Source organism: Budorcas taxicolor, chromosome X (genome assembly GCF_023091745.1).
Source record: "Budorcas taxicolor isolate Tak-1 chromosome X, Takin1.1, whole genome shotgun sequence".
Classification (NCBI taxonomy): Eukaryota; Metazoa; Chordata; class Mammalia; order Artiodactyla; family Bovidae; genus Budorcas; species Budorcas taxicolor.
In genome coordinates, this window is record NC_068935.1 from 18624788 (window position 1) to 19201503 (window position 576716).

General features: G+C 42.1%; 3 protein-coding genes and 3 non-coding genes across 10 annotated transcripts; 1 reads left to right on the top strand and 5 right to left on the bottom strand.

Moving 5' to 3' along the window:
• Nucleotides 1–19738: 19738 nt before the first annotated feature.
• On the bottom strand, nt 19739–468341 carry CHRDL1 (chordin like 1). Of its 5 annotated transcripts, none has more exons than XM_052662911.1 (12): nt 468304–468341; nt 157852–158011; nt 114753–114863; nt 112103–112196; nt 68907–69052; nt 67992–68088; nt 44173–44240; nt 36976–37144; nt 33335–33544; nt 27543–27710; nt 25465–25554; nt 19739–21393 (listed from the first exon to the last, which is right to left on the bottom strand). In XM_052662911.1, exons 2-12 carry the CDS (start codon nt 157957–157959, stop codon nt 21263–21265), a joined length of 1392 nt encoding a protein of 463 aa, XP_052518871.1. In that variant the 5' UTR covers nt 157960–158011; nt 468304–468341; the 3' UTR covers nt 19739–21262. The 5 variants fall into 5 exon arrangements, with proteins under 5 accessions (XP_052518871.1, XP_052518872.1, XP_052518875.1 ...); XM_052662912.1 differs by lacking the exon at nt 157852–158011 and adding an exon at nt 464579–464738; XM_052662915.1 differs by lacking the exon at nt 468304–468341 and adding an exon at nt 161572–161653 and having other exon boundaries at nt 33350–33544; nt 67992–68085; nt 68907–69049.
• TRNAR-CCG (transfer RNA arginine (anticodon CCG)) lies at nt 69291–69362 on the top strand. Its single transcript has one exon. It is a non-coding gene; the product is annotated as a tRNA-Arg (tRNA).
• Nucleotides 327082–327153, bottom strand: TRNAW-CCA (transfer RNA tryptophan (anticodon CCA)). The gene has a single exon. It is a non-coding gene; the product is annotated as a tRNA-Trp (tRNA).
• LOC128069768 (mitochondrial import receptor subunit TOM20 homolog) lies at nt 358411–359184 on the bottom strand. Its single transcript, XM_052662916.1, has one exon. It carries the CDS (start codon nt 359182–359184, stop codon nt 358744–358746), a length of 441 nt encoding a protein of 146 aa, XP_052518876.1. The 3' UTR covers nt 358411–358743.
• Nucleotides 468342–473824: 5483 nt separating the features above from the next.
• On the bottom strand, nt 473825–473897 carry TRNAW-CCA (transfer RNA tryptophan (anticodon CCA)). Its single transcript has one exon. It is a non-coding gene; the product is annotated as a tRNA-Trp (tRNA).
• Nucleotides 473898–520217: 46320 nt separating this feature from the next.
• On the bottom strand, nt 520218–520760 carry LOC128070160 (protein FAM209-like). Its single transcript, XM_052663463.1, has one exon. The coding sequence runs from the start codon at nt 520758–520760 to the stop codon at nt 520218–520220; it is 543 nt and encodes a 180-aa protein (XP_052519423.1).
• Between the last annotated feature and the right edge of the window lie 55956 nt (nt 520761–576716).

Below are 576716 nucleotides of genomic sequence, written 5' to 3' on the forward strand. Positions count from 1 at the left end.
ACAAACCCCAAATGTTAATGGTATAAAATAACAAAAGTTTCTCTTCTCACTCATGCTACTTATCTGTTGCAAGTCATTAGGGCCTTTGTTGCAAGTCCTCAGGGTCTGTTCCACTTCATCTGTTATTCTGGGACAAAGGCTGATGAAGACTCCACCACCTGGAGCATTGCCTGTCACCATGGAAGAGGGAAGATAGCCTGGTGCCTCTTACTCTGGCAATGAAATGTTCAGCCTGGAAATGGCAGGCATCACTTCTGCTTACAATTCATTGGCTATCCCTGGACACAAGGAGGGCTAGGAAGTGTTATCTTACCATGTACTCATGACAATAGGGTAGGATACAACTGTATTATTTGGTAAAAAGCACCAATGTCTATCACACCTTCATACTCTTACTTTAAGTCACAGTGGGATAATTTGTTTTTAGAATGTGCACATGTTGTTCTTTTGACCTCCTCCCTCAATACTTCTGGGAAGATTCAACTTGATTTGTAGTTTCAGTTGAAGCAATATGCCTCTGGGGAGTCATTTTTCTGTCTTATCTGCTTCTGTTTCTCCCTTCCCAGTCCAGGTCAAGTGCCCTTTGGTTGTGCTCTCCAACACTCCTTGTTTCCTTCCAGCATAAATTTTATCATATTCTCTGAAAGTGATTGCTTATGTAATGTTTCTCTTTTACCCACAAGACTGTATTCCCTGGTGTCAAGGACTGTATCCCCAGTGCCTAGAGTGCTTTCTGGCACATTGTAGGTTCACAATAAAGGTGGAATGAATTAATGTTTAGAGCTTTATCTCCTTGATCCTAAGCCTTTGCCTTTTTGTCACATCAAGCTGCGTGGGTCATAGGAGGAGATGAAGCTGAAATCTGCTTTCCACCCTGAGCTGAGAGAATCTGGAACAGGCCTAGAAAGTAAGAGTATGTCATTTGAAACTTGAGCTTCATTAATGAGCTAATCCTGGGACACATACTTTCTTGGGTGTGTTAATTGGGGTTAATGAGGAAAAAATGGCAATTCAGACAATTTTATGTTCACTAAGTGAAGAGTACCATGGAATTTAGACTTCTACAACAGGCTCTGTTAAGGAGTTTCTAGTAGCCAAATGATACATGATTTGGGGGGGCATAGTTGAAGCTGATGTGCTGAACTCTTGTTGTTTGGGTTTTAATGTTTTTTTTTTTTTTTTTTTGCAAATTAAACATTAGACATCCTGACTGTGCTTGCTCTTAGCTAGGGATACGGGTGTGTAGCTCAGGTCATTTGTTTGAAAATATTTACTAGAATTTGATTGGTCTTTTTAGTAACAAAGAGCTCATCTCCAAGGGCAGCACTTAGATAAAGTAAAATCTTTGAAGAAGTGCTCAAGCTCATTTGTAATTACAGAAAAACAAGTTTAACTAAGCAGCTCTCAGACTGGCAAAAATTTAAAAGGTGATAATGTGCCAATGAAGATATGGGGATATAAGAACCTTTACATCCTACATAATGTAGATTGATTTGGCTATTCTGGAGAACAATTTGGTACTACTCTACTTGCTCCATGAATTATTTATTGAGCACCATCCCTGAGTCAAGCACTGTTCCAGGTTCTTGGGATATTAGCAGTGAACAAAACTGACAAAATCTATTAAAATTTTATATCATTTATTATAAGAAGATAATAAAATAATACATACATTTAATTTATTAGATAGTTGCAAGTGCTAAGTAGAGAAGTTAAAGTAGGAAAGAAGGATACGAAATGCTACATGGGGTTGAAATCGAAGAAATAGTGGCCAATAAATGCCTCATTGGTTTGGGCGATTCTATAGCTAACTTAGTCATATTATATATACATGTATAGTATTACCCAGAAATTCTGCTTCTGAATATATATATATCTAGGAATATCCCCACACAAAGCCATAGCGGGATATATATGAAGATGTTTGTGGAAGTGTTATTTGTGATGGTGTAAGTTTAGCAGAATCCTAATGGAAGCCCTTGACTGAGAGAGTGGCTAGGTAGAATATGGTGGAGGCATGCCATGGAGTATTATGTAATAGTTTAAGTAACAGGATGAATACACATGGCAACATGCATGCATGCATGCTAAGTCACTTTGGATGTGTCCAACTCTTTGTGACCCTATGGATGGGGACCCTCCAGGCTCCTCTGTCCATGGGATTCTCTAGGCAAGAATACTGGAGTGGGTTGCTGGGCATGCCCTCCTACAAGGCCACAAAGATTGATCTAAAACATGATACTGAATGAAAAAAAGTAAGAAACAGGATGAGATATGTAACATAGAACCACTTATGTATATTAAGATCCATGCACACAATACACAGTTTGAAAGAACACATTCAAACAAAAAAGTTACATATTAAATGTTAGAATGGCTATGGGGATGAGGAGAAAAAGGAAATGGAAATGAGAATGGATTATAGGGTTTAAAAATAAGATAAAATGAACACAACAACACATTGATTTGGTGTTTAGAAAACCTAGGTTTCTGCAACCTGAGAGTCAAGAGTCTAATTCACTTGCCTCATCTGAGCTTTCATTTCCTCAGCTATATGGGAATACTACTACCAGTCTAAGTTAACTTTCAGGGTTGTTGCAAGATCAGTTTGTTAATGGACAGGAAGGGACTTAAAGAAGTTTAAAGCGAACAAACACACTTACCTAGCACATACAATAATCATTGTTGCACAGAACGAGCATTTGCTGTTTGCTTTCCTACCAGGCATTTCTACTTTGTTCCTTCCTACCAATTCTGATTCCTATTTGGGGATACATGTAGTTTTGAGGCAGCTGACTCTATTCTCAGGTGGAATACATGGGTGTTATAAGCAGTGTCTCATTCCATCCCCTGGTCACAGTGATTGATTTGGGATGGGCATTTGACCCAAGCTATTGAAATCCAATAGTATCTGAAGACTTTGAGAATACTGGGTGTCTTCCTTGTTTGACATGAATGGGGTAGTATGTGGCTCTGGAAGTAGCAGCTTGGGCACAAAACTTCTTAAAATACTGCAAAGCACAAAGAAAAATGGGTGGTTCCTGAGGTTGGATTGATACATATCTCTACACCAGATGGAAATGTTCTCCAGAAAGTGCCCTGAAATGGATTGTTCAAGGTTTTCAACAGTTCCACACTGCAAATGATGTCAGCTGCTCCTACTTTGAATGAGGAAAAAAGATATCCACTTTCCTACATTTGTTTGCTGATCTGTTGTTGACGAGAGAAAGAATCCTGGAAATAAAATTGTTGCAGGTGCCTGATGATTCCAATCCTTTCACCACATGTGATGAAATGGAGACCTTGGTTTGTAAAGGATGTCCCTCTAGGGGATCGTGGACTTCAGAATTGAGCTCCACAAGGGAGCACGAGGAGCCTCAGTCCAGGGTGTCCGCTGCTCAGCACAGCTCTTTAGATTCTCAAGGCTGAGTCTGCAGAGCAAATGCTGTTGAAATGATACAGCAGCCAAAATGCTAACAAAGAGTGTTACATTCATCATCCAAACTGCTTCTTCCCTTCAGTGGCCTTGCCTTCTAGATAGAGGACTTTAACACCCCTTGGAGAAGGCAATGGCACCCCACTCCAGTACTCTTGCCTGGAAAATTCCATGGACGGAGGAGCCTTGTAGGCTGCAGTCCATGGGGTTGCTGAGAGTTGGACACGACTCAGTGACTTCACTTTCACTTTTCACTTTCATGCATTGGAGAAGGAAATGGCAACCCACTCCAGCGTTCTTGCCTGGAGAATCCCAGGGACGGCAGAGCCTGGTGGGCTGCCGTCTATGGGGTCGCACAGAGTCGGACATGACTGAAGCGACTTAGCAGCAGCAGCAGCAAACATTCTTTGTACAGTTGGTTTCTCAGATTTGGGGTAGCCAGGCAGGAAAAGGGAAGAATAAGCCTCCAGAATTGTAGCTCTTGCTTGTCACACATATCATCAGACTTGTCCAGGAGGCCTATCGTGCTTACTGGGCATGATGGAGAATATGGAAGTTTGAGACCCGGGTCATACCCTTATTCAACAGAGTGCTTAGTTAGCAAGACAGGAAATACAGAATCACTCACTAATCATGTTCCTTCTAAAAACACAGATTTTTTTTTTTTTTTTGCCTAATTTACTCCTAACTTATCCTCAGCTCAAATATCACTTCCTCAGAGATGCTTTCTTTGGTCAAATCCCTATAGTACAAACTCTCATGAAAGTGAAAAGTGAAAGTCACTCAGTTGTGTTCAACTCTTTGCGACCCCATGTACTATACAGTACATAGAATTCTCCAGGCCAGAATACTGGAGTGGGTAGCCTTTCCCTTCTCCAGGAGATCTTCCCAACCCAGGGATTGAACCCAGGCCTCCCACATTGCAGGTGGATTCTTTACCAGCTGAGCCACAAAAGAAGCCCACTAACTCTCAGAGCTGGGTATAAATCTCCTTTGTCACACCAATTACACTTACATTTTATAATTACTTGTTTTTACATTTGCTTTTTTTAGATTAAATTCAATCTCTCTCACTAGACTCTAAGTTCCGTAAGGGCAGAGATGGTCTAAGTCTTGGTTGCTTAACAAGCACATATGAAACTTTGATGATATGTCAGGCAATTCTCTTGATAGTTTACAAATATTAATTTACTTAATTCTCATATTAACTCCATGAAGCATTATTATTGTTATACATACAGAGGAAACTGAGATCCAGAGAGGCAGCAAAGCTTGTCAAAGCTCAGAAAACTAAGAAATGCACAGAGCCAGGATTCAAACCTAGGGAGGCAGGTTCTGGAGTCAGTGTTGTTAACCATTATTCTATAGCTATTTTGCTCATTTCCAGTACTTAGTGCAATGCCTGACTCATATAGCTCGATGAACATTTGTTGGATGAATCAATGGATCTTGTCCTTTGTAGTCCTAAGTCAGGCACCCCCCAAAATTGGCCTAATAATCACATGTTGATCTACAACTCATATATATTAAACTTACATTTCACTTATGACAAGATGATATAGTCCTCTTTGTGACTTTTGACATTCTTTTAAGTTAAAAAATTTTTTTCTTCTTTAAATTTTATTAATTTAAAGGCCTGATTCTCAGGCCTTCAAGATCAGATTGAATTATATCACCAGCTTTCTTGGATCTTCAGTTTGCAGATGCAGACTGTGGGAATTCTCAGTCTCCATAATTTTTTGCTGCAATCTTTAAAATTAATTTGAGTCTCCATAATTTCATGATCCAAGTTCTCATGAGCCAATTCCATAATTTTATGAGCCAATAATTCCATATGCCTCATAATTTCATGAGCCAATTCCAGGGGATCAGGTATCCAATTCCAGGACTCAGGTATCCAACCTGGGTCTCCTGCATTGCAGGCAGATTCTTTACCATCTGAGACACCAGGGAAGCTCAGTTCTTCCAAATAAATATATATTATTTTATATAATAATGGCCTATCTATCATCTCTATATCCTATTGGTTCTACTTCTCTAGAGAAGCCTGACTAATACATCAACTATATGCTGTCTATATGAAACCCATTTTAAGTATAAAGACACACATAGGTTAAAGAGTTAAAGGATGGGAAATGTTATGCCATGAAAACACTAAATAAAAGAAAGCTGGAATAGCTATATTAATATCAGATAAAGTAGACTTCAGAGCAAGAAATATTACCAGAGATACTGAAAGATGTTCCATAATTATAAAGGAGTCAATTCTCCCTAAATATACTAAATTTTAAAATATGTATGCATCTAACAACAGAGCTTCAAATATCTGAGCAAAAATTGATAGAAGTAATGAGAAAAAGATGAACCAACAATTATTGTTGGAGACTTCAATGCTCTTCTGTCAGCAACAGATAGAACAAGTATATAGACAACCATTAAGGACACAGAAGACCAGAATAATGTTGTCAACAACTTGACCTAATCTCCACTTATAAAACACTTTAACCAACAACAGGGGAATAAACATTCTTTTCAAATGCAGAAAGAACATAGACCTAAAGAGAGCATATTCTGGGCTACAACACACACCTTAAGACTTTTAAAAGAATAGAAATAATGCAATGATCCTAACAAGACCAATCTAAAATTCAATACAAAGATATCTGGAAAATCTCCAAATATTTGGCTCAGATGGTAAAGCGGCTGACTGCAATGCGGAAGACCCGGGTTCCATCCCTGGGTTGGGAAGATCCCCTGGAGAAGGAAATGGCAACCCACTCCAGTACTCTTGCCTGGAAAATTCCGTGGACTGAGGAGCCTGGTAGGCTACAGTCCATGGGGTCACAAAGAGTCGGACACGACTGAGCAACTTCACTTCACTTCTATATAACCCATGGGTCAAAGAGATAGTTTTTAGGAAAAAATTTTAAAATATTCTGAATTGAATGAAAGAAAATAAAACACATCATGGCACAGTTGTGGGATGCAATTAGAACAACACTTAGAAGGAAATTTATAGCAATTAATGCTTATATTAGAAATAGACCAGATTTAAAATCAATAATCTAAATTTCTTCTTTGTGAAACTAGAGAAAGAAGAGCAAATTAAACCAAAACAAGCAGAAGGAAACAATGAAAACAAGAGCTTAAATCAGTGAAATTAAAACTAGAAAAGCAAGAAAAAAATCAGTGAAGCCCAAAGTTGGTTCTTTTAAAAGATGAATAAAATTGACAAAACTCTGTACAGGCCGACCAATACCAAAGAAGATATAAATTACCAATATCAGTAATGAGAGAGTGGATATCACTACAGAACCCACAGACATGAAACAGAGATAAAGGAATACCACAAAGAACTCTGCCCATAATTCTGTGATATAGAGATAATGGATCCTGAAGGGTTCTATTTGCATTAAATAATTCAGAATACAGTTAAGAGTCACGAAGAGTCAGACACGACTTGGCGACTGAACAACAACAACAACATACAGTAAAGAGTGGATAGATGAGCGTGGCCATAGATAATTTATTGGAAAGAATTAACACTACAGAGGTGGCATCTCTAAGTCCTTCTGCTATTGATAGATATATCACTCAAGAACTGACATTTTCCTAACTAGCAGGGCATGCGTGCTTGCTAGGTCACTTCAGTCATGTCCGACTCTGTGGTCCTATGGATTGTAGCCACCAGGCTCCTCTGTCCATGGGATTCTCCAGGCAAGAACACTGGAGTGGGTTGCCGTGCCCTTGTCCAGAGTATCTTCCCTCCTAACTAGCAGATTGCATGAAACTAATGTCCTAGTACAATGAATGTTAGAAATGGGCTCTTCTTTGTAGAGTGAAAGGTATTCAATATACGTGGATTAGCTATAGCAAATTGAAGACACTCCCTATCTTTGCACAAACAAAATATAAGAATCCACTAGGGCTTTTACCCTATCAAAACCTCTATAAGCTGACATGAATGACTTGATCTCAAATGGGTCCTGTGCTCAGCCATTAATCAAGGAGGATTTTTAACTGCATGATGTCAGCTAGAGGATATGTGCTGTGTCTTTCAAAAGGATGTTATTGGAGCACTTGAAAGGACAGAGATCTGGGGCTTCATCAAGTTTATGGAACAGGTTTCATGATGTGTTGGGCATAGTGTGCTAATAAATAATGTCTTTATGAGGTGGAGATTTATCTAAGCCCTTGTTTTATTATAATCCTGTATGGAGAGCAAAGAGGAGTAATTAGACTTCCCTGCATCAAACTTCTTTGCTGGCCATTATTATTTACCATATAATAGTTGTGCATTACCAGGTGATGTAGGTCACTCTGCATCAGCTAGGTAGTATGCTAACCATTTTGTGTTCATGAACTCATTTATTTCTCAAAGCAATGTTAGGAGACAGAAGCAAATGATATGATAAAACAGTAAGATGAGATTCAGAAAGATGAAATTATTTACCTAAGCAAGTCTAGAGACCAGGCTCTCTGATTTTAGTGCTAGTGTTTTAAGCTCTTCATTCCCTTTCACCACCTGATTTTTTTTATCATCATCTTTTAAGAATATACAGAATCAGGTAAATGATATCAGTAGAAGTCAGCCTTCTATAGAGCTGAGGACAGTTTAAATTCATAGGTTCTGGGTATTAGAGATACAAGGAGCTCAGATATGAGAAGGTTAATATGGCAACTATATTGACCTCAATTTTCCTGATGACACTTGTGATTGAGTTTTTTCCAAGATAACACCTTTACTGAAACATAATTCACATACTATAAAATTCACCCTTTTAAAGTATACAATTAAATAGTTTCTAGTGTATCCTGAGTTGTGTGGTTCCTGTCTATTAGCTGTTAGGGGAATTTAATATTTTGGTGTTTGTGACAATAGTCAAACTTTGACTGATAGCCTATTGCTTGGCCATCTTTGCTCCCAAAAGTCAAACCTTGGATGTTCCACCAGGCTCCTCAAGCATTGGTCTTTGTGGAAATCATCCAAATGAGCATTTAGGGTGACTCCCTGAAATATGAGCATTTGAAATTCTTTTTCTTTTCTAAGTTATTAACTAGACCTACCCAGACCTCCAACGGAAAATACATCTGTGAGATAGATGGGAGAAACACCACCCTACCCTACTGGCACTTGGGATGAAACTTTCAAAGTGGTTAAACTTACTGTTTCAATCATTTCTTCTGGTTCAGACACTGGTTCTTAATCTGAGGCCACAACTGTTAACTGAACCAGGGAGTTATCATGAAGGACCTGCAAGTCTACCTGTGGATGAGGCATTGTTTTTATTTTGGATAAATATGTCTTACACATATATTTACTACTTCTTTATAAACCATGCAGGTTTGCTGTTGTGATTAATCAAGATGTGCATGTGTGTATGCTCAGCGGCTTCAGTTGTGCCCCACTCTGTGTGATGCTATGGACTGTAGCCCGCGAGGCTCCTCTGTCCATGGCATTCTCCAGGCAAGAATACTGGAGTGAGTTGCCATGCCCTTCTCCAGGGCATATTCCCGACCCAGGGATTGAAACTGCGTCTCCCACATTGCAGGTGAGCTCTTTACCACTGAGCCACCGGGGAGGCCCTAATCAAGCACAAAAACCTTCTAAACACATAGCTGAATTCCTAGTAACTTTTCATTATAGAGTTTCTCAATCAGCAGATATGAAAGCACAACTACCATCATAGGATAATCAGAGACTTTTGAGTCACAAAAGAAGTCATGTGAACTCAAAAGAGTTGAGGAATGGCCAAGTTAAATAATGACCCTACTTCATTGGGTACAAAATTTTCATTTAGTAGGGCATCAACTTATCTGCAGTCATTAATACAGTAGTGTGAATTCATTGGATTGCTTCAGAGTAGGCAACTGAACAATTCTACCCTGGAAGCAGGGAGGGGATCAAAAATGGCCCCAAGCAATTCTAGTGTGCTAAAAAGGTCAGCTTTTCAGGAGCCATATGTGCTTGAGGAAATTTATTCTTTTTGTATTTATGACAGTAACTTTGATGGATTATTGTTTGGCTGGTATAACTCCAAATGTTCTCCAGCTTCTTTCAGTTTTGGAAGACACACAGATGGAAACAAGAGAATGCTGAGCACCAAGGGTGGATGCTAAAAGGGAGGAGGGAGCCGTGACCAAGACCAAATCTGCCCACTTAGTTTGTTGGAAGGGCAAGGAGGAGAGTGGTGTCTACCCTGAAACTTTTGCAGGCTACCTGAGGCTTCTTTTGAGCTTCTTTCCATTTTCTTTCAGAATCTCCTTCCCCTATACTTGCTTGCAAATCTTTCCCACCCCATCCAACCCAGAGTCCCACTTTCTATCCAAAGCTATTTAATCAGCTCGAATTGTCTTGTGTTTTTCTGGAGGGGTTCCCTCTTCAGCATTGCCAGAATGTCTCAATATTCTTGGAGTGTGTCCTCAGTTTTCCAAAACTTCGGGGCGTCCCATAGCCACAGCTCTGACTTCAAATACACACTGACCTTTTCCTTTCAACCAAACATCCTCCTCCTTCCCCAATTGCATCAGAGCTTCCTCAAGCCTGTTGTCCTGCTCCAGGCATCCCTCTGCCTGTGGCTTGGGGTTAATATCTGTCCTTTCCAATCCCACCCCATGTGATTGTGTCTTTGTTTCAGATCCAGGAGAGTAATCATACTCAGGCTGGGTCTCCACTAGCCAAAGCAAAAGAGACATTTGGGGGAAACAATTGGTCAGTCCCTGCAGAAGGGTTTTTTGGGTTGCCTGACAACCGATTGCCTCAATTCTCCTTTCACATCAATAACCTCGGAGCCATAAATGGTACTTTCATTGGCATTAGCAAAGCAAGTGTACAATAATGTTAGTTGCTTGAGAGGAGACCATATCCCAAGAGGTACTCCAGATAACTTATTTTCTTAGAATTGCAGAGTAAAAGGCTCCTGAAAACTGGGTTGAAAACTTTGTGTCTGCCTTACTCCAACCTCTGTCTGACTGCCACCTAATGGCATGGGAAGGTGGGGTGGGGTTGGGAGTGGGAGTGGTCCATGGGGTGCAGTCAATAAGTGGGTGTGTTTTCTGGAGAACTGGAAAATAAAAATAGAATTGACTAAAAAGTACACTTGTTATCACTGTGCACCAGCAATCCTAAATAATGTCAGGGATAAAATACTTCTCACTTTGTTATGTCACTTCCCCCACTCCAGAACCTAAGCAGTCCCCTCCTCCCCTGTGGAGAGGTGTTCTTAATGCTGACTTTTCAGATAATACTTCAGATTTACATCTATTCCTTTCAAAATTTCCCTGTCTTGTGTTCTATCCCTCTAGGGCTCTGCTATCTATTTTCCTTGGTGGAATTTCTTTATAGGGGAGGACTTGCAGTGGCTACCCCACTCTCCCTACTGTAAGGAGCACCTACATTGTAACAGGAGTCACCACAAGAATCAATGCTTAAGTCCAATGCTTGTTGAAATTCTTTGAAAGCAGTGAAACCTTGTCTGCAAATGAAAATGATATTAAGCTGGTCCTTTAATGTCATTTCTTCTTTGCTCCTCCATGATGAGGACAAACCACCATGACCTGCACTCTCGTAGTGCACCTTGGACTGATTCTTTCATCCCACCCATCACACTTGGAATCACGTGTTCAGTGCCTGCATTCTCTGGTAGACCACAACCTCAGTGTGTGCAAATGCCAGGTTTCTTTTGTTCACTGTTGAGAGCTCAGAAACAAGCATACTACCTGGTCTTCTGCAGAGTCTTAGACATGAGGTGACTATCTTGATCGCTGGACTGAAAATGGCCAAAGGCCCTTCTGCAGTGTTTCATCAGGCAGACACTTGGACAGGAAAGGTAATGCTTACTTGGTGCTGTCTACTTCCTCCAGCCCCCCAAATATCAGCCCCCACACCTAATACACAACCCCTTGTTCCTATGGCCTCTGTTGCTAAAAAGTTTTCAGCCACCCCAACCCTCTGCCTGTCATTTTGTAATGGGAGAAATTCATTTTGAGGGTAATAAAGGGTAATAAAATCTTCAAAACTGAAAAGGCATCTGAGGATTAAGCAGTTCTCCTTCACTTCACTGAACCTGCTTCCTTCCGAAGGCCTAGGCAGCTGTTCTGAAGGAACTTCCGCCCTGAAGGAACTCCTGCCCTGAAGGAACTTAGGTTCTGCTTTTTGAGTGAGGTCATTAATGGTGGAACCCAAAGTTTCTTTGAGGAGCAAGGTAGGTCTGGGATGGTATAGTGGAATGTGAAGAGGGGATAACAGCACAGGGACCCAGAAAGAGAGGAGGCTGGCAAGCACAACCTTCGCCTTCTTTGAGATTTTGCCTGGAGCCTGCTCTTCACCCCTTTCTCATCTGCCCCACCCCAAAGAGTGAAAGGAAACTCCCCGCTTGCTCCTCTCTCATACCCCCTGCCCTTGCCCCTAGGACCGAGCTTAAGCAGGTACTAATTAGCACTCTATATAATTTGGCTCCATTCAAGGTACAAGACGCTTGTGTTGACTGGCCTGGAGATATGAGCATCAAACAGAATGATGTTTCTAAAAGAAAATGCATGCTGGAGTCTAATTTTGGGGCCAATATTTCATTCTTAGATTGGGGACTGCTTATAATTGGAGCTGACTTGGAACTCCTCTTGTCTACGTTAACTTGAAGCAAGACCTTGGGTCTGTTGTACTGTCCATTTTGTGAAGGCTTCATATACACCATGTGGGAGTCTATTCACAGAGAGAGAGTTTTGCTCAGCTCAGTCGCTCAGTCGTGTCCGACTCTTTGCGACCCCATGAATCGCAGCACGCCAGTCCTCCCTGTCCATCACCAACTCTCGGAGTTCACTCAGACTCACGTCAATTGAATTGGTGATGCCATCCAGCCATCTCATCCTCTGTTGTCCCCTTCTCCTCCTTCCCCTAATCCCTCCCAGCATCAGAGTCTTTTCCAGTGAGTCAACTCTTCGCATGAGGTGGCCAAAGTATTGGAGTTTCAGCTTTAGCATCAGTCCTTCCAATGAACACCCAGGACTGATCTCCTTCAGGATGGACTGGGTGGATCTCCTTGCAGTCCAAGGGACTCTCAAGAGTCTTCTCCAACACCACAGTTCAAAAGCATCATTTCTTTGGTTCTCAGCTTTCTTTATAGTCCAACTCTCACATCCATACGTGTCTACTGGGAAAATCATAGCTTTGACTAGACGGACATTTGTTGGCAAAGTAATGTCTCTGCTTTTTAATATGCTGTCTATATTGGTCATAACTTTTCTTCCAAGGAGCAAGCGTCTTTTAATTTCATGACTCCAGTCACATCTGCAGTGATTTTTGAGCCCCCCAAAATAAAGTCTGACACTGTTTCCACTGTTCCCCCATCTACTTGCCATGAAGTGATGGGACCAGATGCCATGATCTTAGTTTTCTGAATGTTGAGTTTCAGGCCAACTTTTTCACTCTCTTCTTTCACTTTCATCAAGAGGCTTTTTAGTTCTTTGCTTTCTGCCATAAGTGTGGTGTCATCTGCATATCTGAGGTTATTGATATTTTTCCCGGCAATCTTGATTCCAGTTTGTGCTTCATCCAGTCCAGCATTTCTCATGCTGTACTCTGCATATAAGTTAAATAAGCAGGGTGACAATACACAGCCTTGACGTACTCCTTTCGAGATTTGGAACCAGTCTGTTGTTCCATGTCCAGTTCTAACCTGTATACAGATTTCTCAAGAGGCAGGTCAGCTGGTCTGGTATTCCCATCTCTTTCAGAATTTTCCACAGTTTGTTGTGATTCACACTGTCAAAGGCTTTGGCATAGTCAGTAAAGCAGAAGTAGATATTTTTCTGAAACTTTCTTGCTTTTTCTATGATCCAGCAGATGTTGGCAATTTGATCTCTGGTTCCTCCACCTTTTCTAAAAACAGCTTGAACATCTGGAAGTTCACAGTTCACGTACTGTTGAAGCCTGGCTTGGAGAATTTTGAGCATTACTTTGCTAGCGTGTGAGATAAGTGGAATTGTGCGGTAGTTTGAGCATTCTTTGGCATTGCCTTTCTTTGGGATTGGAATGAAAACTGACCTTTTCCAGTTCTGTGGCCATTGCCAAGTTTTCCAAATTTGCTGGCATATTGAGTGCAGCACTTTCACAGCATCATCTTTTAGAATTTGAAATAGGTCAACTGGAATTCCATCATCTCCACTAGCTTTGTTCATAGTGATGCTTCCTAAGGCCCACTTGATTTTTGCATTCCAGGATGTCTGGCTCTATGTTGGTGATCACACCATCGTGTTTATCTGGGTCATGAAGATCTTTTTTTGTATAGTTCTTCTGTGTATTCTTGCCACCTCTTCTTAATATATCTTCTGCTTCTGTTAGGTCCATACCATTTCTGTCCTTTATTGTGCCCATCTTTGCATGAAATGGTCCCTTGGTGTCTCTAATTTTTTTGAAGAGATCTGTAGACTTTCCCATTCTATTGTTTTCCTCTATTTCTTTGCACTGATCACTGAGGAAGTCTTTCTTATCTCTCCTTGCTATTCTTTGGAACTTTGCATTCAAATGAGTATATTTTTCCCTTTCTCCTTTGCCTTTTGCTTCTCTTCTATTCACAGCTATTTGTAAGCCCTCCTCAGAGAACCATTTTGCCTTTTTGCATTTCTTTTCCTTGGGGATGGTCTTGAGCCCTGTCTGCTGTCCAATGTCACGAACCTCCACCCACAGTTCTTCAGGCACTCTATCAGATCTAGTCCCTTAAATCTATTTCTCACTTCCACTGTGTAATCATAAGGGATTTGATTTAGGTCATACCTGAATGGTCTAGCGGTTTTCCCTACTTTCTTCAATTTAAGTCTGAGTTTGTCAATATGGAGTTCATGGTTGTGCCACAGTCAACTCCTGGTCTTGTTTTCACTGACTGTATACAACTTCTCCATCTTTGGCTGCAGAAAATATAATCAATTTGATTTCGGCATTGATTATCTGGTGATGTCCATGTGTAGAGTCTTTTCTTATGTTGTTGGAAGAGGGTGTTTGCTCTGACCAGGGCATTCTCTTGGCAAAACTCTATTAGCCTTTGCCCCGCTTCCTTCTGTACTCTAAGGCCAAAGTTGCCTGTTACTGTAGGTGTTTCTTGACTTCCTACATTTGCATTCCAGTCCCCTATAATGAAAAGGACATCTTTTTTGGGTGTTAGTTCTAGAAGGTGTTGTAGGTCTTCATAGAACCACTCAACTTCAGCTTCTTTGAATTAGTGGTTGGGGAATAGACTTGGATTACTGTGATATTCAGTGGTTTGCTTGTAGATGAACAGAGATCATTCTGTCATTTTTGAGATTATACCCAAGTAGTGCATGTTGGACTCTTTTGTTGACTATGAGGGCTACTCCATTTCTTCTAAGGGATTCTTGCCCAGAGTAGTAGATATAATGGTCATCTGAGTTAAATTCACCCATTCCAGTCCATTTTAGTTAGCTGATTCCTAAAATGTCGATGTTCACTCTTGCCATCTCCTGTTTGACCACTTCCAATTTTCCTTGATTCATGGACCTAACATTCCAGGTTCCTATGTAATGTTGCTCTTTACAGCATTGGACTTTACTTCCATCATTTTCCTTAGGTACAGAGAAAATGTTCTGAAGGCTGGCCTTGCCCCTGGATATTTAATCTCCAGACTGCTTTCTTTCCCGACTGGAGAAAGTATCTCATCACATTGACTATTCACTTGGCAAATATTTATTGAATGTCTTGAAGTGCTGAGCACTGGGTCCCTACCCTCTTGGAGTTCTCCAGACTCATCAGGGAGACTGCGGCTGGGCAAATGCTTCACATTTTAACACATGAAGGCATGTAAAAGGTGAAGGTACTCACTGTCCTTATCTCTAAAATAAGGTCAGTGATAGGAACTATCGTCTAAGGCTGTGCTGAGGATTAACTGGGAAAACATGCATGTCAATTGATGACTACCATGGCTGGCAAGTGTTTTGGTTGTTATTTCTTAGGGCAACAATTATCTGTGCCTGAAAGAGGTGGCCAAGATAGAAGATGAGCAATAGTAGTTTTAAAAAATGTGTAGGTGTTTGTGAAGTAGAAGCATCAGAGGATGAATGTTCCAGGCAAATGGAGCTGTGTGCAAAGACACAGAAGTAGTAAGGACCCAGTAAGTATCTGGAAAATGGTTTTGGCATGTTGGAGGATAGAGTACATAGGGAGAAATGGAAAATGGTGGTAAACTACTGGGGGTCAGGCAAGGCTCCAGGGAGGAGGTGACATTTGGACTGGGTCTTGAAGGATGAGTAGGAGTTTGCCAGGCAAAGAAGAAGAAAGATTATACTAGTGGTGGGAACACATACACAAAGGCACAAAGTTGTAAATGTATATGAACTATTTGGGAGACTGCATGTTATGGCCAGGGCTCTGCATTCAAGGACTTCTCTCCTCTGCTTAGAGGATTCAGAGATATCAGACCTTGTTTGGCAGATTGGTGGGATAGGCCCCCTGAAGTCAGTTTGCATGAGGGATTCATTGGGGAATAAAAGCAGTGCATGCGCACCAAAGGAAAGAGGGATGAGGGGAACAGACTCACATCTGTCTTACAGGCTTACACAGGCAGATCTCAGAGACACTGCAGGTTCAGTTCCAGACTACCACAATAAAGCAAATATGCAAATAAAGCAGAGCACACAAATTGTTTTGGTTCCAGAGTACACATAAAAGTTATGTTTACACTCTAGTGTATTCTCCTAAGTGTGCAACAGCATTATGTCTAAAAAAACAATGTGCATACCTTAATTTTTAAAAAGGCCTTATTGGTAAAAATGTCTAACGACCATCTGAGCCTTTGGTGAGTTGTAACCATTTTACAATGGGCTTCCCTGGTGGCACACTGGTAAAGAATCCACCTGCCTGTGCAGGTGATACAGGAGATGTGGGTTCCATCCCTGGGTCAGGAAGATACCCTAGAGAAAGAAATGGCAACCCACTCCAGTATTCTTGCCTGTGAAATCCCATGGACAGAAAAGCCTGACAGGCTACAGTGCACAGGGTCGCAAAAGATTTGGACATGACTGAGCGCACACACACACAATCTTTTTACAATGGTAACATCAAAGATCACTGACCACAGATCACCATCACAAATGTAAGAACAATGAAACGGCTTGAAATATTGTGACAATTACCAAAATGTGACTCAAAGGCAAGGCATGAACAAATGCTGTTGGAAAAATGGCACTGAGAGACATGCTGGAGGCAGGGTGGCCACAAACCTTTAATTTATAAAGTATGCCATAGCCTTGGAGCCTGATAGAATGAGGGTGCCTGTATTCAGCAGAACCTCTCCATATTGGCAACTGAGCCCTGAGGAAAGCTCAAAGTAGAAACTAAAGGGCTTGTTAAAGGCTTGTTTGCTTAAAAACTCCAGGAGACTCAAGCACAAGCAGACTGTGCTTTGGTCCACACAATACATACGCACCAACTCCGTGTAAGCTGTTTTAGCATAAGGTGACAAGGTATAACAGTGCAGGGGGAGGGAGGAGGGCCTTCTCCCCACTTGTGCACAGGATACCGTGGCACTGTAGAACACTGAGGGCTCCTCCAGGCCAGCAGAAGGCACACCCATCTGTAATGTTACAGCTGGTGGCCATGGTGAATGGTAGGACAGATGTGCTTATGGAGGCAGTAGACAGCCATCTTTTTTCCAGCAGTGCCCCTCACAGAGGAGTGCCAAAGCAAGAAAAAACTAAAAGGGTGGGTAATGTGGTGGCAGGCAGGACTTGTCCTTGAACCCATATGAGAGGATGTTAGGAGATTCCTGAGACTCCCTTAGAGGAGGAGAGTAAAAACTATAGGAAGGAAAAGACCCTGAAAGAGGAAGATAAGGGCAAAAAGCAATAAACATGGGCTATATTTAGGGGATCAAATGGGTAGGACTTGGTGAAATTTGGATGTGGGTGATCAGGGAAATGACAGTGTGCCAGGTGAAGCCAAGGTGTCTGGTTTATGTGGTTCCCCCAATGGAGGCATTTATTGGGATTTATAGCCCATCATTCCAGAAGAAAGTATGTCAGGTATAAAGTGGGACCAAGCTAAGAGAGATGATGGGAACTAGGAGTAGCTAATTCACAGTAAGGGGTTGGAAACCAAAGGCCAAAAATTTGTCTGGGTTGTGGGCAAGGGCTCTGTGTGGGGTAACCTAAACAGCAAGTTAACCTGACTTTCCCATCACTTTCCATTTTTTCTTCTCTATAGGATCCCTCCCTTCAATATTCAGACATGGCCAAACATCTCCCATGTTTAAGACAAAAATTTTCCCTTGACCTCATATCCTTCTTCTGCTACTTCTTTTACCTTCTGGTGGCTCAGTGAGTAAAAAAAAAAAAAAAATCTGCCTGCAATGCAGAAAACACAGGTTCAATCCCTGTGTCAGGAAGATCCTCTGGAGGAGGGCATGGCAACCCACTCCAGTATTCTTGCCTGGAAAATCCAATGGATTGAGGAGCCTGGCCGGCTACTGCCCATAGAGTTGGAAAGAGTCAGACACAAATGAGCGACTAAACACAGCATACCAAGGGTTGCCTCAAGCTGCTGCCTCCAATTGCTTATCTCCCTACTCACTTCTGGCCTCTACTCCTATCACTTCCCCAGTAGTTCACCACCACTGACCTCTGTGTTGCTAACACCAGTGTGTCCTTTACTGTTGCTGTTGTTCAGTCACTAAGTCATGCCCAACTCTTTTCGACCCCATAGACTGTAGCACACCAGGCTCCTCTGTCCTTCACTATCTCCTGGAGCTTACTCAAATTCATGTCCATTGATGCTATCTAACCATGTCACACATAGCCTTTTTAAGGGGCTTCCCCAATAGATCAGAGGGTAAAGAATCCGCCTGCAATGCAGGAGACACAGGAGATGAGGGTTCAATCCCTGGGTTGGGAAGATCCTCTGGAGAAGGAAATGGCAACCTACTCGAGTGTTCTTGCCTGGAAAGTTTCAAGGACAGAGGAGCCTGGTAGGCTACAGCCCAAAGAGATGCAAAGAGTCAGACAGGACTGAGCAACTAAACACAGTCTCCTTTTCAGACCTTACATAATTTGACATTGCAGATCTCTTGTATTTTGACTTCTGTGATAGCACTAATTTAGCTGGTATTAAGAGTTTGAGGGAATTTAGTCTGGATTGAAATATGTGACAATACTTTTACTTTGTTCCCTATGCAAATTTGCCACTGAGCAGCAGACCAAAATTAAGGCCCTCTTGAAACCCATGTCAATGGCCTTCTGTCCCCAGGCTCTTAAATGTCTTGGCCTAAATAGAAGCCATAAATCAATGGCCATTTTCAGTGCCATGCCATTTTTGAACTTTCATGGCCATGAGTAAATGCTCACTATGCCCCAGACACTAGTTTAATCACCTAACATGAACTGATGGAATTAAATTTCACTGCAAGATTGCAGGCAAAGGTCGATGATACCACTATCATCCCCATTTTATAGCTGGGGTGACTGACACAGCTGCTAAGTGTGGAACTGGGATTAAAAACCCAGGTCATCTGACTGCAAAGTTCTCACTCCTAACCATGAGGCTGTAGTGTGAGAGGGGTGTCAGGCTGAGTGTTCAAAAGCCAGGCCCTTCCATCACCAGTTACCCAGCCCAAGGTCCATGCTGCCCAGAGTCAGTCACATGACATTCCTGCACAGGATTTTTCCAAATGAACTTTTTATTAATTTAAAAATCCAGAAATACAGTGACTACATAAATAAGTACCCTATTTAGGTACATGTCCTGTGAGAAGAGTGAAAGGGTAATACTGTTATGTTATTCTTAGTTGTTTACATGAGTTAACTAGAAAATGGCTACAGCTGCTAAGTGGTACTTATGGGCTTTGCTTGTTCCAAGTGTTTATGGTACAAATAAATACACAAGAAGAACCACATCCATTCCTCTCTACTAAGTACAGGCGGCTCGGCCTCTTCTCTCTCTCTGCAACACCGAACATTGGAGGGTTTCTACGTTGGCCTCGCCCAGCACCCCAGCTCCTGCTTCACACTGCGCCTGGCCAAGGTATGTCCCGGCCCCTGCGGGCAACAGTCTATCTAGGGAAGCTCCCTGGGTGTTCCCTTCAGGTTGAGCTTTCAGAGAACACCTGGGTTGGAAGGTTTTGGGGCTGAGTCATCAGAAGGGGAATCACCACTGACTCAGGATCCAATGACTTGTTTCCACGCTATGGAAATACTGCCACCTCTGGGTGGGAGACAGCAGCTGTTTAATGTTTAACCCCCCCACCCCACCACTAATACTCTGGATGTCCTCCTTCCTTCCCCTCCCCTCCTCAAGAACAATGTGTCTGAGAGGCTGCTGGTCTCCTGAAGGCCTGGCCACCAGGCCTCAGTCTCTGTGATGAGAACAGACTCCTTTATGCCAGGTTGCCATAAAGACTGGACCTTTTACATTTTTCCCTATTGGTGTCAAATAACAAAAAAATGTTCATCTTACTTATGGTCACAGAGTAGGAAAAATGGGATTTCTTGGTCCTTAATATTTAAGTATTCACTAGAGTTCATCCAGGCCCCCCTGAGGAGATAAATCTAGAAAGCAGGTTTGAGATTCCTGCTGTGGAGAATTTATAGTTTTCCCTCAGAATGGATCACTTGGGCTCTGGTATTAGGCTGCAAAGAGACATTTTTGGAGCAGCCCTCACTGGGATCCATGATTCAGGTTCATGCTTGGTGCATGAGAGGAGAACAGTAGGAAGGCTTAGGATAAGGATTGTTATCAGAATCCCCATTTCCCCCAGTGAGCAATAATTCTCCTAACTGAAGCTTGGGAGGACGGAGTCCCTTTGCCAAGTAAAAACCAACTCCTGTAATTGGAGAAAAGGAACTGCCCTTTTAAGAAGCTTCTAGAATTTCATCATTTAACTAAAATTTTTAGACTAGAGAACTATGACTTCAGGACAGTAAGTGAGGATTGAGCTGTTAATTGGTGAGTTTTGTTGACTTGAAAACACATGGCTGACCTTGCTGACTTCTAGCAACTCTTTCCTTAAATAATTATTTTCTTTTATGTAGACTCAGTTTCTAAAAGTTTTACTCAATTCTAACTTCTTTATGGAGGTTTAGGGAGAAAAGAGAAGTGGTGTCGTAAGGTAAAAGTTCTTTTCCACCTCAGAGTGAAGGCAGCCATGAAATGGTGTTTTTATTCTTTCCCAGAATTGGTACCATCAACAACCACATCATAGACCCAAGTGCAGAGCCTTCTACTCACAACTCCTTATTTATCCTCCTGGGTGCCAACTGCCTCCAAGTTACCTGGGAGTCAGGCAAGGGAAAGAAGGGGAGAGTCTACACTAGCCTTGCCTCAGAATGAAGGCTGTAGTTCAGTATGTATGTGTGCGCATGCACATGTGTATGTGTACCTGTGTGTGTGTGAATATAGCAAGTTATTTAAACACAAGACATTCTAAATTTTAAAGAGAAGAATCTCATACTAATATTTTCTCTGTACTAAAGAACTCCTACTAAGCAATTCCCTTCTCTTTCTTTCACTGGAATAACTTTCTAGAGGTTTTGTTTACTCTTTAACCTGTAAAGAAATGTGATTCTCCCAGACACTAGAGCAGTGTTGTGGCGTCCTAGCCCTCTTCCTCCCACAGAGAATTCAAAATTCTGCTAGTCTCTTTGGAGGAGGTGTTTAAGGGCTGACATACCACTCCAATAAAGGAGCAAGTTATGCTGTGCATGGCGTGAATAATTGACTGCATTTGAGTTTGGGGTTTTAGGACACTGTTGACTTAAGCAAAGTAAGCCTGCAGTCCAGCTGCAGCTTGAGTTTTCTTGCTTTACTCTATCCAATACTGTCTGTCTTGTCTAACAGTGGCCCTTTTCAGACCTTTCCAGGTACAACACTTTGACCAAATCTTCAAGCTCCGTTCGGCACACACGACTTGAACACATCTGGCTGATCTGGGCTTCTCCTTCAGTGAAGATCTTCCACTGGCCTAAAAGGCAAACACAAAGTGGCCCAGAGATGTGAGAGGCAGGCAGAGCCAATGAGGAGCAGAACTGACACACCCAAGGCTTCCCTGAATGCTCACAGATCCGCCAGGGGAGCTCAAAGACAGGCATCATGAACTTTCAGCAAAACAGACCTTTCCTGAAACACTTTCCTGGGGACAGATATGGAACATGGGTCACAGGGTCTTCGTTTCAACACACAGCATTTGTCAGAATCCCAAGAGTAAAACCTAAGTGTTATTCTTGGGATTTTTACAGTCTGCTTAGTTAGCACTTAGGACTTGCTTCACCATCAGGTCGTTAGCTCTTAGGTGACAGTAGGTCAAATAAGGCACTTTGGGGACCTGTACCTGGTGCATTCCTGGCTTACTCTCTGAGGCCTGAATATTAGTTTGGGTTACTTGATTATTTATTGCTCGTTTCTTTATTCCTGCCACCCTTTGTCAAAAACTCTCCCCTCTCAGTTCCAGTGAAGTGGATGAACCTAGAGCCTGTTATATCAAAGTGATGTAAGTCAGAAAGAGAAAAACAAATATCGTATATTAACGTATATATATATAATCTAGAAAGATGGTACTGATGAACCTATTTGCAAGGAAGGAATGGAGATGCAGACGGAACAGACTTGTGGACACAGTAACAGGAGAGAGTGGGACAAATGGAGAAAGTAGCATCGACATATATACACTATGATGTATAAAATACATAGCTGGTGAGAAGTCGCTGTATAACGCAGGGAGCCCATCCTGGTGCTCTGTGATGACCTAGGGGGGTGGGAGAGGGGGAAGGGAGGGAGGCTCAAGAGGGAGGAGACTTATGTATAATTATGGCTGATTTGCATTGTTGTATGGCAGAAACCATCACAACATTGTAAAGCAATTTTCCTCCAAGTAAAAAATATATTAAATTAAAATAAAAGCATTCTAGATATATTTAAATGTATACTAAATGCTAAGAATGAGAACATAAAAACTTGAAGGCCCTTCACAAAGAACTGGTAAAATAGTGCTTGCTTTGTCTATTGATATATTTTAGACTGAGTCAATCTTTTTTTAATTGACTTGTCATTAAACTTGATTAGTATATTAAAAAACAACAACAACAACTCTCCCCTCTGCTTTGTCTTATGCCCACATGCTGAGAGTTCCAGTATCACATCCACCAGGGGACCCCTCTCTGCTCTGAGTGAACACAACTGCATCCCTTCCGTTTCCTGTCATCTTTATTCCGGTCCCCTTCCAGTCCCTGTTTTCTCCCCCCTCCCCCAGAACTGTCCACATTTCCAATGTGTCCCTACCAACTTCTCTATTCTCCCTCCAGTCATGCTAACTGAGCAAGCAGTTTTGAGTGTGTACCCTGTGCTGAGCACTGGAAACCACCGGATGTCTCTGAACCATCCCTTTTCTAACTTTCCTGGTCCCTCCGTGGCATGAGTTTCCTTCCCCTGCTATCATCCTGCTCTGGCAAATAGGCTTCCTAACAAAATGCCCACCTGCATACCCTCTTCAGTCTTCCTTTCATCCCCATAAGGTTGCCACTTGGAGAACCTCTTGTCCAAGATCAGCAAGCTCGTCTTAATCCAGAACTGACATTGAACCTCTTTTCTTTCTCTCACCAGAGGAGATCATGTCCCCCCTTCCTTACAGCCTCCCATCTTGCTGCTCCTCTCTCACTTGGATTCTTCACTTCTCTCTAGTCTCTTAGATTTGATGGGAAAGGGGAGATGGGTCATCTAAGAAAGCAGCTTCCATTGAAGCCCTGCAGTGCACCAGGATGTGACAGGCACATTATACACAGGGTCAGGCTTGCACTTCTCTGTCCCCAGGTGACTCTGCAGGATCATCTCATCACTCACCGCCTTCAGCTGCACACAGAGGAACACATCGTCTACCTCCATTATGCACCCCCAATGCTAACTGTGATGGGAAGAGTTTGCTTAAATCATCTTCCAAGTGCCCCAGTGCCTAGCACAATGCCTGGCTCACAGTATGAACAAAAATATGTTCTCTGAAATTAATCGGCAATTTCAAAAGTCACATTATTGATTGTGGGATCCTAGATTCTGCCTCCTTTATTCCCTACTCATAGGAACTTCCAACTCCGTTTGAATTCTCCTACTGTCCAGTTAGTTGTCTACTCAACTCCTGCAGAATAAACACTTGACCTTACCAATCTTATGTCCAGCTGCCTACTGGATAACTCTGCTCAGATGGACTTCAAACATGTTCCAAATAAAACTCATTTTTTTCTCCAATTCTCATTCTCCAGTTTCCTACTGGTGAATAGTATTACTCTTCACTCAATCTATAAAGTCGCTAATTTGCAGTCATTCTAAACTCATTTCTCTCTTTGCTCCTGATCTTGATGGTGTAACTTCCGCCCCTCACAGGGACACCTTCTCCTCTGTCTAACTGACTTAATACAGTCTAACAGCTTCCTACAGATGATCACCAGCTCTCTCACTAGAAACCCACTTTCCACCCCATATAGCAAGTACCACTTTCTAAAATCCAGATATGAATGCATCATTCACATGCTTAAAACCCCCCACTGGAGTTCTCTTGTCTGGAGATCAAGTACAACTTCTTAGTGTGGCATATATCAATTTGCCAACAAAGATCCATCTAGTCAAAGCTATGGTTTTTCCAGTAGTCATGTATGGATGTGAGAGTTGGACCATAAAGAAGGCTGAGCACCAAAGAATTAACGCGTTTGAACTGTGGTGCTGGAAAAGACTCTTGACAGTCCCTTGGACTCTAAGGAGATAAAACCAGTCAATCCTAAAGGAAATCAATCCTGAATATTTATTGAAAGGACTGATGCTGAAGCTGACGCTCCAATCCTGTGGCCACCTGCTGTGAAGAGCTGACTCATTGGAAAAGACCCTGATGCTGGGAAAGACTGAGGGCAGGAGAAGGGGGCAACAGAGGATGAGATGGTTGGGTGGCATCACTGACTCAATGGCCATGAATCTAAGCAAGGAAAGACAGGGAAGCCTGGCGTCCTGCAGTCAATGGGTTCATGAAGAGTCAGATGTGACTGAGCGATGGAACAACTGGCTTCTTTAGAATATGGCTTCTCAAAGTCATACATGCTTAATAAATGCATCTGAGAGGCAAGAAACATCTTTCCAAGGCACCATCTTCATACACTTGATACATTGTGCATAAGTTTGGAGCAACTACCCATGCTCCTTGCTGCTATCTCAACTTCTCACTGGCTTCTTCCAGGCCCTCTACTTTCTGCCTCCAACTTGTCTCACCTTTCTGTGCAACCTATGTGGCCTTTGTGATTCTTTGTCACCCACACCCACATTTCTTTTTTGCTCCTGTCTGAGTCTTCTCTTACGATGTACCCTCTCCTTGGACTGATTTCCTGACCTGTTGCCCAATCACACCCTTCTCTTTCAAAACCCACCTCCTCCCCGACTAAGCCCACGTGGCTCTCATCTCATTGTTTTTCACAGATTTCCCTGAACACTTAGGTATTTAACTCTTCAGAAATATATTAATTCATAATGAACACACTTTCATGTTCTGTCTCACCCATTAGAATTCCCAGTGGATAGAAATTCTGTGACTTTTATTCCTTTAGAAGTCCTCTCACCCCTCCCCCCACCTCGCTCCCTCCCTCGGTGCCTAGCAGGATCTAGTCCCAGGCTCCACCTAGCCTAGAAAACCTAGGGAGAGTTGCTAGTAGGCTTGAGTGCTTTTAAAGAAACATGACCACCCAGGGCAGTTCCAAGGAGTCAATCAGAACTTTGAGACAATCCAAGAATCGATATGCAGTCATCTTCTCTCTGTCTCTCTCAGCCCCACCAGTGAGGTCATAGCTTTCCAGATGTGAGATCTCCACATCTGGGTAGACCAGACCTCGGAATCTCTTAAGACTCTGGGTTTCATCACCCAGAGGAGAGAGAGAGAATAGTCTCTCTAAAATTGATGAGGAGCATTGCTCCTGTTCAGTGAGAACACAGCCGGTACTTCAGTTGGGGAGACAAGATGTGGAAAACTAGATGTGTTTTCCAAGGAGGAGAGAAGACAGTTGTCACTTACTCAGCGTTGTCCTGGTCACCAGCTTGAAGTGATGGAGTTCCTCAAACATCCTTTTAGAGATCTTCTCAATATGGAAGTGCTGGAGGATGCCTGGGGCCAAGCGAAAAATCAGGCAGGTGGTCAGGTGCTGTCTGGAACCAGCAACGCTGTTTTCTGCTTGAGCTAAGCATATCATCTTATTACTGGGGCTTAGGAGTCTCGAGCTGGGCTGTGTAATGTGCTTAACCAGGAACTTGGTTGACTCGAGGGTTATAATTGACTGCTTTTATTTTCTTGGCTCACTGGTTCTCCAGAGGATGGAGATAAGGGAGACAGAGCTGCTGACCGTGGGACCCATTCCTGGGGAAAGCCACAGGGAATCAAGCATGGCTGCTGGTTGGAGTTTCTGTAGCCAAAGGCAGTATTAGACATTCTGCCCTTGCCCCCCGTCTGAGTTGGCTATGTCCCTGCCAAGCCACTGGGCTGCTCCCCTGGCTCAGCAGTGAGAACTTGAAGTGGGCTTGGCACATGGGTCATTTGTGTAAATGGAGAAGCCATCCCACTTCCTAAACTCCCCAGAAAGCATATTTTCCTTTGGGAAACAATCATAGCTCCTTTTGCTTTCCCTTATAAAAATGGGCAGAGTGAAAATAACCGGGCTCCCAGTCTCAACCTTGCCCAAATAGCTTTCATCAGAATAACATGTGAACAATAGAAAACTGCCTTGCAGTTTAGGAGCAATGTTACCAGCCCACTTAAATAAACCTCCAGAGGTCTACAGGGAGCAGTGGACATGGAACCTGGGTTTTCCTCTGTCCAGCATGCACAGATCTTTGGTGACCTAGTGTTGTGTACAACAGGCTCTTTAGAGGTGATAGTAACCAGTTGAAAAGCATCCACACCCCTCTGTGGGGCAATGCCAGCAGGGAAGCCAACAGAACAGTGCTTAGTCCTGGTGACTAAGGAGCTAAGGAGTTAAGAGATGGCAAACCAACATGCCTAGGTCAAAAGCAAAAATAAACAGTGCTGAGCCTTATATGTGTGTTCTAGCATATTTTTAAAGGGGTACAGAGAAGTTCCTGTTCTTTTGAGAAAGAAAGGAGACAAAAAAAGGCCCACAAATACTAGTGCAGTTGTTCCTCAAAAGATGGGTCCAAGTACTGCCTGTAGCAGCAGCATCCGACTATTTGTTAGAAACACAAGTGTTTAGATACTCCCCTTGGCTGACTGCACTCAAATATCTTGGATGGGGCAAGGTAGCTGTGTCTCACCCTAGCACCTTGCGTGATGCCAAAACTTACTTGAGTTTGAGAACCCTTGAGTCTTAGGTGGGATCCAGTTGCAAAAGGATGTGCACTGTTTCCAAATTGAAATGTCACCTCTACACTTGGATTCCTTGAAAACTTGACCAGACTAGATCAGCTTAGTCTTTTAGCTATGGGATGATTTGAATAGATGTAGGTTCACAATGAACAGAATGTAGCTTGCTTGGGTAGTTAATGGGAGTAATCAGGAAAGGAATGGGACCTCATGCCTGGGATTGTCCCTCCAGTGAGACTATAATTTTCTTGAGGCAAGAGGTCTCAGTATGATTCGAGACTCTGCTTGGCACTGAATGAATGCATTTTCATGTTTGTTGAGCTTCATCTTGGAAACAACAGTAGATTACATTTGGGAAGTTTACAATCCCGGCTGTACACCAGAATCACCTGTGGAGCTTTCTGAACAAACCCTTAAGCCCAAGCCCCACTCCTGGACAATTAGTCAGACTCTCTGTGGGTAGGATCAGGCATTTGGTATATAAAAACCTTCCCAGATGAGTCTGATGTGCAGCCAGGGTTAAGAACCACTCCTCCAGCCTTGGTTGTGTGAGAAAGACAACAGACCCTATGGTCAATACTTACTTTTTAGCCCAGGTCACAGTTAAAGAGAACAATAGCAACTGCGTGAGTCATGTGTTCATTTCTAAGCAAATGGGAAATCTTCTGACTGAAACAGGGGAACAGGTTGAAGAAAAACGATGACTCTTCCCCTCCTTCCCTGTGTCCCCCTTACAAAAAAAAATAATAATAACAAGAGATTAATGTCGTCTGGCTCACCTTTTCGAATGGTCCAAACATGGACCTCTACCTGAGGCGGTCTCTCTGTTTCCAGTGCTATTTTTCTGGTGGTCTCCCCATCCTCCATGAACACAGACTCATATACGGGCATTGTTTCTTCTCCACAAAAGTAGCCTTTGCTGTCAAAGCTTTGGCCTGGAAGTTCTTCTGGAATCAGGAAGTGAGTAGAGATTTGTCATGGTTTTCCAAAAGTCAAAGCAAACCTCTGCATTTATGTAGTCTCAGCATTCACAGCGCTGCACAAGCATCAAAAGTGGACAATCTACAAGGACATTCCTACAGAGATAGAAATTCCACCAACATTTCACTGCCGCTGTAACAGTCACCAGATCACAAAAGAGCACATGACCTTTAAGTCCACGTGATGACAGAACACTGGCCCCAAACCCACAATGGATCCACCATCACTTGAAAAGTGGAGCTTCACGAAGAGGAAGAATGTGACCAGACACAAAGGTGCTGGGCACTTAAGGGAACAGAGGATTTTCCATGCTGGGTCAGGATTATGGTTGGCCTAGCTCAGTGTTGCCAACAGAGACCCAAGGAATGGGCTGATGGAAGGCCTCAGTTAACTTCCCTAACGTCATTTAGGTATACTTAGAAAACATTTATGACACTCACTCGTGCATATACTTGCCCAAAGGATCTATCCAAATTGGGCTGACATTTCTGAACACTCTTTGATTTGTTTTCAAGGGGAATGCTAATACCAGATCAACACCAGTGCCAAAACCTAGATGTCAGATTAGTCATATGTACACTGTGCCAAACGAATGGTTGGAAGACACAAAAAAGTTGGTCAAATCCCTCAACTATGGATCATTTAAAGTATACACTAAATTGTTGGATTTCAACTTCCAGGCATACGGATACCAGCCCCCTTACTCCTCCTGTTCTATGCTCCTCTTTCCTCAGCCCCCTACCAAAAGAAGTTGCCCTTGCTTGGTTATCAGTGAGTTAAGTTCTTACTGGCCTCATAATGAACACCCTCTTCAGCTGTGTATTTAAAGCGTAATGCTCAAATCAGGAACAACAAAGAAAAGCCGAGGACACCCTGACAGATTTTGAATATGTGCAGAAGCCATCTGTAAGAATATCTGATGAAAGCATTGGGTGTTGAGTGCTTTGGACCCGTGACTTTAATTAGGGGGATTCACTCTTACCCAGTCACACGCATCTGGACTAGAGTTTGTATTCAAATTGCTATTGCATGTCTCCTGCTGACCTGATTACCTCTCCCATTCCCACCACCATTTAGGCACTAGAAGGACAAAATCCTAGTCTTCTCTGGGTGATTTCAGGTTGTATTACACAATTTGCAGATTATCCTAGAGTCAAACTTACTTTCCCCTTTTGTCTTTCTTTTCAGTAATTTAATTACTTGGTGGGCTGGTCTTTCTTGGTGAAATGCTAGGTAATTAAGGGATGTGTGCTAGCACTTTCCAAATGAGTGGAGGGGGGAAGAGGTCACGGAGTATACAGGAACCTCTGTGTATTAATTATCAGCTTTAGAATGAGAGTCTGGTTCATGTGTTAAATCCTGCTCACCAGCTATAGCTATAACTGCCATAAGAAATCCATGAAGGGACTGCAAGTACCTATAATATGCTAAAAATTTCTCCCAGTGTCCTAAAAAGTCAGCCTGTCCCACAACCCCTCTCCTCCAAGAGCTTAATTTATTCACTACAAGGGATCGACAAACAACAAAATCCATTAGTGACTCATCCAGGCTGGCACGTGAAAATATTAAGAGTAAATAAACAGAGTGTGTCTTTTGAGCTACCTCCTCGGCAACCTCTTCATTCCACACCCTTCACTTCCAGGTTCTTCCTGATCACTGCGTGTTCACCTACTTTCATTTCCTTCCAGGGAAGCATGACATGCCTGAAGTCATTTCTGGCTATTACCACTTTCCAAGAGAATGTTCATGTCCTGAGCTCTCCAGAACTAGGAAACTGAGAAATCATTCCTTACGGAAGTGGGGATGACTGACACAGGAGACGTATCAGTATTATCCCAGCCCGAGAAACAAGCTTGAAGTCTTAACCTTTTCCTGCTGTAACCCAAAAGGAATGTGTCATTACGGGAAATCTGGGTATTGGGGTAGTATGGTGCGGTTGAGAGTGAGTTGGGGAAACTTCAGGCAGTAGAAGTCCAACACAACTCCGAAGATGGCCACTGATATATAAAGCAAGGCCAGCCTTCACCAGAACAAAGACAAGAGAGAGGTGAAACTCACATCCTAAATTTTGGCCTTGCTTTGTTACTGGAGGGCCCTGCAATCGTTTGTTCTAAGAAAATTTTTGACTGAATCATTTGCAAATTTTCTCTCCTTTCTGTTCTCAGCATGAATAACTGAATTTACTCTTCTTTCTTCTGTCAATCTCTTCCCTGCTCACTCCTTTATTCCTTTTCTTCTGTGTTCTGTGTCATTGTCTAAGAGGCTGAGGATGTCATGACTTCACTTTTTCACCCCTTCACATCATTCAGGACTCTCCTCAACATCATTCTTCATAGAAGCTGACCCTTACCAGTCTTTTGAAAATGCTCCACCCTGCCTGTCCCATTCACCTGATCTCTGTGTTTTTTTTTTTTTTTTTTCTTCCTAGTACTCAGCACCACAGAAAATTACCTTATTGTTCTGTGTTCATTGTCTTTCTTCTCCTGCCAGGATGTAAGGAGCATTGCTGGCAAGTAGCCTGCATCTGTCTGCTTTATCTCCCTATTCTCAGTGCCTGGAACCATGTCTTGCACACAGTAGGCACAGAATATGTGTTTCCAGATTGCATGCTGCATGAACAAGTGCATGCCCCTTGAGGCTCTGAAGTCACCTCCGTGGCTAGTGACTCTTGGAGGGAAACATGACTATCAGAGGAAACTTACAATTCACAGACACCTGTGTGTGGCCTACTGAGGGCAGGTGACTGAATGGGACAAGACACTCTCTCCTCCATGTTGCCCAGTAAGTCTGCCATCTCTACATGTCTGAGCAGTGCGGGAAAGTGGGAAAAACCACTCTTCCAGAGAAGCAGGTTTAGTCAATGAGACTCTTTAAGATATTGCCAATTGGGATTCTGAGAGCAGTTTTAAAAAATAAAAGCCTTTATTTTTTTTCCTAGTTATAAAAGTCATACACATTTACTGCTGAAAATTTAGAAAATGCAGATAAACAAAAAGAAGAAAATAAGAACTGCCCATCATCCAGTCACCCTAAGATGGCCACTGTTACATTCTGCCATATGTCCTTCCAGTTTTTGTTTTTTTTTGGTCTAAGCATATTATCAATGCTATTCATAAACACAAGTAGTGGGATCATAACTACATATTCTTTTGTAGCTTGTTCTTTGTACTTAATAGATGTATTGCAAGCATATTTCTGTGCCATTAAATCTTGTTCTATGGTGATTTTTAATGGCTGTATAATATACCACAGTGCAGATGTACCACAATTTATTTAACCATTTCCATACTGGTGGACTTTCAGGTTGTCTCTAACATTTCACTATGGTAAACAGCACTGCAGTAAAAATCCTTGTTTGTATATATCTGTATGTCTCTGATCACTTTCTTTGGGTTTCTAGTAGCACTGCTTAGCCAAAGAGTGTAAAGTGGGACACATGTACACCCATGGCTGATTCATGTTGATGTATGGCAAAAACCACCACAATACTGTAATTAGCCTCCAATTAAAATAAATAATTTTTTTAGGAAAAGATAAGCATAAAGATTTGAATAAATGCCACTAGTCTGAAAGGCAGCACTTGTTCTGTGTCCTTCCCTCTTATTTGAATCACCTGCACCCATCCAATCCTAACCATACAAAGAAATGGGATTTGGTTTGAAGGTGTGAGATTCAAATTAGAATATTATATAGCAGGAGGGTTTAACTTACCTGCGTAGTCTAGGTAAATATTAATTTGTGTCTGAAATTATCTTGTTCTATTACTTTTACGATTCTAGGTGTTAGACCCTTGACAGGAGAGAACACTGTATTGGTGGACCTACTTCTAAGTGACACTAAAAGGCTTGGGGGTTCCAGTGAGATTGTAAACTTGGAAGTTATAAGGTCATCGTGGCTGGGTGGCCGCCATGTTCATATCCACAGAATGTGCTCTCTCCCTGTCCCTACTAAGTATCTCTCATCATCAACCTTAATGCTCCAATCCTCCACTTCATATCAGATAGCTCCTGGCCTTCCTACCCACATGTTGCCCCTTGTTTACTTTGGAAGATGAAGGTTGTTACATTAAGAAAGATTCTGTTTGTGCTATAAATCAGTGCTTCTCAAACTTTAATGTGCATTGGAATCACCTGGGCAACCTTGTTAAAATGCAGTTGGTCTGGGGTGGGACTTGAGAATCTGCCTTTCTAACTAGCTCCCAGGCACTGCTGGTCCAGAAACCATACTTTGATTAGCAAGACCATAAACCAACCTGAGCCTCCAGCAGTGGTTCCCAAAGTTGTCTGCAAATTACAGACCAGAAGGCCTGGGGGTCTTCTAAAATTCCAAACCCCAGGCTACACCTCAAATGACTTAAATCATAATAGCTGGGGATGAGACATAGGTATTTTTAGAAGCTCTCTGGGGGATTCCAATGTGCAGAGAAGTTTGGGAACCATTGGCCTACATGAAGATACTCAAAATACATATATACATTGACTAAGTTTGTGTTTACCTGCTACTCATGAGGAATTGTCTAAATTGAATAAATGATTTAACTCTTTGCCTACATTTTAAAACATTTGTTCTTTTTTTTTGAATCTATGTTTACAATAATGCTTTGCAGGTAAACATAAGAAATGATAAATTCATGTGCCTGGAAGTGACTAATTCATTCAGTCTTAGAAGGTTAGAGCTGGAAAAGCCATAAGATATCTGTTCTAACTCTCTCATTTTATAGAGAAAAAAACTGAGGCTCAGAGAGGTGAAGTGACTCATTATAGGTCACATAGGAAAGCAGTGGCAGAGCCAGGGCCAGAATGCATGATTACCAATCCAGTACTCTGTAAACCCCAATACTATGGACTGTGTTTTTCTCTAGCTCATGTGTCAAAACCACCATTTAACTAATCGATTGCCTTTACTAAAACAAACAAACAAACAAACACTTCACATCTTCTACTGGCCTGGAAAAAACAATGGGCTGGAAGCGACCTGGGTTCCAAGCCTTGGTTTTATTATCTATTTCTGTGACTCTGGGCAAGTCACTTCACTTTATACACCTTAATTTTCTTTTCTTTAATAGGGAAATGATAATATCATAGAATTTTAGTATTGGAAGGAAGCTTGGATATCAACTGATCTGGCACATTTCCAAAGTCACACAGCAGCTTAGGACCGGAACCCACTCTCCTTCCACTGTACCTCACCCATTTCTAGTCCTGTCTGCAAGAGAAAATGGAGGTAATTGTGCTTTGACAAATTAAATGGTGATATTAACGAAGGAGGCTATTGTCCTTCCTAATAATCACAACAACCTAACTTCTCTAGGATTTAGAAAAGCAAGGTTTAAGTTCAGTCCTTATGGCTACATGGGTTCAGAGGTGTGGTAGACACAAGCAAATCCCTAGCCAATTTCTGGTAAGTCAGTGTCTTCCAAGCAACCACCTTATCAGCCCTTCAAAAGGGGAGCGGATGTAGCTCCTTATTAGCTATTGGTAGAACTATTACGGTTACAATTACATGGCAGGTTTCTGATGCTCAAAGAACATTGAGGATGACTATGTGAGGAATCTTGGTCAACCAAAGGCAGGGCTTCCAACCAACGCACCTTTTGCCTTTTTACCTGGACACACCTTGCAGCACTTTCCGTCTATTTTTTGAGGATACTTGCAGGGGTATCGATTGGGGCAGTGGATTTTCTTGCACTCTTGCTTGGTGACATTACAAGTGCACAGCACACACTCCACAATGCCAAATGCCCGGAGGTTTGGGTGCCAGGACTCGCCATGGGAATAGGTCTTTCCATTGGAAACACACACTGGAAGAGAACGCAGGACTGGAAATTAAAGGCTAGGGAGCTGAAATGGGCCCCTGTACTCAGAGTCCAAGCCCTGAACCCCTTAAGACATCAAGCATCCTTCATTCTTGTCGTGGCCATAGAGATAGGTTCACAGAGCAGCTTCTGTAACCAAAAAGAGCATGGGCCTTGTTCCACTGTCAGCAATTATTCCAGATCTTCAACAGGCCTCTGGATGCCCACAAGGGCCTGACACACAGAAGGCCATCAATAAATATCTTCTAAATGGAGGAATGAATGGATGTATGAAAGCAGAGTTCTGTGTGTCCTGGGTGTCTGATAAGGAACCTTGGCTAGAATGATGCATTCAGACCTGCAGTTCCATAGAGGATTGGGATGGCCCAGGTGGATGTGCTTCTAGGCATGAAAATCTCCCAGGAAGGTCTGTTGCCTAGGGAGGCTAGAAGCAAACACTACTGCTCTTCTCAAAGTGCTGAGTTTTTCCAGATCCTGAAGCAAATCCCTTCAGGTCAAATGCTATGAGAATCTGATCTAGTAACACAGGTGGGTATGGAGATTAATAGTGCTAGCTTACTCTCTGACATGGGAAAGAAAGTGCTGAGACAAGATTGAGAGGAAAAGGACCCACCCCTCCTGGGTAAATGGTGGAAGGTAGCCTTTTTTGCCTCTAATCTTCTGGTAATATCCCATCTCTTCATAGTGGCTGTAGAGATTTGGCTACAGTGAATCACTGCCTGCCCTCCAGCTACCCTTTGGTGGTCTTACATTTATTGAGTGGAAGAGAAGTCACCAGCTTCCAGGGATTTTTTTTGGTGGGGGGGGGGGGTGGAGCTTGCAAGAACAAGCATTTGGGCTGCAGGCCGTGGGGCCTATGAAGGGAAAGGGTCAGAGGAATAACCTTCAGTGCAAACCAACCAAAACATATCTGACTCGTAAGGTAAGGCACAGAGCTAGGCTCTGGTGTAAGACCTGCCCATGCTGCAAACAGGGAGGTCTGAGAATGAGTTCTCTCCTTTTGGAAAGTGCCGAGACATTCTGGAGATTTCCAGCCATGACAGGGACTGGGTGTGTTTCTCATTATTCCCATCATCTCATCATACCCGGGGAGACCAGTAGGCACTGAAATCAACAACATCTCTAGGGTGGGTCCTATCACTTAAGGAGGGGCAAGGGTGGGAGAAGGAGCCCCACTTGGGGCGTTTCTAGGAACTGAATGATTTGGCTGCAAGACAATGGCCTCAGAAGGATGACTCACTGGGCTATTTCTTTCTCTTCAAGTCCACTGGGTCACATTAGGAAATATGGACGGTGTTGGCTGCCTTTTCTTACCCTCTGTAAGAGCTGCTCTAGTACTAGGCACTCTAACAGGTCAATCTATGTAAAGATTTCAAAGACCCTAAACCAGAGAGGAACCAAATTACAGAAAGATAAAGTGAGGATGGAATCACAGGACAAGATGGACCAGATGTGTTGTTCTCTCTCTTGTCCATCCCTCTTCTCTCTCCTCGCCAGACAGTGGCATTTCCTTCTGGACAATGTGATCACGTGGGTGCAGATTCTGCTTCAGGAAAACTTAGGCTGGACTCAAGAATGATGGGGTCTTATTGTTTCTCCTCTTGGGGTCTAGCAAGGGACAGAGGAGATGTATCTCAGAGGAGTATGCTGTCAGCAGGAGGGATAGAAGCACGGCAGCCAGGACCCACAGTGATGGAGAGCCAGGTTACCTCTCCCCTAAACATCTGGACTAGGGGAATCATCCAGACTAGGTGAGAGCCTACACTCTGAAGGGTGATACAGTGAGATCGATTCTCTAGGGTAAAATGCAGCCTTCTCCTCACCAACAAATTCTCAAGATGATTTTGAGTCATCCAACTGGGGTGTTGGGAGTTGGAGGTGAGCACAAGTGACTCTCCAGTGAAGTATAACAAAAAAAGGTCAGGAGAGAACGGCTGAGTCCAAATTAATGGGGGTAACGAATAAATGTAAACCAGCTGGGGCTTTTGTAGGACACGGAGAAATGAAGGGATGAGCCTCTGCCCTGAAAATGAAGAGGTCTGTGGAAATTATGGGATTTAGGATTTTTCAAAGTCCATTTCCCCTCCTGTTTTTTAAGACTTTGAAATTCTTTCAGAGCAAATGGAATCTATTCAAGGCAATTTAAGATTGAAAATCAAACTGCATCTTTACCTAAACTCCTCCTTTAGTAAATTCATATCAGAATGCCTTGGAATTTCAAAATAATAAATTTCAAATCAAACCCAGATCAATAGTAAATATTTCCAATTCTGCTAATACATCACCATTTTTTATTAAGAGTTTTATTTTGAATGTTCTTCTTTTAAGCCTCTTAGTTTCAAAAGCAATTAATTTTTTTTAAATCTGTAATCTGAAATTTACATCTAACTAGTAACAGATGTGATCAACTAGCTTTGGCCTGACTAGCTTTGTTGAGATTTATAGTAGGAGTTCTTTTAACGGATTGTTTTTCACCCATGTTATTCAATCATTCAGTTTAATAATTTATTACTTTTAACCCATTCAGAGAACTGCCTTTGATTTGTTTTTCTTTTAAAGGAAACAAAACATGTTTGTGGTTTCATAATAAGGAACCAGCTGAGCTTGTGCTCTGATAAGCTGGTTGACAGGATGCCTAGAAAAGTAAGAAGCAGTCAATTATTTGATTGAATTTCTCCCCCCACCCCACTACTTGTGGGGTAGGGAGGTGTGGTGCAGGGTCTCGGTGGAGAACTATGTGCAGGAGGGAATGGGACCGTGGATTCGTGTGGGTACCTGCTGTAGTCAGCTGGTCTTCCGAGTGGGCTACACGGTGGTACTAACCTAATCAGTCTGCCTGTGGCTCAGCCAGGAGGTTTCTGGATTTCTCACTGGATTATTCATTTCTAAGCATAATCTCCTCCTATGAATTAGAATCCCTGTGTATGGAGCCTGGAATAAGTACCTTCAATGAGAGTCCCAGGAGAAGCTGGGGCAACGATGGGTAAGAATTGCTATTTCTAAGGTTCGGATGAGAAATTTAGAAGTGTTCAGAGCTGAGTACCTTTGAAGATCGGGTGTCCGGCTGGAAAACAAACCACCTTTCATCTTGTTAAAGCCCCAGTGAACCTTCCCAAATGACTTTCAACCTCCAGGGGCAAGGGATAAAATGCTTGATGGTGTATTAGATTCACTGCTTTCTCACCTTTTGTCCTTAAGTAAGGGCATATATGCCTGAAATATAAACGATGGCCTTTGGACTGACAGTCCCCTGGAGCTGCTTGTCCACGCTGGCATGGTAGACTGGATGGTAAGTGATCCATGTGGGAATGTCTGATATGCACGGGATAAAGGGTCCTTTCCCAGCTCCAGCCCTCCAGAGGCTGGGGCTGCTGAGGCCCCAACTGGGTCTGGTACCAAAGAAGCCTGTCCCTTACCTTGTCCATGCTTGTGTTTGTTATTGATGACGATCTGCACGATGGTCCCTGAGGCTTGCTGCGAATCTATGAGTGCTCCCCGGTGACTTCTGGCCCCGGGAAAGCGGGGCAGACCTCCAGCCTGTCGGCTCGGTGGAGGATCATAGTGTGAGCGGTGATAAGAATGCCTCTGTGAAATGACAAAAGGACAAACTCAGCCCCGTCCGATTCTGCCCATGAGGAGACTAAGACGGATCTAGCTACCTTAGAGGCTGTGTGATGAGTTTTGGTGATGAGCTCTAATCTTAACTCCATGTCCACCCAAATCCAATAGAGGCATTGGGGTGTGTAGGACCAATAGCACAGGTAGCATGCTGAGATGTCTCTCTCCTGGTAGGAGACCAGACTAGATTCACAGACTAGCCTCGAGGGAGAAATAATCCCCCAGGGTAAAGTATCTTTCCTGTTCCCAAGAATCTCACCTTTGGGTTTAGGAAGTTAGATTGTTGCCTGCAATACAAGGCAGAGTGTGATAGAGGCCAAAGGAGAAGGATAAAATGCTGTGCAAATTAAGACCAAGACAGAGAGCTTATAGTCGGGGAGAGTTTGCAACCTGGGCCATGAAGGGTAAGTAGACTTTTTACAGGCAGACTTGGTGAGGAATATTTCAGGCAGAGATTTCCAAGTTGAGAAGGTGTAGCAGAGAACATAGAATCCATAAAAGGGAACAGCTGGAGGATAACATTCCAAAAGTGGGTTAGAGCCAGATCATGGAGGACTTGAAATGATAGGCTAAGGGGCGAGAACTTTATTTGGTAGGCAATAGAAGTGAGAGTGTAGAAGTCTTTCAGGGATTTCTTTTTTTTTTAAGTATGGGGGAAAAAAAAAAAGCTGTGTTTCAAAACACTGAGTCCTGATAATGTGTAGGGTGAACTGGATAGGAAGAAGAGGCAGGAGACAAGTCTCATCTGGATAAGAGGTACTGACATGCACGCAGATGTAGGCAATGAGGTTAAGTCACACAGCAGGGCACAGATACCCCAGACATTTTATGGACAGAAGCACTGATTGTGTAGGATGATACTAGAATGTCAGCTCCAGAGGCAAAGACTGCTGTATCCACTGCTGTATCTCCAGTGCCTTAAAATAGTCTCCATCCTCTAGAAGGCACTCATCGAAGCCTTGTTGAATGGATCAAGGAAAGCCACAGTCCCTCATGAAAGCTTAGAGTCTTGTAAGTACAGATGACTCCATCACTGCTCTTTCAGCAAGTGTTCAAGACACATGATAAGTCCATATTCTGCTATGCAACCCTCATCCAGGAGATGAAGTAGAATAGGGGTAGAAGAGAATGGAATGGACAGAGGCTACAACCTTAAGGCTTAAAACCAAATAATAGTGTGTTTTAGGGCTAATTGTCAGGGGTAAGAGAAGGGGGATCCCCTGAAAGAACCAGGCAATTGAAAAGGAAGATCCTTATATTCAATGACAGAAATAGCAGGGAACATTGAGATGGTAGTTATGGGGTCCCCTGACCCCACCATCCCATAAAACATTTATTATAGTTATGCTCTATAGATACATATGTAGAAAATTTAGCTTTGGGAATTATTATTACTCTCCTGGTTAGGGGGTGGGAAGGCCTTGGTGGGAGAAGGAGAGAGTGAATAGGAGCTGGAGTAAGAGAAAGAAAACATTAATTCTATATCTAAGAAAAGCCCACGCTGGTACATTGCTATAAAAACTCACACAATAAGAATTTACATCAATTTATTATCATGCACACAGACAGTATTCTCAGTGCAAATATTTTTCATTCCCACAATGGCTCATATGTCTTTTTCTGCCACAATCAACTCACATTCCACAAAGGCCATTACAGACTGTTCTGTCCTTTCTAGAGTTTGGTAAAGTTTTGCCAAAGGAATACAGTTGCCAAAGAGAGGACAGTTTGGCTGGTGGGTGTCCTACAGATGCCGAAAGGAGGAGGTTCGATGGAGCTAGAATTTGGGAGAGAAGATTGCTGACCCAGGATAAGCTGCAAGTACAAGGAGTTCTCTGATTCATGCGGGCAAACACAAAATGAAAAGCTCGGTACCAGGGACTCAGAGCCTGGACATATGATAAGGGTAGAAAAATGATTCATGACACACACACACAAAAACCTCAGGGGTTTTGATCAGAGGCCAGCCCAGCCCTCTCCAAACCTCATCTCACTTAAGACTTGTTTTACAGACAGAGAAACTGAGGCCAAGAAGAAGAGGGACTTAATTTGGGGTGACAGTGAAGGCCGAGTTTTGGGAGATGGCAGAAGAGTGAGAGAGCAGGGCAGGAGAGAGGAAGGCTAACAGGAGGGGGACATGAGAGAGATCATATCTGGTTAAGCTCAGGAGTCCACAAATATTTGCTTAAAAGCTGCTGCAAAGAAAAATTCTCTCCTATATAGAAGTCTGCTACAGCATTCACAACCACACACACCTCTGGTCTCCACCTTGGCTGCACAGAGAATCACCTGGGGAGCCGTAAAAATACTGATCCCACCCCCAGGGATTGCGATTGAATTGGTCTGGGGTAAGGCCTGGGCAACGAGATTTTTAGATACTCCTCAGGGAACCATAATGTGAAGCCCAGGTTGAGAATCACTGACATTAAGGATCTTCTGTTTTGGCCCCAGGGTAGGGGTGGTGATGTGTGATTTTGATTTAGGAGTAATGGCTCTTTAAGAGTGTTTCCTTGAACAAAGGAAAGAGGCTTACCAGAGGCCTGTCTGACCTCAGAACTTACCAGGAAGGAGAAAGAGGCATTAACACCTTGGAGTTATAAGTGAAATTCGAGCTTATCTTTAAAACCAGCCTTGAATAATAGGCTGCTTGAGGAAGCAGGTCAAAACCAGTTAGGTAGAAACGATCACATAGCAAGGCTTTGTTTTCTTCTGCTCAATATTTTGGTATTATTTGATTTACTGACTTGCAGGACTGACAAATATCTCAGGCTTCTGAGCTGGCTGTTACACAGTTCTTTCCGGGTGTTGGAAAAATCCCCTGCCATGGTAGAAGCTACCCGGGAATTTCTTCTTGGCTTGTTCCAGTGTCTAAGATATATGGGCTTTTTTTGGCAGAGATAGGAAAACATGAAAGTGTAGAAATGGCCTGGGAAATGCCTTCCTGTTTCTGTGTCTGTGCTATAGTTTTGCAAGCGCACTCACTGTGTGTGCTAAAGAATCTGCCTGCAGGTTCAATCCCTGGGTCGGGAAGATCCCCTGGAGGAGGACACAGCAACCCACTCCAGTATTTTTGCCTAGAGAATCCCATGGACAGAGGAGCCTAGCAGGCTCCAGTCCATGGGGTTGCAGAGAATTGGGCACAACTGAAGCAACTTCGCATGAAAATGCAGGAAATGGCAACCCACTCTTGGGGTATTCTTGCCTGGGAAATTCTATGGAGAGAGGAGCCTGGCAGGCTACAGTCCATGGAACCACAAAGAATCAGACACGACTGAGGGTGCATGCCCATGCACCATTGGGGAAACTGTTTTTACAAAGGAGTCATCACTGAATTGCAGGTTCTCCTACTTGTGCATTTTGTAAAACTTGGTAAACTGAGGGTTTTCAGCCCACTTGGCAAAATAAACCAATCAGCTCTGTTTCTGTTGACCCAAGGTTATGATGGTTCCCTGGGAATAGGAACAGTCTACTAAAGAGCACCGTCTACTGAATCAGAAATGTGTTGTTGGGACCTCCCTGACAGTCCAGTGGTTAGGACTCCAAGCTTCCAATGCAAGGGGCACGGGTTCCATGCCTTGTCAGAGAACTAAGATCCCACAAGCCACACAGTGCAATGCCAAAAAAAAAAAAAAAAAAAAAAAAAAAAACAACAACAAAACCCAAAATCCACAAAGAAGGAAATGTGTTGTTATGGTTGCCCTTCTTTCCCTCCCATGGGCCTGCAAAAGGTATTCAGAAGGGATTCTCTTACCTCCTAATAAGTTTGAAGAATTTCTCTCTGATTTGGGAGAAACTCCTATGAATCAACATTAAGGAATGGTCCGCCCTCCATCTTTACAACATGCACACATACATTTCACTCCACCTTCCATGCCCATTCATTCAAGATATATTTATTGGGTGCCTACTATGTGCCAGGTACATACTTTTCTGTTACCACAGATGCTATTTATTATTTAAATCATATCCCACAGTATCTATCCCTTGTAGAACAAAGGAAAATATTTATTTATAATAAAGTGGAACCATCTGGACATTCTGGCCTACCAGGCCCAAATATTTGTTTCTAAAGATAGGTCTTGACCTCCTTTGAAAATTTATAACTCTTTCAAGGTCCTGCCTTCTATATCTGACCTTTTTGGCTATGGGAAGTATCGGATTAAGTCCAGTCCGGTGACTAGCAGTTTAAGAAGAACAATGAAACGACGCTGAAATACAACGATGGAGGTGGGGCTAGCCTGTGATGAAGTCAAGAAGAAATGAAAATTAATGGCATTACCAGCAAAACCACCGAGTGGGCCACAGTGCTTAGTGTTGGGAGCTAAGGCACCCAGGTTAAGGTGACTGAGACCTAAATTTGGCTTAGAATGGCATCTGGTTGGCAGTGACTAACTTAGCCACTCTCAATTTCATACCATGATAAAAAAAAAATTGGGGCTGAGAAAAAAGTGAAGTTTGCAACACAGAACAGGGAGACTGATATCCTCTCCTATCAGGATCTGGAAGGAATCTCACTTAGTATAAAGCTGGTATTATCGCTGGATGGAGAAAATTCTTCCTTGGGGTCTATAGGAAACTGCAAGCTGAAAAGCCCACTCTCTTGCAGGAGTGCTGTTTTTTCGAAACATCCAGAGTATTCTCCACTCCACCCACAAATCCTTCTCCACTCATTCGGAAACAGGAGTGTCTTGAAAAGAATATGATTAGGCAATAAAATAAATGCAAATCCTTTAATCTCACTGCTGAGGGCGTTGGCAAGCTGGGGACATGAAGTCAGAAGTGGCACATGTGGTGGCCTTAGCCACACTGAGATGTTGTGTTGGTACTCATTATTTTATTAGGTCCTGGATCAACACCTTCTCTGTACCCTCACGATTCTTGGGCCTGACCTGTAATTCCTTACCTTATATACAATGTCTGTTGAGAACTAATTCCTAAAGTTTTCAAAATCATTTAAATTTATTACAAAACTAATTCATGCTCATTGAAATATATCAAATAATACAGAAGATACAACACAAAGGTGGCGCTAGTGTTTAAGAACCCACTTGCCAATGAAGGAGACCTAAGAGGCACTGGTTCGATCCCTGCATTGGGAAGAGCCCCTGGAGGAGGGCATGGCAACCCACTCCAGTATCCTTGCCTCAAGAATCCCAAGGACAGAGAAGCCTGGTGGGCTATAGTCCATGGAATCTCAAAGAGTTGGACACAACTGAAATGACTGAGCATAGAGCACGCATGCACCTTTCCTCCTGCCCACTTGCACCCCTTTGAGAATATCACTCTTAACACCTTGGTATATGATCTTCTAGATTTTTTAGTATGCATTTACATATATGCACTGACAATTTTTACAGAAGTAAATGACAGTATACATTGTATCCTGAATGTTGTTTGTTTTCAGACTATATCTTGGCACTCCCTCCACTTTACTGCATTTTGATGTTCAGTACCACATTCTTTTTAACAAATGTATGATGTTCCATGCTGCTGCTGCTGCTAAGTCGCTTCAGTCATGTCCGACTCTGTGCGACCCCATAGATGGCAGCCCACCAGGCTCCCCCGTCCCTGGGATTCTCCAGGCAAGAACACTGGAGTGGGTTGCCATTTCCTTCTCCAATGCATGAAAGTGAAAAGTGAAAGTGAAGTCGCTCAGTCGTGTCCGACTCTTCGCGACCCAATGGACTGCAGCCCACCAGGCTCCTCCGTCCATGGGATTCTCCAGGCAAGAACACTGAAGTGGGGCACCATCGCCTTCTCCGTGATGTCCCATAGGCTGGGTTTATTTAACCAAGCCCCTAGAGATAGCCTGTAGGTTGTCTCCTTTTGTCTTGCTTTTATGAAAATAATTCTACATTGACTGCTCTGTCTACTTCTATTGTGGGCTTCCCAGGTGGCGCTAGCAGTAAAGAATCCGCCTGCCAATGCAGAAGACACAAGAGATGTGGGTTTGATCCCTGAGTCAGGAAGATCCCCTGGAGGAGGAAATCGCAAGCCACTCCAGTATTCTTGCCTGGGAAATCCCATGAACAGAGGAGCCTGGTGGGCTACAGTCCATGGGGCCGCAAAGAGTCAGACACGATTGAAGTGACTGAGCACACATACCTCTATTGTACAAGGGTATGATGAATGCCCATTTATGTGCAATGAATGCCTTGGTTCATTTTGTACTTTTTGTACATTTTTTATTAAATTAAAGATTCTTTAAATTCTATAATGCTTTACCATTTTCAAAAGTTGCACACTCATGATTTTTTCATACAATCCCATATGGACTCTCTATATATAAAGTCCCAAAATATGATAGATCATTCGAACTGGACCATCTCCTTTTCTGATTTTCAGAGAACTGGAGTGTCACTGTACTTAAACATATATTTATTGGAGGGTTTCTTTCTTGTTAATTATTTCAAAATAAAAAGGAATAAGAGATGCTACGACTATACATAGAGATGACCACTCCTAAGAGTTATTCTGAGATTAGCACCAAGAGGGGAAATGAGAAGATGCTGCAGGTAGAGAAAGGGAATCTGGCTGCTACCCTTCCTCTCTTCCAGCTGTATGACTGAGAGCCTACAACTTAGGGAAGGGTTTATGTGAACATGTCCAAGGTACCTATGCCCAAAGGATGGGCTGACCTAGCTTGCAATCCCACAGAAGGTCCTCACTGTTGAGCTAGGGGTAGTGATTTGCCTTCCTTACAGAAGACAAATATTTTGGCAAGTCATCCCAAAAGGATGACTTCTAATTTAGATGAAGAGTGTCTAAAGGCTGGGCTATGATTTTTTTGTATTCATGTCCTGGCCTCGGTTACCAATTACACAACACACTTAAATGGTTCCAGGTTGGTGATGATGGCATTCAAATTTCCGAGGACAGGGATGAAAAATGGTGTTAGAGATAGGTCCTTTTTTCGCTGGGACAGTAGCCATGGAGGGAGGGCAGTCTGGCCTGATGCTGTGAAGTCTTGAATTATTTGAGCTATTCACACTTACTGCTTCTCTGTTGGCAGGCTGCCTGAAGATATCACCGTCAGAATGTTCCCATGACAATTCTCCATCCCCTGTTTATTAAAAAAGAAATAAAGAATCATATATACATAGAAGGGAAAGATATCATCCTTGTGACCCAGTAACCCTTTGGGTTCTATGATCCCAAAGTTCTTTAGACATTGTAGCCATTATGGCTGTTCTTTGAACAGCAATGCTGAAAGACTTCTGCCAGGGTGTGCCTCATTTTTCAAGACAACTTCAAAGAAATTTGCCACTTTCTAAAATAGACCATCCAGCAATATTACACAGAATTTGGAAAATGAAAGGGAAAATCATCATTTTCCACTGTAATATAGCCATCATTGTCACTTCTGCTTATTTTATTCCAAAGACAGTTAAGTATTTTACAGGTCATATTCAACTTGTGTTTAAACTATCCTTAAAGAATGAGAGTTTTGTGAATTTGGTCTGTCATGATTTGTTAAATTCACCATTATGTCTCTAAGAAGGTATAACTTGATCTGAAAGTTAACGTAAAACTTGCTGTGGTCAGAGTGTTTATACAACCCATATCTTCTATTTTTGCCTGAGACACCTTTCTCTGAGTCTCCACGACCCAAGTTTTGAACAGTGAACCCTTATCATTTTAGTTCCTTCTAGACTAATTGCTTTTAGGATAAAGATTCTACTTTCAGCCTTGAGAAAGACAAATGCACAACAGATATGGATATTCCTCAGCTAATTAAATATAAAAAAATAAGAGAATAATCTCCAAAAATATTGCCTTGTGTTATCTATGTCCAAATAAGCAGATGGGAAGAGCTTAGAGATATTTGCATCACTCTAAATGAGTACTATTTGTGTGTGTGTGTGTGTGTGTGTGTGTGAGAGAGAGAGAGAGAGAGAGAGAGAGAGAGAGTACCTGGTTGAAAATAAACCCAATATCTATTCAATCATATATCTCATGGGATAACAAGGAATACAAAAATATATAAACATTAAGAATTTTCTATTCTAATTAATCTCCCAAACTTTCAAAACCTAACTCTAATGAGTAACATGTTACTGGTTCAAGTATTTTACTGGTTTAGGGCTGGAAAAAGACCTCAAAATTCATTTGATACCAATATTATCATTGAGCAGTAACATAAAACAAAGCATGGCTTTAACCCTCCATGATTCAAAGATCATCTCTTGGAAAAAAATTATGAATGTTGAAGACCTAACTGTGATTTCTAGGTTTATCTTCCTAAAACACTACTTTGACTATATAATGGTATTGTTTTCTGATCAAAAAAATATCCTCAGTAGGTTCCCATGTAAGACTCTCTATAATCAGCCCCCACCTCATCTTTACTGAGCATCTACCTCCTATCCAATTATCTTAGCTACTCTACAATGAAATCTCTTTGACCTCCTTACTCTTCAGTGAACCTGTGGCTCCCATTCTTGCTTCCATGGTTCTGCTCATATTATTCTTCTGAAATTACCTTCCCATCTCCCACACCTCAGAACTCCTGTATGACTATGAAAAACATTCAGTTTTTCCTCTTCTACAAAGCCTTCTTCCAATACTCTTACATATTTCTTACTGCCTACAGGACTTAGGTCCTTATAATCAAAACTGAGGTTTTTCTAGTAGTTATGTACAGATGTGAGAGTTGGACAATAAAGAAGGCTGAGTGCCAAAGAATTGGTATTTTCGAATTGTGATGCTGGAGAAGCCTCTTGAGAGTCCCTCGGACTGCAAGGAGATCCAAATCAGTCAATCCTAAAGGAGATCAGTCCTGAATATTCATTGGAAGGACTGATGCTGAAGCTGAAGCTCCAGTACTTTGGCCACCTGATGTGAAGTGCCGACTAATTGGAAAAGACCTTGATCCTGGCAAAGATTGAAGGCAAAAGGAGTAGAGGCACAGGATGAGATGGTTAGATAGCATTACCAACTTGAACTTGAACTTGAGCAAACTCCAGGAGATGGTGGAGGACAGGGGGTTGCAAAGAGTCAAACATGACTTAGCGACTGCACAATAAAGGACTTAGCATCCTGTAGCCTTAGAGATGTATAGGACTTCATCTATTTTGAAATTTTGTCCAATAGTTCCATTTAACAAGTGGAGAAACCAAGGCTCAGAGAGGGCAAGGAGCCATTCACTCACATAATCAGTTGACGAGAGCTAACACCCCGAATTCCAGATTTCCCTGCTCCCAAATAAGTGTATTCATACTATAAGGACCTGTCCTGTTTATTTTTCATGGATGTATCACCATGATCTATAACAGTACCTGATACATAACAGTCACTCAATAAATACTCATCAAATGATGGAATTAGGAGATCTTCTCTGACCACCTATTTAAAATTTCAAATACCCTCTGATACTTCTTACCACCATCTTTGATTTTCCATTCTAAGACCCAAGAGTATCTTGTGGTATATGTATTTTATTTCTTGTCTGCTTTCTCCCACTAAAATTCTCCTATGAGAACAAGGGTTTTTGTCTATCATGTTCCCTGATGTAACCAACCCCAGCACCTAGACCAGGGCTGGGCATGTAGTTATACTTACTCAATTTCTTGAATGAATGAATACTAAAACACTTTACAATATTTTCTGCTGTTAAATGTTTCCTGAGCCTACCTCGTTTCCCTAAAGAGAATGCAAATCCTTAGAGACCATGTCTTAGACCTCCCTCTGTGTTGCCTACATCACTGGTTCTCAAAGTGTGGTCTCCAGATCAGCAACATCAGTATAAATTGGGAACTTGTTAGAAATGCAAAATTTTGGATCCCACCCCATACCTAGTAAGTCAGAAGCTCTGGGGTGGGGGTCAGTGATCTGGTACACATCAGATGCTCAGTTTATGCACTGAATTGAACTTCAAACATACAGAATTAAGTGCTTAGCCAATAGCATACTTATCTCTTCCTGGTTATTCCATGTCTGAGTGAAGATGGCAGACAAAGACCACATGCAGACTCTTTGGAAACCATAACTAACCTTGTAAAAGTGAAGATGCTTTCACCTTTGTTTATATCAAAAAATAATGCCTAAGTCACAATGGCCATCATTAAAAAGTCTACAAATATTAAATGTTGGAGAGGATGTGGAGAAAAGGGAACCCTCTTATACAGTTGATGGGAATGTAAATTGGTGCAGCCACTATAAAAACCAGTATGGAGGTTCCTCAAAAAACTAAAAATATAGTCGCCATATGATCCAGCAATCTTACTCTTGGGCATTTACCTAGATAAAGCTATAATTTGAGAATATACATGAAACCCTATGTTCATAGCAGCACTATTTACAATAGTCAAGACATGGAAACAACCTAAATGTCCATCAACAGATGAATGGATAAAGAAGATGAGGTACACATATACAATGGAATATTACTCAGTCATAAAATAAGAATGAAATCATGCCATTTGTGGCAACATGGATAGACCTAGAGATTATCAGTAAGCAAAATAAGTCAGAAAGAGGAAGACAGATACCATACGATATCACTGTTATGTGGAATATAAAATGCAACACAAATAAACATATTTATGAAACAGAAATAGATTCACAGACAGGGAACAGACTTGTGGTTGCCAAGGCAGAGGGGGCTAGGGGACAGAAAGATTGGGATTTTGAGATTAGCAGATACAAACAGTATATATAGGGTGGATAAACAAAAAAAGTTTTACTGTATATCATGGGGTACTATATCCAATATCTTAAGATAAACCATGAAAAAAACGTGAAAAGGAATATGTGCTGTGCTGTGCTTAGTTGCTCAGTTATGTCCGACTCTGTGACCCTATGGACTGTAGCCTGCCAGATTCCTCTGTCCATGGGATTCTCCTGGCAAGAATACTGGAATGGGTTCCTCTTCCAGTGGATCTTCCAAACTCAGGGATTGAACCAGGTCTCCTGCATTGCAGGTGGATTCTTTACCATCTGAGCCATGACTATAACTGAATCACTTTGCTGTATAGCAAAAATTAGCACAACATTGTAAATCAACTGTAAATCACCTTCAATAACATTTTTAAAAAAGAAAAAAGTAACTCCCCAAAGTCAGTTAACATATATCGAATGCTTCTTGGGTAGAGAACTTGATACTAAGTCAGAAGGAGAAGGGAAATCAGGGGTGGACCCTTCCCTTAAGACATTTACAACCTGTTTGGAGGTGACAGGTAACCAATGTGGAAATAAGATGAACCTAAACACACAAACAGAGTAACAACTGGAAAGGGAAATGGAATATATATGCTTCAGTTCAGTTCAGTTCAGTTCAGTTCAGTTGCTCAGTCGTGTCCGACTCTTTGCGACCCCATGAATCACAGCACAGCAGGCCTCCCTGTCCATCACCAACTCCTGGAGTTCACTCAGACTCGCGTCCATCGAGTCAGTGATGCCATCCAGCCATCTCATCCTTGGTCGTCCCCTTCTTCTCCTGCCCCCAATCCCTCCCAGCATCAAAGTCTTTTCCAATGAGTCAACTCTTCGCATGAGGTGGCCAAAGTACTGGAGTTTCAGCTTTAGCATCATTCCTTCCAAAGAAATCCCAGGGCTGATCTCCTTCAGAATGGACTGGTTGGATCTCCTTGCAGTCCAAGGGACTCTCAAGAGTCTTCTCCAACACCACACTTCAAAAGCATCAATTCTTTGTCGCTCAGCCTTCTTCACAGTCCAACTCTCACATCCATACATGACCACAGGAAAAACCATAGCCTTGACTAGACGGACCTTAGTCGGCAAAGCAATGTCTCTGCTTTTGAATATGCTATCTAGGTTGGTCATAACTTTTCTTCCAAGGAGTAAGCGTCTTTTAATTTCATGGCTGCAGTCACCATCTGCAGTGATTTTGGAGCCCCCCAAAATAAAGTCTGACACTGTTTCCACTGTTTCCCCATCTATTTCCCATGAAGTGATGGGACCAGATGCCATGATCTTAGTTTTCTGAATGTTGAGCTTTAAGCCAACTTTTTCACTCTCCACTTTCACTTTCATCAAGAGGCTTTTTAGTTCCTCTTCACTTTCTGCTCAACTGTGTGGAGTGGACAGTCAGATGTAATCATGGAAACCATTCCCAAAGAATTGTTAAGTCATGTTTTTAGAAGTAGATATTGCAGGGTATAAGGGATTCCCTGGTGGCTTAGAAGTAAAGAATCCACCTGCAACGCAGGGTTCAATCCCTGGGACAGGAAGATCCCCTGGAGAAGAAAAGGGCAACCCACTCCGGTATTCTTAGCTGGGAATCCCATGGATAGAGGAGCCTGGCAGGCTACAGTCCATGGGGTCACAAAAGAGTTGGACATGGCTGAGCAACTAAACACAACAACTGCAGGTTATAAACAGACAGTCACATGGGCAGAAGGGATCGCCAACTGGAGGAAATGGCATTTGCAAAGGATTGGAGTTTTGGAAATGGAAAGTCACATAGTGGACACAGCAAGCAAGGTGTGGCTTGAGTGGAAGCTTCAGAAGTGAAACAAGAGAAATGGGGCTGGTGGAGAGAGAAAAAAGGAGGGAGAGAGGGGGATGGGTTTTTGAGATAACAGGGTTGTAAATAATTCTCGTGAAACTTCAAAAAGAGACTAAAGCATTCACATTTGATCGTGTTACCAATTTTTATGTAGAGGTGCTGATGGTAAAAGTAATATTTGTGGAAGCTTATCCTGGCAAGGGGGTGTTGACCGGTTGGGGAGCAAGTAGAATCTGGGAAGCCAACTAGGAGGCTGTTCTAGTAACATGTAATAGGCCATGAGAATTGAGAAAACAGCAAAGAAGGGGTGAATCATACTACTGCAGATAACATGTAAATGATAAGACCCTGAGGGAAGATTTGATAATAGAAGAGGAAGGCAAAGGAGAAAGTATAAAATGATTCTTGGGTTGCAAGTCAGGAGAGCTGGGGTATGACACTGCTCTTGACAGTGACTGAGTGGGGATGCACTTGGATTTACTTGTTACATTTTGGCTGGCAGTGCTGGGTCAAAGTCATGTCCTGAGCCAAATGAAAATATGGGACCAGAGAGAAGATTTGAAACCAGGAAAGATTTGCCAGCAAAATGGCAAAACAAAATGTAAATGCTACAGTAGGTGGTTTCAAGCCGAACTGAAGCAGCCAAAAGAGAACAAATTACCAAAGAACAATGAGAGAGTAGCTCTCCTCATCATATGCCCTTTTTAAATGTAGATTTATAGACAGCTGCGTCTTTTTTCCTGTCTTGCATACAGGGTCGCGGACTTTTGGACTCAGAGGGAGAGGGAGAGGGTGGGATGATATGGGAGAATGGCATTCTATCATGTATACTATCATGTAAGAATTGAATCGCTAGTCTATGTCTGACGCAGGATACAGCATGCTTGGGGCTGGTGCATGGGGATGACCCACAGAGATGTTATGGGGAGGGAGGTGGGAGGGGGGTTCATGTTTGGGAACACATGTAAGAATTAAAGATTTTAAAATTAAAAAAAAAGAATAAAATAAAATAAAATACAGTGAAAAAAAAAATAAAAAAAAATAAATGTAGATTTAATGATTGGTATTGACATGAAATGTTTATTCAGTATGACCTTCTAAGAAGTTCAAGTTATTACACTTAGACCCTAGAGTCTTAAAAAGGCTTTTAAAGAGTGTCTTTAAATACTTAATAGTCCAGACAGAATCTTAAAGCAATATAGAAGCATACAGTCCCTGTTAAATAAGCAGAGAGGCAAGATGGCAAAGCAATGAGACAAGTCAACTATCATGCAGACTATTAAATACACTGTAATCCAAGTTCAGATGAATGTGGCATAACCACCTAAGCATTTGCAGACAGTTATATGTACCTAAATTTGAACGATTTCTCTTCATTTAAAACTACTGGAGCCATTACTTGTGGGGTGTGTGTGTGTGTGTGTGTGTTCATGTCTGTATTCTCAACTAGGAACTACAAACTACTGGTATTTTTGTTGCCTTTGGGCTTTCAATCTTCAAAATGGCATTTTCTATGCTAGAATGCTCTACTGTTGCTGCTGTTTAGTCGATCAGTCATGTCCGACTCTTTTGCAACCCCATGGACTGAAGCCCACCAGGCTACTCTATCCATGGGATTCTCCAGGTCAACAACACTGGAGTGGGTTGCCATTCCTTTCTCCAAGCAATCTTCCTAACCCAGGAATCAACCCTCGTCTCCTACTTGGCAGGCAGATTCTTTATCACTGAGCTACTTGGGAAGCCCAGAATATTCTATAAGTAGCCCCTAAAGGTTTCAACATTTTAATTATTCTATATATAAAACAAAGCTAAATAGTTAAATTTGAATTATCTTCTTAGATGTTCACATCAGTGGTGTTTTAGACTGGGGTGGGGTCTATCTAGAGAGCTGAAAATAGGTTTGTCCATTTACAATCTTAAATATTTCACCTTAGATGTATCTAAGAGACAAGGACATAAAAGAAAAAAGTAGGCACCAAAGCCCCCCAAAACCTACTCCTTTGCCTTTTTCCTTAATTCACTGGACAAATTATCTTGAGTAAGAGGAAGCTTCTTTTTTCAGCCAAGGCTTAAAAAAAAAATAACCAGTGATTCTAATGGAGACAGATGGATCCTAGTTAATTCCGAGAAGCACCAAGATGTAATTTTAACCAATTTTTAAAACCAAAATGAAAAACAACTCTAGTGTACTGTATGTCAAACAATATTCATTTAACCTTAAAAGCCACATGTGTTGTTTATTCAAACCTCAATTATACTCTGAGTGGTACCCTATGGAGATGGAATGGCTTGGCTTTCTGGTAATGAGAGAAATGGAGAACAAGCATTTGAAAAATGGTCAAGAGCTAGGCTAAAATTCAGACTGTTTATAACTCTCATTGCTCCTATTAATCTCTGATTGGTCAGAGCAGGTCACAGAAGTAAACCTTGTATTCTCAAAAGGACTAAGTGTACAATGAGATTATGAGATACCCATGAAGATAAACCTCAGACAGCAAAACTACGCCAGCATGTGGCCACTTCTGAACCACACTCATCACAAATAGGGTGCCCATAGATTCTCATTTATCTGGGACAGCTCAGTTTTATGTCTGTTTTGCTGGCAGGCATAATTGTTAAGATTGCTTCTTTCACTTTCAAAAGTGTCTTGGTTGGGATGATAAATTCCATGGTTACTCTAATCATAAGGCAAATAGAAATTGTAAATGAATTTCCAAGACAAGGGGAAATGATCTCCATGACAAGGAAAACTGATCTCTGTATTTTCCGAGGAACACGTTGAAATCAGCAGAATCAAGGCAATAACTAAGGGTTTTTGAGGAAAAGTGGGAGTAAGTAGAGGGAAAAAACTGATCGTGAAATCTCCAGGTAACTATGTACCAGGTTCCTTGGTGGGCCACTTTATAACCAGTGCTCAACACCCAAGCTGGAGATGAAAAACAGAATGGAAGCAGAAGACTTGGTTGGGGAGCGGGGTGGGGAGCTACTGCCAAATATCTAATTCTATAAATTCGTTGGTGAGGGAGCAAGTGTGCTCTAGTATCTCATAAGGTGGACAGTCATTTTTTAAAAACTTATTTTGTATTGGGGTATAGCCCATTAACAAACAATGGTGTGACAGTTTCAGATGAACAGTGAAGGGACTCAGCCATACATATACATGTATTTATTCTCCCCCAAACCCCACTCCCATCCAGGCTGAGACATAACATTGAGCAGAGTTCCCTGTACTATACAGTAGGTCCTTGTTGGTTATCCATTTTAAATATAGCAGTGTGCACATGCCCATCCTAAACTCCCTAACCATACCTTCCCCCTACCCTTCCCCGCTGGGAAGCATAAGCCCATTCTCTACGTCTGTGAGTCTGTTTCTATTTTGTAAATGTTCATTTGCATCATTTCTTTTTAGATTCCACATATGAGGGATGTCATATATCTTTCTTTGACTTACTTCACTCAGTATGACAATCTCTAAATCCATCGATGTTGCATCAAATGGCATTATTTCATTCTTTGTAATGGCTGAGTAATATTCCACTGTACATGTACCACGTCTTCTTTATCCATTACTCCTGGACAGCCCCTTTTTTTTTTTTTTAAGAAAATACCTTGCTGTCAAATAAAGCACTTAATTGTTTGAGCTGTCAATTTTAAGCTCTTAGCACTTTAAACAAAATACCTGCTCGAGAAATACTAAGACACAGACAAGGAGGGAACTCCTGCCACCAGTGGCAAGCCAAATCAGAAGGGGAGTACAAAAGTATTACCCAGAAAAATCAGAAATGTCTGTTTTTTTTTTAAATGTACTGTGAGAATGTGCATGTGTTTGCAGGAAGGCATCATAAAAGAGGGAATAATGAAACTTAGTTAGACATGGCCCATGACCCACATTCTGCTCTTTCAATGGAGATGTGATTAAACAGATCAACGTTTATGGTTAGAAATGGGGTCTTTACATCCCAGGGTAGTCCCAATGACTCTTCTGGAAGTGTTAGTATATGTGGCCCTTGGGAACAGAGAAATCATGAAGTCTGCTACTCTCAGTAGCCTCAGACTTAAGAGTCCCTGAAGTTGCTTCACACCCTCAACCTGAGAGGCAGCATAGTAATAATGGCAAAGAAAACAGCCTGGAGTCAGACCGCCTGGTCCAAATCCTGACTCTGCCCCTTCTCACCTGTGTGACTTTGAGCACATGAATGAACCCATCTGTGCTTCAGTTTCCTTCTTTATAAAATGGAGACAATAATACCTACCCATATGGTGGTAAGGATGAAATGAATTAGTATATGCAAAGAGCTTAGGACAGTGCCTAGCACACTGTGTTATATGTGTTAGCTATTATCCACCCTCCCTCTTCTTCCTATCCTTTCCCTCCATTTCTTCTTTCTTCTTCTCAAGAGTAGCCCACATGTGGGGAAAACCCAACTTAAGGAACCTTCACAAGTGTGCTTCCCAACGGCTCAGAGGGTAAAGAATCCAGCTGCGATGCAGGAGACACAGGAGACGTGGGTTTGATCCTTGGGTCAGGAAGATTCCCTGGAGGAAAGCATGGCTACCCCCTCTAGTATTATTGCCTGGAGAATCCCATGGACACAGGAGCCTGGTGGGCTACAGTCTATGGGGTTGCAAAGAGTCAGACACGACTGAGTGACTAAGCACACATGCACAAGTGTGCAATACATTTAACAAAAGAAACCACCTGTATTTTTAAAAAAATGAAGCCTAACAGAGAAAATTTATGTCCACACATAGAAAGGGAATAATTTCATTTTCAAAGCCAGGGTCCTGGAGACACCAAAAAATAAAAATGGCTGCAGACAGATTCCTTCAGCTCATTCCTTCTAAACTAATGATTAGATTCTCTCATCATTATGCTAGTACCTTCTCCCTTTTCATTTTTATTTAGAAAAGGAGTCTGCATTTTAATTAAACCTCTTTTTCTCTCTTTGCTTAAAGTAATGCATGAGTGGACAGATAACTGCTCCTATGGGAGGCAGTGCAAATTACATAGTCATAAAGTTGAGTGGTAAAAATTCGAGTACCCAAATAGAGTCCTGTGCTACCACCTTCAAAAATGGAAAATAACAAGCAGGATGGAAAAAGGAAACTTAGTGATCTACCATTGTTTACTGCCTGGTCAACGTGGAAACGAAAAACAATCAGTTTAGGGTCCTTCTTCTTTCCATGAATACCACTTTGGCTTCCTGGCCCCATCCAAAGAGGACTGGACTACCTGGTGGGAGCAGAAGACGTGGGTCTGATTTTAATAGCCAAAAACAAGGAAAAAGTGGATGGAGTCATTCCAACAATTAGCTTAAACCAACTGGATAATTATATCAAATGTTCACTTTGCCTGGGCCATGGAGACCTGGACTTTAGAAATTCTTACAGTATAGGCAGTGTTCGAATATGATTCCTCTGCCTAGCATCACTCTTCTTTCTGATGTTTCTTTTTCCTCTGTTTATAGTGTCAGTTAACAAATCAGATTAACTTCCACAAACATTGAAGTCTAGGTGTTCATGAAGTCTATTCTAATGAGAGTAATGGGCATACCCAGTAATGTGTTTCTGAGCAGTCATGGTATATCCCTTGAAGTAGTCAGAAGGACAAGGCTGAAAGAAGAGTGGCTTTAACCACCCATGAAGAAATAATTGCTCTGAAATGCTTCACTGGGAATTTCTTATTTTTATTGTAGAACCAGACTCATAATACACATGAAAAACCCTCCAGCCCAGCAACGGGATGGGGCATTATTGACCTTGACAGGATACCCCAGATGGCCAATTAGGAATCATCACTATTAATTTGTTAAACTCAGTATGAAAGTCAGTGCTGTCCCATCCACTGTCTGAGGGCTTTCTGTCCAAAGGAAACATTCTAGACATAAAAGACATGCCAAGAAGGAACATGACGACTTCAGAGGACTGGGAGCCCTGGGATTGTCAGCAAGGATGTGAAGATGAATTCTGACCACAGGGGATGGAAAGAGAACAAAAACCACCTGAAAGTTTCCATGGAAGAAGAGAGCTTCCAGTTGGTGTTTAGAAGAGAAGCAGTAGACAAGGATAGAAAATCTCTAAGATAGTCCCATGTTCATGAACATGAATGATTCACTTTTGAAAAGGAATTGCTAGTGGTGGTCAAACTCTTCTACAGCTATGAAAAGATCGAGTGTTTCAATACATTTTGAAGTTCAGGCAAGAACATACAATCTCAAAAATTATTGAGTTATTTTTAATTTTTTTAAAGGAATGTTTTGCATTAGCAGTGTTTCCTTCCTACCATTATGACCAGGACATGGGAGTGTTTCTGCAGAAAATGTGGGCAAAAAGAAAATGAGATCCTGACTGATATGTAAGGATCTATATTTAGAGTTGTTATTTTCTCTCGTTTCCCTTGATTTTGAAAACTTTGAAAATTTGGTAGATTTTTATGATGTTAAAAAAATGAAATAGCTCACATACCACTTCCCTCAAGATCTCTGGGTTCAGCAAAGATGGCGTCTGAGGTGTAATTTTGCTGCTTTTTGGAAATGGAAATCAAGAGTCTTAGGTAAAATGGCAGATGTCTTGAACACTGACAAATTGCTTTTAAATAATTGGTTCCAGTTTCAGTTACCATGAAGGAGTTAGCAAAAATATCTCAGTTTCACAAAAAGACATTAAATTTTCACCTGGGCTAACTGGAGATGTGTTGGATAAATGAGCTTGGGTTGAGTAAGTTGTAAGGTCAGTCATTTCTCCGGCCTCCCTAGGCAGGACAACACTTTTGAGTGCTTGCCAAAAGCTTTACATAACTGTGGCTCTCTTTCCTCTTAGCAAATCCATCATAAGTTATATGCTTAGTATTATGCTAGGGGCAAAAGAGGAAGAAGATGGTCCTTTCCTCATAGAACTTCCCAGTTGAGGAGCCAAGACTCATAAAACAGTGAATATAATAATGTGAAAATGTCAAAGTGTTAGTCACTCAGTCGTGTCCAACTCTTTGTGACTCCACAGACTATAGCCCACCAGGCTCCTCTGTCCATGGAATTCTCCAGGCACGAATACTGGACTGGGTTTCCATTTCCTTCTCCAGGGGACCTTCCTGACCCAGGGATCAAACCTGGGTCTCCTGCTGCTGCTCCTAAAACCTGACCAAGCCCTGGAAGTGGTCAAACAAGGAGACCAATGAGGACTAGAATGATCAGGTAAGGCTATTTAAATGAGATGCATGCAGCACTATTTACTATAGCCAGAACACAGAAGAAACCTAGATGTCTATCAATAGACGAATGAATAAAGAAGATGTGGTACAGATATATAATGGAATATTACTCAGCCATAAAAAGAAATGAATTTCAGTCAGTTCTAGTGAGATGGATGAACCTAGACCCTGTTATACAGAGTGAAATAAGTTAGAAAGAGAAAAATAAATATCATATATTAATGCATTTATACAGAATCTAGAAAAATAGTATTGATGCAGGGAAGGAATGGAGACACAGATGTACAGAACAGACTTGTGGACACAAGTCCCCCACACAAGAGGGGGAGGGAGAGAGCGGGATGAATGGATAAAGTAGAATCAACATATATACACTATCATATCATGTGTAAAATGCATAGCTGGTGAGAAGTTGCTGTATAACACAGGAGGCCCATCCTGGTGCTCTGTGATGACCTAGAGGGGTGTGGGAGGAGGGGAGGGAAGCTCAAGAGAGAAGGGACATATGTATAATTATGGCCCATTCATGTTGTTGTATGGCAGAAACTAACACAACATTGTAAAAATTAAAATAATAATAATAATAAAAGAGCCGCAACTTTAGCTAGAGTCTTGAAAGATGGGCAGGATCCTAATTGATAAAAGAGGGGTAGGAAATTCTTCCAAGCTTGTGGGGAGTAAGAGTTAAGAGAGGCACATAACAGGAGGTAGGGTCACGATGGCAGCAGAGGAAGATCCTGAACTCACCTCCCATGGGCATACCAAAACTTCAACTACTTACAGAGCAACTACCTCTGAGAGTGACCCGAAGACTAGCAGAAGATATTTTCCACAACTGAAGATATAAACAAGGAACCACGATGAGACAGGTAAAGGGGTGGAGACTGCCATCTAGTCAGGACCCACACTCCTGGCAAGGTGAGAGGGATATAAATATGAATGTCCTCCCCGAGGAGTGAGGGGTCCAAACTCCACATTGGACCCCTCAGCCCAGGAGTTGTGCACCAGGAAGAAGAGCAAAACAGCTGGTTTTGAAAACCAGTGGAGTTTACATTCAGGAGAGCTGGAGGGCTGAAGGTGTGTTCAAAAACTCATCCACTCTGAGAGTAGCAGAGAGGCAGGAGGCAACTGGGACTCCACTGGGAACACAGATGCTGGTGGCAGCCATTTTTGTAAACTCACTCTACTGTGCTGACACTGGCACTGGTAGGCACCATTCTGGAATCCTCCCTCTAGCCTATTACCACTGGGGACTGCCCAATCTACCAGTGTACCCATAGCAGTTGTGAGCCACCAGGTCCCACAACCAGCCATGCCTGGGGCCTGCCGTACCCACCAGTGTACCCACAGCATTAAACTCAAAATGTGTTAAATACTTAAATATAAGACCTGATGCCATAAAACTTGTAGAAGAAAACATAGGCAGCATGTTGTTTGACATTAGTCTTAGCAATATTTTTTGGATCAGTCTCATTAGGCAAGGGTCTTCCTGGTGGGGTATGAGTGAAATAGGCAAAGGGAATGAAGGGGTACAAGCTTTCAGTTACAGAATAAGTCACAGAGATATAATGTACCACATAGGGAATATAGTCAATAATATTGTAATAACTTTGCATGGTGATAGATGGTTACTGTTTTGGTGATCAATGCATAATGTATATGAATGTTGAACACTTAGAAACAAATATAATATTGCATATAAAAAAGAGAGGCATATAACAGGGCTGAAGGTGGGGAGGACATGGCATATTATAAAAAGAGAAGTGCCAGTCTAGAGTAGAAAGTGTGTGTGTTGGTGTTGGAGAAATAAGGATGGGTAGGAGAAGGCACTGGCGACCCACTCCAGTACTCTTGCCTGGAAAGTCCCAAGGACAGATGAGCCTGGTGGGCTGCAGTCCATGGGGTCGCTAAGAGTTGGACACGACTGAGCGACTTCACTTTCACTTTTCACTTTCATGCATTGGAGAAGGAAATAGCAACCCACTCCAGTGTTCTTGCCTGGAGAATCCCAGGGACGGGGGAGCCTGGTGGGCTGCCGTCTATGGGGTCGCACAGAGTTGGACACGACTGAAGCGACTTAGCAGCAGTAGCAGCAGCAGTGAGTTAAGGAAGAGTCCAACTGTTTGATAGAGGACCTTTAAAGATAAGCTGCAGAACTCAGAGTAGATAATATGGTAAGAAATGGTAAACATGGAACAACATGATCAAGTAGTTCCTTAAGAAGTGAAGTCTGAACTTGAGTATATGCAGTAGGTACAATGCAAGAAGGACAGTATAGATACTTCTATAAAATAGGGTAAATAGGGTGGCTGGTTTTATGGTGGGATCAGAAGACACGGATTCTAGGAGGACAGGACTGCCGCCAGTTATACCCAGAACTTTTGAGTCAATTCTCCCAAACCCTGGGGGTACAGAGAGCGAAGAGGAATATGGTGTGAGTTGAGGCCAGAGAGATGGTCTTGAGTCTTCCTTCACCTCCCTGAATAGATCAGCCTCTGTCAATTATTGGTTTTTATAACACCTTTCCTTCATAGCATGTGGCATGATTATGATTTCATATTTACTTGTCTCAATATCTGATATATGTCTATCTTCCTCATTAAATTCTACGAGGGCTGGTTCCATGCCTGTTTTGTTCACCATGGTATCTCCAGTACCCACACAGTGCCAGGTACTTAGTGGTTGCAAAACAAATGTTTGTTGAATGAAAGAAGGTAGATATTTATACTTGGGCTACTCTAAGCCTAGAAAGGGCCTTCCCAAGTGGTGCTAGTGGTAAAGAGCCTGCCTGCCAGTGCAGGAGACATGAGACGTGGGTTTGATCCCTGGGCCTGGAAGATCCCCTTGGAGAAGGGCACAGCAATCCACTCTGGTATTCTTGCCTAGAGAATCCCATGAACAGAGAAGCCTGGTGGGCTACAGTCCATAGGGTCACATAGAGTCAGACATGACTGAAGGGACTTAGCATGCATGCATGCAAGTGCTATGTATGTACACCATCTACCAAATGTAGGCTTGGCTCTCAAAATGCTGATAGCTTACCCCAAATATGTCTCCCTTGCTTAACATCCAAGAACATAGCCTTCCCCTTTGCTTTGGCAAGATAGGCAGAAGACAGGAAGCAGAAATGATAAATGGTGGAAAGAAGCTGGGACTGGGTTTGGGTTTAAGGCCTGCCTGCCCAGAATGTGGCCATAGTACAATCTCTGAAGAGGTTTGTTTTTTTTTTTTTTTTCTGCTGATAAAGTTTTCCATACAGTTCCAGTGGCTGTGTGCACTATGCTTCCAGTCTAGATGAGGTTTGCTGAAGTGCCAGCAATGACACACCCTGCCAACACTCTCCTGACTGTCCTAGCCTCAAAGACAAGTCTAAACAACTGAGACTGGGGTTGAGATTCAATTCATGGCTAAGATTGCTGTCTGACCCAGGAAGAAAGGCACACATTAGTGTTTGGTGACAGTGTAGAGACTATTTCAATGGGGTCTTTTATATTAAGGTTTGCAAGTTCAGCGCTCAAAAGGTTATTTCTTCTGCAGTATTTTGCCTGCAATTAGGGCAGCCAGCATAGAAGAGAAATGTGTCTGGGTTCCCTGCTGAATGAGTAATATGCTTACACAAGGTATACCTTTGTAAAAACATCATTTCAACAGAAAAAAAATAACTAGGTGCTTCAAAAATTAGAACTTCAAAGGAGATTCAATCACATTATATACAACTGAAAGATGTAAAGACATTAAAGACAGAGAAAAAAACATCAATTTTATGAAAGTGTAAGATTTAGTCTTGAGAGGGCAAGATGAAAGAGAATGGTTTATTGAGGCTGGAGAAGAGATGGCAAAGAGAGAACTTCATGAATTGTGTGTGAAGGGGCAGTACACGATCAGTAACAACTAGCTTTTATCTGTTGCTTCTGAGGACATAACAAAAAGAAAAGAAATTTTAATCATGACAAGAAAACCATTGAGAAGATAGTTAACCCCAGGATCTGTTGCCATGAGAAGGACTAGAAATAAACTTCTGTATATGTAAATTAAGAAAATAAAAGGCAAGACTATCGGAGATAGCTAAGGTGCAATTCTACTTAATCCCAGGGTAATAAATATAGTCATAATGCACTCACACTTCACTTATTAAGCAATAACTCTTTGCTGGACTTTCTCTTAGCCTTCTGTCATCTCAGTTAATTTTTACAACCTTTCTGTTGGTTGTAGATATTATAATAACATTTACACAGCTGAGAGATTCGAGGTCCTGAATGGTTGTGTCTTGCCCAAGATAAAATTACTAGTTGACTGTAGCTCTGCCAGGTCAAAACTATGTCCTCTGGCTTCAGAGCCTATCTGTATTGCACTCTATTGCCTCTTGGATGCAATAATACATCTTTTTGCACTTTCCTTTATCAATTGTTCTTCAGTTTAGAATTCACATTAGTTTCCCCAAACAAAATCACCTTAACCTAACAACTGGATTATAGCAATTAGCTGGTTATATTAGTAACCACGTGTACACCTCTGCTAAAAATGGACTCTCTTGGGTGTGCAGAAAAGGGAACCCTTGTGTACTATGGATGGAAATGCAAATTGTACAGCCAACATGGAAAATAGTAGGGAGGTTCCTTAAAAAATCTAAAAGTAGAGCTGCCAGATGATCCAGAAATTCCATTCCCAGGCATATATCCAGAAAAGAGAAAAACTCTAATTGGAAAAGATGCATACACCCCAATGTACACAGCAGCACTATTTATAATAGCCAAGACATGGAAGCAACCCAAGTGCCCATTGACAGATGATTGGTTTAAGAATATGTGATATATATATACATATATATAATAGAATATTACTCAACCATAAGAAAGAATAAAATATTGCCATTTGCAGCAATGTGGATGGACCTAGAGATTATCATACTAAGTGAAGTAAGTCCAACAAAAACAAATATTATGTGGTATTACTTATACATGGAACCTAAAAATACAAATGAATCTATATACAAAACAGAAACAGACACAAAAACAGAAAACAAACTTACAGTTACCAAAGGGGAAAAAGGTAGGGAAGGAATAAATTAAGACTATGGGATTAACAGATACAAACTAGTATACATAGAGTAGATAAGAAACAAGAGTTTACTACATAGCATAGGAAACTATATTCAGCATCTTTAATAACAACCTATGATGGAAAATAATCTGAAAATTACATACACACACATATATATATAATTAACTGGATCATTTTATTGTACATCTGAAACTAACACAATACTGTAAATAAACTATACTTCAATTTTTAAAAAATGGATTCTCTTCTCTTTGGAGTGGACTCAAGCTGGGACGAAGATGGGAAAGGAGGTAAGGAACAAAAGAGTCTTTCCTGGCTTAAAGTTCATAGCTGTACTGAGGGACAGCACACACACTGTGAGAAACAGGTATGGAAAGATCCAGCGCCTTATTGAAGCATACATTAAATTAGGATGCAACTAAATTCATGCTGACCTGTAAAGGCTGGTGCAAAGAGCATAGTAAAAAAAGATGAGCCTGTATGGATACTAAGAACAAGGTCATTTCTTTCTAAAAGAAATATTAGTTATAGTGTGCTAAAGTAAGGTAGGGAATAAAACACAATATGAGGGATCAGCTAATTTCCTATTGACCATGAATGAATGTAAAGCCAGTACCATCACCACAGTCAGTCAGTAATTCAGAGGAAGAAAAAACAAAAGCAATATCTTATTTTTGTTGTTGTTGTTTAGTTGCTAAGTCATGTCTGATTCTTTGCGACCCCATGGACTGTAGCCCACCAGGCTCCTCTGTCTAGGGGATTTCTCAGGGAAGAATAGTGGAGTGGGTTGCCATTTCCTTTTCCAGGGAATCTTCCCAACCCAGGGATTGAACCTGCATCTCCTTCATCAACAGACAAGATTCTTTATCACTGAGTCACCAGGGAAGACCAACATCTTATTTTAGTAGCATCTAATTCCAACCATGATTAACTTTCTAGAAATATTTCTATGCCAGTGTGTGTTCATTCAAACAACACCTACTCTGTGCTTAGCACAGTGGGGTAAGAAAGATGAGCCCAAAATAGTTACTGCCTTGAAGAACACATATTGGTAGGAATGATAAGACATGGGCACATATAATAAAAGACAAAAGGTTCAGTTCAGTTCAGTTCAGTCGCTAAGTCGTGTCCGACTCTTTGCGACCCCACGAATCGCAGCACACCAGGCCTCCCTGTCCATCACCATCTCCCGGAGTTCACTCAGACTCACGTCCATCGAGTCCGTGATGCCATCCAGCCATCTCATCCTCTGTCGTCCCCTTCTCCTCCTGCCCCCAATCCCTCCCAGCATCAGAGTCTGTTCCAATGAGTCAACTCTTTGGTTATAAACGCCACTGGGGAAGCACAGGTGAGGTCCTGAAAAGTCCTAGAGTAGAGGGAGTTTAGTCCTAATTTATAGGATTATAAAAAAAAAATCATGGAGGAGGTAGTGTTTGAGCCAGCCTCTGAAGGAGAAGCAGGATTTAGGGGTGGAGAAACTGGAATGAAGGTGGGAAGGCAAAGAAGAGAGAAAGACCCTCCCACTAGTATTTATCCAAATCAAAACCACAGTGAAGTATCACCTCACATGTATCAAAATGGCCATCATCAAAAAGGTCTAATAAATGTTGGAGAGCATGGCAAGAAAAGGGAATGCCCCTACAGTGTTGGTGGGAATGTAAACTGGTACAGCCACTGGAGAGAACAGTACGAAGCTTCCTTAAAAAACCAGAAATAGAGTTATATGATCTAGCAATCCCATTCCTGGGCATATATCCAGAAAAGAGAAAAACTCTATTTGCAAAAGATATATGCACCCCAATGTTCATAGCAGTACTGTTTATAAGAGCCAAGACATGGAAGCAATCCAAATATCCATCAATCGAGGAATGGATAAAGAAGATGTGGGACATATATACAATGGAATATTAGTCATAAAAAAGAATGAAATAATGCTGTTGCCAGCAACATGGATGGATCTAGAGATTATCATCTATGAGTGAAGTAAGTTAGACAGAGAAAGACAAAAATGATGTCACTTATATGCATAATCTAAAAAAAATGATACAAATGAACTGTTTACAAAACAGAAACAAACTCAGAGAACAAACTTATGGTTACTGGGGTGGGGGGGGGGAGGATGGGAGAATGAATAGATTAGAAGTTTTCAACTGATAGGTACACACTGCTATATTTAAAATGGATAACCAAAAGGACTACTGCATAGCACAGGGAACTCTGCTCAACACTCCATAATGACCTAAATGGGAAAAGAATTTGAAAAAGAATAGATACATGTATAACTTAATGTCTTTGCTGTATACCTGAAACTAACACAACACTTAATCAACTCTACCCCAATATAAAATAAAAAATTAAACAAAACAAAATAAACAAAAAAGACAAATGTGACCTGAGGACTACCTATGTTAGCATCTGAGGAGGCTGCATTTGAGCTAGGGCTTCAGGAGAAGGCAGGATTTTCACAGGTGAAATCCGCGGGAAAGGATTTTCTAGAGATAGGCAATATTCTCTCCTTTCAAGTCTTACTGTACATGTTGTATAGACATAACTAAGGAAGCCATTTTGTCACCTTTTCTTCCCAGCCTTATTGTGAAATGGCTGCTTGCTCATTCACCCCAAACTGGCTTACCATATGGCTGGGTTTAGATGCTCTGACCAATCAGAGACTGACATTGGTTACTCTTCTATTGGTTTTACTAAGGTTTCAAACTTTTAAGATGCTCAATTTAAGTGCGCCAAATTCAGATGTAAAACCACCATTTCAGGCCACCCTCAGTCATCTACATTGTTGTAGGGATGGTTTCTCAAAGCGAAAGTCTATGGACCACCTGCATCAGAATGGATGATGAGGCCAGTTTAAAAGCACATCCCAGGGCCCCTCCCCAAGGCCACCAAAACAGAATCTCTGTGGTTGTGGTCCAGGGAGGTGAAATTCAACAATTTCTCCAGTACTTCTAAGCACACTGAAGTTCAAAAGATATTGAGGGGCTGAGGAGAGAGCAAAGGCACAAAAGTGAGAGAACACAAGAACAATGTGGGAAGAACCTGAGGTGCAAGAATGCAAGCACGTGGACCTACCTATAAAGGTAACTCAGAAGACCTTCACTGTCAGAGTCAGGGGTGGACACATTCTGCAGGCACCAAGGAGCCATTCCTTTCAGTGGCAGAGTGGGGTGGTTAGGAGGCTAGAGTCCAGAGCCAGACTTCCACGGTTCAGATCTTAGCTCTTTGACTCGCTACATAACCTTAAACAAGGATCTTAACCTCTTTCTGCCTCAGTTTCATCATCTGTAAATTGAGGTTAATAATCATAACCTCCCTCCGCCTGGGGTTGTCATGAGATTAAATGAGTTCTTGTCTGTAAAATGCATAGAACTGTGACTGGCATTGAGTAAGTATAATGCGTGTCAGCATAAAGATTTCTGAGTAGGGGTGTAACATAGTTAAGGCTCTCTCTTTGGAAGATTAAGCTGGCAGTAATGTATGGGAAGGCTTACTGATAGCTCAGCTGGTAAAGAATCTTCTTGCAATGCAGGAGACCCCGGTTCAATTCCTGGGTTGGGCAGATACACTGGAGAAGGGATAGGCTACCCACCCCAGTATTCTTGGGCTACCCTGGTGGCTCAGCTGGTAAAGAATCCACCTGCAATGCAGGAGACCTGGGTTCAATCCCTGGTTTGGACAGATCCCATGGAGAAGGGAAAGGTTACCCACTCCAATATTCTGGGCTGGAGAATTCCATGGACTGTATAGTCCATGGGGTTGCAAAGAGTCAGACATGACTGAGTGACTTTTCACTTTCAACGTATGGGAGTCAACCACCCATTTGCTACTAGCAAATCCTATCATATTTTCCCTCTATTTCAGTGGCTCTCAACCTTGGCTGCACATTGGAATCACCTCCTTCACCCCGCTTTCCCCTTACCAAGGTAATTCCAACATGTACCCACAGCCAAGAACCAGTGTTCTAAATATACAGTCATCTTTGGTATCCTCAGGACATTCGTTCCAAAGGACCCTTGCAGATACCAAAATGCAAGGATGCTCAAGTCCCTTATATAAAGTGGCATTGTATTTGCATATATATATATATATATATCTAGATTACTTATAATACCTAAGTATTAGAAGTCGGGAATACAATGTAAATGCCATGTGAATGGTTGGCAGCCCACAGCAAATTCAAGTTTTGCTTTTTGGAACTTTCTGGATTTATTTTTTCTCCAATATGTTCAGACCATGGTTAGTTAAATCTGAGGACTCAGCACTTGCTGTATTTCAAATTTGTTCATTATTCATTATTGAGTCCTCACTTTATGGAAGACAGTGTCCTAGGTCCTTTTCCTGCATTATCTCATTTAAACTTAACAACAGTTTGGAGGTTGGTGCTAACATAATCCTCAGTGTAAAGACTGCTAGAAAGGTGAGTACATACATGGCTCATGATCACCCAGCTTGAAAGTAGCAGGACTAGGATTAGAATCAAGGCAGCCTGGCTCCAGAAGACCCCAGTCTGAACCACTACTCTATGCTGTGTCCCCTGCCCTGAATCTTGGCCTCTCATACCAGAGAGACTGCTACATCCATCCTCTTGGTCTCTCTACTTGTCTTCTTTCTTCCCTCCATCTAGTCTGGACACAATAACCAGTGAGATCTTGTAAGACATCAACTGTATCACATCACATCTCCTGCACAACCTTCTAGTGGCTTTCCAATGCACTTCAAAATGGAAATCCAAACTTGTTACCATGGCCTTGAAGGTCCTGCATCATCTAACTCCTGTTCACCTCTCCGGTCTCACCAAATGTCAGTTATGACCACAATCACTATATTCCTGCCACACTGGTCCCAAGCTCCTTGAATGCTCTAAGCTCTTCTTGCCTGGTCCTTTGAACTTTCTTTTCTTTCTGCTTGGTATACTCTTCCCCTAGGACCTTTGCATGGATGACTCCTTTTCATCTTTCAAGGCTGAGCTTAAATGTCATCTCAGAGAAGCCTTTCCAACAACTCAACTAAATGCCTTCACCTCTTATTTTCTATCTCAAACCCTTGTTTATTTACTTTACAGTAATACATTGTTTATATTTAGATATTTGTTTGCTTGTTTGTTTATTGTCTTCTCTGGTAAAATGTGGGTTCCACAAGGGCAAAGAACATACCCTGGCTGCTATGTATGCCACATATGGTTATATAAGTTGTGTCCTGAATAAGGGTGCCTCCACTAAGGAGGTATATTCACAAGGATTTTCTGGCAAATGGCAAGTCAAGTATCTTAAGTAAGGTGATCCTTTCTGTAATTCACATGAAGATGCCATACAGTCTAACAGCGCCCTGTATGACTACTATGTTTACCATTATGTATCCAGCTTCTAGCACAGTGCCGAGCATATAGTAGATGTTCAATGAGCATGTTAACTGGATGGAAGGGAAGAAGACAAAATCAGGAGGGAAAGTGGGAAAAGGGGGAATATAAAGGACTGCTGATAGATTTGGTAATCTGAGAAGGGGTAATAAAGGAGAAATCAAAGGTAATGCTGTTTGATCTTGGAAACCTAAAGAATAAAAAGAGTACCATCATTAAAGAAATGAAACTCAAAGAAGAAAAAACTGGCTTTGAGAAGATGACAATTCCAGTTTGAATATAATTTGAGAAGATGATGCCTTCCATTTTGCTGTTATTGAGTTTGTCAGCATTTACTGTGGGATTTTAAAAATACCCCTACCTTTGCCCAGCATAATCTTCAAAATGGTCACATCAGTGCTTTGGGAGGCCAAGTCTTCCTGTTAAGGCTGTGTATGGAAAAGCCCTATGTTTTACAATACAATAATGGAGGGGCCAAGCTAGATGAATCTCACCCCTCTCCCCTTGCTGTGCCGCAGTGCAGTTTCTTTCAGGCAGTGACCCTTAAAAGTAATGCTTTTATTTTTTTCCTTTTGTGATTGAAAGCACTCTTAAAATTTAAGGCTAGCATAGAAAATTCCCTTTTGCTAGAACACTGGATAGGTATTTCCCTCTTCTAAATCCTGCTACTCAGGATGGTAGTACCTGGGGTCTTGGAATACAGGATACCTACCTCTGCACACCCGGCAGCAGGAATCTGGAACAGAGACTGGGAAAGCACAGGTTAACTTGGGGCAAGTCTTGAGACCACAGTACACATTGCCCTCCTGCTGGGGAGAAACAGAATTAAGGTCAGAAGGAGCTGAAGTACATGTAAAGGCTTTAGCTCAGTACCTGGAATGAGTAGGGGTTCAAACATAATATATCCTTTCCCCCTGCTCTTCCGCAGTCAGTCCTAGGCACTTCTTAAATTTTATGATGCGTTTATTTTTTTTTCCATTTATTATTTCTCCATGCCAGAGACTAAGAGAAGAGATGGTGATCCTCATCAGGCACCCTGGTCTAAGATAGAATAAAGTATCAGGTTCTATCTATTGCATTCTCTGGACTGCACAATTAGATGGTGGTGTAATCAGTATACCTTATTCATGAAGTATACAATTCTTTTGACAAGTAATGTCACAGGAATCATTATGATCAAGCATTTTTCGATATATTTTTCTTTGCAGGGCAAAGAACTATCTCGTTAACAGAATATTTCAGAGATGGGAACCAAGAGACATCACATTTTCTTGTGAACTGGACTGATACTGCTAGATGGTGCCAGTGGCTTTTCCACCCATAGCACTTCCAAGGCATCAAATAACTGGGTTCTTCAGATGAAGGCTCTGGTGGTATAATGATTGTGAACAGAAGTACAGATCAAGATCATCAGCTCATCTTTGTCCTAAAGTTTTAAGACAAGGATATGGCTGGGTCCAACCTTTTCAACAGAGATTATCAGGGTTGATGAAAATAAGGAAGGCTTAGGATTTAGATGTGCTTCATCCTCTTTCAATCAAGTACCCTACAGTGTAGGCTCAAACTAAAGGTATGTGTATGGAAGAGCTCTTATGTGGGTAGAGGACATTGAAAATCAGAGTCTTACCGAGCAGCTGCACTGGGTGCACTGGTTGGGTTGCCGGTTCTGAAAGAGCCCTTCAGCCATAAACAGCTCACCGTGTTGGTAAGTGGTCCCGTTGTATTCACACGACTTGCTGGTCATTTTATTGTTCGCTGGGGGTAAGGAGTCTTCTGGGACGGGGTGGAAAACAACCACACCAAGTACTGGCATCATTGCAAAGAATTTCACAAATCCCCAAACAAACAGCAGGTGGGGCTGAACCACACAGAAGGAGTTAAAAATAGTCCCTGATTCAGGGGCTGATGACTTCGATAATATTAAAGCAGCCAGACAGGAATAACAACTAACATGACCAACCATCCAACCCTTCACTTGTTTGGCATTTATTGAGCACCTACTATGTGGGCATCCCTGGTGGCTCAGAGGTTAAAGCGTCTGCCTCCGATGCGGGAGACCCAGGTTCAATCCCTGGGTCGGGAAGATCCCCTGGAGAAGGAAATGGTAACCCATTCCAGTATTCTTGCCTGGAGAATCCCTTGGACGGAGAAGCCTGGTAGGCTACAGTCCATGGGGTCGCAAAGAGTCGGACATGACTAAGCAACTTCACTATGTGCCAGACACTGTGATAGGACTAGGCAGAAATTCGCGAAGAAAGACAAGGCTCCTGCCATGATGGAGCTACCAGTCTTAGATAAAGAAGGTATTAACTTGTCTCGAGGGAGGGAGTCTTTTCAGATGAGGAACCACCTATTATAACTACCCTGGTAACTTTACCGTCTCCCATGTTTTATTACACTTGGCATGTGCTTATTCCAGCCTCTGGAGTCTGCTTGTTTTCAGTGCCTCCACCAAGATGGCCCCCTTCCTCCTCCTCTTTTCCATCTACTGAAGTCCTGTCTGATTTTGAAGGACCAGCAAAAGTTCCCTTTTCTTGAACAAGTGCCCAGATTAAACTAATCATCAGTGTACAGATTAACAATAGATACAAGCAGAGCTTGAAAAGTACTTGCTGCGGGATAGTGGGGAAGAGAAATAAGGAGAGTTGTGTGTTTCCTGACAAGGAAGCTTAGAGAGTTAGACCATCCTGGGACTCTCCTACACTGTTGGTGGGAATGTAAATTGGCACACTCACTATGGAGAACAGTATGGAGGTTCCTTAAAAACTAAAAACAGAGTTGTCATATGATCCAGCAACCCCACTCCTGGGCATATATCCAGAGAAAACTATAATTCAAAAAGAACATTGTACTCCAATATTCATAGCAGCACTATTTACAATAGCCAAGACATGCAGGTAACATAAATGTCCATCAATATAAATAAGATAAATAAGATGTGGTACTGAGTAAGCCAAAATTTCATTTGGGTTAAAGTAAAAATAAAAGACACATTTTTCATTTTTACTAAGAACTTCATTGAACAAAGTATTCACTAACTTAAAGAACTTTTTGGCCAACACAATATGCAATGGAATATTACTAATCCATAATAAAAGAATGAAATATTGCCATTTGCAGCAACATGAGTAGGCCTAGAGATTATACTAAGTGAAGTAAGTCAGGAAGAGAAAAACACATACTGTATGCTATCACTTATATATGAAATCTAAAAAAATAATATAAATGAATTTATATACAAAACAGAAACAGACTCATAGACATATAAAATGAACTTACAGTTACCAAAGAGAAAAGGGAGAGGCGAAAGGGATAAATTAGGAGTATGGGGTTAATAGATACCAACTAATATACATAAAGTAAATAAGCAACAAGGATTTACTATATAATACAAGGAACTGTGTTCAATGTCTTATAATAACCTATAGTGGAAAATAACCTGAAAAAATATATGTATAACTGAATCAATTTTCTGTATACCTGAAAAAAACACAATACAGTAAATTATAATTCAATAAAAATGTTTTTTTTAAGAGACCATCCTTTCTTTCCCATGACTCAAAACTATAATGAAAATGAGTCAATTTTATGGGGGGGGGCGGTAAATGATGCCTTAATATAACTTAAAAAAAATAAAATTGTTCTCAGAATGTGGTTAAAAATTACAAGGACTAGTAATAATATCCATCATCATCATAAAATAAGAGTTACCATTTATCGAGCCCCAAATAATATGCTAGGCTTTACATCACTGGTTATTAATAAGAACATTCTGATGTAGACATTAAAGTATGCCCATTTTGCTGATGAGGAAACTAAGGCTTAAGAAATGAATTGACTCCCAAGGTCATACAACTTGTTAATGGTAGCACCAGGACCTGACTGATTCAAGAGTCTTACCTCCTAGGGTGCCAATCACTTCAAACATGTCGCAAGGAAAGGATCATTTAATTTAAAACTCAAACCACAGAACATGAAGGCTGTGTTATCCCTGTAGAATGTATGGCCTCAAATACCCAGAAAACATCACACTTTCTTTGGCTTCAGTGATTAGAGTAACTAACTCAATTCTATACTTTGCTATATAAGTTGATCTAACTTCAATTTCTGAGTAAATCTCTCCTTTGTTGTTAAGTACTTATTAAAGACCCCTTACAGGATACAAAGAAAGTTCCTTCATTTTGTTTCAAAAGAAAAAGTTTTAAATCTGAGCGAGAGTCTAACTCATACCTTTTGGCCTGGGCTGACTCTCTATTCCTGCCCGAAGTACACACACAACCAGACAGCTGCAGCTGGCATACATGAGTGAAACCCAATGGAGAGAGTACAGGAGCAGGCCATTTGCCCCCTGGGCCCTAATAATACCAAGTCTCTGTATTTTGTGGTGAAGGAAAACTAGGGTGACCTATAAAACAATATTCACCATGACTTACAGAAGCTGGTGAGTATTTGGAATACTGAAAGAAATAAAAAATTTTGGGATTTTTTTCTTTTTTTTTGCCTCAAGAGAATGTGGGCTGAGTTCTGAACTGTGTCTTCTACTGAGGAATCAATGAGGAGGCAACTGTGTAGGGTGAGGTTTTCCAGCGAGCCTTGACTTTGAGAGACTTTCTTGTAACAGTCTTCAGAGAAATCCCGCATGGAGTCTATTAATCTACTCAACAGGAGATGGGGAGAAAGCAAAAACGAGGAAGACAAAGTAGAATCAAACAAAAGAAACCAGTTGTGGTGATGCTTAATGCTAGTTTTACACAAAAAATTTATCTTAACAACTTCTCATTTTTTATGATTTCATTCTTCTAATATCCCTAACAGAATGGGGGAGTGAGAATTATGAGAATGAGGCTACTGATACCTCAAAAGATTTGGTCCATGTCACACTGCTATTAACAGAAGAGTCAACAAGGAAATACAGTTTTCGTGCCTTGAATTTGCACTCTTTTCACACCGTGTATGTTAAAACTGGGGAGCAGAAAGGAAACGAAATCAGTCCCTGGAAGAGATATCTGCACTTTCAGGTTTATTGCAGCATTATTCATAATAGCCAAGATAGGGAGACAGCCTAAGGGTGTCCATCCTATACCCCATATCCTTGGATGAACGGATAAAGAAATTATAGTGCATATACATGTGTCTGTGTGCAAGTCACTTCAGTCATGTCCAACTCTTTGCAACCCCATAGACTGTAGTCTGCCAGGCTCTTCTGTCCATGGGATTCTCCAGGCAAGAATACTGGAGTGCATTGCCATTTCCTATATACATATATTTATTTCCTATATATATATATATCCTGTATATATACATGCATATATATATATTTCTTATATATATATATTTCTTATATATATATACACACACACATTTCCTATACATATATATAGATACAGATATACATACACACACAACGGAATATTATTCAGCCTTAAAAAGGAGATCCTGCCATTTGCAACAACATGGTTTAACCTGGAGGACATCCTACTAAGTAAGCCAGTTACAGAAAGAAAAAAATGACATAATCTCACTTATATGTGAAATCTTAGAAATAAATAGAAGCAGAGATTAGAATGGTGGTTACCAGGGGCAGGGAGGTGTGAGAAATGGGGAGATACTGGTCACAGGGTACAAAATTACAGGTATGTAGGATGAGTAAGTCCAGACATCTAAAGTACAGCATGTTGGCTATAATTAATAATACTGTATTGTATACTGAAAATTTGCTAAGAAAGTAGATTTCAGATGCTCTCATCAAAAAATAAATGAGATGATGTTCATTAGCTTAACTGTGGTAACCATTTCAACATGTCTATCAGATCAGCATGCTGTAACCTTAAGATACATTTGATTTTTACTAAAGGAATTTTTTAAAATCTAGAGGGTGGCAAGATCATTGAGTCATAATCCAATCTTGGGCACCACTTCCCATAACCTTGCACAAGTCACTTTACCTCTTTGGGCCTCAGCTTTTCTATCTAAGAATATGGAACTCAAATCTCTCCTGGCATCTCTGAAGGCCAACATAGCATGCAAGGAACTGCAAAGGCAAGAACAACCACCTTGAACTCTACATTCTACCTTTTTAGATTTTCCAAGGTGGTTGGGCTTCTACCCAGCTATCCTTAGAATGCATCCTGTGTTCCTGGCCAAAAACTGGCAGAAAATCAGTCTGAACCAAGACTGGCTTCAGGGCCCCTCAGGGGAATGCTCCAACAGAAGTGACCAGGCTCCATGGCTTCTAGCCTCCCATTCCCAGTTAAATTGCACACAGCACTCTGGGGAGGAGTGGAAGAAGGTTACTGCCAGTATGCAGACAAGCATTCAGCCATCTGATTACAGTTGTGTTGCAAAAAGAGGGATGATCTATGTAAGTAGAACTCTGACTTCTGTGGTGCTCTGAAAACATCCCCTTATATTCAGTGTTTCTAACCACCTTTTCTTTCACGGATTCCTAAAATGCCATCATTAGAAGTCCATTCTTTTGGATTAAGCGACTGTCTATTGCCATGTGTGCGTGCTAAGTCACTTCAGTCACATCCAACTCTTTGCAACCCCAAGGACTGTAGCCAGCGAGGCTCCTCTTTCCATGGGATTTTCCAGTCAAGAACACTGGATTGGGTTGCCACGCCCTCATCCAGAGGATCTTCCTGACCCAGGAATCGAACTCACATCTCTTATGTCTCCTGCATTGGCAGACAGGTTCTTTACGACTAGCGCCACCTGGGAAGCCCTGTCTATTGCCAGTCAGGTATTATAATCCCAAAACTTCTCTGAGAGGATACACATTGTCAATAATATCTTAGTGTGAATAACCTGATGACATGTTTTTTTTCCCCCTTCAGAGTGACTGGTAATTTTTACCAAGAAGTCTGTGGTCCTTTCCCATGTCCTCTGGTATACCATTCTCTCCCCTCTTGGCACTGCCCCTCTCCTATCCTCTGAAACCCAAAGTCTTCATGCTGGTGGCTCTCTTCTCCACTCTCCCCACCCTCAAATTTCTACTTCCTTAGCAGGCCAGTGCTTGGCTAGTCAGAAAGGCCTCTTGTAAGTCAGGAGATAAATCAGCTCTCAGTGTTTATGAAATAAATGCAAACCTCTCCAGAGCTCCCAGCCATGATCGCTAATCTCCTCGACTCTGAGCCCTCCCCTTTTTTGCCATTGCTATTGTTACTCTGGTTCCTATTTTATTTTTGATGGCTGATTCTGAAGACAGTGTTTCTAGTCTGGTTCTGTCTCATTCTAGTGGAGTAGTTCCAGCACATCCACAGGCCATTTTGGAGGTGGTGGTGGAGCGGGGAATATGGAGATGAAGGTAAAGGGCTTGAAATGTTATGGTCCCTTTAATTCCCTTGAGACACAGGCACACATACACACACACACATACACAATGGAATTATATTCAGCCATAAAAAAGAATGAAATCTTGCCATTTGCAACAACATAAATGGACCTTGAGGACATTATGCTAAATGAAATAAGCCAGACAGAGAAAGACAAATACTATATGATCTCATTTATACATGGAATCTAAAAAATAAACCCCAAGCCTGTAGATACAGAGAACAGATTGGTGGTTGCCAAAGGCAGGGGGTTAGGGGGATGGGTGAAATGGGTAAAGGAGGTTCACAAAATTGATGGGCATGGGATGTACATCATGGTGAGTGTAGTTAATAAGAGTGTATTACTTTGTCAACAAAGGTCCGTCTAGTCAAGGCTATGGTTTTTCCAGTGGTCATATATGGATATGAGAGTTGGACTATAAAGAAAGTTGAGCACCGAAGAGTTGATGCTTTTGAACTGTGGTGTTGGAGAAGACTCTTGAGAGTCCCTTGGACTGCAAGGAGATTCAACCAGTCCATCCTAAAGGAGATCAGTCCTGGGTGTTCACTGGAAGGACTGATGTTGAAGCTGAAACTCCAATACTTTGGCCACCTGATGCGAAGAACTGACTCATTTGAAAAGATCCTGATGCTGGGAAAGATTGAGGGCAGGAGGAGAAGGAGACGACAGAGGATGAGATGGTTGGATGGCATCACTGACTCAATGGACATGGGCTTGGGTGGACTCCGTGAGTTGGTGATGGACAGGGAGGCCTGGCATGCTGTGGTTCATGGGGTAGCAAAGAGTCAGACACGACTGAGTGACTGAACTGAACTGAACTGTATATTTTAAGGTTGCTAAGAGAATAAATCTTAAAAGTCCTCAAAATAAGAAAAAAAAATTATATATATAAAATTTTAAATATATAGATGTTAACTAAACTTACTGAGTTGATCATTTTTGAAATATAAACAGATATTGAATCATTATGTTGCACACCTGAAATAAATATGTCACACATCAATGGAAAAAAACTACACTAAATTATGAGATTTGCAAAAACTCAGAAGTTTGATTAATAAACTCTCTTGCTAAAGCTGTGGAGAATTTATACAAATACTATGGAGGCTATTTAGCAATATCATTCAGTTTTAAAATATACGTATTTTTCACCGAGCAATCCTACTTTTAAGAATTCACACTACAGATATACTCACACATGTGTGAAAAATCTAAGTTATTCATTGCGCCATTGTTTGTGATGGCAAAAGGTTGGAAACAACTTCTGTGTTCATTAGTAGACATCTGGTTAAATACATGATGGCTGATTAATACAATGAATAGTATGCAGCTGTATAAAAGGATGAATAAGCTTTCTATGTGCTAATACAAAAAATAGATTATTAAATGAAAAAAACTGCAAAGTGAAAAATGATTCAGATAATACACTGTGTTTTATGTAAAAAGAATATATTTTTGAAAGAGTTTATATTCACATTTACTTATATTTTCATAAAGAAAATCTGGAAGGATACATAGGAAAATACTAAAAGTTATAAGGGGGGGCTACGTTTTGAGAGGAAGGGTAAGAACTGGATGGATTGTGGGACAGGAGTGAATTAGACATCTTACTGAATACTTTTACACATACTCTATGAACATAAGGACCTCCCTGGTAGCTCAGCTGGTAAAGAATCCGCCTGCAATGCAGGAGATCCTGGTTCGATTTCTGGGTTGGGAAGGTCCCCTGGAGAAGGGATAGGCAACCCACTTCAGTAGTTGGCTTGGGCTTCCCTGGTGTCTCAGATGGTAAAGAAACTGCCTGCAATGGGGGAGACTTGGGTTTGATCCCTGGGTTGGGAAGATTCCCTGGAGGAGGGCATGGCAGCCCACTCCAGTATTCCTGGTTGGAAAATCCCCATGGACAGAGGAGCCTGGTAGGCTATAGTCCATGAGGTCACAAAGAGTCAGACACAACTGAGCGACTAAGCACAGCACAGCTATGAACATAAATAAGTATGATCATATATACACATATATACCTAAGCATTTACATTCTTAAGTGATACAAATGTATTTTGCATTGAAAAACTAAATTTGAAGAGTTTATACTTAAAAAAATTCTAATTCAAGGCCAGGGGCTAGACTTGATGACCATTTTGGGTCCCTTCCAATATAGAGAACAAATGGATGGATATCAGGAGGGTAAGTAAGAAGGGAAGTGGGATGAACTGGGAGATTGGGATTGACATATATATGTCATGATGTACAAAACAGGTAACTGACGAGAACCTGCTGTGTAGCACAGGGAACTCTACTCAATACCCTGTGGTGACCTAAATGGGAAGGAAATTCAAAAAAGAGGGGATATACGCATACACAGACTTCTCCCATGGCTCAGCGTTAAAGAATTCGCCTGAAATGCAGGAGACACAGGAGATGCAGGTTTGATTCCTGGGTCAAGAAGATCCCCTGGAGGAGGGCATAGCATTCCACTTCAGTATTCTTGCTGGAGGATCCGATGGACAGAGGAGCCTGGCAGGCCACAGTTCTTCAGGTCGGAAAGAGTCAGACACAACTGAAGCAACTTAGTCCTCACGCACTAGTGCATATGCACACCATGTGGCTTATTCACTTTGCTGTACAGTACAAATTAGCTGTAAAGCAACTATACTCCAGTAAAATTTTTTTTAAAAATAAATAAACCAAGAGAACATATGGAAAAATTAAAAAAGAAGCAACCACAGAAAATCAATCCTGGTCATAGAAACCCAACTCAATTCCTACTACTGGGACAGACCTTAGCTAGGACTCCATGTTCCCAGTGTGACTACAATGAGATGGCTTTAGCCCCTTTGGGGAGAGTGGGGGGCTATTACATTGCTTTCTGAAACAGATAGTTTTAAATAAGGGTGCTGATGGGAAATCTCCGGTGCTCCTCCACGGAGCACCACTGTAGTGGAGGGAAGAACAGCCGGGCCCTCATCCTGATTAGGCTAGGTCAGAGCCTACAGCAGGGATGTGACTCATCTTGCACAATTAATACATCCCAAATAGTGGGTGTCTATAGCTCCCTTCTAAAAAGGAACTTGCTTACCCTCTGAGGCCATGGGCATGCAGGTGAGTTTTTCCTTGGGAGGCTCACTGAAATCAAAGTTATTGCTTCAAACAGGTCCATCAGCTAAAGCCTACCATTTAGATTTCTTCCTCTCAGCGCTCCAAACATTATCACTTCTTTTGCCCTGGGCTGCTCAAAGTGTTGACTTATCAAGACCTGTTGTCCTTAGGCAGAGGACTATGATTTTAAGATCTTCCCCAAAATCTCCTCCGCCATGAAAACTTAACTGTTCTGTGTCCTATCACATTGAGGCCTTGCTGGGGGTAGGAGAAGGTTAGCACTTTTTGACTAATTCATACCACAGTGCCAATGGAAGACAACACTGGAAAATAGGAAATAGGTTATTTTATTTTATTTTTTGGCCCTGTGGCCTACGAGATGTTAGTTGCCCCACCAGGGATCGAACCCATACCCCCTGCAGTGGAAGCAGAGAGTCTTAACTGGACTGCCAGGGAAATCCTGAAAATAGGTTCTTTTTCTAGATAATTAAATTGTACCTTGGGCCCTTGCTGCTTTATTTATAATGAGGCTATAGAGAACAGGGCAAGTAATGTGAAACATTCCAGAATTTAAGGCTCAATGTGGGGGCAATCACTGAAAACACAGCCTCTGAGAGCTGTCCAGTGTCCAAACTGCTCAAATTCCACCTCCACTACTAGTTACCACTTAATAGCTGAGCAAATCATTTAACATTCTTGAGCCTCAGTTCACCCATCTATAAAATGGGGCTGATAATACCCATCTCATAGGTTGTTGTAAAGATGAAATGAGGGAAGACACATAATGTGCTCAGCATAGTACCAGGTACATACAGGTGCTCATTGAATGCTGTTATTGTTATATTACTATTATCTGTAATGATACGGTTTCTGGAAGGCAGAAAGCAGGTTGGTAATGGAAACAATCTGGGGCTGCCTAGTCCTTACAGTGCCTGTTATAGACTGAATGTTTGTGTCCTTTTCACCAAATCCCTATGTTGGAAACCTAATCCCCAATGTGAGGTGAAGTCTGTGAGAGTTGGGGCCTTCATGAATGGGATTGTGCCCTTATAAGAGACAATGGGAAGATGATCTCTGCTCTCAGCTATGAGAATACAGGATGAAGATGACTATCTCTGAACCACGAAGTGATCTCTCAACAGATTTGCTGGCACCTTGACTTTCCAGCCCCTTGAACTGTAAGAAATAAACGTTTGCTGTTTAAGCCATTAGTGTCTGATATTTTTATTACAGCAGCCCAAACTAAGATGACTGTCTTTCACTGCCCTGTAGGACTTCTCAAATATTGCCAGATTCTGAGTGGTGACTAGAACCACTTCTGTCATCATGTTCACCAAGAATCCTTCTATGCCTCAGCTTCCAACCAACCCGTCTGCCCTACCTGCCCCTCCCCCCCCCATTTCAGTGGGAAGCCCACCAGGAGAGACTTCTTTAGCTGAGTACCTGAGTTCTGGCCAGAGCCATCTATCAAACTCATAGTCTCTGTGTTGGATTTTCTGAGGGTTTCAGAGAGGTGGGTCTATGGGTCAAGAAGTGTCACCAGTGTGTCTGTGATTTAGTGGTCCTGAAGGGAAAAGAAACCGATTCTCCCCCTGCATTCGGGCCATCATTTCTGGTCTCCCCTCCTGCTGCACACTAAACAAAAGCCACTGTTAACTGGTTTGATTTTCATCTTTGCTCTGGTTCAGTAACTGAGCTGTTCTTTGGAAAGTAGTTCATATTTTTCAGTTCAGAATGCCTCTCCCCTTTCAACCTTCATCCATTTTGCTTCTATCCACTTTCCATGGCCCAGCTCTGGTCTCATCTCTTCAGGGAAGCCTTGTCCAAGTATTACTAATACTTTTGCATTCAAAGGTCTCTTTGGAGGAAAGAAAAAGGACTAGTAGAGCAGACTGCTCCTGCTACAGTAGAGCTTCCAAAGGTGGCAAGTTCACTGTGTCCCTAACCTCTCTTCTTCTTCTTTTCTGCTTTGCCAGAATGCTCAATATGGCCCAACTTCAAGCACTAGTTAGGGTAGGGCCCTGACCTTCCCAAAGGCTTAATAAGTTCATGGTAATGAATACTGAAGATTGGAACAACCAATAAAGAGCCAAGTGGTAATGGTGGGGAGAACAAAGACCACAGCAAGACACCACTTTGCACCCTCCAGGATGGTTATAATAAAAAAGAGAATAATAAATTGTTGGTGATGGTGTGGAGAAAAATGGAAATTTTGTACTACTGGTGGGAATGTAAAAATGTCAAGTGGTACAGCTGCTGTGCCAAAAAGCTTGGCAATTCCTCCAAAGTTAAACCTAGAGTTACCATATGAACCAGTAATCCCACTTCTAGGTATAAACTGAAGAGAACTGAAAGGAGGGATTCAAACAGATCCCTGTACATGAATGTTTAGAGCAGCATTATTCACAATAGTCAAAGGGTGGAAATTGCCCAGTGTTCATTAATGGACGAATTGATAAACAAAATGTGGTGTATCATACAATGACATATATTTCAGTTAGAATGGATGAACCTTGAAAACATTATGCTTAGTAAAAGAAGCCAGACACAAAAGGTCACATACTGTATGATTTCATATTTATGAAGTATCCACAATAGGCAAATCCACAGAGACAGAAAGAAGCTCAGTGCATGCCAGGAGCTGAGGGGAGGGGAAAATGGACTGCTGACTGCTAGCGGGTATGGGACTTCCTTTTGGGGATGATGAAAATATTCTGGAATTAGAGAGTGGCAGTGGTTGCAATATCTTGCAAATACACTAAACCCAACTTAACTGTACTCTTTAAAAGGATAAATAGTATGTGAATTATATCTCAGATAAATCTTTTTCCCAAAACCCTAAAAGATGAAACTTCCTACAATGCAGACACAAAGGCTGAGTATCAACACCGGGCAAGCCTGGACAAAATGAAGGTGCTGTATATCCTGGTGACAGGGAGGCAGGTCAAGAATAGCAAAAGTAAATGAAAAAGCCAAGGGAGAAGCTCAAAGGGGTCATGGGGGTGGATCCCCAGTTATCATCTTGTCCATGGGTTATCTGCCTTGGGAGATGCGGTAAGTCTTCCAGACAGCTGAGCTAAAGCAGGGGGCCAATGCGAGGAGGGCTTTCCCATTTGGAATCTTTAAGGAGACTCTTCAGCACAACTAGTGGCCTCCCTACTCCGACCCCCAGGGCAATCCTCATGGGGTCCCGGGCCAGGAAATTCCTGCAGCAGATTCAGCAGATCACTCTGCAGCTATATAGACAGACACAACACTCTGTCCCAACCAAGAAGGTGTTGAGTGAGAGGAAACAGTCATCTGCCCATCCCCCTTTTCATCCGGAACCCATCTGTGGGCTGTTTTTCATCCCATTTCCATTCATGTTTCAGCTCCTGTCAGTCAGTAGCTGACCCTGCCTGAAAATGCTGTCTTGTCAGACAGATGCAGAGAAGGAGGGCTGGAGGAAAGGTTTTGTGCAAGAGGTGAGTCTGCCTCTGGGAGGCAAGCAGGGTGCTGGCAGGCCGGGCACTCCATCTGGGAAAGAAGAGCACAGGTATTCTTGGCTGGGTTGGGCCACTGACTGGCTGTGTGATGGGACCACTGTCACTTTGCATCTCTAGGCCTCAGTTCCTAAAGAACTTTCTGCATTCGTGAATATGTATGTGTTGGTTGGGGTTAGTCGTTTCACTTGCTTCTACTTCACAGGAACAGAGGAGAAGCAAACACATTCTACTTTTTGAAAAGGCTTAGGGAGAAAAGGGCTTCCCTTGTAGCTCAGTTGGTAAAGAATCTGCCTGCAGTGCAGGAGACCGGCCTTCGATTCCTGGGTTGGGAAGATCCCCTGGAGAAGGAAATGGCAACCCACTCCAGTATCCTTGCCTGGAAAATCTCATGGACAGAGGACTGCAGTCCATGGGGTCGCAAAGAGTCGGGCATGACTGAGCGACTAACACTTACTAGGGAGAAAAGAAGCTACATGCAACATGGACAGTTAATTCTGATTATCTCCAGGTTACCGAGGGCAGTCCATCTGAAGGCAAAAAAAGATGAATAACTGAGTCTGCTCCAGCAGTCTGGTGTCCAGAGCTTAAACACCCCGTGAGAGTTCTGCCAACCCAGGAGAGACCCCTCAGCTTGTGATTTGCTGCCTCTCAGGTAGGAGTTCTAGCTTCACTGTGTCGGTCACCTGCCTGTGGGCAAGCACTCGGAGCTAAAGCTGGATATGGAGCAGCATCACGGCATGGCCTAGCCAGGGTGATAAAGCACATCTTGGAGATGCCTCCCCTTGGCTAAAGAACACTCTGCCTCAGACCAGCCAGTCCTGACCCCCACTGTGTTTCTTGCCAGCTCTTCCCTGACTCATGCTAGACCCAGCTACCACCACTGACGGTCCTCTGCCTCTTCAAATCCTACCCAGCCCTCACCATCTGTCAAACAGACTCTGATTTCTGGCAGCAACTCTACTGGTCTGCCTGTCTGTACCCTACAGTCTAGCACTTGCTAACAGTGGACTGCTTGCTGAGTGATGACCAAATGCAAAGGAGGCAGGGCTTCTGTCTTGACCTGTCTATCTCTAGCCCTGGAACAAAGGGACAAACATCCAAATAGTGACATGTCTTCGAATGTTGAGGGTCTATTACTAATTTTGTTAAGTGGTAAGGGTATAGCTCCAGGGGTGAGGTGGTTTTTAAGTCTTAAGAGACTTGGAGGTAAATAAATAGGACTATAGAGAATGATTCTGAAGTGAGTTTTGAGCATCTGAGTGTACATGCTGTCTTCAGGAAGAATGGTCTGTAGGTACCATTAGATACTCCAAGCATTCCACGACCCAAAAGAGCTGACCCCCCCCCCCCCCATTTTAATACAAAGCAAGGAGCCTGTGGGTTTCACCTCAGGGCTAGGCACACTCATTTTCAGCTTTCTGTTTGCTGAGGGCTGTTACTGGTGAAATTGTCCCATAATCAAATCTGTTTGCTGGGGGCTGTTACTGGAACTTCTACGCTCTTTCCTGTCAAAGTGTCTTCTTCCACTTTACTGAACAGCTTTATCGTCAGCTCCATTATTCAGCCCATGGACCATTCCAATCTCATTACCCTTCTCGGGTTTCCCATGTACATCTCCAAGAGGAAACTGGAAATGGCCTTCTCTCTTCAGAGATGGAAATGAGACCTAGAGCCTTCAAGGGGACACCATTATTTAGTGCCAAAGCCAGGATTCAAACTTAGGTTTCCGAATTTTACACAGAGCCACAAAACCTGAGAGCAAGAGAAGCCTGCTAAGATAGTCAAACAACTGAGGAAGAAGATAAAACACAAATCCCTTTGTTTTCAGGGACTAACTGTCGAATGTTCATCTGAACTTGGGTGTGTAGCCCAACACAAAGAACCCCTTATGCAGTGGATCTGATAGGTTCCTCTTTTTCTTTTGCTAATGATATGATGTTTTTTTTTAAATTTTTAAATTATCCAGTGCTGTAATAAGTGGACTTGCAGTTGAGATGAAAATGTTAAATCAACTCTTCTGCATGACACCTAATTGTTAATGACAGGTTTTGTGGTAACGTGTGTCACTCACTGTCTTCCTCTTCTCCCTAAATAAATTAACAATGAGTTTTACTGTTACTTGGTTAGTTCTAAACCTTTGGGAGCCAGGCTTTTTTTTTTTGAAGGTCAATGACCCTTTGAAATGGACAAATTAGTCAGTACCCTCAAGCAGCATTTACAGAAACAATGTGAGGCATCTGGTCGAGACAGCGGGGAGTGCGGTCAAGCATTCCTTTGTATTGCCGACACCAGCATTTCCCAAGTCTGCTGTGCAGAGCACTACTAGTCCACAAGATGCTCTGTGAAAACAAAATTCTGTGCTTCAGATACAGTTGGGAAAAGATCCATAGTCTGCTCACAATATCCTTCTCGGTGTGTTAAAGATGATCTCAGAAATCCCAGAGTAAAGAAACCCATTTAACTAGAACCCAGCATTTTCTCCAACTGACTTTCCTGAGCCACCAGACCTCTTTTTTCTCATCTGTTGTTTTTGAGTCGCTAAGTCCTGTCCGACTCTTTCCGACACCATGGGCTGTAGCCTGCCAGACTCCTCTGTCCATGGGATTCTCCAGGCAAGAATACTGGAGCAGGTTGCCATGCCCTCCTCCAGGGGATCTTCCTGACCCAAGGATTAAATCCACGTCTCCTGCATCTCCTGCTTTGCAGGTAGATTCTTTACCACCGAGCCACCTGGCAAGGCCCTCTCTTCTGTTTAACAGCTATGAATATCCCAGGAACACCCTTTGGGAAGTCCTGCCCTACACCACATAGAGTAGTTAGATATTTTGAGGCTGTGGATGTTTGCCATCTCATGGATACTCTAAAGTACTGAATTGAGACCCGGCTGCCACTTCTGGTCATTCAGCCTTCAGCTGAGACCTAGCTGAATGTTTCTCCAACCCAGCTACATAGCATCTTCTGAATCTTTTCTTTCTTTCTTTCATGTGCAACCTCTGCAAGGCAAGAGAAAACACCCCCTGTGAAATACTCTAGAGCACTATTAACGAAACATACAGTCTGGCCCTTGCAACTACAGCCCAGTGACATTAGGCACTGGACAAAGAAGTCCAGCCGTGGAGTTTGGATTGTTCCTGTACACGGTGAGAAGCCAGTAAAGTGATCTGAGCAATGCAGTTATTTGATGGAGATTTACATTTCTGGAAGACTGTGCTGGGATGAGTGGAGAGGCCGTGGGCTTGGAGGGAGGACTTATCAGGAGGCTAGTGAAAGAGCCTATTGCTATCACATACAGACTAAAGGAAGAAAAGAGGCATTCAGTACTTGAGGATTAATTGAGAAAACTTATCCCCAAACAGGCCTTTTGTTGTGTTTGGAAAAGTGTTAGCAGCAGGCTTCAGAAACTGGTCCCTGGAGGCCATTGGCAGAGGCTACAGGGGAGGCGGTGGCAGATGAAGCCTCGGGGCTGCTGGAACAGTCCAGCGCTGTTGGGAAGACGCAGTCCACCTCCTCCTGGAGACCCAAGGAGGCAGCACATCTGTCTGCCATGTCACCAAACTACTAGAGGAAAGTAGAAAGTATCCTGTTTCTCCTCCTAGGAAATCCTTTAAGAACTGAAGCCAAAGTTCCTGCCAGGCAAAGAGGAACAAGGTGAGCGTACACAATATAGAGAACAAAAGGACATGTTAGATTTAAAAGGACTCCATCGCTGATTGCCATGGCGTGGTGACTGTCCCTCAGAAAATGGAAGCATGAATACTAAAGACATGTCACCGATGCATGCAAATTTCCAGTTTGAAAGTGGGATTCTTCTTCTGGCAGTCAGGCATTCATACGATGGCCCCCCTCCTCATTATAAAGTTATTAGAGGGGAAGGTGATTGAAGAGGTCAAAGATTAAGTAAGTACACAAGGTTTGTTACCATCTTTGGATTTGCCAAGGCTAGAAAAAGCAGTATGAGGCTCAATCACCGCTTTGGACCAGCAATTCTCAAAACAGGACCTCAGTTCTCAAGTGGACCACGCTCTCCGGTGGGAGCAGTTTTCAGGCTCCCCTCATCGGCCCATCCTAGATTGGGAATCACTGAGCAGAGTGAGAAATGTCACTGATGGGAGTGAGGCACAGGCAGACAATCTAGAGGCAGAAAAGAATTGAAAGCCACAGTTAACAGTAACTGCATTAGTAGCATCAATAACACTAGCGCCTGATCATTACTGACTCATATTTATGTTATATATTCATGTTCATTAGCTCTTTTCTCCTCCCATAGCCACCTTTCGAGGTAGACATTGTTATTATCTTCCTTTACAGCTGAGGAAACTAAGGTTAGGAAGTGATCAAACCAGAACTGGAGACAAGGTCTCAGGCCCAAGACGTGGAGCTCCAGGGCACTGCTCCCAAGATCTAGGTTGCCTTATCTGAATCTACAGCTGGGATAAAATAGCCCCCAACACTAAATCTTTTTTTGTCACTCTAATTGCTTTTCCTAAGTTCTTCTCACTGTTGCCTCTGAAAAGGAAACCACTCTGTCCATCACACATACAGCCACAGAGAAGATCTAAAAAAAGAAGGTAGTGGATCAAAAGGAAGTACCTGAATACCTCAACTCATGTTACCCTCAAATGGTTGGGGAGAATGAGAGAAAGGGTGGGGGATGAAGCTATAACACTGGGTTGTACCTTCTTGAGAATGGGAAAGGGAAGGGATGTTTTAAACACTTCAGATTACCTTATTAGTTACTCAGCCAAAGAAATCATCTTGGAACAGAACAATTCCCTCTGTAGAACTACAAATGGTGTTGGATGGTCAGCTTCTCTTCTCACAGATCACCAGCACTCTACTCAGATGTTGTATGGGAACCAGCAGCATTAGTGTCACCTGAGAACTAGTTAGAATGCAGAATTTCAGACCACCTCCCCCATCCAGATCTCCTGAATCAGCACCTGCAAATTCCCAGGGCTTCGTGTGTACATTCAAGTTTGAGAAGCACCACCGCTTTAGGGCTTCTGGTTGTAGAGCTCATTTCTTCAGAACCTTCCATAGCCCTAGAACTGAGTTGGCTTCTCAAAGGTTAATGGGTCTTGAAAAGGCCTTTTACTCCAGTTCTGGCTGTATGTGAACAGTGTTGGTTCCACATTGCCTCAATCTATGTCCCATGGGGGTACAAATGCAAATGATCTTATAACTGTGTTCCCTACCAACCATAATCTTTGTCTCCAACACCCACGTCTACAAGAAATGTTGAAATACATATAACTCAAGACGAGGATTCTGGGAAGTGAAGGTATGTATGCAAATACTTTGGGACAATGGCAGTGGTTCTCAACTGGGGTTGATGTTCCCCCCAAGGGACGTTTGGCAATGTTGGGAGACAATTTTCGTTGTCATGAGTTGGGGAGGGTGGTCTTGCATGGAGCAGGCCCTTCCCTCCCCACAGCATTGCCCTTGTTATGTTTAGCCACTGAGATGTTGGGACTGTCAGAGCAATTAGCTTATCCTAATTATTCCATCTTTACTCCCTCCCCTGAAATCATTCACTGTAAGTTTCAAGGTAGCCCATGCTGCTGCTGCTGCTAAGTCGTTTCAGTCGTGTCCGACTCTGTGCAACCCCATAGACGGTAGCCCACCAGACTCCCTGTCCCTGGGATTCTCCAGGCAAGAACACTGGAGTGGGTTGCCATTTCCTTCTCCAATGCATGAAAGGTAGCCCATAATAATGCATTAATATACCCTAATACCACTTCCTACCATTCATTCTCCCTCTTCCATCTTGACAACTGCTCTCCAATAGCCTGAAGGGCAGGAAATGCCCAGAGTCAATATGCAGAGAACTTCTGCTTGGATTCAAATTCCCATTGTGTGTGTGTATTAGTTGCTTAGTCATGTCTGACTCTTTGAGACCCCTTTAGACCCCATAGCCCACTAGGTTCCTCTGTCTATGGAATTCTCCAGGCAAGAATACAGGAGTGGGTTTCCATTTCCTTCTCCAGGTGATTCTTCCTGACCCAGGGATTGAACCCAGGTCTCCTGAATTGGAGAGCGATTCCTTACCATCTGAGCTATAAAAGGAAATTCCTATATTCCCTATATTTAGGGAATCCTATAATTCCCATTAAGTAAAGTAAAATCAAACCCAGAGGAATGAGAAGCCCAATTGTTCTCAAGCCTGTTGCCCAAGGACAATCAATCCTTGGATCCAATGGCCTGAAGAAATTGGCTGGGAGGTCTGACTTCATGTTCATGGCTGGTCGCCACAACATTTAAAGGAATGATGACTATCCCAGTCCTTTAGTTCCTAAGCTATCTCTTCATGTGTCAATGTCAATGACCAGCGAGACTGAGGTGAAACCAGGCAGGGCTGGGAAAATAGACCTTAGGCCAGATCACCTAAGAGCTAGGCAAGGAAGGACATGAAGATGAAACCGGGCAAGCAGTTCCTAGAGTGTATGGTAGACATTAGGGCTGGTTATCAATATTCCACCTCTATTCCTGCTGGGCGCACAGCAGCACTGTACTTCCCAGTCCCCCAGAAGTCAAAGTGTGGCCACATGACTTGCTCCAGGCAATGGCACATGAACAGAAGTAATTGTGTCACTTCTGGGCAGAAGTACATAAGAGGCAGGACACAACTTGCTCTGTTCCTGTCCCATGCCACTGGCACTAATCTCCATATGGCAAAGCCCTGTCAGTCAGGGTCCCCGGATGAGAATGATATGTGCTGAGCTGAGACAGACATGCAGTGTGAGTAGGAATAAACCTTTGTTGGTTCAAGCCACTGAGATTTGTAGGTTGTGACTGTATCATAATTTAGTCTATTCTGATTGTTATAGGGTATCCAACATCTGACCAAGAACAGATTTTCATATTCAAATTGGGAAAGATGAAAAATACTCTTGATTTTTTTTTTATCTCTTCCTCCAAGGAATTGAGGATAAAACAGTGGTCCCTTCCTTGCAGTCCCCTGAACAGCTGAAACCAGGTCTCCCTGACTAATTGGACTTAGTCCATTGTGTCTAGAGCAGGGGTCATGGGTCAAATTTGATCTGCAATTTGTCTTGTAAATAAAGTTTTAGTGGACCATGCCCATTCATTTACATAGTCTGTGCCTGCTTTCATACTACAGAAGAGTTGTTGCAACAGAGACTGTAGGTCTGCAAAGCTAAAATATTTACTATCTGCTTCTTTGCAGAAAAAAAAAAAATCCTGACCCCTGGTCTGCTGCTGCTGCTAAGTCTCTTCAGCCGTGTTCAACTCTGTGCGACCCCATAGACAGTAGTCTACCAGGCTCTTCTGTCCCTGGGATTCTCCAGGCAAGAATACTGGAGTGGGTTGCCACTTCCTTCTCCAATGCATGCATGCATGCTAAGTCGCTTCAGTCGTGTCCAACTCTGTGCGACCCTATGGACAGCAGCCCACCAGGCTCCTCTGTCCATGGGATTCTCTAGGCAAGAATACTGGAGTAGGTTGCCACTTCCTTCTCCAGACCCCTGGTCTATAAGACGTCAAATGGAAACGGATCCATGGAGGGTCTGGAACAGAAATCCAACATGCACTGCCACTGGGAGTAAAGAATATATACTCTTGGTAGCTATGTAGCTGAGAGCACACACAGATCAAGAGTCGGTACTGGCAGGATTTTACTGAGTGCTTCAGGCCTTTGTGGAGACAGAGAAGCAAAGGGAGCCCTGATACAAATGACTTCCAATAAGCACATCTTTACAGCTCTGTTGTTTAGCAGCCCCTCTCCCTCAGCATCGAGATGGGGACAGGATCAGAACAAAGGATATACACAGTATATGTCAGGATTAGTGAACCTGACAGTCCTCAGGATGACTCAGTGGAAAGCTGCTTAAGTGCTGGCTCAAAATGATTCACTGCCTGGAGATTCCATGGCAAGTGAGATTCTTAGGCTAAACTGGGCGGTACGGTTTGTCCACTTCCCTGAACCCAGCAGCACAGGGTGAGCAGCCTGGCCCTAAGTGAAGGAGCAGACTCTTGGAGGGGCTGATGAGGGTCTCAGCCTGGTGGATGCAGCCTCCACTGTGGCCACTGGCTGCCCTCTGGGGGTGGGGGTGTATATGGTGTGGCTGGAATGCTAGGAATTCTGGGCTGGCTTAGCAAGCACTCCAACTGGCTTGGTGTTCTTTCTACATGCTCCAAAGACTTTCTGCAGTGTCCTTGGCATCCAATGACTATACTTGGGCTTAAGATTTTAGGGCTGGGCGGGTCCCTTGGATGCCTTCTATCTCAGCACTGGATCACTCCTTCTTTAGGTGGTACCAGCAAACATGCTGACCATTTCACTGCAGATGGGACGCGGGCCATTTGCTCCCTTCCTTGGCCTAGCTCTTGGAAATGTTGCCTGGAGGAGCCAGCTTCTTGGCTGAAGCTCAGCACTGGGTGGCTATGAACAGGTTTTGCCTTAGATCAGCTAGTGCTGAGTTATTGTTGGTGGCTCTGGGTTGGGGGCAAAGGCCTGGGCTGGGAAACAGGGAGAGAAGAAGCGAGTTGAATGGATACTGTGCTTGGACCTATGAGTTGAATAGTCTTCCTTGTCAGCAGTTGATTTGGAAGTTAGTTTGGATGGGGTGCCTTCTCTCCATTCTAATGTGACCAGTGAGCTACAGAGCCCAAGTCCTACTTTTGGAACCTTTCGTTTTTAGGTGATTGTGTTTGGCCAGAAGAAAAGTAGAGAACCGGGGGAGTCATGCCTGAAGTTCCTGGTTACCATGAAGTCTAGAGAATTCGGAATGCAGATGGGGCCTGGATCACAAGAGCTACAGCATTTCATCAGCCTGCCAGGCAGCTTCAAGAAGGTTCTCTAGTCTATACTTGAACACCTGCACAGGCCAGGGCCACATATACAGAGCATAGGCCCCTTCTCCCTCGGCTGAGACATCATGAGCACTGGCTAACTCAAATACACTAACTGAGACCAACATATTTTCTTGGCAAATATAACATAAAAGACAATACATAACAGGAAAGACTTAGAGGATTAATTCATTCCACAAATATTTGTCCAGAGCCTACACTGTGCCTTGGCACATGAGGCGATTAAGATACTCCAGTCGTTGTTATTGTTCAGTCGCCCAGGCATGTCCGACTCTTTGCAACCCTGTGGACTGCAGCACACCAGACCTACCTGTCCATCACCATCTCCCAAAGTTTGGCCAAGGTCATGTCCATTGCACTGGTGACACCATCCAGCCATCTCATCCTCTGATGCCACCTTCTTCTGCCCTCAATATTCCCCAACATCAGGGACTTTTCCAATGAGTCAGCTGTTCACATCAGATGACCAAAATACTGGAGCTTCAGCTTCAGCATCAGTCCTTCCAATGAATATTCAGGGTTGATTTCCCTCAATACTGACTAGTTTGATCTTCTTGCTGTCCAAGGGACTCTCAGGAGCCTTCTCCAGTACAGTTCAAAAGGCATCAATTCTTTGGCGTCCTGTCTTCTTTATGGTCCAACTCTCACAACGATATGTGACCACTGGGAAGACCATAACCTTGACTATATAGACCTTTGTCAGCAGAGAAATGTCTCTGCTTTTCAACACACTGTCTAGGTTTGCCATAGCTTTCCTGCCAATAAATAAATGTCTTCTGATTTCATATTCTTGCCTGGAGAATCCCATGGACGGAAGAGCCTGGTAGGCTACAGTCCACGGGGTCGCAAAGAGTCGGACACGACTGAGCGACTTCACCTTTACCTTCACCTTCTGATTTCATGGTTGCAGTCACCATCCGCAGTGATTTTAGAGCCCAAGAAGAGGAAATCTGTCACTACTTCCACCTTTTCCCCTTCTATTTGCCATGAAGTAATGGGGCTGGGTGCCATGATCTTAGTTTTATTAATATTTAGTTTTAAGCCTGCTCTTTCACTTTCCTCCTTCACCCTCATCAAGAGGCATTTTAGTTCTTCTTCACTTTCTGCCATCTACATATCTGAGGTTGTTGATGTTTCTCCTGCCTATCTTAATTTCAGCTTGTAACTCATCCAGCCCAGCATTTCTCCTGATGTACTCAGCATATAGATTAAATAAACAAGGTGACAGCAGACAGCCCTGTCACACTCCTTTCTCAATCTTGAACCAATCAGTTGTTCCATACAGAGTTCTAACTGTTGCTTCTTGACCCACATACAGGTTTCTCAGGAGACAGGCAAGATGGTCTGGTATTCCTATTGCTTTAAGAGCTTTCCACAGTTTATTATGATCCACACAGTCAAAGGCTTTGGTGTAGTAGATGAAACAGAGGTAGATGTTTTTCTGGAATTCCCTAGCTTTCTCTACAATCTAGTGAATGTTGGGAATTTGAGCTCTGGTGCCTCTGCCTTTTCTAAACCCAACTTGGACATCTGGAAGCTCTTGGTTCATATAATGCTGAAGCCTAGCATCCAAGATTTTAAGCATGACCTTACTAGCATGGGAGATGAGTACAACTGTCCAATGGTTAACACATTCTTTAGTACTACTCTTCTTGGGAACTGGGATGAGGATTGACCTTTTCCAGATACTCCAGATTATTTTCAAATATCAGCAGATTCATCTCAGTTATAAGCAGTGAAGAAAGTGGAAAAGAAGAGAACATTTGTTCTTTTGAAATTTCTCTGCAAGGGAGATGGGGCCGAAACACAGTCCATGCAGCAGGGTTCCAGGCACCCCTAATCATAAGGAGAGCTGTGGTTTCAGGTAAGTTTTACAGTCTTTCTTAGTGTTCCAATTTGTCAAATGTGAGGGGAGGGGCCTGGAAATAAAAATTCTTCAAGATATGATTTTCTATGGTCACAGAATATGATTCCTGCCCTCAAGAGATTTAGGAAGGTACAAACTTAAATTCAGCGCAGCAGAAAAGTAACCCGTAAATGGTCCAGCGTCATGCCAGCTACTACAGAAGCCACTGGTTACACGTGTCTACTGATATTTTAACTCACTGACATTAAATAAAATGTAAAAGGCCAATTCCTCAGTCATAGCAGTCACATTTCAAGTGTCCAACAACCAAATGTGCCACTGGCTGCCTTATTGGACAGTGCAAATGTAGAGTATCTCCATCACTGCAACAAGTTCTGTTTAACAGCACTGATACAGACAAAATGCCCCAAGGATGTCGCAGAGAACACAAAACTTATCCTCCATGCTTCCTAGGCCTAGGCTCCTCACAGCTGTCCAGCTGTGACCAATACTGACCTTCCCAGACAGCAGGCAACTCTGCTTTGGCCTGCTCAGGGAGCTCAGCCACTCCACACATACTCACTGACTGCTCCTTTGATCTTTCCCCAGGGCTTTTGTGAAAGTCAGAGCTTCCTGGTCCTTTCATGAAAAATTCTCTTTTAAACAGACCTATGAATAATCTAGATAATTCTGCAATGCATGCATCTTTTAGAGCTCCCTGAGCTCTTTGCCCAAGAGGTATGGTATGCAAAGTCTAACAGAGACCAGGGTGATTGATCAGTGAAAGTCAGTATTGTATGTATGAGTCGGGAGAAGCAAGCACGGCCAGCACAGAGGAGAAAGTCCTTACATGCTCCCTCCACAGCACTATTAATAACATGAAAAAATAATTATCCAATTTAATCCCAAAGAGTGATTTCAAATCAAAACACAGCAAATAAAGGAAAGCAAAACAAAAGAACAGTGAGACAGGCATATGGGCTCTCCAGGGTTGCTCCAGCTCGTGGGATGGGTATGGGTGTGACTGAGTGAGTGTGGTGGAGTGTGCGCGTGGGGGTCACGGGGGTGTGAGTGGGAGTGTAAGGAGGCTTGGAGGCAGGGTGGGTTGAGGGCTAGGCGAACGTGCTCTGACTCAGAGGATTCTCCCCTTGCTTCTCAGCGGGGAGAGGAGAATTTCACTTGTGTCAAACAACCTCATGCCCAATTCCTCTGAAAGGGGGCAGGGAGGACAGTGTCATAACACAGAGAGTGTTAATGGTTGCTATTTTAACAATCTAAACTCACTACCCCCAGGGCGCCAGGAGAAACTAAACAGTCTTAACTGCAAAGGGTGCAATTTAGAAAAAAAACCAAATAAATAGCTGAAGGCACACTCACACTGAACTTGTGCCCAACTCAGTGTCAATCAACAAGTTTCCACTGAACGCTGGACAAGCCACCCCTCCTTTTCCCAAAAGAACACAGAAAACAATGGAAGTTCAGTTTCGGGGCAGCTGGATGATTTTATGGATTTTGTGCTTCCCAGTTTTTTTTCCTCCACTTTTCTCCTTTCTTCTCCAGCGAAGTTTTTCTTTCCTCATCCAGCCCCCGCTCCCAAGATCATTTCTTTCGAATGCATCTCCCTGGCTCTGGCCCTCAGTGCTATGCTGCTTCTATTTCATGTTCCCACACAGGAGGCCAGACCTGCTGACCCGGGCCTCCAGAAAGGCCTGCCCCATCTCTACAACAAGAGCATCCCACCTGCCATGTGCCCCCAAGTGGAGACCGAAAAAGCAAACCCAAATGGACACCAAATTATGGCTCCACTTGCCAAAATTCACATTTTGATAAGCCACATGCTGAAAAATTCTATTGTTCTAGGCTTAGGATGTGGTCTAGGCACATACTTGAAACTTGCCAAAGATGGTCACTAAGTCTTAGTATAAAATCCTCATCTCCATCCTGGCCAGGGGGTACCCACTTCCCCAGACTGGACCCTGGCCCTGGATTCTGAAATAATGACGAAAGCATTAGTTGCTCAGGCATGTCTGACTCTTTGAGACCCCATGGACCATAGCCCACCAGGCTCCTCTGTCCATTAAGTTCTCCAAGCAAGAATACTGGAGTGGGTAGTCATTCTCTTCTCCAGGGGATCCTCCTGATCCAGGGTCCGAACATGGGTCTCCTGCATTGCAGGTGGATTCTTTACCATCTCAGCCACCAGGGAAGCCCACAATAATGATGAGAGCTTGCATTTACAGAGCGCTTACTAGGGGTTGGGTCCTGTGGTAAGCACCTTACCTGTACTAATTCATTTCATTCTCACAGCAGTCTTTGAGGCAGGAACTATTAATATTGCCTCACCTACCTGCGCACAGACAGATACAATCTCACCTACTCAGACAGGCACCTAAAACACGCTCACACTGGCATTGCAATCTATTCGCTTTACAACATTTTGCTGGTTTCTGCCATATATCAACATGAATCAGCCACAGGTATCCATATGTCTCCTCCTTGTTGAACCTCCCTCCCCTCTCCCCGACATCCCACCCCTCTACGTTGTCACAGAGCACTGTCTCAACACAGGTTGAGCTCCCTGCATCATACAGCAAATTCCCACTGGCTATTTATTTTAATACGGTAATGTATATGTTCCCATGCCACTCTCTCGATTAGTTCCATCCTCTTCCTCCCACACTGTGTCCAAGTGCGTGTCCACTGAACGAAGCCTCCATGCTGTCTCTTTAGCATTGAGTTCTTCAAAGTCTCCCCGCCAAAGACTCTCCACTGACATCTAGAATGCCATTGGTTGTTAAGCGTTCACCTTATCTGTTGATAAAGAGAGAAGCCCCCTGGAAGGGCTAACTCAGTCTCCTTCCCATCACGTGACAGCGACAATGGGAGAGCTGAGTGGCTGGGAAAGAGGGGAGGCTGTGGGATCTGAGAGAGAGGAAAGGGGGTGCACAAAGATGTCTAGGGGTGAACACAAGCGTCACCACCCCATGTTTGCAGTGGGCTAGATGTACAGAGTAATGTCAAACTCTTGGGCATATGAGATCCTTTGAGATTAGGCCTTCATCAACCTGACCTTTTCAACCTCTTCTCTCCTGCATGGTCCACACTCACTCCAGTCACACCAGCCTCTCATGGCCCTGGGCATACCCTCCCCTTTCCCCTTCTCCAACTGGCAAAGTCCTATTCATCTCTGAGAACCCACCCTGATGTCAGATGTGGGCTCTTCTCTGAGGCACCTAGTTTCCGTAGAGTCTCTCTCTCTCTCTCCCATCTCTGCCTGCTGGGCCTCTGTCCACACCTCTACCAGGGTACTCATCACATTATGATGTCATGATCTCATTATGCCTGTCCTGCTAGACTGTGAGCTCTCTGAGGCAGAGACTCTGAAACCTCAGGACCATACATGGGACGTGGCTGCAAGCTTGTACTCAGTGAACACTTGTGAAGTGAATGAATGAGTACATGAATGAATGAATGAGTGGATGTGCACCATCAACTCTGGTTGGGAGACTACCTTTCCTGGGTTCCTCTCGGTGAGTCTGTGCAATGTTTCTCTAAAGGGTCACCACTGGAATCTGGAGTAGAACACATCTTCACTGCATTTTGTTTCTTTGTTTTTGTTTAGGCGCTAAGTCATGTCCAACTCTTTTGTGTCCCCATGGATTATAGCCTGCCAGGCTCCCCTGTCCATGGGATTTCCCAGGCAGGAATACTGGAGTGGGTTGCCATTTTCTTCTCCAGGGGATTTTCCTGACCCAGAGATCAAACCTACGTCTCCTGCATTAGCAGGCAGAGTCTTTACCACTGAGCCACCTGGGAAGCCACCAAGGAAGCATTGTGTTCCTACCCAATGTGAAACATTGAGCATTCCTGGTTCCCACCCACTAAGTGCCAAGGACATGCCCCAATCAGTGCGATGACCAAAACATTTTCCCAACATTTCCAAAGCTCTAGGAGAAATGGTGGGGAGGAGGTGGTGGTGATCTTTTCCGGTTGGGAAACAGCACTATAGCCATCATTTCTTCCCCTGATCCCAGTGGTCTAAGAGGCCCCCTGCAGGAGGGTCAGGCTTTTTCCCTGCACGAGGTACTGGATGACAGGTTCCAATCAGAATGTTAGTAAGAAAGTCAGGTGTGAAGCAGTCCTGGCCTGTTAACAGGAATCATGGCAGGCTAACTAGCACACAACAATACAAAGAATCCCACTCAACATTTTTATGACTGGGGGCAGTGGGAGGGGTAAGGCCTTGCCTCCAAAAATCTCTGTGAAGCTTTCAAGGCAGCCCAGAGATTATGACCTTGTCTCTGAGTGCATTCACAGCATCACCCCCATGTTTCTGCCAAGAGATCACTCTGCTTTGAAAACATCAGCATCACTAGGCATCACCCTCACTCAGGGCACCTCTGAAAATCTAATCAGAAAGAAAATAGAAAAGAAAGGCACAGGTGATGCCATTTATTTTATCCTTCTGCCTGACATGCACTGAACTTGTCACCTGTTTCCTTTAGACCCCTCCCCCCCACCACACAACTTTTCCTTGAGGCTGGAGACATATGGTCTGTGTCTGAGCACCCGGCGGCTGTCACTGGGTTCTATGGGAACAAGTACTGAGTTTCAGGCTTTGCCTTCATTTTCTCTTAGTGATACAATCTGGGGACTGGGGATTTATGTTCTTTCTCTCCCTTGCTATACACTGCCATATATATATATATATATCTTTAGACTTTTCAAAGCAATTCCTTTAGACTTTTCAAAGCAATTTCCCACATCAACTTGGTCTTCACAGTTAATGCCAACCTTCAGAGAAGGTAGATATCATCACACTTGTTTTACAAGTTGAGAAAACAGGCACAAAGATGCTAGCTGGCTCTGTGAAAGTCCCATGGGGAACTGGGAAAACAGCAGGGTTAGATCCCATGTCTTTTCTGGCTCTGTGCCTTCCTCGCCACCACCCTGTCTTGCTAGTACAACACACCCTCACCTGGGGGGAGGGAATGCATACCCACAGGACTGGAGCTCTCTCTCCATCTCAAATGTGGTCCTGATTCTGGATGCCAAATGGGGCCTCTGGTCAGTAATACAGACCTGAAGCCAGATGGCTTCATTCAGATGCCAATACACTCTGCAGCCTGGAAGTCAAAGCTCCACAAATGCCCCCAAATGCCTTCTTACTAGTTCCAAGGGCATAACTGGAGAACAGAGAGCATACCCTTCTCCAGGCTTTGGTATTGCTCTGAAAGTGAAAGTCGCTTAGTCGTGCCTGACTCTTTGTGGCTCCATGGACTATACAGTCCATGGGATTCTCCAGGTCAGAGTACTGGAGTGGGTAGCCTTTCCCTTCTCTATAGGATCTTCCCAACCCAGAGATTGAACCCACATCTCCCTCATTGCAAGCGGATTCTTTACCAGCTGAGCCACAAGGGAAGCCCTTGGTATTGTTCTGCCTTGTGTAAAAACAAACAAACAAAACCCAGACCAGATGAAACCAAACACCCAGAAGGCTAAAATAATATTATGTATGCATACATGCTAAGTTGCTTCAGTCGTGTACTCTTGTGCAACCCCATGAACTATAGCCCATAAGGCTCCTCTGTCCATGGGATTTTCCAGGCAAGAATACTGGAGTGGCTTACCATTTCCTTCTCTACAGGATATTCCTGACCTAAGGATTGAACCCACATCTCTTACATCTCCTGCACTGGCAGGCGGATTCTTTACCACTAGTGCCACCTCAGAAGCCCCAAATAATGTCAACAAGTAAACAAAAATAATCCAACTTTTTGTGACCCCGTGGTCTGCAGCCTGTCACGCTCCTCTGTCCATGGTGGCTCAGCAGCAAAGCAATTTGCCTGCAATGCAGGAGACGTGAGTTCAGTCCCTGGGTTGGGAAGATCCCCCGAAGGAGAGCATGGCAACCCACTCCAGTATTCCTGCCAGGAAAATCCCAGGGATAGAGGAGCCTGGTGGGCTACAGTCAGCAGCATCTCAGAAGAGTAGGACATGACTGAAGCAACTGAGCACCCCATCAAACAAAAATAGTAGTCTCAAAACAGCTATATGCATATACACAATCTTATGCTTGATTGTAACACTTAAAGGTCTTCTGGTCACCTTTTGCCTCCAATCATAACTACCCAAAACAAATGAAAATGTAGTGTCATTTAAATATATGCTATGCTGGGAAATACAACTGACACACCTAAAACATAAATGTACAGTTGAACTGATGATTAGCAAGCAAACATCCCTGTAACTACCACACAGATCAAGAAAGACAGCAATGCCAACACCCCAGAAGGCTCCATCCTTCTCCACTGGACGTAACCACCATCCTGACTTTTGGGACAATTGTTGCCTCGGTTTTCATTATAGTTGTATTACATTTATGCACCTCCCTCTACAATATAGTTTAGTTTTGTCTATTTCGACCCTCATGTTAATTGAATTGTATTATGTGTATTTGTGCACGTAGGTGCATCTTCCTCTTACTCAGCAGTAGGCTTGAGGTATAATATATTGACTTTCAAAAAACTTCTGCTCCCCCTCAACCTAGTCCTCTGTGACAACCTTGAAGGGTGAGAGGGAGGTTCAGGAGGGAGGGGATACGTGTATACCTACGGCTGATTCATATTGATGTATGGCAAAAAGCAACTCAAAATTGTAAAGCAATTATCCTTCAATTAAAAATAAATATTAAAAAGACTTCTGCTCCCCTTATTTGTGCCTGGAAGTACTTCCTTGTACCTAACTTTTTCAGCTGAAGCTCACTTTTGCCCACTGTTCCCCTTTGGAGATGGAAGGAGAAAGCTGATCTGCATGCTCTAAAATCCATTTATCTTTGTGAAGTTTGTTGAAGTTCCTTTGATCTTCCTTTCACCAGGCTCAGTAATTTCACTTTCCTTTCAACATTGCCTCATAGGTTTCATACTCTAGTTAATCCCTTAGTAATCTTTCTAATAAAACCATACCAAATAGCTCCAGACATGATTGCCCTCAAATAGCAATCTGAGAGGAGGCCAGGTAAAGGGAAACAGGGAAACAGTTCTATCCCTAAGGACTTCTCCAAAAGATAACAAAACCTGCTGGAAATCAGCTCCTAATACATGATGCTCTCTGAAATTCCCTGGGAAACATTAATAAGGAATATGTCTGTCTTTCAAAACCCAGCATTTCACACAGTTATCACTGGGACTTATTGCTTGTCATGTCTGTCACTGTCAAAGATGATGTGGTCTCCTTCATCCTATGAAAAATATGCTCAGAAAACCAACATTTGCTAGATTCTTCACCAGTCTCTTCTCACATTTCTTTTCCATTGTCATTTCCATTTAAAAAAGAGACATGGTACAACATACATGAACCTGGAAGACATTCTGCTAAGTGAAATGAGCCAGGCACAAAAGAAATATACTGCATGATACACAGAAATACACACATACATATGATACACAGAAATATACTGCATGACTCCACTTCTATGAGGTGCCTAGAGGAGTCAATTCACAGATACAGAGAGTGGAATGGTGGTGGCCAGGAGCTGGGGGAGGAAAAATGGGGAGTGGTTTATAGGAATAGAATTTCAGTTTGGGAAGATGAAAAAAATTCCCGATATGGATGGTGGTGAGGGTTACACAATATAAGGGCATTTATTGGCACAGAACTATACAATTGAAAGTGATTAAAATTGGAAATTTTGTTACAATATATGTATACTTTATTCCATAAAAATTTTCACAAATAAAAAGATTTTTAAAGAGAGGGAAGGAAGAGGGAGCAAGGGAAATAGAGAAACAAAGTGAGGAAGAAAGCAAGCCACATTTCCCTGCTCCTTCTGCTCCCTAACCTTAATCCCCCATTTTTCACCTATTAAAATAATGAAGGAATACAGCTTATAAAAGGTAGGGTGGTGAGTGTGGACTCTGATTTGACCTTAGATCCCTGAGGGCATGATCTCATAAATGTGAAGACATCAAAGCTGCATGAATTTGCTAAAGGAGAGAAAAACTAAACTTGCAGGGACACTTATCTTATCTCTCTGTTTTAAAAATAATCTCTACTCCCAAGTTTGATGTCTTTCCCTTTCTACTCAATTAAAAAAAAAATATCCAAACAAGCTTCTTCGTCCCCCTCCTGCAGACAATTTGGATTTATCCATTTCTTTTAAAGATACAGTATATATACTTCATAACCTCTCTCCAATTCAGGGAGTGCAGCCCTAAAAAAATATAACCCTGTTTTAGCAGCCACACACCTATTGCTGGATCACTTCCCACTCTCTGGGTCTTAGCGTGTATGTGGTGAAGACAAGAGACAACACATCAAGATATTTCTAAAATAGACTACATTTATGGCCAAAAAAATGGAGTCCTGTGAGGAGGTGAATTTGGGAACAGATTTCAATAACTGACACCCTCAGTCCGCCAGTTTCTAAAATCACTTTGAGGGAATAGCTGACAGTGTAAAAATCTAGATACAAAAATCAAGAGGAAAATCACTCTAATAAAGACCGCTATTTATCTTAGTGACTGCAAATAATCTGGTAAAATTTTGGATTACAGTCATTTTGCATCCAAAACCCTGAAGTGAAACCCTTTGGCTCTAGGCGACAGATAGCAAGGATATTTGGTTACTTCTGTAACATATTGGTTTTAAGTTAACACCACCAAAGTGAAAAGCTTGAGAGCTGGCAACTCATTCTAGAAATCACTGTGCCTTCTGCCACGAATAAAGAACTTATCTCTGACAATACAGAGAGGCTTGTTCTCCACAGGACTATACAAAAGGTAAAGCCTGATGGGAAGAACTGACTCATTTGAAAAGACCCTGATGCTGTGAAAGATTGAAGGCGGGAGGAGAAGGGGACGACAGAGGATGAGATGGTTGGATAGCATCACTGACTCAATGGACGTGAATTTGAGTAGACTCCGGGAGTTGGCGATGGACAGGGAGGCCTGGCGTGCTGCAGTCCATGGTGTCGCAAAGAGTCCGACATGACTGAGTGACTGAACTGAACTGAAAGCCTGATTTCCTTGGCTTATTCCTTCATATCTCCCCCACCCCATCCAACCCCCCGCCACATCTGCCCAGCTCCTGCCCCTGTGGTTAGTGGCCTCAGGATCTCCTCACCACCACCACTCACTACCATCAGATTCTGTTTTCTAAATCTTGTGTGCTGATCAAATGAAAAATGATTAGTAAGACTCACAGACTTAGGGAATGAACTTACAGTTGCCGAAGGGAAAAGATAGTACGGGAGTTTGGGATGGACATGTACACTGCTATATTTAAAATGGATAACCAACAAGGACCTATTGTATAGCACAGGGATCTCTGCTCAATGTTATGTGGCAGCCTGGATAGGAGGGGAGTTTGGGGGAGAATGGATACATGTATATGTGTGGCTGAGTCCTTTCACTGTTCACCTGAAACTATTACAATATTGTTAATCAGCTATACCCCAATATAAAAATAAAAAGTTTTAAAAAGTGATTAATAAGAGTTATCACCTCCAAAGAGAGATGAATTTATCAGGAATCAAAGTCTGAAATAAAAAGATGAAGCTTTAAGAATAACAGCATTTCAGGTACCAGGTAACTTAGCAGGGAAGAAGGGTGGAAGAGGAGGAGTCTGACACAATGCTAGCTGGACAGGTCATAGGAAATGCAGGTGAGCATCTCCTGTTCTGCTTACTCAGAAAGCAGGCCCTAATCTCTGGATCAGCCCTGCAACCAGGAAGAAATCTCCCTAAAGGACATTTTACTAATCCTTTCCTCAAAATACCCTAGATGTGACTCTTATTTCAAACTAAGTTGAAAACAGACTAAGCTGAAAACACTGATTTTATTTCAAACTATGTTGATTGCTTTTCCCTTTGAGAGTTTCATTTGTTTATCAGCAGAAATTCCTGGGCTAATTCCGAGAAATGCCATTCATTTCTCGCCAACAAGTCATGGACAGTGGGTGGGGTAAAGGGGTGAGCTCCCCACGGAGGGTCCTTCTTTCTGGACCTGTCAGCCAGGGGCTCTGAATGTGGACGATGGCAAGAGAGAAAAGCGTTGGGTGGGAACTCTGGGAGAGTATGGAGGCCAGCCAGAGGGAACAGTGAGTACATGTCACTGCAGGGTTGATCTGAGAGGAGTGTCACACAGGCAAAGTATGTTTCCAGTGTGCTTGTGCTCCGCATTACCAGAGAAACAATGTTGTCAAATTGCCCACGGCCCTCTGCAGATGTGCAGGGGCCTCTTCTCCAAGATCTTGCCCAGGATTCCTCTCTGAAGGCTGTGCTCCTGACCTCCTTTATCAAGCTTTCCCCTGGGCCCTATTACCCTGTCATCCACCATTCAAGTACTTGTTTAAAATGCAGTACTTCTTTAAAATGCAGAATACCCTCAACAGTCCAAACGAATCAGAAATTTTAGTGTAGGGCAGTCTGCATTTTATCAAATCCCTTTAAGCATGCTAAAGTTTGGGTAACATGAATTTGAGGTCCTGTTCTAAAACAGCTTGCTACTTGAATGAACTTCTCCAAACTAAGATACTATATTTACCAATAAGTGTTAGTTGCTCAGTCGTGTCCAATTCCTTTGTGACCCCATGGACCATAACCTACCACACTCCTCTGTCCATGGAATTCTCAATAGCTTGTTGCTACAAATAGCTTCTAGAAATGGAATGGCACAATCCAAAGACTTCCTAAAACATATACTAAAGAACACTAATCTTTCAAAATGCTCTACAAAAAAAAAGGTCTGAGGAATTCTGTGGAGGTCCACTGGTTAGGACTCCACAGTTTTACTGTGGTGGCATGAGTTCAATCGCTGGTTGGGGAACTAAGATCCCACAAGCCATGTGGCACACACAGCCAAAAATAAGTTCCATGGCTGAATAAGTTTGGAAAATACTGCATCCCATACTCTCACTTATAGATTCATAATGCATATTAATATTTTAAAGGCTCTGAGAAGTCCTGTATTAAAAGAAACCTATCTTTAAAAAAAAGAAACCTATTTATCTTTCTCTAATCCAGAAACTCTCGAGTTTATTTGACCATATAAATGTTTTCTCTAGTTAACCCTATCATTATCCCATAAAATTATGTTCCTTGCAGCAAACTTTGGGAAACAGTGTCTTAACCCAGAAGAGTGATTGTAATGGTGGAGGTTTTTAAAAATATAACAAGCACACAGAAGATTTTATTTCAGACAAATGGGGCTTTTCAGTATTCCTGAATAATGCGCCACCTTCTTCACCTCTGCATGGGGCCAATTTTGATTAACATCCATAGAAAGAAAGAGAAGAGCTGTGCTCTACCACGACAGAAAGCCATACCTGTCCTAAATGTCTTGTTCTTATATGGCATATTTTGTGAAGTCGCTCAGTTGTGTCCAACTCTTTGCGACCCTATGGACTGTAGCCTACCAGGCTCCTCTGTCCATGGGATTTTCCAGGCAAGAGTACTGGAGTGGGTTGCCATTTCCTTCTCCAGGGGCATAAGGGCTCCTCAAATACAAATAGGAAATCATATTCTTTTTAAAAAAGCAACTAAATCCCCAGGGTTTACCAGATACAAAGATCACTTGACCTGGCAGAAGGCAAGCTAAGTGCCCATTTCCTGGAGAAGTTTTAGCCCTTTATACTCTGCAGTGTTCAAGGAACAAGTGTATGAGGAAAATAATGGAAATAAAGCATGGAAGACAGTGAAAGAGGTCTAAGAGGTAACAGGGCAGTCAGTATCGATATGGAGGGCCTACTGATCAATAGCGAATATCTCTGTGGCCACATCTCAACAATCAGTATAAGAATGCTAACAATGATAATAACAATAACAACAGTAAAGTATAACCTCTGCTATCCCAGAGACCAACATTCCAGAATCCTCAAGCTTTTGGATAGCTCTGGACTCAGAAAGAGTTTTGTTAAAAATATACCAATCTTTTGAGAATTCTCTGGCAGTCCAGTGGTTAGGACTTGGTGCTTTCACTGCCAAGGGCCTGGGTTCACTCCCTGGTCAGGGAATGAAGATCCCTCAAAGCCGTAAAAAACAAATCTTTTGTATGAAAAGAAATGACCCTTGATTGATCATCTTGTATACTGTGACTTTTGTAGTTCCCTTACTGAAGGAAAATAATATGCTAATTAGCTGTTACTCTGTAAAAGGAGTTGATCTTTTTCAATCAAACCCAGGAGGCAAGTGAATACAGAATTCAGAAAAGAGCAAAAAGACCAAGAAGAGCACAATGGTGATCAAACATGGATGATGGCAACAGTAGCAATCAGCAGCAGACATGAGGTGGCAGCAGACATGAATCATAAAAAAATGAGATGGTTTTAAATTTTGGAAGCGATTCCTCAATAAGTTAAACACAGAATTACCCTGTGACTTAGAAATTCCACTTCTAGGTATATACTCAAAATAACAGAAAACATATGCCACACAAAAACTTACACCTGAATGTTCATAGCACTATTAACAATAGCCAGAAGGTAAAAACAACTCAAATGTCCATCAACTGATGAATGTATAAGCAAAATGTGGTATATCCATACAATGAAATATTACTCAATCACTAAAAGGAATAAATGCTACAACATGGATAAATCTTAAAACATTATGCTAAGTGAAAGAAGCCAGATGCAAAAGGTCACATATTTGATGGTTTCATTTATATGAAATGTCCAGAATAATAAAATCCATGGAAACAGAAAGCAAATCAGTGGTTGCCAGGGGCTAAGGCAGGAGGGTAATGGGGAATGACTATTTAATGGGCACAGAGTTCCCTTTTTTGAGGTGGTAAAAAATTTCAGGAATTAGGTTAGTGGTGATGTTGCACAACATTGTGAATGTTCTTAATGTCACGAATTATACACTGCAAAGTCATAAATTTTATGTTACGTGTACTTTACCACAACAAAAAAAATAGATACATCTCCCTCTTGAACTTTTGCCCTTAAAAAAAAATAAACAATTGGAGGGAGCTAAAAAGACTTGTCTACTTGATTTCTGAAACACTGGAAGTCACAGACATGGAAACAGACATAGTCCTACAATTAGACTCCTCTTTTTATACAAATGTACAAGAATACAAAGTGCAGACAGGGCAGCGATTACAGACCAAAAGAAAAGATTCAGAGTGGCTGAGTGATTTGCAACCCTCACTCTAAACTGTCCAAGGCCAAATGCTACATAGCTACCTCCTATCTTACATAGTTTGTTTCTGCTAGAGTATAGACTTGTGTATTTCAAACATGTTCATATGTAAGTGGTAGATAAGAAAATGATATTGATATAAAATAGCAATTGCAAAAAAAAAAGAAATTGCATTGGTTCAGACATGATTTTTCCTAGCAAATTCATATTTTGCACCATCAAGAGACGGTAACTAGATGCCAAGTATACACTAACACAACTGAAATTCTGCAAACCACGAAAGGACACAGTACTCTATCCTATTGCTATTCACCACACATTCTTCCTCTTGGCTTGGTTTGGCCATATGCTTGGTCTTCCAAATGCTTATCACATGATTCTGATCTTGGGCATTTTTCTCTTGTCTCTATAACTCAATGGCTTCAACCCTTTCTTATACCTCCTTCCTTCAAGCTAAAGTCACCATTTTAAAGGATGAAGTCTCTACTTACTGTAATATTTTTTATTAGAAATCTAAGATGCCTTTTAAATCACACTAGTATTTTATTAGTATAGTTGTTTTATTAGCACTCTAGTTATAAAGTTGCACAAGTTCAGAACTGTCTGCTCCAATTTTGTTTTTTCCTTAAGCCCTGTTATTTTTCAGTGTACAGTTTTGCAGAATGGGAGGATTTTCAGAAAAGCACATATTGCATTATAGCAGAAATGCCTATATTCGCTAACTAGCTCTCCTGTTGAGAGAGAAATGGCATAGGACTTCCAGTATCTCCTTATGGGAGCACAGGGCATTTGTGGAAAGGGTGTTTCCTTAACCTAACTGGAATGTGAAAGACTGGGGTGAGGAGTGCCTCTCTTGGCAAAACCACACTGTCACTCTCTCTACTAAAACCATATCATAGAACTAAACCTCTTCACATCTAGCCTAAAGCAAACACTAGATTAAGTCTCTGGTAACAGATCAAGTCAGATATTTCGGCAAATTTATAACAGCTCTTTAATGACCCGGGAATGTTGGACTACTTCTAATGGAACCAAAATTTATCCATTCTGAATAACAAATTCTTAATGGAATGGCTAATTAAGAAAACTGTTACATAATTTCATGATTTAGGATCCTAATCACTACAAAAGTCATTTCTTGGTGATAAAATTATACATGAAGAACAGAAGGAAACAAGTCATATTCTTTCTCTCCCCCTTTCCCCTTTACCATTCAACTCCCTTCAAAAGAGAAGATATGAAATTCCATTTCCAACAAATCTCTCGTTAGGGATAATAGATTGACTCCTGCTTAGAGATTGGGATGAATTTAATGACCTTTCTGACTCCAATACAGTCTTGACTTTCTTATTAAGAATGCTCTACCCTTCCTGTACTACCAGCCACTTTGGCCCCAGTAGAGCCCTGTAGTATGTGATCAAGACTTAACCTCTACCATGGAGACCAAGGGAAGTGCTGGAGAAAAAGTTTTCACTTGCTTTTCATGAGAATTGATTTAGATTTCTCTTTGGTAATTCTGGAAAAGCAGTCTGCATACACTGATTTCCATGGTTCAGCAGGAGCTACATGAGATAAGCTCAAATGCAGGTGAGAACCTTGGAAATTTCAAGGCGTAAGAAGTTTAGAAAGCAAGAGCCATGGGATACACAGAAACAGACAGGGGCGTAAAGTCTCCTCTGTCTCCTCCAGTGGAAGATGGGCTCTAGGCATGGCAGATAGGACCTTCCCACCAAGTCCATCACTACCCAGTAAACACTCCCTGAAGTTGATATGGCTGTAAGATTGCATATAAAACCTTGGATATATGGCTCCCTTATTTGATTTCCCTTTTTGATACAGAACTTGCTCATTACCTTGGCTTTAACTATTCTATTTTTTAGTGAAGATGTTTTCATCACAGTGCTTTCCATTGGGTTAAGACACAAAACTAGAGCACCTTCCTTTGACCAAACATTCCTGTGGCCCTGAAGGCATGAGTTTCCTCATGCCTAATAATAATTGGGGTGGAAGGAATACAGAGAAGTCATCACATCCACTGCCCTGTCTCAAAGCAAAACTATGCCAACTCTATCTCAGATGGATGGATATCTCTTTATTTCCAGAAACATGCAGTAAAGAGACTAAAATTCTCCTTAGTCATTTATTCTAGGATTTAACAATCACTGCGTCCTAAAGTTCTGTCTTTTATCAAACTCCATTCTTCTCTGCTATAGTTTAAACTTGTTTATTCTTGTTTTATCTTCAACAGAAAGAAAGAATTGCTGATTTGCATTCCAAGTCAATATGGCAGAGTGAGCACATGAGAAAATGCTGTGCTATTTTCCAAACAAAGAAGAATAAGAGATGAAATATAAAAGTAAAAATAAATAAATAAAACTTTAAAACTGCAAAATCATCCTCAGAAACAAAAGGAAACTCTATTAAATAAAACACAGGCAAAAGGAAAGTACAGCAATAAATGAGGGCCAACACGATATGCTCCACTGGCCATTTGGACCAGATATAGATAGCTATATCCAGGCAGCTGGGCAAGAACTATGGCCTACAAATGGCTTCCTGTGTAAGTCTGAGGACTTAGAGTCACACTCTTCACAGGTAAACAGGGCCTGACATAGTTTACCCACCCAAGTTCATTCTCTTGCATGGACTGACTGCCCAAGAAAGGCAGCTGCAGCTGAGGTCCCAATCCAAGGAGTAGCTCTGCACAAGAAAACAGAGGTAGAAGCAGACTATCCAGACATGATGGAGTCCAAGGTGGGACAACAACATATGACTTGGTTTAATCATGAGAAACGATGGGCTGGAAGAAGCACAAGCTGGAATCAAGATTGCCGGCAGAAATATCAATAACCTCAGATATGCAGATGACACCACCCTTATGGCAGAAAGTGAAGAGGAACTAAAAATCCTCTTGATGAAAGTGAGAGAGGAGAGTGAAAAAGTTGGCTTAAAGCTCAACATTCACAAAACGAAGATCATGGCATCTGGTCCCATCACTTCATGGCAAATAGATGGGGAAACAGTGGAAACAGTGTCAGACTTTATTTCTTTGGGCTCCAAAATCACTGAAGATGGTGACTGCAGCCATGAAATTAAAAGACGCTTACAACTTGGAAGAAAATTTATGATCAACCTAGATAGTGTATTCAAAAGCAGAGACATTACTTTGCCGATTAAGGTCCGTCTAGTCAAGGCTATGGTTTTTCCTGTGGTCATGTATGGATGTGAGAGTTGGACTGTGAAGAAGGCTGAGTGCCGAAGAATTGATGCTTTTGAAGTGTGGTGTTGGAAAAGACTCTTGAGAGTCCCTTGGACTGCAAGGAAATCCAACCAGTCCATTCTGAAGGAGATCAGCCCTGGGATTTCTTTGGAAGGAATGATGCTAAAGCTGAAACTCCAATACTTTGGCCACCTCATGCGAAGAGTTGACTCATTGGAAAAGACTCTGATGCTGGGAGGGATTGGGGGCAGGCAGAGAAGGGGACGACAGAGGATGAGATGGCTGGATGGCATCACTGACTCGATGGATGTGAGTCTGGGTGAACTCCAGGAGTTTGTGATGGACAGGGAGGCCTGGCGTGCAGCAGTTCATGGGGTTGCAAAGAGTCGGACATGACTGAGCGACTGAACTGAACTGAACTGAAGCTACAAGGCCTGAAAAGGAAGGACTTATGCAAGAGAAAACCCATGGATGATGAGCTTTTAGACAAAATTTTAGAAAACAAGGGGAACTTTGGAACTGAGGAAAGCTATCAAGAAATCTAACAAAAGTGAGAATTCACACCTGAAAATATGCATAAACAATCAGAAATAGACTTTAAATATTTAAATACCTTAAAGCAATAAATAAGAGAACAAGACCTCAAGAAACAATAACAGGGGTTTACAGAACGGCAATATGTAGATTTTTTTACATATAATTAAAAAATGGGTGGAAATACAGTTTTTAAAAATAAAACAAGACCCAACAGACAGCCTAAATAGTAGGCATGAAAAAGCTGGAGAAACAATTCATGAATTGGAAGGCCAAGTTGAAGTTATGTATCATTACAGGGAGTATAACAATATATCATTAGGGGGAAAAATAAAGGAGACATTAAGAGACACAGAGCTTAAATTAAATGAAATGCAATGACATACACCAAAGACAAGGCTAAGAATGAGAAAAAATAGAAGAAAATATTGTTTTCACAAAAATAATGACTTGAAATTGAAGAAAAATGTGAGTCCATTGGCTGGAAAAAATCATGTGCTAAGCAGGCTAAATAAAAATAAATCATACATCAAAATACCTCCTTGTTTGCATCAAAGGAAAAAGAGAAAATCTTAAAAGCTAGAAGAAGACAGATTATGTATAGAAGAATTATAATCAAAGCAGACTTCTTATCCACAAACAAAGAAGTCATGAAACTATTTATTAATATCTTCAAAGGGCTGAGGGAAAATAAACATGAATCTATAATTTTATACCCAGCCAAATTATCACTCAAGAATGAGGGCAAAATAAAGACATTTTTGCATATAAGGATTAGGGAATTTTAGGACCACTACCTACAGAAAGAACTGTTAAAGGTTACAGTTAGAAAGAAAAATGAACTCACAAGGATGTGACCTGTAAGAACAAGAAGCCAAAGAAAATGAACAGCTGTTTCTATCTTTTAAGTCTTAAAGATGATGATGTTTATTTCTCTCCATTTTCTCATTTCTGGGACTTATGATCTTAATTCTTTTAATACTTTCTTTTTCTCTTAAAAGAACTGCTAGCTTATACTTTCCCTTTTTCTTAGGACTTGCTTCCATTTATGCAGCTGGGGTAGAGGACAGCCATCTTCCATTCTGTGAACTTCCACTCTATGCTCTGTGTCTGGGCCCTGCCCCAATTTCCTTCCTAGGGAAGAATAATTTCTCCACAGCCATTTAGATCAATTCCTATGACATTAGACCACTTTTAGACACTTCTGAGGTAAGGTTTTATAAGGCTATTTGACAGGCAACCTGGCAGATGAAAAAAAAAAGAATCCTCCCATGCTATACCCTTGTAATCCAGTTTAAACAGAAGAAGCAAATGTTGTTGTTGTTGTTGTTGTTGTTCAGTTGTAAGTCATGCCCAACTCTTTACAACCCCATGGACTGTAGCCCACCAGGTTCCTTTGTCCATGGGATTTCTCAGGCAAGAATACTGGTGTGGGTTGCCATTTCCTTCTTCGGGGGATCTTCCTGACTCAGGAATTGAACTCAGGTCTCTAGCATTGCAGGCAGATTCTTTACCACAGAGCTAACAGGGAAGCCCAAGAAGCAAATAAACACATGCAAAAATAGTAAACCTCTCTTAGGGATTTATTTCAAGAATAACTTTAAGATTGATCACATGCCAAGTCAGTCTCTCATATATTAAAGCATATACTACTGCAACCAATACTAAGAATAATAAACCTGTGACACGGCATGATCTGACATCTAGAAAGAATCCCAGATGTTCATCAGAGTGTATTTATCAAGGTGCATGCATGCTAAGTTGCTTCAGTCATGTCCAGTTCTTTGAGACCCCATGGACTGTAGCCTGCTAGGTTCCTCTGTCCATGGGATTCTCCAGGCAAGAATACTGGAGTGGGTTTCCATGCCCTCCTCCAGGGGATCTTCCCGACCCAGGGATTGAAACCCATACCTCTTGTGATTCCTGCACTGCAGGTGGATTCTTTACCGCTGAGCCACTGTGGAAGCCCATTTATCAAGGTAAGAAAGCATAAGTTATAAAAGTGGTGACAAAAAGGGTTTGGGTCTCCATTGGACGAAAAGGGTCTCCATTCAACAAAATTTCTGTTCCTGTAACATTTCAGTTAACTGAGTTGTCACTGAACCTCATTCCTGGTCTCAGTCATACCATTTCTGCCCTGACACTTTTCGTTTCTCTCTTCTAAGTTCTGGAAGTTCCTCACTACTTGAAAAAAAACACCATGTATGATGGAGACTAATGGTTCTTCATGTTTTTACGGTTATGTACACTCCTTTAGGAATACCAATAAAGCTATGTATCTTCTCTAAAGGAATTTACACATATACACTGTTACACCAAAAACTGCCAACAATTTAAAAAGGTTTACTAACCCCTCAAAGTCCACCCATGGACCCCAACTCTGTCCTTGAGGGAAACAGTCAACTTATAGGACTACAAAGCTTCTACTGCCCAGGTACTAAAACAATCACTTAGCTTTCCTTAGGATTGCTGGCGGGCCCACAGGCATTTTCTGAATCATTCCATGCTTGCACTACTCTGGTGTGGGAGCCTGGTGTCAGTCAGATATGAACAAAGTATCACTGAGAGAGCCCCTGCCTCAGACAAACACCCTAGCTGCCAACCAGGAAGGTAGATGTCCTAATAGCCTTGTGAAAAAGTATCTGCCTGCTGTCTCCTTAGTGCTGCTCTGAATAATATACACATAATAACTGTACAATCTGGAGGAGGTGACCATTCAGCCAGAAAGCAGCTTTATACTGACATAAACCTCATTGGTTCAGCTCCTTTGATTTATGAACAGCCCCTCCTCAATTAGAAGCTATGCTCAAATGCAATTGCATAGGACACGTGCCTCCATGCTACAACTCTCCTGGTGTCTGCTGCCCATGGCAGGAAGAGGCTGTTTATCACAGAAAAATCTCTGGGCCAAAATTCCCTTCCCTCAATTGATAGGCACCTTCAAATGATTAAAAGCCCAATGAAAACCTGTTCAGTTCAGTTCAGTTCAGTTGCTCAGTCATATCCGACTCTTTGCGACCCCATGAATCACAGCACGCCAGGCCTCCCTGTCCATTACCATCTCCCGGAATTCACTCAGACTCACGTCCATCTAGTCCGTGATGCCATCCAGCCATCTCATCCTTGGTCGAATAACTTATTAGAGCCTACAATGTGCCCCAATTGGGCTATAAACAGTATTTAGGGGCTGGTGCAGGCTGCCTGAAAATGTCCTATTGTTATTCCTGTCTGGAAGTTTCTGCTTCTGGGGAATTAGGGAGAAGGGGTGGGTTGGGTGGAAGAAAGAGGAAGGAAAACCACAGCTGGGAAAGAAAGAGGCAAACTGGTTTACCTGGGCAGCGAGGGCAGCAAAGATGAGGAACGTGCACAGGAGACAGGCAATGAAGGCTTGGACATCTGACTCTGCTGCAAAGCACATTCCCATTCTGAAAGAGAGAGGCAACAATGACAACAAAATAAATGTCTTTCAGAGGTCAGTGGGATCATGCCAATTTGGGAAACAGTCCTTTAGGGACTCACTCAGACAGTAAATAATGCATTGCTGAGAAACTGAATGAAATCAGCATTTTATTTCTTTTTCTGATAAGTTTATTGGAGTATTTTTCTAAGGGTCACTACTACCCAAGTTTACAAAGCCTCCTGCAATTACTGGGAAGCTTCTTCTGACTTGGCTCTGTGATGTTTCTACCATTCCCTAGCTCTGCACGTCTCTTCCCAGAGCCTAGTCAGATTTCATAATCACCTGCCCAATGCCATGGAAGGAAGGGATAATGAGTGATGGGTCCCTTGAGCTGTTACCCACCCCTAGGCAAGGAGAGAGCACTAGCACATGGATTCTGGAGTCCATATAACTCTGCCTTGATCCAGTAAGCTGAGTGCTTCTTCTCACTTCTTTTGCAAGTTAAAATTTTTCTGAGAGGAAGCTAGAGTTTGGAATTGAGCTGATTAGCTAGTATGACTAGGGGAGGGGGGGACTGGGTCCTTGTCTGATTTACACTGACAAGATCCCTAGCTCTGACAGCTTTCAGCCATTGCTAGAACAAAGGAAGACCTTGGAAACCAATTTTGCATTAACCTTTTCCATTCATAACTCATTTGAAGCAAGGGTTATATCCATCAGGCTCTGGTGAGGGAAGAGGGTGATGAAGATGATGGAGGGAGAAGATGACTAGCACTTGAGCCATTGGCATTGGGATTATATTAACATTTTCACTGCCCTGCAGAGAGTAAAGCCTCAGTCCCCAAGGTTTAGCTGTCCATTTTCAATGCATTGGGTCAAGAATCTGACGTAATCATACCATACCAGGCATTTACTCAGTCTCTAGATACTCTGTTTAATAACTGCTTTATCCATTTAAAGATGCAGGCTTCTTTTATCCAAATTTGAATAACCTTACCACAACTCTTTTTCTTTTCTTGCATACTTCCTAGAATACATTTTTGGAGCACTACATTTGGAAACACTATGGAGCCTCCTTATATGTCACACTCCTCAGAGCCAGGTGGTATCATCTTGAAGTAAGATCACCAGAGCACATCAGAAACTACTCCACCTGGCTGAGGTCAAACTGATTCCTTCTTAATGCTTTACATTGGTTTCTGTTCTAGAGCTAATACATTAATAAAAATAATAACCATAATGATGGTAATGTTACAGCAGTTAGCATGTCTCAAATATTGACTATGACCAAGCATTGTTTTAATGCACTGACTGAGACAGATTAGTAAATTTAACCCTTATCATAATCCTATGAAATAGGTAATACCACTATACCATTTTAAAGAAGAAGCTAAAGGAATCTCAGAGAGGTTAAATAACTTGCTTAACATAACACAGCTCAGAAGTGGCAGAGCCAGGGTTGGAAACTTGGTCTGTCTTAATTATAGAGCCCTGCAGTTTCTTAAGACTACCTGATGTTGCCTAAAGGTTAGGTTTCTATATGCTCAAAATTCTGAAAGCCCAATTTTCTGTTCAAATGGCAAAAGAATCAGGCTTGCAGGTGAGGACTCCTGGGCACTAGTGAGGGGTTTCAGTTGTTCCATGAGGTCTCAAGTGAGAGGCAGGTCTTGAAAATTCTTTCTAATATGTTCAGAATTCTCAATTCTCAAGGCCGAGTATAAAGTCTCTTTTCCCAGTTGGCCTAGTACATTGGTTCTCCACCAGGAACCACTTTGCTCTCCAAGTAACCTTGGGCATGTCCTGAGATATTTTTGGTTGCCACAACTGGGGTGGATCCTACTGGCTTCTAGTGGATAGAGGCCAGGGGTGCTGTTAAATATCTCACAATACACAGGACAGCTCCCCACAACAAGAAATTATCTGTCCCTAAATATCAAGAGTATAGAGGCTGAGAAACCCTGGCTTAGCATATGACAGAAGAGGCTTGTTCAGAAAGATGGACTGTAGCTGTGGTCCTGGGTCATGGCCATGGGACTACCTGCTTTGTCTACTGCAAAGCTATCCAAATGCCTCTTTGAGTGACTGGACAGGAGCCAAGGCAAAGCCAAGAGGACTCTAATCCTCACCAGGTACAGGCCAAGATTTCAGCACCTCAATCCTATTAGTAATTATAGTCATTCACTGAAACCACATAAAATATACTCTTCCAGTGAACCAGTTTATAATCTATCCTAATCTCCTAGATAATGGCCAGTCTTGAAAATGATATTAAAAAACAATGTTGTCTTATGATCCAGGCATTATATTGAGCTTTTTCCTGCACTCTACTTTTTCCATGTCTTACATCATTCGGCTAAGAGACCGCTTAAGTATCTACAGCAAATACTCAGTGAGATCCCATGAATATCAAGCCAAAAAGCAATAGAAGAAAAAGACAAGAGATGTGTATTTTTCCTTGCAATCTGCCTCCTTACTTCTTTTAGGTTTTTAATCACTAATGCTCCCAGGACATCTAGGCACTTGAGAGCATGTCTGCCTGCTGAAGAGCAAAGCAGAAATCACATGCCATTGGGGACTGTACCTCAGAGCAGATACAGTTGACGCAGTAAACCAACCCATAAGGTTCCAGGTAAGGATGCCATCTCTCACCCACTCTGTACTTCTTATCTTGAAATACACAATATGTCTCTGAATCTGTGAGGAAGGAGATAGAGAATATGCTGGTTAGAAAACATAGCCCAATCACAAAATCGAGAGCAATCACAGGTTCCATCCATTTTAGTGTACATCAAGGAAAGAGGCATAGACGATATTTACAGAACCCCTACAACGGGCTCAGTGTTTTATATGCTTTCCTTATTTGATTTTACAATGACCCAGTAAGGTTGGCATTGATGATCAAACTGAAATGAAAAGACAGATAAGCAAGAAACAGGGAAAAGATATTTCCAACATATAAAGTATTAATATAAATATAGTATTAATATATGGAATATTTTCTTTCTTTCTTAAATATAAATTTATTTATTTTAATTGGAGGCTAATTACTTTACAATATTGTATTGGTTTTGCCATACATTGACATGAATCTGCCACACGTGTATACGTGTTCCCTATCCTGAAACCCCCTCCCACCTCCCTCCCCATACCATCCTCTGGGTCATCCCAGTGCACCAGCCCCAAGCATCCTGTATCATGCATCGAACCTGGACTGGCGATTTGTTTCATATATGGTAATATACAGGTTTCAATGCCATTCTCCCAAATAATCCCACCCTCTCCCTCTCCCACAGAGTCCAAAAGACTGTTCTATAAGTCTGTGTCTCTTTTGCTGTCTCACATACAGGGTTATCGTTACCATCTTTCTAAATTCCATATATATGCGTTAGTATACTGTATTGGTGTTTTTCTTTCTGGCTTACTTCACCCTGTATAATAGGCTCCAGTTTCATCCACCTCATCAGAACTGATTCAAATGTGTTCTTTTTAATGGCTGAGTAATATTCCATTGTGTATGTGTACCACTGCTTTCTTATCCATTCATCTGCTGATGGACATCTAGGTCGCTTCCATGTCCTGACTATTGTAAACAGTGCTGCTATAAACATTGGGGTACACGTGTCTCTTTCATTTCTGGTTTCCTCAGTGTGTATGCCCAGTAGTGGGATTGCTGGGTCAAGTGAAGAGGAGCTAAAAAGCCTCTTGATGAAAGTGAAAGAGGAGAGTGAAAAAGTTGGCTTAAAGCTCAACATTCACAAAACGAAGATCATGGCATCCGGTCCCATCACTTCATGGGAAATAGATGGGGAAAAAGTGGAAACAGTGTCAGACTTTATTTCTTTGGGCTCCAAAATCACTGCAGATGGTGACTGCAGCCATGAAATTAAAAGACGCTTACTCCTTGGAAGAAAAGTTATGACCAACCTAGATAGCATATTCAAAAGCAGAGACATTACTTTGCTGACTAAGGTCCGTCTAGTCAAGGCTATGGTTTTTCCAGTGGTCATGTATGGATGTGAGAGTTGGACTGTGAAGAAGGCTGAGCACCGAAGAATTGATGCTTTTGAAGTGTGGTGTTGGAGAAGACTCTTGAGAGTCCCTTGGACTGCAAGGAAATCCAACCAGTCCATTCTGAAGGAGATCAGCCCTGGGATTTCTTTGGAAGGAATGATGCTAAAGCTGAAACTCCAGTACTTTGGCCACCTCATGCGAAGAGTTGACTCATTGGAAAAGACTGATGCTGGGAGGGATTGGGGGCAGGTGGAGAAGGGGACTACAGAGGATGAGATGGCTGGATGGCATCACTGACTCGATGGACGTGAGTCTGAGTGAACTCCGGGAGATGGTGATGGACAGGGAGGCCTGGCGTGCTGTGATTCATGGGGTTGCAAAGAGTCAGACACGACTGAGCGACTGAACTGAACTGAACTGAACTGAACTGAAGGCATTTCTATTTCCAGTGTTTTAAGGAATCTCCACACTGTTCTCCATAGTGGCTGAACTAGTTTGCATTCCCACCAACAGTGTAAGAGGGTTCCCTTTTCTCCACACCCTCTCCAGCATTTATTGCTTGTAGACTTTTGGATAGCCGCCATTCTGACTGGCATGAAATGGTACCTCATTGTGGTTTTGATTTGCATTTCTCTGATAATGAGTGATGTTGAGCATCTTTTCATGTGTTTGTTAGCCATCTGTATGTCTTCTTTGGAGAAATGTCTGCTTAGTTCTTCAGCCCATTTTTTGATCTGGTCGTTTATTTTTCTGGAATTGAGTTGCAGGAGTTGCTTGTATATTTCTGAGATTAGTTCTTTGTCAGTTGCTTCATTTGCTATTATTTTCTCCCATTCTGAAGGCTGTCTTTTCACCTTGCTTATGGTTTCCTTAGTGGTGTAGAAGCTTTTAATTTTAATTAGGTCCCATTTGTTTATTTTTGCTTTTATTTCCAATATTCTGAGAGGTGGGTCATAGAGGATCCTGCTATGATTTATGTCAGAGAGGGTTTTGCCTATGTTCTCCTCTAGGAGTTGTATAGTTTCTGGTCTTACATTTAGATCTTTAATCCATTTTGAGTTATTTTTGTATATGGTTTTAGAAAGTGTTCTGCTGCTGCTGCTGCTAAGTCGCTTCAGTCGTGTCCAACTCTGTGCGACCCCAGAGACGGCAGCCCACCAGGATCCCCCGTCCCTGGGATTCTCCAGGCAAGAATACTGGAGTGGGTTGCCATTTCCTTCTCCAATGCATGAAAGTGAAAAGTGAAAGGGAAGTCGCTCAGTCATGTCTGACTCTTAGCGACCCCATGGACTGCAGCCCACCAGGCTCCTCTGTCCATGGGATTTTCCAGGCAAGAGTACTGGAGTGGGACGCCATTGCCTTCTCCAGAAAGTATTCTACCTGTTCTACTTTCATTCTTTTACAAGTGGTTGACCAGTTTTCCCAGCACCACTTGTTAAAGAGATTGTCTTTTCTCCATTGTATATTCTTGCCTCCTTTGTCAAAGATAAGGTGTCCATAGGTGCATGAATTTATCTCTGAGCTTTCTATTTCTTTCCATTGATCTATATTTCTGTCTTTGTGCCAGTACCATACTGTCTTGATGACTGTGACTTTGTAGTAGAGCCTGAAGTCAGGCATGTTGATTCCTCCAGTTCCATTCTTCTTTCTTAAGATTGCTTTGGCTATTCCAGGTTTTTTGTATTTCTATACAAATTGTGAAATTATTTGTTCTAGCTCCGTGAAAAATACCATTGGTAGTTTGAAAGCGATTGCATTGAATCTATAGATTGCTTTGGGTAGTATACTCATTTTCACTATATTGATTCTTCCAATCCATGAACGCGGTATATTTCTCCATCTATTAGTGTCCTCTTTGATTTCTTTCACCAGTGTTTTATAGTTTTCTATATGTAGGTCTTTTGTTTCTTTAGGTAGATATATTCCTAAGTATTTTATTCTTTTCGTTGCAATGGTGAATGGAATTGTTTCCTTGATTTCTCTTTCTATTTTCTCATTATTAGTGTATAGGAATGCAAGGGATTTCTGTGTGTTGATTTTATATCCTGCAACTTTACTATATTCATTGATTAGCTCTAGTAATTTTCTGGTGGAGTCTTTAGGGTTTTCAATGTAGAGGATCATGTCATCTGCAAACAGTGAGAGTTTTACTTCTTCTTTTCCAATTTGGATTCCTTTTATTTGTTTTTGTGCTCTGATTGCTGTGGCCAAAACTTCCAAAACTATGTTGAACAGTAGTGGTGAGAGTGGGCACCCTTGACTAGTTCCTGACTTTAGGGGAAATGCTTTCAATTTTTCACCATTGAGGATAATGTTTGTTGTGGGTCTGTCATATGTAGCTTTTATTATGTTGAGGTATGTTCCTTCTATTCCTGATTTCTGGAGGGTTTTTATCATAAAAGGAGGTTGAATTTTGTCAAAGGCTTTCTCTGCGTTTATTGAGATAATCATATGGCTTTTATTTTTCAATTTGTTAATGTGGTGTATTACATTGATTGATTTGCAGGTATTGAAGGATCCTTGCATCCCTGGGATAAAGTCCACTTGGTCATGGTGTATGATCTTTTTAATGTGCTGTTGGATTCCGATTGCTAGAATTTTGTTAAGGATTTTTGCATCTATGTTCATCAGTGATATTGGTCTGTAGTTTTCTTTTTTGTGGCATCTTTGTCAGGTTTTGGTAATAGGATGATGGTGGCTTCATAGAATGAATCTGGAAGTTTACCTTCCTCTGCAATTTTCTGGAAGAGTTTGAGTAGGATAGGTGTTAGCTCTTCTCTCAATTTTTGGTAGAATTCAGCTGTGAAGCTGTCTGGACCTTGGCTTTTGTTTGCTGGAAGATTTCTGATTACAGTTTCAATTTCCTTGCTTGTGATGGGTCTGTTAAGATTTTCTATTTCTTCCTGGTTCAGTTTTGGAAAGTTGTACTTTTCTAAGAATTTGTCCATTTCTTCCACGTTGTCCATGTTATTGGCATATAATTGCTGATAGTAGTCTCTTATGGTCCTTTGTATTTCTGTGTTGTCTGTTGTGATCTCTCCATTTTAATTTCTAATTTTATTGATTTGATTTTTCTCCCTTTGTTTCTTGATGAGTCTGGCTAATGGTTTGTCAATTTTATTTATCCTTTCAAAGAACCAGCTTTTGGCTTTGTTGATTTTTGCTATGGTCTCTTTTGTTTCTTTTGCATTTATTTCTGCCCCAATTTTTAAGATTTCTTTCCTTCTACTAACCCTGGGGTTCTTCATTTCTTCCTTTTCTAGTTGCTTTAGGTGTAGAGTTAGGTTATTTATTTCACTTTTTTTCTTGTTTGTTGAGGTATTCCTGTATTGCTATGAACCTTCCCCTTAGCACTGCTTTTACAGTGTCCCACAGGTTTTGGGTTGTTGTGTTTTCATTTTCATTCATTTCTATGCATATTTTGATTTCTTTTTTGATTTCTTCTGTGATTTGTTGGTTATTCAGCAGTGTGTTGTTCAGCCTCCATATGTAACTTTTAATAGTTTTTCTCCTGTAATTGAGATCTAATCTTACTGCATTGTGGTCAGAAAAGATGCTTGGAATGATTTCAGTTTTTTTGAATTTACCACAGCTAGATTTATGGTCCAGGATGTGATCTCTCCTGGAGAAGGTTCCGTGTGTGCTTGAGAAAAAGGTGAAATTCATTGTTTTGGGTTGAAATTCCTATAGATATCAATTAGGTCTAATGGGTCTATCGTATCATTTAAAGTTTGTGTTTCCTTGTTAATTTTCTGTTTGGTTGATCTACCCACAGGTGTGAGTTGGGTATTAAAGTCTCCCACTATTATTGTGTTATTGTTAGTTTCCCCTTTCATACTTGTTAGCACTTGTCTTACATATTGCAGTGCTCCTATGTTGGGTGCATATATATTTACAAATGTTATATCTTCTTCTTGGATTGATCCTTTGATCATTATGGAGTGTGCTTCTTTGTCTCTTTTCATAGCCTTTGTTTTAAAGTCCATTTCATCTTATATGAGTATTGCTACTCTTGTTTTCTTTTGGTCTCTATTTGCATGGAATATCTTTTTCCAGCCCTTCAATTTCATTCTGTATGTGTTTCTTGTTTTGAGGTGGGTCTCTTGTAGACAACATATATATAGGGGTCTTGTTTTTGTACGAATTCAGCCAGTCTTTGTCTTTTGGTTGGGGCATTCAACCCATTTACATTTAAGGTAATTATTGATAAGTATGATCCAATTGCCATTTACTTTATTGTTTTGGGTTCGAGTTTATACACACTTTCTGTGTTTCCTGTCTAGAGAAGATCCTTTAGCATTTGTTGGAGAGCTGGTTTGGTGGTGCTGAATTCTCTCAGCTTTTGCTTGTCTGTAAAGCTTTTGATTTCTCCTTCATATTTGAATGAGATCCTTGCTGGGTACAGTAATCTGGGCTGTAGGTTATTTGCTTTCATCACTTTAAGTATGTTCTGCCATTCCCTCCTGGCCTGAAGAGTTTCTATTGAAAGATCAGCTGTTATCCTTATGGGAATCCCCTTGTGTGTTATTTGTTGTTTCTCCCTTGTTGCTTTTAATATTTGTTCTTTGTGTTTGATCTTTGTTAATTTGATTAATATGTGTCTTGGGGTTTTTTGCCTTGGGTTTATCCTGTTTGGGACTCTTTGGGTTTCTTGGACTTGGGTGATTATTTCATTCCCCCTTTTAGGGAAGTTTTCAACTATTATCTCCTCAAGTATTTTCTCATGGTCTTTTTGTCTTCTTCTTCTGGGACTCCTATGATTCGAATGTTGGGGTATTTAACATTGTTCCAGAGGTCTCTGAGATTGTCCTCATTTCTTTTAATTCACTTTCCCTTTTTCCTCTGTTTCATTTATTTCTACCATTCTATCTTCTACCTCACTTATCCTATCTTCTGCCTCTGTTATTCTACTGTTGGTTCCCTCCAGAGTGTTTTTGATCTCATTTATTACATTATTCATTATATATTGACTGTTTTTTATTTCTTCTAGGCCCTTGTTAAAACTTTCTTGCATCTTCTAAATCCTTGTCTCCAGGCTGTTTATCTGTGATTCCATTTTGTTTTCAAGATTTTGGATCATTTTCACTTATCACTATTTGGAATTCTTTATTAGGTAGATTCCCTATCTCTTCCTCTTTTGTTTGGTTTGGTGGGCATTTATCCTGTTCCTTTACCTGCTGAGTATTTCTCTGCCTGTTCATCTTGTTTATATTGCTGTGTTTGGGGTGGCCTTTCCATATTCTGGCAGTTTGTGGTCCCTCTTTATTGTGGAGTTTCCTCGCTGTGGGTGCGGTTTGATGGGTGGCTTGTCAAGGTTTCCTGGTTAGGGAAGCTTGTGTTGGTGTTCTGGTGGGTGGAGCTGGATTTCTTCTCTCTGGAGTGCAATGAAGTATCCAGTAGCGAATTATAAGATGTCAATGGGTTTGGAGTGACTCTGGGCAGCCTGTATATTGAAGCTTGGGGCTATGTTCCAGTGCTTCTGGAGAATTTGTGTGGTATGTCTTGCTCTGGAACTTGTTGCCCTTGGGTGGTGCTTGGTTTCAGTGTAGGTATGGAGGCATTTGATGAGCTCCTATCAAGTAACGTTCCCTGGAGTCAGGAGTTCTCTGGTGTTCTCAGGATTTGGACTTAAGCCTCCTGCCTCTGGTTTTCAGTCTTATTCTTACAGTATCCTCAAGACTTCTTCATCTCCTTTTGAAGACAATGGGCTGCTTTTCTGGGTGCCTGATGTCTTCTGCTGGCATTCAGAAGTTGTTGTGGAATTTACTCAGCGTTCAAATGTTCTTTTGATGGATTTGTGGGGGAGAAAGTGGTCTCCCCATCCTATTCCTCTGCCATCTTAGGACCGCCTCCCTGGAGTATGTTTTTTTTTTTTTTTTTTTTTTTTGCAGTTATACTTTTTAATTTATCTTAACTTTTAAAATGTAAGGTTAATTCTTTTTATTTTTTTTTAATTTTTAATCATTCAAATCAGTAAATAAAGTACCAATCAATCCAACAGAAAAATCATCTAAGGCCATGAGTAGCAATTTAGAGAAGAAATGAGATGAGGCAATAAATCAGAAAAACTGTTCAACTTCATTAGTAATCAGAGATTCAAACTAAAACTAGACTGAGATAAATGCCTCAAGTTGCTTACTGCCTCAAAGAACCTCTGTGATTCTTTCCAGCTTCTCACAAGATAAATTCCAATTTACTTTTCATATCTTTATTTCCAACTTCTTCAGGATGATGAACTGGGAATCAGAAAACCTGGGTCTGAATCCTAATTAGCTTTAGTTGTGTAGCATTGAGCAAATCATTTGACTCAGTCAATCTCTATTTTCAATGTCTATGAAATATGGATTATATATTTCTAAGCAAATGTGGGAAAATTAGATAAAGCTCTTTGTCAGTTATATGTGCTTAGGTGCTCAGTTGTGTCCAACTCTTTGTGACCCCATGGACTGTAGGCTGCCAGGCTTCTCTGTCCATGGAATTCTCCAGGCAAGAATACTGGAGTAGGTTGCCATTTCCTTCTCCAGAGAAGGAAATTAAAAAGTCAATTATAAAGTGCTACAAAATGTAGAGTAATATTTTATAATAATTGATTATTTTTTTAATCAGTGTGGAAAACTGGAAAACACACAAAAACATAGGAAAAAAACCATAAAAATATATGGGAAAAAAAGAAACATTCCATACACACAATTCAAGCCCAAGAAGAAACCACTTTTAATATGCTGGTAATCCCATGGACAGGCTTCCCTGGTGGTTCAGCATTAAAGAATCCGACTACCAATATATGAGACATGGATTCTATCTCTGGGTCAGGAAGATGCCCTGGAGAAGGAAATTGCAACCTATGCCAGTATTCTGCCTGGTAAATCCCATGGACAGAGGAGCCTGGCAGGCTACCGTCTATGGGTTGCAAAACAGTCAGACATGACTGAGTGACTAAACAACAACAAAATTAATAAACAGCCTGTCACTGAAGGGAAATTCGAAAGTATTTTGTACTAAAAGAAAACGCAACATAGTATATCAAAATTAGTGGGATTCAACTAATGAAGTACTTAAAGAGAAATTTATAAGTATGAACAGTCGAAATTGGTGGCTCAGATGGTAAAGCGTCTGCCTACAGTGTGGAAGACCTGGGTTCAATCCCTGGGTCAGGAAGATCCCCTGGAGAAGGAAATGGCAACCCAGTCCAGTACTCTTGCCTGGAAAATCCCATGGACAGAGAAGCATAGTAGGCTACAGTCCATGGGGTTGCAAAGAGTCAGACACAACTGAGCGACTTCACTTCACACTTTAGTTCTTCATAGTATAAAAGGGGAACAGTCTCACATCAATGCCTTACAAAACTAGCAAAAGTGGGATAAAATAAACCAAAAGAAAATAGAAGGAATGAACAAGAAAAAGCAGAAGTCAGTGAAATTGAAGACAAAAATCAATAGAAAAAAATCAATGAAACCAAAACCTGGCTTTCTATGACAATCAAATTGATAAACTTCTAGCAAGATTAACAAAGAGAGAAGATGCAAATTACTAATATAGGGACAAAAGAGAGGTCTTCATTATAGATTCTACAGATATTAAAATAATAAAAGGGAGACATTTTGAATAACTTTATACCAGTTAGCTTAATATCTTAGATGAGATGGATGAATTATTTGAAAGACACAATTACCAAAGCTTACTCAAAGAAAGATGAATAATCTGAAGAGTTCTACATCTTCTAAAGAAAGGCAAAAAAAAGCAGCATGACCAAAACGATTTTGAAAGAGAAAGATGTTGGAAGATACACACTATGTGATTTCAAGGCAATATAAAAATATAGTTTTAAAGTCAGTGTGGTGTTTGAAAAAGGTTAGACAAATATGCCAATGGAATAGAATGAAGAGTCAACAAATGGAGAAGGGACCCACATTTATGGGTCTATTGATTTTCAACAAAGATGCAAAGGCCATTCGATGGAGAAAAAATAGCCTTTCAACAAATGCTGCTGGACTATTTGGACAATCATATGCAAAACATAAAATAATAAGAACTTTATATCTCATTAATTTTGTGGTTGAAAGTGAAATCGCTCAGTCATGTCCGACTCTTTGTGATCCCATGGACTGTAGTCTACCAGGCTTCTCTGTCCATGGGATTTTCCTGGCAAGAGTACTGGAGTGGGTTGCCATTTCCTTCTCCAGGGGATCTTCCTGACTCAGGGATTGAACCCAGGTCTCCTGCATTGCAGGAGATGCTTTACCCTCTGAGCCACCAGGGAAGCCCTTATATCTCATGCCATCTACAAAAATTAACTCAAGATGTATCATAGACACATTTTAATGTAAACCCCAATACTTTGAAACTTCTAAAAGAAAATACAGGAGACTATAGTTGTGATCTTAGGTTAGGTGAAGAGTTCTTAGATATGACACCAAAAGTACAATTCATAAAATAAATTTTGTAAAATAAGAATTCATCAAAATTAAGAACTTCTGCTTTTGAAAAACGTTAAGAGAATAAAAAGGAAAGCCACTAACTAGAAGAAATTATTTGCAAATCACATTACTGATACAGGACTTTTATCCAGGACACACAGTTTCCCAGGTGGAGCAGTGGTAAAGAATCCACCTGCCAATGCAGGAGATGTAAGAGACGTGGGTTTGATCTCTGGGTTGGGAAGATCTCCTGGAGGAGGAAATGGCAACCCACTCCAGTATTCTTGCCTGGGAAATCCCATGGACAGAGGAGCCTAGTGGGCTACAGTCCCTGGAGTCGCAAAGAGTCAGACATGAGTGGGTGACTGAGCACAAGCACATTCAGAAAATATAAAGAAATCTCAAAACTTAAGAATAAGGAAACCAACAACCCAATTAAAAAATGGGATTAAAATCTGAATAGACACTTCACCAAGGAAGGTTCACAAATGTCACACACACATCATTAGTTATCAGGGAAATGAAAACTTGAAACCATGAGGACATATCATGAAAATTGAAACCATGAGGACTGACTTATTAGAATGGATAAATGCAAAAAATCTGAATATACTAAGTGCTGGTGAGGAAGTGAAGCAACTGTAGCTCTCCTTATACAATATGGTTGTAAAACAACTTGGCAGTTTCTTCTAAAGTTAAATACACCCTTAACTATACCACTCAGCAATCCCACACCTAGGTATTTTTCCAACTAAAACAAAACATATATTCAAAACAAAATCTGTACTATATGTTTAAAATGGATTTATTCAGTCTGAAAAACCTGAGAGCAACATAAACGTCCTTCAACTGATGAATTTTAAAACATGCAAATGAAAGAATATTACTCAGCAATATAAAGAAATGAAAGGCTGATACAGAAAAACATGGATGACCGTCAAAGGCATTATGCTAGACGAAAAAAGCCAGATTCAAAGTCTACATACTGTATGTGTGTTGGTCACTCAGTTGTGTCCGACTCTTTGCAACCCTGTGAACTGTAGCCCACCAGGCTTCTCTGTCCATGAAGATTCTCCAGGCAAGAATACCGGAGTGGACTGTCATGCCTTCTTCCAGGGGATCTTCCCAACCCAGGGACTGAACCCAGGTCTCCTGAATTGCATGCAGATTCTTTGCCATCTAAGCCACCAGGGAAGCCCTACATACTGCATGATTGTAATTAATTATTTTTAATCTGGACAAGGTACAGAAAAAAAGATCAGGAGTTGCCAAGGACTAGGGTGGGAGAAGGATTTTACTATAAAGGGATACAGAGTAAATTTTGACAGTGATGGAGCTTTTATCTTGATTATGGTGGTACCATTAGTCAAAATTCACAAAACTGTACTCTCTGGGTTGGGAAGATCCCCTGGAGGAGGATGAAAAAAGGGTGAATTATTAAATTTTATTTATGTTTTAACTTTTACAATTGAGATAAAATTTACATATAACCTTGTACTAGTTTTAGGTGTATTTAAAAGGGTGATTTTGCTGTATGTGAATTATACTATAATAAGACAATTAAAAAGAAACATATAGAGCAAAGAAAAATCATACAAAATTCTACCACCAGGAGACAACCACTTTTTAAAAAATTGTATTGACTTCTTTATTCATTTTATTTTTTGGCTGTGCTGGGTCTTCGTTGCTGTGCACGGGCTTTTTCCAGTTGCAGTGAGCACTGGCTACTCTCTTCTTTAGAGCATGCACTCTAGGGTGTGCTGGCTCAGTAGTTAAGACATGTGGACCTAATTGCCCCATGGCATGTGGGATCTTCATGACCCAGATAATCATGATGATGTGATCACTCATCTAGAGCCAGACATCTTGGAATGTGAAGTCAAGTGGGCCTTAGAAAGCATCACTACAAACAAAGCTAGTGGAGGTGACGGAATTTCAGTTGAGCTGTTTCAAATCCTGAAAGATAATGCTGTGAAAGTGCTGCACTCAATATGCCAGCAAATTTGGAAAACTCAGCAGTGGCCACAGGACTGGAAAAGCTCAGTTTTCATTTCAATTCCAAAGAAAGGAAATAGCAAAGAATGCTCAAACTACTGCACAATTGTACTCATCTCACATGCTAGTAAAGTAACGCTCAAAATTCTCCAAGCCAGGCTTCAGCAATATGTGAACCGTGAACTCCCTGATGTTCAAACTGGTTTTAGAAAAGGCAGAGGAACCAGAGATCAAATTGCCAACATCTGCTGGATCATGGAAAAAGCAAGAGAGTTCCAGAAAAACATCTATTTCTGCTTCATTGACGATGCCAAAGCCTTTGACTGTGTGGATCCCAATAAACTGTGGAAAATTCTGAAAGAGATGGGAATACCACACCACCTAACATGCCTCTTGAGAAATCTGTATGCAGGAAGCAACAGTTAGAACTGGACATGGAACAACAGACTGGTTCCAAATAGGAAAAGGAGTATGTTAAGGCTGTATATTGTCACCCTGCTTATTTAACTTTTATGCAGAGTACATCATGAGAAACGCTGGACTGGAAGAAACACAAGCTGGAATCAAGATTGCCGGGAGAAATATCAATAACCTCAGATATGCAGATGACACCACCCTTATGGCAGAAAGTGCAGAGGAACTCAAAAGCCTCTTGATGAAAGTGAGAGAGGAGAGTGAAAAAGTTGGCTTAAAGCTCAACATTCAGAAAACAAAGATCATGGCATCTGGTCCCATCACTTCATGGCAAATAGATGGGAAAACAGTAGAAACAGTGTCAGACTTTATTTTTTAGGGGCTCCAAAATCACTGCAGATGGTGACTGCAGCCATGAAATTAAAAGACACTTACTCCTTGGAAGAAATGTTATGACCAACCTAGACAGTATGTTCCAAAGCAGAGACATTACTTTGCCGACTAAGGTCCATCTAGTCAAGGCTATGGTTTTTCCTGTGGTCATGTATGGATGTGAGAGTTGGACTGTGAAGAAGGCTGAGCACCGAAAAATTGATGCTTTTGAAGTGTGGTGTTGGAGAAGACTCTTGAGAGTCCCTTGGACTGCAAGGAGATCCAACCAGTCCATTCTGAAGGAGATCAACCCTGGGATTTCTTTGGAAGGAATGATGCTAAAGCTGAAACTCCAGTACTTTGGCCACCTCATGCGAAGAGTTGACTCATTAGAAAAGACTGATGCTGGAGGGACTGGGGGCAGGAGGAGAACGGGACGACCGAGGATGAGATGGCTGGATGGCATCACTGACTCGATGGACGTGAGTCTGAGTGAACTCCGGGAGATGGTGATGGACAGGGAGGCCTGGCGTGCTGTGATTCATGGGGTCGCAAAGAGTCAGACATGACTGAGCGACTGAACTGACTGACTGACTGAACTGATGTGGGATCTTCCTGGACCAAGGGTCAAACCCATGTCTCCTGCACTGCAAGGCAGATTCTTAACCACTGGACCACCAGGAAAGCCCATAAAACAACCACTTTTGATGTTCTGGTAATAGTCCTCTAATTTTTATTTTCCTGTTTTTAAATTAATAGACTTTATTTCTTAGAGCAGTTTTAGGTTTATCAAAAAAATAAGTAGAAAGTACATCAGTTCAGTTCAGTCGCTCAGTCGTGTCCGACTCTTTGCGACCCCATGAATCGCAGCCTGCCAGGCCTCCCTGTCCATCACCAACTCCCGGAGTTCACTCAGATTCACGTCTATCGAGTCAGTGATGCCATCCAGCCATCTCATCCTCTGTCGTCCCCTTCTCCTCCTGCCCCCAATCCCTCCCAGCATCAAAGTACATAAAGTGCTCATATTTCTCCTCTTCACATCACCCCCTCTTTTTCCTGGCATTAACATCTTGCATTAGTGTCATACATTTGTTAAAATTAATGAACAGATACTTGATATATTAACTACATAGTTTACATGAGAGCATATTCTGTATAGTTCTATGTGTTATGGCAAATGTATAAATGACATATATCTGCCATTACAGTATCATACAGAACAGTTTCACTGCCCTAAACATGCCCATACTCTGCCTATTCATCTTTCCCTGCCTCCATTCCCACAACTTCTAAAAACCACTGACTTTCTACTGTCTCTATAGTTTTGTCTTTTCCAAGATGTCATATAGTTGGAATCACAGGGTATGCAGACTTTTTAGACCGTCTTCTTTCACCTAACAATATACATTTAAGATTCCTCTAAGCTTTTTCAAGGCTTGACAGTTCATTTATCGTTGAATAATATCCCACTGTATGGATGTACAGCTTGTTTATCAACTCACCTATTAAAGGACATATTGCTTCTGTGCTTAGTCACTCAATCATGTCTGATGCTTTGTGACCCCGTGGATTATAGCCTGCCAGGCTCCTCTGTCCATGGCCAGGCAAGAATACTGGAGTGGGTTGCCATGCCCTTCTCCAGGGGACCTTCTCAACCCAGGGATTGAACCCAGGTCTCCTGCATTGCAGGCAGATTCTTTATCATTTGAGCCACCAGAGAAGGACAACTTGGTTGCTTCCAACTTTTGAAAATGAAATGAATTGATAATTCATTTGCATGATACCTGGAAGTATGATTGCTGGGTTTTAGAGTAAGACTATATCTAGCTCTTTAAGAAACTGCCAAACTGTCTTCCAAAGTGACTATACTATCTTGCATTCCCATCAGCAATGAATGAAAGTTCCTACTGCTCCACATTCTTATCGGTATTCTCTTGTTGGCTGTATTTTGGGTATTAGCCATTCTAACAGGTGTGTAGTGGTATCTCATCTGTTGTTTTAATTCCAATCCCCTAATGATATTTAATATTGAGCATCTTTTCATATACTTATTTGCCACCCATGTATCTTCTTTGGTGCACTATCTGTTTAGTTCTTTTGCCCATTTATTAATTGGATTGTTTATTTTCTTACTGTTGAGCTTTAACAGTTATTTGTATATTTCAATACAAGTCTTCTATCAGACATGCATTTTGCAAATATTTTCCTTCAGTCTGTGGCTTGTCTTTTCACTCTCTTAACAGTATCTTTTGCATAGCAAAATTTATTACTTGTAATGAAATCCAATTCATCAACTTTTTTTCTTGCATGGAGCATACTTTTGGTGTATCTGAAAACTCATTACAAAACCCAAGATCACCTAGAGTTTTCTCCTTTGTTATTTTCTGGAAGTTTTATAGTTTTGCATTTTACATTTAGATCTGTAATCCATTTTTTAAGTGTTTTTAATGGTCATTTTTTTACATGGAGATGTCTAGTTGTTTCAGCACCATTTCTTGAAAAGATTGTCCTTTTTCCAATGAATTGTCCTTGCTCCTTTTGTCAAAGATCAGTTGACTATATTTGTGTGGGTCTATTTCTGGGCATTCTATTATGCTGCACTGATCCATTTGTCTATTCTTTCAACAACATCACATTATGTTAAGTACTATAGCTTTATAGCAAGTCTTAAAGTTGGGTAGCATCAGTTCTCTAACTTTGTTGAGGTTCTTCAATATTGTGTTGGCAATTCTGATTCAGACCTTTCCATATAAACTTTAGAGTTAACTTTGTTAATTTCCACAAGGTAAGTTCAGTTCAGTTCAACTCAGTCACTCCGTCCTGTCGCATTCTTTGAGACCCCATGGAAGGCAGCATGCTAGGCCTCCCTGTCCATCACCAACTCCCAGAGTTTACTCAAACCCATGTCGATTGAGTCGGTGATGCCATCCAACCATCTCATCCTCTCCCATCCTCTTCTCCTCCTGCCCTCACTCTTTCCCAGCATCAGGGGCTTTTCTAATGAGTCAGTTCTTTGCATCAGGTGGCCAAAGTATTGGAGTTTCAGCTTCAGCATCAGTCCTTCCAATAAATGTTCAGGACTGATTCCTTTAGGATGGATTGGTTGGATTTCCTTGCAATCCAAGGGACTCTCAAGAGTCTTCTCCAACACCATAGTTTAAGAGCATTAATTCTTTGGTGTTCAGCTTTCTTTATAGTCCAACTCTCACATCCCTACATGACTACTAGAAAAACCATAGCTTTGACTAGATGGACCTTTGTTGGCAAAATAATGTTTCTGCTTTTTAATATGCTGTCTAGGTTCATCATAACTTTTCTCCCAAGGAGCAAGTGTCTTTTAATTTCATGGCTGCAGTCACCATCTGCAGTGATTTTGGAGCCCCCCAAAATAAAGTCTGTCATTGTTTCCACTGTTTCCCTACCAATTTTCCATGAAGCAATGGGACCAGATACCATGATCTTCGCTTTCTGAATGTTGAGTTTTAAGCCAACTTTTTCACTCTCCTCTTTCACTTTCATCAAGAGGCTCTTTAGTTCACTTTCTGCCATAAGGGTGGTGTCATCTGCATATCTGAGGTTATTGATATTCTCCTGGCAATCTTGATTCCAGCTTGTGCTTCATCCAGCCCAGCATTTTTCATGATGTACTACTCTGCATATAAGTTAAATAAGCAGGGTGACAATATACAGCCTTGATGTACTCCTTTCCTGATTTGGAACCAGTCTGTTGTTCCATGTCCAGTTCTCACTGTTGCTTCTTGACCCAGTTCTCACTGTTGCTTCTTGACCCACATACAGATTTCTCAGGAGGCAGGTTAGGTGGTCTGGTATTCCCATCTCTTTCAGAATTTTCCAGTTTGTTGTGATACACACAGTCAAGGCTTTGGCATAGTCAATAAAGCAGAAATAGATGCTTTTCTGGAACTCTCTTGGTTTTTCAATGATCCAACAGATGTTGAAAATTTGATCTCTGGTTCCTCTGCCTTTTCTAAATCCAGCTTGAACATCTGGAAGTTCACAGTTCACATACTGCTGAAGCCTGGCTTGGAGAATTTTGAACATTACTTTGCTAGCGGGTGAGATGAGTGCAACTGTGCAGTAGTTTGAGCATTCTTTGGCATTGCCTTTCTTTGAGTTTGGAATGAAAACTGACCTTTTCCAGTCCTGTGGCCACTGCTGAGTTTTCCAAATTTGCTGGCATATTGAGTGCAGCACTTTCACAGTATTATCTTTTAGGATTTGAAATAGCTCAACTGGAATTCCATCACCTCCACTAGCCTTGTTTGTAATGATGCTTCCTAAGGCCCACTTGATTTCACATTCCTGGATGTCCACAAGGTAAACTGCTGGGATTTTGAATGTTATTGAATCTATAGATCAAGTCATGAACTACTAATATCTTAACAATATTGAGTCCTTCTGTCCATGAACATGGAGTTTCTTTCCAGTTATTTGATATCTTTCCTGAGAGTTTTATAGTTTTCTTCATATAGATTTTATACACATTTTGCTAAATTTATATCAAAGTATTTCACTTTCTGGTGCTAACATAAATGGTATTGTGTTTTTAATTATATATTCCAATTGTTCATTAATGGTATATAGGAAAGCAATTGACTTTCATATATTAAGTTCATATTCTTAAACCTTACTCTAATGGCTCATTAATTTTAGGAGGGCTTTTTTTTTTTTTTTGGTTGTTTTTTTTGAATTTTAAAATAATCATGTCATCTGCTAGCAAAGGTAGTTTTATTTCTTCCTTCCAAATATGTATGCACTTTATTTCCATTTCCCATCTTACTGCATTAGTTAGGACTTCCAATACAACACTGAGTAGGAATGGTGAGAAACACCACCTTTGCCTTCTATTCTCCGTTAAGTACTGTATTAGTGGTAGATTTTTTTTTTTTTTATAGATGTTCTTTATGAAGTTGAAGAAGTCTTCCCTCTATTCTCATTCACTGTATGGTGTTCACTTTTGTCAAGTGATTTTTCTGCATGTATTGATATAATTGCGTAGTTTTTCTTTTTCAGCCTATTGATGTGATGGATTATGTTAATTGATTTTTGGATGATGAAACAGCCTGGAAAAAAATCCCACTTGACTAGATTTTTCCTACATTGCTAGATTCAATTTGCTAATATTTTGTTGAGGATTTTTGCATGGGAGATATTAATCTGTAGTTCCTTTCTTACAATGTCTTTGTCTGGTTTTGGTATTAGGGTAATATTGGTCTTAGAGAATGAATTAGGGAGTGCTCTCTCTCTCTGCTTACATCTTCTGAAACTGATTGTAGAGTACTGGTATTATGTCCTTAAACGTTTGGGAGAATTCACCAGTTAATTACCTGGGCATGGTGCTTTCTGTTTTGAAAGAGTATTAACTTCTTTAACAGACATAAGCCTATTCAGATTGTCTATTTTGTTTTATGTGAGTTTTGATTGGTTCTATCTTCCCAGATATTGGTAAGGTATTGCCCAGGTTATCATATTATTGGCATGGAATTGTGCATATTTTATGACTGTTCTGGTGGTAGTGATGGCCTTTTTTTTCATTTCTGAAATTAGTAATTTGTGCCTTCTTTTTTAGTTAATCTGACTAGAGGTTTATCTATTTTATTGATCTTTTCAAAGAACCAGACTTCGGTTTCATTGGTTTTACTCTTTTGTTTTCCTGGTGTAACTTTCATTGATTTCTGCTTTAATGTTTTAAGATTTTTTTTTTCTTCTGCTTACTTTGGGTTTGATTTGCTCTTCTTTTTCTAGTTTCCTAAGGCGGAAGCTGAGACTATTCATATCAGGTCTTTTTTTCTAATATATTAATTCTATGCTATAAATTTTCCTCTAAGCACTGCTTAGAATTTGTATAAATTATATTTTTATTTTCATATAATCCAAAATATGTTTAAACTTCACTTGAGACTTCTTTGGCCTATGTGCTATTTGGAAGTATATTGTTTAATCTCTAAATATTTTGATATTTTTACAGGTATCTTTCTGCTATTGATTTTTTAGTCTAATTCTACTATGTTCTGAGAGCACACTGATATAATTTATATTCTTATAAGTTTTGTTAGGATCTGTTTTATGACCCATGAGTGTGGTCCATCTTGGTGAATGTTCCATTGAGCTGGAGAAGAATGTGTATTCTTCTGTTGTTGGATGAAATACTCTGCAGATGACAATTAGATTCCATTGACTGATGGTGTGGTTCAGTTCAACTATACCATTATTAACTTTCTGCCTGCTGGATCTGTTGATTACTAATAGAGGGGTTTTAAACTCTCTAATTAAAATAGTGGACTTGTCTGTATCTTCTTGCAGTACTATCCATTTTTGCACCATGTATTCTGATGCTCTGTTAGGTATACACGTAATTTTCCTTGCTCTGAAGTCTGCTTTGTCTAAAACTAATATAGTTACTTCCACTTTCATCTGATTAGTGTGTTAGCATGTTATATCTTTTTCCATCCTTTTACTTTTCAAAACTTGTTTATTTTTAATTGGAGGATATTTTTTAGCATCCTTTTACTTTTAATCTATATATATCTTTACATTTAAAGTGTGTAGATAACATATAGTTGGGTCTAATTTTTCTTATAATCCACTTGGATACTCTGTCTTTTAATTAGTGTATATAGACCATTCACATTTAAAGTGATTATTGATACAGCTGGGTTAATACTGACAATATCCATAATTATTTTCTATTCATTTTCCTTGATTTTTTTCCTTATGTGTGTGTATTCCACTCTTCCTCTGCTTTCTATGGATTTGAGCATTTCCTATTATTTTCTCTCTTTCTCAGTATATCAATCATACTCATCTTTTTAATTAGTAGTAGTCATAGAGTTTACAATACACATTTACACAAATCTAAATCAACTTTCAAATGACACTATACTGCTTCACAGGCACTGCAAGTACTTTGTAGTAGAGTACATCCTTTATAAAATCACTGTCATTCATTTCACTTTTCCATAAACTATAATTATTCAGTATACTGTTGCTATTATTATTTTGAACAAACTTTATTCTGTTAGGTTAAGAATAAGAAAAATAAAAGATTTCACTTTACCTTCATTTATTCCTTCTTTAACACTCTTCCCTTCTTTATATAGATCTGAGTTTCTGACATTATTTTCATTTTTCTTAAAGAATTTATTTTAACATTTCTTGTGAGGCAGGTCAATTGGTGAAAAATTCCTTCAACTTCTGTTTGTCTGAGAAAATATTTCTCATTCACTTTTGAAGCATAGTTTTGCTGGATACAGAAATGTAGGTTGATGGATTTTTTTCTTTCAAAAATTTAAGTGCTTCATTCTACTCTCTTACTGCTTGCATGGTTTCTGAAGAAAAAGTGAAAGTGAAGTCGCTCAGTCGTGTCCGACTCTTCGCAACCCCATGGACTATATCCTACCAGGCTCCTCTGTCCATGGAATTTTCCAGGCAAGAGTACTGGCCTCGTTCCTCTATATGTAACATGTTTTTCCTCTTTCAAGATCTTCTCTTTGCCTTTGGTTTCCTGCAGTTTAAATATGATATGTCTAGGTATAAGTTTTCTCACATGTATCCTGCTTTGTGTTCTCTGGGCTTCTTGGATTTGTGCTTTGGTGTTTGCCATTGCTTTTGGAAAATTCTCAGCCATTATTATTTAACTCATTATTTCGTTTTCCTTTCTCTCATCTCCTTCTGTCATTCCTATTATATACATGTGACACTTTTTGTAATTTTCCCACAGTTCTTGAATATTCTATTGAATTTAATCACATTTTCAGTTTGGGACATTTCTCTTGGCATATTATATTTATTTATTTATTTATTTATTTATGGCTGTGCTAGGTCTTCGTTGCTGCCTGGGCTTTTTTCTAGTTGTGACAAGCAGGGAGCTACTCTTTGTTGCAATACGTGGTCTTCTCATTGCTGCGGCTTCTCTCGCTGCAGAGCATGGGCCCTAGGGCATGTGGGCTTCAGTAGCTGTGGCATATGGGCTCAGTAGCTGCAGTTTCCAGGCTCTGAACAGAGGCCCAATAGTTGTGACACATGGGCTTAGTTGCTTGCTCTGCAGCATTTTCCCAGATGCTGGGGAAAAAATCTGTGGGATTTTCTCAGATCAAGGATCAAACCTGTGTCTCCAGGATTGGCAGGCAGATTCTTTACCACTGAGCCACCAGGGAAGCCCTTTGCCATATCTTTAGATGACTTATTCTTTCTTCAGTCATGTCCAGTGTGCTGATGAGTTCATCAAAAGCATTCTTCATTTTTGTTACAGTGTTTTCGATTTCTCACATTTCCTTTTGATTCTTATTTTTCATCTCTCTCTACATTGCCCATATATGCTTACATTTTGCCTCCTTTTTTCATTAGAGTTCTCAACACATTAATCTTATTTATTTTAAATTCCAAGTCTGATAATTTCAAAATATCTGCCATATCTGAGCCTGGTTCTGATGCCTGATTTGTCTCTTCAGATTGATTTTTTTTTTTTTTTTTTTTGCCTTTTAGCATGCCCAGTAATTTTTTGTTGAAACTCAGACATGATGTACTGAGTAAAAGTAACTGAGGTAAATGGAGCATTAGTGTGAGGTCTTATGTTAATCTATCTAGGAGTTAGGCTAGTTTTACTGTTTTTTGTAGCCATGGTGTCAGAGGCTAAAATCTGCCTAGTGTCTTTGTTTATCCTCTCCATTGTTATTGGGTTTCCCTAGATTCTTCTTCTTAAACAGTGTCTAAGGCTTGCAGGTCTTTCAATCTCCTGTTATTATACAGGATCCCAATTGATGTGTAGCAAATTGTAGGGGAAGGAGAAATGTTCTATAATCATATAATTAGCTCTCAGTTTTTAGTGATCCATGTCCCTGAGTTGTGACCTTCAAAAGCACTAATTAACTTTGCTCCTGCCCACCAGTGTAGGTGAGACAGGAAAGCTAGTGGAGTTGGGCATATGTTCCTTCTTCCAGGGTGGTTCCATTCCACTGTAGCCCACCAGGCTCCTCTGTCCATGGAATTCTCCAGGAAAGAATACTGGAGTCGGTTGCCATTTCCTTCTCCAGGGGATCTTCCTGACCCAGGGATCGAACTCACGTCTCTGGCACTGCAGGCAGACTCTTTACTGACTGAGCCACCAGTGAAGACATCCCAGGGTGGTTAGATCCTGATAAAACTCAAATTAGTTAGTCTAAGATAAAATCATTTCGCTTGGTTTTTCCAGTAGTCATGTATGGATGTGAGAGTTGGACTATAAAGAAAGCTGAGTGCCGAAGAATTGATGCTTTTGAACTGTGGTGTTGGAGAAGACTCTTGAGAGTCCCTTGGACTGCAAGGAGATCCAATCAATCCATGCTAAAGGAGATCAGTCCTGGGTGTTCATTGGAAGGACTGATGTTGAAGCTGAAACTCCAATCCTTTGGTCACCTTATACAAAGAGCTGACTCATTGGAAAAGCCCCTGATGCTGGGAAAGAGTGAGGGCAGGAGAAGGGGACGACAGAGGATGAGATGGTTGGATGGCATCACTGACTCAATGGACATGAGCTTGAGTAAATTCTGGGAGGTGGTGGTGGACAGGGAGGCCTGGCGTGCTGTGATTCATGGGGTTGCAAAGAGTCAGACACGACTGAGCGACTGAACTGAACTGAACTGATGCCAGGCCTTAGTTAATGAGAATAAAGAACTCTAGGCTTATTTTAAATGGTTACTTTTCCCCCTCCTCCACCTATAACAATTATAAATTTTTCACCAAACCTGAGAACCTGGTGGGGATCCTAGAGGTAAAAACTCACAAAAATGAGTTTTTTCTCTCAAGCTAGAACATGCTTCTTCTCCAGCAATTAGTCGACTACCTGATTACTCGTTAAGTGCTCCAACCAGGATCCAGCAGTGTTGATTGTATTCGCCTGTCTTTCCAGTTTTCAAAGTAAAAACCACAAGGCAGTTTGCCCTGTGACCTCAATTTTCTGTGATTTTAAGAGGACTTGCCGATTTTCATTTCCTTAAGCTTTTGTTCTTGCAACAAGAGGAGTGACAACTTCTAAACTCTTTATATGTCAAGAAACTAGAAGCTCTTTCTAGTCTCTCTTCTGTGCATAAAGGTGTATAAAGTTTTCTATTTATATAATTAAGAACATATACAATATACATTTTATAAACTGCTTTGAAAGTTAACACATTGTGTACATTTTTGTGCCATTAAATATTCCCCCTATACCACATGACTAGTGACATGATTTTTCATTAACACAGTTGAAACATAATTTCTTATCCAATCCCCTATTTGAGGGTTCAAATTGTATCCTTTTCTTTGTTTTAAAAAAATTCCATGATAAATATCCCTGTATGTAGGGGCTTCCCTGGCTGTCCAGTAGTTAAGACTGTGCTTCTACTGCAGGAGGCAGTAGAAGATCCATGGTTGAGAAATTAAGATTCCATTTGCCTCTAGGTATGGCCAAAAAATAAACAAAAAATAAATATCCTTGCATATACACTAATGTATGTAATACTGGTTATTTTCTAAATATAAATTCTTAGAGGTAGATTTATTGAGTCAAAGGTAATGAACGCTTTTAAATTCCCAATCTATATTGTCAAGCTGCCTTCCAGAAAAACTGCACTAATTTACTTCCCAATTGCAGTGTGTGAAAATGTCCAACACTGGATATTTTAATTGCTTAAAACTTCATAAATTTGGTGAGGGAAAATGGAAACAATACTTTTTTTCTTTATCAGTAACTTTTAATTTCTCCTTTTATGATATTACCATTATTATTGTTAATATTATTATATTAAGCTACATTCTGAACTAAATGTAAGTGCTCAAGACCATTTATTGATTAAAAGAACTCAGAAAAATCAAAATTACTTTGTAGGCAAAAGTTGTATACTTTTCACCCAAGTCTCAGGAATACAATTTTATTGGTAAATACACAAATTCGACCTCTGCTCCACAGTGTTATAGAATGAAGTAGGAAATCTTTTTAACAATCCCTGCATGTTTAATCGAGGAGAGACAAATCATGAATTTCCCAACATAAACATAAATGAGGCACCTTCTGCAAAGTTCCACTTACTGGTGAGAGGAGAATGACTATTTCTCTAAACTAAATTTGATAAATTCATAATCTTTAAAACACCTAAGTTATTTGCATTTCATATAAACAATTTACCTAGACATTTCAGAAAAATCTGAGTATACACTTAGAAGCAAATCCATGAAGGTGGTATTATTAGGCTGGCATAAATTGCCTTACTTGTATGGTTCTTCAATTGTTAATACTTGGAATGAGGTAAGCTGGAAATTACTTTGTTGATTTAAATTCACATTACAAAGTAAGATGGAACCTGTGTATTACATATTTGATTCTGGGTTATTTTGCCAGAAATAATCAGCTCACTCAGAGGCTGACATGAGATCTACCTACTTAAAATCTGAAATTGGATGAACTTTCATTATTAGCAATGTGATCTGCATGGTTGGGTGATTTATTTCTTTCTGGATGATAAAGAGATAGGATAATAAAGATAAGGACCCACCCCTGAAAGACTAAGCAAGCACCAAAATAAGGCAAGCTATCAAAATGTGGGATTCATGTGCATTTACATATTTTTAACTCATTTCCAAATTGCTAAGATTCTAACTTACAGGCAAGTCAATTTCCAAAAGAACGGTGTACACCAGTGCCACAAGGAGGGTATTCTTTATCTACAGCTGTTAAGCAAGTTGCTATCACCTCTCTAAAATATCTTTAAGATAGATTTCTTCACAGAAACTCTTAAATGGATCCTTTCAATATATCTGAGCTCACCACTATTCATGACAACCACAGATGATCCAAATAACTTGTTTCAGCCAACAGATTCTGTTTGCCCCAAATTCAGCCTCTAGACAGAGCCTTGTTAGACAATGTGTGAAACTGATTGATTTGAATTTGGCTGCTCCAAATGTGGCTCAAGGCTAAGGAGGTAGAAGATAAAGGTAAAAAGAGGCCAAGAAACCAGGTCCTGAAGAACACTGATCCAGATGAGCATGATGATAACAGCATTAAGAAAAATAACAACAAAATTTGTTGAACATGTCTTATAAGCTAAAGGTTTTACACCCATGAATTCAATAAATTCTTACCACAACCCTACAAGCTAGATCCCATTATTAGCCCCATTTTAGAAAGGAGGAATCTGAGGCACAGGGAGGTTTGGTAACTTGCCTAAGTTGACATGAGTAGTCAAGGTATGGAGCTGGGATTCAAATCTAAGAAGGCTGGCCTCAGAACCAAGAACTGAAACCACTGTAGCATTTTGCCTGTCCTGCTAAATGAGTGTAAAGTGCATGTCACCCACTTTTAGAACTTAAAAAATAAAGGGCTTCCACACATTCTTGCCTAACTTTTTCTCAAACCACCCTTCCCACCCTACCTGGAAACACAGCTTTGCTCACCTTTTAAAGAATCAGGTGTTGTCTGTAGTGAAGTCAAGTCATACTCAAATGACTATAGGAAATGAAACAACTGGAAGACTTCATTTGCATTTTTTGGTATTTATCTCAAGGACAAATTATAGAGTATGAAATAGTGCCTGTGCTTCCAAGAGCTATGAAATAGAGTTGGGAAGAGAAGAGTAACCCAGCTAAAAGTTCTTTTTCATTCTCTTTATACCCATCAGCATTTTTCTCACAATACATGGCATCTACCTCACATTACAATACTAGGTCAAGGTCTAAGTTGCTTCAGTCGTGTCCGACTCTGTGCAACCCCGTGGACTATATCCCGCCAGGCTCCACTGTCCATGGGATTCTCCAGGCAAGAATACTGGAGTGGGTTGCCATGCTTTCCTCCAGGGGATCTTCCTGACCCAGGGATTGAACCTACCTCTCTTATGTCTCCTGCATTGGCAGGTGGGTTCTTTACCACTAGCGCCATACTAGTGTCTTGCAAACTATGCATCTTGAGGATGAAAACATCTTACTCAAAAACTAACTATGCATCAAAACCTGACCATAAATGTAAACATAGTGGTCTTCATCAAGTACTCTGGTCCTATTACCTCAGCAACATGGGATTTGGCGCATTATGCTCCAAAGAGAAATCCACATATTCCTGGAAGGAGCAAATTCAGGAACTGAAGGCAGAGAAAAGGAGCTAAACAGTAATATCACTTGTGCTATAAAACAACACTTCTGCAATTACTGACACTGATTTCAACTACATAGCAAAAGTAAACACCATAATCTTTTTTTTAAAACTATAATCTTTAAGACGGGTTTTACCATGGTTGTCCAAGACTGGGGGGCTTAGCTGAATTACAGCTGATTTTTCCTTGAGTAGATGGAACAATGCTCAATTTTCAGAAACTATGACAAAGTTCATTTCAGCACATTCTTGTAAGTCTGAACTTTAAAAAACTTTCATGAGTGACACAGCAACATTGACCACACCTCAAGTTCCAGTATATCATCTTGGGCAAGAAGCTCAAGTGAGTTGATTTTATTGCAACAGTGAAACCTCACCAACTTGAAGGAGATGCAGGCAAGCAAAGTAAACTTATCACTTGCCAGTACCTGAGTGATACCATCTGGAGACTTCAAGTGCTCAGTCTCTCAGTCATGTCCAACTCTTTGTGACTCCATGGACTGTAGCCTGCCGAGTTCCTTTGTCCATGGGATTTCCCAGGCAAGAATACTGGAGTGGGTTGCCATATTCCATCTCCAAGTGATCTTACCAACCCAGGGATTGAATCCTTGTCTCCTGTGGCTCCTGCACTGGCAGATTCTTTACCACTGAGCCACCTGGGAAATCCAGAGACTTCATGACTTCCCATTGACTCGTGATTTCTGTTGAATAGAACTTGGTCCCAAGGGAATTTCAATGAACATTTGAGATGGACCTCAACCTGTATCATCATAGCTATTTTTCAAATGGGTTCATGTGGCCCTAATTAAAAATGGTAATCCCTGCTACTTTAAGGGCCCCTGTTAACAGAGACAATGACAAAAAGTAAACAACAAAGATGTGCTTCTATGCCATCAATGTTTTCCCCAACCATTACTGTCTAGCACCCAGCACCAGGTCAAAAGTTCAATAACTTCATCACCAGTCTAAAGGCAAGAAAACATTCCCATGAACAGTTTTCGATAAGAGCTATTACTGTAGACACATCATCATGTTAAGTACTACAATAATATTTATTTTATTATAACACATACAGTCAGCGGAAAGGGAGAGATGAATCTTTGCTATTCATTATATGAGAGGACAAATCAAGTAAACAAATTCCTTTTTGAATATTTTTTTAAAGGTTACTATAATAGTCAAGGAAAAAATTAAAAGCATAAGTACTTCTCTTCTGACATCTATCTAACTTGAAGCAGGACGAAGGGCATGATGTAGCAGTCACTACAGAAAAAAAAATGTCCTATTTCTCTGGAAATTGGATTTCTAGAACTGAAGTCTCACTCAGAATTCCTTAGGGCTTTAAGACTTCATTTTCAGGCTATTGAAGCCAGTGAAAGTGGAAAGCCAAGAAAAACCCAAGTCCTTCACTTTTGAGTATATAGCTTATTTCTCTTTATCTGGTAGTTAATTATCTTATTCCTACTTGTTGGATCATTTGTCCAAAATTAATGCAACTTAATATATATTGAGTGGCCTATGCACAGCCTGGGCTTGCCGCTACCTGCCTTTTCTACTAGCAGGTGGGCAAACTCAATGAGAAGAAAAGGTCCATATTTCGAAGAGGTTTGAGAGTTGAGCAAGGCAACATCATTGGCTAAGTTGAGAAATGAAGATTTTCCATGAAATTTCAATTCATTGTGCCCTTCTATCTCCCATTAACATGGATAACTGAGACTTGATGGTATTCTCAAGGCCATGGGAGATACTTTCACAGAAAGGCTGCTCAACTGGTGAAACCTGATCTGAATAATTTTTCTGGCTAAAATCATCTCTTACTTGTCATCTGGCATAGGACTTTGGGCAAAAAATCAAAGCTCTTGTCTGAAAAAAACAAATTGTTCTATCAGCACCTCAGCTGCACAAATCTCTGCTAAAGGAGGTTTACTTACTATTTGGTCAAGAATTTAAGTTGTGTTCTTGAACTTTTCACAACAGAATCAACTTTGTGTGCCCTACAACTGGTATCTCACATATCCAGTTTTCACTTCAGACAACATAGGCTAAATCCCCACTACAGGTGCACTTTAGAGAATCCATGATGAATCAGTGCTTCATTTAAAAAAAATTTTTAATAGGAGGATAATTGCTTTACAATGCTGTATTGATTTCTGCCATTCACCAATGTGAATCAGCCATAAATATACATACATCCCCTCCTCTTGAGCCTCCCTCACAACCCTCTAAGTTGTCACAGAGCGCTGGTTGAGCTCCCCATGTTATACAGCAACTTCCAACTAGCTAGCTTATTTTATATATGGTAATGTATATATTCAACAGTATTTTATCAATGCATTCCACCCTCTCCTTCCCCTGCTGTGTCCACAAGTATGTTCTGTAAGTCTGCGTCTCTATTCCTGCCCTGCAAATAGGTTAATCAGTACTATATAGTAGATTTTATACATATGCATTAATATGTGATATTTCTTTTTCTCTTTCTGATTTACTTCACTCTTTGTAACAGGCTCTAGGTTCATCCACCTCACTAGAACTGACTCAAGCTTGCTCCTTTTTATGTCTGAGTAATAGTCCATTGTACATATGTACCACAACTTCTTTATCCATTCATCTGTCAATGTACATCTAGGTTGATTCCATGTCCTGGCAATTGCAATTGTAAATAGTGCTGCAATGAACATTGGGGTACATGTGTCTTTTTGAATTATGGCTCATGCAGCTCAATATCAGAAAAACAAACAACCCAATCAAAAAGTGGGCAGAAGACCTAAACACATACTTCTCCAAAGAAGACACCCAGATAGCCAATAAACACATGGAAAAATGCTTAACACTGTTCATTATTAGAGAAATGCAAATCAAAACTACAGTGATGTATCATCTCACTCCAATCAGAATGGCCATCATAAAAAAATATCTATAAACAATAAATACTGCAGAGGATGTAGAGGAAAGGGAGCCCTCCTGTACTATTAGTGGTAATGTAAACTGGCACAGCCACTGTGGACCACAGTATAGAGATTCTTCTCAAAATATTAGGAATAAACTAGCATATGACCCAGTAATCCCACTACTGGGCACATACCCTGCCTGAGTGCTTCATTTTTATAAAATATTATATATGTGTTGTTGTTGTCATTTAGCTGCTAGGTCATGTCCAACTCTTTTGTGACCCCCATAGACTGTAGCCTGAAGGCTCCTCTATCCGTGGGATTTCCCAGGCAAGAATACTGGAGTGGGTTGCCATTTCTTTTTCCAGGGGATCTTCCCCAACCAGGGATCGAACCTGGGTCTCTGGCATTGCAGGCAGATTCTTTACCATCTGAGCCACCATGGAAGCCCACACATATGTGCGTGTGTGTCTGTGTGTGTCTGGCTGCACAGAAAAAACACTCTAAGTCTATATACCAATTAACCAACATTAACATGCAGATGTCACCACCCTTATGGCAGAAAGTGAAGAGGAACTAAAGAGCCTCTTGATGAAAGTGAAAGAGGAGAGTGAAAAAGATGGTTTAAAGCTCAACATTCAGAAAACAAAGATCATGGCATCTGATCCCATCACTTCATGGGAAATAGATGGGGAAACAGTAGAAACAGTGTCAGACTTTATTTTTGGGGGCTCCAAAATCACTGCAAATGATGATTGCAGCCATGAAATTAAAAGAATTTTACTCCTTAGAAGGAAAATTATGACCAACCTAGATAGCATATTCAAAAGCAAAGACATTACTTTGTCAACAAAGGTCTGTCTAGTCATTTCAGTTCAGAGGCTCAGTCGTTTCTGACTCTTTGCGACCCCATGAATCACAGCACGCCAGGCCTCCCTGTCCACCACCACCTCCTGGAGTTCACTCAGACTCATGTCCATTGAGTCTGTGATGCCATCCAGCCATCTCATCCTTGGTCGTCCCCTTCTCCTCCTGCCCCCAATCCCTCCCAGCATCAGAGTCTTTTCCAATGAGTCAACTCTTCGCATGAGGTGGCCAAAGTACTGGAGCTTCAGCTTTAGCATCATTCCTTTCAAAGAAACCCCAGGGTTGATCTCCTTCAGAATGGACTGGTTGGATCTCCTTGCAGTCCAAGGGACTCTCAAGAGTCTTCTAGACCACATTTCAAAAGCATCAATTTTTCGGTGCTCAGCCTTCTTCACAGTCCAACTCTCACATCCATACATGACCACAGGAAAAACCATAGCCTTGACTAGACGGACCTTAGTCGGCAAAGTAATGTCTCTGCTTTTGAATATACTATCTAGGTTGGTCATAACTTTTCTCCCAAGGAGTAAGCGTCTTTTAATTTTCATGGCTGCAGTCACCATCTGCAGTGATTTTGGAGCCCAAAAAATAAAGTCTGACACTGTTTCCACTGTTTCTCCACCTATTTCCCATGAAATGATGGGACCGGATGCCATGATCTTCATTTTCTGAATGTTGAGCTTTAAGCCAACTTTTTCACTCTCCTCTTTCACTTTCATTAAGAGGCTTTTTAGCTCCTCTTCACTTTCTGCCATAAGGGTGGTGTCATCTGCATATCTGAGGTTATTGATATTTCTCCCGGCAATCTTGATTCCAGCTTGTGTTTCTTCCAGTCCAGCATTCCTCATGATGTACTCTGCATAAAAGTTAAATAAGCAGGGTGACAATATACAGCCTTGATGTACTCCTTTTCCTATTGGGAACCAGTCTGTTGTTCCATGTTCAGTTCTAACTATTGCTTCCTGATCTGCATACAGATTTCTCAAGAGGCAGGTTAGGTGGTCTGCTATTCCCATCTCTTTCAGAATTTTCCACAGTTGATTGTGATCCACACAGTCAAAGGCTTTGGCATAGTCAATGAAGCAGAAATAGATGTTTTTCTGGAACTCTCTTGCTTTTTCCATGATCCAGCGGATGTTGGCAATTTGATCTCTGGTTCCTCTGCCTTTTCTAAAACCAGCATGAACATCAGGGAGTTCATGGTTCACGTATTGCTGAAGCCTGGCTTGGAGAATTTTGAGCATTACTTTACTAGCATGTGAGATGAGTGCAATTGTACGGTAGTTTGAGCATTCTTTTGCATTGCCTTTCTTTGGGATTGGAATGAAAACTGACCTTTTCCAGTCCTGTGGCCACTGCTGAGTTTTCCAAATTTGCTGGCATATTGAGTGCAGCACTTTCACAGCATCATCTTTCAGGATTTGAAACAGCTCAACTGGAATTCCATCATCTCCACTAGCTTTGTTCGTAGTGATGCTTTCTAAGGCCCACTTGACTTCACATTCCAAGATGTCTGGCTCTAGATTAGTGATCACATCGTCATGATTATCTGGGTCATGAAGATATTTTTTGTACACTTCTTCCGTGTATTCTTGTCACCTCTTCTTCATATCTTCTGCTTCTGTTAGGTCCATACCATTTCTGTACTTTATCGAGCCCATCTTTGCATGAAATGTTCCATTGCTATCTCTAATTTTCTTGATGAGATCTCTAGTCTTTCCCATTCTGTTGTTTTCCTTTATTTCTTTGCATTGATCGCTGAGGAAGGCTTCCTTATCTCTTCTTGCTATTCTTTGGAACTCTGCATTCAGATGCTTATATCTTTCCTTTTCTCCTTTGCTTTTCATCTCTCTTATTTTCATAGCTATTTGTGAGGCCTCCCCAGACAGCCATTTCGCTTTTTTACATTTCTTTTCCATGGGGATGGTCTTGATCCCTGTCTCCTGTACAATGTCACGAACCTCAGTCCATGTTTCATCAGGCACTCTATCTATCAGATCTAGGCCCTTAAATCTATTTCTCACTTCCACTGTATAATCATAAGGAGTTTGATTTAGGTTATACCTGAATGGTCTAGTGGTTTTCCCTACTTTCTTCAATTTAAGTCTGAATTTGGCAATAGGGAGTTCATGATCTGAGCCACAGTCAGTTCCTGGTCTTGTTTTTGTTGACTCTATAGAGCTTCTCTATCTTTGGCTGCAAAGAATATAATCAATCTGATTTTGGTGTTGACCATCTGGTGATGTCCACGTGTAGAGTATTTTCTTGTGTTGTTGGAAGAGGGTGTTTGCTATGACCAGTCCATTATCTTGGCAAAACTCTATTAGTCTTTGCCCTGCTTCATTCTGCATTCCAAGGCCAAATTTGCCTGTTACTCCAGGTGTTTCTTGACTTCCTACTTTTGCATTCCAGTCCCCTATAATGAAAAGGACATCTTTTTTTGGGTGTTAGTTCTAAAAGGTCTTATAGGTCTTCATAAAACCGTTCAACTTCAGCTTCTTCAGCATTACTGGTTGGGGCATAGACTTGGATAACTGTGATATTGAATGGTTTGCCTTGGAGACGAAGAGATCATTCTGTCGTTTCTGAGACTGCATCCAAGTACTGCATTTCAGACTCTTTTGTTGACCATGATGGCTACTCCATTTCTTCCGAGGGATTCCTGCCCACAGTAGTAGATATAATGGTCATCTGAGTTAAATTCACCCATTCCAGTCCATTTCAGTTCACTGATTCCTAGAATGTCGACGTTCACCCTTGCCATCTCTTGTTTGACCACTTCCAATTTGCCTTGATTCATGGACCTGACATTCCAGTTTCCTGTGCAATATTGCTCTTTACAGCATCGGATCTTGCTTCTATCACCAGTCACATCCACAACTGGGTATTGTTTTTGCTTTGGCTCCATCCCTTCTTTCTTTCTGGAGTTATTTCTCCACTGATCTCCAGTAGCATATTGGGCACCTAATGATCTGGGGAGTTCCTCTTTTGGTATCCTATCATTTTGCCTTTTCATACTGTTCATGGGGTTCTCAAGGCAAGAATATTGAAGCGGCTTGCCATTCCCTTCTCCAGTGGACCACATTCTGTCAGACCTCTCCACCATGCCCCGCCAGTCTTGGGTTGCCCTGCAGGCATGGCTTGGTTTCATTGAGTTAGACAAGGCTGTGGTCCTAGTGTGATTAGATTGACTAGTTTTCTGTGAGTATGGTTTCAGTGTGTCTGCCCTCTGATGCCCTCTTGCAACACCTACCATCTTACTTGGGTTTCTCTTACTTTGGGTGTGGGGTATCTCTTCACGGCTGCTCCAGCAAAGCACAGCCACTGCTCCTTACCTTGGACGAGCGGTATCTCCTTACTGCCGCCGTTCGCTATGGTTTTCCAGTAGTCATGTTTCGATGCGAGAGTTGGACTGTGAAGAAGGCTGAGCGCCGAAGAATTGATGCTTTTGAACTGTGGTGTTGGAGAAGACTCTTGAGAGTCCCTTGGACTGCAAGGAGATCCAACCAGTCTATTCTAAAAGAGATCAGTCCTGGGTGTTCTTTGGAAGGAATGATGCTAAAGCTGAAACTCCAGTACTTTGGCAACCTCATGCGAAGAGTTGACTCATTGGAAAAGACTCTGATGCTGGGAGGGATTGAGGGCAGGAGGAGAAGGGGACGACAGAGGATGAGATGGCTGTATGGCATCACCGACTTGATGGACGTGAGTTTGAGTGAACTCCAGGAGTTGGTGATAGACAGGGAGGCCTGGTGTGCTGCAATTCATGGGGTCACAAAGAGTCAGACACGACTGAGTGACTGAACTGAACATAAATGTTGAGATTATTAATGACTTTTCTTTCTCTAATACTTTTATTTTCTTCTGAATGTTGAAAAATGACATCTATTTTTAAATAGAAAAAAATCACACTGATGTAAACTTTGCTTAGGGCATCTGATAATTGACAATGCAGTCTACTAGACATATTAAACAACCATATGTATAACATTTCCGTGTTCTAGCCTTCGATTAGCTTATATCATTCAAAGTTAAACTATCTGGACTACATTAACTTAGCATGTATAAAAAAAACTTATATTGAGATATAATTTAATGTTTGCCCTATTCCTTTACAGAGGGTTAATAGAGAAATGCCGAACATGGTTCTTCAAAGAAACGCAAAAAAACCAAAATGGCTATCTGGGGAGGCCTTACAAATAGCTGTGAAAAGAAGAGAGGTGAAAAGCAAAGGAGAAAAGGAAAGATATAAGCATCTGAATGCAGAGTTCCAAAGAATGGCAAGAAGAGATAAGAAAGCCTTCCTCAGCGATCAATGCAAAGAAATAAAGGAAAACAACAGAATGGGAAAGACTAGGGATCTCATCAAGAAAATTAGAGATAGCAACGGAACATTTCATGCAAAGATGGGCTCAATAAAGGACAGAAATGATATGGACCTAACAGAAGCAGAAGATATGAAGAAGAGGTGGCAAGAATACACGGAATAAGTGTACAAAAAATATCTTCATGACCCAGATAATCATGATGATGTGATCACTAATCTAGAGTCAGACATTTTGGAATGTGAAGTCAAGTGGGCCTTAGAAAGCATCACTACGAACAAAGCTAGTGGAGATGATGGAATTCCAGTTGAGCTGTTTCAAATCCTGAAAGATGATGCTGTGAAAGTGCTGCACTCAATATGCCAGCAAATTTGGAAAACTCAGCAGTGGCCACAGGACTGGAAAAGCTCAGTTTTCATTCCAGCCCCAAAGAAAGGCAATGCAAAAGAATGCTCAAACTACTGCACAATTGCACTCATCTCACATGCTAGTAAAGTAATGCTCAAAATTCTCCAAGCCAGGCTTCAGCAATACGTGAACCGTGAACTCCCTGATGTTCATGCTGGTTTTAGAAAAGGCAGAGGAACCAGAGATCAAATTGCCAACATCCGCTGGATCATGGAAAAAGCAAGAGAGTTCCAGAAAAACATCTATTTCTGCTTCATTGACAATGCCAAATCCTTTGACTGTGTGGATCACAATCAACTGTGGAAAATTCTGAAAGAGATGGGAATACCACACCACCTAACATGCCTCTTGAGAAATCTGTATGCAGGTCAGGAAGCAACAGTTAGAACTGGACATGGAACAACAGACTGGTTCCAAATAGGAAAAGGAGTACGTCAAGGCTGTATATTGTCATCCTGCTTATTTAACTTCTATGCAGAGTACATCATGAGAAACGCTGGACTGGAAGAAACACAAGCTGGAATCAAGATTGCCGGGAGAAATATCAATAACCTCAGATATGCAGATGACACCACCCTTATGGCAGAAAGTGAAGAGGAACTCAAAAGCCTCTTGATGAAAGTGAAAGAGGAGAGTGAAAAAGTTGGCTTAAAGCTCAACATTCAGAAAACTAAGATCATGGCATCCGGTCCCATCACTTCATGGGAAATAGGTGGGGAAACAGTGGAAACAGTGTCAGACTTTATTTTTGGTGGGCTCCAAAATCACTGCAGATGGTGACTGCAGCCATGAAATTAAAAGACGCTTACTCCTTGGGAGAAAAGTTATGACCAACCTAGATAGTATATTCAAAAGCAGAGACATTACTTTGCCAACTAAGGTCTGTCTAGTCAAGGCTATGGTTTTTCCTGTGGTCATGTATGGATGTGAGAGTTGGACTGTGAAGGCTGAGCGCTGAAGAATTGATGCTTTTGAACTGTGGCGTTGGAGAAGACTCTTGAGAGTCCCTTGGACTGCAAGGAGATCCAACCAGTCCATTCTGAAGGAGATCAACCCTGGGGTTTCTTTGAAAGGAATGATGCTAAAGCTGAAGCTCCAGTACTTTGGCCACCTCATGCGAAGAGTTGTCTCATTGGAAAAGACTCTGATGCTGGGAGGGATTGCGGGCAGGTGGAGAAGGGGACGACTGAGGATGAGATGGCTGGAAGGCATCACTGACTCGATGGTCGTGAGTCTGAGTGAACTCCAGGAGGTGGTGATGGACAGGGAGGCCTGGCGTGCTACAACTCATGGGGTCGCAAAGATTCGGACATGACTGAGCGACTGAACTGAACTGAACTGAACTGAATAGAGAAATGCCAAATATGATTCTTCTTTCTTCTATGAAACCAAGATTACAGTTGGTGTCTTTGTACCACCCAAAATGTACTTTATGCAAACATCCCATCATTAATACCATTTGACTAAGTGGGAGGCAGATGAAACTGTACTTTTCTCTTGCCAGCCAATGGAAAGCTCTTTTTATCTTTTCAGGAAGCATACACCAACTTAGAAACATGAATACTGTAATGTACCAACCTTTGTGCATGCTCAGTCACTCAATTGTATCTGACTCTCTGAGACCCCATCAACTATAGCCCACCAGGTCCCTCTGTCCATGGAATTTTCCAGGCAAGAACACTGGAGTGTGTTGCCATTCCCTTCTCTAGGGGATCTTCCTGACCCAGGGATGGAACCTACATCTCTTGCATCTCCTGCATTGACAGGTGGATTCTTTACCACTGAGCCACCTGGGAAGCCCCATGATACCAAATCAGGCGTTAAAAATATGTACCCTTTCTATTTTGGTCAGGTGGCCTCTATGTTTTGTTTCAGCTTTTAAAAAGTTATCTTGCAACTATTCTTTCCTATATGCTGTGATGTGCTGAGCTTAGTCACTCAGTGGTGTCCGACTCTTTGTGACCCTATGGACTGTTGCCTGCCAGGTGCTTTTGTCCATGGGGATTCTCCAGGCAAGAATACTGGGGTAGGTTCCCATGCCTTCCTCCAGGGGATCTTCCCAACCCAGGGATTGAACCCAGGTCTCTCACACTGCAGGTGGATTCTTTACCATCTTAGTCAACAGGGAAGGCCAAGAATACTGGAGTGGGAAGTGTATCACTTCCCCAGGGGATCTTCCCAACGCAGTGATTGAACCCAGGTCTCTCACACTGCAGGTGGATTCTTTACCATCTGAGTCAACAGGGAAGCCCAAGAATACTGGAGTGGGTAGCCTATCACTTCCCCCGGGGATCTTCCTGACCCAGGAATCGAACCAGGGTCTCCTGCATTGCAGGTGCATTCCTTACCAGCTGATCTACCAGGGAATCCCATTCTTTCATATAGAACCTATATCTAATCTTTTTAGAAGTAGCAGGCTATAAATCTTAAATGAGTAAAATACCTTTTGCAAAGACCTTTGTGACAATCATAAAAGTCCCGGTGTGCTCCAATTACCTAAAGACAGAGCCTTGGTTTCCCTGATGGCTCAGACAGTAACGAATGTGCCTGCAATTCAGGAGACAGGTTCAATCCCTGGGTCAGGAAGATCCCCTGGAGGAGGAAATGGCAACCCACTCCAGTATTCTTGCCTGGAGAATCCCTTGGACAGAAGAGCCTGGCAGACTCTTCTGGGGTCGCAAAGAGTTGGACATGACTGAGCGACTAACACTTTCACTTTCATTTTTCTGGTTTCCCTTGCCCTCCCCCCTGCACAACCCCTTTTTCTCCCATCCTTTAGTTTGCTGTTTAGAAGGGAAGAATTCCTCTCAGAGAGTAGAGATCTTTAGTTCAGAGAGAGCGTGAATAACTCAACCAACATCACACAGTGAGCAATAGAACTGACCAGAAGCCAGGTCTCCTGACTTAGAGCACAGTTCACTCTCCATTAGACTATGAAGGCATTCCAATCCTCCTGATAAGTCAGGGAAATCTAAGAATCATAGACATAAAGGCACATATTTTTAACCTTCCTCACAAATTTCCTCTGGCTTAGCTTATTTAGGTTCTAGAATAACTTTAGTCCTAGACTCTATCTTTTAACTCCCAAAGAGTATACTGCCTGTCTTTGGAATTCTGAGTACAAAGTTCTTTATTCATTTACTCAGATCATCTCACATGTTGAGTGGCTGCCATGTGCAAAGCTGTGCATGCCATGCTAAGTCACTTCAGTTGTGTCCAACTCTTTGGGACCTCATGGACTGTAGCCCGTCAGGATCCTCTGTCCATGGGATTCGCCAGGGAAGAACACAGGAGTAGGTTGCTATTTCCTTCTCTACATGTGCAAAGCACTGGGCTTCTATTCAAGAGAAGGCACTGGCTTCCTCAAAGAACTGCTAGACACAAACTGGTGTTGTGAACAGAACAGCGGATCTGGAGACCTGGGTTTTCATTCTGGTGCTGCCCTGGATTTGCTGTCCAGCTTTGTACAAAGTCACTTGACCCCACTCAGTTTCAAGTTTCACATCTGAAAATTAAGGTGATAATATCATTTGGCCTGTAGGAGAGTTACTCTAATTGCTCTGTGTGCATATGTTAGTCACTTAGTCGTGTCTGACTCTGCAACTCCATGGACTGTAGCCTGCCAGGTTCCCCTGTCCATGGAATTCTCCAAGCAAGAATACTGGAGTGGGTTGACATTCCCTTCTCCAGGGAATCTTCCTGACCTGAGTATCAAACCTGAGTCTCCTGCACTAGAGGCAGATCCTTTACTGTCTGAGCCACCAGGGAAGCTACCACTCATTAAAAACTGTGTGCCACACTGTCACAAAGCCCTCTGTGTGCACGATATCATCGAGTCTTTAGATGACCATGTTTACGATCAATACACTATTACTTCCCCTACTGTACTGATAAGAGCACTAAAGCTGGAGAGATTAAGCTACATTCCCAAAGTAAGTAAGAAAGTCGTGGATCTGCGTTTGGATCAAAGTGGACTCCAGAGTTTCCACAGCCAACACCACTGGTCCCTCCCAACATAAAAAATAATTAAGAATATACCTTGAAAGGCATTAAGCTAATTTTAAAGCATTCTCATTTACTCTACTTCTACCTATCTGAACTTCTAAGATGTGACTAGGTCTATTCTTCTGCTCATTCCTTTGCCTTGTCAAATAATCACCTCGAATGTCCAAGTGATAACCTGGAGGTGGAGGACTCAAGCCCTTCTGGTTGACTTTCACAGTAAAGAGGCTGTGGGTAGGCTCTGTAAGACCATGCTTCCTGTGTCTCAAAATTTCACTATCTTCTTCCTTGTCTTCAATCTTTTGGGGACTCATCCTTCCTGGGAAGTTCAGAGGCCCATTTTCAGCCAAATACAAATGTTAGAAGCTTTTCTCCAAAGGAGAAAAACGAGCGAGAATCTAGTCCCTTGGAAGATCCAGCTAACCCACCTTATAAAGCGGGCACAGAAGCCATGAAATGAACCAACCATTTCTCTCCCAAGGACTTTTGCCAGCCTTGGCACAGGCTGGTTCATTTGAAATATATAATTAAATATTCTTAACAACTCAATTCTTCCACCTCACTTTGATCAATAGTTCATTACCTAAGTCAGATGTGCCAAAAGAGGCAAACTCTTCAGCTCATTTTGTCCTATATTTGCATGAATATTATACACTGAATGTTACGCTTCTTTGAATTTCAAAAGAACTTCCTGGCCTCTTTTGACTACAACTTTAACAATTGAGCATAATGGAGTTACAGAAAGATATTTTCCCAGCTGAAGATCTCCAACCTCGCTGCTTTTGGACAGTAACAAACTTTCATATAAGCCATAAATGGCTCATTCATCCACTGTGATGGCACTGTCCATAGTTCCTGGGTTCCTGAGCTGGTTTTCCCTCCTGTGAGAGCAAGGTAACTCTGGCTAATTAGCTACTAGCAAGTGGCAGCACCCACTTCCACTTTTCCTTGTGCAAATAGCTTTCTGCTATGAAAGCATTTCCTCCAGACCTCCTCAGATTCTACACCAGTTGAGTGAGTGTCTTTGACCATAATAGCATCGCCCTTCGTTCCATCCTGATGCCTAAAATGGGAGAGCAAACAGGCTACAGAGCATCTGCCTTGACCAACATGCTTATACTCAAACCAGCCCATGAATGAGAAAAAACCTTGGCTTCCTTGGGTAAAACAGTACCAGGCAGCAAGCAGCGGACATGAAACTCTATGATCCTTACACATTTCTTGAAGTTTTTTTGTTATTTTTTCCCCTCATTTTGCTTCTTCCAGTCCCATACCTACTCTTCTCTAGAACTCAACAGCACAATATGGGAATCCTGATTTCCTTTTACTTCAAAGGACTTTTTCCTGTTGTCAAAGTAATATTTGCCAATTGTGAAATCTTTGGAATAAATAGAAGTATAAAAATGAACAAAAATAACAGTCATGAAACTACTACCCAGAGATAAAAAATTAGTTCCCTCTTGCACACCATGTGTGTGCCTGCATGCTCGGTTGTGTCTGACTCTTTGCGACCCCATCGACTGCAGTCTGCCAGGCTGGCTCCTCTGTCCATGGGATTTTCCAGGCAAGAATACTGGAATGGGGTTTCCATGCCCTTCTCCAGGGGATATTCCCGACCCAGGGATCGAACCTTTTTCTCCTTCATTGGCAGGTGGGTTCTTTACCATTGAGCCACCTGGGAAGCCCCACTGCACACCAAGCATGAATATAAATTTCACATAGAAGAGAGAACTATGGGTAAAACCCCAAATTATGGAAGCAGTAGATAAAAGTATAAGCACATGGAGTAGGAAAGATCTTCCTAGGAATAAGAAGAAATCCACAAGCCATAAAGGAAATAAATGACAGATCTGACTACACAAAATTTTAAAACTTCTATATGGGAAAATATGGCTTATACAAAGTTTGAATGAAATGGCAGGCTGGGAAAACAATATGTGAAATACAAAAGGTTAATAACAACATTTGAAATAACAAAATGTTAATAAATAAGCTTTTGCAAATCAATAAGACAAGCAACCCAACTGAAAAAGAGCCAATTCACTGGAGAAATACAATTGAATTAGAAGTAATTGAAAGTATACTCCATTAACAGGAAAATCTCACAGCACAACTGAAACATGATTTCCTCTAGTAAACTGGCCCATGAATACAGTGATTAATAATACTTTTAGTGAAGGAATTAGAAATGGACATGCATACATATACGGTGGAAATATAAACTGATACTTTTTCTGGAAGGACAATTTGACAGTTTTTGCCAAGATTAAAACTGAACCTACACTTTGACTTGACAATTATTCACAAATACTTGCTTAAGTGCTTTCAGGGATTCATTAATGGCTTACTTATAGTAATAACAAAAACTGGAAACAATCTAACTATCTACAAATAGGGACTATCTAAACAAACCATAGCACACTCATATAGCTGGGTACTATGTAGGCATTAGAATGAATATGGTACTGTTACACCAAAATGTTCTGACATGGAAGGATGTCCTGGACACACTGCTGAATAAAGCAAGTTATAAGGAAGCAAGTTATATATATATAATATCCAGTTTTCATTAAAAAAAATCCCTATAGATATGTATGTTTTGATAACACAGAGAGATAACAGCATGGAAGAAACAGAAAACTATTATTAATAGAATAATAGAAAACTATTATTAATAGTAACAGTCATCCCTGAGGTATGGGAATGGGAGTTGAGAAAAACAGGTTCTTTATGAAGTTCAGATACTTTCACATCATCTTGTATAGTGAGTAGTATTCATTTCATAATTTAGGAAATTTCAAAATAAGCTAATATATGCATTTTCCAGGGCTATCACTTTCAATAAGGAGTGTTTGGTAGCATGAGAGTACATTACAAGGATCACTTATGCAACCATTTCCTACTGCTTCTAATGTCTTGTAGAGCTACAATATACATCTCGGTGCATGCAGTGTGTCTATGTGTGTGTGTGAGTGTGTATGTGTGCCAAGGCAACATACCTAAGGCATAGACTTGTAGAGTTTCCTTTTAGTAGAGATAACTTTGCACATATCTTTGAGACAGTTAGCTTGGGTCAGGCCCCAAAGAATGATGCTGAGGGCTCATTTAGGGAATGACGATGACCTAAGCCTCATTATCTGACTATAAGCTGGAAACACTAGCCCAGAACTGGTCCCTTAGGCCATCTGTTACCTAATCATTTTGACACCAGTTGAATATCCAAAGGGCTTGGGACAGACTCACAGGCAGTAGGAAATGTTAGAGAGTGATAGTCTGGGGTCTGTCAATCATTTTTCAATCACATTATTTTTGGTTTGTCAATTAAGCTCTAATTGTCTATTTCTATGGACAATACTACTCAATTCTTCATTAATATGGAAGGCTTCCCAGAGAAGATGGTCTCCTAAGAGTTGCAAGCTTCCCCATGCTGCCACAAGGCCATAAGGGAAGTTTCTCCCTAAGAAACAAAGGAGTTTCAAGTCCAGCTGCTTGTGAGCTTAGCTGAGAATGGACTGGACTTTTCTCTCACATCCACTGAAACCAAGGCAAACTTCTGGAAGCCGAGGGTTCTGAGGTGGATTACGTATTCAAGCAGGAGAAGAAGGTCGGTTGAAGACTACAAGAGAAGAGGCTGATTTAAGCTCTCTTGCTCCTACTGTGTCCTGCTCAAACTTCCGTTTTTGTGTCTCGATCATATGAGAGATCACCATGGATCACTCATGTTTAAAAGCCTAATCAAAAGCCCCATTTCTCTCAGGAAGGAGACTCATTTTACTATGAAAACCACAGTGAAGCAGAAAGACAGGTAACAGATTCAGCACTGTTCTCCCTAACAGAGAGCCTCATGTCCAATATATTTAACTTAAGCTGATAAAGGAGATACGTGTTGAAGTGATGGGCTTCAGATGCTGTTTCAGCTCCTACCAGGCATATTTACACAGTTCCTTCTCATGAATAAGTTCAGTGGAGCAGAGAATGCCCCGTCTTGGACCAGTTCCACTTTGTGCTTCTTTTGATGCAGCCAAAAAGGGGAACTAGAGAGAGGGCTTTTCCTTCAAATGCAGAGCCAGGGTCCACCTTGGAGGTGGCTGCAAATGGCCCAAAGAAGGCGAGGCTCACAGTGGGCGAAGGCAGGCAGACAGCTCCTAACAAGAGCAGAGATGTCAATGGTTATTCATAAATCTCCCAAATGTGGCTGCAAGGAGGGTTAATTACCCCCCTTTGCCTGCCACTCAGCTTTCTCCAATGTGTCAGCCCATGACACGGATCGCTGACTTTCTAGAAATACTCCCTGGATTTGCAGGAATGTTCCGTTCAACAAATGGCATCCAATTTGCTCACGGTCCCTGGAATCTCAATTTCCTCAAAGGATTTTTCATCTCAATCCAGTTCGTGTGAAGGTTTTTTCCTTCTTCGTTTTTTGGCAGAAGGGAAAAGACAGAGCCTGCTTTACTTTTTTTTTTTCTTTTTCTTTTCTGTGCTATTCTTTATCATAAAGTGAAAACCTTTCCAGAGGAGTCTGAAATATGGGAAAAAATCCAGCTCATCTGTCAGATATTTCTAGAATTACATAAAATGGAATGAGATTTGTACAGTTTAGAACAGGAAATGGAAAATAACTAATGTGTCATGTGTTCTATGAGATGAAAACTATATGATAATCAGAAAAACAGCCCCAAATTCATCGGCCTGATTCAAAGCTCTCCTTCTTTTATCAACGCACACATAAAGCAGTAACATTCACTTTCTTAGATCTGTGGCAGGGCCACATTTGGGCTAACTCACAATCTCTTCAGATTATAAGCATATTCTCAAAGAAATGACAAGAAAGTATCTTGTTTTTTTAAAACTCAAGACACTTATGTTTTACTTGCTCTGTTCTGCTTCCTTCTAGGAAAAGAAAGAACAGCAACAAGGAGAAGATGTATCTCATGCCTCCCATGCCTCCCATCTTCCACTTTTTTCTCATTCCGGCCAGTGCAAAAGGCAGCTTGAAACTTTCAGGGCCCAGTGTACTCAAGCTGGTGGGAAGCAAGCAGACAAAAAGACTTAGAACAGATCTACTGGAACTGATGGAGACCTCTTATCTCAGGCTTCTAACCTACTGGGGGGTGGGAAGGGCTGGGGGAATTTACATAAGTGTAATAAGCACTGTTATCCTGCAAAGAAAGAGAACTTGCCTCTCCTGCCTCGCAAAGACTGTGGGGGAAAATTTAAGTGGACAAACATACATTCCTATCCAACACTAAGGCTAAATCCTTACAGGCAAGTCATAGGAAAGAAAAAATATATTTTGAAATCCTCATTTCTAAGGGAATTAAAGTTGATTTCTCAAGAGAGTTTCTTTGGGAGAAAAGGGAAACTGGGGTTTTAAAACCGGCCATTTTGGCAAACAAGATAAAAATAATAGGCAGTGACCCAAACAATTTCTGAAATGAAAGTCAACTGATCTTAGCTTCAAGAATACCATTATTTTTAATCCTTCAAGGATGGGGCAAGCGTTGTTCAGTGTTTCACCTGCGTCTCTTATGAGATCTATAAGGATTTTCAGTGTGGCTACTTATGTTGGAAAAGAGAAGTGACTAGCAAATGGATGTGATGTAAGCACCTGAATGGTTCAGACATATTCCTCTCACATGAAGTCCCCTGTGAAATGGAAATTTTAAATGGACCATTTAAGGAATATTGGGCAAACTTAAGTAGGGAATATGTTCACATTGCATCACCATGCAGAAGACCACCCCCAAAGCACCTACCATTCTTAAAAATAGGAGAACTGTATTTCCAGTCTCAGGAGTGGAAAGCTTTCTGAGGCTTAGAACACAGAAGGTTTGCTATAGATTATATCCAGCCACAGGTCATTTCCATCGACTTTAGAGCTGGCAAAACTCTTCCAATGGGGGATTTGAAAATATTTAAATAATTCAAGAAACACCATATTTCAGTCTGGGATTAACATTGGATGGGAAGTGAGTTCAACAATCTTTTCAGCAGGTCCAACCTAAATATTGAGTATAGAGAGCTGGATGGAATACAAGATGATCATTCTGGAGAACTGAATTGTCTTTGGGCCATGATGTGAATGCCACCACTCTTACTTTAAATATTATGAAGTTGGCCAGATAATTTAAAATCCATGGTTTCAAATTAACAGTATGTCACAAAAGCAGAACTGGTCACAGAGAATAATTTATGCTATCAGCCAGGATTGGCAGCACTGGTTTGCCTCTCTACCTCCTTTCTGTTCCTTAAACGACAACTAAATTTTCCTGGGACATGTTCATAGCTTTCAAAAGACCTGGGTTCTAATGACGAGATCCCTTCTGGGAGCTTCTGGCCCTCCTTCAATCACTCAGAATGTCCAGCTCTGTCCTCTGAGTTACCAGGTTCCCTCAAAGCAAATCATTTCCATGAACAGCTTTAACACAGCAACTCACCCCAGTGAGGTTCTTCCCGAGCCTTCTTTAATAACCTTATCCTCCAAGCCTTCAAAGGAGAAAGATTTTTTTTAAACCACTGAAATCCAATTTATCATAATCACATATGGCTCTCAGGGGGGATTTTTGAAGCCGTGGTTTTTGGGTCTCCCCATGCAAGAACCAACTGGATTGTTTTTCTTGTACAATGGTTGGGTGATTTGGTGAACAGTAGCATTGCCTCATAACTCAAGCTGGCAAGAAAACGGCTCTTAGGTTTTGGTTTTTGTTTTGTTTTTTGTTTTTTTTTTGCTTTTCTTGGGTCTCAACTAATGGTATGAGCAAAGAGAAAAGTTGGTGACTAGAGAGCAATTAATCTCTTTTGGCGTTCCTGTCATCTGTGTGGCCTCCCTGGCTGGGATGAAGAACATCAGAAAATGAATCTCTTTATAAATAATCACTTTTGATTTACAAGATCCTGAAGTCCTGCCTTTATGTTCTGTATGGAGCTATAAACCTAGAAGAGTTCCCTCCCCAGGTCTCTGTTCAATTTCTCTTTATCCCTTTAACTTTTTCTTTTTGGGGGAGGAGAACAGTTCAAGACATTTGTTGGGGCTGCGGCAATAAACACGAGTGAGCATTGCTCAGCAAACATGCCGACTCTTACACTTGCAAAGAGCCAAACTGTCCTTAATTTTTCAAATTATACTTTGACCCAGTTAACTGGAGTTATTTCGGCATTAACTCTCTGTCTGCTTCACACAGGCTGTTGTGCCATTGAACTTGCACTGGCTCTTTTACAGGTTACTTAGAAATGTAGCCATTGACATATGTGGGGGAAAGCCAGGCCCCAACAAGAAAACAACAAAGAAAATAAAAATTCTGAGACCAATGCTGCCGAGCTGGGGAGGCTGAGTGGGCTTTACAGGAGTCTAAGAAACACGTAAGACCCTAAAGAAATGTACCCATTAAGGTGCCTTCGTGAAACAAGCATTCCCCAAGTTCATCTGCAACGAGCGAGGGGACCAAGGGCTCCTTGCCTGGCTGTGACTGCAAGGGATCTGGGCGGCCAAGTGTCAAGGCTCTGTCCGTTCTCAGAAGAGGTCTCCTGGGTAGAATAGAATCAGAGACATTCCCAAAGGAGGGCTAAAGGATGGGCAGCTCAGCCAGCTCTTCATGCCCCACAGTGTTCCTTTAATCCTTCCTAGAGGCTTCAATACCCTTGTAATCTTACATTCACTATTGTCTGTGGGACAGCCCCCAGGGTAACAATTCTCTTTTGGACAAACAGTAAGAAGACACTGGAGTCGCAGGCCAGAGTCCATCAGCTAAAATCCTCTCCCCAGTCTACCACCCAACAAGAAAAACTCCATTCACTGGCAGTGGGCTGGCCCTGAAAAATGGCAGCTTCAGGCCAGGGTGTCTCTGGTCTGAGTTGAGATGCCTCCATCTCTGCTCTGAGGGGCAAACAATGCCTGGAGTTTGGTTTGCAAAACACCGTGCTATCTATCATTTCCTTTTGATTCCCCACAACAACTCCACCTTCAAAATGGGCATCCTGGAGCCCAGAGAACTCAACTGCCCATTCTCATAAAGTTAGTGGCAGGGCCGGCAGGAACTAGAAGGCAGGCTTTCCAGGCCCTGAGTTCTGGCAATACCGCGTTGCACCCCGAGCTTAGCGGCTCCAACTCTGACCCCAGTGGTCCGGGCCAGAAAATGAGGCAGATGTCCACAAGGAGGACAGAGGAGCCTCCAGCCCCTTCTGCTCTGTTTCGTTAACTTGAGTATGTCAGAAGCACCTACTGGTCCAGGGCACTTGGGCTAGCAAGCAAAAAAGACTCAGGCGATCACTAAGGGGACCGCAGAACCTGTTAGATGGCTACCCAAGGGGCCTCCCCGCAGCTCCAGAGCCTGGAACTACGCAGGACAAGCGGGAGTAGAAGTTCGAATCCGGAGGAATACGACCCCCCTCAACCCACCCACCCACCTACCTTGGTGCAGCGCCCTGGGCCTCACCTCCAGCCCGAACGCGAGCAGCTGGAGCAGGGAGTCGGCCGGGGTGGCAGGTTCGGGGAAGTTTGGGGTGCCCTGGGGGAAGACGGCCCACCTGTGCAAAGGCTGGAAAGGAAGAGAGGGAAAGCAGGCGCCTGGCACCGCTCACTGACCTGGCCACCGGCCTCCTCCGTGGTCCACGCGTGCAGCCGCTCCGAGCTCCCCGGGGCGCTCCTCCGAGGTCTGGGATTCGCAGGTTGTGGCGAGAGCTAGAGTGCGTGCGAGGGGGGAGGGGGGACTCGAAAGTGGGTGGGAGGAAAAACATCACCGCCCTCACACCACGAGGGAGCAGCGGTTCTCTCGGATCCGGGCGGCAGAGCCAAGGCGCGGGTGCGGCGGCCCGGGGCCACCTGCCCGCCCGCCGCCCGCTCCCCACTTGGCCCGCGAGGCCGGCGGCTCGGCGCGGGCGGGAAGTCCGCGACCACGCAGCCGCTGCAAGCCCGCACCCCCTCGCCTCCCCGACACCGCCGCTTTCTCCCCTATCCCCCGACCCGAAAGTTAAGAAATCGGGAGAAAGTGTGAGGCTCAGCCGGCGACTTTCCCATCACGCAGCGCCCCCACCCCCCCGCTCCTCTGGCTAAGCCAGCGTTGGGGTCTTAAAGGGACCGCACATCTTCTCTGGCCCCTCCTCCCGCTCCGCGCTGGAGGCGCCTAGGAGCTCCCCGCTGCTTGCTCACAGCCTGATGACACTGGCTACCCTCCGACTTCCCTGCTGGAAGCCCTCAGCCCCTCTCTTCTGGCACCACGGCCAGACCACGGGACGCGGGATGAACTGGCCTCGAAACTGATGCCCTATAGCAGGCTGCTGATCATTTCGGGGTGTATCCCAAATCCACATCGCGGCTCATAAAATGGCAAAACGTTGGTGCCCTTCAAGGCAGGATGGCGATGAGTGTGTGTCTGTGGAGGGACAGGCGATGACTTAGAAATCTGCTTTCGTCCACCAAGAGAGTTCCCAAGACCCAGGGAAAGGGTCTCCAGTAGCTGTTAGGTGTCTTGAAGAAAACTTGGGAGTGGCTCACCAAGAACCCATCCGTGAAATCGCAATATCACTGCGATCACCTTTGGTGAACCTGAGATGGACTAGTCCAAATTTGAGTTTATTCCATGAGCAAGAGTTACAAATTATCAGAATTCTCTAAGGGCCCGAAAGTGGTGTCTTGACAGACAGTACCCATTTATATTTTGAGCTCAATGGGGTCGCACAGAGTCTGACACGACTGAAGCGACTTAGCAGCAACAGCAGCAAATTTAAAGGAGAGCTGCAGGATTTTTTCAAGGTCGAACTGCCTTACATTGATACTCTTAACATCAACATGCCACTTTATGGCTTACAGAGTACTTTTCTATGCATCATCGATACTTTTTAAACTCTCACAACAAACGGAATGGTCTGTCCGTGGCCTCGAGTGTTGGAGTTGGCCAGGAACTTCTGGACCATTCATCTCAACCTCTTCCTGTCACCGAAGAAACTGATGGAGGAGGGAGCGGGAGACATGATGTATGGAAGGCCGCTCTAGATAGATTTGACCTTCCAGTTAAGATTTCCTCACTTTCAACCCACTGCTCTCTGGCTGTTATCGCCAGTCTATAGATGAGGAAACTGATGCTCAAAGCAATTGTGCTTGCCAAAACCATATCATATATCACGAAGAGAGAACAAAGGAGAATGAAAACAAAAATAATTGTCCCTGGAAGTTAACTCTTTTTTTTTCTTTCTTCACAAGTGTTAATATCATCCAACTAGCCCTGAATTGCTGGGGATGTTTATTTCAGTGCTAACAAAGAAAACTTGGCCCTTTCTGAAATGTTGCCTTCAGGGCCCAAAATGTCTGGTTCCATCCTGCCACCTAGGTAGCCATACATTACCACATGCATTCAATTTGTGCTGTACTATATTAGTTTGAACTTGCTGATTTGTTGCCTCGTAACCATTCTCATGCCATTTAAGGCACTGATGTTTTGTCTCACTGCACTGAGTTCCTCAAGGCCAAGGACTGGTTGTTTAATTTGCTTTGTATCTGCATTCCCCAACCCCCATCATCACTCCCAATGTGCTTAGAGTGTATTCAGGAAAATGGGTGTCAGGGAACAGACAGGGACAAGCATAGATCCCAGTATTAAAAATCAGTATACTCACTGAGATTTAAAAATTCATTTGGCTACAACCACTGGCTCCCCTTGCTTGATGTAGTATTCTGATTACTCCATAACAAACCATCCCCAAACCTAGTGGCTTAAAAGCTTCCAATGATTTATTATGATCAAATGGTTCTTTTCAACTGGGCAGTTTTTGCTCAGGATATCTTGTACACTTGGCAACTGTATAAGGGGGTGCTGGAATGCTCTGAAACGTTCTTCACTAGTGTAAATGCTGGTGGTCCTTATATTCATTCCAGTCTTGATTTCTGAATTGGGAACTCCAACGTGGGTCTTAACCTAGACTTCATACCAGATCTTTTTCAAGATAAACTGATGATTATCTCTATCCTTTATTTTTCTCTACTTATTAAACGGGGAATCTAGCATAGACCATCTCATAGTCATTCTTAAGAAGTTCTACTTTGAGATAATCATAGATTTATATGCAATTGTAAGAAATAATTCGCAGGGATCTCAAATTCCTTTCACTCCCAATGATAACATCATGTATATCTATAGTTGTTGTTTAGTCACTGTCATGTCCTACTCTTTTGTGACCCCATGGACTGTATGTAGCTCACCAGGTTCCTCTGTCAATGAGATTTCCCAGGCAAGAATACTGGAGTGGGTTGCCATTTCCTCCTCCAGGGGATCTTCCCAACCCAGGAATCGAATCCATGTCTCCTGCATTGGCAGGTGGATTCTTTACCACAGGGCCACCTGGCAAAACATATCTATAGTACAATATTACAAATGGGAAATTGACATCAATACCATCTATCCACCTTATTCCAATTTCAATAGTTCTATATGCACCCATCTGCCTGTGTGTCTAGCTCTATGATATGTTATCACGTGTAGGCTGATGTGATCACCACCATAGTCAAGATACTAAACAGTGCCAACCCCACCAGGGTCTCCACTGTTACTCATCTTGTCTCCCTCTCTTCCTGACAACCACTAAACTGTTCTCCATCTCTGTAATTTTGTCATTAAGAATATTACATGGAATCATACGTAGGTTACCTTTGGAAGTTGGCTTTTTCCACTCAACATAATTCTCCAGAGATCTATTAAAGTTGTCCCAATATCAAGCGTTTGCTCTTTTTACTGCTGAGTGGTATTCCATGGTATGGAGGTATCACAGCTTGTTTGACCATTCATATATTGCAGGATATCTGGATTGATTCCAAATTTTGGCAATTACAAATAAAGGGGCTATGACCATTTGTCTACAGATTTTGCATAACCTAAATTTTCATTTCCCCTGAATAAATGCCCAATAGTGCAGTTCCTGGATTGTATGGCAAATGCATGTTTAGATTTGTAAGGACTGCCATATGCTTTTATAGAGTGCCTACACTATTCATATTCCCACCAGAAGTGAATGGGAGATCCAGTTTCTCTACATCCTTGTCGGCATTTGTTGTTGTCATTATTTTTCATTTTAGCCATTCTGATGGGAGTACAGTGATATATCATTGTGGTTTTAAATTGCATTTCCCTAATGCCTAATGATAGCTACTATCTTTTCATGTGCATATTTAACTTCTGTATATCCTTTTCAGTGAAATGTTTCTTCATATATCTTGGCATCTTCTAACTGAATAGTTTCTTACAGTCAAATTTTAAGAGTTTTTTATTTAGGTACTGATCCTTTGTTGCATACATGGTTTGCAAATATTTTCCCCCAGATGGCATCCTCTTCCCCTAAGCATTTATACAACAAACACTTTTAATTTTGATGAGGTCCATTTAGTCAGTTTTTCCTCTTATGGATTGTGTTTTGACAATAAGGCTAAGAATGCTTTGTTTCAGTTCAGTTCAGTTCAGTTGCTCAGCCCTGTCCGACTCTTTGTGACCCCATGGACTGCAGCACACTAGGCCTCCCTGTCCATCACCAGCTCCCGGAGTTTACTCAAACTCATGTCCACTGAGTTGGTGATGTCATCCAACCATCTCACCCTATGTCGTCCCCTTCTCTTCGAGCCTTCAATCTTTCCCAGCATCAGGGTCTTTTCCAATGAGTCAGCTCTTTGCATCAAGTGGCCAAAATATTGGGAGTTTCAGCTTCAGCATCAGTCCCTCCAATGCATATTCTGGACTGATTTCCTTTAGGAAGGGACTTCCCTGGTGGCTCAGACGGTAGGAAGATCCTCTGGAGAAGGAAATGGCAACTCACTCCAGTACTCTTGCCTGGAAAATCCCATGGACAGAGGAGCATGGTGGGCTACAGTCCACGGGGTCGCAAAGAGTTGGACACGACTGAGCGACTTCAATTTCACTTTCACTTTCACTTTCCTTTAGGATGGACTGGTTGGATCTACTTGCAGTCCACGGGACTCTCAAGAGTCTTCTTCAACACCATAGTTCAAAAGCATCAATTCTTCGGCGCTCAGCTTTCTTTATAGTCCAACTCTCACATCCATACATGACTACTGGAAAAACCATAGCCTTGACTAGGCAGACCTATGTTGGCAAAGTAATGTCTCTGCTTTTTAATATGCTATCTAGGTTCGTCATGACTTTTCTTCCAAGGAGCAAGTGTCTTTTAATTACATATCTGTAGTCACCATCTGCAGTGATTTTGGAGCCAAAAAAATGAAGTCTGTCACTGTTTCCACTGTTTCCCCATCTATTTCCCATGAAGTGATGGGAGCAGATGCCGTGATCTTAATTTTATGTATGTTGAGTTTTAAGCCAACTTTTTCACTCTCCTCTTTCACTTTCATCAAGAGGCTCTTTAGTTCTTCTTTGCTTTCTGCCATAAGGATGGTGTCATCTGCATATCTGAGGTTATTGATATTTCTCTAGCAATCTTGATTCCAGCTTGTGCTTCATCCAGCCCAGCATTTCTCATGATGTACTCTGCATATAAGTTATGCTTTGTTTATCCCTAGATCAATTTCCCCCCTATATTTTATAGTATTATAGTTTTGTTTTACATTTAAATCTGTGATTCAGTGAGTTAATTTTTATATAAGGTATGAGATATAGATTAAGGTTCACTTTTTGCCTGTGGATGTCCAGTTGCTCCAGCATCATTTTTAAAATAACTATCTTTCCTCCATTGAACTTCTTTACACCTTGGTCAAACATCAGTTGGGTATTGTATGGGTCAGTTTCTAGTTTGTCTCTTTCCTTATATCAATTTCGATGTCTATCCCTCTATCAACAGCATTCAGTTTTTATTGTTTTAGACATAGAGTAGGATTAATGTCAAGTAGAGTGGTTCCCCTACTTTATTCTTCCTTTTCAAGATTGTTTTAATTATTCTGGGTCCCATACCTTTCTGTATAAATTTTAGAATAAGCTCATCTATGTCTACAAAAAACCTTTCTCAGGTTTGGCTAGGAATTGCATTAAACCTGTAGATCAGTTTAGGAAGAACTGACAGCTTTCATGTGTCTTGTCTTCCAATCCATGAATACAATACGTTTCTCCATTTCTGTAGGTCTTTCTCGATTTCATAGATCAATGCTTTTTATATTTCAGCATATAGATCTTGTACACATTTTGTTAGATTCATACCTACATATTTTATTTTCTTTGGAGCAATTGCAAATGTTATTGTGCCTTTAATTTTGATTTCCAGTGTTCACTGCTAGTATATATAAATGCAATTGATTGTTGTGTGCTAATATTGTATAAAGTGTACTGTAGAACACATAATCATTTTATTTTTTCCCAGCTTTATTGCAATTTAATTGACCTAGAACATTGTGTAAGTCTAAGATGTACAACATGATGATCAGACATATGTATATATTGTGAAATTATCGCCACAATAATGTTCGTTAACATGTTCATCACCTCACGTTGCCTCACATAATTACATTTTTTGGGTCTATGGTGAGAACATTTTTAAGATCTACACTCTTAGCAACTTTTAAGTATATAACAGGGTTATATTATATATTTAATTATATGCTAGCTGTAGTCACCATGCTGTGCCTTAGAGTCTCAGAACTTACTATTTTATAACTAGAAGCTTGTACCCTGTGACCAATATCTCCCCATTTCCCTCATCCTGCAGCTCTTGGCAGTCACCATTTTACTGTTTCAAAGTCTGGCTTTAAAAAAATTTATTTGGCTGCACTATGTCTCAGTTGTGGCACTGGAGACCTTCATTGCCTCATGTACGATCTTTGTTGTAGCATGTGGGATCTAGTTCCCTGCCCATTGAGTTGATGATGCTATCTAACCATCTCATCCTCTGCTGCCCACTTCTCCTTTTGCCTTCAATCTTTCCTAGCATCTGGGTCTCTTGCAATAAGTTGGCTCTTCGCATCAGGTGGCCAAAGGACTGGAGCTTCAGCATCAGTCCTTCCAATGAATATTCAGAGTTGATTTCCTTTAGGATTGACTGGTCTGATCGTCTTGCAGTCCAAGGGACTCTCAAGAGTCTTCTCGAGCACAATTCAAAAGCATCAGTTATTCAACACTCAGCCTTCCTTATGTTCCAACTCTCACATCCATACATGACTACTGGGAAAACCATAGCTTGCTTTGGTCATTGAAATCTCAGGAGAAGTGATGTGTGGAAATAAACAGTTAGTGCATGACTTGTCCCATTCCCTTCCCACTAGCACAGGAATCATGAATGCATATTTGGAAATGAAGCCTGAGTTTCAGAGTGACTAAGATGAGCAAAAAAGATGTCCTTTTCATTATAGGGGACTGGAATGCAAAAGTAGGGAGTCAAGAAACACCTGGAGTAACAGGCAAATTTGGCCTTGGAATGTGGAATGAAGCAGGGCAAAGACTAATAGAGTTTTGCCAAGAAAATGCACTGGTCATAGAAAACACCCTCTTCCAACAACACAAGAGAAGACTCTACACATGGACATCACCAGATGGTCAACACCTAAATCAGATTGATGATATTCTTTGCAGCCAAAGATGGAGAAGCTCTATAGAGTCAACAAAAACAAGACCAGGAGCTGACTGTGGCTCAAATCATGAACTCCTTATTACCAAATTCAGACCTAAATTGAAGAAAATAGGGAAAACTGCTAGACCATCCAGGTATGATCTAAATCAAACCCCTTGTGATCAAACAGTGGAAGTGAGAAATAGATTTAAGGGCCTAGATCTGATAAATAGAGTGCCTGATGAACTATGGATGGAGGTTCCTGACATTGTACAGGAGACAGGGATCAAGACCATCCCCATGGAAAAGAAATGCAAAAAAGCAAAATGGCTGTCTGGGGAGGCCTTACAAATAGCTGTGAAGAGAAGAGAGGTGAAAAGCAAAGGAGAAATGGAAACATATAAGCATCTGAATGCAGAGTACCAGAGAATAGCAAGAAGAGATAAGAAAGCCTTCTTCAGCGATCAATGCAAAGAAATAGAGGAAAAGAGCCGAATAGGAAAGACAAGAGATCTCTTCAAGAAAATTAGAGACACCAAGGGAACATTTCATGCAAAGATGGGCTCGATAAAGGACAGAAATGCTATGGACCTAACAGAAGCAGAAGATATTAAGAAGAGTTGGCAAGAATACACAGAAGAACCATACAAAAAATCTTCATGACCTGGATAATCACGAAGGTGTGATCATTCATCTACAGTCAGACATCCTGGAATGTGAAGTCAAGTGGGACTTAGGAAGCATGACTACAAACAAAGCTAGTGAAGATGATGGAATTCCAGTTGAGCTATTTCAAATCCTGAAAGATGATGCTGTGAAAGTGCTAAACTCAATATGCCAGCAAATTTGGAAAACTCAGCAGTGGCCACAGGATATGAAAAGGTCCATTTTCATTCCAATCCCAAAGAAAGGCAATGCCAAAGAATGCTCAAACTACCACACAATTGCACTCATCTCACATGCTAGAAAAGTAATGCTCAAAATTCTCCAAGCCAGGCTTCAGCAATACATGAACCGTGAACTCCCTGATGTTCAAGCTGGTTTTAGAAAAGGCAGAGGAACCAGAGATCAAATTGCCAACATCCGCTGGATCATCAAAAAAGCAAGAGAGGTCCAGAAAAACATCTATTTCTGCTTTATTGACTATGCCAAAGCCTTTGACTGTGTGGATCACAATAAACTGTGGAAAATTCTGAAAGAGATGGGAATACCAGACCACCTGACTTGCTTCTTGAGAAATCTGTATGCAGGTCAGGAAGCAACAGTTAGAACTGGACATGGAACAACAGACTGGTTCCAAATAGGAAAAGCAGTACATCAAGGCTGTATATTGTCACCCTGCTTATTTAACTTCTATGCAGAGTACATCATGAGAAACGCTGGACTGGAAGAAACACAAGCTGGAATCAAGATTGCCGGGAGAAATATCAATAACCTCAGATATGCAGATGACACCACCCTTTTTTGATGAAAGTGAAAGTGGAGAGTGAAAAGGTTGACTTAAAGCTCAACATTCAGAAAATGAAGATCATGGCATCCGGTCCCATCACTTCATGGGAAATAGATGGGGAAACAGTAGAAACAGTGTCAGACTTTATTTTGGGGGGCTCCAAAATCACTGCAGATAATGACTGCAGCCATGAAATTAAAATACGCTTACTCCTTGGAAGAAAATTTATGAGCAACCTAGATAGTATATTCAAAAGCAGAGACATTACTTTGCCCACTAAGCTCTGCCTAGTCAAGGCTATGGTTTTTCCAGTGGTCATGTATGGATGTGAAAGTTGGACTGTGAAGAAGGCTGAGTGCCGAAGTATTGATGCTTTTGAGCTGTGGTGTTGGAGAAGACTCTTGAGAGTCCCTTGGACTGCAAGGAGATCCAACCAGTCCATTCTGAAGGAGATCAGCCTTGGGATTTCTTTGGAAGGAATGATGCTGAAGCTGAAACTCCAGTACTTTGGCCACCTCATGCAAAGAGTTGACTCATTGGAAAAGACTCTGATGCTGGGAGGGATTGGGGGCAGGAGGGGAAGGGGACGGCAGAGGATGAGATGGCTGGATGGCATCATAGACTCGATGGACGTGAGTCCGTGTGAACTCTGGGAGTTGGTGATGTACAGGGAGGCCTGGCGTGCTGCGATTCATGGGGTCGCAAAGAGTCGGACACAACTGAGCAAGTGAACTGAACTGAACTGAACTGAACTGAAGATGAGCAAAGATCCCAGCAGAATTATTTTGGAAATCAAAAGTGTGTGATACATGGAACTTTGTGCAGCACAGCTTCTGAGATTTGGAGGGTGCTTCTGTTTGCAGTGTAATCTGCCCAATTCTGACTGATACCACCAGTAAAAACAATTTTGTTTCCTAGAAGTAAACAGAGCAGCTTATAGATCCTGGAAACAGAGTTAATAGAAGTCATTATTTTTGGTTCCGTGTGTTCTTTTTAGCTAAGCTGTCATTTTCCATTTATGCCTTTCAGGTACTGTATCAAACAAAAATTACCCAAGGAATTTTTTGATTTGTGCTTTGAGTTATACCTGAATAGTATTTTATAGAAATGATTTTCCTTTTAACTGACTTTAAGAGAATTGTGGGAGAAGTTTACATCATTCTCTTCCCAAAGAAGCACATCTCCAGATTTATCATAAAGCCAGTGAAAAAGCACGATTTTGTTTCTAGGGAATTTCAGGAACATATGTATTTTAAACTCATCACACCATGCAGAATTGTAGTAAATATATAAAAGATGAAAGGGAGTGTATTTCTTGATTCAAAATTATAGCATGCCCACAATCACCATGAGTGAGTCAAATGGGTAGAACATAAAATACATTCCCTTCTGGTTGAGGATTCTTCACGTAGTTTAATTACATTTTCAAGCAGTCTCACAAAGGTATGTAAACTTTGTTCACTAGGGACGTCATAAAAACAAACTGAAGATCTAGTGTGTCCAAGTGTTACACTGTGTATAGAAAAATGCAATCTGGTGGAATAAAAATTGCCTCTCTAGTAGCTTTGTTGGTATAAAGCATTTAATCACTTTAAATTGTCTTTGCTTAAATAGCTCACGATAGGATCTCAAGGTACCCACAGTTCTTTAGAACTGCCATGAACTGCTCACAGTATTTGTGTTTATTACAAAGCTAGGGAGAAGAAAGTCAAGTCGGTCAGTTGTGTCCAACTCTTTGGGACCCCATGGACTGTAGCCTACGAGGTTCCTCTATCCATGGAATTTTCCAGGGAAGAATAGAGTGATCCACTATTATTCTTCAGTAGAACCCACAGAAGTGACTGTTTCATTGTCTTTGGTGCTCTGCGTGTTAAGTCACTTCAGTCATGTCCAACTCTTTGTGACCCTATGGACTGTAGCCCACCAGGATCCTCTGTCCACAGAATTCTCCAGGCAAAAATACTGGAGTGGGTTGCCATCCCCTTCTCCAGGAGATCTTTGCATGGTTTTAGAATCAAGCATTTCTGAGTTTAAGTCCCAACAAGTCGTATAACATTTCTGAGTCTGTTTCCTTTTATGTAAAAAGAAGATGATAATATTGCTTCTATGGAGGTATGAGGAGGGCCTGGCACAATGCCTTACATAATGCCTATTAGTTCTTTCCATCCCTACTTTTCCTCCCTGCCCCCATTCCTTAGGCCGAATGTGAGAGCTATTCCACACTAAGTAAAGTCCTTTATTAGCTACTTAAGATTTAGTTCCCTGTCTGTAGAAGAGAGTGGGGATAAAAGCAGGAAGAATACACCAGTAATTAGTCCAATTTCCCACCTTCTGCTTATAGGCAGGGAGTGAGTTGGGGAATAGAATGCCAACATGCCTTCAAGTGGAATAGTCAAGAGACATGCCAAAATGGAAGTCGCTCTGTCCTCACACACAGGTGCATCAGCACTGGGTATTGTCCTGGTGCCGGGAGAACATCATAAATTATTCGATGCAGGTTGGGGCCTAACATCCTTTTCTCCAGCTTCATGGCACATGGACTAGAAAACAAGACACAAGCCAGAGTAGAATCATGAGAAGCCACCTGGATATCCTCACATCCGAATTCCCTGTTCTTCCAGTTCTCAAGGAAAGAAAGTTTGTTTCTCTTTAGGAAATGATGCTGACAACTCAGCATCAGTTATAACCCAGGGAATAAGAGCAGGAAACAGAGGATCTAGAGAGCAAAGATGGCAAAATGCTGACCCAAGGGCTGACGAGAGCCTGCACACATGTTTTGCTTGGACTGAACAGGGATTTTTTTCTTTTTTTCAAAATTTGAATTGGTTCCAAACAATCTTTAGGGTTTATTATTAGGATATTTCACATAAAACCTTGATCTCAACTTCCTCTTCAAAAATTAGTATTGCTGGCAACCATGGGTTGATATCTCTGCCTAGTTACATGCTCTGAAACAGGGGAGTGGCTGCTACTTTCACATAGCATATGTGCTCATCAACTGCTACAGTCTCTAACTATCTCTATTGTGTCCCTTTTGTTACCTTCAGGCCTGCTTTATCCATTCAGATTACTTTTCTAGTCTCTAGAGCCGTTTGGGTTTTTTAAACTTTATCTACTTATTTTTGGCTGCTTTGGGTCTTTATTGTTGCATGGGTTTTCTTTAGTTGCAGTGAGTGGGGGCTACTCTTCTTTGCAGTCTGCAGGCTTCTCATTGCAGTGGCTTCTGTCTTGTGGAGCACTGCTGGCGACAGAATGAAACACCAACACTGCAGAGTGGTTTGAATCTTTTTACTTTAACTCCTTGCTTCTTACAGCTGCTTTATTTTATATCCCTTGCACAACAATCTACAGGGCAAGTTGCCAAGCACTATGATTTAGCGACTATACAGTGCACAGGCGCGGGGCGAGATAACCTTTACCTTAACTTATTTACTGCAGCTAAGACTTTGTTTTGAGAACTTCCTTATCAACTTAGAATCCGTTTTGTCCCTGGGTCTGTTCCTTTTGAGGAATCAGAGAAACATTCTTGTGTGCAAGAAATGTTCTTTTTCCACGGGAACAAACAGAGGATTCCTGGCTGAACATCTCGTTTGCAAGAATGTTCAGCCGTGGTTGAGAGTCTCGTTTGCAAGCACTCCTCAACCTTCCTTATACCTTGTTCCCTACAGAGCACAGGCTCTAGGGCACGTGGGCTTCAGTATTTGTGGCACATGGGCTTAGTCGCTCTACAGCATGTGGCCTCTTCCCAGACCAGGGATCAAACCTGTGTCTCCTGCATTGGCAGGCGGATTCTTTGTTAGGACCAAACAGGTGCCATGACAGACTTCAGGGGGCCAAGGTAGGCCTAAGTCTCCTTTACAGAGGGGCTGAGTTATTGCCAAGGAGGAGCTGAGATCATCCTCTGCAGGCGCCAGGACTCGACCAATCAGTATACTCCCTGTAGCCTGGTTCAAGTTTATCAGGACAGGGACGAAAACCTCCCCCAAGAAAGCCCGCCGCATGCAAAAATCTAGCCAATTAGCAGATGCTAAGGAACCCTTGCAACCAATCCGCCCCTGTCAACTCCCTGTCTTTGTTTTAACCCTATAAATACTCCTGTAATTCAGGGCTCGGGGCCCTTGTTCCAATCCATTGCATTGGATGAAACTTGGGTCCTGGCTCGAGCTAGAAATATATTCCCTTTTTGTGTTTGCATTGCTGTGGATGCCTTGTTCTCTCAGTTCTGGGGATTGGGACCTCGGGCATAACATTCTTAACCAATGGGCCATGAGGAAAGACCAACAGTCATTCGAACTTGAACCATGGTGTACAGTGATAACTGTTTAACAAGTGACTCTCTAGGGAGAAAAACTGACAATTTCCTATTTCTGTTATATGAATATCCCCAATATGGTTGATTTCAAACTACCAATGTGTTGTCATTTAACACAGAGTGGTTAAACACAATTGCCCCTCCCAAGCTGATGGGAGCTGGCATCAGAACACCACTGGCTTGAACCCACTCAAAGAAACTTCAGCAAAATTAGTGGGATGACCAGGGTGTGAGCTAGGAATTCTTATTCACAGGCTAAGAGTCAGAAATCAACCAGAAAAAGTCAGATTCAACACCTGACATGGAACCCATCATTAAGTCAACACTACTTCTTTGTTCCCTACCTCTTTGTAAAAATCCCACAGGTAAATTATCCAGTTTGGGAGCATGGGTGATATGCAAGGGAGGTGTAGACTGTGAAGGGTTGGCACTAGCTTGATGAGGTCAGATGACAAAATACAGGCCCCCCCTGACAGTGCCACTGAGTCGTCCTTTTCAGCCGAATATTACACTGCTTTTCTCCTTATGAGAAGGAGACTAAGGGAGGGGACCAGGGAGGGCAGTGAGCTACCCATTTAGAAGCCAAGTTGGCAGTGAAATGGAAATAGGCTGTGAACTACATCCAGAAACCTCTTCTCACACCAGAACTGGAGGGCTGCTGACCTCAAATGCAGAGGGCAAAGACCACAAGTAGGGACATCTTCTCACACCCCATGCTGGAAAATGACTGAGTGTGCATAGAACAGTACTCTAGAAGGTGAAAACTCTACACACCTTCGAGACAACTTAATCCAAATCTGATTAACCTACACGTGGAGAAACTGAGGCCTGGGGGAGGAGGCAAAGAGTGGGTAGGTGGCTCAGCTGGGTCTGGAAGCCTGGTTTTCTGACAACCAGGCTCAGACCTTTTTTTTTCTACCAAACACTGTCTCTCAAGGAGGTAAAAAGTGAAAGATTCAGTCCACAAATGGGTGGTGTTGCCAAACCAGCAACATGAATAATATTTTTTGACTGAATCAACTGTCTGTTTAAGCATCATGTAGACACAGTCAAACACTCATCTCCGGTTTTCCCTGTGTTTGGATGGTTTTAAAACTTAGCAGAGAAGCTGCACGTCCAAGGAGTTTTGCCAAGAAAATCTGAAAATCTAAACAGCCACTCTCACATTGGCCTTATAACTGAGTGTCCAAGTCTTTTTCTTTTTTTTTTTTTCTTTCCTTTTTCATATTAGAGAAAATATGTTCTTGCTACAAGAGAAGAAGCATCAGAACCTGGATGGATCCTTGAACTGAGACCAGGATTGTGGGCTCCAGTCGTGATTTTGTTTTGGATGGGTCATATCCTGACCTTCCTGTGGACCTCAGTTTCCCCATCTGTTTCTTCAAGCTCTTTGATTGTAAAATCATATTCTGGGTGCCCAGTCACTCAGCCTGTTGGCCTCTTCCAACCAGTGTTTCTTGGCCACAGTGCATTCTAGAAGCCAAGTGCCAGAGATATGGCTGAGCCTCTGAAATTCTGCTTTTTGGTCTTATTCTCCACAGCAGCTAATTTATACAGATAGGCCCCAAATGTCTGTACTCATGACAGACCTCTCACTGCCTTTGAACTTTCCTGGTAACCTCTCAGTCATAAAAGCTGCCTGTAATTGAAAATAAAAATTTCCAAGAATCATATCTTTAAAAATAAAAAAGCCTAAACCCAAATGAACCTTTTACTAGATTATGGGCTCCAGTGCTTATTCCTCAGGGAGTCTTGTGAAATCAGAGACAAAAACTTGAGAACAATCAGACCAAGAGAAATGTCAAGCGAAGGTTTGGGTTTATTTAATTTTAGTGTTTTCAAATCCACCCTGAGTTGGGAGGGAGGGTGGAAAAAAACACAGAGAAACCCCCCCTCCCAGCTGCAAAGCCCATGTGCTCAGCCATGCTTTTCTGTCATTTAGATTTCGGCTTTCCCCAATATTAATGGAACTTAAGCCAAACAAGAGTTCCTTTTATTCTTTCTACCCCTCTGCTCTGTGCTTGCTAAGTCCTGTGCAAACTTGCCACAGATCCTAAGCACATGGCTGTGAAATTATCAAGGCTGGACGAATGCCAGTACATTATTGGGGTCCTGAAATTAACTAAAACCTAGAAAGCCTGATTAATTGTGGCACAGCACAGCGAGGAGCATTTGGGGCGGGGGAAGGGAGCAGCAGGCCAGAGCACACACAGGGCCTCCGTCCTGCCCATTGATTTACATGACACATAAAGAAGAGCTCCTTCTGTGCACAGGGTTGTGTTGCTCTTACTACTTATTCATCCCTAACCAAAATGTCACTGAGTCCAGCAGGGAAAATGGTAGTCAGTGTGTCTTAGCTACCTATGGAATCAGCCAATCCCATAATGGTAGTGCTTGGGATTAATTTAATTTAATTTTGGCTTCAGGCCCCCCTTTGGAGAGTCATCTTGGAGAGCCAGCGCTACTGTGGTTTCTTGGGACACCTTACCACATAAGAGGAGGAATAGAGTGACTCTAGGGTAAATTGTTGGGGTCAAAAAAGATATTGGGGATTTCTCTGGTGGTCCAGTGGCCCAGACTCCCCACTCACAACGTGGGGAGGGGCTGGTTCGATCCCTGGTCAGGGAACTAGATCCTTTATGCCACAACTAAGAGTTTCCATGGTGCAACTAGAGACCCCGCATGCCACAGCTAGGGATCCCTCATGTCACGACTAAGACCCAGTACAGCCAAATAAATATTAAAAATAAGAAGATATTGGTGTCCCCCACAGACCAGTACCTTCTCAGTTCCTATTCAAAACCATGCCAGACCAATCCACTGCAAAAAACACTCCTCATCTCCTGGGGTGGGGTCAGGGATGAGTTAAAAGTTAGGCATTAGCAGATACAAACTACTATATATCAAATAGATAAACAACAATGTCCTACTGTATAGCATAGTGAACTATATTCACTATCTTGTAATAAAGTACAAGGGGAAAGAATCTGATTATATATACATATGTAATAAATGTATATGTAACTGAATCACTTTGCTATACACCAGAAACTAACACAGTATTGTAAATCAACTATATTACATAGAAAATAAAACTAAAAAGACTCCTTGTCTAAGTGAGAATGTAAATTGATACAGCCACTACAGAGAACAGTATGGAGATTACTTAAAAAACTAAGAATAAACTACCATATGACTCAGCAATCCCACTACTGGGCATATACCCTCAGAAAACCATAATTCAAAAAGCACATGTACTCCAATGTTCACTGCAGCACTATTTACAATAGCCAGAAGATGAAAGCAACCTAGATGTCCATCAATAGATCAAAGAAGTTATGGTGCATATACACAATGGAATATTACTCAGCCGTAAAAAGAAATGAATTTGAGTCAGTTGTAGTGAGGTGGATGTACCTAGAGCCTGTTATACAGAGTGAATTCAGCAAGAGAAAAACAAATATATATTAACACACACATGTATATATGGAATCTGGAAAAATGGTACTGATGAACCTATCTGCAGGGAAAGAATGGAGATGCAGATGTAGACACAGTGGAGAAAGGAGAGGGTGGGACGAATTGAGAAAGTATTATTGCCATACATACATCACCACGTCAAATAGATAGCTAGTGGGAAGCTGCTATATATTAATAGCACAGGGAGCCCATCCTGGTGCTCTGTGACAACCTAGTGTGGGGGTGGGATAGGGGAGTGGGAGGGAGGTTCAAGAAGGAGGGGATATATATATATAGTTATGACTGACTCGTGTGGTAGTATGGCAGAAACCAACACAACACTGTAAAGCAGTTATCTTCCAGTTAAAAAAAGAGACTCCTTGTTTAAAAGCATTAAGTACAATGTCTAAAGACTCCCGAAGTGTTTCCCAGTCAACACCCTTGAAGGCAGAGACAGTGGCAGCAAGGAGACTTCTCAAGCTTGGGAACAAGGCATGGCTATAAAACCCTCAGTTGTCAGCAGGTAGGGGGTTTCCACTTCTGCTCAGCTGTCTTAGAGCCCCGGCATGGGCATAGTTGTCTAATATGGAAGCTTCCAGAGTGCCAGACCCACTCTCACTGGTTTTCTTTGTCAGCTCCACATCCAGGCTGACTAAGCAGTATGCTCTATGTAGTTGTACCATTGTTATAGCACTTCCTAGACGCTGGGTAAAGTGCAGCTATCTCAGGCTTCCCCAAGTGTCCCCTGCAGACTCCACTGCTTCTGTCCCTCCTCTGGGACCCTTGAGCATTCTCTTTGATCCATAGGTAAAGGATAAATGGCTGGCACAGCAGAAGGCCTTTAGTATCCTGTACCCATGGTCCTCCAACATCTTTTCTGGTTGGCTGTTGCCCAAGCTGGACCAGAAGGTAAGTAATTTGGAAATCACTTGGTCCCATCACTTCATGGCAAATAGATGGGGAAACAATGGAAACAGTGACAGACTTTATTTTCTTGGGCTCCAAAATCACTGTGGATGGTGACTGCAACCATGAAATTAAAAGATGCTTGCTCCTTGGAAGAAAAGCCATGACAAATCTAGACAGTGTATTAAAAAGCAGAGACATTACTTTGCTGACAAAGGTCCATATAGTCAAAGCTATGGTTTTTCCAGTAGTCATATATGGATGTGAGAGTTGGACCATGAAGAAGGCTGAACGAGAAGAATTAATGCTTTTGAACTGTCGTGTTGGAGAAGACTCTTGAGAGTCCCTTGGACTGCAAGGAGATCAAACCAATCAATCCTAAAGGAAATCAGTCCTGAACATTCATTAGAAGGACTGATGCTGAAGCTGAAGCTCCAATCCCTTTGCCACCCTGATGCAAAGAATTAACTCACTGGGAAAGACCCTGATGCCAGGAAAGATTGAAGGCAGGAGGAGAAGGGGACGACAGAGGACAAGATGGTTGGATGGCATCACTGACTCAACGCACATAAATTTGAACAAACTCCGGTGCCAGGGTCCAGCCCTGGTGGATCCAGGGAGTTCAAAGCAGTGACAGCGTTGGTGAGGAAAACTTATTTATTTAATTAGAAATATAAAGAGATTAAGAAGAAATAGTATAGTAGGAAATTTTAGTGGCGAAAAGAGGCTGAATAACTTGGTTTACGTGGAAAGCCAATAAAGTTCCAGACAAAGAGCTTGCACCATCTACGTTAGGCCTCCGGCGTCTGTTTGAATATCGGAGAGTGCCCCGCCTTGTGCTCTCTCTCTCTTACGGATCTTAGAAGCTCGGACAAGTAAGTAGACATGGCGAGCCTCCATGCCCCAGATGGGAATTCAGCCTGAAATTAGAGTAAAGAGAAGACACAGGGGAAACCAGTCCAGTGACTTGCCCGGCCTCTATTGTCTAGAAAGGCCTTTTATACCTTTTTAATTGTACATAGAGATCAATGGGTAATACAAAATTATGTAGCGTTAGCAGCCCAGGCTTTTATCAAAACCAGGCTTTCCTCTCTGCATACCTAGTTGTATACACAAGTCTTAGGTGATTTACATCATCTTCCAGCCAAAAGGGCCAATTAACATTTTACAGCCTTTTTCCTGATAAGGGTTTGTCAACCAGAAGACTTATTTGTGTTGTTCTTCTCAAAGTCTGGTGCCACTCTCAGAAAGCACTAAATAAAGTTACATTCTTACGTAGCAAAGATATAGCAATTTATAACAAGTAAAAGGAGTACAGTGATTTATAACAAAAGAAAAGTAATTAACTCAAAAGTCTAGTGTTGCTAACATCAAAACTATTATATATCCTTTTCCATATCCTGATTACATTGATTAACATCCTCCAAGGTGCCTAAAAGATACAGCATATGGAGGCCTGGCAGCAATCATTGAGTCAACAGTGAAATCCTGTCACCAATATGATTTTTAGCTCTTTAGAAAAGGCTCTGTATCTTTAAGATGTTTTAAGCTTTGTGCCTCTCGAGGTTGGGGGGCCACAAGCAATTCACAAGCTGTAAGAGGTCTGGGGGAACCTGTTAGGCAAGCTAGAGAGTTATCAGAGGGGGTTTAACTGAAACATCCCTTTCAAATGCAGAAGACTAAAGCCCTGAGTTGACTTTTTCCAGAGTGTATCAGAAGAGTGGAAAAGCAGAGTAGAAAGGCCGGCAGATTTTTGGTTTTGGGGGTACATGCTCAGGAAATACCAGGGGGACACCCTGAGACCTAACTCGCCTTGCCCATCAGATCTCTGCCACATGACCTTGTCACGGGTGGGATTCCTCACGCTGGCTCCCAGCACTCCGGGAGATGGTAAATGACAGGGAAGCCTGGTGTGCTGCAGTCCATGGGGTAAGAGTCAGACACGACTTTAGCGAATGAACAAAAACAACTAAGCATATCGCAAAGTGATACCTTCATTGCTGGTGGTGAAGAGGAGAAACACACTGAGAAAAGCCCCTCAGGATCTTCATGAGAAAAACACCAAGAATCTGTTTCATTCCTCAGGGCAGCCCTGAAGCCATGAGCACTGGCATTGCTGCCAGCTACCTGGGTAGAGAGCATGGCATCTAGTACAAGTGAGTATGCAGGAAGTGTGCATGGTAGCAGGGAATTCCAGCTGCTGAGGAAGCTGCTCTTGCCACTCTCCTCAGCCATGATTTTCCCGAAGTGTAGGACAGCTTTGGGGGGACTGAAATATATCCCAGATAGGAATCACCTGGGCTTTTGATTGAGACCAGCATGGGGAAAGGATGGGTAGAAGGACATAAAGGACCAAAGTGACCTAGTCATGATGCTGTCAAATTATGTATGTGCCTTGGGGTAAAATGTCTTACAGACCCACATCAGAAGAACAGAACTAGTCCTGGTGCTGTCATCAGCTGTCTGCTTCAGACATGTCCCTTCATCTCTCTGGGTCTTGGCTTCTTCATCTATATCATCAAAGGACTGAGTTAAGTGATCTCTGGGGTTCCTTCTGGCTTTGAAATTCTATGGATTAACCATCATAATTAATAATTAGGACACTCAGTCATGTCCAGCTCTTTGTGACCCCATGGACTGTAGCTTGCCAAGCTCCTTTATCCATGGACTCCTCCAGGCAAGAATACTGGCGTGGGTTGCCATTCCCTTCTCCAGGGGATCTTCCAAATCCAGGGATAGAACTCAGGTGTCCCACATTGCAGGCAGATTCTTTACCATCTGAGCCACCAGGGAAGCCTGATCAGAAGCCTACCTTCCATTTATCAGGTACTCACTGTGTGTTGGGTGTGATGCTAAGCATTGGTTGGCCAAATCTTATGGAAAGACCCGAATGAACATTTTGGCCAACCCAATACTTTTCCATGTGTTCTTTTGAATGTATTCAAAATGCATTTTGAATGACTTACATGGATTCGTGGGCTTCCCAGGTGGTGCTAGTGGTAAAGAACTCGCCTGCAAGTGCAGGAGACATGAGACGTGGGTTCAATCCCTAGGCTGGGAAGATCTCCTAGAGGAGGGCACAGCAACCCACACCAGTATTCTTGCCTGGAGAATCCCTATGGACAGAGGAGCCTGGCAGGGTACAGTCCATGCAGTCACAAAGACTCGGACATAACTGAAGCGACTTAGCCTCTGCTGCACATGGATTCATGTGTGTGTATTCTAAACGGCCTCAAAACAACCCTATGAGGTAAGTATTACTGTTGTCATCCGATTTTTCACAAATCTGGAAGGTCACATAGGTATAGCAGGGAGTATAACCAGGACTCAAACTCACGGCTGCTGAATCTAAGACCCATGCTCTAACCTCCTCACTTTCCCTCAACTGTGGCTCCATGTGTCCAAGACTGCAGGGTATGTGTCTACACACGTCTTGGTTTGCACCACTGCCTCTATTTTTCTTTTCCCTACACTCCCTGATAGTGAATTCTCTGGTTCTCCTATCCCAAGATTCCTCACTCACCACCTCCCCATCTTCCTGGTGTTTCACAGGCAAATAAATAGAATAGGCAGGAAGCCAAAAATCATACATTGGCTCCTAAAAAATAAATAGACCCACCTTCTTTCTTTTTTAAAAAATATAAATGTATTTATTTCAATTGGAAGTTAATTACTTTACAATATTGTATTGGTTTTGCCATCCATCAAGATGAATTCGCCCATGGGTATACACGTGTTTCCCATCCTGAACCCCCCTCCCACCTCCCTCCCCGTACCATCCCTCTGGGTCATCCCAGCGCACCAGCCCCAAGCATCCTGTATCATGCATCAAAACTGTACTGGCGATTCATTTCATATATGATATTATACATGTTTCAATGCCATTCTCCCAAATCATCCCACCCTCTCCCTCTCCCACAGAGTCCAAAAGACTGTTGTATACATCTATGTCTCTTTTATGTCTTGCATACAGGGTTATCATTACCATCTTTCTAAATTCCATATATATGCACTAATATACTGTATTGGTGTTTTTCTTTCTGGCTTACTTCACTCACTATAATCAGCTCCAGTTTCATCCACCTCATTAGAACTGATTCAAATGTATTCTTTTTAATGGCTGAGTAATACTCCATTGTGTATATGTACCACTGCTTTCTTATCCATTGGTCTGATGAAGGACATCTAGGTTGTTTCCATGTCCTGGCTTTTATAAACATTGCTGCGATGAACACTGGGGTACACGTGTCTTTTTCAATTCTGGTTTCCTCGGTGTGTATGCCCAGCAGTGGAATTTCTGGTTCATAAGGCAATTCTATTTCCAGTTTTTTTTATGGAATCTCCATACTGTTCTCCATAATGGCTATACTAGTTTGCATTCTCACCAACAGTGTAAGAGGGTTCCTTTTTCTCCACACCCTTCCAGAATTTATTGCTTGTAGACTATTGGATAGCAGCCATTCTGACTGGTGTGAAATGGTACCTCATTGTGGTTTTGATTTGCATTTCTCTGATAATGAGTGATGTTGAGCATCTTTTCATGTGTTTGTTAGCCATCCGTATGTCTTGTTTGGAGAAATGTCTGTTTAGTTCTTTGGCCCATTTTTAGATTGGGTCGTTTATTTTTCTGGAATTGAGCTGCACAAGATGCTTGCATATGTTTGAGATTAGTTTTTGTCAGTTGCTTCATTTGTGATTATTTTCTCCCATTCTGAAAGCTGTCTTTCACCTTGCTTATAGTTTCCTTTATTTTGCAGAAGGTTTAAATTTTAATTAGGTCCCATTTGTTTATTTTTACTTTTATTTCCAATATTCTGGGAGATGGGTCATAGAGGATCCTGCTGTGATTTATGTCGGAGACTGTTTTGCCTATGATCTCCTCTAGGAGTTTTATAGTTTCTGGTCTTACATTTAGATCTTTAATCCATTTTGAGTTTATTTTTGTGTATGGTGTTAGAAAGTGTTCTAGTTTCATTCTTTTACAAGTGGTTGACCAGTTTTCCCAGCACCAGTTGTTAAAGAGATTGTCTTTTCTCCATTGTATATTCTTGCCTCCTTTGAAAAAGATAGGTGCCCATAGGTGCATGGATTTATCTCTGGGCTTTCTGCTTTGTTCTACTAGTCTATATTTCTGTCTTTGTGCCAGTACCATACTGACTTGATGACTGCGGCTTTGCTGTAGACCTAAAGTCAGGCAGATTAATTCCTCCAGTTCCATACTTCTTTCTCAAGATCGCTTGGCTATTCAAGATTTTTTTTGTATTTCCATACAAATTGTGAAATTATTTGTTCTAACTCTGTGAAAAATACCGTTGGTAGTTTGATAGGTATTGCGTTGAATCTGTAGATTGCTTTGGGTAATATACTCATCTTCACTATATTGATTCTTCCAATCCATGAACACGGTATATTTCTCCACCTATTAGTGTCCTCTTTGATTTCTTTCACCAGTATTTTATAGCTTTCTATATATATAGTCTTTAGTTTCCTTAGGTAGATATATTCCTAAGTATTTTATTATTTTCATTGCAATTGTGAATGGAATTGTTTCCTTAATTTCTCTTTCTATTTTCTCATTATTAGTGTATAGGAATCCAAGGGATTTCTGTGTGTTGATTTTATATCCTGCCACTTTACTATATTCATTGATTAGCTCTAGTAATTTTCTGGTTGAGTCTTTAGGGTTTTCTATGTAGAGGAGCATGTCATCTGCTAACAGTGAGAGTTTTACTTCTTCTTTTCCAATTTGGATTCCTTTTATTTCTTTTCTGCTCTGATTGCTGTGGCCAAAACTTCTAAAACTATGTTGAATAGTAGTGGTAAAAGTGGGCACTCTTGTCTTGTTCCTGACTTTAGGGGAAATGCTTTCAATATTTCACGATGGAGGATAATGTTTGTTGTGGGTTTGTCATATATAGCTTTTATTATGTTGAGGAATGTTCCTTCTATTCCTGCTTTCTGGAGAGTTTTTTTTTTTTATCATAAATGAATGTTGAATTTTGTCAAAGTCTTTCTCTGCATCTACTAAACTAATCATATGGCTTTTATTTTTCAATTTGTTAATGTGGTGTATTACATTGCTTGATTTGCAGGTATTGAAGAATCCTTGCATCCCTGGGATAAAGCCCACTTGGTCATGATGCATGATCTTCTTAATGTGTTGCTGGATTCTGATTGCTAGAATTTTGTTAAGGATTTTTGCATCTATGTTCATCAGTGATATTGGCCTGTAGTTTTCTTTTTTTGTGGCATCTTTGTCAGGTTTTGGTATTAGGGTGATGGTGGCCTCATAGAATGAGTTTGGAAGTTTACCTTCCTCTGCAATTTTCTGGAAGAGTTTGAGTAGGATAGGTGTTAGCTCTTCTCTCAATTTTTGGTAGAATTCAGCTGTGAAGCTGTCTGGACCTGGGCTTTTGTTTGCTGGAAGATTTCTGATAACAGTTTTAATTTCTGTGCTTGTGATGTGTCTGTTAAGATTTTCTATTTTTCCCTGGTTCAGTTTTGGAAAGTTGTACTTTTCTAAGAATTTGTCCATTTCTTCCAAGTTGTCCAATTTATTGGCATATAATTGCTGATAGTAGTCTGTTATGATCCTTTGTATTTCTGTGTTGTCTGTGATCTCTCCATTTTCATTTCTGATTTTATTGATTTGATTTTTCTCCATTTGTTTCTTGATGAGTCTGGCTAATGGTTTGTCAATTTTATTTATCCTCTCAAAGAACCACGTTTTGGCTTTGTTGGTTTTTGCTATGGTCTCTTTTGTTTCTTTTGCATTTAATTCTGCCCTACTTTTTAAGATTTCTTTCCTTCTACTAACCCTGGGGTTCTTCATTTATTCCTTTTCTAGTTGCTTTAGGTGTAGAGTTAGGTCATTTATTTGACTTTTTTCTTGTTTCTTGAGGTATGCCTGTATTCCCCTTGCGACTGCTTTTATAGTGTCCCACAGGGTTTGGGTTGCTGTGTTTTCATTTTCATTGGATTCTATGCATATTTTGATTTCTTTTTTTATTTCTTCTGTGATTTGTTGGTTATTCAGCAGCATGTTGTTCAGCTTCCATATATTGGAATTTTAAATAGTTTTTCTCCTGTAATTGAGATCTAATCTTACTGCACTATGTTCAGAAAAGATGCTTGCAATGATTTCAATTTTTTTGAATTTACCAAGGCTAGATTTATGGCCTAGGATGTGATCTATCCTGGAGAAGGTTCGGTGTGCACTTGAGAAAAAGGTGAAATTCATTGTTTAGGGGTGAAATTCCTATAGATATCATTTAGGTCTAACAGGTATATTTTATTATTTAAAATTTGTGTTTTCTTGTTAATTTTCTGTTTAGTTGATCGATCCATAGGTGTGAATGGGGTATTAAAGTCTCCCACTATTATTGTGTTACTGTTAATTTCCCCTTTCATACTTGTTAGTATTTGTCTTATGTTTTGCGGTGCTCCTATGTTGGGTGCATATATATTTATAATTGTTATATCTTCTTCTAGAATTGATCCTTTGATCATGATGTAGTGTCCTTTTTTCTCTCTTTTCACAGCCTTCGTTTTAAAGTCTGTTTTATTTGATATAAGTATTGCTACTCCTGCTTTCTTTTGGTCTCTATTTACATGGAATATCTTTTTCCAGCCCTTCACTTTCAGTCTGTATGTGTCCCCTGTTTTGAGGTGGGTCTCTTGTAGACAACGTATATGGGGTCTTGTTTTTGTATCCATTCAGGCAGTCTTTGTCTTTTGGTTGGGGCATTCAACCCATTTACATTTAAGGTAATTATTGATAAGTATGATCCCATTGCCATTTACTTTATTGTTTTGGGTTCGAGTTTATACACCCTTTCTGTGTTTCCTGTCTAGAGAAGATCCTTTAGCATTTGTTGGAGAGCTGGTTTGGTGGTGCTGAGTTCTCTCAGCTTTTGCTTGTCTGTAAAGCTTTTCATTTCTCCTTCATATTTGAATACCTTGCTGGGTACAGTAATCTGGGCTGTAGGTTATTTTCTTTCATCTCTTAAAGTATGTCCTGCCATTCCCTCCTGGCCTGAAGAGTTTCTATTGAAAGATCAGCTGTTATCCTTATGGGAATCCCCTTGTGTGTTATTTCTTGTTTTTCCCTTGCTGCTTTTAATATTTGTTCTTTGTGTTTGATCTTTGTTAAGTTGATTAATATGTCTTGGGGTATTTCACCTTGGGTTTATCCTGTTTGGGACTCTCTGGGTTTCTTGGACTTGGTTGAAAATTTCCTTCACCATTTTAGGGAAGTTTTCAACTATTATCTCCTCAAGTATTTTCTCATGGTCTTTCTTTTTGTCTTCTTCTTCTGGGACTCCTATGATTCAAATGTTGGGGTGTTTAACATGGCCCTGGAAGTCTCTGAGATTGTCCTCATTTCTTTTAATTCGTTTTTCTTTTTTCCTCTCTGATTCATTTATTTCTACCATTCTATCTTCTACTTCACTAATCCTATCTTCTACCTCCATTATTCTAAGATTTGTTCCCTCCAGATTGTTTTTGATTTCATTTATTGCATTATTCATTATATACTCACTCTTTTTTATTTCTTCTAGGTCCGTGTTAAATCTTTCTAGCATCTTCTCAATCCTTGTCTCCAGGCTATTTATCTGTGATTCCATTTTGATTTCAAGATTTTGGATCATTTTCACGATCATTATTCAGAGTTCTTTATCAGTTAGATTCCCTATCTCTTCCTCTTTTGTTTGGTTTGGTCGCCATTTATCCTGTTCCTTTACCTGCTTGGTATTCCTCTGTCTCTTCATCTTGTTTATATTGCTGTGTTTGGGGTGGCCTTTCTGTATTCTGTCATTTTGTGGAGTTCTCTTTATTGTGGGTGGGGTTGTATGGGAGGCTTGTCAAGGTTTCCTGGTTAAGGAAGCTTGTGTCGGTGTTCTGGTTGGTGGAGCTGGATTTCTTCTCTCTGGAGTGTAATGAAGTGTCCAGTAATGAGTTATGAGATGTCAATGGGTTTGGAGTGACTTTGGGCAGCCTGCATATTGAAGCTCAGGGCTGTGTTCCTGTGTTGCTGGAGAATTTGTGTGGTATGTCTTGCTCTGGTACTTGTTGGCCCTTGGGTGGTGCTTGGTTTCAGTATAGGTATGGAGGAGTTTGATGAGCTCCTGTCGATTAATGTTCCCTGGAGTCAGGAGTTCTCTGGTGTTCTCAGGATTTGGACTTAAGCCTCCTGCTTCTGGTTTTCAGTCTTATTTTTACAGTAGCCTCAAGACTTCTCCATCTATATAGCACTGTTGATAAAACACCTCCTTTCGAGGACAATGAGCTGCTTTTCTGGGTGCCTGACGTCCTCTGCTGGCATTCAAAAGTTGTGTTGTGAAGTTTACTCAGCGTTTAAATGTTCTTTTGATGAATTTGTTGGGGAGAAAATGGTCTCCCTGTCCTATTCCTCCACCATCTTAGAACCACCTCCCACCTTCTCTCTTTAGAGGTTCGATTAGAAGAAGAGTGATGTCTGATTATATTCATGACCCAGAACCCATTCTCAAGCAGAGACAGCCAAACCAGTAATATTTAGAAAAACAACCAAAAAATGACTGCATTTAGCTGTGCAGTGGAACTCTGCTGCTTGTTCATGGTTAAATATTAATATCTCAGCTGTTTCTAGCCATCTGACTGACAGGCTACAGATCTGGATAAATGATCTTCCACAAACTCAATTTTGCTGTCTGCTTCTTGGAAGAAAGAAAAAGAGTTATCTTCATATTAAGAGTTAGTGAAACCAGGGGCTTTTAGCTGTATCTAGTGCATTCAAAGTCCAAAGAAGCCTATATGAAATTTAAGTTCTAGATGGTTGGAGCTAAAAGGAACATATAGGTTTCACCTCTTTTCCTTGTATTGTAGATGAGGAACTGGAGACCCAGAGAAGGAAGGAGACCCATCCAAAGTCACACAGTTGAGCTACTGGCATAGTCAGACCTTGACCTGGATTGCAGCCATCACCCTTATTTTAAATTAAATTATTTGTATTTCTAAATTTTTATTAGAGTATAGTAACTTTACCACCCTTGTTTTATATGAGTGAGGGTGAGGCCCAGAGATTTGTCAAAAGTCACAAGGCCAGAGATGGCAAAAAGCCTGGGTTGATATGTATGCTTTGCCTCCATAGCTCATATTCATAGCCAAAGGAATTGACTAGATAGCTTATACATGCAGGGGTTTCTTACCTCAGGTCACAAGCTCAGTTGTGTGAAAGTGAAAGTGAAGTCAGTCGTGTCTGACTCTTTGAGACCCCATGGACTGTAGCCTGCCAGGCCTCTCCATCCATGGGATTTTCCAGGCAAGGATACTGGAGTGGGTAGCCATTTCCTTCTCCAGGGGATCTTCCCGACCCAGGGGTCAAACCCAGATCTCCCACATTGCAGGCAGACTCTTTACCATCTGAGCCACCAGGGAATCCCAGTTGTGTAGGAAAATTAATTTTCTTAAATCTCCCATGCATTCGTGTGTGCTAAGTCACTTCAGTCACGTCCAACTCTGTGACCCCATGGACTGTAGCCTGCCAGCCTCCTCCACCCATGGGATTTTCCAGGCAAGAATACTGGAGTGGGTTTCCATGCCCTCGTTCAAGGCATCTTCCCCAACTAGGGATTGAATCCATGTCTACTTACATCTCTTAAATTTTCCACAATGAAACCTAATTTCTATATCGAATGTTCCTTCAGGCCAGTAGTAGACTCTCAATCTTAGTCACTTCTAGTTCTCTCAGTCATTTCCAGCCCTCTTCTTTCTCCTGAGTTGTATGTAAGTTCAGAGGCATTTCAGAGTTTGCCCAGAATGGGGCTGGGGAGATGTGTGGGCTGGGGGGTAGGGGTGGAGATGCTAGCTTCTACTCACAAGTGCAGCATCCTCTCTGGTCCTTGGCTGTGGATTCAAGGCAACTGTTGCACTGGCCTTTCTTCTCCAGGTCCAGCTCTCTCTCAGCTACTTTCATATCCCTCGGGCCCATGGGACACAGGATGTCCTCCTTTGTCTCTTCAGAGCTGCAAGAAATTCAGAGAGGCTGCCTCAGACCCATCTGGAGACATTTCTTCCAACTCCACACAATGTGGACTATGGCAAACTGCTACTCTTATGCCCTTCCCAGGCCCACAGGACCAGTTTCCTCTTGGGTTCCCTAAACTAGTGGGGAAGTTCATGGTTCCTTCTGCCCCCAGGATCCCTCTCAGTGAAGTGTCAGACACAAGATCCTCATGCAGGGCTTGCTATGCTGACTCACTACCAGTCTCTTCACTGCCTCTCTGACTTCCCCATTTGCAAGATCTTTACATTGATGTGAGAAGGCAGAAGAGTCTTGTCCCCATATCTTCTGTTTAATGTCCAAAGTCTCAGCCCAAGGGAGAAGGAAATTCAAGGCATTTTACTCTCACTCACAGACTTAGAGTGTTGGTGTTGGGGTGGGGGAAAGGATGGGGGAGAGGATAGTTAGGGAGTTTGGGAAGGTCATGTACACTCTGCTATATTTAAAATGGATAACCAACAAGGACCTACAGTATAGCACAGAGAACCCTGCTCAATGTCATGTGGCAGCCTGGATGGGAGGGGTGTTGGGGGGCAGAATGGGTTCGTGCGGCTGAATCACTTCACTGTTCACCTGAAACTGCCACAGCATTGTTGTGATTAATAAGCTATACCCCAATACAAAATAAAAAATAAAAAAAAAACCTGTTTCTCTCAAATGGTTATGTCTTCTGTAAGCTTGTTGCTATTTAATATTTTTAATGTGTCCTTAAGTTCACAGAAATGGATTCATCAATATCCTTGCTTTAAGTGACACCTTATCATCATTCCACACGTGGCCCTCTTTGATTTAACTAGCTATTTAGTTTTAATAATGGTAATAGACACTCCAAACACCCCCACTCAAAACAAAAACTAGAAATTTAGAACCTTAATAATAACCTACATCTAGCCATGTGACCGTGAACCGTGAACTTCCAGATGTTCAAGCTGGTTTTAGAAAAGGCAGAGGAACCAGAGATCAAATTGCCAACATCAGCTGGATCATCAAAAAAGCAAGAGAGGTCCAGAAAAACATCTATTTCTGCTCTATTGACTAAGCCAAAGCCTTTGACTGTGTGGATCACAATAAACTGTGCAGAATTCTGAAAGAGATGGGAATACCAGACCACCTGATCTGCCTCTTGAGAAACCTATATGCAGGTCAGGAAGCAACAGTTAGAACTGGACATGGAACAACAGACTGGTTTCAAATAGGAAAAGGAGTATGTCAAGGCTATATATCGTCACCCTGCTTATTTAACTTATATAAACAGTACATCATGAGAAACGCTGGGCTGGAAGAAGCACAAGCTGGAGTCAAGATTGCTGGGAGAAATATCAATAACCTCAGATATGCAGATGACACCACCCTTATGGCAGAAAGTGAAGAGGAGCTAAAAAGCCTCTTGATGAAAGTGAAAGTGGAGAGTGAAAAAGTTGGCTTAAAGCTCAACATTCAGAAAATGAAGATCATGGCATCCGGTCCCATCACTTCATGGGAAATAGACGGGGAAACAGTGGAAACAGTGTCAGACTTAATTTTTGGGGCTCCAAAATCACTGCAGATGGTGACTGCAGCCATGAAATTAAAAGACGCTTACTCCTTGGAAGGAAACTTATGACCAACCTAGATGGCATATTGAGAAGCAGAGACATTACTTTGCCGACTAAGGTCCGTCTAGTCAAGGCTATGGTTTTTCCTGTGGTCATGTATGGATGTGAGAGTTGGACTGTGAAGAAAGCTGAGCACCGAAGAATTGATTCTTTTGAACCGTGGTGTTAAAGAAGACCCTTGAGAGTCCCTTGGACTGCAAAGAGATCCAACCAGTCCATTCTGAAGGAGATCAGCCCTGGGATTTCTTTGGAAGGAATGATGCTAAAGCTAAAACTCCAGTACTTTGGCCACCTCATGTGAAGAGTTGACTCATTGGAAAAGACTCTGATGCCAGGAGGGGTTGGAGGCAGGAGGAGAAAGGAACGACAGAGGATGAGATGGCTGGATGGCATCACTGACTCAATGGACATGAGTCTGAGTGAACTCCGGGAGTTGGTGATGGACAGGGAGGCCTGGCGTGCTGTAATTCATGGTGTCACAAAGAGTCAGACACAACTGAGCGACTGAACTGAACTGAGCCGTGTGACCTTCCCCTCATTGTATCCCTGCTTCCCGTTGCCAACCTCACCTGATGTGACCATGATCTTGAATCCCATGCTCATTATGCTTTTGCTTCTGTGTTGATTAAACTTTAATACATTTACATGTATGATAGAAAGTAATTTACTTCTAAAGCCACGATTGTTTTTAATTTTATGAAAAAGGCATCGTGTCTTATGAAAATCTTCTTGGACTTCGTGTTTTTTTTTTTTCACCTGATATATTGCTAACTTCCTCAACATTGTTGTGCAAAGATCACTTATTTTGATGGCTGTACAATGTTCCACCAGTGAAGAATATGACAGCTTACTCCTCCAGGCTCCGCAGTGACTGCCATTTGGTTTGTTTCTATGTGAACTTTAAAAGCCAGGAGTTCACTCTTTCCCTTCATCCACTATTTATGCTGTGGTGTCCCTACTTGGAAGCAATGGATACTGATGCTAAGCGAATCAGCCTGAATGAGAAAGGTAATGGAAGAACAGGAAACACCTAGATGGAAAAGGCAACTTTGGTTAATACTTGCAGATGCAAACTCAAAGTTTTTTTTACCTAATCAAACCCTAAGCATGGCATTCACTGGTCAAAAGGAAGAATCGGTGGTGTGTGGGGAGAGGAGGGGCAGGGATGGTTCTTTGAAGCTGAGCCTGGGTACTGAGAACTTATTTTGTAAGAATAGAATATATAGTAAAAATACTGTATATCACTTGGCCGATTTTCTCCCCCTCTTTCTTCTCCTGACAATTTTGCTCAGAAGTCAGGATGGGGGGGTAGGGAAAATTTAAGAAAGAATGTGGTTCCTGGCTCTCCATTACCATGAGTATCCTTTAGTCATGTTTTAGAGTATCTCCCCATTTACTAAAGAACACTGACTCTGCTAAAGTTATACTATCATTAGTGCCAATGCAACCCAATCTTGATTTCTTAACATATTTCCCTTTCTCTGTCACAATTAAGTACCCATTGATACTGACAAGTGCCACTGAGAGGCAAAATACTGAAAATGAAGAATTTTACTGAAGATTCTGGGTGTGAAATATGTTTATAAAAGGAAGGAAGGTGATTTATATGGTTTACAAAATTAAAGATGGGGTTTGCTGTGAGGATCTTCTGTCCATTTAGTCTATGGCTTGAAGGGAAGTGAAGTCGCTCAGTTGTGTCTGACTCTTTGCAACCCCATGGACAGTAGCCTACCAGGCTCTGCCATCCATGGGATCTTCCAGGCAAGAATACTGGAGTGGGCTGCCATGATTTAAGGAAAAGATCAGGCGACTTGTTGGTAGGGAGGGGTGTATGATACTCACTGTGTATCTTCAGCCAATGCATAGCCAGCTGTTGATTTCTACTCCTTTAATTTAACTTCCAATGTCAATACAAAGGTTATTCTTCAGATTGACACCATGAGCTTAAGCTCCAAGAGGCATTTATTGGCAAATAGGTGCGTCAGAGGAGAAAAAAGGTTGAAAATTATTGAGGGATACTATTTTTCATTCATCTCTCACCAACATAGGAGTTATCAAAAAAGTAGAGGGAGAAGTATTGGGTGAGCCAAAAAGGTTTGTTCAGGTTTTTCGCTAACATCTTACAGAAAAACCCAAACAAACTTTTAGGCCAACTCATAGAAATATGCTACTGATAATGATAAATATATATATATATATATATATATACACACACACAGTTCCGGGTGAGAGACATGTGTGTGTGTGTTCAGTAGTTGTGTCCGACTCTTTGTGACTCCATGGATGCCAGGCTTCCCTGTCCTTCACCATCTCCAGGAGCTTACTCAAACTCATGTCCATTGAGTAGGTGATGCTATCTAACCATCTCATCCTCTGTCGTCCCCATATCCTCCTGCCTTTAATCTTTCCCAACATCAGGGTCTTTTCCAACAAATCAGCTCTTCACATCAGGTGGCCAAAGTATTGTAGCTTCAGCTTCAGCATCGGTCCTTCCAATGAATATTCAGGATTGAATTCCTTTAGGATTGACTGGTTTGATCTCCTTGAAGTCCAAGGGACTCAAGAGTCTTCACCAATGCCACAGTTCAAAAGCATCAATTCTTCAGAGCTCAGCTTTCTTTATGGTCCAACTGTCACATCCATACATGACTACTGGAAAAGCCATAGATTTGACTATATGAACCTTTGTCAGCAGAGTGATAATACATACAGATTAATTTCAAAGTTACTACACCTTTTAAAAGTACAGTGTTTTAAACACTTTGTATTATTGTAAGTATATCTTAATGCACTTTTTATTTTGGAATAATTTTATATTTACATAAGAGTTGCAAAGACAACACAGTGAGTTCTCATATAGCTTTCACTCAGTTTCCACTAATGCCAGTATCTTACACAGCTATAGCACATTCTCCAAAATGAAGAGATTAATGTTATTGGTATATTACTATTAAATAAACTTCAGCATTTATTCGTATTTCATCAGTTTTTCAACTAATAGCCTTTTTCAGTTCCAGGCATCCATCCAGGATACATCACAACTAACCAATACAGTATTGTAAAGTAAAAAAATAATATTAAAATGTCCTTTCAGGATCAAACAAATTAAAAAATCTGTAATACCCACCACAAAGATATATGTGTATCTAACACTCAATAAATATTTATTGATAAGTTAAAAAATAAATAAATCAATAGAAAGAACCAACCAATTAGAGAAACAGTTGAGAGAAGGCCCTTCATTCCTAAAGCAAATTACTCATTGGATTTTGCAGTTGTGTGTGTTTCTCAGGGAATGACAGTAAGGAAGAGTGGGTGGTGGGAGGTTGGGAATAATTAACTAACTGATTAATTAAGGGAGGCTTTTTTTCATATTTTTTAGGAGCCACAAATGTTATCAAGAGTGCAGAAGAATACAAAGAGCCCCAAAATGAATCCAAATTGCATCTGACTCTCAGAGCACCCATCCTCATTTCTGCCTACCCTGACTCTACTGCCATAACAGTTAACAATATTTTGTTAACACCAAAAACAGTTCTTTGGGGGAATTCCCTGGTGGTCCACTGGCTAGGACCCCACACTCTCTCTTTGAAGGGCCTGGGTTCAGGGAACTAAAATTCCACAAGTGGTGCAGGAAAAAAAAATTCTTTTGTTGGACTATCTCCATCTTATCTTAGCAGGTAAATAACTACCAGGAAATCTCCATCTCAGTGGCCAAGTGAGAGAGAGAAAAAAAAATCACCATGAACTCAAGAGTAGGAAACAAAAATATAAGAATCTTCCTATCTGTAACGCCCAGATTAGTTGTTGGGTTGCTCAGTCCTGTCCGACTCTTTGTGATCCTGAGGACTGCAGCATGCCGGATTTCCCTGTCCTCCACTGTCTCCCAGAGTTTGCTCAAGTTCATGTCCATTGAGTCAGTGATGCTATCCTGACACCCCAATTAGACCCCAATGCAAAGTTTCTTCTTTCCTCCTTCCCTCTCTCACCTACCTTCCTTTCTTTCCCTCCTTTCCCCCTTCCCTTCCTTCTGTTCTTTTTCTCTTTTTCCTTTTCCTCCATCTCTCATTTTTTCCCTTGCTCTCCCTTTCTATTTTTGTGTGTTTAGAGGAGACTTTTTAAACGAGTCCAATAATCTTATACAGTTTTGTCAGAAGGACTTTTTCCCTGAGGATCAACGTGCAGGCCAAGCTCAGGAAAATGTGTAATCATGGTGTAAGGAGGCACAGTGATTTAGAGGAAATTTTGGACCATGAGTTAGTAAATTTGGGTTTCAGTCTAAACACTGTTACTTGACAGCTATGTGACTTTCTTGAATTCATTCCCTGGCTCTCTGCTTCCATTCATCATCTATAAAATGGGAGAGTTTTACTTAACTTTATTCATCTCAAGGAACTGCTTTGAGAAGCAAATGAGATAATGCATGTGAGATAATGTATGGACTCTTCCTTTGGGGGCAAAGGGACGAAAAAGCTATTCTAGGTAAGCGGCACTTATTAATAAAAATAAGAAGGTGATTGTGTGCCAATCAGACTGAGCTGATTCTCCATCAAGCTTTGTTCTCAAAGCTGAATGTTGGCATTCTTGGTTTCATTCAAAAATGTCTCAAGCTTTCTGTGTTGCTTGTGCTAAGATGACAAATTGATTGTGACCTGTTAAGATTTTAGATGTTTCCATTTCCAAAACAAGGCATCAGATGTATAAAATGAAAAGAAGAGAATAGCAAATTTGGGCTTTGTCTTCCCATCACCCAAAGAATTCGCTGAGAAGTGAAAAATTAAATCAAATACAGGCTTTGACTCTGTGTAACCAAGCAAATAGCTCTAAGTGACTTTTTCATTGTATTGACTAGATCTTCTGGTTGTTTGGAGGTCATAAGAGCCTATTTGTGTACCAATTCTGTATTAACATAGTCAAGGAGATTGCAGCGCTAAGAATTCCCTTGGAAAATGGACTCCCCCCCCCATCTTCCATTCACAACATATATTTGATGTGAGAAAGATTTCAGTTGATTTGAAAATACTCTAATTACAGTAAATTGTTTGGTCTTTATTCTGTACTTCTTATCTCCTTTCCTGAAATGTTAATGCTTTGACCCATTTTTCAGCTGCTTCAGAAGCATAAATAAAAATGCTGATTATCCTCACTGATTTCCTATCCCCCAATGCTCCTGAAAGGTACATTTTGTGTCTGTGTTACAGCTCATAAGTGCAAAAGAAAAAAAAATTGTTGCTGCTGGACTCTAGATATGTGATAATAAGCAGATCATCTTGGCTCAAATTTGAACTCCTTCATACATTAAATAATATTTATGCATTATCTAATATTTATTAAGCAGTAGGGTTCAAAATAAATGCATATGTGCTAGAATGATGGTTATGGAATAATTATAATTATGATAGTAATATACACCATCATGGAGCTAAATATGCTTGATTTCATTCACTCTCACAACACCCCCTCTTTTTCTATTTGACTACGTTGCTCAGCCTATGGGATCTTAGTTTCCCGACCAGGGACCTAACCCACACCCCATGAGTGGAAGCACAGAGTCTTAACTGCTGGGAGGCTAGGGAATTCCCAACACTTCCCTTTTTATCCCCATTCTACAGATGAGGAAATTAAGTCTCAAATGGGTTAAGTAATAACTCAGTTAAGGTCAAATAATGAGAAAGCTAAGATTTGAACTGAGATCACAGTGGCTAAACTTCTTACTTTGTTTATGGCTAAAGTTCTTACTTTGTTTACTACTTCCTATAGAAAGTCAAAGAACTTGGCCTCTGATACCTAGGTCCAGTTAGGTCAGATGTTCATTCAACCTGGACATCTAAATTAGGACTCATATGGACCTAATTAAACCTAAAAGTTTTTGCACAGCAAACGAAACCATAAACAAGATGAAAAGACAACCCTCAGAATAAGAGAAAATAACTGCAAATGAAGCAACTGACAAAGCATTTATCTCCAAAATATGCAAACAGCTCATGCAGCTCAACATCAGAAAAACAAACAACCCAACTAAAAGTGGGCAAAAGACCTAAACAGACACTTGTCCAAAGAAGACATCCAGATGGCTAATAAACAGATGAAAAGATGCTCAACACAACTTACTGTTAGAGAAAGGCAAATCAAAACTACAATGCAGTATCACCTCACACAGGTCTGAATGGCCATCATCAAACAATCTACAGATAATAAGTGCTGGAGAGGATGTGGAGAAAAGGGAACCTTCTTGCACTGTTAGTGGGAGTGTAAATTGATATAGCCACTATAGAGAACAGAATGGAGATTTCTTTATAAACTAGGAATAAAACTGCCATATAACCCAGCAATCCCACTACTGCACATATACCCTTAGGAAACCATAACTGAAAAAGACACACGTACGAATGTTCATTGCAGCACTATTTACAGTAGCTAGGACATGGAAGTAACCTAGATGTCTATCGACAGATGAATGGATAAAGAAGTTGTGGTACATATATATACAATGGAATATTACTCAGCAATAAAAAGAAATGAATTTGAGTCAATTGTGAGGTGGATAAACCTAGAGCCTGTTATACCGAGTGAAGTAAGTCAGAAAGAGAAAAATATTGTATATTAATGCACACACACACATATGATATATATGGAATCTAGAAAAATGGTACTAATGAACCTATTTGCAGGGCAGCAGTGGTGCAATATACTGTATTAGAATACCTTCTAGAGATGGTAAAACATACTATATTAGATCAAGCAGAGAGGGAGATAGGAAATGTATACAATGAGGGTGGGGGTGGGGTTTACAATCTTAGGATAACCATATTGAGAAGATGACATTTGAACAGGTCAGGAAAGTGAGCCATGTGGATATCTAGAAGAAGAGTGTTCCAAGTAGAAGGAGTAGCAAATTCAAAGGCTCTAAGGTGAGACAGTGCCTGGTATGGTCAAGGAACAGCAAGGAGACTGGTGTGGCTGGAGAAGACAAGAGTGGTAGCAAGATGAGGTCATAGAGGGAACAGGGCCAGATCACAGAGGGCTTTGGAAATCATACTCAGAAGGTTGATTTTAACTATGAGGGAGATGTTGAACTGTTAGAGGATTTTGAGCAGAGGAGTGTCATCTGATTTGTGTTCTCACTGAGTCATTATGGCTCCTATGTTGAGAATATACTTATGGTGGGCAGGGCTGAAGCAAGAACATCAGTTAGAAGCCTACTGTAATAATCCATGAGAGAGATGATGGTGACTTGGGCCAGGATGGCAGAATATGGTAAGAAGTGCTCAGATTTCCAATCAGTTTTGAAGGTAGAGCTGAAAAAATTTTCTGATAGATCAGATGTTAAGGTTATCCCCAAGGTTTTGGATCTTACCAGAAGGAATAAAGAGTTGCCACTTACTGAGATGTGAATTTACTGAGATGTGTAAGAGTAGGTTTGGGGGAGGAAGATCATGAACTGCATTTAGACGTATGAAGTTTAAGATACTTAACTGACATCTAAGTGTAGATGTCAAATAGGTAGTTGGAGTCAGTGCTGTATTGATGATATATAAAATTAACACCCTGAATGAGATCCTCTAAGGGACAAGTGTAGATGGAGAGAAGAGTTACCACAACTGAGCCCTGGGCACTCCAACATTTAGAGGACAGGAAGATGAGGAGAAATCAACAAAGGACACTGAGAAGTGGCCACTGAAGTAAGGGGATATAGAAGTGAGTATAGCATCCTGCAAGCTAAGTGAGGAAAGGGTTTCAAGGAAGAATGAGTGACCATTTATGAAAAAGTGTACTGAGGGGTCAAGCAAGATGAGAACTGAGAAATAATCCTTGGATTTAATAATATAGATGAGTGACATTATCATTGGGTGACCTTGATCAGAGCAGTTTTAGAGAAGTAGAGGGAGTCAATGCATTATTAAAATAGAAGGAAGGAAATGGGGGTCTGAGAGTAGAGACAACCCTTTCCAAGGAGTTTTTCTATAAGGGGGAAAAATAGAGCCATAGCTGGAGGGAGGAGTGGAGTCATAAAATATTCAGGGCACTATTAAGGAGGAAAAGTGAGTTGCAGAATAACAGTAATTGCTAGCATTAACTGAGGGGTAAATGTATGTTAGACATTGTCCCAAGTACTTTCTTACTATCAGGAGTGCTGAAGTCAAAGGGTGATTTGCACTATTAAATAGGTTGAGTGTGATAAGAGCAGAATGAGAGATGGGGAATGTAGTGGGATATAAGCACTGCAGTAGGGCCTATCACCCTAGCAAGTATTATTACCATCATTGCATCCCTGCCTATGAGGTAGGCAGTATCATTACTCTTACTTTACAGATGATAAAATGGAGGCAAAGAATATTTGAGGAAATTCTCTAATGATGCATAAGTGGTAAGTGCTAAAATGGGGATTTGATTTCTGGCAGGTTGACACTAAAACCAATGCTTTTAACTTTCCTATGATACCACTTACACCATTTACTCAAGTAAACCCCCAATTTTTATATTAGTATATATTCATATATATTTTACTTCACAGAGGGAAGGGAGGGATATGTATCAAAATGTAATGGTGGTTATCTTGGACTATGGAACTGAGATAAGATAGACCAAGAGGGACATCATTCATTCTGTCTTATGATTTGAAATGTTAATAAAGATAATAATGAATATAGCCATGTATTATATCTGTAATTTAAAATAGTTTTTGGAGAAACAAATAGGTTCTACTTCTGGTAATGACCAACTAAATGCCTATTGGACCAACCCTCCTGAAGATAAAAATACAAACTCTGGACAAAATTTGTAAAACAACTCCATCAAGCAACTAAAATGCAACAGAAAGTGAACAGATTCTGGTGAGTCAATATTTGGTCAAAGAAAATAACAAAAGGATGTTTCCTTTTTTACAATTTCTGGCTGAGGGCAGGCCCTCGTCCTTGCCATATTTGAGCCAACTAATACTCTGATACAAAACTAGAAGGTTTTCAGAATTGAGGAACCACAAGGTAGAGTTCAGGGCAACCACAGCTGCTAGAAAGTGCAGGACAACTCTCAGAAAGGAGAGTTGAAAAGAGAAGGTGCAAATTCTGTGTATAAATTCTTCTGTTGACTTTTGAACTTTAGAGGTACAGCGTGGACTCCAAGAAGTTCAGCTCAGGATAAAGAACAGATCTGAGATTAAGCTGCCACTCAGGAGTCAGAGTTTGTTGTTGAAGTCCAGCCAATAACATTGCCTGTTAGAACAAAAACATCAACATTCTTCAAGGAAATATAACATTAAACAGAGTTCCCACAATCTAACATTCATGAAACCCAAGTTACAATCTGAAGCTATGTGATAGATGCAGTATCAGGAAAATATGACCCATTCTCCTGAGAAAAAACCTTCAGTGAAGACCAAATCTGAAATGACTCATGTCAAATTAGTAAGCAGGGATTTTTTTTTAATTTAAATTTATTTATTTTAATTGGAGGCTAATTACTTTACAATATTGTATTGGTTTTGCCATTCATCAACATGAATCTGCCACGGGTGTACACGTGTTCCCCATCCTGAATCCCCCTCCCACCTCCCTCCCTGTACCATCCCTCTGTGTCATCCCACTGCACCAGCCTCAAGCATCCTGTATCCTGCATCGAACCTAGACTGGCAATTCGTTTCTAATATGATATTATACATGTTTCAATGCCATTCTCCCAAATCATCCCACCCTCTCCCTCTCCCACAGAGTCCAAAAGACTGTTCTAAGCAGCTATTGTAACTATGCTCAATGAAGGAAAACATGCCGAAAATGAATGCCAAGATTGGGAATTTCAACAGAGAAATATACACTATAAATTCTTTAAACTGAAAAATACAATATCAAAAACATTTTATAAAATAGTAAAGGAACTCAAAGGTAGAGTGTAGGTGATAAAGGAAAGAATCAGTGAACTTGAAGATTGACCCATAGAAATTATCCAGTCTGAAGAAAAAAAAAAAGGTAAATAAAATCCCATAAACTAATACCTAACCTCAAGGGTCAGTGAGGCAATATCAAAAGATCTAACTTTTGTGTAACTTGAGTTTCAGAAGGAAAGGAGAGGCAGACTGAAGCAGGGGAAAAGCTTCTTTGAAGAAATAAGGGCTGAAAATATCTCAAATTTAGTGAAGGATATACATTTACAAATTCAGGAACTTCAGTAAACCCAAGAACAATATATACAAAGAAAGCCATTCCTAGGAAAATCATAGTCAAACTGATTGATCAAAGATAAAGAGAAAAATCTTGAAAACAGGCAAAGAAAATGATGCATGATATAGGGGACTAGTGATTCAATCATCTAGAAATGATCTATGTGTTGGAATTAGCAGGAAAAAAATGGAGTGAAGAAGACAGTTGAATAATATCTTTAAAGTGTTAAAAGGTAAAAAAATTCTTAACTTAGAGTTATATATCCAGAGAAATTATCCATCAAGAATAAAAGTAGAATGAAAATAGTTTTACACAGAAGGAAACGAAGATTTTGTGTCCAGAAAATTTGTACTACAAAAAATGATAAAAGGAGTTCTTCAGGTTGAGGGAAATGATACCATATAAAAACTGGAATCTTCAGGAAGGAATGAAGAATTTCAGAAATGGTAAATATCTAGTAAATGTGAAAACTATTTCCCTATTAGTTTCTTAAAAACATATAGCTGTTTAAAGCAAAGACTATGTTGTGCTGGATGCAAAATGTATGAGGTGAAAAGAATGTCTATATGTGTAAAGTTACTTTGCTGTACAGCAGGGATTGGCACAGCATTGAAAATAAACTATATTTCAATTTAAAAAATATTTTAAATGTATGGAGGTGTAATGTATCTGACAACTAGAGCACACAGATGGGAACTGAGGTAAATTGACTTAAATAGCTACAATGGTTCTATATTTTATGTGAAAAGACAAAAGATTAACTATAAGTAGACAATGAAAAGGAAAACTGGATATCCAAACAGAAAAAAAAGTAGACCTCCACCCCTATCTCAAGTCATATTCAAAAGTGTATATGAGTAGGTACATATACTTCATGTAAATCTTAATCTGTAAATCTTTTAGAAGAAAACACAGACGTGTACCTCTATGACCTGGGGGTAGGCAACAGTTTTTTAGATAGGACACAGAGAGCAATAATCATACAATTTAAAAATCGATAAATTAAACTTCATCAAAATTAAAAACTTTTTTTTAACCAAAAGACACTATTAAGAAAATACATATAAGCTGCATGTGTGTGTGCATGTTAAGTCGCTTCAGTCGTGTCCGACTGTTTGCAACTCTGTGGACTGTAGCCTATCAAGCTCCTCTGTCCATGGGATTCTCCAGGTGAGAGTACTGGAGTGGGTTACCATTTCCTTCTCCAGGGGATCTTCCCAACTCAGGGAATGAACCCATGTCTTCTGCGGCTGCTGCACTGCAAATGGCTTCTTTACCACCGAGCCGCCAAGGAAGCCCATAAACCACATACTAGGAGAAAATATTTACAATGTATCTGATAAAGGACTGATATCTGGGATATATAAAGATGAATAATCTAATAAAATGGGCAAAATATTTGAGCAGAATATTCATAAAATAAGATATGTGAATGGCCAATAAACACATGAATATGTAGTCCACATCATTAGTCATTAGGAAATCGTTTACTAAAATCACAATGAAAAAATAAATAAAACCACAATACCACTACACATCCACAAGAATGGCTAAAATTAAATAGATTGACAACACCAAAAGTTGTCAAGAATTTGGAGCCACTGGAATTTGCATACATTTTTGGTGGGAGTGTAAAGTGGTAGAACCACTTTGGAAAAGTATTTTGCAGTTACTTATAAAACTAAATGTACAGCAACCATAATACTGAAACATTGTACTCCTCAGTATTTTCACAAGAGAAATGAAATCATTAGTCCACACAAAACCTGTATATGAATGGTCATAGCATCTTTATTCATAATACCTCCAAATTGGGAATAACTCATGGGTCCAGTGGTAGGTGAAAAACTGTGGTATGGTCATACAATGGAATATTACTCAGAATAAAAAGGAATGAATTACTGATACACACAACAGCATGGATGAAACTTTAAAATATGCAGAATGAAGAATCCTAACACAAAAGAGTATCAACTTCATGACTCTTTACATAAAGTTCTAGAATAGGCAAAGTTAATCTATGATAAAAATACAAACAAAATGCAGGCAGGGATAAGAGGAGGAACTGAATGCTGAGGGGCATGAGGAACTTTCTGAAGTTTTGGTAACGTTCTATATCTTGAAAGAGGTCCAGGTTACATGTGTATTAATTTTTCATTTCTCACTGGTGGTTTAATGAAGATATATGCATCTCATTTTTATGTAACTTTAATTAAAAAAAAATGTACCCTAAACCAATGCTGAGCTCTAGTTCATGATAGGTATGCTGAAGTATTTAGGAAGAAGTGTATCATCATCTGTAACTTATCTTGACATGCATCAAAATAATAAGGGTGATAAATGGATAGAGGGATCAAGAGATGAAGTGTGTGATAATACAATATAAACTGTAGAATATAGGTGCTTGGTATATAGGTGTTCACTGTGAAATTCTTTCAACTTCTTTGCTTTTAAATATTAATAAAATATTAGAGACAAAATAATGGTGGTTATGATTTATCCAGGTGTCCCTTATCTCCCCACATCTCTTCCTCTGTCTGATTTCTTAATGCTCACCCATATTTAGGATCTGAATTGCCCTCCCTTATTTTGTTCCTGGCTTATGACTTGTACCCTCACACTTCTTACTCCCCAGTGTTTCCCATAACTCACATCTGCCTCACTAACTCCATTTCAGAATATCCGTGGATAAGGGATGTGATCAACTTAGCCACTGGACCCTTCCAAGGGCCCTACCCCATCGGATGGAACCTCCCAGCTCAGGCTCCAATAGTGCTCCCTGGCTCCCACTGAAAAGGATTAGCTTGCAAAGATACAAGTTCACAGTGCAGAGGAAATTGCAATGGACACACAAAAGCATCCATCTTGGCCTGTACAGTTGAAGATGGCCTTGTGTGGGGCTTTTGTTCTACCTTATATCTAGATCAAGCATTTGACCTCAGTTTATTTCAGAGACTGTACAGAAATCAGGGTCCAGGTAGTGTCCACAGGGCCCTCCCAGACAAACCATGATATATTTGTTTAGGAACCAAGATGAAGTTCAGAGATCTTACAACTCCAACAGGCTTGATCACTGGTTCTCATCTTTATGTTCCTGAGTGATGGTTGTGAGTCAAGCTTAAAAGGAAATAAGTCTCCAAAACCTCCAGAACTGGATGCCAGAACATCTAGTCCAGTGGTTCTCACCCTTCAGTTCAGTTCAGTTCAGTCCAGTCGCTCAGTCATGTCTCTTTGTGAGCCCATGGACTGTAGCACGCCAGGGCTCCCTGTCCATCACCAGCTCCCAGAGCTTACTCAAACTCATGTCCATTGAGTCAGTGATGCCATCCAACCATCTCATCCTCTGCCGTCCCTTTCTCCTTCCACCTTCAATCTTTCCCACCATCAGGGTCTTTTCCAATGAGTCAGTTCTTCGCATCAGGTGGCCAAAATATTGGAGTTTCAGCATCAGCATCAGTCCTTCTAATGAATTTTCAGGACTGATTTCCTTTAGGATGGATTGGTTGGATCTCCATGCAGTCCAAGGAACTCTCAAGAGTCTTCTCCAACACCACAGTTCAAAAGCATCCATTCTTTGGCACTCAGCTTTCTTAGAGTCCAGCTCTCACATCCATACATGACTACTGGAGAAACCATAGCTTTGACTAGATGGACTTTTGCTGGCAAAGTAATGTCTCTGCATTTTAATATGCTGTCTAGGTTCGTCATATCTTTTCTTCCAAAGAGCAAGAGTCCTTTAATTTCATGGCTGCAGTCAGTCACCATCTGCAGTGATTTTGGAGCCCCTCAAAATAAAGTCTGTCACTGTGTCCACTGTTTCCCCATCTATTTGCCATGAAGTGCTGGGACCAGATGCCATGATCTTAATTTTCAGAATGTTGACTTTTTTTTTTCTTTATAGGGTGTTACCTTACAATTTCAACAGAACTTTATTAAAATATTTTTTATTTTATCAAGATACTTGTTCCATTTATTTTTTAATGCATAAAAGTTTTACAAAATTATTTTGTATTCATAAATACGAAAAATGAATTTTATGTATTCACCAATGCATAAAATACATAAAATTTTATGTATTCATAAATGCATAAAATTTAAAGAATATGGACACTGGAAAGGAACAGGTCTGAGTTTGAATACTGTTGCTATCACTTACTAGGGTGAATCACCCAAGTTCACAACTTCAGTTTCTTTATCTGAATGTTGAGTTTTAAGCCAACTTTTTCACTGTCCTCTTTTACTTTCATCAAGAGGCTCTTTGGTTCTTCTTCACTTTCTGCTGTAAGGGTGGTGTCATCTGCATATCTGAGGTTGTTGATATTTCTCCCGGCAATCTTGATTCCAGCTTGTGCTTCATCCAGTCTAGCGTTCCTCATGATGTACTCTGCATATAAGTTAAATAAGTAGGGTGACAATATACAGCCTTGATGTACTCCTTTCATGATTTTGAACCAATCTGTTATTCCATATCCAGTTCTAACTGTTCCTTCCTGACCTGCATAAAGATTTCTCAGGAGGCAGGTAAGGTGGTCTGGTATTCCCATCTCTTTCAGAATTTTCCAGTTTGTTATGATCCACACAGTCAAAGGCTTTGGCATAGTCAATAAAACAGAAGTAGATGATTTTCTGGAACTCTTATTGCTTTTTCAATGATCCAACGGATGTTGGCAATTTGATCCCTGGTTCCTCTGCCTTTTCTAAATCCAGCTTGAACATCTGGAAGTTCACTGTTCACGTACTGTTGATGCCTGGCTCAGATAATTTTGAGCATTACTTTGATAGCATGTGAGATGAGTGCAATTGTGCAGTACTTTGAGCATTCTTTGGTGTTGCCTTTCTTTGGGATTGGAATGAAAACTGATCTTTTCCAGTCCTGTGGCCACTGCTGAGTTTTCCAAATTTGCTGGCATATTGAGTGCAGCACTTTCACAGCATCATCTTTTAAGATTTGAAATAGCTCAACTGGAATTCCATCACCTCCACTAGCTTTGTTTGTAGTGATGCTTCCTAAGGCCCATTTCACTTTGCATTCCAGGATGTCTTGCTCTAGGTGAGTGATCACACCATCTTGATTATCTGGGTCATGAAGACATTTTTTTGTACAGTTCTTCTGTATATTCTTGCCACCTCTTCTTAATATCTTCTGCTTCTGTTAGGCTACACATTAAAATTACCTGGGCACTGATGTTTCTAAGGCTCCCTAAATGATTCTAGTGTGCAGGGCAAACAAGTTGGATTATCCCATTGGGATTAACTGGTAAAGCCATACTCATTGTGAAGATATTGAGAAATACTTTCAATGAAGTTGGTAAGTGCCCTGAGACTTGAGTGCCCTGGACACCTCATCTCTTCCATTCCAGAGCCCCCAGACATTCCCACAATCAGTTATTAAATGGTTAATGCCTGTCCAGCAAGAGTCCTTCAGAACCCTGCTTCAGCATTTAGCCAGATTTTATTCTAAATAGTCAGTGCCCAGTCCTGTACCCATTATGAAATACTTCAAATGCCACTTCTGCAGCCAGTGCTGAGAACCACTGATCTGGTCAGTTCAGACAAGCATCTGAATCTTTTATCTGTACCACACTAAATAACTAGTCTGACTACATTGCTACCTCTGTCCATTGCATATAACCAGGCTTATGATCTTAAGCAAGTCATTTCCTCACGCTGAATCCCATCTGAAAAATAACAGGGTTTAACTAGATAATCTTTAGTCACGCTTCAAACTCTGAATTGAGTGGCACTGTGGCTCTACGAATCACAACTTCAGCAAAGCTAAAAGCATCTCCAGAGAAGTGAAAGCCAAACTGATCCAACGTCTTGTACACTGACCCAAACCAGCCAAAGAAAACTCAGAGGGCATGGTAACTGTATATTGTTCTTCTTAGGAGACATGAATCTTTCTTAAAGCTGCACACCTCCCCCAACCCACCAAGTTATGGTTTGGAACTTGAAGCCTGGAGATGAATTCTTCCCAACTTGGGACAAAGATGCACATATTATTAGAGCTGATTATGAAGTTATCCAATGTGCTTTTAAAGTATGGTCCTGACACTTCCACTTGCAGCTTCTTGCAGTAGTGCCCTGTACAGAGGGTGACATACTACAAGAAGACATAATCTGTTTTACTTGTTTCTTGTTTATTTGTCATCCATTTCATTGAGTAACCCCTTTGTTTGTGGATTATAGGGAAGAGAAGAAGTCAATTGGTTTTTATTGGTCCCTCCAGAAATTTAAACAGCTTCAAACTTTCCTCCCCCAGTCTATGCCTCTTTTGGCCAAGCATACCTTTCATTTTACAATCTCATCACAACCCTCAGTGCTATGGCTTTTCAAGCACAGCTCACGTTATCTGGATCTTTTCACGGTTCACTTGATCTTTCCCAAGGCAGTGTTGCCAAGTGGTAACTGGAACAATGTTTACAATAATCTGAAGTGAGATGGTGAGTTGGCAATTATGTACTTCATACAATTCTTGTGAATGGCCTGAACTATCCAGATCACTTGTCTATACTGAAAAATAAATAGTGTAGTTGCCAAATCATTTCACTTCATGTAGTGGACATATAACTTATCATCTTGCTAATATCTCTGAAAAGTATATATATAATACTGATCTATTATCCTGAGTAGGACCGATATCTCTCAAAGTGGTAAGCTTTGAGACTGTTACCCTGGGAAAGTTCATTGCAAAACTCAGAGCCCACACCTCCATCTCCATTCCAATTGCTCTAGCCCAATGCACCAAACACTCCCCTGGTATTGATTATTCCCCATATCCCCTAAGCCAGACACCAACAACCAAAGATGAGACTTAGCAGTCCAAGGAAACAGATGATCTTTTTACCCAATCAGACCAGAGAAGACTGCATTGAAATGGAAGGAAGGGACTAGACACACTTATCAACCGAAAGTCTGATTGGCCTGGGCTGCTCCGTAGCCAACATTTGTGAGGAGCTGCCCAGATTGGTCTGTGACCCACTTCCCTTTGCATCATCTTGAGACTCCACCATCTTCCTGAGATGAAAGTCCTCCCACAGTATGCATTTGGAATTTTCATAGTGTGCCCTTTACAAAGACCACCTGTAGCAGAGTCACTTGAAATACTATGTAAAATGCAGATCTATGAGCCCTATCACAACCAATAGATACAAACTAAAATTGTAGAACCATTGCTATTTATTTTGATAAAATGACTTCATTTTCCTGAACGCTTATTTGCTCAATTAGCAAATGGAGCAGTTGTTTCCTACTTTACAGAGCTGCTTAGAGAGCATTTTCATTTACACAGTCTGTCACCATCTTCATTTTCAGCTCAAAGTATCTAAACTTAGAGGCATCTTTCACTCTAAATTGTTTCCCCACATCAAATTCTCCACATATATTAGTGGTGCCATCATAACCTCCAGGATCCCAGAATCAAACCTCAAAGTCCACAGCAACAAATTAGGAAGAATCCATTGTTTGTTTCTGGGTTTTTGTTGTTGTTGTTGCTGGTTTTTGTGGTTGGTTTTTCTTCCCCCCAGAGGAGGGAGAGAGTGGTAGATCAAGGCTTGCTTTGTTATCAGGCATAGACATTATCACAGCACAAACTCCAATCCCTTATCAGGCATGCACTCTTAGATGGAAATGTGAAAGATCTGCAGAAATTCTGTTGTGAGAATCAAAACACCTTATAAGATACCAGTTGGGGCAGGGCAAGTCCCAAACAACTCCTACATACCTGCTAAGTCTGACTCTGTGTAACCCCATGGACTATAGCCCACCAGGCTCTTCTGTCATTGGACTTTCCAGGTAAGAATACAGGAGTGGGTTGCCATGCCCTCCTCCAGGGGATCTTCCCAATTCAGGGATCAAACCCATGTTTCATGTCTGCTGCACTGGCAGGTGGATTCTTTACCACTATTGCCGCCTGGGAAGCCCCAAACAACGGCCACTCGGGCTCAATTTCACCTATATCCATGAAATTTCTTTTCCTATCTGGAGTCCCAGAGACCATTGGATATCCAACTGAAGTTTCTTTGCTAATATCAAAATAAGAAGGCTCCCACCTTCATTATCTGGCAAGTACCCTTCACTATTACTAATCAACAGCTTACATGTATGGAGCAATTCTATGTGCCAGAGACTGTCCTGACGACTTTATAAGGTTTTATAACCAATAGTGCAGCATCGGGATTCAGACACAGTGTGGTTGCAGTGTCCATGCTCGTAACCATCACACTGTCTGCTAACCACTGGCAGTCTTCAGCACCTAGACTGTGCGTGAAGCTGAAAGCCGTCTGCCCCAAACTATCATCAAAACCTTATTCTGTCATCAGTGGCCAAATGATGAGGACATGCTACTAGGGATTTGGTAAAGCCCTTAAAAAGGCTACTGCAGCTACATACATATATAGTAAAAGAATAAAGAAATTCATGGAAAGGCATTCACCAGATTTAGGATAGAAGTAACCTCTGGAGGAAGAGAAGGGGGTGTGATTGGAAAAAGGTGCACTGGGAGCTCCAACTACATTGATAATATTTAATTTCTTAAGCTGGTTGGTGGTTAAACAAGAAAGTACACACACCTTTTTACATCTTAAATATTTCACAATATATATTTTAAAGGGACTCCTAGGGGGACTTTCCTGGCTGTCCAGTGGTTAATTCCCTGCATCATGGGGATAACATGATGCAGGGGATTAACCATTATAACAAAGCAACCTTTGATCTACTATTCTATCCCTCCTCTGGGGGGAAGAAAAACCAACCACAAAAAAACAGCAGCAGCAACAACAACAACAAAACCCAGATACAATGGATTCTTCCTAATTTGTTGCGTGGACTTTGAGGTTTGATTCTGGGATCCTGGAGGTTATGATGGCACCACTAATATATGCAGAGAATTCGATGTGCTTCCACTGTAAGGAGCATGGGTTTGATTCCTGGTCAGGGAACTAAGATCCCACCTGCTGAATGGCATGGCCAATAAATAAATACATAATTGTTGAATTAAAAAAAAAATAGTATTCCTAGGGATTGTGCTAGCAATTATAAAGAGGAGAGAGATCAGGCAGCAGCATTGTGCTTACTGTACTAAGGTCTGAAGAATCGAGAAGTGGGGATGTATCATTCTTGCTCACAAGGGAGAACCTTTCAATTTATAGTATTTATTTCCTCTTGGCTATTCTAAATCCCTTTCAAGGTCTGGCAGCGAGCAGTACCCTAATAGTATGTACACACATATCTCCAAATTCTGGAACTTCATATTTCTAAACAGTATGGACCTAACAGAAGCAGAAGATATTAAGAAGAGGTGGCAAGAATACACAGAAGAGCTATATAAAAGAGATCTTCATGACCCAGATAACCATGATGGTGTGCTTACTCATCTTGACCCAGCCATCCTGGAGTGTGAAGTCAAGCAGGCCTTAGAAAGCATCACTACAAACAAAGTTAGTGATGGTGAAGGAACTCAAGGTGAGTTATTTCAAATCCTAAAAGATGATGCTGTTAAAGTGCTGCACTCAATATGCCAGCAAATTTGGAAAACTCAGCAGTGGTCACAGGACTGGAAAAGGTCAGTTTTCATTCCAATCCCAAAGAAGGGCAATGCCAAAGAATGCTCAAACTACCACACAATTGCACTCATCTCACATGCTAACAAAGTCATGCTCAAAATTCTCCAAGCCAGGCTTCAACAGTACATGAACTGAGAACTTTCAGACATTCAAGGTGGATTTAGAAAAGGTAGGCGAACCAGAGATCAAATTGCCAACATCCGTTGGATCATAGAAAAAGCAAGAGAATTCCAGAAATATATCTACTTTTACTTCCTTGACTATGCTAAAGCCTTGGTGTAGATCATGACAAACTGTGGAAAATTCTGAAAGAGATGGCAATACCAGACCACCTTATCTGCTTCCTGAGAAATCTTTATGCAGGTCAAGAAGAAACAGTAAGAACTGGACATGGAACAACTGACTGGTTCCAAATCGGAAAAGGAGTACATCAAGGCTGTATATTGTCACCCTGCTTATTTAACATATATGCAGAGTACATCATGAGAAATACTTGGCTGGATGAAGCACAAGCTGGAATCAAGATTGTTGGGAGAAATATCAGTAACTTCAATATGTCAATACACAGATGACATCACCCTTATGGTAGAAAGTGAAGAGAAACTGAAGAGCCTCTTGATGAAGGTGAAAGAGGAGAGTGAAAAAGCTGGCTTAAAACTCAACATTTGAAAAACTAAGATCATGGCCTCCGGTCCCATCACTTCATGGCATATAGATAGGGAAACAATGGAAACATGAAAGAGTTTATTTCTTTGGGCTCCAGAATCACTGAGGACAGTGACTGCAGCCAAGAAATTAAAAGATGCTTGCTCCTTGAAAGAAAAGCTATGACGAAACCAGACAGCATATTAAAAAGAAGAGACATGACTTTGCCAACAAAGGTCTATATATTCAAAGCTATGGCTTTTCTAGGAGTCATGTATGGATATGAGAATTGGACCATAAAGAAATCTGAGTGGCAAAGAATTGATGCTTTTGAACTGTGGTGTTGGAGAAGACTCTTGAGAGTCCCTTGGACTGCAAGGAGACCAGTCAATCCTAAAGGAAATCTACCCTGAATAATCCCTGGAAGGACAGATGCTGAAATTGAAGCTCCAATCCTATTGTCACCTGATGAGAAAAGCTGACTCATTGGAAAAGACCCTGATGCTGGGAAATATTGAAGGCTGGAGGAAAAGGGGACAGCAAAGGATAAGATCGTTGGATGGCATCACTGACTCAATGGATATGAATTTGAGCAAGCTCTGGAAGACAGTGAAGGGCAGGGAAGCCTGGCACGGTGCAGTCCATGGAGCTGCAAATAGTCAGACACGACTGAGTGAGTGAACAGCATATTTCTAAACCTATGAGGAATTGGGGCCTGTATATATTTGGGAGATGGGGGAACAAGGTAGGGAACCAAACAGAGGGTAAGGAGGAAAGAAAGACTGAAAGGCTTGAATAAGCTCCAAAGATGAAGAGGAATGAAAAGAATGAATGGAAATAAGAGCAGAAAATAAGGAGAATGATAAAGCTTAGAAACATACACAAAAATAAATGGACAGAGAGACAAGGGAGAGAAAAACAAGAAATGATATAAGGAAAAGGAAAGAAGGGAGGCTGAAAAGAAGTGAAGAAGATGCAAATAAGAGCAAAAAGATAATATGTAAAAAAAAAAAAAAACTAATTGAGGGCCTACTGTGTTCCAGACACTGTGCTGGGTTCTTAATAAGCATTTTCTCATGTGACCAACCTCTTTGCCCACCAATAAACCCAAGAGATAGGCATTAATAGGCCCAAATTCTACAGACGAGAAAAATGAGCTTCAGAGAAATTGAGAGACTTGTCCTAGGTCACACAGCTTGATAAAATGCAGTTTTGACCCCAGATCTGAGTAACCTTAAAGGTTGGGAGCTTAACCAGTTGCTTACTACCTCCCAACAGAAGCCATGAGAAGGAAGAAGAAAAGATGTTGGAGAAAGGAGCTGAAATCCTCATACGTACAGGGGACCATCAGGGAACAGATGCTCCGGAGGCTGGCTGGGCCTGTGGGCCCTGAAGAGTGTTTGCCTTGTTAAAGGCAGCCGGACTCAGCTCCAGCTGATGGCCACCTTGTAGTAAAGTGGGTCAGGTTTACCACATTCTCTGTTTTTCAAGTAAAGTTCAAAATCCAGACTTTTTTTGAAAAAAGAAAATCTCATGATTGTTTAACGTTAAATCTCATGATTGTTTAACATTAGCAAAAAAAATAAAAAATACTAGGAAGAAAAAAACCACCCTGTGGGCCAAATAAAGCCCAATTATGGGCTGAATTTGGCTCACCAGTCACCAGTTTGCAACCTCTGGATGAAGAATGGCAGATAAAAAGAAAGGAAGAAGAGAGAAATAAAGAATCAGAGAACAAGAAAGAGAGGAAAGGAGACATTAAACAATAAAAGACGTCGGACTTCCTTGGCAGTGGTTAGGATTCAGGCACTTTCCCTGTTGAAGGCCGGAGTTCAATCCCTGGTGGCAGGAACTAAGAACTTGAAACCTGGCCATTTCCCACCCCCCCCACCCCCCCCCCCCAAAAAAGTCAGAAAAGAGTGAAGGATCAAATAAAGGGCAATACAAGAGGGAAGGGGGAGGGGTTGTGAGAAGTCCAAGAGGTAGATGGGAAGGAGAAAGCTAGTGGAGAAAGAAGCAAAGAGCTCAGAAGAGAGAACTAAGAGGAAGAACAGGGATGAGAAGAGAAGAAAGGCCCATCGAAGAGGGTAGCCCTCACCCAGCAATTCTGGGAGGACCTAGTTGGGGCAGGGAGAGGTGGGGGTGGGAGGCAGGAGACAACCCTGTCTTGGGATTGCTCTCTCCCATTGAAAAGTGGAGCTGGACACAAGATGGCAGCAGCTGCAGCATCAGCTACAGGTCAGGGTGAGGCTTCTCAGGGCTGTCTCTGGGGCTGGACAGCAGGCTGAGTGGCACCCTCTTCTGGTTGGCACTGCCCAGCCCATCAGAGAGCTTCTGAGGCTGAGGCCGGCTTAGAGCTGCAAGGAATGGGCCAGCCTCAGTCTGCACACACCCTTTCCTGGCATAAGCGGGGAGCTTGTGCAATAGAGCAGTAGCCATGGCAACCCTGTATGCTGCTACCCTGTTTGGATTCACAGAAGGGAGCTGAATTTTGCATCAGGACAGCCACATTCAGAAAAGATGGGTCCAGTCTGTCTCAGTTCCTGGGACCCCTCCCTCTGGACATCCCAGGCAAAACATGGAGAGAGGAATATTGGACAGAAGAAATTCTACAGTCTCTAAGCTTTCCCTTTTCCTGCGCCTCACATTACTAACACTTACTAGACCTCAAAGGTAATTCCTGCATCAAACTCCAACATTTATCTTAATGCCCTCGGTTCAATTCAGTTCAGTCGCTCAGTCGTGTCCGACTCTTTGCGACCCCATGAATCCCAGTATGCCAAGCCTCCCTGTCCATCACCAACTCCTGGAATTCACCAGGAGTTCACCCAAACTCACGTCCATCGAGTCAGTGATGCCATCCAGCCATCTCATCCTCTGTCGTCCCCTTCTCCTCCTGCCCCCAAACCCTCCCAGTATCAGAATTTTTTCCAGTGAGTCAACTCTTTGCAGGAGGTGGCCAAAGTACTGGAGTTTCAGCTTTAGCATCATTCCTTCCAAAGAACACCCAGGACTGATCTCCTTTAGAATGGACTGATTTGATCTTCTTGCAGTCCAAGGGACTCTCACACCTCCCCAAATGATAGGTTTTAGTATCATCTGGGGCCTCTCAGCAAGCCAAACTCACAATGGCAATTTCTAGATACTTAGACTCTTCATACATGTATATGTGCTCAGTCTCTCAGTCTTGTCTGACTCTTTGTGACCCCCGTGGGCTGTAGGTAAGAATTCTGGAGTGGGTTGCCATTTCCTACTCCAGGGGATCTTCCCAACCCAGGAATCAAACCCACGTCTCCTGTGTCTCCTGCGTCTCCTGCATTGGCAGGCAGATTCTTAACTGCCAGGGTCCAGCCCCAGTGGATCCAGGGTGATTCGAAGGTAGGGGGATGGAGTCCGTGTCTTTGGAAATAACTTATTTAATTACAGATAGAGAGGGATTAGAAGATTAGCAGAGAAAAAGAGGCTGAATAACTTGGTTCACATGGGATACCAATCACCACCTACGTAGGCTGCAGGCGTCTTCCCGTTCTCCCAAAGGAGAGGAGGCACTGAGGCACCCCCCGGTCTGATCTTAGAAGCCCAGGCAAAATTAATAGGCTTGGTGGGTACCCATGCACCAGATGGGAATTCGGCCAGAAAATAGTCGGAGAGAAAAAGGGGCTGAATAACTTGGTTTATGTGGGATACCAATAAAATTCCAAGACAAGGAATTTGCACCATCTACGTTGGGCCACCGGTGCCACTTGAATATTGGAAGGTGCCCCTCCTTGGGCTCCTTCTCGCGTGGGCTTGAAAACCGGGGCAAATAAGTAGACTTGGAGGGCACCCACGCTCCAGATGGGAATTCAGCCAGAGAAACGGGGAGCAGAAAAGAATGACATGAGGGAATCAGTCTTTCTGGAAACTGATCTGATTTCTTTATTTTTGGGTTTGCTTATATACCTTTTGTTACATATAGGGATGAATACAGAGTCACACGGGGGTCAGCAGTCCTGACCTTAATCAAAATCAGGTGCTTCACATAAATGTATAAAAAAAGGTCTTAGGGATATTACATCATCTTCTGGCCATGAGTGAGACCTGCTGACATTTTATGATCCTTTCTTTCTTATAACCAAAAAACTTATTTCTTCCAAAGGTGTTTTTTCTTAAACAAGGCACCACCCTCCAAATAAAGTTACATTCCTATAGGGTGAGGGTGTAGTGAGTTACAATCAAGAAAGGAATTTATTTAATCCAAGGTTAACATGATTACTCTTAAAGGTTAATACTTATTTCTCCTATATGCTTAAAGGTTAATACTTATTTCTCCTATATGTTAGTTATATTCATTATAAGGGTAGGGAACATGGAGATTTAGCAGCAAACATCAGCCCAACAAATGAAAATCTTTTCACCAATGCTCCCCTTAAGATCTATTTAGTCTTAAGATAGTGATAAAGTTACATTTTTACATAGCAAGGACACAGTGATTTATAACAAAGTACAGCAATCTATTACAAAAGAGAAAATCCATTAACTCAAAAAGTCTAGTATTGCTAACATCAAAAACTACTATATTTCCTTTTCTATATTCCAAATACATTGATTAATATATTCCCAGGTGCCTAAGGATATGGAGGCCTGGTGGCAATCATTGATTCAACAAGAAGAAAAAGCCCTATGCTAATTAAGACTCTCAAAATACTCCAAAGCTCTCTGTGCTGTTTATGGTTAAGAGGTAGTAAACAATCATGTGGCAGGAGTATGGATAATCCTGTCACACAAGCTAGTCTGTCAGCAGAGAGGTTTGACCTGAGACATTCTTGTCCCACCCAGGGGAGGGAATCAGCAGCAATTATTGACACAACAAATGAAAAACCCTTCACCAATATAATTCCTAACCAACCCAGTATACTAATAATTTCCAACTCCCCCAAAGAATTTGCCTTTAGTAAGTCTAAAACATCTCATGCCTCTCAGATTGGGAGGCTGTAAACAATCACATGTGGCCGGACGAACCTATACAGGTGGGCTAGATAACCTTCAGAGGAGTCCGTAAGCTGAAACACTCCTGTCACGCCCAAGAATTTTTATTGCCTTGGAGCTGCAAGTTTACTCCTTCTCCGAGAGAAACGGTTATGGGGGAGAGCCCCCCGTAAAGTCAGAGGTGTAGGTGAGAGCATAAAACAGACTCTGGTTTGGGGTTAGATGCTTGGGAACAGGGGTTTCCTGAGGCTTGATCACGCCTTTGTGTATGCCAAGCCTCCTTCCTCATGACCTTTGCCATGGGCGGAGTTCCTCACGCTGGCCCCCAGTACTTAACCACAAGTGCCATCTGGAGAAGCCCCCTCTTCATGCATAACATATTCTAAATACCAAACCTGTTGCTCAAATTGGGCTATATTTTCAATGTTTACATAGCACATGATTACACTTTAAACTAAAAAAATACATACGCATCCATTGGTATCTATCTGCTCACTAAGAGTTAACGATTAATGTATCTTCTGACTGATGCAGAAGTTTGGAAAAGCTATAACACAGTTCTAATTTAAATGTTCCATGGCAGATGGCAATGTTCTACAATAGTATTTTGCTAATCACATCTTAATTGCCAGATTTGTTTTTAAAATTAGTTCACAGTGCAGTACAGGTAGTGGACCAGGAGATGAGACAAAAGTTTAAAGATATATGCTGCAGTTCATGGGGTCACAAAGAGTCAGACGTGCCTTAACAACTGAACAACAAATATGATGAATATCTTCTTTTGTCACATGACTGAACACTGTATATTGAGAAATTCACTCAGGGATAACTTCAAAAATCTAAAGTTGAAGACGTTTGTCAATTCATTGCCCAGGTTAAATGCCCTCCTTCCTTGTCCACCATCTCCATCCTTTTGAGTGGATTATTTTTTAACACATTATTGACCAGGGGATTTTTGCAGAAACTAATGCCTGTAGCGTTAATACATCTCAGGTCAATAATGTGTTAATAGTGGACTCAGAAGTAAAAGACTTCAAACATCTTGATTGGGATCATTTTAGACACTAGCATGGAGTTATGAGTTTTGGAGATTTAACGCCCTTCAAATGACATCACAATATGACTCACTGTTCCTGCCTCCTGTCCAAATCTGAATTGAGGTGGCAGCATGATAGGCGGGCTGATCCTTTTAATGATCTTCTTTTTCATTATGAAATAGTAGTTTTTAAAATGAACTCCTAGATAGAGAGATGGAGAAGGCAATGGCAACCCACTCCAGTACTCTTGCCTGGAAAATCCCATGGGTGGAGGAGACTGGTCAGCTGCAGTCCATGGGGTTGCGAAGAGTCGGACACGACTGAAGTTACTTAGCAGCAGCAGCAGCAGATACAGAGAACATAGGTGGTGCCAGAAGCAAGAAGTGAGGGGTGGTCAAAATGGGTAAAAATGATTAAAAAGAACAAACTTCCAATAAATAAGTCCTGAGGATATAATGTACAGCATGGTGGCTGTATTGCATACTGTATTGCATACTTGAAAGTTGCCAAGAGAGTAGATTTTAAAAGTTCTCATCACAAGAAAACAATTTTTGTGACTATGTATGACAATGGATGTTAACTAGACATTGTGGTGATCATTTTGCAATATATGTAAATATCAATAATTGTATTGCACATCTGAAACTAATATAATGTTATACGTCAATTATACCTCAATTTAAAAATAAATACAGACTGGAAAAAAATTACAAAATATTTCAAACATGCTGTTACAAATGACCAACCAAATAAAGCTGGGGAAAATGACCAAATGGCACAAATTTAAAATATTAAAAACAACAAAAAATGCTATAAGAGGGGACAGAGTCTCCCCCATCTATAGGAAAAGTGCCAAAGATTTACATATTTTAAAAATACCACACAAGTTAAGATATAGAGAATAATATAAAAATAAAACATTAAAGTACCCATAATCGAGAATTTATGGATTAACATTCTTGCAAGGGTTCTTTCAAATGCTTTTTTAAAACAAATAAAATGCTGCTTTTATTTTATTTTTTTAATATAAATTTATTTATTTTAATTGGAGGCTAATTACTTTACAATATTGTATTGCATTTGCCATACATCAACATGAATCCACCATGGGTGTACATGAGTTCCCCATCCTGAACCCCCCTTCCACCCCCCCTCCCCATACCATCCCTCTGGGTCATCCCAGTGCACCAGCCCCAAGCATCCTGTATCTTGCATTGAACCTGGACTGACGATTTGTTTCATATATGATATTATACATGTTTCAATGCCATTCTCCCAAATCATCCCACCCTCGACCTCTCCCACACAGTCCAAAAGACTGTTCTATGCATCTGTGTCTCTTTTGCTGTCTCGCATACAAGGTTATCATTACCATCTTTCTAAATGCCATATATATGCATTAGTATACTGTATTGGTGTTTTTCTTTCTGGCTTACTTCACTCTATATAATAGGCTGAGTTTCATCCACCTCATTAGAACTGATTCAAATGTATTCTTTTTAATGGCTGAGAAATACTCCATTGTGTATATGTACCACTGCTTTCTTATCCATTCATCTGCTGATGGACATCTAGGTTGCTTCCATGTCCTGGCTATTATAAACAGTGCTGCAATGAATATTTGGGTACACATGTCTCTTTTAATTCTGGTTTCCTTGGTGTGTATGCCCAGCAGTGGGATTGCTGGGTCAAAAGACAGTTCTATTTCCAGTTTTTTTAAGGATCTCCACACTGTTCTCCATAGTGGCTGTACTAGTTTGCATTCCCACCAACAGTATAAGAGGGTTACCTTTTATCCAATCCCTCTTCAGCATTCTCCCCTGTAGACTTTTGCATCACAGCCATTCTGAGTGGTGTGAAATGGTACCTCATAGTGGTTTTGATTTACATTTCTCTGATAATGAGTGATGTTGAGCATCTTTTCATGTGTTTGTTAGCCATCTGTATATCTTCTTTGGAGAAATGTCTATTTAGTTCTTTGGCCCGTTTTTTGATTGAGTCGTTTATTTTTCTGGAATTGAGCTGCAGGAGTTGTTTGTATATTTTTGAGATTAGTTGTTTGTCAGTTGCTTCATTTGCGATTATTTTCTCCCATTCTGAAGGCTATCTTTTCACCTTGGTTATAGTTTCCTCTGTTGTGGAGAAGGTTTTAATTTTAATTAGGTCCCATTTGTTTATTTTTGCTTTTATTTCCAGTATTCTGGGAGGTGGATCATAGAGGATCCTGCTGTGATTTATGTCAGAGAGAGTTTTGTCTATGTTCTCCCCTAGGAGTTTTATAGTTTCCGGTCCTACGTTTAGATCTTTAATCCATTTTGAGTTTATTTTTGTGTATGGTGTTAGAAAGTGTCCTAGTTTCATTCTTTTACAAGTGGTTGACCAGTTTTCCCAGCACCACTTGTTAAAGAGATTGTCTTTAATCCATTGTATATTCTTGCCTCCTTTGTCAAAGATAAGGTGTCCATAGGTGCATGGATTTATCTCTGGGCTTTCTATTTTGTTCTATTGATCTATATTTCTGTCTTTGTGCCAGTACCATACTGTCTTGATGACTGCGGCTTTGTAGTAGTGCCTTAAGTCAGGCAGGTTGATTCCTCCAGTTCCATTCTTCTTTCTCAAGAATGCTTTGGGTATTCCAGGTTTTTTGTATTTCCATACAACTTGTGAAATTATTTGTTCTAGCTCTGTGAAAAATACCGTTGTAGCTTGATAGGGAGTGCATTGAATCTATAGATTGCTTTCGATAGTATACTTATATTAACTATATTGATTCTTCTGATCCATGAACACGGCATATTTCTCCATCTATTAGTGTCCTCTTTGATTTCTTTCACCAGTGTTTTATAGTTCTCTATATATAAGTCTTTAGTTTCCTTCAGTTCAGTTCCGTTCAGTCACTCAGTGGTGTCTGACTCTTTGTGACCCCTTGAATTGCAGCAGGCCAGGCCTCCCTGTCCATCACCATTTCCCGGAATTCACTCAGACTCACGTCCATCGAGTCCATGATGCCATCCAGCCATCAAATCCTCTGTCGTCCCCTTCTTCTCCTGCCCCCAATCCCTCCCAGCATCAGAGTCTTTTCCAATGAGTCAACTCTTCGCATGAGGTGGCCAAAGTACTGGAGCTTCAGCTTTAGCATCATTCCTTCCAAAGAAATCCCAGGGCTGATCTCTTTCAGAATGGACAGGTTGGATCTCCTTGCAGTCCAAGGGACTCTCAAGAGTCTTCTCCAACACCACAGTTCAAAAGCATCACTTCTTCGGCACTCAGCCTTCTTCACAGTCCAACTCTCACATCCATACATGACCACAGGAAAAACCATAGCCTTGACTAGATGGACCTTAGTTGGCAAAGTAATGTCTCTGCTTTTGAATATGCTATCTAGGTTGGTCATAAATTTTCTCCCAAGGAGTAAGCGTCTTTTAATTTCATGGCTGCAATCACCATCTGCAGTGATTTTGGAGCCCCCCAAAATAAAGTCTGACACTGTTTCCACTGTTTCCCCATCTATTTCCCATGAAGTGATGGGACCAGATGCCATGATCTTCGTTTTCTGAATGTTGAGCTTTAAGCCAAATTTTTCACTCTCCTCTTTCCCTTTCATCAAGAGGCTTTTGAGTTCCTCTTCACTTTCTGCCCTAAGGGTGGTGTCATCTGCATATCTGAGGTTATTGATATTTCTCCTGGCAATCTTGATTCCAGCTTGTGTTTCCCCCAATCCAGCGTTTCTCATGATGTACTCTGCATAGAAGTTAAATAAGCAGGGTGACAATATACAGCCTTGACGTCCTCCCTTTCCTATTTGGAACCAGTCTGCTGTTCCATGTCTAGTTCTAACTGTTGCTTCGTGACCTGCATACAGATTTCTCAAGAGGCAGGTTAGGTGGTCTGATATTCCCATCTCTTTCAGAATTTTACACTGTTGATTGTGATCCACATAGTCAAAGGCTTTGGCATAGTCAATAAAGCAGAAATAGATGTTTTTCTGGAACTCTCTTGCTTTTTCCATTATCCACCGGATGTTGGCAATCTGATCTCTGGTTCCTCTGCCTTTTCTAAAACCAGCTTGAACATCAGGGAGTTCACGGTTCACCTATTGCTGAGGCCTGGCTTGGAGAATCTTGAACATTACTTTACTAGCATGTGAGATGAGTGCAATTGTGCAGTAGTTTGAGCATTCTTTGGCATTGCCTTTCTTTGGAACTGGAATGAAAACTGACCTTTTCCAGTCCTGTGGCCACTGCTCAGTTTTCCAAATTTGCTGGCATATTGAGCGTAGAACTTTCACAGCATCATCTTTCAGGATTTGAAACAGCTCAACTGGAATTCCATCACCTCCACTAGCTTTGTTCGTAGTGATGCTTTCTAAGGCCCACTTGACTTCACATTCCAAGATGTCTGGCTCTAGATGAGTGATCACACCATGGTGATTATCTGGGTTGTGAAGATCTTTTTTGTACAGTTCTTCCGTGGATTCTTGCCACCTCTTCTTAATATCTTCTGCTTCTGTTAGGTCCATACCATTTCTGTCCTTTATCGAGCCCATCTTTGCATGAAATATTCCCTTGGTGTCTCTAATTTTCTTGAAGAGATCTCTAGTCTTTCCCATTCTGTTCTTTTCCTCTATTTCTTTGCATTGATCGCTGAGGAAGGCTTTCTTATCTCTTCTTGCTATTCTCTGGAACTCTGCATTCAGATGCTTATATCTTTCCTTTTCTCCTTTGCTTTTTGCTTCTCTTTTTTCACAGCTATTTGTAAGGCCTCCCCAGACAGCCGTTTTGCTTTCTTGCATTTCTTTTCCATGGGGATGGTCTTGATCCCTGTCTCCTGTACAGTGTCACAAACCTCATGCCATAGTTCATCAGGCACTCTATCTATCAGATCTAGTCCCTTAAATCTGTTTCTCACTTCCACTGTATAATCGTAAGGGATTTGATTTAGATGATACCTGAATGGTCTAGCGGTTTCCCCTACTTTCTTCAATTTGAGTCTGAATTTGGCAATAAGGAGTTCATGATCTGGGCCACAGTCAGCTCCTGGTCTTGTTTTTGTTGACTGTATAGAGCTTCTCCATCTTTGGCTGCAAAGAATATAATCAATCTGATTTTGGTGTTGACCATCTGGTGATGTCCAGGTGTAGAGTCTTCTCTTGTGTTATTGGAAGAGGGTGTTTGCTATGACCAGTGCATTTTTCTTGGCAAAACTCTATTAGTCTTTGCCCTGCTTCATTCCGCATTCCAAGGCCAAGTTTGCCTATTACTCCAGGTGTTTCTTGACTTCCTACTTTTGCATTCCAGTCCCCTATAATGAAAAGGACATCTTTTTTGGGTGTTAGTTCTAAAAGGTCTTGTAGGTATTCATAAAACCGTTCAACTTCAGTTTCCTTAGGTAGATACTTTCCTAATTATTTTATTCTTTTCGTTGCAATGATTAGTGGAATTGTTTCCTTAATTTTCTTTCTACTTTCTCATTATTAGTGTATAAGAAGGCAAGGGATTTCTGTGTGTTGATTTTATATCCTGCCAGTTTACTATATTCATTGATTATCCCTAGTAATTTTCTGGTGGAATCTTAGGGTTTTCTATGTAGAGGATCATGTCATCTGCAGTGAGAGTTTTACTTCTTTTCCAATTTGGATTCCTTTTATTTCTTTTTGTGCTCTGATTGCTGTGACCAAAACTTCCAAAACTATGCTGAATAGTAGTGGTGAAATTGGGCACCCTTGTCTTGTTCCTGACATTAGGGGAAATGCTTTCAATTATTCACCATTGAGGATAATGTTTTCTGTGGGTTTGTCATATATAGCTTTTATTATGTCGAGGTATGTTTCTCCTATTCCTGCTTTCTGGAGAGTTTTTACCATAAATGGATGTTGAATTTTGTCAAAGGCTTTCTCTGCATCTTTTGAGATAATCATATGGCTTTTATATTTCAATTTGTTAATGTGGTGTATTCCATTGTTTGATTTGTGGATATGAAGAATCCTTGCATCCCTGGGATAAAGCCCATTTGGTCATGACGTATGATCTTTTTAATGTGTTGTTGGATTCTGAGTGCTAGAATTTTATTAAGGATTTTTGCATCTGTATTCATCAATGATATTGGCTTGTAGTTTTCTTTTTTGTGGCATCTTTTTCAGGTTTTGGTATTAGCGTGATGGTGGCCTCATCAAATGAGTTTGGAAGTTTACTTTCCTCTGCAATTTTCTGGAAGAGTTTGAGTAGGATAGGTGTTAGCTCTTCTCTCAATTTTTGGTAGAAGTCAGCTGTGAAGCTGTCTGGACCTGGGCTTTTGTTTGCTGGAATATTTCTGATTACAATTTCAATTTCTATGCTTGTGTTAGGTCTGTTAAGATTTTCTATTTCTTCCTGGTTCAGTATTGAAAAGTTGTACTTTTCTAAGAATGTCCATTTCTTCCAAGTTGTCCATTTTATTGGCATATAGTTGCTGATAGTAGTGTCTTATGATCCTTTGTATTTCTGAGTTGTCTGTTGTGATCTCTCCATTTTCATTTCTAGTTTTATTGATTTGATTTTTCTCCTTTTGTTTGTTGATGAGTCTGGCTAATGGTTTGTAATTTTTTTTTTTTTTTATCATCTCAAAAAACCAGCTTTTGGCTTTGTTGATTTTTGCTATGATCTCTTTTGTTTCTTTTGCATTTAATTCAGCCCTACTTTTTAAGACTTCTTTCCTTCTACTAACTCTTGTTTCTTCATTTCTTCCTTTTCCAGTTGCTTTAGGTGTAGTTAGGTTATTTGTTTGACTTTTTTCTTGTTTCTTGAGGTATGCCTGTATTGCCACGACCCTTCCCCTTAGCACTGCTTTTACAGTGTCCCACAGGTTTTGGGTTGTTGTTTTTTCATTTTCATTAGTTTCTATGCATATTTTGATTTCTTCTTTGATTTGTTGGTTATTCAGTAGCGTGTTGTTCAGCCTCCATATATTGGCATTTTTAATAGTTTTTCTCCTGTAATTGAGATCTAATCTTACTGTATTGTGGTTAGAAAAGATGCTTGGAATGATTTCAATTGTTTGAATTTACCACGGCTAGATTTATGGCCCAGGATGTGATCTATCCTGGAGAAGGTTACATGTGTGCTTGAGAAAAAGGTGATATTCATGGTTTTGGGGTGAAATGTCCTATAGATATCAATCAAGTCTAACTGGTCTATTGTATCATTTAAAGTTTGTGTTTCCCTGTTAATTTTCTGTTTAGCTGATCTATCCATAGGTGTGAGTGGGGTATTAAAGTCTCCCACTATTATTGTGTTATTGTTAATTTCCCCTTTCATACTTGTTAGCATTCGCCTTACATGTTGTGGTGTTCCTATGTTGGGTCCATATATATTTATAATTGTTATATCTTCTTCTTGGATTGATCCTTTGATCTTTATGTAGTGTCCTTCTTTCTCTTTTCACAGCCTTTGTTTTAAAATCTATTTTATCTGATATGAGTATTGCTACTCCTGCTTTCTTTTGGTCTCTATTTGCGTGGAATATCTTTTTCCATGGGTCTCTTGTAGACAACATATATAGGGATGTTGTTTTTGTATCCTTTCAGCCAGTCTTTGTCTTTTGGCTGGGGCATTCAACACATTTACATTTAAGGTAATTATTGATAAGTATGATCCCATTGCCATTTACTTTATTGTTTTGGGTTCGAGTTTATACACCCTTTCTGTGTTTCCTGTCTAGAGAAGATCGTTTAGCATTTGTTGGAGAGCTGGTTTGGTGGTGCCGAATTCTTTCAGCTTTTGCTTGTCTGTAAAGCTTTTGATTTTTCCTTCATATTTGAATGAAATCCTTGCTGGGTACAGTAATCTTGGCTGTAGGTTATTTGTTTTCATCACTTTAAGTATGTCCTGCCATTCCCTCCTGGCATGAAGAGTTTCTATTGAAAGATCAGCTGTTATCCTTATGGGAATCCCCTTGTGTATTATTTGTTGTTTTTCCCTTGCTACTTTTTAATATTTGTTCTTTGTCTTTGATCTTTGTTAATTTGATTAATATGTGTTTTGGGGTGTTTCACCTTGGGTGTATCCTGTTTGGGACTCTCTGGGTTTCTTGGACTTGGGTGATTATTTCCTTCCCCATTTTAGGGAAGTTTTCAACTATTATCTCCTCAAGTATTTTCTCATGGTCTTTCTTTTTGTCTTCTTCTTTTGGGACACTTATAATTCAAATTTTGGGGCATTTAACATTTTCCTAGACGTCTCTGAGATTGTCTTCATTTCTTTTAATTCGTTTTTCTTTTTTCCTCTCTGATTCATTTATTTCTACCATTCTATCTTCTACCCCTCTAATCCTATCTTCTGCGTCCATTATTCTACGATTTGTTCCATCTAGAGTGTTTTTGACCTCATTTATTGCAGTATTCATTATATATTGACACTTTTTTATTTCTTCTAGGTCCTTGTTAAACCTTTCTTGCATCTTCTCAATCCTTGTCTCCAGGCTGTTTATCTGTGATTCCATTTTGATTTCAAGATTTTGGATCATTTTCATGATCATTATTTGGAATTCTTTTTCAGGTAGATTCCCTATCTCTTCCTCTTTTGTTTGGTTTGGTGGCCATTTATCTTGTTCCTTTACCTGCTGGGTATTCCTCTCTCTCTTCTTCTTGTTTCTATTGCTGTGTTTGGGATGGCCTGTCTGTATTCTGGCAGTTTGTGGAGTTCCCCTTATCGTGGAGTTTCCTCACAGTGGGTGGGGTTGTACGGGTGGCTTTTCAAGGTTTCCTGGTTATGGAAGCTTGTGTCAGTGTTCTGGTGGGTGGAGCTGGATTTCTTCTCTCTGGAGTGCAATGTTTCTCCAGTAATGAGTTATGAGATATCAGTGGGTTTGGAGTGACTTTGGGCAGCCTGCATATTGAAGCTCAGGGCTGTGTTCCTATGTTGCTGGAGAATTTGCATGGTATGTCTTGCTCTGGTACTTGTTGGCCCTTGGGTGATGCTTGGTTTCAGTGTAGGTATGGAGGTGTTTGATGAGCTCCTGTCAATTAATGTTCCCTGGAGTCAGGAGTTCTCTAGTGTTTTCAGGATTTGGACTTAAGCCTCCCGCTTCTGATTTTCAGTCTTATTTTTACAGTAGCCTCAAGACTTCTCCGTCTATAGAGCACTGCTGATAAAACATCTAGGTTAAAGATGAAAAGTTTCTCCACAGTGAGTGACACCCAGAGAGGTTCACAGAGTTCCATGGAGAAGAGAAAAGGGAGGAGGGTATTAGAGGTGACCCGAATGAGATGAGGTGGAATCAAAAGAGGAGAGAGCAAACTAGCCAGTAATCACTTCCTTATGTGCACTCCACAGTCTGGACCACTCAGAGATGTTCACAGAGTTATACAGAGAAGAGGAAGGAGACAGGGGTGGCTAGGAGGATAAAGGGGGGAATCGAAAGGAGAGAGACAGATCCAGCCAGTAATCAGTTCCCTAAGTGTTCTCCACCATCTGGAACACACAAAGAGGTTCACAGAGTTGGGTAGTGAAGAGAAGGGGGAGGGAGGAGATAGGAGCGACCTGGTGGAGAAAAAGGAGAGTCCAAAGGGGGAGAGAGCAGTCAAGCCAGTGATCTCGCTCCCAAGTAAAAATGGGTATGGATGATTGGGTTCTTAATGGTACAAAATTGATAACAAATACCAAAAAGCAAAGATTAAAAATCTAGAGTAGAGGTTGGATTTTCAAAAATACAATATTAAAGAAAAGAATAAGTAAAAAAAGAACAAAGTCACAAAAATTATTTAAACATATACATATGAAGTTTGCTTTTAAAAATAGGGTCTTTTTCTTTGCAAAGTAATAGTAGGTTATAAAAATGAAAATGAAAGGAGTAATAGAGGACTTACAAATTTTAAAAAAAATTAAAAAAAAAAGAATGATAGTAAAAATATAACTAGGACTTTCTCTGGTGTTGTTGTGGGCAGTGTAGGATCAGTTCATTTTCTGATAGTGCCTTGGTCCGGCTTATCTTTCTCAAGAGCTATAAGCCACAGAACTGGAAAAGGTCAGTTTTCATTCCAATTCCAAAGAAAGGCAATGCCAAAGAATGCTCAAACTACCGCACAATTGCACTCATCTCACATGCTAGTAAAGTAATGCTCAAAATTCTCCAAGCCAGGCTTCAGGAATACGTGAACTGTGAAGTCCCTGATGTTCAAGCTGGTTTTAGAAAAGGCAGAGGAACCAGAGATCAAATTGCCAACATCCGGTGGATAATGGAAAAAGCAAGAGAGTTCCAGAAAAACATCTATTTCTGCTTTATTGACTATGCCAAAGAACTGGAGTTTCAGCTTTAGCATCATTCCTTCCAAAGAAATCCCAGGGCTGATCTCCTTCAGAATGGACTGGTTGGATCTCCTTGCAGTCCAAGGGACTCTCAAGAGTCTTCTCCAACACCACAGTTCAAAAGCAACAGTTCTTCGGCACTTAGCCTTCTTCACAGTCCAACACTCACATCCATACATGACCACAGGAAAAACCATAGCCTTGACTAGATGGACCTTAGTTGGCAAAGTAATGTCTCTGCTTTTGAATATACTATCTAGGTTGGTCATAACTTTTCTTCCAAGGAGTAAGCGTCTTTTAATTTCATGGCTGCAGTCACCATCTGCAGTGATTTTCGAGCCCCCAAAATAAAGTCTGACACTGCTTCCACTTTTTCCCCATCTATTTCCCATGAAGTGATGGGACCAGATGCCATGATCTTCGTTTTCTGAATGTTGAGCTTTAAGCCAAATTTTTCACTCTCCTCTTTCCCTTTCATCAAGAGGCTTTTGAGTTCCTCTTCACTTTCTGCCATAAGGGTGGTGTCATCTGCATATCTGAGGTTATTGATATTTCTCCCAGCAATCTTGATTCCAGCTTGTGTTTCCTCCAGTCCAGCGTTTCTCATGATGTACTCTGCATAGAAGTTAAATAAGCAGGGTGACAATATACAGCCTTGACATCCTCCCTTTCCTATTTGGAACCAGTCTGTTGTTCCATGTCCAGTTCTAGCTGTTGCTTCGTGACCTGCATACAGATTTCTCAAGAGGCAGGTCAGGTAGTCTGGTATTCCCATCTCTTTTAGAATTTTCCACAGTTTATTGTGATCCACACAGTCAAAGGCTTTAGCATAGTCAATAAAGCAGAAATAGATGTTTTTCTGGAGAGGGACACTGGAAACAAATAACACTGGCATGTGTTCTCAGTGTCTCAGCCACACTGGGCCTGGCCCAGCTCAAGGTGTGTGTGCCCTCCATGTCCACACTACTCAGGCTCTAGGTTGGTCCGCCGGGAACCATCTGAGGCTGGCCCTGGGCTGCATGCACCTCCCAGGTCTAAGCCACTCATGTTCAGGCACTTGAGTAGTCCTCAGAGGTGCAGATTCGGTTGGGCCTGCATTTTGTGCCCTTCCCAGGTCTGAGCAGCTCAGGTGGCCAGGTGTTTGGCGAGCATGGTCGCTGTGACTTATTGCCTCCCCCATCCCTGCCGCTTGGTTTTCTGGGTATACAACCAGCGCACCTTCTCAGGCGTTTGTTGACCGTCCAGAACCCCAAGAAGTCTTAGTTAGCAAAGAAGCCTGCTTGCAGTTTGGTAGATAATGCCTCTCTGGGGCTGCGATTGCCCCCTTCCGGCTTTGGCTGCCTGTCACCGGAGTGGGATGGTCTGCAGCTGGCTAGCTCTGTTCAGTCTTTTGTTCTGTGAGCAGGCCTGATGGTGTCTTAGGTTAGGGCTTTTCATGTAGCTCTAGTCAGTCCTTTGTTCTGTAAGTGGGCCTGGTGGCGTCTTAGGTTAGGGCTTTTTGCGTGGTAGCTATCCCACAGTCTGGTTTGCTAGCTCAAGTTAGTTCCCTCAGATTGCTCTTGGGGCATTCAGGCCTGGTTCTTACTCTAAGCAATGCAGCCCACACCTCCCTGCCCAGCTCCTGCTTACTAGTGGTGGATGCAGGCATCAGCACTGCTACTCTGCTGGGGGAGTTACCATTGGGCACGTAATCTGTGGGTTTTAATTATTTATTAATTTTTCCTCCCAGTTTCGTTGCCCTCTGTGGTTCCAAGGCTAGCCACAGACTCGGCAGTGAGAGTGTTTCCTGGTGTTTGGAAACTTCTCTCTTTTTAAGACTCCCTTCCCGGGCCAGAGCTCCATACCTACCTCTTTTGTCTCTCTTTTTGTCTTTTATATTTTTTCCTATCTCCTTTCGAAGACAATGGGCTGCTCTTCTGGGTGCCTGATGTCCTCTGATGGCATTCAGAAGTTGTTTTGTGGAATTTACTCAGCGTTTTAATGTTCTTTTGATGAATTTGTGGGGGAGAAAGTGATCTCCCCATCCTATTCCTCTGCCATCTTAGGATCGCCGCCAAAATGCCACTTTTAAAGAAACAATCCTTGGTACTTCCCTGGCAGCCCAGTGGTTAAGACTTCACTTTTCAGTGCTGGAGGTGAGTGTGGGTTTGATTCCTGGTCGGGGAGCTAAGATCCCACATGCCTCACAGGCAAAAAATCAAAACACAAGACAGAGGCAATATTGTGACAAATTCAAAAAAGACTTTTAAAACATGGTCCTCATAAAAACAAAATCTTTAAAGAAAGGAACCCAGTTCATTGAATTTCTTATTCCAGTATCTGAAGACTGCTAATTGGATAGTCCATGGAATTCTCCAGGCCAGAATACTGGAATGGGTAGTCTTTCTCTTCTCCAGGGGATCTCCCCAGTCCAGGGATTGAAGCCAGGTCTCCAGCATTGTAGGCTGATTCTTTACTAGCTGAGCCACCAGGGAAGCCCAATACAGAATTTTACCTTACAATAATAACAATGGGGAGCATTTGGGGAGCTCCTGCTAGGTGCTAGCCATAGTGATTTTATATGGATTTCTCTCAACAACTTTATTAAGCAGGTATCAAAATCATCCCCAATTGATAGACAGAAAAAGACACCAAGACTTAGAGAAGTAGGTTGACCAACCACACGAAGTTAAGAGTTCTAGTCAATTCTACAAATATTTGTTGAGTATAGGTGGTGCAGTGGTAAAGAACCCATCTGCCAGTGGTAAAGAACCCACCCGCCACCTGCAGGAGATGTGGGCTTGATCCCTGGGTCAGGAAGATCCCCTGGAGAAGGAAATGGAAATCCACACCAGCACTCTTGCCTGGGAAATCCCATGGACAGGGAGGTCTGGTGGGCTACAGTCCATGGCATTGCAAAGAGTCAGACATGACTGAGCAACTGAGCACATCTACTATATACCAAGCCAGACATGGCCCCTTGCCTTATCCATATAACTTATAATCTAGTGCGAGTCAGGTCATAACAATAACAGAGATTATAGAAAGGACTGTGAAAGAAATATATATAGCTAATGTCTTAAAGAAGTCAGGAAAACAGAGAACACAGTCAATATTTGAACCCAGCCAGCCTAATTCTAGAATCTACATGCTCTTGTACTATACAGATTCATATTTTTCTTTTCAATCCTGAGTTCACTTTATGTTTTATTTTTATATTATTTTTTTAATTTTTTTTTTTTTTTGCCACACCCCACAACATGTGGGATCTAGTTTCCTGACCAGGGATTCAACCCACATCCCCTACATTGGAAGGCAGAGTCTTAACCACTGGACTGCTAGGGAAGTCCCCAATTTCATATTTTTGAGTTTGTTTTAGGATTGAAACCTAATAAATCTAGGTCTGTGGCACATGATATCTTTTCTTCTGATCACTATCCTGTATGGCCTCCCCTTTGCCTTCATTTATTCTTCTTTTCTGCATTCATTGCTTCATGCTTATTTATTTTGCTTCTTGCCTTGGATTTTCCTGGTAGAACTCTCTTGGCAGTAGGCAGTCTTGTCACAGAGAGGTTCTATAAAGCAGACATGTTCAGACTATCTTTAATAAAATAAAGTGGCCTCCCCCACCACAATGAACAATGTTGAGCATATAATTAAACCTCAAATGTCCCCAAATCCGAATTCATCCATCCTGTGTCATAAAGGCATAAGGCTGCTTTTATCATGCTGTAAAATAATAGTTGAATGATTTTCTTGAAAACTCTAAAGGCTGGGAGGGGAAATCAAGTGGTTTGGGCCCTTTGGGGATATAATTAGATCTTCCAGGACTATTTGACTAGGTTATGCTGCCCACGGCCATGGGAGGAAAGAAAAGGTTGATATTTTCACCCACATTGAACTCAAGCATGTGACGCACATGTCTGTGAGATTCCCCATTATATGCCAGTCTGGGGCTGCACTTTTATTACAATCAGGTTGTGCCTTTCTCTGACAATTTAATTTTATGTCATCGAAATGGTAGGTCTTAATGAAAACATCAAACATTTTTTTACATTTAGAAATAATGACACAGGAAATGAGTTGGGTGCCCCTATGTGGCAAAACAAATAAATTAGAACAAAATCCAGCTATGAAATTCTCTTTCCTGGTCTCAGTTCTGCACCTGCTCAGTGCCTGGTTTCCTGGGGTTTAATGAGAAAGAAAGGCCGAAGTCCTGACTTCTCTTTTTGGAATGACCAAGCTTATTTGGTTTTGTTAACAGTTTTTTAAAAATTGAGATATAATTCACATATCATAACATGGACCCCTTTTAAAGTATACAATTTAGTGGTTTTGAGTATATTCATGGAGTTGTGATAACATCACCACTATCTAATTTCACCACTATCTAATTTCAGACCACTTTCACCACCCAGGAAGCAAGCCCCATACCCAGCAGCAGTCACACTCCACTCTCACCTACCACCCACCCCTGGTGGCATACTTTCTGTTTCTGTAGATTGGCCCCTTATGGATGTTTCATATAATGAAACCAGATCTCTTTTGCATCTTTCCCTTTCTCTCTCTCTGACTCCCTGCAAAGTCAGGCTCCTGGATTGCTATGAGGGTCTCTAGGGTGGGGCTGAATCTGTCTGAAACAGGTTTGCTTTTCTTGTTTTCTCTGCCCAGTTAGCCCATCTGCCTTTTCTTATTCTCTCCTCCCTTCATTTAAACCTGCTTTACTTTTTATTTTTTGGCCCACGGTTTACAGGACCTTAGTGCCCCCAATGAAGGGATTGAATCTGAGACCTCACCACTGAAAGCGTAGACTCCTAACCGTTGGACCATGAGGGAATACCCCAAACCTACTCTCATTTAATCCATTCTCCAATATTGATTGGACACCAACTACAACTGTAATATATAAAACTGAGTACTTAAGAGGAGTCAAGAAAACTGGCCTAATAGCTTTAATTGCATTAACTCTTTTGATTCAACAACCAAATGAAATCAGTATTATTATTATCACTCTCACTAGTCCCATTTTATGGATGCTTAAACTGGGGTGTGGAAAGAATCAGGGACCTAGAGGCAGTGAGTCAGTGCCAGAGCCGGGTTGTGCACAGCGGGAGGGGGCACGAGGTGGGGTGATCAAAAAAAGACCTGGCTCCTGACCTCACAGAGTTGGGAGAGGAAATACATCTCACACACACACACACACACACACACACACACACACACACGTGCAAGCACACAGGCACATTATTGAAGCAATAGTATAATATGGCAGTTTTCAAGTGTTAGTGTGCCTTGGAATCACCTGGAGGCTTGTGGGAACAGAAGTGGCCAGGCCCACTCTCCGGAGTTCCTGCTTCAGGTTTGATGCCGCTGGGCCAGGGCCCTCCCGGGAAGACCACTCTCTGGGAGCAGAGCTGTCAGAGTTAGCATCAGGAAATGCAGGCGCTCTCAGTACAAGCAGGCACATTTAGAAAAAGCAGGAACTCTGACTGGATGTTTGTGTGGCATCATGAGTTACCTGAACATGCTGGCAAAGGGAAGAAAGACCTCAGCTCAGGCAGATTAGATTCCTCCCCTCTTACAAGTCTCCTGTGTGTCCTGGCCTCCTGCTCCTCGCATGTCAAGTTTAAGCTGCACCCGAGTCCCTCACAATATGGCTCCCACTGGCCTCCCCAACTTCACAGATCTGAGCACTTGTCAGTCCCTTTACAGTCTAACAATCCCAAGTGGCTCTGGGTTAGCAGCCTTCAATGGCGGTTCATGACCTGCTGTTGCTTCCTCCGGCTGAAATATTGTCGCTCATATCTCCCTCTCACTCAGGGCCTCCTGGCTCTACCAGGCCCTGGCATTAACTAACCAATGACCTTGAGAAAGTTGTTACCTTCTCCGTGCCTCAGTGTCCTCATCTTTGAATGGGGATGATAATCCAGTTCAGTTCAGTCGCTCAGTCGTGTCTGACTCTTGCGACCCCATGAATCGCAGCACGCCAGGCCTCCCTGTCCATCACCATCTCCCGGAGTTCACTCAGACTCATGTCCATCGAGTCCATGAAGCCATCCAGCCATCTCATCCTTGGTCGTCCCCTTCTCCTCCTGCCCCAAATCCCTCCCAGCATCAGAATCTTTTCCAATGAGTCAACTCTTCGCATGAGGTGGCCAAAGTACTGGAGTTTCAGCTTTAGCATCATTCCTTCTGAAGAAATCCCAGGGCTGATCTCCTTCAGAATGGACTGGTTGGATCTCCTTGCAGTCCAAGGGACTCTCAAGAGTCTTCTCCAACACCACAGTTCAAAAGCATCACTTCTTTGGCACTCAGCTTTCTTCACAGTCCAACTCTCACATCCATAATGACCACAGGAAAAACCATAGCCTTGACTAGACGGACCTTAGTCGGCAAAGTAATGTCTCTGCTTTTGAATATACTATCTAGGTTGGTCATAACTTTTCTCCCAAGGGGTAAGCGTCTTTTAATTTCATGGCTGCAATCACCATCTGCAGTGATTTTGGAGCCCCCAAAATAAAGTCTGACACTGTTTCCACTGTTTCCCCATCTATTTCCCATGAAGTGATGGGACCAGGTGCCATGATCTTCATTTTCTGAATGTTGAGCTTTAAGCCAAATTTTTCACTCTCCTCTTTCCCTTTCATCAAGAGGCTTTTGAGTTCCTCTTCACTTTCTGCCATAAGGGTGGTGTCATCTGCATATCTGAGGTTATTGATATTTCTCCTGGCAATCTTGATTCCAGCTTGTGTTTCCTCCAGTCCAGCGTTTCTCATGGTGTACTCTGCATAGAAGTTAAATAAGCAGGGTGACAATATACAGCCTTGACGTCCTCCCTTTCCTATTTGGAACCAGTCTGCTGTTCCATGTCTAGTTCTAACTGTTGCTTCCTGACCTGCATACAGATTTCTCAAGAGGCGGGTTAGGTGGTCTGGTTTTCCATCTCTTTCAGAATTTTCCACAGTTTATTGTGATCCACATAGTCAAAGGCTTTAGCATAGTCAATAAAGCAGAAATAGATGTTTTTCTGGAACTCTCTTGCTTTTTCCATTATCCACCGGATGTTGGCAATTTGATCTCTGGTTCCTCTGCCTTTTCTAAAACCAGCTTGAACATCAGAGATTTCACGTTTCACGTATTCCTGAAGCCTGGCTTGGAGAACTTTGAGCATTACTTTACTAGCATGTGAGATGAATGCAATTGTGCGGTAGTTTGAGCATTCTTTGGCATTGCCTTTCTTTGGGATTGGAATGAAAACTGAGCTTTTCCAGTCCTGTGGCCACTGCTCAGTTTTCCAAATTTGCTGGCATATTGAGCGTAGAACTTTCACAGCATAGTCTTTCAGGATTTGAAACAGCTGAACTGGAATTCCATCACCTCCACTAGCTTTGTTCATAGTGATGCTTTCTAAGGCCCACTTGACTTCACATTCCAAGATGTCTGGCTCTAGATTAGTGATCACATCATCATGAATATCTGGGTCGTGAAGATCTTTTTTGTACAGTTCTTCCATGGATTCTTGCCACCTCTTCTTAATATCTTCTGCTTCTGTTAGGTCCATACCATTTCTGTCCTTTATCGAGCCCATCTTTGCATGAAATGTTCCCTTGGTGTCTCTAATTTTCTTGAAGAGATCTCTAGTCTTTCCCATTCTGTTCTTTTCCTCTATTTCTTTGCATTGATTGCTGAAGAAGGCTTTCTTATCTCTTCTTGCTATTCTCTGGAACTCTGCATTCAGATGCTTATATCTTTCCTTTTCTCCTTTGATTTTTGCTTCTCTTCTTTTCACAGCTATTTGTAAGGCCTCCCCAGACAGCCATTTTGCTTTCTTGCATTTCTTTTCCATGGGGATGGTCTTGATCCCTGCCTCCTGTACAATGTCATGAACCTCATTCCATAGTTCATCAGGCACTCTATCAGATCTAAACCCTTAAATCTATTTCTCACTTCCACTGTATAATCATAAGGGATTTTATTTAGGTCATACTTGAATGGTCTAGTGGTTTTCCCTATTTTCTTCAATTTGAGTCTGAATTTGGTAATAAGGAGTTCATGATCTGAGCCACAGTCAGCTCCTGGTCTTGTTTTTGTTGACTGTATAGAGCTTCTCCATCTTTGGCTGCAAAGAATATAATCAATCTGATTTTGGTGTTGACCATCTGGTGATGTCCAGGTGTAGAGTCTTCTCTTGTGTTATTGGAAGAGGGTGTTTGCTATGACCAATGCATTCTCTTGGCAAAACTCTATTAGCCTTTGCCCTGCTTCATTCTGTACTCCAAGGCCAAATTTGCCTGTTACTCCAGGTGTTTCTTGAATTCCTACTTTTGCATTCCAGACCCCTATAATGAAAAGGACATCTTTTTTGGGTGTTAGTTCTAAAAGGTCTTGTAGGTCTTCATAATACCGTTCAACTTCAGTTTCTTCAGCGTTACTGGTTGGGGCATATACTTGCATAACTGTGATATTGAATGGTTTGCCTTGGAGATGAACAGATATCATTCTGGCCTTTTTTAGATTGCATCCAAGTACTGCATTTTGGACTCTTTTGTTGACCGTGATGGCTACTCCATTTCTTCTGAGGGATTCCTGCCCGCAGTAGTAGATATAATGGTCCTCTGAGTTAAATTCACCCATTCCAGTCCATTTTAGTTCGCTGATTCCTAGAATGTCGACGTTCACTCTTGCCATGTCCTGTTCGACCACTTCCAATTTGCCTTGATTCATGGACCTGACATTCCAGGTTCCTATGCAATATTGCTCTTTACAGCATCGGATCTTGCTTCTGTCACCAGTCACATCCACAGCTGGGTATTGTTTTGCTTTGGCTCCATCCCTTCATTCTTTCTGGAGTTATTTCTCCACTGATCTCCAGTAGCATATTGGGCACCTACTGACCTGGGGAGTTCCTCTTTTGGTATCCTATCATTTTGCCTTTTCATACTGTTCATGGGGTTCTCAAGGCAAGAATACTGAAGTGGTTTGCCATTCCCTTCTCCAGTGGACCACATTCTGTCAGACCTCTCCACCATGACCCGCCCGTCTTCGGTTGCCCCACAGGCATGGCTTGGTTTCATTGAGTTAGACAAGGCTGTGATCCTAGTGTGATTAGATTGACTAGTTTTCTGTGAGTATGGTTTCAGTGTGTCTGCCCTCTGATGCCCTCTTGCAACACCTACTATCTTACTTGAGTTTCTCTTACCTTGGGTGTGGGGTATTTCTTCACGGCTGCTCCAGTAAAGCAGAGCAGCTGCTCTTTACCTTGGACGGAGGGTATCTCCTTACCACCGCCATTTATTGTAAAGATGAAATAAGGTAATGTTTATAAAACATTCAGTACAGAGCCTCAGTCAGTTCACCTCAGTTGCTCAGTTGTGTCCCACTCTTTGCAACCCCATGGATTGCAGCAGGACAGGCCTTCCTGTCCATCACAAACTCCCAGAGTTTACTCACATTCATGTCCATTGACTTGGTGATGCCATCCAACCTTCTCATCATCTGTCGTCACCTTCTCCTCCCACCTTCAATCTTTCCCAGCATCAGGGTCTTTCCCAGTGAATCATCTCTTTGCATCAGGTGGCCAAAGTATTGGAGTTTTAGCGTCAATATCAGGCCTTCCAATGAGTATTCAGGAGGGATTTCCTTTAGGATGGACTGATTGGATCTTCTTGCAGTCCACTGGACTCTCAAGAGTCTTCCCCAAAGGCATCAATTCTTCAGTGCTCAGCTTTCTTTAGAATCCAACTCTCACATCCATACATGACTACTGGAAAAACCATAGCCTTGACTAGACGGGCCTTTTTTGGCAAAGTAATGTCTCTGCTTTTTAATATGCTGTCTTGGTTGGTCATAAGTTTCCTTCCAAGGAGTAAGCATCTTTTAATTTCATGGCTGAAGTCACCATTTGCGGAGATTTTGGAGACCCCAAAATAGTCTGTCACTGTTTCCACTGTTTCCCCATCTATTTGCCATGAAGTGATGGGACTGGATGCCATGATCTTAGTTTTCTGAACGTTGAACTAAATGAAAGCAAAAACAACACCCAATTGTGGATGTGACTGGTGATGGAAGCAAAGTCCATGCTGTAAAGAGCAATGTTGCATAGGAACCTGGAATGTTAGGTCCATGAATCAAGGCAAATTGGAAGTGATCAAACAGGAGATGACAAGAGTGAACATCAACATTTTAGGAATCAGCGAACTAAAATGGAGAGGAATGGGTGGATTTAACTCAGATGACCATTATGTCGACTACTGTGGGCAAGAATCCCTTAGAAGCAATGGAGTAGCCACCATAGTCAACAAAAGAGTCCAAAATGCAGTATTTGGATGCAATCTCAAAAACGACAGAATGATGTTTGTTTCCAAGGCAAACCATCCAATATCACAGTAATCCAAGTCTATGCCCTGACCAGCAATGCTGAAGAAGCTGAAGTTGTATGGTTCTATGAAGACCTAAAGACCTTCTAGAACTAACACTTCAAAAACATGTGCTTTTCATTACAAGGGTCTGGAATGCAAAAGTAGGAAGTCAAGAAACACCTTGAGTAACAGGCAAATTTGGCCTTAGAGTACAGAATGAAGCAGGGCAAAGGCTAATAGAGTTTTGCCAAGAGAACGCACTGGTCATAACAAACACCCTCTTCCAACTACACAAGAGATGATTCTTCAGATGGTCATCACCAGATGGTCAATACCAAAATCAGATTGATTATATGCTTTGCAGCCAAAGGTGGAGAAGCTCTATACAGTCAGCAAAAACAAGACTGGGAGCTGACTATGGATCAGATAATGAACTCCTTATTGCCAAATTCAGACTTAAATTGAAGAAAATAGGGAAAACCAATAGACCACTCAGGTATGACCTAAATCAAATCCCTTATGATTATACAGTGGAAGTGAGAAATAGATTTAAGGGACTAGATCTGATAGAGTGCCTGATGAACTATGGATGGAGGTTCATGACATTGTACAGGAGACAGGGATCAAGACGATCCCCAAGAAAAAGAAATGCAAAAAGGCAAAATGGTTGTCTGAGGAGGCCTTACAAATAGCTGTGAATAGAAGAGACGTGAAAGGCAAAGGGAAAAAAGAAAGATATACCCATTTGAATGCAGAGTTCCAAAGAATAGCAAGGAGAGATAAGAAAGCCTTCCTCAGCGATAAATGCACAGAAATAGAGGAAAACAATAGAATGGGAAAGACTAGAGATCTCTTCAAGAAAATTAGAGATATCAAGGGAACATTTCCTACAAAGATGGGCTCAATAAAGGACAGAAATGGTAGGGACCTAACAGAAGCAGAAGATATTAAGAAGAGGTGGCAAAAATACACAGAAGAACTATTCAAAAAAGATCTTCACTACTCAGATAATCACGATGGTGTGATCATTCACCTAGAGCCAGGCATCCTGGAATGTGAAGTCAAGTGGGCCTTAGGAAGCATCACTACGAACAAAGCTAGTGGAGGTGATGGAATTCCAGTTGAGCTGTTTCAAATCCTAAAAGATGATGCTGTGAAAGTACTGCACTCGATACGCCAGCAAATTTGGAAAACTCAACAGTGGCCACAGGACTGGAAAAGGTCAGTTTTCATTCCAATCCCAAAGAAAGGCAATGCCAATGAGTGCTCAAATTACCGCACAATTGCACTCATCTCACATGCTAGTAGAGTAATGCTCAAAACTCTCCAAGCCAGACTTCAACAATATGTGAACCATGAACTTCCAGATGTTCAAGCTGGATTTATAAAAGACAGAGGAACCAGAGATCAAATTGCCAGCATCTGTTGCATCATCAAAAAAGCAAGAGAGTTCCAGAAAAACATCTATTTCTGCTTTATTGACTATGCTAAAGCCTTTGACCATGTGGATCACAATAAACTGTGGAAAATTCTGAAAGAGATGGAAAACCAGACCACTTGACCTGCCTCTTGAGAAATCTGTATGCAGGTCAGGAAGCAACAGTTAGAACTTGACATGGAACAAGAAACGTGTTCCAAATAGTAAAAGGAATACATCAAGGCTGTATATTGTCACCCTGCTTATTTAACTTATATGCAGTGTACATCATGAGAAATGCTGGGCTGGATGAAGCACAAGCTGGCATCAATATTACCAGGAGAATTATCAATAACTTCAGATTCGCAGATGACACCACCCTTATGAGCCTCTTGAGCCTGTTGATGAAAGTGAGAGGAGAGTGATAATATTGGCTTAAAGCTCAACATTCAGAAAACTAAGATCATTGCATCCAGTTCCATCACTTCATGGCAAATAAATGGGGAAACAGTGGAAACAGTACAGAGCCTATGCATATTCAAAAACACTATGTGTTTTCACTACTCTATTATTATTATCCATTTCACTTAACCCATCTTGGGCATTAGCTGTGTCAGAAAGTCCCCCTTGTCACTCTCAGCCCATGCCTACTGACATTATTTGTGATTCTCTCTCTTTCCTATACCTCCTCTGTACTTAATTCATGCTTTGATTCAAATTCCTGCTCCATCACTTGTTGGCTGTGTGATCCTGAGCAAGTCACTTAACCTCTCTGAACCTAGGTTTCCTCATCTGTAAAATGAGAATGATAATAGCCTCAAAGTATCCATCACCTAGATTATTGCATATATGGAAGAAGGCAATGCACGAAGCAGCTCTTAGCATAGTGCTCACTACTTAGTAGAGGTTGCATAAATGTTTGCCAAAGTTATTTTGAGTTGCACCATGGCATTGTGAGAAATGAAGAGATTGTGCCTTCTCAAGGTAAGATTGTGATGCTCTTATCTCCAGAGGTAGTTGGGAAGAGCACATGGTTTTATGTATCAGTTCCTGGTTGTGATATCATTATTGCATTCCTAAACTTCACGTCTACCTACCCTGCACCTCATTCCATATTCTCTTATTGTGCCCACTAGCTCCCACCTGCTTCCTCAGCACACACCATGCTGTCGCAAGCTTCCTGCTCATTCTGTTTCCTCTGTCCCAAATCCCCTTCCCCACATTCTTCCCTGGCTATTAACCACCCTTTCTTTGCAACTCAGTTTTCAGTGTCACCTGTTCCAGAAGGACTTCCCTGAGCCTCCAGATTGATGTGGGTACCACATCTCTGCTTACTCCATCACAGTGCTTACGATATTATCATAGAAATTTTATTTCAGGGATCAATGTCCCCAATGAGACAGTGACTTTCTTCCTTTTCTCCCCCACTGCACCATGCAGCTTGTAGGATCATAGTTCCCCAACCAGGGATCGAACCCAGGCCCCTCGGTAGTGAAGGCACTTGTGACATAGTATGTGCTCAATGAGTATTTGTACTAAAACAGAGGAGACCCAGCTGTACCAGATTACTGTTCAAATGTCAACAAGTTGCCAAAAGCAAGTTACCTTTCCAGAAACTGCAGCATGGAAAACATGTGGGCATTCTTCTAGTGGCAGGAAAGATGGTTCATTTGACCTGTGACTCATGAAAAACTGGCATTAAACAAAGCTGGACTTTTCTGTCATTCAAAGCCTGGAGAACGCTGCCATCTAGTGGTAGACTCCATAGCTGCTGGAGCTTTGTAGTTCTCAATGGGGATGCGAAGGCTGCACCTACACAAAGCAGGATGGATGGCCCCTTTCTCTGAATAAGGCAGATATGTAACATGCATTTTCACCTGAGATGGCTTGTTAACTGAGAAAAATAAAGGTGTGAGTATCTCAGTAGTCACCAAGTCCTATAAAGGTGGCTGGCTGCTGATAGGGTAGGGATTTAGGAGTCCGGATGGAACCTCTTTGGTCCCATTGCCGTATTCTGTGTCTCATAATGTACGTTATTTTTTCAAATGGAAAGTATGGTTGGCACAGAGCTACTCTCGGGCCTTATACAATCTGATTGGATACAAGAAGCAATTAAGGAATAAGACACCATTCAACTTGACTCATATCAGTTGACTGGATATGTGAGTGTCAGGCAAACATGTTCTGCTGGTTTAGTTGCTAAGTTGTGTCCAACTCTTTTGTGACGCCATGGACTGCAGCCCATCAGGCTCATCTGTCCATGGGATTTCCCAGGCAAGAATACTGACGTGGGTTGCCGTTTCCTTCTCCAGGGGATCTTCCCGACCCAGCGATGGAACCTGCGTCTCTTGCATCTCCTGCATTGGCAGGTGGATTCTTTATCATTGAGCCAAGAGGGAAGCCTTCAAGCAAACATGCCCAGATGTATACAAGAGTATTTGCCATCCTCCTGAGGCTCTCTGTACTTTTTCTAGGAACCCTCAAAGATTTTGGAATATATTGCCTTTAGAATCATTCTGAGTCCGTTCTAACACTGATAAGAAGCATGACAGATAATCTACCACATACCCAGCAAGTGAATGCACACTTCATTTGAAGTCAAACAGATTTGGGTTCTGATTGCAGCTCCATCACTTGCCAGCTGTGTGACTTTGGCCAATTACTTTACCTCTCTGTGACTCCGTTTCTTCATTTGCAAAATAAAAGTGCAAATAAGCCTTGCCTCATTTGGTTTCTGTGAGGATTAAGTGAGATATACATACAAAGAATTTGAAACAGCTTTGGGCACTTTAGTAAGTGCTTGCCTTTTTAACAAATAATTTGCTATCCTGAAAACAATGAATCAAGGAAACAAGGAAAGTCACGGACAATGTAATATATCTAATATATACACAATTTGATGTATTTATGTGTGTGTGTCAGAGAGAGAGAGAGAGAGAGGGAAACACATAGAGACAGACAGACAGAAAGGCCTAACTGCAGTGTTAAGGAGAAATGAAAGGAAAATGTTTGTAATTAATCCATCTGTAAAGGTTCGCGCCGCACCACATTAGAAGATCGAAGGAAACAGGCAGAAACTTGCACCTTTGTGTAGAAACCCCATAGGTGCAAATTATGCTACAAATACAGACCTTTACAGGGCATTGCATTAGTGACTCCCTTACCATGAGTGGCATCACTGTCAGCAACTTGATCTTCAAAAATGGTAAACAACTCTTGGGAGAGTCCTGAACTAAACAAAATTCAATTTTCTTTCCATTTACACAGTAGTTGTATTCCTGGAAATTACAAGCAAATACTCAAACCATGCAAAAAATCTTTAATATGTAAAGCAGAGTTATGTTCTAGGCACAGATCATTATAAATAGATTTTTTTCATCTATGTGAATAACTGGGTAGGGGAGGTGGCATTCAATAGTTAGGCAGAATCCAGGGCATTCTTCACTATGTAGGACTGTCCAGCAATGTTGGGGACATCCAGCCTCTGTCCACGAAATTCTAGTATGTGGAACCAATCTCTACACAGTCACATGCACGCAGAACATGGAATTCAAGCATCCCTTGACACAAAATTTCAAGGTAGAAACTGAGTCACAGCCCTGCTATTCATTACAGGGTGAGACTAGAAGACAGGAATCTGGGCTTGGAGACTCAGTGTTGGATGGGAAATGGAAAAGGGTCTCATACGCTGTAGAGTCAATTGAGTCATGTGTCTGGGTGAAGCATGCACGGGAAGAGGGTAGAGTGTGGCCTTGAGGGGGATGGGGTGGTGAGAAGGCAGTTATCTAAACACTGAAGATTAAAGAAAGGCTGAGAGTCATGGAATGGTTGGCAGCCAGGGTCAGAGCCCAAGCCAAAATTAAAGTTCTAGAAAGGCAGCAAATCAGGAGGCATGAAGACAGACAATAATCAGGGTTAAAATAGCAGGCAGAACAAGGGAAGGGGGTCTGAGCATAGGCTGACTGCCTTCCATCCAACCAGTTAAAAGCCCAGACATGTAGTCAGAAGGACCTGGGTTCAAATCCGACCCTGCTACTCACTCTGTGACTTTGGGAAAGTTTCTTCAGGTCTCAGAACCTCACATTCCCTCCTCAGTAAAGTGAGCACAGTGATCAGTGTCTGCCTGCTCCCCCCATGATGCATGTGCCATGGATGCCTGCTGTTATAACTACCTTCCCTGCCCACCTGCTCTTCCTTCTGCACCCGCATCTCAGTGAGTGGCAACACCATTCACCTGCCCAGTCACTCAGGCCAGAAGATGATACTTGAAGGAGCCTCTACTTCCTCATGCCTCACAATACTGCTGATTTTTCCTTGGAAATTCCTCTTGTATCTGCTGCCTCTCCTTCTTCCCCATGCGTGCTAAGTCCCTTTAGTCCTATCCAACTCTTTTGTGACCCTATGGACTGTATCCTGCCAGGCTCCTCTGTCCACGGGGATTCTCCAGGCAAGAATACTGGAGTGGGTTACCATTTCCTTCTCCAGGGGATCTTCCCAACCCAGGAATAGAACTTGCGTCTCCTGAGGCTATTTGCAGGCGGATTCTTTACCGCTGATCCGACTGTAAAGTGAAAATACCTCCTGCCATATTAATCAGCAAGAAATGTCACAGCCATCAGCGATTTCTGGCCTCCAAATGTGAATGAGGGTTCCCAAAACTGCAATCCATCGGATGCTGCCGCCCCCCACCGTGATTGCTGAGGAGCTGGGGGAATGCAAGAAGCAAGGTGAACAAGGAAACAGGATTGCCCAGAAGGCTGCGGTGCATATGAAAGGAGTGAATTCAGCGAGCCCAGAGGCATGCATCTTCCCACACACAGAACACTAAACTCCTTCACTTGATATCTGATCTTTGAAGATCAGACTGCCTGCTCCCCTTCTTGCAAACTTGTATAAAGCCTGACTTCCCCTCCTGCAAACTCCTCTGAGCAGTTTTGTCAGAGCTACTGAGATGCTGTCTCCCAGGCTCGGAGTCCTAAATATTCCCACCAAATAAAATAACTCTCTACTTTCAGGTTGTGACTGTATTTTTTAGTCGACAGTTTTACTGCCAGGAAAATAATGGCCAGATATGATTGCCAGTTCAGCCCGTCACCACCACTCTCCTGTGTTTGGATCCCATCCTGGGAGCTTGGCTACACCTGGTGGAGGGGAGGGACTACCAGTTCTCCTGGACGAAGAGGGACTACCAGTTCTTCGCTTGGACGGTGTCTTGGTGGGGATAGGCAGGACAATTATTCAGAACCGTTGGGAATAAATAACACACAAGGGGGCGCTGTGGACTAGAACTTAAAAGGGAAGCCAAGGATATTGTCAGAAGAGTGGCACAGAATAGGGAATAAGCCCTCAGAACGTGGAGCCAGGCTTCTTGGGTCTGAATTCTGATTCTGTCTCTTCCAAGCTGTTGAACCTCAGGTGACTGATTTTACCTCTCTGTGCCTCAGTTTCCTCATCTCTGCTAAGTCGCTTCAGTCGTGTCTGACTCTGTGCAACCCCATAGACGGCAGCCCACCAGGCTCCCCCGTCCTTGAGATTCTCCAGGCAAGAACACTGGAGTGGGTTGCCATTTCCTTCTCCAATGCGTGAAAGTGAAACGTGAAAGTGAAGTCGCTCAGTCGTGTCCGACTCTTTGTGACCCCATGGACTGTAGCCTACCAGGCTCCTCCGTCCATGGGATTTTCCAGGCAACAGTACTGGAGTGGGGTGCCATTGCCTTCTCCATCCTCATCTCTAAAATGGAAATTAAAACATTACTTCTGTCAGAGAGTTGTGATAAAAATAAAATGATTTATTATATGTAAAGGGCTAAGAAAGGTGCCTGGCACACAGTCATTATGAAAAATATTTGTTAAAATATTTAAAAATTTTCGAGACTTCTCTGGTGGTCCAGTAGATAAGAATCTGCCTGCCAATGCAGGAGACGTGGGTTCGATCCCCGGTCTGGGAAGATTCTACTTGCCACAGAGCAAATAAGCTTGTGCACCACAACTACTGAGCCTGCACACCTAGAGCCTATGATCTGCAACAAGGGAGGAAACTATAATGAAAAGCATGTGCACCGCCATAAACAGTGGCCCCTGCTTGCTGCAACTAGACAAAGCCCACATGTAGCAAAGAAGACCCAGCACTACCAACATTCGAATTATAGGGGTCCCAGAAGAAGAGAAAAGAAAGGGTATGAGAAAATGTTTGAAGAGATTATAGCAATCTTTCTCTTCCTTCAGACTTTGAACATATGATTCATGTGGGGTTTGATGCAGTCACTGGGGAACTAGTTGTAAGTAAGCTTCTTATTTTGTTTCATAACGCATGAAACATTTTTTTTCTTTGTGAAAATAGGTTTCAAAGAAGAATTGCCATGTCCCAAAATATCAGACTTGATGTCTTTGGTGATTTCAAGGAAGATGGACTTTGCCTAGACTATCACAGAAGGAACTAGAGAGTGGCGAGAGAATTGGCAAAATTATTTTGTTCATCATGGCAAAAGTGTCTAATTGTGGATAGCCTTCAACTTAATTCAGTTCATTTCAGTCACTCAGTCATGTCCAACTCTTTGCGACCCCATGGACTGCAGCACACCAGGCCTCCCTGTCCATCACCAACTCCCAGAGTTTATTCAAACTCATGTCCATTGAGTTCGTGATGCCTTCTAACCATTTCATCCTCTGTCATCCCCTTCTCCTTCCACCTTCAAACCTTCCCAGCATCAGGGTCTTTTCCAATGAGTCAGCTCTTCACATCAGGTGACCAAAGGATTGGAGTTTCAGCTTCAGCATCAGTCCTTCCAATGAATATTCAGGACTGATTTCCTTTAAGATGGACTGGTTAGATCTCCTTGCAGTCCAAGGGACTCTCAAGTGTCTTCTCCAACACCACAGTTCAAAAGCATCAATTCTTCGGCACTCAGCTTTTTTTATAGTCCAACTCTCACATCCATACATGACTACCATACATAGCCTTGACTAGATGGACCTTTGTTGGCAAAGTAATGTCTCTGCTTTTTAATATGCTGTCTAGGTTGGTCATAACTTTTCTTCCAAGGAGCAAGCGTCTTTTAATTTCATGGCAGCAGTCACCATTTGCAGTGATTTTGGAGCCCCCCCAAAATGAAGTCTGACACTGTTTCCACTGTTTCCCCATCTATTTGCCATGAAGTGATGGGAGTGGATACCATGATCTTAGTTTTCAGAATGTTGAGTTTTAAGCCAACTTTTTAACTCTCCTCTCACCATGGCACAGGGAATGTAGTCCAAATAGACTCAACTTGAGATTGTTCTTTATCACTTGACTATTTCCTTTTCCATGTTGGGGAAAATTTCAAAATGGTGCATTTAATATTGTCCCAGAGATCTCTGAGACTATCCTCAGTTATTTTCATTCTTTTTACTTTATTCTGTTCTTCAGCAGTAATCTCCACCATTTTATCTTCCAGCTCACTGATCCATTCTTCTGCTTCAGATATTCTGCTATTGAATATCTGAATATCTAAAGTATTTTTAATTTCAGTGATGGTGTTGTTCTCTGTATGTTTGTTCGTTAATTCTTCTAGGTCTTTGTTAATTGATTCTTGCATTTTCTCCATCCTGTTTTCAAGGTTTTTGATCATCTTTACTATCATTATTCTGAATTCTTTTTCAGGTAGTTTGCCTATTTCTTCTTCATTTATTTGGACTTTAGTGTTTTCAGTTTGTTCCTTCATTTGTGCCATATTTCTCTGCCTTTTCATTATTTTTTTTAAAACTTATTGTGATTGAGGTTTCCTTTTCCCAGGCTTCAGGGTTGAATTCTTTCTACCTTTTGGTTTCTGCCCTCCTAAGTTTGGTCCAGTGGTATCTGTAAGCTTCATTTAGGGTGAGATTTGTGCTGAGTTTTTTTTTTTTTTTTCTCAGATGGGCAAGGCTGAGTGAGGTGGTAATCATGTCTGCTGATGATTGGGTTTGTATTTTTGTCTTATTTGTTGTTTGGATGAGGTGTCCTGTGCAGAGTCCTACTGGCATTTGGGGGATGCTGGGTCTTGTACTCAAGTGGTTTCATTTGTGGGAGTTCTCACTAGTTGATACTCCCTAGGGTTAGGCGTTCTCTGGTAGTCTAGGGTCTTGGAGTCAGTGCTCCCACTCCAAAGGTCAGGGCTTGATCTCTGGCCAGAAATGGAGATTCCACAGGCAGTTTGTTATGGCATTAAAAGAGATGAAAACAAATACCCAAAAATGAGAAATGAAAGATGAACCCCAGACAAATGGCAGTTACAAAATCAGGCAAATAATCATTAAAATAATGAAATATATACATATACACCCACAAGCATAATCAAAACAGTCCAACAAAAATAAAGTACAATAGATTGACCTGGTGAACAAAGGAAACCAAAAATGATATCCACCAGTTAAGAATAAAACTAACTAAAGCACAAACTGGAAAACAAAACTAAAGCAATGTGCCAACTGGGGAATAAAGCAATGAAAACAAAACTAATGAATATGGTGAGAGAAAGAAAGGAAAGACAGAAAGAATAGAAATGTGGGGGTGGTCCTAAGATGGCAGAGGAATAGGATGGGGAGACCACTTTCTCCCCTACAGATTCATCACAAGAATATTTGGACGCTGAGTAAATTCCACAAAACAACTTCTGAATGCCATCAGAGGACATCAGGCACCCAGAAAAGCAACCCATTGTCTTCGAAAGGAGGTAGGAAAAAATATAAAATATAAAAAGAGAGAAAAGATATAGGGACGGAGCTCTGTCCTGGGAAGGGAGTCTTAAAAAAGACAGAAGTTTCCAAATACCAGGAAACATTCTCACTGCCGAGTCTGTGGCAAGCCTTGGAACCAGAGAGGGCAACATAACCAGGAGGAAAATAAGTAAATAATTAAAACCCACAGATTACATGCCCAACGGTAACTCCCCCAGCAGAGAAGCAGCGCAGACACCTGCATCTACCACTAGCAAGTGGGGTTTGGGCAGGGAGGTGCAGGCTCCATTGTTTAGAGTAAGGACCAGGCCTGAATGCCCCAAGGGCAATCTGAGGGAACTAACTTGGGATAGCAAACCAGAGTGTAGGATAGCTACCACACAAAAAGCCCTAACCTAAGACACCGACAGGCCCACTCACAGAACAAAGGACTGACAAGAGCTATGCAAAAAGCCCTAACCTAAGACACCATCAAGCCCGCTCATAGAACAAAGGACTGAGCAGAGCTAGCCCAGCCCATCCCCCTGCCTGGTGAAAGGCAGGAGAGGGCAGCCAGAGTGGGAAGAGGGCAATCGTGGCCTCAGAGAGGCAGTATCTAGCAAACTGCAAGCAGGCTTCATTGCTAACCAAGACTTCTTGGGATTCTGGACGGTCAACATCTGCCTGAGAAGGGGCGCTGCTTGTACACCCAGAAAAACAAGTGGCAGGGACACAGGAGGCGGGAAGTCCACCGACCACACTCGCCAAACACCTGGTCACCTGAGCTGCTTGGACCTGGGAAGGGCACAAAGCGGATGCCCAACTGAGTCTGTGCCTCTGAGGACTGCCCGAGTACCTGAACCTAAGCGGCTTAGACCTGGGAAGTGCATACCACCCAAGGCAGGCCTCAGACAGTTCCCTGCAGAGCAACGTAGACCCTAAGCAGTGTAGACAGGGAAAGCACACACGCCATGAGCGGGGGAAACCCAGTGTGGCTGAGACACTGTGAGCATGTGCCAGTGTTATTCGTTTGCAGCGTCCCTCCCTCCCCACAGCACAACAGAACAAGGGAGCCTAAAAAAGTGTCCACCACCGCCCCCTTGTGTCAGGGCAGAAATCAGACACTGAAGAGACCACCAAACAGAAGAAGCTGAAACAGAGGGAACCTCATGGAAATCACAGGTGCAATAGATTAAAACCCTGTAGTTAGTACCAACTACATAGGAAGGGGCCTATAGCTCTTGAGAAATATAAGCTGGATCAAGGAACTATCTGAAAATGAACTGACCCACACTGCCCACAACATCACCAGAGAAAGTCTTAGATATATTTTTACTATCATTGTTTAATTAAAAATTTTTTTATTTGTAAGTCCTCTATTACTCCTTTAATTTTCATTTTTATAACCTACTATTACTTAACAAAAAAAAAGAGAGACCCTATTTTTTAAGCAAACTTCTTATATATGTATATATAATAATTTTCATGACTTTGTTTACTTTTTCTTTAATATTGTATTTTTGAAAATCCAACCTATACTCTAGATTTTTAATCTTTGCTTATTGGTATTGGTTATCAATTTTGTACCTTTAAGAACCCAATCTTCATTACCCATTTTCACTTGGGAGCTAGATCACCACCCTGATTGCTCTCTCCCCTTTTGGACTCTCCTTTTTCTCCACCAGGTCGCCTCTATCTCCTCCCTCCCCTTTCTCTTCTATACCCAACTATGTGAATCTCTATGTGTGTTCCAGACTGTGGAGAACTCTTAGCGAACTGATTACTGACTGGATCTGTCTCTCTCCTTTTGATTCCCCCCTTTTATTCTCCTGGCCACCTCTGTCTCCTTCCTCCCTCTTCTCTTCTCTGTGTAACTCCATGAAGATCTCTGAGGGATCCAGACTGTGGAGTGCACATAGGGAAGTGATTACTGGCTAGCTTGCTCTATCCTCTTTTGATTCCACCTCATCTCATCTGGGACACCTCTATCTCCCTCCTCCCTCTTCTCTTCTCCATGTAACTCTGTGTACCTCTCCAGGTGTACCTCAAAGTGGAGAAAATTTTCATCATTAACCTAGATGTTTTATCAACAGTGCTCTATGGATGGAGAAGTCTTGAGACTATTGTAAAAATAAGACTGAAAACCAGAAGCGGGAGGCTTAAGTTCAAATCGTGAGAACACCAGTGAACTCCTGATTCCAGGGAACATTAATCGACAGGAGCTCATCAAACACCTCCATACCTACACTGAAACCAAGCACCACCCAAGGGCAAACAAGTTCCAGAGAAAGACATACCATGCAAATTCTCCAGCAACACAGGAACACAGCCCTGATCTTCAATATGCAGGATGCCCAAAGTCACTCCAAACCCATTGACATCTCATAACTCATTACTGGACACTTCACTGCACTCCAGAGAGAAGAAATCCAGCTTCATCAACCAGAACACCGACACAAGCTTCCCTAACCGGGAAACCTTGACAAGCCACCTATACAACCCTACCCACAGTGAGGAAACTCCACAATAAAGAGAACTCCACAAAATGACAGAATACAGAAAGGCCATCCCAAACACAGTAATATAAACAAGATGAAGAGACAGAGGAATACCCAGCAGGTAAAGGAACAGGATAAATGCCCACCGAACCAAACAAAAGAGGAAGGGATAGGGATTCTACCTGATAAAGAATTCCAAATAATGATCGTGAAAATGGTCCAAAATCTTGAAGTCAAAATGAAATCACAGATAAACAGCCTGGAGACAAGGATTGAGAAGATGCAAGAAAGGTTTAACAAGGACCTAGGAGAAATAAAAAAGAGTCAACATATAATGAAGAATGCAATAAATGATATTAAAAACACTGTGGAGGGAACCAACAGTAGAATAACAGGAGCAGAAGGTAGGATTGGTGGAGTAGAAGATAGAATGGTAGAAATAAATGAATCAGAGAGAAAAAAAGAAAAACGAATTAAAATAAATGAGGACAATCTCAGAGACATCTAGGAAAATGTTAAACGCCCCAACATTCAAATCATAGGAGTCCCAGAAGAAGAAGGCAGAAAGTCCATGAGAAAATACTTGAGGAGATAATAGCTGAAAACTTTCCTAAAGTGGGGGAAGGAAATAATCACCCAAGTCCAAGAAACCCAGAGAGTCCCAAACAGGATAAACCCAATGTAAAACACCCCAAGACACATATTAATCAAATTAACAAAGATCAAACACAAAGAACAAATATTAAAAGCAGCAAGGGAAAAACAACAAATAACACACAAGGGGATTCCCATAAGGATAACAGCTGATCTTTCAATAGAAACTCTTCAGGCCAGGAGGGAATGGCAGGACATACTTAAAGTGATGAAAGAAAATAACCTACAGCCAAGATTACTGTACCCAGCAAGGATCTCATTCAAAGAAGAAGGAGAAATGAAAAGCTTTACAGACAAGCAAAAGCTGAGAGAATTCAGCACCACCAAACCAGCTCTCCAACAAATGCTAAATGATCTTCTCTAGACAGGAAACACAGGAAGGGTGTATAAACTCGAACCCAAAACAATACAGTAAATGGCAATGGGATCATACTTATCAATAATTACCTTAAATGTAAATGGGTTGAATGCCCCAACCAAAAGACAAAGACTGCCTGAATGGATACAAAAAGAAGACCCTTATATATGTTGTCTACAAGAGACCCAGATCAAAACAAGGGACACATGTTGACTGAAACTGAAGGGCTGGAAAAAGATATTCCATGCAATTAGAGACCAAAAGAAAGCAGGAGTAGCAATACTCATATCAGATAAAATAGACTTTAAAACTAATGCTGTGAAAAGAGAGAAAGAAGGACACTACATCATGATCAAAGGATCAATCCAAGAAGAAGATACAACAATTATAAATATATATGGACCCAACATAGGAGCACCACAACATGTAAGACAAATGCTAACAAGTATGAAAGGGGAAATTAACAATAACACAATAATAGTGGGAGACTTTAATACCCCACTCACACCTATGGATAGATCAACTAAACAGAAAATTAACAAGGAAAGACAGACTTTAAATGATACAGTAGACCAGTTAGACCTAATTGATATCTATAGGACATTTCACCCCAAAACAATGAATTTCACCTTTTTCTCAAGTGCACACCGAACCTTCTCCAGGATAGATCACATCCTGGGCCATAAATCTAGCCTTGGCAAATTCATAAAAAATTGAAATCATTCCAAGCATCTTTTCTAACCACAATACAGTAAGATTAGATCTCAATTACAGGAGAAAAACTATTAAAAATTCCAACATGTGAAGGCTGAGCAACACGCTGCTGAATAACCAACAAATCACAAAAGAAATCAAAAAAGAAATCAAAATATGCATAGAAACGAAAGAAAATGAAAACACAACAACCCACAACCTGTGGGACACTGTAAAAGCAGTGCTAAAGGGAAGGTTCATGGCAATACAGGCATACCTCAAGAAATAATAAAGAGTCAAATAAATAACCTAACTCTACACCTAAAGCAAGTAGAAAAGGAAGAAATGAAGAACCCCAGGGTTAGTAGAAGGAAAGAAATCTTAAAAAGTAGGGCAGAATTAAATGCAAAAGAAACAAAAGAGACCATAACAAAAATCAACAAAGCCAAAAGCTGGTTCTTTGAGAGGATAGATAAAACTGACAAATCATTAGCTAGACTCATCCAGAAACAAAGGGTGAAAAATCAAATCAATAAAATTAGAAATGAAAATGAAGAGATCACAACAGACAACTTAGAAATACAAAGGATCATAAGACACTACTATCAGCAATTTTATGCCAATAAAATGGACAACGTGGAAGAAATGGACAAATTCTTGGAAAAGTACAACTTTCCAAAACTGAACCAGGAAGAAATAGAAAATCTTAACAGACCCATCACAAGTACGAAAATTGAAACTGTAATCAGAAATCTTCCAGCAAACAAAAGCCAAGGTCCAGACGGCTTCATAGCTGACTTCTACCAAAAAGTGAGAGAAGAGCTAACACCTATCTTACTCAAACTTTTCCAGAAAATTGCAGAGGAACGTAAACTTCCAAACTCATTCTATGTGACCACCATCACCCTAATACCAAAACCTGACAAAGATGTCACAAAAAAAGAAAACTACAGGCCAACATCACTGATGAACATAAATGCAAAAATCCTTAGCAAAATTCTAGCAATCAGAATCCAACAACACATTAAAAAGATCATACATCATGACCAAGTGGGCATTATCCCAGGGATGCAAGGATCCTTCAATATCCACAAATCAATCCATGTAATACACCACATTAAGAAATTGAAAAATAAAAGCCATATGATTATCTCAAAAGATGCAGAGAAAGCCTTTGACAAAATTCAACATCCATTTATGATAAAAGCTCTCCAGAAAGGAGGAATAGAAGAAACATACCTCAACATAATAAAAGCTGTATATGACAAACCCACAGCAAACATTATCCTCAATGGTGAAAAATTGAAAGCATTTCCCCTAAAGTCAGGAACAAGACAAGGGTGTCCACTTTCACCGCTACTATTCAACATAGTTCTGGAAGTTTTGGCCACAGCAGTCAGAACAGAAAAAGAAATAAAAGGAATCCAAATTGGAAAAGAAGAAGTAAAACTCTAACTGTTTGCAGATGACATGATCCTCTACATAGAAAACCCTAAAGACTCCACCAGAAAATTACTAGAGCTAATCAATGAATATAGTAAAGTTGCAGGATATTAAATCAATACACAGAAATCCCTTGCATTCCTATACACTAATAATGAGAAAGTAGAAAGAGGAATTAAGGAAACAATTCCATTCACCATTGCAACGGAAAGAATAAAATACTTAGGAATATATCTACCTAAAGAAACTAAAGACCTATATATAGTAAACTATAAAACACTGGTGAAAGAAATCAAAGAGGACACTAATAGATGGAGAAATATACCGTGTTCATGGATCAGGAGAATCAATATAGTGAAAATGAGTACACTATCCAAAGCAATCTATAGATTCAATGCAATCCCTTTCAAGCTACCAACGGTATTTTTCACAGAGCTAGAACAAATAATTTCACAAGTTGTATGGAAATACAAAAAACCTGGAATAGCCAAAGCACTCTTGAGAAAGAAGAATGGAACTGGAGGAATCAACTTGCCTGACTTCAGGCTCTACTACAAAGCCACAGTCATCAAGACAGTATGGGACTGGCACAAAGACAGAAATATAGATCAATGGAACAAAATAGAAAGCCCAGAGATAAATCCACGCACCTATCGACACCTTATCTTTGACAAAGGAGGCAAGAATGTACAAAATATTAAAGACAGTCTCTTTAACAAGTGGTGCTGGGAAAACCGGTCAACCACTTGTACAAGAATGAAACTAGAACACTTTCTAACACCATACACAAAAAATAAACTCAAAATGGATTAAAGATCTAAATGTAAGACCAGAAACTATAAAATTCCTAGAGGAGAACTTAGGCAAAAACACCCTTGAACATAAATCACAGCAGTATCCTCTGAGACCCCCCTCCCAGAAAATTCGAAATAAAAGCAAAAATAAACAAATGGGACCTAATTAAAATTAAAAGCTTCTCCACAACAAAGGAAACTATAAGCAAGGTGAAAAGACAGCATTCAGAATGGGAGAAAATAATAGCAAATGAAGCAAGAGACTAATGATTAATCTCAAAAATATACAAGCAACTCCTGCAGGTCAATTCCAGAGACATAAACAACCCAATCAAAAAATGGGCCAAAGAACTAAATAGTCATTTCTCCAAAGAAGACATACAGATGGCTAACAAACACATGAAAAGATGCTCAACATCACTCATTATCAGAGAAATGCAAATCAAAACCACAATGAGATACCATTTCACACCAGTCAGAATGGCTACAATCCAAAAATCTACGAGCAATAAATGCTGGAGAGGGTGTGGAGAAAAGGGAACCCTCTTACACTGTTGGTGGGAATGCAAACTAGTACAACGACTATGGAGAATAGTGTGAATATTCCTTTAAAAACTGGAAATAGAACTGCCTTATGACCCAGCAATCCCACTGCTGGGCATACACACCAAGGAAACCAGAATTGAAAGAGACATGTGTACCCCAATGTTCATCGCAACACTGTTAATAATAGCCAGGACATGGAAGCAACCTAGATGTCCATCAGCAGGCCAATGGATAAGAAAGCAGTGGTACATATACACAATGGAGTATTACTCAGCCATTAAAAAGAATACATTTGAGTCAGTTCTAATGACGTGGATGAAACTGGAGCCTATTATACAAAGTGAAGTAAGCCAGAAAAAAAATAAAAACACCAACACAGTATACTAACACATATATATGGAATTTAGAAAGATGGTAACGATAACCCTGTATGTGAGAAAGCAAAAGAGACACAGATGTATAGAACAGTCTTTTGGACTCTGTGGGAGAGGTCGAGGGTGGGATGATTTGGGAGAATGGCATTGAAACATGTATAATATCATATATGAAACGAATCACCAGTCCAGGTTCGATTCATGATACAGGATGCTCAGGGCTGATGCACTGGGATGATCCAAAGGGATGGTATGGGGAGGGAGGTGGGAGACGGGTTCAGGATTGGGAACACTTGTACACCCATGGCGGATTCATGTTGATGTATGGCAAAACCAATATGATATTGTAAAGTAATTAACCTCCAATAAAATAAATAAATTTATATTTTTTTAAAAAAGAATTGTCAAAGTCAAGAAAAAACAATAAAGGTGTGAAACACTGTTTCAGACCAGAGGATACTGAGGAGATGTGAAAACTAATCCAATACAGTAGCCTGGATTACATCTCAGAGAGAAAAGAGTGTATTAGGGGGAAAAAGACAAACCAGATGGAATCCAAATAAAATTTAAATTTTAGTTATCAAAGAAAAGAGAAAGAATAGAAATGCAAAGTTAAATAAAGGTAGATAAAGAAGATACATATATTAAAGATTAACTGCAAGGGGAAAAGAACAGTAGGAAAAGCAAAGGAATAAATGTAGGAAAAAAAAATAGGTTTTTAAAAATTAAAAAAAAAGAAGGAAAAAAAGGAAAGGAAAACTCCACAGAACTGCAAAAGGCCAATGTAGACTCAGAGGTTTATAACAGCAATAAAAAGTATGATTGAAAAAAAAAACACTCAAAGGCTTAATTATATTTCATAGTGCTAATAAAACCAACAACTACAACAGAGTGGAGAAAAAATGGAAAACAGAAATGTCAAAAAAGAAAAGAAAAATTTCAAAAGAAACTACAGAACAAGTCAAAATAGAAGAATAATAAAATGTTTTTCTTGAGTCACTGCTGTCAGTGTCCTTTCCCTCGCTGGGAGTCACTGTTCACCTCACCTCCGTAGGTTGCCCTCCAACACTGTGTTGGTCTCTGGACCTGCTATGAGGGCAGCTTAGACTCTAATCTGGTCCTACTCCCATGCCTGCTTGCTTCCAATGTCCACAGCTGTCAGAACTAGCACATTTTCTTATGTGGGAGCTCTCAGTGTCCTTTTATATATTCTGTAGACACAGGATCTGCCTAGTTGATTGTGTGGATTTAATCTGCAGCTTGTACAGCTGGTGGGATGGTTTTGGGTCTTCCTTAGCCACACTATCCCTGGGCTTCAATTGTGGTTTTATTTCCACCTCTGCAGGTAGGTCGTCCACTGGGCTTTACTCCTGAGGCTGCCCTGGAGGACTTGGGTCTGCCCCATTGAGGGCCAGGTATGGAGGTGGTGCAGCTGCTTGGGTTGCAGGGTTTCTGGAAGCACCAGATACTCAGGGGAGTTGGCAGCTAGGGCAGCAGGAGATATAGTACTCTAGAAGGTTATGGAGGACCAGGACAATACACTCCAGTATTCTTGCCTGGAGAACCCTACTGACAGAGGAACCTGGCAGGCCACAGTCCACAGGGTCTCAAAGAGGTGGACACAACAGAAGTGACACCATGTGCATAGATGCAGAGCCTGTGGAAGCTCTGCCCCAGTGAGGGTTGAGCATGAAGGTGATGCAGCTGCTTGGGTCATGGGGACCCTGATGGCACCAAATGTGCAGGGACACGGACTGCCTCAGCCACAGGAGTTATGGCCCTATCAGAGTTTGTTTTCTTTGCTTGTTTGTTTGTTTTTTGAGCCTCTGGTAGCTAGCAACCAGAAGGCCTCTTTTGCTAGTCTTTCTCCATAGCTCTGCTGGTTCAGGCACTTAGAGGGTTCCCTTGTCTGGGGTCCTTCTCTGTTGTTCAGTGTCAGGCACATAGAGGACCCCCTCCCACACCCGCTGGAGTCCTACTCTGTGGGTCGGCATGTCAGGCACTTAAAGGGGCACCCTGGGTGGGGCCCTACTTTGTAGATATGAATGTCAGGCACATAGAGGGTCCCCCCCACTGGGGTCCTACTCTGTGAATCAGCATTGTCAGGCAATTAAAGGGGCACCTTGAGTGGGGAACTACTCTGTAGTTCGATGGGTGATGGGCCAGCCTCGCTATTATTCAGCTGAACAACAGGAATTCTCATTCATTGTTAATGGGGATGCAAAATGGTACAGTCATTTTGGAAGCAATGTCTTACATAGCTAAACACTGTCATACCCTGCTGCTGCTGCTGCTGCTGCTAAGTTGCTTCAGTTGTGTCCGACTCTGTGCGACCCCATGGACGGCAGCCCACCAGGCTCCCCCATCCCTATGATCTAGCAATTTTGCTCCTAGATAGTTCACCAAATGATTTGAAAGCTAATGCCCACACGAAAACATGCACATGAATTTTTTATAACAGCTTAATTCATACCTCCTCTCACACACACAGACACACATACAAATTGGAGGCAACCAAAATGTCCTTTACTAGCTGAATGGATAAACAAACTACGGTACATCAATATAACAGAATATTATTCAAGAATAAAAAGAAATGGGCTATCAAATCACAAAAAGAAATGTATGAAACTTAATGATGTTATTAAGTACAATAAGCTAGTCTGTATGGATGTGAGAGTTGGACTGTGAAGAAGGCTGAGCGCTGAAGAACTGATGCTTTTGAACTGTGGTGTTGGAGAAGACTCTTGAGAGTCCCTTGGACTGCAAGGAGATCCAACCAGTCCATTCTGAAGGAGATCAACCCTGGGATTTCTTTGGAAGGAATGATGCTAGAGCTGAAACTCCAGTCCTTTGGCCATCTCATGCAAAGAGTTGACTCATTGGAAAAGACTCTGATGCTGGGAGGGACTGGGGGCAGGAGGAGAAGGGGACGACAGAGGATGAGATGGCTGGATGGCATCACTGACTTGATGGACGTGAGTCTGAGTGAGCTCCGGGAGATGGTGATGGACAGGGAGGCCTGGCGTGCTGCGATTCATGGGGTCCCAAAGAGTCGGACACGACTGAGCGACTGAACTGAACTGAACTGAAGCTAGTCTGGGAAAGGTTATACACTGTGAAAGTGAAAGTCACTCAGTCGTGTCCGACTGTTTGTGATTCCATAGACTGTACAGTCCATGGAATTCTCCAGGCCAGAATAGTGGAGTGGCTAGCCTTTCCCTTCTCCAGGGGATCTTTCCAAACGAGGGATTGAACACAAATCTCTCAGTCTGGAAAAGGTTATACACTGCATGATACCAATTATACCACATTCTGGAAAAGGTAAAACAGTAGCACGAATAAAAAATATCAGAGGCTTTTTTTCCTTTTGCTTCAAAATACTTTTATTAGTTTGGATACAGTTTGTCAACTCAACTACTCCTCTTCTTCTTCAAAGTGAAAATCCACTCCATCGGGGTCTCCGGTGTCCCATACCTCATGTATTGTAATGTTATTCTGTGTATCAGCAAGAATGTCGATATTGGGACATTGGCGTCTATCGCCGGTTGCCGCAGTGAGTTTCAGATTCCGCAACCTGGGCACGAATTTCACAAGTTTCATCTCAACCTGTCTTAAGGCACCGCACATAGAGTCTTTATAGGGGGAAGCCTCTATCTTCTTTCTTCCTGGAGAGCCAGATGAACAGCCCTGACGGTCAGGAGGAGTGCCCGCGTTACTTTTGTCACCGCCTCTTGGAAACTTCAGGATCACCAACAACATGAGGAAGATTAACAGCCAGAACGACTTGCTTCCAAACCAGCCTGGGGCAGGCTCTGGTTGATTCTGCCGAATTCGGAAGTGCCTTCCGCTGGGCACCATCACTGGGAGTTCTTCGGTTTCATCTCTCAGAACATAAAACACATAGACAAAGACAAACGCGACAAACGTAGGCCAAAAAAAGAACCATAAAAAACAGCACATCGTGACCTGAGACAAAGTGGCTCCTGGTGCGCTGGTCTGCGCTGGCACCTGGAGACTGAAGACCAGGCAGAGCTGGGCCCTTGGTGACGTCACAGAGGGCCCCGCCCCCACCAGAACCCATGTGGCCATGGTATGACTTCAGAGCAGAGGGTAAGGAGGCCTGCAGGGGTCAACCGGGAGTGGGGCTTAAAGGGACGTGGGGACATTTCCAGTGGGCAGTTGAAAAAGAGGCGAGGAGTGACAGAGTGCCATCTCCATGCCAGTGTATTCTTTCTGAACCTGGTGTTCTCCTGGGAGGGTGGGCCCATCTTCTATTTTTATTTTTCCATTTGTTGAATGCAGACACTGTGGTGAGCAGAGCAGACCCAGCGGCATGTGCCCCTGTGGAGCAGAGAGCCAAGTGGGAAAGAAAGATACTAAACCAGAGGCCGCAAACTAAGAGCCACTGATGTTTTGTGCGGCCTGCCACTGTTCCTAAAAATGATTGTGCCCAGGGCTAAGTCCTGTCTGACTTTTTTGCCACCCCATGGGTTTTAGCCTGCCAGGTTCCTCTGGAGACGGAAAGTCAGGGGCATCACCAGTGATGCAGTAGGGGTGGGCAATGAGGTGGGTACTCTCTAAGGTCCCTCCCAGATCAGAGGTTCTATGATCCTGCATGGCAATTTCTCAGAGGGCAGGGATGCACCTCCCAGGCAACAAGCAGCAGAACCGGCACATCTCTGGGGAATTGCTGAGTTGGCAAAACTACACAAGCTCTGATGCCCCTGTGGATGCACAAGTGCTGGCTGCACTCCTCCTCCCCGTCTGTGCATGTTTAACCGCTACATGTGTTTGAAGGTGACCTTGCTCTGCAGGTGTGGCTTGAGAGCTGTGTTCCTTCCTTCTCTAGGAAGACAACCCTTCTTTGTGCTGTGCGAGGTGATGATCTGAATGAATGTGTATGGCTGCAGCACTCGGCACTTTGCCTTTCTGTCTGGGCCGGTGGTTTTCACACTTGAGTGTGTATCAGGGTCACCTAGAGGGCTTGCAAAGTCCCATTTTGCTGGATCTCAGTCCTCAGTCAGTCCTGGGTGAGACTTGAAGACTGGCACTTCTGCACGTCTCTGGGCAACACTGAGAACCACCCTGCAGACAATGGCTTCACTCACAAAGACGTGGCTTCCCTCTGACTGCTGTGCACGGAACCTGAGGGCCCAGTGCGAGTGGAGTGGCAGCAAGAGCACCGAACTGGAGCCTGGAGACCAAGGTTCTACACTGCACCTGCGCTCTAGCGAGCTGTGTGACCTTAGGCAAGCCTCAGCACCTCTCTGCGCCCGTAGCTGCCTCGCAGGCACAAGGGCGCGATGGAGTTGGTGACTGCTACTCTGGGTGTTTCTGAAATTCAGATTTGGTCTGTCACTCTTGTCCCCAGCCTAGTCTTCCCAATTGGGAAGCCAGATACCCCCACAGCATCCCACCCCCAAGCATCCAAGTGCCCACTTCTGTCCACAATCACCCCCAGCTGGAGTGGTCTACTTGCTTGGGGGTCTCCTTCTACAGCCAGCCCTGGGTATGGAGCCCAAAGGGTGAAACTGGTGTCTCCCTCTTAGAGATCCACGTCTACCACTTGGGGGTGTGTGTGTCTTGCATGTGCTACTTGAAACGCCTTTTAGCACAGAGATAAGGATACAGAATCCTAGAGCTAGTCTCCTGATGGTAAAATTCTGATGCTAATGACTTACTGTGTTACCTTGGGTAAGTTAGTTACCATCGCTGAGCCTCATGTACCTGACTTTGAAATGGAGAAACAGTACCTACTTCATGGGATTGCTGTGAGGACTAAATGAGATCATGTATGCAAGGCCTTTACCAGAGTGCCTGGCACATAGTAAGTACTTAACATGGTAGCTGTTGTTTCTCAAAAAGAGGATAATGGCCCTCTTTATAACACTAGATATTAACATTATAATATTAAACAATGAAAATAATGAGAGACTTTATTTTCTTGGACTCCAAAATCACAGCAGATGGTGACTGCAACCTTGAAATTAAAAGATGCTTGCTCCTTGGAAGAAAAGTTATGACCTACCTAGACAGCATATTAAAAAGCAGAGACATTACTTTGCCAACAAAGATCCGTCTAGCCAAAGCTATGGTTTTCTCAGTAGTCATGTATGGATGTGAGAGTTGGACTATAAAGAAAGCTGAGCACCAAAGAATTGATGCTTTTGGACTGTGATGTTGGAGAAGACTCTTGAGAGTCCCTTGGACCGCAAGGAGATCCAACCAGTCAATCCTAAAAGAAATCAGTCCTGAATATTCATTGGAGGGACTGATGATGAAGGTGAAACTCCAATACTTTGGCCACCTAATGCAAGGAACTGACTCATTAGAAAACACCCTGATGCTGGGAAAGATTGAAGGTGGGAGAAGGGGATGACAGAGGATGAGATGGTTGGATGGTATCACCAACTCGATGGACATAAGTTTGAGCAGGCTCTGGGATTTGATGATGAACAGGGAAGCCTGATGTGCTGCAGTCCATGGGGTCACAAAGAATCAGACGTGACTGAGAGACTGAACTGAACTGATTGCATTAGACATGCAGGGAAGGTGAAAACACTATGGCTACAGGTGTCTGACTTTCTTAATACCTCCTGTGGTACATAATAATAATAATGATAACACATGTAGTAACACTAGGGTTTCTCAGGTGGCCCTAGTGGTAAAGAATCCACCTACCAATGCAGGACACATAAGAGACTGGGATTTGACCCCTCAGGATTCGATCCCTGCATCAGGAAGATCTCCTGGAGATGGGAATGGCAACCTACTCCAGTATTCTTGCCTTAAGAATCCCCATGGACAGAGGAGCCTGGTGGGCTACAGTCCATGCGGTTGCAAAGAGTCGGACACAACTGAAGCGACTTCTCCACTGGAACACATGGATTCATGTACATGTATTCTCAGTTCAGTTCAGTCACTGATAGTGGCTGGCATGGGGCAGAAGGTGCCAGTTGGCTTGAAGGCTCCAGGTTGCAACAGACTAGATGCCATTCCTGTCACCCTTCTGATTTCCATGTCTCCTAAGGGCAGTCTTTTCCAGGTTCATGTGATAGTAGGTCATGGTCCTCTCCAGGGCATTCTTCATCCCAACTAAATTGCTTGCTGGTACTTGGTGGCAATAGGATAGTATGAGTAGAAAACTGAAATAGTACCCAGTGGCCAACGGGAATTGCCATTTTCCCTTAAGGGTTCAGGGGATCCCTTTCCAGATTAGCGGATTTCTTTCTTGCCAGACTCCACACAGATGCCCTAGACAGGCAGAAAGAGGCCAAGGAGCTCTCCATTTGTCAAACATTCATTTACCAGTGCGCGTGCTGCTGTGGCAGGTCCACGGCTGCCTGAGCCAAGGAGTCGAGGGTGTAGAGAAGCAGTAAAGACGAAGCCTGAATACAGGGGATCTCATGAGATCTGGTTCATCAGCTGTTTGAAAAGCTGTTGTGCAAGCTGCAGGCTGTCATCAGATGCAGGAACTGTCTGAAATAGTGGAGGGTTTTGGTCACCCTCCTAGATTTGATCAGGGGTGTCAGTGACCTGGAAGTCTAACTCTGCATAACCTTGGATCCCATGGGGTTTTGTCTGGGAAGTTGGGAATTAACAAAATTGAAAGTGTTTCCATATGGTTACAGAACTGACACTGCAGACAGAGTTCTGGCAGAATTAGGTGCTTAGTGCTGCAGTTGTATCCGACTCTTTGCGACCCCGTGGACTGAGGCCCACCAGTCTCCTCTGTCCATGGAGTTCTCCAGGCAAGAATACTGGAGCGAGTTGCCATTTCCTTCTCTAGGGGATCTTCCCAACCCAGGGATTGAACTCGAGTCTCCTACATTGGCAGGCAGATTCTTTACCACTGAGCCACCAGAGTCAGAGTTGTCGAATTTTCTTTCTACAAAGACGATTGAGTCCCTTCTGGGGAGGTAGAGGATCTGGTGAAGCTTGGCAAAAACTCATGCTGGAATGTTTGTGGAGGCAAATGTGAGCACAACCCTGAGATGTACAGGATGCAGCTGCCCTGAGGATGGTAGAAGTTTGGCTTTATAGTCAGCGGAGGTCAGGGATGGAGAGGCAGGGTGGAGCTGAGATAAGGTTTGCAAGTGACATGATATCTAGCCAGAACACTTGCATAATGCCACAAGTGGACTTTTTCCTATACCTCATGGGAGAAATGACGCTTCAGTCCACCAGGCTCCTCTGTTCATGGGATTCTCCAGTCAAGAATACTGGAGTAGTTTGCCATTTCCTCCTACAGAGGATCTTCCTAACCCAGGCATTGAACCCGCATCACCTGCTGCTCCTGCATTGCAAGCAGAGTCTTTAACACTGAGCCACCGGGAAAGCCTCTTGCTATACCTCAGTGATCCTTATTTTTCTGGATCATAGAGTGGGGTTCACCCACATTGGGGCTGGCTTAAGCCATGTGAATTGGTTGGGCAGGGTCCACAGAGTTTTCCAAAACCTTTTAGTCTATCAGAAATCTGGATGTAGTTACCATATGTCCTGGAATGTGCCAGTGTCTGACACATTGTGACTGAGGGCATAGGGATGCTAGGTCTCAGTTGGCACCCAGAGCCGGATTCAGCTTGGTTACCCCTTTGCCAGCAGGATGGGCTGATCTTCCTGATGGGCAGACTTGCTACATCAAGGGCACAAGAAAGTTCAACGTCAAAGACCGGAATTTCATGATCAGGAAATCTAGAAATGTCACTGGAAGCTCAGCAGAATCATTTACAGTTTAGTTTTGCCTTTGTTTTAAATTGCATATGAGGTAGACATCATAGTCTTTTCCATGCTTTCAGGTCTCTGAGGGTCCTAACTGGGCCTGGACAACAAGTCCAACAGCTTGGGAACAGTGACTATATTAGACTGGATTACGACTATGAAAGCCTTTGAAGCATGGCAGCCCCTCCCGGCCACGGGCACCTACAATGGTGCCATCTGGTGGCATATGCCGTGCCATGGGGAATGAGTTTGAACCTGCCACAGAGCTGTTCCAGCCTCCTGGAGGAGGGAAAATGGGCTCCTGTGGCAACGGTGAGGAGGTGAGGCCTGGCCTTGTGGTGTAGTGGTCAGCTCCACACCTGAGTTTCTATTCTGCTCTTCCTGCAGACTTGTTCCTTTCACAGCATCCTAGCACCCAGCATGAGCCCTAAGCACAGATACATCCATCTAGTTCCTGGGCCAGAGTCACACAGAATTCCTAAGAGCTGGGAGTCTGACTTTGGGGTGCCATGGAAAACTTTAGTAGACCTATGAAGCTGAAAGAACCTCTGTTTAGAACCATTTTTTAAAGTTTAAGTTTATGGAAGTATATTTGATTTACAATGTTGCATTAGTTTCTACTTTACAGCAGTGATTCAGTTACACACACACACATATATGTGTGTATATACATTTTTAATATTCTTTTCCATTATGGTTTATTACAAGATATGAAGTATAGTTCCCTGTGCTATTTTGTAGGACCTTGTTGTTGATACATTCTGTGTATAATAGTTTGCATCTGCTAATCCCAAACTCCCAGTCCATCCCTCCCTCTACCCCCACCTCCCCACCCCCAGCAATCACAAGTCTGTGAGTCTGTTTCTGTTTCATAGGTAGGTTCATTTCTGTCATATTTTAGATTCCAAATATAAGTGATATTATACATACTTGTCTTTGTCTGACTTACTTCACTTAGTGTGATAATCTCTAGGTCCTTGTTGCTGCAGATGGCATTATTTCATTCTTTTTTATGAATGAGTAGTAGAGTACATCATGAGAAACGCTGGGGTGGAAGAAACACAAGCTGGAATCCAGATTGCCGGGAGAAATATCAATAACCTCAGATATGCAGATGACACCACCCTTATGGCAGAAAGTGAAGAGGAACTCAAAAGCCTCTTGATGAAAGGGAAAGAGAGTGAAAAAGTTGGCTTAAAGCTCAACATTCAGAGAACGAAGATCATGACATCCGGTCCCATCACTTCATGGGAAATAGATGGGGAAACAGTGGAAACAGTGTCAGACTTTATTTTTGGGGGCTCCAAAATCACTGCAGATGGTGACTGCAGCCATGAAATTAAAAGACGCTTACTCCTTGGAAGAGAAGTTATGACCAACCTAGATAGCATATTCAAAAGCAGAGACATTACTTTGCCAACAAAGGCCCATCTAGTCAAGGCTATGGTTTTTCCTGTGGTCATGTATGGATGTGAGAGTTGGACTGTGAAGAAGGCTGAGTGCAGAATTGATGCTTTTGAACTGTGGTGTTGGAGAAGACTCTTGAGAGTCCCTTGGACTGCAAGGAGATCCAACCAGTCCATTCTGAAGGAGATCAACCCTGGGATTTCTTTGGAAGGAATGATGCTGAAGCTGAAACTCCAGTACTTTGGCCACCTCATGCGAAGAGTTGACTCATTGGAAAAGACTCTGATGCTGGGAGGGATTGGTGCAGGAGGAGAAGGGGACGACAGAGGATTTGATGGCTGGATGGCATCACGAACTCAATGGATGTGAGTCTGAGTGAACTCCGGGATTTGGTGATGGACAGGGAGCCCTGGCATGCTGCGATTCAGGGGGTTGCAAAGAGTCGGACACGACTGAGTGACGGAACTGAACTGAACTGAAGTTATAGATTAGTAATGACAAGGATGTATTTTCTGCATCCAAATTCTCATATCCTCTGTGTGGATGAATCCCATGTCTGGAGGCCAGGTTAAGAAGTCATGCACTGGGCTTCCCTGGTGGCTCAGTGGGAAAAAATAAAAAAATCCTTCTGCCAATGCAGGAGACACAGGTTCGATCCCTGATTCGGGAAGATCCCAAGTGCCATGAAGCAACTAAGCCCATGTGCCACACTATAGAGCCTGTGCTCTAGAGCCAGGGAGCAGCAACTACTGAGCCCAGGTGTCACAACTACTGAAGCCCATGCATCCTAGAGCAGGTGCTCTGCAACAAGAGAAGCCATCGTGATGAGAAATCTGCACACAGCAACTAGAGTGTAGCTCTTGCACACCACAGTTCGGTTGTTCAGATCAGTCACTCAGTCATGTCCGACTCCTTGCGACCCCATGAATCCCAGCATGCCAAGCCTCCTTGTCCATCACCATCTCCCAGAGTTCACTCAGACTCACGTCCATCGAGTCCGTGATGCCATCCAGCCATCTCATCCTTGGTCGTCCCCTTCTCCTTCTGCCCCAAATCCCTCCCAGCATCAGTCTTTTCCAATGAGCCAACTCTTCGCATGAGGTGGCCAAAGTACTGGAGCTTCAGCTTCAGCATCATTCCTTCCAAAGAAATCCCAGGGTTGATCTCCTTCAGAATGGACTGGTTGGATCTCCTTGCAGTCCAAGGGACTCTCAAGAGTCTTCTCCAACACCACAGTTCAAAAGCATCAATTCTGCACTCAGCCTTCTTCACAGTCCAACTCTCACATCCATACATGACCACAGGAAAAACCATAGCCTTGACTAGACAGACCTTAGTCGGCAAAGTGATGTCTCTGCTTTTGAATATGCTATCTAGGTTGGTCATAACTTTTCTTCCAAGGAGTAAGTGTCTTTTAATTTCATGGCTGCAGTCACCATCTGCAGTGATTTTGGAGCCCCCCCAAAAAATAAAGTCTGACACTGTTTTCACTGTTTCCCCATCTATTTCCCATGAAGTGATGGGACCAGATGTCATGATCTTCGTTCTCTGAATGTTGAGCTTTAAGCCAAATTTTTCGCTCTCCTCTTTCACTTTCATCAAGAAGCTTTTTAGTTCCTCTTCACTTTCTGCCCTAAGGGTGGTGTCATCTGCATATCTGAGGTTATTAATATTTCTCCCGGCAATCTTGATTCCAGCTTGTGTTTCTTCCACCCCAGCGTTTCTCATGATGTACTCTGCATAGAAGTTAAATAAGCAGGGTGACAATATACAGCCTTAACATACTCCTTTTCCTACTTGGAACCAGTCTGCTGTTCCATGTCCAGTTCTGACTGTTGCTTTCTAACCTGCATACAGATTTCTCAAGAGGCAGGTCAGGTGGCCTGGTATTCCCATCTCTTTCAGAATTTTACACTGTTGATTGTGATCCACACAGGCAAAGGCTTTGGCATAGTCAATAAAGCAGAAATAGATGTTTTTCTGGAACTCTCTTGCTTTTTCCATGATCCAGCGGATGTTGGCCATTTGATCTCTGGTTCCTCTGCCTTTTCTAAAACCAGCTTGAACATCAGGAAGTTCATGGTTCACATATTGCTGAAGCCTGGCTTGGAGAATTTTGAGCATTACTTTACTAGTGTGTGAGATGAGTGCAATTGTGTGGTAGTTTGAGCATTCTTTGGCATTGCCTTTCTTTGGGATTGGAATGAAAACTGACCTTTTCCAGTCCTGTGGCCACTGCTGAGTTTTCCATATTTGCTGGCATATTGAGTGCAGCACTTTCACAGCATCATCTTTCCGGATTTGAAACAGCTCAACTGGAATTCCATCACCTCCACTAGCTTTGTTCGTAGTGATGCTTTCTAAGGCCCACTTGACTCTACATTGCAAGATGTCTGGCTCTAGATTAGTGATCACATCATCATGATTATCTGGGTCATGAAGATCTTTTTTGTACAGTTTTTCCATGTATTCTTGCCACCTCTTCTTAATATCTTCTACCACAACTAGATAAAACGGCTGCACAGCAATGAAGACCCAGGACAGCCCAAAATAAATAAATAAAATAAAATGTTAAAAAAAAGAAGTTTTGTATTAGAACATCCTGGAGCCAGGAGTTGCAGATTGCAGCTCTGGCTAACCCCTCTCAGGCAAGCTCCTAGAAGAGGAGGATCTTCAAATCCACAGAATGTCCTGAAAGGGAGTCAACTGATTACTAAAGCAACACTCACCCTCAGCTTCTCATTCCCCTGTTTCCAGGCCCCTGCACAGTGGGAAAGCTGGGGCAGGGGGCCAGGCGTTGCTCTAGCTTTAGATTCTCCATTTCTTTTTTTTCCTGAGATCACTTCCTCTTTTCTCCAGAGGGTGGCGTAAGGGCAAGGCTGAGGTCCCTTGGTGGCTGCACTCTGAGGCATCACCACCCACAGAGGAGAAGCTCTGGCCAACCTGTGGCCAGCTGAGGTGTCAGGAGGAAGCACCATCAAGAGAAATCGGCCTGTTTTTTTTCTCTCCCCAGACAGCAGGTGACAGCTCTGCAAAGCAGCCCAGAGTTGAAGGCAACTTGTTCAAGTCCCCATTCTATGGGACTTAGAGTCTGAGACCAGCCCACCCAGGAAGAGAGGAAAGCAGCCTAGGATTGAGGTTTGGCCCTGCGGCCCTGGATGGAGAGTGGCCATTCCTGCTAAGACAAGCTGGACCACAAAACTTGGAGAACCACCCGGGAGGGATTCCTTCGGAGAACAATAAAGGTGGGATACTAGAAAGACTCCGTACCCAACCCAAGTTTAAGGTCCAGAGGTTGCACAAGAAGCCAATCCAGAGGTTGAAATGCCAGAAGGCTGTAGCAAGGCAGGGATGGAGGAGAGCAGTCTGCAGAGCAATTCCCGTGATGCAATCTGGGTCATGCAGCTGGCCGCTGAGGATCAGCAGGCATGTCAGCTGGCCTCAGAGGTTTAGCATGAGGGATTTGGGGGACACAGGAAAGCATTTGGGGGTGTCAAAGTTGCTCTGCAGAGGAGGTTCTAGCCAGGACACACCAGCAGTGGTTCTGTGTGAATTCAGCATTTATGAGGTTCAAAGCTTTAAGAGTCTTATTTATGTGCTTCATTGGTGCTAGTGGTAAAGAGCTCGCCTGTGATGCAGGAGATGTAAGAGATGTAGGTTCAATCCCTGGGCTGGGAAAATCCCCTGGAGGAGGATATGGCAACTCACTCCAGTATTCTTGCCTGGAGGATCTTGTAGACAGAGGAGCCTGGTGGCTATGGTCCATAGGGTTGCAAACAGTCATACATGGCTGAAGTGATTTAATATGACAGCATACCTTCTTAAGGAGGCCACATGCACTGTGTGTAAGCATGCCAACCCTGAAGCCACTCTGCCCAGCTTTAAATCCCAGCTTTGCTTGTTACCAGCTGTGTGATCTTGGGCAAGTTGCTTAACCTCTCTGTGCCTCTGCTTCTTTATCTACAAATGGAGATTAAAATATTAATAATACCCATCTCCACAGGTTATGGGCTTCCCTGGTGGCTCAGACAGTAAAAGAATCCACCTGCAATGCAGGAGACCTGGGTTTAATCCATCTGTTGGGAAGATCCCCTGGAAGAGGGCATGGCAACCCACTCCAGTATTCTTGCCTGGAGAAGCCCCATGGACAGAGGAGCCCGGTGGGCTACAGTCCATTGGGTCACAGAGTCAGACATGACTGAGTGACTAACACTGGCACATAGTGTAAATCTGATATATATTAGCTGTCATGATTTCAGCAAATCAAATTATTTATTCTCTTTTAGCCTCAGTTTCCTTATCTGTAACATGGGAATAATAGTATTACATGACCTCACAGAAAAAAGATCTTCACACCCAGATAATCATAATGGTGTGATCACCCACCTAGAGCCAAATCCTGGAATGTGAAGTCAAGTGGGCCTTAGGAAGCATCACTACAAGCAAAGCTACTGGATGTGATGGAATTCCAGTGGAGCTATTTCAAATCCTAAAGGATGATGCTGTGAAAGTGCTGTACTCAATATGCCAGCAAATTTGGAAAACTCAGCAATGGCCATAGGATTGGAAAATGTCAGTTTTCATTCCAATCCCAAAGAAAAGCAATGCCAAAGAATGCTCAAACTACTGCACAATTGCACTCATCTCACAGGCTAGTAAAGTAATGCTCAAAATTCTCCAAGCCAGACTTCAGCAATACATGAATGGTGAACTTCCAGATCTTCAAGCTGGTTTTAGAAAAGGCAGAAGAACCAGAGATCAAATTGCTAACATGTGCTGGATCATCAAAAAAGCAAGAGAGTTCTAGAAAAACATCTATTTCTCCTTAATTGACTATGCCAAAGCCTTTGACTGTGTGGATGACAGTAAACTGTGGAAAATTCTGAAAGAGATGGGAATACCAGACCACCTGACTTGCCTCTTGAGAAATCTGTATGCAGGTCAGGAAGCAACAGTTAGAACTGGACATGGAACAAAAGACTGGTTCCAAATAGGGAAAGGAGTACGTCAAGGCTGTATATTGTCACCCTGGTTATTTAACTTACATGCAGAGTACATCATGAGAAACTCTGGGCTGGACGAAGCACAAGCTGGAATCAAGATGGCCAGGAGAAATATCAATAACCTCAGATATGCAGATGACACCACCCTTATGGCAGAAAGTGAAGAACTAAAGAGCCTCTTGAAAGTGAAAGAGGAGAGTGAAAAAGCTGGATTGAAGCTCAACATTCAGAAAACTAAGATTATGGCATCTGGTCCCATCACTTCATGGCAAATAGATGGGGAAACAGTGGAAAATAGAGTCAGTGGCTGACTTTTTTTGGGGGGGGGCTCCAAACTCACTGCAGATGGTGATTGAAGCCATGAAATTAAAAGATGCTTACTCCTTGGAAGGAAAGTTATGACCAACCTAGACAGCATATTAAAAAGCAAAGACATTACTTTGTCAACAAAGGTCCATCTAGTCAAGGCTATAGTTTTTCCAGTAGTCATGTATGGATATGAGAGTCAGACTAGAAAGAAGGCTGAGTGCAGAAGAATTGATGCTTTCGAACTGTGGTTTTGGAGAAGATTCTTGAGAGTCCCTTGGACTGCAAGGAGATCCAACCAGTCCATCCTAAAGGAGATCAGTCCTGAGTGTTCATTGGAAGCACTGATGTTGGAGCTGAAACTCCAATACTTTGGCCACCTGATGTGAAGAACCGACTCATTGGAGAAGACTGTGATGCTGGGAAAGACTGAGGGCAGTAGGAGAAGGGGATGACAGAGGATGAGATGGCTGGATGGCATCATTGACTCAATGGACATGAGTTTGGGCAAACTCCGGGAGTTGGTGATGGACAGGGAGGCCTGGTGTACTGCAGTTCATGGGGTCGCAAAGAGTCAGACACGACTGAGTGACTGAACTGAACCTCACAGACTTGTTCTGAGAATTAAATGAGATGATACGTATGAAGGGATTGGTGCATTTGTAAAGCTCAATCGGTGTTAATTCTAATTACTGACCTATGGACATCAAACAGGTAGATCTGAAGAGTGCCCTCCAAAATCAGTACTTGATAAGGAAAAAAATATGGAAAGGCTACATGAGATATTATTAATGGTGGTGTCCTTTAGAGAGAATGAGTAGAAATCAAGGTGGGAGGTAAGAAAGAATTCCCTACAATTAATTTTCTGCTCTTTTGAACTTCTTGTATTTTATTTTACCATTTGAAATGTCAACATTCAAGAAATATTAATGGGTTATCTGGGGAGGCCTCACAAATAGCTGTGAAAAGAAGAGAGGTGAAAAGCAAAGGAGAAAAGGAAAGATATAAGCATCTGAATGCAGAGTTCCAAAGAATAGCAAGAAGAGATAAGAAAGCCTTCTTCAGTGATCAATGCAAAGAAATAGAGGAAAAGAACAGAATGGGAAACTAGAGATCTCTTCAAGAAAATTAGATATACCAAGGGAACATTTCATGCAAAGATGGGTTCAATAAAGGACAGAAATTGTATGGACCTAACAGAAACAGAAGATATTAAGAAGAGGTGGCAAGAATACAAAGAAGAACTGTACAAAAAAGATCTTCATGACCCAGATAATCACAATGTTGTGATCACTCATCTAGAGCCAGACATCTTGCAATGTGAAGTCAAGTGGGCCTTAGAAAGCATCACTACAAACAAAGCTAGTGGAGATGATGGAATGCCTATTGAGCTATTCCAAATCCTGAAAGATGATGCTGTGAAAGTGCTGCACTCAATATGCCAGCAAATTGGAAAACTCAGCAGTGTCCACAGGATATGAAAAGGTCTGTTTCCATTCCAATCCCAAAGAAAGGCAATGCCAAAGAATGCTCAAACTACACACAATTGCACTCATCTCACATGCTAGTAAAGTAATGCTCAAAATTCTCCAAGCCAGGCTTCAGCAATATGTGAACCATGAACTTCCTGATATTCAAGCTGGTTTTAGAAAAGGCAGAGGAACCAGAGATCAAATGGCCAACATCCGCTGGATCATGGAAAAAGCAAGAGAGTTCCAGAAAAACATCTATTTCTGCTTTATTGACTATGCCAAAGCCTTTGACTGTGTGGATCACAATCAACAGTGTAAAATTCTGAAAGAGATGGGAATACCAGGCCACCTGACCTGCCTCTTGAGAAATCTGTATGCAGGTCAGGAAGCAACAGTTAGAACTGGACATGGAACAACAGAATGGTTTCAAACAGGAAAGGGAGTACATCAAGGCTGTATATTGTCACCCTGCTTATTTAACTTCTATGCAGAGTACATCATGAGAAAGGCTGGGGTGGAAGAAGCACAAGCTGGAATCAAGATTGCTGGGAGAAATATCAATAACCTCAGATATGCAGATGACACCACCCTTAGGGCAGAAAGTGAAGAGGAACTCAAAAGCCTCTTGATGAAAGGGAAAGAGGAGAGTGAAAAAGTTGGCTTAAAGCTCAACATTCAGAAAACGAAGATCATGGCATCTGGTCCCATCACTTCATGGGAAATAGATGGGGAAACAGTGGAAACAGTGTCAGACTTTATTTTTGGGGCCTCCAAAATCACTGCAGATGGTGACTGCAGCCATGAAATTAAAAGACGCTTACTCCTTGGAAGAAAATTTATGACCAACCTAGACAGCCTATTCAAAAGCAGAGACATTACTTGCCAACAAAGGCCCATCTAGTCAAGGCTATTGTTTTTCCTGTGGTCATGGATGGATGTGAGAGTTGGACTGTGAGGAAGCCTGAATGCCGAATAATTGATGCTTCTGAACTGTGCTGTTGGAGAAGAGTCTTGAGAGTTCCTTGGACTGCAAGGAGATCCCACCAGTCCATTCTGAAGGAGATCAGCCCTGGGATTTCTTTGGAAGGAATGATGCTAAAGCTGAAACTCCAGTACTTTGGCCACCTCATGCAAAGAGTTGACTCATTGGAAAAGACTTTGATGCTGGGAGGGATTGGGGGCAGGAGGAGAAGGGGACGACAGAGGATGAGATGGCTGGACGGCATCACGGACTCAATGGATGTGAGTCTGAGTGAACTCCGGGAGTTGGTGATGGACAGGGAGCCCTGGCATGCTGCGATTCATGGGGTCGCAAAGAGTCGGCACGACTGAGTGAATGAACTGATCTGAACTGAGCAGTAATTATGGACCATCTGTGATAAAGTTCATACGTTTTTGTATTAAGAGGGTGAAGGCCAATATCCTGTGCTAAACCATTTGAAAAGAATATTTGAAAAAATATACATTTATATGTGTGTATAACTGAGTTATTTTGCTGTACAGCAGAAATTAACACTACATTGTAAATCAAGTATACTTCAATAAAATTTTTTTAAACACAGGACACTTCCCTGGTGCTATAGTGGATAAAAATCTGCCTACCAATGCAGGGGACACACGTTCAATCCTTGATCCAGAAAGACTCCATATGCCACAGAGCCACTAAAGCCCATGTACAACTACTGAGCTTGCATTTCGCAACTGCTGAAGCCTGTGTGCCTAGATCCTGTGCTACACAATGGGAAAAGCCACCGCAATGAGAAGCCCACACACTCAAAGAAGAGTAGCTCCTGCTCACTGCAACTAGAGAAAGCCTGCGTTGCAGCAATGATCCAGCAGAGCCCCAAATAATTTGTTTTTTTAAGGGAAAAGTCCATGAGTCAGGGCCTTTGGATAGAGTATTTCTGAAGACTCTGAGACACAGCCCCCTTCTGGTGAACCAGGTGACCAGGCTGAAGACATCAGGGTGCAGGACATAAGGGAAAATGTGTCTACTCTTTGTGTGGATGTCCATGATGACCACTGTTTTGTGGCTTGGGAATGGTGTTACTCTGTTAGAATGTCCAAGAGTGTAAATCTCAACTTATGAGCCATGGACCAGCTGTAGCAAAATCCCCTGGAGGGGGTTGTTGAACCCTACCCGGGATGCTCTGGACCTGAACGTCTGTGAGTTTGGCCCTGGGATCTATATTTACAACTAGCACTCCAGGCCATTCAGAGGTACAGTAAATCATGAAGCCCACTGATTTGAAGATTAAGAGCAGAAGTTCTTGCTTTAGACAGAGCTGAGCTCAACTCTGGTTCAGTTCTTCTGAGCTGTGTTGAAGCCCCCACCTCTAAAATGCATCATTGCCAACTTGTTGCTTGGGCCCCTGGACTCCCCTGTTACATAGCCCTGTCCCAAATGCATGTCCCCCACTCTTCCCAACCGTCTGGGCAGAGGAAAGCCTCCTCCTCATGAAGAGCTGCCCCCTTCTCCTCCTTACTGCACATGGGCCATTAGCACAAGGGCAGCCATTATTTCTCCTTTCCTCCCCAGACCCCTGTCATGAAATGGCTACCAATCCTCCTCATCAAACACATTTGTTACAGTGGCTGGAATTCACTGCTGTGACCAATCAAGGGGCTGATAGTGTTTACTTGGCTATTGCTTTCTTCAGCTCATGCTCTGGTAGCAAGCTACTCAAGTGCACACATACACCCAGGTGCAAAAACCTCTCTAGGTCTCAGGGTGTAAGGTGGATAACAGTAATGCTTAGTTAATGAGATTCTTGTGATTATTACATGAGATCATGTATATAAAATGCTTAGCACCATCCCTAGCTTCTATTAGTAGATCATGTCTGGGACCCCGTTTCTGGTAGGGGTGTGGTCTTTTATTATCCTCCTAGTTGATTTCCCTCTCTGGGCCTCAGTCTCCACATCCCTAATGCCATGGGGGGAAGCCAGGTGCATGATCTCTGAGGTTCCTCTTTTTCCCGGCTCTTAGAATTGTCTTATGAGGGGTGATCCAAAAGACACCTAGGGATTGATTGACCCTAGGGAAGCCTCTGAGGTCAGTGTCAGGCAATAGATGCTTCAGAGTAGGGTCTTGAAGGATGAATAGGAATTAGCCTTCCTATACTGCTATCTGAGCAGTTCCTTGCCCAGGTGACTAAAAGTTGGCAGGACTTTCTTGGGCCTTGAAGCTACCTTACATCCTCCTCCCCACTAACTCTGCCTACATAGTGGCCCTTATTCTCAAGAGGAGTTATCTCAAAGGCCTTTTTCATGCAAACTCTCACTACTAATGTGGACATCCCTTCTCTTTACATCTTCTGGTTGTGCCCCATCAGTGTGGTTGACTGGTGACCGGATAAACCGATGGCTTTCAACTTGACTGTGCATCAGAACTACCTGAGGACTTGTTCAACACATGGATCCTTGGGTTATACCATAGAACTTACTCAACCAGTATCTCAAGGAATAAGTTCTGAGATCACAAATACCAGGCATCACAAAGTGTAGTCGGTCCATAGAACACCTGCATTGGGACCATCTAGAGTGTTTACTTAAAACTGAGATTCCTGGTTGAATCCAGTTCTCAGGTTTAGGGATGACTGAATCCAGTTCTCAGGTTTAGGGATGATTATATGAAGGTTGGACTAGAGCAGTGGTTCTCAAAGTGTGTCCCTCGACTCCCCAGCCACAACATATCACCTGGGAACTTGTCAGAAATGCACATACTGAGGTCCTAGTCCAGACCTACTGAATCAGAAACTTTGGAGGTGGATATCAATAATGAGTGTTTTCACAAGAACTCCATGTGATTTGGATGCAGGCTCCAGGTTGAGAGCCACCATGCTGAGGTGTCACCACCTCCACGTCCCATCCCTTCAAGGCCACATCATAATGATTCTGAGCTCTCACCAGTGGCCACTGGTCTTGTGGTCTGTGTGTTCTCAGTGACCAATTCTTTGTGACCCCCATGGACTGTAGCTTTCCAGTCTCTTCTGTCCATGGAATTCTCCAGGCAAGAACACTGGAGTGGCTTGCCATTTCCTCCTGCAGGGGATCTTCCTGACCTAGGGATTGAACCTGCTTCTCCTATGTCTCCTGCATCATAGGGAGATTCTTTACCTGCTGAGTTCTTGGGGCCTTCCTGGCCACTGAATGTAGTGGTCAGTTATTTCTACCTCCAGATGAAAGTCAAGCAAAGTTAGACTCAAAACATCTTCTGGGAGGATCCTTCTTAGAGATTCTCTTGAGACAGAATGGTCAATATGGCAAAGAGTCATGGGTGAGCTGAGTCAAGATGTGCAAGGAGTGCGAAGGTGAATAGCTTCAGACATAGCTGGAGTCAGAGGAAGACTCATTTCTTCTTCTAGAGATCATGTAGAGGGGTGTCTAAACTGAGAATATGGACAAGACTCCAAGTCCCCTATGAGATACCTTATAGCCCCAAAGAATCTGCTATTCCTCTGCTGATTCTGAGATCTTGCTATTTTCACATCTGAAGATGCCATGTCCAGCCTCAAGCAAACATGGCTGAAGAATTCATCTTTATTTTCAAATATGCATTTTAGAAAATATTTCATAAGTATTCATTTTATTTGTTAATTTTACTCTATATATGGCAAGAACTATACTAAGAGCTTTGCATAGATTATCACATTGAAATTCTTACATCAGCCCTATGAGTCATGCAAGAAATTGAGGCTCAGGGCATATTAGCCAAGGTTGCACTGCTACTAAGTGGCAGAGCTGAGATCTGAGAATGGGTTTGTCCTGTCTGTTGTTGACAGGATAGGTCCAGACTGAAGATACAAAGTTGAAGGTCAACAGTATAAGCACCGGAAGTAGAAACTACTATAATGGATCATCTCCCCGAGAGTATGAGTGTAATTATGCCATATTGTCTCCCGTGAGTTTGGTGGCCCTTCTGAAGTCACTGAGTTCAGTTCAGTTCAGTCGCTCAGTCGTGTCCGACTCTTCATGACCCAAAAGACTGCAGCACACGAGGCCTCCCTGTCCATCACTAACTCCTGGAGTTTACTCAAATCATGTCCATTGAGTCAGTGATGCCATCCAACCATCTCATCCTCTGTCGTCGCCTTCTCCTTCCACCTTCAATCTTTCCCAGCATCAGGGTCTTTTCAAATGAGTCAGTTCTTCGCATCAAGTGGCCAAAGTATTGGAGTTTCAGCTTCAACATCAGTCTTACCAATGAATATTCAGGACTGATCTCCTTTAGGATGTACTAGTTAGATCTCCTTGCAGTCCAAGGGATTCTCAAGTCTTCTCCAACACCACAGTTGACAAAGCATCAATTCTTTGGCGCTCAGCTTTCTTTATAGTCCAACTCTCACATCCATCCATGACTACTGGAAAAACCATAGCTTTGACTAGAAGGACCTTTGTTGGCAAAGTAATGTCTCTGCTTTTTAATATGCTGTCTAGGTTGGTCATAACTTTTCTTCTAAGGAGCAAGATTCTTTTAATTTCATGGCTGCAGTCACAAGCAATGATTTTGGAGCCCCCCAAAATAAAGTTTGACACTGTTTCCACTGTTTCCCAATCTATTTGCTATGAAGTGATGGCACTGGATGCCATGATCTTCGTTTTCTGAATGTTGAGTTTTCAGGCCACATTTTCACTCTCCTCTTTCACTTTCATCAAGAGGCTCTTTAGTTCTTCTTTGCTTTCTGCCATAAGAGTGGTGTCATCTGCATATCTGAGGTTATTGATATTTCTCCCAGCAATCTTGATTCCAGCTTGTGCTTCTTTCAGCCCAGTGTTTCTCATGATGTACTCTGCATATAAGTTAAATAAGCAGGGTGACAATATACAGCCTTGATGTACTCCTTTTCCTATTTGGAACCAGTCTGTTGTTCCATGTCCAGTTCTAACTGTTGCATCCTGACCTGCATACAGGTTTCTCAAGAGGCAGGTCAGGTGGTCTGGTATTCTAATCTGTTGAAGAATTTTCCACAGTTTGTTGTGATCCAGTCAAAGACTTTGGCAAGGTCAATAAAAACAGTAGATGTTTTTCTGGAACTCTCTTGCTTTTTCAATGATCCAACATATGTTGACAATTTGATCTCTGGTTCCTCTGCCTTTTCTAAATCCAGCTTGAACATCTGGAAGTTCACCATTCACGTACTGTTGAAACCTAGCTTGGAGAATTTTGAGAATTACTCTACTAGCATGTGAGATGAGTGCATTTGTGCAGTAGTTTGAGCATTCTTTGGCATTGCCTTTCTTTGGGATTGGAATGAAAACTGACATTTTCTAGTCCTGCGGCCACTGCTGAGTTTTCCAAATTTGCTGGCATATTGAGTGCAGTACTTTCACAGCATCATCTTTTAGAATTTGAAATAGCTCCACTGGAATTCCATCACATCCAGTATCTTTGCTTGTAGTGATGCTTCCTAAGGCCCACTTGACTTCACATTCCAGGATGTCTGGCTCTGATGAGTGATCACACCATCGTGATTATCTGGGCCGTGAAGATCTTTTTTATATAGTTCTCAGTATTCTTGCCAGTTTATCTTAGTATCTTCTGCTTCTGTTAGGTCTCTACCACTTCTGTCCTTTACTGTGCCCATCTTTGCAGGAAATAGTCCATTGGTATCTATAATTTTCTTGAAGAGTCTTTCTCATTCTATTGTTTTCCTCTATTTCTTTGCATTGATCACTGAGGAAGGCTTTGTTATCTCTCCTTGCTATTCTTTGGAACTCTGCATTCAAATGGGTATATGTTTTCTTTTCTCCTTTGCCTATAACTTCTCTTCTTTTCACAGCTATTTGTAAGGCCTCCTCAGACAACCATTTTGCCTTTCTTTCTCTTGGGATAGTCTTGATATCTGCCTCCTGTACAATGTCACAAACCTCCGTCCATAGTTCTTCAGGCACTCTGTCTATCAGATTTAATCCCTTGAATCTATTTCTCACTTTCACTGTATAATTGTAAGGGATGTGATTTAGATCATACCTTAATGGTCTAGTGGTTTCCCTTACTTTTTCAATTTAAGTCTGAATTTGGCAATAAGGAGTTTGTTATCTGAGCCATAGTCAGCTCCTGGTCTTGTTTTTGTGACTGTATAGAGCTTCTCCACCTTTGGCTGCAAAGAATATAATCAATCTGATTTTGGTATTGACCATCTGGTGATGTCCATGTGTAGAGTCTTCTCTTGTGTTGTTGGAAGAGGGTGTTTGCCATGACCAGTGCATTCTCTTGGCAGAACTCTATTAGCCTTTGCCCTGCTTCATTCTGTACTCCAAGGCCAAATTTGCTTGTTACTCCAGGTGTTTCTTGACTTCCTACTTTTGCATTCCAGTCCCCTAAATTGAAAAGGACATCTTTTTTGGGTGGTTAGTTCTAGAAGGTCTTGTAGGTCTTCATAGAACCATTCAACTTCAGCTTCTTCAGCATTACTGGTCGTGGCATAGACTTGGATTACTCTGATATTGGATGGTGTGCCTTGGAAACGAACAGAGATCATTCTGTCCTTTTTGAGATTGCATCCAATGCAGTCCGAAACTGCATTTCTGATTCTTTTGTTTACTATGATGGCTACTCCATTTCTTTTAAGGGATTCTTGCCCATGGTAGTAGATATAATGGTCATCTGAGTTAAATCCCCATTCCAGTCCATTTTAGTTCGCTGATTCGTAGAATGTCGATGTCCACTCTTGCCAACTCCTGTTTGATCACTTCCAATTTACCTTGATTCTTGGACCTAGCATTCCAAGTTCCTATGCAATATTGCTCTTTACAGCATTGGACTTTGCTTCCATCACCAGTCACATCCACAACTAGGTGGTGTTGTTTCTTTGGCTCCGTCTCTTCATTCTTTCTGGAGTTATTTCTCCACTGATCTCCAGTAGCTTTGGGGCACCTGGGAAGTTCACCATTCAGTGTCCTATCTTTTTGCCTTTTCATACTGTTCATGTGGTTCTCATGGCAAGAATACTGAAGTGGTTTGCCATTCCCTTTTCCAGCGGACCATGTTTTATCAATATATTCCTGAAGAAACCAATCAATTTCAGTTTCATGGATGACACCATTCGTAAGGTGTGCATATGTCATTGGGATATTGCTTATTTCAAAGGGAATCATCAAATAATTTAATTACCTGTAAGAAAGTCTGAAATTCTGCTTTTATTCATTTCCTCTTTCTTTTAGATGGTATTGTGTGCTTCCCACTAGATTTAGGATTATGAATACCCAGTCCATTAAGTTAATCTGCAACTCTGATGTGCAGCAAAAAAGGTTGTGATCCTCTATTATCATTGTTTTGATAGTCTAAGCATTCTGACACATCCTCAGCTTTATTTTCTTCTTTTTCATAAAAGTACTAGGATCTGGGGAGGCTAGGATAGAGAGCCACATTCAGAGGTTTACTTTAAACATTGAGAGACTTATGGTTTCTTAAATGCTATACTACCTTAGAAAGGCTTGGAAAGTATAAATCAGAAAAGTACATACAACCCAATGTTCATAGAAGTACTATTTGCAATAGTCAAGACATGGATGCAACCTAGATGTCCATCAACAGAGTAATGGATAAAGAAGCTGTGGTACATGTATATAATGTAATACTACTTAGTAATAAAAAAGAAGAGAACTGTGCCATTTGCAGAGATGTGGATGGAACTAGAGACTGTCATACAAAGTGAAGTAAGTCAGAAAGAGAAAAACAAATGTATATTCACACATATATGTGAAATCTAGAAAAATGGCACAGATGAACTTATTTGCAAAGCAGAAACAGACATACAGACATAGAAAATGTACAGATACCAAGGGGAGAAAAGGGTGGAATGGATTGGGAAATTAGGACTGCTGTACATATACTACTATGTATAAAACAGGTAACTAATGAGAACCTACTGTATAACACAGAGAACTTTATTCAGTGCTCTGTAGCTACCTACATGGGAAGGAAATCCACAAAAGAGGGGATATATGTATACGCACAACTGATTCATTTTTCTGTAGAGTAGAAACTCACACAACATTGTAAAGCAACTATCAGTTCAGTTCAGTTCAGTCGCTCAGTTGTGTCTGACTCTTTGTGACACCATGAATCACAGCACACCAGGCCTCCCTGTTCATCACCAACTCCCAGAGTTCACTCAGACTCACGTCCATCGAGCCGGTGATGCCATCCAGCCATCTCATCCTCGGTCGTCCCCTTCTCCTCCTGCCCCCAATCCCTCCCAGCATCAGAGTTTTTTCCAATGAGTCAACTCTTCTCATGAGGTGGCCAAAGTACTGGAGCTTCAGCTTCAGCATCATTCCTTCCAAAGAAATCCCAGGGCTGATCTCCTTCAGAATGGACTGGTGGGATCTCCTTGCAGTCCAAGGGACTCTCAAGAGTCTTCTCCAACACCACAGTTCAAAAGCATCAATTCTTCGGTGCTCAGCCTTCTTCACAGTCCAACTCTCACATCCATACGTGACCACAGGAAAAACCATAGCCTTGACTAGACGGACCTTAGTCGGCAAAGTAATGTCTCTGCTTTTGAATATACTATCTAGGTTGGTCATAACTTTTCTTCCAAAAAGTAAAAATCTTTTAATTACATGGCTGCAATCACCATCTGCAGTGATTTTGGAGCCAAAAAATAAAGTCTGACACTGTTTCCACTGTTTCCCCATCTATTTCCCTTGAAGTGATGGGACCGGATGCCATAATCTTTGAAAGCAACTATAGTCCAATAAAAATTAATTAAAAAACGAATAAATGTGACTTCTGCAGGGAAAAAAATGGCTGGGTATAGTATCTTATCTCCAGACAGAGGGAAGTGCTGTCATGACGAGCAGAGGACACTTCCATCCACACCCTGAGACAGTCAGGAACATAAAAGGCCAAAGCAGACAATTCAAACATATGGAGTGCAATGTAGGAGGTCAAGCTAAGGAAACCAAGTATGGATTTCAATCACAAAGGGTAAGAACAGAATCCAAATCAGGAAAAAGTGTCCAAAGTCAGAATGGTACGACTTGAACCAAATATAATGTCCACCTCAAGTCCGCCAGGTATCGCCGTTTAGGTCTGTCACATTTTCTCTCCAGCCGTTAGCCATGTGGGAAAGAATACTAGACCCAGTGGTAAATGTACAATATGGAAGAAAAAGTGTAGAAACTCACCATCCATTCCAGTAGTGTATGGGAACTCATTAAGTTCTTCCACTGGAGCACACACCAAGACTGTTGCTTTCAAGAGTCGTTTGTTAACAAGGTAGTGAGGGTTGAAAAATGGAAATCACAACGAGGGTATCTAATGATGTCCAAGCATCACTGAATGTCTTCACTAGACAAGAAAGAACCAAGAACTTTCCATTATTCAATGTATTTATACTCCCACCTTGTCAATCTCTTGAAACTATATAAGTAAACACAAATAATACATTTTGTTAAGGACTTTGATAAAGAATGCTGATATGAAGTTCTGAAGATTGGGATGAGGTGGACCCAGAGGAGGAAGTCATCACTTCTCCTTTGGGAAGACAATAGCTTCACTGAGTCTTGAACTGAGGTTTGAAAACCAAATGTGTCCTGCAGGTGAAAGCATTAGTTGCTCAGTCGTGTACGACTTTTTGTGACACTATGAACTGTAGCCTGCCAGGCTCCTCTGTCCATGGAATTGTCCAGGCAAGAATACTGGAGTGGGTTGCCATGCCCTCCTCCAAGGAAGGAGGGATCAAATCCTGTATCCAGGGATCAAACCCGGGTCTCCTTCATTGCAGGCAGATTCTTTACCATCTGAGCCACTAGGGAAGCAATATGAGTAAAGATGAGATGGCATGGCATATGAGGGGAGCTGTGAGGAGCTTAGAAGGGTTTGAGGGGCTGGAGACTGAGTTCAAACCTCATGGCATCATTTTTGACCTGCAGCTTATAACCCATTACTATTTTGTGAGGTTGATTTGGTGAGTCATGAACAACATCTTATTAAATGATATGGACAATAGTAGAATAGAAAATATACTGTATTGCCTGCAGTAAAGGTAAAAATTCTTTTGTGAAAAAATTTTTTATTTATATGCATATTTATAGCAGTGGGTATTAGACTACAACATAAAATATATTTTGTACTTTGGGTCACAGTCAAAAAAGTTTGAAATCCACTGTCACAAAGGTACTTGTCAATCTTGGTGACATGTTTGGACACTTTTCCTATAGACCATGGCAACCTCTTGAAGGATTTTAAGCAAGGTAATGACATGATCCAATTTGTGTTTCATCAGAAAGTTTAACCACCTTAGATCAAATTCACCATGGAAAAGGTGTTAGAATCCAATTAAGTATGTATTGACAGCTGATCTTTTCAAAATTAAATGTTCAGGCTAATTTAATCTGCTAATTTAATCTTTAAGGAAGACACTTCAAATTTGTACACATTCCTTTATTTGAAAAATATGTTTGGAGGCATATCATGTGTCAGGCACTGTGCTAGACATGGAGGATACAATATAATCATGAACAAATATCACAGGGAGCCCAGCCTGGCACTCTGTGATGACCTAGGGGGGTGGGATGGGGAGATGGGAAGGAGGAGGCTCAAGAATGAGGATGTATATATATATAATTATGACTGATTCACATTGTTGTATGGCAGAAACCAACAAAACATTGTAAAGCAATTTTCCTCCAATTAAAAATAAAATTTTAAAAATCAGCACCATCACCTCCTTTGCAGAGTTCAGGCTAGTGAAAGAGACAGGAAATAAACAAAATCTGAATGAATGTGGTAAGTGCTGCACGGAGAAGTCCAGGATGCTATGAGAGAGAAGAGTAGAGTGGAGATATAGGAAAAGAATAGCGATTTAAGCTGTCCAGTCACAGATGGGCTCTCTGAGGAAGTCATCTTTAAGCTGAGCCCTTAAGGATGAGTAGGAGTGAGAAGCATGGGGGAAAAGAGGGTCTCAGGAAAAGGACACCCAGTGCAAAGGCCTGGAGGCAAGAAAAGAGCTGGGCATGTTCAAAAACAAAAAGGAGACCATTGTGGCTGGAGCACAATGATCAAAGAGAAAGAGTAGCACTGGATGAGACAGGAGATACAAGGAGGGCCAGGGGAGGCCATTGTGTGAGGTTTGAAGCAGGGGAAAGGCCGGATAAAACCCAGAAGGACTGGCTTGCATTCAGACACTTGTCAGGGCCTTTGGCATAGGCATGCTGGGAGGAGTTAAAGGGATCGATGTGTAATGAGCACCACTTTTTCTCTACAGGCTTCTACTGCAGGTGGAATGAGCCATCACTCCCTCAGAATTTGCCTAGTGGAAAGCTTTAAAGAGCTTGGGAGGATCCAGAGATTAGAATGTACCTCTGCAAACTGTAAAGGCATGCTGTGTACTGCACAATGCCAGGGGCACCATTTAGCACTTTCCTAGAGCTTTTCTTGAACCCAGCACCTTTTGCTTAATAAACACCTTTCTCAACTCAGATTATTGACCCTTTGTCCACTTGCTAGCAGCAGAGCAATACTCAGTGGATATGTATAGAGGAGGTTTGCTTGAACTAGAAGAACTTGGACTTGACCACCTTTGTCACCTCAGTCCCAAATGGTAATCCTCCAGATTCTAAAACAATTGAGTAGAGAATAGGGTATAGTCCATTCAAATGTCCTTCCTTGTGTTTGGTACTATTTGGCATTCTTCTTCTACCAGTGTTTTATAAGGTGACAGTTGTTTTTTGTTTGTTTAAGAGAAGTTCCTAGCTCCTATAAGGATTATCTGCCTCCAGTGAAAGTGGAATAGTAGCAGTGGAAACTGGTTACTAAGAAAGCGTGTTTTGAGGGATGAGCTACAGTGATTTGAGTACATCTCTGTTGTGGTGATTTAAATAAACATTTCTCCAAAAAGGATAAACAATGACCAAGAAACAGATGAAAAGATGCTCAGTAGCTTTAGTTATTAGGAAATTGCAAATCCCTATTGCAAATTGCAAAAGGTATTAATTAATACAATAAGATACCATTTTACACCCGCTCAGTTCAGTTCAGTTCAGTTGCTCAGTCGTGTCCGACTTTTTTCGACCCCATGGACTACAGCACTCCAGGTCTCCCTGTCCATCATCAACTCCCAGAGTTTACTCAAACTCATGCCCATTGAGTCGGTGATGCCACCCAACCATCTCATCCGCTATCATCCCCTTCTCCTCCCACCTTCAACCTTTCCCGGCATCAGGGTCTTTTCTAACGAGTCAGCTCTTTGCATCAGGTGGCCAAAGTACAGGAGTTTCAGCTTCAATATCAGTCCTTCCAACAAATATTCAGGACTGATTTCCTTTAGGATGGACTGGTTGGATCTCCTTGAAGTCCAAGGGACTATCAATAGTCTTCTCCAACACATCCACTAGGTGGTTATAATGAAAAAATAGAAAACAAGAAGTGCTGATGAGTATGTGGAAAACTTGGAACCCTCATTCATTGCTGGTGGGAGTGTAAAATGGTACAGCCACTGTGGAAACAGTTTGATTTCTTGAAATACTAAACATGGAATTATCATAAAGTAAGTAAATAAGTGAACGTGTTAGTTGCTCAATAGTGTCTGACTCTTTGCAGCTCCACAGACTGTAGTCTGCCAGTCTCCTCTGTCCATGGAATTCTCCAGGCAAGAATACTGGAGTGGGTAGCCATTCCCTTTTCCAAGGGATCTTCCCAACCCAGGGATTGAACCCAGGCCTCCTGCATTGCAGGTAGATTCTTTACCACCTGAGCCACTAGGGAAGTCCGACAGTAGGGAAACAAGCTAAATGACTAGTAAGACCCTGAGTGACTTATATGCATTGGTTCATATAATTTTCAGAACAACATTATAAAGGAGGTACAACTATTATCATCATTCCCATTTTACAGATGGAAATTGAAGCAGAAACTGTCATGTAATTAATGAGAGGCAGAGTCAGGATTCAAACTCCAGTCTAATGGACCCCAAATTTCTGTGCTTAATCATCAAGGTGTATAGTACCAGTTGCCCACATTCTTACAGAAAGCCTAGGTGTTTAGTTAAGAGAAGGACATGTGTACATAGGGACCTGGGTTCCAGAAGCAAATCTGTTTTCATATGGATAAATTGCTTCCCAGGTTTGTCAACTGGGGGAAAAAACACACACAACCTAAAAGTTGAGAATTATGTTTCATTTGACAGGTTTTCTGAGGACAACAAGCCTGAGAAGCAGCCTCTCAGATCGCTCTGAAGCACTGCTCCAAACAGGTGAGTGAGGAGCCAGGATATTTAGGAGTTTTTGCAACAAAAACCGGATAGTCAGAACATCAAAAATTACCACTAATGAAAGAAATTCAGACATCTCAAGTTAATGAATTAATTGCTTTTCAATGTATGGGAAGATGCAAGAGTGTGGGCTCTTGCATACCGAGCCTGCCAGGCTTCTCTGTCTATGGCATTCTCCAGGCAAGAATACTGGGGCAGGGCTGCCATTTCCCTTCAGGGGATCTTCCTGACCCGGGGATCTTCCTGACCCATGGATCAAAGCCACATCTCCTGCATTGGCAGGCAGATTGTTTACCACTGTGCCACCTGGGAAGCCCGCCCTGAATGATAGTAACTTTGAGATGTATTTTAGGATCAACAGTAAAAACTACATTTTACCCACTTTCCACCTTTCCCATTGGTCTTTCAGGGTTTTGGTGCTAGAAGGCCACAAATTTAGGCCACTTTCTGGAAACACATTTTCTTCCCTGTATGAGGTCCACCCTTCTCCTAGGCTCTATAGTATCTGTCTCTCCTAGACCTTGTGATGAAAAGTGTTGCCCGCTTTCTCAGCAAACAAAGGATGTGGCCATCAAGCCATCAGCCATTACCTCCTCCCTGAATTGAGCCTGAGGGAACTCAGGATGGAAACCACTCATCCACTACCAATGGTTCATCCAGAGGGCACTCAGGATGGGAAAGAACAGGATACTGGCCCTAGATAGCTGAGGGGCATTGTCAAAGGAGCAACTTCAGTGAGCCCATACTCTTGCATCTTCCCATACATAAAAAAGCGACTAATTTATTAACTTGAGATGTCTGATTTTCTTTCATTAGTGGTAATAGGGTCACAAGGAGTTGAACATGACTGAGTAACTGAGCACACACACATCATACAGGGAGGGACCTGGAAGTTGTATGAACTCATTTGGACATTTCCACACAAGTAAGGGTGAGCTATTGAAACAGTTAAGCAGAGTTGTGTATCATCGAAAGATTAACTGCATTTGATAAAAATTGGCCATAAAGACTGCCTTGATTTGCTCCCTCACTTTCACTTTGATATGACCAGCTTGTGGCTCACAGGCATTGCCATCAGGGTTGATCTATCATTGCTAGGCCTTCATAGGGTGGTTGGAGGAACAAGTCGTTACTTTCAAGATAGGAGAAATGCCGGCCATGTTCTAGGTCCCTTCAGAAGATATAAACAGACAAACTGTACTACAAACACAGACACTAAACTTCAGTGGTTGCCAGCAGGAAGCCAAAGTCCCTAGTTCCAGTGGTTTCTGCAGGACAAAATATGGTACCCACAGCCTAAGGCATGTGATATGTTGTCTCATATGCCTAGGCTAGATGCTGAGGTAATAATGTTTCTCACCTATGTTTTTAGGAGGCTTTGCCTACAGCCAGTAACTGGAAGTGATAATATCTTAAAAAAAAATCTTTTGGCCACACTGCATGGCATGTGGGATCATAGTTCCCTAACTGACGTAGGAGATAGATGGGCTCCAGGTTAGACATTTACAACTGGCTTCCTATTTACATTTCATGTGGCACAAAGAAGTGGGCTTCAGGCTGGATACTTAAAACTGTTAGCATTTTCTGAGATAAGAGATAAGTAGGCTCTGGTTAAAACATTTACAGATAGCCTCCTGTTTTCCCTCCAAAATGGAAGTAGCAACAGAAACAGGGTAAATAGCCAGTGTTTATCTCTTATAAACACCTTAAGGTAAGTCATGGCAAGGACAAAGAGGGGCAAACTTTCAGTAAGCTTCTCATTTTATAGATGAGAAATGTGAGGCTCACTAAGGTTAAATGACTTGTCAAAATCATACTAGTAGACAGAGACACAAAAAGCTAGGGTTCCAGCCGAGATGCATTTGAATTCAGAACTTATACTCTCAACCACTCTCCCCTAAAGGAGACACTACACATGCACAGAAAGGTTCCTTGTGGGTCAAGAGTCAGGAGATAATGCCAGACAATAATGAGTCTTGTTGTTCCCAGAAACCTTCCCTTTGATATCCATCTTGGCTGAGGGATGCATGCACTCGCAGGGGAGTGTACCAGGGTAGGTCAGGTGTGGAAAAAGAAACCAGATAATTGGCCAAAGGTAAACAAAGGCCCAGAAGAACTGTCGTATATAAATGACTTAAACGCCTCTTTACTGCACTCCTCCTGACTAGTTGGGAAGCCCACACCCTTTCTCTCCAGCTGTGCATCTCTGCCTTGCTTCTATCTCATCTAAACAAACCATTTCTCTTTGTGCTCTCCCACTTCTTGTGCTGTGTCTTTAATAATAAACTTTGTACATGCATTTACAGTTTCTGCCTCTGTGATACCTGTATTTTTCACAGGGGACAAAGATCTAGGGAAAACTAGCTTCTAAACTCTAGCCCTTGCTGGTCTTGCGGCTAGGATTCCTAGTTTTCATCCAGGCTACCCAGGTTCAATTCTTGGACAGGGAATTAAGATCTTGTTTCTCACCACCCCTTGTTCCTGCCTCACCGAGGTCAATACCAGGGATTGAGCCCATACCCCTTGAACTGGCAGCATGGAGTCTTAACCACTGGACCACCAGGGAAGTCCCTGGAAGTGATAATATCTAGTGCTACAAGGTCGCTAAACACAAATGGGTCTGGATGAAAGCTAGAACCCAAGATACAAAGGGAGCCAGAAGAGGGGCCAAGACAAGAGGTTTGCAGAGGTGAGAGAAAGGCAAACTTTGAAGCATTTTCCTTCATTCACTCAGTAGCATCCTTGTCTGCAGTGCCCATGACCTTGGGTATGATCACCCTGACTGCATTTAGAGGGAATGAAGTATTAAATGTGGCTGTAATGTCTGACTTCCCTTCTGCTGCAGACCTGGCTGGGCATGTAGCAATGACACAATATGGTTGAGAGTATAGGTTCTGAATTCAAATGCATCTCGGCTGGAACTCTAGCTTTTTGTGTCTCTGTCTACTAGTATGATTTTGACAAGTCATATAACTTTAGTGAGCCTCACGTTTCTCATCTATTAAATGAGAATAATGATAGCAAGTATTTCATAGGGATTTTAAAATATTAAATGAGATAATGAACATGCAATACTCAGCCCAATGACTGATGTGTAGTAGTAGCTCAGTGAATGTTAACTCCCCTCTTCTTCCTTTTCTCCTTCCTCATTATGATTATTGTACTGAATGGAGTTCAGGAGAAGTTACTTGAAGAATTGTCCTAAGGAAATTCCAGGTCAGAGTCCTGAAGACAGTCCAAATTCGAGTTTCTAATCCACATAGTTTAGAGAAACAATCAAGGTATGAATTTGAGGGAGATGGGAATCGAAGGAGATCAGCGAGATAGGTTGTGTACACAGAGATGTGGTGGGAAGGAAGCCTGGAGTAATGACTATGCCAGGATACAGATGACTGCTGTGGTTTTTCATCAGATGCCATGACCACCATCATGGTTCTTCTGAAAGCATTAAAATGGACAACAGTGTAGACACTATTTTCTTCCAAACTTTTTTTGGCAAGGGGTGGATACCAGGATTTTTGTGCATTGGTTTTATGAATTCTGGCCTGTTGATGACCAGGTCGAATGCGAGGTAGAATCCTAAGACCAGGCCACTGTCTGTGACCCTCCCATCAGGCCAGGTATAGATCTAACCATACAATCAACATGAACCCTATGCCTACTCTCTCTATGAAATAGTAATAATTTTATTCCTAGGTTATCTGGGAGAGCCACTGAATGCAAAATGGAAAATGAGATTTAATGGGTTAAGTGTAGAGAGGAACATGTCTGCAAAGCTGGTGTCAGAGAGCTACAGGGTTGATAATATATATTCACTGTCTTATCTCTTTTTCTATTTTTGTTGAAGTGTAGTTGATTCACAACGTTGTGTTAACTTCTGCTGTACAGCAAAGTGGCAGTTATACACACACATATACATATATATGTTTATATATGTATATACATTCTTTTCGATAGTGGTTTATCCCAGGATATTAAATATAGTCCCCTATGCTATGCAGTGGGACCTTGTCGTTTATCCATTGTAAATGTAATAGTTTCATCTACTAATCCAAAACTCCAAGTCCATCCCTCCCCTACGCCCCTCCCCTTGGCAACCACAAGTCTGTTCTCTGTGTCTATGAGTCTGTTTCTGTCTTATAGACAGGTTCATTTGTGCCGTCTTTTAGCTTCCTCGTATAAGTGATATCATGGTATTTGTCTCTTCCCTTCTGACTTACTTCACTTAGTATGATATCTTTAGTTGTAGATGATAGATATTCTTAAAAATTTACAAGCAGGGATCCTTGAGCTTCCATGGTGCGTACATGCCTAGAAATAACCCAAACATTGTGTTCCATATTGTTTCCCATCAATTCTCTGCCCTCTCTTGCCCAGAACCAGTAGGTCTATCATTGTACTGGTCTTTGGCCTCCCAGAAGGTGCCCTTTCTAGGCATCCTACAGCTCCCCAGGGCACAAACTGGCTGCAAGATGTCCCTGATACTAGAAATGAAAAAAGTAGTGAAGGCCAGGACTGGAGTTATTATGAAAGGAGGTGCTTCCAAACCAGAAATACAGGGAGATGTTATAGGCAGCTTCTGCTGTGGGGAAGTAGGTGGATCATCTGGCTGTTAGGTGGAATAGCAGCAGAGAAATTCTTCTAGCACTGGACTGATTAAACTCTTTGACTCAGTCTGTAGGTGGATGGTATACAGATGGATGAAGCTGGGTCAGATGGCTGGAACATCCAGAGAGGAAAAAGATCTTGTAAGATAAACAAGGTGGTGGTATCCTTTGCCCACTTTTACAGCTTCATTTTGTACCAGTCTCCCACTCACTCAGCATATTTCAGCACCTTTCTGTTCCTGAAACCTAGGCCCTTTCTTGCCATTGGGCCTTTGCACCCACTCTTCCCTCTACTTGCATGTTCCTTGCATGGCTTGTTCCTTTTCATCCTTCAGGTCTTACCTCCTCAAAAAAAGTCTTTTTTGATCACTTTGTCTAGAGCTGACTCCTGCCAATGACTTTTTCACGTGACTGCATTAACTTTCTTGTTGAAATTTATCAGCCTCTACAGATTGATTGTGTATTTAACTATTTGTTTATATGCTTCTTTTCTCCTCCTTTCCTGCCTTCACATATAACATCTATGTGATCAAGGACCTTACTATTCCATTTCAATACTGTTTCCACAATATGCAGAACAATAAGCACTTAATACACAGTTATTGAACAAATAAATGAATGCAGATGTGGATGGGAGTCAGAGTCATGATATAACATAATTATTATTATTTTTTGTTAAGAAACCACTGCTATCACGAGGATGACTTTGTAGCTATGAAATATGCCAGTTTAGGAAGGAACTTGAACTTAATGGTGTCCCAGGAACATTTGGTGTCAGGAGTGGAAGAATTGGTCTTTGAGTTGCTTGGACCTATATTTGACTTTGGATATAGGTGTCAGAGTTCATGGTATTCTGGGGAGTGTCGTATCAGTTGCAGAGTTTCCTGTCGGCCCTGTATTTAGGGTTGGGATGAGCCACAAACAACTGGAAGTTAGAGTAATGTCAGGAAGTAAGAACTCCTCACTTCCTAAGGCCAACTATGAGTGACCCTGAAACTCAGTGAGGTGCTTCTCCACATAGTCAACCCCTTGTGGCCCTGCTAAGCCACCTCTGCTAGTTGTGGTTGCATCTTGACAACTGCTAAATCTCTGTTACCTAAATATCCTTGGGTGAGGTTGCCTCCCCATCTCATAGTACTCCAGATTCTAGGTTCGCCTAGGAAATTCTAGCTGTTTGGGATATAGCAGATGAAAAACTCTAAGCACTTGGGTCATGTGGCACATAGGGGCTAGGTTAAAACCTTTAGAAGCCCTAAAGCACAGCAATGTGTATGCCCTCCCTATTATGACTGAAAATACAAACAATAACAAACTATAAATAGGTGTTAGAGAAGTCCAAAAAAGTGCAAACTTTTTTTGAGATACTAGTTTGGTCCTTTAAAAAATTATATAGCATTTCTTTTTCAAATAGTGCTCAGTCGTGTCCAACTCTTTGCAGCCCCATGGACAGTAGCCTGCCAGACTCCTCTGTCCATGGAATTTTCCAGGAAGAATACTGGAGTTGGTTGCCATACCCTCCTCCAGGGGATCTTTCCCATCCAGGGATCGAACTTGTGTCTCTTGTGTCTCCTGCACTGGCAGGCAGATTCTTTATCACTAGTGCCACCTGGGGAGCCCTTTCACAGATATATTTCTTAGTTTATTGGAACTACTACTTTACTAGTCTCTTAAATAAATGCATTGGGTGGGCTTCCCTGGTGGCTCATAGGATAAAGAATCTGCCTGCAATGCAAGAGACCCAGGTTTGATCCCTTGGTGGGGAAGATCCCTGGGAGAATGAAATGGCAACTCACTCCAGTATTCTGCATGAAGAATTCCATGGACAGAGGAGCCTGGTGGGCTACAATCCATGGGGTCACAAAGAGTCAGACACAACTGAGCAACTAACACACAGTTTTAAGTAAATGCCTAATGTGTCTAGAGAGTCAAGCAGCAGTAAGCAGCCACTGTGTTTAAGATGCTCTAGACTTCAGTGATCTGAGTATTCTGTCACCAAACACCTGGATTCTAGGAAGTAACAACATTCCTCTAAGAGAGTGCTGATGGTCAGTAGCTTTATTTTGCAAACAAAGACCTTGATGATGTTCACATAAATGTTGCAGGAGAATCAGACAGGAATGGCCCCCACCTTGATGCTATAAGAATCAGCTTCACCAAGTTATGGCCTAGTTTGATAGACCAGAGCCTGAATAGAGTTAGCAGAGTCTTCATAGCCATGGCTATTGTCATAGATTAGAGGAACCCATTTCCTTTAGTAAGAGGTCCCCCATTAGCCATGTCAGGGCAGAGAAATGGGGACCAATACTCAGCAGTATTTAGTGAACCTCAGACATTTATAGATATGCTTAATTGATCTAAGGGGTTATTACTGCTGAATGGTTGGTGTCTAGGCTAGACAGGATTTGGTTCAAGAATTCCACCTCTGGAATCTAAAAAAGCAGAACATATAAACAAGAGAGTAGAACATTGGTTAATGGAGCTGGGGGTGTGAAAAATGGGGAGATGTCAATCAAAGGTTACAAACTTTTAGTTATAAGAAGAAGTTCTGAGAATTTAATGAACAGCATGGTGACTATAGCTGATAGTACTGTACATGACCTTCCTGAAGTCCACACTGCTATATTGGAAATGGATAACCAACAGAAACCTACTGTATAGCACATGGAACTGGACGGGGGTTGGAGAGAGAATGGATACGTGTATATGTATGGCTGAGTCCCTTCTTTCACTACTCACCTGAAACTATCAAAACATTGCTAATTGGCTATACTCCAATACAAAATGGTTTTGGTATTAAAAAAATAGAAATTGAATTTAAAAATAGTACTGTATACTTGAAATTTTCTACTTTCTACTTCAAGTGCATAGATCTTGTGTTCCCACTACACCAAAAGAGAGGGGGAGAGAGAGAGAGAGATGACGATGTGAGACGATGGATGTGTGAATTAACTTGATTGTTGTAATCATCTCATAATGTATATATATAATATTAAACCATAGTGTCATACACCTTAAATACATACAGTGTTTTTCAATTATACCTCAATAAAACTGAAAAAAAGAATTCCACTTCTGGACTTTGACATCTGCAGTGTGAGTTCAAGGGTGATGCCACTAAAGGCAGTACTGAGCCTGCCAGACCATATGTTTGCTTTGTTTTATTTTGCTTTTTTCCTAAAAGCAGGTCAGTAAATAAAATGTGATGCTATCCAGATAGAGAACAGGCTGTATGTGTAGGTGGTCATATAAGCTGTTGATCATTAAAATAATAGGTAACAATTATTGAGCACTTATTATGTCCATGTTTCTATTCTTATTCTATTCCTACTGTATAAATTATAAAACGAAGACACAGAAATCTTAGGTAACTTACCCCAAGGTGATATAGGTAGTGACTGGAAGAATTGGGATTTGAACCAAGGTGGTCTGATGATAAATGTCATACTCTGAAAAATATGGTACACCACTGTGCAATGTTGTACTCTCTTCTATTCCACTGTGTGTTAGAAGATACAGGATGCTGCTTCGGTTAAACCATATTACAGTCAATTTGCCTCAGCTAAGGTACAACTTTTATCTGTTATCTTCTAGGAAATAAAAACAACTGTAAGCCTCTAGAGGTCCAGTTTCATAATGATGACTCACGGAGCTGGTCCCAGAGATTGGCAGTCAGCATGCGCAGGTAGTGGTGATCATGTCAAGGTCATTGTCATTCAGGTACAGGTGGAACTCTTCAGTTTTCCAAGTCAGAAAGAGAACTGGGGTCTCGTTAAGGGAATCAAATGAATCCCTGCAGCAAGTTGGTGTCTTATCCTTGGGCTCTAATGCAGAACATAAGCATTGAGCAGTGCCCTAAGCCCTGGAGTCCAGGCTGAAAGGAATGGCTGTGCCCTCAGAGTAAGAGCAGCTTCTCTACCTGCTAACCCAGTCTCTCAGGGTGGACAATGTTCTGGGTGATCCAGGGCTGAGAGGACACATGAGGTGTTGGATAACTGTATTGTTTTGTTATAAATTGGAACAAAGCCTGAGTTTTGAAGAAGTCCGCTTCGAGGACTTCAAGCCATGAAAAGCGGAGGGCCCAGGGGGAGGGAATATCAGCCCCTGGGCATTTTCTCCCATTCACAACTTAGTGGAAGATCTCCATAGTTACTGATCCCTTCCACAGCAGTGGTGTCGATGATAACAATAATAAGATGAGAATGTAAAGTGGTGTAGTGACTGGAAAACAATATGGTGATTCCTCCAAAAAAAAAAAAAAAAAAAGAAAGAAAACTACCAATAATCCAGCAATTCCATACCCGGGTACATCCAAAGGAATTACTTTCAGGATCTCATAGACATACCTGCCCTCTCATGTTCCTCGTAGCAACTACTGTGAGTAGTAGCCAAGCTATGGAAACAACCTGAATATCTGTCAACAGAAGAATGGATCAACAAAGTGTGGTATGTTCACAAGGTAGAATATTATGTATCCTGAAAAAAGGACATTTTTGACATTATGGTTGGACTTGGAGGACATTATGCTAACTGAAATAAACCAGACTGAAAAACAAATACCACACAATCCCGCTTTCATGAGAAATCCAAAACAGTAAAACTCAAAGAACCAGAGAGGAAACTAGTGGTTACCAGGAGCTAGAGGAGGGGAAAATAGAGAGGTGTAGGTCAAGGGTACAAAGTTTCAGTTATACAAGATGAATAAGTTCTGGAGAGCTACTGTACAACATGGGGTCTACAGGTAACAATATTGCAATTGCATACTTAAAATTCTGCCCAAAAGGTAGGTTGTATGTTAAATGCCCTTCCTTCTATGGGGTCGCACAGAGTCGGACACGACTGAAGCGACTTAGCAGCAGCAGCAGCAGCAAGAGAAAAGCATTTGTTTTTAATGTTAAGATAAATTTTAAGAAGTAAAGGGAGCAAAAGAAACTTTTGGAGGTGATGGAAATTTTATGGCCTTTATTACTGCGATGGCTTCATGAGCATATACTTATTCCCAAGCTCATCAAGTTACATACATTACATATGTACAGCTTTGTGTGTGTTTATCATACCTTAGTGAAGTAGCTTAAAAAATCAAATCTTAAGAAATATCAAATTTTAATAAAATAATGGTAGCAATCAGTTCAGTTCAGTTCAGTTGCTCAGTTGTGTCCGACTCTTTGCGACCCCATGAATCGCAGCATGCCAGGCCTCCCTGTCCATCACCAACTCCCGGAGTTCACTCAGACTCGCGTCCATTGAGTCAGTGATGCCATCCAGCCATCTCATCCTCTGTCGTCCCCTTCTCCTCCTGCCCCCAATCCCACCCAGCATCAGGCTTCTCCAATGAGTCAACTCTTCGCATGAGGTGGCCAAAGTACTGGAGTTTCAGCTTTAGCATCATTCCTTCCAAAGAAATCCCAGGGTTGATCTCCTTCAGAATGGACTGGTTGGATCTCCTTGCAGTCCAAGGGACTCTCAAGAGTCTTCTCCAGCACCACAGTTCAAAAGCATCAATTCTTCGGTGCTCAGCAATAGGTGGCATTTATTTGTAACTTACTATGTTCCAGCCCTATGCTAAAAACTTTATATGCATTATCTCACTTAAGCTTCATCATTACTTGTGATGCCAGTTCTACTTTTATCCCTAATTTAAAGATAAGAAAACTTAAGCACAGAGAAATGAAATGATTTGCCTAGGGTCACAGAGCAGGTGGCTGGGTCAGTACTGATTCCAAGTGGATTGCATTCAGAAACTGCCCTCTTAACCACTATGATGGAAGCAAGCACCATTCATTCCTGAGTCAGGGTCTTCATACCTGTTGTTCTTCCTGCTTGGAACAATTTCCCCTGGATTGTCCTATGGATCCCTCCTCCTCCTCATTCAGTGTATGTGCTGAGTTGCTTCAGTCATGTCTGACTCTGTGCAACCCCTTGGACTGTAGCCTGCTAGGCCCCTTGTACATGGGATTTCCCAGGCAAGAATACTGGAGTGGGAAGGTGGTCCTCAGATGGCAGAAGAATAGGACAGGGATACCACTTTCTCCCCAACAAATTCATCAAAAGAACATTTGAACGCTGAGTAAATTCCACAAAAACTTTTGAATTCTGGCAGAGGACATCAGACACCCAGAAAAGCAGCCTATTGTCTTCGAAAGGAGGTAGGAAAAAATATAAAAGACAAAAAGAGAGGCAAAAGAGGTAGGGATGGAGCTCCTTCCTGGGAAGGGAGTCTTAAAAAAGAGAGGTTTCCAAACACCAGGAAACACTCTCACTGCCGAGTCTGTGGCAAGCCTTGGAACCACAGAAGGCAACAAAACTGGGATGAAAAAAAAAAAAATTAAAACCCAAGGATTACATGCCCAATGGTAACTCCCCCAGTGGAGAAGCAGCGTAGACAACTGTATCCCCCACTAGCAAGAGGGGGCTGGGCAGCAAGGCATGGGCTGCATTGCTTAGAATAAGGACCATGCCTGAATGCCCCGAGGGCAATCTGAGGGAACTAACTTGGGCTAGCAAACCAGACTGTGGGATAGCTAGCACGCGAAAAGCCCTAATCTAAGACACCACCAGACGCACTAACAGAACAAAGGACTGGCTAGAGCTACACGAAAAGCCCTAACCTAAGACACCGTCAGGCCTGTTCACAGAACAAAGGACTGAGCAGAGCTAGCCAGCCAGAGCTAACCACCCCCCTCTGCTGACAGGCAGCCAGAGCCAGAAGGGGGCAATCACAGCCCGAGAGAGGCAATATTTACCAAACTGCAAGCAGGCTTCATTGCTAACTAAGTCTTCTTGGGATTCTGGATGGTCAACATCTGCCTGAGAAGGTACGCCAGTTGTATACCCAGAAAACCGAGTGGCAGGGATGGAGGAGGCGATAAGTCTCAGTGAATGTGCTCGCCAAACACCTGGTGACTTAAGCTGCTCAGACCTGGGAAGGGCACAAAATGCAGGCCCAACCAAGTCTGCGCCTCTGAGGACTACCCAAGTACCTGAACCTAAGAGGCTTAGACCTGGGAAGTGCATACAACCCAGGGCCAACCTCAGACAGTTCCCAGCAGAGCAACCTAGAGCCTAAGCATTGTAGACAGGGAAAGCACACATGCCGTGAGTGGGGCAAACCCAGTGTGGCTGAGTCACTGTAAGTACACACCAGTGTTATCTGGTCACAGCGTCCTTCCCTCCCCACAGCATGGTGGAACAAGTGAGCCTAAAAAAGTGTCCAGCAACACCCCCTTGTGTCAGGGCGGAATTAGCCACTGAAGAGACCAGCAAACAGAAGAAGCTAAAACAGGTAACCTTGTTGGATGTGACAGGTGCAATAGATTAAAACCCTGTAGTTAGTACCGAATACATAGGAAGAGGCCTATAGATCTTGAGAAATATAAGCCAGATCAAGGAACTATTCGAAACTGAAAGAACCCCACACTGCCCACAACAACACCAGAGAAAGTCCTAGATATATTTTTACTATTTTTACTATCATTCTTTATTTTTTAGATTAAAAAAAAATTTAAGTCCTCTATCACTCTTTTAATTTTCATTTTTATAACTTACTATTACTTTGCAAAAAAAAGAGAGACCCTATTTTTTAAAGCAAACTTCATATATATATATTTTATAATTTTTGTGACTTTTTTTTCTTTAATATTGTATTTTTGAAAATCCAACCTATACTCTAGATTTTTAATCTTTGCTTTTTGGTATTTGTATCTCAATTTTGTACCTTTAAGAATCCAATTTTCAGTACCCATTTTTACTTGGGTGTGAGATCACTGGCCTGAATGCTCTCTCCCCCTTTGGACTACCCTTTTTCTCCACCAGGTCAACTCTATCTCCTCCCTCCCCCTTCTCTTGTCTACCCAACTCTGTGAATCTCTTTGTGTGTTCCAGACTGTGGAGAACACTTAGGGAATTGATTACTGGCTGGATCTGTCTCTCTTCTTTTGACTTCCCCCTTTATTCTCCTGGCCACCTCTGTCTCCTTCCTTCCTCTTCTCTTCTCTGTGTAACTCCATGAACATCTCTGAGCGGTCCAGACTGTGGAGCACACATAAGGAAGTGATTACTGGCTAGCTTGCTCCCTCCTCATTTGATTCCACCTCATCTCATCTGGGTAACCTCTATGACCCTCCTCCCTCGTCTATTCTCCATGTAACTCTGTGAACTTCTCTGGGTGTCCCTCACTGTGGAGAAACTTTTCATCTTTAACCTAGATGTTTTGCCAGTGGTGCTGTATAGATGGAGATATCTTGAGGCTACTGTAAAAATAAGACTGAAAACCAGAAGCAGGAGGCTTAAGTCCAAATCCTGAGAACACCAGAGAACTCCTGACTGCAGGGAACATTAATCGACAGGAGCTCATCAAACACCTCCATGCCTACACTGAAACCAAGCACTACCCAAGGGCCGACAAGTTCCAGAGCAAGACATACCACGCAAATTGTCCAGCAACACAGGAACACAGCCCTGAGCTTCAATATACAGGCTGCCCAAAGTCACTCCAAACCCATTGACAGCTCATAACTTATTTCTGGAGAAACATTGCACTCCCGAGAGAAGAAATCCAGCTCTACCCACAAGAACACCGACACAAGCTTCCCTAACCAGGAAACCTTGACAAGCCACCTGTACAGCCCCACCCACAGTGAGGAAACTCCACAATAAAGAGAACTCCACAAGTCTCCAGAATACAGAAAGGCCATCCCAAATACAGCAATATAAACAAGATGAAGAGACAGAGGAATAACCAGCAGGTAAAGGAACAGGATAAATGCCCACCAAACCAAATAAAAGAGGAAGAGATAGGGATTCTACCTGATAAAGAATTCGAAATAATGATAGTAAAAACGATCCAAAATCTTGAAAACAAAATGGAATCACAGATAAACAGCCTGGAGACAAGGATTGAGAAGAAGCAAAAAAGGTTTAACAAGGACCTAGAAGAAATAAAATAGGGTCAATATATAATGAATAATGCAATAAATGATATCAAAAACACTGTGGAGGGAACCAACAGTAGAATAACAGAGGCAGAAGATAGGATTAGTGAGGTAGAAGATAGAATGGTAGAAATAAATGAATCAGAGAGGAAAAAAGAAAATGAATTAAAAGAAATAAGGATAATCTCAGAGACCTCTGGGACAATGTTAAACGCCCCAACATTCAAATCATAGGGGTTCCAGAAGAAGAAGACAGAAAGAAAGACCATGAGAAAATACTTGAGGAGATAATAATTGAAGACTTCCCTAAAATGGGGAAGGAAATCAAGTCCAAGAAACCCAGAGAGTCCCAAACAGGATAAACCCAAGGCAAAACACCCCAAGACACATATTAATCAACTTGCTGCTGCTGCTAAGTCACTTCAGTCGTGTCTGACTCTGTGAGACTCCATAGACCGAGGCCCACCAGGCTCCCCTGTCCCTGGGATTCTCCAGGCAAGAACACCGGAGTGGGTTGCCATTTCCTTCTCCAATACATGAAAGTGAAAAGTGAAAGTGAAGTCACTCAGTCGTGTCCAACTCTTGGCGATCCCATGGACTGCAGCCTACCAGGCTCCTCCATCCATGGGATTTTTCCAGGCAAGAGTACTGGAGTGGGGTGCCATGGCCTTTGCCAATTAATCAACTTAACAAAGATCAAACACAAAGAACAAATATTAGAAGCACCAAGGGAAAAACAACAAATAACACACAAGGGGATTCCCATAAGGATAACAGCTGATCTTTCAATAGAAACTCTTCAGGCCAGGAGGGAATGGCAGGACATACTTAAAGAGATGAAAGAAAATAACGTACAGCCCAGATTACTGTACCCAGCAAGGATCTCATTCAAAGATGAAGGAGAAATCAAAAGCTTTACAGACAAGCAAAAGCTGAGAGAATTCAGCACCACCAAACCAGCTCTCCAACAAATGCTAAAGGATCTTCTCTAGACAGGAAACACAGAAAGGGTGTATAAACTCGAACCCAAAACAATACAGTAAATGGCAATGGGATCATACTTATCAATAATTACCTTAAATGTAAATGGGTTGAATGCCCCAACCAAAAGACAAAGACTGCCTGAATGTACAAAACAAGACCCCTATATATGTTGTCTACAAGAGACCCAGCTCAAAACAAGGGACACATATTGACTGAAACTGAAGGGCTGGAAAAAGATATTCCACGCAATTAGAGACCAAAAGAAAGCAGGAGTAGCAATACTCATATCAGATAAAATAGACTTTAAAACAAAGGCTGTAAAAAGAGACAAAGAAGGACACTACATCATGATCAAAGGATCAATCCAAGAAGAAGATACAATGATAAATATATATGGACCCAACATAGGAGCTCCACAATATGTAAGACAAATGCTAACAAGTATGAAAGGGGAAATTAACAGTAACACAATAATAGTGGGAGACTTTAATACCCCACTCACACCTATGGATAGATCAACTAAACAGAAAATTAACAGGGAAACACAAGTGTTAAATGATACAATAGACCAGTTAGACCTAATTGATATCAATAGGTCATTTCACCCCAAAACAATGAGTTTCACCTTTTTCTCAAGCTCACATGGAACCTTCTTCAGGATAGATCACATCCTGGGCCATAAATCTAGTCTTGGTAAATTCAAAAAAAAATTGAAATCATTCCAAGCATCTTTTCTGACCACAATGCAGTAAGATTAGATCTCAATTACAGGAGAAAAACTATTAAAAATTCCAATATATGGAGGCTGAACAACATGCTGCTGAATAAGAAACAAATCACAGAAGAAATCAAAAAGGAAATCAAAATATGCATAGAAATGAATGAAAATGAAAACACGACAACACCAAACCTGTGGGACACTGTAAAAGCAGTTATAAGGGGAAGGTTCATAGCAATACAGGCATACCTCAAGAAACAAGAAAAAAGTCAAATAAATAACCTAACTCTACAGCTAAAGCAAATAAAAAAGGAAGAAATGAAGAACCCCAGGGTTAGTAGAAGGAAAGAAATCTTAAAAAGTAGGGCAGAATTAAATTCAAAAGAAACAAAAGAGACCATAACAAAAATCAACAAAGCCAAAAGCTGGTTCTTTGAGAGGATAGATAAAATTGACAAACCATTAGCCAGACTCATCAAGAAACAAAGGGAGAAAAATCAAATCAATAAAATTAGAAAAGAAAATGGAGAGATCATAACAGACAACCCAGAAATACAAATGACCATAAGAGACTACTATCAGCAATTATATGCCAATAAAATGGACAACGTGGAAGAAATGGACAAATTCTTAGAAAAGTACAACTTTCCAAAGCTGAACCAGGAAGAAATAGAAAATCTTAACAGACTCATCACAAGCACGGAAATTGAAACTGTAATCAGAAATCTTTCAGCAAACAAAAGCCCAGGTCCAGACGGCTTCACAGCTGAATTCTACCACAAATTTAGAGAAAAGCTAAGACCTATCCTACTCAAACTTTTCCAGAAAATTGCAGAGGTAGGTAAACTTCTACTTCTAGCAATCAGAATCCAACAGCACATTAAAAAGATCATACATCATGACCAAGTGGGCTTTATCCCAGGAATGCAAGGATCCTTCAATATCCGCAAATCAATCCATGTAATACACCACATTAACAAATTGAAAAATAAAAGCCATATGATTATTTCAATAGATGCAGAGAAAACCTTTGACAAAATTCAACATCCATTTATGATACAAACTCTCCAGAAAGCAGGAATAGAAGAAACATACCTCAACATAATAAAAGCTATATATGACAAACCCACAGCAAACATTATCCTCAATGGTGAAAAATTGAAAGCATTTCCCCTAAAGTCAGGAATAAGACAAGGGTGCCCACTTTCACCACTACTATTCAACATAGTTTTGGAAGTTTTGGCCATAGCAATCAGAGCAGAAAAATAAATGAAAGGAATCCAAATTGGTAAGAGAATTAAAACTCTCACTGTTTGCAGATGACATGATCCTCTACATATAAAATCCCAAAGACTCCACCAGAAATTTACTAGAGCTAATCAATGCATTATTTTTAATTTTTAACGAATTATTATATCCCTGGATATAATAATCAACACATAGAAACCCCTAGCATTCCTATACACTAATAATGAGAAAATAGAAAGAGGAATTAAGGAAACAATTCCATTCACCATTGCAATGAAAAGAATAAAATACTTAGGAATATATCTACCTAAAGAAATTAAAGACCTATATATAGAAAACTATAAAACACTGGTGAAAGAAATCAAAGAGGACACTAACAGATGGAGAAATATACCATGTTCATGGATCGGAAGAATCAATATAGTGAAAATGAGTATACTACCCAAAGCAATCTACAGATTCAATGCAATCTGTATCAAGCTACCAACAGTATTTTTCACAGAGCTAGAACAAATAATTTCACAATTTGTATGGAAATACAAAATACTTCGAATAGCCAAAGCAATCTTGAGAAAGAAGAATGGAACTGGAGGAATCAACCTGCCTGACTTCAGGCTCTACTACAAAGCCACAGTCATCAAGACAGTATGGGACTGGCACAAAGACAGAAATATAGATCAATGGAACAAAATAGAAAGCCCAGAGATAAATCCACGCACTTATGGACACCTTATCTTTGACAAAGGAGGCAAGAATGTACAATGGATTAAAGACAATCTCTTTAACAAGTGGTGCTGGGAAAACCGGTCAACCACTTGTGTAAGAATGAAACTAGAACACTTTCTAACACCATACACAAAAGTAAACTCAAAATGGATTAAAGATCTAAATGTAAGACCAGAAACTATAAAACTCCTAGAGGAGAACATAGGCAAAACACTCTCTGACATAAGTCACAGGCAGGATCCTCTATGACCCACCTCCCAGAATATTGGAAATAAAAGCAAAAATAAACAAATGGGACCTAATTAAAATTTAAACCTTCTGCAAAATAAAGGAAACTGTAAGTAAGGTGAAAAGACAGACTTTGGAATGGGAGAAAATAATAGCAAATGAAGCAACTGACAAGGAACTAATCTCAAAAATATACAAGCAACTCCTGCAGCTCAATTCCAGAAAAATAAACGACCCAATCAAAAAATGGGCCAAAGAACTATACAGACATTTCTCCAAAGAAGACATACAGATGGCTAACAAACACATGAAAAGATGCTCAACATCACTCATTATCAGAGTAATGCAAATCAAAACCACATTGAGGTACCATTCAGGCCAGTCACAATGGCTGCTATCCGAAAGTCTACCAGCAATAAATGCTGGAGAGGGTGTGAAGAAAAGGGAACCCTCTTACACTGTTGGTGGCAATGCAACCTAGTACAGCGCCTAGGGAGAACAGTGAAGAGATTCCTTAAAAAACTGGAAATAGAACTGCCTTATGACCCAGCAATCCCACTGCTGAGCATACACACCAAGGAAACCAGAACTGAAAGAGACACGTGTACCCCAATGTTCATTGCAGCACTGTTTATAATAGCCAGGACATGGAAGCAACCTAGATGTCCATCAGCAGATGAATGGATAAGAAAGCAGTGGTACATATACACAATGGAGTATTTCTCAGCCATTAAAAAGAGTACATTTGAATCAGTTCTAATGAGGTGGATGAAACTGGAGCCTATTATACAGAGTGAAGTAAGCCAGAAAGAAAAACACCAATACAGTACACTAACGCATATATATGGAATTTAGAAAGATGGTAACGATAACCCTGTATGCAAGACAGAAAGAGACACAGATGTATAGAACAGTCTTTTGGACTCTGTCGGAGAGGTCGAGGGTGGGATGATTTGGGAGAATGGCATTGAAACATGTATAATATAGTATGTGAAATGAATCGCCAGACCAGCTTCAATTCATGATACAGGATGCTTGGGGCTGGTGCACTGGGATGACCCAGAGGGATGGTTTGGGGAGGGAGGTGGGAGGTGGGTTCAGGATGGGGAACACGTGTACACCCGTGGTGGATTCATGCTGATGTATGGAAAACCAATACAATATTGTAAAGCAATTAGCCTCCAATTAAAATAAATAAATTTATATTAAAAAAAAGAATACTGGAGTGGGTTGCCATTTCCTTCTCCAGGGAATTTTCCTAACCCAGGGATGGAACCTGGGTCTCCTGCTTGACAGGTGTATTCCTTACCACTGAACCATCTTTGAAGCCCCACTATGTGATGGTTTGTTATCATTTCTGTGATCTGTCAATCAAGACTCCAGTTATGTAGTATGTCCATTATTCCCTGAAGTCTCAGAACAGTGTCATCCACAGAAAGCCAGACCACCGCTAGCCATCACCAGCAATTTTCTACACGACTTGGTGTTTTGGCAGCAAAGGCTTCAGCGTGGATATTAAAATTTTCAGTTCCAATGCTGGGCTGTCACTTGGCAGAATGTCTACTACCTACACTACTGCCACAAGCCTCCTCTGGGAAATGCAAATAGAAGCCCCAAAGAGCCAAGTAGACTCTAACCCTTGTCTGGTACTTTGCCTTTGACTAGTTGCACCAGTGGGATTACTGTAGTTCTGATCAGAGGGATGTCCCTTATACTCAGACAGGCCAAAGCAGGGGGATTCCTCTTGCCCCTTGGTGTCATTGCAGCTGCTACTAAGTCGCTTCAGTCATGTCCGACTCTGTGTGACCCCATAGATGGCAGCCCACCAGGCTCCCCTGTCCCTGGGATTCTCCAGGGAAGAACACTGGAGTGGGTTGCCATTTCCTTCTCCAATGCATGAAACTGAAAAGTGAAAGTGAAGTCACTCAGTCGTGTCCAACTCTTAGCGACCCCATGGACTGCAGCCTACCAGGCTCCACCATCCATGAGGTTTTCCAGGCAAGAGTACCAGAGTGGGTGTCATTATGTGGAATCAAAAAGCAGTTGCCTAAAGCAACATCCTCAAAAATTGTAGGTTCAGAAAAAAGAAAGTATCTGTTCCTGAAAAACAAATAGGACTTATCGAAGAGGAGGTGGTAAGGTACAAGCAGGGGTTTGGTGGTCAGTGTGTAACAACTGGCTCTTTGGGTGGGGAGAAACTAGCTTGCAGTGTTTGACCACTTTTGTGGTATAAATCCTCCTATAATGGATGATTTTACAACACTGATGTGATATCACTGAAGGCAGAGTGGGGAAGATATGTGCACACTTAGCTCTCAAGAGGCAGTGGCAAGGATTCCCCTGGTGGTCCAGTGGTTAGGACTCTGTGCTTCCACTCCTGGGGCATGGGTTTGATCCCTGGTCAGGGAACTAGGATCCCACGTGCCATGTGGCCCAGCCAAAAAATAAAAATAATAAAATAAAATAAACAAGGCAGTGGTAGCTGCTTCTAGCCAATAAAAATGGGGTCTGAAAGCAGCCAAGGAGAAGAGGAGTTAGAAGTTGGTGGTGAGGTATGAAGTCTAAATTACTCATTCTCGGCCTCAAGATAGGTCACTGTGGTAACATGGACACACAAGAAGCTCTTACAGGACATGGCAACAGAACAGGCAATTACCTTTCCCACAACATATACTATTTCCTGCCTTGGGTCATCAGCCCAGTTGAGGGCCAGAAGAAATAGAGTGGGGAAATATGCAGTGGAGAGACAGAGTAGAAATGCTCTGTATGGTCAGTCCACTCAAGATGGCTGCTCTCTTGCTCTCTGTACATGCCCTGCCCCATCAGTGTGTTCTTCACCTACACCCTACTCACAGGACTGACATTCCTACTCACTTGCTCCAGGACCCAGCTGGTGATTATGCTTATCAAAGGGGTGATGAGACGCACGCCTCTCTGCTGTTTACTCTGAGCCCACCTTGTGTCAATTTCCTCTGTAACTGGCAATCTCCCCTCCCCGCCAGGAGTGAAGACTGCCACCATGTCCTGCTCACTGTTGGCCTCACACAGTGGAGTGTCACTCCAGATCTTGCTTCAGACGTGTAAGCTTCCCCTTCCATTAAACGGATGTCTCTGTCACTGACTCAAGGCTCTTAGTTTTGAAGCTGAGCAAGCATAGGGATCTAGGTCTGCAGGGTACAGGCCCACATGCTATCAAGAAGATCATGTCTTTTAGGGGCTTCAGGTAGCCACTCTTCAGTTGGGGGCAAAGGCAGGAGGACAAGCTCCCCCTCGACTAGCCAACATCCTTCTTGTTCTCATCCTAGACCCACCAGAAGGGGAGCCTAGAAGTTCTGTTGGTTGGCCTGTCTATCTTCTAAGTTCTGACCAGTCCGTAGAGTGACAGAAGTGCTAAAGAGAAAACTGATTGCTCTGAAATGGGGCATTCCTTGTGGCAATTCAGTGACTTTCTCCATGTAACTCTTAAGTCCACTAGGTTAAGAAACATGTCCCTGCTGTGCATAGTAGGCATATCACAGAGGGAGGCCTTCAAGAGCTCATTTAAAGGATGCATCTGACCACCCATCTGCCAATGGTGACAGGTAGATGCAAAAGTGGAGAACTTTGAATGGTACCCTCCAAAGTAGGGATACAAACATGGCTTTCTAGTGAGAGACTGGGTTGATGTCAAGTCCTTAGAGACAGAAAATTTCCTTGATGATTTTGGTAGCAGTGGTTGGAACAGCTGGGGTACAATTGCAAAGGCAGTAATATGACACGTGAATACTCAGATTCTTTACTCTTAGAATTTTTCCCTAATCCCAGTTTGATAGTGAAGTATCATGAGAAACATGGTTCCTACAGCAAAGAGGTATGAGTGGCAACCCAAGATTGGCTTGGGCTGTGTGGTCAGCTACATAAAGACTTCATTTGTAAAAGTGTCCATTAGTCAGAAGTCTCCTGGGGCCCAGACATGAAGGCAGGTGCCATGGCTTGAAACTCTACAGGAGTAAAGCAGGGTGCAAGAATGGTTAAGGCTTAGGCCCAACCAATCCCAGAGGTTGACACCAGTCCTCTAGTTGTTTCATATACTTGCCCATCTCTTGTCCATTGTTTTAGCAGGTGTTGTGGTGCAGCAAAAAAAAAAAAAAAAATGTTGGTGGGTGAGAAAATAACACCATGTAGATGTCTCTGAATTTCCAAAAGACTGAGAGTCTTGGACACAATGTCTATTCATTGTGGAGTCCACTGAGACCCTCTCGGAACTGGTCTTCTCTGAGCTATTTTTAGCCGCTTACATATGGGGCTGTTGAATGTACCTTATCTTTCACCATAGACTGAATGAGCAGATTATGGTGTTGAAACTCTTAAGAGATGCAGAGCATTCATGTATCTCTCGGGGGGTTACAGGAAATCCCTTTAATCCTTCCCTGAACCTTCCATTTCTAGATTGCAAGAGAGTGCAGTGGCTCATTGCTTCACTTCCTCTGCAAGATGTGACTTTCTCAGGTGGTCACAAAAACCAGTAACTCCGTGCACCCATTGTATATCCCCATCAGCTCTAGGTGGGGATGCCATGTCAGGGAGCTTCAACTAGGCATGGGGCGGGGATGGGGTGGGTCAAACCTCACACATGGTGAAGGGCAGTGTTTGAAATGTGAGTCATCCAACTCTTCCAAAGACTGAAACCAAAATGCAGGCACATCAGTGGTTCATCTAGGTTGTCAAGCCAGAGAAGAGCTCAGAGGGGGAGAATTCGGGTATGAAGGGAACCAGTCAAGAGTGATAGGATGCCAAGCAGATGGTGGGAGTCAGAACCTGAGAGAATTTTCCCGAGCCAAAGAAATGTGACCAGAGTAGAAAACCGATAGCTTCACATGTTGAAAAGGGGGAGCTAGTAAAGGCAACCACACTACACTGACCTCTCCCCTGCTCAGATCTCCTCTGCTGTGCAGGACATGGCAGGGTTGTGCTTCCCTATGTGCAACTGCTAAAAGGCCTACCTCAATCCAGTACTTTTGGGAAACACGAGCTAGTTTCTCATGACCAGTTTTCAGTTTTCTTGGTGTTTCATTCACTCAACAGATACTTATTGAATACTTGTCACAACAAGGCACTGTAACTGGTCACAGTGTCTTTGGGATCTTTTTTTTAATCCATGACAGTAGTTTGGAAAAGGTAGCAGAGCAGGGCTTGGATGCCCCAGACCAGGCGAGGTACAGTGGAGGACAGGATGGAGGCATAGGGAAGGGAGAGGCTTAGTTGGAAAGACCATGAAGTTAATGTCAGTTACCTTAAAGATGCTCAGATAATGATCCTAAAGTTTCCAACAAGGGCACGGAATGGACATATGTTTGACAGAGATTCAGCCAGCAACTCCTACTTGGACACCTGCCCTTGGAACTTGGTACCCTTTGAAATACTCAGCCCTTTTTGTACAGCAGGACATCCTAATAGGTGCTTTTAAGAGGCTCATGTTCTCACAGGTACTGCCTGGCTGCTGGGTCTCCATTGTTCTAGGGGACGAAGAGGACTGTACTGTTGGTAAATTGAAAAACAATGGCTGGCAGACCTTTTCAAGTACTAAGCACACAGGTCTTGTGTCTACATCACGTTTCAATGTATTCCTTGCTCATCTCCTGATGTGCTCTGTGTCACAGGTCGACCAAACTCTGCAGACTACATTTTGCAGACTTCCATATTAGTGGACTTCCAGCTAAATTCAGCTAAGGGCAAGAACTGATGTGAGATTGGAGGATGGGAAGTTAGTGCTAGGGGTGAAGACTGAGTGCATGCATGCTAAGTCACTTTAGTTGTGTCCAACTCCTTGGGATCCCATGGATGGTAGCCCACCAGGCTCCTTTGTCCATGGGATTCTCCAGGCAAGAATACTGGAGTGGGTTGCCATTTCCTTCTGTAGTGGATCACATTTTGTCAGAACTCTTCACTGTGGCTCATCCATCTTGGGTGGCCCTGCAGGGCATGGCTCATTGAGTTATGCAAGCCCCTTTGCCGTAACAAAGCTGTGATCCATGACGGGGTTTTTATTGCTGTTCCAATGCAAAATATGACTTCAACACAGTGTTCAAAGCACTCCACAAACCATTCATGTTTCCCGACTTTCACTGTATGCTCCAAGGATGCTGGACTATTTGATGTTCTCTGCAAATGCTCTTTCTTCTCTATGTAGCTGTATAGGGGTTACTTTGTCTGCCTGCAGGGATGCAGCCACCTGTTCATTGGGCATATTTCTCCTTATTCTTCAGTACTTGACTGGAGCATCTGTTCTCTGAGGCCTGCTCTGCCTACTTTCCATACAGAGTGAATTATGCTTTCCTTGTATCATCATTCTCAGATGTTGCACGAAATGGAGAAGACTAGATCCATAGGCCTTGATGACTGAGTGGATACTAGGATTGGTGGAGAGGTAAGAGATAAAATGGTCCTAAGTCTCTTGCTTGGGCAGTCAAGTGGATGGTATTGCCATTCTCTGACCTAGGGAACACAAATGGAAGAGCAGATTGCATTGGGGTGGGTGATGTGTTCAGCTTTGGACATGTCGGGTCTGAGGAACCTAGGATACATCCGAGTGTAGGTCCCCAGTAGTCAGCTGAACGTATTGGTGTAGAGCACAGGAGGGAGACCTAGGATACAGAATTCAGGTGGCTGAAGCCATAAAGCTTATGGGTCAAATTGCTCAGAAGGACCTGTAGAGTGAGAAGAACAGAGGAACCAGGATAGAAGGCTGAAGAAATCAGTCACACTTAAGGGGCAGAAGAAGAAGCCTTCTTACAGACCGAATCCATTAGGAGTTAAGGGATTTGCCAAAGGGAGTGTTTTGTGACTCAATCTGGGCATTATAAGCAGACATGTTTATGAGAAATGGACTCTATTGTGTGTATAAAAGTCCCAAGGAAGTGTGTGATTCCACTTCTCTGAAGTTCCTAGAGTTGTCAGATTATAGACACAGAAAGAGTGGATGACAAGGGCTGAATGGCAGGGGAAATGAGGGTACAGAGTTTCATTTTTGTAAGATGAAAAGGGTTCTAGAGATTGATTGTACAATAATGGGGATCACTTAACCCAACAGAACTGAACACCTAAAAATGGTTAAGATGGTATGTTTTATGTTGTGTGCATGTTACCCCAATTTTTCAAAATCCCAAGGAAGAAAGAATTTCAACCTAGATTAGGACTGGAAAAGTGTAGGGCTTTCTTCTCTTTTCCTTAATAGTTCTTTAAACACCCGAGAATACTCTCTTTCCTTTCTCATCCCACAGGACTCTATCCCACCATCCTCTAGCACTTGGCTACCTAATTCAGTGCTTAATAGAATCTATTGCTTGAAAATCCTTCCAGCTATTGACTCCATTCTGACTCTGAAATAAAATGGCCTTCCATTTCAGTTGATTAATATAGATTTCCTCAGTGCCTGCAAATGTAGTTTCAAGATATGAACCTTGCCATTCTCAGGAGTATTCATTTCCCTGAGGTATTCTCCTGTTTTATAGGCAGAGTCTGTGTTTCCTGCTACAGTGAGCACACACAGACATGGTTGAGTTACCTGGGCCCTGATGGGCAGAGGTTCCTGTGGATGTTAGGAAAATGCCAATCACTCCAACACTCACCCCTGGGCTCAAAGAGAACAACAAAAGACACTCACATCCACTTGATCAGAGTTGGGCTGATCACAGTCTCTGTGGTTTCCAAGGAGAATTTGCCTTCAAATAAGGTTTGGACTTCTTTTTGTTTTCTCCCTGTGAAGTGGGGAGACTTGGGATATATAAGAAGGCTGAGCCTGGGTGTCAGGGTGTTACAGGATGGGTGTGGTGAGGTGGAATGGATAAGATATAGGCAGATGTTGCTGAATGTTCATGTAGCATCATTTCTGGGGACAGACAACGTCCATTTTTGTGTGGCCCTTCCCCTACACAGACCACAATTCTGTCTCTTTCCATATTTATTATTGACTGGTTCCTAGGCACCCAGGCCAGTGCTAGGTCTTATGAGAAGTATAGCAATAGATACCTGATCAGCCTTGCTCTCAATATCTTATCTACTTGGGGAGTAATCCAGGGATGATTTCTTAGGGAACCATTTTCTAAAGCTCCAATACACAAGGAGTCCTTCGAAGTCAAAAGAGGAGACCCTTGTAGGTTAGGGGTGGTGGGCTTGGAGAAAGGCTGCTCCAAGGCGGTAGAAGATTAAGTAGATGTTTCCTCCACTAGGGTGCTGGAGGGAAGGGAGTGGGACCTGAAATACACTCTGTAATCCCCATTTCCCAAGCTCTATGCTCTGGCTTGGGTTTGCATCAGCCCTGAGAAAGGCACACCTTTCCCTGAGTTTGTCCTTCTAGCAGGGCTGCCTCTTTGTAATTCAGCCAGTGATGGCATATGTGCTGGTAGAGACTCTGGCCTGGAGATAGATGACATTGCTCATGGCAGAAAAGTAAAAGAACAGAGCTGGGCAAATCAGGAAGCTACTCTCTGGAGGAGGGTTGGGGGGCACACATCTACATTAGCAAAGGTAACCCTTACACCACCAGCACTTCACTTTGACACAGTGAATATCAGCATGTCAACAGGTTGTATTTGTTTTCCATTTAAGACAACCCAGAAAGAAGCTGAGGAATGTCCATTTTTTCTTCTGGGTTCGGGGGAGTACATTGTTAGCACCAGATAGGAAGGGTATCACTGGGGTCTTTGGAAAGCATGGACAGAAGAGGCCTCAGGGATTACATGATGGGGAAGGTCAGCATAGTAGTGATGTGCTAGACTCTAGGGTCAAACTGACCAGTATTCAAATTCCACAGCAAACAAACTTAGGTAGATTTACCACCCTCCCTCTGCCAAGCCTCATTGTCCTCTTCTGTAAAATGGATATAGTATCTCCCAGGGTTGTTGTGAGGACTCAAGAAGACAATATATAAGGTATCTGGCATGTAATAAACACTTGATAAGTGTTGTAAAAGTGTTTCCTGCTCAGTCGTGTCTGACTCTTTGTGACCCCATGGACTATAGCCCATCAGGCTCCTCTATCCATGGAATTTCCCAGGCAAGAATACTGGAGTGGGTTACCATTTCCTTCTCCATGATAAATGTTAGGTATTGTTATTTCCTTGCAATTTCTTCTAACATTACACAATAAGGCACCGCCAATTTTACAATGAATTGTAAAATGTATCTTCATCCCAGGGGAACCCAGGAGCTGACAGGCAGAGGCTATGTTATGCCCAAGTCACGAAACCTCCCAATGACCACCAGGGAGCTGATATCCGATGCAAAAGCAAGAGGGTTTTTATTACCAAGCTCGAGCTGGGGCTCCCACCGATACCAACGCAGCGGCTATAGAGAGGAGCCCCAGGTTTTGGATTACATTGCTTATATAGGGAGTATACATGGGAAAAAAGGATTTCTAGGTAGGGGAACGTCTGATTGGTCACTTTCTTTCAAAGCGTTGTGTGTTGGTTCTTGATTGGTCCCTATTGTCTAGGTAGACCACAAGTTCCTGAGGGTTAAGTCAGGAGATTTTGGTCTGGGGTCCGATTGGCTCCTGGGTGGTGGGGTGAGGTCAGGGGATTTCCAAAGGCTCTTTTCCCAGAACCTTACAAAATGGAGTTTTTCTGTTAACAAAATGGAATAGCTTAGATTCTTCAGCTGCAGAGAACTCTCTGTGTCACCTTCTCAGATGGGACTTTCTCTCACTCCAGTGGTTTGATTGCAGCCTTCTTGCCCCCACAGGAATTGATGCACAACTGTTAGCCAGCTTGGCAGAAATGTCATTCTTCTCCTTTCTAGCAGGGATCTCCTTGCTTGATAGGTATTTACTCTAGCAAAGAAAGGGTGGCCAGCTGATTACCAGATGCTCTCATAGGTTGGATATGAATCACATGTGGATCTTATTTCAGCAGCATGGTCAGCTAACTCTGGAGAGTTGAGCATTTTTTTATTTTCGCTCTTCAGGAAAGCATTTCTAGCTTAAATAAAAGAAAAGAAAAGAAAAAAAGAAAGCTCTGTATTTGTATCAACAGGGCCAGCTTTCAACAAAGCTGAGAGTTGGTTGAGAAGTGTGTCATTGACGGGTTTTCATTCTCCCTTTCCATTTCTCTCCTCTCTCCCTCATTCCAGAATCCCATGGTTTATTCCCACACGTCCTTCATCTTTGTTCACTTTTTTTAAAACCTAATGTTCAGGCTTAAACATTTTAATATGTGGTCCCTATAAGACATGCTTTCCCAAATAGCTTGGCAGCTGACAGGGGAAATCTGTGATAGGAATTGTGCCCACTATGGGAGCTCCTGGGGCTTCCCTGGTGACTCAGATGGTAAAGAATTCACCTCTAATTCGGGAGACCTGGATTCAGTCCCTGGGTTGCGAAGATCCCCTGGAAGAGGGCATGGCAATCCACTCCAGTATTCTTGTCTGGAGAATCCTCATGGACAGAGGCGCCTGGCGGGCTAAAGGCCATGTGGTCGCAAAAAAGAATTGGACACGACTGAGTGAATAAGCACAGAACAGCACAGCAGGGAGCCCCTGGGTCTGGGAGGTCCCTCATATAACCTCATGTGTTGCCCACTCAGCCAAAACAATGTGAGTTTCGGACTCCCAAAGCAAATCCCATCCTGAGCCCTCCAGCTTCAGTCCCTGGGCTCCACCTCACTTCTTTTCTTTTCAATCCAAGTGCAATGTGTAGAATGAAACCAGAATAAACTAAATCACCTACTATTAGGCCTGAGAGGAGAATAAAGAAGGGCAGGGTGGACATTGTTTGTTAATTAGCATTTCCTGAGAGAATACTATGAAACTGGAAATGCTCTTGGCGCTTTCTCACTCCCTACCTTTTTTAACCCTTCAGCATTCCTAGGAGGTGAGTACTTTCATCCTGATTTTCCTGATGGGGGAATTGAGGCCCAAAGCAGTTATGAAGTGGCAGAGCCAGTGTCTGCAGGCCAAATCCATACCCTGGGCCACCGGACATACCTGCTTCAGTGTATCTTACAAAATGCCTACCAATCTTACAACTCATCTGTATCTCTTGAACAGTCCTCTGTGCCAAATGCTGTGCTGGGAATGGGTCTATTACCGGAATAACTTGAATCAGCCCCAGGTGATCAAACATCCCAGTTTTCTCAAGATGTAGGGTGTTGAGTGCTAAAACTTTCACTGCTAAGAACAGAGCTCTGCCTTCAAATCCTTTGCAGTAACATTCCTTCCCGACTCTGGTTCAATGCCATCATGTATTAATAGATAACTAAAATCGGCTATGGTCCAATGTCATCATGTATTAATAGATAACTAAAATCAGCTATGGTCAGAGGATTTATTCCACAGAAATCACTAAGCTCTACAAATTAGGGCCTTGTTTTTTTTCCCAAGAGAGCTCATTGTTAAGCGTTTATTGGCACACCATCACCTACAGTCTAGTAGGAAATACATCTGTCACACGAGTGTATGTTCCTTGATTCTTTGTCTCATCACAACAAAGATTTGGAGTGACGGACATTAAAGCTCCCTCGGCGTGTCACAGCTCTCAGGTCTTGGATAGACCATGTTATGGCTCTCAGGTCTCGAATGGACCATGTTATAGCCCTTAGACAAATCAGTGTTACAGCTCAGTGTTACAGCTCTATTTTACTTAGAAGATAGCAGGAAAATCTATCTTCGAGGTGTGAGGGCACGTCGATCTAAAGACACGAGGAGAAGAGTGCCCCAGCACGCGGGAGAGAGAGAGAGAGAGCTGGCTCTGGCTCCTCTATTTATATGTTTATGTCTCCCTGGGCCTGTCCTATGTAAATTGGGCCAGTCAGGTGTGTTGTTTGTTTTACCTGAGGTCCTCACTCCAGTCCTTGTACCTTCTTTTGTTTCATTTTCATGGGCTTTTCCCTTCCTTGTCTGTAGCCACCGCCACTTTGGACTCCTTTTCCCTGTTCTACCTACCTAACACATCTGAGTGGATATGTGCTATCTATATCTAGCACAGTACCTGATGCACTGTAATAACAGGAGCTAATGTGTATTGAGAGTTTACAAAGCACTGTTCTGAGTGCTTTAGCTAGATTAACTTCTTTAATCCAGTCTTTACAACAACCATATGAAGTCAGAACTATTGTTATCCCTGTTTTACAGATGAGGAAACTGAGGCACAGAAAGCTTAATTAAGTTGCCCAGAGTCATACAGCTACTAGTGCTTCCCAGGTGGCGCTAGTGGAAAAGAATCCACCTGCCAATGCAGGAGACGCAGGTTCAATCCCTGGGTCAGGAAGATCCACTGGAGGAGGGCATGAAAACCCACTCTGGTATTCTTGCCCAGAGAATGCCATGGACAGAGGAGCCTGGTGGGCTACAGTCCATGTGGGCATAAAGAGTCAGACACAACTGTGCAACTGAACACATACAGCTACTAAATGAGCAAAGCCCCAACTCAAACACAAGTATGCCTGGTTGTAAATCTGTAGTCAAGGTAGCCTGTGAAGACAGAAGATCTAGGATGAATAGAGTAATGGTGTTGGATCCAGGTAGGCCCTTGAGACAGAGGCAATGAGCCAGTTTTGTGAGATGGTGTTGAAAGACACACATATACACCTATTACTTAAAACAGTGCATGGGGCATTCTAAGTGCGATATCAAGTATTTGGGTTATTTATTATTGTTGTTGTGTCGGGGTCCGAAGAGGAAAGGAGCTCAGAGTTGAAGTCCATGGTAACAGTGACACAGGGCACGCGGATCTCTTCCTACTGGAGCATAGTTGTTGCTACAAGAACATGTTGAAGACTGCTAGCTTGGAGTGAGGACAAAAAAAGGTCATGCAGGTTGTGTTTCGGGCATTGAATGAGCTACAGAGATCTACTAGAGTAGCTTCTTGGGCCTGAGTTTGTATCTCTTTGATACAACAATATTAAAATCTCTTGAACCCATTAAAACCCAAAGTCCTCTTTCATCCTAAGAACTCCACAGCCATTCCTAAAAGCTCTGGACCTGCTGGGTATACCAGATTATTTCCAATAACTAGCCTCAAATGTCTTAGGCCAGAGGTTTTGACTCCCTGCTAATTCAGCTTCTCAGAGAGAACTCCCTTTGGCCCTTGACTTCTGCTGGCCAGAACACCATATTTCATCTCCTTTCATTATAAAAATTCATATTCTTCACTTTATTTCTCTATTCTGCTGCCAGGGTTGTTTGTACCCCCTGGGACCTAACTCATTTGTCACCTGAATACTTGGGACCTGAGGTGTTTGGGAAGGATAAGTGCTGCCTTCTCATGAATGTGATGGGAGATCACCCTGGTACTCAGGACTCATTTGTCTGTCAGGCATGTAACCCTTAGAACCCAATACCCAGGCTGTGTGAATGTCTGCAGCAGCCAGTATGTGGGAGGGTTTCACCCAGCCTCCTAATGCCCACAAAATCTCTGCTGCTCCTTGTGAGAAAGGAAACAGGCTAAGTCATCTCTGCCAGGATTCCTGCTGCTGTAGTACACTTACTCCTCTGATTGTTGACCTCTCAGAGCGTGGACTGCCCTTATGGAGTCCTGACTTGGACAGAAAAAGCAAGAGGTGGAGCCAGACTTTCCTTCACCAATCTAGAACCTTGACTAGTTTGAAAGTTTTGTTCAGCTCTTGGGCCTGTGTGATGCCTGATCCATTGTTTATATAGCTCAACAATTGACAGTTTGGGTTCCAGAGGTAGACTGTGGATTCAAATCCTGGCTCCACCACACCCTGGCTTTGCATCTTTGGTTTGGTTATGTAACTTTTCTGTGGTTCCATTGTAACAGGGATAAAATGAACATAATCAGAATAATGGCAAATAGGAATACGGTGAGAAATAAATGTGATCATCCATGTAAACATCTTAGAGTGATGCCTGAGTATATAATAAGTACTCAATAAATATTAACTAGCATTATTTATTATTATTTTTATTATCTTACCCAGGGGATAGAAAACTTTTTCTTCTGTGAAGGGCCAGATAGGAAATACTTTAGACTTTGCAGGCCAAGAGAAAATGTAAGAATATTATTATCTAGCTTCATCATAAGCATCATAAGCACTTGTGATGTACTTTCATTATAAGAAAGTAAAATGATTCCCACAAATTTTTATTGAAAAAACTCTAAATACAATAATGATTGGGTGTGATTTTTGATAATATGTGCAAAGTCACTTCAGTTGTATCTGACTCTTTGCAACCTTATATACTGTAGCCCACCAGGCTCCTCTGCCCTTGGGATTTCCCAGGTAAGAACACTGGAATGGGTTGCCATTCCCTTCTCCAGGGGGTCTTCCTGACCCAGGGATTGAACCCAAGTCTTTTATGTCTCCTGCATTGGCAAGTGGGTTCTTTACCACTAGCACCACCTGGGAAGCCCATTTTGATAATATAAACCAGCTAATGAGAAAAATGGAAAACTTTTTTTAAAGTAACATTTCACTTAATTTGGTTTTGAGTTAGCATTTCTGCTGCTACTGCTAAGTCGCTTCAGTCGTGTCCAACTCTGTGCCACCCCATAGACGGCAGCCAACCAGGCTCTGCTATCCCTGGGATTCTCCAGGCAAGAATATTGGAGTGGGCTGCCATTGCCTTCTCCAACCTGCCATTAAATCAATTGCAAATGCTTATCTGTAAAAATGAATTTTAGGGAATTCCCTGGCAGTCTAGTATTAGGACTGGGTGCTTTCATTGCAGTGGGCCCAGGCTCAATCCCTGGTTGGGGAACTAAGATCCCACAAGCAACCTGGCATGGCCAAAGGCGTGGGCGGGGGTGGGGGGGAGCTATTCTTAGTTCATGGGCTAAAGAAAACCAAAGACTGGCTTGATTTTGACTCATGAGTCTTAGTTTGCTGACTTTGGATATTATAAACCTCATCAACAGAATGTTTGTTATCTACCTGGAGGATGTCCTAATTTATTCCCATGATCTGACCTTGAAAAAAATCCCAAGTCTGGACAGTTCTGGGTCATCTAAAGTAGCACCACCTCTGAGAAGGCCTTGAAAAACCCAGAGGTGACTTTCTTAAACGAAGGCCTGGACACCCCAGTCATTTACATAGTGCCTGACAAAGTGCCAGCCCCATCAGATTGGGACCCTCAGGTCATTCAAAGCGGTCTATTGCTATCTGAAGTTGATGGAGAATTGCTACTGCTTCTACCCCATTTTACTACACTCACTGGCCTCCAGGTTAACTTTCTCAAAAGAGGAAAATGTTTATCTGGTTCTCATCATGGCCCTAGTTCTCTAGTAGCTGGAGCCACTTTTCATCTCTGACCTCATGCTGGCCTCCTAGACATAACTATTCCCACACTATCCCAACCAATGTCATAAAAACAACAATCAATGCCTATCTAACTTAGAACCCTGGCTGCATCACCGTCAGTGTGTGTGTGTGTCTGTGTGTGTGCACTCAGCTGCTCAGTTGTGTCTGACTCTGCTACCCCATGGACTGCAGCCCTCCAGGCTCCTCTGCCCATGAGATTTCCCAGGCAGGAATACTGGAACAGGTTGCCAGCTCCTCTAGGGGATCTTCCTGACCCAGGGATCGATTCCGTGTCTCTTACATCTCCTGCATTGGCAGGTGGGTTCTTCGCCATTAGTGCCATCTGGGAAGCCCCTTGTGGATATAGTGGTTCACATTTTGAACTGTTACTGACTGTCATTGTATATCAAGCCTTTAGGACAGCTTGGAGGACACCCCGTCTAAGTCAATGCCCTTTCTAACTCCTTCTGCTCATACTGTGGTCAAAGGCATCTTAGAAAACTTGTTGGTGTGTGTGAGCCACAGCTTGGGGAATTTTCCCAGGCTTTTATTCTGCCCTCTGTTTAACAGCAACAACTAACATTCATTGCAAACTTACTGTGTGCCAAACACTAGATATAACATGTACTTTGAAGAGACTGCCATTTTTAATTCTCACAAGTATGCTATGACTTATGTATCCTTTTTAATCTCTATTTTCACAGATGAGGAAACTGTAGAACAGAAAGGTAAGTAATTCATCCAAGGCCAACAGCTAAGGAAATGGCAAACTCAGAATATAAAGCAAGTTTAATTTAGATGCTCAAGGCCATTCAACTTGTCTGTGGTGGAACTGAGTACTAACCAAGCCCTCTCTGGCTTTTAGGTAATTTCTCCCCTCTCTACTCTGTTACCTACATCACAGATTCTCCTACCCAGCCTATTTGGCCTGATATTTAGATTTGACTATTTGCCTGGCCTTCATTTCAATTTTTCTCCATAATGTTGCCACTTGGATGAGCCAACTCTGTTCTATCTTCTGCAGACTGCATTCCAGCCCAGCACTATCCCTGTGGGCAATACAAGTTCCAGTGACAGCACATGCATGCTAAGTCGCTCACTCGTATCCAATTCTTTGTGATATGATGGACCATAGCCTGGCAGGCTCCTCTGTCCATGGAATTCTCCAGGCCAGAATACTGGAGTGGATTGCCATTTCATCGTCAAAGGGATTTTCCTGACCCAGAGATTGAACATGGGTCCCTTATGTCTCCTGCATTGGCATGTGGGTTCTTTACCACTAGCACCACCCGGGAAGCCCAGTGACAGCACACTCTGGTCTAAATCCAGTCGCTCCAGAGCTCTACTTATCTGGAAGGAGAAATCCAACATTACTTCAGAAAAAAATGGAGTAAGAGGGAGAAATGGAGGCAGCCTCACCCTGGTAGGTTCTTCCCCAGACTTTGGCTATCCAGACCCAAGAAAAATAATAACTGATGTTAATCCCATCCTCCAAGCACTGGGATAAATGCTTTGCACAAATCATTTCATTTAAATCCTCATGGATGTTCACTGAATGTATTGTGGCAACCGTTTCATGGAGTAAGCAAGACACTATGCTGTACCCTTTCAACTTATACAGTGCTGCAGGTCAATTATATCTCTACAAAACTGGTAGAAAATATAAAAGTCCTCATAACAATCCTTTATGTTTTAGTACTACTGTCATTCACATTTTTAAAGATGTGGAGACTAATGTTTGAAGAAATTAAGTGACTTGTCTAATTTCTAAGAGCTAGGTTTGGGATTCAGGTCTCTTGGATTCCAAGCCCCACACCACCGCACTCTACAATTAGCTTACATGACCCCCAGCAGGCTGTAGATGGATGCCTACTCATGGCTCCACCTGGCTGAGATCCAACCCTGATAGGCACAGAATATTGTAACTGCCTATTCTCTGAGAGGGAACAATTATATTTCCTAGCTGGAGAAGCTCACATACAAGTATTTCTCTTGTACCATGAACCAGCTCTGATGGCCACTGTGATCCATTCAAGTCAAGACCTTGAACATGATTTTTAGTAGGACTCCATCACTGACAAGACATCTCCAACATGTCATCACTTGTGATAGCTGCTTCTAAGTCGAGGAGTAGACTAGGAGATCCAAAAGTCTTCTGCCTCCACTTCAGATCTCCAAACACCTCTAGGATCTCAAACATCTCACAGTCAGCTATTTCTAGCATATTCCCTTTTTATAACTTCACGAAATCCTCAGAGTGGCAGATGCCCTGGGGAAAAAATCAATCATGTGTATTTAGCACCAGCTCCCTATCTATTTCAGCTGTGTTTATTTTATCAAAAGAGTCTTCTGGTTCCAAATTATCCAGCTATATGGTCTTTGGTTACTGCTGTCAATAATCATCCCAATTTTGGAGGACCCCATTCAAGGTCCTTCACGTTTGTATCTGTGAGTTATTTACTGCTTGTAGATGTAGAAGTGAGGTTGAAAACATCAACCAAGTGCTATCTAGAGGCGTACCTCTGCTCTTACATCTTTTACTAGCAACATACTAGCTTCCCTCCTTACTATTCCCCAGTTATCTCAAAACTTATCACATTCATCCAGCCAGAAATACTTATTTTTGCAGTAATTATGACTTTTATATTCACTGCCTTCCTCACTCTCCCATACTATGTAGGACATAAGAAGCTGTAATTTACCAGCATTTTGAAGGTCAGGACATGAAGCATACTGGACAATTCTGGGTCCTTGAACAGAACGTCACCATGGGAGACAATCACACATACAAAAACACCACCATATGGGGCACTCAAGGTAATGAACATTACTGACACAATAGGTTTCCAGCTAACCCCTTTATGTGAATCTATCTATCCCATTTACCCCTATTCCTTGCTATATCCCATCCACTGAAACTTCACCTCTATATCAGTGGCTGGGTCCTCAGATTCAAGGAAAGCAAAGTCAAGGACCAACGGAGATAGGATAGTGGCCAATGGGCAGCAGTGCCCCGTGACACCCTCCTATATACTTACCTATGTGGTGATCTTGAGAGTCACCAGTTAGAAAGATGCATTGGTGATAGTCGTTCACATAGTGGTAACTATAGGTTAAATAGGCAACTGGGTTCATTGATCAGGGTTTGATCTACCAAGCAGTAACGGGTCCTGAGTATACCTTATCCTCAGTTAAGTGGCAGGGTACACTGGCTCCCTTTTGACAAGCTGGGCCACCAAATATATTTCTCAGATTAGTTAGGAGGCCAAGTACTTTCTGAACTTGCAAGAAGTATAAACCTTACTCATCCATGTGTATAGGCATACAGGACATAATTTATTGTTGCTGTTCAGTTGCTCAGTCATGTCTGACTCTTTGTTACCTCATGGATGGCACCACACCAGGCTTCCCTGTCCTTTACCATCTCATGGAGCTTGCTCAAACTCATATCCATTGAGCTGGTGATGCCATCCAACCATCTCATCCTCTGTCATCCCATTCTCCTCCCACCTTCAATCTTTCTCAGCATCGGGGTCTTTTCTAATGAGTCAGCTCTTTGCATCAGGTGGCCAAAGGACTGGAGCTTCAAATTCAGGATCAATCCTTCCAATGAATATTCAGGATTGATTTCCTTTAGGACTGACTGGTTTGATTTCCTTGCAGTCCAAGGGACTCTCAAGAGTCTTCTCGAACACCACAGTTTGAAAGCATCAATTCTTCAGTGCTCAACCTTCTTTATGGTCCAGCTTTCACATCCACACATGACTACTGGCAAAACCATTAGTTCAGTTCAGTTCAGTCGCTCAGTTGTGTCCGACTCTGAGACCCCAAGGACTGCAGCATGCCAGGCTTCCCTGTCCATCATCAACTCCCGGAGTTTATGCAAACTCATGTTCGTTGAGTCAGTGATGCCATCCAACCATCTCATCCTCTGTTGTCCCCTTCTCCTCCCATCTTCAATCTTTCCCAGCAGCAGGTTCTTTTCAAATGAGTCAATTCTTCGCATCAAGTGGCCAAAGTGTTGGAGTTTCAGCTTCAGCATCAGTCCTTCCAATGAATATTCAGTTCTGATTCCCTTTAGAATTGACTGGTTAGATCGTCTCACAGTCCAAGGGAATAGCTTTGACTACATGGACCTTTGCAGCAAAATGACATCTCTGCTTTTTATTTTAAAAAATTTATTATTATTATTATTATTTTACTTTACAATACTGTATTGGTTTTGCCATATATCAACATGAATCTGCCATGGGTTCAGGAGTGGGAACTTATGTACATCTCTGCTTTTTAATATGCTGTCTAGGTTGGTCACAACTTTTCTTCCAAGGAGCAAGCATCTTTTATGGCTGCAGTTACCAGCCACAGTGATTTTGGAGTGCAAAAAAATAGTTTGTCACTATTTTCATTGTTTCCCCAACTATTTGCCGTGAATGATGGGACAAGATGCCATGATCTTCATTTTTTGAAGGTTGAGTTTTAAGCCAGCTTTTTGACTCTCCTCTTTTACCTTCATCAAGAGGCTCTTTAGTTCCTCTTCACTTTCTGCCATAAGGGTGATGTCATCTGCATATCTGATATGCAATATTATTGATATTTCTCCCAGCAATCTTGATTCTGTCTTGTGCTTCATCCAGCCTGGCATTTTGCATGATGTACTCTGCATAGAAGTTAAGTAAGCAGGGGGACAATATACTGCCTTGACGTACTTCTTTCCCAATTTGGAACCAGTCTGTTGTTCCCTGTTTGGTTCTCACTGTTGCTACTTGACCAGCATACAGGTTTCATGGGAGGCAGGTAAGGTGGTCTGGTATTCCCATCTCTTTAAGAAATTTCTACTGTTTATTGTGATCCACACAGTCAAAGGCTTTGGTGTAGTCAATGAAGCAGAAATACATGTTTTTCTGGAATTCTCTCTCTCTTTTTTTTTTTTTTAAATGATCCAACGGATGTTGGTAATATGATCTCTGGTTCCTCTGCCTTGTCTAAATCCAGCTTGTATATCTGGAAGTTCTTGGTTCATATACTGTTGAAGCTTCACTTGGAGGATTTTGAACATTACCTTGCTAAATGAGAAATGAGTGCAATTGTATGGTAGTTTGAACATTCTTTGGCATTACCTTTCTTTGAGACTGGAATGAAGACTGAAACTTTTCCTGTTTTGCGGCCACTGCTGAGTTTTCCAAATTTGCTGGCATATCGAGTGGAGCACTTTCACAGCATCATCTTTTAGGATTTGCAATAGCTCAGCTGGAATTCCATCACCTCCACTAGTTTTGTTTATAGTGATGCTTCCTAAGGCCCACTTAGCTTTACAATCCAGGATGTCTGGCTCCAGGTGAGTGATCACACCATCATGGTTATCTGGATCATTAAGATCTTTTTTGTGGAGTTCTGTATATTCTTGCCACTTCTTAATCTCATCAGCTTCTGTTAGGTCCATACTATTTCTGTTCTTTATTGAAAACATGTTTGCATGAAACGGTGCATTGGTGTCTCTAATTTTCTTGAAGAGATCTCTAGTCTTTCCCATTCTATTGTTTTCCTCTATTCCTTTACATTGATCACTTAGGAAGGCTTTCTTATCTCTCCTTGCTATTCTTTGAAACTCTATATTCAGCTGGGTATATCTTTCCTTTTCTCCTTTGCCTCTGCTTCTCTTCTTTTCTCAGCTGTTTGTAAGGCTTCCTCAGACAATCATTTTGCCTTTTTGCATTTCTTTTTCTTGGGGATAGTTTTGACCACTGTGTCCCATACAATGTTATGAACCTCCATCCATAGTTCTTCAGGCACTCTATCAGATCTAGTCCCTTGAATCTGTCTGTCACTTCCACTGTATATTATACAGTAAGGATTTGATTTAGGTAAAGGATTTGATTTAGGTCATACCTGAGTGACCTAAGGGCTTCCCTGATAGCTCAGTTGGTAAAGAATCCACCTGCAATGCAGGAGACCCCAGTTCAATTCCTAGGTCAGGAAGATCCACTGGAGAATGGATAGGCTACCCCACTCCAATATTCTTGGGCTTCCCTTGTGGCTCAGGTGGTAAAGAATTGTGCCTGCAATGTGGGAGACCTGGGAAGATCCCCTGGAGAAGTATTCTGGCCTGAAGAATTGCATGGACTGTATAGTCCATGGGGTCACAAAGAGTTGGACATGACTGAGTGACTTTCACGTTCATACCTGAATGGCCTGGTGGTTTTCCCTACTTTCTTCAATTCAAGAAAAGTAGCTTTCTTTGATTCTGCTGTGAAAGATGACTGAATATCTTCATATATACCAGCATTTGGAGCCCAAAGCTGGTGGCATGAATCTTTATCAAGCTAGGACATGTTCCAACACAGTGACCAAAGCTTCGTCCTAGTAGATGGTAGGTAAGCATGCAGCCCTGTATCCGTGCCTAAAGAGAAAGTTGCCCTCTAAATACTTTCTGATGTTCTTCTCATAATGTGGAGGGTAGGAAGCAGAGCAACCTAGTGAGTTTGCCCCACAAGTCATAGATGGGTAACAGGAGCTGCTTCTTCCTGAAGTTCTTCCTCATGGATCTGGAAGGAAGAAATAACAAAATTATATATAAACAAAAAAAAAACTATCTAAAATAAGTGGTGATGCAAGAGTCTTTCTTAGGAAAGCAGTGGAAGTTGAGGGGCAGTGTCAAATGGGAAGAACTAAGAAAGACAAGAGGAAAATCATAAATTTGGCAGGTGTGGGAAAACCAAATGTGTGGTATCTGAATGACTATCAAAAGCAGGAACCAAGTAACAAAGGACACTGGGACTATACCTGTTCCAGATATCACTTGCATGAATGAGCCAGGTCCCTTTTAATCGGGTCAGATTGACTATCACATTAAAATTTTAAATAACCAACTAACTAAATAATTTTAAATGCACATACTCTCTAGTTCAGCAATTTGATTTCAGAAATTTTTCCTACCAACACATTTGCACAAAGACATAAGTATAAGGATTCCATTGTAGCATTAATTGTATTAGTAATAGACTGAAAGGCATAGAATATGCATCAATACTGCACTAGTTAAATAAATTATGGTACATTCATACAATGTAACATTACTTAACCACTAATGAGAATAATGAATCAATTAAAAACTAACCCAAAATTAACACAGACACTCAAATTAGCAAAGACATTAAAACAGTTACTTTAACTGTAGTCCATATGTGGCTCAGATGGTAAAGAATCTGCCTGCAATGCAGGAAACCCAGGTTTGACGCCCTGGATCGGGAAGACTTCCCCTGGAGAAGGAAATGGTTCCTCACTCCAATATTCTTGCCTGGAGAATTCCATGGACAGAGAAGCCTGGTGGGCTACAATCCCTGGGGCTTCAAAGAGTTGGATATGACTGAGTGACTTACATATATTCACAGTGTCTCATAGAGACATGGGAAAAATTATAAATGACCCAAATAGAACTTTAGAGATGAAAACTATAATGTATAACGTTAAAAACATACTAAATTGTATTCCAGCACTCATGTACGGATGTGAGAGGGTGAAGTCACTCAGGCATGTCCGACCCTTTGTGACCCCATGGATTCTCCAGGCAAGAATACTGGAGTGGATTACCATTTCCTTCTCCAGGGGATCTTCCCGACCCAGGGATCAAACCTGGGTCTCCTGCATTGGAGGCAGACGCTTTAACCTCTGAGCCACCAGGGAAGCCCCCACAGATGTGAGAGTTGGACCATAAAGAAGGCTGAGTGCCAAAGACCTGATGCTTTCAAATGGTGGTGCTGGCAAAGATGCTTGAGTGTCACTTGGATAGCAAGGAGATCAAACTAGTCAGTCCTAAAGGAAATCAACCCTCAGAATTCACTGGAAGGACTGATGCTGAAGCTGAAGCTGAAGCTCCAGTCCTTTAGCCATCTGATGCAAAGGAGCCAACTACCTGGAAAAGACCCTGATGCTGGGAAAGATTAAGGACAGGAGGAGAAGGAGGCAACAGAGAATGAGATGGCTGGGTGGCATCACCAACTCGATGGACATGTGTTTGAGCAAACTCTGGGAGATAGTGAAGGACAGGGAAACCTGGTGTGCTACAGTCCATGGGGTCACAAAGACTTGGACATGACTTGGTGACTGAACAACAAAATGGGATTTATGGCAGATTAGACACTGCAGGAGAAAATATCAGTAAACTAAAAAATACAACAATTAAAAACTACCTTTGGAAAACACAGGTCAGAAAGAATCAATATAATGAAAGGCACATCAGTGAGCTGTGAAACAAGTTTAGGCAGCCTAATATATGAGTAATTGGAGTCACTGAAGGAGAGCAAGGAAACATTAGGGAAAATGCTTGAGGAAACAATAGTCAAAAAATTTCCAACTTGATGAAAACTATAAACCCACAGATTCAGGTAGCTCAGAGACTCTCACAAGCATGAAACCTGAAGAAAATTATATCAAATGACATCCTAATCAAATTTATCAAAGCCAATGATAAAGAGAACATCTTAAAAGCAGCCAGAGAAAAAAGACAAGTTTATGCACAGAAGATCAAAAATAAGAGTCACAGTAACTTTTTCATGGGAAATGGTGCAAGTGAGAAGAGAATGAAAATAATATCTTTAAAGTTCTGAAAGGAAATGTGTTAACCTAGTGTTCTATACCCAGGGAAAATACCTTTTAAAAATGAAGATGACAGACAGACTTTCGGACACACAAAGCTTAAGATACTTCACACCATCAACCCCAAACTACAAGAAATATTAAAGGATGTCTTTCAAGTCGAGCAAAAATGATACTAGATGGAAATTTGTATCTATACAAAGGAATAAAGAGTGCTGGAAATGATGACTACTCGGGTAAATATATATTTTTCCATAATGATTAAACCTCTTTATAGGATAGCTGATTCTTTAAACAGATAAAATAACAATGAATTGTGAGGTTTACAAATAAGTAAATAAAGTCTTATAAATAAGACTTTCCTGGTGCCTCAGATGGTAAAGCATCTGCCTACAATGTGGGAGACCCAGGTTCAATCCCTGGGTTGGGAAGATCTGCTGGAGGAGGACATGGCAACCCACTTCAGTATTCTTGCCTGGAAAATCCCATGGATGGAGGAGCCTGGTAGGCTACAGTCCACGGGGTTGCAAAGAGTCGGACACAACTGAGCGACTTCACTTTCACTTTAAATAAGTAAAACTACGATGTATGACAGTAGCGTAAAGTCTGGGAGGGAAGAAATGGATTTATACTGTTGTTAGGTTCTTATATTACTTGTGAATAAAGTGAAAGTGTTATTCACTCAGTCGTGTCTGACTCTTTGCGACCCCATGGACTGTAGCCTGCCAGGCTCCTCTGTGGTGAAGGGGCATAAATTCACTTGACAGTAGACTGTTAATCACTTACAAATGTTTCTGTAAATCTTGAATCAATCTGTAAAATAAAAACAGCTATAGCTAATAAACCAACAAAGAAGATAAAATATGATAATTAAAAATGAAGAATAATCTCAAAAAAGGTAGAAAAAGAGGGAAAGGGAACAAAGAACAGATGAGGCAAAGAGAAAACAAATAGCAAGATGATAGAGTTAGCACCAACTATAACAATAATCACATTAGAAGTCAATGGTCTAATCTCCCTAATTAAAGGGCAAAGATTGTCAGATTCAATAAAAATAGTAAGATTCAAATATTGCTGAATTTAATATACAGGTATACCTCAGAGATATTGCACACTTGACTTCATACCACTACAATAAAGCAAATATCACAATGAAGGGAATCACATTAATTTTTTGGTTTCCCAGAGCATATAAAAGTTATGTTTAAACAATACTGTAGTGTATAAAGTGTGCAATAGCATTAGGTCTAAAAATGTAATGTACAGACTTTAATTTAAAAATGAAAAACAAAAGTTGCAATACCAATATTGAAGATCACTGATCACAGACCACCATAACAAATACAATAATAATGAAAAAGTTTGAAATATCAGGAGAATTGTCAACATATGATACAGAGATACAAAGTGATCAAATGCTGTTGAAAAAATGGTGCCAATGGATTTGCTCAATGCAGAGTTGCCACAAATATTCCATTTATTAAAAAATGCAATATCTGTGAAGGGCAATAAAACAAAGTACAGTAAAATGAAGTATGCCTTACTCACTTTAAATATAAAGACACAAACAAGTGAAAAGTAAAAGGATGACATAAGACACACCATGCTAACCCTAGCCAAAAGAAAGTTGTCACGATTGCATTCATAACAAAGTGAATTTGAAAGAAAAAAAAGTATTATCGGTGACAGAGAAGGTCATTTCATAATGATAAGGGGATCAATTCTTCACGAGGACACAACATTCTTAAATGCTTATGCTCCTAAAAAGTACATGAAGTAAAAAGTGGCAGAACAATAAGGAGACATCTGCAACTATAGTTGGTGATTTCAACAACATTCTCTCAATGATTAATAGAGTAAATAGAGAGAAAATAAGCAATGGTATTGTAGGCTTACACAACAGTATCATCGAACTTGTTTGGCACATATAGAACAGTCCACCCAACAACAGCAGATGTCACAAGTGCAGATGGAACATCTATCAAGATAGATCATACTGTTGAACAAACAGTGTAGTATGTTAGGCGTTCAGTCATGTCCAACTCTGTGTGACCCCATGGACTGTAGCCCACCAGGCTCCTCTGTCCGTGGGATTCTCCAGGCAAGAATACTGGAGTGGGTTGCCATTCCCTTCTCCAGGGGATCTTCCCAACCCAGGAATGGAACCCAGGTTGCCTGCATTGTAAGCAGATTCCTTACTGTCTGAGCTACCAAGGAAACCCCTGTTGAACAAAATGTCTCAATAAATGTTAAGGTATTCAGGTGATACAATGTATATTCTTTCACAGCAATAGAATTAATTTAGAAATTAATAACAAAAGCATCTGCTGCTGCTGCTAAGTCGCTTCAGTCATGTCCGACTCTGTGCGACCCCAGAGATGGCAGCCCACCAGGCTCCCCCATCCCTGGGATTCTCCAGGCAAGAATACTGGAGTGGGTTGCCATTTCCTTCTCCAATGTATGGAAGTGAAAAGTGAAAGTGAAGTTGCTCAGTCATGTCTGACTCCTAGCAACCCCATGGACTGCAGCCTATCAGTCTACTCCACCCATGGGATTTTCCAGGCAAGAGTACTGGAGTGGGGTGCCAACGCATCCAAGAAGTGTTTAAATATATTTAAAAACTGAATAAGACACTTTTAAATAATCCATAAGTCAAAGAAGAGATCAAAGGAAAATTAGAAAATATTTTGAACTCAGTGAAAATGAAAATATGATGTACAGAACTTGTGGTATGTAACTAGAAGTAGTTTAGAAAGATCTCAAGTCAATGATCTCAGCTTCTGCCTTAAAAATTAGAAAAACAAATACAAAGTAATTAGAAGAAAATAAATAATGAAGACTAAAGTATAAATCAATAATATAGGAAACAGAAAGACAATAGAGAAAAGCAATGAAACCAAAAGCCGGTTCTTTGAGAAGCAGCCAGTGCTCCTGCATAGGGGCATCTGCCTGTTGTCTGCTTCACTTGCCTCAGTTAGATGCAACTGACTATAATGGCAGTAAAATTCCTAGGTCAGAGGCTCTCTTGAGGTAGGGTCTTGGCTGCACCCAGACCGACTTGACTGGGCATGTACTCAATGGAACAGATTGGATGTGAAAAGTCTACCCCTTCTGGAATAGTGCCACTTCACCTGGCAAAACTGAGCATCCAATTTTGCTTCGATGGTATCATAATGCATAGTCTGGTCTACATCATTATAGATGCAGAGACTCCATGCCTCAAAGGCAGCTCTAACTGCCAGCAGTTTCTGTTCCTACACCAAGTACTTAACCTAAGAGAGGCACATAGGTGGAAGTTCTTGGGCTGAGATCTTGTTACAGGATCACTCTACCTCAATAGCGAAGGTGTTAGTTTAAATTAAGTAAGGCTAGGATGGCTCAGGTTAGGCCAGGATCAAGGCAGAAAGTTTTTTTTAAACTGCTTTATTGACATATAATTGATATAAAATATACCACACAAAATTCAAATAATTACCATTTCTTTCTCCCCCCTGCCACCTTTTTTTTTTTTTTTTTCTCCTTGTCTGACTGTACTTGCTGGAACCTCCACTGGCTGAACAAGGATTGTGCCAGGAGGCATCTTTGTCTGGTTTCTGATGTTAAAGGAAATACTTTCAAGATTTCCCCGGGATGATGTCTGCTATACTTATTGGCATAGGGCACTTTATCAGGCATTGGAAGAGCCCTTTTGTTCCTAATTAGCTAAGGGACTTTTAAAATCATGAATGAATGTTAAATGTTATTAAATGTGTTTTCCATATTGGTAAAATGATCAAATGGGATTTTTTCTTTTTAATCAGTTAATATGATAAGTTTTGTTAATTCTCCAAACTAACCTTGCATTTCTGGTGTAAACCCAACTTGGTAAATATTCATTATCTTTTTAATACATTGCTAAATTTAGTTTTCTAAGTTTTTTTTCTTTTTCTTTTTTTTTTTTTTTTTTAGTTTTACCAGTTTATTGCTACCAACCCATTTCCCTATTACCCTCATGCATGCGTGCTCAGTCACCCAACCCATGGACTGCAGCCCACCAGGCTCCTCTGTCCATGGACTTTTCCAGGCAAGAATACTGGAGTGGGTTGCCATTAGTTTACTAAGTTTTAAAATAGTTTTTACATCTCACATCCATGAATAAGAGTGATTTGTATCATTCCTCTGTTAGGTTTTGGTACCAAAATAACTCTAGGAGTGTACTAATTTTCTTTTCTATGGAAACAATTGAGAAATATTGAATGATATTTTCCTTCAGTGGTTGGTAGAACCAACCAACCAAGCCTGTCAAGAACTGTGCGTCCAGTGTTTCCCCTCCACCCCTGTGGGTACAATTTTATGTACTGACATTTTCTTTAGTGGTTAAAGGACTTTTTGGATTCTCTATTTCTAGATTCACTTTTAGTAAGTGTATTCTTCAAAGAATGAGCTCATTTTTAAACTCAAGTTTTCAAATGTACTGATATGAAGTTGTTTGTATTATCTTATTGTTATGTTTCATCTCTGTAGCATCTGTATCTCCCACTTTTTAAATTCTAAAATGCATATATGCATCATCTGTCTTTTTCCCCATTGATTAATCTTTCTAGAGGTTTTGTATTTTATTAGTCTTTTCAAAGAATAATTCTTGGTTTTGTTGATACTTCTATCTATATATTTGCTTTATATTTCATTGACTCTTACTTATATCTTTATTATTTCCTTCCTTCTGCTTTCCTGAAGATTAGTCTGATATTCATCCTCTAATTCTGAAATTAACATGTTTACTTTCATTTTCCACAATAAGTTCTGAACCTCCCTTTTTCCCTAGTGAAAGCTTTTAAGTCTATTCATTTCCTTCTAAATATCATTTTAGATGATCTCACAAATTTTGATATGCAGTATTTTTCATTATGTTTCACAACTAAGTATTCAGTTCTAAATCTAATTTTCATTATAATTTTTCTTTCAGCTATAAGTTATCTAATATTGTGTTTCAAGTTTCTAAACAAGTGAATTTTTCATAGTCATTTAAAAATACTGATTTATAACTTAGTTGCATTATAATTAGAGAAGGTGATCTACTACTACACCAAATCATGGAAATTTGTTGAAGCTGCTGCTGCTGCTGCTAAGTTGCTTCAGTCGTGTCCGACTCTGTGCGACCCCATGGACTGCAGCCTACCAGGCTCCTCCATCCATGGGGTTTTCCAGGCAAGAGAACTGGAGTGGGGTGCCATTGCCTTCTCCATTGTTGAAGCTAGCATGTGGTTAATTTTTGTATGTGCTTCAAATATACTTGAAAGTAATGTATACTCTCTAATTGTTGAAAATTTTTACATATATATCTATTATATCCAGCTTACTAATTATGCTGTTCAAGTCTTTTACTATCTTTACTGTTTATTTTTTGCTTGATCTATCAGTTACTATAAAAGATGTGTTAGAATCTCCCACTATGATAGTGGGTTTATCAATTTATCCTTGTAGATCTGTCAATGGTTGTTTTGAAGAAAACCTTCACTATGTTAACAGGCAATTACACATTTAGAAATATTATATCTTCTTAGTTGAATTGGCTTTTTCCATTATGAAGTGACTTCTTTCACCTCTAATAACACTTTGTCATACATTTAAAAGTGTTATATGAAAATAGCTACTTCATGTTTCTTTGGTGAGTTTTTGCCCAGTATATTTTCCTATCCTTTGATATATAGTCTTTCCATGTCCCTACATTGAAGTCTAAATGAAATTATTTCTCTTTTAAACAGTATATAACTGGGGTTTTTTCATTTATTTATCCTGACAATCCTTGACATTTTTATTGAGTACTTTAGCCTATTTATATTCAGAGTTACTACTGATATATTTGGATTTATTCTTATCTCCTTATTATGTGATTTTTATTTTCCCTTTTTAGTTTTCATTTTCCTCCTCCTCTTTTCTTGGCTTTATTTATTTATTTATTTTTGGCCATGCCAAGCAGCTTGCAGGGTCTTAGTTCCTTGGTCAGGGATTGAACCCAAGCCATGGAAGTGAAAGCATTGAGTGCTAACCACTAGACTACCAGGGAATTCCCTTAGCTTCTTTTAAACTAAACTTTTTTTTTCTTTTGCCTTCCATTTTTCTCTCCAACAATTTGAAAGTTGTATATTACATGTCTATTCTTTTGCTGCTCGCTATTGCTATTTCAACACACATGCTTTAAATAGTCTAAAATTAATAATTTTCATTTCCTTTATAATTTAAATTTCAAAGCACCTTATACATTATCCATACTCACCATATTTTGCCTTCAGCATCAGTATCTGAAAACTATGAAATATATAGTACTCTTCCCACAAGCCTTTCATTTTTCCCAGTTTTGCAAAGAGATGTGTTTAAAAAATTATTACCAATTTTGTAGATCATGAAATTGGGTCCAAAACAAAGAACTTATCCATAGAAGTAACTCATCAACCATGCCCCCTGACTATTTTTCTAATTATGGAATTCAGGAGATGGCCTGGGGAAACTTTATTGTCATAAAACAAAAATTAAAAAAAAATTATATACAGTGCCACCTTGCCCTCTAGAGAAATTATACTAATTTATATATAATTTTATATACTAATTTATATAGATCAATAATTGAAATCCATGATCAATCTAATGCTGAGCTCCTTCCAGTTCTCAGAGTACAGCGACCATGTCTCTTTTTATTATTTGTATTATAGAAACTTTTGAACATATATAGGAATAGAGAGACTAGTTAATAAATTTTGTGATAACTTTAAAAAAATTACTGAAATATAGGTGATTTACAGTGTTGTTTTAGTTTCTGCTGTACAGGTAAGTGAAGCAGCTACACATATATTATGAGAACTTTTTAATCCCAAGTAGCGGTCAATAGCTTCAGTTCATTTCAGTCGCTCAGTCATGTTCGACTCTTTGCGACTCGATGGACTGCAGCACACCAGGCCTCCCTGTCTAACACCAACACCCAGAGGTTACTCAAACTCATGTCCATTGAGTCGGTGATGCCATGCAACCATCTCATCCTCTGTCATCCCCTTGTTCTCCTGGCTTCAATCTCTCCCAGCATCAGGGTCTTTTCTAATGAGTCTGCTCTTCACATCAGGTGGCCAAAGGATTGGTGTTTCAGCTTCAGCATCAGTCCTTCCAATGAATATTCAGGGCTGATTTCCTTTAGGATGGACTGGTTGGATTTTCTTGCAGTCCAAGGGACTCTCAAGAGTCTTCTCCAACACCACACTTCAAAAGCATCAATTCTTTGGCACTCAGCTTTGTTTACAGTTCAGCTCTCACATCCATACATGACTACTGGAAAAACCATAGCCTTGACTAGATGGACCTTTGTTGACAAAGTAATGTCTCTGCTTTTTAATATGCTGTCTAGGTTGGTCATAACTTTTCTTCCAAGGAGCAAGCATCTTTTAATTTCATGGCTGCAGTCACCATCTGCAGTGATTTTGGAGCCCCCAAAAATAAAGTCTGTAACTGTTTCTGCTGTTTCCCCATCTATTTCCCATGAAGTGATGGGACCAGATGTCATGATCTTCGTTTTCTGAATGTTAAGCTTTAAGCCAACTTTTTCACTTTCCTCTTTCACTTTCATCAAGAGGCTCTTTAGTTCTTCACTTTCTGCCATAAGGGTGGTGTCATCTGCATATCTGAGGTTATTGATATTTCTCCTGGCAATCTTGATTCCAGCTTGTGCTTCCTCCAGCCCAGGGGTTCTCGTGACGTACTCTGCATAGAAGTTAAATAAGCAGGGTGACAATATACAGCCTTGATGTACTCCTTTTCCTATTTGGAACCAGTCTGTTGTTCCATGTCCAGTTCTGACTGTTGCTTCCTGACCTGCATACAGATTTCTCAAGAGGCAGGTCATGTGATCTTGTATTTCCATTTCTTTCATAATTTTCCACAGTTTATTGGAAAAAAATCAGTCAACAGCTTAGATAGGAAATACTACAATAAAAAAGAAGAAAGTAAGACTACATAGTGTTGGGCTTTATGTTCTATTTTTTTAAAGATGAGGTTCTTTTCAATCTTTTCTCTGTTTTGCGATTACAGTACAAGTTTAATTAACAGGATCCTAATAAACTGGAAACTTTCACTAACTAGATTCTTTCCTGGTACTCTATTTTAAGGAGAGTCTCATTATAATAGGGCTTCCCTCATAGCTCAGCTGGTAGAGAATCTTCCTGCAATGCAGGAGACCCGGTTCGATTCCTGGGTCAGGAAGATCTTCGGGAGAAGTGAAAGGCTACCCACTCCAGTATTCAGGCCTGGAGAATTCCATGGAATATAGCCCATGGGATCGTAAAGAGTTGGACATGACTGAGCGATTTTCACTTTCACTTTCATTATAATATGCTCCTGCTGCTGCTGCTGCTCAGTCACTTCAGCCGTGTCTGACTCTGTGTGACCCCATAGGCAGCAGCCCACCAGGCTCCCCCGTCCCTGGGATTCTCCAGGCAAGAACACTGGAGTGGGTTGCCATTTCCTTCTGCAATGCACGAAGGTGAAAAGTGAAAGTGAAGTCGCTCAGTCGTGTCCGACTCTTCACTACCCCGTGGATTGCAGCCTACCAGGCTCCTCCATCCATGGGATTTTCCAGGCAAGAGTACTGGAGTGGGGTGCCATTGCCTTCTCCAATAATATGCTCCTACCAGAGATTTATTTTAAAAATGCAAGTCTCATGGAATGACTTCTAAACAGCCAATGGACCAAAGAAGAAGTCAATGGGAATTTAGAAAAAATCTTGAAACAAATGAAAAGGAAAATACAACATAGCAGAACTTATGAAATGCAGTAAATGCAGTATTAAGAGGAAAATTTTAGTAGTAAATGCCCACATTAAAAGAAAAAAACCTCAATCAACCTAACTTTACACTTCAAGAAACTAAAGAAAGACAAATTAAGCCTGAAGTTAACAGAAGAAAGTAGAAAGATCAGAGCAGAAATAGACAAAATAGAGAAAAGACACATAATAGAAAGATTAAAAAATTGACAAACTTTTAGCTAGACTAAGAAAGAGGGAAAACTGAAATAAAGTCAGAAATGAAAGAGGAGACATAACAATTGATGTCACAAAAATAAAAAGAATTGTAACAGACTACTGAGAACAATTATATATCCATAAATTAGATAACCTAGAAGAAAAACATTTATTTCTAGAAACATACAAACTACCAAGGCTGAATTAGAAAGAAACTGAAAACCTGGATAGATTTTTAACTATTAGGAAGATTGAATCAGTAATTGAAAAACTGCCAACAAAGAAAGGCCCAGGACCAGATGGCTTTACAGGTGTATTCTATGAAATAGTTAAAGGAAAATTAATGCCAATTCTTCTCAAACTATTCGAAAAATATGGAAGAGAAGGAAAAATTTCCAAACTCATTTTATGAGGCCAGCATTACCCTGATACCAAAGCCTGACAAACTAAAGAAAAGAAAGTGACAGGCCAATATCTATGATGAATATAGATGTGAAAATCCTCAACAAAATACTAGCAAACCAGAATCAAGAGCATACTAAGAGGATCACACACCACAACCAAGTGGGATTTATTGTTGAGATACAAGGATGGTTCAGCATATAAAATATCAATTCATGTGGGGCATGAAAGATAAAAAATTACATGATCATCTCAATAAATGCAGAAAAAGCGTTTCACAAAATGCAACATCCTTTTGTAATAAAGAGCTTCCCTGGTGGCTCAGACAGTAAAGAATCTGCAATGCAAGAGACCTGGGTTTGATCTTTGGGTCGGGAAGACCCCCTGGAGAAGGGAATGGCAACCCACTGCAGTATTCTTGCCTGGAGAATCCTACTGACAGAGAAGCCTGGCGGGCTACAGTCCATGGGGTTGCAAAGAGTCAGACATGACTGAGTGACTAACACTTTCACTTTCGCAATAAAAACTCTCAACACACCAGGAATAGAAGGAAATTATGTTGGTTAAAGTGTACAAAGTTTTAGTTATGCAGGATGAATAAATTCTGAGGATCTAATGTACAGCATGGTGACCAAAAATAATACTGTATTGCATACTTGAAATTTGCTAAAGTAGATCTTAATATTTTCTTGCCACACACACAAAGAAAGGTAAGTTTGTGAGGTGATGGATGTGTTAACTAGCTTGAATGTGGTAGTCATTTCACAGTGGACTCATAAATCAAAATATTGTACAACCTTAAATACATACAATATTAATGTGTTGATTATACTTTAATAAAGCTGGAAAAAAAGGAAATCACCTCAATAAAATAAAGACCATATATGAAATGCCCATAGCTAACATCATATTCAGTGGTGAAAAACTGAAGACTTTTCTTTTAAGATCAGGAACATGGCAAGGATGCCAACTCTTGCCACTTTTATGCAACATAGTACTGGCAGTCCCAGTTAGAACAACTGGATGGAACAAAAAGGGATCTAAATGGGAAAGGAACCAGTAAAATTTTTTCTGTTTGCAGATAACATGATCCTCTTTGTAGAAAACCCTAAAGACTCCCCCTACATCCCTTCCAAAACTGTTAGAACTAATAAGTGAATTCAATGAAGTTATAGAACATAAAATCAACATACACAAACCAGTTGCATTTCTTTTTTTTTTAATTTAATTTAATTTTTAAAAAATTTTTATTTTTACTTTATTTTGCTTTATAGTACTGTATTGGTTTTGCCATATATTGACATGAATCAGCCATGGGTGTACATGAGTTCCCAATCCTGAACCCCCCTCCCACTTCCCATCCCATATCATCTCTCTGGATCATCCCTGTGCACCAGCCCCAAGCATCCTGTATCCTGTATCGAACATAGACTGGTGATTCGTTTCTTACCTGATAGTATACATGTTTCAATGCCATTCTCCCAAATCATCCCACCCTCTCCCTCTCCCACAGAGTCAAAAAGTCTGTTCTATACATCTGTTCTCTTTTGCTGTCTCGCATAGAGGGTTATCATTACCATCTTTCTAAATTCCATATATATGTGTTAGTATACTGTATTGGTGTTTTTCTTTCTGGCTTACTTCACTCTGTATAATAGGCTCCAGTTTCATCCACCTCATTAGAACTGATTCAAATGTATTCTTTTTAATGGCTGAGTAATACTCCATTGTGTATATGTACCACTGCTTTCTTATCCATTCATCTGCTGATGGACATCTAGGTTGTTTCCACGTCCTGGCTATTATAAACAGTGCTGCAATGAACATTGGGGTCCACGTGTCTCTTTCAGTTCTGTTTTCCTCAGTGTGTATGCCCAGGAGTGGGATTGCTGGGTCATAAGGCAGTTCTATTTGCAATTTTTTAAGGAATCTCCACACTGTTCTCCATAGTGGCTGTACTATATTGCATTCCCACCAACAGTGTAAGAGGGTTCCCTTTTCTCCACACCTTCTTCAGCATTTATTGCTTGCAGACTTTTGGATCGTTGCCATTCTGACTGGTGTGAGATGGTACCTCATTGTGGTTTTGATTTGCATTTCTCTCATAATGAGTGATGTTGAGCATCTTTTCATGTGTTTGTTAGCCATCTGTATGTCTTCTTTGGAGAAATGTCTATTTAGTTCTTTGGCCCATTTTTTGATTGTGTCATTTATCTTTCTAGACTTGAGCTACATAAGTTGCTTGTATATTTTTGAGATTAGTTGTTTGTCAGTTGCTTCATTTGCTATTATTTTGTCCCATTCTGAAGGCTGTCTTTTCACCTTGCTTATAGTTTCCTTTGTTGTGCAGAAGCTTTTAATTTTAATTAGGTCCCATTTGTTTATTTTTGCTTTTATTTCCAATATTCTGCGAGGTGGATCATAGAGGATCCTGCTGTGATTTATGTCGGAGAGTGTTTTGCCTATGTTCTCCTCTAGGAGTTGTATAGTTTCTGGTCTTACATTTAGACTTTTAATCCATTTTGAGTTTACTTTTGTGTATGGTGTTAGAAGTGTCCTAGTTTCATTCTTTTACAAGTGGCTGACCAGTTTTCCCAGCACCACTTGTTAAAGAGATTGTCTTTTCTCCATTGTATATTCTTGCCTCCTTTGTCGAAGATAAGGTGTCCATAGGTGTGTGGATTTATCTCTGGGCTTTCTATTTTGTTCCATTGATCTATATTTCTGTTTTTGTGCCAGTACCATACTGTCTTGATGACTATGGCTTTGTAGTAGAGCCTGAAGTCAGGCAGGTTGATTCCTCTAGTTCCATTCTTCTTTCCCAAGATTGCTTTGGCTATTCCAGGTATTTTGTATTTCCATACAAATTGTGAAATTATTTGTTCTAGCTCTGTGAAAAATACTATTGGTAGCTTGATAGGGATTGCATTGAATCTATAGATTGCTTTGGGTAGTATACTCATTTTCACTATATTGATTGTTCCGATCCATGAACATGGTATAGTTCTCCATCTGTTAGTGTCCTCTTTGATTTCTTTCACCAGTGTTTTATAGTTTTCTATATATAGGTCTTTAGTTTCTTTAGGTAGATATATTCCTAAGTATTTTATTCTTTTCATTGCAATGGTGAATGAAATTGTTTCCTTTATTTCCTTTTTCTACTTTCTCATTATTAGTGTATAGGAATCCAAGGGATTTCTGTGTGTTGATTTCTGTGGTTTATTTCTATACACCAAGAAAAAACTATTCAAAACAGCATTTAAGGAAGCAATATCATTTACAGTAACATCAAAAATAATAAATTGCTTTGGAATAAACTTAACCAAAGAGATCAAAAATTGGTACATTGACAACCACAAAACACTGGTGAGAGAAATGTGAAAAGACAAAAGTAAATGGGAAGATATCTTGTATTCATAGATTAAAGGTTTAATATTGTCAAACTGTCCATATCACCGAAAGTGGCCTACAGAGTCAATGCAATGCCTATCAGCACCCCAATGGGCACCAATATCCAGAGAATAGAATGGTGGTTGCCAGGTATTGGGAGGAGGGGGAATAGTTAGGGGCTATTCAATGGGTATAAAATTTCAGTGATGCAAGATGACTAAATCCCAGTGATCTTTTTTACATTGTACCTATAGTTAACAATTTTGGGGCTTCCCAGGTGGTGCTTCCCTGGTGGCTCAGATGGTAAAGCATCTGCCTGCAATGCAGGAGACCCGAGTTCGATTCCTGGGTCGGGAAGATCCCCTGGAGAAGGAAATGGCATTCCACTCCAGCACTCTTGCCTGGAGAATCCCATGGACGGAGGAGTCTGATAGGCTACAGTCCATGGGGTCGCAAAGAGTTGGACACGATTGAGTGACTTCACTTTCAGGTGGTGCTAGTGTTAAGGAGCCTGCCTGCCAATGAAGGTGACATAAGAGACTTGAGTTCGATCCCTAGGTTAGGAAAATCCCCTTGAGGAGAAAATGGCAGGCAACCCACTCCAGTAGTCTTGGCTGGAGTATCCCATGGACAGAGGAGCCTGGTGGAGTACAGTCCATGGGGTCACAAGCAGTCAGAGATGACTGAAGCGGCTTAGCACACACACATTGTATACTTAAACAATGTTTTTAAATGGGGAGGTCTCATATTAAACATTCTTATCACAATAATAAATAAAAGATTCAGGGAATGACCAGGATTCTGTCCACCCTCAGTATAGTCTTATACCTCTAATATCATTTCCAGAGTCAGGTGCCTGGCATCACATAGACGATTCTACATGTCAGTCTTGTTTGAAATAGCAACTCAGAAAAATTACCTGTCAGGAGCAAGCTAAAGGAACCAAGAAGCAAGACTGCACCTTCATTTTGGTCCTCTGTTCTTATTTTCACGTCATCCTTTTGTACCCAGAGCAGTCTCAAATATCAATCCTAAGCAATTGTTCCTGGTTTTCTTCCTGGTAGATAGAGTAAGACATTGTAGTGGAAATAGATCTGTGCCTGGAATTCAAGTCCTGACTCTCCTTCTTGGGAGCTCTGTGGTCATGGAAGAGTCACTTAACCTTTCTGAGCCTTGGTTTAATCAATACTTGTGAAACAAAGGAGTTGAGCTGGAAATAATAACTAATGTCTCTTCCTGTTTTGGGTTTCTATTATGATGTGAATTTACATTTCCAAGGTCTTGTCTTATTCATGGAACGTCTCATACCTAAAAGGTGTGAGGGCACCCGGGGTATCTTCACCACCCTGAAAGCCTGACCTTCTTCCATTAGCGATCCATTTCATTGGGCTTAGCATTGTTTCCTCCTGCTAATCTTCCTTTTGAGAAGCATATAAAGGCACTTCATTCTAAATCTAGGTCATTTTTCCTGGTTGGGAAAGTCAGGGATTTCGATGTCCAGAGATTTTAAGTGGGAAGATAAGGGTGTATGTAACACAGAGAGACTTTGAAGGGTGTCAGAGACAAATTTCACCTCCTTTACAATTTTTCTGCAGCTTGGCTCTGAGCATTGTTATGACTCAACCTCTCTGTGCTTGGCAAGGCTCGAACAAGAATAATCTCTGTTTGGTACCAAATCAGAACAGGGAGTCCCTAGCTAAATGTCAGATTCAGGTGTTTCTGACAGATTCTGAATGGAGCTCTTTATCAAGTCTTTTGATAAAAGGAACTTGTTCAGAAAAGCCAAAACACCCCTTTGAGTAAACCATGTACATTGTTACAAAACTGTGAACTGGCCTACAGGCCCAAACTTAGACACCCTCTTTTTCATCATTGTCTTCTAATCCTGTTCTCTTCCATGCTGGTCCTCAGTAGTTGCTGGAAATCCCTCATCTCTCTTTGTTTATCTTGCCTATCGCCTGTCATCAGCACTCGATCTCTCCTATCCTGGAGAAAAGCAATCTCTTCTGCATGCTCTCAGTATTGAGGTACCACTAGTGATAAAGAGTTTCTGCTTTTAATGGAGAAAGACTCATTAATGTAGTTGTTGCTTTTCTCTCTCTAACAATAATACCTATCATTTATTGAGTCTTGCTATGTCTCAAGCAAGTTTGTGTGCCCAAGGCACTGAGAGACCAAACAAATATATATATGGAAAGGTCAGAGTTTGGAGCACACAGAGGTTTATTGCACAGGGAAGCAAGAAGAACCAGGGGGAGGGGTTCATGCCCCCCAAAACCTTGAATTCCCAAAGGATTTTGTGCATGCATGCTAAGTTGCTTCAGTCATGTCCGACTCTTTGTGACCTTATGGATAGTAGCCCACCAGGCTCTTCTGTCCACAGGATTTCCCAGGCAAGAACACTGGAGTGGATTGCCATGCCCTCCTCCTGGGGATCTTCCAGACCCAGGGATCAAACCCAAGTCTCCTGTGTCTCCTGCATTGGCAGGCAGATTCTTTACCACTGCACCACCGGGGAGCATTCTTTTCTTGGCCATGCCACACGGCATGCAGGATCTTAGTTCCCCAATCAGGGATTGAACCCAGGCCTGAGCAGTGAAAATGCTGAATTTCAACCACTGGAAGTTCTAACCAGGGAAGTCCCCAAGCAAAACATTTTTTAAAGCAAGATGGGGGATGAGGGTCTCAAAGAATGTGATGATCTCTGGCACAACTTTCTGGTTGATGTTGAGGCTACAGGGCAGTTAACATCCTTAGGTGCCAGTAGGTCGGTGGGGTGGGGGGGCGGTACATCCTCCTGATCATCAAGTAGTTAATTTCTTCCATTAGGTGGTGGTTTTAGCATCTGAAAAACTCAGGACATATGAATGAGATACTATTATCTGGATACTTTAGAGAGACGCACTACAACAGAGGATATGGGGGAGAGGCCCTGTCCTGAGAAGGCCCCAGAGCATCCTGCTCAGTTACAGTATCACTCCATTTGGTTTTCACATCTCTCCACCTATTTTACAAGTGGATGTCAACCCACTCCAGTATTCTTGCCTGGAGAATCCCATGGACAGAGGAGCCTGGTGGGCTACAGTCCATGGGCTCGCAAAGAGTCGGACATGACTGAAGTGACTCAGCACGCACACATCCATACTGAGTCATTCTCCAAGATTTTTCAGCTAGAGCTGTATGACCCCAGAGCACAGCTTTTGCCTCCAGCACTGCCAGCCTCTTCTGCCTGATAGCCATCTGCATACTCTTGGGACTGCCTGGGCTGCTGTGTGGGAGACAGGGTTCCTCCCCTGATGACAAATGATGGTTTCTTCTCATGACTTAGAAGACAAAGACCTAGCTCATGGGCGAAATATTCAAAAGGTTATCACCCCCAGGAAATTAAAATAGATCTTCTTTATACTGTCCTTTCTGTACCAAATTATTCTTACAGGAGATGTTGGTAGCAGAATCAAAAGAATCATTTTTGTATGCTGGTTGGGGACTGAGACCTAAAAGTTATCACCTCTTTTCTGCTTCCTAACTTGTGAGTTGCACCTGAATGCATCCACCTAACTGAAATACTTTTTCAACATCTCATTTTATTTAATTTCTATTTAGTCAATGCACTAAACTATTACCTTCCAACATGGAGATCAATAGATGAATTTGAAATTTCTTTGCAAGGTGTCATTTAAAATAGGAGCTTTGGGAATTGCCTGGTGGTTCAGTGATTAGGACTCAGCACTTTCACTGCTAGGGCCTGGGTTTGATCCTTGGTCACTGGGGAACTAAGATCCCACAAGGCCCACGGTGCAGGGGAAAAAAAAAAAAGACAAAGGGGAAAAAATGAGCTTTGCCCTAAAAATCTGAAGACTTGAGTCCCAATTTTGGATCTGCCACTTACTAGCCTGTGTGTATGTGCTAAGTCACTTCAGTCATGTCTGACTCTTTGCCACTCTGTGGACCATAGCCCACCAGACTCCTCTGTCCATGGGATTCTCCAGGCAAGAATACTGGAGTGGGTTGACATGCCCTCCTCCAGGAAATCTTCCCAACCTAGGGATTGAACCCACATCTCTTAGTCTCTTGCATTGGCAGGCAGGTTCTTTACTACTAGCGACCCTTGAGAAGCCCTTATTAGCCTGTAATGTGTTGTGGTCCATGCCTGGGTTGGGAAAGAATTTCCAGAGATGTGGGAGAATGAGAGGAGAGTAAAGTTTATGACAGGGGGAGATGCTGTAGAACATGGGGCTGGCTCAAGGTAGAGCCAAACCCTTTAAGCAGGCTAGCATTCAATTTTTATAGCCTTAAGATAGAGAAAATTCCTACTGGAATGCTGATATTAGGTGATTGGTTAGGATGCTATAGGGTGGGTATTTTACCTAAAATGGGGTCAGGGGAACTGGCCAGTTTAGATCCGGAGGCTCATGACAACAGTTGCTATGGGGCTTGGTCAGTTCCAAAGATTTTTATCCTGTGACCTTGGTACAGGGTTCCCCATAATGTTAGGCAAATACACTAAATTTTGTTAAATCTGTTTTCTCATCTGTAAAATACAAACAATTATATTTTCCTTGCTTAATTCACAGAGGTGACATGGTAGGGATACCACTTTCAGGAAGTGCTTTGTTAATCTACAAGCAGAAGGCACTAGGCAAGATGAATTGGAATGCTCAAAAGGTCATGAGTGGGAAGGAGACCTTCAGCAGGGCTCGAAGAAAGGGGTTCATCAAGGATTCAGTCATGGAGAAAAATTATGCATCTTTCAATTGGTTTCACTTTATCTTAGCTTGAGGAGTGCAGATCCAAATAGTCTCCAGCTGGATGTCTGATCTTCTTCAACCCGCTGACTTCCAGGAAACAGGTCTTGGTTCTCATCTAAGCTGAGTGCCCCACTTCTAGAGGGAGAGTGGCATGAGGACTAAGCGACTGTTGACACCAGTGAAACCAGGCATCTGGATAATACTGGCTGGATGAGCAGACTAAAAAGTAGAGAATTGACTGCATGCCACCTTGGTTACAGGGCTTCCCAGGTGGCACTGGCAGTAAGGACCCCACCTGCCTAATGCAGGAGACGTAAGAGATGTGGGTTCGAGCCCTGGGTTGGGAAGATCCCTTGGAGGAGGGCATGGCAACCTACTCTAGTACTCTTCCCTGGAGAATCCCATGGGCAGAGGAGTCTGGTGGGCTACAGTCCATAAGGTCACAAAGGGTTAGACAGGGCTGAAGCGACTTACTACCCACCTACCCTCACACCTTGGTACAAGCACAGAGATTTGGCAATGGAGTGAGAGGAGAAAAGGCGGAACTCAGATCCTGTATGAAGTTATGGTGCCTCAACTCCCGAAAGTTAATCCCAAGATAGAACAGAAATTGCCTTCTGGGTAGTCCAGACAGCGCTGACATAGCGAGCAGCTCACTCAACACCATGTGATGGTGACTGTCTATTCTCCTTAGCTATAGGTTTTCCAAAGATACGTGTTAAAGGATGCAATTTATCAGTGCCCAGAAAGAAGACTGAAGGTAACGACCTGTTCATTAATGGCAGGCCTGGCACCCTAGTGCTGAGCCCCTTCTCTCCCAACTCGCTCATTTCACCTCCAAGCCCGATCTCCAGACCAGCATAATCAGGTTTAGGAGACTGAAAGAGCTTCAGTTCCGCCTGGCTGCAGGAACCATAAATTCCAGACTAGGTCGGAATTGGAATAAATTCAAAATACAGTCAAAATACACCCAGAGGCTCTTACACACCCAGGCGCGCGCGCATCCCCAGGCCATGGGGCACACGTGAGCCCACGCCCCGCGCGCCCAGCCCTGCCCCTCGCTGGAGCATCCTCCGCAGCTGCCACAGAAGCCGCCGCCTCCTTCTCCTCCTCGTCGTCCACCTCCTCCTCTTCCTCCTTCTAGGGCCACCGCCGCGGCTGCTGTGACTCCCATCCCCTCTTGTCCTCATTCCTCTCCCAGTACTTGCTCCTCCTCCCATCCCCGGCGCCTGCTGCCCGGCGCCAAAGGCAGAACCCTCGGCAACGGCTCCCCTCCGCTCGGGCCACGAAGAGGCTGGAACAGGTCTGTGTCGGGGGCGCTTTGTTGCAGGCTGTTGGAGCGCCAGGGGCTCCAAGAGCCGTTGGGGCGGGTGAGGGGCACGGGGCAGACGGGAGGGTAGATTATTTCTCAGGTTTTGGCCTTTTTCTATGAATAGATGGGATGCGATGCGGTGGGAGGGCAGTCAGGTCCCTTTGCCAGTTCGCCGTCCCTGTCGCTTCATGGAGAGAGAGCTTGGTAGCTGCCTGGACTCGCTCTAAAGCTCTCTTTCTTTGGGCCCCCAATCCCCACATCCACTTCCCAGAGCTGAGCTTTCTCTTGTTGGGGGTTCTCGTGGGTGGGGGCGGGGAGAGATGTATGGAGTCTATCCAGCGGGACGCCTGGGTGCATGAGGCTTTGTTGCCTACAACAAAACCAATCCCCACCAGCTTCCAGTTCCAGGCTAGGCTACAGTGTGCCGGTAGAGTGGGGTGTGGATGGGGCAGTCTGGGGAAGTGAGGGAATGTGAGGGGCACTCCCTGTGTGTGACTGGCACACAGGAATGCAAATTTGGGAGGGAGAGGGTGCAGGTTTTGCGTGGGGTTTTTGAGTGTGAATTGGAGTGGGGTGTGTGTGTGTGTGTGTGTGTGTGTGTGTGTGTGTGTGTGTGTGTGTCTGCACCTTGGGGCTAGTCTACTCTTGGTATTACATGTCCTTGGGTATCATCCCATGCCAAGCCAGATTGCAGCAACACACAGGCAGAGCAGGTCCAACCTGTTCTGCCCACATCAGAAGGGTAATGATGGTTTCAAAGTCATGGAAATCTCCCAGCTGAGGCTGTTGCTTAGGACATTCTGGATGTGGAATCTCTAGCTAGGTTGGCCAAGTCCCACTGGACATCATTATTGTTCCCCCAAAGATGCCCAACTTTCTTAGCAGGCTTCTCTTCTCAGCCAATGAGGATACAAAGCTCTTACAGTGATCCCTGCAGTAACTCCCCCCACCCCTCTTCCTCACCCCACCCCTTTAATTAGTGAATCCTCATGTCTTTACTGCAATGATGTTAGCAGTGGGTTAGGAGGTAGCTGTATTATGTTTGGAGAAAACGGACATGCTAAAAGCATTATGTATTAGTTGTGAATTTGGTTTAGAGGGTTTTTTGTTGGTTGATCCTTAAGGTGTGAATTGGCATTGCAGTTTTTTTTTTTTTTTAACCAAAGAGAGATCAGTAAAAATGAACAAAACTAGTAAGCCTTCTCTTGACATTTTAATTTATGATTTTAATAAAGTGTTGTTTTTCAGGGTTGAAAAATGTACAATTAAGAACAGTGATCATTTAGTCAAACAACCGACATTTATTAAACACCTGCTGTGCGCCAGAGGTGTTAGGTATTGGAAGTATAGAAATGAATAAATGAATGAAACATCACCTCAGCTCTCAGGGAGTGCACAGTCTGGTAGGCGAGAAAGAAAGTGTAAACAGATAATTACAGTAGAGTTTGACAAGGCCTGGGCAGGGTACTGTAAGACCATGGAAGAGGGAAGCCTGCCTGGAGGAGTGGGAGAAGATCAAGAAAGGTTTCATGGGGGAAGTGACATTTGAATGAGTCTTGAAGAATTAATTCACCAGGTGGTTAAATTGAAGTGACAGCATATATAAAGATAGAGGAATCCTTGGACGGGTCACTGTTACATTCTCAACAAAGTTAGGATGAATCTCCTTGGACTGGGATGGTGATTAATAGTGAATTCAAAAGGAGCCAGCATTGCAGACTGATACAGATCAGAATACATCCCCGTCTTAAGAAATGTCTAGCTCATTTATTAATATTAGTGTGTTTTGCTTTAAGCAAATCTGATATGTGTAATTATGGATTAACAAGGCAAACCAACTAGATGGGGACAGTATTCACATTGCAGAATTTGTTGTTTTACAAAAGGATTCATAATCAGATCATCTTAAATAACAGTGCCCCTGTGACCTTTACAGTGAATATTTTCACCAAAAATCGATTTATACAGAAATGTTCCCATAACCAATGGATGGATACAGAAAGGTATATTTGCATTACATTTACTTTTTGCATACAAATTTACCAATTTCAGTGGAAGTCTTTTCCCTCATGGTGTGGATGTTTAATAAACACTAAAAGAAAACGTGAAAATGGCAGGAATAAATATGAAATCCTTTGTGATCTTCTATCGTTTGAATTGTATATGCGTGCATGCTGAGTCACCTCAGTTGTGTCTGATTCTTTGAGATCCTATGGACCATAGCCCACCAGGCTCCTCTGTCCATGGGATTCTCCAGCCAACAATATTAGAGTGAGTTGCCATGCCCTCCTCCAGGGGATCTTTCTGACCTGCGTCAAACCCGCGTCTCTTATGTCTGCTGTATTGGCAAGTGGATTCTTTACCACTAGCGCCACCTGGGAAGCCCCGAATTGTATATAAAATACAAATTAATCAGGACAGAGTCTTCAGGGAGTTTTACATTTTAGGTACTCTTAGTAGTGTCACTGGTAATTAATAATAGCACAGTATTTCTGTGCTGTATGTTAGCTCTGAAATGGATATATGATGACCACTCTGATACTCATGCAATGAAGCCACAGCAGGGGCAGATTCTGAGTCTTCTGTTTTGTTGTGTGGGCACTGATTGAATGGACTGATGAATGGCACTAGGAATGAACCTAAGAGATGGATGATTTCTACTGTAAGTGCCTAGTGAGCACAAACTTCTGCTAGTTAAGAGTGTGGACCCTGAATGTTTGGACCAGCATCCCAGGCATTTACTCCCTTCAGTGAAGACCCCAAATAGCTCTGGCTTCTATTTGAAAGGTGTGCCACTAGAAGTAGGCAAGCTTGGATCGGCTTCCTCTCATCTGGCCAGTGCCCTGCTGCAGAGGAAATGATGCCCTGAAGTCCTTTGGGTGCATCAAGGTCCTTTGGTCACTGGCTGTCAGTATCATAAGGTATGGGGCGTTATCTCTAAGAAACATCCTCTACAGCTTGGGCTAGAACAGAATTGATCTGTTACTATGGTGATACTCAGATTAGTCTAATGGCTAGGACAGTGCTTCCTAATGCAGGTTCCAAAAAGACTAGTTCCATAGGATGGCAGTAGGTGTTACACACACACACACACACTCACACCCCCCCACACACACACCCACCCACTGAGTTCTGTGGTTAGATTTGAGAAAGTCTTGCTTAAACAGAAACAGTTTTGTTTATTGCAGGGCTTCTAAAAGCCGTCACTAGGCCAGTGTATATATCTTTGCCCACAGAACCTGGTGTTCCAGCAAGCATTTGGCTGAGCTGGTGTGGGGAAGAACATTCTTTGGGCAATGCCAGGCAAGAGCATTTTTGCACTGAGTTTGGAGGCTGTCATTGTCTTGCTGAGTAAACTTGGATGACTTGCTTCAGCCCTCTAGGCTTTCCTTCCCCCATGTGTAAAATGAAGTTGATAATGATCATTGCTCTCACTGACTGTGATGGTGTGATGACAACTAAGGTAATATCTCTGCAAGTATTTTGAGCTCCTTAGAAGAAAGGCTCTATATAAACTCAAGGTTATTATGAAAGGGAAGTGAAGAATTAAGGCAATTATCTCGATAGTTCGGGCCCTAGTCCTGTTTTTCGGCTGCCTTATTGGGCAGTCTGTCTCAGTTCTCTGCTCTGCTTTGACTGCAGAAAACCTATATCCTCATCCAACCTTGGGTGACTCAGTTCTCTGGGGTTACTTCCTTTCACATCCTGACACTTTCAGCATGGCCTTTAATTTCCTGGTCCAGAGGTATCATCAGTGCAGCCTCAAGGAAATCCCATCAGTCTGAACACACCCTGCTGACCAGAGAGCCCTGGAAGTGGGAATTAAATGTGGTTGGAAAATTGCTTTTATCCTTCAGACTCATCCTCCTGCAGAAGCAGTTCTAAAGGACCATCTTGGAAGCTGACTGCTACGGGCTCCTCTCCAGTGGCCCCAGTGTCCCATCTGGACCAGAGTCCTATTTGCAGGAGAGGTTTCTTGACCAGTTTCCAGGGTCCCTTTTGCCAGTAGGAAGTCATGGCCATCTTTAAGGAAATTTAAAGCAAAAAAAAACAAACAAACCACTCTCATGACCATTGACCCTTCCTGATTCCCTTGACTCTTTGTTAATTCCTTCCTTTCCTTACAAGTTACCTTGAAAGGATAGAGTTCTTGAGGATTAACCACTAAATAATCATTGCAGACTGGGTTTGAGGTAGAGACTGAGGTGAGGGCATTAGAGTTAGCAGTCTATGGTGCTCTGTACACAGACCAGCATTTTCCCACATGCAAGCGGCAAGCTTCCATCGCAGTAGGAAGGATTTAGGTTTAACCACAAGAGGAAACCGTGTGACTTTAAGATGTGATGCTGGAAAGTGAGAGTGAAGTCATTCTCTGTCCTGGAGAGCTTAGTGGAAATGCCTATCCGGGAGGGGAGAGTCATAGCACGGTAGAGCTGCAAGTGCCTCGTGAAGATCATCTGATTCAAACGTTCTCTTTGGATGAGGCAAATGAGGTCCAGAGAAGGGCAGTAAGCCACCTAAGGTCACACAGCTACCATATGTCAGAACGGAAGTCCTCCTAAAAGCTAAAACTCAGATCTGCTGCCTCCTTATGCTCTTTACACAGCTTTATACCCAGCTGTGTTCTTGTATGGCACCTCCTTGGTGACTAGACAGTAAAGAATCTACTTGCAATGCAGCAAACCTGGGTTCGATACCTGGGTTGGGAAGATCCCCTGGAGAAGAGACTGGCTACCCACTCCAGTATTCTTGCCTGGAGAATTCCGTGTACAAAGGAGCCTGCCTGGCTATAGTCTTGTATATTTCAGGGGAGTGTGGATTGGCTCATTCAGTGGGACTTGGAGGTCGTGTCCAAGGCTGAGTTGTGTGGGCTCTAGCAGAGGAACAGGTTTCTCTGGGAGGCCTCAAAGGCCTGCTTCCTTGTATCTCCAGATCTCCATTCCTTTTGAGCGTATGGTTGTCTGATTCACCAAGCCATGCAGCTATCTGGAAACATAAGGTCTGGGTGTCCTGCCAAGATACCCAGTGGGTGATTAAATCATCCCAGTCCCTCTACCTTGGTCATTATTAACATTGCATGGACCAAGGACCTCCTTGAAAGTCTGATGAAAACTACTGATGCACTCCCCAGAGAAGGGCCCACATCCGCTACCACAGGCATGTAATGTCAGGGTCATCTAGGTTTGTAGCTCCTGGTCTGCTGGCTGTTGGTGTTGGTACACAGCCTAGGATCACTTGTAGATGCTCGCTAAATTCTGAAGACTCCCAGAGCTGGAATTGTCAGTCTTATCTAAGAGGAAATTGGAAGTACTGGGATGAGCCTTGTGCCAAATGGACTGGGGTGGTGTAGAGGTTAGAGTGAAATTTCTTTAGGATGAAAGAATGGGATTGAATCTTGGAGTTGAAGGAAAAACAAAAAAGGAACTGAAGTGAGCTAGCCATTTCCCTTTCTCCCAACATTATGAAAGAGATCAACCCTGGGATTTCTTTGGAAGGAATGATGCTAAAGCTGAAGCTCCAGTACTTTGGCCACCTCATGCGAAGAGTTGACTCATTGGAAAGGACTCTGATGCTGGGAGGGATTGGGGGCAGGAGGAGAAGGGGACGGCCGAGGATGAGATGGCTGGATGGCATCACGGACTCGATGGACGTGAGTCTGTGTGAACTCCGGGAGATGGTGATGGACAGGGAGGCCTGGTGTGCTGCGATTCATGGGGTCGCAAAGAGTCGGACACCACTGAGCAACTGAACTGAACTGAACTGAACTGAAGGAGAAAAGGAGGCATGGGAGAAAGAAAGGTGGGAGACTTGGAAGGATGGGAGATGGAGATTGTTCTAGAAAGGGTGTCCATAATGACACCACTACATGAAACAAGCTCTTCTGAAAAAATGCCACAACTCTTCTACATCTTTCAAGACTTTCTGGTCCTAGTTCAACTTCTAAAGAGCAAAAGCTCATGTCTTTGGGAATTAGAAATTGTCTTAGATCCTGGAACACCATGTCCTTGAAGGGGACATTTTTAGAGGTTTGGAGTGGGAACTGGACATTGTAGGGGAGTGGTACAGCTTGCCTCACTTCTTGTTTAAAAAAAGCATTTTTATGATCAAAATAATACATGCTTATGGCTTGTAAAAATAGGAATATGAAGTAGAATATTCCTGGCCTCTCCACCACTGATTACCCACTATGTTCACAGTTTGGTATGTATAGTTATGTGTGTGTTTCTATGAATATTCATATACGTATTCATGTGCCTAAATTAGTCATAAAAGATGTGACCAAGACACCATATACTGCTCTATAGTGTGCACTTCACTGGACACTGTGTCTGGAGGTCTTTGCCTGCCAGTGTACATCTAGCTAGTTCATTCTTTTTAACAGTTGCCTAGTATTCTGTCATCCAGTTGTGACCTAATTTTTTAAATCCAAGCTTTATTGGTGAATTTTTACATTATTTCAAATTTTACAAATTATTAAATACTGGTGCAGCCTACTTCCTTCTGCACGTGTCTCTCTATCCTGTGGCCAGCATTTTTGCAGTGTAAATTCACAGTGGACTTTCCAGGTGGCTCAGTGATAAAGAATCTGCCCACCAATGCAGGAGACTTAGGAGACACAGGTTCAATCCCTGGGTTGGGAAGATTCCACCAAAGGAGGAAATGGCAACCCATTCCAGTATTCTTGCCTGGAAAGTTCCATTAACAGAGGAGCCCAGCGGGATACAGTCTGTTGGATCACAAAAAAGTGGGACTTGACTGAGCGTCTGAACACACACACAGATTCACAGTAGTGACCTTATTGGTTCAAAGAGTTTAGTTTTCACATCTCTCTTTTCTTTTTTAGAGAGCCTGCTCATTTGCCCTCCAGGAAGTCAATGGTGACTTACCTTCTCCCCCCAAAATGGCCATTTCTCCATGCTATTCCTCACCCATTTCAGTTAGGTTGGTTGATCCTTTCAATCTTTGACAATGTGATTGCTGAAAAAAAGTCTCCTTTTCCTTTGTGTATTTTTTTTTTTTTGAGTGCTAGTGAGGTTGAAGTATGTGTATGGCACATCTGCATTTCTTCTTCTGCGTTGCCATTTCATATCCTTTGCTATTTTTCTACTGGGTTGTTCTTGCTCATTGTGATAACCAGAATCTCTCTATATATTTTGAGTAGTAATAATTTAACTGTGATCTATATTGCAAACACAGTAACTAGTCTATTATTTCTCTTTTGACTTTGATTTTAGTGTCTTTCATTGCACAGAAATGTTTACGATTTCAAAAAATAATCATTGCCACTCTGTTCCTTTATGAGCACTTCAACAATGCCACCACGAACATCTGTGGACTCGATTATATGCATTTGGCTCACTATTTCCTTAAGATAAATTCCTGGGATTGGGTTTGTTCAGTTATATATATATATATATATATATATATATATATATATATTGCTAAAGTGCCTTCTAAACTGATTTTTTTAAACCAATTTGCACTCCAACTGCAGTATATCAAGGTATACTTTGTTCCTCCTCTTGAGATCTTCTGCTAATTCAGATTTGCTATCTTAAATCAAGTGCTAGGCAGGAACTAGTGTTTGGCATCACGATGGCTGGGGCAGAAATCCCTAACTGCACGTGAAACACATGTAATACACATTTCACCTTCAATTATTTAAGCAAACACGTTTTTTAATTCATCTCCAACTAGAACTGTGTCAAAAGCATTTTCCAACATCAAGTCCCTCTAAATTCACTGGGAAATGAATGGCTATTTAGGGTCATTTCTGCTGGTGGCCGCTGCAGCAGCAAAGACAAATGAACTTTAGAGATGTATGTTGTAAGACACTTGGAACAAAGCTACTGCTGCATCATCACTGAACTCAGAGGTCAGCTAGATTGGTTCCAGAATTTTCCAGAGGCTGAGGGCTGAGTAACAGTCGGCTTCTCTCTGACTTGCCTTCCTGCAAAGAGGACAAGTTTGAGGCCCTCCCATGAGGAGTTATTCTAATAGAAATAAACAGCGATGTCACCCTCTGCAAAGGGAATAGTGACTAACAGGTACAGGTGTAGCTTTTCTTGTCACTCTGCCTGGCTTGCTTCATCTTCTTGCATCTCTTTGCTGCCAACATCCAGGTATGGTCAAGGAATTTTGGTGTTCGCTTTAGGCCACACGTAGGATTAGGAGAAGGTGGGTATCAGAGCAGTCATTTCTGTGGCTTAAGAACTGTCTTTTGTCTGAAGAGTAAGAGCAGCAGTAGCAACCTTTAAATCCTTTGGGGGTGATTGAGCATGCTGTGGGGTATGAAAGAGCAGCGATAGTTGGTACCCATTTTACAGATGGAGAAGACACATCTGGAAAGGAGAAATGCTCTGAGAGTTGGACGTGCTGGAAAAGTCTCCTGACATACCTCCAACACATGCTAGTTAAAAATCTGGCCACTTTTCTCCTCTAGGGATGGATATGTGTGTGCCAAGTAAGGTGCTTCAGTCGTGTCCAACTCTGCAACCCCATGGACTGTAGCCCACCAGACTCCTCTGTCCATGGGATTCTCCAGGCAAGAATACTGGAGTGGGTTGCCATGCCCTCCTCCAAGGGATCTTCCTGACCCAGGGATCGAACCCTGGTCTCCTGCATTGTAGGCAGATGCTTTTACCTTCTGAGCCACCAGGGAAGTCTGCATTTGAACTATAGTCAGGTATTATTTGTGGTTTCCCATTTCCCTCATAATCTTGGTATTTGGAAAATGACTTTAGATCCTATCTAATATATGTGGGTTTTTTCTTTTAAAGGCTTGGATCTGATGGTCAGTAATTATTGCTCTTCGCTGCTTTGAAAAAAAAAAAATGGCTTTGGCTGCTAAGTTAATGAATGTACTGGAGCTTCCCTGGTGGCTCAACTGGTAAAGAACCCGCCAGCCAATGTAGGAGACACAAGAGATGCAGGTTCGATCCCTGAGTCAGGAAGATCCCCTGGAGTAGGAAATGGCAACCCACTCCATTATTCTTGCCTGCAAAACCCCATGGACACAGGAGCCTAGCCGACTACAGTCCATGGGGTCACAAAAGAGTTGGACATGACTGAACACACACACACACACTCTCTCTCTCACACACACACACACACACAACACACACGCTCATCTTAAAGCTAGGGTGTCCCTTCTTTGATGCTGAATTATTTGTATTTATTTTGGCTGTGCTACATGGCTTACACAATCTTAGTTCCCTGACTAGGGACTGAACCGAGGGCCACAGCAGTGAAAGCACCTAGGCCTAACCACTGGACCACCAGGGAACTCTCCAATGCTGAATAATTTGTAACTGAAACATTATAGCCACAAATATGGTCTCTACACATAAATCATGTGATGAATTTCTCCTTATGGGTGGTCATAATGGAAAGGGCTATATTTTCCTTTCTTTTTAAAACTCTGCTTGATGCTTGTCATAGAACTGGGGATTGTCATGTTTTGTTTTCTAAGGATTATTCCCCAAAGGTAGCATTGCTGTTTAACTCATTAGAACCAGGAGGGGATATCTATTGTTCCCATACTTAAACTTGAAAGGACAGTCTTATTAAGGAGCAAAGTCAGTCAGTTAGTGGAGCTTACAGGAAATTGGGAGGCAGAGACCTGAATCCCAGTTCTGGTTTTGTTCTAATTAGCTGTGTGACCTTGAACAAGTGCTTCAATGTCTCTGAGCCTCAGATTCCTCACTCTTTGTTAGGAATAGATTATATTGTAGTGCCTTTCATCTAAGCAAAGCATATTTGTCTCCAGTCAAAACTTGCTTAGTAACAAAATCGTGTGAAAGTGAAAGTGAAGTTGCTCAGTTGTGTCCAACTCTTTGCGACCCCATGGCTTGTAGCCTACCAGGCTTCTCAGTCCATGGGATTTTCCAGGCAAAAATACTGGAGTGGGTTACCATTTGCTTCTCCAGGAGATCTTCCTGACCCAAGGATGGAACCCTGGTTTCCCGCATTGGAGGCAGACGCTTTACCGTCTGAGCCACCAGGGAAGTCCAAAATCATTTGGAGGCACATTAAAAAAATATGTTGGAGTCCCCACCTCAACCACTTGAATCAGAAACTCCAAGAGTGGATCCAGCTACACTATTTGTTAACCAGCTCCTTCGACGATTCAGAGATGGCTATAACCCCTTCCTGTGGTAACTTTCTGGAGGCAAGAACTGAGTTTTCCAGCCTGAGGGAATGAAACCCATTTTCCAAAGTGGGAAAGTCCAGGTGTCTCTGTGTCTCTGGTTTAGAAACCTGTGATATGAGACCTCATTTGGGGAGGCTGGTTTGCGACCTTGTTCCCTGGGGCTAGTTTCTGCAGAAGTGAGTGGAGAGCAGACTGTTCCTTTTAATAATAGCAAGTCTGAATGAACAAACTGACCATTTATTCAATAATGAGCATATTTCAGGCCCTTTGGCCCAAAATCTTCTGTCAAAGCATTTCTGAGAAAGGCCAAAGCAGTTTCCAGAATTCAGACCTGTCTGCCCAAGCTCTCCTGTGAATCCCTTTTGAAGCTTCCTTCTATCCCTTCTTTGACTTTGTAAACTTTTCTTTCTCTTTCCTTCATTCAGCTCATGGTATTGCTGTGGGTTCTCTTGTTTCATGGGATTTCAACCTCTGAGCTTTTTAGGCCCTCATCTCCCACCACCCCACCCCTCTTTTTTTTTTTTTTTTTAAGTACCAAGGATCTTTATTCTTAGGTCTGGTATTTAATCTGTGGCTGCAGATAGTATGTCACTATTTAGAGAATAACAGGTCCCATTATCTTCATTCAAGTCTTCAGCCACAAAGTTACACCTTATTCTCATACAAGACAAGGGCTGGTAGGGGATTAAAGAGGTACACTGAGGATAAAAGCAAAAGGGAACACACACTTTTACAAGCATATCGTCCCAGTTACCGTGAAGGTTACGTTTCAGGTTAATTTACCAAAGTAGTGACAGAACCATGATTTCAGTGAAAATCAACACGTTATACCTTAAAAAAAAAAAAAAACAATTCAGAAATACTAAGTCAGGCAAGCATGCAAAATTTAGAGTATAAAAAATGCAAGGGCTGGCTGCCCAAACAGGTATTTCCCTCAGAAAGAGGGATTTGAAAATGCTGCATAGAACCAAGGGAATTAGAAGCTGAATTAGCAGACCCATTTCCTCAGTCTATATATGAGGCGAGTGGGCAGACATTAACTGGTAAAGCTTACTCAGCCAGATGAAGAATGTATAGCATCTAATTCCTGGTGCTATCTGCAACTACATGTATCTAAAATACAAGGAGATAAATATCCAGAATACATCAAACCCACTGATTTAAAGAAAACATTTCAAGGGAGGGGGTGAAGTTGTTATTATAGCATAGCAGCACATTACACATATTTAAGAGATTAAATGGCAAGAAATAATCTCTTATTTTAATGCTCAGTTTTGATCAACACAAGTTTCCAGCCAACTTTCTGATGTAGAGCAAAACAAGTATATTCTTCAGTTTTCTTCTACATTTTTTTTGGGCCTTTCAAAACCGAGCACTGGGTATTTTTAATGTAATGGGATGTTATATGTACATTCTAATTACACATTTTAGGAATAAACAAAATGCATATTTCAGTAATTCATAGTGTATTTATAAAATGAAAAGCTCTCTATCAAAATACACTTTTCACTGGGAAAAATAAATAAAACAGACAAATGGATCTACACAAAGTAAAAATTAACTTTGGTAGACTTCACTGTGGAGGACAGTCCATAACAAGCTCATCTGCCCTTACCCCCCAGAGCCGATCATCTTCTGAGTTAAGATTTTAAAAATGTGTTTTAATTGAGATCATTATGTTGACATTTGTTTCTCATTCCACATCATCTTCAGCCAAGCTCTGAGCACTTACAATTCTCTGACTAATTGTCGGGAGCTTAGTCAAAAGCATCTGGAACACTGGTGGTGGGAGAGTTTGCTGCAACACTTGCAGTAACTGCTGCGGCTGTCCACACACAGCAATCGCATTCGTCAGATGGTCCACGCCCTTCTCATATTCACCTTGAGCTAGTAATTCTTCACCAAGCTGTATTTCTTCTAGAAAGAATTTCTGAACGGCTTCAGCATCTTTAAAGTCAGGTAACTTGGAAAGCCCAGCTCTCTCCTTGGCAAGCTTTTGTTTCTTTCTTCGTTCTCGCAGCCTGTTCTTGAAGCTGGGGTCACTCCGTCTCTTGCAGTCAAAGTAAATGCAGTAACCGATGAAAAGGACCCCGCACACGCCGGCGGCGGCGATGGCGCTGTTCCGGCCCACCATCTTCTCTACACCGAGGAGCCGGGTCGGCTTCCGCGGGGCCCTAAAAGAAGCCGTTGACCGCGAAGACCCAGATCCGAGTGCGCGGCTCCGCCCCGACGTCCGCTGCCCGCCTCCACCCCACCCCTCTTTAAACACCTTCTCCCCACCCATCACCCCTCACTTCATCACATTGCTGATTTCATTTTCTTCAACCGTGGGCCCTCTCTCAATATTGTCCTGTTCTCTAAGTGCCGAAGGGAAAGGGGTCAGCATCAAGATGCCTTTGGGGATTTCCCAGGCAGTCCAACAGTTAGGACTCAGCACTCTCACTGCCAGACTGGGTTCAATCCCTGGTCGGGGACCTAAGATTCCACCAACTGCACTGTGGGACCAAAAAATAAAAATGTACACACCCCTTTGCTCCATTTCTTTCCTCGGGTCTCAGCCTTCAGCCCTTCACTTCATAACAGGGGAAATTGGAGCTAGAGAAATACTTCTTCAAGGCAAAGTTTCAGAGACAGCAAGTCTTCCTCTTTATCTATAGCCATCGTTTACTAAGCCGAGTGCCAGGTACCATGCCACTGTCCTGGCATGCGTTATCTCACTGAATCTCTTCCACAGCTCCATCAAATAGGCATTCTTAGTATTCCCATAACCCAGAGGAGGAAACAGGCTCAGAGCCACTAAGGGACTTGTACAAGTTCAGTCAGCTGGTGAGTAGCAAAGTGGATCTATGTGTCTGGTCCTAGGGCCTGCATGATTACACAGAGTATTCTGCTATTAAGGATTCCCCATCGTGTATATCAAGCTTCCATGATGGCTCAAACAGTGACAAATCCGCCTGCAATGCAGGAGACACAGGAGATGTGGGTTCAATCCCTGGGTCTGGAAGATCCCCTGGAAGAGGAAATTGCAACCCACTCCAGTATTCTTGCCTGGGAAATCTCATGGACAGAGGATCCTGGCGGGCTACAGTCCATGGGGTAACGAAGAGTTGGATACAACTTAACATGCACACGTGCATACAGTATCTACCTCCTACCTTGTGGTGTGTATCAGGCTGGGTTGTACTGGAGGCCAATCTATGCAGCAACAGATTTTCTTGGGTGTGAAGAGTCTGAGCCCGGAAGAGCCTCAGTAACTTTAAACACCAAGAAAGAAGGGGGAGTTGGTTTTAATGGCAGAATAATGGTGCCAGGGTTATTAAGTATCATTGTAGGGGTGGGCCTGGGAACCTGGTTTTGATTCTTGAGAACTGAAACCTGAGTAAAACTGCAACTTTTGGCATTGAGAAGTACATTCCTGAGACCCCTGTGACTATTGCTAGTTTCATAGACCCTGGGGATGTGAAACATACTTGGTATTTTCTTCCTCCCACTCCCTTCCGGAAGCCAGTGCCAAGAGCAGAGGTAGGGAATGACTTCCTGGATGCTCTCAGCTTAAAGGGGACTGGAAAAGGAGAGAGAGCCAGGAAAGGGGCCCAGAATAGGCTAAACAACATTCTTGTTGGCTTGGATTCCTGGGTTTCCAGCTCACCCAAGTCCTTCTCGTCTGATTCTCATTATCAAACTTGCAACACGAGGCAAGGAATATTTGGCATCCACCAATACAGACTCATTGAATGCATGTTGATGTGACTCAAATTCATGAGTACAACAAATCCATGCCCAGAGATTTCAAGAATATTCCTGTGGGAGCAAGTCTGTCTTGGAGCCATATCCTAAGACCCCATTTGAAGGAGCCCAAGTTTTCACTTTGACTGGAATGCATGGATCAATTTAACATTGCTACAGAAAAACAATTTTTTTTTTCTTTTTCTTAGCTCCTTCCTGGAAAGATCTTACATTGGCTATAATTTCTCCAAAATCTCTTTTGAGTTGGAGATGCCAGACGAAGACTCCCACCTCTTTTCTGCAGGGTTTGTCCTTTTTATTGTCATTCAGTAATGGGAATCAGTGGGCCTAAGGGTCTCTTAAGGCCTCAGTCATTTGCTCCCTGTCTAATGCCTGACAAGTCATGTGGTCTCCCTAGGCCTCAGTTCTCCCATCTGTAATGATCCCGATTCTCCAGTTTCTGTGGGGATATTAAAGCAAGCAGATCATTGAAAACAAATGGTCCAAGATAGATGATTGTAGTTGTTTTCAGGTTTTCCCTGGTTAAAGAGCTGTTTTGGGGAAAAAAGAGAGAGAGAAGTAGTAGAAGGTTCAAGGGCTGAGAGTTGGAATCATTTGCTTAAGTTCAAATTCCTGTTCTGTCTCCTACTAACTATGCGATCTTGGAAAGTTTCTTAACCATCTAATTGCCTTAACTCTGTACAATGGAAGGAGTAATAATTACACCTATGTTGTAGAGCAATAGTAAGGAATCAAAGAGACAATACATAGCAAGGGTCTGCCCCATAGTTAGTGCTCAGTCAAGAGCAGCTATTTCTTTTATGATGATGAGTGTCTGAATCCTAGTCCAGCAACTTTGGGTAAGTCGCTTAGCCTCCTTAAACTTAAGTTTCTTCACCTGTATAATGGGAACAATCACAGTAGTCACCTCATAGGGTTTTCTTGAGGAATAAACAAGCTCATTCTTGCAAGGTTCTCAGCACACTGCTGGGCCTGTAGAAGTGCTCAAGAAAGTATTGTCAGTTGCCAACTTAGTGGCCCTGTAGGCTCTTTGGCCCCTGGCTTCTCCATGTCTGGGCCACTTCTGAACCTAACTCCCACCCCAGCAGAGGTTTCTGATGCCTGTTGTTGAGGGTGAGTGGAGGAGACAGCCTTTCTGCCTGGAGACCTCCTGAGAGCTTCCTGCAAAAACCCTGCACCCGGGCTGTGTCACCTGGGCTGCTTCTGGACAGCAGCTGATTGATTCCTAGGACCCCAAATGGTTCACAAAGTGACAAAAATGAGGACAAGGCAGACCTTGCTTATCAGCTCCCATAGGAACCTGGCCCCAGGCAGCACCAAGTTTTGTTAGCTGCCCCTCCCTTTCCTCCCTTGGCAGCCCCACCAGGCATGTATTTCCTTCTGGCCTTCCTCCAAGACAACAGGCCAGAGGGCCCTGCATCTCCTCCCACATCAAGGAAGGCAAGCAGATGCTGCCATAGTGACAGTTCCTACCTGATCAATAGAGCTGGGAATTGAACCTTGGTGACAGGGCCTGCCTTGAGGGCGGCTACCTCCCAGGGCATCACCTACCTCAGCCTGGTGACCAAGCAACCCACCCTGCCCACCACTGGCTGGGCACCAGCCTTGAAGCCTTTCTTTATACATTTATCTGCACCTCTGGGGCCCTACAGTGACTGCCCATTTCAGGCATATGCTGTCCTTATTGGATTCCTCAGTGACCTTTGGCTTAATTCAGCCCTTATTATTTCTTTCCTGAACTGGTCAATATTATTGTTGCTGCTGTTGAAGCTGCTAATAACAGTAGGAATAGCTAACATTATTGAGTGCTTCCTGTGTGTGAGGCACTATGCTAAGTACTTCATATGTATTTTCGTATTCCATCCTTCTAATAACCATTTCAGGTAGGAGGCAGTATTATTACTCCTAGAGATATCAGTCATCCTGGAGTGTTAAGGGTCCAGATGGGATCTTGGACACCTATAAAATATTCAGAAGGGGTTACATGACCCAAGGGGACTTTTTGATGTGTTGCTGCTGCTGCTATGTCACGTCAGTCGTATCCGACTCTGTCTGACCCCAGAGACGGCAGCCCACCAGGCTCCCCTGTCCCTGGGATTCTCCAGGCAAGAACACTGGAGTGGGTTACCATTTCCTTCTCCAATGAGTGAAAGTGAAAAGTGAAAGTGAAGTCGCTCAGTCGTGTCCGACTCTTAGCAACCAAATGGACTGAAGCCTCCCAGCCTCCTGTGTCCATGGGATTTTCCAGGCAAGAGTACTGGAGTTGGGTGCCATTGCCTTCTCTGTTTGATGTGTTAGGGTTAGCCAAAAAGTTCTTAATGGAAAAATCCAGCAAACTTTTTGGCCAACACAATACTTGGCCAAGAAGCCCTTTTATGCCACCCCTTCCACTTTTCCACTGGTACAGCAGACATTGGTACAGTTCAGTTCAGTTCAGTCGCTCAGTCGTGTCCGACTCTTTGCAACCCCATGAATCGCAGCACGCCAGGCCTCCCGGTCCATCACCATCTCCTGGAGTTCACACAGACTTGCATCCATCGAGTCAGTGATGCCATCCGGCATCTCATCCTCTGTCGTCCCCTTCTCCTCCTGCCCCCAATCTCTCCCAGTATCAGAGTCTTTTCCAATGAGTCAACTCTTCTCATGAGGTGGCCAAAGTACTGGAGTTTCAGCCTTAGCATCGTTCCTTCCAAAGAAATCCCAGGGTTGACCTCCTTCAGAATGGACTGGTTGGATCTCCTTGCAGTCCAAGGGACTCTCAAGAGTCTTCTCCAACACCACACTTCAAAAGCATCAATTCCTCGGCGCTCAGCCTTCTTCACAGTCCAATTCTCACATCCATACATGACCACAGGAAAAACCATTGCCTTGACTAGACAGACCTTAGTCGGCAAAGTAATGTCTCTGCTTTTGAATATGCTATCTAGGTTGGTCATAACTTTTCTTCCAAGGAGTAAGAGTCTTTTAATTTCATGGCTGCAGTCACCATCTGCAGTGATTCTGGATCCCCCCAAAATAAAGTCTGACACTGTTTCCACTGTTTCCCCATCTGTTTCCCATGTGTACAATTGATTGACTTGGACACAGCAAATGTTGCTCATTCTGAATCCTGCTGGGCCCTTGGCCATGGCTGGAGATATGGGAGCCATACCACCTCTAACTGCTTGCAGCACAGGAGGATTTTTGCATCTGACCCACCCTTCGGTTGCTTGGATACTAGCTGGGATCAGGCTAGGGTAGCCCCATGGTGGACATGACCAAGTAAAGATCTCACTTCTTAGCCCGAAGTTTCAGACTTTCTATTATATGGGCTTCCCAGGTGGCTCAGTGGTTAAGAATCTGCCTGTAATGCAGGAGACACAGGAGGCGTGGGTTTGATCCCTGGGTAGGGAAGATCCCCTGAAGAAGGAAATGGCAACCCACTCCCATATTCTTGCCTGGAGATTCCCATGAACAGAGGATCCTGGTGGGCTACAGTTCATGGGGTCGTAAAGAGTCAGACATGACAGCACGCACACACTATATTAGTATAAATGACTATGACACACATTTCCAATAGCATTTACTTAACACAGACCCCATACTCCAGCTACACCAGGCTACCCTCATCCCCAGAATACATCTTGCACATAAATACCCATTTCCATGCCTCTGTTCATGGTGCTGTCCTACTGGTTCTTCTCCAAAGATCCTTCTGAGAACATCTCACTTCTTTCTTTTTTCATCTCAAGGACCCATTGAGCATCTGTTATATACTAGGTGCTGTGCTTGGCACTTAGAATGTGATTATTAACTTGCCTTCATCAAGCTGACAATTTAGTGCAGGAAACAGACATTAAGCAAACCAACAGAGACATACATAATTAGAGTTGAACCTTGAACAATATGAGGTTTGGCGCACCAACCTCTGTGTCACTGAAAAAAATGTGTATAACTTATAGTCAGCCCTCCATATATGTGATCCCAACCTATCTGCAATTCCCACCCATGGATTCTACCACTGATCATGTCGTAGTGTGGTATCTGTGCTCAGTCACTCCGTCATATCTGACTCTTTGCGACCCCATGCACTGTAGCCTGCCAGGCTCCTCTGGCCACAGAATTTTCCAGGCAAGAATACTGGGGTGGGTTGTCATTTGCTTCTCCAGGGAATCTTCCTGACTCAGGGATTGAACCCTTGTCTCTTGCATTACTGCTGAGCCACCTGGGAAGTCCCCCCACATCAGAAAATATCCACATGTAGGTGAACCCACACCACTCTGACCCATGTTGTTCAAGGGCCAAATGTGTAAGTTGTGATAAGCGCTGTAAGGGAGAAGAAAGGGTGGTTATGAGAGATGGTTACAAGGGAGACAATTTAGATGGGAGGGAATGAAGAAAGGTCTTTCTGGGGGAAGTGACATCTAAGCTGAGATTGGAAAGATGAATAAATAATAGCAAAGAATATTCCAGACTGAGGGACCAACGTGGGCAGACACTTGAGATGGGTGCTGGCCATATTCAGCTGACTCAAAGAGTTAGTGAACCATGGAAAAGGGGTGCTCAGTGAGACTGGAGACCACGTGGGGGCTTGCAGGCCATGGTAATGACTTCCCTCTTTATGCTGAGTGCATTGGGAAGCCATGGGTGTGTTTTCATCAGGGATCAAAATGATTAATTCATACGTTTAAAATAGTCCTCTGGCTGCTACACAAACTTGGCCTGTAGAGAGTAATGAAGGGAAAGAAGGCCAAGATTAGGTGCCTGAGATACTAGTTCAGGGAGAGATTCTGGTGGCTTGGACTGAGGGGTGGCAGTGGCCATGGAGAGAAGTGAGCAGATTTAAGATACATATTAACAGCTAGAGCCAAAAGGACTTGCTGGTGGACGAGATATGCTGGCAAGGGGAGGGAGCAATCAAGGAGGACTTCCATGTGTCTGACTTGAGTGAGGAAGATGGCAGTACCACTAAGGGACATGGGGATGTAGCCTGAAGCCAGTTCAGGGTTTAGCTCTCCTGTGCCGCATTCGGTCTCTAATGGTTATGGGGCATATATACTATACTACTTTGTTTTGACGATAACTAACATGAGAGTATTTGTTGTCTCTCTGTCCCTGCATGCTCAGTTGCTTCAGCCGTTTCCAACTCTTTGCGACCCCGTGGACTGTAGCCCACCAGGCTTCTTTGTTCATGGGATTCTCTGAAGAATAATGCAGTGGGTTGCCATGCCCTCCTCCAGAGGATCTTCCTGATCCAGGGATCAAACCCGAATCTCTTGCATTCCAGGCAGATTCCTTACCACTGAGCCACTGGGAAGCCCCGTGGTCTCCCTGCTGCTGCTGTTAAGTCACTTCAGTCGTGTCTAATTATGTGCGACCCCATAGACGGCAGCCCACCAGGCTCCCCCGTCCCTGGGATTCTCCAAGCAAGAACACTGGAGTGGGTTGCCATTTCCTTCTCCAACGCATGAAAGTGAAAAGTGAAAGTGAAGTTGCTCAGTCGTGTCCAACTCTTAGTGACCCCATGGACTGCAGCCCATCAGGCTCCTCCGTCCATGGGATTTTACAGGTAGGAGTACTGGAGTGGGTTGCCATTGCCTTAGGTTTTAAACTCTTTGAGGACACTGACTATGTCTTCCTCATGTTTGTACTCCCCAAAGCACCCAAGACATCATGTATTGAAGACTGATCAATTAAGGGAAGGAACTTGTTCATTTTTTCAATTTTACTCTTCTCACTAAGGCATCAGACATGAATGGATCAAGCTTTTCTTTAAAAAAGAAAAATATATGTTCCTGGATAGACTTTGAACTGCATTTAATCATTAATCCCCTTTTGAACAGTTGCTGCTGTGTCATCATGATGCACAGGGCACACCTAACCTTGGTCTTCAGAACATCCTTCATCCATGCAGTAAAGCCTCTGTGTTCACAGAAGTGTGACTTCATGGGAATGTACAGGCTAGCTCAGGATGGGCAGAGCAGAAGATGAGAAGTGGCCTGAGGGCCTCAGTTGCTCAGGCAGGTGTGGGTTTTCATGGCCATGGGTAATCACATACTATGGATAGCATGCTGTGGACCTTAGAGTCCATCACAGAATAGACAAAATATAGCGGGGTTGCAGCGTCTAGACAAGATAAAATAAGGAGGTGCCCTATTGCAGTGTTTATGTGATTCTTGCAGTTCTCCAGGGAGTTGTCTGATCCTATAGTTCTGAGATAGGAGCTCACGAATCTGCATTTTTACAAGCATCCCAGGGAATGGTGGTGCAGGTAAGCCCTGGATCACACGTTGAGATGTCCTGGCTTCAGAGATCAGCCCTGGAACTGAAAGTGTGTACAGCTTGCTCCTTGGGGACAACCTGGCTCATCCCTGCTCCCTTCGTGGAGGAGATCCAGAGTCATCCTCAGGAGCCCCAGGAGCTACACACACAGTTGTAGACATGCATGGGCACCCAGATGAGTGACAGAAAAAGAGACATAACAGTCCTGACCACCAGAATGGGAAGGATCAGGAGGTCAGAATCCATAACTTTAGTAAAGAATCTGCCTGCCAGTGCACGAGACAAGGGTTTGATCCCTGGGTTGTGAAGATCCCCTGGAGAAGGGAATGACAACCCACTCCAGTATTCTTGCCTGGAAAATCCCATGGACAGAAGAGCCTGGCAGGCTATGGTTCCTGGGGTTGCAAAGAGTCAGACTCCACTGAGAAGCATGTGCACACATAGGTCCATTTTAGCGAAGGCCTTAAGGGGGTGCTAGGTGGTGGGTTAGTCTGCAGAGGCAGCACCCCTGGTTCCCACAGACTGCCAAGGTTGGTTTCCAATGAGGAACTGAACCAGGCCTTGCCCTGAACTCTAATGGGCTTCCCTCATGACTCAGATGGTAAAAAAAAATCTGCCTACAATGCAGAAGACCCGGTTTTGATCCCTGGGTTGTGAAGATCCCCTGGAGAATGGAAAGGCTACCTACTCTGGTACCTATTACTCTGGTAATACCCAACCAAGGGTATTGGAGGGGGATGGGTATGAATTTAGCATCTCAGTGGGATTAAGGGTACCCAGAAACTCCCTGCCTCCAGAGACATGATCCTGGTCTAGCAAGCCCAGCTTCCTACCTAACCAAAACCTGCTTTGCATTCACCCCCAGTAGTCCAGACAGAATGGAAACCACCTTCCTCCAACTGTCCATGGGGTTAACTCTAAGCAGCTCCGTCATCACTGCTCCCACTTGCCTTGCCTTCAACCTCTCCTGATGGAGACCCAAGACTGACCTGGTCATCATTTGCAGAACAGACAGCCTATAGCAATGAACATCTAGGGGTCCACATCACTTCCTGTTTTCCAAAGCCACCAAGAGAAAATTGCAAGCTATCATCACATCCCCACCTTTTACCCACCTTGGACCTGACTGTACCATCTGAATTTCCCAAATCTGGAACTGGCCTAGGTGGTAATCAACACCTCCCCAGCTTGTTTCAACTCTGGGACAGCTTCAGTTCAGCTCAGTTCAGTCATTCAGTTGTGTTTGACTCGTTGCGACCCCATGAATCACAGCACGCCAGGCCTCCCTGTTCATCACCAACTCCCGGAGTTCACTCAGACTCACGTCCATCGAGTCCGTGATGCTATCCAGCCATCTCATCCTTGGTCGTCCCCTTCTCCTCCTGCCCCCAATCCCTCCCAGCATCAGTCTTTTCCAATGAGTCAACTCTTCTCATGAGGTGGCCAAAGTACTGGAGTTTCAGCTTTAGCGTCATTCCTTCCAAAGAAATCCCAGGGCTGATCTCCTTCAGACTGGTTGGAACTCCTTGCACTCCAAGGGACTCTCAGAATCTTCTCCAACACCACACTTCAAAAGCATCAATTCTTCGGCGCTCAGCCTTCTTCACAGTCCAACTCTCACATCCATACATGACTACTGGAAAAACCATAGCCTTGACTAGACAGACCTTAGTCGGCAAAGTGACGTCTCTGCTTTTGAATATGCTATCTAGGTTGGTCATAACTTTTCTTCCAAGTTGTAAGCATCTTTTAATTTCATGGCTGCAATCACCATCTGCAGTGATTTTGGATCCCCCCAAAATAAAGTTTGACACTGTTTCCACTGTTTCCCCATCTATTTCCCATGAAGTGATGGGACCGGATGCCATGATCTTCGTTTTCTGAATGTTGAGCTTTAAGCCAACTTTTTCACTCTCCTCTTTCACTTGCATCAAGAGGCTTTTTAGCTCCTCTTCACTTTCTGCCATAAGGATGTTGTCATCTGCATATCTGAGGTTATTGATATTTCTCCCGGCAATCTTGATTCTAGCTTGTGTTTCTTCCAGCCCATCGTTTCTCATGATGTACTCTGCATAGAAGTTAAATAAGCAGGGTGACAATATACAGCCTTGACCTACTCCTTTTCCTATTTGGAACTAGTCTGTTGTTCCATGTCCAGTTCTAACTGTTGCTTCCTGGCCTGCATACAGATTTCTCAAGAGGCAGGTCAGGTGGTCTGGTATTCCCATCTCTTTCAGAATTTTTCACAGCTTATTGTGATCCACACAGTCAAAGGCTTTGGCATAGTCAATAAAGCAGAAATAGATGTTTTTCTGGAACTCTCTTGCTTTTTCGATGATCCAGCTGATGTTGGCAATTTGATCTCTGGTTCCTCTGTCTTTTCTAAAACCAGCTTGAACATCAGGAAGTTCACGGTTCACGTATTGCTGAAGCTTGGCTTGGAGAATTTTGAGCATTACTTTACTAGCGTGTGAGGCGAATGCAATTGTGCGGTAGTTTGAGCATTCTTTGGCATTGCCATTCTTTGGGATTGGAATGAACAGCTTCACCCAGGGATTTTCTTCCAAAGGGAGTCAGCCCCGAATTTTGAGGCCTCTTAAAGCCTCTCCATTCATGTGATCCCCTGCCACTGTCATAAATGTAAGCCCCTTTCCGCTCTCCTGGGGCTTTTCATCCCCATACATGTTTGAACTTTCTTTTCATCACCCCATCATGTCTCCCATGATTTTGTCTGTGCCCTTTGAGACTCAGGTTGCACATCGACTAAGTCCCCTGACCCTTCCCTCTTGCTGTGTCATCCACCTCCGAGCATCACAGCACTGACTACATATTAGCTTCACCTGGGAAGCTTTTTAACAAGGACTGAAGCCTGGACTCCCTCCCTGTGAGATTCTGATTCAACTGGCCTGAAGTGGGGCCTGGGCACTTTTACTTTTTAAAGAGCCACATCCCAGGTGATGCTGATGTGCAGCCTGATTTACAAACTCCTGACACCTTCTTGCCTTAGAAAACATATCCATTCTCTTGCAGGTGCTTCGTCTCTGGGGCTGCACACACCACGTTACTGAGGTGTGATGTCCACATGCTCTTATTCTCTGACACTATTTTCAGGTCTTTTTGTCCATCTTAAAAAGAAAAGAAAACAAGCCAACAGATAATAGAATTCAATAACAACTAAAGTATTGTTCATTGTTTTAAAAAGATTGTTTATTATTATTTTTTATTTTTAATTGGAGGATAATTGCTTTACAATGTTGTGTTGGTTTCTGCTATACAACAATGTGAGCCAACTATGCCTGCATGTGTGCTCAGTTGCTCAGTCATGTCCAACTTTTTGGACTCCATGGACTGTAGCCTACCAGGCTCCTCTGTCCATGGGATTTCCTAGGCAAGAATACTGGCGTGGGTTCCCATTTCCTTCTTCAGAGGATCTTCCTAACCAAGGGATCGAACCCGTGCCTCTTGTGTCTCCTGCATTGGCAGGCAGATGCTTTACCCCTGAGCCACCCAGGAAGCCCCAAATCAGCTATAAATATATATTTATCCACTCCCACCCCATTTGCACATCTGTCCCACCCCCCCCCCCCCATCCCAGCTCTGTAGGTCATCACAGTCTAAAAGATCAGTTGGGTTCAGTTCAGTCGCTCAGTCCTGTTCGACTCTTTGCGACCCCGTGAATTGCAGCACGCCAGGCCTCCCTGTCCATCACCAACTCCCGGAGTTCACTCAGACTCGCGTCCATCGAGGCAGTGATGCCATCCAGCCATCTCATCCTCGGTCGTCCTCTTCTCCACCTGCCCCCAATCCCTCCCAGCATAAAAGTGTTCTCCAGTGAGTCAACTCTTCACATGAGGTGGCCAAAGTATTGGAGTTTCAGCTTCACCATCATTCCCTCCAAAGAAATCCCAGGGCTGATCTCCTTCAGAATGCACTGGTTGGATCTCCTTGCAGTCCAAGGGACTCTCAAGAGTCTTTTCCAAAACCACAGTTCAAAAGCATGAATTCTTCGGTGCTCAGCTTTCTTAACAGTCCAACTGTCACATCCATACATGACCACAGGAAAAACCATAGCCTTGACTAGACGGGCCTTAGTTGGCAAAGTAATGTCTGTGCTTTTGAATATGGTATCTAAGTTGGTCATAACTTTTCTCCCAAGGAGTAAGCATTTTTTAATTTCATGGCTGCAATCACCATCTGCAGTGATTTTGGAGCCCCAAAAAGTAAATTTGACACTATTTGCACTGTTTCCCCTTCTATTTCCCGTGGAGTGATAGGACCGGATGCCATGATCTTTGTTTTCTGAATGTTGAGCTTTAAGCCAATTTTTTCACTCTCTACTTTCACTTTCACCAAGAGGCTTTTTAATTCCTCTTCACTTTCTGCCATAAGGGTGGTGTCATCTGCATATCTGAGGTTATTGATATTTCCCCCAGCAATCTTGATTCCAGCTTGTGTTTCTTCCAGTCCATCGATTCTCATGATGTATTCTGCATAGAAGTTAAATAAGCAGGGTGACAATATACAGCCTTGATATACTCCTTTTCCTATTTGGAACCAGTCTGTTGTTCCATGTCCACTTCTAACTGTTGCTTCCTTACCTGCATATAGGTTTCTCAAGGGGCAGGTCAGGTGGTCTGGTATTCCCATCTCTTTCAGAATTTTTCACAGTTTATTGTGGTCCACACAGTCAAAGGCTTTGGCATAGTCAATAAAGCAGAAATAGATGTTTTTCTGGACCTCTCTTGCTTTTTCCATGATCCAGCTGACGTTGGCAATTTGATCTCTGGTTCCTCTGCCTTTTCTAAAACTAGCTTGAACATCTGGGAGTTCACGGTTCATGTATTGCTAAAGCCTGGCTTGGAGAATTTTACTAGCGTGTGAGATGAGTGCAATTGTGCAGTAGTTTGAGCACTCTTTGGCATTGCCTTTCCTTGGGATTGGAATGAAAACTGAGCTTTTCCAGTCCTGTGGCCACTGCTGAGTTTTCCAAATTTGCTGGCATATTGAGTGCAGCGCTTTCACAGTATCATCTTTCAGGCTTTGAAATAGCTCAACTGGAATTCCATCACCTCCACTAGCTTTGTTCGTAGTGATGCTTTCTAAGGCCCACTTGACTTCACATTCCAGGATGTCTGGCTCTAGATGAGTGACCACACCATCGTGATTATCTGGGTCATGAAGATCTTTTTTGTACAGTTCTTCCGTGTATTCTTGCCACCTCTTCTTAGTATCTTCTGCTTCTGTTCGATCCCTACCATTTCTGTCCTTTATCGAGTCCATCTTTGCATGAAATGTTCCCTTGGTATCTCTAATTTTCCTGAAGAGATCTCTAGTCTTTCCCATTCTGTTGTTTTCCTCTATTTCTTTGCATTGATCTCTGTGGAAGGCTTTCTTATCTCTCCTTGCTCTTCTTTGGAACTCTGCATTCAGATGCTTATCTCTTTCCTTTTCTCCTTTGCTTTTTGCTTCTCTTCTTTTCACAGCTATTTGTAAGGCTTCCTCAGACAGCCATTTTGCTTTCTTGCATTTCTTTTCCATGGGGATGGTCTTGATCCCTGTCTCCTGTACAGTGTCACGAACCTCTGTCCATAGTTCATCAGGCACTCCATCTATCAGATCTAGTCCCTTAAATCTATTTCTCACTTCCACTGTATAATCATAAGGAGTTTGATTTAGGTTATACCTGAATGGTCTAGTGGTTTTCCCTACTTTCTTCAATTTAAGTCTGAATTTGGCAATAGGGAGTTCATGATCTGAGCCACAGTCAGCTTGTTTTTGTTGGCTGTATAGAGCTTCTCCATCTTTGGCTGCAAAGAATATAATCAATCTGATTTTGGTGTTGACCATCTGGTGATGTCCATGTGTAGAGTCTTTTCTTGTGCTGTTGGAAGAGGGTGTTTGCTATGCCCAGTCCATTTTCTTGGCAAAACTCTGTTAGTCTTTGCCCTGCTTCATTCCGCATTCCAAGGCCAAATTTGCCTGTTACTCCAGGTGTTTCTTGACTTCCTACTTTTGCATTCCAGTCCTCTGTAATGAAAAGGACATCTTTTTTGGGTGTTAGTTCTAAAAGGTCTTGTAGCTCTTCATAGAACTGTTCAACTTCAGCTTCTTCAGCATTACTGGTTGGGGCATAGACTTGCATCACTGTGATACTGAATGTTTTGCCTTGGAAATGAACAGAGATCATTCTGTCGTTTTTGAGATTGCATCCAAGTACTGCATTTCAGACTCTTTTGTTGACCATGATGGCTACTCCATTTCTTCTGAGGGATTCCTGCCCGCAGTAGTAGATATAATGGTCATCTGAGTTAAATTCACCCATTCCAGTCCATTTTAGTTTGCTGATTCCTAGAATGTCAACGTTCACCCTTGCCATCTCTTGTTTGACCACTTCCAATTTGCCTTGATTCATGGACCTGACATTCCAGGTTCCTATGCAATATTGCTCTTTACAGCATCAGACCTTGCTTCACCAGTCACATCCACAGCTGGATATTGTTTTTGCTTTGGCTCCATCCCTTCATTCTTTCTGGAGTTATTTTTCCACTGATCTCCGGTAGCATATTGGGCACCTACTGACCTGGTGAGTTCCTTTCAGTATCCTATCATTTGCCTTTTCATACTGTTCATGGGGTTCTCAAGGCAAGAATACTGAAGTGGTTTGCCATTCCCTTCTCCAGTGGACCACATTTTTATTATTTATTCTCACAATAACCCTGTCATTATTATCATTGTTGCCCTTTTACAAATGAGGAAACTGAGGCTCTGGGAAGTTAAGTGACTCAGTTGAGGTCACACACCTAGTAAGTGATGGAGCTAAGATTGGAACCATGATTTTTCTCATTCGAAAAGCTCAACCACTTTCAAATATGTGAAAAGTGGAAACTTATTTTCTACCCTAGTGCTTCTCCAATGTTGATGAGCAGCTGAATCACCACATCTTGCTAAAACCAGATTGCTGATTCAGGTTAGGGTCTGAGCTTCTGCATTTCTGACAGGGTCCCAGATACTATTGATAGAGCAGATCCATGAACCCCATTGAGTAGCAAGAGGCTAGAGGCCTTTCTAGAGGAAGCCCTGGGCTCCATGTGCTCCCAGGGCCGGGCCACACAGGCTGTGCCCTGCAAAACTCCAGGGGGCACCATTTGCATTCTACTCTGTGCAGTGTGCCTCCTGGGGTCCCATGCTGGGGTAACCTCCAGTCTGGAGTGAGACCCCAAGGAACAGTGAGCAGATCAACAGACTCATCATCCCCTGGGATCCAGTCTGAAGAAAGGAAAGTGCTTTCCTTTTCCCCACAGATGAAAAATTGATCATCCCAGTTGAGAAAAGAAAGGCGAAGCAGGTCTGCTCACAATGAGGGTGGCCCATTTGGTGTTCAAAGATGAGCTGGGAAGGAGGGAAAAAAGGAAGCTGGCAGGCTGGCTGGTTAGCAGGATGGCTGGTGTGGCTGGCTCCATTCTTATGCTAACAATGCTGTGATTCCAGGCTGCAGCTGCTGCTCAGAGGGGGCTTGAGCAATTCATAGCAGCTTTCTTTCTGAGTGCCAGACCCCCAGAACAGGTGTGGCCCCACTTGTTATTTTGTGCAGCCCTGACTGTCCAGACAGGGAGCTGATTATCACTGTGAATCGGGGATTACTGCTGATTTACCAGCCTCTGTCAAACAAAGGGGCTGGCCTCCAGACAGCTGTCTCTTCTAGCCAGCATGAGGCTAACTGCCCCAAAAGCCATGTGGGCCACGAGGAGGTGAGATTGAAGTAGAAACGGGACAGAGGAAAATTAAAAAATCCAGGTAGCATTTTTTTCTGGGACAGGACAAAATGTCAGAGAGTCAGAAGGTTGGGAGCTTAAGCCCACAGTCTCCCAGCAGGAGATCTAAACCTAGGGATCTAGGCCCAAGCACCCCTTCTCTGACTGGGGGTTGCTGCTTTGAGCCCCATGGCCTGAGCTCTGCTGAAGTGGCCAAGGTTGTGGGAAGGCCCTCATTGTCTCACTGTCCCCTTCCTCCATCTCACCCTCAGCGCCAGGCTTTGAGAACAAGACAATCAGCTGCCATTCAGAGAAAGAGGAGAGACCTATTAGCCCTGCGGTTTACAAGCCCAGTTCTAAAGCAAGGCAGCTTGGAGCCGGATCTTGACTCCTTAGCAGCCTCATGAGCTTAGGCCATCGTTTGATTTCTCCAAACCCAAGTTTCTCCTAGAAAGATAACAACAGTACCTCTATCATGGAGCTACTGTGAAGATTTATTACCACTAACAATGACAGCTAACACTGGGAAGCACCTGGTATGGACCAGGCCCTCTTCTAAGCACTCCACATGTTTGCCATAACCCTGTGAAATAGGTAATCTGATTATTGCTGTTTTATAGATGCAAAACCCAAGGATAAAAAAAGGGTTAACTTGCCCAAGGTCACACAGGTAGTAAGTGGCAGCTCTCACTGTTTGCAGATGACATGATCCTCTACATAGAAAACCCTAAAGACTCCACCAGAAAATTACTAGAGCTAATCAATGAATATAATAAAGTGGCAGGATATAAAATCAACACACAGATATCCCTTGCATCCCTATACACTAATAATGAGAAAATAGAAAAAGAAATTAAGGAAACAATTCCATTCACCATTGCAACAAAAAGAATAAAATACTTAGGAATATATCTACCTAAAGAAACTAAAGACCTACGTTTAGAAAACTATAAAACACTGATGAAAGAAATCAAAGAGGACACTAACATATGGAGAAATATACCATGTTCATGGATTGGAACAATCAATATAGTGAAAATGAGTACACTACCCAAAGCAATCTATAGATGCAATCCCTATCAAGCTACCAGCGGTATTTTTCACAGAGCTAGAACAAATAATTTCACAATTTGTATGGAAATACAAAAACCCTCAAATAGCCAAAGCAATCTTGAGAAAGAAGAATGGAACTGGAGGAATCAACCTGCCTGACTTCAGGCTCTACTACAAAGCCACAGTCATCAAGACAGTATGGGACTGGCACAAAGACAGAAATATAGATCAGTGGAACAAAATAGAAAGCCCAGAGATAAATCCACACATGTATGGACACCTTATTTTCGAAAAAGGAGGCGAGAATATACAATGGATTAAAGACAATCTCTGTAACAAGTGGTGCTGGAAAAACTGGTCAACCACTTGTACAAGAATGGAACTAGATCACTTTCTAACACCATACACAAAAGTAAACTCAAAATGGATTAAAGATCTAAATGTAAGACCAGAAACTATAAAACTCCTAGAGGAGAACATAGGCAAAACACACTCCGACGGAAATCACAGCAGGATCCTTTATGACCCACCTCCCAGAATACCGGAAATAAAAGCAAAAATATACAAATGTGACCTAATTAAAATTAAAACCTTCTGCACAATAAAGGAAACTATAAGCAAGGTGAAAAGATAGCCTTTGGAATGGGAGAAAATAATAGCAAATGAAGCAACTGACAAGGAACTAATCTCAAAAATATACAAGCAACTCCTGCAGATCAATTCCAGAAAAATAAATGACCCAATCCAAAAATGGGCCAAAGAACTAAATAGACATTTCTCCAAAGAAGACATACAGATGGCTAACAAACACATGAAAAGATGCTCAACATCACTCATTATCAGAGAAATGCAAATCAAAACCACAATGAGGTACCATTTCATGCCAGTCAGAATGGCTGCTATCCAAAAGTCTACAAGCAATAAATGCTGGAGAAGGTGTGGAGAAAAGGGAACCCTCTTACACTGTTGGTGGGAATACAAACTAGTACAGCCACTATGGAGAAGTGTGGAGAATCCTTAAAAACCTGGAAATAGAACTGCCTTATGACCCAGCAATCCCACTGCTGGGCAGACACACCAAGGAAACCAGAATTGAAAGAGACACGTGTACCCCAATGTTCATTGCAGCACTGTTTATAATAGCCAGGACATGGAAACAACCTAGATGTCCATCAGCAGATGAATGGTTAAGAAAGCAGTGGTACATGTACACAATGGAGTATTACTCAGCCATCAAAAAGAATACATTTGAATCAGTTCTAATGAGGTGGATGGAACTGGAGCCGATTATACAGAGTGAAGTAAGCCAGAAAGAAAAACACCATTACAGTATACTAATGCATACATATGGAATTTAGAAAGATGGTAACAATAACCCTGTATGCAAGACGGCAAAAGAGACACAGATGTATAGAAAAGTCTTTTGGACTCTGTGCGAGAGGGCAAGGGTGGGATGATTGGGAGAATGGCATTGAAACATGTATAATATCATATAAGAAACAAATCGCTAGTCTAGGTTCGATGCACGTTGCAGGATGCTTGGGACTGGTACACTAGGATGACCCGGAGGGATGGTGTGCGGGGGGGGGGGGGGGGGGGGAGGTTGGGGGCGGGCTCGGGATTGGGAACACGTGGCAGATTCATGTTGATTTGTGGCAAAACCAATACAATATTGGAAAGAAAATAATAATAATAATTAATAAATTTTAAAAAAAGAGCTGAGAATCAAACTTGGGCAGCCTGTTCCAGAGGCCACCTCTTAAGCACTATGCTTTCCTCCGCTACACACACTCATGTAGAGTGATGAGCACAGTGCCCAGCACATGTAAATATCTGGTAGATGGGGCGGTTATAATTCATTCAGGTGATGTAGCCAATGAACGACTAAATATGTGTCACCTAGAAAAGGAATATATTTTTCTTATATGAAAAATGGGTTTCCACAACTGGAGTCTCCATAATGGAAAGAACGGTGGTCTTTGTTGGCCCCAGTGCTCCAGCTCCATTCACTCACACACAAAGCGGGTGGAGGGGGGGGATCAATTCATCTTTCTGCTTGGCTTAGCAGACCAGTTTTGATATCCAGAGCAGCTTTTCACCTCTACTCATCGAACCGTCTCCTCTTCAATCTACACCTTCCATAGGCCCACTGCTCCCCCACCCAAACCTTTATCCCTGTAAATTTGATTCACTTAGTATGTCAAAGAAAGTGAGAGTAGGAAAGAGAGAGGGAAGGAAAAAAGGAGATAGAGAAGGAGTGGGGGAGAGAGAGGGAGTGAGACCCCCTCTTAGAAAAATGAGAAGGGAAGATAGTACCAACAGTCCCATTCAAATGTAAATGTTTTGTAAGAATTTTTATTGACAAAGAAATATGTTCACAGTATCTGATTGAGAAAGGCAGGCTACAAAATATATTGAGTGTGACGCTCTTTTGGAGTGTCTCAGTAAACACAGAAAAAAGACTGGAAGGAGATTCATCAATATGTTAATAGTAATTATCTGGAGGTAGTGAGGTTGCAGATTATTTTGCTCCTTTAATTTTTCTCTATAATGTCACCAGAATTCCATATGAGTATGTGTGATTTTTTAATTTAAACAACTTTTAAGGAAGAGAAAAAACTAGGGGCAAGATATGTCTTATAGTCTGTGTCAGGGATGGATTCCGCCCCCCGTCTTTGAGAGCAATGCTTTCAAATGTCCTTTGCATGCATGCTCAGTCACTCAATCATATCCGATTATTTGTGAACCTATGAACTGTAGCCCATCAGACCCCTCTGTCCATGGGATTCTCCAGGCAAGAATACTGGAGTGGGTTGCCTTTTCCTACTTCAGGGGATCTTCCCGACCCAGCAATTGAACCCATGTTTCCCACGTCTCCTGCATTGCACGTGGATTCTTTTTCATGAAGCCACTGGGGAAGCCCTTTATGTCCTGCCAAAGAGCATTCCTTGTGTTCAAGGGAATGCTAAACCACTCAACAGGGCCTCAGAGAGCTTTCAGACATATGCTCAACTCTCACTTCAAGAGTATATAGTCTTCCTGCCCAGTCAGGCAGGTAGGGAAGGAGAGCCCTGACCTTAAAACACCCTGTGTCCCTGACTGGTTCAGAAAACCAGCAGTACAGTTAACATCCTAAAGCTTTGCCATATTCCGCAAGAACCTGAACAGGGCTGAGGGAGTGGGGCCAAAGCAAATAAATTAGGAATTAATGAGTGAGAGGGCTCAGAACTGATAACAGAAAGGTGAGGACTAGAGGTATCTTTCCTGAACTGGAGGCGTCTCGTGCAGAGTTCCTATTTGGGGCATGGCCTTGTTAGAAATGGGTGAAAGTTCAGGCAGGCAGAGGGTTGGGGACAAAGGCATGACCAGAGGCCACAAGCTCAAATGCCTTTGGGAGGGGCAGGCCATAGCATAAATGACTACCAGGACCTCGGTAAGGACTCTGATGGCTAGAGAGAGCAATTCCCACATAAAAAAAGCCTGGCAATGTGGGCCAGGGTTTCCATGTCTTAGGACTTTTCAAGAGAAAATAGAAATACAGAAGTTTATACAAAATCTCTCAACCTTTTTTTTAAAAGTTGAAACAAAATGCATATACAGTCCACAGTTTTTTAGATTTTTTTGAAAAAAATTATTTTTATTACTTTTTGGCCGCACTGCAAAGCATGCTGGATCCTCGTTCCCCAGCCAGGGATCAAACCCATGCCCCTTGCATTTGAAGTGCAGCGTCTCAAAAGTCTCAAACACTGGACCACCAAGGAAGTCCCTAGACTTTTACTTTTTAAATAATTATAGATTTACAGGAAGTTGCAAAGATGTTACAGAGGGGTCCTGTGTGCCCGCCACTTAGTTTCCACTTAGTTTCCTTGTGGCCTCAGGGTTATATCTTACATAACCATTGTACAGTATTAAGCCAGGAAATGAACTTTGACACAATGTGTGTGTATATATAGTTCTAGGTCAGTTTATCTCCTGTATGGTTTTATGTATCCAACACCACAGTTAAGGTACAAAATTAGTCCATTACAGCAAAGATCTCCCTCCTGCTACCTCTAATTAGTTATACCCACTTTTTTCTTCCCACCATCGCTAACCCTTGGCAACCACTAATCTATTCTCTATCTCTGTAGTTTTGTCATTTCAAATATGTTATATAATTGGAATAATATGCAACCTTTTGAGATTGACTTTTTTACTTGGCTTGATGCCCCAGAGACCCATCCAAGTTGTTGCACATATTAATAATTCATTCCTTTTTAATGCAGACTAGTATTTCATGATATGGACAGATCAGAGTTTGTTTAATTATTCTGTTGAAGGACATTTTTGCTGTTTTCAGTTTCTGGTTATTATAAATAAAACTGCTATGAACAATTGTGTACAGGTTTTTATGTAGACAGAAGTTTTCATCTCTTGGATTAAGGTCCAGGAGGGTAATTGCTGGGTCAGGTGGTGCGAGTGGTAAAGAATCTACCTGCCAATGCAGTAGATGCAAGAGATGTGGGTTTGATCCCTGGGTCTGGAAGATCCCCTGGAGAAGGGAATGGCAATCCACTCCAATATTCAAACCTGGGAAATCCCATGGACAGAGGTGCCTGCCTGGTGATCTACAGTCCATGGGGTCACAAAAAGTCAGATGTGACTTAGTGATCACACAACAGAGGTAAATGCATGTTTAGTTTTACAATATAAGAATCTGCCAAACTTTTCCAGAGGGGCTGTACCATTTTACATTCTCATGAGTAATACGTGAGTAATCTAGTTTCTCTGCATCCTTGCCGACATTTGATGTTTCCACTAATTTTTAGTCCACCAGTCTCAGGTGTGTAGTGGTATCTTTTAAATTTGCATTTTTCATAGTGGCTAAAAATGTTGAACAACTTTTTTATGTGCTTATTTGCTATCTAAACATCCTCCTCAGTGAAATGCCTTTTACTGTCTTGTGCCCACTTTCTAATATAGTTCTGTGTTTTTTGCTGTTGAAGTATTGAGAATTCTTTATATATTCTAGATACTGGTCTTTTGCCAGATACATGGTTTGACAATATTTTCTCTCAGTATTTGATTTATCTTTTCACTCTTTTAACTAAGTCTTTCACAGAGCAAAGTTTTAATTTTTATGGGGTCCAATTTATTGATTTTCTTTTATAGATTATACTTCTGGTGTCATGTCTAAGAACTCCTCACCAGGCCTTGGGTCCCTGAGATTTTCTCCTATTTTTCTATCAGAAGTCTTTTATAAAAAATATTCTGCATTAAAACATAAACTTTTTCACAGAGATGAAAAAAGTCTTCTGTAAACTGAACATAGTTTGTAAAAACTGTACAGAATCTGATCTACTTTGAGTCAATTTTTGTATAAGATGTGAAGTTTAAGTCAAGTCTTTTTTTTTTTTTTTTGCCTTATGGATGTCAAATTACTCCATTATCATTTGTCGACAAGGCTATTTTTCTTCCATTGAATTGTTTTTGCATCTTTGTCACAAATCAGTTGGGCATATTGGTGTGGGTCTATTTCTGGGTTTTCTATTCTGTTCCATTGATAACTGTGTCTATCCTCTGCCAATAACGATGCTCTCTTGATTACTGAAATGATATAGTAAGCCTTAATATTGGGTGAAGCAACTACCCTTGCTTTATTATTCTTTTTCAAAATTATTTACCTATTTTGTTTTTTGTATTTCCAAATGTATCATTGAATAATATTGCCTAAATCCACTAAAATCTTGATGGGATTTTGATAAGAATTACATTAAATGTGTGCATCAATTTTGAGAGAATTGACACTGTCACTATATGGAGTTTCCAAAACTATGAATGCGGTGTGCGTGAGTGCTAAGTCACTTCAGTCATGTCTGACTCTTTGCTACCCTATGGACTATAGCCCACCAGGCTCCTCTATCCATGGGATTCTCCAGGCAAGGATACTGAAGTGGGCTGTCATTTCCCTCTCCAGTATTGCTGAATAATATGTCGCTGTTTACACATATCACATTTTGTTTATTCATTCATTAGTTGATGGACATTTGTGCTGTTTCAACTTCTTGATTGTCATGGTTGTTTTTTATTATGGTGTAACAGTTCTTTAAATATTTTAGAGAAGTCTCTTATGAGATATATGATTTGCAAATATTTTCTCCCATTCTGTGAATTACCTTTTCACTATCTGTATTGTATTCTTTTAATTTCAATGATGTCCAGTTGCTTGTGCTTTTAGTGTTATATCTAAGAAACCATTACCTGATTCAAGGCTAGAGTTTTATAGTTTTAGCTCTTACATTAGGCCTTCCCTGGTGGCTCAGTCAGTAAAGAGTCTGCCTGCAATGCGGGAGACCTAAGTTCATTCCCTGGGTCACCTTTCATCCATTTGAGTTAATTTTTTCATATGAAACGAAGAGTCCAACTTCATTCTTTTGCACATGGATATACAGTTGTCCCAGCACCATTTATTGAGGAAATTTTTTTCCCCACTGAAATTTCATGGTATGCATGTCAAAAATCAATTATTCATAAATGTGAGGATTTATTTTTGGACTCTAAACTCTATTCTATTCTTCTATAAGTATATACGTACATATGTGCGTGTGTGTGTATCTTCCAATCCATGAAGATGGGATGTGTTTCTATAAATGTAGGGTTAGGTCCCATTCTTTTAGGTCTTCTTTGATTTCCTTCAACCATGTTTTGTATGGTAGAGATGATAAGTTTTATATTTATTTTGCTAAATTCATTCCTAAGTATTTTATTATCTTTGATGCTATTGTAAATGAAGGTAAGTTATTAATTATAATTTTAGCTTGCCTATTGCTCCTATGTGGAAATGAAATTTTTTTATATTTTGTATCTTGCAATCTTGCTTTCTTTAACATTTTATTTCATATTGGAATACAGTTGATTAACAATGTTGTGATAGCTTCAGGTGTACAGCAAAGTGATTCAGTTATACATACACATGTATCTATTTTTTTCAAATTCTTTTCCCATTTAGATTGCTACATAATATTGAACAAATAGACTTACTAGTTTTAATTTGGTTTTAGTGGATTCCTTAGAATTTTCTCGATATAGATCATGTCATCTGTGATTATTTCCTTTCCATTCAGGGGGGCTTTTACTTTCTTGCCTAATTGTTCCACCTAGAACCTCCAGTAAAATGTTGAATGGAGATGGCAACGGTTGACATCCTTGAATTCTTCCTAATTTCAGGGGGAAAGCTTTTATTCTTTCACCATTAAGTATAGTATTAGCTGTGGGTTTTTCATAGTTGCTGCTTACCAGATTGAGGACGTTCCTTTCTATTTGTAGTTTGTTGAGTGTTTTATGATGAAGAGGTGCTGGATTTTGCCAAGTGCATTTTCTGTATCTATTGAGATAAAAGTGTTTTTTTGTCCTTTATTGAAGTATAATTCTATTAAATTACATTAATTGGTTTTTGGATGTTAAGCCAACTCTGCACTCCTGGAATAAATATCAATTGGTCATGGTATATAATCCTTTTTAGCTATTTCTTGATTCAGTTTGCTAGTTGTGGCAGTCTTACCTGTTTGTCTTTGTATTTTTTTATTTTTTTTGCAGATGTTCTTTATCAAGTTAAGAAGTTCCCCTCTATTCTTGGCTTTCTGAGAGTTTCTTTTTTTTTTTTTTAAATCATGGATGGGTGTTGGATTTTGTCAAATATTTTTTTGCATCAATTTTCATGGTCATACCATTTTTCTTGCATAGCCTGTTGATAGTTTGGATTTTCAGTGTAGCTTGTTGTATTTTCATCTTCATTCCATTCTGTAGGTCAGAAGTTCTGGTAGACTTGACAGGGTTTTCTGTTCAAGATGTAAACTGGGCTAGGCTGTTACCTAGAAGTCCTGTGGATTAATCTGCTTCCAAGTTCATTCAGATATTTTTCAGAATTCAGTTCCTTGGGGGTATATGTGTGAAGTCCCCATTTCTTGGCTGGTTGTCAGCCAGGTGTCACCCTGTGCTCCTAGATGCCACCAGCAGTTCCTTCTAACATGGCCCCCTCCATCTTCAAAGCCAGTGACCTGGCACCTTGGTCTGTCAAATCTTTCTCATACTTCAAATATCTCTGACTTCCTCTGCTGCCTACTTGCCAGGGAGAACTTCCTGCTATTCAAAGCTTCATGTGGTTTGATTAGGCCCATCCAGATAATCTCCATTTTGCCATATGTATGCTTCGTTGGTCAGCCTTGTCTGACTCTTTGTGACCCCATGGACTGTAGCCACTAGGCTCCTCTGTCCAGGCAAGAATACTGGAGTGGGTTGCCATGCCCTCCTCCAGGTGATCATGCCAACCCAGGAATTGAACCCAGGTCTGCCGCACTGCAGGCAGATTCTTTACAATCTGAGTCACCAGGGAAGCCCATATAATGTAGTATAATCACTGGAGTAATTTCTCATCAAATTGATAGCTCCACCCACACTCAGGATAGGGGATTATATAAGAGCAAGGATCATTAGGGATCATATTTAGAATTTTGTCTTCCACAGAAATACAGTTTAAAAGTGAATTAATTTAAAGAAAAATGTTGGGTAAATGATATGGCCACAATTGTGAGGTGTGTATGAAAACAGCTTGGGACCTAGATAAACAAGTAGTTCATTTTCAGATTTCTTCTATATTCTATGATTCTTTAGTTAGGAAGTTTTGGAATATTCTAATCTTCTGTCCACTGTGAGGTAAAATGTATGAATATCAGAGTCCAGTGTGTTCTTCATGTATGTCATGGTCATGAATGAATGACAAGAAAGACTGAGGAACTATTTCCAGATAAAGGATACTAAAGAGATATGATACCTAAATTGAAGTATTCCTCCCTGTTTGAGTCCTATCAGATCAGTTCAGTCACTCAGTTGTGTCCGACTCTTTGCCACACCATGGACTGCAGCACACCAGGCTTCCCTGTCCATCACCAACTCCCAGAGTTTGCCCAAGTTCACCATTGAATTGGTGATGCCATCCAACCATCTCACCCTCTGTTGTCCCCTTCTCCTCTCGCCTTCAATCTTTCCCAGCATCAGGGTCTTTTCTAATAAGTCAGTTCTTTGCATCAGGTGGCCAAAGGATTGGAACTTGAGCTTCAGCATCAGTCCTTCCAATGAATATTCAGGACTGATTTCCTTTAGGATTGACTGACTGGATCTCCTTGCAGTCCAAGGGACTCTCAAGAGTCTTCTCAACACCACAGTTTAAAGCATCAATTCTTCAGCATTTAGCTTTCTTTATAGTCCAACTCTCACATCCAAATTTGCTGGTACATTGAGTGCAGCACTTTCAAAGCATCATCTTTTAGGATTTGAAATAGCTCAACTGGAATTCCATCACCTCCACTAGCTTTTTTCATAGTGATGACTTCAAAGGCCCATTTGACTTCACATTCCATGAAGTCAGGCTCTAGGTGAGTGATTACACCATCGTGGTTATCTGGGTCATGAAGGTCTTTTTTTGTATGGTTCTTCTGTGTATTGTTGCAACTTCTTAATATCTTCTGCTTCTGTTAGGTTCCTACCATTTCTGTCCTTTATTGAGCCCAGGTTTGCATGAAATGTTCCCTTGGTATCTCTAATTTTCTTGAAGAGATCTCTAGTCTTTCCCATTCTATTGTTTTCCTCCATTTCTTTGCATTGATCACTGAGGAAGTCTTTCTTATCTTTCCTTGCTATTCTTTGGAATTCTGCATTTAAAAGGGTATGTCTTTCCCTTTCTCCTTTGCCTTTTGCTTCTCTTCTTTTCTTAGCTGTTTGTAATGCCTCATCAGACAACCATTTTGCCTTTTTGCATTTCTTTTTCTTGGGGATGATCTTGTTCATGGCCTCCGGTACAATGTCACGAACCTCCATTCATAGTTCTTCAGGCACTCTGTGTATCAGATCTAATCCCTTGAATCTATTTGTCACTTCCACTGTATAATCGTAAAGGATTTGATTTAGGTCATACCTGAATGGTATAGTGGTTTTCCCCACTTTCTTCAATTTAAGTCTGAATTTGGCAATAAGGAATTCATGATCTGAGCCATCGTCAGCTCCGAGTCTTATTTTTGCTGACTGTATAGAGCTTCTCCATCTTTGGCTACAAAGAATATAATCAATCTGATTTGAATAAATGTGATTCGATTTATACAGTCAGACCGGGAACTAACTGTGGCTCAGATCATGAACTCCTTATTACCAAATTCAGACTGAAATTGAAGAAAGTGGAGAAAACCACTAGACCATTCAGGTATGACCTAAATCAAATCCCTTATGACTTTACAATGGAAGTGAGAAATAGATTTAAGGAACTAGATCTGATAGACAGAGTGCCTGAAGAACTATGGATGGAGGTTCCTGACATTGTACAGGAGACAGGGATCAAGACCATCCACATGGAAAAGAAATGCAAAAAACAAAATGGCTGTCTGGGGAGGCCTTACAAATAGCTGTGAAAAGAAGAGACGTGGAAAGGAAAGGAGAAAAGGAAAGAGATAAGCATCTGAATGCAGATTTCCAAAGAATATCAAGGAGAGATAAGAAAGCATTCCTCAGTGATCAATGCAAAGAAATAGAAGAAAACAATAGAATAGAATGGGAAAGACTAGAGATCTCTTCAAGAAAATTAGAGATACCAAGGGAACATTTCATGCAAACATGGGCTCGATAAAGGACAGAAATGGTAGGGACCTAACAGAAGCAGAAGATATTAAGAAGAGGTGGCAAGAATACACAGAAGAACTGTATAAAAAAGATCTTCATGACCCAGATGGTCACGATGGTGTGATGACTCACTTAAAGCCAGACATCCTGGAATGTGAAGCCAAGTGGACCTTAGGAAGCATCACTACGAACAAAGCTAGTGGAGGTGATGGAATTCCAGTTGAGCTATTTCAAATCCTGAAAGATGATGCTGTGAAAGTGTTGCACTCAATATGCCAGCAAATTTGGAAAACTCGGCAGTAGCCACAGGACTGGAAAAGCTCAGTCTTCATGCCAATCCCAAAGAAAGACAATGCCAAAGAATGCTGAAACTACCTCACATTTGCACTCATCTCACAGGCTAGTAAAGTAAGGCTCAAAATTCTCCAAGCCAGGCTTCAGTAATAAGTGAACTGTGAACTTCCTGATGTTCAAGCTGGTTTTAGAAAAGGCAGAGGAACCAGAGATCAAATTACCAACATCAGCTGGATCATCGAAAAAGCAAGAGAGTTCCAGAAAAACATCTATTTCTGCTTTATTGACTATGCCAAAGCCTTTGACTGTGTGGATCATAATCAACTGTGGAAAATTCTGAAAGAGATGGGAATACCAGACCACCTGACCTGCCTCTTGAGAAATCTGTATGCAGGTCAGGAACCAACAGTCAGAACTGGACATGGAAGAACTGACTGGTTCCAAATAGAAAAAGGAATATGTCAAGGCTGTATATTGTCATCCTGGTTATTTAACTTATATGCAGAGTACATCATAAGAAAGGCTGGGCTGGATGAAGCACAAGCTGGAATCAAGATTACCAGGAGAAATATCAATAACCTCAGATATAGAGATGACACCACCCTTATGGCAGAAAGTGAAGAAGAACTAAAGAGCCTCTTGATGAACGTGAAAGAGAAGAGTGAAAAAGTTGGCTTAAAGCTCAACATTCAGAAAACAAAGATCATGGCATCCGGTCCCATCACTTCATGGCAAATAGATAGGGAAATAGTGGAAACAGTGGCTGACTATTTTTCTGGGTTCCAGAATCACTGCAGATGGTGATTGCAGCCATGAAATTACATGATGCTTGCTCCTTGGAAGGAAAATTATGACCAACCTAGACAGCACATTCGAAAGCAGAGACATTACTTTGTCAACAAAAGTCCATCTAGTCAAGGCCACGGTTTTTCCCTTAGTCATGTATGGATGTGAGAGCTGAACTGTAAACAAAGCTGAGTGCCAAAGAATTGATGCTTTTGAACTGTGGTGTTGGGGAAGACTCTTGAAAGTCCTTTGGACTGCAAGGTGATCCAACCAGTCCATCCTAAAGGAGTTCCGTCCTGGGTGTTCATTGGAAGGACTGATGTTAAAGCTGAAATTCCAATCCTTTGGCCACCTGATGTGAAGAGCTGACTCATTTGAAAAGACCCTGTTGCTGGGAAAGATTGAAGGTGGGAGGAGAAGGGAACGACAGAGGACAAGATGGTTGGATGGCATCACCGACTCAATGGACATGATTTTGGGTGGACTCTGGGAGTTGGTGATGAATAGGGAGTCCTGGCGTGCTGCGGTTCATGGGGTCGCAAAGACTCAGACACGACTGAGAGACTGAACTGAACTGATCTGTTGTGTAAATTTATATTATAAATTGAGTCCTATCGCAGAAAAATTTTGGGTTTTTTTAAAAGGATGTTATTGGGATAATTGATGAAATTTGAAAGAAGGCTTTTGATTAGATGATAATGTTATATCTATTAATTTCCTGATTTTAATAATTTTACTGTGGCTACATAATAGAATTAACCTTCTATCGTTTAGAAAATATACACTGAATTACTTAAGGATAAAGGGGCATGATTTCTGCAACTTACTCTCAAATGCTCCGGAAAAAAATAATTGTGTATGTGAGTATAAATATTCATTAAAAGAGAAAAGAATGAAGCAAATGTTAGAAAATGTTAACATTTGAGGAATCTGAGTGAAAAGTATATGAAAATTCTTTATATTACGCTTTTACACTTTATATTAGTAGAACTTCAGATGAGAATCACAACCCTGCTGACACCTTTTCAGCCCAGAGCGACCCTGAGCAGAAGATCCAGGTGTACCATGTCTGGACCTCAGCCTCATGCATGGGAACTGTGAGATTATAAATTGTGTGTCTGTGTGTGTTTTCAGTTCAATCAACAGGAGGTTTCCCAGGTGGCTCAGTGGTAAAGAATCCATCTGCCAATGCCAGAGACACAGGAGATGTGGGTTTGATCCCTGGGTCAGGAAGATCCCCTGGAGAAAGGAATGGCAACCCGCTCCAGTATTCTTGCTGGAGGATCCGATGGACAGAGGAGCCTGGCAGCTTACAGTCCGTGGGAGTTGCAAAGAGTTGGACATGACTGAGTAACTGAGCATGCACACGTCTGTAACAAGCATTTGAAATGGAAGAAGGGGTAGACTCAAGAGTCATTATAGATAGGAAATCACCACCATTTGGTGCCTGACCGCATGAGGTCAGAGAGAGTAGTTGGAGAGGATCCTGAAGGTAGGAGCCTGGGAATGGGGATTAACTGACAGAAAGAGGCAAATTGAGATGCAGAGCTGGTTGGAAGAAAAAATAAGCTTTTGGCATGTTAAGTCTGAGTAACTAGGTGACATGAGTGGAAAGGAACTATCCAGTAGAAAAGAGTTGATTAAGACTGACACCAAATAGGTCAAGGCTAGAGCCAGAGATGTGGGAGTCATCACAGTGATTCTGGATACATCTCATGTGAAGGGAAGAAAGGCTGAAACAGAGGGGTGTTCCCATGTCCAGCATGGCACACTCAACTGATTATGAGTACTTGCTCTGATATCAGACAGGTATGGGTTTAAACCCCAGCTTTGCTCACTGCTAGCTGTGGGCCCTCAAACAAGTTCCTTCATGTCTCTGAGCCTCATTTTGTTGCAACTATGAAATGGTGATATGCACCACACCTGCCTTCCTATGAGAGTTAATCTGTTTAGAGCTCTTAGCCCTGTGCTTGGCACATGGTTGGAGCTGGAGAAACCAGAGCTACAATTGTTATTGATTGATATTTCCTTTCATGTGCTTGTCCTCTTTAAGTAACCCTTCTCCTCAAAAGCCTATACAGGTCAGTTCAGGTCGCTGTGGTTTGCTGACTAGAAAGAGGCAAAAGTACACCAGCCTGGTGTCTTCTGCTTATGGGAGCCAGGTCTACAACCTGTCACTGCAGAAGGCGGACTGCTTTTCTCTTCTGGTGCCGGGAGCCAGCGTGAGGAATCCCACCTGTGACAAGGTCATGCAGCAGAGGCCTGATGGGCAAGGCGAGTCAGGTCTCAGGTTTTCCCCTTGGTATTTCCCGAGCATGTACCCCCAAAATAAGAATCTGCCTGACTTATTGTATTGTACTTTTCCACTCTTCTGACACTCTCTGGAAAAAGTTAATTCAGGGCTTCAGTCTCCTGCAAAAGAATGTCTTGGCTTAAAACCCCCTCTGATAGCTCTCTAACTTGCCTAACAGGTTCCCCCAGACCTCTTACAGCTTGTGAATTGCTTACAGCCCCCCAACCGCGAGAGGCACAAAGCTTAAAGCATCTTCAAGATACAGAGCCTTTTCTAAAGAGCTAAAAATCATATTGGTGAGGGATTTCACTGTTGACTCAATGGTTGCTGCCAGGCCTCCATATTCTTTATCTTTTAGGCACCTGGGAGGATGTTAATCAATGTAATCGGGATATGGAAAAGGATATATAATAGTTTTGATGTTAGCAACACTAGAGTTTTGAGTTAATTACTTTTCTTTTGTTATAAATCACTGTACTCCTTTTACTTGTTATAAATTGCTGTATCTTTGCTATGTAAGAATGTAACTTTATTTAGTGCTTTCTGAGAGTGGCACCAGACTTTGGGAAGATCAACACAAATAAGTCTTCTGGTTGACAAACCCTTATCAGAAAAAAGGCTGTAAAATGTTAATTGGCCCTTTTGGCTGGAAGATGATGTAAATCACCTAAGACTTGTGTACACAACTAGGTATGCAGAGAGAGAAGCCTGGTTTTGATAAGAGTCTGGGCTGCTAACGCTGCATAATCTTGTATTACCCATTGATCTCTATGTACAATCTAAAAGGTATAAAAGGCCTTTCTAGACAATAGAGGCCGGGCCAGTCATTGGAAGGACTGGTTTCCCCTGTGTCTCCTCTTTACTCTAATTTCAGGCTGAATTCCCATCTGGGGCGTGGAGGCTCGCCATGTCTACTTACTTGCCCCGGCTTCTAAGATCCACGTGAGGGGGAGCCCAAGGTGGGGCACCCCCCGCTATTCAAGAGGATGCCGGCGGCCTAACGTAGATGGTGCAAGTTCCTTGTCTGGAACTTTATTGGCTTTCCATGTAAACCAAGTTATTCAGCATCTTTTCTCCACTAAATTTTCCTACTACACTATTTCTTCCTAATTTAATCTTATATTAATAAATAAATAAGTTTTTTTCCTCGCCTACACTGTGCCTGCTTCGAATCACCCTGGATCCACCGGGGCTGGACCCCAGCATTCTGGAAATATGGACAAATTAAGAAAAAGGTGCAAGGGACTCTAGGAAGTAAGTGTCCGAGCTGATGGAGCAAGGGCAGGCCCTGAAGACTTATCCATCAAGATGTTATGGAAAAGCACAAACGAACCTTTTGGCCAACCCAGTACTTGACTCACCATGAGTGATTTGTTCTTCAAAAGTCTTCCCTAAGCCATCTGGAGAAAGGGATATTTGGAGGAAAAGGATAGTCTGATCGAATGTGAAGAATGGGCACAGTGTGCAAGGGGGCAGTTTAATGAAAGATATGTGGTGCCTACTGGTAAAGAACACACCTGTCAGTGCAGGACTTGTAAAAGATGTGGGTTTGATCCCTGGGTTGGGAAGATCCCCTGGAGGCAGGCATGGCAACCCACTCCAAGCTTCTTGCCTGGAGAACATTTTTCCCTATGGACAGAGGAGCCTGGTGATCTCCACGGAGCCAGAGGAGTCCATGGGGTCGCAAAGATTCGGACATGACTGAAATGACTTAGCAGGGAGCATAGATGACCTGATACACATCTAGGGAGGAAGTGGGTTCTAATGGAGTGTGACTGGCTCAGGAATGACGAGATCTGCCTTCATCTACTGGCATTAATTCTCTCTATGGAAGATGTCTGGCTTTGTGACCCCATGGACTGTAGCTCGCCAGGCTCCTCCGTCCGTGGGGATTCCCAGGCAAGAATATTGGAGTGGGTTGCCATTTCCTTCTCCAGGGGATCTTCCCGACCCAGGGATCAAACTCGCATCTCCTGCATCTCCTGCACTGACAGGTGGATTCTTTATCAGCTGAGCCACTGGCTTGAAGGCTATGGAAGATGGAACTCGGGGCATTAGACTTCTAAGTTCATTCCCCCTCCCTGCTGCTGTAACACTGATCAATCTGTACTCTTCTGCTACTAGATGTTAATGCAATCAAAGAGATCACAGTGACCTTAAGATTTCCTGATTAATCCCCCTGCCCCAGTCAACATTACTTTCTTTAATTTCTCAGTGCTCAACTCGTTTTCTCACTTGGCTCTGCTCCAAGGACCTTTCTCCTGTCACGGGGAGAGGGTTTGGGTGAAGCTGTGAAACTCTGGGTGATTTCTTGGTGGCAGCAGATGGAGAATCCTTGTCCTTGAATGAAGGTGTATGCCCCAAAGTGGAAGGTTTTCAGGTCATGACAAAGAGTGATCAGATAAAAAGGGACATTGGGAAATGATGTGTGTGTGTGTGTGTGTGTGTCTGTGTGTGAGAGCATGCACGTGAGCACGTGCATGTATGTGAGAGAGAGAGATTAATTGAGAGGTACCAGGAGCCTGTAAATGAAGACTCTTGAAAAACTGGTAGGAACAAACTGAAATCATTATTTCATCTTCAGCCAAAGGAGGCACAAAAAGAACGCTGCTGAGCCAAAGATAAGGAGCAGGGATTACCAATTTTCCAAAGGCCCCTCATGCTTTGAGATCCTCAGTGGGAAGGAACTTAAGATACAGAAACTGATAGATCAGCTGCTTAGCTGGGCAGCCAGAGTCGATGCACACTGTCCAAAGCACGACTTTTAATTTTTCACCTACAATGTTCCTCTTCCTCTCAGCCACACGTAGTGTATTGATCCTTTGCTTGAAACCTTCCATTTATTTCCCAGCGTTCTTAGGATGAAGATAAAACTCCTCACCTGGCCTGAAAGGCTCTGATGATCTGGCCCCTGCCTTCCCCTGCAGTTTCATCTCACACCACCCTTTCCCATGCCCCAACCCTGACCCCAGCCTTACTGGCTTTCGATCTCTGGATCATGAGAGCTCATCCTCATCTCAGTCATTGTATTTCTTGTCTACATACTGTGTACCCTCTCCGACCCTTCTAGAGTGTTTACACTATGAAGCAAGGACTTTCTCTTCTTCACTAGTATGTCATCACCTAGTATGGTGCCTGCCGTGTAATAGGTGGTCAATAAATATTTGCTGAGTGAGTAAATAGCAGGGCAGCAACTGGAAAATGGGCAGCTTCAACCCACCTGAATGGCTCCAAGATGCACTTTAGCTCAACCTCATCGCAGGTGTGCTTTTAGATGCTCTGGTGAAATGAAGGGCTTCCCTGGTGGATCAACTGGTAAAGAATCTGCATGCAGTGCGGGGGACCTGGGTTCAGTTCCTGGGTTGGGAAGATCCCCTGGAGAAAGGAACAGCTACCCACTCCAGTATTCTATCCTGGAGAATTCCATGGGCTATTCCATGGGGTCACAAAGAGTCAGACACGACTGAGTGACTTTCACTCAGGTGAAATGAGATGACCAGAAAATGCTGGTTAGAGACTGGTTTGGCCAAGAGAAATAATAATAGTCAGCATAACTGCAGTTATTGAGGCATTAGCATGTGGTGGGGCATTGCTTTAGGCACTTCACCCATTTACTCTCCACAATAACCTTCGGAGGTATTATTAATATTATTCCCACTTGACAATGAGCAACCTGAGACCCAGGAGATTCTGTAACTTGATTCAAATGGTGGCGGTTTGACTGAAGTGCATCTGAAGGGTGAGAATATTTTTATTTCCTCTGTTTTTTTTTTTTTAAATGCCCTGGAAGTGTTTCCCTTATGCAATCTCATCATCTTGAACCCAGTCCCAGGAAGCAGGTGGGAGAGGTGCCCATGCTGTGTTGGCAAAACCGCAGCAAGTGCAGATCTAGTTAGCATCCTCTTGGGGAAGGAGCCACCTCGGTGATTGACAATGTAAATGAAAAAGCTGAGATATTTTCTACTTTCTTGATTCTGAAATCTATAAAACCATCAAATCCTAAGCCAGCCTCCCCCAACTAAAAGGGAGTTGCAATCACAAAGCAAATTTAACACCTCTTCCAATTTTTCTGACATCAAGTGGAGTGCTTCCATGGAGGTGAGACTGGCATTAACTTGAAGCTCTGCATGGCTGTAACCTCAGCTATAACAGGGCCAGATTGCTCCCTGCACCTTCATCTGGGATGTGAAACTGACATGCAGGGAAGAGGCAACTGACTAGGCAGGCTTTGCAACCCTGGCCACGTGTAGAGAGAACAAAAAGTAAAGCAAGAGACAGAAAAAAGGAGAGTGACCTTCGTTGTTAGGATGATAGCCCGATCATGGGCATGATAGAAATGTTTCTTTTTTCCTTTATCCCACCTTTTGGACCCCCTTTAACAAAAGACAACTGTTTAAAATACAATTTGAAATCACTTTGCCCCTCCCTGCTCAGATCCAGAGTCACATTTGTGGGCTATACGTAGGGCTTTACCTACATATTTTATCCGAATCCTAGAACTAGAGAAAGGACCTAACAGACCATTTGGTTTAACTCGTTGACTTTATGTGGGCTTCCCAGGTGGTGCATGGTAAAGACCCTGCCTGCCAATGCAGGCGACACAGGAAACTCGGGTTCGATCCCTGGGTCGGGAAGACTTCCTAGAGATATTCTTGTCTGGAGAATCCCATGGACAGAGGAGCCTGGCGGGTTATAGTCCAGCCTGGCGGGTTACAAAGTCGAACATGACTTAGCTGCTAAACAACAACAATCGACTTTAGAGATGGGGAGACGGAGGCCAAGAGAAGGATGGCTTGCTTTTATTTTCACTAAATAGTGTGTGTATTAGATGATCCTTGGGATCTGTTAAGGGGAGAGAGGGAACAGCCTGCATTGTGAAGGGGAAGGGATGAAGAAAAATGTTAGAATCAATAAGAGTGTTTGATAAAGCACTAGTCATGGGTCACATAAATGTATACACATTGCGAACAACACCCCTTTCTGTGGCAGAAACAGAAGGGATGTTCTCAACAGAGGAAGGGTCTCAGCCAAGGAAGCTAAATGGGGGGTCATTCATCCCTCCAGCCCCTTTTTGCCATCAGAGTGATTGATCCAGTCCACCGCCTTGGCTTTCCGTGGGTTCACAACATTTTGCTTAGCAGTGACTTCCAAACACCGCCTCACTCTTGGCTGGTGGCATTTACCTTGTGTGGGAGGGATAATGCCTTTTCCTTTCATCCTTGAATCTATTAGTTTTCTTTGAAGCATGGTGCAGAGTTTTCTGTTTCCAAATTACATGACAAAAACAGAAATACTGCCAGTTTTCAGTACAGCCTTGTGTAGGAGCTTTGGGGCAACCTGTCCCTCAGGCAGTGTGTATACAGAGTGTGCTCATTTCAGACGTTGATAGTAAATCCTGTAAAGAGGGAGGCAGAAAGTACCAGCTCTTCTTCCTTTTCTACCTTAAAGGGAGATAGACTTGAAGTGGCATGGATCTAGAAACTCTGGAGGAAGCCAGCCCAAGAGCAGTAGTAGACCCTGCCTGGGGAAGTCGGTTGTAGACCCTGCCTGGGATAGCTTTTCTTTGATTTGCTGTCAGACCTTGGGTAAGTCACTTTCCCTCTTCGTGTCTCTGTATTTTTTTTTTTTTCCTGCTTCTTCTGCCATCTTTCCTGGTGGCTCAGATGGTAAAGAATCTGCCTGAAATGCAGGAGACCTGGTTTTGATACCTGGGGTGTGAAGATCCTCTGGAGAAGGGAATGGCTACCCACTCCAGTATTCTTACCTGGAGAATTCCATGGACAGAGGAGCCTGGCGGGCTACAGTCCATGGGGTTGCAAAGAGTCAGACACAACTGAGCAATTAACACTTTGACTAACACTTTCTGCCTCACAGGATACCTGAAAGGAATAGATGTGGAGAAAATAGACACACATATGCTTTGGACAGTTAAAATTCAATATAAGTGCAACTCTTATTGTTTTGTTTTATACCTACTCCTTGCCTTTGTTGGTTGGACCCCTTGGGGTATGGCCTTGAACTTGAATTGGTATAGAACATCCAGCATAGATCCAAGGTCTCTGGAACTACAGAGGGGAGACGGTGGAGGGATCAGCAAGGGTGGGAACAGAGCCCCCATGAATCATCGCCCCACCACTTCCTTAACCTCTCTATCTATGTCTCTGAGCTCAGTTCCTCATCTATAAAGTGGAGGCTCTCTGAGCCTCAGTTTCCTCATCTATAAAGTGGAGTTGCTGTGAGGATATAAGTGAGTCAATGAATGGAAAGTTCTTATGCCGGCAGCACTGGCATGAAGTAGGTGTTTGATAGTAATGACTGTTATTGCTGTTATATGCTTCTACGTCTTGAGGAGAACTGTGATGTCTTAATGCCAGTGTATCACTGGTACTTGGTAAAAGAAAATATAGATTCTTAGGTCTCACGCTGAAGAAATTCTGATTCTGTAGGTTTGAAAGGGAGCACAAGTATATGTATTTAACAAGGACTCCAAGGGATTCTGATGTGGCACCAGATTTGCGAAACGTTGGTCTGAAGCAGTGTTTTTCAAGCTGCCAATTATTACCCACTGCTAAGAAAATCAATTTAGTGAGTAGTGATCAGGATTTAAAAAAAGGTAGGGGGATGAACTGGGAAATAATGATGCACAATACACACAGTAAGGGTAAGGATTGCTTCATGACATGTTTATTGTCTATCTGCATATATATATAGATATATAGTAAGGTGTGCTTTATGAATGACAAACTTTCTACTGTAGATCATGATCCAAAATGCTGGGGTGTACTAATGGATACTATGTTCCATTTGGAGACACTGGTATCCGGAGAAATCACCTGTCAGGTCCCAGCCCAGACAATAAATGGCCAACAAGAGAGTGGGGTAGGATCCATTTCTCCTCTTCACGTCTCTGCCATCCTGTGCTTGGGTTGACAGAGTTGGTTGTTTTCTAATTAGAATGAGTTCTGATACCTTGTAATGGCCCTGGCCTGAGATGTAAGGGCAAGGCAGGATATTGCTACAGGTATCAGGCAACTTGCTTTGACCCCCATTAGACAGAAAATGCATCTGGGTGAATGACAGTGTTTAGTTGCTCTTGATTAGCGTACGCTTTGTAAATACAGTTCTCTCCTCTCCTTCTCTCAGACTTTGATACTTATTTTACCATTTGAAACTCTTTTGTTGCCTTTGTGAAATCAAAGAATAAGCTTAAAACTGTGTTTCAATTCACATCAGCCAAGGTCAGTGTCTTCTTACTCCCCACTTGGTATGTAAAGGGTATTAGCTACATGCCCCATCTAAAGGGAGCTGAAACACCTGGACTCCAGCCCATTAGGGTCCTGGGAATAGCTTCCTTTGGCAGTAAGGCTTTCTCAGAGCAGCTTCTGTTAGCTGTAGGCCTTGCAGGATTCCCCTCCCCTACCACTTCAGAACTCCCCTATCTCCTTTATATTTTCTCTGTGCTACTTATCAAAACCTATCATATTATATTGTAAAGAATAAACAATTAACAAAAATAATCGTGTATATCCAGATATTGTTTTCTAGAAAGACTGGAAATCAAATTTTATGTGAAATCTTCCACTTTTTTAATGTTGCCAGGTCTTGCTATTTTATTCTAGAGAGCTTGGAAATCTGAATATTTCTACTGATTCAGACTTTTAAGTGTTGCTTAAATCTTCTGATTTTTAAGTGTTGCTTACCATATCAAAACAATTTTAAACAGTATATGGGCCCAAGAAAATATGTTCCTGGCCCAAATTTGGTTTGTGGATCACCAGTTCGTGAAACATAGGGTCTATGAGAGGCCTTGTCATTGGACATTGACTAGTGAGGAAGGAAGTACAGCCTCAGAGAGGCTGGTTACCTTCCCTGTGGTCACACAGCTAGATTGGAGCAGAACTGGATCTTGAACCCACCTTTCTTGCTTCTTAGTGCTCTCTCTCATTCACCCCGTGCCTGCTGGACTGCCCCACTTCTGCTGAGGATTGAGCCACACTGGCCTTGGTGGAGGACAACATTTTGTTCAGTCCGAAGTGTCCCACTCACAGGGGATATAACACAGTCATCACCGCCCATCTGATAAGCACCAGGCACTTCTCGGCATAGAGTGTATGAATTTACCTGCCTTCCCAATCTCAACCGTGGATATGGCCTCTTGTCACTCTTCATAGCTTTTGCTCCAGTGATAGGATCAAGACAAGGTCTTTATAGGAATGTTATTAGCATTACTCCCAGCCAGCGGCACCTTCCAGTAGAATCAGTGTGTTCTAGAATAAAGAATCTGGGGCTTCGAGTCCAGAGGGCTGGGCTGCATTCTGAGATGTGTGACCTGAGACAGCTTACTTAGCCTCCCTGGCCTTCAACTTCCTTTACTGTGAAAATGAGAAAAGTAAAATCTTGTCTGTCTGCTATGAAGCAAAAGTGAGATAATATGTATGAGATAATATCTATTTGAAAAGACAATGTTTTACAGCTGTGAGGTTAGATTATCATTATGAAATCAGCAAAATAATTATTGAGCACCTACTAAGGGAAAGCGAAGAGACCATTTATTCAGGGCTTGCCAAGAAACTCAAGACCTAGCTGCCTCTGTGAGCTCTAGTCTAACTGAGAAAAAGGGACATATGTGAGTCGAAGGAGAGCCAGCACTACAAAGCCAGAGATGACCAGGCTGAATGAAATGTACAGACTGTATAGTAAGAGAGATTGTGGTGGAAAGGGCTGATCACTGAAGGATTCCTGGAGGGAGTTGCATTTGAGCTGTGTTTGGAAAAAAAATTAGTAGGATTCTGGTGAAAGAGGAAAGAAGGACATTCTAGAAAGGGACAACAGCACAGGGAAGGGCTGAAGTTATCTATGTTGGAGACCTAATCTCCACAGAGTGGAGGGTTCAAGTAGTGACTGGCAGATAATCACTTCTTCACTTGGCTGGAATGCAGTAGAGAAAGTCAAGAAAAGTATGATTCTTATGAAATCAAAGTATAGTCCAGGTGGGGCAGTGGACATGGTTGATTACATTACAGAAGGGGCTAATACTGTACAATGGTCATAATAATCGTCCCCACCTTCAGGGGCTGTTCTGAGCTTTGAAGGAGGTAATGTTTTGGAAGCAGTACAGAACCTTATACAAATAGATGGTAAGGAATCTGCCTGCAGTGTGAGAGACCCCGGTTCAGTCCCTGGGGTAAGAAGATCCCCTGGAGAAGGGAATGGCAAGCCACTCCATTATTGTTGCTTGGAGAATCCCATGGACAGAGGAGCCTGGAGAGCTATAGTCCATGGGGTCACAAAGAGTCAGACATGACTGAGTGACTAACACATATTATACATGATTAGGACTAAAGAAATGTTACTTGTCGTTATCATCGTAATCAGTTTTCATCTTACATTGATGTCAGGGGCTAATAACATGGCCTTTGAATTCTGCCTGATGTTAGTTGCATCACCTTGGGCAAGTCATATCACCTCCCCGTTTCTCAGTTTCCTGGTCTTTAAAATGGGAATAATACTAGTGCCAACTGAAAAGGCTATTGTGAGCTTAAATGAATTAATCCAGGTAAAGTGCTTATCCCCACGCCTGGCACATAGAAAGCACTCAGTAGATGTTAGCTATTATGATGATGATGGCCAGGTAATGCAATATGATTGCATAACAAAACATTGGGGAAATTGAGAAACTAAAACAAAATCACCTGGAATCTTACTACTAAGATACAACTGCTTGTATTATTTTGAGATCTGGTTCTTAAATCTGAAATATCTTTTATTGAGTAAATTAAACCTTCTGAAAATGATGTCAATTTGGGATGCACTAGTCATTTCGTTCAGAGAAGGCAATGGCACCCCACTCCGGTACTCTTGCCTGGAAAATCCCATGGACAGAGGAGCCTGGTGGGCTGCAGTCCATGGGGTGGCTAAGAGTCAGACACGACTGAGCGACTTCACTTTCACTTTTCACTTTCATGCATTGGAGAAGGAAATGGAAACCCACTCCAGTGTTCTTGCCTGGAGAATCCCAGGGACCAGGGAGCCTGGTGGGCTGCCATCTATGGGGTCGCACAGAGTCGGACATAACTGAAGCGACTTAGCAGCAGCAGCAGCAGCAGTCATTTCGTTAAATATTTACTGAGCACCTACCATCTGCTACTGATATTCCAGGGGTTGAGATTTAGCCCAAAACAGGACATACAGGATCCCTGCTTATACTTATAGCCCATTAGAGGAGGATAGGAAACAAAAATAAATAAGTCAAATAAAAATATAAGATAAGCAGTGAGTTTTGCCCACCCAGACCTTGGATAACAATAAGCAAGAGGGGACAGCCTCAGTAGTTCCTGTCCAGCTGTCCTTACCACTCTGTAGACCACAGAGAGAGGCTCATTGATCCCGGGAGGACATGGAGAGCTCATAGGAGAAAGATGTAATCTTTTAGAGAGGAAAGGGCCCTGGTTACTGTGATTCTACCACTGGGTATTTGTTCATCCATCCTTGTCTTAAAATAACACTGTCTTACCAGGCTACTCAACCTCCTGCAGGGCCCTCTCAAGGTCAGGAAGCTTTCTGACAGGTTTACTGAAAAATCTGCCTCCTTGCTATCACTAGGTGGCAGTAGTCCTAGTTCTGTCACCTGAGCAAGCCAGGTAAGCATGTATCTGGGAATGTTTCTGAGATTTGAAAGCAGGTGGGTTCAGGGGCTTCCCTGGTGGCTCAGACGGTAAAGCATCTGCCTGCAATGCAGGAGACCCGGGTTGGAGAAGAAATGGCAAGAGTGGGACAGGACTGAGCAACCTCTTTCACTTTCACTTCCATCCTATATGGGATGTTTCTCTTTTTCAGACCCTGTGTCTCTGGTCCCTTCAAGAGCCACTCCTGTTATGGGATGGTTTCCAGCTCCTTTGTCAATTTCATGACCATCCTCTGGAGGTGTTTCCCTTTGTTAATGATCCTCTTGCAATGTGGGGCATAGATTGGAACAGGAGACTCCGGGAGAGAACAGCAGAGACTGCAGTGTGACAATTATATTCTGGGGTCTAGAAACCATACTTGAATTAATACAACCTAAAATGTGCTCTGTTTTTAGCAGCTTTACATAATTTTGTTACATTATGCTATGGGTCAACTTGAACTGCTAGATCTTTTTTGAATTGTCTGTTTTTATGTGACCTGCTGCCAAGCCATGCTTCCCTTATTCTGGCCTCACAAAATAGACGTTTACATTTTTGAGAATTTTTTTCTTTATCTTATAATTTTCACCTTATTATTTCTTTTAAATTTAGCCCAGTACTCCAGCCATTCTGAGCTCATTTTGAATCTCAGCTTTGTTCTTCAACAAATTTGATATCCCCACCAGTTTTGGGTCATCTTCAGACGTGGTAAGTACGTTTTCTGTGTCATCTAAGTCAGGGGTCCCCAACCTCCAGGCCAGGGACTGGTACCTCCTGTCAGATCAGCAGCACCATTACATTAGAAATAAAGTGCACAATAAATGTTATGCGCGTGATTCATCCCAAAACTATTCACCCCGTGTCCCCCACTCCCTAGTCCATGGAAGAATGGTCTTCTGGGAAATCAGTCCCTGGTGCCAAAAAGGTTGGGGATCACTGATCTAAGCTTCTAGTAAAAGTGGAAAAGCCCTGTGGCCTTTCACTGGTGACTCTTTTCCTGGTTGCTAGCTATGCTTTGTGTAAAATTTTTTGATCAATTGCCAGTCTATTTCACCTGTGTTATAACCTGCTTAATATATCACTGCCTTGTCTTAACTCATTTGTGGGAAAGTTGTAGGATATAATTTCAGATGCACTGCTGAACCTAAGATATGTTGTAGTTACAAAAGACAGGATGGATGGAAGGTGATCCAAGAAGGCTTCTTTTGTTTTGTAAAATGGAAACTATTGTACTTTTTTCCAACGATAAAAGTAATATAAGCATGTAAAGGTCAGCAGCATTCAAAAGTATATGAATTAGAAAGTCCTTCTGTAATTCTTTGTGCTGACCAACTTCCGCATAACTGTGGTTCATGGTTTTGTGTATTCACAAACACAGATCTGTGATATAAATCAAATCATGCTACAGAGAATGTTGTGTGACCTACTTTTTTTAACTTATTAGCTTTTGGAAATGTCTTTCCTTGTCAGAATATATAGTTTTACTTCATCCTTTATAACAACACAGTGTTCTTTTCTGCGGATGCATCCTAACTTAACTCATCAATCCCGTATTGATGGAGGTTTACATCATTGGTGAATTTTTGCTGTTCTGTAAGCAGTGATGCATGATGAACTTTCTTTGCTGGCTTGAGATGTAGTGTGGGTTGCTGGGTTTTGCCTCCCCTGGATTCCCTGTCCATCTGGGATCTTGTTTTGAATGTTATAAATGTCAAAGGCTGCTTCTACCAAAGAAACGAACTAAAGAAGGGTCTGCCAACTCCTTGCTCATCATGTTTTGAGTTTTAAAATCTAAACCTTATCCTTCTTTGAAGGGCAGTTAAAGATGTTTGAACTCTCTGGGGCCTTAGGAGAAGCAAGAACCAAGGTACCCCAAGATCAAGTCTGGAGTGATAGGTTCTCCCCAGCACATACCGCCAGCTCTGCCAAGTGAGGCCAGTTGCCAGTTTCTTTCCTTCTCATCTTCACACTTTCTCTCTTCCATGGAGTCTTCCTCCCTGTACACATGTACCTCCCAGACCAAGTTAGAAGCCACCTGCTCTGAACTTCCAGAACATGTTAAGAGTGTGGGCTTGAGAGTCAAACCTGTGTTGGAATAGCACAGCTGTACCTTCCCAGTTCTGTGATCTTATATAAGTCACCTATCCTTTCAGGGCCTGATTATCCTCATCTGTAGAATGGAAATAAAACTACATAAGATATTTCAAAACACCTAACCCAATGCCTGGCTGATATTAAGCACTTAATAAATGATAGCTGTTATTATAGCATCATGGGTGATCATATTACCTAGTCCATAGACTTATGAATATTTTTTTTTATCTTTTTTTAAATTTTTTATTTTTTTTAATTTTAAAATCTTTAATTCTTATGAATATTAAAGGAGAATGTATGTAAAACTTAACACAGTGCTTCACATAAATCAAGTGTTAAATAAATGACAATTATTTATTCTATTTCTATCTCCCTTTGGAAACTTAACCTCAATATATTTCATGTGATTTCTGTTTGTGTTCATGTCTTGATCTCCTCCTCTAATGTATAAGCTCCCTTGTGAGCTGAGTTCTCTCTCTCCCATTCTCTCTTTCTTCTCCTCCCTACCACCTCTACCAACTAGAAAGCATAAAAGACTCAGTGCTGGGGATTAGTGGGGCTCTTTAAAATTTCGATGAATGAATGCTGCTATCACATCTTAAAATCTCTTTATCACTGTATTGTGTTCTTGTTAGAAAGCATCTTTCCCATTAACTGGTCAAGGGAGCCTTACTGATCAAGGGGGCCTTGTCCATAGGGCAGGACATGGCATACATATTCCAACCACTGAGCCACTGGTCACAGAATTAGCAATCTATAGAATCATAGCTTTGGGAAGGTTTCCAGAAAACAATGGCCTCGAGTCTGTGTTTATCTGAGTAGAATGTATTTGTATGCTGCTCTCAGGCTTCTGTCTAAATGGAAAGGGACATCAGGCACCAGCTTAGTTTAGGTCGCCCTGAAGTTGCTTCTCTACTTTCACTCATGCCCTCCACACAGCAGCAAGAGCTATATTAGACAATAGTAACTCAGATCACCTTGGAAGAAAAGCTATGACGAACCTAGAGAGTGTATTCAAAAGCAGAGACGTCACTTTGCCAACAAAGGTCCATATAGGCAAAGCTATGGTTTTTCCAATAGTCCTGTATGGATGTGAGAGTTGGACCATAAAGAAAACTGAGCACCGAAGAACTGATGCTTTCAAACTGTGGTCTGGAGGATACTTTTGAGAGTCCATTGGATAGCCAGGAGATCAAACCATTCAATCCTAAAGGAAATCAACCCTGCATATTCATTGGATAGACTGAAGCTGACACTGAAGCTCCAATACTTTGGCCACCTGATGTAAAGAACTCACTCCCTTTCAGTAAGGTGTTTTCAAATATCTTATATAGTTTTATTTCCATTCTACAGATAAGGATAATCAGGCCCTGAAAAGATAGATGACTTATATAAGATCACAGAACTGGGAAGGTACAGCTGTGATATTCCAACACAGGTCTGACTCTCAAGCCCACACTCTTAACATGTTCTGGAAGTTCAGAGCAGGTGGCTTCTAACTTAGTCTGGGAGGTACATGTGTACAAGGAGGAAGACTTCATGGAAGAGGGAAAAGAGCCTGATGCTGGGAAAGATTCAGGGCAGGAGGAGCAGGGGGCGACAGAGGATGAGATGATTGAATGGCATCATCAACTTAATAGACATGAGTTTGAGCAAACTCCGGGAGATAATGAAGGACAGGGAAGCCTGGCATGCTGCAGTCTATCATGCTGGAAAGAGTTGGACATGACTGAGCAACTGAACAACAAGAAGGAGGGGAAGGAGAGGACTTGGAGACAATGAGTATAAGCAGTTGCTTCAAGGTTTTACTATAAGGAGGAGGGCAGCAGTGGGGCAGTAGTAGTATCTGGAGGTGGGGTTAGAGTTGAAAGAGTATTTTATTAACTTTTTGGATGGGAGAAATAAATAATATGAATGATCTAGTCTCTTCAGAATGTAAGTTCCTTGAGGGCAGGGATTTTGTCTCATGTGTCTGCGCCACCTCCCACAGTGCCTAGCACAGAGTTGGCATTCCATAAATGTTGTTGAAACATAGAGACAGGCTTGTAGTTGCTGAAGGGGAGGGAGTGAGGGACAGACACATTAGGAGTTTGGAATTAGCAGATGTAAGCTCTTATATATAGGATGGGTCAACAACAAGGTCCTACTGTATAGCACAGGGAACTATATCCAATATCCTGTAATAAATCATAATGGAAAGGAAGATGAAAAAGAACATATATATCTATATATAACTGAATCACTTTGCTGTACACCAGATACTAACACAACATTGTAAATCAACTACATACTTCAATGACAATACACATTTTTAAATCTTGTTGATTAAGTGATCAAATGTTTGAAAGAAGTAATGAAACTGGGGACTTCCCTGGTGATCCAGTGACTAAGACTCTTTGCTCCCAAATGCAGGGATCTAGGTTCGATCCCTGGTCAGGGAAATAGATCCTGCATGCCTCAGCTAAGATCCCACATGATGCAAATAAGACCCAATGCAGCCAAACAAATAGTAAAAAAAAAAAAAAAAGAATCAATGGAAGTAAATGTTAAAGCATTGAATAAGAAGTAATAGCAGGATAAAGTGGCAGGTGAATTGCATGGAACTTTGGCTTGAGTCCCAGTCATTCCTGCCACACTCCTGGCACACCAAGCTTACCTAAGAGCCAGACAGCCTAGGCATGGGTTGGCATGGCACAACTCCCTTTGCCAAGAGGGCATGCTGTATCTCTGCAATCCTCCATTCCATGAAGCAGACAGGCTTTGGGACTGTAAGAACTGGGTGCAGCCAGATGAGACAGCAAAGCTCAGGAGCGTGCCAGAAGAGAAACCCCTGTGCTTCATCACCATTCTCTGGGCGTGGTCTATCTGTGGCACAGGGCACATTTGAGACATGGGCCGCAGTGCTATCCCAGTCTGCCCCTCCTGGCTGGAGGGTGATTCATAACCTCCTGTTGCTCAGGCCAAGGAATAGCTAAACCAGAGTCCAAGGAGGAGAAGCCGATGGCCAAGCAGCCACCAGAAGCCTTGGACCTGGCTCCTCCCAGTTGCCACATTACATAATCCTCACAGTGTAAGGTGATGGTCAGCCCACTGGGGCTTCCCCCAGGGTTCTTGTGACTCAGCCATTGCTGGAAAGATGGCATGGCCCAGCATCGGACTAGCACACAGGGGGCACTTTTGAATGAATGGACCCTTTGGGACTCTGGGAACTCATACGAATGGTGAGGAAAGAATGCTTCTTTATCCATGCCTTCTCTGTCATCTCACTCAGTGCCCAGACATAGTCCTGTGCAGGGATACAGCCACAGGCAAGAGCATGTCCTGGGCTGGGAAGAAAGGATGTAGTTAGTTGGCAGTACCCCCAGACAGACCTTTTCCATCTCCTCACCTGGCACCTGAAGAGTCCACCATCGTGTCAGGTCTCAGGAGTCCAAAAAGTTTATTTCAACCCGCATTGACCTAACGCTTAATCTGAATCCCATCCTGTGTATTCTCTCAAAGTTGTTACTATAATAATAAAACAACAACAACAACTAATAATAATAATTGCAGCTGACACACACTGAACACCTACTATGGACCAGCCACTGGACTGAGCACTTTATATACATTATCTGTTGTACTCCTTACTGCACACCCATGAGGTGAAGGCTATTTTTAAAAATTGAACTGTAAATTGATTTACAACGTTGTATTAGTTTCAAGTATACAGTAAAGTTAATCAGTTATAGAGATATATAAAATATAGTCACTCTTTTCTAGATAGTTTTCTCATATAGGTTATTACAGATTATTGGGTATAGTTCCCTGTGCTATACAGGAGGTCCTTATTGGTTATTCAATTTATATACAACAGTGTGTACATGTCAATCCCATCCTCCTAATACTATTATTATCTCTGTTACACAGAAAAAGTTCAATCTATGAAGGGAAAGAGTTGAAATTCAAGTCCAGGTCTGACTCACGACAGAATCAGCTCTGCATGGTTCTCTACTATAGCATCAAAGTTCTCTTTCAAAAGTAAATCAGATAAAAGAATTCCTTGGCTTGACAGCCTCCAGTGGTTTCCCCACACATGTAGAACCAAAGCCAACTTTCTTCCTGGGCCATCAAGGCCTGGCAGAACCCAGGCTGTACCTTCCTCCCCAGCCTCTGCCTCCTTTCCCCACCCCTGTAAGAAACTGTGCCCCAGGAACTGCATCAGTAGCTGGGCTCTGTGTCAGTAGCCGTGATCTGCTATGAGTATGTTTGGTAGGCTGGCTTGGGTGCCTATTCTTGATCACAGTGTTACCTCCCTTGGAAAATACCTCCCGTGGTTCAAACAACCATCTCAGAAGCCCTGTCGGTATAAGGTGGAAGCTGCCTGTGGTTGTCAGTATGACCACTGTTCCGTGGAGAGTTGCTGGGCTATCTTAGAATGCTTGCTCTCTCTTTCTCACTTGTGCTGGAAGATCCTAGAACGTTGAGAGTATCCCAGATCCTCTCCAGTACCAAGAAGTGTGATGCTAAGAGATAAATCTAAACAGCACTGGACTAGGAAAGGTATGACCTATATCTTACTCCAGCTTTCTCTCTCAGTAGCTTAGGAAGCCTGAGGTGACTCTTTTCAGTTTTCTAAGCCTCAATTTCTTTCTTCTTTTTTCTCTGTTGTTTTTTGTTTTTTGGCCATGCCATGCAGCTCGTGGGATTGTAGTTCCCTGACCAGGGATTGAACCCTGGGTCACAGCAGTGAAAGCACTGAATTCTAACCACTGGACCCCAGGGAACTCCCTAATGCTCACTTTCTTTATTGGTCAATGAAAGTCATAATATCTGCTCTTGAGGGATTGCTTTGAATATCTAATAAGACGACTTATTGGATAGTGTTCTGGAAAGTTAAGTGCTTACTGTTTCAGAGACGGCTCTAAGCTTCTTGCTCCAAGTATCCAACCTTAATTTAACCACGAGATAACATCGGACAGGGCTTCGCAGGTGGCGCTGTGCTGTGTTGTACCGTGTTGTGCTTAGTCGCTCAGCCGTATCCGACTCTTTGCGACCCCATGGACTGTAGCCCGCCAGGCTCCACTGTCCACAGGGATTTTCCAGGCAAGAATACTGGAGTGGGTCAGGTGGTGCTAGTGGTAAACAACCTGCCTGTCAAGGCAAGAGATGCAAGAGACATGGGTTTGATCCCTCGGTTGGGAAGATCCCCTGGAGTAGGAAAAGGCCACCCACTCCAGTATTCTTGCCTGAAAAACACCCTAGACCAGAGCCTGGAGGGCTACAGTTCATGGGGTCACAAAACATTGGACATGACTGAAGCAGCTGAACATATTAAGCTGCTCACCTGTATTACCTCCAGCATTCCCCAGAAAAACACTACTATGTTACTATTAATAGCAGCTCCACTTTGCAGATGAGGAAAATGAGGCACAGAGAGGTTAAGAGGTTTGTTCATCATTACCTAGCTAGTAAGTGTCAGAGCCAAGTTGTGAATCCACCAATCTGACTTCAGAACCTGTGGACTGAGCCACTTACTTTCACATGTAAGGTAATGTGTTTTGTTTGGGTGAATGTTTTATCTGTTCTGGTGGCTCTAACAGAATACTGTAGAGCGAGTGGCTTATAAACAACAGAAATTTACTTTTTTGCAGTACAAAGATCAAGGTACCAGCAAATTTAGTAAGCCAATCCTTGGTTGTGGATGACCATCTTCTCGCTATAATCTCACATGGCAGAGGGAGACAAAGGAGCTCTGTGGGCCTTTTCGTATAAGGGCACTATCCCATTTATCAGGTTTCCATCCTCATTACCTGATCACCTCCCAAAGACCCACATTCAAATACTACCACATTGGGGATTAAATTTCAACATCAATTTTGAGGGGATTCAGTCAATAGTAGGTGGGAGGTTATTATTTTTTTAAAGTAACAACACTTTTTCTATCATTTTCTCTAAGTGTTATACCATTTCTCCTCTCACTGGGCCACATGCTACTTGGGTTCCTTCACCTGTTATTGTTTAACTTTGTGGTAGGGAACCTTCTCCCTACCCAGTTTGCTTACTTTCTTCTTCCTCAAAGGTATAAGAGGTTCCCAATGAATGTGATGTTCCAAGAACATAATCGTCCCATGGTCACAAAGGAGTGCGAGTGCCTGGGGGTCTGATTCCTTTGTGGCTTCACGAGTACTGAGCACCTCCCATATGTCAGGGCCTGACCTAGTCAACTGGGGCTACCACAAGGAATAATCAAAAAACCCCACCCTGCACAACTTCACTTCAGTGGTATTCTTGCTTCAAATACCCAACCTTAATTTAACCATGAAATAACATCAGTCAGGGCTTCCCAGGTGACTCTGTGGTAAAGAATCCACCTTCTAGTGCAGGGGGTGTTAAGATATGCAGGTTCGATCACTGGGTTGGGAAGATGCCCTGGAGGAGGGCATGGCAATCCACTCCAGTGTTCTTGCCTGGAGAACCCCCATGGACAGAGGACCCTGGAGGGCTACGGTCCATAGGGTCACAAAATTTTGGCGATCAGTGAACTCTTAATGAATGCCGAGCGTGGCGGTAACACCGCAGCCAGAGCCATCTTCATGATTTCACCTTAATAAGTGTCACTGGCAGCATAGAAAGGTGGTCTGATTTTTCAAGGCCTGATAAGTGCAACTGAAAAACTACAGAGCATTTTTGTGGTTTCATTTATGTGTAGTATCAGAAGTCCCCGAATCATCCAATTAGCATAATTTGGATATTTGGGGCCTAATAATGCATGCAGGATGGAGAAGGTGATGGCAACCCACTCCAGTATTCTTGCCTGGAAAATCCCACAGACGGAGGGGCCTGGTAGGCTGCAGTTCATGGGGTCACAAAGAGTCGAGCATGACTGAGCGACTTGCCTTTCACTTTTCACTTTCATAGATAGCATATTCAAAAGCAGAGACATGACTTTGCCAACAAAGGTCCATCGAATCAAGGATATGGTTTTTCCAGTGGTCATGTACGGATGTGAGAGTTGGACTATAAAAAAAGCTGAGTGCCGAAGAATTGATGCTTTTGAACTGTGGTGTTGGAGAAGACTCTTGAGAGTCCCTTGGACTGGAAGGAGATCCAACCAGTCTATTCTAAAGGAGATCAGTCCTGGGTGTGCTTTGGAAGGACTGATGCTAAAGCCGAGACTCCAGTACTTTGGCCACCTCATGCGAAGAGTTGACTCATTGGAAAAGACTCTGATGCTGGGAGGGATTGGGGGCAGGAGGAGAAGGGGACGACAGAGGATGAGATGGCTGGATGGCATCACCGACTTAATGGACATGAGTTTGAGTGAACTCCGCGAGTTGGTGATGGACAGGGAGGCCTGGCGTGCTGTGATGCATGGGGACGCAAAGAGTCGGACACGACTGAGCAACTTCCCTTTCACTTTTCACTTTCATACAATGGAGAAGGAAATGGCAACCCACTCCAGTGTTCTTGCCTGGAGAATCCCAGGGACAGGGGAGCCTGGTGGGCTGCCGTCTCTGGGGTCACACAGACTCGGACACGACTGAAGCGACTTAGCAGCAGCAGCAGCAGCAGCAGCAGCAGCAATGCATGCAGTAAACAGAATGCAAGCAATAATGCCACATGGGAAGCAGCCTCTAGGCCTGATGTGTACCTGAGAGAAATGGGCTGAGTACCAGATGGGGTCCCTGGAGCCTCCCCAGCTGGCAGCCATGGCCCAGGATGCTCTCTCACCCATGCAGGAGCAGAAATCCACATAGGGAAAAGCAGCCTACTGATGGGAGGCTTGTAGACAGCAGTGTTTTCAGAACATTGCAGCTCACCCTGAGATCCACACAAATGTGGTGGCCTTGTCCTTATAGTGTGATAAAGATGGAATGAGAGGATTTAGTGTGGATAGTGTTCTCAAAAATGTGAAATATACATTTCTATAAGGTATGACTATGCATGCATGCTAAGTTACTTCAGTCGTGTTTGACTCTTTGCAGCCCTATGGATGGTAGCCCGCCAGGCTCCTCTGTCCATGAGATTTTCCAGGCAAGAATACTGGAGTGGGTTGCCATTCCCTTCTCCAGAGGATCTTCTCAACCCAGGGACTGAACCCTGAGGGGTCGAATTCCAGCCTCTTACATGTCCTGCATTGGCAGGCGGGGTCGTTAGCTCTAGCACCGCCTGGGAAGCCCTAGTGTCAGTATATATGTATTCCTATTGTTGTTATTATGTACCATGGGAGGTATTAAGAAAGTAGAACACCTGCAACCATAGTGTTTTCAGCTGTCCTGCATCTCTAATGTTATAGAGGAGGCCATTATCCTCTTTTTGAGAAACAACAGCTACCATGTTAAGTACTTACTATGTGCCAGGCACTCTGGTAAAGGCCTTGCATACATGATCTCATTTAGTCCTCACAGCAATCCCATGAAGTAGGTACTGTTTCTCCATTTCAAAGTCAGGTACATGAGGCTCAGAGATGGTAACTAACTTACCCAAGGTAACATGGCAAGTCTTTAGCATCAGAATTTTACCATCAGGAGACTAGCTCTAGGATTCTGTATCCTTATCTCTGTGCTAAAAGGCGTTTCAAGTAGCACATGCAAGACACACACACCCCCAAGTGGTAGATGTGGATCTCTAAGAGGGAGGCACCAGTTTCACCCTTTGGGCTCCATACCCAGGGCTGGCTGTAGAAGGAGACCCCCAAGCAAGTGGACCACTCCAGCTGGGGGTGATTATAGACAGAAGTGGGCACGTGGATGCTTGGGGGTGGCGTGCTGTGGGGGTATCTGGCTTCCCAATTGGGAAGACTAGGCTGGGGACAAGAGTGACAGACCAAATCTGAATTTCAGAAACACCCAGAGTAGCAGTCACCAACTTCATCGCGCCCTTGTGCCTGCGAGGCAGCTACGGGCGCAGAGAGGTGCTGAGGCTTGCCTAAGGTCACACAGCTCGCTAGAGCGCAGGTGCGGTGTAGAACCTTGGTCTTCAGGCTCCAGTTCGGTGCTCTTGCTGCCACTCCACTCGCACTGGGCCCTCAGGTTCAGTGCACAGCAGTCAGAGGGAAGCCACGTCTTTGCGAGTGAAGCCATTGTCTGCAGGGTGGTTCTCAGTGTTGCCCAGAGACGTGCAGAAGTGCCAGTCTTCAAGTCTCACCCAGGACTGACTGAGGACTGAGATCCAGCAAAATGGGACTTTGCAAGCCCTCTAGGTGACCCTGATACACACTCAAGTGTGAAGACCACCGGCCCAGACAGAAAGGCAAAGTGCCGAGTGCTGCAGCCATACACGTTCATTCAGATCATCACCTCGCACAGCACAAAGAAGGGTCGTCTTCCTAGAGAAGGAAGGAACACAGCTCTCAAGCCACACCTGCAGAGCAAGGTCACCTTCAAACACATGTAGCGGTTAAACATGCACAGACGGGGAGGAGGAGTGCAGCCAGCACTTGCGCATCCACAGGGGCATCAGAGCTAGTGTAGTTTTGCCAACTCAGCAATTCCCCAGAGATGTGCCGGTTCTGCTGCTTGTTGCCTGGGAGGTGCATCCCTGCCCTCTGGGAAATTGCCATGCAGGATCATAGAACCTCTGATCTGGGAGGGACCTTAGAGAGTACCCACCTCATTGCCCACCCCTACTGCATCACTGGTGATGCCCCTGACTTTCCGTCTCCAGAGGAACCTGGCAGGCTACAGTCCATGGGGCGGCAAAGCGTCAGACAGGACTTAGCCCTGGGCACAATCATTTTTAGGAACAGTGGCAGGCCGCACAGAACACCAGTGGCTCCTAGTTTGTGGCCTCTGGCTTAATATCTCTCTTTCCCACTTGGCTCTCTGCTCCACAGGGGCACATGCCCCTGGGTCTGCTCTGCTCACCACAGTGTCTGCATTCAACAAATGGAAAAATAAAAATAGAAGATGGACCCACCCTCCCAGGAGAACACCAGGTTCAGAAAGAATACACTGGCATGGAGATGGCACTCTGTCACTCCTCGCCTCTTTTTCAACTGCCCACTGGAAATGTCCCCACGTCCCTTTAAGCCCCACTCCCGGTTGACCCCTGCAGGCCTCCTTACCCTCTGCTCTGACGTCATACCATGGCCACATGGGTTCTGGTGGGGGCGGGGCCCTCTGTGACGTCACCAAGGGCCCAGCCCTGCCTGGTCCTCAGTCTCCAGGTGCCAGCGCAGACCAGCGCACCGGGAGCCACTTCGTCTCAGCTCACGATGCGGTCTGTAATATGGTTATTTTTTTGGTCCACGTTTATCTCGTTTGTCTTTGCCTATATGTTTTATGTCCTGAGAGATGAAGCCGAAGAACCCCCATGGATGGTGCCCAGCGGAAGGCACGTCCGAATTCGGCAGAATCAACCAGAGCATGCCCCAGGCTGGTTTGGGAGCAATTTGCACTGGCTGTTAATCTTGCTCATGTTTTTGGTGATCCTGAAGTTTCCCGGAGGCGATGACGAAAGTAACGTGTGCACTCCTCCTGGCCGTCAGGGCTGTTCATCTGGCCCTCCAGGAAGAAAGAAGATAAAGGCTTCCCCCTACAAAGACTCTATGTGCGGTGCCTTAACCCAGGTCAAGACGAAACTTGTGAACCTTGTGTCCAGGATGCGGAATCTGAAACTCATCGCGGCAACCGGCGATAGACGCCAATGTCCCAATATCGAGGCTCCTGGTGATGCACAGAATAACATTACGGAATATGAGTTACGGGTCACCGGAGACCCCGAGGGAGTGGATTTTCACATCAAGGAAGAAGAGTAGTTGAGTGTTGACAAACGGTATCCAAACCAATAAAAGTATTTTGAAGCAAAAGGAAAAAAAGCCTCTGCTATTTTTTATTCGCGCTACCGTTTTACCTTTTCCAGAATGTGGTATAATTGGTATCATGCAGTGGATAACCTTTTCCAGACTGAGAGACCTGTGTTCGATCCCTGGCTTGGGAAGATCCCCTGGAGAAGGGAAAGGCTACCCACTCCAGTATTCTGGCCTGGAGAATTCCATGGACACACAGTCCACGGAGTCACAAAGAGTCGGACATGCCTGAGCAACTTTCACAGTGTATAACCTTTCCCAGACTAGCTTATTATACTTAATAACATCATTAAGTTTCATCCATTTCTTTTTGTGATTTGATAGTCCATTTCTTTTTATTCTTGAATAATATTCTGTTATATTGATGTTCTGTAGTTAGTTTAAACATTCAGGTAGTAAAGGACATTTTGGTTGCCTCCAATTTGTGTGTGTGTGTGTGTGTGTGTGTGTGTGTGTGTGAGAGAGAGAGAGAGAGAGAGAGAGAGAGAGAGACAGAGAGTGTGAGTTAAGCTTTATACAATTCGGGTGCATGTTTCTGCGTGGGCATTAGCTTTCAAATCACTTGGTGCACTGTCTAGGAGCAAAATTGCTAGACCATACCGTATGACAAGGTTTAGCTATGTAAGACATTGCTTCCAAAGTGACTGTACCATTTTGCACTCCCACTAACAACAAATGAGAGTTCCTGTTGTTCCTCATCTTTGCCAGTAACTGGTTTCGTCAGATTTTTGTATTTGGCCAGTCCAAAGGGACTAGATCTGATAGAGATAGTGCCTGATGAACTATGGATGGGGGTTTGTGACGTTGTCCAGCAGACAGGGATCCAGACCATCCCCATGGACAGGAAATGCAAAAAGGGAAAATGGCTGTCTGGGGAGGCCTTTGCTTCCCAGGACAGCTGTGAAAAGAAGAGAAGCAAACAGCAAAGGAGAAAAGGAAAGATATAAGCATCTGAATGCAGAGTTCCAAAGAATATCAAGGAGAGATGAGAAAGCCTTCCACAGAGATCAATGCAAAGACATAGAGGAAAACAACAGAATGGGAAAGACTAGAGATCTCTTCAAGAAAATTAGAGATACCAAGGGAACATTTCATGCGAAGATGGACTCGATAAAGGACAGAAATGGTAGGGATCGAACAGAAGCAGAAGATACTAAGAAGAGGTGGCAAGAATACACGGAAGAACTGTACAAGAAAGATCTTCACGACCCAGATAATCACCATGGTGTGATCACTCATCTAGAGCCAGACATCCTGGAATGTGAAGTCAAGTGGGCCTTAGAAAGCATCGCTACAAACGAAGCTAGTGGAGGTGATGAAATTCCAGTTGAGCTATTTCAAATCCTGAAAGATGATGCTGTGAAAGCGCTGAACGCAATATGCCAGCAAATTTGGAAAACTCAGCAGTGGCCACAGGACTGGAAAAGCTCAGTTTTCATTCCAATCCCAAAGAAAGACAATGCCAAAGAATGCTCAAACCGGCACACAGTTGCACTCATCTCACACGCTAGTAAAGTAATGCTCAAAATTCTCCAAGCCAGGCTTCAGCAATACGTGAACCGTGAAATTCTAGATGTTCAAGCTGGTTTTGGAATAGGCAGAGGAACCAGAGATCAAATTGCTGACATCCACTGGATCATGGAGAAAGCAAGAGAGTTCCAGAAAAACATCTATTTCTGCTTTACTGACTATGCCAAAGCCTTTGACTGTGTGGATCACAATCAACTGTGGAAAATTGTGAAAGAGATGGGAATACCAGACCACCTGACCTGCCTCTTGAGAAACCTGTATGCAGGTCGGGAAGCAACAGTCAGAACTGGTCAGACTGGTCAGAACAGTCAGAACAACAGACTGGTTCCAAATAGGAAAAGGAGGACGTCAAGGCTGTATCTTGTCACCCTGCTCATTTAACTTATATGGAGAGTACATCACGAGAAATGCTGGGCTGGAAGAAGCACAGGCTGGAATCAACATTGCCGGAAGAAATATCAATAACCTCAGACATGCAGATGACACCATCCTTATGGCAGAAAGGGAAGAGGAACTAAAGAGCCTCTTGATGCAAGTGAGAGAGGAGAGTGAAAAATTTGGCTTAAAGCTCAACATTCAGAAAACAATGATTATGGCATCTGGTCCCATCACTTCATGGGAAACAGATGGGGAAACAGTGGAAACAGTGTCAGACTTTATTTGGGGGAGCTCCCAAATCACTGCAGATGGTGACTGCAGCCATGAAACGAAAAGACGCTTACTCCTTGGAAGGAAAGTTATGACCAACCTAGATAGCATATTCAAAAGCAGAGACATGACTTTGCCAACAAAGGTCCATCGAATCAAGGATATGGTTTTTCCAGTGGTCATGTATGGATGTGAGAGTTGGACTATAAGAAAAGCTGAGTGCCGAAGAATTGATGCTTTTGAACTGTGGTGTTGGAGAAGACTCTTGAGAGTCCCTTGGACTGGAAGGAGATCCAACCAGTCTATTCTAAAGGAGATCAGTCCTGGGTGTTCTTTGGAAGGACTGATGCTAAAGCCGAGACTCCAGTACTTTGGCCACCTCATGCGAAGAGTTGAGTCATTGGAAAAGACTCTGATGCTGGGAGGGATTGGGGGCAGGAGGAGAAGGGGACGACAGAGGATGAGATGGCTGGATGGCATCACCGACTTAATGGACATGAGTTTGAGTGAACTCCGCGAGTTGGTGATGGACAGGGAGGCCTGGCGTGCTGTGATGCATGGGGACGCAAAGAGTCGGACACGACTGAGTGACTTTCCTTTCACTTTTCACTTTAATGCATTGAAGAAGGAAATGGCAACCCACTCCAGTGTTCTTGTCTGGAGAATCCCAGGGACAGGGGAGCCCGGTCTGCTGCTGTCTATGGGGTCACACAGAGTCAGACACAGCTGAAGTTACTTAGCAGCAGCAGCAGGTATCTCATTATTTTATTTTCACCAGTCTACTCTAAAAAGTTATCTTATTTCCATGTTTCCATTGTAGCATTTCCATTGTGTTTTATTACCATAAATTCTTCAGATGTTTTATCTTTAATCTTTGGTTTAAATAGATCATCTTCTCAGGGAAACTTCTGCTGCTGTTTACACCATCATTTATTACGTTGCTATATTAGTCCTCTAATAATTTTTCATGAGTGCCTCATAACTTTAAATCATGTATTTTGGAAAATACTTATTTTTAATTGACAGTAATGACCACATTTTCTTTTCTTGAGTATTGCTTTGTCCACTAATGTTTAGTGGCTCCACACAAAAGTTTAAGTTCATCATGAACTTCTTCCTAGCTTTTTTTTTGGGGGGGAGTTTGATTTTCTTATATACTTGCTAGATGTTAACCAAAGTTATATTAGTACCAGTTGCAGTTACAGTACGTTTACCCTGAAGTTTTACTTACAAGCATATATGTATTTTATCAGAATATTGACTTTATCTTAGTTCTTCTTTATATGGTTTTGAAAGCCATGAGCTCATTATTCAAGTATTTTTATAGTCTGTGCCTTTTCTCCACTGAGATTCCAATGAATCCATTTATATAATGTTAGAAAGAGGAAACAATCATAAAATATGTTGATATAATTACTAAGGGAGATATATTTTTAAAAGAACAGTAACTAAACTATTTGCTATTTGCTAGCAAGAATAATTTTCTCTCAGTGTGTTCTGTAATCATGAAAGTCATATAGTCTATGTAATCAGAGAAGATATATTAGCAAGTACCTCAATCGAACATAGATTTATAGAAATTCTAATGTTTGGTTTTAATTAGTCTAATTCAGAGTCTTGTTATGGTTTAGTTATCAACATTCTTGTTTTTCTGTCAGTAAAGAGAATGTGCTAGTTTTCTTGGGGGGAAGACTATTTTAATCAATATTCTCCTATGCTTTTGATTTTCAAGAAAACAGACATCTTAAATAAGATACTTGTTTTCAAGGGTCTGGTACCGTGTCTAATGAATATTTCTCTGATTAATATGTTATCATTAGTAAAACATACATTCTGTTTACTTCCAACACTGATTTAAAGTGACTTATGATAAAAGATGTATTAAATGTTTGGGATTGACATGTACACACTGCTATATTTAAAATGGATAACCATCAAAGACCTACTGTATAGCTCAGAGAACTCTGCTGAATACTCTGTAAAACTTAAATGGGAAAAGAATTTGAAAAAGAATAGATATATATGTAACTGAATCACTTTGCTGGACACCTGAAGCTAATGCAAGATTGTTAACTAATTATACTCCAATATAAAATAAAAAAAATTAAAAAAGAAAATATTCTTTCATAGAAGACAAAGATAGCAATATAAACTAAAGAACATTGAGAATGAGGCAAAATATTATTTACTTCATGGTATACTAACTTTATCAATATAAATATAGTCATTATTTGAAATGGAAGGAAATTAACTCAGCACTGCTCTTTCACATAAAGGCATATAAATGCATATTCAGATATAGATACAAACAATAATGACATTTTTATCAATCATTCATCTCCTTTTTTGTTGTTCCATTATAATAGAATCTGTGTTTGTTATCTCTCTTAATATAGTGGCATCCTCTTTCATACATCAGATGTTTGTTAAGCACCTACTATGTGTCAGAGTGTTCCATTATAATAGAATCTGTGTTTGTTATCTCTCTTAATATAGTGGCATCCTCTTTCATACATCAGATGTTTGTTAAGCACCTACTATGTGTCAGAGTGTTTCAGGCACTGGAGATACAGTGGTAAAAAATTCTTTCTCCTCGTGGAATTTATATTTTATTCTAAATTTAGATAGAGATAAGCAAGAAGCCAAATATATCATGTAATCACTAAGGGCTATGGAGATAAAACAGGCAGAGGGAAACAGAACTCAATTAACTAAACATACATGGAATCAGAAAGAACACTAACTTGTTCTATCGTTTTCATTTTTGTCACTAATATAAGAACTCGGAGACTCTGTGGAACTGACATTGAGAAAATCATGCCCAGAATTATATCTTTTTATTAGTCAATGCAGTGTATAAAGTGGACATGGTGAGTTTTTAGCCACATCCTCAAAATATACATTCTTTATGTATTTTACATGCAATCTTTTTAAAATTTGAAATACAGTCCATGGGGTCGGAAAGAGTTGGACATGACTGAGGGACTAAGCACAGCACATAGTTGATTTACAGTGTTGTTGTTTTGTTTTAACTGTTTATATGCAATCTTAACCCTGTTATAGGGCTTCCCTGGTGGCTCAGAGGATAAAGGATCTGCCTGCAATGCACGAGACCCGGGTTTGATCCCTGGGTTGGGAAGATCCCCTGGAGAAGGAAATGGCAACCCACTCCAGTATTCTTGCCTGGAGAATCCCATGGACAGAGGAGCCTGGTGGGCTACAGTCCATGGAGTTGCAAGTGTTGGACATGACTGAGCGACTTCACACACAACCCTGTTATTGATGATGGATTTGTTCTGCCCTGATGGCTATCTCTTTGTAGAATCTTAATAAGTTTGAGATTAGAAACAAAGACTTTCCTGAGATGCATGTGGTCTTAGTTCTTTTAGACATTTCTTAGTGGATGTTTTAAGTTATAGAAAAATAGCACATTACTTTTTTGAAAATGACAACATCTTATTCAGGAATAACTCTGGAACTTCACGAAAGAAGCTTATTTTCCCACTGTGAATTTTGCATGCCAAAATGCTCATATCACTAGTCATTTCTCTGAAATATTTCCTTGCAATTTTTACCTGAACTGAGCCTATGAATTTAGTAATTTTCTAGTAGCAAATAAGATCCTATGGAAATGAGACACTAAGAAAAAGGTGGGGTTGGAGATAGTTTTGAGTATAAGTATAGGCCTAGGATTCAGGATGTTCCATGGTTCTTTACCAGCTAGCCACAAAGGAAGCCCTTGCTCATTATTCAGTTCAGTTCAGTTCAGTTCAGTCGCTCAGTCATGTCTGACTCTTTGAGACCTCATGAATCACAGCACACCAGGCCTCCCTGTCCATCACCAACTCCTGGAATTCACTCAGGCTCATGTCCATTGAGTCGGTGATACCATCCAGCCATCTCATCCTCTGTCGTCCCCTTCTCCTCCTGCCCCCAAGCCCTCCCAGCATCAAGGTCTTTTCCAGTGAGTCAACTCTTCGCATGAGGTGGCCAAAACATTGGAGTTTCAGCTTCAGCATCAGTCCTTCCAAAGAACACCCAGGACTGATCTCCTTTAGGATGGACTGGTTGGATCTCCTTCCAGTCCAAGGGACTCTCAAGAGTCTTCTCATTATTAGAGAAATGCAAATCAAAACTACAGTGAGATATCACGTCACACTAGGCAGAATGGCAATCAGCAAAATTCTACAAACAATAAATGCTGGACAGGGTGTGGAGAAAAAGGAATGCTATTGCACTGTTGGTGGGAATGTAAATTGATACAGCCACTATGGAAGATGGTATGGAAATTCCTTACAAAACTAGGAATAAAACCACCATATGACCCAGCAATTCCACTCCTAGGCATATACCCCTGCTGATGCTACTGCTGCTAAGTTGCTTCAGTCGTGTCCGACTCTGTGCAACCCTCATAGATGGGAGCCCACTGTCTCTGGGATTCTCCAGGCAAGAACACTGGAGTGGGGTGCCATTTCCTTCTCCAATGCATGAAAGTGAAAAGTGAAAGTGAAGTCACTCAGTCATGTCCGACTCTTAGCGACCCCATGGACTGCAGCCTACCAGGCTCCTCCGTTCATGGGATTTTCCAGGCAAGAGTACTGGAGTGGGGTGCCTTTGCCTTCGGAAACCAAAATTGAAAAAGACACATGTATCCCATTGTTCACTGAAGCACTTTTTACAATAGCTAGAGCATGGAAGCAACCTACATGTCCATCGACAGATGAATGGATAAAGAAGGACAAGCTTTGTGCACTTTTAAAGTTTGTTTAGTGTTGGCTCGTTTCTGGCTATGTAGTGAAAGTAAAAGTATTAGTCACTCAGTCATGTCCAACTCTTTGTGACCCCATGGACTACAGCCCACCAGGCTCCTCTGTCCATGGGATTCTCCAGGCAAGGATACTGGTTGGGTTTGCCATTTACTTCTCCAGGGGATGCATACAATGTATATATTTAATATACATATTAAGTAACCAGAAAATGAAAATCCATGGTTGGAGAGAATATTAACCAAGTTTTAATAGTTCTAATGTGAAAGACAATCCCTTTGCTAGTTTGAATTAAGCTATGTGAAGTATACTCTATGAAAACATTTCCCAAAGCTGGCCTTTTTGTACAAAAATTTGAGATATGTGCAATTCACACATCTTTGATCAATTTAAGCACATTCTGTCTTACTGGCAGGGACCAAAACCTGCAATAAGACAAGGAGTCCTCTGATGAGGGAGATGTTAGAAATGGTAATGACAGTGTACACGGGGTCCTAATTGAGGAATTTTCTAACAGTTATCTAGTAATACGGGGTGCCCTCCATTTGGACTCTGGCAATAAGTTGAGTATTCCTTAGTTCCCAATCAGTGAAGTGAAAATCACTCAGTTGTGCTTGACTCTTTGTGACCCCATGGACTATACAGTCCATGGAATTCTCCAGGCCAGAATACTAGAGTGGGTAGCCATTCTCCAGGGAATCTTCCCAACCCAGGGATCAAACCCCGCTCTCCCTCATTGCAGGCGGATTCTTTACCAGCTGAGCCACCAGGGATTCCCAGGCAGGATGAGCACAATTCAAAATGTTCTCAAGTCCTGGGCCAGGGGGAATGATCTCATTTGGCACATTATTAAGTTCTTGTGAAGAGGAAAGACATTAACCACTCACAAATATTTTGTCATTGACTAACTGCAAAGATGTATCTGTTAAAGCCATCCATCTGAGTAGACTAGTTCTCTCGAATAGTAAAGAATGTCAATACATCCTAAAAGCGAGTCGATTTGTCAGGCATCGACAAAACTGCTTTGAAGCCAAATGATCTGCTTTGTGCCTTCACCTTTCTTCCAGAATATACTCACCAACACATGCAAATCTGGACTCGGCCTCCTCTGATGGAGCCTTTTCAAAGAAAACTGAGTTTCTTTGGCTGCAGTGACACAGATGTTTGGGTGGGAGGAGAGGTGGAGGTGATGGTGGCCATGCTATTTCAAGGCTGGGGAAATGGGTGACCCAGCTAAGTAAATAACATGAGCTCCCTCACAGACATGCCAGGCTTCCCCTTCATCTGCTCATGGCTGGAAACAGAAGAGCTCCATTGAATCAATTAAACCAACCAGTTAGATTGACCCAAATTCTTTCAGGAAATGCAAAAGCCTGCTGGCTCCTGGGATTAGCTGGAGTTTCTCAATTGCTCCCCATCTGTACATCACCTTTGTGTCCACTCTAGCTGCAGATTGCTACATCTGCTCACCTCAGTGGCTTGTTTTCCAAACCAAGGTAATTTGAGAACCGCCTAGTTCTAATCAAGCAGTCTTTGAACTCTGGAGAAACTTTGTGGCCAGCCCAGAGAGAAATTTGGCCCTCTTCTTAATTGATTTGCTGCATCTCTGGCATTCTTTTCCACCACCTGCCCTTGCTCTTCGGTAATTCCAGGTGTTGTAGCCAACTTGTTAGATGCAGCTTTGTGGAGAACACAGCCCAGAGCAGATACCATTTGAGGCTTCATTTCTTACAAAGAAAGAAGGACGGGGCCAAGTGGCTGTAGGGGAAATAGGAGCATGGAAAAATAACTGTTTTGTTCCCATCAGGGTGGTGGCATCAGAAGAAGTGAAGAAAGGCCCAAGAACCTTATAGGCAATGACTAATGGCAGAACTCAGATTAAAAGAGACATGGGACTTAGACAAATTATACTCAGGGCTCACTCTTTCAGCAAGGGTTCCTACCCCTGTGATCTCTAGGGACCACAGAAAATGCCTTGTTCTTAAACTTGGCTGCACATCAGAATCTCCTGGAAAGCCTAAAGTTGTATAGCACGGGGAGCTCAGCTCAGTGCTGGGATGACCTAGATGGGTGGGATGTGGGCAGGTGGGAAGGAGGTTCTAGAGGGAGGGGATATGTATATATATATAGCTGCTTCACATTGTTGTACAGCAGAAACTAACACAATATTGTAAAGCAATTATACTCCAATGAAAATTTATTATAGGCACAAGCCCCTCCCTCAGAGAATTGTCCTTAATCGGTGTGGGGATAGGATCATGGCATCGGCACTTTAAAAGCTCTCCAGATGAAAACCAGAATTGCCATAAAGGACATCATTGAGCTGACTGACCACATTTGAGTACGGACTGTATATTAGATCATATTGCTGTGTCAATGTTAAAACTTCTGAACTTGATAACCAGATTGTGGTTACCTAAGAGGATGTTCTTGTTCTTAGGAAATACATGCTGAAATATTTAGGAGTGAAGAACATGATGTCTGCAATTTAGGTGAATGGATTAAAGGGGGAAATACCATGTAGAAACGTAACAAGGGATGAATACAGCAAATATGGCAAAATGCTAACATTTGGCAAATCTGGCTGAGGGCTTACCCTGCTGGCAAGGGTTCCTTGTACTATTCTTAGAACCCTTCTGTTAGTTTAAAATGATTTCCAAATTAAAAAAAAATTCTTAAAAGTACCCCAGATGAAATAATGTACAACAACATTTAGAAACTACTGGATTCAGAAAAAAACAGAGAATGAGTACCTACTAAACAGCGGTTACAGTGCAAGCCTTTCTGAGTCACTGTCCTACACCAGTTCATCTCTCTCTTTAATGGTCATGTAAATCTCCTGGGAGTCTGGTTCAAAACTCTTTCTGATTCAGAAAGTCTGAGCTGAGGCCTGAGATTCTGCATTTTTAATAGACTCTCTGGTGATGCCAGTGCCTCTGGTCCATGGGCCACATCTGGAATAGCAAAGCTCTACCACTGAATCACCCTGCCATCCACCTGTCAATCAATCAACACGTTTTTTGGAACCATGTCCTCTGGGCTCAGCAGTGTAGGAGAATCCCAAGCTCTGGGATCTAACCCCTGATGATCTGAAATGGAGCTGATGTAATAATAATAATATAAAGAAATTGTATCACTAATGTAATATGTAATGTACTTGAATCATCCAGAAACTGTTCCCCCCAACCCCCAGTCCATGGAAAAAATTGTCTTCCATGAAACAGGTCCCTGGTGCCAAAAAGGTTGGGCACTACTCCTCTACGTGAGGTAGGGTGGGCCCGCAGAGCTCTGTGGATAGGTAGTCCATCCATCTTGACCCCTGGACTGTGGCATCACCGTGTGAGCCATGTGGCTTGGCCCTGTGAGGGTCACTCTGATCCCCAGAACAGAATGGAGCGCCCAAAAGAAGAAGCTGAAACAAAGGCTGGCAGCACATGGAAGGGGGGTATGAAGCAAAACAGCCCATGATACAGGTCACAGGGGAAATTCAGCCCCTCCTGGTGGGTGGGAGTTGGGGCTGAGCTGAGGCTCCCACAGAGAGCAGCATAATTCTGATGAGGTGTCAGGGTACAGGCTGCCTGAATCTGGCTGCCTCCTCCAGCTTGGAGACTCATTTCTTAGAATCAGATGTCCAAGGAAGATTCTCGTTTCATGCTGACTGTGGCATGCTTCCGGTTTGTTGCTTTTGCTGTAAGAGGAGCCAAAATGTCTCTCCCCTGGTTGGAGTAGATGGGGCATAGCCCCTGCCTCCATCAGAATTTTCCGGGCCTTGCCTCCCTCCTTTCCCCCATGGCAGCACCCTTCTCTGTCTGCCTGCTGTGATCATGTTTTCCATGCATTGAATTAGAGGCCAGTCTCTTATTTGTATCTCCCCTGTTTACATCCAAATCAAGGCCAACTTACACGGGTGCACAGAAGGACCCAGCTGGGCTTTACTGAGCAGGCAGCCCCAGAGAAGTTTCTGGAAGACAGTTGAGAAAGATCTGGCTGACAGGTCTGAGTTTGGATCAGAAAGTTGCCATCAAAGAGCTGTATAAACTTAAGCAAGTTATTTAACATCTCTGAGCTTTAGGTTCCTCACCTGTAAAGTGGGGCTGATGATAGCATTAAATTCATAGGGCTCTGAACATCAAATGAGTTAGAGAGCTGAGCAGGAGCTTAATAGATGGAAGTGAGGCATTCCTTTGATGGGGATTTATTGAGTTTCTTCTATGTATAGACATATGTGTGTGTTAGTCACTCAGTCATGTCCGACTCTTTGCGACTCCATGGACTGTAGCCCACCAGGCTCCTCTGTCCATGGGATTCTCCAGGCAAGAATACTGGAGTGGGTGGCCATTTCTTTCTCCAGAAGATCTTCCTGACCCAGGGATTGAACTCAGGTCTCCTGCATTGCAGGCAGATTCTTTACTGTCTGAGCCACCAGGGAAGACCCATATGTACAAACATACTGTTCTGAACCTGAAAGAGTGCAGGTGTTCAGTGCAGGAAGTAGAGAGCTTCAGTGCCAGGCTTTGGGTTTGAGCCTGTACACTTCACTTACTAGGTGACTTTGTAGCAACTCCTGAACCTTTCTGGGGCTCCATTCTCTCATCTGTAAAATGGGTATGATAATAGTCCCTACCTATGGGGATTGCCGTGAGGATTAAAGATGGGCTTAGAATGCGAGTTTAACAAGGATTAAGTGTTATTTGCGAAAATACCTGCAGTCAAGAGTCAAGCACTCAAGTGTGTGCTTTGAGAAACCACACACACACTCAGACACACGCATACACTATCACCACATGAGTGGGCAGCCAAGAGAGGACAGGTTACAGGAGAGACACAAATAGGCATTCATTGCCTGTTCGAGGCTCTTTGAACCTCAGGCCAGGGCCCATTTCTGCAAAAAATTCTCTCTGGGACTGTGGTGTCGTGAGCCCCTGGATTCTTTTTTATATGGAAGTAAAATCCATATAACATGTAATTAACGTTTTTTTTTTTTTTTGGCCATGCTGTGCGACCTGTGGGATCTTAGTTCCCTGACCAGGGATCGAACCCGTGCCCTCTGCATTGGGAGTGCAGTCTTAACCACCAGCACAGTTCCTGCAAGTGACCATTCGAAAGTAAACAGTTTAGTGGCATTTAGTACTGTCACAGTGTTGACTGCCCCCTGCCCCCTGAGTTCTTTAGAGTTGGTTTCCCCTTTCAACTGGCTGTATCCAGAGAAGGCAGCATTCATTTGTTTTTGTCAGTCTTCCTGTCACTGTACCATACCTGTCCCCATTCCCACCTGGTTCCTCCCCCTCCATTTTTCCAATGGGCCTGTCTCTCTGCACCCTCCTACCTTTTGGGGAGACAGGAGTAGGTGTCTCTGGCTGACATCTACATTTAGGGAGAGGGAGGGAGTATGTTGACCCATTGGAAAGGTGCCAGCTCTGAAGGGTGGCACCGACAGAGTTCAGGTTGGAGATGGTAAAGCCACTTTTTGATACGGATGAAAACAGGTGCAACCCATTGTCGCTTTGCCCTCCAGTGGCCCTAGGGACAGCAGACAATGCAAAAGGGATTACTACAAACTATTCAGTCCTGAATATTCATTGGGAGGATCGATGCTGAAGCTGAAATTCCAATACTTTGGCCACCTGATGTGAAGCACTGACTCCTTGGAAAAGATCCTGATGCTGGGAAAGATTGAAGGCAGGAAGAGAAGGGGACGACAGAGGATGAGATGGTTGGATGGCATCACCGACTCAATGGACATGAGTTTGAGCAAGCTCCGGGAGTTGGTGATGGACAGGGAAGCCTGGGGTGCTGCACACCATGGCGTCTTGAAGATTCAGACACAACTGAGTGACTGAACTGAACTGAATGGCCTCTCAGATCACTTTTTGTGATCGTGTCTTCCATCTTTGGGCTCCTCTTCCTTATGAATAAATTTGCTCTGTATCAAAGCATCTATTACAAAATAACCTTGGCAGGCTCCACAGCCTCACAAAGATCTACTTTGTATTTGTACTTGTGGACAAGAGCCACACCTTGAGTATTTTAAAACAGATAAAGAATAGTTGATAGGTACGGAATTCTCCCAGGATGCAAAGCACGGTGCTAAATGCCGTGAACTCATAACTGCTGTATATGAGGCATCTCATAGGAGAGTTCTTACAATGACTCTAGGAAGTAGGCACTTTTGTTATGTATCTACATTTTATAGATGAAGAAATTCAGGCACAGAGCTGGTCAGTGACTCATCCAGGGCCACCTGGTGAATAAATATCAAAATCCATGTTTTACGCCACTGAGTAATACTGTGCCCCCATAATCCCAGCATAGATGTTACTTAGTTGGCTGAACAGAACAAAAATGTGTAGCAACCACATACAGTAGCTCCCTTCCTTCACTGCCTCCTACATTTTAGTTCTGGATCATGAATTTCCTGGCTTTATAACTTTGGCTGAGTCATGTAACCCCTCTGAAAATGTTTCCTCATCTATATAATTGGGGTAATTTTCTTGTCTGATCTCCATCAGATTTGTGACTATAAGATATACAATGATACAGGGAACGTTTTTGCAAAATGTAAAGTGCTATGTCAATGTCAGGAATTACTATCACGAATAAATGGCTTCCTGGGATTGTGTAAGAGCCGCACAGTTGCAAGTTGGGAACTAGAGCTCCTGAGGTGCTCTGCGATAACCCTGGGAAGTAGTAGCAAGTTTCTCAGGCTTAATCTAATCCCGGACAAGCCAATCCCATTTCTGCTCTTCAAGGCTGTGTGATCTTTTAAGCACTAGCCAACTTCTCTGTATGCAGGTCAAGAAGCAACAGTTAGAACTGGACATGGAACAACAGACTGTTTCCAAATCGGGAAAGGAGTATGTCAAGGCTGTATATTGTCACCCTGCTTATTTAACTTATATGGAGAGTACATCATGAGAAATGCCGGGTTGGATGAAGCACAAGCTGGAATCAAGATTGCCGGGAGAAATATCAATAAGCTCAGACATGCAGATGACACCACCCTATGGCAGAAAGCAAAGAAGAACTAAAGTGCCTCTTGATGAAAGTGAAAGAGGAGAGTGAAAAAGTTGGCTTAAAGCTCAACATTCAGAAAACAATGATTATGGCATCTGGTCCCATCACTTCATGGCAAATAGATGGGGAAACAATGGAAACAGTGACAGACTTTATTTTGGGGGGCTCCAAAATGCTGCAGATGGTGACTGCAGCCATGAAATGAAAAGACACTTGCTCCTTGGAAGAAAAGCTATGACCAACTTAGACAGCATATTAAAAACCAGAGACATTCCTTTACCAACAAAGGCCCATCTAGTCAAAGCTATGTTTTTTCCAGTAGTCATGTATGGATGTGAGAGTTGGACTATAAAGAAAGCTGAGCCCCGAAGAATTGATGCGTTTGAACTGTGGTGTTGGAGAAGACTCTTGAGAATCCCTTGGATTGCAATGAGATCCAGCCAGTCAATCCTAAAGGAAATCAGTCCTGAAAATTCATTGGAAGGACTGATGCTGAAACTGAAACTCCAATACACTGGCCATCTGATGCGAAGAACTGACTCATTGGAAAAGACCCTGATGCTGGGGAAGATTGAAGGCGGGAGGAGAAGGAGACGACAGAGGATGAGATGGTTGGACGGCATCACCAACATAATGGACATGAGTTTGAGCAGGCTTCAGGAGTTGGTGATGGACAGGGAAGCCTGGGGTGCTGCAGTCCATGGCATCACAAAGAGTCAGACACGACTGAGCGACTGAACTGAGCTGAACTGAACTGAACTTCTCTGAACTCCCTTCTGTGTCTTTCATCAAGTATAGCTGGGAGAGCACTAGGGGACTCCTCAGGGTTTGGTACAGCAAAGGATTAAATAACGCCAGTTAAAGCCTTCTAAAGATGGCTCTGGCCTAGTCCATTTCCCCAAAATCACAGCCTATCTATCACAGGGGTTGTCAAGCACATTAACTTGACATGATATGGCTGACAGTGCCTTGCATGGCGTCAGTGCTGGCCTCACAGCACATGCTCAAGGGGTGATGACTCTTTTTGTGACTTGTTTCTCTTGGAGGGAAGGCAGAATGCAAAAGGGAGAGGGAGGTAGCAGCCAGGGGCAGGCAATTTGGGCTCTTGGGCCTCCTGGACCACAAGGTTTGCCAATTCCCCCCTTTCCTTGAAATGAAGCTGTAACTTTGAAACTCAGTTGCTTCCTTTTTAAATAATTAATTAATTTATTGTAATTGCAGGATAATTACTTTACAATATTGTGATGCTTTTTGCCATACGTAGATATGAATCACCCATGGGTGCACATGTGTCTCCCCATCCCATCCCTGTGGGTTGTCCTGGAGCACCAGCTCTGAGTGCCCTATTTCAGGCATCAAACTTGCACTGGTCATCTGTTTTACATATGGTAATATACATGTTTCACTGCTATTCTCTCAAATCATCCCACCCTTGCCTTTTCCCACATAGTCCAAAAGTCTGTTCTTTACATCTGTGTCTCCTTTGCTGTCCTGCCTGAAGGATCGTTGTTACCTTCTTTCTAAATTCCATATATATGGGTTAATATACACTGTTTGGGAGAAGGCAATGGCACCCCACTCCAGTACTCTTGCCTGGAAAATCCCATGGACGGAGGAGCCTGGTGGGCTGCACTCCATGGGGTCACTAAGAGTAGGACACGACTGAGCGACTTCACTTTCACTTTTCACTTTCATGCATTGGAGGAGGAAATGGCAACCCACTCCAGTGTTCTTGCCTGGAGAATCCCAGGGACAGGGGAGCCTGGTGGGCTGCCGTCTATGGGGTCGCACACAGTCCTACACGACAGAAGCGACTTAGCAGCAGCAGCAGCAGCATACAGTATTTGTCTTTTTCTTTCTAACTTAATTCACTCTGTATGATAGGCTCCAGTTTCATCCACCTCGTTAGATCAGTTGCTTCCTTTTAAAATTTGTTTATTTATTTCAGTGCTTCAGGTCTTAGTTGCTGCACATAGGATCTTCTATCTTCACTGTGGCATTTGAGCTCTTTAGATGCAGCATTTGAACTCTTAGTCACAGCATGTGGGATCTAGTTCCCTGACCCCCTGGCCCTCTGCATTGGGAGTGTGGGAGTCTTAGCTGCTGGACCACCAGAGTAGTCCCCCCAAACACAATTGATTCTTATTCACTCCGAAACTGTTTATGCACCAGGCTGTGTCTGACTTTCCGTGTAGCTTATTTGTCTTTCCCAGGAATGTTGGCAAGGGGCAAGGGGATGAGGCAGTTAAAGCTCTCTCCATTCGCTCACCCTTCACCTTTCACCTCTCCTGGTATACATATGCTCCAGCAGCAAAGGAGGCAAGACTCTCCGAGCAAGAAATAACTTCTCTTGTTCAGAAACCGGGGATGCAGTGGAGGGGACAGAAGTCCTCTAAGGCCCATGGAAAGTTTTCTTTTTTCTGAATAGAAATTGAATTCAACTTTTTCAGAAATTATAAACGTTCCACATCTTCAGGGCAACCGGTGAAACAATACACAGGCATAGGAAGCAAAATAAGTAATGTGCTCCCCTCTCCTTTTCCTCTCTACAGAATAAGCGATAGTAACAGCCTGAGTCTGAATCCTCCCACTGCCTTCCTGTGCACATGCAAAGGCATGCAGGCACAGAGCCTGTGACTGGAGATTTTGGTGTTTGTACTAGAATGAGATCATGAGATACACATTGCTCTTCAGCCTGGTTTATGCACTTAGGTACATCACATATATGTGTTAGTGTGTGATATTTTTCTCTTTCTGACTTACTTCTCTCTGTATGATGGGCTCTGGTTTCACTCATGTCTCCACAGTTCAGTTCAGTCGCTCAGTGGTGTCCGACTCTTTGCGGCCCCATGAATCACAGCACGCCAGGCCTCCCTGTCCATCACCATCTCCCGGAGTTCACTCAGACTCACGTCCATCGAGTCCGTGATGCCATCCAGTCATCTCATCCTCTGTCGTCCCCTTCTCCTCCTGCCCCCAATCCCTCCCAGCATCAGAGTCTTTTCCAATGAGTCAACTCTTCACATGAGGTGGCCAAAGGACTGGAGTTTCAGCTTTAGCATCATTCCTTCCAAAGAAATCCCAGGGTTGATCTCCTTCAGAATGGACTGATTGGATGTCCTTGCAGTCCAAGGGACCCTCAAGAGTCTTCTCCACACCACAGTTCAAACACATCAATTCTTCGGTGCTCAGCCTTCTTCACAGTCCAACTCTCACATCCATACATGACCACAGGAAAAACCATAGCCTTGACCAGGCGGACCTTAGTCAGCAAAGTAATGTCTCTGCTTTTGATTATACTATCTAGGTTGGTGATAACTTTTCTTCCAAGGAGTAAGCGTCTTTTAATTGCATGGCTTCAGTTACCATCTGCAGTGATTTTGGAGCCCCCAAAAATAAGTCTGACACTGTTTCTACTGTTTCCCCATCTATTTCCCATGAAGTAATGGAACCAGATGTCATGATCTTCATTTTCTGAATGTTGAGCTTTAAGCCAACCTTTTCACTCTCCTCCTTCACTTTCATCAAGAGGCTTTTTAGTTCCTCTTCACTTTCTGCCATAAGGGTGGTGTCATCTGCATATCTGAGGTTATTGATATTTCTCCTGGCAATCTTGATTCCAGCTTGTGTTTCTTCCAGTCCAGCGTTTCTCATGATGTACTCTGCATAGAAGTTAAACAAGCAGGGTGATATTATACAGCCTTGACGTCCTCCCTTTCCTATTTGGAACCAGTCTGTTGTTCCATGTCCAGTTCTAACTGTTGCTTCCTGACCTGCATCCAGAATTCTCAAGAGGCAGGTTAGGTGGTCTGGTATTTCCACAATTGATTGTGATCCACAGAGTCAAAGGCTTTAGCATAGTCAGTAAAGCAGAAATAGATGTTTTTCTGGAACTCTCTTGCTTTTTCCATGATCCAGCGGATATTGGCAGTTTGATCTCTGGTTCCTCTGCCTTTTCTAAAACCAGCTTGAACATCAGGGAGTTCACGGTTCACATATTGCTGAAGTCTGGCTTGGAGAATCTTGAGCATTACTTTACTAGCATGTGAGATGAGTGCAACTGTGTGGTAGTTTGAGCATTCTTTGGCATTGCCTTTCTTTGGAATCAGAATGAAAACTGAGCTTTTCCAGTCCTGTGGCCACTCCTGAGTTTTCCAAATTTGCTGGCATATTGCGTTCAGCACTTTCACAGCATCATCTTTCAGGATTTGAAATAGCTCAACTGGAATTCCATCACCTCCACTAGCTTTGTTCGTAGTGATGCTTTCTAAGGCCCACTTGACTTCACATTCCAAGATGTCTGGCTCTAGATTAGTGATCACATCATCATGATTATCTGGGTTGTGAAGATCTTTTTTGTACAGCTCTTCCGTGTATTCTTGCCACCTCTTCTTCATATCTTCTGCTTCTGTTAGGTCCAGACCATTTCTGTCCTTTATTGTGCCCATCTTTGCATGAAATGTTCCCTTGGTATCTCTAATTTTCTTGAAGAGATCTCTAGTCTTTCCCATTCTGTTGTTTTCCTCTATTTCTTTGCATTGATCGCTGAAGAAGGCTTTCTTATCTCTTCTTGTTATTCTTTGGAACTCTGCATTCAAATGCTTATACCTTTCCTTTTCTCCTTTGCTTTTCACCTCTCTTCTTTGCACAGCTATTTGTAAGGCCACCCCAGATAGCCATTTTGCTTTTTTGCATTTCTTTTCCATGGGGATGGTCTTGATCCCTGTCTCCTGTACAAGGTCACGAACCTCATTCCATAGTTCATCAGGCATTCTATCTCCACAAATGACCTGATTTCATTCCTCTTTATGGTTGGGTAATGTTCCATTGCACCACATCTTTATCCATTCCTATGTTGATGGACATTTAGGTTGCTTCTATGTCCTGGCTGTTGTAAATAGTGCTGCAGTCAATATCTGGGTGTATGTGTCTTTTAGAGTCAGAGTTGTCTCGGGGTATATATGCCTAGTAGTGGGATTGCCAGGTCATATGGTAGCTCTGTTTTTAGTGGAATCCAGGAAAATGGTACAGATGAACCTATTTGCAGGGCAGGAATAGAGATGCGGATGTAGAGAATGGATGTGTGTACATGGGGGAGGAGGGGAGGGTGGAACAAATTGGGAGAGTAGGATTGACACATATGCACACACATATACACTATCAATTGTGAAATAGGCGGCTAGTGGGAACCTCGTATATAGTTCAGGGGGCTCAGCTCAGTGCTCTGTGATGACTTTAATGGGTAGGATGGGGGCTGGACAGAGGTCCAAGAGGGAGGCGATATACGTATGCATATAGCTGGTGCACTCTGTTGTACATCAGAATCTAATACAACGTTGTAAAGCAACTAGAACCTAATAAAAACAAACAATGACAAAAAAAAAAAAAACAAACAAAAAAAACAAAGAAAATGAGTACATCACAGACCTCCCAGCACACCAGTAGTCATAGATCTGGCTCATCTCTTCAAATAGCTACATAATAGTCCACAACATGATTCTACTAGGATTTATTCAGCCATTCGTCTACTGAGAAGTGCTCAAGTTGTCTAGAACTTTGTGGTCATTCCTGTGAAAAAGGTCACAATCTCTATTCATCTCAGCTTATTTACCTAGGCTGGTTAAGAAGATTACTGGGTTTCATAGGGCTTTAATTTACCTATGGTGAGATTGCTTGGCTGGTTTTCATAAATAGAATTCTGATTCTCTCCTTTTATTATCAAAAATTTTATTATTCATCTGTTAAGTGGATCTCACTTGCCTTCTCAGTAATCCATGGATTGCCCCATAGTAGAGGGTGTGAATTGAAAAGGACTTTTGTAAGGAATGGGCATCCAAAGATACCATCTTCTTTTCTGTGTGATCCCAGAAAGGTGGATTACAATTTATCCAACTGGACCACATCTTCCTGATGCCTTCCTTCACTAATCTAGTCCAATTTTTCTCCTGCCTTTTCTAGCCATGAGCATTCTAGGCACAACCTTGATAAGCAAAGAGAAACTACACTTTGTTGGGAGCAAACACATTCTGGCTTCTCTCCCAGGTAAAGATTCCTTTGCAAGACAATGCAGAAGGGCTAGAGAGGCCACACTAGGAAGATGAGCACACATTACAGAAAATGATGAATATCAATCTGCTTAGCTGGTTTCTTTTGCAAAACTATTGTTGAACAGTGCCTTTAAAAATCAAGGACATGGTGGGGACATGGGTGTCCACCATAAAGTTCTTTCAAACTCATGTAACAAAGTGTTAAAATATTAATATGTGGTTTGATTTATAAAAATTCTGGTCACATACCATTATCTGGGCATATAAGATCCATATCAAAATACTTTACTGTGTATATACTTGATGCTTTTTAAAGCACTTTAAAACTCAGATTCCACTCTTACAGCAGCCTTGTGTGTCAGAAATCACTCTCCTCACCGGACAACAGAGAGAATGAGGCCTGGAGAACCAACTGATTTATCCAAAGTCTCATACATAATTGGCTTCCCTGGTGGCTCAGTGGTAAAGAATTCACCTGTGATGCAGGAGATGCAGGTTTGATCCCTGGGTCCAGAAGATCCCCTGGAGAAGGACATGGCAACCCACTCCAGGATTCTTGTCTGGGAAATCCCATGGACAGAGGAACCAGGCAGATTGTAGTCCATGGGGTCACCAAAGAGCTGGACACAACTGACTGACTAAACAACACCGTATACATAATTGGCAACAGTGTGAAGCTTTGAGCGTGGGATCCTGAATCCAGTGTTCATTTCACTTGTAGGAAAGGGGTATAAAATGATATCTTAATTCCATTTTTCATTAGGCCTCTGTTTGAGTCTCATTTGGCCTAACCCAATTTCTCTCTTACTCTAGGCATATGGATCTATGCTTCTCTCCATGACTGACTTAACACTGATGGAGCAGCAGTAATGTACTAGGTGTTCCAGAGACTGTAGGAAAGATCTGGCTGCTGCCCTATAGCTCCCAATCTCAATTTGTTGAAGCCCAATCTAAAATAGTTATTGCTCTGCATAGACAGTACAGGCTTATAGGAACATTTCTCCTCTCTAAGCTTGTTTCTCACCAGTATGGACCCCTAAGGGAATCTCCTGTCAGACAGGAATATCTGGTAACTGGTGTTTGAGTAGTCCTGAAAAATCACCCTTATTTTGCCCAATTCACTCTTAAAGATAGATGAATGTGTTCATTTGTTTTCCAGAAAAACAAATAGAGGGTAGTTTTCTCTTCTGAGGGGTCAGAAGTACATCTCACCCAATATGTTCTGGTTTGAAGCACATTGGAATGGTCTCTTTGATCCCAAATATTTTCTTTATCAGCTGAAATATCCCTTTTAGAGATATTACTCCTTTCTGACTGGGCTTCCCTGATGGCTCAGTTGGTAAAGAATCTGCCTGCAACACAAGAGACCTGGGTTCGATCCCCAGGTCAGGAAGATCCCCTGGAGAAGGAAATGGCAACCCACTCCAGTATTCTTGCCTGGAGAATTCCATGGACAGAGGAACCAGGCAGGTTATAGTTCATGGGGTCGCAAAGAGTCAGACACAACTGTGTGACTTTCACTTTCATAGATACTGTTTCTTTCCTTTAGGGACTTCCCTATAGCTCAGACAGTAAAGAATCTGCCTGCAATGCAGGAGACCTCGGTTCGATCCCCAGGTCAGGAAGATCCCCTGGAGAAGGAAATGGCAACCCACTGCAGTATTCTTGCCTGGAGAATTCCATGGACAGAGGAACCAGGCAGGTTATAGTTCATGGGGTCGCAAAGAGTCAGACACGACTGTGTGACTTTCACTTTCATAGATACTGTTTCTTTCCTTTAGGGACTTCCCTATAGCTCAGACAGTAAAGAATCTGCCTGCAATGCAGGAGACCCAGGTTTGATCCCTGGGTCAGGAAGACCCTCTGGAGAAGGAAACGACAATCCACTCCAGTATTTTTGACTGGAAAATCCTATGGAGAGAGGAGCCTGGTGGGCTACAGCCCATGGGGTCACAAAGAGTGGGACATGACTGAACGACTAACGCTGCTACTACTCCTCCTTTCTGACTCGCAAATCCTGTTAGTTAGCATACTATATTAACCATGCTCTGTCAATATCCTTTGCAATGTTCTGGACATCTATCCCTTTTCTTATCATTCCCACTGCCCCTGGCCTGATCAACTTCAACAGTTACAAGGTCCCAACAAGTCCCCCTACTTATTATCGATATCCTATGGTTCCCCCTGCATTCTATCAGCAGGATTCTATTTCTAAAACACCATTCTGGTTATGTCATACCCTTGGTCAAAAACCGTAGCTGGCTTTCCATTGCCTGGAGTTGTAGTTTTCAAAGTCTATTTGTTCATTTGTTCATTCTTTGGTTTCCGGTTACCAGGGGATGCTTTCTACAAGCAAAATACTAGGTAATTGAAACCCCCAAGTGAAAAGCAGATAAGAGTGATATGCTCCAAAAAATGTAGCTGTGCTTTAGTTGAAGCGAGGAGGGAGGACACAGAGCCTCCTTTTTCCCTTGGCCTCGGGGAACACAGTGTGGAGACCACTGACTTACTCCTGAGATTCAAAGGGCTTAACTTGGTATTCAAAAATGCACTACCATGGCCCTAACATGCATCTCCTGTTGGGCTTCCAACTTTCTCCCAAAGGAATTTGCTTCAGCAGTTTGGTCTCCACACAACTGGAGCATTCTCCACATTTTTTTTGTTTAACCAAAACTTTCTCTTTTTTTGAAAGCCACCCTTTAAAAAATATTTATTTAGTTTTGGCTGTGCTGAATCTTCATTGCTGTGTGTGGGCTTTCTATAGTTGCAGTGAGTAGGGCCTACTCTCCAATGGCAATGCTCGGACTTCTCACTGTGGTAGCTTCTTGTGTTGCAGAGCAGGGACTCTGGGCACCCAGGCTTCAGTAGTTGTGGCACATGGGCCCAGTAGTCGCACTTTGTGGGCTTAGTTGCCAGGAGGCATGTAGAATCTTTCCAGACCAGGGATGAAACTGGTGTCCCTTGCATTGAAAAGTGGATTCTTTACTACTAGACCACCAGGGAAGCCCAGCATTCCCCACTTTTTACCTTTTCCTGAAATATGCATTGCTGTTCTCTCTTCCTTCACTGCATTCACCCTTCAAGAACAAGCTATTTCAAGAAAGCTTCTCTGACTACCTTGCTTCACAGACTACTCGATTCTCAGGGCTATGATGACTTTATCTTCCAAATAACAACAAAAATGGAGACAGAAGCTGTTCAGCAAAGAGATTGCCACAGAGACTGTTTTTATGTTCTCCTTCTAGCTAAAGAAGTCTTATGGTGTGAACTGTGAGGCCAAGGTTCCATGAGTTTGTGTCCCAGCTCTGCTACTTGTTAGCCATGTGACTCTAGTGTGCTTCAGGTCTCTTATCTGTAAAATGAGGACAATATTAGTACTCATCTCAAAGGGTTATGTGAAGATTAAATTGTGTCAAGCTCTTAGAACACTGTTTGGCACTTAGTAAGCAGTTGATTGGAGAAGGAAATGGAACCCACTCCAATGTTCTTGCTTGGAAAATCCCATGGACAGAGGAGCCTGGTGGGCTACAGTCCATGGGGTCGCAAAGAGTCGGACACAGCTTAGCCACTAAACCACCACCACATGCAGTTGATAAAAGTTAACTATTATTAGGATAGCTCAGACATGAGGTCATGAAAGTCTGAGCTAAGGCAGAGGCTGTGGGGTGTCTATCAACGGCAGAATTGTTGGGAGATCTAAAGGTAGGGGGTTGTGGAGAGAGTAAGATAAAGAGAGGGCTTCCCCAGTGGCTCAGTGGTAGAGAATTCGCCTGCAATGAAGGAGTTGAAGGAGACGCAGGTTTGATCCCTGGGTTGGGAAGATCCCCTAGAGGAGGGTACGGCAACCCACTCCAGTATTATTGCCTGAAAAATTCCATGGACAGAGGAGCCTGGTAGGCCACAGTCCACAGGGTGGCTAAGAGTCAGATGCTACTGAAGCGACTTATCATGCATGGCATGCAAGATAAAAAGACTAGTACACAACCAGTGAAGGGTGAAATGGGTTGCTCTGTCATCAGAAGAAGGAAGTGCCCTGATAGGTGGTTCCTGTCCAGGCTGCTATCAGCAAGGCTGTATTCTCATGGAGCATGTGCTCAATAAGAGAAAGATAAATATCGTATTCTAATGCACATATATGGAATCTAGTAAAATGGTACTGAAGAATTCATTTACAGGATAGCAATGGAGAAACAGACATACAAAATAGACTTATGGACATGGGGAGAGGGGAGGAGAGGGTGAGATGTATGGAAACAGTAACATGGAAACTTACATTACCATCTGTAAAATAGATAGCCAACGGGAATTTGCTGTATGGCTCAGGAAAGTCAAACAGGGGCTCTGGATCAACCTAGAGGGGTGGGATGGGGAGAGAGTTGGGTGGGAGGTTCAAAGGGGAGGGGATATATGTATACCTGTGGCTGATTCATGTTGAGGTTTGAAAGAAAATAACAAAATTCTGTAAAGCAATTATTCTTCAATTAAAAAATAAATTAATTTTAAAAATAATGAAATTGATCAACCATAAGTACCTTAGCAAAATTCTATTTTTCAGTTAACTGGAAGCTAAGAGAATAGCCATTTGGAATCAGGCCCTAAGACAGAAGGTGTTGCAGAGGTGAAAACAGAGCATAGGGCACTGTCAGGAAGAGGCGCCTACATGGGAGCAGGTGGGAGCATTGTGCCAGATAGCATAAACTCTCTAAAATGTTAGCTGGTAGGATTAAAAGTGCACTAGCTGCCTGGGGGCAGGAAGAGACAGTGCCAGAATAACTGAATGGAGACATGGGAAGTCCAAAGAGAAATTTTGATAGCTTGCCTACTTAAAAATGTGTGTGTGCCCTAAAGTGCACAGGGAGAGATCACAAGGTGCAAATTGTTTTGTTCAAGTATAATTGGGTTAACAATATCATGTTAGTTTCAAGTGTACATCATAGTGATTGGATATGTTCATACATTGCAAAATGATCACCAGAGTAAGTCTAGTTACCATCTGTCACCATACAAAGTTATTACAGCATTATTGACTATACTCCTTATGCTGCACATCCCTATGACTTATTTTAGAGCTGGAAATTTGTACCTCTTCATCATGCTCACGAATTTGACTCACCCCACCCCCACCCCCACCCCCTTCTCCTCTGGCAACCACCATTGTGTTCTTTGTATCTCTGACAGCATTTCTGTTTCTGTTATTTTTTAAATTTTTTAAAAAACAAGTTGTTTTAATTAATTTATTTATTTTGGCCATGCCTCTCAGCTTGCGGGATCTTAGTTTCCCAACCAGGGACTGAACCCCAGCCCTCGGCGGTGAAAGTGCAGAGTCCTAACCAGTGGACCACCAGGGAATTTTCTGTTTTTGTTATTTTCATTCGTTTTATTAGATTCCACAGGTAACTGAAATCAAACAGTATTTTTCTTTCTCTGTCTGACTTATTTCACTTAGCATAATACCCTATAGGTCCATCTATATTGTTGCAAGTGGCAAGATTTCATTCTTTTTATGGCTGAGTAAAATTCCATTGTATACATGTACATATTTATCCATTTATTTCTCATTGGCCACAAGTTTCTGCTGTATCTTGGCTGCTGTGAGTGATGCAATGAACATAAGGGTGCATGTATCTTTTCAAATTAGTGTTTATGTTTTCTTTGGAAAAATATCCAGAGGTGGAATTGCCAGATTGTATGTTAGTTCTATTTTAATTATTTGAGGAATCTCCCCACTGTTTTCCATAGTGGCCACACCAGTTTATATTCTCACCAACAGCACATAAGGATTCTTTTTTCTCCACATTCTCTCCAACTTTTATTATTTCTTGTCTTTTTGCTAATAGCCATGTGAGAGATGTGAGGTGATATCCCATTGTGGTTTTCATTTTCATCTTCATAATAATTAGCAATGTTGATCTTTTCTTTATGTGCCTGCTGGCCTTCTGTGTGTCTTCTTTGGAAAAATGTTTATTCAGATCCGTGTGCATCTTTAGATCTGAAGTAAGTGCCATATATTAATATATACAGCATACATATGGGTCTTGTGTTTTATATCCACTCAGCCACTCTGTGTCTTTTAATTAGAGCATATAGTCCACTTACATTTAAAGTAATTGTTGATAGGTATGTACTTATTGCCACTTTGGTCATTGTTTTCTTCTTTTGATCTCCTCAGTTGTGATTTGATGACTATCTTTAGTGTTATGTTTGGATGTCTTTCTCTTTTTGTGTGTGTACCTACTACAGATTTTTGGTTTGTGGTTTCATACACACACACACACACACACACACAAATATCTATCTATCTATCTATATATATATATATATAATTGTTTTAAGTTGATGATCTCTTAAGTTTGGATGAATTCTAACAACCCTGCATTTTCACTCCCTCCCATCTTTAATGTTTGTGACATCACATTTTACATATAATTGTTTTGTGTATCCCTTTAAATATTTATTGTGGATATAGGTGATTTTACTACTTTTCTTTTTCAGCCTTTCTACTAGCTTTATAGGGTCGCAAAGAGTCGGACACGACTGAGCGACTGAACTAACTAACTAACTAGCTTTATAAATGGTTAGTCCGCTATCTTTACTGTACATGTGCCTTTACCAATTAAAGTTTTCCCTTTATAATTTTTATATTTATAGTTTTGGTCTTTTCTGCTTAGGGAAGTCCCTTTAACATTTCTTATAAAGCTGGTTTAGTGGTATTGAACTCTTTTAGCTTTTGTTTGTCTGTAAAACTTTTTATCTCTCCTTCAAATCTGAATGGATTCCCTGGTGGCTCAGACTGTAAAGAGCCTGTCTGCAATGTGGGAGACCCATGTATCCCTGGATCAGGAAGATCCCCTGGAGAAGGAAATAGCAGTCCACTCCAGTATTCTTGCCTGAGAAATCCCATGGACAGAGAAGCCTGGCAGGCTACAGTCCATGGGGTCTCAAAGAGTCGGACACGACTTTCTTTCACAGATCTGAATGATAGCCTTGCCATGTAGAGTATTCTTGGTTTTATGTTTTTTCCTTTCATTACTTGGAATATATCATACCACTCTTTGTGGCCTGCAAAATTTTCCTTAAAAGTCAGCTGAATTCCTTATGGGAATTCCCTTGCACTTGCTTTTCTCTTGTCGCTTTTGAGACTCTCTTTATCATTCATTTTTGCCAATTTAATTACAATGTGTCTAGGTGGGGACCTCTTTGGGGTTCATCTTGTTTGGGACTCTCTGTGCTTCCTATACCTCAATATCTGTTTCCTTCTCTAGGTTAGGGAAGTTTTCAGCCACTATTTCTTCAAATATGTTCTCTGCCCCTTTGTCCCTTCTGGTACCCCTATAATCCCAATGCTGGTATGCCTGATGTAATTCTAGAGAGCTCTTCAACTATCCTCATTTGGTTAATTCTTTTTTTTTTCTGTTCAACTTGGGTGATTTCCACTACTTTGTCTTGCAGTGTGCTGATTCATTCCACTGTATCTTCTAATCTACTGTTGATTCCTTCCAATGTACTTTCAATTTCAGTTATTGTATTCTTCAGGCCCTGTTTGGTTCTTCTTTATATTTTCTAGCTGTTAAACTTCACTGTGTTCTTCAATTCTTCTCCTGAGTTTGTTGAGCATTTTTATGATCATTACCATGAGTCTTTGTCAGGCAGATTGCCTAGCTCCACTTCATTTTGTTCTTCTCCTGAGGTTTTGTCTTGTTCCTGACTTTGGAACATATTTCTCTATCTCCTCATTTTGCCTAAATTTTTTATATATTTCTAAGGATGAGGTAGGTTGGTTACACTTCCTGTTCTTGGAGAAGTGGGCTTATGCAGGAGACATTCAATAGAGCCCAGCAGCAAACTCCTCTCTGGTCGCCAGAGGTATATTCTCTAGGACTGTCCCCTTTGTAGGCTACATGGGCCCTTCTCTTGTGGCAGAGCTGATGACTGTGGGCACACTTGTGGGTAGGATTGGCCCCCAGTCTGATTGGCTGCTGCCTGCTGGTGGTCTGGGTCACAGCTTGACTGGTTGCATGGTTTGAAATGTCCCAGGGCTGGTGCCAGCTGGCTGGTGGGCAGGTTGGGTCCTGGTTTGGCTGGCCGTTGTGTCAGGGGGCATCCAGAAGCTGGTGCTGACCTACTAGTGGGTGGGGTCAGGTCCCAAGTTGGCTGATTTGGGGAGCCAGGGGGGCCGGGGTCATGTCCCAGCCTGATGTTTGGCAGGGCTATGTCCTGGGATCCCTGGCTATGGGGCAGGATGGTGGTCTAGGACTGATGCCAGCCCGCTGGCGGGCAGATAAGACCCTGGCACTAATAGGCTAGAAGGAGGACACGAAAATGGCACTTGCCAGTGTCCTTATGGTACACAAGCTCCAAAAAGTGGCTGCTATCAGTATCTGTGTCCCTGGGGAGAGTCCTAGTTGCTTTCTGCCTCTCCAGGTCATTCTCTAAGATCAGCAAGTGAATCTGACCCGGGCTCCTTTCAAATTACTGCCTCTGCACTGGGACTTGAAACATGTGAGGTCTTGTGCAAACTGTTAAAGAGCAGAGTCTCTGTTTTCTACGGCCCTCAGTCTCTCCTGTATGCAAGCTTTGCTGACCTTCAAAGCTGGATGTTCTGGGCACTTGTCCTGCTGGGATAGAACCCCCAGGCTGGGGTGCCGACTGTGGGGCTTGGACCCTTCACTCCTTGGAGAGAACCTCTGCAATTTCGATTATTCTCTTGTTTGTGAGTCAGCTACCCAGGGATATGGGTCTTGACAACACTGTGTCCCAATTTTTCTTACCCATCTTATTGTGGTTCCTTTATATCTTTAGCTGTGGAAGATAATTTTTGCTAATCTTCAGGTTCTGGTGGCAGTGATGGCCTTTTTTTCATTTCTGAAATTAGTAATTTGTGCTTTCTTTTTTAGTTAATCTGACTAGAGGTTTATCTATTTTATTGATCTTTTCAAAGCACCAGACTTTGGTTTCATTGGTTTTTCTCTTTTGTTTTCCTGGTATAACTTTCATTGATTTCTACTTTAATTTTTTAAAATTTCTTTTCTTCTGCTTACTTTGGGTTTGATTTGCTCTTTTTTTTTTGTAGTTTCCTAAGGTGGAAGCTGAGACTATTGATATCAGGTCTTTTTTTCTAATACATTAATTCTATGCTATAAGTTTCCCTATAAGCACTGCTTAAAATTTTTATAAATTATATTTTTATTTTCATATAATCCAAAATGTGTTTAAACTTCACTTGAGACTTCTTTGGCTTATGTGCTATTTGGAAGTAGATTATTTAATCTCTAAATATTTTCATATTTTTACAGGTATCTTTCTGCTATTGTTATTTTGGTCTAATTCTACTATGTTCTGAGAGCATACTGATATAATTTATATTCTTCTAAGTTTCGTTAAGATCTGTTTTATGACCCATGAATGTGGTCCATCTTGGTGAATGTTCCATTGAGCTGGAGAAGAATGTGTATTCTTCCGTTGTTGGATGAAATACTCTGCAGATGACAATTAGATCCCATTGACTGATGGTGCGGTTCAGCTCAACTATACCATTATTAACTTTCTGCCTTCTGGATCTTTTGATTACTAATAGAGGGGTTTTAAACTTGGAAGAAAAGTTATGACCAACCTGGATAGCATATTGAAAAGCAGAGACATTACTTTGCCGACTAAGGTCCGTCTAGTCAAGGCTATGGTTTTTCCAGTGGTCATGTATGGATGTGAGAGTTGGACTGTGAAGAAAGCTGAGCACTGAAGAATCGATGCTTTTGAAGTGTGGTGCTGGAGAAGACTCTTGAGAATAGACTCCCTTGGACTGCAAGGAGATCCAACCAGTCCATTCTGAAGATCAGCCCTGGGATTTCTTTGGAGGGAATGATGCTGAAGCTGAAACTCCAGTACTTTGGCCACCTCATGTGAAGAGTTGACTCATTGGAAAAGACTCTGATGCTGGGAGGGATTGGGGGCAGGAGGAGAAGGGGATGACCGAGGATGAGATGCCTGGATGGCATCACCCACTCGATGGACGTGAGTCTGAGAGAACTCCGGGAGTTGGTGATGGACAGGGAGGCCTGGTGTGCTGCGATTCATGGGGTCGCAGAGTCGGACACAACTGAGCGACTGAACTGAACTGAACTGAAACTCTCTAATTAAAATAGTGGACTTGCCTGTATCTTCTTGCAGTACTATCCATTTTTACATCATGTATTTTGATGCTCTCTTAGGTATACATATAATTTTCCTTGCTCTGACGTCTGCTTTGTCTAAAACTAAAATACTTACTCCCACTTTCATCTGATTAGTGTGTTAGCATGTTATATTTTTCTCCATCCCTTTACTTTTAAAAATTTGTTTATTTTTAATTGAAGGATATTTTTTAGCATCCTTTTACTTTTAATCTATATGTATCTTTACATTTAAAGTGTGTAGATAACATATAGTTGGGTCTTTTATATATATATATATATAATTCACTTGGATAGTCTGTCTTTTAATTGGTGTATATAGACCATTCACATTTAAAGTGATTATTGATACAGCTGTATTAATACTGACAATATCTATAATTATTTTCTATTCATTTTCCTTGATTTTTTTAATGTGTATGTATTCCACTCTTCCTCTGCTTTCTATGGCTTTATTTGAGCATTTCTTCTTATTATATTTTCTCTCTTTCTTAGTATATCAATTATACTCATCTTTTTAATTAGTAGTAGTCATAGAGCTTACAATACACATTTACACAAATCTAAATCAACTTTCAAATAACACTATACTGCTTCACAGGCACTGCAAGTACTTTGTAGTAGAGTACATCCTTTATAAAATCACTGTCATTCATTTCACTTTTCCATAAACTATAATTATTCAGTACACTGTTGCTATTATTATTTTGAACAAACGTTATTCTGTTAGGTTAATAATAAGAAAAATAAAAGATTTCACTTTATCTTCATTTAGTCCTTCTTTAACACTCTTCCCTTCTTTATATAGATCTGAGTTTCTGACATTATTTTCATTTTTCTTAAAGAATTTATTTTAACATTTCTTGTGAGGCAAGTCAATTGGTGAAAAATTCCTTCAATTTCTGTTTGTCTGAGAAAATATTTCTCATTCACTTTTGAAGCATAGTTTTGCTGAATACAGAATTGTAGGTTGATGGATTTTTTTCTTTCAACAATTTAAGTGCTTCATTCCACTCTCTTACTGCTTGCATGGCTTCTGAAGAGAAATCATATGCAATTCTTATCCTCATTCCTCTATAGGTAATGTATTTTTCCTCTTTCAAGATCTCTTTGCCTTTGGTTTTCTGCAGTTTAAATATGATATGCCTAGGTATAAATTTTCTCACATGTATCCTGCTTTGTGTTCTCTGGGCTTCTTGGATTTGTGCTTTGGTGTTTGCTATTGCTTTTGGAAAATTCTCAGCCATTATTATTTCACTCTATTTCTTTTTCCTTTCTCTCATCTCCTTCTGTCATTCCTATTACATACATGTGACACTTTTTGTAATTTTCCCACAGTTCTTGAATATTCTATTGAATTTAATCACATTTTCAGTTTGGGACATTTCTCTTGGCATGTTTTATTTATTTATTTATTTATTTATTTATGGCTGTGCTAGGTCTTCGTTGCTGCCTGGGCTTTTTCCTAGTTGTGACAAGCAGGGAGCTACTCTTTGTTGCAATACGTGGTCTTCTCATTGCTGTGGCTTCTCTCGCTGCAGAGCACGGGCCCTAGGGCATGTGGGCTTCAGTAGCTGTGGCATATGAGCTCAGTAGCTGCGGTTTCCAGGCTCTGAACAGAGGCCCAATAGTTGTGACACATGGGCTTAGTTGCTTGCTCTGCAGCATTTTCCCAGATGCTGGGAAAAAAATCTGTGGGATTTTCCCAGATCAGGGATCAAACCTATGTCTCCTGGATCAGCAGGCAGATTCTTTACCACTGAGCCACCAGGGAAGCCTCTTGCCATATCTTTAGATGACTTATTCTTTCTTCAATCATGTCCAGTGTGCTGATGAGTTCATCAAAAGCATTCTTCATTTTTGTTACAGTGTTTTTGATTTCTCACATTTCCTTTTGATTTTTAATCTCTCTCTACATTGCCCATATATGCTTACATCTTGCCTCCTTTTTTCATTAGAGTTCTCAACACATTAATCTTATTTATTTTAAATTCCAAGTCTGATAATTTCAAAATATCTGCCATATCTGAGCCTGGTTCTGATGCGTGATTTGTCTCTTCAAATTGATTCTATTTTGCCTTTCATGCCCAGTAATTTTTTGTTGAAACTCAGACATGATGTACTGAGTAAAAGTAACTGAGGTAAATGGAGCGTTAGTGTGAGGTCTTATGTTAATCTATCTAGGAGTTAGGCTAGTTTTACTGTTTTTTGTAGCCATGGTGTCAGAGGCTAAAATCTGCCTAGTGTCTTTGTTTATCCTCTCCATTGTTATCCAGTTTCCCTAGATTCTTCTTCTTAAACAGTGTCTAAGGCTTGCAGGTCTTTCAATCTCCTGTTATTATACAGGATCTCAATTGATGTGTAGCAAATTGTAGGGGAAGGAGAAATGTTCTATAATCATATAATTAGCTCTCAGTTTTTAGTGATCCATGTCCCTGAGTTGTGACCTTCAAAAGCACTAATTAACTATGCTACCGCCCACCAGTGTAGGTGAGACAGGAAAGCTAGTAGAGCTGGGCATATATTCCTTCTTCCAGGGTGGTTCCATTCCACTGTAGCCCACCAGGCTCCTCTGTCCATGGAATTCTCCAGGAAAGAATACTGGAGTCGGTTGCCATTTCCTTCTCCAGGAGATCTTCCTGACCCAGGGATTGAATCCACATCTCTGGCATTGCAGGCAGACTCAAACTGACTGAGCCACCAGTGAAGACGTTCCAGGGTGGTTAGACCCTGATAAAACCCAAATTAGTTAGTCTAAGATAAAATCATTTCCCTTGGTTTTTCCAGTAGTCATGTATGGATGTGAGAGTTGGACTATAAAGAAAGCTGAGTGCCGAAGAATTGATGCTTTTGAACTGTGGTGTTGGAGAAGACTCTTGACTTGAACCTTGGACTGCAAGGAGATCCAACCAGTCCATCCTAAAGGAGATCGGTCCTGGGTGTTCATTGGAAGGGTTGATGTTGAAGCTGAAACTGCAATCCTTTGGCCACCTGATGTGAAGAGCTGACTCATTTGAAAAGACCCTGATGCTGGGAAAGATTGAGGGCAGGAGGAGACAGGGATGAGAGAGGATGAGATGGATGGATGGCATCACCGACTCAATGGACATGAGCTTGAATAAACTCTGGGAGTTGGTGATGGACAGGGAGGCCTGGCGTGCTGTGGTTCATGGGGTCGCAAAGAGTCAGACATGACTGAGCAACTGAACTGAACTGAACTGAACTGAGGCCAGGCCTTAGTTAATGAGAATAAAGAACTCTAGGCTTATTTAAAATGGTTACTTTCCCCCTCCTCTACCTATAACAATTATAAAATTTTCACCAAACCTGAGAACCTGGTGGGGATCCTAGAGGTAAAAACTCACAAAAAGGAGTTTTTCTCTCTCAAGCTAGAACATGCTCCTTCTCCAGCATTTAGTCGATTACCCGTTAAGTGCTCCAACCAGGATCCAGCAGTGGTGATTGTATTCGCCTGCTTTTCCAGTTTTCAAAGTAAAAACCACAAGGCAGTTTGCCCTGTGACCTCAATTTTCTGTGATTTTAAGAGGACTTGCTGATTTTCATTTTCTTAAGCCTTTGTTCTTGTGACAATAGGAGTGACATCTTCTAAGCGCTTAACATGTCAAGAAACTAGAAGCTCTTTCTAGTCTCTCTTCTGTGCATAAAGGTGTATAATGTTTTCTATTTATATAATTAACAACATATAACAAAATACATTTTATAAACTACCTCTAAAGTTAACACATTGTGTACATTTTTGTGCCATTAAATATTCTCCCTATACTACATGGCTAGTGACACGATTTTTCATTAACACAGTTGAAACATAATTTCTTCTTTTTTTTAATTATATAACTTTTTTGAAAAAATTTACTTTATTTTACTTTATAATACTCTACTGGTTTTGCCATACATCAATGTGAATCTCTCTTTTGCTGTCTCACATACAGGGTTCTCGTTACCATTTTTCTAAATTCCATATATATGTGTCAGTATACTGTATTGGTGTTTTTCTTTCTGGCTTACTTCACTCTGTATAATAGGCTCCAGTTTCATCCACCTCATTAGAACTGATTCAAATGTATTCTTTTTAATGGCTGAGTAATACTCCATTGTGTATATGTACCACTGCTTTCTTATCCATTCATCTGCTGATGGGCATCTAGGTTGCTTCCATGTCCTGGCTATTATAAACAGGGTTGCAGTGAACATTGGGGTACACGTGTCTCTTTCAATTCTGGTTTCCTCGGGGTGTATGCCCAGCAGTGGGATTGCTGGGTCATAAGGCAGTTCTATTTCAAGTTTTTTGAGGAATCTCCACACTGTTCTCCAAAGTGGCTGTACTAGTTTGCATTCCCACCAACAGTGTAAGAGGGTTCCCTTTTCTCCACAGCCCTCCAGCATTTAATGCTTGTAGACTTTTGGATCGCAGCCATTCTGACTAGTGTGAGATGGTACCTCATTGTGGTTTTGCATTTGCATTTGCATTTCTCTGATAATGAGTGATGTTGGGCATCTTTTCATGTGTTTGTTAGCCATCTGTATGTCTTCTTTGGAGAAATGTCTATTTAGTTCTTTGGCCCATTTTTTGATTGGGTCATTTCTTTTTCTGGAATTGACCTGCAGGAGTTGCTCGTATATTTTGAGATTAGTTCCTTGTCAGTTGCTTCATTTGTTATTATTTTCTCCCATTCCACAGGCTGTCTTTTCATCTTGCTTATAGTTTCCTTTGTTGTGCAGAAGCTTTTAATTTTAATTAGGTCCCATTTGTTTATTTTTGCTTTTATTTCCAGTATTCTGGGAGGTGGATCATAGAGGATCCTGCTGTGATTTATATTGGAGAGTGTTTTGCCTATGTTCTCCGCTAGGAGTTTTATAGTTTCTGGTCTTACGCTTAGATCTTTAATCCATTTTGAGTTTATTTTTGTATATGGTGTTAGAAAGTGTTCTAGTTTCATTCTTTTACAAGTGGTTGAACAGTTTCCCCAGCACCACTTGTTAAAGAGATTGTCTTTAATCCATTGTATATTCTCGCCTCCTTTGTCGAAGATAAGGTGTCCATAGGTGTGTGGATTTAGCTCTGGGCTTTCTATTTTGTTCCATTGATCTATATTTCTGTCTTTGTGCCAGTCCTATACTGTCTTGATGACTGTGGCTTTGTAGTAGAGCCTGAAGTCAGGCACGTTGATTCCTCCAGTTCCATTTTTCTTTCTCAAGATTCTTTTGGCTATTCCAGGTTTTTTGTATTTCCATACAAATTGCGGAATTATTTGTTCTACCTCTGTGAAAAATGCCGTTGATAGCTTGATAGGGATTGCATTGAATCTGTAGATTGCTTTGGGTAGTATACTCATTTTGACTATATTGATTCTTCTAATTCATGAACATGGTATATTTCTCCATCTATTAGTATCCTCTTTGATTTCTTTCACCAGTGTTTTATAATTTTCTATGTATAGGTCTTTAGTTTCGTTAGGTAGATGTATTCCTAAGTATTTTATTCTTTTCCTTGCAATGGTGAATGGAATTGTTTCCTTAATTTCTTTTCCTACTTTCTCATTATTAGTGTATAGGAATGCAAGGGATTTCTGTGTGTTGATTTTATATCCTGCCACTTTACTATATTCATTGATTAGCTCTAGTAATTTTCTGGTGGAATCTTTAGGGTTTTCTATGTAAAGGATCATGTCATCTGCAAACAGTGAGAGTTTTACTTTTTCTTTTCCAATTTGGATTCCTTTTATTTCTTTTCTGCTCTGATTGCTGTGGCCAAAACTTCCAGAACTATGTTGAATAGTAATGGTAAGAGTGGGCAGTCTTGTCTTGTTCTTGACTTTAGGGGAAATGCTTTCAAATTTTTCACCATTGAGGATAATGTTTGTTGTGGGTTTGTCATATATAGCTTTTATTATGTTGAGGTATGTTCATTCTATTCCTGCTTTCTGGAGAGTTTTTATCATAAATGGATGTTGAATTTTGTCAAAGCCTTTCTCTGCATCTATTGAGATAATCATATGGCTTTTATTTTTCAATTTGTTAATGTGGTGAATTACATTGATTTATTTGCAGATATTGAAGAAACTTTGCATCCCTGGGATAAAGCCCACTTGGTCGTTGTGTGTGATCTTTTTAATGTGTTGTTAGATTCTGATTGCTAGAATTTTGTTAAGGATTTTTGCATCTATGTTCATCAATGATATTGGCCTGTAGTCTTCTTTTTTTGTGGCATCTTTGTCAGGGTTTGGTATTAGGGTGATGGTGGCCTCATAGCATGAGTTTGGAAGTTTACCTTCCTCTGCAATTTTCTGGAAGAGTTAGCTCTGCTCTAAATTTTTGGTAGAATTCAGCTGTGAAGCCTTCTGGACCAACCAAAAGGCAAAGACTGGCTGAATGGATACAAAAACAAGACCCCTATATATGTTGTCTACAACAAGAGACCCAGCTCAAAACAAGGGACACATACAGACTGAAAGTGAAGGGCTGGAAAAAGATATTCCACGCAAATAGAGACCAAAAAAAGCAGGAGTAGCTATACTCATATCAGATGAAATAGACTTTAAAACAAAGGCTGTGAAAAGAGACAAAGAAGGACACTACATCATGATCAAAGGATCAATCCAAGATGAAGATATTACAATTATAAATATATAGACACCCAACATAGGAGCACCACAGTATGGAAGACAAATGCTAACAAGTATGAAAGGGGAAATTAACAATAACACAATAATAGTGGGAGACTTTAATACCCCACTCACACCTATGGATCGATCAACTAAACAGAAAATTAACAAAGAAACACAAACTTTAAATGATACAATAGACCAGTTAAACTTAAATGATATCTATAGGACATTTCACCCCAAAACAATGAATTTCACATTTTTCTCAAGTGCTCACGGAACCTTCTCCAGGATAGATCACATCCTGGGCCATGAAACATTATTTCTTAACCAATCCCTTATTTGAGGGTTCAAATTGTATCCTTTTCTTTGTTTTAAAAACATTCCTTGATAAATATCCTTGTATATAGGGGCTTCTCTGGCTGTCCAGTAGTTAAGACTCTGTGCTTCTACTGCAGGAGGCAGTAGAAGATTCATGGTCGAGGAACTAAGATCCCATATGCCTCTAGGTGTGGCCAAAAAATAAACAAAAAAAAATATCCTTGCATATACACTAATGTATGTAATACTGGTTATTGTCTAAATATAAATTCTTAGAGGTAGATTTATTGAGTCAAAGGTAATGAACGCTTTTAAATTTCCAATCTATATTGTCAAGCTGCTTTCCAGAAAAGCTGCACTAATTTACTTTCCAATTGCAGTGTGTGACAATGTCCAACACTGGATATTTTAATTGCTTAAAACTTCACAAATTTGGTGAGGGAAAATGGAAACAATATATATTTTTTTATCAGTAACTTTTAATTATTCCTTTTATGATATTACCATTATTATTGTTAATATTATTATATTAAGCTACATTCATTCTGGACTAAATGTAAGTGCTCAAGACCATTTATTGATTAAAAGAACTCAGAAAAATAAAAATTACTTTGTAGGCAAAAGTTGTATACTTTTCACCCAAGTCTCAGGAATACAATTTTATTGGTAAATACACAAATTTGACCTCTGCTCTACAGTGTTATAGAATGAAGTAGGAAATATTTTTAACAATCCCTGCATGTTTAATTGAAGAGAGACAAATCATGAATTTCCCAAAATAAACATAAATGAAGCACCTTTTGCAAACTTCCACATACTGGTGAGAAGAGAATGTTTCTCTAAAATAAATTTGATAAATTCATAATCTTTAAAACACCTAAGTTATTTGCATTTCATATAAACAACTTCCCTAGACATTTCAGAAAAATCTGAGTATACGCTTTGAAGCAAATTCATGAAGGAGGCTATTTAGGTTGTATTATTAGGCTGGCATAAATTGCCTTCCTCGTATGGTTCTTCAATTGCTAATACTTGGATGGAGGTAAGCTGGAAATTACTTTGTTCATTTAAATTCACATTGCAAAGTAAGATGGAACCTGTGTATTACGTATTTGATTCGGGATTATTTTGCCAGAAATAATCAGCTCACTCAGAGGCTGACATGAGATCTACCTACTTAAAATATGAAACTGGATGAACTTTCATTATTAGCAATGTAATCTGCATGATTGGGTGATTTATTCCTTTCTGGATGATAAAGAGATGGGATAATAAATGATAAGGACCCACCCCTGAAAGACTAAGCAAGCACCAAAATAAGGCAAGCTATCAAAATGTGGGATTCATGTGCATTTACATATTTTTAACTCATTTCCAAATTGCTAAGATTCTAACTTACAGGCAAGTCAATTTCCAAAGGAACGGTATGCACCAATGCCACAAGGAGGGTATTCTTTATCTACAGCTGTTAAGCAAGTTGCTATCACCTTTCTAAAAATCTTTAAGATAGATTTCTTCACAGAAACTCTTAAATGGATCCTTTCAATATATCTGAGCTCACCACTATTCATGACAACCACAGATGATCCAAATAACTTGTTTCAGCCAACAGATTCTGTTTGCCCCAAATTCAGCCTCTAGACAGAGTATTGTTAGACAATGTGTGAAACTGATTGATTTGAATTTGGCTGCTCCAAATGTGGCTCAAAGCTAAGGAGGTAGAAGATAAAGGTAAAAAGAGGCCAAGAAACCAGGTCCTGAAGAACACTGATCCAGATGAGCATGATGATAACAGCATTAAGAAAAATAACAACAAAATTTGTTGAACATGTCTTATAAGCTAAGGGTTTTACACCCATGAATTCAATAAATTCTTACCACAACCCTACAAGCTAGATCCCATTATGAGCCCCATTTTAGAGAGGAGGAATCTGAGGCACAGGGAGGTTTGGTAACTTGCCTAAGTTGACATGAGTAGTCAAAGTATGGAGCTGGGATTCAAATCTAAGAAGGCTGGCCTCAGAACCAAGGACTGAAACCACTGTAGCACGTTGCCTGTCCTGCTACATGAGTGTAAAGTGTATGTCACCCACTTTTAGAACTTAAAAAATAAAGGGCTTCCACACATTCTTGCCTAACTTTTTCTCAAACCACCCTTCCCACCCTACCTGGAAACACAGCTTTGCTCACCTTTTAAAGAATCAGGTGTTGTCTGTAGCGAAGCCAAGTCATACTCAAATGACTATAGGAAATGAAACAACTGGAAGACTTCATTTGCATTTTTTGGTATTTATCTCAAGGACAAATTATAGAGTATGAAATAGTGCCTATGCTTCCAAGAGCTATGAAATAGAGTTGGGAAGAGAAGAGTAACCCAGCTAAAAGTTCTTTTTCATTCTCTTTATACCCATCAGTATTTTTCTCACAATACATGGCATCTACCTCACATTACAATACTAGGTCAGGTTCTAAGTTGCTTCAGTCACGTCCGACTCTGTGCGACCCCGTGGACTGTATCCCGCCAGGCTCCACTGTCCATGGGATTCTCCAGGCAAGAATACTGGAGTGGGTTGCCATGCTCTCCTCCAGGGGATCTCCCTGACCCAGGGATTGAACCTATGTCTCTTATGTCTCCTGCATTGGCAGGCAGGTAGGTTCTTTACCACTAGCGCCATACAAGTGTCTTACAAACTATGCATCTTGAGGATGAAAACATCTTACTCAAAAACTAACTATGCATCAAAACCTGACCATAAATGTAAACATAGTGGTCTTCATCAAGTACTCTGGTCCTATTACCTCAGCAACATGGGATTTGGTTCATTATGCTCCAAAGAGAAATCCACAAATTCCTGGAAGGAGCAAATTCAGGAACTGAAGGCAGAGAAAAGGAGCTAAACAGTAATATCACTCGTGCTATAAAACAACACTTCTGCAATTACTGACACTGATTTCAACTACATAGCAAAAGTAAACACCATAATCTTTCTTAAAAAAAACTATAATCTTTAAGACATGTTTTACCATGGTTGTCCAAGATTGGGCGCTTAGCCAAATTACAGCTGATTTTTCCTTGAGTAGATGAAACAATGCTTAATTTTCAGAAACTATGACAAAGTTCATTTCAGCACATTCTTGTAAGTCTAAACTTTAAAAAAACTTTCATGAGTGACACAGCAACATTGACCACACCTCAAGTTCCAGTATATCATCTTGGACAAGAAGCACAAGTGAGTTCATTTTATTGCAACAGTGAAACCTCACCAACTTGAGGGAGATGCAGGCAAGCAAAGTAAACTTATCACTTGCCAGTACCTGAGTGATACCATCTGGAGACTTCAAGTGCTCAGTCTCTCAGTCATGTCCAACTCTTTGTGACTCCATGGACTGTAGCCTGCCGAGTTCCTTTGTCCATGAGATATCCCAGGCAAGAATACTGCAGTGGGTTGCCATATTCCATCTCCAAGGAATCTTCCCAACCCAGGGATTGAATCCTTGTCTCCTGTGGTTCCTGTACTGGCAGATTCTTTACCACTGAGCCACCTGGGAAGTCTAGAGACTCCATGACTTCCCATTGACTCATGATTTCTGTTGAGTAGAACTTGGTCCCAAGGGAATTTCAATGAACATTTGAGATGGACCTCAACCTGTATCATCATAGCTATTTTTCAAATGGGTTCATGTGGCCCTAATTAAAAATGGTAATCCCTGCTACTTTAAGGGCCCCTGTTAACAGAAACGATGACAAAAAGTAAACAACAAAGATGTGCTTCTATGCCACCAATGTTTTCCCCAACCATTACTGTCTAGCACCCGGCACCAGGTCAAAAGTTCAATAACTTCATCACCAGTCTAAACGCAAGAAAACATTCTCATGAACAGTTTTCTATAAGAGCTATTACTGTAGACACATCATCATGTTAAGTACTACAATAATATTTATTTTACTATAACACATACAGTCAGTGGAAAGGGAGAGATGAATCTTTGCTGTTCATTATATGAGAGGACAAATCAAGTAAACAAATTCCTTTTTGAGTATTTTTTTAAAGGCTACTATAATAGTCAAGGAAAAAATTAAAAGCCTAAGCACTTCTCTTCTGACATCTATCTAACTTGAAGCAGGATGAAGGGCATGATGTAGCAGTCACTACAGAAAAAAGAATGTCCTATTTCTCTGGAAATTGGGTTTCTAGAACTGAAGTCTCACTCAGAATTCCTCAGGGCTTTAAGACTTCATTTTCAGGTTATTGAAGCCAGTGAAAGTGGAAAGCCAAGAAAAACCCAAGTCCTTCACTTTTGAGTATATAGCTTATTTCTCTTTATCTGGTAGTTAATTATCTTATTCCTACTTGTTGGATCATTTGTCCAAAATTAACTCAATATATGTTGAGTGGCCTATGCACAGCCTGGGCTTCCCACTACCTGCCTTTTCTACTAGCTTCTCTACTAGCAGGTGGGCAAACTCAATGAGAAGAAAAGGTCCATATTTTGAAGAGGTTTGAGAGTTGAGCAAGGCGACATCATTGGATAAGTTGAGAAATGAAGATTTTCCATGAAATTTCAATTCATTGTGCCCTTCTATCTCCCATTAACATGGATAACTGAGACTTGATGGTATTCTCAAGGCCATGGGAGATACTTTTACAGAAAGGCTGCTCAACTGGTGAAACCTGATCTGAATAATTTTTCTGGCTAAAATCATCTCTTACTTGTCATCTGGCATAGGACTTTGGGCAAAAAACTCAAAGCTCTTGTCTGAGAAAAACAAACTGTTCTTTCTATCAGCACCTCAGCTGCACAAATCTCTGCTAAAGGAGGTTTACTATTTGGTCAAGAATTTAAGTTGTGCTCTTGAACTTTTCACAACAGAATCAACTTTGTGTGCCCTACAAGTGGTATCTCACATATCCAGTTTTCACTTCAGACAACATAAGCTAAATCCCCACTGCAGGTGCACTTTAGAGAATCCATGATAAATCAGTTCTTCATTTAAAAAAAATTTTAATAGGAGGATAATTGCTTTACAATGCTGTGTTGATTTTTGCCATTTGCCAATGTGAATCACCCATAAATATACATACATCCCCTCCTCTTGAGCCTCCCTCACAACCCTCTAAGTTGTCACAGAGCACTGGGTTGAGCTCCACATGTTACACAGCAACTTCCAACTAGCTAGCTTATTTTATATATGGTAATATATATATTTCAACAGTATTTTATCAATGCATTCAACCCTCTCCTTCCCCTGCTGTGTCCACAAGTATGTTCTGTAAGTCTGCGTCTCTATTCCTGCCCTGCAAATAGGATAATCAGTACTATATAGTAGATTTTATACATATGCATTAATATGTGATATTTCTTTTTCTATTTCTGACTTACTTCACTCTGTGTAACAGGCTCTAGGTTCATCCACCTCACTAGAACTGAATCAAGCTTGCTCCTTTTTATGTCTGAGTAATATTCCATTGTACATATGTACCACAACTTCTTTATCCATTCATCTAGGAATGTACATCTGTCAATGTACATCTAGGTTGATTCCATGTCCTGGCCATTGTAAATAGTGCTGCAATGAACACTGGGGTACATGTGTCTTTTTGAATTATGGCTCATGTAGCTCAATATCAGAAAAACAAACAACCCAATCAAAAAGTGGGCAGAAGACTTAAACACATACTTCACCAAAGAAGACACCCAGATAGCCAATAAACACATGGAAAAATGCTTAACACTGCTCATTATTAGAGAAATGCAAATCAAAACTACAGTGATGTATCATCTCACTCCAATCAGAATGGCCATCATAAAAAAAAATCTATAAACAATAAATGCTGCAGAGGATGTGGAGGAAAGGGAGCCCTCCTGTACTGTTAGTGGTAATGTAAACTGGCACAGCCACTATGGAGAACAGTATAGAGATTCTTCTCAAAACATTAGGCATAAACTACCATATGACCCAGTAATCCCACTACTGGGCACATACCCTGCCTGAGTGCTTCATTTTTATAAAATAATATATATGTGTTGTTGTTGTCATTTAGCTGCTAAGTCACGTCCACTCTTTTGTGACCCCCATAGACTGTAGCCCGCCAGGCTCCTCTATCCATGCGATTTCCCAGGCAAGAATACTGGAGTGGGTTGCTATTTCTTTTTCCAGGGGATCTTCCCAACCCAGGGATCGAACCTGGGTCTCTGGCATTGCAGGCAGATTCTTTACCATCTGAGCCACCATGGAGGCCCACATGTGTGTGTGTGTGTGTGTGTGTGTGTAGTTGCATAGAAAAAAAGACTCTAAGTCTATATACCAATTAACTATGATTAACATAAATGTTGAGATTACCAATGACTTTTGTTTCTCTAATACTTTTATTTTCTTCTGAATGTTGATAAATGACATCTATTTTTAAATAGAAAAAAATTACTTTGATGCAAACTTTGCTTAGGGCATCTGATAATTGACAATGCAGTCTACAAGACATATTAAACAACCATATGTATAAAATTTCCATGTTCTAGCCTTCAATTAGCTTATATCATTCAAAGTTAAACTATCTGGACTACATTAACTTAGCACTTATAAAAAAACTTATATTGAGATATGATTTAATGTTTGCCCTATTCCTTTACAGAGGGTTAATAGAGAAATGCCAAATATGATTCTTCTATGAAACCAAGATTACAATTGGTGTCTTTGTACCACCCAAAATGTACTTTATGCAAACATCCCATCATTAATACCATTTGACTAAATAGGAGGTAGATGAAATTGTCCATTTCTCTTGCCAACCAATGGAAAGCTTTTCTTTTTTCTTTTCAGGAAGCATACATCAACTTAGAAATGTGAATACTGTGATGTACCCACCTTTGTGCATGCTCAGTCACTCAATTGTATCTGACTCTCTGAGACAAGATGAACTGTAGCCCACCAGGACCCTCTGTCCATGGAATTTTCCAGGCAAGAACACTGGAGTGGATTGCCATTTCCTTCTCTAAGGCATCTTCCTGACCCAGGGATGGAACCTACATCTCTTGCACAGCCTGCATTGACAGGTGGATTCTTTACCACTGAGCCACCTGGGAAGCCCCATGATACCAAATCAGGCGTTAAAAATATCTGCCCATTCTACTTTGGTCAGATGGCCTCCATTTTTTGTTTCAGCTTTTAAAAAGTTATCTTGCAACTATTCTTTCCTATATGCTGTGATGTGCTGGGCTTAGTCACTCAGCGGTGTCCGACTCTTTGTGACCCCATGGACTGTTGCCTGCCAGGTGCCTTTGTCCATGGGGATTCTCCAGGCAAGAATATTGGAGTAGGTTCCCATGCCCTCCTCCAGGGGATCTTCCCAACCCAGGGATTGAATCCAGGTCTCTCACACTGCAGGTGGATTCTTTCCCATCTGAGTCAACAGGGAAGCCCAAGAATACTGGAGTTTGTAGCCTATCATTTCCCCAGGGGATCTTCCTGACCCAGGAATCAAACCAGGGTCTCCTGCATTGCAGGTGGGTTCCTTACCAGCTGATCTACCAGGGAATCCCATTCTTTCATATAGAACCTATATCTAATCTTTTTAGAAGTAGCAGGCTATAAATCTTAAATGAGTAAAACACTTTTTGCAAAGACCTTGTGACAACGATAAAAGTCCAGGTGTGGTCCAAATATCTAAAGACAGAGCCTTGGTTTCCCTGATGGCTCAGACACTAACGAATGTGCCTGCAGTTCAGGAGACAGGTTCAATCCCTGGGTCAGAAGATCCCCTGGAGGTGGAAATGGCAACCCACTCCAGTATTCTTGCCTGGAGAATCCCATGGACAGAAGAGCCTGGTAGACTACAGTCTATGGGGTAGCAAAGAGTTGGACATGACTGAGTGACTAACACTTTCACCTTCATTTATCTGGTTTCCCTTGCCCTCCCCCCTGCACAACCCCTTAGTCTCCTATCCTTTAGTTTGCTGTCCAGAAGGGAAGAATTCCTCTCAGAGAGTAGAGAATCTTTAGTTCAGAGAGAGCATGAATAACCCAACCAACACCACACAGTGAGCAATAGAACTGACCAGAAGCCAGGTCTCCTGACTTAGAGCACAGTTCACTCTCCATTAGACTATGAAGGCATTCCAATCCTCCTGATAAGTCAGGGAAATCTAAGAATCATAGACATAAAGGCACATATTTTTAACCTTCCTCACAAATTTCCTCTGGCTTAGCTTATTTAGGTTCCAGAATAACTTTAGTCCTAGACTCTATCTTTTAACTCCCAAAGAGTATACTGCCTGTCTTTGGAATTCTGAGTACAAAGTTCTTTATTCATTTACTCAGATCATCTCACATGTTGAGTGGCTGCCATGTGCAAAGCTGTGCATGCCATGCTAAGTCACTTCAGTTGTGTCCAACTCTTTGGGACCCCATGGACTGTATTCCGTCAGGATCCTCTGTCCATGGGATTCACCAGGGAAGAATACAGGAGTAGGTTGCTCTTTCCTTCTCCACATGTGCAAAGCACTGGGCTTCTATTCAAGAGAAGGCACTGGCTTCCTCAAAGAACTGCTAGACACAAACTGGTGTTGTGAACAGAACAGCGGATCTGGAGACCGGGGTTTTCATTCTGGTGCTGCCCTGGATTTGCTGTCCAGCTTTGTACAAAGTCACTTGACCCCACTCAGTTTCAAGTTTCACATCTGAAAATTAAGGTGATAATATCATTTGGCCTGTAAGAGAGTTACTCTAATTGCTCTGTGTGCATATGTTAGTCACTCAGTCGTGTCCGACCCTGCAACCCCATGGACTGTAGCCTGCCAGGTTCCCCTGTCCATGGAATTCTCCAAGCAAGAATACTGCAGTGGGTTGACATTCCCTTCTCCAAGGAATCTTCCTTACCCGAGGATCAAACCCGGGTCTCCTGCCCTAGAGGCAGATTCTTTACTGTCTGAGCCACCAGGGAAGCTACCACTCATTAAAAACCATGTGCCAGCCACTGTCACAAAGCCCTCTGTGTGCACGATATCATCAAGTCTTTAGATGACCATGTTTACGATCAATACACTATTACTTCCCCTACTGTACTGATAAGAGCACTAAAGCTGGAGAGATTAAGCAATATTCCCAAAGTAAGTAAGAAAGCCGTGGATCTGGGGTTTGGATCAAAGCGGACTCCAGAGTTTCTATAGCCAACACCACTGGTCCCTCCCAACATAAAAAATAATTAATATACCTTGAAAGGCATTAAGCTAATTTTAAAGCATTCTCATTTACTCTACTTCTACCTATCTGAACTTCTAAGATGTGACTAGGTCTATTCTTCTGCTCATTTCTTTGCCTTGTCAAATAATCAGCTCAAATGTCCAAGTGATAACCTGGAGGTGGAGTACTCAAGCCCTTCTGGTTGACTTTCACAATAAAGAGGCTCTGGGTAGGCTCCATAAGACTATGCTTCCTGTGTCTCAAAATTTCACTATCTTCTTCCTTGTCTTCAATCTTTTGGGGACTCATCCTTCCTGGGAAGTTCAGAGGCCCATTTTCAGCCAGATACAAATGTTAGAAGCTTTTCTCCAAAGCAGAAAAATGAGTGAGAATCTAGTCCCTTGGAAGATCCAGCTAACCCACCTTATAAAGCAGGCACAGAAGCCATGAAATGAACCAACCATTTCTCTCCCAAGGACTTTTGCCAGCCTTGGCACAGGCTGGTTCATTTGAAGTATCTAATTAAATATTCTTAACAACTCAATTCTTCCACCTCACTTTGATCAATAGTTCATAACCTAAGTCAGATGTGCCAAAAGAGGCAAACTCTTCAGCTCATTTTGTCCTATATTTGCATGAATATTATACACTGAATGTTACGCTTCTTTGAACTTCAAAAGAACTTCCTGGCCTCTTTTGACTACAACTTTAACAATTGAGCATAATGGAGTTACAGAAAGATATTTTCCCAGCTGAAGATCTCCAACCTCGCTGCTTTTGGACAGTAACAAACTTTCATATAAGCCATAAATGGCTCATTCATCCACTGTGATGGCACTGTCCATAGTTCCTGGGTTCCTGAGCTGGTTTTCCCTCCTGTGAGAGCAAGGTAACTCTGGCTAATTAGCTACTAGCAAGTGGCAGCACCCACTTCCACTTTTCCTTGTGCAAATAGCTTTCTGCTATGAAAGCATTTCCTCCAGACCTCCTCAGATTCTACACCAGTTGAGTGAGTGTCTTTGACCATAATAGCATCGCCCTTCGTTCCATCCTGATGCCTAAAATGGGAGAGCAAACAGGCTACAGAGCATCTGCCTTGACCAACATGCTTATACTCAAACCAGCCCATGAATGAGAAAAAACCTTGGCTTCCTTGGGTAAAACAGTACCAGGCAGCAAGCAGCGGACATGAAACTCTATGATCCTTACACATTTCTTGAAGTTTTTTTGTTATTTTTTCCCCTCATTTTGCTTCTTCCAGTCCCATACCTACTCTTCTCTAGAACTCAACAGCACAATATGGGAATCCTGATTTCCTTTTACTTCAAAGGACTTTTTCCTGTTGTCAAAGTAATATTTGCCAATTGTGAAATCTTTGGAATAAATAGAAGTATAAAAATGAACAAAAATAACAGTCATGAAACTACTACCCAGAGATAAAAAATTAGTTCCCTCTTGCACACCATGTGTGTGCCTGCATGCTCGGTTGTGTCTGACTCTTTGCGACCCCATCGACTGCAGTCTGCCAGGCTGGCTCCTCTGTCCATGGGATTTTCCAGGCAAGAATACTGGAATGGGGTTTCCATGCCCTTCTCCAGGGGATATTCCCGACCCAGGGATCGAACCTTTTTCTCCTTCATTGGCAGGTGGGTTCTTTACCATTGAGCCACCTGGGAAGCCCCACTGCACACCAAGCATGAATATAAATTTCACATAGAAGAGAGAACTATGGGTAAAACCCCAAATTATGGAAGCAGTAGATAAAAGTATAAGCACATGGAGTAGGAAAGATCTTCCTAGGAATAAGAAGAAATCCACAAGCCATAAAGGAAATAAATGACAGATCTGACTACACAAAATTTTAAAACTTCTATATGGGAAAATATGGCTTATACAAAGTTTGAATGAAATGGCAGGCTGGGAAAACAATATGTGAAATACAAAAGGTTAATAACAACATTTGAAATAACAAAATGTTAATAAATAAGCTTTTGCAAATCAATAAGACAAGCAACCCAACTGAAAAAGAGCCAATTCACTGGAGAAATACAATTGAATTAGAAGTAATTGAAAGTATACTCCATTAACAGGAAAATCTCACAGCACAACTGAAACATGATTTCCTCTAGCAAACTGGCCCATGAATAGAGTGATTAATAATACTTTTAGTGAAGGAATTAGAAATGGACATGCATACATATACGGTGGAAATATAAACTGATACTTTTTCTGGAAGGACAATTTGACAGTTTTTGCCAAGATTAAAACTGAACCTACACTTTGACTTGACAATTATTCACAAATACTTGCTTAAGTGCTTTCAGGGATTCATTAATGGCTTACTTATAGTAATAACAAAAACTGGAAACAATCTAACTATCTACAAATAGGGACTATCTAAACAAACCATAGCACACTCATATAGCTGGGTACTATGTAGGCATTAGAATGAATATGGTACTGTTACACCAAAATGTTCTGACATGGAAGGATGTCCTGGACACACTGCTGAATAAAGCAAGTTATAAGGAAGCAAGTTATATATATATAATATCCAGTTTTCATTAAAAAAAATCCCTATAGATATGTATGTTTTGATAACACAGAGAGATAACAGCATGGAAGAAACAGAAAACTATTATTAATAGAATAATAGAAAACTATTATTAATAGTAACAGTCATCCCTGAGGTATGGGAATGGGAGTTGAGAAAAACAGGTTCTTTATGAAGTTCAGATACTTTCACATCATTTTGTATAGTGAGTAGTATTCATTTCATAATTTAGGAAATTTCAAAATAAGCTAATATATGCATTTTCCAGGGCTATCACTTTCAATAAGGAGTGTTTGGTAGCATGAGAGTACATTACAAGGATCACTTATGCAACCATTTCCTACTGCTTCTAATGTCTTGTAGAGCTACAATATACATCTCGGTGCATGCAGTGTGTCTATGTGTGTGTGTGAGTGTGTATGTGTGCCAAGGCAACATACCTAAGGCATAGACTTGTAGAGTTTCCTTTTAGTAGAGATAACTTTGCACATATCTTTGAGACAGTTAGCTTGGGTCAGGCCCCAAAGAATGATGCTGAGGGCTCATTTAGGGAATGACGATGACCTAAGCCTCATTATCTGACTATAAGCTGGAAACACTAGCCCAGAACTGGTCCCTTAGGCCATCTGTTACCTAATCATTTTGACACCAGTTGAATATCCAAAGGGCTTGGGACAGACTCACAGGCAGTAGGAAATGTTAGAGAGTGATAGTCTGGGGTCTGTCAATCATTTTTCAATCACATTATTTTTGGTTTGTCAATTAAGCTCTAATTGTCTATTTCTATGGACAATACTACTCAATTCTTCATTAATATGGAAGGCTTCCCAGAGAAGATGGTCTCCTAAGAGTTGCAAGCTTCCCCATGCTGCCACAAGGCCATAAGGGAAGTTTCTCCCTAAGAAACAAAGGAGTTTCAAGTCCAGCTGCTTGTGAGCTTAGCTGAGAATGGACTGGACTTTTCTCTCACATCCACTGAAACCAAGGCAAACTTCTGGAAGCCGAGGGTTCTGAGGTGGATTACGTATTCAAGCAGGAGAAGAAGGTCGGTTGAAGACTACAAGAGAAGAGGCTGATTTAAGCTCTCTTGCTCCTACTGTGTCCTGCTCAAACTTCCGTTTTTGTGTCTCGATCATATGAGAGATCACCATGGATCACTCATGTTTAAAAGCCTAATCAAAAGCCCCATTTCTCTCAGGAAGGAGACTCATTTTACTATGAAAACCACAGTGAAGCAGAAAGACAGGTAACAGATTCAGCACTGTTCTCCCTAACAGAGAGCCTCATGTCCAATATATTTAACTTAAGCTGATAAAGGAGATACGTGTTGAAGTGATGGGCTTCAGATGCTGTTTCAGCTCCTACCAGGCATATTTACACAGTTCCTTCTCATGAATAAGTTCAGTGGAGCAGAGAATGCCCCGTCTTGGACCAGTTCCACTTTGTGCTTCTTTTGATGCAGCCAAAAAGGGGAACTAGAGAGAGGGCTTTTCCTTCAAATGCAGAGCCAGGGTCCACCTTGGAGGTGGCTGCAAATGGCCCAAAGAAGGCGAGGCTCACAGTGGGCGAAGGCAGGCAGACAGCTCCTAACAAGAGCAGAGATGTCAATGGTTATTCATAAATCTCCCAAATGTGGCTGCAAGGAGGGTTAATTACCCCCCTTTGCCTGCCACTCAGCTTTCTCCAATGTGTCAGCCCATGACACGGATCGCTGACTTTCTAGAAATACTCCCTGGATTTGCAGGAATGTTCCGTTCAACAAATGGCATCCAATTTGCTCACGGTCCCTGGAATCTCAATTTCCTCAAAGGATTTTTCATCTCAATCCAGTTCGTGTGAAGGTTTTTTCCTTCTTCGTTTTTTGGCAGAAGGGAAAAGACAGAGCCTGCTTTACTTTTTTTTTTTCTTTTTCTTTTCTGTGCTATTCTTTATCATAAAGTGAAAACCTTTCCAGAGGAGTCTGAAATATGGGAAAAAATCCAGCTCATCTGTCAGATATTTCTAGAATTACATAAAATGGAATGAGATTTGTACAATTTAGAACAGGAAATGGAAAATAACTAATGTGTCATGTGTTCTATGAGATGAAAACTATATGATAATCAGAAAAACAGCCCCAAATTCATCGGCCTGATTCAAAGCTCTCCTTCTTTTATCAACGCACACATAAAGCAGTAACATTCACTTTCTTAGATCTGTGGCAGGGCCACATTTGGGCTAACTCACAATCTCTTCAGATTATAAGCATATTCTCAAAGAAATGACAAGAAAGTATCTTGTTTTTTTAAAACTCAAGACACTTATGTTTTACTTGCTCTGTTCTGCTTCCTTCTAGGAAAAGAAAGAACAGCAACAAGGAGAAGATGTATCTCATGCCTCCCATGCCTCCCATCTTCCACTTTTTTCTCATTCCGGCCAGTGCAAAAGGCAGCTTGAAACTTTCAGGGCCCAGTGTACTCAAGCTGGTGGGAAGCAAGCAGACAAAAAGACTTAGAACAGATCTACTGGAACTGATGGAGACCTCTTATCTCAGGCTTCTAACCTACTGGGGGGTGGGAAGGGCTGGGGGAATTTACATAAGTGTAATAAGCACTGTTATCCTGCAAAGAAAGAGAACTTGCCTCTCCTGCCTCGCAAAGACTGTGGGGGAAAATTTAAGTGGACAAACATACATTCCTATCCAACACTAAGGCTAAATCCTTACAGGCAAGTCATAGGAAAGAAAAAATATATTTTGAAATCCTCATTTCTAAGGGAATTAAAGTTGATTTCTCAAGAGAGTTTCTTTGGGAGAAAAGGGAAACTGGGGTTTTAAAACCGGCCATTTTGGCAAACAAGATAAAAATAATAGGCAGTGACCCAAACAATTTCTGAAATGAAAGTCAACTGATCTTAGCTTCAAGAATACCATTATTTTTAATCCTTCAAGGATGGGGCAAGCGTTGTTCAGTGTTTCGCCTGCGTCTCTTATGAGATCTATAAGGATTTTCAGTGTGGCTACTTATGTTGGAAAAGAGAAGTGACTAGCAAATGGATGTGATGTAAGCACCTGAATGGTTCAGACATATTCCTCTCACATGAAGTCCCCTGTGAAATGGAAATTTTAAATGGACCATTTAAGGAATATTGGGCAAACTTAAGTAGGGAATATGTTCACATTGCATCACCATGCAGAAGACCACCCCCAAAGCACCTACCATTCTTAAAAATAGGAGAACTGTATTTCCAGTCTCAGGAGTGGAAAGCTTTCTGAGGCTTAGAACACAGAAGGTTTGCTATAGATTATATCCAGCCACAGGTCATTTCCATCGACTTTAGAGCTGGCAAAACTCTTCCAATGGGGGATTTGAAAATATTTAAATAATTCAAGAAACACCATATTTCAGTCTGGGATTAACATTGGATGGGAAGTGAGTTCAACAATCTTTTCAGCAGGTCCAACCTAAATATTGAGTATAGAGAGCTGGATGGAATACAAGATGATCATTCTGGAGAACTGAATTGTCTTTGGGCCATGATGTGAATGCCACCACTCTTACTTTAAATATTATGAAGTTGGCCAGATAATTTAAAATCCATGGTTTCAAATTAACAGTATGTCACAAAAGCAGAACTGGTCACAGAGAATAATTTATGCTATCAGCCAGGATTGGCAGCACTGGTTTGCCTCTCTACCTCCTTTCTGTTCCTTAAACGACAACTAAATTTTCCTGGGACATGTTCATAGCTTTCAAAAGACCTGGGTTCTAATGACGAGATCCCTTCTGGGAGCTTCTGGCCCTCCTTCAATCACTCAGAATGTCCAGCTCTGTCCTCTGAGTTACCAGGTTCCCTCAAAGCAAATCATTTCCATGAACAGCTTTAACACAGCAACTCACCCCAGTGAGGTTCTTCCCGAGCCTTCTTTAATAACCTTATCCTCCAAGCCTTCAAAGGAGAAAGATTTTTTTTAAACCACTGAAATCCAATTTATCATAATCACATATGGCTCTCAGGGGGGATTTTTGAAGCCGTGGTTTTTGGGTCTCCCCATGCAAGAACCAACTGGATTGTTTTTCTTGTACAATGGTTGGGTGATTTGGTGAACAGTAGCATTGCCTCATAACTCAAGCTGGCAAGAAAACGGCTCTTAGGTTTTGGTTTTTGTTTTGTTTTGTTTTTTGCTTTTCTTGGGTCTCAACTAATGGTATGAGCAAAGAGAAAAGTTGGTGACTAGAGAGCAATTAATCTCTTTTGGCGTTCCTGTCATCTGTGTGGCCTCCCTGGCTGGGATGAAGAACATCAGAAAATGAATCTCTTTATAAATAATCACTTTTGATTTACAAGATCCTGAAGTCCTGCCTTTATGTTCTGTATGGAGCTATAAACCTAGAAGAGTTCCCTCCCCAGGTCTCTGTTCAATTTCTCTTTATCCCTTTAACTTTTTCTTTTTGGGGGAGGAGAACGGTTCAAGACATTTGTTGGGGCTGCGGCAATAAACACGAGTGAGCATTGCTCAGCAAACATGCCGACTCTTACACTTGCAAAGAGCCAAACTGTCCTTAATTTTTCAAATTATACTTTGACCCAGTTAACTGGAGTTATTTCGGCATTAACTCTCTGTCTGCTTCACACAGGCTGTTGTGCCATTGAACTTGCACTGGCTCTTTTACAGGTTACTTAGAAATGTAGCCATTGACATATGTGGGGGAAAGCCAGGCCCCAACAAGAAAACAACAAAGAAAATAAAAATTCTGAGACCAATGCTGCCGAGCTGGGGAGGCTGAGTGGGCTTTACAGGAGTCTAAGAAACACGTAAGACCCTAAAGAAATGTACCCATTAAGGTGCCTTCGTGAAACAAGCATTCCCCAAGTTCATCTGCAACGAGCGAGGGGACCAAGGGCTCCTTGCCTGGCTGTGACTGCAAGGGATCTGGGCGGCCAAGTGTCAAGGCTCTGTCCGTTCTCAGAAGAGGTCTCCTGGGTAGAATAGAATCAGAGACATTCCCAAAGGAGGGCTAAAGGATGGGCAGCTCAGCCAGCTCTTCATGCCCCACAGTGTTCCTTTAATCCTTCCTAGAGGCTTCAATACCCTTGTAATCTTACATTCACTATTGTCTGTGGGACAGCCCCCAGGGTAACAATTCTCTTTTGGACAAACAGTAAGAAGACACTGGAGTCGCAGGCCAGAGTCCATCAGCTAAAATCCTCTCCCCAGTCTACCACCCAACAAGAAAAACTCCATTCACTGGCAGTGGGCTGGCCCTGAAAAATGGCAGCTTCAGGCCAGGGTGTCTCTGGTCTGAGTTGAGATGCCTCCATCTCTGCTCTGAGGGGCAAACAATGCCTGGAGTTTGGTTTGCAAAACACCGTGCTATCTATCATTTCCTTTTGATTCCCCACAACAACTCCACCTTCAAAATGGGCATCCTGGAGCCCAGAGAACTCAACTGCCCATTCTCATAAAGTTAGTGGCAGGGCCGGCAGGAACTAGAAGGCAGGCTTTCCAGGCCCTGAGTTCTGGCAATACCGCGTTGCACCCCGAGCTTAGCGGCTCCAACTCTGACCCCAGTGGTCCGGGCCAGAAAATGAGGCAGATGTCCACAAGGAGGACAGAGGAGCCTCCAGCCCCTTCTGCTCTGTTTCGTTAACTTGAGTATGTCAGAAGCACCTACTGGTCCAGGGCACTTGGGCTAGCAAGCAAAAAAGACTCAGGCGATCACTAAGGGGACCGCAGAACCTGTTAGATGGCTACCCAAGGGGCCTCCCCGCAGCTCCAGAGCCTGGAACTACGCAGGACAAGCGGGAGTAGCGAGTTCGAATCTGGAGGGAGCCAACACCACCCCCCACCAACCCACCCACCCACCTACCTTGGTGCAGCGCCCTGGGCCTCACCTCCAGCCGGGCGGGCCGCGGGCAGCTGGAGCAGGGAGTCGGCCGGGGTGGCAGGTTCAGGGAAGTCTGGGATGCCCTGGGGGAAGACGGCCCACCTGTGCAAAGGCTGGAAAGGAAGAGAGGGAAAGCAGGCGCCTGGCACCGCTCACTGACCTGGCCACCGGCCTCCTCCGTGGTCCACGCGTGCAGCCGCTCCGAGCTCCCCGAGGCGCTCCTCCGAGGTCTGGGATTCGCAGGTTGTGGCGAGAGCTAGAGTGCGTGCGAGGGGGGAGGGGGGACTCGAAAGTGGGTGGGAGGAAAAACATCACCGCCCTCACACCACGAGGGAGCAGCGGTTCTCTCGGATCCGGGCGGCAGAGCCAAGGCGCGGGTGCGGCGGCCCGGGGCCACCTGCCCGCCCGCCGCCCGCTCCCCACTTGGCCCGCGAGGCCGGCGGCTCGGCGCGGGCGGGAAGTCCGCGACCACGCAGCCGCTGCAAGCCCGCACCCCCTCGCCTCCCCGACACCGCCGCTTTCTCCCCTATCCCCCGACCCGAAAGTTAAGAAATCGGGAGAAAGTGTGAGGCTCAGCCGGCGACTTTCCCATCACGCAGCGCCCCCACCCCCCCGCTCCTCTGGCTAAGCCAGCGTTGAGGTCTTAAAGGGACCGCACATCTTCTCTGGCCCCTCCTCCCGCTCCGCGCTGGAGGCGCCTAGGAGCTCCCCGCTGCTTGCTCACAGCCTGATGACACTGGCTACCCTCCGACTTCCCTGCTGGAAGCCCTCAGCCCCTCTCTTCGGGCACCACGGCCAGACCACGGGACGCGGGATGAACTGGCCTCGAAACTGATGCCCTATAGCAGGCTGCTGATCATTTCGGGGTGTATCCCAAATCCACATCGCGGCTCATAAAATGGCAAAACGTTGGTGCCCTTCAAGGCAGGATGGCGATGAGTGTGTGTCTGTGGAGGGACAGGCGATGACTTAGAAATCTGCTTTCGTCCACCAAGAGAGTTCCCAAGACCCAGGGAAAGGGTCTCCAGTAGCTGTTAGGTGTCTTGAAGAAAACTTGGGAGTGGCTCACCAAGAACCCATCCGTGAAATCGCAATATCACTGCGATCACCTTTGGTGAACCTGAGATGGACTAGTCCAAATTTGAGTTTATTCCATGAGCAAGAGTTACAAATTATCAGAATTCTCTAAGGGCCCGAAAGTGGTGTCTTGACAGACAGTACCCATTTATATTTTGAGCTCAATGGGGTCGCACAGAGTCTGACACGACTGAAGCGACTTAGCAGCAACAGCAGCAAATTTAAAGGAGAGCTGCAGGATTTTTTCAAGGTCGAACTGCCTTACATTGATACTCTTAACATCAACATGCCACTTTATGGCTTACAGAGTACTTTTCTATGCATCATCGTTACTTTTTAAACTCTCACAACAAACGGAATGGTCTGTCCGTGGCCTCGAGTGTTGGAGTTGGCCAGGAACTTCTGGACCATTCATCTCAACCTCTTCCTGTCACCGAAGAAACTGATGGAGGAGGGAGCGGGAGACATGATGTATGGAAGGCCGCTCTAGATAGATTTGACCTTCCAGTTAAGATTTCCTCACTTTCAACCCACTGCTCTCTGGCTGTTATCGCCAGTCTATAGATGAGGAAACTGATGCTCAAAGCAATTGTGCTTGCCAAAACCATATCATATATCACGAAGAGAGAACAAAGGAGAATGAAAACAAAAATAATTGTCCCTGGAAGTTAACTCTTTTTTTTTTTTCTTTCTTCACAAGTGTTAATATCATCCAACTAGCCCTGAATTGCTGGGGATGTTTATTTCAGTGCTAACAAAGAAAACTTGGCCCTTTCTGAAATGTTGCCTTCAGGGCCCAAAATGTCTGGTTCCATCCTGCCACCTAGGTAGCCATACATTACCACATGCATTCAATTTGTGCTGTACTATATTAGTTTGAACTTGCTGATTTGTTGCCTCATAACCATTCTCATGCCATTTAAGGCACTGATGTTTTGTCTCACTGCACTGAGTTCCTCAAGGCCAAGGACTGGTTGTTTAATTTGCTTTGTATCTGCATCCCCCAACCCCCATCATCACTCCCAATGTGCTTAGAGAGTATTCAGGAAAATGGGTGTCAGGGAACAGACAGGGACAAGCATAGATCCCAGTATTAAAAGTCAGTAGACTCACTGAGATTTAAAAACTCATTTGGCTACAACCACTGGCTCCCCTTGCTTGATGTAGTATTCTGATTACTCCATAACAAACCATCCCCAAACCTAGTGGATTAAAAGCTTCCAATGATTTATTATGATCAAATGGTTCTTTTCAACTGGGCAGCTTTTGCTCAGAATATCTTGTACACTTGGCAACTGTGTAAGGGGGTGCTGGAATGCTCTGAAAGGTTCTTCACTAGTATAAATGCTATAGTACAATATTACAAACGGGAAATTGACATCAATACCATCTATCCACCTTATGCCAATTTCAACAGTTCTATATGCACCCATCTGCCTGTGTGTCCAGCTCTATGAAATGTTATCACGTGTAGGCTGATGTGATCACCACCATAGTCAAGATACTAAACAGTGCCAACCCCACCAGGGTCTCCACTGTTACTCATCTTCTCTCTCTCTCTTCCTGACAACCACTAAACTGTTCTCCATCTCTGCAATTTTGTCATTTAAGAATATTACATGGAATCATACATAGGTTACCTTTGGAAGTTGGCTTTTTCCACTCAACATAATTCTCCGGAGATCTATTAAAGTTGTTCCAATATCAAGCGTTTGTTCTTTTTACTGCTGAGTAGTATTCCATGGTATGGAGGTATCACAGCTTGTTTGACCATTCATATATTGCAGGATATCTGGATTGATTCCAAATTTTGGCAATTACAAATAAAGGGGCTATGACCATTTGTCTACAGATTTTGCATAACCTAAATTTTCATTTCCCCTGAATAAATGCCCAATAGTGCAGTTCCTGGATTGTATGGCAAATGCATGTTTAGATTTGTAAGGACTGCCATATGCTTTTATAGAGTGCCTACACTATTCATATTCCCACCAGAAGTGAATGGGAGATCCAGTTTCTCTACATCCTTGTCGGCATTTGTTGTTGTCATTATTTTTCATTTTAGCCATTCTGATGGGAGTACAGTGATATATCATTGTGGTTTTAAATTGCGTTTCCCTAATGCCTAATGATAGCTACTATCTTTTCATGTGCATATTTAACTTCTGTATATCCTTTTCAGTGAAATGTTTCTTCATATATCTTGGCATCTTCTAATTGAATAGTTTCTTACAGTCAAATTTTAAGAGTTTTTTTTATTTAGGTACTGATCCTTTGTTGCATACATGGTTTGCAAATATTTTCCCCCAGATTGCATCCTCTTCCCCTAAGCATTTATACAACAAACACTTTTAATTTTGATGAGGTCCAATCAGTCAGTTTTTCCTCTTATGGACTGTGTTTTGACAATAAGTCTAAGAATGCTTTGTTTCAGTTCAATTCAATTCAGTTGCTCAGTCCTGTCTGACTCTTTTTGTGACCCCATGGACTGCAGCACACTAGGCCTCCCTGTCCATCACCAGCTCCCAGAGTTTACTCAAACTCATGTCCACTGAGTCGGTGATGTCATCCAACCATCTCACCCTATGTTGTCCCCTTCTCTTTGAGCCTTCAGTCTTTCCCAGTATCAGGGTCTTTTCCAATGAGTCAGCTCTTTGCATCAGGTGGCCAAAGTATTGGAGTTTCAGCTTCAGCATCAGTCCCTCCAATGCATATTCTGGACTGATTTCCTTTAGGATGGACTGGTTGGATCTCCTTGCACTCCACGGGACTCTCAAGAGTCTTCTTCCACACCACAGTTCAAAAGCATCAATTCTTCGGCACTCAGCTTCCTTTATAGTCCAACTCTCACATCCATACATGACCACTGGAAAAACCATAGCCTTGACTAGGCAGACCTATGTTGGAAAAGTAATATCTCTGCTTTTTAATACGCTGTCTAGGTTGGTCATAACTTTTCTTCCAAAGAGCAAGTGTCTTTTAACTGCATGTCTGTAGTCACCATCTGCAGTGATTTTGGAGCCAAAAAAATAAAGTCTGTCACTGTTTCCACTGTTTCCCCATCTATTTCCCATGAAGTGATGGGACCAGATGCCGTGATCTTTGTTTTCTGAATGTTGAGTTTTAAGCCAACTTTTTCACTCTCCTCTTTCACTTTCATCAAGAGGCTCTTTAGTTCTTCTTCGCTTTCTGCCATAAGGATGGTGTCAGCTTCATATCTGAGGTTATTGATATTTGTCCCAGAGATCTTGATTCCAGCTTGTGCTTCATCCAGCCCAGCATTTCTCATGATGTACTCTGCATATAAGTTATGCTTTGTTTATCCCTAAATCAATTTTTCCCCTGTATTTTATAGTATTATAGTTTTAAGTTTTACATTTAAATCTGTGATTCATTGAGTTAATTTTTATATAAGGTATGAGATATAGATTGAGGTTCACTTTTTGCCTGTGGATGTCCAGTTGCTCCAGCAGCATTTTTTTAATAACTATCTTTCCTCCATTGAACTGCCTTTACACCTTGGTCAAACATCAGTTGGGTATTGTATGGGTCCGTTTCTAGTTTGTCTCTTTCCTTATACCAATTTCGATGTCTATCCCTCTATCAACAGCATTCAGTTTTTATTGTTATAGACATAGAGTAGGATTAATATCAAGTAGAGTGGTTCCCCTACTTTATTCTTCCTTTTCAAGATTGTTTTAATTATTCTGGGTCCCATACCTTTCTGTATAAATTCTAGAATAAGCTCATCTATGTCTACAAAAAACCTTTCTCAGATTTGGCTAGGAATTGCATTAAACCTGTAGATCAGTTTAGGAAGAACTGACAGCTTTCATGTGTCTTGTCTTCCAATCCATGAATACAGTATGTTTCTCCATTTCTGTAGGTCTTTCTCGATTTCATAGATCAATGCTTTTTATATTTCAGCATATAGATCTTGTACACATTTTGTTATATTCATACCTACATATTTTATTTTCTTTGGAACAATTGCAAATGTTATTGTGGCTTTAATTTTGATTTCCAGTGTTCACTGCTAGTATATATAAATGCAATTGATTGTTGTGTGCTAATATTGTATAAAGTGTACTGTAGAACACATAATCATTTTATTTTTTCCCAGTTTTATTGCAATTTAATTGACCTAGAACATTGTGTAAGTCTAAGATGTACAACATGATGATCGGACATATGTATATATTGTGAAATGATTGCCACAATAATGTTGGTTAACATGTTCATCACCTCACGTTGCCTCACATAATTACATTTTTTGGGTCTATGGTGAGAACATTTTTAAGATCTACACTCTTAGCAACTTTTAAGTATATAACAGGGTTATATTATATATTTAATTATATGCTAACTGTAGTCACCATGCTGTGCTTTAGAGTCTCAGAACTTATTTATTTTATAACTAGAAGCTTGTACCCTGTGACCAACATCTCCCCATTTCCCTCATCCTGCAGCTCTTGGCAGTCACCATTTTACTGTTTCAAAGTCTGGCTTTAAAAAAATTTATTTGGCTGCACTATGTCTCAGTTGTGGCACTGGAGATCTTCATTGCCTCATGTACGATCTTTGTTGTAGCATGTGGGATCTAGTTCCCTGACCAGGGATCGAACCTGGGCCCCCTGCATTGGAAGCCAAGAGTCTTAGCCACTGGACCACCAGGGAAGTCCCAAAGTTTGGCTTTTTTTTCTTTAAAGATACCACAGATAAATGAGATCATACAGTATATGTCTTTTTCTGTCTGACTTATTTCACTTAGCATAATGCCTTCAAGGTCAATGTTGTCAAAAGTAGAAGAAGTGAATGTAAAAATGGAAGCATTATGGAATGATTAATATTGATCAGTGTCCTGAGAATATAGATTTTAGCATTTTAAATCCTCCTTATCCTATCTGAACCTGGAAAATCTGGTTATTTGATTAACTTTCAAAAACTAGCAGGGCACATAGAGATTAAGGAGAAGTGTATTATGGCATGGGGCTTCCCAGGTGGCACAGTGAAGAATCAGCCTGCTGATGTAGGAGACACAAGAGATGCAGGTTTGATCCCTGGGTTGGGAAGATGCCCTGAAGAAGGAAATGGCAACCCACTCCAGTATTCTTGCCTGGAAAATTTCATAGACAGGGGAGCCTGACAGGCGATAATCCAAGGGATCACAAAGGGTTGGACATGGCTGAGTGACTGAGCACAGCATACAGCAAATTATGGCATATGTTTACTTCTTTATACAGAAAATCAGACCAACCTAAAGTTTGTATTAATCAAATACTTGATTCAGTATCTAGAAGTTGACCTTTGAGAACCCTTAAGCTGCATTTAATGTGACCCCATTTATCACTTGTATGTATTCATGTTTGTTACTGAATTTTTGTCTTTGTTATATTTTCTTCTTGCTAGTCATTTCTAAAAAGTGCTAGAACACAGAATTGGCTGTCAATAGTGTGGTTCACCTAATATTTCCATCCTTCTTTCTTTAAGATTCATGTAGAACTTTACTCTCACCTCCTACTATGAGCACCACCATCTGATTCGTTTTGTTGTTCATTCACTAGGTTGTGTCCAACTCTTTGTGACCTCATGGACTGTAGCATGCCAAGCTTCCCTGTCCTTCACTATCTCCTGGAATTTGCTCAAACTCATGCCCACTGAGTTGGTAATGCTATCTAACCATCTCATCCTCTGCTGCCCCCTTCTACTTTTGCCTTCAATCTATCCCAGCATCAGGGTCTCTTCCAATAAGTTGGCTCTACGCATCAGGTGGCCAAAGGACTAGAGATTCAGCATCGGTCCTTCCAAAGAATATTCAGGGTTGATTTCCTTTAGGATTGACTGGTTTGACCTCCTAGCAGTCCAAGGGACTCTCAAGAGTCTTCTCGAGCACAATTCAAAAGCATCAATTATTCAACACTCAGCCTTCCTTATGTTCCAACTCTCACATCCATACATGACTACTGGGAAAACCATAGCTTGCTTTGGTCATTGAAATCTTAGGAGAAGTGATGTGTGGGAATAAAGAGTTAGTGCATGACTTGTCCCATTCCCTTCCCACTACCACAGGAATCATGAATGCATATTTGGAAATGAAGCCTGAGTTTCAGAGTAACTAAGATGAGCAAAAAAGATGTCTTTTTCATTATAGGGGACTGGAATGCAACAGTAGGAAGTCAAGAAACACCTGGAGTAACAGGCAAATTTGGCCTTGGAAGGCGGAATGAAGCAGGGCAAAGACTAATAGAGTTTTGCCAAGAAAATGTACTGGTCATAGCAAACACCATCTTCCAACAACACAAGAGAAGACTCTACACATGGACATCACCAGAGGCCAACACCAAAATCAGATAGATTATATTCTTTGCAGCCAAAGATGGAGAAGCTCTATAGAGTCAATAAAAACAAGACCAGGAGCTGACTATGGCTCAGATCATGAATGCCTTATTACCAAATTCAGACTCAAATTGAAGAAAGTAGGGAAAACCACTAGACCATTCAGGTATGACCTAAATCAAATCCCTTATGATTATACAGTGGAAGTGAGAAATAGATTTAATGGCCTAGATCTGATAGATAGAGTGCCTGATGAACTATGGAATGAGGTTCGTGACATTGTACAGAAGACAGGGATCAAGACCACCCCCATGGAAAAGAAATGCAAAAAAGCAAAATGGCTGTCTGGGGAGGCCTTACAAATAGCTGTGCAAAGAAGAGAGGTAAAAAGCAAAGGAGAAAAGGAAAGATATAAGAATCTGAATGCAGAGTTCCAGAGAATAGCAAGAAGAGATAAGAAAGCCTTCTTCAGGAATCAATGCAAAGAAATACAGGAAAAGAACAAAATAGGAAAGACTAGAGATCTCTTCAAGAAAATTAGAGATCCCAAGGGAACATTTCATGCAAACATGGGCTCGATAAAGGACAGGAATGGTATGGACCTAACAGAAGCAGAAGATATTAAGAAGAGGTGGCAAGAACACACAGAAGAACTATACAAAAAAGATCTTCATGACCCAGATAATCATGACAGTGTAATCACTCATCTAGAGCCAGACATCCTGGAATGTGAAGTTAAGTGGGCCTTAGGAAGCATCACTACAAACAAAGCTAGTGGAGGTGATGGAATTCCAGTTGAGCTATTCCAAATCCTGAAAGATGGTGCTGTGAAAGTGCTGCACTCAATATGCCAGCAAATTTGGAAAACTGAACAGTGGCCACAGGACTGGAAAAGTTCAGTTTTCATTCCAATCTCAAAGAAAGGCAATGCCAAAGAAGGCTCAATCTACCACACAATTGCACTCATTTCACATGCTAGTAAAGTAATGCTCAAAACTCTCCAAGCCAGGCTTCAGCAATACATGAACCGTGAACTCCCTGATGTTCAAGTTAGTTTTAGAAAAGGCAGAGGAACCAGAGATCAGATTGCCAACATCCACTGGATCATGGAAAAAGCAAGAGAGTTCCAGAAAAACATCTATTTCTGCTTTCTTGACTATGCCAAAGCCTTTGACTATGTGGATCACAATCAACTGTGGAAAATTCTGAAAGAGATGGGAATACCAGATCACCTGACCTGCCTCTTGAGAAACCTATATGCAAGTCAAGAAGCAACAGTTAGAACTGGATATGGAACAACAAAGTGCTTTTAAATAGGAAAAGGAGTACATCAAGGCTGTATATTGTCACCCTGCTTATTTAACTTATATCCAGAACACATCATGAGAAATTCTGGACTGGAAGAAACACAAGCTGTAATCAAGATTGCTGGGAGAAATATCAATAACTTCAAACATGCAGATGACACCACCCTTACGGCAGAAAGTGAAGAGGAACTAAAAAGGTTCTTGATGAAAGTGAAAGTGGAGCATGAAAAGGTTGGCTTAAAGCTCAACATTCAGAAAACCAAGATCATGGCATCTCGTCCCATCACCTCATGGGAAATAGATGTGGAAACAGTGTCAGACTTTATTTTGGGGGGCTCCAAAATCACTGCAGATGGTGACTGCTGCCATGAAATTAAAAGACACTTACTCCTTGGAAGAAAAGTTATGACCAACCTAGATAGCATATTCAAAAGCAGAGACATTACTTTGCCGACTAAGGTCCGTCTAGTCAAGGCTATTGTTTTTCCTGTGGTCATGTATGGATGTGAGAGTTGGACTGTGAAGGAGGCTGAGCGCCAAAGAATTGATGCTTTTGAACTGTGGTGTTGGAGAAGACTCTTGAGTGTCCCTTGGACTGCAAGGAGTTCCAACCAGTCCATCCTGAAGGAGATCAGCCCTGGGATTTCTTTGGAAGGAATGATGCTAAAGCTGAAACTCCAGTACTTTGGCCACCTCATGCGAAGAGTTGACACATTGGAAAAGACTCTGATGCTGGGAGGGATTGGGGGCAGGAGGAGAAGAGGACAACAGAGGATGAGATGGCTGGATGGCATCATGGACTCGATGGACGTGAGTCTGTGTGAACTCCGGGAGATGGTGATGGACAGGGAGGCCTGGCGTGCTGCGATTCATGGGGTCGCAAAGTGTCGGACATGACTGAGCGACTGAATTGAACTGAACTGAACTGAAGATGAGCAAAGATCCCAGCAGAATTATTTTGGAAATCAAAAGTGTGTGATACATGGAACTTTGTGCAGCACAGCTTCTGAGATTTGGAGGGTGCTTCTTTTTACAGTGTAATCTGCCCAATTCTGACTGATACCACCAGTAAAAACAATTTTGTTTCCTAGAAGTAAACAGAGCAGCTTATAGAATCCTGGAAACAGAGTTAATAGAAGTCATTACTTTTTGGTTCCGTGTGTTCTTTTTAGCTAAGCTGTCATTTTCCGTTTAGCAATCCTTTCAGTTACTGTATCAAACAAACATTACCCAAGGAATTTTTTGATTTGTGCTTTGAGTTATACCTGAATAGTATTTTATAGAAATGATTTTCCTTTTAACTGACTTTAAGAGAATTGTGGGAGAAGTTTACATCATTCTCTTCCCAAAGAAGCACATCTCCAGATTTATCATAAAGCCACTGAAAAGGCACGATTTTGTTTATAGGGAATTTCAGGAACATATGTATTTTAAACTCATCACACCATGCAGAATTATAGTAAATATGTAAAAGATGAAAGGGAGTGTATTCCTTGATTCAAAATTATAGCATGCCCACAATCACCATGAGTGAGTCAAACAGGTAGAACATAAAATACATTCCCTTCTGGTTGAGGATTCTTCACATAGTTTAATTACATTTTCAAGCAGCCTCACAAAGGTATGTAAACTTTGTTCACTAGGGACGTCATAAAAACTGAAGATCTAGTATGTCCAAGTGTTACACTGTATAGAAAAATGCAATCTGGTGGAATAAAAATTGCCTCCCTAGGAGCTTTATTGCTATAAAGCATTTAATCACTTTAAATTGTCTTTGCTTAGATAGCTCACGATAGGATCTCAAGGTACCCACAGTTCTTTAGAACTGCCATGAACTGCTCACAGTATTTGTGTTTATTACAAAGCTAGGGAGCAGAAAGTCAAGTCGCCCAGTCATGTCCAACTCTTTGTGACCCCATGGACTGTAGCCTACGAGCTTCCTCCTTCCATTGAATTTTCCAGGAAAGAATACAGTGATCCACTATTATTCTTCAGTAGAACCCACAGAAGTGACTGTTTCATTGTCTTTGGTGCTCTGCGTGTTAAGTCACTTCAGTCATGTCCAACTCTTTGTGACCCTATGGACTGTAGCCCACCAGGATCCTCTGTCCACAGAATTCTCCAGGCAAAAATACTGGAGTGGGTTGCCATCCCCTTCTCCAGGAGATCTTTGCATGGTTTTAGAATCAAGCATTTCTGAGTTTAAGTCCCAACAAGTCGTATAACATTTCTGAGTCTGTTTCCTTTTATGTAAAAAGAAGATGATAATATTGCTTCTATGGAGGTATGAGGAGGGCCTGGCACAATGCCTTACATAATGCCTATTAGTTCTTTCCATCCCTACTTTTCCTCCCTGCCCCCATTCCTTAGGCCGAATGTGAGAGCTATTCCACACTAAGTAAAGTCCTTTATTAGCTACTTAAGATTTAGTTCCCTGTCTGTAGAAGAGAGTGGGGATAAAAGCAGGAAGAATACACCAGTAATTAGTCCAATTTCCCACCTTCTGCTTATAGGCAGGGAGTGAGTTGGGGAGTAGAATGCCAACATGCCTTCAAGTGGAATAGTCAAGAGACATGCCAAAATGGAAGTCGCTCTGTCCTCACACACAGGTGCATCAGCACTGGGTATTGTCCTGGTGCTGGGAGAACATCATAAATTATTCGATGCAGGTTGGGGCCTAACATCCTTTTCTCCAGCTTCATGGCACATGGACTAGAAAACAAGACACAAGCCAGAGTAGAATCATGAGAAGCCACCTGGATATCCTCACATCCGAATACCCTGTTCTTCCAGTTCTCAGGGAAAGAAAGTTTATTTCTCGTTAGGAAATGATGCTGACAACTCAGCATCAGTTATAACCCAGGGAATAAGAGCAGGAAACAGAGGATCTAGAGAGCAAAGATGGCAAAATGCTGACCCAAGGGCTGACGAGAGCCTGCACACATGTTTTGCTTGGACTGAACGGGGTTGTTGTTGTTGTTGTTGTTTTCAAAATTTGAATTGGTTCCAAACAATCTTTAGTGTTTATTATTAGGATATTTCACATAAAACCTTGATCTCAACTTCCTCTTGAAAAATTAGAATTGCTGGCAACCAGGGGTCGATATCTCTGCCTAGTTACATGCTCTGGAACAGGGGAGTGGCTGCTACTTTCACATAGCATATGTGCTCATCAACTGCCACAGTCTCTAACTATCTCTATTGTGTCCCTTTTGTTACCTTCAGGCCTGCTTCATCCATTCAGATTACTTTTCTAGTCTCTAGAGCCGTTTGGGTTTTTAAAATTTTATTTATTTATTTTTGGCTGCTTTGGGTCTTTATTGTTGCATGGGCTTTCTCTAGTTGCAGTGAATGGGGGCTACTCTTCTTTGCAGCCTGCAGGCTTCTCATTGCAGTAGCTTCTGTCTTGATGTGGAGCACGGGCTCTAGGGCACGTGGGCTTCAGTATTTGTGGCACATGGGCCTAGTTGCTCTGCAGCATGTGGCCTCTTCCCAGACCAGGGATCAAACCTGTGTCTCCTGCATTGGCAGGCGGATTCTTAACCAATGGGCCATCAAGGAAGGCCAACAGTCATTCAAACCTGAACCATGGTGTACAGTGATAACTGTTTAACAAGTGACTCTCTAGGGAGAAAAACTGACAATTTCCGACTTCTGTTATATAAATATCCCCAATTTGGCCAATTTCAAACTACCAATGTGTTGTCATTTAACACAGAGTGGTTAAGAGGTGCACACAATTGCCCCTCCCAAGCTGATAGGAGCTGGCATCAGAACACCACTGGCTCGAAACCACTCAAAAAAACTTCAGCAAGATAAGTGGGATGACCAGGGTGTGAGCTAGGAATTCTTATTCGCAGGCTAAGAGTCAGAAATCAAGCAGAAAAAGTCAGATTCAACACCTGACATGGAACGCATCATTAAGTCAACACTACTTCCTTGTTCCCTACCTCTTTGTAAAAATCCCACAGGCAAATTATCCAGTTTGGGAGCATGGGTAATATGCAAGGGAGGTGTAGACTGTGAAGGGTTGGCACTAGCTTGATGAGGTCAAATTACAAAATACAGGCCCCCCTGACAGTGCCACTGAGTCATTCTTTTCAGCTGAATATTACACTGCTTTTCTCCGTATGAGAAGGAGACTAAGGGAGGGGACCAGGGAGGGCAGTGAGCTACCCATTTAGAAGCCAAGTTGGCAGTGAAATGGAAATAGGCTGTGAATTATATCCAGAAACCTCTTCTCACACCAGAACTGGAGGGCTGCTGACCTCAAATGCAGAGGGCAAAGACCACAAGTAGGGACATCTTCTCACACCCCATGCTGGAAAATGACTGAGTGTGCATAGAACAGTACTCTAGAAGGTGAAAACTCTACACACCTTCGAGACAACTTAATCCAAATCTGATTAACCTACATGTGGAGAAACTGAGGCCTGGGGGAGGAGGCAAAGAGTGGGTAGGTGGCTCAGCTGGGTCTGGAAGCCTGGTTTTCTGACAACCAGGCTCAGACCTTTTTTTTCTACCAAACACTGTCTCTCAAGGAGTTAAAAAGTGAAAGATTCAGTCCACAAATGGGTGGTGTTGCCAAACCAGCAACATGAATAATATTTTTTGACTGAATCAACTGTCTGTTTAGGCATCATGTAGACACAGTCAAACACTCATCTCCAGTTTTCCCTGTGTTTGGATGGTTTTAAAACCTAGCAGAGAAGCTGCACGTCCAGGGAGTTTTGCCAAGAAAATCTGAAAATCTAAACAGCCACTCTCACATTGGCCCTATAACCAAGTGTCCAAGTCTTTTTCTTTTTTCTTTCCTTTTTCATATTAGAGAAAATATGTTCTTGCTACAAGAGAGGAAGCATCAGAACCTGGATGGATCCTTGAACTGAGATCAGGATTCTGGGCTCCAGTCGTGATTTTGCTTTGGATGGGCCATATCCCGACCTTCCTGTGGACCTCAGTTTCCCCATCTGTTTCTTCAAGCTCTTTGACTGTAAAATCATATTCTGGGTGCCCAGTCACTCAGCCTGTTGGCCTCTTCCAACCAGTGTTTCTTGGCCACAGCGCATTCTACAAGCCAAGTGCCAGAGATATGGCTGAGCCTCTGAAATTCTGCTTGTTGGGCTTATTCTCCACAGCAGCCAATTTATACAGATAGGCCCCAAATGTCTGTACTCATGACAGACCTCTCCTCTCACTGCTTTTGAATTTTCCTGGTAACCTCTCAGTCATAAAAGCTGCCTGTAATCGAAAATAAAATTCTCCAAGAATCATAGCTTTAAAAATTAAAAAGCCTAAACCCAAATGAACCTTTTACTAGATTGCAGGCTCCAGTGCTTATTCCTCAGGGAGTCTTGTGAAATCAGAGATGAAAACTTGAGAACAATCAGACCAAGAGAAATGTCAAGTGAAGGTTTGGGTTTATTTAATTTTAGTGTTTTCAAATGCACCCTGAGTTGGGAAGGAGGGTGGAAAAAACACAGAGAAACCCCCCCTCCCAGCTGCAAAGCCCACGTGCTCAGCCATGCTTTTCTGTCATTTAGATTTCAGCTTTCCCCAATATTAATGGAACTTAAGCCAAACAAGAGTTCCTTTTATTCCTTCTACCCCTCTGCTCCGTGCTTGCTAAGTCCTGTGCAAACTTGCCACAGTTCCTAAGCACATGGCTGTGAAATTATCAAGGCTGGACGAATGCCAGTACAAACCAACTTATTGGGGTCCTGAAATTAACTAAAACCTAGAAAGCCTGATTAATTGTGGCACAGCACAGCGAGGAGCATTCGGGGCGGGGGAAGGGAGCAGCAGGCCAGAGCACACACAGGGCCTCCGTCCTGCCCCTTGATTTACACGACACATAAAGAAGAGCTCCTTCTGTGCACAGGGTTGTGCTGCTCTTACTACTTATTCATCCCTAACCAAAATGTCACTGAGTCCAGCAGGGAAAATGGTAGTCAGTGTGTCTTAGCTACCTATGGAATCAGCCAATCCCATAATGGTAGTGCTTGGGATTAATTTAATTTAATTTGGGCTTCAGGCCCCCCATTTGGAGAGTCATCTTGGAGAGCCAGCGCTACTGTGGTTTCTTGGGACACCTTACCACATAAGAGGAGGAATAGAGTGACTCTAGGGTAAATTGTTGGGGTCAAAAAAGATATTGGGGATTTCTCTGGTGGTCCAGTGGCTAAGACTCCCACTCACAACGTGGGGAGGGGCTGGTTTGATCCCTGGTCAGGGAACTAGACCCTTCATCCCACAACTAAGAGTTTCCATGGTGCAACTAGAGACCCCGCATGCCACAGCTAGGGATCCCTCATGTCACAACTAAGACCCAGTGCAGCCAAATAAATATTAAAAATAAGAAGATATTGGTGTCCCCCACAGACCAGTACCTTCTCAGTTTCTATTCAAAACCATGCCAGATCAATCCACTGCAAAAAAAACACTCCGCATCTCCTGGGGCGGGGTCAGGGATGAATTAAAAGTTAGGCATTAGCAGATACAAACTACTATATATCAAATAGATAAACAACAATGTCCTACTGTATAGCATAGTGAACTATATTCACTATCTTGTAACAAAGTACAATGGGAAAGAATCTGAATATATATACATGTGTAATAAATGTATATGTAACTGAATCACTTTGCTATACACCAGAAACTAACACAGTATTGTAAATCAACTATATTACATAAAAAATAAAACTAAAAAGACTCCTTGTCTATGGTGGGAATGTAAATTGATACAGCCACTACCGAGAACAGTATGGAGATTACTTAAAAAACTAAGAATAAACTACCATATGACCCAGCAATCCCGCTACTGGGCGTATACCCTCAGAAAACCATAATTCAAAAAGCACATGTACTCCAATGTTCACTGCAGCACTATTTACAATAGCCAGAACACAAAAGCAACCTAGATGTCCATCAATAGATCAAAGAAGTTATGGTGCATATACACAATGGAATATTACTCAGCCATAAAAATAAATGAATTTGACTCAGTTGTAGTGAGGTGGATGTACCTAGAGCCTGTTATACAGAGTGAATTCAGCAAGAGAAAAACAAATATCATATATTAACACACACATGTATATATGGGATCTAGAAAAATGGTACTGATGAACCTATCTGCAGGGAAAGAATGGAGACACAGATGTAGAAAACAGACTTGTAGACACAGCGGGGAAAGGAGAGGGTGGGATGAATTGAGAAAGTAGTATTGCCATACATACGTCACCAAATGTCATACAGATAGCTAGTGGGAAGCTGCTATATATTAATAGCATAGGGAGCCCAGCCTGGTGCTCTGTGACAACCTAGTGTGGGGGTGGGATAGGGGAGTGGGAGGGAGGTTCAAGAAGGAGGGGATGTATCTATCTATCATCTATCTATCTATATAGTTATGACTGACTCGTGTGGTAGTATAGCAGAAACCAACACAACACTGTAAAGCAATTATCCTCCAGTTAAAAAAAAGACTCCTTGTTTAAAAGTATTAAGTACAATGTCTGAAGACTCCCGAAATGTTTCCCAGGCAACACCCTTGAAGGCAGAGACAGTGGCAGCAAGGAGACTTCTCAAGCTTGGGAACGAGGCATGGCTATAAAACCCTCAGTTGTCAGCAGGTAGGGGGTTTCCACTTCTGCTCAGCTGTCTTAGAGCCCCGGCATGGACATAGTTGTCTAATATGGAAGCTTCCAGAGTGCCAGACCCACTCTCACTGGTTTTCTTTGTCAGCTCCACATCCAGGCTGACTAAGCAGTATGCTCTATGTAGTTGTACCATTGTTATAGCACTTCCTAGACGCTGGGTAAAGTGCAGCTATCTCAGGCTTCCCCAAGTGTCCCCTGCAGACTCCACTGCTTCTGCCCCCTCTCTGGGACTCATGAGCATTCTCTTTGGTCCATAGCTAAAGGGTAAATGGCTGGCACAGCAGAAGGCCTTTAGTATCCTGTACCCATGATTTTCCAGCATCTTTTCTGGTTGGCTGTTGCCCAAGCTGGACCAGAAGGTAAGTATTTTGGAAATCACTTGGTCCCATCACTTCATGGCAAATAGATGGGGAAACAATGGAAACAGTGACAGACTTTATTTTCTTGGGCTCCAAAATCACTGGATGGTGACTGCAACCATGAAATTAAAGGATGCTTGCTCCTTGGAAGAAAAGCCATGACAAACCTAGACAGCATATTAAAAAACAGAGACATTACTTTGCTGACAAAGCTCCATATAGTCAAAGCTATGGTTTTTCCAGTAGTCATATATGGATGTGAGAGTTGGACCATGAAGAAGGCTGAACGAGAAGAATTAATGCTTTTGAACTGTGGTGTTGGAGAAGACTCTTGAGAGTCCCTTGGACTGCAAGGAGATCAAATCAATCAATCCTAAAGGAAATCAGTCCTGAACATTCATTAGAAGGACTGATGCTGAAGCTGAAGCTCCAATCCCTTTGCCACCCTGATGCAAAGAATTGACTCACTGGAAAAGACCCTGATGCTGGGAAAGATTGAAGGCAGGAGGAGAAGGGGACGACAGAGGACAAGATGGTTGGATGGCATCACTGACTCAATGGGCATAAATTTGAACAAACTCCGGGAGATGATAAATGACAGGGAAGCCTGGTTTGCTGCAGTCCATGGGGTTGCAAAGAGTCAGACACGACTTTAGCGAATGAACAACAACTAAGCATATCACAAAGTGATACCTTCATTGCTGGTGGTGATGAGGAGAAACATACTGAGGAAAGCCCCTCAGGATCTTCATGAGAAAAACACCAAGAATCTGTTTCACTCCTCAGGGCAGCCCTGAAGCCATGAGCACTGGCATTGCCGCCAGCTCCCTGGGTAGAGAGCATGGCATCTAGTACAAGTGAGTATGCAGGAAGTGTGCATGGTAGCAGGGAATTCCAGCTGCTGAGGAAGCTGCTCTTGCCACTCTCCTCAGCCATGATTTTCCTGAAGTGTAGGACAGCTTTGAGGGGACTGAAATATATCCCAGATAGGAATCACCTGGGCTTTTGATTGAGACCAGAATGGGGAAAGGATGGGTGGAAGGACATAAAGGACCAAAGTGACCTAGTCATGATGCTGTCAAATTATGTATGTGCCTTGGGGTAAAATGTCTTACAGACCCACATCAGAAGAACAGAACTAGTCCTGGTGCTGTCATCAGCTGTCTGCTTCAGACATGTCCCTTCATCTCTCTGGGTCTTGGCTTCTTCATCTATATCAGCAAAGGACTGAGTTAAGTGATCTCTGGGGTTCCTTCTGGCTTTGAAATTCTATGGATTAATCATCATAATTAATAATTAGGACACTCAGTCATGTCCAACTCTTTGTGACCCCATGGACTGTAGCTTGCCAAGCTCCTTTTTCCATGGACAAGAATACTGGTGTGGGTTGCCATTCCCTTCTCCAGGGGATCTTCCAAATCCAGGGATAGAACTCAGGTGTCCCACATTGCAGTCAGACTCTTTACCATCTGAGCCACCAGGGAAGCCTGATCAGAAGCCTACCTTCCATTTATCAGGTACTCACTGTGTGTTGGGTGTGATGCTAAGCATTGGTTGGCCAAATCTTATGGAAAAACCCGAATGAACATTTTGGCCAACCCAATACTTTTCCATGTGTTCTTTTGAATATATTCAAAATGCATTTTGAATGACTTACATGGATTCATGGGCTTCCCAATGAACTCGCCTGCAAGTGCAGGAGACATGAGACGTGGGTTCAATCCCTAGGCTGGGAAGATCTCCTAGAGGAGGGCATGGCAACCCACACCAGTATTCTTGCCTGGAGAATCCCTATGGACAGAGGAGCCTGGCAGGCTACAGTCTATGCAGTCACAAAGACTCGGACATGACTGAAGCGACTTAGCCTCTGCTGCACATGGATTCATGTGTGTGTATTCTAAACGGCCTCAAAACAACCCTGTGAGGTAAGTATTACTGTTGTCATCTGATTTTTTACAAATCTGGAAAATTCACATAGGTATAGCAGGGAGTATAACCAGGACTCAAACTCATGGCTGCTGAATCTAAGACCCATGCTCTAACCTCCTCACTTTCCCTCAGCTGTGGCTCCATGTGTCCAAGCCTGCAGGCTATGTGTCTACACACATCTTGGTTTGCACCACTGCCTCTATTTTTCTTTTCCCTACACATCCTGATAGTGAATTCTCTGGTTCTCCTATCCCAAGATTCCTCACTCACCACCTCCCCATCTTCCTGGTGTTTCACAGGCAAATAAATAGAATAGGCAGGAAGCCAAAAATCATACATTGGCTCCTAAAAAATAAATAGACCCACCTTCTTTCTTTTTTAAAAAATATAAATTTACTTATTTTAATTGGAGGTTAATTAATTTACAATATTGTATTGGTTTTGCCATCCATCAGGATGAATCCACCCACGGGTATACACGTGTTCCCCATCCTGAACCCCCCTCCCCCCCCTCCCTCCCTGTACCATCCCTCTGGGTCATCCCAGTGCACCAGCCCCAAGCATCCAGTATCATGCATCAAACCTAGACTGGCGATTCGTTTCATATATGATATTATACATGTTTCAATGCCATTCTCCCAAATCATCCCACCCTCTCCCTCTCCCACAGAGTCCTAAAGACTGTTCTATACATCTATGTCTCTTTTGCTGTCTCGCATACAGGGTTATCATTATCATCTTTGTAAATTCCATATATATGTGTTAGTATACTGTATTGGTGTTTTTCTTTCTGGCTTACTTCACTCTGTATAATCGGCTCCAGTTTCATCCACCTCATTACAACTGATTCAAATGTATTCTTTTTAATGGCTGAGTAATACTCCATTGTGTATATGTACCACTGCTTTCTTATCCATTCATCTGCTGATGGACATCTAGGTTGCTTCCATGTCCTGGCTATTATAAACAGTGCTGCAATGAACATTGGGGTACACGTGTCTCTTTCAATTCTGGTTTCCTTGGTGTGTATGCCCAGCAGTGGGATTGCTGGGTCATAAGGTGATTCTATTTCCAGATTTTTTAAGGGATCTCCACACTGTTCTCTGTAGGGGCTATACTAGTTTGCATTCTCACCAACAGTGTAAGAGGATTCCCTTTTCTCCACAGCCTCTCCAGTATTTATTGCTTGTAGACTATTAGATCACAGCCATTCTGATTGGCCTGAAATGGTACCTCATTGTGGTTTTTATTTGCATTTCTCTGATAATGAGTGATGTTGAGCATCTTTTCATGTGTTTGTTAGCCATCTGTATGTCTTCTTTGGAGAAATGTCTGTTTAGTTCTTTGGCCCATTTTTAGACTGGGTCGTTTATTTTTCTGGAATTGAGCTGCACAAGTTGCTTGCATATTTTTGAGATTAGTTCTTTGTCAGTTGCTTCATTTGAGATTATTTTCTCCCATTCTGAAAGCTGTCTTTTCACCTTGCTTATAGTTCCCTTTGTTGTGGAGAAGCTTTTAATTTTAATTAGGTTCCATTTGTTTATTTTTACTTTTATTTCCAATACCCTGGGAGATGTTCCATAGAGGATCCTGCTGTGATTTATGTCGGAGAGTGTTTTGCCTATGATCTCCTCTAGGAGTTTTACAGTTTCTGGTCTTACATTTAGATTTTGAATCCATTTTGAGTTTATTTTTGTGTATGGTGTTAGAAATTGTTCTAGTTTCATTCTTGTACAAGTGGTTGACCAGTTTTCCCAGCACCACTTGTTAAAGAGATTTTCTTTTCTCCATTGTATATTCTTCCCTCCTTTGTCAAAGATAAGGTGTCCATAGGTGCATGGATTTATCTCTGGGCTTTTTATTTTGTTCCATTGATCTATATTTCTGTCTTTGTTCCAGTACCATACTGTCTTGATGACTGTGGCTTTGTTGTAGAGCCTAAAGTCAAGCAGATTGATTCCTCCAGTGCAATCCTTCTTTCTCAAGATCGCTTTGGCTATTCGAGATTTTTTGTATTTCCATACAAATTGTGAAATTATTTGCTCTAGCTCTGTGAAAAATGCCGTTAATAGCTTGATAGGGATTGCATTGAATCTATAGATTGCTTTGGGTAGTATACTCATGTTCACTATATTGATTCTTCTGATCCATGAACATGGTATATTTCTCCACCTATTAGTGTCCTCTTTGATTTCTTTCACCAGTATTTTATAGCTTTCTATATATAAGTCTTTAGTTTCTTTAGGTAGATATATTCCTAAATATTTTATTCTTTTTGTTGCAATGGTGAATGGGATTATTTCCTTAATTTCACTTTCTGCTTTCTCATTGTTAGTGTATAGGAATGCAAGGGATTTCTGTGTGTTAATTTTATATCCTGCCACTTTACTGTATTCATTGATTAGCTCTAGTGATTTTCTGATGGAGTCTTTAGGGTTTTCTATGTAGAGGATCATGTCATCTGCAAATAGTGAGAGTTTTACTTCTTCTTTTCCAATTTGGATTCCTTTTATTTCTTTTTCTGCTCTGACTGCTGTGGCCAAAACTTCTCAAACTATGTTGAATAGTAGTGGTAAGAGTGTGCACCCTTGTCTTGTTCCTGACTTTAGGGGAAATGCTTTCAATTTTTCACCATTGAGGATAATGTTTGCTGTGGGTTTGTCATATATAGCTTTTATTACGTTGAGGTATGTTCCTTCTATTCCTGCTTTCTGGAGAGTTGGGGTTTTTTTTAATCATAAATGGACGTTGAATTTTGTCAAAGGCTTTCTCTGCATCTATTGAGATATAATCATATGGCTTTTATTTTTCAATTTGTTAATGTTGTGTATTACATTGATTGATTTGCAGATATTGAAGAATCTTTGCATCCCTGGGATAAAGCCCACTTTGTCATGATGTATGATCTTTTTAATGTGTTGTTGGATTCTGATTGCTAGAATTTTGTTAAGGATTTTTGCATCTATGTTCATCAGTGATATTGGCTTGTAGTTTGTTTGTTTGTTTGTTTGTTTGTTTTTGTGGCATCTTTGTCAGGTTTTGCTATTAGGGTGGTGGTGGCCTCATAGAATGAGTTTGGAAGTTTCCCTCCCTCTGCAATTTTCTGGAAGAGTTTGAGTAGGATAGGTGTTAGCTCTTCTCTAAAGTTTTGGTAGAATTCAGCTGTGAAGCCATCTGGATATGGGCTTTTGTTTGCTGGAAGATTTCTGATTACAGTTTCAATTTCTGTGCTTGTGATTTGTCTGTTAAGATTTTCTATTTCTTCCTGGTTCAGTTTTGGAAAGTTGTACTTTTCTAAGAATTTGTCCATTTCTTCCAAGTTGTCCAATTTATTGACATATAATTGCTGATAGTAGTCTCTTATGATCTTTTGTATTTCTGAGTTGTCTGTTGTGATCTCTCCATTTTTGTTTCTAATTTTATTGATTTGATTTTTCTCTCTGTTTCTTGGTGAGTTTGGCTAATGGATTGTCAGTTTTGTTTATCCTCTCAAAGAACCAGGTTTTGGCTCTGTTGACTTTTGCTATGGTCTCCTTTGTTTCTTTTGCATTTAATTCTGCCCTACTTTTTATGATTTCTTTCCTTCTACTAACCCTGGGGTTCTTCATTTCTTCCTTCTCTACTTGCTTTAGGTGTAGAGTTAGGTTATTTATTTGACTTTTTTTCTTGTTTCTTGAGGTATCCTTCTATTGCTATGAACCTTCCCCTTAGCACTGCTTTTACAGTGTCCCACAGGTTTTGGGTTGTTATGTTTTCATTTTCATTCGTTTCTATGCATATTTTGACTTCTCTTTTGATTTCTTTTGTGATTTGTTGGTTATTCAGGAGCGTGTTGTTCAGCCTCCATATGTTGGCATTTTAAATAGTTTTTCTCCTGTAATTGAGATCTAATCTTACCGCACTGTGGTCAGAAAAGATGCTTGGAATGATTTCAATCTTTTATGAATTTACCAAGGCTAGATTTATGGCCCAGGATGTGATCTATCCTGGAGAAGGTTCCGTGTGTGCTTGATGAAAAGGTGAAATTCATTGTTTTGGGGTGAAATTCCTATAGATATCATTTAGGTCTAACGGGTATATTTTATCATTTAAAATTTGTGTTTTCTTGTTAATTTTCTGTTTAGTTGATCTATCCATAGGTGTGAGTGGGGTATTAAAGTCTCCCACTACTATTGTGTCACTGTTAATTTCCCCTTTCATACTTGTTAGCATTTGTCTTACATTTTGCAGTGCTCCTATGTTGGGTGCATATATATTTTAATTGTTATATCTTCTTCTAGAATTGATCCTTTGATCATGATATAGTGTCCTTCTTTGTCTCTTTTCACAGCCTTTGTTTTAAAGTCTGTTTTATCTGATATGAGTATTGCTACTCCTGCTTTCTTTTGGTCTCTATTTACATGGAATATCTTTTTCCAGCCCTTCAATTTCATTCTGTATGTGTCCCCTGTTTTGAGGTGGGTCTCTTGTAGACAACATATATGGGGTCTTGTTTTTGTATCCATTCAGGCAGTCTTTGTCTTTTGGTGGGGCATTCAACCCATTTATTTTTAAGGTAATTATTGATAAGTATGATCCCATTGGCATTTACTTTATTGTTTTGGGTTCCAGTTTATACACCCTTTCTGTGTTTCCTGTCTAGAGAAGATCCTTTAGCATTTGTTGGAGAGCTGGTTTGGTGGTGCTGAATTCTCTCAGCTTTTGCTTGTCTGTAAAGCTTTTGATTTTTCCTTCATCTTTGAATGAGATCCTTGCTGGGTACAGTAGTCTGGGCTGTAGGTTATTTTCTTTCATCACTTTAAGTATGTCCTGCCATTCCCTCCTGGCCTGAAGAGTTTCTATTGAAAGACCAGCTGTTATCCTCATGAGAATCCCCTGTGTGTTATTTGTTGTTTTTCCCTTGCTACTTTTTAATATTTGTTCTTTGTGTTTGATCTTTGTTAATTTGATTAATATGTGTTTTGGGGTGTTTCACCTTGGGTGTATCCTGTCTGGGACTCCCTGGATTTCTTGGACTTGAGTGATTATTTCCTTCCCCATTTTAGGGAAGTTTTCAACTATTATCTCCTCAAGTACTTTCTCATGGTCTTTCTTTTTGTATTCTTCTTCTGGGACTCCTATGATTCGAATGTTGGGGTGTTTAACATTTTCCTAGAGGTCTCTGAGATTGTCTTCATTTCTTTTAATTCGTTTTTCTTTTTTCCTCTCTGATTCATTTATCCCTAATATTCTATCTTCTACCCCTCTAATCCTATCTTCTGAGTCCATTATTCTACTATTTGTTCCCTCCAGAGTGTTTTTGATCTCATTTATTGCATTATTCATTATATATTGACTCTTTTTTTATTTCTTCTAGGTCCTTGTTAAACCTTTCTTGCATCTTCTCAATCCTTGTCTCCAGGCTGTTTATCTGTTATTCCATTTTGATTTCAAGATTTTGGATCATTTTCACGATCATTATTTGGAATTCTTTATCAGGTAGAATCCCTATCTCTTCCTCTTTTGTTTGGTTTGGTGGGCGTTTACCCTGTTCCTTTACCTGCTGGGTATTCCTCTCTCTCTTCATCTTGTTTCTATTGCTGTGTTTGGGGTGGCCTTTCTGTATTCTGGCAGTTTGTGGAGTTCTTACTATGGAGTTTCCTCGGTGTAGGTGGGGTTGTATGGGTGGCTTGTCAAGGTTTCCCGGTTAGGGAAGCTTGTGTCAGTGTTCTGGTGGGTGGAGCTAGATTTCTTCTCTCTGGCGTGCAATGAAGTGTCCAGTACTGAGTTATGAGATGTCGCTGAGTTTGGAGTGACTTTGGGCAGCCTGTATATTGAAGCTCAGGGCTGTGTTCCTGTGTTGGTGGACAATTTGCGTGGTATGTCTTGCTCTGGAACTTGTTGGCCCTTGGGTGGTGCTTGGTTTCAGTGTAGGTATGGAGGCGTTTGATAAGCTCCTGTCAATTAATGTTCCCTGGAGTCAGGAGTTCTCTGCTGTTCTCAGGATTTGGACTTAAGCCTCCTGCTTCTGGTTTTCAGTCTTATTTTTACAGTAGCCTCAAGACTTCTCCATCTATTCAGCACCAGTGATAAAACATCTAGGTTAAAGATGAAAAATTTCTCCACAGTGAGTGACACCCAGAGAGGTTCACGGAGTTACATGGAGAAGAGAAGAGGGAGCAGGGCATCAGAGGTGACCCGAATGAGATGAGGTGGAATCAAAAGAGGAGAGAGCAAACTAGCCAATAATCACTTCCTTATGTTCACTCCACAGTCTGGACCACTCAAAGATGTTCACGGAGTTATACAGAGAAGAGGGAGGAAGGAGACAGGGGTCGCCAGGAGGCTAAAGGGGGGAATCAAAAGGAGAGAGACAGATCCAGCCAGTAATCAGTTCCCTAAGTGTTCTCCACCATCTGGAACACACAAAGAGATTCACAGAGTTGGGTAGCGAAGAGAAGGGGGAGGGAGGAGATAGAAGCGACCTGGTGGAGAAAAAGGAGAGTCCAAAGGGGGAGAGAGCAGTCAAGCCAGTGATCTCGCTTCCAAGTAAAAATGAGTATGGAAGATTGGGTTCTTAAAGGTACAAAATTGATAACAAATACCAAAAAGCAAAGATTAAAAATCTAGAGGTTGGATTTTCAAAAATACAATATTAAAGAAAAGAAAAAAAAGAACAAAATCACAAAAATTATTTAAAAATATATACATATGAAATTTGCTTTAAAAAATAGTCTTTTTTTTTTCAAAGTAATAGTAGGCTATAAAAATGAAAATTAAAGGAGTAATAGAGGACTTGCTGCTGCTGCTGCTGCTAAGTTGCTTCAGTCGTGTCCGACTCTGTGTGACCCCATAAACGGCAGCCCACCAGGCTCCCCCGTCCCTGGGATTCTCCAGACAAGAACACTGGAGTGGGTTGCCATTTCCTTATCCAGTGCAGGAAAGTGAAAACTGAAAGTGAAGTCGCTCAGTCGTGTCTGACTCTTAGCGACCTCATGGACTGCAACCCACCAGACTCCTCCATCCATGGGATTTTCCAGGCAAGAGTACTGGAGTGGGGTGCCATTGCCTTCTCTGAATAGAGGACTTACAAATTCTAAAAAAAATGTAAAAAAAGAATGATAGTAAAAATAGTAAAAATATATCTAGGACTTTCTCTGGTGTTGTTGTGGGCAGTGTGGGGTCAGTTCGTTTTCGGATAGCTCCTTGGTCCGGCTTATATTTCTCAAGAGCTATAGGCCCCTTCCTATGTAGTTGGTACTAACTACAGGGTTTTAATCTATTGCTCCTGTCACTTCCAAGGAGGTTCCCTCTGATTTAGCTTCTTCTGTTTGCTGGTCTCTTCAGTGTCTGATTTCCACCGTGACACAAGGGGGCGGTGGTGGACACTTTTTTAGGCTCCCTTGTTCATTTGCACTGTGGGGAGGGAGGGACGCTGCAAACAAATAACACTGGCATGTGTTCACAGTATCTCAGCCACACTGGGCCTGGCCTGGCTCACGGCGTGTGTGCCCTCCCTGCCCACACTGCTCAGGCTCTAGGTTGGTCCGCCGGGAATCGTCTGAGGCTGGCTCTGGGCTGCATGCACCTCCCAGGTCTAAGCCGCTCAGATTGAGGCACTCGGGTAGTCCTCAGAGGCGCAGATTTGGTTGGGTCTGTGTTTTGTGCCCTTCCCAGGTCCGAGTAGCTCAGGTGACCAGGTGTTTGGCGAGCATGGTCACTGTGACTTATTGCCTCCCCCATCCCTGCCACTTGGTTTTCTGGGTATACAACCAGCACACCTTCTCAGGAGGATGTTGACCATCCAGAACCCCAAGAAGTCTTAGTTAGCAAAGAAGCCTGCTTACAGTTTGGTAGATAATGCCTCTCTGGGGCTGCGATTGCCCCCTTCCGGCTTTGGCTGCCTGTCACCGGAGCGTGATGGTCTGCAGCTGGCTAGCTCTGTTCAGTCTTCTGTTCTGTGAGCAGGCCTGATGGTGTCTTAGGTTAGGGCTTTTCACGTAGCTCTAGTCAGTCCTTTGTTCTGTAAGTGGGCCTGGTGATGTCTTAGGTTAGGGCTTTTTGCGTGGTAGCTATCCCACAGTCTGGTTTGCTAGCTCAAGTTAGTTCCCTCAGATTGCCCTTGGGGCATTCAGGCCTGGTCCTTACTCTAAGCAATGCAGCCCACACCTCCCTGCCCAGCTCCCGCTTAATAGTGGTGGATGCAGGCATCTGCCCTGCTACTCCACTGGAGGAGTTACCATTGGGCACATAATCTGTGGGTTTTAATTATTTATTTATTTTTCCTCCCAGTTACGTTGCCCTCTGTGGTTCCAAGGCTAGCCACAGACTCGGAAGTGAGAGTGTTTCCCGGTTTTTGGAAACTTCTCTCTTTTTAAGACTCCCTTCCCGGGCCGGAGCTCCATACCTAGCTCTTTTGTCTCTCTTTTTGTCTTTTATATTTTTTCCTATCTCCTTTCGAAGACAATGGGCTGCTCTTCTGGGTGCCTGATGTCCTCTGATGGCATTCAGAAGTTGTTTTGTGGAATTTACTCAGCGTTTTAATGTTCTTTTGATGAATTTGTGGGGGAGAAAGTGATCTCCCCATCCTATTCCTCTGCCATCTTAGGATCGCCGCCAAAACGCCACTTTTAAAACAACAATCCTTGGGACTTCCCTGGCAGCCCAGTGGTTAAGACTTCACTTTTCAGTGCTGGAGGTGAGTGTGGGTTTGATTCCTGGTCGGGGAGCTAAGATCCCACATGCCTCACAGCCAAAAAATCAAAACACAAGACAGAAGCAATATTGCAACAAATTCAAAAAAGACTTTTAAAACATGGTCCTCATAAAAACAAAATCTTTAAAGAAAGGAACCCAGTCCATTGAATTTCTTATTCCAGTATCTGAAGACTGCTAATTGGATAGTCCATGGAATTCTCCAGGCCAGAATACTGGAATGGGTAGCCTTTCTCTTCTCGAGGGGATCTCCCCAATCCAGGGATCGAAGCCAGGTCTCCAGCATTGCAGGCTGATTCTTTACTAGAGCCACCAGGGAAGCCCAATACAGAATTTTACTTTACAATAATAACAATACGGAGCATTTGGGGAGCTCCTGCTAGGTGCTAGCCATAGTAATTTTATATGGATTTCTCTCAACAATCTTATTAAGCAGGTATCAAAATCATCCCCAACTGATAGACAGAAAAAGACACCAAGACTTAGAGAAGTAGGTTGACCAACCACACAAAGTTAAGAGTTCTAGTCAATTCTACAAATATTTGTTGAGTATAGGTGGCACAGTGGTAGAGCACCCATCTGCCAGTGGTAAAGAACCCACCTGCCACCTGCAGGAGATGTGGGCTTGATTCCTGGGTCAGGAAGATCCCCTGGAGAAGGAAATGGAAATCCACTCCAGCACTCTTGCCTGGGAAATCCCATGGACAGGGAAGTCTGGTTGGTTACAGTCCATGGCATTGCAAAGAGTCAGACATGACTGAGCAACTGAGCACATCTACTATATACCAAGCCAGACATGGTCCCTTGCCTTATCCATATAACTTATAATCTAGTGCGAGTCAGGTCATAACAATAACAGAGATTATAGAAAGGACTGTGAAAGAAATATATATAGCTAATGTCTTAAAGAAGTCAGGAAAACAGAGAACACAGTCAATATTTGAACCCAGCCAGCCTAATTCTAAATCTTGTACTATACAGATTCATAATTTTTTTTTTCAATCCTGGGTTCATTTTATGTTTTATTTTTATTTTGTTATTTTAATTTTTTTTTGCCACACCCCACAACATGTGGGATCTAGTTTCCTGACCAGGGATTCAACCCACATCCCCTACATTGGAAGGCAGAGTCTTAACCACTGGACTGCTAGGGAAGTCCCCAATTTCATATTTTTGAGTTTGGTTTAGGATTGAAACCTAATAAATCTAGGTCTGTGGCACATGGTATCTTTTCCTCTGACCACTATCCTGTATGGCCTCCCCTTTGCCTTCATTTATTCTTCTTTCCAGCATTCATTGCTTCATGCTTATTTATTTTGCTTCTTACCTTGGATTTTCCTGGTAGAACTCTCTTGGCAGTAGGCAATCTTGTCACAGAGAGGTTCTATAAAGCAGACATGTTCAGACTATCTTTAATAAAATAAAGTGGCCTCCCCCACCACAATGAACAATATTGAGCATATATTGAAACCTCAAATGTCCCCAAATCCGAATTCATCCATCCTGTGTCATAAAGGCATAAGGCTGCTTTTATCATGCTGTAAAATAATAGTTGAATGATTTTCTTGGAAACTCTAAAAGCTGGGAGGGGAAATTAAGTGGTTTGGGCCCTTTGGGGATATAATTAGATCTTCCAGGACTATTTGACTAGGTTATGCTGCCCATGGCCATGGGAGGAAAAAAAAGGTTGATATTTTCACCCACGTTGAACTCAAGCATGTGACACACAGGTCTATGGGATTCCCCACTATATGCCAGTCTGGGGCTGCACTTTTATTACAATCAGGTTGTGCCTTTCTCTGACAATTTAATTTTATGTCATCAAAATGGTAGGTCTTGATGAAAACATCAGACTTTTTTTTACGTTTTGAAATAATGACACAGGAAATGAGTTGAGTGCCTCTATGTGGCAAAACAAATTAGAACAAAATCCAGCTATGAAATTCTTTCTTTCCTGGTCTCAGTTCTGCACCTGCTCAGTGCCTGGTTTCTTGGGGGCTTAATGAGAAAGAAAGGCCGAAGTCCTGACTTCTCTTTTTGGAATGACCAGGCTTATCTGATTTTGTTAACAGTTTTTAAAAAATTGAGATATGATTCACATATCATAACATGGACCCCTTTTAAAGTATGCAATTTAGTGGTTTTGAGTATATTCATGGAGTTGTGATAACATCACCACTATCTAATTTCACCACTATCTAATTTCAGACCACTTTCACCACCCAGGAAGCAAGCCCCATACCCAGCAGCAGTCACACTCCACTCTCACATACCACCCACCCCTGGTGGCATACTTTCTGTTTCTGCAGATTGGCCCCTTATGGATGTTTCATATAATGAAACCAGATCTCTTTTGCATCTTTCCCTTTCTCTCTCTCTGACTCCCTGCAAAGTCAGGCTCCTGGATTGCTATGAGGGTCTCTAGGGAGGGGCTGAATCTGTCTGAAACAGGTTTGCTTTTCTTGTTTTCTCTGCCCAGTTAGCCCATCTGCCTTTTCTTATTCTCTCCTCCCTTCATTTAAACCTGCTTTACTTTTTATTTTTTTGGCCCACGGCTTCCAGGACCTTAGTTCCCCAACGAAGGGACTGAATCTGAGACCTCACCACTGAAAGCGTAGACTCCTAACCGTTGGACCATAAGGGAATATCCCAAACCTACTCTCATTTAATCCATTCTCCAATATTGATTGGACACCAGGTACAACTGTAATATATAAAACTGAGTACTTAAGAGGAGTCAAGAAAACTGTCCTAATAGCTTTAATTGCATTAACTCTTTTGATTCAACAAACAAATGAAATCAGTATTATTATTATCATTCTCATTAGTCCCATTTTATCGATGGTTAAACTGGGGTGTGGAAAGAATCAGGGACCTAGAGGCAGCGAGTCAGTGCCAGAGCTGGGATGTGCACAGCAGGAGGGGGCACGAGGTGGGGTGATCAAAAAAAGACCTGGCTCCTGACCTCACAGAGTTGGGAGAGGAAATACATCTCACACACACACACACACACACACACACGTGCACACGCACAGGCACATTATTGAAGCAATAGTATAATATGGCAGTTTTCAAGTGTTAGTGTGCCTCGGAATCACCTGGAGGCTTGTGGGAACAGAAGTGGCCAGGCCCACTCTCCGGAGTTCCTGCTTCAGGTTTGATGCCGCTGGGCCGGGGCCCTCCCCGGAGGACCGCTGTCTGGGAGCAGAGCTGTCAGTTAGCATCAGGAAATGCAGCCGCTCTGAGTACAAGCAGGCACATTTAGAAAAAGCAGGAACTCTGACTGGATGTTTGTGTGGCACCATGAGTTACCTGAACATGCTGGCAAAGGGAAGAAAGACATCAGCTCAGGCAGATTAGATCCCTCCCCTCTTACAAGTCTCCTGTGTGTCCTGGCCTCCTGCTCCTCGCATGTTAAGTTTAAGCTGCACCCAAGGTCCCTCACAATATGGCTCCCACTGGCCTCCCCAACCTCACAGACCTGAGCAGTTCTCAGTCCCTTTACAGTCTAACAATCCCAAGTGGCTCTGGGTTAGCAGCCTTCCATGGCGGTTCATGTCCTGCTGTTGTTTCCTTGGGCTGAAATATCCTCGCTCATATCTCCCTCTCACTCAGGGCCTCCTGGCTCTACCAGGCCCTGGCATTGACTAACCAATGACCTTGAGCAACTTGGTTACCTTCTCTGTGCCTCAGTGTCCTCATATGTGAAAGGGGATGATAATAGGGCTATTGTAAAGATGAAATAAGGTAATGCTTATAAAACATTCAGTACAGAGACTCAGTCAGTTCACCTCAGTTGCTCAGTTGTGTCCGACTCTTTGCTACCCCATGGATTGCAGCAGGACAGTCCTCCCTGTCCATCACAAACTCCCAGAGCTTACTCAAATTCATGTCCATTGATTCAGTGATGCCATCCAACCATCTCATCATCTGTCATCACCTTCTCCTCCCACCTTCAATCTTTCCCAGCATCAGGGTCTTTTCCAATGAGTCAGCTCTTTGCATCAGATGGCCAAAGTATTGAAGTTTCAGCTTCAACATCAGTCCTTCCAATGAATATTCAGGACTGATTTCCTTTAGGATGGACTGGTTGGATCTTCTTGCAGTCCATGGGACGCTCAAGAGTCTTCTCCAAAAGCATCAATTCTTCGGTGCTCAGCTTTCTTTAGAATCCAACTCACACATCCATATATGACTACTGGGAAAACCGTAGCCTTGAATAGATGGACCTTTGTTGGCAAAGTAATGTCTCTGTTTTTTAATATGCTATCTTGGTTGGTCATAACTTCCCTTCCAAGGAGTAAGCATCTTTTAATTTCATGGCTGCAGTACACCATTTGCAGAGATTTTGGAGACCCTAAAAATAGTCTGTCATTGTTTCCACTGTTTCCCCATCTATTTGCCATGAAGTGATGGGACCGGATGCCATGATCTTAGTTTTCTGAATGTTGAACTAAATGAAAGCAAAAACAACACCCAGTTGTGGATGTGACTGGTGATGGAAGCAAAGTCCAGTGCTATAAAGAGCAATGTTACATAGAAATCTGGAATGTTAGGTCCATGAATCAAGGCAAATTGGAAGTGATCAAATAGGAGATGACAAGAGTGAACATCAACATTTTAGGAATCAGCGAACTAAAATGGAGTGGAATGGGTGGATTTAACTCAGATGACCATTATATCTACTACTGTGGGCAAGAATCCCTTAGCAGAAATGGAGTAGCCATCATAGTCAACAAAAGAGTCCGAAATGCAGTACTTGGATGCAATCTCAAAAATGACAGAATGATTTCTGTTCATTTCCAAGGCAAACCATCCAATATCACAGTAATCCAAGTCTATGCCCTGACCAGCAATGCTGAAGAAGCTGAAGTTGAATGGTTCTATGAAGACCTAAAGACCTTCTAGAACTAACACCTCAAAAACATGTGCTTTGCATTATAGGGGTCTAGAATGCAAAAGTAGGAAGTCAAGAAACACCTTGAGTAACAGGCAAATTTGGCCTTGGAGTACAGAATGAAGCAGGGCAAAGGCTAATAGAGTTTTGCCAAGAGAATGCACTGGTCATAGCAAACACCCTCTTCCAACTACACAAGAGATGATTCTTCAGATGGTCATCACCAGATGGTCAATACCAAAATCAGATTGATTATATTCTTTGCAACCAAAGGTGGAGAAGCTCTATACAGTCAGTGAAAAAAAGACCAGGAGCTGACTATGAATCAGATAATGAACTCCTTATTGCCAAATGCAGACTTAAATTGACGAAAATAGGGAAAACCACTAGACCATTCAGGTATGACCTAAATCAAATCCCTTATGATTATACAGTGGAAGTGAGAAATAGATTTAAGGGACTAGATCTGATAGAGTGCCTGATGAACTATGGATGGAGGTTTGTGACATTGTACAGGAGACAGGGATCAAGACCATCCCGAAGAAAAAGAAATGCAAAAAGGCAAAATGGTTGTCTGAGGAGGCCTTACAAATAGCTGTGAATAGAAGAGAAGTGAAAAGCAAAAGGAAAAAGGAAAGATATACCCATTTGAATTCAGAGTTCCAAAGACTAGCAAGGAGAGATAAGAAAGCTTTCCTCAGCGATCAATGCAAAGAAATAGAGGAAAACAATAGAATGGGAAAGACTAGAGATCTCTTCAAGAAAATTAGAGATACCAAGGGAACATTTCCTGCAAAGATGGGCTCAATAAAGGACAGAAATGGTAGGGACCTAACAGAAGCAGAAGATATTAAGAAGAGGTGGCAAAAATACACAGAAGAGCTATTCAAAAAAGATCCTCACTACTCAGATAATCACGATGGTGTGATCATTCACCTAGAGCCAGGCATCCTGGAATGTGAAGTCAAGTGGGCCTTAGGAAGCATCACTATGAACAAAGCCAGTGGAGGTGATGGAATTCCAGTTGAGCTATTTCAAATCCTAAGATGATGATGTAAAAGTGCTGCACTCGATATGTCAGCAAATTTGGAAAACTCAGCAGTGGCCACAGGACTGGAAAAGGTCAGTTTTCATTCCAATCCCAAAGAAAGGCAATGCCAATGAATGCTGAAATTACCGCACAATTGCACTCATCTCACATGCTAGTAGAGTAATGCTCAAAACTCTCCAAGCCAGGCTTCAACAATATGTGAACCATGAACTTCCAGATGTTCAAGCTGGATTTATAAAAGTCAGAGGAACCAGAGATCAAATTGACAACATCCGTTGCACCATCGAAAAAGCAAAAGAGTTCCAGAAAAACACCTGCTTCTGCTTTATTGACTATGCCAAAGCCTTTGAGTGTGTGGACCACAACACACTGTAGATAATTCTGAAAGAGATGGGAATACCAGACCACCTGACCTCCTGTTGGTATATCTGTATGCAGGTCAGGAAGCAACAGTTAGAACTTGACATGGAACAAGAGACTGGTTCCAAATAGGAAAAAGTGTATGTCAAGGCTGTATATTGTCACCCTGCTTATTTAACTTGTATGCAGAGTACATCATGAGAAACGCTGGGCTGGATGAAGCACAAGCTGGAATCAAGATTGCCAGGAGAATTATCAATAACTTCAGATTCGCAGATGACACCACCCTTATGGGCCTCTTGAGCCTGTTGATGAAAGTGAGAGGAGGGTGAAAATATTGGCTTAAAGCTCAACATTCAGAAAACTAAGATCATTGCATCCAGTCCCATCACTTCATGTCAAATAAATGGGGAAACAGTGGAAACAGTACAGTGCCTATGCATATTCAAAAACACTATGTGTTTTCACTACTCTATTATTTTATCCATTTCACTTAACCCATCTTGGGCATTAGCTGTGTCAGAAAGTCCCCCTTGTCACTCTCAGCCCATGCCTACTGACATTACTTGTGATTCTCTCTCTTTCCTATACCTCCTCTGTACTTAATTCATGCTTTGATTCAAATTCCTGCTCCATCACTTGTTGGCTGTGTGATCCTGAGCAAGTCACTTAACCTCTCTGAACCTAGGTTTCCTCATCTGTAAAATGAGAATGATAATAGCCTCAAAGTATCCATCACCTAGATTATTGCATATATGGAAGAAGGCAATGCACGAAGCAGCTCTTAGCATAGTGCTCACTACTTAGTAGAGGTTGCATAAATGTTTGCCAAAGTTGTTTTGAGTTGCACCATGGCATTGTGAGAAATGAAGAGATTGTGCCTTCTCAAGGTAAGATTGTGATGCTCTTATCTCCAGAGGTAGTTGGGAAGAGCACATGGTTTTATGTATCAGTTCCTGGTTGTGATATCATTATTGCATTCCTAAACTTCACGTCTACCTACCCTGCACCTCATTCCATATTCTCTTATTGTGCCCACTAGCTCCCACCTGCTTCCTCAGCACATACCATGCTGTCGCAAGCTTTCTGCTCAGTCTGTTTCCTCTGTCCCAAATCCCCTTCCCCATATCCTTCCCTGGCTATTAACCGCCCTTTCTTTGCAACTCAGTTTTCAGTGTCACCTGTTCCAGAAGGACTTCCCTGAGCCTCCAGATTGATGTGGGTACCACATCTCTGCTTACTCCATCACAGTGCTTATGATATTATCATAGAAATTTTATTTCAGGGATCAATGTCCCCAATGAGACAGTGACTTTCTTCCTTTTTCTCCCCCACTGCACCATGCAGCTTGTGGGATCATAGTTCCCCAACCAGGGATCGAACCCAGGCCCCTCGGTAGTGAAGGCACTTGTGACATAGTATGTGCTCAATGAGTATTTGTACTAAAACAGAGGAGACCCAGCTGTACCAGATTACTGTTCAAATGTCAACAAGTTGCCAAAAGCAAGTTACCTTTCCAGAAACTGCAGCATGGAAAACATGTGGGCATTCTTCTAGTGGCAGGAAAGATGGTTCATTTGACCTGTGACTCATGAAAAACTGGCATTAAACAAAGCTGGACTTTTCTGTCATTCAAAGCCTGGAGAACGCTGCCATCTAGTGGTAGACTCCATAGCTGCTGGAGCTTTGTAGTTCTCAATGGGGGTGCGAAGGCTGCACCTACACAAAGCAGGATGGATGGCCCCTTTCTCTGAATAAGGCAGATATGTAACATGCATTTTCACCTGAGATGGCTTGTTAACCGAGAAAAATAAAGGTGTGAGTATCTCAGTAGTCACCAAGTCCTATAAAGGTGGCTGGCTGCTGATAGGGTAGGGATTTAGGAGTCCGGATGGAACCTCTTTGGTCCCATTGCCGTATTCTGTGTCTCATAATGTACGTTATTTTTTCAAATGGAAAGTATGGTTGGCACAGAGCTACTCTCGGGCCTTATACAATCTGATTGGATACAAGAAGCAATTAAGGAATAAGACACCATTCAACTTGACTCATATCAGTTGACTGGATATGTGAGTGTCAGGCAAACATGTTCTGGTGGTTTAGTTGCTAAGTTGTGTCCAACTCTTTTGTGATGCCATGGACTGCAGCCCATCAGGCTCATCTGTCCATGGGATTTCCCAGGCAAGAATACTGACGTGGGTTGCCGTTTCCTTCTCCAGGGGATCTTCCCGACCCAGCGATGGAACCTGCGTCTCTTGCATCTCCTGCATTGGCAGGTGGATTCTTTATCATTGAGCCACGAGGGAAGCCTTCAAGCAAACATGCCCAGATGTATACAAGAGTATTTGCCATCCTCCTGAGGCTCTCTGTACTTTTTCTAGGAACCCTCAAAGATTTTGGAATATATTGCCTTTAGAATCATTCTGAGTCCGTTCTAACACTGATAAGAAGCATGACAGATAATCTACCACATACCCAGCAAGTGAATGCACACTTCATTTGAAGTCAAACAGATTTGGGTTCCGATTGCAGCTCCATCACTTGCCAGCTGTGTGACTTTGGCCAATTACTTTACCTCTCTGTGACTCCGTTTCTTCATTTGCAAAATAAAAGTGCAAATAAGCCTTGCCTCATTTGGTTTCTGTGAGGATTAAGTGAGATATACATACAAAGAATTTGAAACAGCTTTGGGCACTTTAGTAAGTGCTTGCCTTTTTAACAAATTATTTGCTATCCTGAAAACAATGAATCAAGGAAACAAGAAAAGTCACGGACAATGTAATATATCTAATATATACACAATTTGATGTATTTATGTGTGTGTGTCAGAGAGAGAGAGAGAGAGAGGGAAACACATAGAGACAGACAGACAGAAAGGCCTAACTGCAGTGTTAAGGAGAAATGAAAGGAAAATGTTTGTAATTAATCCATCTGTAAAGGTTCGCGCCGCACCACATTAGAAGATCGAAGGAAACAGGCAGAAACTTGCACCTTTGTGTAGAAACCCCATAGGTGCAAATTATGCTACAAATACAGACCTTTACAGGGCATTGCATTAGTGACTCCCTTACCATGAGTGGCATCACTGTCAGCAACTTGATCTTCAAAAATGGTAAACAACTCTTGGGAGAGTCCTGAACTAAACAAAATTTGATTTTCTTTCCATTTACACAGTAGTTGTATTCCTGGAAATTACAAGCAAATACTCAAACCATGCAAAAAATCTTTAATATGTAAAGCAGAGTTATGTTCTAGGCACAGATCATTATAAATAGATTTTTTTCATCTATGTGAATAACTGGGTAGGGGAGGTGGCATTCAATAGTTAGGCAGAATCCAGGGCATTCTTCACTATGTAGGACTGTCCAGCAATGTTGGGGACATCCAGCCTCTGTCCACGAAATTCTAGTATGTGGAACCAATCTCTACACAGTCACATGCACGCAGAGCATGGAATTCAAGCATCCCTTGACACAAAATTTCAAGGTAGAAACTGAGTCACAGCCCTGCTATTCATTACAGGGTGAGACTAGAAGACAGGAATCTGGGCATGGAGACTCAGTGTTGGATGGGAAATGGAAAAGGGTCTCATACGCTGTAGAGTCAATTGAGTCATGTGTCTGGGTGAAGCATGCACGGGAAGAGGGTAGAGTGTGGCCTTGAGGGGGATGGGGTGGTGAGAAGGCAGTTATCTAAACACTGAAGATTAAAGAAAGGCTGAGAGTCATGGAATGGTTGGCAGCCAGGGTCAGAGCCCAAGCCAAAATTAAAGTTCTAGAAAGGCAGCAAATCAGGAGGCATGAAGACAGACAATAATCAGGGTTGAAATAGCAGGCAGAACAAGGGAAGGGGGTCTGAGCATAGGCTGATTGCCTTCCATCCAACCAGTTAAAAGCCCAGACATGTAGTCAGAAGGACCTGGGTTCAAATCCGACCCTGCTACTCACTCTGTGACTTTGGGAAAGTTTCTTCAGGTCTCAGAACCTCACATTCCCTCCTCAGTAAAGTGAGCACAGTGATCAGTGTCTGCCTGCTCCCCTCATGATGTATGTGCCATGGATGCCTGCTGTTATAACTACCTTCCCTGCCCACCTGCTCTTCCTTCTGTGCCCGCATCTCAGTGAGTGGCAACACCATTCACCTGCCCAGTCACTCAGGCCAGAAGATGATCCTTGAAGGAGCCTCTACTTCCTCATGCCTCACAATACTGCTGATTTTTCCTTGGAAATTCCTCTTGTATCTGCTGTCTCTCCTTCCCCGTGCGTGCTAAGTCCCTTTAGTCCTATCTGACTCTTTTGCGACCCTATGGACTGTATCCTGCCAGGCTCCTCTGTCCACGGGGATTCTCCAGGCAAGAATACTGGAGTGGGTTGCCATTTCCTTCTCCAGGGGATCTTCCCAACCCAGGAATAGAACTTGTGTCTCCTGAGGCTCCTGTTTGCAGGCGGATTCTTTACCGCTGATCCGACTGTAAAGTGAAAATACCTCCTGCCATATTAATCAGCAAGAAATGTCACAGCCATCAGCGATTTCTGGCCTCCAAATGTGAATGAGGGTTCCCCAAACTGCAATCCATCGGATGCTGCCGCCCCCCACCGTGATTGCTGAGGAGCTGGGGGAATGCAAGAAGCAAGGTGAACAAGAAAACAGGATGGCCCCAGAAGGCTGCGGTGCATATGAAAGGAGTGAATTCAGCGAGCCCAGAGGCTTGCATCTTCCCACACACAGAACGCTAAACTCCTTCACTTGATACCTGATCTTTGAAGATCAGACTGCCTGCTCCCCTTGTTGCAAACTTGTATATAGCCTGACTTCCCCTCCTGCAAACTCCTCTGAGCAGTTTTGTCAGATGCCATCTCCCAGGCTCGGAGTCCTAAACATTCCCACCAAATAAAATAACTCTCTACTTTCAGGTTGTGACTGTATTTTTTAGTCGACAGTTTTACTGCCAGGAAAATAATGGCCAGATATGATTGCCAGTTCAGCCCATCACCACCACTCACCTGTGTGTGGATCCCATCCTGGGAGCTTGGCTACACCTGGTGGAGGGGAGGGACTACCAGTTCTCCTGGACGAAGAGGGACTACCAGTTCTTCGCTTGGACGGAGTCTTGGTGGGGATAGGCAGGACAATTATTCAGAACGGTTGGGAATAAATAAAACACAAGGGGGCGCTGTGGACTAGAACTTAAAAGGGAAGCCAAGGATATTGTCAGAAGAGTGGCACAGAATAGGGAATAAGCCCTCAGAATGTGGAGCCAGGCTTCTTGGGTCTGAATTCTGATTCTGTCTCTTCCTAGCTGTTGAACCTCAGGTGACTGATTTTACCTCTCTGTGCCTCAGTTTCCTCATCTCTGCTAAGTCGCTTCAGTCGTGTCTGACTCTGTGCAACCCCATAGACGGCAGCCCACCAGGCTCCCCCGTCCTTGAGATTCTCCAGGCAAGAACACTGGAGTGGGTTGCCATTTCCTTCTCCAATGCGTGAAAGTGAAACGTGAAAGTGAAGTCGCTCAGTCGTGTCCGACTCTTTGCGACCCCATGGACTGTAGCCTACCAGGCTCCTCCGTCCATGGGATTTTCCAGGCAAGAGTACTGGAGTGGGGTGCCATTGCCTTCTCCGTCCTCATCTCTAAAATGGAAATTAAAACATTACTTCTGTCAGAGAGTTGTGATAAAAATAAAATGATTTATTATATGTAAAGGGCTAAGAAAGGTGCCTGGCACACAGTCATTATGAAAAATATTTGTTAAAATATTTAAAAATTTTCGAGACTTCTCTGGTGGTCCAGTAGATAAGAATCTGCCTGCCAATGCAGGAGACGTGGGTTCGATCCCCGGTCTGGGAAGATTCTACTTGCCACAGAGCAAATAAGCTTGTGCACCACAACTACTGAGCCTGCACACCTAGAGCCTATGATCTGCAACAAGGGAGGAAACTATAATGAAAAGCATGTGCACAGCCATAAACAGTGGCCCCTGCTTGCTGCAACTAGACAAAGCCCACATGTAGCAAAGAAGACCCAGCACTACCAACATTCGAATTATAGGGGTCCCAGAAGAAGAGAAAAGAAAGGGTATGAGAAAATGTTTGAAGAGATTATAGCAATCTTTCTCTTCCTTCAGACTTTGAACATATGATTCATGTGGGGTTTGATGCAGTCACTGGGGAACTAGTTGTAAGTAAGCTTCTTATTTTGTTTCATAATGCATGAAACATTTTTTTTCTTTGTGAAAATAGGTTTCAAAGAAGAATTGCCATGTCCCAAAATATCAGACTTGATGTCTTTGGTGATTTCAAGGAAGATGGACTTTGCCTAGACTATCACAGAAGGAACTAGAGAGTGGCGAGAGAATTGGCAAAATTATTTTGTTCATCATGGCAAAAGTGTCTAATTGTGGATAGCCTTCAACTTAATTCAGTTCATTTCAGTCACTCAGTCATGTCCAACTCTTTGCGACCCCATGGACTGCAGCACACCAGGCCTCCCTGTCCATCACCAACTCCCGGAGTTTACTCAAACTCGTGTCCATTGAGTTCGTGATGCCTTCTAACCATTTCATCCTCTGTCATCCCCTTCTCCTTCCACCTTCAAACCTTCCCAGCATCAGGGTCTTTTCTAATCGGTCAGCTCTTCACATCAGGTGACCAAAGGATTGGAGTTTCAGCTTCAGCATCAGTCCTTCCAATGAATATTCAGGACTGATTTCCTTTAAGATGGACTGGTTAGATCTCCTTGCAGTCCAAGGGACTCTCAAGTGTCTTCTCCAACACCACAGTTCAAAAGCATCAATTCTTCGGCACTCAGCTTTTTTTATAGTCCAACTCTCACATCCATACATGACTACCATACATAGACTTGACTAGATGGACCTTTGTTGGCAAAGTAATGTCTCTGCTTTTTAATATGCTGTCTAGGTTGGTCATAACTTTCCTTCCAAGGAGCAAGCGTCTTTTAATTTCATGGCAGCAGTCACCATTTGCAGTGATTTTGGAGCCCCCCAAAATGAAGTCTGACACTGTTTCCACTGTTTCCCCATCTATTTGCCATGAAGTGATGGGAGTGGATACCATGATCTTAGTTTTCAGAATGTTGAGTTTTAAGCCAACTTTTTCACTCTCCTCTTACCATGGCAAAGGGAATGTAGTCCAGATAGACTCAACTTGAGATTGTTCTTTATCACTTGACTATTTCCTTTTCCATGTTGGGGAAAATTTCAAAATGGTGCATTTAATATTGTCCCAGAGATCTCTGAGACTATCCTCAGTTATTTTCATTCTTTTTACTTTATTCTGTTCTTCAGCAGTTATCTCCACCATTTTATCTTCCAGCTCACTGATCCATTCTTCTGCTTCAGATATTCTGCTATTGAATATCTGAATATCTAAAGTATTTTTAATTTCAGTGATGGTGTTGTTCTCTGTATTTGTTCTTTAATTCTTCTAGGTCTTTGTTAATTGATTCTTGCATTTTCTCCATCCTGTTTTCAAGGTTTTTGATCATCTTTACTATCATTATTCTGAATTCTTTTTCAGGTAGTTTGCCTATTTCTTCTTCATTTATTTGGACTTTAGTGTTTTCAGTTTGTTCCTTCATTTGTGCCATATTTCTCTGCCTTTTCATTATTTTTTTTAAAACTTTTTGTGATTGAGGTTTCCTTTTCCCAGGCTTCAGGGTTGAATTCTTTCTACCTTTTGGTTTCTGCCCTCCTAAGTTTGGTCCAGTGGTATCTGTAAGCTTCATTTAGGGTGAGATTTGTGCTGAGTATTTTTTTTTTTTTTTCTCAGATGGGCAAGGCTGAGTGAGGTGGTAATCATGTCTGCTGATGATTGGGTTTGTATTTTTGTCTTATTTGTTGTTTGGATGAGGTATCCTGTGCAGAGTCCTACTGGCATTTGGGGGATGCTGGGTCTTGTACTCAAGTGGTTTCATTTGTGGGAGTTCTCACTAGTTGATACTCCCTAGGGTTAGGCGTTCTCTGGTAGTCTAGGGTCTTGGAGTCAGTGCTCCCACTCCAAAGGTCAGGGCTTGATCTCTGGCCAGAAATGGAGATTCCACAGGCAGTTTGTTATGGCATTAAAAGAGATGAAAACAAATACCCAAAAATGAGAAATGAAAGATGAACCCCCAGACAAATGGCAGTTACAAAATCAGGCAAATAATCATTAAAATAATGAAATATATACATATACACCCACAAGCATAATCAAAACAGTCCAACAAAAATAAAGTACAATAGATTGACCTGGTGAACAAAGGAAACCAAAAATGATATCCACCAGTTAAGAATAAAACTAACTAAAGCACAAACTGGAAAACAAAACTAAAGCAATGTGCCAACTGGGGAATAAAGCAATGAAAACAAAACTAATGAATATGGTGAGAGAAAGAAAGGAAAGACAGAAAGAATAGAAATGTGGGGGTGGTCCTAAGATGGCAGAGGAATAGGATGGGGAGACCACTTTCTCCCCTACAGATTCATCACAAGAATATTTGGACGCTGAGTAAATTCCACAAAACAACTTCTGAATGCCATCAGAGGACATCAGGCACCCAGAAAAGCAACCCATTGTCTTCGAAAGGAGGTAGGAAAAAATATAAAATATAAAGAGAGAAAAGATATAGGGACGGAGCTCTGTCCTGGGAAGGGAGTCTTAAAAAAGACAGAAGTTTCCAAATACCAGGAAACATTCTCACTGCCGAGTCTGTGGCAAGCCTTGGAACCAGAGAGGGCAACATAACCAGGAGGAAAATAAGTAAATAATTAAAACCCACAGATTACATGCCCAACGGTAACTCCCCCAGCAGAGAAGCAGCGCAGACGCCTGCATCTACCACTAGCAAGTGGGGTTTGGGCAGGGAGGTGCAGGCTCCATTGTTTAGAGTAAGGACCAGGCCTGAATGCCCCAAGGGCAATCTGAGGGAACTAACTTGGGATAGCAAACCAGAGTGTAGGATAGCTACCACACAAAAAGCCCTAACCTAAGACACCGACAGGCCCACTCACAGAACAAAGGACTGACAAGAGCTATGCAAAAAGCCCTAACCTAAGACACCATCAAGCCCGCTCATAGAACAAAGGACTGAGCAGAGCTAGCCCAGCCCATCCCCCTGCCTGGTGAAAGGCAGGAGAGGGCAGCCAGAGCGGGAAGAGGGCAATCGAGGCCCTAGAGAGGCAGTATCTAACAAACTTTAAGCAGGCTTCATTGCTAACCAAGACTTCTTGGGATTCTGGACGGTCAACATCCGCCTGAGAAGAGGCACTGGTTGTACACCCAGAAAAACAAGTGGCAGGGACACAGGACATGAAAAGTCGCACCGACCACGCTCGCCAAACACCTGGTCACCTGAGCTACTCGGACCTGGGAAGGGCACAAAACGCAGACCCAACCGAGTCTGCACCTCTGAGGACTACCCGAGTACCTGAACCTAATTGGTTTAGACCTGGGAAGTGCATATCACCCAAGGCAGGCCTCAGACAGTTCCCTGCAGAGCAATGTAGAGCCTAAGCAGTGTAGACAGGGAAAGCACACACGCCATGAGCGGGGAAACCCAGTGTGGCTGAGACACTGTGAGCATGTGCCAGTGTTATTCATTTGCAGCGTCCCTCCCTCCCCACAGCACAACAGAACAAGGGAGCCTAAAAAAGTGTCCACCACCGCCCCCTTGTGTCAGGGTGGAAATCAGACACTGAAGAGACCAGCAAACAGAAGAAGCTAAAAGAGAGGGAACCTCACGGAAATGACAGGTGCAATAGATTAAAACCCTGTAGTTAGTACCAACTACATAGGAAGGGGCCTATGGCTCTTGAGAAATATAAGCCGGATGAAGGAACTATCTGAAAATGAACTGACCCACACTGCCCACAACACCACCAGAGAAAGACCTAGATATAGTTGTACTATTTTTACTATCATTGTTTAATTTAAAAATTTTTTTTATTTGTAAGTCCTGTATTACTTCTTTAATTTTCATTTTTATAACCTACTATTACTTTGCAAAGGAAAAAGAGACCCTATTTTTTAAAGCAAACTTCATATATATATATATATATATATATATATATATATATATATAATAATTTTCATGACTTTGTTTTCTTTTTCTTTAATATTGTATTTTTGAAAATCCAACCTCTACCCTAGATTTTTAATCTTTGCTTATTGGTATTGGTTATCAATTTTGTACCTTTAAGAACCCAATCTTCATTACCCATGTTTACTTGGGAGCGAGATCACTGGCGTGATTGCTCTCTCCCCTTTCGGGCTCTCCTTTTTCTACACCAGGTCACCTCTATCTCCTCCCTCCCCTTTCTCTTCTCTACGCAACTCTGTGAATCTCTTTGTGTGTTCCAGACTGTGGAGAACCCTTAAGGAACTGATTACTGACTGGATCTGTCTCTCTCCTTTTGATTCCCCTCTTTTATCCTCCTGGCCACCTCTGTCTCCTTCCTCCCTCTTCTCTTCTCTGTGTAACTCCATGAAGATCTCTGAGGGATCCAGACTGTGGAGAGCACAAAGGGAAGTGATTACTGTCTAGCTTGCTCTCTCCTCTTTTGATTCCACCTTATCTCATCTGGAATACCTCTATCTCCCTCCTCCCTCTTCTCTTCTCCATGTAACTCTGTGTACCTCTCCAGGTGTACCTCAAAGTGGAGAAAATTTTCATCATTAACCTATGTTTTATCAACAGTGCTCTATGGATGGAGAAGTCTTGAGACTACTGTGAAAATAAGACTGAAAACCAGAAGCGGGAGGCTTAAGTCCAAATCGTGAGAACACCAGTGAACTCCTGACTCCAGGGAACATTAATTGACAGGAGCTCATCAAACATCTCCATACCTACACTGAAAACTAGCACCACCCAAGGGCCAACAAGTTCCAGAGAAAGACATACCATGCAAATTCTCCAGCAACACAGGAACACAGCCCTGATCTTCAATATGCAGGGTGCCCAAAGTCACTCCAAACCCATTGACATCTCATAACCCATTAGTGGACACTTCATTGCACTCCTAAGAGAAGAAATCCAGCTCCATCAACCAGAACACAGACACAAGCTTCCCTAACCGGGAAACCTTGACAAGCCACCCATACAACCCAACCCACAGCAAAGAAACTCCACAATAAGAAGAAATCCACAAAATGACAGAATACAGAAAGGCCATTCCAAACACAGCAATATAAACACGATGAAGAGACAGAGGAATACCCAGCAGGTAAAGGAACAGGATAAATGCCCACCAAACCAAACAAAAGAGGAAAGGATAGGGATTCTACCTGATAAAGAATTCCAAATAATGATAGTGAAAATAATCCAAAATCTTGAAAACAAAATAGAATCACATATAAACAGCCTGGAGACAAGGATTGAGAAGATGCAAGAAAGGTTTAACAAGGACCTAGAAGAAATAAAAAAGAGTCAACATATAATGAATAATGCAATAAATGATATAAAAAACCCTCTTGGGGGAACCAACAGTAGAATAAGAGAATCAGAAGATAGGATTGGTGAGGTAGAAAATAGAATGGTAGAAATAAATGAATCAGAGAGGAAAAAAGAAAAACGAATTAAAAGAAATGAGGACAATCTCAGAGACCTCTAGGAAAATGTTAAATGCCCCAACATTCGAATCATAGGAATCCCAGAAGAAGAAGACACAAAGAAAGTCCATGAGAAAATACTTGAGGAGATAATAGCTGAAAACTTTCCTAAAGTGGGGAAGGAAATAATCACCCAAGTCCAAGAAACCCAGAGAGTCCCAAACAGGATAAAGCCAATGCAAAACACACCAAGACACATATTAATCAAATTAACAAAGATCAAACACAAAGAACACATATTAAAAGCAGCAAGGGAAAAACAACAAATAACACACAGGGGATTCCCATAAGGATAACAGCTGATCTTTCAATAGAAACTCTTCAGGCCAGGAGGGAATGGCAGGACATACTTAAAGTGATGAAAGCAAATAACCTACAGCCCAGACTACTGTACCCAGCAAGGATCTCATTCAAAGAAGAAGGAGAAATCAAAAGCTTTACAGACAAGCAAAAGCTGAGAGAATTCAGCACCACCAAACCAGCTCTCCAACAAATGCTAAATGATCTTCTCTAGACAGGAAACACAGAAAGGGTGTATAAACTGGAACCCAAAACAATAAAGTAAATGGCAATGTGATCATACTTATCAATAATTACCTTAAATGTAAATGGGTTGAATGCCCCAACCAAAAGACAAAGACTGCCTGAATGGATACACAAAGAAGACCCCTATATATGTTGTCTACAAGAGACCCAGCTCAAAAGAAGGGACATATACTGACTGAAAGTGAAGGGCTGGAAAATGATATTCCACATAAATAGAGACCAAAAGAAGGCAGGAGTAGCAATACTCATATCAGATAAAATAGACTTTAAAACAAAGGCTGTGAAAAGAGACAAAGAAGGCCACTACATAATGATCAAAGGATCAATCCAAGAAGAAGATGTAACAATTATAAATATATATGCACCCAACATAGGAGCACCGCAATATGTAAGACAAATGCTAACAAGTATGGAAGGGGAAATTAACAATAACACAATAATAGTGGGAGACTTTAATACCCCACTCACACCTATGGATAGATCAACTAAACAGAAAATTAACAAGAAAACACAGACTTTAAATGATACAATAGACCAGTTAGACCTAATTGATATCTATAGGACATTTCACCCCAAAACAATGAATTTCACCTTTTTCTCAAGTGCATACCAAACCTTCTCCAGGATAGATCACATCCTGGGCCATAAATCTAGCCTTGGCAAATTCATAAAAGATTGAAATCATTCCAAGCATCTTTTCTGACCACAATGCAGTAAGATTAGATCTCAATTACAGGAGAAAAATATTAAAAATTCCAACATATGAAGGCTGAACAACACGCTGCTGAATTACCCACAAATCACAGAAGAAATCAAAAAAGAAATCAAAATATGCATAGAAACCAATGAAAATGAAAACACAACAACCCAAAACCCGTGGGACACTGTAAAAGCAGTGCTAAGGGGAAGGTTCATAGCAATACAGGCATATCTCAAGAAACAAGAAAAAAGTCAAATAAATAACCTAACTCTACACCTAAAGCAACTAGAAAAGGAAGAAATGAAGAACCCCAGGGTTAGTAGAAGGAAAGAAATCTTAAAAAGTAGGGCAGAATTAAATGCAAAAAAAACAAAAGAGACCATAGCAAAAATCAACAAAGCCAAAAGCTGGTTCTTTGAAAAGATAAAAAGAATTGACAAACCATTAACCAGACTCATCCAGAAACAAAGGGTGAAAAATCAAATCAATAAAATTAGAAACGAAAATGGAGAGATCACAACAGACAACTCAGAAATACAAAGGATAATAAGAGACTACTATCAGCAATTATATACCAATAAAATGGACAACTTGGAAGAAATGGACAAATTCTTAGAAAAGTACAACTTTCCAAAACTGAACCAGGAAGAAATAGAAAATCTTAACAGAAACATCACAAGCACGGAAATTGAAACTGTAATCAGAAATCTTCCAGCAAACAAAACCCCAGGTCCAGACGGCTTCACAGCTGACTTCTACCAAAAATTGAGAGAAGAGCTAATACCTATCCTCCTCAAACTCTTCCAGAAAATTGCAGATGAAAGTAAACTTCCAAACTCATTCTATGTGGCCACCATCACCCTAATACCCAAACCTGACAAAGATGTCACAAAAAAAGAAAACTACAGGCCAATATCACTGATGAACATAGATGCAAAAATCCTTAACAAAATTCTAGCAATCAGAATCCAACAACACATTAAAAAGATCATACATCATGACTAAGTGGGCTTTATCCCAGGAATGCAAGGATTCTTCAATATCCGCAAATCAATCCATGTAATACACCACATTAACAAATTGAAAAATAAAAGCCATATGATTATCTCAATAGATGCAGAGAAAGCCTTTGACGAAATTCAACATCCTTTTATGATAAAAACTCTCCAGAAAGGAGGAATAGAAGAAACATACCTCAACATAATAAAAGCTATATATGACAAACCCACAGCAAACATTATCCTCAATGGTGAAAAATTGAAAGTATTTCCCCTAAAGTCAGGAATAAGACAAGGGTGCCCACTTTCACCACTACTATTCAACATAGTTTTGAAAGTTTTGGCCATAGCAATCAGAGCAGAAAAAGAAATAAAGGGAATCCAAATTGGAAAAGAATAAGTAAAACTCTCACTGTTTGCAGATGACATGATCCTCTACATAGAAAACCCTAAAGACTCCACCAGAAAATTACTAGAGCTAATCAATGAATACAGTAAGGTGGCAGGATATAAAATCAACACACAGAAATCCCTTGCATTCTTATACACTAATAATAAGAAAATTGAAATTAAGGAAACAATTCCATTCACCATTGCAAGGAAAAGAATAAAATACTTAGGAATATATCTACCTAAAGAAACTAAAGACCTATATATAGAAAACTATAAAACACTGGTGAAAGAAATCAAAGAGGACACTAATAGATGGAGAAATATACCATGTTCATGGATCGGAAGAATCAATATAGTGAAAATGAGTATACTACCCAGAGCAATCTATAGATTCAATGCAATACCTATCAAGCTACCAACAGTATTTTTCACAGAGCTAGAACAAATAATTTCACAATTTGTATGGAAATACAAAAAACCTTGAATAGCCAAAGCAATCTTGAGAAAGAAGAATGGAACTGGAGGAATCAACCTGCCTGACTTCAGGCTCTACTACAAAGCCACAGTCATTAAGACAGTACGGTATTGGCACAAAGACAGAAATATAGATCAATGGAACAAAATAGGAAGCCCAGAGATAAACCACACACCTATAGACCCCTTATCTTTGACAAAGCAGGCAAGAATAAACAGTGGAGAAAAGACAATCTCTTTAACAAGTGGTGCTGGGAAAACTGGTCAACCACTTGTAAAAGAATGAAACTAGAACACTTTCTAACATCATACACAAAAATAAACTCAAAATGGATTAAAGGTCTAAACGTAAGACCAGAAACTATAAAATTCCTAGAGGAGAACATAGGCAAAAACACTCTCCGACATAAATCACAGCAGGATCCCCTGTGACCCACCTCCCAGAATATTGGAAATAAAAGCAAAAATAAACAATGGGACCTAATTAAAATTAAAAGCTTCTCCACAACAAAGGAAACTATAAGCAAGGTGAAAAGACAGCCTTCAGAATGGGAGAAAATAATAGCAAATGAAGCAATAGACAAATGATTAAATATAGAAGCAACTCCTGCAGCTCAATTCCAGAGAAATAAACGACCCAATCAAAAAATGGGCCAAAGAACTAAACAGACATTTCTCCAAAGAAGACATACAGATGGCTAACAAACACATGAAAAGATGCTCAACATCACTCATTATCAGAGAAATGAAAATCAAAACCACAATGAGGTACCATTTCACACCAGCCAGAATGGCTACGATCCAAAAGTCTACAAGCAATAAATGCTGGAGAGGGTGTGGAGAAAAGGGAACCCTCTTACACTGTTGGTGGGAATGCAAACTAGTGTAGCCAATATGGAGAACAGTGTGGAGATTCCTTAAAAAACTGGAAAGAGAAATGCCTTATGACCCAGCAATCCCACTGCTGGGCAGACACACCAAGGAAACCAGAACTGAAAGAGACATGTGTACCCCAATGTTCACGCAGCACTGTTTATAATAGCCAGGACATGGAAGCAACCTAGATGTCCATCAGCAGATGAATGGATAAGAAAGCAGTGGTACATATACACAATGGAGTATTACTCAGCCATTAAAAAGAATACATTTGAATCAGTTGTAATGAGGTGGATGAAACTGGAGCCTATTATACAGAGTGAAGTAAGCCAGAAAGAAAAACACCAATACAGTATACTAACACATATATATGGAATTTAGAAAGATGGTAACGATAACCTTGTATGCGAGACAGCAAAAGAGACACAGATGTATAGAACAGTCTTTTGGACTCTGTGGGAGAGGTCGAGGGTGGGATGATTTGGGAGAATGGCATTGAAACATGTATAGTATCATATGTGAAACAAATCTCCAGTCCAGGTTCGATTCATGATACTGGATGCTCGGGGCTGATGCATTGGGATGATCCAAACGGATGGTATGGGGAGGGAGGTGGGAGACGGGTTCAGGATTGGGAACACTTGTACACCCGTGGAGGATTCATGTTGATGTATGGCAAAACCAATATGATATTGTAAAGTAATTCACCTCCAATTAAAATAAATAAATTTATATTTTTAAACAAAGAATTGTCAAAGTCAAGAAAAAACAGTAAAGGTGTAAAACAGTGTCTCAGACCAGAAGATACTGAGGAGATATGAAAACTAATCCAATACGGTACCCCGGATTACATCTCAGAGGGAAAACAGTGTATTAGTGGGGGAAAAAAAAAAAAAAAAAAACAGATGAAATCCAAATAAAATTTAAATTTTAGTTAGCAAAAAAAAAGGAGAAAGAATAGAAATGCAAAGTTAAATAAAGGTAGATAAAGAAAATACATATATGTTAAAGATTAACTGCAAGGGGAAAAGAACAGTAGGAAAAGCAAAGGAATAAATGTAGGGGAAAAAATAGGTTTTTAAAAATTAAAAAAAGAAGGGAAAAAAGGAAAGGAAAACTCCACAGAACTGCAAAAGGCCAATGTAGACTCAGAGGTTTATAACAGCAATAAAAAGTGTGATTGAAAAAAGAAAAAAAAACACTCAAAAGCTTAATTATATTTCACAGTGCTAATAAAACCAACAACTACAACAGAGTGGGGAAAAATGGAAAACAGAAATGTCAAAAAGAAAAGAAAAAATTAAAAAAAAAAACCTACAGAACAAGTCAAAATAGAAGAATAATAAGTTTTTCTTGAGTCACTGCTGTCAGTGTCCTTTCCCTCGCTGGGAGTCACAGTTCACCTCACCTCCGTAGGTTGCCCTCCAACACTGTGTTGGTCTCTGGACCTGCTATGAGGGCAGCTTAGACTCTAATCTGGTCCTACTCCCATGCCTGCTTGCTTCCAATGTCCACAGCTGTCAGAACTAGCACATTTTCTTATGTGGGAGCTCTCAGTGTCCTTTTATATATTCTGTAGACACAGGATCTGCCTAGTTGATTGTGTGGATTTAATCTGCAGCTTGTACAGCTGGTGGGATGGTTTTGGGTCTTCCTTAGCCACACTATCCCTGGGCTTCAATTGTGGTTTTATTTCCACCTCTGCAGGTAGGTCGTCCACTGGGCTTTACTCCTGAGGCTGCCCTGGAGGACTTGGGTCTGCCCCAGTGAGGGCCAGGTATGGAGGTGGTGCAGCTGCTTTCAGGGGAGTTGGCAGCTAGGACAGCGGGAAATATACTGCTGTAGAAGGCTATGGGGAACTAGTATTGGCCAATACACTCCTGTATTCTTGCCTGGAGAACCCTACTGACAGAGAAACCTGGAAAGCCACAGTCCACAGGGTCTCAAAGAGGTGGACACAACCAAAGTGACACCGTGTGCATAGATGCAGAGTCTGTGGAAGCTCTGCCCCAGTGAGGGTTGAGCATGATGGTGATGCAGCTGCTTGGGTCACAGGGACCCTGACAGCACCAAATGTGCAGGGACACAGACTGCCTCAGCCACAGGAGTTAGGGCCCTATCAGAGTATGTTTTTGTTTGTTTGTTTGTTTGTTGAGCCTCTGGTAGCTAGCAATCAGAAGGCCTCTTTGGCTAGTCTCTCTCCATAGCTCTGCCAGTTCAGGCATTTAGAGGGTTCCCTTGCCTGGGGTCCTTCTCTATTGTTCAGTGTCAGGCACATAGAGGACCCCCTCCCGCCCCCACTGGGGTCCTACTCTGTGGATCAGCATGTCAGGCACTTAAAGGGGCACCCTGGGTGGGGTACTTCTCTGTAGTTCGGTGGGTGATAGGCCAGCCTGGCTATTGTTCAGCTGAACAAGGGGAGCTCTCGTTCATTGTTAATGGGGATGCAAAATGGTACAGTCATTTTCGAAGCAATGTCTTACATAGCTAAACACTGTTATACCTAATGATCTAGCAATTTTGCTCCTAGATTGTTCACCAAATGATTTGAAAGCTAATGCCCACACAAAAACATACACATGAATTCTCCAGGCCAGAATACTGGAGTCGTTAGCCTTTCCCTTCTCTAGGGGATCTTCCCAAGCCAGGGATCGAACGCAGGTCTCTCAGTCTGGAAAAGGTTATACACTGCATGATACCAATTATACCACATTCTGGAAAAGGTAAAACCGTAGCGCAAATAAAAAATAGCAGAGGCTTTTTTTCCTTTTGCTTCAAAATGCTTTTATTGGTTTGGATACCGTTTGTCAACACTCAACTACTCTTCTTCTTTGATGTGAAAATCCACTCCCTCGGGGTCTCCGGTGACCCGTAACTCATGTACCGTAATGTTATTCTGTGCATCACCAAGAGCCTCGATATTGGGACATTGGCGTCTATCGCCGGTTGCCACGATGAGTTTCAGATTCCGCATCCTGGACACAAGGTTCACAAGTTTCGTCTTGACCTGGGTTAAGGCACCGCACATAGAGTCTTTGTAGGGGGAAGCCTTTATCTTCTTTCTTCCTGGAGGGCCAGATGAACAGCCCTGACGGCCAGGAGGAGTGCACACGTTACTTTCGTCATCGCCTCCGGGAAACTTCAGGATCACCAAAAACATGAGCAAGATTAACAGCCAGTGCGAATTGCTCCCAAACCAGCCTGGGGCATGCTCTGGTTGATTCTGCCGAATTCGGACGTGCCTTCCGCTGGGCACCATCCATGGGGGTTCTTCGGCTTCATCTCTCAGGACATAAAACATATAGGCAAAGACAAACGAGATAAACGTGGACCAAAAAAATAGCCATATTACAGACCGCATCGTGAGCTGAGACGAAGTGGCTCCCGGTGCGCTGGTCTGCGCTGGCACCTGGAGACTGAAGACCAGGCAGGGCTGGGCCCTTGGTGACGTCACAGAGGGCCCCGCCCCCCACCAGAACCCATGTGGCCATGGTATGACTTCAGAGCAGAGGGTAAGGAGGCCTGCAGGGGTCAACCGGGAGTGGGGCTTAAAGGGACATGGGGACATTTCCAGTGGGCAGTTGAAAAAGAGGCGAGGAGTGACAGAGTGCCATCTCCATGCCAGTGTATTCTTTCTGAACCTGGTGTTCTCCTGGGAGGGTGGGTCCATCTTCTATTTTTATTTTTCCATTTGTTGAATGCAGACACTGTGGTGAGCAGAGCAGACCCAGGGGCATGTGCCCCTGTGGAGCAGAGAGCCAAGTGGGAAAGAAAGATATTAAGCCAGAGGCCACAAACTAGGAGCCACTGATGTTTTGTGCAGCCTACCACTGTTCCTAAAAATTTCTGTGCTCAGTGCTATGTCCTGTCTGACTCTGCCACCCCATGGACTGTAGCCTGCCACGTTCCTCTGGAGAAGGAAAGTTAGGGGCATCACCAGTGATGCAGTAGAGGTGGGCAATGGGGTAGATACACTCTAAGGTCCCTCCCAGATCAGAGGTTCTATGATCTTGCATGGCAATTTCCCAGAGGGCAGGGATGCACCTCCCAGGCAACAAGCAGCAGAACTGGCACATCTCTGGGGAATTGCTGAGTTGGCAAAACTACACTAGCTCTGATGCCCCTGTGGATGAGCAAGTGCTGGCTGCACTCCTCCTCCCCGTCTGTGCATGTCTAACTGCTACATGTGTTTGAAGGTGACCTTGCTCTGCAGGTGTGGCTTGAGAGCTGTGTTCCTTCCTTCTCTAGGAAGACAACCCTTCTTTGTGCTGTGCGAGTTGAAGACCCACATGCATGTGTATGGCTGCAGCACTCAGCACTTTGCCTTTCTGTCTAGGCTGGTGGTTTTCACACTTGAGTGTGTATCAGGGTCACCTAGAGGGCTTTCAAAGTCCCATTTTTCTGGATCTCAGTCCTCAGTCAGTCCTGGGTGAGACTTGAAGACTGGCACTTCTGCACGTCTCTGGGCAACACTGAGAACCACTCTGCAGACAATGGCTTCACTCACAAAGACGTGGCTTCCCTCTGACTGCTGTGCACTGAACCTGAGGGCCCAGTGGGAGTGGAGTGGCAGCAAGAGTACCAAACTGGAGCCTGAAGACCAGGATTCTATACTGCACCTGCACTCTAGTGAGCTGTGTGACCTTAGGCAAGCCTCAGCACCTCTCTGCGCCTGTAGCTGCCTCGTAGGCACAAGAACGCGATGAAGTTGGTGACTGCTACTGTAGGTGTTTCTGAAATTCAGAGTTGGTCTGTCACTCTTGTCCCCAGCCTAGTCTTCCCAATTGGGAAGCCAGATACCCCCATAGCACCCCACCCACAAGCATCCAAGTGCCCACTTCTGTCCACAATCACTCCCAGCTGGAGTGGTCCACTTGCTTGGGGGTCTCCTTTTACAGCCAGCCCTGTGTATGGAGCCCAAAGGGTGAAACTTGTGTCTCCCTCTTAGAGATTCACATCTACCACTTGGGGGTATGTGTGTCGTGCATGTGCTATTTCAAATGCCTTTTAGCACAGATAAGGATACAGAATCCTAGAGCTAGTCTCCTGCTGGTAAATTCTGATGCTAAAGACTTACTGTGTTACCTTGGGTAAGTTAGTTAACATCGCTGAGCCTCACATACCCGACTTTAAAATGGAGAAACAGTACCTACATCATGGGATTTCTGTGAGGACTAAATGAGATCATGTATGCAAGGCCTTTACTCCTGGCACATAGTAAGTGCTTAACATCGTAGCTTTTGTTTCTCAAAAAGAAGCTATTGGCCCTCTTTATAACACTAGATATTAACATTATAATATTAAACAATGGAAACAATGAGAGACTTTATTTTCTTGGGCTCCAAAATCACAGCAGATGGTGACTGCAACCTTGAAATTAAAAGATGCTTGCTCCTTGGAAGAAAAGTTATGACCAACCTAGACAGCATATTAGAAAGCAGAGACGTTACTTTGCCAACAAAGGTCCGTCTAGTCAAAGCTATGGTTTTTTCAGTAGTCATGTATGGATGTGAGAGTTGGACTATAAGTAAAGCTGAGCACCAAAGAATTGATGCTTTTGGACTGTGATGTTGGAGAAGGCTCTTGAGAGTCCCTGGGACCGCAAGGATATCCAACCAGTCAATCCTAAAGGAAATTAGTCCTGAATATTCATTGGAAGGACTGATGTTGAAGCTGAAACTCCAATACTTTGGCCACCTAATGCAAGGAACTGACTCATTAGAAAACACCCTGATGCTGGGAAAGATTGAAAGTGGGAGGAGAAGGGGACGACAGAAGATGAGATGGTTGGATGGTATCACCAACTCGATGGACATGAGTTTGAGAAGGTTCTGGGATTTGATGATGAACAGGGAAGCCTGATGTGCTGCAGTCCATGGGGTCACAAAGAATCAGACATGACTGAGAGACTGAACTGAACTGATTGCATTAGACATGCAGGGAAGGTGAAAACACTATGGCTACAAGTGTCTGACTTTCTTAATACCTCCTGTGGTACATAATAATAATAATGATAACACATATAGTAACACTAGGGCTTCCCAGGTGGCCCTAGTGGTAAAGAATCCACTTGCCAATGCAAGACACATAAGAGACTGGGATTTGACCCCTCAGGATTCAATCCCTGCCTCAGGAAGATCTCCTGGAGATGGGAATGGCAACCTACTCCAGTATTCTTGCCTGAAGAATCCCCATGGACAGAGGAGCCTGGCGGGCTACAGTCCATGTGGTTGCAAAGAGTCTAACACAACTGAAGTGACTTCTCCACTGCAACACATGGATTCATGTACATGTATTCTCAGTTCAGTTCAGTCACTGATAGTGGCTGGCATGGGGCAGAAGGTGCCAGTTGGCTTGAAGGCTCCAGGTTGCAACAGACTAGATGCCATTCCTGTCACCCTTCTGACTTCCATGTCTCCTAAGGGCAGTCTTTTCCAGGTTCATGTGATAGTAGGTCATGGTCCTCTCCAGGGCATTCTTCATCCCAACTAAATTGCTTGCTGGTACTTGGTGGCAATAGGATAGTATGAGTAGAAAACTGAAATAGTACCCAGTGGCCAACGGGAATTGCCATTTTCCCTTAAGGGTTCAGGGGATCCCTTTCCAGATTAGCAGATTTCTTTCTTGCCAGACTCCACACAGATGCCCTAGACAGGCAGAAAGAGGCCAAGGAGCTCTCCATTTGTCAAACATTCATTTACCAGTGCGTGTGCTGCTGTGGCAGGTCCACGGCTGCCTGAGCCAAGGAGTCGAGGGTGTAGAGAAGCAGTAAAGACGAAGCCTGAATACAGGGGATCTCATGAGATCTGGTTCATCAGCTGTTTGAAAAGCTGTTGTGAAAGCTGCAGGCTGTCATCAGATGCAGGAACTGTCTGAAATAGTGGAGGGTTTTGGTCACCCTCCTAGATTTGATCAGGGGTGTCAGTGACCTGGAAGTCTAACTCTGCATAACCTTGGATCCCATGGGGTTTTGTCTGGGAAGTTGGGAATTAACAAAATTGAAAGTGTTTCCATATGGTTACAGAACTGACACTGCAGACAGAGTTCTGGCAGAATTAGGTGCTTAGTGCTGCAGTTGTATCCGACTCTTTGCGACCCCGTGGACTGAGGCCCACCAGTCTCCTCTGTCCATGGAGTTCTCCAGGCAAGAATACTGGAGTGAGTTGCCATTTCCTTCTCTAGGGGATCTTCCCAACCCAGGGATCGAACTCGAGTCTCCTGCATTGGCAGGCAGATTCTTTACCACTGAGCCACCAGAGTCAGAGTTGTCGATTTTTCTTTCTACAAAGACGATTGAGTCCCTTCTGGGGAGGTAGAGGATCTGGTGAAGCTTGGCAAAAACTCATGCTGGAATGTTTGTGGAGGCAAATGTGAGCACAACCCTGAGATGTACAGGATGCAGCTGCCCTGAGGATGGTAGAAGTTTGGCTTTATAGTCAGCGGAGGTCAGGGATGGAGAGGCAGGGTGGAGCTGAGATAAGGTTTGCAAGTGACATGATATCTAGCCAGAACACTTGCATAATGCCACATGTGGACTTTTTCCTATACCTCATGGGAGAAATGACGCTTCAGTCCACCAGGCTCCTCTGTTCATGGGATTCTCCAGTCAAGAATACTGGAGTAGTTTGCCATTTCCTCCTACGGAGGATCTTCCTAACCCAGGCATTGAACCCGCATCTCCTGCTGCTCCTGCATTGCAAGCAGAGTCTTTAACACTGAGCCACCGGGCAAGCCTCTTGCTATACCTCAGTGATCCTTATTTTTCTGAATCATAGAGTGGGGTTCACCCACACTGGGGCTGGCTTAAGCCATGTGAATTGGTTGGGCAGGGTCCAGAGTTTTCCAAAACCTTTTAGTCTATCAGAAATCTGGAAGTAGTTACCATATGTCCTGGAATGTGCCAGTGTCTGACACATTGTGACTGAGGGCATAGGGATGCTAGGTCTCAGTTGGCACCCAGAGCCGGATTAGGCTTGGTTACCCCTTTGCCAGCAGGATGGGCTGATCTTCCTGATGGGCAGACTTGCTACATCAAGGGCACAAGAAAGTTCAATGTCAAAGACTGGAATTTCATGATCAGGAGATCTAGAAATGTCACTGGAAGTTCAGCAGAATCATTTACAGCTTAGTTTTGCTTTTGTTTTAAATTGCATATGAGGTAGACATCATAGTCTTTTCCATGCTTTCAAGTCTCTGAGGGTCCTAACTGGGCCTGGACAACAAGCCCAACAGCTTTGGGAACAGTGACTGTATTAGACTAGATTACGACTATGAAAGCCTTTGAAGCATGGCAGCCCCTCCCGGCCACGGGCACCTACAATGGCGCCATCTGGTGGCATATGCCGTGCCATGGGGAATGAGATTGAACCTGCCACAGAGCTGTTCCAGCCTCCTGGAGGAGGGAAAATGGGCTCCTGTGGCAACGGTGAGGAGGTGAGGCCTGGCCTTGTGGTGTAGTGGTCAGCTCCACACCTGAGTTTCTATTCTGTTCTTCCTGCAGACTTGTTCCTTTCACAGCATCCCAGCACCCATCATGAGCCCTAAGCACAGATACATCCATCTAGTTCCTGGGCCAGAGTCACACAGAATTCCTAAGAGCTGGGAGTCTGATTTTGGGGTACCATGGAACCCTTTAGTAGACCTATGAAACTGACAGAACCTCTGTTTAGAACCATTTTTTAAAGTTTAACTTTACGGAAGTATACTTGATTTACAATGTTGTGTTAGTTTCTACTTTACAGCAGTGATTCAGTTACACACACACACATACATATGTGTGTATATACATTTTTAATATTCTTTTCCATTATGGTTTATTACAAGATATGAAGTATAGTTCCCTGTGCTATTTTGTAGGACCTTGTTGTTGATACATTCTGTGTATAATAGTTTGCATCTGCTAATCCCAAACTCCCAGTCCATCCCTCCCCCTACCCCCACCCCCCCCCCCCACCCCCAGCAATCAAAAGTCTGTGCGTCTGTTTCTGTTTCGTAGGTAGGTTCATTTGTGTCATATTTTAGATTCCAAATATAAGTGATATTATATGATACTTTTCTTTGTCTGACTTACTTCACTTAGTGTGATAATCTCTAGGTCCTTGTTGCTACAGATGGCATTATTTCATTCTTTTCTATGGATGATTAGTAGAGTACATCATGAGAAACGCTGGGCTGGAAGAAACACAAGCTGGAATCCAGATAGCCGGAAGAAATATCAATAACCTCAGATATGCAGATGACACCACCCTTAGGGCAGAAAGTGAAGAGGAACTCAAAAGCCTCTTGATGAAAGTGAAAGATAAGAGTGAAAAAGTTGGCTTAAAGCTCAACATTCAGAGAACGAAGATCATGGCATCTGGTCCCATCACTTCATGGGAAATAGATGGGGAAACAGTGGAAACAGTGTCAGACTTTATTTTTCGGGGCTCCAAAATCACTGCAGATGGTGACTGCTGCCATGAAATTAAAAGATGCTTACTCCTTGGAAGAAAAGTTATGACCAACCTAGATAGCATATTCAAAAGCAGAGACATTACTTTGCCAACAAAGGTCCGTCTAGTCAAGGCTATGGTTTTTCCTGTGGTCATGTATGGATGTGAGAGTTGGACTGTGAAGAAGGCTGAGTGCAGAAGAATTGATGCATTTGAACTGTGGTGTTGGAGAAGACTCTTAAGAGTCCCTTGGACTGCAAGGAGATCCAATCAGTCCATTCTGAAGGAGATCAGCCCTGGGATTTCTTTGGAAAGAATGATGCTAAAGCTGAAACTCAAATACTTTGGCCACCTCATGCGAAGAGTTGACTCATTCGAAAAGACTCTGATGCTGGGAGGGATTGGGGGCAGGAGGAGAAGGGGACGACAGAGGATGAGATGGCTGGATGGCATCACTTACTCGATGGACGTGAGTCTGAGTGAACTCTGGGAGTTGGTGATGGACAGGGAGGCCTGGTGTGCTGCAATTCATGGGGTCGCAAAGAGTCAGACACGACTGAGCGACTGAACTGAAGTTAGAGATTAGTAATGACAAGGATGTATTTTCTTCATCCAAATTCTCATATCCTCTGTGTGGATGAATCCCATGTCTGGAGGCCAGGTTAAGAAGTCATGCACTGGGCTTCCCTGGTGGCTCAGTGGTAAAAAAAAAAAAAAAAAAAAAAAATCCTTCTGCCAATGCAGAAGACACAGGTTTGATCCCTGATCCGGGAAGATCCCAAGTGCCATGAAGCAACTAAGCCCATGTGCCACACTATTGGGCCTCTGCTCTAGAGCCAGGGAGCGGCAACTACTGAGCCTAGATGCCACAACTACTGAAGCCCATGCATCCTAGAGCAGGTGCTCTGCAACAAGAGAAGCCATCGTGATGACAAATCTGCACACAGCAACTAGAGTGTAGCCCTTGCACACAACTAGAGAAAAAGCCTGCACAGCAATGAAGATCCAGACAGCCCAAAATAAATAAATAAATAAAATGATTTAAAAAAAAACGGAAGTTCTGTATTAGAACATCCTGGAGCCAGGAGTTGTAGATTGCAGCTCTGGCTAACCCCTCTCAGGCAAGCTCCTAGAAGAGGAAGATCTACAAATCCACAGAATGCCTTGAAAGGGAGCCAGCTGATTACTAAAGCAACACCCACCCTCTGTTTCTTATTCCCCTGCGTCCAGGCTCCTGCACAGTGGGAAAGCTGGGGCAGGGGGCCAGACGTTGCTCCAGCTTTAGATTCTCCATTTTTTTTTTTCCTGAGATCACTTCCTCTTTTCTCCAGAGGGTGGCGTAAGGGCAAGGCTGAGGTCCCTTGGTGGCTGCTCTCTGAGGCATCACCACCCACAAAGGAGAAGCTCTGGCCAATCTGTGGCCAGCTGAGCTGTCAGGAGGAAGCACCATCAAGAGAAATCGGCCTGTTTTTTTTTTCTCTCTCCCCAGACAGCAGGTGACAGCTCTGCAAAGCAGCCCAGAGTTGAAGGCAACTTGTTCAAGTCCCCGTTCTATGGGACTTAGAGTCTGAGACCAGCCCACCCAGAAAGAGAGGAAAGCAGCCTAGGATTGAGGTTTGGCCCTGCGGCCCTGGACGGAGAGTGGCCATTCCTGCTAAGACAAGCTGGACCACAAAACTTGGAGAACCACCCGGGAGGGGTTCCTTCGGAGAATAATAAAGGTGGGATAATAGAAAGACTCCGTACCCAACCCAAGTTTAAGGTCCAGATGTTGCACAAGAAGCCAATCCAGGGATTGAAATGCCAGAAGGCTGTAGCAAGGCAGGGATGGAGGAGAGCAGTCTGCAGAGCAATTCCCGTGATGCAATCTGGGTCATGCAGCTGGCCGCTGAGGATCAGCAGGCATGTCAGCTGGCCTCAGAGGTTTAGCATGAGGGATTTGGGGGACACAGAAAAGCATTTGGGGGTGTCAAAGTTGCTCTGCAGAGGAGGTTCTAGCCAGGACACACCAGCAGTGGTTCTGTGTGAATTCAGCATTTATGAGGTTCAAAGCTTTAAGAGTCTTATTTATGTGCTTCATTGGTGCTAGTGGTAAAGAGCTCGCCTGTGATGCAGGAGATGTAAGAGATGTAGGTTCAATCTCTGGGCTGGGAAAATCCCCTGGAGGAGGGTATGGCAACTCACTCCAGTATTCTTGCCTGGAGGATCTTGTAGACAGAGGAGCCTGGTGGCTATGGTCCATAGGGTTGCAAACAGTCATACATGGCTGAAGTGATTTAATATGACAGCATACCTTCTTAAGGAGGCCACATGCACTGTGTGTAAGCATGCCAACCCTGAAGCCACTCTGCCCAGCTTTAAATCCCAGCTTTGCTTGTTACCAGCTGTGTGATCTTGGGCAAGTTGCTTAACCTCTCTGTGCCTCTGCTTCTTTATCTACAAATGGAGATTAAAATATTAATAATACCCATCTCCACAGGTTATGGGCTTCTCTGGTGGCTCAGAGAGTAAAAGAATCCACATGCAACGCAGGAGACCTGGGTTTAATCCATCTGTTGGGAAGATCCCCTGGAAGAGGGCATGGCAACCCACTCCAGTATTCTTGCCTGGAGAATCCCCATGGACAGAGGAGCCTGGCGGGCTAGAGTCCATGGGGAAGCAAAGGGTCAGACACAACTGAGCAACTAAGCACAGCTCACCACAGGTTACAGTCAGTTAAAATCAGGCAAAGCATGTAACATGATTAAGATAGTGCCTGGCACATACTGTAAGGGCTCCCCTGGTGGCTCAGTCCATAAAGAGTTTTCCTGCAATACAGGAGAGCCGTGTTTGATCCCTGGGTTGGGAAAATCCCCTGGAGAAGGAAATGGGAACCCACTCCAGTATTCTTGCCTGGAGAATTCCATGAACAGAGGAGGCTGGTGGGCTACACTCCATCGGGTCACAAAGAGTCAGACATGGCTGAGTGACTAACACTGGCACATAGTGTAAATCTGATATATATTAGCTATCATGATTTCAGCAAATCAAATTATTTATTCTCTCTTAGCCTCAGTTTACTTATCTGTAACATGGCAATAATAGTATTACCTAACCTCACAGAAAAAAGATCTTCACAACCCAGATAATCATAATGGTGTGATCACTCACCTAGAGCCAGATCCTGGAATGTGAAGTCAAGCGGGCCTTAGGAAGCATCACTACAAGCAAAGCTACTGGATGTGATGGAATTCCAGTGGAGCTATTTCAAATCCTAAAGGATGATGCTGTTAAAGTGCTGCACTCAATATGTCAGCAAATTTGGAAAACTCAGCAATGGCCACAAGATTGAAAAAGGTCAGTTTTCATTCCAATCCCAAAGAAAGGCAATGCCAAAGAATGGTCAAACTCCTGCACAATTGCACTCATCTCGCAGGCTAGTAAAGTAATGCTCAAAATTCTCCAAGCCAGACTTCAGCAATACATGAATGGTGAACTTCCAGATGTTCAAGCTGGTCTTAGAAAAGGCAGAAGAACCAGAGATCAAATTGCTAACATGTGCTGGATCATCAAAAAAGCAAGAGAGTTCTAGAAAAACATCTATTTCTCCTTTATTGACTCTGCCAAAGCCTTTGACTGTGTGGATGACAGTAAGCTGTGGAAAATTCTGAGAGAGATGGGAATACCAGACCACCTGACTTGCCTCTTGAGAAACCTGTATGCAGGTCAGGAAGCAACATTTGGAACTGGACATGGAACAACAGACTGGTTCCAAACAGGAAAAGGAGTACATCAAGGCTGTATATTGTCACCCTGCTTATTTAAGTTACATGCAGAGTACATCATGAGAAACGCTGGGCTGGACAAAGCACAAGCTGGAATCAAGATTGCCAGGAGAAATATCAATAACCTCACATATGCAGATGACACCACCCTTATGGCAGAAATTGAAGAACTAAAGAGCCTCTTGAAAGTGAAAGAGGGGAGTGAAAAAGTTGAATTGAAGCTCATCATTCAGAAAACTAAGATTATGGCATCTGGTCCCATCACTTCATGGCAAATAGATGAGGAAATAGTGGAAAATAAAGTTGGCGGTGGGCTTTTTTCTGGGGGGCTCCAAACTCACTGCCGATGGTGATTGAAGCCATGAAATTAAAAGATGCTTACTCCTTGGAAGGAAAGTTATGACCAACCTAGACAGAATATTAAAAAGCAGAGACATTACTTTGTCAACAAAGGTCCGTCTAGTCAAGGCTATAGTTTTTCCAGTAGTCATGTATGGATATGAGAGTTGGACTATAAAGAAGGCTGAGCACAGAAAAATTGATCCTTTTGAACTGTGGTGTTGGAGAAGATTCTTGAGAGTCCCTTGGACTGCAAGGAGATCCAACCAGTCCATCCTAAAGGAGATCAGTCCTGAGTGTTCATTGGAAGGACTGATGTTGGAACTGAAACTCCAATACTTTGGCCACCTCATGCGAAGAACTGACTCATTGGAGAAGACTGTGATGCTGGGAAAGACTGAGGGCAGGAGGAGAAGCGGATGACAGAGGATGAGATGATGGATGGCCTCATTGACTCAATGGACATGAGTTTGGGCAAACTCCGGGAGTTGGTGATGGACAGGGAGGCCTGGTGTACTGCAGTTCATTGGGTCGCAAAGAGTCAGACACGACTGAGTGACTGAACTGAACCTCACAGAGTTGTTCTGAGAATTAAATGAGATAATATGTATAAAGTGATTGGTACATATGTAAAGCTCAATTGGTGTTAATTCCAATTACTGACTTATGGACATCAAACAGGTAGATCTGAAGAGTGCCCTCCAAAATCAGTACTTGATAAGGAAAGAAATATGGAAAGGCTGCATAAGATTTTATTAATGGTGGTGTCCTTTAGAGAGAATGAGTAGAAATCAAGGTGGGAGGTAAGAAAGAAGTCCCAACAATTAATTTTCTGCTCTTTTGAACTTCTTGTATTTTATTTTACCGTCTGAAATTTCAACATTCAAGAAATATTAATGGGTTATCTGGGGAGGCCTTACAAATAGATGTGAAAAGAAGAGAGGTGAAACGCAAAGGAGAAAAGGAAAGATATAAGCATCTGAATGCAGAGTTCCAAAGAATAGCAAGAAGAGATAAGAAAGCCTTCTTCAGTGACCAATGCAAAGAAATAGAAGGAAAGAACAGAATGGGAAACTAGAGATCTCTTCAAGAAAATTAGAGATACCAAAGGAACATTGCATGCAAAGATGGGTTCAATAAAGGACAGAAATGGTATGGATCTAACAGAAACAGAAGATATTAAGAAGAGGTGGCAAGAATACACGGAAGAACTGTACAAAAAAGATCTTCATGACCCAGATAATCACGATGGTGTGATCACTCATCTAGAGCCAGACATCCTGGAATGTGAAGTCAAGTGGGCCTTAGAAAGCAACACTACAAACAAAGCTAGTGGAGGTGATGGAATGCCTATTGAGCTATTCCAAATCCTGAAAGATGATGCTATGAAAGTGCTGCACTCAATATGCCAGCAAATTTGGAAAACTCAGCAGTGGCCACAGGACTGGAAAAGGTCAGTTTTCATTCCAATCCCAAAGAAAGGCAATGCCAAAGAATGCTCAAACTACCACACAATTGCACTCATCTCGCATGGTAGTAAAGTAATGCTCAAAATTCTCCAAGCCAGGCTTCAGCAGTACGTGAACCATGAACTTCCTGATGTTTAAGCTCGTTTTCTAAAAGGAAGAGGAATCCAAAGATCAAATTGCCAACATCCACTGGATCATGGAGAAAGCAAGAGAGTTCCAGAAAAACATCTATTTCTGCTTTATTGACTATGTCAAAGCCTTTGACTGTGTGGATCACAATCAACTGTGGACAATTCTGAAAGAGATGGGAATACCAGACCACCTGACCTGCCTCTTGAGAAATCTGTATGCAGGTCAGGAAGCAACAGTTAGAAGTGGACATGGAACAACAGACTGGTTCCAAAGAGGAAAGGGAGTACGTCAAGGCTATATATTGTCACCCTGCTTATTTAACTTACATGCAGAGTACATCATGAGAAACACTGGACTGGAAGAAACACAAGTTGGAATCAAGATTGCTGGGAGAAATATCAATAACCCCAGATATACAGATGACACCACCCTTATGACAAAAAGTGAAGAGGAGCTAAAAAGCCTCTTGATGAAAGTGAAAGAGGAGAGTGAAAATTTGGCTTAAAGCTCAACATTCAGAAAACGAAGATCATGGCATCCGGTCCCATCACTTCATGGGAAATAGATGGGGAAACAGTGGAAACAGTGTCAGACTTTATTTTTCGGGGCTCCAAAATCACTGCAGATGTTGACTGCAGCCATGAAATTAAAAGACGCTTACTCCTTGGAAGAAAAGTTATGACCAACCTAGAGAGAATATTCAAAAGCAGAGACATTACTTTGCCACCAAAGGCCCGTCTAGTCAAGGTTATGGTTTTTCCTGTGGTCATGTATGGATGTGAGAGTTGGACTGTGAGGAATCCTGAGCGCCAAAGAATTGATGCTTCTGAACTGTGGTGTTGGAGAAGACTCTTGAGAGTCCCTTAGACTGCAAGGAGATCCAAGCAGTCCATTCTGAAGGAGATCAGCCCTGGGATTTCTTTGGAAGGAATGATGCTAAAGCTGAAAGTCTAGTACTTTGGCCACCTCATGTGAAGAGCTGGCTCATTGGAAAAGACTCTGATGCTGGGAGGGATTGGGGGCAGGAGGAGAAGGGGACGACAGAGGATGAGATGGCTGGATGGCATCACTGACTCGATGGACGTGAGTCTGAGTGAACTCCGGGACTTGGTGATGGACAGGGAGGTCTGGTGTGCTGCGATTCATGGGGTCGCAAACAGTCAGCATGACTGAGTGAATGAATTGAACTGAACTGAGCCGTAATTATGGACCATCTGTGATAAGTTCATACATTTTTGTATTAAGAGGGTGAAGGCCAATATCCTGTGTTAAACCACTGGAAAAGAATATTTGAAAGAATATACATTTATATGTGTGTATAACTGAGTCATTTTGCTGTACAGCAGAAATTAGCACAACATTGTAAATCAACTATACTTCAATAAAATTTTTTTAAACACAGGACACTTCCCTGGTGCTACAGTGGATAAAAATCTGCCTACCAATGCAGGGGACACACGTTCAATCCCTGATCCAGGAAGACTCCATATGCCACAGAGCCACTAAAGCCCATGTACCACAGCTACTGAGCTTGCATGTCACAACTGCTGAAGCCTGTGTGCCTAGAGCCTGTGCTCCACAATGGGAGAAGCCACCGCAATGAGAAACCCACACACAGTAAAGAAGAGTGGCCCCTACTCACTGCAACTAGAGAAAGCCTCTGTTGCAGCAATGATCCAGCAGAGCCCCCAATTTTTTTTTTTTAAGGGAAAAGTCCATGAGTCGGGGCCTTTTTTTTTTTTTTATTTTTTTTAGGGGCCTTTGGATAGAGTAAGTATTTCTGAAGACTGTGAGACACAGCCCCCTTCTGGTGAACCAGGTGACCAGGCTGAAGACATCAGGGTGCAGGACATAAGGGAAAATGTGTCTACTCTTTGTGTGGATGTCCATGATGACCACTGTTTTGTGGCCTGGGAATGGTGTTACTCTGTTAGAATGTCCAAGAGTGTAAATCTCAACTTATGAGCCATGGACCAGCTGTAGCAAAATCCCCTGGAGGGGGTTGTTGAACCCTACCCGGGACGCTCTGGATCTGAACGTCTGTGAGTCTGGCCCTGGGATCTGTATTTACAACTAGCACTCCAGGCCATTCAGAAGTGCAGTAAATCATGAAGCCCACTGATTTGAAGATTAAAAGCAGAAGTTCTTGCTTTAGACAGAGCTGAGCTCAACTCTGGTTCAGTTCTGAGCTGTGTTGAAGCCCCCACCTCTAAAACGCATCATTGCCAACTTATTGCTTGGGCCCCTGGACTCCCCTGTTACATAGCCCTGTTCCAAATGCACGTCCCCCCCTCTTCCCAACTGTCTGGGCAGAGGAAAGCCTCCTCCTCATGAAGAGCGGCCCCCTTCTCCTCCTTACTGCACATGGGCCATTAGCACACAGGCAGCCATTTTGTCTCCTTTCCTCCCCAGGCCCCTGTCATGAAATGGCTACCAATCCTCCTCATCAAACACATTTGTTACAGTGGCTGGAATTCACTGCTGTGACCAATCAAGGGGCTGATAGTGTTTACTTGGCTATTGCTTTCTCCAGCTCATGCTCTGGTAGCAAGCTACTCAAGTGCACACATACACCCAGGTGCAAAAACCTCTCTAGGTCTCAGGGTGTAAGGTGGATAACAGTAATGCTTAGTTAATGAGATTCTTGTGATTATTACATGAGATCATGTATATAAAATGCTTAGCACCATCCCTAGCTTCTATTAGTAGATCATGTCTGGGACCCCGTTTCTGGTAGGGGTGTGGTCTTTTATTATCCTCCTAGTTGATTTCCCTCTCTGGGCCTCAGTCTCCACATCCCTAATGCCATGGGGGGAAGCCAGGTGCATGATCTCTGAGGTTCCTCTTTTTCCCGGCTCTTAGAATTGTCTTATGAGGGGTGATCCAAAAGACACCTAGGGATTGATTGACCCTAGGGAAGCCTCTGAGGTCAGTGTCAGGCAATAGATGCTTCAGAGTAGGGTCTTGAAGGATGAATAGGAATTGGCCTTCCTATACTGCTATCTGAGCAGTTCCTTGCCCAGGTGACTAACAGTTGGCAGGACTTTCTTGGGCCTTGAAGCTACTTTACATCCTCCTCCCCACTAACTCTGCCTACACAGTGGCCCTTATTCTCAAGAGGAGTTATCTCAAAGGTCTTTTTCATGCAAACTCTCACTACTAATGTGGACATCCCTTCTCTTTACATCTTCTGGTTGTGCCCCATCAGTGTGGTTAACTGGTGACCGGATAAACCGATGGCTTTCAACTTGACTGTGCATCAGAACTACTTGAGGACTTGTTCAACACATGGATCCTTGGGTTATACCATAGAACTTACTCAACCAGTATCTCAAGGAATAAGTTCTGAGATCACAAATACCAGGCATCACAAAGTGTAGTCAGTCCATAGAACACCTGCATTGGGACCATCTAGAGTGTTTACTTAAAACTGAGATTCCTGGTTGGGTCCCAGACCTATTGAATCCAGTTCTCAGGCTTAGGGATGATTATATGAAGGTTGGACTAGAGCAGTGGTTCTCAAAGTGTGTCCCTCGACTCCCCAGCCACAACATATCACCTGGGAACTTGTCAGAAATGCACATACTGAGGTCCTAGTCCAGACCTACTGAATCAGAAACTTTGGAGGTGGATATCAATAATGAGTGTTTTCACAAGAACTCCATGTGATTTGGATGCAGGCTCCAGGTTGAGAGCCACCATGCTGAGGTGTCACCACCTCCACGTCCTATCCCTTCAAGGCCACATCATAATGATTCTGAGCTCTCACCAGTGGCCACTGGGCTTGTGGTCTGTGTGTTCTCAGTGACCAATTCTTTGTGACCCCATGGGCTGTAGCTTTCCAGTCTCTTCTGTCCATGGAATTCTCCAGGCAAGAACACTGGAGTGGCTTGCCATTTCCTCCTGCAGGGGATCTTCCTGACCTAGGGATTGAACCTGCTTCTCCTATGTCTCCTGCATCACAGGGAGATTCTTTACCTGCTGAGTTCTTGGGGCCTTCCTGGCCACTGAATGTAGTGGTCAGTTATTTCTACCCTCCAGATGAAAGTCAAGCAAAGTTAGACTCAAAACATCTTCTGGGAGGATCCTTCTTAGAGATTCTCTTGAGACAGAATGGTCAATATGGCAAAGAGTCATGGGTGAGCTGAGTCAAGATGTGCAAGGAGTGCGAAGGTGAATAGCTTCAGACATAGCTGGAGTCAGAGGAAGACTCATTTCTTCTTCTAGAGATCATGTAGAGGGGTGTCTAAACTGAGAATATGGACAAGACTCCAAGTCCCCTATGAGATACCTTATAGCCCCAAAGAATCTGCTATTCCTCTGCTGATTCTGAGATCTTGCTATTTTCACATCTGAAGATGCCATGTCCAGCCTCAGCCAAATATGGCTGAAGAATTCATTTTCTTTATTTTCAAATATGCATTTTAGAAAATATTTCATAAGTATTCATTTTATTTGTTAATTTTACTCTCTATATGGCAAGAACTATACTAAGAGCTTTGCATAGATTATCACATTGAAATTCTTACATCAGCCCTATGAGTCATGCAAGAAATTGAGGCTCAGGGCATATTAGCCAAGGTCACACTGCTACTAAGTGGCAGAGCTGAGATCTGAGAATGGGTTTGTCTTGTCTGTTGTTGACAGGATAGGTCCAGACTGAAGATACAAAGTTGAAGGTCAACAGTATAAGCACCGGAAGTAGAAACTACTATAATGGATCGTCTCCCCAAGAGGATGGGTGTAATTATGCCATATTGTCTCCCATGAGTTTGGTGGCCCTTTTGAAGTCACTGAGTTCAGTTCAGTTCAGTCGCTCAGTCGTGTCCGACTCTTTGTGACTCAAAAGACTGTAACACACCAGGCCTCCCTGTCCATCACCAACTCCTGGAGTTTACTCAAATCTTGTCCATTGAGTCAGTGATGCCATCCAACCATCTAATCCTCTGTCGTCACTTTCTCCTTCCACCTTCAATCTTTCCCAGCATCAGGGTCTTTTCAAATGAGTCAGTTCTTCGCATCAAGTGGCCAAAGTATTGGAGTTTCAGCTTCAACATCAGTCTTACCAATGAATATTCAGGACTGATCTCCTTTAGGATGTACTAGTTAGATCTCCTTGCAGTCCAAGGGACTCTCAAGAGTCTTCTCCAACACCACAGTTGACAAAGCATCAATTCTTTGGCGCTCAGCTTTCTTTATAGTCCAACTCTCACATCCATTCATGAATACTGGAAAAACCATAGCTTTGACTAGAAGGACCTTTGTTGGCAAAGTAATGTCTCTGTTTTTAATATGCTATCTAGGGCGGTCATAACTTTTCTTCCAAGGAGCAAGCATCTTTTAATTTCGTGGCTGCAGTCACAATCTGCAGTGATTTTGGAGCCCCCCCAAAATAAAGTTTGACACTGTTTCCACTGTTTCCCAATCTATTTGCTATGAAGTGATGGCACTGGATGCCATGATCTTAGTTTTCTGAATGTTGAGTTTTCGGGCCACATTTTCACTCTCCTCCTTCACTTTCATCAAGAGGCTCTTTAGTTCTTCTTTGCTTTCTGCCATAAGAGTGGTGTCATCTGCATATGTGACGTTATTGATATTTCTCCTGGCAATCTTGATTCCAGCTTGTGCTTCTTCCAGCTCAGCGTTTCTCATGATGTACTCTGCATAGAAGTTAAATAAGCAGGGTGACAATATACAGCCTTGATGCACTCCTTTTCCTGTTTGGAACCAGTCTGTTGTTCCATGTCCAGTTCTAACTGTTGCATCCTGACCTGCATACAGGTTTCTCAAGAGGCAGGTCAGGTGGTCTGGTATTCTAATCTGTTGAAGAATTTTCCACAGTTTGTTGTGATCCACACAGTCAAAGACTTTGGCAAGGTCAATAAAACAGAGGTAGATGTTTTTCTGGAACTCTCTTGCTTTTTCGATGATCCAACAGATGTTGGCAATTTGATCTCTGGTTCCTCTGCCTTTTCTAAATCCAGCTTGAACATCTGGAAGTTCACCATTCACGTACTGTTGAAGCCTGGCTTGGAGAATTTTGAGCATTACTCTACTAGCATGTGAGATGAGTGCAATTGTGCAGTAGTTTGACCATTCTTTGGCATTGCCTTTCTTTGGGATTGGAATGAAAATTGATCTTTTCTAGTCCTGTGACCACTGCTGAGTTTTCCAAATTTGCTGGCATATTGAGTGCAGTACTTTCACAGCATCATCTTTTAGGATTTGAAATAGCTCCACTGAATTTCATCACATCCAGTAGCTTTGCTTGTAGTGATGCTTCCTAAGGCCCACTTGACTTCACATTCCAGGATGTCTGGCTCTAGGTGAGTGATCACACCATTATGATTATCTGGGTCATGAAGATCTTTTTTATATAGTTCTCAGTATTGTTGCCAATTCATCTTAATATCTTCTGCTTCTTTTAGGTCTCTACCACTTCTGTCCTTTACTGTGCCCATCTTTGCAGGAAATATTCCTTTGGTATCTATAATTTTCATGAAGAGTCTTTCCCATTCTATTGTTTTCCTCTATTTCTTTGCATTTATCACTGAGGAAGGCTTTGTTATCTCTCCTTGCTATTCTTTGGAACTCTGCATTCAAATGGGTACATGTTTTCTTTTCTCCTTTGTCTTTCACTTCTCTTCTTTTCACAGCTATTTGTAAGGCCTCCTCAGACAACCATTTTGCCTTTCTTACTCTTGGGATGGTCTTGATATCTGCCTGCTGTACAATGTCACAAACCTCCGTCCATAGTTCTTCAGGCACTCTGTCTATCAGATTTAATCCCTTGAGTCTATGTCTCACTTTCACTGTATAATCATAAGGGATGTGATTTAGATCATACCTTAATGGTCTAGTGGTTTCCCTTACTTTTTCAATTTAAGTCTGAATTTGGCAATAAGGAGTTTATTATCTGAGCCACAGTCAGCCCCTGGTCTTGTTTTTGTGACTGTATAGAGCTTCTCCACCTTTGGCTGCAAAGAATATAATCAATCTGATTTTGGTATTGACCATCTGGTGATGTCCATGTGTAGAGTCTTCTCTTGTGTTGTTGGAAGAGGGTGTTTGCCATGACCAGTGCATTCTCTTGGCAGAACTCTATTAGCCTTTGCCCTGCTTCATTCTGTACTCCAAGGCCAAATTTGCCTGTTACTCCAGGTGTTTCTTGAATTCCTACTTTTGAATTCCAGCCCCCTAAAATGAAAAGGACATCTTTTTTGGGTGGTTAGTTCTAGAAGGTCTTGTAGGTCTTCATAGAACCATTCAACTTCAGCTTCCTCACCATTACTGGTCGCGGCATAGACTTGGATTACTCTGATATTGGATGGTGTGCCTTGGAAACGAACAGAGATCATTCTGTCCTTTTTGAGATTGCATCCAATGCAGTCCAAAACTGCATTTCTGACTCTTTTGTTTACTATGATGGCTACTCCATTTCTTCTAAGGGATTCTTGCCCACGGTAGTAGATATAATGGTCATCTGAGTTAAATCCACCCATTCCAGTCCATTTTAGTTCACTGATTCCTAAAATGTCGATGTCTACTCTTGCCATCTCCTGTTTGCTCACTTCCAATTTACCTTGATTTGTGGACCTAGCATTCCAATTTCCTATGCAATATTGCTCTTTACAGCATTGGACTTTGCTTCCATCACCAGTCACATCCACAACTGGGTGGTCTTGTTTCTTTGGCTCCATTTCCTCATTCTTTCTGGAGTTATTTCTCCACTGATCTCCAGTAGTGTTTGCGCACCTGGGGAGTTCACCATTCAGTGTCCTATCTTTTGGCCTTTTCATACTGTTCATGCAGCTCTCATGGCAAGAATACTGAAGTGGTTTGCCATTCCCTTCTCCAGTAGACCGTGTTTTATCAATACATTCCTGAAGAAACCAATCAATTTCAGTTTCATGGATGATGCCATTCATAAGGTGTGCATATGTCATTGGGATATTGCTTATTTCAAAGGGAATCATCAAATAATTGAATTACCTGTAAGAAAGTCTGAAATTCTGCTTTTATTCATTTCCTCTTTCTTTTAGATGGTATTGTGTGCTTCCCACTAGATTTAGGATTATGAATACCCAGTCCATTAAGTTAATCTGAAACTCTGATGTGCAGCAAAAAAGGTTGTGATCCTCTATTATCATTGTTTTGATAGTCTAAGCATTCTGACACATCCTCAGCTTTATTTTCTTCTTTTTCACAGAAGTACTAGGATCTGGGGAGGCTAGGTTAGAGAGCCACATTCAGAAGTTTACTTTAAATATTGAGAGACTTATGGTTTCTTGAATGCCATACTACCTTAGAAAGGCTGGGAAACTATAAATCAGAAAAGTACATACACCCCAATGTTCATAGAAGTACTATTTGCAATAGTCAAGACATGGAAGCAACCTAGATGTCCATCAACAGAGGAATGGATAAAGAAGCTGTGGTACATGTATATAATGTAATACTACTTAGTAATAAAAAAGAAGAGAACTGTGCCATTTGCAGAGATGTGGATGGACCTAGAGACTGTCATACAAAGTGAAGTAAGTCAGAAAGAGAAAAACAAATGTATATTCACACATATATGTGAAATCTAGAAAAATGGCACAGATGAATTTATTTGCAAAGCAGAAACAGAGATAGAGACATAAAATATGTACAGATGCCAAGGGGAGAAAAGGGTGAAATGGATTGGGAAATTAGGACTGCTGTACATATACTACTATGTATAAAACAGGTAACTAATGAGAACCTACTGTATAACACAGAGAACTTTATTCAGTGCTCTGTAGCTACCTACATGGGAAGGAAATCCACAAAAGAGGGGATATATGTATACGCACAACTGATTCATTTTTCTGTAGAGTAGAAACTCACACAACATTGTAAAGCAACTCTACTCCAATAAAAATTAATTTAAAACAAATAAATGTGACTTCTGCAGGAAAAAAATGGCTGGGTATAGTATCTCATCTCCAGACAGAGGGAAGTGCTGTCATGACGAGCAGAGGACACTTCCATCCTCACCCTGAGACAGTCAGGAACATAAAAGGCCAAAGCAGACAATTCAGACGTATGGGGTGCAAAGTAGGAGGTCAAGCTAAGGAAACCAAGTATGGATTTCAATCACAAAGGGTAAGAACAGAATCCAAATCAGGAAAAAGTGTCCAAAGTCAGAATGGTACGACTTGAACCAAATATAATGTCCACCTCAAGTCCGCCAGGTATCACCGTCTAGGTCTGTCACATCTTCTCTCCAGCCGTTAGCCATGTGGGAAAGAATACTAGACCCAGTGGTAAATGTACAATATGGAAGAAAAAGTGTAGAAACTCACCATCCATTCCAGTAGTGTATGGGAACTCATTAAGTTCTTCCACTGGAGCACACACCAAGACTGTTGCTTTCAAGAGTCGTTTGTTAACAAGGTAGTGAGGGTTGAAAAATGGAAATCACAACGAGGGTATCTAATGATGTCCAAGCATCACTGAATGTCTTCACTAGACAAGAAAGAACCAAGAACTTTCCATTATTCAATGTATTTATACTCCCACCTTGTCAATCTCTTGAAACTATATAAGTAAACACAAATAATACATTTTGTTAAGGACTTTGATAAAGAATGCTGATATGAAGTTCTGAAGATTGGGATGAGGTGGACCCAGAGGAGGAAGTCATCACTTCTCCTTTGGGAAGACAACAGCTTCACTGAGTCTTGAACTGAGTTTTGAAAACCAAATGTGTCCTGCAGGTGAAAGCATTAGTTGCTCAGTCGTGTACGACTTTTTGTGACACTATGAACTGTAGCCTGCCAGGCTCCTCTGTCCATGGAATTGTCCAGGCAAGAATACTGGAGTGGGTTGCCATGCCCTCCTCCAAGGGAGGAGGGATCAAATCTTGTATCCAGGGATCAAACCCGGGTCTCCTTCATTGCAGGCAGATTCTTTACCATCTGAGCCACTAGGGAAGCAATATGAGTAAAGATGAGATGGCATGGCATATGAGGGGAGCTGTGAGGAGCTTAGAAGGGTTTGAGGGGCTGGAGACTGAGTTCAAACCTCATGGCATCATTTTTGACCTGCAGCTTATAACCCATTACTATTTTGTGAGGTTGATTTGGTGAGTCATGAACAACATCTTATTAAATGATATGGACGATAGTAGAATAGAAAATATACTGTATTGCCTGCAGTAAAGATAAAAATTCTTTTGTGAAAAAATTTTTTATTTATAGCAGTGGGTATTAGGCTACAACATAACATATATTTTGTACTGTGGGTCACAGTCAAAAAGGTTTGAAATCCACTGTCACAAAGGTACTTGTCAATCTTGGTGACATGTTTGGACACTTTTCCTGTAGGCCATGGCAACCTCTTGAAGGATTTTAAGCAAGGTAATGACATGATCCAATTTGTGTTTCATCAGAAAGTTTAACCACCTTAGATCAAATTCACCATGGAAAATGTGTTAGAATCCAATTAAGTGTGTATTGACAGCTGATCTTTTCAAAATTAAATGTTCAGGCTAATTTAATCTGCTAATTTAATCTTTAAGGAAGACACTTCAAATTTGTACACATTCCTTTATTTGAAAAATATGTTTGGAGGCATATCATGTGTCAGGCACTGTGCCAGACATGGAGGATACAATATATTCATGAACAAATATCACAGGGAGCCCAGCCTGGCACTCTGTGATGACCTAGGGGGGTGGGATGGGGAGATGGGAAGGAGGAGGCTCAAGAATGAGGATGTATATATATATATAATTATGACTGATTCACATTGTTGTATGGCAGAAACCAACACAACATTGTAAAGCAATTTTCCTCCAATTAAAAATAAGATTTTCAAAATCAGCACCATCACCTCCTTTGCAGAGTTCAGGCTAGTGAAAGAGACAGGAAATAAACAAAATCTGAATGAATGTGGTAAGTGCTGCATGGAGAAGTCCAGGATGCTATGAGAGAGAAGAGTAGAGTGGAGATATAGGAAAAGAATAGCGATTTAAGCTGTCCAGTCACAGATGGGCTCTCTGAGGAAGTCATCTATCTTTAAGCTGAGCCCTTAAGGATGAGTAGGAGTGAGAAGCATGGGGGAAAAGAGGGTCTCAGGAAGAGGACACCCAGTGCAAAGGCCTGGAGGCAAGAAAAGAGCTGGGCATGTTCAAAAACCAAAAGGAGACCATTGTGGCTGGAGCACAATGATCAAAGAGAAAGAGTAGCACTGGATGAGACAGGAGATACAAGGAGGGCCAGGGGAGGCCATTGTGTGAGGTTTGAAGCAGGGGAAAGGCTGGATAAAACCCAGAAGGACTGGCTTGCATTCAGACACTTGTCAGGGCCTTTGGCATAGGCATGCTGGGAGGAGTTAAAGGGATCGATGTGTAATGAGCACCACTTTTTCTCTATAGGCTTCTACTGCAGGTGGAATGAGCCATCGCTCCCTCAGAATTTGCCTAGTGGAAAGCTTTAAAGAGCTTGGGAGGATCCAGAGATTAGAATGTACCTCTGCAAACTGTAAAGGCATGCTGTGTACTGCACAATGCCAGGGGCACCATTTAGCAGTTTCCTAGAGCTTTTCTTGAACCCAGCACCTTTTGCTTAATAAACACCTTTCTCAACTCAGATTGTTGGCCCTTTGTTCACTTGCTAGCAGCAGAGCAATACTCAGTGGATATGTATAGAGGAGGTTCGTTTGAACTAGAAGAACTTGGACTTGACCACCTCTGTCACCTCAGTCCCAAATGGTAATCCTCCAGATTGTAAAACAATTGAATAGAGAATAGGGTATAGTCCATTCAAATGTCCTTCCTTGTGTTTGGTACTATTTGGCATTCTTCTTCTACCAGTGTTTTATAAGGCGACAGCCGTTTTTTGTTTGTCTAAGTGAAGTTCCTAGCTCCTATAAGGATTATCTGCCTCCAGAGAAAGTGGAAAAGTAGCAGTGGAAACTGGTTACTAAGAAAGAGTGTTTTGAGGGATGAGCTACAGTGATTTGAGTACATCTCTGTTGTGGTGATTTAAATAAACATTTCTCCAAAAAAGATAAACAATGGCCAAGAAACAGATGAAAAGATGCTCAGTAGCTTTAGTTATTAGGAAATTGCAAATCCCTATTGCAAATTGCAAAAGGTATTAATACAATAAAATATCATTTTACACCCACTCAGTTCAGTTCAGTTCAGTTCAGTCGCTCAGTCGTGTCCGACTCTTTTTGACCCCATGGACTACAGCACTCCAGGTCTCCCTGTCCATCACCAACTCCCAGAGTTTACTCAAACTCATGCCCATTGAGTTGGTGATGCCACCCAACCATCTCATCCTCTATGATCCCCTTCTCCTCCCACCTTCAAACTTTCCCAGCATCAGGGTCTTTTCTAATGAGTCAGCTCTTTGCATCAGGTGGCCAAAGTACAGGAGTTTCAGCTTCAATATCAGTCCTTCCAACAAATATTCAGGACTGATTTCCTTTAGGATGGACTGGTTGGATCTCCTTGCAGTCCAAGGGACTATCAAGAGTCTTCTCCAACACACCCACTAGGTGGTTATAATGAAAAAGTAGAAAACAAGAAGTGCTGATGAGTATGTGGAAAACTTGGAACCCTCATTCATTGCTGGTGGTAGTGTAAAATGGTACAGCCACTGTGGAAACAGTTTGATTTCTTGAAATACTGAACATGGAATTATCATAAAGTAAGTAAGTGAACCGGAGAAGGCAATGGCACCCCAGTCCAGTACTCTTGCCTGGAAAATCCCATGGACAGAGGAGCCTGGTGGGCTGCAGTCCATGGGTTCGCTAAGAGTTGGACACGACTGACTTCATTTTCACTTTTCACTTTCATGCATTGGAGAAGGTAATGGCAACCCACTCCAGTGTTCTTGCCTGGAGAATCCCAGGGATGGGGGAGCCTGGTGGGCTGCCGTCTATGGGGTTGCACAGAGTCGGACACGACTGAAGTGACTTAGCAGCAGCAGCAGCAGCAGCAAGTAAGTGAACGTGTTAGTTGCTAAATAGTGTCTGACTCTTTGCAGCTCCACAGACTGTAGTCTGCCAGTCTCCTCTGTCCATGGACTTCTCCAGGCAAGAATACTGGAGTGGGTAGCCATTCCCTTTTCCAAGGGATCTTCCCAACCCAGGGATTGAACCCAGGCCTCCTACATTGCAGGTAGATTCTTTACCACCTGAGCCACTAGGGAAGTCCAACAGTGGGGAAACAAGCTAAATGACTACTAAGACCCTCAGTGACTTATATGCATTGGTTCATATAATTTTCAGAACAACATTATGAAAGAGGTACAACTATTATCATCATTCCCATTTTACAGAGGGAAATTGAAGCAGAAACTGTCATGTAATTAATGAGAGGCAGAGTCAGGATTCAAACTCTAGTCTAATGGACCCCAAATTTCTGTGCTTAATCATCAAGGTGTATAGTACCAGTTGCCCACATTCTTACAGAAAGCCTAGGTGTTTAGTTAAAAGAAGGATATGGGTACATAGGGACCTGGGTTCCAGAAGCAAATCTGTTTTCATATGGATAAATTGCTTCCCAGGTTTGTCAGCTGGGGGAAAAAACACACACACAACCTAAAAGCTGAGAATTATGTTTTATTTGACAGGCTTTCTGAGGACAACAAGCCTCTCAGATCGCTCTGAAGCACTGCTCCAAACAGGTGAGTGAGGAGCCAGGATATTTAGGAGTTTTTGCAACAAAAATCGGATAGTCAGAACATTAAAAATTACCACTAATGAAAGAAAATCAGACATCTCAAGTTAATGAATTAATTGCTTTTCTATGTATGGGAAGATGCAAGAGTATGGGCTCACTGAAGTTGCTCCTTTGACGATGCCCCTCAGCTATCTAGGGCCAGTATCCTGTTCTTTCCCATCCTGAGTGCCCTCTTGGTGAACCATTGGTAGTGGATGAGTGGTTTCCATCCTGAGTTCCTTCAGGCTCAATTCAGGGAAGAGGTAATGGCTGATGGCTTGATGGCCACATCCTTTGTTTGCTGAGAAAGCGGGCAACACTTTTCATCACAAGGTCTAGGAGAGACAGATACTATAGAGCCTAGGAGAAGGGTGGACCTCATACAGGGAAGAAAATGTGTTTCCAGAAACTGGCCTAAATTTGTGGCCTTCTAGCACCAAAACCCTGAAAGACCAATGGGAAAGGTGGAAAGTGGGTAAAATGTAGTTTTTACTGTTGATCCTAAAATACATCTCAAAGTTACTATCATTCAGGGCGGGCTTCCCAGGTGGCACAGTGGCAAACAATCTGCCTGCCAATGCAGGAGATGTGGCTTTGATCCTTGGGTCAGGAAGATCCCCGGGTCAGGAAGATCCCCGGGTGAGGAAGATCCCCTGAAGGGAAATGGCAGCTCTGCTCCAGTATTCTTGCCTGGAGAATGCCATAGACAGAGAAGCCTGGCAGGCTCAGTATGCAAGAGCCCACACTCTTGTATCTTCCCATACATAGAAAAGCGATTAATTCATTAACTTGAGATGTCTGATTTTCTTTAATTAGTGGTAATAGGGTCATAAGGAGTTGAACATGACTGAGTAACTGAGCACACACACACATCATACAGGGACCTGGAAGTTGTATGAACTCATTTGGACATTTCCACACAAGTAAGGGTGAACTATTGAAACAGTTAAGCAGAGTTGTGTATCATCGAAAGATTAACTGCATTTGATAAAAATTGGCCATAAAGACTGTCTTGATTTGCTCCCTCACTTTCACTTTGATATGACCAGCTTGTGGCTCACAGGCATTGCCATCAGGGTTGATCTATCATTGCTAGGCCTTCATAGGGTGGTTGGAGGAACAAGTCATTACTTTCAATATAGGAGAAATAGCAGCCATGTTCTAGGTCCCTTCAGAAGATATAAACAGACAAACTGTACTACAAACACAGACACTAAACTTCAGTGGTTGCCTGCAGGAAGCCAGAGTCCCTAGTTCCAGTGGTTTCTGCAGGACAAAGTATGGTACCCACAGCCTAAGGCATGTGATATGTTGTCTCATATGCCTAGGCTAGATGCTAGGTAATGTTTCTCACCTATGTTTTTAGGAGGCTTTGCCTACAGCCAGTAACTGGAAGTGATAATATCTTTTTTTTTTAATCTTTTGGCTACACTGCATGGTATGTGTGATCTTAGTTCCCTAACTGATGTAGGAGATAGATGGGCTCCAGGTTAGACATTTATAACTGGCTTCCTGTTTACATTTCATGTGGCACAAAGAAGTGGGCTTCAGGCTGGATACTTAAAACTGTTAGCATTTTCTGAGATAAGAGATAAGTAGGCTTCAGTTAAAACATTTATAGTCAGCCTCCTGTTTTCGCTCCAAAATGGAGGTAGCAACAGAAACAGGGTAAATAGCCAGTGTTTGTCTCTTATAAACACCTTAAGGTAAGTCATGGCAAGGACAAAGAGGGGCAAACCTTCAGTAAATTTAAGGGTTCTCCACTCTCCCCTAAAGGAGACACTACACATGCACAGAAAGGTTCCTTGTGGGTCAAAAGTCAGGGGATAATGCCAGACCATAATGAGTCTTGCTCTTCCCAGAAACCTTCCCTTTGATATCCATCTTGGCTGAGAGGTGCATGCACTCACAGGAGAGTGTACCAGGGTAGGTCAGGTGTGGAAAAAGAAACCAGATAATTGGCCAAAGGTAAACAAAGACCCAGAAGAACTATCCTATATAAATGACTTATATGCCTCTTTACTGCACTCCTCCTGACTAGGTGGGAAGCCCACACCCTTTCTCTCCAGCTGTGCATCTCTGCCTTGCTTCTATCTCATCTAAACAAACCGTTTCTCTTTGTGCTCTCCCACTTCTTGTGCTATGTCTTTAATAATAAACTTTGTACATGCATTTACAGTTTCTGCCTCTGTGATAACTGTATTTTTCACAGGGGACAAAGATCTAGGGAAAACTAGCTTCTAAACTCTAGCCCTTGCTGGTCTTGTGGCTAAGATTCCTAGTTTTCATCCAGACTACCCAGGTTCAATTCTTGGACAGGGAATTAAGATCTTGTTTCTCACCACCCCTTGTTCCTGCCTCACCGAGGTCAATACCAGGGATTGAGCCCATACCCCTTGAACTGGCAGCATGGAGTCTTAACCACTGGACCACCAGGGAAGTCCCTGGAAGTGATAATATCTAGTGCTACAAGGTCGCTAAACACAAATGGGTCTGGATGAAATCTAGAACTCAAGATACAAAGGGAGCCAGAAGAGGGGCCAAGACAGGAGGTTTGCAGAGGTGGGAGAAAGGCAAACTTTGAAGCATTTTCCTTCATTCACTCAGTAGCATCCTTGTCTGCAGTGCCCATGACCTTGGGTATGATCACCCTGACTGCATTTAGAGGGAATGAAGTATTAAATGTGGCTGTAATGTCTGACTTCCCTTCTGCTGCAGACCTGGCTGGGCATGTAGCAATGACACAATATGGTTGAGAGTATAGGTTCTGAATTCAAATGCATCTCGGCTGGAACCCTAGCTTTTTGTGTCTCTGTCTACTAGTATGATTTTGACAAGTCATATAACTTTAGTGAGCCTCTCATTTATCATCTATAAAATGAGAATAATGACAGTAAGTATTTCATAGGGATTTTAAAATATTAAATGAGAAAATGAACATGAAATGCTCAGCCCAATGCCTGATGCGTAGTAATAGCTCAGTGAATGTTAACTCCCCTCTTCCTCCTCTTCTCCTTCCTCATTATGATTATTGTACTGAATGGAGTTCAGGAGAAGTTACTTGAAGAATTGTCCTAAGGAAATTCCAGGTCAGAGTCCTGAAGACAGTCCAAATTCAAGTTTCTAATCCACATAGTTTAGAGAAACAATCAAGGTATGAATTTGAGGGAGATGGGAATCGAAGGAGATCAGCGAGATAGGTTGTGTACACAGAGATGTGGTGGGAAGGAAGCCTGGAGTAATGGCTATGCCAGGATACAGATGACTGCTGTGGTTTTTCATCAGATGCCATGACCACCATCATGGTTCTTCTGGAATCATTAAAATGGACAACAGTGTAGACACTATTTTCTTCCAAACTTTTTTTGGCAAGGGGTGGATACCAGGATTTTTGTGCATTGGTTTTATGAATTCCGGCCTGTTGCTGACCAGGTCGAATGCGAGGTAGAATCCTAAGACCAGGCCACTGTCTGTGACCCTCCCATCAGGCCAGGTATAGATCTAACCATACAATCAACATGAACCCTATACCTACTCTCTCTATGAAATAGCAATAATTTTATTCCTAGGTTATCTGGGAGAGCCACTGAGAGCAAAATGTAAAATGAGATTTAATGGGTTAGTGTAGAGAGGAACATGTCTGGAAAGCTGGTGTCAGAGACCTACAGGGTTGATAATAGATATTCACTCTTTTTTTTTTTTCTTTTTTTGTTGAAGTGTAGTTGATTCACAACGTTGTGTTAATTTCTGCTGTACAGAAAAGTAGCAGTTATACACACACATATACGTATATATGTATATACATTCTTTTTATATTCTTTTCAATTGTGGTTTATCCCAGCATATTGAATATACTTCCCTATGCTATGCAGTGGGACCTTGTCATTTATCCATTGTAAATGTAGTAGTTTCATCTACTAATCCCAAACTCCAAGTCCATCCCTCTCCCACGCCCCTCCCCTTGGCAACCACAGGTCTGTTCTCTGTGTCTATGTGTCTGTTTCTGTCTTATAGACAGGTTCATTTGTGCCATCTTTTAGCTTCCTCGTATTGGTGATATCATATGGTATCTGTCTCTCCCCTTCTGACTTACTTCACTTAGTATGATATCTTTAGTGTTGATGATAGATATTCTTAAAAGTTTACAAGCAGGGATCCATGAGCTTCCATGGTGCATACATGCCTAGAAATAACCCAAACATTGTGTTCCATATTATTTCCCATCAATTCTCTACCCTCTCTTGCCCAGAACCAGTAGGTCTATCTTTGTACTGGTCTTTGGCCTCCCAGAAGGTGCCCTTTCTAGGCATCCTACAGCTCCCCAGGGCACAAACTGGCTGCAAGATGTCCCTGATACTAGAAATGAAAAAAAAATAGTGAAGGCCAGGACTCGAGTTATTATGAAAGGAGGTATTTCCAAGCCAGAAATACAGGGAGATGTTATAGGCAGCTTCTGCTGTGGTGAAGTAGGTGGATCATCTGGCTGGTAGGCGGAATAGCAGCAGAGAAATTCTTCTAGCACTGGACTGATTAAACTCTTTGACTCAGTCTGTAGGTGGATGGTATACAGATGGATGAAGCTGGGTCAGATGGCTGGAACATCCAGAGAGGAAAAGGATCTTGTAAGATAAACAAGGTGGTGGTATCCTCTGCCCACTTTTACATCTTCATTTTGTACCAGTCTCCCACTCACTCAGCATATTTCAGCATCTTCTTTCTGTTCCTGAAACCTAGGCCCTTTCTTGCCATTGGGTCTTTGCACCCACTCTTCCCTCTACTTGCATGTTCCTTGCATGGCTTGTTCCTTTTCATCCTTCAGGTCTTACCTCCTCAAAAAAAGTCTTTTTTGATCACTTTGTCTAGAGCTGACTCCTGCCAATGACTTTTTCACGTTACTACATTAATTTTCTTGTTGAAATTTATCAGCCTCTACAGATTGATTGTGTATTTAGCTATTTGTTTACATGCTTCTTTTCTCCTCCTTTCCTGGCTTCACATATAACATCTATGTGATCACGGACCTTACTATTCCATTTCAATACTGTTTCCACAATACACAGAACAATAAGCACTTAATACACAGTTATTGAACAAATAAATGAATGCAGATGTGGATGGGAGTCAGAGTCATGATATAACATAATTTTTTTTGTTGTTAAGAAACCACTGCTATCACGAGAATGACTTTGTAGCTATGAAATATGCCAGTTTGGGAAGGAACTTGAACTTAATGGTGTCCCAGGAACATTTGGTGTCAGGAGTGGAAGAATTGGTCTTTGAGTTGCTTGGACCTATATTTGACTTTGGATATAGGTGTCAGAGTTCATGGTATTCTGGGGAGTGTCTATCAGTTGCAGAGTTTCCTGTCGGCCCTGTATTTAGGGTTGAGATGAGCCACAAACAACTGGAAGTTAGAGTAATGTCAGGAAGTGAGAACTCCTCACTTCCTAAGGCCAACTATGAGTGACCCTGAAACTCAGTGAGGTGCTTCTCCACATAGTCAACCCCTTGTGGCCCTGCTAAGCCACCTCTGCTAGTTGTGGTTGCATCTTGACAACTGCTAAATCTCTGTTACCTAAATATACTTGGGTGAGGTTGCCTCCCCATCTCATAGTACTCCAGATTCTAGGTTTGCCTAGGAAATTCTAGCTGTTTGGGATATAGCAGATGAAAAACTCTAAGCACTTGGGTCATGTGGCACATAGGGGCTAGGTTAAAACCTTTAGAAGCCCTAAAGCACAGCAATGTGTATGCCCTCCCTATTATGACTGAAAATACAAACAATAACAAACTATAAATAGGTGTTAGAGAAGTCCAAAAAAGTGCAAACTTTTTTTGAGATACTAGTTTGGTCCTTTAAAAAATTATATAGCATTTCTTTTTCAAATAGTGCTCAGTCGTGTCCAACTCTTTGCAGCCCCATGGACAGTAGCCTGCCAGACTCCTCTGTCCATGGAATTTTCCAGGCAAGAATACTGGAGTTGGTTGCCATACTCTCTTCCAGGGGATCTTTCCCTTCCAGGGATCGAACTTGTGTCTCTGTGTCTCCTGCATTGGCAGGCAGATTCTTTATCACTAGTGCCACCTGGGGAGCCCTTTCACAGATATATTTCTTAGTTTATTGGAACTACTACTTTACTAGTCTCTTAAATAAATGCATTGGGTGGGCTTCCCTGGTGGCTCATAGGATAAAGAACCTGCCTGCAATGCAAGAGACCCAGGTTTGATCCCTTGGTGGGGAAGATCCCTGGGAGAACGGAATGGCAACTCACTCCAGTATTCTGCATGAAGAATTCCATGGACAGAGGAGCCTGGTGGGCTACAATCCATGGGGTCACAAAGAGTCGGACACAACTGAGCAACTAACACACAGTTTTAAGTAAATGCCTAATGTGTCTAGAGAGTCAAGCAGCAGTAAGCAGCCACTGTGTTTAAGATGCTCTGGACTTCAGTGATCTGAGTATTCTGTCACCAAACACCTGGATTCTAGGAAGTAACAACATACCTCTAAGAGAGTTCTGATGGTCAGTAGCTTTCTTTTGCAAACAAAGACCTTGATGATGTTCACATAAATGTTGCAGGAGAATCAGACAGGAATGTGGGCACTAGTACTGGGATTCTGATAGAATCGCCCCATACCTTGATGCTATAAGAATCAGCTTCACCAAGTTATGGCCTAGTTTGATAGATCAGAGCCTGAATAGAGTTAGCAGAGTCTTCATAGCCATAGCTATTGTCATAGATTAGAGGAACCCATTTCCCTTAGGTAAGAGGTCCCCCGTTATCCATGTCAAGGCAGAGAAGTGGGGACCAATGCTCAGCAGTGTTTAGTGAACCTCAGACATTTATAGATATGCCTAATTGATCTAAGGGGTTATTACAGCTGAATGTTTGGCATCTAGGCTAGACAGGATTTGGTTCAAAAATTCCACCTCTGGAATCTAAAAAAGTAGAACATATAAACAAGAGAGTAGAACATTGGTTAATGGAGCTGGGGGTGTGAAAAATGGGGAGATGTTAGTCAAAGGTTACAAACTTTTAGTTATAAGAAGAATAAGTTCTGAGAATTTAATGAACAGCATGGTGACTATAGCTGATAGTACTGTGCATGACCTTCCTGAAGTCCACACTGCTATATTGGAAATGGATAACCAACAGAAACCTACTGTATAGCACATGGAACTCCACTCAATGTTATGTGCCAGTCTGGACTGGAAGGGGGTAGGAGAGAGAATGGATATGTGTATATGTATGGCTGAGTCCCTTCCTTCACTACTCACCTGAAACTATCAAAACGTTGCTAATTGGCTATACTCCAATACAAAATGGTTTTGGTGTTTAAAAAAAAATAGAAATTGAATTTAAAAATAGTACTGTATACTTGAAATTTTCTACTTTCTACTTCAAGTGCATAGATCTTGTGTTCCCACTACACCAAAAGAGAGGGAGAGAGAGAGAGAGAGAGATGACTATGTGAGATGATGGATGTGTGAATTAACTTGATTGTTGTAATCATCTCATAATGTATATATATATTAAACTATAGTGTCATACACCTTAAATACATACAGTGTTTTTCAATTATACCTCAAAAAAAAATGGAAAAAAGAATTCCACTTCTGGACTTTGACATCTGCAGTGTGAGTTCAAGGGTGATGCCACTAAAGGCAGTACTGAGCCTGCCAGACCATATGTTTGCTTTGTTTTATTTTGCTTTTTTCCTAAAAGCAGGTCAGTAAATAAAATGTGATGCTATCCAGATAGAGAACAGGCTGTATGTGTAGGTCATATAAGCTGTTGATCATTAAAATAATAGGTAACAATTATTGAGCACTTATTATGTCCATGTTTCTATTCTTATTCTATTCCTACTTTATAAATTATAAAACGAAGACACAGAAATCTTAGGTAACTTACCCCAAGGTGATATAGGTAGTGACTGGAAGAACTGGGATTTGAACCAAGGTAGTCTGATGATAAATGTCATACTCTGAAAAATATGGTACACCACTGTGCAATGTTGTACTCTCTTCTATTCCACTGTGTGTTAGAAGATACAGGATGCTGCTTCGGTTAAACCATATTATGGTCAATTTGCCTCAGCTAAGGTACAACTTTTATCTGTTACTTTCTAGGAAATAAAAACAACTGTAAGCCTCTAGAGGTCCAGTTTCATAATGATGACTCACGGAGCTGGTCCCAGAGATTGGCAGTCAGCATGCGCAGGTAGTGGTGATCATGTCAAGGTCATTGTCATTCAGGTACAGGTGGAACTCTTCAGTTTTCCAAATCAGAAAGAGAACTGGGATCTCGTTAAGGGAATCAAATGAATCCCTGCAGCAAGTTGGTGTCTTATCCTTGGGCACTAATGCGGAATATAAGCATTGAGCAGTGACCTAAGCCCTGGAGTCCAGGCTGAAAGGAATGGCTGTGCCCTCAGAGTAAGAGCAGCTTCTCTATCTGCTAACCCAGTCTCTCAGGGTGGACAATGTTCTGGGTGATCCAGGGCTGAGAGGACACATGAGGTGTTGGATAACTGTATTGTTTTGTTATAAATTGGAACAAAGCCTGAGTTTTGAAGAAGTCTACTTCAAGGACTTCAAGCAATGAAAAGCTGAGGGCCCAGGGGGCGGGAATATCAGCCCCTGGGCACTTTCTCCCATTCACAACTTAGTGGAAGATCTCCATAGTTACTGATCCCTTCCACAGCAGTGGTGTCAATAATAACAATAATAAGATGAGAATGTAAAGTGGTGTAGTGACTGGAAAACAATATGGTGATTCCTCAAAAAAAAAAAAAAAAAAGAAAGAAAAGAAAAGAAAAGAAAAAGAAAACTACCATTTATCCAGCAATTCCATACCCGGGTACATCCAAAGGAATTACTTTCAGGATCTCATAGACATACCTGCCCTCTCATGTTCCTCGTAGCAACTACTGTGAGTAGAAGCCAAGTTATGGAAACAACCTGAATGTCTGTCAACAGAAGAATGGATAAACAAAGTGTGGTATGTTCACAAGGTAGAATAATATGTATCCTGAGAAAAGGACATTTTTGACATCATGGTTGGACCTGGAGGACATTATGCTAAATGAAATAAACCAGACAGAAAAACAAATACCACACAATCCTGCTTTCATGAGAAATCCAAAACAGTAAAACTCAAAGAACCAGAGAGGAAACTAGTGGTTACCAGGAGCTAGAGGAGGGGAAAATAGAGAGGTGTAGGTCAAGGGTACAAAGTTTCAGTTATACAAGATGAATAAGTTCTGGAGAGCTACCATACAACATGGGGTCTACAGGTAACAATATTGCAATTGCATACTTAAAATTCTGCCAAAAAGGTAGGTTGTATGTTAAATGCCCTTACTGCAAGAGAAAAGCATTTTTTTTTAAATGTTAAGATAAATTTTAAAAAGTAAAGCAAGCAAAAGAAACTTGCAGGTGATGGAAATTTCATGGCCTTGATTACTGCGATGGCTTCATGAGCGTATACTTATTCCCAAGCTCATCAAGTTACACACATTACATATGTACAGCTTTCTGTGTGCTTATCTTACCTTAGTGAAGTAGCTTAAAAAATCAAATCTTAAGAAATATCAAATTTTTATAAAATAATGGTAGCAATAGGTGGCACTTATTTGTAACTTACTATGTTCCAGCCCTGTGCTAAACACTTTATATGCATTATCTCACTTAAGCTTCATCATTACTTGTCATGCCAGTTCTACTTTTATCCCTAATTTAAAGATAAGAAAACTTAAGCACAGAGAAATGAAACGATTTGCCAAGGGTCACAGAGCAGATGGCTGGGTCAGTACTGATTCCAAGTGGATTGAGTTCAGAAACTGCCCTCTTAACCACTACAATGGAAGCAAGCACCATTCATTCCTGAGTCAGGGTCTTCACACCTGTTACTCTTCCTGCTTGGAACAATTTCCCCTGGATTGTCCTATGGATCCCTCCTCCTCATCATTCAGTGTATATGCTGAGTTGCTTCAGTCATGTCTGACTCTGTGCAATCCCTTGGACTATAGCCTGCCAGGCCCCTTGTACATGGGATTTCCCAGGCAAGAATACTGGAGTGGGAAGGTTGTCCTAAGATGGCAGAAGAATAGGACGGGGATACCACTTTCTCCCCAACGAATTCATCAAAAGAACATTTGAACGCTGAGTAAATTCCACAAAACAACTTTTGAGTGCTGACAGAGGACATCAGACACCCAGAAAAGCAGCCCATTGTCTTCAAAAGTAGGTAGGAAAAAATATAAAAGAAAAAAAGAGAGGCAAAAGAGGTGGGGATGGAGCTCCTTCCTGTGAAGGGAGTCTTAAAAAAGAGAGAAGTTTCCAAACACCAGGAAACACTCTCACTGCCAACTCCGTGGCAAGCCTTGGAACCACAGAAGGTGACAAAACCAGGAGGAAAAAATAAATAATTAATTAAAACCCACAGATTACATGCCCAGTGGTAACTCCCCCAGTGGAGAAGCGTAGACACCTGTATCCCCCACTAGCAAGTGGGGGCTGGGCAGTAAGGTGCGGGCTGCATTACTTAGAGTAAGGACCACGCCTGAATGCCCCAAGGGCAATCTGAGGGAACTAACTTAGGCTAGCAAACCAGACTGTGGGATAGCTACCACGCGAAAAGCCCTAATCTAAGCCACCGCCAGACATGCTCACAGAACAAAGACCTGACTAGAGCTACACGAAAAGCCCTAACCTAAGACACCGTCAGGCCTGTTCACAGAACAAAGGACTGAGCAGAGCTAGCCAGCAGCAGACCATCCTCCTCTGCTGACAGGCAGCCAGAGCCAGAAGGGGGCAATCACAGCCCGAGATAGGCAATATTTACCAAACTGCAAGCAGGCTTCATTGCTAACTAAGACTTCTTGGGATTCTGGATGGTCAACATCTGCCTGAGAAGGTGCGCCAGTCGTATACCCAGAAAACCGAACGGCAGGGGCGGGGGAGGCGATAAGTCTCAGCGAATGCACTCACCAAACACCTGGTGACCTGAGCTGCTCAGACCTGGGAAGGGCACAAAACGCAGGCCCAACCGAGTCTTCTCCTCTGAGGACTAACCAATTATGTGAACCTAAGAGGCTTAGACCTAGGAAGTGCATACAACCCAGGGCCAATCTCAGACAGTTCCAGGCAGAGCAACCTAGAGCCTAAGCAGTGTAGACAGGGAAGGCACACACGCCGTGAGCGAGGCAAACCCAGTGTGGCCGAGTCACTGCAAGTACACACTAGTGTTATGTGTTCACAGTGTCCCTCCCTCCCCACAGCACAGTGGAACAAGTGAGCCTAAAAAAGTGTCCACCAGCACCACTTCGTGTCAGGGCAGAAAGTAGGCACTGAAGAGACCAGCAAACAGAAGAAGCTAAAACAGGGAACCTTCTTGGTCGTGACAGGTGCAATAGATTAAAACCCTGTAGTTAGTACTGAATACATAGGAAGGGGCCTATAGATCTTGAGAAATATAAGCCAGATCAAGGAACTATCCAAAACTGAAAGAACCCCACACTGCCCACAACACCACCAGAGAAAGTCCTAGATATATATTTACTATTTTTAATATAATTCTTTATTTTTTTAGATTTTTTTAAAATTTAAGTCCTCTATCACTCCTTTAATTTTCATTTTTATAACCTACTATTATTTTGCAAAAAAAAAAAAAGAGAGACCCTATTTTTTAAAAGCAAACTTCATATATATATATATATATATATTATAATTTTTGTGACTTTTTTTCTTTAATATTGTATTTTTGAAAATCCAACCTCTACTCTAGATTTTTAATCTTTGCTTTTTGGTATTTGTACCTCAATTTTGTACCTTTAAGAATCCAATCTTCAGTACCCATTTTTACTTGGGTGTGAGATCACTGGCCTGATTGCTCTCTCCCCCTTTGGACTCTCCTTTTTCTCCACCAGGTCGCCTCTATTTCCTCCCTCCCCCTTCTCTTCTCTACCCAACTCTGTGAATCTCTTTGTGTGTTCCAGACTGTGGAGAACACTTAGGGAACTGATTACTAGCTGGATCTGTCTCTCTCCTTTTAATTCCCCCCTTTATCCTCCTGGCCACCTCTGTCTCCTTCCTTCCTCTTCTCTTCTCTGTGTAATTCCGTGAACATCTCTGAGTGGTCCAGACTGTGGAGCACACATAAGGAAGTGATTACTGGCTAGCTTGCTCCCTCCTCATTTGATTCTACCTCATCTTATTTGGGTCACCTCTATCATCCTCCTCCCTCGTCTCTTCTCCATGTAACTCTGTGAACTTCTCTGGGTGTCCCTCACTGTGGAGAAACTTTTCATCTTTAACCTAGATGTTTTGCCAATGGTGCTGTATAGATGGAGAAGTCTTGAGGCTACTGTAAAAATAAGACTGAAAACCAGAAGCAGGAGGCTTAAGTCCAAATCCTGAGAACACTAGAGAACTCCTGAATCCAGGGAACATTAATCGACAGGAGCTCATCAAACACGTCCATGCCAACACTGAAACCAAGCACCACCCAAGGGCCGACAAGTTCCAGAGCAAGACATACCACACAAATTCTCCAGCAACACAGGAACACAGCCCTGAGCTTCAATATACAGGCTGCCCAAAGTCACTCCAAACCCACTGACAGCTCATAACTCATTACTGGAGAAACATTGCACTCCCGAGAGAAGAAATCCAGCTCCACCCACCAGAACACCGACACAAGCTTCCCTAACCAGGAAACCTTGACAAGCCACCTGTACAAACCCACCCACAGTGAGGAAATTCCACAATAAAGAGAACTCCACAAACTGCCAGAATACAGAAAGGCCATCCCAAACACAGCAATATAAACAAGATGAAGAGACAGAGGAATATCCAGCACATAAAGGAACAGGATAAATGGCCACCAAACCAAACAAAAGAGGAAGAAATACGGAATATACCTGCTAAATAATTCCAAATAATGAAGGTGAAAACGACCCAAAATCTTGAAAACAATATGGAATCACAGATAAACAGCCTGGAGACAAGGATTGAGAAGAAGCAAATAAAGATTAACAAGGACCTAGAAGAAATAAAATAGGGTCACTATATAATGAAAAATGCAATAAATGATATCAAAAACACTCTTGAGGGAACCAACAATAGAATAATGGAGGCAGAAGATAGGATTAGAGGGGTAGAAGATAGAATGGTAGAAATAAATGAATCAGAGAGGAAAAAAGAAAAATGAATTAAAAGAAATAAGGACAATCTCAGAGACCTCTGGGACAATGTTAAATGCCCCAACATTCAAATCATAGGAGTCCCAGAAGAATAAGAAAAAATAAAGACCATGAGAAAATACTTGAAGATATAATAATTGAAAACTTCCTTAAAATGGGGAAGGAAATAATCACCCAAATCCAAGAAACCAAGAGAATTCCAAACAGGGTAAACCCAAGGCAAAACACCCCAAGACACATATTAATGTCTTAACAAAGATCAAAGACAAAGAACAAATATTAAAAGCAGCAAGGGAAAAACAACAAATAACACACAAGGGGATTCCCATAAGGATAACAGCTGATCTTTCAATAGAAACTCTTCAGGCCAGGAGGGAATGGCAGGACATACTTAAAGTGATGAAAGAAAATAACCTACAGCCCAGATTACTGTACCTAGCAAGGATCTCATTCAAAGATGAAGGAGAAATCAAAAGCTTTACAGACAAGCAAAAGCTGAGAGAATTCAGCACCACCAAACCAGCTCTCCAACAAATGCTAAAGGATCTTCTCTAGACAGCAAACACAGAAAGGGTGTATAAACTTGAACCCAAAACAATAAACTAAATGGCAATGGGATCATGCTTATCAATAATTACCTTAAATTTAAATGGGTTGAATGCCTCAACAAAAAGACAAAGAGTGGCTGAATGTACAAAAACAAGACCCCTATATATGTTGTCTACAAGAGACCAAGCTCAAAACAAGGGACACATGCAGACTGAAAGTGAAGGGCTGGAAAAAGATAGTCCATGCAAATAGAGACCAAAAGAAAGGAGGAGTAGCAATACTCATATCAGATAGACTATAAAAGAAAGGCTGTGAAAAGAGACAAAGAAGGACACTACATGATGATCAAAGGATCAATCCAAGAAGAAGATATAACAATTATAAATATATATGCACCCAACATAGGAGCACTGCAATATGTAAGACAAATGCTAACAAGTATGAAAAGGGAAATTAACAGTAACACAATAATACTGGGAGACTTTAATACCCCATTCACACCTATGGATAGATCAACTAAACAGAAAATTAACAAGGAAACACAAACTTTAAATGATACAATAGACCACTTAGACCTAATTGATACCTATAGGACATTTCACCCCAAAACAATGAATTTCACCTTTTTCTCAAGCGCACACGGAACCTTCTCCAGGATAGATCACATCCTGGGCCATAAATCTAGCCTTGGCAAATTCATAAAAATTTGAAATCATTCCAAGCATCTTTTCTGACCACAATGCAGTAAGATTAGATCTCAATTACAGGAGAAAAACTATTAAAAATGCCAACATATGAAGGCTGAACAACACGCTGCTGAATAACCAACAAATCACAGAAGAAATCAAAAAAGAAATCAAAATATGCATAGAAACCAATGAAAATGAAAACACAACAACCCAAAACCTGTGGGACACTGTAAAAACAGTGCTAAGGGGAAGGTTCATAGCAATACAGGCATACCTCAAGAAACGAGAAAAAAAGTCAAATAATTAACCTAACTCTACACCTAAAGCAAGTAGAAAAGGAAGAAATGAAGAATCCCAGGGTTACTAGAAGGAAAGATATCTTAAAAAGTAGGGCAGAATTAAATGAAAAAAAAAAAAACAAAAGAGACCATAGCAAAAATCAACAAAGCCAAAAGATGGTTCTTTGAGAGAATAGAAAAAATTGACAAACCATTAGCCAGACTCATCAAGAAACAAAGGGAGAAAAATCAAATCAATAAAATTAGAAATGAAAATGGAGAGATCACAACAGACAACTCAGAAATACAAAGGATCATGAGACTACTATCAGCAATTATATACCAATAAAATGGACAACTTGGAAGAAATGGACAAATTCTTAGAAAAGTACAACTTTCCAAAACTGAACCAGGGAGAAATAGAAAATTTTAATAGACCCATCACAAGCATTGAAATTGAAACTGTAATCAGAAATCTTTCAGCAAACAAAAGCCCAGGTCCAGACGGCTTCACAGCTGACTTCTACCAAAAATTGGGAGAAGAGCTAACACCTATCCTACTCAAACTCTTCCAGAAAATTGCAGAGGTAGGTAAACTTCTACTTCTAGCAATCAGAATCCAACAGCACATTAAAAAGATCATACATCATGACCAAGTGGGCTTTATCCCAGGAATGCAAGGACCCTTCAATATCCGCAAATCAATCCATGTAATACACCACATTAACAAATTGAAAAATAAAAGCCATATGATTATCTCAATAGATGCAGAGAAAGCCTTTGACAAAATTCAACATCCATTTATGATACAAACTCTCCAGAAAGCAGGAATAGAAGCAACATACCTTAACATACTAAAAGCTATATATGACAAACCCACAGCAAACATTATCCTCAATGGTGAAAAGTTAAAAGCATTTCCCCTAAAGTCAGGAATAAGACAACGGTGCCCACTTTCACCACTACTATTCAACTTAGTTTTGGAAGTTTTGGCCACAGCAATCAGAGCAGAAAAATATATAAAAGGAATCCAAATTGGAAAAGATGTAAAACTCTCACTGTTTGCAGATGACATGATCCTCTACATAGAAAACCCCAAAGACTCCACCAGAAATTTACTAGAGCTAATCAATGAATATAGTAAAGTGACAGGATATAAAATCAACACACAGAGATCCCTTGCATTCCTATACACTAATAATGAGAAAATAGAAAGAAAAATTAAGGAAACAATTCCATTCACCATTGCAAGGAAAAGAATAAAATACTTAGGAATATATCTACCTAAAGAAACTAAAGACCTATATATAGAAAACTATAAAACACTGGTGAAAGAAATCAAAGAGGACACTAATAGATGGAGAAATATACCATATTCAATGATTGGAAGAATCAATATAGGGAATATGAGTACACTACACAAAGCAATCTATAGATTCAATGGAATCCCTATCAAGCTACCAACGGTATTTTTCAGAGAACTAGAACAAATAATTTCACAATTTGTATGGAAATACAAAAAACCTGGAATAGCCAAAGCGCTCTTGAGAAATAAGAATGGAACTGGAGGACTCAACCTGCCTGACTTCAGGCTCTACTACAAAGCCACAGTCATCAACACAGCATGGTACTGGCACAAAGACAGAAATATAGATCAATGGAACAAAATAGAAAGCCCAGAGATAAATCCATGCACCTATGGACACCTTATCTTTGACAAAGGAGGTGAGAATGTACAAAGGATTAAAGACAATCTCTTTAACAAATGGTGCTCGGAAAACTGGTCAACCACTCGTACAAGATGAAACTAGAACACTTTCTAACACCATACACAAAAATAAACTCAAAATGGATTAAAGATATAAATGCAAGACCAGAAACTATAAAACTCCTAGAGGAGAACATAGGCAAAACACTCTCTGACATAAATCACAGCAGGATCCTCTATGACCCACCTTGCAGAATATTGGAAATAAAAGCAAAAATAAACAAATGGGACCTGATTAAAATTAAAACCTTCTGCACAATAAAGGAAACTATAAACAAGGTGAAAAGACAGCCTTCAGAATGGGAGTAAATAATAGCAAATGAAGCAACTGACAAGGAACTAATCTCAAAAATATATGAGCAACTCCTGCAGGTCAATTCCAGAAAAAGAAATGACCCAATCAAAAAATGGGCCAAAGACCTAAACAGACATTTCTCCAAAGAAGACATACAGATGGCTAACAAACACATGAAAAGATGCTCAACATCACTCATTATCAGAGAAATGCAAATCAAAACCACAACGAGGTACCATTTCATGCCAGTCAGAATGGCTGTGATCCAAAAGTCTACCAGCAATAAATGCTGGAGAGGGTGTGAAGAAAAGGGAACCCTCTTACACTGTTGGTGGGAATGCAAACTAGTACAGCCCCTATGGAGAACAGTGAGGAGATTCCATAAAAAACTGAAAATAGAACTGCCATATGACACAGCAATCCCACTGCTGGGCATACACACCAAGGAAATCAGAATTGAAAGAGACACATGTACCCCAGTGTTCATCCAGCACTGTTTATAATAGCCAGGACATGGAAGCAACCTAGATGTCCATCAGCAGATGAATGGATAAGACAGCTGTGGTACATATCCACAATGGAGTATTACTCAGCCATTAAAAAGAATACATTTGAATCAGTCTAATAAGGTGGATGAAACTGGGGCCTATTATACAGAGTGAAGTAAGCCAGAAAGAAAAACACCAATACAGTATACTAACGCATATATATGGAATTTAGAGAGATGATAACGATAACCCTGTATGTCAGACAGCAAAAGAGACATAGGTGTATAGAACAGTCTTTTGGACTCTGTGGGAGAGGGTGAGGGTGGGATGATTTGGGAGAATGGCATTGAAACATGTATAATATCATATCTGAAATGAATTGCCAGACCAGGTTCGATTCATGATACAGGATGCTCGGGGCTGGTGCACTTGGATGACCCAGAGGGATCGTATGGAGAGGGAGGTGGGAGATGGGTTCAGGATGGGAAACACGTGTACACCTGTAGTGGATTCCACGTTGATGTATGGAAAACCAATACAATATTATAAAGTAATTAGCCTCCAATTAAAATAAATAAATTTATACTAAAAAAAAGAATACTGGAGTCGGTTGCCATTTCCTTCTCCAGGGAATTTTCCTAACCCAGGGTTGGAACCTGGGTCTCCTTGACAAGTGGATTCTTTACCACTGAACCACCTGGGAAGCCCCACTATTTGACGGTTTGTTACCATTTCTGTGATCTGTCAATCAAGACTTCAGTTATGTAGTATGTCCACCATTCCCTGCAGTCTCAGAACAGTCTCATCCAAAGAAAGCCAGACCACCACTAGCCATCACCAGCAATTTTCTATAGGACTTGGAGTTTTGGCAGCAAAGGCTTCCACGTGGATACTAAAATTTTCATTTCCAATGCTGGGTTATCACTTGGCAGAATGTCTACTACCTATACTACTGCCACAAGCCTCCTCTGGGAAATGCAAATAGAAGCCCCAAGGAGCCTAGTAGACTCTAACCCTTGTCTGGTACCTTGCCTTTGACTAGTTGCACCAGCGGGATTACTGTAGTTCTGATCAGAGGGATGTCCCTTATACTCAGGCCATGGCAGGGGGATTCCTCTTGCCCCTTGGTGTCATTGCTGCTGCTGCTAAGTTGCTTCAGTCGTGTCCGACTCTGTGCCACCCCATAGATGGCAGCCCACCAGGCTCCCCTGTCCCTGGAATTCTCCAGGCAAGAACACTGGAGTGGGTTGCCATTTCCTTCTCCAATGCATGAAACTGAAAAGTGAAAGTGAAAGTGAAGTCGTGTCTGACTCTGAGTGACCCCATGGACTGCAGCCTACCAGGCTCCTCTGTCCATGGGGTTTCCAGGCAAGAATACCGGAGTTGGGTGTCACTATGTGGAATCAAAAAGCAGTTGCCTAAAGCAACATTCTCAAAAATTGTAGGTTCAGAAAAAGGAAAGTATCTGTTCCTGAAAAACAACTAGGATTTATCAAAGATGAGGTGGTAAGGTACAAGCAGGGGTTTGGTGGTCAGTGTGTAATAACTGGCTCTTTGGGTGGGAAGAAACTAGCTTGCAGTGTTTGACCACTTTTGTGGTATAAATCCTCCTATAATGGATGATTTTACAACACTGATGTGACATCACTGAAGGCAGAGTTGGGAAGATATGTGTACACTTAGCTCTCAAGAGGCAGTGGCAAGGATTCCCCTGGTGGTCCAGTGGTTAGGACTCTGTGCTTCCACTTCTGGGGCATGGGTTTGATCCCTGGTCAGGGAACTAGGATCCCACGTGCCATGTGGCCCAGCCAAAAAATAAAAATAACAAAATAAAATAAGCAAGGTAGTGGTAGCTGCTTCTAGCCAATAAAAATGGGGTCTGAAACCAGCCAAGGAGAAGAGGAGTTAGAAGTTGGTGGTGAGGTATGAAGTCTAAATTACTCATTCTCGGCCTCAAGATAGGTCACTGTGGTAACATGGACACACAAGAAGCTCTTACAGGACATGGCAACAGAACAGGCAATTACCTTTCCCACAACATATACTATTTCCTGTCTTGGGTCATCAGCCCAGTTGAGGGCCAGAAGGAATAGAGTGGGGAAATATGCAGTGGAGAGACAGAGTAGAAATGCTCTGTATGGTCAGTCCACTCAAGATGGCTGCTCTCTTGCTCTCTGTACATGCCCTGCCCCATCAGTGTGTTCTTCACCTACACCCTACTCACAGGACTGACATTCCTACTCACTTGCTCCAGGACCCAGCTGGTGATGCTTATCAAAGGGGTGATGAGACGCACGCCTCTCTGCTGTTTACTCTGAGCCCACTTTATGTCAATTCCCTCTGTAACTGGCAATCTCCCCTCCCCGCCAGGAGTGAAGACTGCCACCATGTCCTGCTCACTGTTGGCCTCACACAGTGGAGTGTCACTCCAGATCTTGCTTCAGACGTGTACGCTTCCCCTTCCATTAAACGGATGTCTCTGTCACTGACTCCAGGCTCTTTCTTAGTTTTGAAGCTGAGCAAGCATAGGGATCTAGGTCTGCAGGGTACAGGCCCACATGCTATCAAGAAGATCATGTCTTTTAGGGGCTTCAGGTAGCCACTCTTCAGTTGGGGGCAAAGGCAGGAGGACAAGCTCCTCCTGGACTAGCCAACATCCTTCTTGTTCTCATGCTAGACCCACCAGAAGGGGAGCCTAGAAGTTCTGTTGGTTGGCCTGTCTATCTTCTAAGTCCTGACCAGTCAGTGGAGTGACAGAAGTGCTAAAGAGAAAGCTGATTGCTCTGAAATGGGGCATTCCTTGTGGCAATTCAGTGACTTTCTCCATGTAACTCTTAAGTCCACTAGGTTAGGAAACATGTCCCTGCTGTGCATAGTAGGCATATCACAGAGGAAGGCCTCCAAGAGCTCATTTAAAGGATGCATCTGACCACCCATCTGCCAATGGTGACAGGTAGATGCAAAAGTGGAGAACTTTGAATGGTACCCTCCAAAGTAGGGATACAAACATAGCGTTCTAGTGAGAGACTGGGTTGATGTCAAGTCCTTAGAGACAGAAAATTTCCTTGATGATTTTGGTAGCAGTGGTTGGCACAGCTGGGGTACAATTGCAAAGGCAGTAATATGACACATGAATAATCGGATTCTTTACTCTTAGAATTTTTCCCTAATCCCAGTTTGATAGTGAAGTATCATGAGAAACATGGTTCCTACAGCAAAGAGGTATGAGTGGCAACTCAAGATTGGCTTGGGCTGTGTGGTCAGCTACATAAAGACTTCATTTGTAAAAGTGTCCATTAGTCAGAAGTCTCCTGGGGCCCAGACATGAAGGCAGGTGCCATGGCTTGAAACTCTACAGGAGTAAAGCAGGGTGCAAGAATGGTTAAGGCTTAGGCCCAACCAATCCCAGAGGTTGACACCAGTCCTCTAGTCGTTCCATATACTTGCCCATCTCTTGTCCACTGTTTTAGCAGGTGTTGTGGTACAGTAAGAAAAAGTTGGTGGGTGACAAAGTAACACCATGTAGATGTCTCTGAATTTCCAAAAGACTGAGAGTCTTGGACATAGCGTCTATTCATTGTGGAGTCCACTGAGACCCTCTCGGAACTGGTCTTCTCTGAGCTATTTTTAGCCGCTTACATATGGGGCTGTTGAATGTACCTTATCTTTGACCATAGACTGAATGAGCAGATTATGGTGTTGAAACTCTTAAGAGATGCAGAGCATTCATGTATCTCTTGGGGGTTTAGAGGAAATCCCTTTAATCCTTCCCTGAACCTTCCATTTCTAGATTGCAAGAGAGTGCAGTGACTCATTACTTCACTTCCCCTGCAAGATGTGACTTTCTCAGGTGGTCACAAAAACCAGTAACTCCATGTACCCATCTTATATCCCCATCATCTCTAGGTGGGGATGCCATGTCAGGGAGCTTCAACTAGGCATGGGGTGGGAATGGGGAGGGTCAAACCTCACCCATGGTGAAGGGCAATGTTTGAAATGTGAGTCATCCAACCCTTCCAAAGACTGAAACCAAAATGCAGGCACATCAGTGGTTCATCTAGGTTGTCAAGCCAGAGGAGAGCTCAGAGGGGGAGAATTCGGGTATGAAGGGAACCAGTCAAGAGTGATAGGATGCCAAGCAGATGGTGGGAGTCAGAGCCTGAGAGAATTTTCCCGAGCCAAAGAAATGTGACCAGAGTAGAAAACCGATAGCTTCACATGTTGAAAAGGGGGAGCTAGTAAAGGCAACCACACTACACTGACCTCTCCCCTGCTCAGATCTCCTCTGCTGTGCAGGACATGGCAGGGTTGTGCTTCCCTATGTGCAACTGCTAAAAGGCCTACCTCAATCCAGTACTTTTAGGAAACACGAGCTAGTTTCCCATGACCAGTTTTCAGTTTTCTTGGTGTTTCATTCACTCAACAGATACTTATTGAATACTTGCCACAACAAGGCACTGTAACTGGTCACAGTGTCTTTGGGATTTTTTTTTTAATCCATGACAGTAGTTTGGAAAAGGTAGCAGAGCAGGGCTTGGATGCCCCAGACCAGGCGAGGTACAGTGGAGGACAGGATGGAGGCATAGGGAAGGGAGAGGCTTAGTTGGAAAGACCATGAAGTTAATGTCAGTTACCTTAAAGATGCTCAGATAATGATCCTAAAGTTTCCAACAAGGGCACGGAATGGACATATGTTTGACAGAGATTCAGCCAGCAACTCCTACTTGGACACCTGCCCTTGGAACTTGGTACCCTTTGAAATACTCAGCCCTTTTTGTACAGCAGGACATCCTAATAGGTGCTTTTAAGAGGCTCATGTTCTCACAGGTACTGCCTGGCTGCTGGGTCTCCATTGTTCTAGGGGAAGAAGACTGTACTGTTGGTAAATTGAAAAACAATGGCTGGCAGACCTTTTCAAGTACTAAGCATACTGGTCTTGTGCCTACATCACGTTTCAATGTATTCCTTGCTCATCTCCTGATGTGCTCTGTGTCACAGGTCGACCGAACTCTGCAGACTACATTTCCCAGACTTCCATATTAGTGGACTTCCAGCTAAATTCAGCTAAGGGCAAGAACTGATGTGAGATTGGAGGATGGGAAGTTAGTGCTAGGGGAGAAGACTGAGTGCATGCATGCATGATAAGTCACTTTAGTCGTGTCCAACTCCTTGGGAGCCCATGGATGGTAGCCCACCAGGCTCCTTTGTCCATGGGATTCTCCAGGCAAGAATACTGGAGTGGCTTGCCATTTCCTTCTGTAGTGGATCACATTTTGTCAGAACTCTTCACTGTGACTCATCCATCTTGGGTGGCCCTGCAGGGCATGGCTCATTGAGTTATGCAAGCCCCTTTGCCGTAACAAAGCTGTGATCCATGACGGGGTTTTTATTGCTGTTCCAATGCAAAATATGACTTCAACACAGTGTTCAAAGCACTCCACAAACCATTCATGTTTCCCGACTTTCACTGTATGCTCCAAGGATGCTGGACTATTTGATGTTCTCTGCAAATGCTCTTTCTTCTCTATGTAGCTGTATAGGGGTTACTTTGTCTGCCTGCAGGGATGCAGCCACCTGTTCATTGGGCATATTTCTCCTTATTCTTCAGTACTTGACTGGAGCATCTGTTCTCTGAGGCCTGCTCTGCCTACTTTCCATACAGAGTGAATTATGCTTTCCTTGTATCATCATTCTCAGATGTTGCACGAAATGGAGAAGACTAGATCCATAGGCCTTGATGACTGAGTGGATACTAGGATTGGTGGAGAGGTAAGAGATAAAATGGTCCTAAGTCTCTTGCTTGGGCAGTCAAGTGGATGGTATTGCCATTCTCTGACCTAGGGAACACAAATGGAAGAGCAGATTGCATTGGGGTGGGTGATGTGTTCAGCTTTGGACATGTCGGGTCTGAGGAACCTAGGATACATCCGAGTGTAGGTCCCCAGTAGTCAGCTGAACGTATTGGTGTAGAGCACAGGAGGGAGACCTAGGATACAGAATTCAGGTGGCTGAAGCCATAAAGCTTATGGGTCAAATTGCTCAGAAGGACCTGTAGAGTGAGAAGAACAGAGGAACCAGGATAGAAGGCTGAAGAAATCAGTCACACTTAAGGGGCAGAAGAAGAAGCCTTCTTACAGACCGAATCCATTAGGAGTTAAGGGATTTGCCAAAGGGAGTGTTTTGTGACTCAATCTGGGCATTATAAGCAGACATGTTTATGAGAAATGGACTCTATTGTGTGTATAAAAGTCCCAAGGAAGTGTGTGATTCCACTTCTCTGAAGTTCCTAGAGTTGTCAAATTATAGACACAGAAAGAGTGGGTGACAAGGGCTGAATGGCAGGGGAAATGAGGGTACAGAGTTTCAGTTTTGTAAGATGAAAAGGGTTCTAGAGATTGATTGTACAATAATGGGGATCACTTAACCCAACAGAACTGAACACCTAAAAATGGTTAAGATGGTATGTTTTATGTTGTGTGCATGTTACCCCAATTTTTCAAAATCCCAAGGAAGAAAGAATTTCAACCTAGATTAGGACTGGAAGAATGTATGGCTTTCTTCTCTTTTCCTTAATAGTTCTTTAAGCACCCAAGAATACTCTCTTTCCTTTCTCATCCCACAGGACTCTATCCCACCATCCTCTAGCACTTGGGTACCTAATTCAGTGCTTAATAGAATCTATTGCTTGAAAATCCTTCCAGCTATTGACTCCATTCTGACTCTGAAATAAAATGGCCTTCCATTTCAGTTGATTAATATAGATTTCCTCAGTGCCTGCAAATGTAGTTTCAAGATATGAACCTTGCCGTTCTCAGGAGTATTCATTTCCCTGAGGTATTCTCCTGTTTTATAGGCAGAGTCTGTGTTTCCTGCCACAGTGAGCACACACAGACGTGGTTGAGTTACCTGGGCCCTGATGGGCAGAGGTTCCTGTGGATATTAGGAAAATGCCAATCACTCCAACACTCACCCCTGGGCTCAAAGAGAACAACAAAGACACTCAAATCCACTTGATCAGAGTTGGGCTGATCACAGTCTCTGTGGTTTCCAAGGAGAATTTGCCTTCAAATAAGGTTTGGACTTCTTTTTTGTTTTCTCCCTGTGAAGTGGGGAGACTTGGGATATATAAGAAGGCTGAGCCTGGGTGTCAGGGTGTTACAGGATGGGTGTGGTGAGGTGGAATGGATAAGATATAGGCAGATGTTGCTGAATGTTCATGTAGCATCATTTCTGGAGACAGACAATGTCCATTTTTGTGTGGCCCTTCCCCTACACAGACCACAATTCTGTCTCTTTCCATATTTATTATTGACTGGTTCCTAGGCACCCAGGCCAGTGCTAGGTCTTATGAGAAGTATAGCAATAGATACCTGATCAGCCTTGCTCTCAATATATCTACTTGGGGAGTAATCCAGGGATGATTTCTTAGGGAACCATTTTCTAAAGCTCCAATACACAAGGAGTCCTTCGAAGTCAAAAGAGGAGGAGACCCTTGTAGGTTAGGGGTGGTGGGCTTGGAGCAAGGCTGCTCCAAGGTGGTAGAAGATTAAGTAGATGTCTCCTCCACTAGGGTGCTGGAGGGAAGGGAGTGGGACCTGAAATACACTCTGTAATCCCCATTTCCCAAGCTCTATGCTCTGGCTTGGGTTTGCATCAGTCCTGAGAAAGGCACACCTTTCCCTGAGTTTGTCCTTCTAGCAGGGCTGCCTCTTTGTAATTCAGCCAGTGATGGCATATGTGCTGGTAGAGACTCTGGCCTGGAGATAGATGACATTGCTCATGGCAGAAAAGTAAAAGAACAGAGCTGGGCAAATCAGGAAGCTACTCTCTGGAGGAGGGTTGGGGGGCACACATCTACATTAGCAAAGGTAACCCTTACACCACCAGCACTTCACTTTGACACAGTGAATATCAGCATGTCAACAGGTTGTATTTGTTTTCCATTTAAGACAACCCAGAAAGAAGCTGAGGAATGTCCTTTTTTGCTTCTGGGTTCAGGGGAGTACATTGTTAGCACCAGATAGGAAAGGTACCACTGGGCTCTTTGAAAAGCATGGACAGAAGAGGCCCCAAGGATCACATGATGGGGAAGGTCAGCACAGTAGTGATGTGCTAGACTCTAGGGTCAAACTGGCCAGTATTCAAATTCCACAGCAAACAAACTTAGGTAGCTTTACCACCCTCCCTCTGCCAAGCCTCATTGTCCTCTTCTGTAAAATGGATATAGTATCTCCCAGGGTTGTTGTGAGGACTCAAGAAGACAATATATAAGGTATCTGGCATGTAATAAACACTTGATAAATGTTGTAAAAGTGTTTTCTGCTCAGTCGTGTCTGATTCTTTGTGACCCCATGGACTATAGCCCATCAGGCTCCTCTATCCATGGAATTTCCCAGGCAAGAATACTGGAGTGGGTTACCATTTCCTTCTCCATGATAAATTTTAGGTATTGTTATTTCCTTGCAATTTCTTCTAACATTACACAATAAGGCACAGCCAATTTTACAATAAATTGTAAAATGTATCTTCATCCCAGGGGAACCCAGGAGCTGACAGGCAGAGGCTATGTTATGCCCAAGTCGCGAAACCTCCCAATGACCACCAGGGAGCTGATATCCGATGCAAAAGCAAGAGGGTTTTTATTACCAAGCTCGAGCTGGGGCTCCCACTGATACCGACGCAGCGGCTATAGGGAGGAGCCCCAGGTTTTGGATTACATTGCTTATATAGGGAGTATACATGGAAAAAAAAGGATTTCTAGGTAGGGGAACGTATGATTGGTCACTTTCTTTCAAAGCGTTGTGTGTTGGTTCTTGATTGGTCCCTATTGTCAAGGTAGACCACAAGTTCCTGAGCGTTAAGTCAGGAGATTTTGGTCTGGGGTCCGATTGACTCGTGGGCGGTGGGGTGAGGTCAGGGGATTTCCAAAGGCTCTTTTCCCGGAACCTTAAAAAATGGAGTTTTTCTGTTAACAAAATGGAATAGCTTAGATTCTTCAGCTACAGAGAACTCTCTGTGTCACCTTCTCAGATGGGATTGTCTCTCACTCCAGTGGTTTGATTGCAGCCTTCTTGCCCCCACAGGAATTGATGCACAACTCTTAGCCGGCTTGGTAGAAACGTCATTCTCCTTTCTAGTGGGGATCTCCTTGCTTGATAGGTATTTACTCTAGCAAAGAAAGGGTGACAAGCTGACTACCAGATGCTCTCATAGGTTGGATATGAATCACACGTGGATCTTATTTCAGCAGCATGGTCAGCTAACTCTGGAGAGTTGAGGATTTTTTTATTTTCACTCTTCAGAAAAGCATTTCTTGCTTAAATAAAATAAAAGAAAAGAAAAAAAAAGAAAGCTCTGTATTTGTGTCAACAGGGCCAGCTTTCAACAAAGCTGAGAGTTGGTTGAGAAGTGTGTCATTGATGGGTTTTCATTCTCCCTTTCCATTTCTCTCCTCTCTCCCTCATTCCAGAATCCCATGGTTTATTCCCACATGTCCTTCATCTTTGTTCACTTTTTTTAAAACCTAATATTCAGGCTTATACATTTTAATATGTGGTCCCTATAAGACATGCTTTCCCAAATAGCTTGGCAGCTGATGGGGGAAATCCGAGATAGGAATTGTGCCCACTATGGGAGCTCCTGGGGCTTCCCTGGTGACTCAGATGGTAAAGAATTCACCTCTAATTCGGGAGACCTGGATTCAGTCCCTGGGTTGCGAAGATCCCCTGGAAGAGGGCATGGCAATCCACTCCAGTATTCTTGTCTGGAGAATCCTCACGGACAGAGGCGCCTGGCGGGCTAAAGGCCATGTGGTCGCAAAAAAGAATTGGACACGACTGAGTGAATAAGCACAGAACAGCACAACAGGGAGCCCCTGGGTCTGGGAGGTCCCTCATATAACCTCATGTGTTGCCCACTCAGCCAAAACAATGTGAGTTTCGGACTCCCAAAGCAAATCCCGTCCTGAGCCCTCCAGCTTCAATCCCTGGCTCCACCTCACTTCTTTTCTTTTCAATCCAAGTGCAATGTGTAGAATGAAACCAGAAGAATAAACTAAATCACCTACTATTAGGCCTGAGAGGAGAATAAAGAAGGGCAGGGTGGACATTGTTTGTTAATTAGCATTTCCTGAGAGAATACTATGAAACTGGAAATGCTCTTGGCGCTTTCTCACTCCCTACCTTATTTAACCCTTCAGCATTCCTAGGAGGTGAGTACTTTCATCCTGATTTTCCTGATGGGGGAATTGAGGCCCAAAGCAGTTATGAAGTGGCAGAGCCAGTGTCTGCAGGCCAAATCCATACCCTGGGCCACCGGACATACCTGCTTCAGTGTATCTTACAAAATGCCTACCAATCTTACAACTCATCTGTATCTCTTGAACAGTCCTCTGTGCCAAATGCTGTGCTGGGACTGGGTCTATTACCGGAATAACTTGAATCAGCCCCAGGTGATCAAACATCCCAGTTTTCTCAAGATGTAGGGTGTTGAGTGCTAAAACTTTCACTGCTAAGAACAGAGCTCTGCCTTCAAATCCTTTGCAGTAACATTCCTTCCCGACTCTGGTTCAATGCCATCATGTATTAATAGATAACTAAAATCAGCTATGGTCAGAGGATTTATTCCACAGAAATCACTAAGCTCTACAAATTAGGGCCTTGTTTTTTTTCCCAAGAGAGCTCATTGTTAAGCGTTTATTGGCATACCATCACCTACAGTCTAGTAGGAAATACAGCTGAGTGGATATGTGCTATCTATATCTAGCACAGTACCTGATGCACTGTAATAACAGGAGCTAATGTGTATTGAGAGTTTACAAAGCACTGTTCTGAGTGCTTTAGTTAGATTAACTTCTTTAATCCAGTCTTTGCAACAACCATATGAAGTCAGAACTATTGTTATCCCTGTTTTACAGATGAGGAAACTGAGGCACAGAAAGCTTAATTAAGTTGCCCAGAGTCATACAGCTACTAGGGCTTCCCAGGTGGCGCTAGTGGAAAAGAATCCACCTGCCAATGCAGGAGACGCAGGTTCAATCCCTGGGTCAGAAAGATCCACTGGAGGAGGACATGAAAACCCAGTCTGGTATTCTTGCCCGGAGAATGCCATGGACAGAAGAGCCTGGTGGGCTACAGTCCATGCGGGCACAAAGAGTCAGACACAACTGTGCAACTGAACACATACAGCTACTAAATGAGCAAAGCCCCAACTCAAACACAAATATGCCTGGTTGTAAATCTGTACTCAAGGTAGCCTGTGAAGACAGAAGATCCGGGATGAATAAAGTAATGGTGTCGGATCCAGGTAGGCCCTTGAGACAGAGGCAATGAGCCAGTTTTGTGAGATGGTGTTGAAAGACACACATATACACCTATCACTTAAAACAGTGCATGGGACATTCTAAGTGAGATATCAAGTATTTGGGTTATTTATTATTGTTGTTGTGTTGGAGTCTTAAGAAGAAAGGAGCTCAGAGTTGAAGTCCATGGTAACAGTGACACAGGGCACGCGGATCTCTTCCTACTGGAGCATAGTTGTTGCTGCAAGAACATGTTGAAGACTGCTAGCTTGGAGTGAGGACAAAAAAAGGTCATGCAGGTTGTGTTTCGGGCATTGAATGAGCTACAGAGATCTACTGGAGTAGCTTCTTGGGCCTGAGTTTGTATCTCTTTGATACAACAATATTAAAATCTCTTGAACCCATTAAAACCCAAAGTCCTCTTTCATCTTAAGAACTCCACAGCCATTCCTCAAAGCTCTGGACCTGCTGGGTATACCAGATTATTTCCAGTAACTAGCCTCAAATGTCTTAGGCCAGAGGTTTTGACTCCCTGCTAATTCAGCTTCTCAGAGAGAACTCCCTTTGGCCCTTGACTTCTGCTGGCCAGAACACCATATTTCCTCTCCTTTCATTATGAAAATCCATATTCTTCACTTTACTTCTCTATTCTGCTGCCAGGGTTGTTTGTACCCCCTGGGACCTAACTCATTTGTCACCTGAATACTTGGGACCTGAGGTGTTTGGGAAGGATAAGTGCTGCCTTCTCATGAATGTGATGGGAGATCACCCCAGTACTCAGGACTCATTTGTCTGTCAGGCATGTAACCCTTAGAACCCAATACCCAGGCTGTGTGAATGTCTGCAGCAGCCAGTATGTGGGAGGGTTTCACCCAGCCTCCTAATGCCCACAAAAGCTCTGCTGCTCCTTGTGAGAAAGGAAACAGGCTAAGTCATCTCTGCCAGGATTCCTGCTGCTATAGTACACTTACTCCTCTGATTGTTGACCTCTCAGAGCGTGGACTGCCCTTACGGAGTCCTATGACTTGGACGGAAAGAACAAGAGGTGGAGCCAGACTTTCCTTCACCAGTCTAGAACCGTGACTAGTTTGAAAGTTTTGTTCAGCTCTTGGGCCTGTGTGATGCCTGATCCATTGTTTATATAGCTCAACAATTGACAGTTTGGGTTCCAGAGGTAGACTGTGGATTCAAATCCTGGCTCCACCACACCCTGGCTTTGCGTCTTTGGGTCGGTTATGTAAATTTTCTGTGGTTCCATTGTAACAGGGATAAAATGAACATAATCAGAATAATGGCAAATAGGAATACAGTGAGAAATAAATGTGATCGTCCATGTAAACATCTTAGAGTGATGCCTGAGTATATAATAAGTACTCAATAAATATTAACTAGCATTATTTATTATTATTTTTATTATCTTACCCAGGGGATAGAAAACTTTTTCTTCTGTGAAGGGCCAGATAGGAAATACTTTAGACTTTGCAGGCCAAGAGAAAATGTAAGAATATTATTATGTAGCTTCATCATAAGCATCATAAGCACTTATGACGTACTTTCATCATAAGAAAGCAAAATGATTCCCGTAAATTTTTATTGAAAAATCTCTAAATACAATACTGATTGGGTGTGATTTTTGATAATATGTGCAAAGTCACTTCAGTTGTATCTGACTCTTTGCAACCTTATGGACTATAGCCCACCAGGCTCCTCTGTCTTTGGGATTTCCCAGGCAAGAACACTGGAATGGGTTGCCATTCCCTTCTCCAGGGGGTCTTCCTGACCCAGGATCAAACCCGAGTCTTTTATGTCTTCTGTATTGGCAAGTGGGTTCTTTACCACTAGCACCACCTGGGAAGCCCATTTTGATAATATAAACCAGCTAATGAGAAAAATGGAAAACCTTT

Coding starts and splice junctions, on each gene's coding strand:
- LOC128070160 (XM_052663463.1), bottom strand. CDS start 520,760: ATGCGGTCTGTAATATGGCTATTTTTTTGGTCCACGTTTATCTCGTTT.
- LOC128069768 (XM_052662916.1), bottom strand. CDS start 359,184: ATGGTGGGCCGGAACAGCGCCATCGCCGCCGCCGGCGTGTGCGGGGTC.
- CHRDL1 (XM_052662911.1), bottom strand. CDS start 157,959: ATGAGAAAAAAGTGGAAGATGGGAGGCATGGGAGGCATGAGATACATC. Junction 68,089..68,906: donor GCACCCAGTGCAGCTGCTCG/GTAAGACTCTGA, acceptor GTTTCTCCCCAG/CAGGAGGGCAATGTGTACTG. Junction 25,555..27,542: donor TGTTTGGACCATTCGAAAAG/GTGAGCCAGACG, acceptor GCTTGGCCCCAG/GCATCCTCCAGCACTTCCAT.